This window comes from Bufo gargarizans, chromosome 1 (genome assembly GCF_014858855.1).
Source record: "Bufo gargarizans isolate SCDJY-AF-19 chromosome 1, ASM1485885v1, whole genome shotgun sequence".
Lineage (NCBI taxonomy): Eukaryota > Metazoa > Chordata > Amphibia > Anura > Bufonidae > Bufo > Bufo gargarizans.
This window is the reverse complement of record NC_058080.1, coordinates 379,642,055-380,218,770: the sequence shown is the minus strand read 5'-3', so window position 1 is coordinate 380,218,770 and position 576,716 is coordinate 379,642,055. Positions and strand designations below refer to the sequence as shown.

General features: G+C 44.4%; 2 protein-coding genes across 4 annotated transcripts; both read left to right on the top strand.

Moving 5' to 3' along the window:
• Window positions 1–185,883: 185,883 nt before the first annotated feature.
• On the top strand, window positions 185,884–424,261 carry KCNN1 (potassium calcium-activated channel subfamily N member 1). The gene is made up of 9 exons (XM_044285284.1): window positions 185,884–186,131; window positions 207,578–208,030; window positions 240,044–240,139; window positions 274,593–275,011; window positions 354,163–354,304; window positions 354,487–354,597; window positions 359,297–359,424; window positions 388,636–388,705; window positions 423,977–424,261. Exons 1-9 carry the CDS (start codon window positions 186,102–186,104, stop codon window positions 424,259–424,261), a joined length of 1,734 nt encoding a protein of 577 aa, XP_044141219.1. The 5' UTR covers window positions 185,884–186,101.
• Window positions 424,262–517,511: 93,250 nt separating this feature from the next.
• On the top strand, window positions 517,512–575,555 carry OCEL1 (occludin/ELL domain containing 1). Of its 3 annotated transcripts, none has more exons than XM_044285276.1 (7): window positions 517,561–517,615; window positions 531,918–531,974; window positions 532,707–533,307; window positions 555,285–555,463; window positions 557,171–557,342; window positions 558,900–558,950; window positions 575,381–575,555. In XM_044285276.1, the coding sequence occupies exons 3-7, from the start codon at window positions 532,840–532,842 to the stop codon at window positions 575,492–575,494; spliced, it is 984 nt and encodes a 327-aa protein (XP_044141211.1). In that variant the 5' UTR covers window positions 517,561–517,615; window positions 531,918–531,974; window positions 532,707–532,839; the 3' UTR covers window positions 575,495–575,555. The 3 variants fall into 3 exon arrangements, with proteins under 3 accessions (XP_044141203.1, XP_044141211.1, XP_044141196.1); XM_044285261.1 differs by having other exon boundaries at window positions 532,707–533,892; XM_044285268.1 differs by lacking the exon at window positions 531,918–531,974 and having other exon boundaries at window positions 517,512–517,615; window positions 532,707–533,892.
• Window positions 575,556–576,716: the final 1,161 nt, after the last annotated feature.

Genomic DNA, 576,716 nt, shown 5'->3' with positions numbered 1-576,716 from the left:
GAAGAGGCCTGCATCGCATCATTGGAGGTAAGTAACATTTATTAATTTTTTTTGTAGAGAAGAGAGGCACCTGAAATTGGCACATATGGGGGAAGGGGTGGAAAGGGGCACCTTTTACTGGCACATATTGGGGAGGAGGAGAAATTAGGCACTTGAAACTGGCACATATGGGGCAAGGGGGGAGAGGCACCTTATACTGGCACATATTGGGGAGGAGGAGAAATGAGGCACTTGATACTGGCACATATAGGGGAATGGGGGAGAGGCATCTTATACTGGCACATATTTGGGGGGGGGGGAGAAAAGAGACACCTTATACTGGCACATATTGGGGGGGGGGAATGAGGCACTTGAAACTGCCACATATGGGGGAAGGGGTGGAAAGAGGCACCTTATACTGGCACATATTGGGGGGGAATTGAGGCACTTGAAACTGCCACATATGGGGGAAGGGGGAGAAAGAGGCACCTCATACTAGCACATATTAGGGGGGGAATGAGGCACTTGAAACTGCCACATATGGGGGGAAGGGAGGGAAAGAGGCACCTTATACTGGCACATATTGGGGGGGAGAGAAATGAGGCACTTGATACTGGCACATATAAGGGAAGGGGGGAAGAGGTACTTTATACTGGCACATATTAGGGGGGAGAAATGAGGCACTTGATACTGGCACATATAAGGGAAGGGGGGGAAGAGGCACCTTATACTGGCACATATTGGGGGGGAGAAAAGAGGCACGTCTTACTGACACATGGGGGGCATCTATGGGGGCACTTCTTACTGGCACATTATTTGGGGGCTTCTACTGAGGCCACAAAGAAGTTCCAGTGCAGGGTGTTAGGTAGTGTGATAGGTTCTGCTGTCCATACATACATGCTACAGACATAGTGCTGTGATGTCACAAGTTCACAACAATACTTAGTGCACAAACCAGTAATATGTAGTCAGACCTGCTAAAATGTGAAGTTGCACATCATTAATTGCCGATTTGTGCATAATTTTGCATATAAAGCTATTGTAATGTTCTGCCGTGCCAACCATATTCTCCAGTCTCAGGAAACTTCTAGCAGCCTAAAAAAAAATGTGGAAACAGTGACCCACGTCTGTATTGCACGCGCAATACACGCATATTACATTGCCGATTTTCGCATTCAAAAATATAATTGCGAATTTGCGAATATATGACGAATATTTGAAAAATATTACGAATTCGAATATTGCCCCTGCCGCTCATCACTAATCTCTACATGAAAATAATGTATGGTATTTGCTGTAAATCGAGAGAAGGGCATAGTTGGAGACATTGACTTCACAAGAGATGCAGAGCAGCAGAGTTCAGCCACAACAGAGTGCATGTTGGAGGTGGCTGGGGAGGGGGTGATTTTATTTACATGGGACTGTATGTTGAAGGTGTCTGGGGGAGGGAGTGATGTTATTTATATGGGACTGAATAGTGAGGAGGTGATGTTATTTACATGGGACTGTATGTTGAAGGCGGCTGGGGAGGGGATGATGTTATTTACATGGGACTGTATGTTGGACGGGCAGGAGAGATGGTGTGATGTTATTTAGAGATTTGCGAGGTGGAGGGCACTCAGATGGCTGGGTATATAGATAGTCAGATTACAGATATGGTGTATAACAATTTTTTTATTAGTTGCATATAAAAATTGCATATAGAAATTGCATATAAAATTACACCACTAAGTCTTGTCTTGGCCACAAGGTAAGTAGGTGGGTATACTGTATATATATCCCTATATAGATGATGGTTAAAATGGTAGGTAGGTAAGTATATTATATATATACCCCTATATAAAAGGATGGTTAACCTACTTATGCAGGTGATCAGTCTGCATAGAGGTCCTATTGAAACTCATAGATGTGCACAGTATAAATATAAAGACCAAGTGGAGTGGTCTGTATAAAATAGGTAGAAATTGCACTGATGTTAGTCCGCTTATATCCTGGAAGACAGTCACTTTGGATAAAAGAACAGTCTTACCCCATATGGTCTGGGTCTCAGGGAGCTGTTGTAGAGGAGTATCTGTGTTAGCGATGATCCGGTCCTGAATGGCGTTGGTGCGCACGTGGTCCTCGGCGTCCTCGGCGTCTCTCTCTGCTGCAGCTTCCTGGATCTCTGCTGCGTTCCACGTAGTACAGGAAGTGACGTTCTATGCGACCAGAAGGAACAGCCTGTTGCTCCGGTCAGCTGGATAGTTACGTCAGCAATTTGTAACCTGCTCAATGGATATTAGCCTGTAGTTTTTCTTTGTAAAGAAATCTTTTTCAGATTATTCGGATATCATAAATCCAGGTACTGTCATTCATAAGACCAAACGCGTTTCGGTGCACTCTTGCACCTTCATCAGTGGGGTTATTTACATGGGACTGTATTTTGGAGGGGGGCTGTAGATAGAGAGGGATGTTATTTACATGGGACTGTATATTGGAGGGGGCTGGAGAGATGGTGTGATGGTATTTATATGGCACTCTATGGCGGAGGGAGGGAAATAGTGTTATTTACATGGGACTGTATGGTGGAGGTGCTGAGGAATTATTATTTCTGAGGACACTAAACAGGAGGAATATAACTACAGGGGGCACTGCAGGCGGCATTATAAATATTGGGGGTGCTTCAGGGCGAGTATTTTAACAGTAGGGGGCGATATAACTACAGGGGGCACTGCAGACGGCATTATAAATACTTGGGGAGCTTCAGGGCGAGCATTATAACAGTAGGGGGCAGTATAAATACTGGCGGCACTGTGGGGGCATTTTATATCTAGGGGACATTAGGTGTTTTTATTACTACTGGGGCTCTAAAGGAGGGATCAGCATTATTTCTACTAAGAGCGCTATGGGAGCCTTATTACTACTGAGGGGTCTGTAGAGAGCATTATTACCACTAGGGGAATAATAGGGGGTCTTATTTCTACTGGGGGCTCTGTGAGGGTATTATTAATACTGGAGGGCTCTTCTACTAATGGAGGCACTCTTGGGGAGCATTTTCACTGTTGGGTCCAGTAGGAGGCAGTATTACTAATAAGAGCATTCTAGAAGAGAATTGCTATTGGTGGGACTATGAGGAGTACTGCTACTATGGGGGAAACTCATTTTTCTTCAGGATAGTATTTGGGGGTACAAAAAAGTAAGGAAGCTAAGATGTCTGTGTTTCACACTCTGCAGAGACGAGGTGGCTGAGAGAAGGGTCCAGACCAAATGGAGAAGATGATGACAGAGAAGATCTACATCAGAGGAGATGTCACCTGGGAAGCCCTGGATGTGAGAAGTATGTGCTGCTGTATAGCAAGTACAGTAAAATGTCTTCAGTGCTAGTGTTTGCAGGGGGGACTGCAGTTGTTCAACTTAGAGAATTGGGCCATATGCATTGGTTCTTGGGCCCCGGATCTTTTGAGACCCTAACAACACCCCTGGTGGAGGTGGCAGCAGCATGTGGAAACCACTGAGTGACCCGGTGACAGGATGGGGAGGTGGGTGGCACTACCAGTCCCTGTTGACGAAGGTGGGTGAAAGAAGGAGCAGTTGGCATCAGATATGTGGCATCAGGCGGGTGGCAGCATCAAAATAGTAGCTGAGGCAGGTAGCCAGAAGAAACCGATCTCTTTTGTCAAACTGTTGGTGTGGCACCATGAATGATCTAGCCTGATGCATCAGGCATTGGTGGGTGGAAATCCTGTCTGATCCACGTCTGATTCATCTTGACAAATGTCAGTCTCTCCGCATGCGAGTTCTTCTTGGGGTAACTATGGCCCCCGCTGCACTAAACACCCACTCTGATGCCACAGTACTGGCCGGGCAGGACAGCTTTTCCAGGGCAAACTCGTCCAGTTGCGGCCACAAATCCAGTTTGGCTGCCCAGTAGTCCAGCGGATCTTCAATGACGGCTGGCAGGGTGCACTCCAAGTAAGCCACCACAAGCTGGTTCTGCTCTATGTCTACCTGCTGGTGAGTAGTTTCTTCACTATGCGGGTGAAGAAAGCTGCTCATCAGTGACTCTAGACTCAGGCTGCTGGCGCTGCTGTCCCTTGCGAACGAAATCGAAGATCGAGTCAACCCATCAAGAACTGCTGGGTTGCTGGTCAAGACACGATCGCTAGCTGTCACCGCCAGTGCTGTGAGAAGGTCTGTTAGACGTTCTTCTCTACCTCTAGCATGACGTTCTTTGTTTTGGTTTCACTTTGTCATCTCCTTTCCTTCTCCCAGCTGTCATCTATTTACACTAATTGTCTCCCTTTATATTCCCTCCCATACTGCCTCACTTTGCGGTTTATACTACTTCTTGGATGAGTTGTTCACTGCTGGAGGCTGCTACTGCTGATTCCTCAGATAAGTCTTTTTCCTTTATTTGTGTTTCCTTGCTGGCTTGATTCTAGGTGACCCTGACTCCGTCCGTATTAAGTGCAGGGAGCCGGTGGTCGTGTCCCCTTACTATTATAGGGTTTTTAGGTGTCACACAGTATTAGGTACGTGGGCATGCAATCGTCTACCATAAAGACCTTTGCATGGGCATAGCAGTCAGGGAAAGCTCTAGGGGTTTTATAGGGCTCACCCATATGCTCCTTAGTTTGGGATCAAGCCAGTCAGATGTTCATTTATAAGTTCCAGCTTTCTGCAACACCACCCGTGACACTAGCTGACACTGGGAGCTCAGGCCTCTCGAAATGACCCCTGGTGCCACGACCCCTTACTCAGCTGTGACCTGTGCTTGCGCCAGAAACATTTAGGCCTCTGCCACTCCCCTGTGCAGGGCCTGGCACTTCTCTGTCTGACATACTGTTAGCTGAACTAAATAAATAAATAAAAATGAAATTTAAACACCCCTAAAAGAGCCGAATATATTTTTCTTTTTGTACTGAAATAGGCCACTAAATGCTTTCACCACATATAACTGCAGAAGTGAACTGAGAATATATTTTTCTTTTTGTACTGAAATAGGCCACTAAACGCTTTCACCACATATAACTGCAGATGTCATCTGAGAATACATTTTTACTTCTTGTACTGAAATAGGCCACTAAACGCTTTCACCACATAAAACTGCAGAAGTGAGCTGAGAATATATTTTTCTTTTTGTACTAAAATAGGCCACTAAACGCTTTTACTGCAAATAACTGAAACAGTGAAATGCATGTATATTTTTATTTTTGTACTAAAATAGGTCACTGAACGCTTTAACCACAAATAACTTCAAGAGTGAACTGCGTATATATTTTTCTTTTAATCTTGAAATAGACCACTAAATGCTTTTACCACAAATAACTGCAACAGTGAACTACGTATATATTTTTCTTTTTGTACTGAAATAGGCCACTAAACGCTTTCACCACATATACTGTAACTGCAGAAGTGAACTGGAAGTATATTTTTCTTTTTGTACTGAAATACACCACTAAACGCTTTTACCACATATAGCTGCAGAAGGGAACTGCACATATATTTTTCTTTTTGTAATGAAATACATCACTAAACGCTTTCAACACATAAAGCTGTAGAAGTGAACTGCGTATATATTTTTCTTTTTGTACTGAAATACGCCACTAAACGCTTCCACCACAAATAACTGCAGAAGTGAACTGCGTATATATTTTTCTTTTTCCACATATATAAGCCACTAAAGGCTTTTCAACATAGCACTTGCACCCCAAGAACAAATTGATGGAATGACAGAGCTGTATAATGGCTATTTGGATGTCCAAATAATCTTTCCCTGCACCTGTAAGTCGCTTTTTTTGCACAATGAGGTTTTTCCTATCAATGTCCCTAGCGCCTTTTGTCGTCTCTCCCTGTACTAAGATGCTGTAAAATGATTCCTCCCTATCGTTTCCCTGCACTTATAAATTGTTTTTTTCAGTTGTTTTTTTTTACAATGAGGTTTTTCCTATTGCTGTCCCTAGCGCCTTCTCACGTCTGTCTCTGCACTCAGAATGCTGGAAAATGTCTGAATCCAAGATGGCCACTGTATTTATAGTGCTGTGACATCACAGGGCTGGATGGCTGCTGATTGGCTGCATGCATGGCATTATGGGTCATACCACCTTCCCAGAGTTCCTTGCCCCATGTCCTCACACGTGTAGCCGCCATTTTAGGAAAAATTGTGATTCATTACCACGAAGCGTGAAGAAATTCGCATTCATTGCAAATCAAATTTTTCCTGAAATTCGGATCGAATTCCACTTTGTCAGCTTCGATTCGCTCATCTCTAATTAGGAGAAATAAAATGGCCGCTGTACTATTAGTTCACACAAAACCTGTCCTAATCACACAGGAGGACAAGTTACTTCACAATACCGAGCTACAGAGCTGCCTCATCCTCCTCCTCTCTACTGTATTGCATCTTGTCCCTATTCAAGTAAATTGGACTCAACTGCTATTCCTCAGGCTTTGGAAACTAGTCAACCCTTTTTGTAATGCCAGACAACCCATTAAAGAGTGAAGCACTGTGCAATAATTTTATTGTTTATCTGTCATGTTCAGTTTGAATTTTACATTTGGGATAATAAATAGCAACTTTGGTAGGTCTTACCTACAGACAACAGTTGAAATCTAACCTGTCTAATCTATGTTTCCAACATACATTTGCCTTTCTTTGGCAGCTTCAATAGACAACATTGCAAAAAGATCCCACCAACTAAAATGTACTGTCAATGCCCAACTTTAGATATTAATAGGAGGCAAATAGTTTTTGCTCCTCATAGGATTATTAGGCTACTTTCACACTAGCGGCACGGACCTCCGGCAGGCTGTTCCGTCGGGTGAACAGCCTGTCGGATCCGTCCTGCCGCTAGTAAATGTGTGCCCCCCGGACTGCTGCTCCGTCCCTACTGACTATAATGGGGGTGGAGCGGAGTTCCGGCGGAGGCATGGCAGCGCACGGCTAGAGGCTGCCGGAACAAATGTCGGACATGTTGTAATTTAATTCCGGCAGCCTCTAGCCGTGCGCTGCCGTGCCTCCGCTGGAACTCCACCCCCCATTATAGTCAATGGGGACGGAGCGGCAGTCCGGTGGCACATGTTCACTAGCGGTAGGACGGATCCGACAGGCTGTTCACCCGACGGAACGGCCTGCTGGAGGTCCGTGCCGCTAGTGTGAAAGTAGCCTTAGAAGTTAGATATAATCTGTTTACCTAATACACCTAGAACGCCAGTGAGACTTGTTGGAATTGACTGACCAGAAAAGAAAGCTGGACCTCAGTTAGGGTGCCTTTACATACGGCAGATTGCCTTTTCTGCTACTGAAAATCAATTCTGTGACAGAAGAAGCTTGCAGAAATACATGTGCTCCTGGACCAAACAACTCCAGTTGAATAAAACAGATTTTCAGTTGAAGAAAATTTCTGCAACAAACTCTGCTACGTGTGAAGGTACCCTTAGGGACATGAATAGTAAATGAGAAAAGTCCTAGTGTAGAATGAAGTTCCTTGAATAAACATGTTATGATATACCATTACAGACTATATGTACACTTTATCAGCTTACTTCTGGCCCACAGGCTGTAGAAAATAATTTGGGTCCTGCACTCTGACAGTCCTGTCCATTTTCATACTGGTGTGTTTTACTGGTCTATAATTAGGTGATCTAAATGGATAGAAAATTAGAAAGCAAGTATGTAGTATCAGCTCAAGGTTACGGTTGTTCATATTGCGGCATTCTCAATAAGTGCACTCTCCTGCAGTGCAATGTGTGACAGACATATCTGGCAGTGAAAGGGGTGAGGGTTGATCGAGGAGTGGGCTGAATAACAGCGGTTCTCTGGAGCTTAACTAGTAATTAACCTTTAAACTGCAGATAAATGGGGCATTTCAGTATCTCAGCAGCCGCTACAGAGGATTAATTAGTTTACCGCATCACACTGGCGATGCGAGGAAATGGGGAGCTGGGGAGCAGGAGTAATATATATGAGCATTGCACTGGCTCGCACAGATTTGTGCACAATTATTAACTCTCCTTGCACCAACATCTCTTATCATCCAAAGTTTCTCTTTTCCGATATCGTGTTAACGCTGAACCATTTGTACATCTTTATGCTTCTTGTTGTCGCCTGCTTTCTGCCTCGTTTAATGTCATCACTAGGTTTCCCTCTCCCTTTTGCCGTCTGCCCTTTGTTGTCTCTCATTACACTGCGTTTTTTTCAGCACCTTTCCTCCTTCGTCTTTTTTACGCTAAGGGTTAATTATTCTTGCAAAGCTTTATTGACAAAACACCTGACAGACTTTGGCATACAAGCTGATGGAGGGAAGACGGCCAATTGCCATGGCAACCGCGGAGCCTGAGCACAGGCTTTGATGTGGAAAAAAAAAAGGGATGCTGAGGGAGGGAGGTGGGGAGAGGGGATTCCCTGAGTCTGCTGGTGATGGGGGAAGAGATGGGAACTGCAATAGTTTTTAACCCTGTCTTAGTGTTCTAGCCTTTCGTTTGATTGAATGTATCTTAGCTGTGTAATGTTATATTCAGCCTGGGTAGTGCATTCAGCCAACCAACCTGTTCCTACAGGGTATGTAAAAGCTGTGCATGACTATCACCACACATTTACTGTCATTGCATCGACTTTATCTCTTCTCTGTCAGCCTTAGTTACTCACCAGCTCGCCCTACTACCTTCCTCACCATCCATCTTTTCTTTTCACTGTGAGTTTTCTTTCATTTGCTGCTTATTTTTTCTGTTCTTCTCTCTATTTCTCTTGGCCTTAAACCCCTACTCAATTTCCATCTTTTCTCTTATTTCTTCTTCTCCCTCCTAACATCTCCTTATGGCATGCTTCAGTTCCCATTGCTCTGCCCCACCCTATGTTATATATATAGTGTGTGTGTATATATATATATATATATATATATATATATATATAGTGTTGTACCGCACAACACACAACTGAATGCATTCACAGTCAACTATGCTAGAATTATAGGTTCAATCATTTTTTGCATGGTTTTGGTTACATTGCTTAGCATATGCATTTGTATTACTGTTTCATTATTATAATAGGCCTTGACATATTTAGCAGGCTTGGATGGGGTCGTCCGGCAGTTTTATAATATAAGTGCAACAAATGGAAAATAAAAAAGAAAGCTTATATACCTTTTAAATCCCCCGCTACTCCAGTGCTAATGTCCTGGTGGTCTCCTCTGGTATTTTCTGCAGTAATGACATCACATACATCCACTTTTCCAAAGCCAATCCCTGGCTTCAGTGGTCCCATGGATGTGCATTGTTGGAGTGCCAGGGGATTTAGCAGGTACGTCTATAGCCTTTATTTTTCTATTTTATGACATATACTACAGTTTAAACTACAGGACTACCATGTTAAGTCTTCAGTTTAAAAGAAGAATCATTTTAATGTAACTTAATTGGCTTTATATGAATAGGAATTTGAATAGCTTAGAGTGGTATTTTACTTTCAGCAAATAAAGGGATAACATGGAGTAATGAAATGTTATACAATTTTCCAATACATTTTCTGTATCGATTCTATGGTTTTCAAGACCTCTGCTTGCAGTCCTTAAATTGGAACGTTAATTTAGTTGTTTACTTGGTGTAGATAAAAATCTATACTGGTCATGTGATAGAAACATGTACGAAGCTTGGTAGAGCTATTACTGCTGTGTCTGTTAATAAGCCTTGCGCTTGTGTGTCCATGACATGACTAAGGACCCTTTTACATGGGCCAATGGTAAACATCAGGTCGTACAAATGATCATTCACCCAATTATTGCTCCTTGAAGACATGTTGCATATTGCATCTTTTAAGCAGCATTAAAAAATCCTCAGCTCTCAATAGCATACCCCCGTGTAAATAGGGATGTGCGGTCAACAACAATGAAACCGGATGTGCCCTAGGGGACGACTGGCTATACACCCTACAGGGGAATTTCCCGGTGGGCTGTTGACCAGGAGGCTCCCACCCTCACAAATAACGGCTGGGTACATAACAATCTGATGCTCTCAGCATTAATACTCAGAATTACATGCAAGTAAAAACATCTGTGCTTAAACATACTATTTTACCAAAAGAAACATAAAAATGCCTAGAAAATGCTACAAAACACACATTTCAGATTCATCTTAAATGGTAGTTTTACAGACAAAATCACGGCCAGCAACCAACTAGAAATAATTCACCTAAAATATCTTCATACATGTACCGAAGAAAAAAATACAATGCAACAGCACTCTGCAAACACAAAAAAAATACAATAATGCCATGGTTGTAGAAAATATTCTGGTGCTAATGCTACGCTTATTTTATAAATCTGAGATTCTTGGCAAATACATTTTGTACAAAATTATTTGGGCCCGTCTGCCAAACATCAAAGCGATCTCTATAAGACAGGAACCTAATACTAAATACTACTTTTTATGAGTCATACTGGCCACCATAAAGTTCAGGGAGTGCTGGTCCCACATGCATGCTGTGGGACCAGCGCTCCCTGAACTTTATGGTGGCCAGTATGACACATAACAAGTAGTATCTAGTGTTAGGTTCCCATCTTAGAGAGATCGCCTTGACGTTTGGCAGACAGGCCCAAATAATTTGTCAAGAATCTCAAATTTATAAAATAAGCGTAGCATTAGCACCAGAATATTTTCTACAACTATGGCATTATTGTATGTTATTTGTATTTGCAGAGTGTTGTTGCATTGTGTTTTTTTTTCTTTGTGTTTCTAGCCATGGCAGTGTGCACCTGCGCATTGGGATGTGCTGACTGACCCCCTTTATACATGTACCGCTTCTCCCCAGAACTGCTTGTAGCATCTAAGGCACACTAGCGTTCATGGGTCCGTTCGTGAGCTCTGTTTGAAGGAGCTCACGAGCGGACCCAGACGCCTCCGTCCAGCCCTGATGCAGTCTGAATGGAGCGGATCCGCTCAGACTGCATCAGTCTGGCGGCGTTCAGCCTCCGCTCCGCTCGCCTCCGCACGGACAGGCGGACAGCTGAACGCTGCTTGCAGCGTTCAGCTGTCCGCCTGGCCGTGCGGAGGCGTGCGGATCCGTTCAGACTTACAATGTAAGTCAATGGGAACGGATCCGCTTGAAGATGAGCCCATATGGCTGAGCCCATGTGTTGTACGGATCCGCTCAGGCTACTTGCGCACTTGCGCACTTGCGAAATTTTTCTAAGTTATTAATGCAGACGGATCCGTACTGAACGGAGCCTCCATCTGCATTAATATGATCGGATCCGTTCAGAACGGATCCGATCAAGCGCAAGTGTGAAAGTAGCCTAAGAATGTGTAGCAATTCCAGCAAACGCGCAGTAAATTATGCTGAGTTGTACAGTTGCTACGTTTGCGTTTTCAGATTTTGACCAGAAGACGGCACTGTTGCATATAGATGTAAAAAAAATAAAAGATCGTGCTTGCTGCAATGATACAATGTGATTGTCAAAAGTGGAACTTAAAACGTTTGTTGATGTGTATAATGGTCTGTCTTTCCTTTTGAAAAGCCCAGAAATAAAAAAATAAAAAAAAAATTAACTAAAACTTGTAACACAACTGATATAATTCATTATAGTATCCAGAATCTGGAAATGTCGGATTAATAACTCTGCCATACCAAAGAAAAAAAAGACACACACATACGAAATAAGGGTTAATTTAATTAGCTTTATTAATTACATAAAAAGGACAAGGGGTATGATTAAAAACATTTTAAATGCATACAAGAATGTGGAAAAGGAATTACCTTAATCTCTGATAACTTGGGTTCCTACATGGATTTTTATAGGTGGCGCCCACACCAACTAAACCCCCCCCCCCCCCTTTCCCAACACGCCCCACCCACCCCACTAACTTATATCTAATCCATAAAAGTAATGCAATAGATAACCAAAAATTATAATAATAAGAATGAAACAATAAGTAGATAAGCCTGTAACAACTCTGGCTGGATACAAGATTGCAAAACTGGTCTTCACTCACAGCAATCCCTGTACAGGGTACTAATCGTGTCTCCTGGTACTAAGTCATCCCCAGGACATATAGCAGGGCTGAATTATGTAACAGACAGACAGTCGAATAGACAAGAAAAATAAAGCATGTATCAACAATAGCATGAAGCAAATAGACAAAGTAATAGCAACTTACCAATAAATAACTGGAATGGGATGGTGATAGCAGACAGATGATGGGACAAATGACTGATGGTGATGTTAGTCAGATGATGAAACAAATAGATGTTGGGAATGATATGGTGAACAGATGATTTGGCAGACAATAACTGACCCTGAGCTGTCATTGAATCTTTCCCTAGATCTGTCTCTAAATGCTGACCATCATTATCCCTAAAGATGTCCCTAATGGAAACCCTAATCTCCAATACTGACACTAGTACAAACAATAGGAGGACAGCAGGACCAAAAGATCAGAAGATCAAACTAAGCAGAGGTGAACACCAGCAACCAGACAAAAAACAGCCTACCACAGGGAAACTAGAAACATCACACAAGAAAATTGCACTTGAACTATAACAAACCGCAATAATTGAATACCACTACACTAGGAACTTAAACTGGAAGCAATAGAAGACTGCTGGAATAATACACATCACAGCACATGCTATCACCAGCACCAACCTGCATGGAACCAAAAAGTTTTAAAAGAGAGCTAGCCAATTAATTCTGTCTTTACAAAAGAATCACAAACTCCCATCAGCAGTCATGTGACCTCACTGATCGCTCAACCGTGAGGCAGTTGCCCAACAACTGCCCCAATAAAGTAGGAGATGAAGAAATAGCAGGAGAACTACTGTTCATAACAGATCCCTCAATAATAATGCAACATTAATACAGTCTGCAATCAGGGAAAAACAAGAGCCATAAAGTAGAGATATACCGTATATCTTACCCAAAGTCAGAATTGCTACTACATGTTGCATGGACCCCATGCATAGCACCACTAAACCTACTTTGTCAGGAGTAATCCATACAATTAATGGCTCGATCCAACCTTCATATTGTAATAATGGAATCCCATACATTGATGGAATAAAATGGAATGTTCCAGCTAATGCTGTATGTACAGCAGTGGCGTAACTAGAAATGACTGGGCCCCCAGCAAATTTTTGAATGGGCTCCCCCCCCCAGCAACTTCTTCACAACCCCCAACTCCTGTGCAACCATCACTCCTGTGTCTAGTAAACATCACACACTCAGACGAGGCCCAGCAGCCACGCCATCTGTTTCCTAAAAAGTCTCTGCATATAATTTCATTTTATAGTACTATTGAGGGGACCCTGACATTAAAATCTTTTAGACCTTCTCCTGGGTGGGCCCCTTTTGAGTTTGGGCCCCAAAACTTCCCCTGTACAGAATTGTTCTACGTTAGAAGCAATGTTACTAGGGGAGAACAGCATTATACACCATACCAAGGGTGTACAGCTCCACACTAGGATAAGTTCAATTACAAAGGTGGTGATTACATAGGTTATAACCGCCACTCACTCTGTTGTTTGCATGATAATATATGGATAAAACAGGGCAACAGTCAATGTTTAAACAGCCTCATTTATAAAAGCCAGCACAGAAAAAGATGAGATATCGCCAACAGTTACCAATCAGAATTACTATTTTATTAGTGCAGGTCAGATGCCAAGTGGCTCCCTCTGCAGTAACAGCTCGTCATGGTGGGTGGTGGCTTCTCGTATAAGGACCTGCTAAATTGAAACTGTGGACCACCTCTTTAGGTATAACCATGACTGATAATTTGTTTGATTGCGCTAAATCTTATTATAGAGCAGTATGAAAACCAGTAGGGCAAGTTTAAATTTGGGTTTTAGGGTAGATTTCCCACCCATTTAGTGATTGTGTTCCACAGAACCATTTGAAATGTTCCACCTAATATATGCCCCAGATGTATGACGTTATGTGCCTATATGATTGCATATGCTTGAATTAATACAGACTGTACAATGTATAAGTGTGTCTTACTTATACGTATATGTCCCAGTCCATAGAGACAATAATATGTACCATATTTCTCATAAATACCTCTATTCCAGCCAGTGCGGAGTGCGGCAGACAATGCTGCTGTTCACTATCGGAGCTGATCTTGTCTCTGACAATATTTCCTATGGTGTTTTTTATCTGTATTTCTCAATCTCTTTATATATGAGTAAATGATCTCTCTTCCATTGTTTGTCTCTGCCTGTTATTTACTGTTTTGCCATTTTTATCATTTTCAATATCCTTTAGTTTCATTCTCCTAATGACTTCTTCTACAGTCTATCCCCCAACGATAGATCCTTTCTGCCTGCACAGCCCATCTCTATACTTTACATTCTATATTTCATTGCTCTCCTTCACTGCCTTTTTTCTGCTATTTCTCTTGATTTGCACATTGCCGTACAAGTTATCTATTCCTGCCACACAATGTTTTCACAGTTGACTGCCTTAATTTCCAATAACAGATACGGGTATGTATTAAATGGCTTTTACCAAGGTCATGCTGAGCTGGTTGTGACCAATGGCTTGTAAATGCTTCACCAAGGCTTCGGCAATGAACTGGTTAAAATTCCAGTGCCTAATAATTACATATTATATTCATTTGTATAATTTATATTTGTTATTTTTACATTTTATGAAATACAAACTCAAATTTAAATGTGTTCTCAGATTTCTCCAATAACTGACATTACAAGCTAATCATGGCCTTGTTACAGTCAAGGAAGCCTTGTTACAGTCAAGTAATATTTTATCCTTTAAGTGGTTTAACTTGAGGATCCCGAGAAAATGCCAACATGGTTGAATTTGTTTATGAAAGAGTCATGCGAGCTTTCATTCTCACAGCATGCAGTATCACTCACACTCTTAACCATCACAATGCCATGGAAGCATTTCTCCTGATTGCTCGCCTTCATTATTACATACACTCACTTTTTAGTTCTTTTTTCCTTCTGATTATTTTTTTTTCTGCCCTTCTCTTGTGCTTTCGACTATTTTCTACTCTCTCCGCCACACCTGCTTCTTTAATTCCCTCTCTGTAGCCACCCCCATTCCCTCTCCCCCTCTTCATCTTTTCCGCTGGCTGGGTATTTCCTCTCTGTCTCTAGGTTTGATGTGGAGGAAAATTGATGCTAAAAATAGTTTGTTGTGATGTGTTTGATTGGGGAATGAGAAATCAGACCTTCCGGGGATCCCAGACGGAGAAGTACATTACTACATCTATTTTCCAAGGAGACGGTGCAGCAGAATACTAGAGCACATTTAAATAACACTGAATGTAAAGACGGACTTGAAAGAAATTAGATATGAACTATTTTCTTGAAATTTATTTCAGGTCTAATTCTAATCAGTCAGTCAAAAAATCTGATTCGGGACTGAATTGATTCTACCCTAATAAAAAGTGTCCCAATTGGCCTAAAATTGGTGTACGACACTCTGCCAATTGCCCTGCCAACTGGTATAGAACACCTCTCTACCAAATCACATAGGCCACACATGTAATACAACAAAGCATCACTTTATTGAAACACAATGTAACAATAACAATAAACACATATATAAAATCTTGTGTATGAGTACTGTGATAGAGATCCCCCTTGGCCAGTAAGGTGCATCCAATAATTATATAATGATAAAGTGACCAGTGCATGATGGCAAGGACCAGGGATTACTGTAGAAAGAACAACTCAGACTACTAACTCAGTAAAAGGTTGAACCCACATTATTTGGCCCATACGGGTTTCAAAATCTAAATAGTAATCAATACAGTCTACTGGTACAGCCACAGTCAATGCATAAATACAAAAATAGACATAAATAGATGCGCCATACTAACCCGGGAGGGAAAAGAAGCAATTTCCCTGACATGCGTTTCGCCTCGCCAAGTTTTTTCAAAGGGTTATGTTACATGTCTCTAAAAGTCAACGTCCTATATACCCCCCACCGAGCTGGAGATAATCACCCCACCTGTGTAATCAAGTCACCACCAATCAGTGTGTAGGGGGCGACGTATCCTATATTAGGTCCAATTGGATCGCACTGCAAGTAAAATATGTACCCAGGCACACAAACAGTCCACGGGACCTTCAGTGTCATTATAATCACGTTGATGCTCACATGACCGAAATTCCAGTCATTTGACCAAACCACATGAAAAAAAGGACAGACCCACATCGTACTTAGGGGTGTAAATAAACAATTGTTCAAGTAGTGGGACCAGTTGGTATCCAGGGGGCAAGATCTCCTATATTAGTGTCATGCCCTGCTCAGGTCATGTGCGGAGGTCTGCTAGGTTAGCAGCACATGTGTAGCCTTTTGTTATGGTTTTGGAGTTGAGCTGTATCCGCCTCCCTTCAGGTGCACTGCGTGGGGTCGTTGGTATGAGTTTAAATTACGCCCACTCCCAGTGTCCTGTGCCGGTTATAGCTTCTGTCTTGTTCAGAGGAAGGAAGGAGGGAAGGATTGCTGTTCCTGCTCAGTACAAGATAAGTTGGTTTTGTTTTCTTGTGATTGTCTGTCTAGGCTGTTAGAGAGACGCCTGCCCCCTCCAGGTCCTGAGGGAGCAGGCTGCCTCTTTCCCCCTTTCACCATCTTAGGGATTTTAGGGAATCTTCAGCCTAGGCATGAGGACACGTTCATTCCCACCTTCAGGGTCTGAATGTGGGCATAGAAGTCTAGGGAGAGCTGGTAGGGATTTGTCAGGAGGTGACCTTTATCCCCAGCTTCTTGCCTAGACATTTGTTTTGTTGTATTCTGTGAATCTTGTATCCTGTCCAGCGTGACAATTAGGTCCAACTGAATCGTGCTGCAAATAGAGTGTCTGCACCAACATATAAATAAACAAAAGGACCTTCAGTGTAATCATGGTCACGTGGATGCTCACATGACTGGAATTCTGACATGTGACCAACCCACATGATTTGAGGGAGAAACCCCCCACGTCATTCACAGGAATGCAGATGAGCACTTATTCAGGTACTTGGGCAACGCATGTTATCACCCATTGACCCTAGTGTATATGTCTATGTGTGGTCTATGTGATTTGGTAGAGAAGCTTTCATACATCCACACATGAGTGATAGGGTCATGCTCTTGTTGGCGATATTTTGGTTTTCTGGTATATAACACCTTCTAGTCTCCTAGGAGTTTTCAGGAAACGGTGTTACGGTATCTCATTTTGTTAATTTTTTATAAATTTTTGCTCTTTCTCTCCTTCCCCCAATCTCACTAAGCTCTTGAATGCAATGACAGCAATATCAAATTATGTCAGAGTGGAACTGACATATACAGCTATGGGTAAATGCATTAATGATAGTGTTAAAAACACACTGTGCTATCGAATTTGTTCTGCTTTTTAAAATATGCTCCAAAAATTTCCCTTATTGAGAGCAGATGCATACCCATGTTTATACACACACTTTAGTATCGGAAGAAGTGGTCTAAAAATTATGACTTAGCATTATGCCAAATGCCTGCCTGTTTTTATAAACATGGTAGTATCAAAAGGTACAGTAGCTTGTTCTGAACAAGTATCTAAAATTCTTCCTTTTTTGGGAGCAGCAGTAGTACAGGGTGGATGTAGAACCTCATGGACAAGGCAGCAGATATACGGCTGGTTGGGGCTAACAGTAGCATCACAGCCATAGTAGCCGGCCCACAGCAGCAGTGGCATGAATTGGCTAAAGATAAACAACCACAGTCAACAATGGCAGATCTATTCATTGGCCTTAGGGTTAATTCTGACAGCCGTATGCTATCTACAAAAATGCGGATCCGTTTTTTTGCAGATTAAATGCTGTCCTATTCACTTCTATGGGACCCTTTTCTTCCATTGCACGGCTCAGTAAAACAAATGAAAAATGTCCTATACTTGTCAGTGAAAATAAGGACATGGCCCCATTGAGGTCTATAGGTCAGCAAAAAAACGGAATGCAATCCGTTTTTTTGCGGACATGCTGATCTGCATTTCTGCGGACAGCATACGGCCGCCTGAATGAGCCCTTAGTCAGAAGTACCAACACAGAAATATAGTGGCAAATCTGGGGGAGCTGCTCAACCCCTAACACTGTAGCGTGTTTTTCATTGGGGGAGCAGCCCCACCGCATGTGGACCGCAGCAAATGACTATCCCCAGCAAAAAAATGCATACGGTGGAGGATGTTGGCGCGGTCCACATGCACCACAAAGGCATCCTACACAAAACGGAGCATTGTGCGGATGAAACAATAATCATATAAATCACAGAAAAAATACACCAAACGGATATGCCACTGACTATACTGGCTAGTCATAAATGCAGATATTAAAAGCTGAGACTTTTGCCAATATATTCCTGTCAGGAAAATATCGGAAGTATTTGAAAATCCTCTTGGATCCATGATTCATTCATTTTGACAAATGTGAAGTTTTGAACACTTGTGGAGGACAACGTTATCTGTGTGTGTTGATGCAGCTTGCCACGTTGAAAACTCTCTATAAGATGACACTGACACTCCTGCAACATCAAGTACTCTTCCCGCTACTCCTCCTCTTTATCCACTTCCTCCACCATGGGCATTTGTCTGTGTTGGTCCCTAGCAGCTACAGAGTTGAAAGCAATATGTGGAAGCTGTTCTTCTTCCACCATCCCTTGGATGGCATCAGTGTCATCAATAGTTCCAAAGCTGACCACAATAGAACCAGATCTGGCCTAGGCAGTTTTTATAATGTTTTGGCCATATGTTGCCTCTGCTTTTTATTGCAGCTGTTACCAGCACCCTCCTCCTCTGATGTCATCTCTTCCTCAGCACCCCGATCCGGTCCCTGTGTCCAGTCCAAAACACAATCATCATCATAGTTTTCACCCTCCCTGCCACTTTTATGAGACTGTGATATATCATCATGGGCTTATTGGCCTCCCCCAGGATTCCCTGCTCTTTATTTTCCCTGAGTGCCACTGTCCCCACGGCTACTAGCACCCATACTGCCAACATCATGACTCCATGTTCCACTTCTACTGGCACCACCGCCACCATCAATACTGCTCTGCAATTGAATAATCCTGGTTCCCCCTCCCACCTGAACCTCCTTCTCATGACAGTACAAACAGTGACTGTTCTCACACAACTCAGCAACAGGGAGACTATCTTGAGCATCCTCCATAGCACATGGGGTGTTGCATCTTCCATAGCACAAGGTGCCCCACTAAATATCACGATCGGCGTGACTATCACATACGTGACACAGAGGGAGGGAAAGAGGAAGGCCCTGCCCAAGTGAGAGAGAAGGTGGTGACCCCTGACTCACCTTGCGGCTGGCACCTGGCTGCCCTGACGTCCCTAGACGGGTTCCTCACCCGTACGCCGATCACGTGCCTAAAACCCTGGCTTTCCCTAAGATGAGCCCTAGATAGTGAACAGGGCGGTGGGAACACTAGTCCGCACCACTAGCTCTAAAGGAAAACACCAAGGGGAGGACAGACAATACAGACTCAACATATAATCCCAAGTGGGCGACAACAGGAGACAACAAAAAGCCCAACAGGGATCCGGAGGGTAGCACTCTGGAACAACAACCAGGATTCACAGCTCCAGTGGGTCAGTATAGAAGTCCAGGCAGGAAGCTCTATAACTGGCAACTAGAGAAGTGTGAGAGGAGAATATAAGGAGGTTGGGAGTGGCAGACAAGAAACAGCTGAGGAGGAGAAGCTACAGATCCCTGAGTGAGACAAAAAGGATTGCAAGGCAAACACAGAAAACAATCACTAAGAAACAACGTGATCTTTAGACATAGAGCGCGCAGCCACCCGCTGCGACTTCCTGACCCCGGGTATAACGGAGTCAGACGTGGCTCTTGACACCCTCATGACAGTACCCCCCCTTTCACGAGGGGCCTCCGGACACTCAGGACCAGGTCTCTCAGGATGAGAGGCATGGAAAGCCTGAATTAACCTGTTGGCGTTTACCTCTGACGCTGGAACCCACATTCTTTCCTCGGGACCGTAACCCCTCCAATGCACCAGATATTGAAGAGAGCGGCGGACCCGACGAGAATCAACAATTCTGGATATTTGAAACTCCAGATTACCATCCACAATAACAGGAGGAGGTGGCAGCGGTGATGGTTCTAGAGGTGGAACATACTTCTTGAGTAACGACTTAGGGTCTATTCACACGTCCGTTGTTTGTTTCCTGATCTGTTCCGTTTTTTGCTGAACAGATCTGGACCAGATCTGGACCCATTCATTTTCAATGGGTCCTGAAAAAAAATCTGACATTGTGCTGTCCGTTTTTTTTCAGGACCCATTGAAAATGAATGGGTCCAGATCTGGTCCAGATCTGTTCAGCAAAAAACGGAACAGATCAGGAAACAAACAACGGACGTGTGAATAGACCCTTATGGAAGACGTTATGGATCTTAAAAGTCTGAGGTAGCTCCAGGCGAAAAGCCACAGGGTTAATGACGGCTACTATTTTATAAGGACCAATGAACCTAGGGCCCAGTTTCCAAGAGGGAACCTTCAACTTAATATTCCTAGTAGACAACCACACATAGTCATTCACTCCTAGGTCCGGACCTGGTGACCGTTTCTTATCGGCCATGCATTTATATTTACCACTCATATTTTTCAAGTTAGCTTGCACCTTCTGCCATACCGATGAAAGAGATGAAGAAAACCGTTCCTCTTCGGGAACCCCAGAAGATCCCCCCTCTTTGAAAGTACAAAATTGGGGATGAAAACCGTATGCACCAAGAAATGGTGACTTACCAGTGGATTCCTGACAGCGATTATTTATGGCAAACTCGGCTAACGGTAAATATGATGACCACACCTCTTGGTTTTCAGACACAAAACACCTTAAATATGTTTCTAGGTTTTGGTTGGTACGCTCAGTCTGTCCATTCGACTGAGGATGGAAACCTGAGGAAAAGCACAAGTGTACCCCCAAACGGGAACAAAAAGCTTTCCAAAACTTAGAAATAAACTGGGTTCCCCGATCCGAAACCACATCGGAAGGGACCCCGTGAAGCTTCACGATTTCACTGATAAACACCTGAGCAAGAGTCTCAGCATTAGGAAGTGCGGGTAGCGCAATAAAGTGTACCATTTTGCTAAACCTGTCTACTACTACTAAGATAACTGTTTTACCCGCAGACAACGGTAAGTCAGTGATGAAATCCATTGACAGATGTGTCCATGGCCTATTGGGGATGAAAAGTGGCAATAAAGACCCTGCTGGACGTGTATGAGAGACTTTCGCGCGTGCACAAGTAGAACAAGTAGACACGAAATCCATTACATCCTGACGCAACCTTGGCCACCAAAAACGACGAGACAATAGCTCCAAGGTTGCTTTACTACCCGGGTGCCCAGCAAGTGCCGAATTATGATGTTCCTTTAATAATTCAAGACGCAGGTTTAACGGTACAAACAATTTCTCTGAGGGGCAAGAGGCCGGGGCGTCCCCCTGGGCCTCTAACACCTTTCCCTCTAGAACAGAGTGTACAGCAGAGACAACCACTCCTCTTTGTAAAATAGGTACCGGATCACTAACATTACCCCCTCCAGGGAAACTACGAGATAATGCGTCTGCCTTGGTATTTTTTGCCCCAGGACGATAGGTGATTACAAAGTTAAATCTGGTAAAGAATAGCGACCACCTAGCTTGTCTAGGGGTGAGACGCTTAGCCGATTCAAGGTACAGAAGGTTTTTGTGATCCGTAATCACCGTGACGGGGTGGATTGCTCCCTCTAAGAAGTGACGCCACTCTTCAAACGCCAGTTTAATCGCCAACAGTTCCCTATTTCCAATATCATAGTTCTTTTCTGCAGTAGATAACTTTTTGGAAAAGAAAGCGCAAGGACGCCATTTGCCAGGAGACCCTGAGACAATACAGCCCCCACTCCCACCTCTGACGCATCTACTTCAACAATAAAAGGCTGGGAGACATCAGGTTGAATTAGAACAGGTGCCGAGGTAAATCTCTCTTTTAGGCCTCATGCACACGACCGTTGTGTGCATCCGTGGCCGTTGTGCCGTTTTCCGTTTTTTTTCACGGACCCATTGACTTTCAATGGGTCCGTGGAAAAATCGGAAAATGCACCGTTTGGCAGCCGCATCCGTGAGCCGTGTTTCCTGGCCGTGAAAAAAATATGACCTTTCCTATTTTTTTCACGGCCAACGGTTCACGGGCCCATTCAAGTCAATGGGTCCGTGAAAGAACACGGATGCACACAAGATTGGCATCCGTGTCCGTGATCCGTGGCCGTAGGTTTTAGTTTCATACAGACGGATCCGAAGATCCGTCTGCATAAAAGCTTTTTCAGAGCTGAGTTTTCACTTCGTGAAAACTCAGATCCGACAGTATATTCTAACACAGAGGCGTTCCCATGGTGATGGGACGCTTCTAGTTAGAATACACTACAAACTGTGTACAAGACTGCCCCCTGCTGCCTGGCAGCACCCGATCTCTTACAGGGGGATATGATAGTACAATTAACCCCATCAGGTGCAGCACCTGAAGGGGTTAATTGTACTATCATATCCCCCTGTAAGAGATCAGGGCTGCCAGGCGGCAGACCCCCCCCCCCCCTCCCCAGTTTGAATATCATTGTGCGGCCCCCCCCCCTCCCCTGTTGTTAACTCGTTGGTGGCCAGTGTGCGCACCCCCCTCCCTCCCTCTATTGTTTTAATACATTGGGGCCAGTGTGCGCGCCCCCCCCAACCCCCCCTCCCTCCCTCCCTCTATTGTTTTAATACATTGGGGCCAGTGTGCGCACCCCCCCAACCCCCCCCTCCCTCCCTCTATTGTAATAATAGCATTGGGGCCAGTGTGCGCACCCCCCCCCCCCCCCCCGATCATCGGTGGCAGCGGAGTAGAAGATTTTCATACTTACCTGGCTGCTGCGATGTCTGCGTCCGGCCGGGAGCTCCTCCTACTGGTAAGTGACAGCAATGCGCCGCACAGACCTGTCACTTACCAGTAGGAGGAGCTCCCGACCGGACACAGAGATCGCAGCAGCCAGCAGCCAGGTAAGTATGAATCTTCTACTCCGCTGCCACCGATGATCGGGGGGGGGGGGGGGTTGGCGCACACTGGCCCCAATGCTATTATTACAATAGAGGGAGGGAGGGGGGGGTTGGGGGGGCGCGCACACTGGCCCCAATGCTATTATTACAATAGAGGGAGGGAGGGAGGGGGGGGGGTTGGGGGGGCGCGCACACTGGCCCCAATGCTATTATTACAATAGAGGGAGGGAGGGAGGGGGGTGCGCACACTGGCCACCAACGAGTTAACAACAGGGGAGGGGGGGCCCACTGGCCACCAATGAGTTAAAAACAGGGGGGGGGGGGTCTGCCCCCTGCTGCCTGGCAGCACCTGCCAGGCAGCAGGGGACAGTCATGTACACAGTTTTTTTGTATATTCTAACCTGAAGCGTCTCCATCACCATGGGAACGCCTCTGTGTTAGAATATACTGTCGGAAATGAGTTTCACGATGTAGCTCATATCCGACAGTATATTCTAACATAGAGGCGTTCCCATGGTGATGGGGACGCTACAAGTTAAAATATACCATCGGATTGGAGAAAACTCCAATCCGATGGTATAACAGAACTCCAGACTTTACATTGAAAGTCAATGGGGACGGATCCGTTTGAAATGGCACCATATTGTGTCAACATCAAACGGATCCGTCCCCATTGACTTGCATTGTAATTCAGGACGGATCCGTTTGGCTCCGCACGGCCAGGCGGACACCAAAATGACTTTTTTTTCATGTCCGTGGATCCTCCAAAAATCAAGGAAGACCCACGGACGGAAAAACGGTCACGGATCACGGACCAACGGAACCCCGTTTTGCGGACCGTGAAAAAAAACATCCGTGTGCATGAGGCCTTAGGCTAAGTTCACACGGGCGAGATTTCCGCGCGGGTGCAATGCAGTAGGTGAACGCATTGCACCTGCACTGAATCCTGACCCATTCATTTCAATGGGGCTGTGCACATGAGCGTTTTTTTTCATGCATCACTTCTGCAATGCTTTAAAATCGCAGCATGTTCTATATTCTGCGTTTTTCACGCAGCCCTGGCTCCATAGAAGTGAATGGGGCTGCGTTAATAACGCATTGCATCTGCAAGCAAGTGCGGATGCAATGCGTTTTTCACTGATGGTTGCTAGGAGATGTTGTTTGTAAACCTTCAGTTTTTTATCACGCGCGTGAAAAACGCATCAAAACGCATTGCACCCGCGCGGAAAAAACTGAACAACTAAACGCAATTGCAGCCAAAACTGACTGAACTTGCTTGCAAAATGGTGCGAGTTTAACTGAACGCACCCTGAACGCATCCGGACCAAATCTGTCACGCTCGTGTGAACTCAGCCTTAGGCTGGGTTCACACGGGCGTGTCCGGATTAGGTCTGGATGCGTCCCGGTGTATTGCGGCAAACCCGCGCGATTGGGTACGCAATTGCAGTCAGTTTTGACTGCGATTGCGTTCCGATGTTCAGTGTTTATCACGCGGGTGCAATGTGTTTTGCACTCGCGTGATAAAAAACCGACTGTGGTACCCAGACCCGAACTTCTTCACAGAAGTTCAGGTTTGGGTTAGTTGTAGTGTAGATTGTATTATTTTCCCTTATAACATGGTTATAAGGGAAAATAATAGCATTCTGAATACAGAATGCTTAGTACAAGGGCAATTGAGGGTTAAAAAAATAAAAAATAAATTAACTCACCTTGTCCTCTTCATCGCGCAGTTCCCGGTCTGGTAGATGAGCTGTCGGCTAAAGGACCTTTGGTGACGTCAGATCACATGCTCCAATCACATGGTACATCACCGTGGTGATGTACCATGTGATTGGAGCATGTGATCTGACGTCACCAAAGGTCCTTTAGCCGACAGCTCATCAGAAGAGACCGGGAACTGCGCGATGAAGAGGACAAGGTGAGTTAATTTATTTTTTATTTTTTTAACCCTCAATTGCCCTTGTACTAAGCATTCTGTATTCAGAATGCTATTATTTTCCCTTATAACCATGTTATAAGAGAAAAAAATACAGTGAATAGACTGTCACCTAGCAACCATGAGTGAAAATCGCACCGCATCCGCACTTGCTTGCGGATGCTTGCGATTTTCACTCAGCCCCATTCATTTCTATGGGGCCTGTCCTGCGTTACAAACGCAGAATATAGAGCATGCTGCGATTTTAAAGCATTGCAGAAGTGATGCGTGAAAAAAATCGCTCATGTGCACAGCCCCATAGAAATGAATGGTGCCGGATTCAGTGCGGGTGCAATACGTTCACCTACCGCATTGCACCCGCGCGGAAATCTCGCCCGTGTGAACTCAGCCTTAGAGAGGAAAATGCAATTTTAGCGGCGTCAGACCATTTAGAAAAATCAGTCCCCTTCCTAGTCATGTCAGTAAGGGGTTTAACGATCACTGAATAATTTTTAATGAACTTTCTATAGAAATTTGCGAAACCCAAAAACCGTTGTAGAGCTTTAAGGTTCTCAGGAAGATCCCAATCTAAAATTGCCTGGACCTTCCTAGGATCCATACGGAAACCTGAAGCAGATAATAGATATCCCAGGAACTGTATTTCCTGAACGGCGAAGACACATTTTTCAATTTTCGCATATAATTTATTCGTCCGTAGGACCTGCAGTACTTGCCTGACATGTACTTCATGTGTTTTCAGATCCGCCGAATAAATTAAGATATCATCTAGGTATATGACTACAAACCTGCCGATGAGATGACTAAAAATATCATTAACGAAATGTTGGAAGACAGCAGGGGCATTGGTCAGACCGAAAGGCATGACTAAATTTTCATAATGCCCCTCAGGGGTGTTAAAAGCTGTCTTCCACTCATCCCCTTCCTTGATACGAATCAGATTGTAGGCCCCCCTAAGATCAAGTTTGGAGAACCACCTAGCACCCGCAATCTGATTAAAAAGGTCAGGAATGAGAGGAAGAGGGTATGGGTCTCGGATGGTTATCCGGTTTAGCTCACGGAAATCTAGGCAAGGACGCAGGCCCCCATCTTTCTTTTTAACAAAGAAAAACCCTGCAGCCACGGGTGAAGAAGAGGGTCTGATGTGTCCCTTAGCCAGACTCTCGGAGATATAATCTTTCATGGCTTGTCTCTCGGGACCCGAAAGATTATACAACCTGGACTTGGGTAATTTTGCCCCGGGAATCAGGTTAACCGGGCAATCATAAGGACGATGAGGTGGTAGCTTCTGACAACCCTTTTCAGAAAAAACGTCCTCAAAGTCCGAAATAAATGTAGGTAGGGAAGCTATGGAGGCGATTAAGCAATTGTTATTTAAGCAATTCTCTCTGCAATGCTCACTCCACTCCAATATCTCCCTGGCCTGCCAATCCACCACTGGATTGTGCGCTACGAACCAGGGAAGACCCAATACCACAGGAGAGGGAAGGCCCTCCAGAACGTAACATGAAAGACACTCATTATGGTGGTCCCCTACCCGAAGGTGTAAGTTATGGACAATGTGAGTGAGGTTTCTCTGAGACAGAGGAGCAGAATCAATAGCGAATATGGGAATAGGTCTCTGCAGCGTACAGAGAGACAAACCCATAGTGCGGGCAAAATGGGCATCTATCAAATTTACCCCTGCTCCACTGTCTAGAAAAAAAAAAAATAGACTCCGTCTTAACACCAAAAACAATAACCGCTGGCAACACAAATTGAGATGTTCGTATGGAGGAAACGTATACCCCCCAGCTGACATCCTCCGCACAGCCTGGGGTTAGTAGTTTTCCGACGGTCTTTTGTTTTTTGAGAAAGGAGGGACAGACATTAATGAAATGACCCCTCCCCCCACAGAAAAAACAAGCCCCCCACCTACGGCGAACCTCAGGAGGACGGACCTGACGAGAAGTTCCTCCTAGCTGCATAGGCTCATCTAAGTCAGTACAGACTAACTGCTGCTTGGGAGAGGTTACCAATTGCTCAGGAATTTTCGATCTCTCCCTAAGACGTCTATCTATTCTGATAGAGAGGGACATAACAGCATCAAGGGAAAGGGGGGTCTCATACAGCGCCAGCGCATCCTTAACCCTTTCAGATAACCCAGAGCAGAACTGACTCCTGAGAGCCGGGTCGTTCCACTGAGTATCCGTAGCCCACCTACGGAACTCTGAGCAATATTCCTCTGCTGGCCGATCTCCCTGTAGGAGTCTCCGTAACTTCGACTCAGCCAGGGCGACTCGGTCAGGGTCATCATATATGAGACCCAAAACCCAAAAAAAATCCCTCCACTGACCGGAGAGCCTGGGAACCAGGGGGTAACGAGAACGCCCAGGATTGCGGGTCCCCCTGAAGCAGGGAAATAACAATCCCCACCCGCTGTTCTTCATTACCTGAGGAGTAAGGGCGCAGCTTAAAATATAATTTGCAGGCCTCACGGAACGTCACAAATTTGTCCCTTCCCCCAGAAAATCTGTCAGGAAGAACAACCTTGGGTTCTGTAACAACCTGGTTACCCATAGCAACCGCTGGGCTTGCGGTCTGCTGCATTTGCTGCTGTTGTTGGAGGACAGACGCCTTCAATCCTGCCACCTTCAAAGACAGGCCTTGAAGCTGTTTTGCCAAAGCAGCAATAGGATCCATATTGGATTCTAAGTAGAGAGAAAAAAATGTATTTTTTTTTATTTTATTTTTTTCTCCCAAAAAATAAGGGCCAGTTATAATATCACGATCGGCGTGACTATCACATACGTGACACAGAGGGAGGGAAAGAGGAAGGCCCTGCCCAAGTGAGAGGGAAGGTGGTGACCCCTGACTCACCTTGCGGCTGGCATCTGGCTGCCCTGACGTCCCTAGACGGGTTCCTCACCCGTACGCCGATCACGTGCCTAAAACCCTGGCTTTCCCTAAGATGAGCCCTAGATAGTGAACAGGGCGGTGGGAACACTAGTCCGCACCACTAGCTCTAAAGGAAAACACCAAGGGGAGGACAGACAATACAGACTCAACATATAATCCCAGGTGGGCGACAACAGGAGACAACAAAAAGCCCAACAGGGATCCGGAGGGTAGCACTCTGGAACAACAACCAGGATTCACAGCTCCAGTGGGTCAGTATAGAAGTCCAGGCAGGAAGCTCTATAACTGGCAACTAGAGAAGTGTGAGAGGAGAATATAAGGAGGTTGGGAGTGGCAGACAAGAAACAGCTGAGGAGGAGAAGCTACAGATCCCTGAGTGAGACAAAAAGGATTGCAAGGCAAACACAGAAAACAATCACTAAGAAACAACGTGATCTTTAGACATAGAGCGCGCAGCCACCCGCTGCGACTTCCTGACCCCGGGTATAACAGAGTCAGACGTGGCTCTTGACACCCTCGTCACACTAAAGGGGTAGTGAAGACAGATGTAACGTAAATGAAAAGCTTCTCTGGAATTTCAAGAAGGAGCTAGAGGAATGCTGTGGCCCATGGCTTAAAGGCAGTGTCGGACTGGGGGCCCACCATATGGATACATTTAAATACCTGCTAACACAGCGCCAGCAAGAGGCTACAAGATGATTGATTATGGGGGTCCCTGCATTGACTTTAAGAAGGCAGGTCCCTGGGATAACAGAATACTGGCTGGACTTTGTCTGTACCTATGTCATCTCAGCCACCTGATGTACAGACGTGGACAAAATTGTTGGTACCCTTTGGTCAATGAAAGAAAAAGTCACAATGGTCACAGAAATAACTTTAATCTGACAAAAGTAATAATAAATTAAAATTCTATAAATGTTAACCAATGAAAGTCAGACATTGTTTTTCAACCATGCTTCAACAGAATTATGTAAAAAAATAAACTCATGAAACAGGCATGGACAAAAATGATGGTACCCCTAGAAAACACAGAACATAATGTGACCAAAGGGACATGTTAATTCAAGGTGTGTCCACTAATTAGCATCACAGGTGTCTACAACCTTGTAATCAGCCATTGGGCCTATATATATGGCTCCAGGTAATCACTGTGTTGTTTGGTGATATGGTGTGTACCACACTCGACATGGACCAGAGGAAGCAAAGGAAAGAGCTGTCTCAAGAGATCAGAAAGAAAATTATAGACAAGCATGTTAAAGGTAAAGGCTATAAGACCATCTCCAAGCAACTAGATGTTCCTGTGAGTACAGTTGCACATATTATTCATAAGTTTAAGATCCATGGGACTGTAGCCAACCTCCCTGGACGTGGCCGCAGGAGGAAAATTGATGACAAATCTAAGAGACGGATAATCCGAATGGTAACAAAAGAGCCTAGAAAGACTTCTAAAGAGATTCAAGGTGAACTTCATGCTCAAGGAACATCAGTGTCAGATCGCACCATCCGTCGTTGTTTGAGCCAAAGTGGACTACATGGGAGACGACCAAGGAGGACACCATTGTTGAAAACGAATCATAAAAAAGCAAGACTGGAATATGCCAAACTACATGTTGACAAGCCACAAAGCTTCTGGGAGAATGTCCTGTGGACAGATGAGACAAAAATCGAAGTTTTTGCCAAGGCACATCAGCTGTATGTTCACAGACGAAAAAATGAAGCATATCAAGAAAAGAACACTGTCCCTACTGTGAAACATGGAGGAGGCTCTGTTATGTTCTGGGGCTGCTTTGCTGCGTCTGGCACAGGGTGTCTTGAATCTGTGCAGGGTACAATGAAATCTCAAGACTATCAAGGAATTCTAGAGAGAAATGTACTAGCCAGTGTCAGAAAGCTTGGTCTCAGTCGCAGGTCATGGGTCTTGCAACAGGACAATGACCCAAAACACACCGCTAAAAACACCCAAGAATGGCTAAGAGGAAAAAATTGGACTATTCTAAAGTGGCCTTCTATGAGCCCTGACCTCAATCCTATTGAGCATCTTTGGAAGGAGCTGAAACATGCAGTCTGGAAAAGGCACCCTTCAAACCGGACACAACTGGAGCAGTTTGCTCATGAGGAGTGGGCCAAAATACCTGCTGAGAGGTGCAGATGTCTCATTGACAGTTACAGGAAGCGTTTGATTGCAGTGATTGCCTCAAAAGGTTGCGCAACAAAATATTAAGTTAGGGGTACCATCATTTTTGTCCATGCCTGTTTCATGAGTTTATTTTTTTACATAATTCTGTTGAAGCATGGTTGAAAAACAATGTCTGACTTTCATTGGTTAACATTTATAGAATTTTAATTTATTATTACTTTTGTCAGATTAAAGTTATTTCTGTGACCATTGTGACTTTTTCTTTCATTGACCAAAGGGTACCAACAATTTTGTCCACGTCTGTATGTATAATAATAAACTGGGTAGTTTGCTAAATAATTTACTGAGTTTTACATGAATATAGGCTGGAGTGCTGTATGCCTCCTATCTATATATAGTGCAGTTAGTCTACTGTATCATGTGCCACTTGTGCAGGGGGTGGGAGACTAGGGGCCCACCGGGGGATTCACCTGTGGGCCAGTCTGAGCCTGCTTAAAGGCACAGTGTCAGACTCTGAGGTGACATTAACATCATCCTGCTGTGACTGAAAGGGTGAGTGAGCCATCCAGTCCAAAATGTCAGCCTTATTGTCCTCAATAATATTCTGTCACCTACCCGAAGTGAGGGAGAATTGTAGCCTGCTGCTACTACTACTGCTGGCCGGACTGCTTGTGACGACTGTGCTGCTATTGCTGTTTACATGGTCAGTGTTTCATCCTTCAAGATGTCTGTGAAGAATCTGTGTTTGGTCCATGTTTGTTTTATGCCTTCAGTGTGTCATCTGTATTCCATGTACACCGCTAGGCTAAAAATGGATTTCCAAGGCATCTTCTACCAATGGTCCATGAAAGCCATGGACCAAATATGGATGCCATTTGTGTTCTGTCTGGTTTTCAAGGACCCATAGACTGTAATGTGCGTGAGTGATCCGTAATTAAGAGAAAATATGACATGCTTCTGTGGGTTTTAATGACAAATCTTTATCTTTCTAAGGGTTCATTCCAACAATTGCGGCCCCATTGAAATGAATGATGAAAAGATGCGGACAGCACACTGTGTGATGTCTGCATTCATTGTTTCTTTCAGCGGCACCGCAAAAAATATAGAACATGTCCTATTCTTGTCCGCAGTTGCAGACAAAAATAGGCATTTCTATAATGGACGCCTGTTCCACAAATTGCCGGACCTGTTCCGCAGAATGCACACGGGTGGCATCCGTGTTTGCAGATCCGCAACTTGCGGCCACATGTTGAGGTTTTTATATGCAGTTTTTGAAGCCAAAACCAGGAGTGGATAAAAAAAATTAAAAAAAAGAGTTGTGTCTGCCCTTAATACTTTCTCTTCAATAACGACAATAAAAAACCTGAACATGTGGTCATACCCTTAGGGTGCCTGCACATGGTGCGCATTATGCATGGTTTTTCTGCATGGATTTTCGTGCGGAAAAACCACAGTGTAATAAACTACCAGCAAAGTGTATGTGATTATAAAGATCTCATGTACAGTTTTTTTCTTAGGTGCAGAGATAGACCTGCCATGCAGATTTGGGAATTTTCGGCATGTCAATTGTTGTTGCGTTTTTCTTGTGTGGATTTCACCCTTCTCAATGGAAGGATAAGATCTGCAGAAAATCTGCATCAAATCCTCACCAAAAACGCCATAAAAACCACACAGAAACACAACAAATATGCGATAAATAGTGTGGATTTATGTGTGGGTTTTTTGTGCCGTCTTATTGCGGATTTCATGCAGATTTTCTGCACAATAATCTGCACCATTTGCAGGCACCAAGAAAATCTGCAAGAAATCTGCAGCAAAACTACACAAAAAACATACATAACTCCATACTATTTATTGCACATTTTAACTATGCATAAGCCGCACCATATGCGGGCCCCCTTAGGGTCCTGCCATTTAGCCGTGGCCGTATTGTGGCCCGCAAACAGCGGGTCCGCAACATGCGGGCACCGGCCGTGTGCTCCCAGCATCACGTATGTGGACCCATTCACTTGACTGGGTCCGCAATATGGAGCTGCGGTGCTGAATGGAGGCACAGAACCCCACGGAAGCACTACGGAGTGCTTCCGTGGTGTTTATGTCTGTGCCTCTGCACCGCAAAAAAAATATTTTTTTGTGGTGCGAATGGATCATGGACCCATTTAAGTTGAATGGGTCTCGATCCATCCTGGCCGCCGCACGGACGTTGCCCGTGCATTGGGAACCGCAAATTGCTGTCCCCAATGCACGGAACAGCCGTGTGCATGAGGCCCTAGGCTAGGTTTCCATGTTCGAGGTGCAAAAAAAAAAAAGAAGAAGTATTGGCTAAAAAAAAAATGCATCAGGAAACCTAAACATGGTGGCTCGGCCGTTACGAACATTTACAAGGGGGGATTGAATCATGCGGTTATCAATGGCCATCTTGTGTAAACAAGGAATGTGATACTGACAAAAATAGAAACTGTATGGTGGATGAGGCAAATGAATGCTATGAAAAAAGACTAATAACTGAAACATGTTAATGCAATCAAAAGACAACTGATAGCTTGCTATATTATCCATGTTACTGCACTTTATCTGCCTGTACGGCATACATATTAGGACATCGTCAGACATCATCCACAACTCCATCCTCCGTCAGGCAAAACTCCATCAGCCCTCAGACATCAGACAAAACTCCGTCCTCCGTCAGGCAAAACTCCATCAGACCTCAGACATCAGACAAAACTCCGTCCTCCGTCAGGCAAAACTCCATCAGACCTCAGACATCAGACAAAACTCCGTCCTCCATCAGGCAAAACTCCATCAGACCTCAGACATCAGACAAAACTCCGTCCTCCGTCAGGCAAAACTCCATCAGACCTCAGACATCAGACACAACTCCGTCCTCCGTCAGACAAAACTCCATCAGCCCTCAGACATCAGACAAAACTCCGTCCTCCATCAGGCAAAACTCCATCAGACCTCAGACATCAGACAAAACTCCGTCCTCCGTCAGACAAAACTCCATCAGACCTCAGACATCAGACAAAACTCCGTCCTCCGTCAGGCAAAACTCCATCAGACCTCAGACATCAGACACAACTCCGTCCTCCGTCAGGCAAAACTCCATCAGACCTCAGACATCAGACACAACTCCGTCCTCCGTCAGACAAAACTCCATCAGCCCTCAGACATCAGACAAAACTCCGTCCTCCATCAGGCAAAACTCCATCAGACCTCAGACATCAGACACAACTCCGTCCTCCGTCAGACAAAACTCCATCAGCCCTCAGACATCAGACAAAACTCCGTCCTCCATCAGGCAAAACTCCATCAGACCTCAGACATCAGACACAACTCCGTCCTCCGTCAGACAAAACTCCATCAGCCCTCAGACATCAGACAAAACTCCGTCCTCCGTCAGGCAAAACTCCATCAGACCTCAGACATCAGACAAAACTCCGTCCTCCGTCAGGCAAAACTCCATCAGACCTCAGACAAAACTCCGTCCTCCGTCAGGCAAAACTCCATCAGACCTCAGACATCAGCTAAAACTCTGTCCTCCCTCAGACATCAGACAAAACTCCGTCCTCCCTAACTCAAAATACGCCCTACTACACACACTCTTCACCTGACGGAGCTGCTAGCTGCTGGAGAGGCAAAGGACCTGTGATGACGTCATGACCATGTGACGAGTCACGTGTGTGGGAGGGGTCAGATGTGCACAGCAGCTGGTAGAGTGTACAGAACAGTAGCCATCAAATAGAGCTCTGTACTAGAGATGTGTGTGTAACCTGCATGTAGCAGAGCTGTGTACTGTGTTACAGAGATGTGTGTGTAACCTGCATGTAGCAGAGCTGTGTACTGTGTTATAGAGATGTATGTGTAACCTGCATGTAGCAGAGCTGTGTACTGTGTTACAGAGATGTATGTGTAACCTGAATGTAGCAGAGCAGTGTACTGTGTTATAGAGATGTATGTGTAACCTGCATGTAGCAGAGCTGTGTACTGTGTTACAGAGATGTATGTGTAACCTGAATGTAGCAGAGCTGTGTACTGTGTTACAGAGATGTATGTGTAACCTGCAGGTAGCAGATCTGTGTACTGTGTTACAGAGATGTATGTGTAACCTGCATGTAGCAGAGCTGTGTACTGTGTTACAGAGATGTATGTGTAACCTGCATGTAGCAGAGCTGTGTACTGTGTTACAGAGATGTACGTGTAACCTGCAGGTAGCAGAGCTGTGTACTGTGTAGCAGATCTGTATGTGTAACCTGCATGTAGCAGAGCTGTGTACTGTGTAGCAGAGCTGTATGTGTAACCTGCATGTAGCAGAGCTGTGAACTGTGTAGCAGAGCTGTATGTGTAACCTGCATGTAGCAGTGCTGTGTACTGTGTATCAGAGCTGTATGTGTAACCTGCATGTAGCAGAGCTGTGTACTGTGTTACAGAGATGTATCTGCAACCTGCAGGTAGCAGAGCTGTGTACTGTGTAGCAGATCTGTATGTGTAACCTGCATGTAGCAGAGCTGTGTACTGTGTTACAGGGATGTATGTGCAACCTGCAGGTAGCAGTGTTGTGTACTGTGTAGCAGAGATGTGTACTGTGTTACAGAGATGTGTGTGTAGCCTGCATGTAGCAGAGCTGTGTACTGTGTATATAGAGCAGTGTGTGTAACAGCATGTAGCAGAGCTGTGTACTGTGTTACAGAGATGTGTGTGTAACCTGCATGTAGAAGTGCTGTGTACTGTGTAGCAGAGCTGTATGTGTAACCTGCATGTAGCAGAGCTGTGTACTGTGTTACAGAGATGTATGTGTAACCTGCACGTAGCAGAGCTGTGTACTGTGTTAAAGAGCTGTATGTGTAACCTGCATGTAGCAGGCTGCGTACTGTGTTACAGAGCTGTATGTGTAACCTGCATGTAGCAGAGCTGTGTACTGTGTATATAGAGCAGTGTGTGTAACAGCATGTAGCAGAGCTGTGTACTGTGTTACAGAGATGTGTGTGTAACCTGCATGTAGAAGTGCTGTGTACTGTGTAGCAGAGCTGTATGTGTAACCTGCATGTAGCAGAGCTGTGTACTGTGTTACAGGGATGTATGTGCAACCTGCAGGTAGCAGAGCTGTGTACTGTGTATATAGAGCAGTTTGTCTAACCGCATGTAGCAGAGCTGTGTACTGTGTTACAGAGATGTGTGTGTAACCTGGGAACTATAAAAAAGTGTAAAAAAAAAACATAAATATTCAGATCACCCCCCTTTTCCCAAAATTAAAATAAAAGACACATCATGGGTTTCGCAATGTGTAAAAACGCCCATTGTATAAAAATATATTCCCCATACGGCAACCAGCAAAACAGAAAAAAAAAGAGTCCAAATGTCCGATTCGCCGTTTTTCGTCACTTCATTTGCTACAAAAATGTAAATAAAAAGTGATCAAAAAGTCTTAAACACCCCAGAATGGTATCAGTAAAAAGTTTAGATTGCCCCTCAAAAAATGAGCCCCCATCCAGCTCTGTACACATAATTACAAAAAAGTTATGGGGCTCAAAATATGGCGACAAAAAAAATCGGATATTTTTATTTTTTTAACACTATTAAAACGCAAGAAAAACTATACATATAAGGTATTGCCGGATTCGATCTGACCTGTAGAATAAAAGTAACCAGTCAGTTTTATCGCACATCGAATGTCGTAAATAGAAATCACGTAAAACTGTGGTGGAATTGCTTTTTTTTTTCAACAGGAAGAATGGGCAGTTTTACCATCTGAGAAAATAAAGAGCCTCATCCATAACTACCACAAAAGACTTCAAGCTGTCATTGATGCTAAAGGGGGCAATACATGGTATTAATAACTGGGGTGTGTAAGCTTCTGATCAGGGTCATTTGGGGAGTTTGTGTTGTGATTATGATTTATAAAGAGTAAACACCGTTGTTTGACATAAATGGCTTCAGCCGACCACTAACCACGAGCGAGAGAGAAGTGTCTGTGGTATCAATCATATTCTTTGAACAATGGTTAAAGGGGTATTCTCATCTTAATGATCACTGTTAAATCTGTTAATGATTTGACAGTGATAATTTTTCTAAATACATTTTATTACCCAATTCCATCCTTTTTTAGAAAATAAGTCCCCTCTTACCTGATCGTTGTCTTTGGTCTCCCCTGGTTACGGCCACCTCTCCTGTCGAATCCAGCCGGGCCACGCTTGCGCAGAAGACGGAAAATTCTCTCCCGGCTGGGCCGCGCAATGTCCTGAACACGCATGCCGCTGCGCATGCGCCATGATGACTTCTTCCTGGCCAGTATAGTACAGAGCCGCGAATGCGCACGCCGACTCTGTACTATACAGGCCAGGAATAAGTCACCATGGCACATGCGCGGCGCTGTGCGCGTTCAGGACATTGCGCGGCCCGGCCGGGAGAGAATCTTCAGTCTTCTGCGCAAGCGCGGCCCGGCCGGGAGAAGAATACAGGAAGTGAACGTCACGCTCAAGGAAGGTAAGTATGAAAAAGGGAAGATGAGAATACCCCTTTAAGAAATCATAAATTCTGCAAGTGTATGTAAACTTATCAGCACAACTGTAAGTAGCTGTGTGATATAAATCTGTGGAATATGGGAAGCACAAGAGGATGTGCACCTTAAATCCCATCTTTGTAAGGCCTCTTGCACATGGTCGCTGTGTGCCTGTAGTTGTATTGTGGACCACATACGGCGGTTCCGCAATACACAGGGCACCAGCCGTGTGCATCCCGCATCCGTGATGTCGACCCATTCACTTGAACGGAACAGAAACACGGATCGGATCCCCACAGAAGCACTACAGAGTGCTGGTTCCGTGGTGTTTCTGGCCGTGCCTCCGCACAGCAAAAAAGTAGAACATATTCACGGACCTATTCAAGTTGAATGGGTCTGGATCTGTCCCGGCTGCTGCACGCACGTTGCCCGTGCATTGGGGACTGCAAATTGCTGTCCCCAATGCACGGAATGGACCAACAACGTTCATGTGCAAGAGACCTAACACTTGTGATCTGTGTGAAGCGGCATATATGCATTCATGTTGCATGTATTTATTAATTAGGGTTACCAATTCTGAGTAACTTGGAGTGACAGGAGATTTACAGAATCTGATTTTTTTTTTTGTCGTCATATTTTGAGCTCTATAACTTTTTTGTAATTATGTGTACGGCGCTGGGTGGGGGCTCATTTTTTGCGGGGCAATCTGAACTTTTCACTGATACCATTCTGGGGTGTTTAAGACTTTTTGATCGCTTTTTATTTACATTTTTGTAGCAAATGAAGCGACCAAAAACGGCGAATCGGACATTTGGACTCTTTTTTTTCTTCTGTTTTGCCGTTTGCCATATGGGGAATATATTTTTATACAATGGGTGTTTTTACACATTGCGACACCCATGATGTGTATTTTTTTATTTTTTTTTATTTTCATTTTGGGAAAAGGGGGGTGATCTTAATTTTTTTGTTTTATTTTACACTTTTTTATAGTTCCCAGGTTACACACACATCTCTGTTACACAGTAAAAATCTCTGCTACATGCGGTTACACACACATCTCTGTAACACAGTACACAGCACTGCTACATGCAGGTTGCACATACATCCCTGTAACACAGTACACAGCCTGCTACATGCAGGTTACACATACAGCTCCGCTACACAGGACACAGCTCTGATACATGCAGATTACACATACAGCTCTGCTACACAGTACACAGCTCTGCTACATTCAGGTTACAAATACAGCTCTGCTACACAGTACACAGCACTGCTACATGCAGGTTACACATACAGCTCTGCTACACAGTACACAGCTCTGCTACATGCAGGTTACACATACAGCTCTGCTACACAGTACACAGCTCTGCTACATGCAGATTACACATACAGCACTGCTACACAGTACACAGCTCTGCTACATGCAGGTTACACATACAGCTCTGCTTCACAGTACACAGCTCTGCTACATGCAGGTTACACATACAGATCTGCTACACAGTACACAGCTCTGCTACCTGCAGATTACACATACATCTCTGTAACACAGTACACAGCTCTGCTACATGCAGGTTACACATACAGCTCTGCTACACAGTACACAGCACTGCTACATGCAGGTTACACATACAGCTCTGCTACACAGTACACAGCACTGCTACATGCAGGTTACACATACAGCACTGCTACACAGTACACAGCTCTGCTACATGCAGGTTACACATACAGCTCTGCTACACAGTACACAGCTCTGCTACATGCAGGTTACACATACAGATCTGCTACACAGTACACAGCTCTGCTACCTGCAGGTTACACATACAGATCTGCTACACAGTACACAGCTCTGCTACCTGCAGGTTACACATACATCTCTGTAACACAGTACACAGCTCTGCTACATGCAGGTTACACATACAGATCTACTACACAGTACACAGCTCTGCTACCTGCAGGTTACACATACAGATCTGCTACACAGTACACAGCTCTGCTACCTGCAGGTTATACATACAGATCTGCTACCTGCAGGTTACACATACATCTCTATAACACAGTACACCACTCTGCTACATGCAGGTTACACATACATCTCTGTAACACAGTACACAGCTCTGCTACCTGCAGGTTACACATACATCTCTGTAACACAGTACACAGCTCTGCTACATGCAGGTTACACATACAGATCTACTACACAGTACACAGCTCTGCTACCTGCAGGTTACACATACAGATCTGCTACACAGTACACAGCTCTGCTACCTGCAGGTTACACATACAGATCTGCTACCTGCAGGTTACACATACATCTCTGTAACACAGTACACAGCTCTGCTACATGCAGGTTACACACACATCTCTAGTACAGAGCTCTATTTGATGGCTACTGTTCTGTACACTCTACCAGCTGCTGTGTACGTCTGACCCCTCCCACACACGTGACTCGTCACATGGTCATGACGTCATCACAGGTCCTTTGCCTCTCCAGCAGCTAGCAGCTCCGTCAGGTGAAGAGTGTGTGTAGTAGGGCGTATTTTGAGTTAGGGAGGACGGAGTTTTGGCTGATGCCTGATGGAGGACGGAGTTTTGTCTGATGTCTGAGGTCTGATGGAGTTTTGCCTGACGGAGGACGAAGTTTTATCTGATGTCTGAGGTCTGATGGAGTTTTGCCTGACGGAGGACGGAGTTTTGTCTGATGTCTGAGGTCTGATGGAGTTTTGGGTGACGGAGGACAGAGTTTTGTCTGATGTCTGAGGTCTGATGGAGTTTTGCCTGACGGAGGACGGAGTTTTGTCTGATGTCTGAGGTCTGATGGAGTTTTGGGTGACGGAGGACGGAGTTTTGTCTGATGTCTGAGGTCTGATGGAGTTTTGGGTGACGGAGGACGGAGTTGTGTCTGATGTCTGAGGTCTGATGGAGTTTTGCCTGATGGAGGACGGAGTTTTGTCTGATGTCTGAGGTCTGATGGAGTTTTGTCTGACGGAAGACGGAGTTTTGTCTGATGTCTGATGGAGTTTTGCCTGACGGAGGACGGAGTTTTGTCTGATGTCTGAGGGCTGATGGAGTTTTGCCTGACGGAGGATGGAGTTGTGGATGATGTCTGACGATGTCCTAATATGTATGCCGTATGCCTGTATAAAAGGTCAATAACCCTTAATATCTCTGACTTACCTTCTTCCTGCAGATCTTAGATGTTCCACTATGGTCTCCTGCTTACTAGTCAGTTTGAGGGGTGAGCTATTGTTGTTAAAGCCCCTCCTTTAGTTCTTCCATTTTGATTTCAGTTGCTGTGGTGCCAAGAGCTACATTTCTGAATTAAGCAAGCCCAATTTTCTTTGGGTACATAAATTATATATGATTTATTATAAGATTCAGCTTCTCAGTTTCTTCACAGCCCACTTACCAGTAGCAGCAGCCATCTGCCTTCATTTTGGCTTGTTTTGTTAAGCTTCTGGCAGGTCTTTCCTCTGTTGATTCAGTAGCTTTTGGTTTGTGCCTTAACAGTAACCCATCATCCTAAACATATGGAAGAACCTAAGAATTTCCTCACATTTCTTAGAATACATCATATACAGATTTGCTGAAAGAAGTAGTCCTTATAACACCAGCGTCTTCATAAAGCCAGTTTCTTTAACTGCTGGCTGCCTGGCATACATGTTTTCACTTGCCACCATACTGCATACTCTGATGCAATGTGAATTAAAGTCCTGGAGCCATAGGACTACAGTGTGAATTTCTTTCAAAATGACCTGGGTGTCTCAGTGATAGTTGTTGTCCAACTATGTCATGTGAAACTGAGATAAGCAGCTCCCTGCCACATGACCAGAATATCATAATGCTCCATCAGGCGTTCCGCACGGACAGGTTGGCATGGAAACCTGTTATGTCATTGCGATTTTAGAAAATTCCCTGAGTCACTCTGGCTGCAGAGGAGACCCAGGCTATGTCTTCCCTGTGTTTTCTTGCGTAAAGATTCTCTCTTCAATTCCCATGTCTATTCCACCATGGAATGAAATTAAAGAGATATTCCAATTATGTAAAATTATCCTCTGTTCACAGGATAGAGGATAACTATTAGATCTGTTGGGGTCCTTCCACTCCATGAAGGCCCCCTGAAATAAATGGAGCGGTCACGTGCATGTCCAACTGGCTGCTCCATACATTTTCATTTCTATGAGAGTTCCGGAGATAGCTGAGTATGGCTCTCTGTAAGACAATGGTAAGACCTCCATTGAGCTAACAGTTGTCCTCCACCCTGTGAAAAGGGGATAACTTTACATAACCGTGATACCCCTTTAAGTATCTCAACAATGGTATTGTTAGCTACAATAAGAACATGTCCACAAATATGTTTTCTTATAGAAGAAAGGGAATTTCCGAGCATTTTGCAGCTTCCTACTGTCTCGTATCTAAGGGTTACGGGCCTTCAGCTCAGAGAGAACTAGAAAGGGGTAAATCCCTGCAAAATATGGTGAAAATGTTTATCATCTGCCATTGACAGGCTAAGTGACCACTCAACTCCAAAAAGAGTAGACTACAGTAGGGGCTCTCTAGAAGAGTGGTATTTGAAGTAATGTGCTGTGTGTACTGCCCATTTAAGTGCAGATAATCATAATGAGAGGAAATGTCTTTCATACAGTTCTCTGCAACAATTGCAACTATAACAGTCTCAACAGAAAAGCATATCTTTCTAATGGGTAGACTAACATATAGCCAATCATACAGTCGCACCTGAACTTTTGTGAGCCCTTTAGAATTTTCTATATTTCTGTATAAATTTGACTTAAAACTACATCAGATTTTCACACGTCTTAAAAGTAAATTAAGATAACCAAATCAAACAAATGAGTCAAAAATATTACAGTTGGTCGTTTATTTATTGAAGAAAATTATCCAATATCACAAGAAGCAAAAGGATGTTAACGTTTGGTTTCAGTATCTATGTGGTTTTCTACTCCTTCCTTCACATCCTTCCACAACATTTCTATTAGGTTAAGATCAGAAGTTTGACTTGGTCATTCCAAAACTCTGCCTTTATTTTTCTTCAACCATTCTTTAGTAGAACGACTTGTGTGCTTAGGGTCATTGTCTTTCTGCATGACCCATGTTCTCTTGAGATTTAGCTCATGGACAGATGTCCTGACATTTTCCTTTAGCATCTTCTGGAACATTTCAGAATTCATAGTTTTATCAATGATGGCAAGCCATCCTGGCCCAGATGCAGCAAAACAGACCCAAACTGTGATACTACCACCACTGGGTTTCACTGGGTTTATATGCTAGAATGCAGTGTCTTCCTTTCTTCAAACATAACACTTTTGGTCTCATCCATCCGCAAAACATTGCTACAAAGCCTTCTGGCTTGTCCAGGCGATCTTTAGCAAACTGCAGATGGGCGGCAATGTTCTTTTTGGATAGCAACTTTCTCTTTGCAATACTGCCATGCACACCATTGTTGTTCAGTGTTCTTCTGATGGTTAACTCATGAACATTAACATTAGCTAATGTGAGAAAGACCTTTAGTTGCTTAGAGGTTAAGTTGGGCTCCTTTGTGACCTGGTAGACTATTATACTCCCTTGCTGTTGGCATGATCTTTGTTGGTCAATCACTCCAGGGGAGGGTAATAGTGGTCTTGGATTTTCTCTATTTGTATGCAATAGGTCTGACTATTGGTGGAGTCCAAACTCTTTAAATATGGTTTTGCAGCCTTTTCCAGCCTTATGAGCATCAACAACTCTTCTTCTGAATTCTTCAGAAATCTCCTTTGTTCGTGCCATGACAGACTTCCATAAACATGTGTTGTGAAGATCATGCTATGATAAATCCCTGTTCTTCAAAGAGAACCTGTCACCACAAAATGCAATGCAATCTACAGGCAGCATTTTATAGAGCAGGGGAGATGAGCAGATTGATATATAGTTTTGTGGAAAAAGATTCAGCAAAATACTTGCAATTTATCCAAGTATTACCTCAGTTTTTTTTTCTGAACTTAAAGAGATTCCCTTGAAATGATTTAAAATAAATGCAAGCAACCAGTCCTTGAATGTGAGCAGGACTGTTTGCCTCTACTTGGAGAACTGCCTAGGTGGTGTGAGTTGGCAGGGCCTCACTAAACACTATAATCTGGCACTTACATATACTACACATTTGTGAGCATTCCATTTAGGCTGCTCAGTCATGATGATATATTGTAGGCAGGATCAACTCATTACAATTTATTTAAAGTAGTGCAGTGGGTAGTGAGGCCACACCCACTCACCCCCCTAGGCAGTTCTGCAAGTGGAGACAATCAGTCCTGTCATTTTCCCATAATTAAGTCATATAAAATTGTAAAAATAGATATATTAGGCATCACCGCGTTCATATCGATCGGTTCTATAAAATATCACATGATCCACCCTGTGAGGTGAACACTGTAAAAATAAATAAATTAAAACGTGTAATACCAAGCGATCAAAAAGTCATATGTACCCCAAAATGTTATCAATCAAACATCATCTCAGCCCACAAAAAATTAGCCCCTACCTAAGGCAATCAAGCAAAAAATAAAAACATATGGCTCTCAGAAAATGGCAACACAAAAACAAGATTTTTTTTCTTTTCAAAAATAAAAAGATTAATAAAAAATAGACATATTAGGTATCACTGCCTCTAACAACCTGCTATATGAAAATATCACATGATCTACCCTGTCAGGTAAGCACTGTAAAAATAAAATAAATAAAAACAGTGCCAGAACAGTCATTTTTTGTCACCTCACCATACAAAATGCGTAATATCGAGTGATCAAAAAGTCATATGTACTCTAAAATGGTACCAATTAAAACATCACCTCATCCATCAAAAAAAAATGAGCCCCTACATAAGACAATTGCCCCAAAAAATAAAAAAAGTATTGCTTTCAGAAAATGGTGATTTTTCTTTATAATAATACTTTGAAAAAGTGGTAAAAGGTAAAAAAAAAAAGCAAAATAAAAAGTGATCAAAAAGTTGTATGTGACCCGAAATAGAACCAATGATGATGTCTACCCATCCGGCAAAAAAATAAGTCCTCACACAGAGAAAAACGTATGGTTGTCAGAAAATAGTTATACTGGTACCCCAGAGACTGCAATACCAACATGGTAGCCATAAAACAATCCATCAAAATCTGCACTGAAAAAGCCATATGGTGCTCCTTCCCTTCATTCGCTGAAACCTGGCACTGGTCGGATCCCCACTGGATTCTATTATAGTCAGTGGGGTCTGGAGGTGAACAGCAGTATCCTGCTATGCCAGATACAGTGAAATCTGGTAGTGTTCCTCTGCCGGAAAAGACTACCAGATCAGGTAGCGCAGATGTGAACGTAGCATAAATCTACTTTTAGGACTTGTGTGAAAATGTAACATAGTTTTAACTCAAATTTATGAAGAAATATAGATTTTAAATAGTTCACAAACTTTGTAATCCATGCAATATATGCTACAGGGCCCTCGTGGTATACAATATATTTTAGAAAAAGATTTGTGCTTGTGATGCATCTGAAACTGCAGGGACATATAGACTAATGCATTTTTCCCAGTGCAGATAAAATGAATGCAAAACTGTGTGACATTCATAAACTGCATTAGCTGCATTAATTTTGTACGGATATAGTACGGATAATGAAAACATAATAATTATTTAGATTTGAATGGAGCCACACCTGATATCAGGGGCAGGTAGGGGCATCATAGTAAGAAGCAAGCACTGGACGGCAGTTTTGTTTGTCTTACCCTCGTTGTGTGTGTCTATTTTGTGTACTTCCTATCAGTGTTGTCTCGTCCGTTCCTCTTCACCTTGTCTAGCGTTCTTGCTGCGGTTCTGGACTCACCAACAGACAGATCCAACCGAGCCCACAGGGGCATCCCCTGGTTGTCAGCGATGCAGAGTCTCTGGATAGCCTAGTAGAGAGATTGGCATCAGCATTGAGGGCATCCAAAGTACATGATACTTAATGTTGACTTTTTTTGGCAGGGGGTGCTAAAAAGCCACTTTGCCTGCAGAGACAATTATAGATTTTCTGCTGCCTGAGGAAAACAATGAACTGGCTCCTCCTACGCTACCCCTGCCTACAGGTAGAACACCCACCCTGACAAGGGTGACCCCACCCTCACCTGATCCTAATATCCCTCTTTGACGCTGGCTCTGGGTATCCTGATGCGTTTCCCCTACTCAAAAAAGACATGTTCATCAGGGGGCCAGATAAAAAACGTTGCAAATTATGGAGAAAATATGGATTGTGCCATAATTAGCAATCATTTTACCATGCAATACTGTTTGAGACTTCTGTTTAATTGAATTGGTCCCTAAATCCTATGACCAAATACTATGATCATAATTATAATAGAGATGCCATATTGTGAAGATAATATAGTAGTTGACGTTCATCTATTTGCAACTACTGTTGACACAATAGCTTGCTTAAAGGGGTTCTGCAGTTTTTTTTTAAACTGATGATTTATCCTCTGGATAGATCATCAGCATCTGACCGGCGGGCATCCAGGACCCCTGCCGATCAGCTGTTTGAGAAGGCAGCGGCGCTCGTAGTAGTTCTACATTGATATTGTCTGCTATTTTGTCTGCCACCATACCTTATCATCTAAGGAAAGAGGCATTGCACCTTGTGCAGATGATAACTGGATGTACTGTACCTTTGTAGTGATAGATGAACATCGGTCGGGACATTTCGTGAACTCGTGTTCGCAATTAAATGTTCGCGAACCACACGTTTGTGGCGGGCCTCATTCACTTTAATAGCAGGCTAACCTGAAAAACCTTCAGGTCATATTTGCAGTCACCAAATACTTAATAGAAGTGCAAAAATAGTCCCACAACATGACAGTGACATACCAGAGGGGGATCAATGGCAAACATTCCCACAAAAAATATGTGTGTTAACTAGGTGCCTTTTTTATGCATCTTAGGCCTCATGCACACGACAGTTTTTTTTCACGGTCCGCAAAAACGGGGTCCGTGGGTCCGTGATCCGTGACCGTTTTTTCATCCGTGTGTCTTCCTTGATTTTTGGAGGATCCACGGACATGAAAAAAAAGTCGTTTTGGTGTCCGCCTGGCCGTGCGGAGCCAAACGGATCCGTCCTGAATTACAATGCAAGTCAATGGGGACGGATCCGTTTGATGTTGACACAATATGGTGCCATTTCAAACGGATCCGTCCCCATTGACTTTCAATGTAAAGTCTGGAGTTCTTTTATACCATCGGATTGGAGTTTTCTCCAATCCGATGGTATATTTTAACTTGAAGCGTCCCCATCACCATGGGAACGCCTCTATGTTAGAATATACTGTCGGATATGAGCTACTTCGTGAACCTCAGATCCGACAGTATATTCTAACACAGAGGCGTTCCCATGGTGATGGGGACGCTTCAGGTTAGAATACACTACAAACTTTGTACAAGACTGCCCCCTGCTGCCAGGCAGCACCCGATCTCTTACAGGGGGATATGATAGCACAATTAACCCCTTCAGGTGCGGCACCTAAAGGGGTTAATTGTACTATCATATTCCCCTGTAAGAGATCAGGGCTGCCAGGCAGCAGGGGGCAGCCCCCCCCTCCCCAGTTTGAATATCGTTGGTGGCACAGTGTGCGCCCACCATCGCCCCCCCTCCCTCCCTCTATTGTAATAAATCGTTGGTGGCACAGTGTGCCCCCACCATCGCCCCCCCTCCCTCCCTCTATTGTATTAAATCGTTGGTGGCACAGTGTGCCAACCACCATCGGCCCCCCTCCCTCCCTCTATTGTATTAAATCGTTGGTGGCACAGTGTGCCAACCACCATCGCCCCCCCTCCCTCTATAGCAGTAACATTGGTGGCAGTGTGCGGTCTCCCATTCCCCCCCCCCCCCATCATTGGTGGCAGCGGAGTTCCGATCGGAGTCCCAGTTTAATCGCTGGGGCTCCGATCGGTAACCATGGCAACCAGGACGCTACTGCAGCCCTGGTTGCCATGGTTACTTAGCAATAGTACAACAGTAGAAGATTCATACTTACCTGCTTGCTGCTGCGATGTCTGTGTCCGGCCGGGAGCTCCTCCTACTGGTAAGTGAAAGGTCTGTGCGGCGCATTGCTAAAGAACTGTCACTTACCAGTAGGAGGAGCTCCCGGCCGTTCACAGACATCGCAGCAGCAAGCAGGTAAGTATGAATCTTCTACTGTTGTACTATTGCTAAGTAACCATGGCAACCAGGGCTGCAGTAGCTTCCTGGTTGCCATGGTTACCGCTCGGAGCCCCCGCCTATAAACTGGTACTCCGATCGGAACTCCGCTGCCACCAATGATGGGGGGGGGGAATGGGAGACCGCACACTGCCACCAATGTTACTGCTATAGAGGGAGGGAGGGGGGCCGATGGTGGTTGGCACACTGTGCCACCAACGATTTAATACAATAGAGGGAGGGAGGGGGGGGCGATGGTGGGGGCACACTGTGCCACTAACGATTTATTACAATAGAGGGAGGGAGGGGGGGCGATGGTGGGCGCACACTGTGCCACCAACGATATTCAAACTGGGGAGGGAGGGGGGGGTCTGCCCCCTGCTGCCTGGCAGCCCTGATCTCTTACAGGGGAATATGATAGTACAATTAACCCCTTTAGGTGCCGCACCTGAAGGGGTTAATTGTGCTATCATATCCCCCTGTAAGAGATCGGGTGCTGCCAGGCAGCAGGGGGCAGTCTTGTACAAAGTTTGCAGAGTATTCTAACTAGAAGCGTCCCCATCACCATGGGAACGCTTCTGTGTTAGAATATACTGTCGGAAATGAGTTTTCACGAAGTGAAAACTTAGATCAGAAAAAGCTTTTATGCAGACGGATCTTCGGATCCGTCTGTATGAAAGCAACCTACGGCCACGGATCACGGACACGGATGCCAATCTTGTGTGCATCCGTGTTCTTTCACGGACCCATTGACTTCACGGACGTCAAAAAAATAGGACAGGATACACGGATCACGGCCTCGGCTGCAAAACGGTGCATTTTCCGATTTTTCCACGGACCCATTGAAAGTCAATGGGTCCGCGAAAAAAAACGGAAAACGGCACAACGGCCACGGATGCACACAACGGTCGTGTGCATGAGGCCTTAAAGGCAAACTCTCAAAAATGTGCCCTTCTGGAGCCTAGACATTTTTTATTTTAGGCCACGGGAGTACGGCCCCAAAAATTAGGCATTCACCTTACAGAAAAAAACAAGTTATTATGTTGCTGGAGGTATATTAGACGGTCAGTGGATAACAATTTTACTGTAGGCCAATACAGGCCCAAAAAATTAGGCATTCACCTGACAGAAAATAACTTGTGATGATGTGGCTGGAGGTACATTAGGCGGTCACTGGCTAAAAAGTTTACTGTAGGCCAGTACAGGCCCCAACAATTAGGCATTCACCTGACAGAAAAGAACAAGTGATTATGTGTCTGGAGGTACATTAGGCGGTCACTGGATAAAATTTTTACTGCAGACCACTGGAGTAGAGGCCACAAAAATTAGTCATTCACCTGACAGAAAAAGCCTTTTATGCCACTGTATATACATAAGACAAGGACCATTCTTTGTTCTAGGTGATGGCGGATATGTGTGGGCTGGCATAAGGAAATTAAATTACACGTGGTCGTCACAGGTGTTGAATTCCTCCGAGATCCATGCCTCATTCATTTTTAGAAATGTGAGGTAGTCCACACTATCGTGAGCTAGGCAAGTGCGCTTATCGGTCACGATCCTCCCCTACTGCGCTGAACTTCCTTTTGGACAGGACACTCAGGGCCGGACTGGGGATAAAAACCAGCCCTGGAAAAAGTTGCATACCAGCCCCACAGCATTGCGTCATTATTTACTTGTTTATAAAAGGGGAAAGCAGTCATTTTAAAACACGTGTGTAAACACGAATATGAACTTTGCCCCACAATAGCTCTTTTGTAGAACCCCATTGTTCATATTACCGTTTTACTGGCTAGGGCAGCGCTAAATCCTTGCCATCAGCAACGGTGACGTCACTGGGCTTCCTGGCAGCCCCATGGAGAGCCCCGGTACCTCACCAGATCTTCAAAAAATGCTTTTGCCCTGCGTGATTTAACGCAGAGCAAAGTAGAGCATCGGAGCATGAACTGCTCCAATGCTCAAGTCAGGGGGGCTGCCTGGGTGAAAATGGAGGTATGTCCGGGTTCAGCTCTGAACCCGAACAACCCCTTTAATTTATACTCAGATATAGTCCTCCTGTAAGTACCTGGCCTTTCCCCCTCTGTCCTCCTCTTCCTCACCCCCTTTCCCCTTCTGTCCCCCTTGAATGTATGTCAGCAGCAGCACCAGGAGAAGGACTGGAGCTGCAGGCTGCACAGGGACAAGTGAGTGACTGGCAACCCCTTTCTGCTGTCAAAGAGTTGCTGGATTCTCCTGGAAAAGTTGTTGAAGTGCAGCTGCCTGGAGGTGGTGGGCTCCAAGCTTCTCACAACCACTTTGACCATCATGCATGGTTTTTTAGCTGCCTGGAAGTGCAGTGTCCCAGGGGGTCAGTAGTGTGTGCTGGGCTTTGTAGTGCAGATTGACCACTAACCTGGGATCCACTGTCGTCTTCAATTGGGGCAAATACTGGAACAGGCAGGTATTTAACAGTTCGTGACGCCAGTGTCAATTAAACGGTGACACGCCGTGTAAAGTATGGTGGAAAAATGAAGCAAGCACAGGATAGCCAACAAAAACTGGAACTTTTACTGAATATCAGTCAGGATAATACACGGACACTGGTACAGCACAGTTCCATAAAAGACGGTTGGTTTTAGAAGAATACAGGTGGTTCTTGACATCACAGAATGGCCGGTCTTAGCAATGTATAATACAGAGTGTTGATTGCAGGAGATGCAGTACAGGCGGATTGCTCACTATTCCTGACTGGGTCCTGACTCATATGTGACTTTCTCTCCAAGGTCTAATGCCCTTTATCTGGAGTACCCTTGAAGCTGTCCTTATCTAGTACCTCCTCTGTTATCTTGAGTACCTCTTGCTTTATCTGATCGGCTTCTGTGGTATTCTGTGTCTTGGGTGGTGGCTTGTTTATGCTGCTTCAGCTAAACGGATGATGACTCAGGAGGGGAACCTTTTCCTTGGATCCGGAACCCGGTTACAGGGCCTTTACTACCCTCTCCTAGCCGGCAGGCTTCAGGCCTGCTCTGCTCTCACAGGCCCATAGCCTGGCCTTCTCTCAGACACAGGATCATTTCTGACCTCTGCTCCCACTGTCTGTCTCTCCTCACCCTGCTACTACTTCCTGACTGGGCCTTATATAACCTAGGGTTCCCTAGCTCCCTCTAGTGACTCAGAGCTGGAATGACACCCTAGCCGGCCTGCATAAGCACGTTTCACAGTAACAGGAAAATACATAGCATGACATTACAAGATGTTTTTACCAACCTCCCCTTAAAGGGGGAACGACAATACCCAAGTGACCCTTCTGTAGTGACGGGGTATTACTCTCCCGTACACTACATACCCCGTTGCTTTAAGCTGAGTACGACCTCGTACTCCATCAGGGCCCGCCCAACTGGAATCATGACCTGAAATAGAGGAAGACACATGCATACATACATATATGTCAATTACACTCTTATCAGACCCAATTGGAAATGGCGAAGTCTGGTGACAAGGGGCGTCGTTCTCTTTTTCACAGGATAGTGAGTGGAACGGGGGCGCTGACCTGGCACAGCGGATGTTGAAAGAACCAGGATAGTCCATGACAATAAATAAGTCCATAATAAATTAACCTTTTAGAGGCTTGCACCTAGGAAGTCCATCTCTGGGCACATATACTTGAATAGAAAAACCGGTTATTAAATACTGTCAGCAGCACATATATAAAATGACAATACAGGACTCTGACAATACCAGGGCCTTGTTATCCTGGCAAGTCCTGCTTACCCTTTAAAATAGTGCTGACATAAAAATGTCTTTTCAACCTGAAATGGGGGTAAAAGGGGTAAAATTTGTGCAACAACTTCAAGGCACAACCGGGAATTCAGCAGCAAACCGGATGTCCCAAACAAAACAAAGGCAGCTGGAAGCCTTGGTACACAGTGGCACGTTATAGAATTAGAATGCCACCGGCCGTGGGTAACTGGCAGCGAGCTTCACCAGCTCTGCCAAACTGGAGGGACAAACGGCCATAACGGAAATGAACAGGAGGGCAAAAGTACTTACAGCCGAGTATCGTGTTCTTCTTCAGACGACGAGTCGACATATGGCACCTGCAGCAGTTGCTCCGGCAAGGACGGCCACATTTGAAATCCATCTCCCCTAACAATTTTTAGAGGGGGAGGTTTGTCTTTCACGGCCTCCATCTCGGCCTCCGTCCTCGGGAATGGAAACCACCGCTCGCCTCCTGCGCAGCCGAGGTCCGCCACCCAGTACACCCTCTTTCGTAGGGCCTCCAGTTCTGCTTTGGTACAGGTGGTCGGATCTACCGGAGGTCCAGGGGGTCCGGCCGCTGGGGGAACAATGGCAGCGGCTGCTTGGCGCCGGGCCTCAGCACTTTCCTCGGCTCTCCGATAGCTGTCCTGCCGCTCCTGCTCTTCCTCTCGTTTCACTGCAGCCGGAGGGGGGTACCGCTCCTCCAGGCCCTGCAGCACGATCGGCTCCCAGAAGACATCTGGACTGAGGTAGACCTGGTTTTGAAGATGGGTGGTCCGGCCCTTGTCCATGCACGCGCTGGCTATCTCAACCGGGTCGGCCTTGTCTTTTGCAGGGTCCCAGTTTTCAGCCGGCGCCTTCGGCCGAGTCACTGCGGTGGCGTAGGGGCCTCTTAAGCTCTCGGCGGGAGTGTATTCCACGATTTCCCCTATGGTTAGATTGTGGAGATGTTCTGGGAGGTAATGCCGTTTTACCGATCGCCGGTTGACATAAAAGTCCCGGCCAGTCCCCAGCTCCTGGATAAATCCATAGCCTTTGTCCTTATCGAATGACACTACTATCCCTCGGCGCCTTTCGAGCTGGGGCTTACCCGGGAAAGAGTCTCCCTGGATCGACTTAGCCATCTCCTCGAAGCGCTTCTTCCGGCTAGTATTCTTTGCTGCCACCGCGGCTTTCAGCTCTTCCATGATAGCCGGCCATTCTGCATGCCGGCGGCGGATCGGTGGGGACTCGGGTCGGGTGATGCTCAGATCCATGGCCTGGGCTCCGGGATTGACCGTCCAGGCTAAAGGATCCCACGGCCCCAACTCCGGAAAGTCCGGTGGAGTGGCGCCCCACTCGCACGTGGTCTCATCCTCGCTCTCCGCAGCGCACGCCATCTCCTCTCTTCCTGATTGCTGCATCGCTTCTGACTCCTCCCACGCACTGGGCCAGTCTATCTCCATCGGAGCCCCGCCTCCCAGGCGTAACTCTTCAAAGTAATCAGCCGCCTCGCCACTCCTCAAGGTGGGCGGCGCTCCAGGGCAGTCGTCTCCTCCTTCTTCTTGGAAGGTTTCGGCGCCAAATATTCGCGCCACTGCACATCCTGATGGCGCAGTAAAAAGCCTCATGGCGCCGGCGGCCATTTTAACTGTCGGGAAGCCGCAATTCACTGCCAGCAAGCAGGATAATGAGAAATCCAGCAAAACACAGTCCACAAATACGATTTTTTTTCTCTGGGGGTAGCGCAACACAGTACAGCGTCTCTGATTCCTCCCAGGCACAATTGTAATCCACAAGTTAGGAATAAAGGTTACAGTCTTTGTAAAACGGTAGTGGAATGGTTAAAGCACACAGTTCACACTTCTCTGCACTTCAGAAGTATGCGGATCCTGTTCGTGACGCCAAAAAGAGCGATGCAGTGTCCCAGGGGGTCAGTAGTGTGTGCTGGGCTTTGTAGTGCAGATTGACCACTAACCTGGGATCCACTGTCGTCTTCAATTGGGGCAAATACTGGAACAGGCAGGTATTTAACAGTTCGTGACGCCAGTGTCAATTAAACGGTGACACGCCGTGTAAAGTATGGTGGAAAAATGAAGCAAGCACAGGATAGCCAACAAAAACTGGAACTTTTACTGAATATCAGTCAGGATAATACACGGACACTGGTACAGCACAGTTCCATAAAAGACGGTTGGTTTTAGAAGAATACAGGTGGTTCTTGACATCACAGAATGGCCGGTCTTAGCAATGTATAATACAGAGTGTTGATTGCAGGAGATGCAGTACAGGCGGATTGCTCACTATTCCTGACTGGGTCCTGACTCATATGTGACTTTCTCTCCAAGGTCTAATGCCCTTTATCTGGCGTACCCTTGAAGCTGTCCTTATCTAGTACCTCCTCTGTTATCTTGAGTACCTCTTGCTTTATCTGATCGGCTTCTGTGGTATTCTGTGTCTTGGGTGGTGGCTTGTTTATGCTGCTTCAGCTAAACGGATGATGACTCAGGAGGGGAACCTTTTCCTTGGATCCGGAACCCGGTTACAGGGCCTTTACTACCCTCTCCTAGCCGGCAGGCTTCAGGCCTGCTCTGCTCTCACAGGCCCATAGCCTGGCCTTCTCTCAGACACAGGATCATTTCTGACCTCTGCTCCCACTGTCTGTCTCTCCTCACCCTGCTACTACTTCCTGACTGGGCCTTATATAACCTAGGGTTCCCTAGCTCCCTCTAGTGACTCAGAGCTGGAATGACACCCTAGCCGGCCTGCATAAGCACGTTTCACAGTAACAGGAAAATACATAGCATGACATTACAAGATGTTTTTACCAACCTCCCCTTAAAGGGGGAACGACAATACCCAAGTGACCCTTCTGTAGTGACGGGGTATTACTCTCCCGTACACTACAGAAGTGACCTCCAGGCTTCTATGTATGAAGGCACACTAGACTGCTGGGAGCTGCCTGTGTGGAGGCTGAGCAGCCTGCTGGATGCAGAGAGCTGTGTGATCACTGTCCCCTCCTGTACAGAGAGCAGCAAGGGAATCTCCAGGAGTGACATCGGCTGGGCAGATCCGCTTCTAGGATCTGGGCTCCATGGGCACTCTGTACCCTCACATGCTTCTTCATGCATCACAGCAAGGAGATTGGGGCAGTTGACAGCGGGGATCTGGCTGGAGGTAGCACTTTGTGAAAGGTTGTCACACAGGTTGTCAGGGGCTGGGAGTGGAGAACATCTTGGTGTGTAACCTGGTGTCACTGTGCTGTACAAAGGATCTGCTGGGCATGGTGCCTCCACAGAGGGCTTGTACTTTGGAGAAGAATATGTGGCTTCATGTGACAGAGCAGAGGAATCCCACAAAAGAGTGTGTGGATGAGGATACGTTGTGTCTCCAGGAGCTCTGCCGCTGACATCTCCAAGTGACAGACACTGCTGGACCCCCCTGGCACCCTGCACGCAGAGCCTGTATGTATGGCTGGTGCCAACTTGTGATCAGATCTGACAGTCTGAAGCCAGGAAGCGCTGCCACCCTGTCCCCAGGTCTGCTCTGTGCATGCACCCGGAGCCCTCTGTGCCCACGCCGGTGATGCCACGCCCGCAACCATAGTGGAGGTAATGTGGGAGGCTCTGGACTCTGGATAAAAAGCAGCTCTGGAGGTAAAGGCAGGGGCAGGGACCGTTACTACGGCACGAAAGATGTGGAGTTGGGTCGGGGCAACAGGGTGCTGTTGAACTCCAGTAGAGGGGACGGGCTGCTTCTCCTGGGCACCAGTGACACTGGCAGCGGTGTGGGACCGGGAGGGGGCTTGCAGGAGAGCCGCCGGGGGAAGCAGGGAGCTTGCATGAGCTTATTGGGGAAGCCGCTGTCGTACAACAACAGCCAGAGCTGCCGGAGGAACGTGAAGTACCGGAGGCTGCATAACTACCTGTACAACATGCTGGAGAGACCCCGGGGCTGGGCATTTGTCTACCACGTCTTTGTGTGAGTACCGGACACCGTGCTGCTGTGTATAATGGACCGCCACTCGCCACGTGTGGGCATGGCCCTGGCATCCTATACATATCAGGGAAAGCTATACTGTGCATTTATAATGTCTGCAGGGTGCCAGGGGGGTCCAGCAGTGTCTGTCACTTGGAGATGTCAGGGGCAGAGCTCCTGGAGACACGACGTATCCTCATCCACACAATCTTCTGTGCGATTCCTCTGCTCTGTCACATGAAGCCACATATTCTTCTCCAAAGTACAAGCCCTCCTCAGTCAATCTGATTCCCTGCCCTCTGTGGAGGCACCATGCCCAGCAGATCCTTTGTACAGCACAGTGACACCAGGTTACACACCAAAAAGTTCTCCACTCCCAGCCCTTGACAACCTGTGTGACAACCTTTCACAAAGTGCTACCTCCAGCCAGAGCCCTGCTGTCAACTGCCCCAATCTCCTTGCTGTAATGCATAAAGAAGCATGTGAGGGTTACAGAGTGCCCATGGAGCCCAGATCCTAGAAGCGGATCTGCCCAGCTGATGTCACTCCTGGAGATTCCTGTAAACTGGAGACTGTATGTAAACTAATAGTATACACTACATAATCCTGACAGCCTGCACAGTCACATGTGGGCACAGCCCTGGCATCCAATACATATCACAGAGAGCTATACTGTGCAGTATAGCTTATAATGCACAGTATAGCTCTCTGTGATATGTATTGGATGCCAGGGCTGTGCCCACATGTGACTGTGCAGGCTGTAAGGGTTATATAGTGTATATTAGTGTACAAACAGTCTTATTATTTATAAGACTGTATGTAAATAATATATACTACATAACCCTGACAGCCTGCACAGTCATATGTGGGCACAGCCTGGCCCCTTCTTACCCCCAGTATTTGCGGCTCCTCAAGTCCTCTCAGGGCTGTTTACATCAGGTCGGGCTCTGCTTCCGGTCTGCGGCCTGGGCCCGGCATATTGAATGATGAATCTGGAGGTTAGACGGCAGCCCCGGCCGCAGCCCCGGGCTAGGGGGGGCGGTGGGAGCCTGAGGCCAATTGCAGGAAGAGAGGGGCGGCCACACACAGGACAGCCAGCCAGGCCGGGCCAGGAGGATCACGGGCTGCCGCTTCCGGGATTGAAAGGGACGAGCGAGCCTGCAAATCACAGCAACACCAGGTGGTCGGAGGGAGCAGTGCCGCTCCCACGGAGGCTGGCCGGCCGGCCTGCTCAGCTCCACCCACCACTACATCAGAGCTTTCGGATTCGGCCCGCCGGCCGCCGAAAAAGTGCAGGCACATCTTAAAGCGGCCCCAGGGTCGGCGGCCTACCGGGAACTTTCCCAGTATCCCGGTAGGCCAGTCCGGCCCTGAGGACACTCGACAAGGGGCAAGCCAAGAGTTCCATGGCAAATTGTGCCAGCTCTGGCCACAGGTCAAGCCTGCACACCCAGTAGTCAAGGGGTTCCTCGCTTCTCAGAGCGTCCACATCACCGTTAACCTGATGTAGTCAGACACCTGTCTGTCTAGGCGTTCCCTCAGGCTGGATCCGGAGGACGGCTCTCGATAGGTTGGCTGCAAGAATGATCTCATATCCGAAGTGACCAACACATCTTCAAACCGCCCTCTTCTTGCAGGCGTGTAAGGATTGATACCCGCACCTGTTTCGCTGTGGGTGGAAATTCCTCTGCCAGCGCCCGCAAAAGCAGAATGCAGCATATCTCGCAGCAAGGCCTGGAAATTCTGCATTCTGACAGCCCTCTGTGATGCAGGTAACATGTCCGCCATTTTGTGTTTGTACCGGAGGGTCTAAGTACGTTGCCACCCAGTACTGGTCTTTGCCCTTTATGCTTTTTATACTGGGCTCCCTTTTCAAACACTGGAGCATGAAGGCCCCCATTTTCACTAAACTGGGAGCGGTGGAGTGCCCTGGCTCCTCTTCGGTCTCCTCCCACCAGCCACTGACAACACCAGGGATCCACGAAAAGCTTAAGGTCCCCCTCAAAGCCTGCTCTTCTTGCTCCTCCTACTCCTCCCCCCAGCCACCATCCTCCTCTGACTCCTCTTCAGACTCCTGTTGACTTGTGTCAGATGGAGTAGCCCCTCTGGGAATTCATTCAGCATTGCGACCTCCTCATCTTCCTGCTCCTCGACGACTTGATTAATGACACGACGCAATGCACGCTCCAGAAAGAAGGAGTAAGGTACAATGTCACTGATGGTGCCCTGGCTGCAACTGACCAGTTTGGTGATCTCATCAAATGGCCGCAGAAGTCTGCATGCGTCGCGCATGAGCAGCCACTGGCACAGTGAAAAGAAACCAAGCTCCCCAGAACCTGTCCTGCTGCAGAGTTCATACAGGTAATCGTTAACGGCACAATGCTTCTGGAGCAGCATATCAAGCATATACAAGGTGGAGTTCTAGCGCGTCGGGCTGTCACAAATCACACATCTGACGGACAGGTAGTGTCGCCGCTGAACGTCAGCAAGGTGATTCATTGCCGTATAAGATCTTCTAAAATGGCCAGAGATTTTCCTGGCCTGCCGCAAGAAGTCCTAGACCCCGGAGTATTTGGCAACGAATCGCTGCACGACTAAGTTCAGGACGTGTGCCATGCATGGCACGTGTGTCATTTTGCCCTATTTCAGCGTGGTCAGCAGATTGCCACCGTTGTCGCACACCACTTTACTAACTGTCAAATTGAGCGAGGTTAGCCACTGATCGGCCTGTGACTGCAGAGCTGAAAGCAGTGCAGGACCGGTGTGGCTCTTGGGTTCCAGGCACAACAGCCGCAGCACAGCATGGCAACGTCTCACCTGGCACGTTGAATCAGTTCTGCGGAGCTTGGGGAGTGCAGCAGAAGAGGCAGTAGCAGTGGAAAAGGAGGAGTCAGGCTAGGAGGAAACGGAGAATGGAGTAGGAGGAGGAGAAGAAGAGGCAGGTCTGCATGCAATCCGTGGCAGTAAAACCAAATCCACACGGGTGCAACGGGTTACATGTTTGACAGCCATCAGAATGTTCATCCAGTGGGCAGTAAAAGTTATGTACCTTCCCTTTGCAAGACGAGTGGTCTGTGGTCAGATGTATCTTGGCACTGACACTGTGTGCCAGAGATATATTCAATTGCTGCTGAACATGGCCATATAGCTCTGGGATGCCCCTCTGGGAGAAATATTTACTTCTGGGGACCTTCCATTGCGGTGTGCCAATGGCTTCAAATTTTCTAAAGGCCTCCGGGTCCAGTAGTTGGCGGGCTAGCAGTTCCAACAAGCCAATGGTCAGCCGTTTTGCAAGAGGGTTATCCGGCATCATCGACTTTTTACACTAAAACATTTGGGCCACGGAAGCCTGTCTTCTGCCAGATGAACACAACGACGACACTGTGGAAGGTAGAGTGGAGGACAAATGGGAGAAGAGAGGAGAAGGAGAAGAGGCAGGACGTGAAGTGCCGGGAGTGTGGCTTTGTGGGTTCTGACAGCATTGCTCCCACTGGGCTCGGTGATGGGAGGCCAGGTGCCTTCTTAACCACTTCAGCCCCGCTAGCTGAAACCCCCTTCATGACCAGGCCACTTTTTACACTTCTGCACTACACTACTTTCACCGTTTATCGCTCGGTCATGCAACTTACCACCCAAATGAATTTTACCTCCTTTTCTTCTCACTAATAGAGCTTTCATTTGGTGGTATTTCATTGCTGCTGACATTTTTACTTTTTTTGTTATTAATCTAAATGTAACGATTTTTTTGCAAAAAAATGACATTTTTCACTTTCAGCTGTAAAATTTTGCAAAAAAAACGACATCCATATATAAATTTTTCGCTAAATTTATAGTTCTACATGTCTTTGATAAAAAAAAAATGTTTGGGCAAAAAAAAAATGGTTTGGGTAAAAGTTATAGCGTTTACAAACTATGGTACAAAAATGTGAATTTCCGCTTTTTGAAGCAGCTCTGACTTTCTGAGCACCTGTCATGTTTCCTGAGGTTCTACAATGCCCAAACAGTAGAAAACCCCCACAAATGACCCCATTTCGGAAAGTAGACACCCAAAGGTATTCGCTGATGGGCATAGTGAGTTCATAGAACTTTTTATTTTTTGTCACAAGTTAGCGGAAAATGATGATGATTTTTTATTTTTATTTTTTTCTTACAAAGTCTCATATTCCACTAACTTGCGACAAAAAATAAAAAATTCTAGGAACTCGCCATGCCCCTCACGGAATACCTTGGGGTGTCTTCTTTCCAAAATGGGGTCACTTGTGGGGTAGTTATACTGCCCTGGCAATTTAGGGGCCCAAATGTGTGAGAAGAACTTTGCAATCAAAATGTGTAAAAAATGGCCTGCGAAATCCGAAAGGTGCACTTTGGAATATGCGCCCCTTTGCCCACCTTGGCTGCAAAAAAGTGTCACACATCTGGTATCGCCGTACTCAGGAGAAGTTGGGGAATGTGTTTTGGGGTGTCATTTTACATATACCCATGCTGGGTGAGAGAAATATCTTGGCAAAAGACAACTTTTCCCATTTTTTTATACAAAGTTGGCATTTGACCAAGATATTTCTCTCACCCAGCATGGGTATATGTAAAATGACACCCAAAAACACATTCCCCAACTTCTCCTGAGTACGGCGATACCAGATGTGTGACACTTTTTTGCAGCCAAGGTGGGCAAAGGGGCACATATTCCAAAGTGCACCTTTCGGATTTCGCAGGCCATTTTTTACACATTTTGATTGCAAAGTTCTTCTCACACATTTGGGCCCCTAAATTGCCAGGGCAGTATAACTACGCCAGAAGTGACACCATTTTGGAAAGAAGACACCCCAAGGTATTCCGTGAGGGGCATAGTGAGTTCCTAGAATTTTTTATTTTTTGTCACAAGTTAGCGGAAAATGATGATTTTTTTTATGATTTTTTTTTCCTTACAAAGTCTCATATTCCACTAACTTGCGACAAAAAATAAAAAATTCTAGGAACTCGCCATGCTCCTCACGGAATACCTTGGGGTGTCTTCTTTCCAAAATGGGGTCACTTGTGGCGTAGTTATACTGCCCTGGCAATTTAGGGGCCCAAATGTGTGAGAAGTACTTTGCAATCAAAATGTGTAAAAAATGGCCTGCGAAATCCTAAGGGTGCTCTTTGGAATGTGTGCCCCTTTGCCCACCTTGGCTGCAAAAAAGTGTCACACATCTGGTATCACCGTACTCAGGAGAAGTTGGGGAATGTGTTTTGGGGTGTCATTTTACATATACCCATGCTGGGTGAGAGAAATATCTCTGCAAAAGACAACTTTTCCCATTTTTTTATACAAAGTTGGCATTTGACCAAGATATTTCTCTCACCCAGCATGGGTATATGTAAAATGACACCCCAAAACACATTCCCCAACTTCTCCTGAGTACGGCGATACCAGATGTGTGACACTTTTTTGCAGCCTAGATGCGCAAAGCGGACCAAATTCCTTTTAGGAGGGCATTTTTAGACATTTGGATCCCAGACTTCTTCTCACGCTTTCGGGCCCCTAACATGCCAGGGCAGTATAAATACCCCACATGTGACCCCACTTTGGAAAGAAGACACCCCAAGGTATTCCGTGAGGGGCATGGCGAGTTCCTAGAATTTTTTTTTTTTTGGCACAAGTTAGCGGAAATTGTTTTTTTTTGTATTTTCTCACAAAGTCTCCCTTTCCGCTAACTTGGGACAAAAATTTCAATCTTTCATGGACTCAATATGCCCCTCACGGAATACCTTGGGGTGTCTTCTTTCCGAAATGGGGTCACATGTGGGGTATTTACACTGCCCTGGCATTTTAGGGCCCTAAAGCGTGAGAAGAAGTCTGGAATATAAATGTCTAAAAAATGTTTACGCATTTGGATTCCGTGAGGGGTATGGTGAGTCCATGTGAGATTTTATTTTTTGACACAAGTTAGTGGAATATGAGACTTAGTAAGAAAAAACAAAAACAAACAAAAAATTTCCGCTAACTTGGGCCAAAAAAAATTCTGAATGAAGCCTTACAGGGGGTGATCAATGATAGGGGGTGATCAATGACAGGGGGGTGATCAGGGAGTCTATATGGGGTGATAACCCCCCTGTCATTGATCACCCCCCTGTAATGCTCCATTCAGACGTCCGTATGATTTTTTACGGATCCACTGATACATGGATCGGATCCGCAAAACACATGCGGACCTCTGAATGGAGCCTTACAGGGGGGGGGGGGTGATCAATGACAGAGGGGTGATCACCCATATAGACTCCCTGATCACCCCCCTGTAAGGCTCCATTCAGACGTCCGTATGATTTTTTCGGATCCACTGATACATGGATCGGATCCGCATAACACATGCGGACGTCTGAATAGAGCCTTACAGGGGGGGGGGATCAATGACAGAGGGGTGATCACCCATATAGACTCTCTGATCACCCCCCTGTAAGGCTCCATTCAGACGTCCGTATGATTTTTACGGATCCACTGATACATGGATCGGATCCGCAAAACACATGCGGACCTCTGAATGGAGCCTTACAGGGGGGTGATCAATGACAAGGGGGTGATCAATGACAGGGAAGTGATCAGGAAGTCTATATGCGTGATCACCCCCTTGTCATTGATCACCCCCCTGTAAGGCTCTATTCAGACGTCCGCATGTGTTTTGCGGATCCGATCCATGCATCAGTGGATCCGTAAAAATCATACGGACGTCTGAATGGAGCCTTACAGGGGGGTGATCAATGACAGGGGGGTGATCAATGACAGGGAAGTAATCAGGAAGTCTATATGCGTGATCACCCCCTTGTCATTGATCACCCCCTTGTAAGGCTCCATTCAGACGTCCGCATGTGTTTTGCGGATCCGATCCATGTATCAGTGGATCCGTAAAAATCATACAGACATCTGAATAGAGCCTTACAGGGGGGTGATCAATGACAGGGGGGTGATCAATGACAGGGAAGTGATCAGGAAGTTTATGTGCGTGATCACCCCCTTGTCATTGATCACCCCCCTGTAAGGCTCCATTCAGACGTCCGCATGTGTTTTGCGGATCCGATCCATGTATCAGTGGATCCGTAAAAATAATACGGACGTCTGAACGGAGCCTGACAGGGGGGTGATCAATGACAGGGGGGTGATCAATGACAGGGGGGTGATCAGGGAGTCTATATGGGGTGATTAGTGGTGCATAAGGGGTTTAAAAGTGACAGGGGGGGGGATGTAGTGTAGTGTTTTCTGGTACTTTGCACAGCTACCTGTGTCCTCTGGTGGTCGATCCAAACAAAAGGGACCACCAGAGGACCAGGTAGCAGGTATATTAGACGCTGTTATCAAAACAGCGTCTAATATACCTGTTAGGGGTTAAAAAAATCACATCTCCAGCCTGCCAGCGAACGATCGCCACTGGCAGGCTGGAGATCCACTCGCTTACCTTCTGTTCCTGTGAGCGCGCGCCTGTGCGCGCGCGTTCACAGGAAATCTCGCGTCTCGCGAGATGACGCGTATATGCGTCCAGGAGGAGTAAAGCAACCACCTCCCGGACGCATATCTGCGTACAGCGGTCTGGAGGTGGTTAAGATGGTCGTCGAGTGACTTATGCGTTGACAGAACAAGCTGCAGATGGCAACACTATTGTCAGCAGCTGACACACTGCAGAGCCATCCTGGGAGCGCAAGATGTGACTGTGCATGGTGGATGGCTCGATCCAGATACATTTGCAGTCTGCTTTTTGCCTCCGGTGCACTGTGAGTTCTGTCTGCGTCTCCTCCTTCTCCTCCCTATCTGCTGCTCCATCTCTCCCTCTGAACTCCCCTCCTATTCTTCTTTTGTGGTCACCCACGTGACGTCCATCGACACGTCATCATTGTCACCTTCACCACCACTGACATTAGAGATCTCGGAGGAGGCAGCAACAGCGGGGACCACCCTCCTTGTGCTGATCTGGGTACTGTCATCAGATTGCTAGGTGGCGGTCGTTGCTACCTTCTCATCCGATGCCAAGAATTGCTGCGCATCGGTATGGTCTGGGAATGGATGGAAAAATAATTCCTCTGACTCGAGTGGAGGGGTTATGGTGGTGGGGGTGTCTTTGGGGTGCACACAGCAGAGAGTGAGGAGGGTGCAGATACAGAGGATGAGTAGAGTGCAGAAGCAGAAGGCTAAGTGAGCCACTCAACCAACTCTGGTGCGTCCTTTGACGTAATCGCACGCACCTTCTCCAACTTCCCACTTAGGCTCCGGCCTGGTGCACCTGCCCTACCAACCCTGCAGAATGGCCTGCCTCTTCCTCTGCCTGTCATTTTCAAAAGGACCCTGTGCCCAAGTCCCTAGAGAAGAGCAGTATTTGTGGAAGCAGGTATATTGCAGGCCTCAATCAGTATTTGGTGGAAGCCGGTATATTGCACCCCTCAATCAGTATTTTGTGGAAGCATATATATAATACCCCTCAATCAGTATTTTGTGGAAGCAGGTATATCGCACCCCCAATCAGTATTTTGTGGAAGTTGGTGTATCGCAGGGCTCCATCAATATTTGGTGGAAGCAGGTATATCGGACCCCTCTATCAGTATTTTGTGGAAGCAGGTATATAGAACCCCTTAATCAGTATTTTGTAGAAGCAGGTATATAGCACCCCTCAATCAGTATTTTGTGGAAACAGGTATATAGAACACCTCAATCAATATTTGGTGGAAGCAGGTATATCGCACCCCTCAATCACTATTTTGTGGAAGCAGGTATATCAAAGCCCTCAATCAGTATTTTTTGGAAGCTGGTATATCGCACCCCTCAATCAGTATTTTGTGGAAGCAGGTATATAGAACCCCTTAATTAGTATTTTGTGGAAGCAGGTATATAGCACCCCTCTTTCAGTAGTTTGTGGAAGCTGGTATATCGCACCCCTCAATCAGTATTTTGTGGAAGCCGGTGTATCGCAGGCCTCAATCAATATTTGGTGGAAGCAGGTATGTTGCACCCCTCAATCAATATTTTGTGGAAGCAGGTATATAGAACCCCTTAATCAGTAGTTTGTAGAAGCAGGTATATCGCACCTCTCAATCAGTATTTTGTCAAAGCAGGTATATTGCACCCCTCAATCAGTATTTTGTGAAAGCAGGGATATCAAACCCCTTAATCAGTATTTTGTGGAACCAGGTATATCGAAGCCCTCAATCAGTATTTTGTGGAAGCTGGTATATCGCACCCCTCAATCAGTATTTTGTGGAAGCAGGTATATAGAACCCCTCAATCACTATTTTGTGGAAGCAGGTATATCAAAGCCCTCAATCAGTATTTTGTGGAAGCTGGTATATCGCACCCCTAAATCAGTATTTTGTGGAAGCCGGTGTATCGCAGGCCTCAATCAATATTTGGTGAAAGCAGGTATATCACACCCCTTAATCAGTATTTTTGGGAAGCAGGTATATCACACCCCTTAATCAATATTTTTTGGAAGCAGGTATATTGGACCCCTCAATCAGTATTTTGTCGAAGCAGGTATATCGCACCCCTCAATCAGTATTTTATGAAAGCAGGGATATCAAACCCCTTAATCAGTATTTTGTGGAACCAGGTATCTCGCACCCCTCAATCAGTATTTTGTGAAAGCAGGGATATCAAACCCCTTAATCAGTATTTTGTGGAACCAGGTATATCGCACCCCTAAATCAGTATTTTGTGGAAGCCGGTGTATCGCAGGGGCTTGTGTTTCCAAGGCAGAACTCTGGGAAGTAGAACTAAGGCCCAGGTACAGCTTCAGTCTCAGTTTCTGCAGGTTGGCTGTTCAGGCTCCTGGGTTCTGAAATGTGTCCTGTGGATTAAAAACAAAATGTTTCAGTTATGAGATGCACATACATCTTTAAACTCATACACAAGTGGAACATAAGATGGTCTACCTTTCACAACTATATTTCAAAATTTAAAGATTTTAATGTAGAATATAGAAAAGACTTTCTGAAGTATAAATTAGTAGATACCATAGCCTGTTTGTTTAAGGTCTATATTTTGATTGTAAAATGCTGTACATGAAAAATTTAATAACATGCATCATGAAATAAAAAAGAAAAGAAAAAATGTTTGTCAAAGAGCTAACTTTGGAACCAAGGCATATCGATGGAAAAAAAATACGATTGTTATAGCTGAGGTAGGTAGACAGTGAAATTCCAGTTGTCAGAATGATTTCTTGATTTTTGACTACTATCCAAAAATGTAGGGGTAAAAGATTACTCCTTAAATGTTTCATGATTAGACAAGCAATGTATGTGCTCAATGCAGAGTTAGGGACGGACATTAGTCAAGGACAGACACAGCTGTGGGAATTGTACCTGAATTTCCGCCACAAGTTCAGCGGCTGTGTCTGTCATCCAATATGGCCTGGACCTCCTTTGCTGGCTTGATTCATTTTTCCATCATATTATACGCTCATTTCCAGAGGTTGCAGCCACCGCTGCAGCGCAGGTAGGAAGTGGCTGGGACTGGAGCTGCTGCACATGTATTCCTATGTGAGCTCCCATGGTCCCGGTCACTAGAGAGGCTGGTGCATTTTCCTATAGTGTGCAAGCACGGACACCACTGATGGATTGCAGGGTGGTCATAACCGTGGAAACGAGCATATGGGGAACACTTACACCTTGTTGACCGCCACGTTCATGCTGACGACCACGTCCCCAGTGTCCACCACATACACCATTTTCACCTCTATTTGGCTAAAGCCCAATAAATAAAGAGGTCTTCTAAAAACAAAATATTGATTATTTGAAATTCAGATCATTTGCATTGGTAGTTTTTATAAACAACTGTACTCACAGATACATTATCAGTTGTCAGACTTCCCCCTTCTGCAATCTGTGACGCACTGCTCTGCTCTGTGTTTTCCTATATTGGAAATTTTGACATTCAGTATTTGAAGATTAAAAATATTTTAAAGGGAATCTGTCAGCAAATATATGTGTATCTCAATAAAGCCAACTGACCTGAGAGATGTGTCCTTAGCAGCTAAATGTAATGGTTTTGGTCCCATTTATCTATGTGCCCACATTGCTGTGAAATTCACTTTTTAATATTATGCAAATGAGCCCCTAGGTGCAACCAGGTGGTGCCTTTGCACCTTGTTGCCTCCAGAGGCTTCGCTTACTCTCTTGTATGTCACGCCCCCACCACTTTTATTGACAGACCCAGGCAGTGAAGATGTACCTTGATGTTGGCTTCCTTGTTTGGCGTTGAAGCCAACATGTAGGCAGTGCCGATGCATCTTGTTGCACCTTATGGCACCTACAGGCTCATTGGCATATTTGCACTCTCCTCCTAAACATCCCAGCAGCACAATGTGTGACCGTATCGTGGCCCCGGGGTGCACCAGCAGTTGAGTTGAAGCAGGGAGCGGAGGGCTCCCTTCTTCACCATTTTAATTAACTGTCTCTGGATGCAGTGACTGTTGAGAGCGGGACATACCTCGACCTTCAAGGGACTGCAGGAAGCCACTGAAAAATGGGACTGTCCCATCCGGGATGGTTGGGAGTTATGCACAGGACTGCAGGTGTAACATAACATTACACTACCTGCGTTATGTTCATCAAGCTACATGACAAATATGATGTTTGTTACGTAGCTTCTTCAACAGAGTATACATAATGTAGTATTATCCCAGCTGCTAGTGACAGAAATTATGTTAAATACAATATATTAGGGAGTTGCTGGCAATGCAATTCCCTGATGTTTATTAAAAGTACCTCCAAGGTGGAGGGGCATTTTTAAGGTATCACCTTTTTTCAGTTCGATGCATAGTCTGCACTGTAATCTGCATGAAATCTACACTGAATCTTCTCACGTCCACATATAGTGTGGCTGTGCAGATCCATTCAGCAATTTATTCTTACACACTCTATTTTGGTAGATGCATAATCCTACATCTAAACCATTACACCTTCTACTTTCACCCACGCAATACCCATACTAGGATTGATTGCTTATTTGTGAACATTCTAGCTCTCTTTTACTTACTCCCTTTACTATAGGGTTGATATATCCTGGTTTGACCATGCCCCTTTACATGTAAATTCTCACTCTCCCACAAACATGGGAGTATGCCACTGGAAATGTAATCTCATTAATAAAACCCTATATGGAAACACTTAGAGGTCATCTGAATAGTTACTGTACTTCAAATTGAATGAGCATTCTGTTTTCTCTCCTGTCGTGTTGTGGAAAGCTCATAAGCCTATCATGTGAGGTCCCTGCAGGCCAAGGTTGCAGAGCTACAGAGAACAATCCTTCACTTAGAACAGTCAATGTTAACACAACCTTTAGTTCCTATTCTCTGCAAGTTGGTTGAGGCCTATTCTAAATTAAAAAAAGCTGTCTTTGGCTAGTACAGCATGTTACGCCTTCTCTTTTAGTTAAAGAGGCCACCCCTTTCTCTATACAAGATCCCAAACTCATGAATGACACACCATGGCAGGATTATTTATAGACTAATACTCTTCCTTGTAGATAATATCATACTCCTGCACTTATTCATATTTATTTTTTATAGCGCTGACATATTCTGCAACATTTTACAGACATATTATTGCTCGCTGTCTCCAGTGGAGATCACAATCTAAGTTCCTTATCAGAGTGTCTTTGGAGTTTGGGAGGACACCCATGCAAACATGGGAAGAACAGATGCTGTCCTAGGTCAGATTTGATTCTAGGCCTTCAGTGCTGCAAAGTGCTAACCAATGAGCCACCATGCTGCCCATAAATTTAAACCCCTTACATAACGTCCTTTTTTTTATGAGGAAGAGATACGCAACCTCGAAACGCGTATAGCAGGAGTGGATGAGATCCTTATACTAAGAAGACGTCCTACAGCATTGCAACTATCAACAGACTGTTGCGGAAAAATCAATAGAAATATTGCCATAAAATAGGATGTGCGGAGGTTGGTACCGCCTCCAGATGACATAAATAACTTGAACCAAGTGGATTGAACGAAGTCCAGGTCACGTGGGACGCTCCGACACTCCGATCACGTGAGACATTGTGAACACGTGGGATGCCGAACAGAGACCGGAAGGAGGTCCCCGATCAACGCAGTAACAGCTCTGAAGAAAATTGCAGGTAAGCGCACGCCACTGGGTATAAGATAAGGGGTGAGTGAACTGACTTGTAGTGGGACGCCACTACAGTCAGATATAGAGAAAGTTGAACAATAAGCAGTAAGTAAAAGTATCAAACTGCACACAATAAACACTGACCAGAAGTATTACCCAAATAATAATATGCTATACAATTGAGACTTTCTAATGACTTGTTTATCTAAGACTATGGAAGGACACTAGCAAATTATCAACAAGCGCACCGTATCAATTGCACTTTATAGAACAGCGTGGAATTTTTTGAGGAATTTTTTAGAGGGATTTTATGGAATAATATGTGATACTCTAACCAACTACTAATCGACCTTTGACTAATCCTCAGGAATTATATATTAACTCTTATCTAACCTCAAGGAATTTTTAAGAATTTTTAGGGATTGCTTTATATTGTCTTATATATTACTTAGATTGGTTAACATTGTCTTATATAATAATTGGGAACAATTACTTTTACGTTTTACTGAATACGTTTATTGAATGCTATGTAATTGATTGCTATGTTGTGAATAGATTTACTTGGTGTATTATTGATGAAGTTTTAAATTAATACATTAAATATGTTATACCCAATATGTAGTACCAGATATTAAGTGCCCACTATACAATACAATCTTTTTTTTTATGTCCTGCTTAAAAATCTCAGTAAATACAGTTCCATTTAGAAAAATGTTGCCTTCACTAAAGATGGACACTAAACCTATAGCTTTAAAAACCTTTGACTATGATCTTTTCTTGCTATCTTCCTTAAAGGGGTTGTCTCACAAAACATATTGTACAGTTTTCAAACCAGCATCTGGATCTGAATACTTTTGTATTTGTTTGTAATTTTTTTTTTTTGTACAGCTACTGAGTTATTCAATAAAATGTATCTGTATAGCGCCACCTGCTCTTTGTTCTTTTTCTTATTTCTTTGTCCTGCTCACTGAGAAGGCCGCACATGCTCAGTGTAATATGAAGAGCATGGACACGCCCCCTTAGCTGCAGCAGAAAAGACACGCCCCCTGAGGTTTTAGCTTGCTATAAATCTAGCAGAGCAATAAATGTGGAGATCTCTGGATCCATGAGAGGTACAGGACTGGTTCTAGCTTTGTTAGAAAGAGATTGGCATGTACTATATGATGTTTGATTTTCATTTTTTACACTTGGGATTTAAAGGCCATGTACACATTGAATTTTAGGCAAATTATTATTTTTTTTCAATTGGTCTTTAATAAAAATATTGAGCCGTTCTGTTAGAAAGGGCTAACTGTCTAGATGTGTGAATGGTACTCTCACTTTGTGCCGGTCATCTAATAAACCTCATCTTCAAATTACTAAAGGGTCATAAACACTTACTTAAGGGTACTTTCACACTAGCGGCAGGACAGATCCGACAGGCTGTTCACCCTGTCGGATCCGTCCTGCCGCTATTTCGCCGTGCCGCCGGACCGCCGCTCCGTCCCCATTGACAGCACGGCAGTTCGTGGTGAGAGGCCGCAGGACTAAAAAGTCGGACATGCAGTACTTTTAGTCCGGCGGCCTTTCATCATGCACTGCCGTGCTGCGCCGGAGCTCCGCCCCATCCCCATTATAGTCAATGGGGACGGAGCGGCGGTCCGGCAGCACGGTGAAATAGCGGCAGGACGGATCCGACAGGGTGGACAGCCTGTCGGATCCGTCCTGCCGCTAGTGTGAAAGTACCCTAAGCCACAGTAAGATATTACTAGGTGTACATAGCCTTTAATGCCTGTTATAGTGCCTTGTTTGCCAAGTGCATCAGATCATACTGCATATTTCATCTGTGGTTGATATTATTAAACTACAGATTGGCGTGGTATTAAAAAGTAGGAGGTGCTCAACCCCATATGCAGTGGTGCATCTACACTGGGGGGGCAGATCCTGCACTTGTGGCCCGTTGCTAATGGCAATCCCCACCAAAAATGCATACAATGGAGGATGCCTGCAGCGGACCACAAGTACCACAATGGACATCCTACACAGGATAGCAAATGTGTGGATGTGATAAATAGTAAAAATAATATAACAAAAACAAAGACAGGTGCACTCTGCGGTCTTACTAAGCCCTCAAACTGGTGTTAAAATTGAGAGATTAGCCAACATGTCCTACGTGAGGATATGTCTGAGCCCGAGCACCGCGCCAAGGTTTCTCAAGTAGCTCGGGACCTAACGCTAAACGTAGTTTGTATTTTGAATTTTTGGGAGGTGTAGAAACTCCTAGTCTGAATGTGCCTTTATTTCCATCTACAGGCAGCATTCTGGTGCACATGTGAGGCCCGGGCTATATCAGCCAGTCTTGAGTGGGGCTCAGAGCTCTCTGCCTCCTCCCATTGTATGCATGGTCACATGCTGGCGGTTACTGGGAGATTGCTTTGAGTCGGACCTTGCGCTCCTGTAATTCTCCCACTGGCTCCTAGTATTGGCCATACGGCCCAGGTAGGTTTAGCGTTAGGTCCCGAACTTCTTGAGAAACCTTGGCGCAGTGCTCGGGCTCAGACATGTCCTCACGTAGGACATGTTGGCTATTCTCTCAATTTTAACACCAGTTTGAGGGCTTAGTAAGACCGCAGAGTGCACCTGTCTTTGTTTTTGTTATATTTTATATACTGTTTATCACATCCACACATTTGCTATCCTGTGTAGGATGTTCATTGTGGTACTTGTGGTCTGCTGCAGGCATACTCCACTGTATGCATTTTTTCTGGGGATTGCCATTAGCAGCGGACCACAAGTGCAGGATCTGCCCCCACTATTTGCACCACTGCATATGGGGTTGAGCACTTCCTGCTTTTTAATACCATGCCAATTTGTAGTTTGTATTTTGAATTTTTTGGAGGTGTAGAAACTCCTAGTCTGTATGTTCCTTTTTTTTCCCATCTACAGGCAGCATTCTGGTGCACATGTGAGGCCCGGGCTATATCAGCCAGTCTTGCGTGGGGCTCAGAGCTCTCTGCCTCCTCCCATTGTATGCATGGTCACATGCTGGAGGTTACTGGGAGATTGCTTTGAGTCGGACCTTGCGCTCCTGTAATTCGCCCACTGGCTCCTGGTATTGCCCATATGGCCCAGGTAGGTTTAGCGTTAGGTCCTGAGCTACTTGAGAAACCTTTGCGCGGTGCTCAGGCTCAGACATGTCCTTGCGTAGGACATGTTGGATAATCTCTCAATTTTAACACCAGTTTGAGGGCTTAGTAAGACCGCTGAGTGAACCTGTCTTTGTTTTTGTTATATTATATATGTGGTTGATATTATCAGCAGAAAAGATTTAAGGTCTTACAGTATAATTTTTTTTTAAACATTATGCATCGAGATAGATACAGTACAGTTGCCATGGGGTTTATGTTGTCATGACAAGCTGCCTGTATTTGTGGGATTAACAAAGGATTAATACACAATAGAAGACGTTAGTTTAAAATACTTACATCACCTACTATATCAGGTTTTGGGTGTGAATTTAATCAATACATTGAAAAGTAAGGTCACACTGGGCAACCAGAATGCCAGAGGGATCAGGGTTTGATACACAATTAGGCATTCAGATGTCTCTCAGAAGACAACCCATTTGTTCATGACTATGGAGCCAATTACTTGCCACTACGGGCAGCACAGTGATTAGCACTATTGACTTGCACTGGGGTTATTGGTTCCAATTTGACCAAGGGTACATCTACATTTGGAGTTTTCATGCATCTATATGTTTATATGTTCTCTCTGTGTTTGCATAGGTTTCCTCCAGGTTCTCTGATCCCATCCCAAACTTCAAAAACATAGTAATAGGTTAAGTGACTTTTTAAATATTGGTGTTGTGTGTGCTTGAATCTCATTTACAACAGGCACTGATGTGAGTGGTGATAATCTCTGTACGGTGCCGTGGTATATGATGGAGCTATGTAGGAAACATGTTATAGTACCAATATAGTTTAGCAAACATTAAACAGACTTTCAGATTCCTTTTTGGAGGGTTATTTCACATATCCTATCTGCTGAAATAGTTGAAAAGGCCTATAGGTACATACAAACCAGCTGGCTTTACAATGAAAGTAAATTAGTTGGATGGTTAGGGGCTCAAATTTGTTTTCTGGGACACTCAAAGTACTCTATTCAAAAATAGGGGATTGTGTGAAAAACTAGTAGATGCTTCTAAACTGTCCAAATTTTTTAAAAAGGTGCACCACAATAATATGCGACTGACCATACTGGCTATACCCTCACACTGATGTTAAAAGCTAAGACTCTAGCCAAAATCTTCCAGTCAGGAACATATCGGAGCCCTGCGCACCCCGTCAAGGTACGTATCTCAGTGTGGCATAGGTCCTACCACTAAACTACCTATTGTGTGTGAACACAGTCTGATAGGTGCTAAGGACCGACTCACAGCCAAGCTCCTACATACCTCCATAGTAAGATCACTAATACAATAGGAGCGAGGAGGAGGCTGCGATCCCTACCTATAACAGGCCATGTGACACAGGCTACCAGGCGCACCAGAATGTTACCAATGACAAGCATTAGCACATTCAATACATGTAAAGAAAAATCAGTGCGTAAAATGGCCTAAATGGGAGGAAATGCTGAACCTGAAACACTGTAGCTTGTTTATAACTGGGGGAGCAATTCCTCCGCAAGTGATCCATTGTTAACGGCAATCCCCAGTGAAATAATGTGTGGATGAAAATATAAGAATACATAAATCACTGAAAAAAGGTACACCACAATAATATGCGACTGACCATACTGGCTAGACCCTCACACTGATGTTAAAAGCTGAGACTTTAGCCAATATATTCCAGTCAGGAACATATCGGAGCCCTGCGCACTGATTGTTACTGCCATGATTAGTCAAAATGTTTGTGCTGTCTCATTTTCTCCTATTAGCTTGTTTGGGACAATTGCTATGCAACTGTATGACAGATGATCTGTTAGTGTGGGGCAGTTGATCTCTCTGCTGCAGCTTTGCTTCATTGGGAGAAGGAGCTCTTGGTTGGTTAGCCTCTCTTTAAATATTTTTGGCCTCTGTAGTGGGTTGCTAGTTATAGAGTATGCTCTGTGCATTTAAATCCAGTATCCATAAATTTTTTCTTATTTCTTGTCTAGTTTGCCTCTTGTCAGTGTGATTTTGTTTGTTTTGGTTATGTTAGTTCAGTCATTGAGTGCTGTAGATTGTGTTTAGTTCTCTTCCTGTTTGAATTTGCCATGAGTCTGTGTCCTAGTGCCCTCTTTTTGTTCATGATAGTGGCAGTATTGCAGATTAGTGTTTCAGATTAGGGTTTCAATAGTGATATCTTTAAGGACAATTAGAGTCAGTGATGTTTGCTGTTAGGGCCAGTGTTCAGGGATAGATCTAGGGAAAGATTCAACAAGAGTTATGGTCAGTTTTTCCATCTTTATTATCTATCTGCTACATTACCTGTCATCACTATCATCATCACCTGTCATACTGTATATTGGTGACTTTCAATTTTCTTGCATTCCTGTTACCTCATAATGTTGATACATGCTTTGTATTGAGCATTGATGTTCATGTAAAAGTCTGACTGTTACACATTTCAGCCCTACTGTAAATTCTGGGAGTATCTGAGTACTGAGAGACACTGTTGTAAAGACCCTAGTTGTTCACAAGACTGCAGAACTGGACTTTACCTATAGAAGTCACCTTTCCCAAGTACTAAGTGTCTCTTAGTACTCAGGTCCCCTAAGACTTACAGTACTGAAATGCACAACATATATAAAGCACATACTGTATCAACACTGGCAGACCACAGGTATTGAAATGGCAGGAGCCAAATGATGATGGCCACGGATGAAGGAGATGGGAGCCTGGCAATGGAGTGGATGTAAAATGGTAATGGCATACAGGTTAAGAACAGATGAAAGAAATAATAGAAATTAGGCTATACAGAATTGCCCCCGCTCTGAATTCAACTCAGCAAGGCAGCCAAAGATCTAAACAACTCAGCAACAGAAACTTGAAAACACAGCCATGAAAGACCACAGGACTACAAATCACAGAATAACTCTCTCGACTAGAACAAGACACACAAAATCTGGATTGAAATGCACAAAGGAAATACTATCTCCAGCAATCAGAATAAAATAAGGCCTGGACATATAATGGATAAACAGTGCAGTTTCTAGGTAAAATGACAACGAATCCCGTTATTGAATATTATCTATAACGTTGATTAATCGTTGCAGCCCTAAATGACACCCACAGCAGCCGCCATTCTAAATAAAGTCCCCCACAGTGGCCCCCATTTTCATGACCCCGCATCGGCCCCCGTCCCCATTGTAATTAATGCCCACCCACAGTGTCTCCCCATTGTAAAAAATGTGTAACCACATTGCACGGACGGTCACAGTGACGCACCCAGTGACCCACTGTCCCACAGGCTCAGGCTCTCACTCACAGCAGGCTTCTTTCTCAGCACTGCTCCGGGCGGGCGGTAACAGACAGGCAGGCAGTGCGGGCGGCGGTGCTCACCTCACTCACTGTATGTCACGTGGCGCGTGACGTACAGTGAGTGAGCGCCACCGCCCGCAGAGCCTGCCTGTGGGGGACATTATTTTTAATAGGGATCACTATGGACATTATTTAGAATGGAGGCTGCTGTGGGTGTCATTATAACTGTATAATGTCTGATAGGCCTAGTCCTGAGTTATATTACCCTGTCCTGTATAATAATGCACCCTGATACACCTTAGTTATATTACCCCAGAGGGGTAATATAACTAAGGGGACGGGGTATCATGGAAGGGGACATTATTATACAGGGCATGGGCAGGGTAATATAACTCAGCTCGGGACTAGGCCTATCAGACATTATACAGTAATGACACCCACAGCAGCATTCTAATGTCCATAGTGATCCTACCTTATTAAACTTAATGTCCCCCACAGTGGCCCCCATTTTCAGAAATCAGATATCTCCCACAGCGCCCCCCATTGTAATTAATGCCCACCCACCCACAGACCACAGTGTCCCCATAATAGAATTTGTGTTGTAACCTAACCACATTTAACGCCTCTGGAGTCTGGACTGTCACTCCACTCTCTCACAGCAGTGCTTCTTTTCAGCACTGTTCAGGGCGGTAACACAGGCTGGCAGGCAGTGCGGCGCCGGCGCTCACTCACTTACTGTACGTCACGCGCCTGCGCCGCCTAGTGGGAGGAGCAGGCGCATGATGTCAGAAGTGAGCACCGTCCGCACGTACTGGAGGAGGTACGTACGGACACTGTAAGAGAGGACTCGGCAGGAGAGATCTCGGGATGGGGGGCCGGCCAGGGGGCGCACGAGACGGGAGAGTAAATGTAATAATAACAGAGAGACACAACAAGAGACACAGGAGACACATCTGACACAACAAGAGGGCGCCCCTGCCGGCGCCCCCCTTCTGACAGCGCCCCGGGCGGCCGCCCGGCCCGCCCGGTCCTAGAAACGGCCGTGTGGATAAACAATCAACAGCTCTACCCTAAATCAACCAGGCCAAGCTAGGCTATAACCTACCCAGATTCTGATGTAAGGGTGGTGTTATGCAACTATCTCAACAATGCTAGTAAATAGGTAAACATAAATAACAGCGAAAACAATATTGAACTGAACAACTGTTAGGCTACTTTCACACTTGCGGCAGGACGGATTCGACAGGCTGTTAACCATGTCGGAGCCGTCCTGTGGCTATTTCGCCGTGCCGCCGGACCGACGCTCCGTCCCTATTGACTATAATGGGAACGGGGGCAGAGCTCCGGCGCAGCACGGCGGTGCACAGCGAAAGCCGCTGGACTAAAAACCCTGACATGCAGTAATTGTAGTCCGGCGGCCTTTATAGTCAATGGGGACGGAGCGGCGGTCCGGCGGCATGGCGAAATAGCCACAGGACGGATCCGACATGGTGAACAGCCTGTCGGATCCTTCCTGCTGCAAGTGTTAAAGTAGCCTTAGTACCCAGAAAAGGCGACTGTTATTGGTATAGTCCAGTTCTGACATCTAGAGTCCAGAAGATGTCATTAGAGTAATACAACTATACTGCATTTTAGTTTTAGCTATCAAATTTATATACACAGAACTGTTATTAGCGATGACAAAATTGATTCTAAACAAATTCCAAAAATTCAGATAAAAGCCAATTCTGAATTCCAGAAGACAGAAAGGAAGGCATCTGCTACCAAAATGTGATAATCTGTGGACCATGTTTTAATTTAAAAATAAAATCTGAGTGCAATGTGTTTTCAGACCTGCTGTTTGTTACCAGCAACTACCATGCATTTACCAATAGTCATATATGTCACGGTCACTTTCATATTATTAGAACTGTCTTGGTGTTATAGAGCTCGAAAGGGGTTGGGTAGGGTATTAGGAGACCTCAGACTGTCATACACAACTTTTCAAGTCAAATTTATTTGTTACTGTATAGAATCTACAGACCAGTATTTAAAGGGGTTGTCTCACTTCAGAAAGTGGCATTTATCATTTAGAGAAAGTTAATACAAGGCACTTACTAATATATTGTTATTATTCATATTGCCTCCTTTGCTAGCTGAATTGATTTTTCCATCACATTATACACTGTTTGTGCAGCGTACCGGACACCCTAGGGGTGATGTGTGGTAAGTGAGTGTACTAGTGATGAGGTGCAGAGGATAGTAGTACTCACAGTTCAGTTGTCCCCTGGGGCCGGCGTGCAGTGGAATGGAAGACAGCACTAAATCCTCCAGGGCACTCTCTATTGCAGGGAACACCAGCCAGATGGAAGTTGAGGTGCCCTTGATGGTAATGGGTATTCTTAGGGTGCTTTGGTGGCTGGGCCCCTGTGTTGAGTTTGTGACGCCAGCACCGCTAGGTGCAACGAGGAGATGGAGTGGAATGATGAGGGAAGCAATGGTTGAACCAAAAAGGAACTTTACTTGTACTGTAAGTTGTAGTCTTGCAATAAACATCATCCATTAGCAACACTTTGTCATTAATATAGATAGTAAAGCTGTAAATTCACATACCAGGCTCAGTGAGGTGGTGTCTACAGGTTCCAGCTCCACTGTCTACAGTCGTGGCCAAAAGTTTTGAGAATTACATAATTATTGGAAATTGTAAAAGTTGCTGCTTAAGTTTTTATAATAGCAATTTGCATATACTCCAGAATGTTATGAAGAGTGATCAGATGAATTGCATAGTCCTTATTTGCCATGAAAATTAACTTAATTCCCCAAAAAAATTTCCACTGCATTTCATTGCTGTCATTAAAGGACCTGCTGAGATAATTTCAGTAATCATCTTAACTCAGGTGAGAATGTTGACGAGCACAAGACTGGAGATCATTATGTCAGGCTGATTGGGTTAAAATGGCAGACTTGACCCGTTAAAAGGAGGGTGATGCTTGAAATCATTGTTCTTCCATTGTTAACCATGGTGACCTGCAAAGAAATGCGTGCAGCCATCATTGCGTTGCATAAAAATGGCTTCACAGGCAAGGATATTGTGGCTACTAAGATTGCACCTCAATCAACAATTTATAGGATCATCAAGAACTTCAAGGAAAGAGGTTCAATTCTTGTTAAGAAGGCTTCAGGGCGTCCAAGAAAGTCCAGCAAGCGCCAGGATCGTCTCCTAAAGAGGATTCAGCTGCGGGATCGGAGTGCCAACAGTGTAGAGCTTGCTCAGGAATGGCAGCAGGCAGGTGTGAGTGCATCTGCACACACAGTGAGGCGAAGACCTTTGGAAGATGGCCTGGTGTCAAGAAGGGCAGCAAAGAAGCCACTTCTCTCCAAAAAAAACATCAGGGACAGATTGATCTTCTGCAGAAAATATGGTGAATGGACTGCTGAGGACTGGGGAAAAGTCATATTCTCCGATGAAGCCTCTTTCCGATTGTTTGGGGCATCAGGAAAAAGGCTTGCCCGGAGAAGAAAAGGTGAGCGCTACCATCAGTCCTGTGTCATGCCAACAGTAAAGCATCCTGAGACCATTCATGTGTGGGGTTGCTTCTCATCCAAGGGAGTGGACTCACTCACAATTTTGCCCAAACACACAGCCATGAATAAAAAATTGTACCAAAACACAATCCAACAGCAACTTCTTCCAACAATCCAACAACAGTTTGGTGAAGAACAATGCATTTTCCAGCACGATGGAGCACCGTGCCATAAGGAAAAAGTGGCTCGGGGGATCAAAACGTTGACATTTTGGGTCCATGGCCTGGAAACTCCCCAGATCTTAATCCCATTGAGAACTTGTGGTCAATCCTCAAGAGGCGGGTGGACAAACAAAAACCCACTGATTCTGACAAACTCCAAGGAAATGCCTGGCAGACAATATATTTTCCCATTGGAAAAAAATATTCCCCTCACTAGATGCAGATAATTTAGTACTTCAGGGATGGAATACAGTCAATAAAGTTATAATTAACCAAGTCTGGAGAGAATCACATTTTAGATTTATCCACAAAGCCATTTATGGGTTCCAGTTCTCGTCACCCCTTCCGTCCTCTGATAGACTATCTAGATGCCCTAAGTGTCATTTGGACAAATCTGATCTGAGTCATGGAGTATGGTCCTGTCCAGCTTCCCAGACATTTTGGAGGTTAGTCAGATCTCAGATCAAACGTTATCTGAAAATCTTAATACCTTTGTCTCCTGATTTAATGCTCTTTCATGCCCAGGCAAATGGGACTAATATGCAACCAGTTATTCACATCTTACTATTGGCAGCCAAACGCTGTATTTTTAAGCACTGGCTCAAACCGCAATTGCCGTCAATGACAGAGGTTCTTAACCATGCTAAGTTTTGCCTGGATATGGAGAGAATTGAAGCGGAACAAATGGGAGAGCGATCTATAAACTCTTTCTTCAGGAGATGGGAGTCTTTTATAGGAGTGGTATATTCAGATAGGGACATGCGCACTTTAATGGCCCCATTAATCCTTTCATCCTTTCAGAGTGGTACTTAACCGCCTCCGGACCGCCTAACGCAGATGTGCGGTCCGTAAGCGGCAGCCCTGCGCACGACGACGCATATACGCGCCATCTCGCGAGGGCCGGGATTTCCTGTGAACGCACACAGGCGCGCGCGCTCACAGGAACGGAAGGTAAGCGAGTGGATCTCCAGCCTGCCAGCGGCGATCGCTCGCTGGCAGGCTGGAGATCTGATTTTTTTTAACCCCTAACAGGTATATTAGACGCTGTTTTGATAACAGCGTCTAATATACCTGCTACCTGGTCCTCTGGTGGTCCCTTTTGTTAGGATCGACCACCAGAGGACACAGGCAGCTCAGTACAGTCGCACCAAACACCACACTACACTACACCCCCCCCCCGTCACTTATTAACCCCTTATAAACCCATGATCACCCCATATAAACTCCCTGATCACCCCCCTGTCATTGATCACCCCCTGTCATTGATCACCCCCCTGTCAGGCTCCGTTCAGACGTCCGTATGATTTTTACGGATCCACGGATACATGGATCGGATCCGCAAAACACATGCGGACGTCTGAATGGAGCCTTACAGGGGGGTGATCAATGACAGGCGGGTGATCACCCATATATACTCCCTGATCACCCCCTGTCATTGATCACCCCCCTGTAAGGCTCCATTCAGACGTCCGCATGTGTTTTGCGGATCCGATCCATGTATCCATGGATCCGTAAAAATCATACGGATGTCTGAATGGAGCCTTACAGGGGGGTGATCAATGACAGGGGGGTGATCACCCATATACACTCCCTGATCACCCCCTGTCATTGATCACCCCCCTGTAAGGCTCCATTCAGACGTCCGTATGATTTTTACGGATCCATGGATACATGGATCGGATCCGCAAAACACATGCGGACGTCTGAATGGAGCCTTACAGGGGGGTGATCAATGACAGGCGGGTGATCACCCATATACACTCCCTGATCACCCCCTGTCATTGATCACCCCCCTGTCATTGATCACCCCCCTGTAAGGCTCCATTCAGACGTCCGCATGTGTTTTGCGGATCCGATCCATGTATTCATGGATCCGTAAAAATCATACGGACGTCTGAATGGAGCCTTACAGGGGGGTGATCACCCATATACACTCCCTGATCACCCCCTGTCATTGATAACCCCCCTGTAAGGCTCCATTCAGACGTCCGCATGTGTTTTGCGGATCCGATCCATGTATCCATGGATCCGTAAAAATCATACGGATGTCTGAATGGAGCCTTACAGGGGGGGTGATCAATGACAGGGGGGTGATCACCCTGATCACCCCCTGTCATTGATCACCCCCCTGTAAGGCTCCATTCAGACGTCTGCATGTGTTTTGCGGATCCGATCCATGTATCCATGGATCCGTAAAAATCATACGGACGTCTGAATGGAGCCTTACAGGGGGGGTGATCAATGACAGGGGGGTGATCACCCTGATCACCCCCTGTCATTGATCACCCCCCTGTAAGGCTCCATTCAGACGTCCGCATGTGTTTTGCGGATCCGATCCATGTATCAGTGGATCCGTAAAAATCATACGGACGTCTGAATGAAGCCTTACCAGGGGGGTGATCAATGACAGGGGGGTGATCACCCTGATCACCCCCTGTCATTGATCACCCCCCTGTAAGGCTCCATTCAGACGTCCGCATGTGTTTTGCGGATCCGATCCATGTATCCATGGATCCGTAAAAATCATACGGACGTCTGAATGGAGCCTTACAGGGGGGTGATCAATGACAGGGGGGTGATCACCCTGATCACCCCCTGTCATTGATCACCCCCCTGTAAGGCTCCATTCAGACGTCCGCATGTGTTTTGCGGATCCGATCCATGTATCAGTGGATCCGTAAAAATCATACGGACGTCTGAATGGAGCCTTACCAGGGGGGTGATCAATGACAGGGGGGTGATCAGGGAGTCTGTATGGGTGATCACCCCCCCTGTCATTGATCACCCCCCTGTCATTGATCACCCCCCTGTCATTGATCACCCCCCCTGTAAGGCTCCATTCAGACATTTTTTTGGCCCAAGTTAGCGGAAATATATATATTTTTTGGTTTGTTTTTTCTTACAAAGTCTCATATTCCACTAACTTGTGTCAAAAAATAAAATCTCACATGAACTCACCATACTCCTCACGGAATCCAAATGCGTAAACATTTTTAGACATTTATATTCCAGACTTCTTCTCACGCTTTAGGGCCCCTAAAAAGCCAGGGCAGTATAAATACCCCACATGTGACCCCATTTCGGAAAGAAGACACCCCAAGGTATTCCGTGAGGGGCATATTGAGTCCATGAAAGATTGAAATTTTTGTCCTAAGTTAGCGGAAAGTGAGACTTTGTGAGAAAAAAACAAAAAAAAATCAATTTCCGCTAACTTATGCAAAAAAAATAAAATTTCTATGAACTCGCCATGCTCTTCATTGAACACCTTGGGGTGTCTTCTTTCCAAAGTGGGGTCACATGTGGGGTATTTATACTGCCCTGGCTTTTTAGGGGCCGTAAAGCGTGAGAAGAAGTCTGGGATCCAAATGTCTAAAAATGCCCTCCTAAAAGGAATTTGGGCACCTTTGCGCATCTAGGCTGCAAAAAAGTGTCACACATCTGGTATCGCCGTACTCAGGAGAAGTTGGGCAATGTGTTTTGGGGTGTCATTTTACATATACCCATGCTGGGTGAGAAAAATATCTTGGTCAAATGCCAACTTTGTATAAAAAAAATGGGAAAAGTTATCTTTTGCCAAGATATTTCTCTCACCCAGCATGGGTATATGTAAAATGACACCCCAAAACACATTCCCCAACTTCTCCTGAGTACGGCGATACCAGATGTGTGACACTTTTTTGCAGCCAAGGTGGGCAAAGGGGCACACATTCCAAAGAGCACCTTTCGGATTTCACAGGCCATTTTTTACAGATTTTGACTGCAAGGTACTTCTCTTACATTTGGGCCCCTAAATTGCCAGGGCAGTATAACTACGCCACAAGTGACCCCACTTTGGAAAGAAGACACCCCAAGGTATTCCGTGAGGGGCACGGCGAGTTCCTTGAATTTTTTATTTTTTGTCACAAGTTAGCGGAAAATGATGATTTTTCTTTTTTTTTCTTTTTTCCTTACAAAGTCTCATATTCCACTAACTTGCGACAAAAAATAAAAAATTCTAGGAACTCGCCATGCCCCTCACGGAATACCTTGGGGTGTCTTCTTTCCAAAATGGGGTCACTTGTGGCGTAGTTATACTGCCCTGGCAATTTAGGGGCCCAAATGTATGAGAAGAACTTTGCAATCAAAATGTGTAAAAAATGGCCGGCGAAATCCGAAAGGTGCACTTTGGAATGTGTGCCCCTTTGCCCACCTTGGCTGCAAAAAAGTGTCACACATGTGGTATCGCCGTACTCAGGAGAAGTTGGGGAATGTGTTTTGGGGTGTCATTTTACATATACCCATGCTGGGTGAGAAAAATATCTTGGTCAAATGCCAACTTTGTATAAAAAAAATTGGAAAAGTTGTCTTTTGCCAAGATATTTCTCTCACCCAGCATGGGTATATGTAAAATGTCATGTAAAAGCCTTTGAAACGTATGAAGTGCGTGTAATTATATTTCACTACATCACAGAAACAACTGAAACAAAGATCTAAAAGCAGTTTAGCAGAAAACTTTGTGAAAACTAATATTTGTGTCATTCTCAAAACTTTTGGCCACGACTGTAGAAGTGATGATCTTACTTGTACTTGGTTCTTGATCTTGCTTTTTTTACTCAGCCTTTCAATAGTAGTTTAGATTCTCTGTAAGTAAGTATTCTGACAGATGGCCTTTCTGTCCTTGGTTATAGTGGGCAGCCTGTAGCTTAAAAACTCTCCACCTAATGCAAAGGTGACTAAAACATGATAAACGGCAGTTATCTTTTATCTTCCTTTGCCAATACTCTATAGTTCAATAATCCAGCAACCCAAGGGCTGTCTCCCTTACGTCAGGCAAACTCTCTGCTCCATTCTTTGAAGAGGTTACAGTAGATACAGCAATTATGCTGAGTCCCCGGAAGGTTCCCTAGTAGGGATATTACAGCTACAGATAAATAAGTCCTAGGCTTGAACTACATGGGCTAAAGTAGCTTCACTCTCTGGGGCAAGGCCCAAAGGACAGAGCCAAGCCTGGGTCCTCTTCTCCTAACTCCTCACTCCTAAACTCCCATTTCTAATATCCTGTCTCTTCCTGTGTTCTAACCTATATATATCGTGTGAGGGCGACACCTAGTGTTGGATGTGTGTAGTGCATCCACCAGCCTGTAATAGGAACTTAGCAGCTGTGACAAAGGAAAAATACATTCAACAGTGAAAAATGACAGAATGGCATATAAACATTTTAGAATGGCCCTTACACACATATGTGGGACATTACACTTGTTTCCATGGTTATGACCACCCTGCAATCCATGGTGCTTGTGCTTGCACACTATAGGAAAAAATGGTGATTGGGACTGTGGAGGTGCACATAGGCTGGTACTTTTTTTTTATAGTATGCAAGCACAGCCACGCTGATGGATTGCAGGGTGGTCGTAACCATGGAGACGAGCAGTGTATAATGTGATGGAACAATTAATCCAGCCAGCAGAAGAAGCAATATGGATAATCACAATACATTAGTAAGTGCCTTATATCAGGGGCGTAACTACCAAAGTGGCAGACCATGCGACTGCTATGGGGCCCAGTTGGGATAATCTCATCTTCTACTGGGTGTGAAAACTTGGTCAGAACTCTACCCTCTAAAGAAACAACTTTTAGCAAACGAAGCAGTGGAAAAAATGCATCAAGGGTCATTGAAAGGGGTTTAGGTGGAAACCTTTCTGTCCAGTCCTGGTTTGGTTTGATCCTTGCTATGGGGCCCTTATTTCTCTATGTACACCACTGCCTTGTATTAAATTTCTCTACATGATAAAGGCCATTTGCTGAAGTGAGACAACCCCTTTAATTTCAAGAAACTCGCTCATCCCTGAATAAATATTCTAGTAATTAATGTCTTTCTTGTTTTAGGTTGAGGTTGAACTGAGTACATAATTTAACCCCTTAGGGTCCATTCACACGTCAGTATTTTGTAATCCGCATCCCTTATGCAAATTTGCGGAACGGAATGCGGACCCATTCATTTCAATGGCCCCGCAAAAAAATGCGGACAGCACTCAGCTTGCTGTCCGCATTCTTTGTTCAGTTCCTTTATGCGAATCCCCAAAAAATAGAGCTTGTCCTACTATTGTCCGCAAAATGCGGTCAGTGGTCCCATTTAAGACAATGGGTCTGCAAAAATGCGGATGACATGCGGAATGCATCAATATGTCATCCACATTTTATCCGCAATTGCTACCCTAGCAACATATATTCCTCCTTCCATTTTTTTTTCGGAACGGATGCGGATGTACAATTGGTAAAAATGGAAGGTTTTTGCGGAAAAATAGATCTGCAAAAAACGGAACGGAAATCTGGAAAATATGAATACTGTGTGAATGGACCCTTAAAAAGGACCTGACCAAAAAAAATACAATGCAATTAATTGCTTTTTATGGGGTTCACCATGCAGTATAAATTACATATAAATTTTATTCTGTGGTTTGATAAGATCACAATGATGCCAAATTTATTTTCTTATTTTTCCTTATTTTTTTTGTGTTTTAGTACTTTTGCATCATAAAATCTAATTATAAAAAAATAATCTTATTCTAAGACTCATAACTAGGGATGAGCGAATCGACTTCGAATAAAACATCTAAAGTCGATTCACAAAAAAAAGGCTTTTAAAAAATAAAAATTTTGAATAAAAAAGTGCTACAGCTGATCCCGCAAAAAAAATATATGAATTCACACAGTTGTTTGATGGAAAAAAAAAAATCTATTTGCATAAAAACTTCATTCTAATTGTTCTAATTCTGTACTATACTTCGTTCTAATACTGTACGGAGCAGGAGCTCCATACAGTATTAGAATGTATTGCTTCCTATGGGCCGAAGTTAATGCTTCGTGAGACTTTGCGTAATAACTTCATAAATGAATTTGTACTGTAAAAAAACATTTCCCGAACTCGGGTTCGGTTCCAAGCGGTACCTTGAAACCGAACCCGAGTTTGGAAAATGTTTTTTTACAGTACAAATTCATTTGCGAAGTTATTGCAGGAAGTCTCCCGAGACTTTGGGCAGCAATAACTTCGGCTCATCGGAGCCAATACATTCTAATACTGTACGGAGCTCCTGCTCCTTACAGTATGAGAACGAAGTAAAGCACAGAATTAGAACGATTAGAATTACGTTTTTATGCGAATCGATTTTTAACTGTGTGAATTCATTATTATTTTTTTGCGGGATCAGCTGTAGCGCTTTTTTATTTGAAATTTTTATTTTTTAAAAGCCTTTTTTTTACTTCTGATCGCTGTTTTAATGCACTGCAGTTTTTCTTCATTGCAGTGCATTATGCCTGTTAGTAGATCCTAGATGGCAGACCCAGAGGCCATTCTTAGGCCTTCGGCTGTAATGTAAATCATTAGCATCCTGAGATCACATTGCGGGAGGCAATGGGGTACAGAGCCACTACTAACCATTGCATCTATATGATTCAACAGCAGGGATCAGAGCGTTGCAGCAGAAGCCTGCTTGTTTATTACAGCTGGCTTCCACTGCAGATTGCATGGGCTTAACTCCTGAGCCTGTGACAGTACAGCAAATGTAGAGTATGATGCATTTATCCCTATATGCTGTATGACAAACATATCCATTATAAACATGTGGTATATGCATGGTGTGGGCTCACTCCATACTCGACGGGTGCCAAAAATAACTCCAATGCTAGTCATTTAACCCCTCAGATGCCACAGTCAACAGCAACCACTGCATCTAAGTGGTTAGAAAGAAGGAAGGTGCTCCCTCTGTCCTCCAATTGGAGCCCCCAGGGCAAAATCACAGGCCTTTGATCAGTTGTTATGGTAGCTTGGACCCTTGTGAAGGCTTCCAGGTTTGTTAAAGTAGACTTCCTGTTAATTTATTTATGTCACTTATATAGCGCTGATATATTCTGCGTGTGCTCGAGTGCGATGCTCGAGTCTCCTCCCGCACGTTTGTTGGCTGCTACGCAGCCAATAAACGTGCAGGTAACTACTGTCATTCACTGTAATGTCATTGCCATGTTGGTTGCTGGCATTACAGTGATTGGCTAGCCGGAACGCGTCATTGGGTGCTATATAGCATCCAATGACACGTGTTCGGCTCAGTATCAGTCAGGGAGAGCTGGAGAGCAGAAGGGAGAGATAATGTAGGGATTGAAATAGCAATATTTAAGTTTTCATACTTATAGACCCAAAAGTTCTTTTAACCACCTCAGGCCCCCTAGCTTAAACACCCTTAATGACCAGACCACTTTTTACAACTCTGCACTACACTACTTTCACCGTTTATTGCTCGGTCATGCAACTTACCACCCAAATGAATTTTACCTCCTTTTCTTCTCACTAATAGAGCTTTCATTTGGTGGTATTTCATTGCTGCTGCCATTTTTACTTTTTTTGTTATTAATCGAAATTTAACAAAATTTTTGCCCAAAAATGACATTGTTCACTTTCAGTTGTAAATTTTTTTTTTTTAAACGACATCTAAGGTATTCGCAGATGGGCATAGTGAGTTCACAGAACTTTTTCTTTTTTGTCACAAGTTAGCGGAAAATGATGATTTTTTTTTCTTACAAAGTCTCATATTCTACTAACGTGTGACAAAAAATAAAAACTTCCATGAACTTACTATGCCCATCACGAAAAGTTAGTGGAATATGAGACTTTGTAAGAAAAAAAAAATTAAATAAAATCATCATTTTCCTCTAACTTGTGACAAAAAATAGAAAAATTCGAGGAACTCGCCATGCCCCTCACGGAATACCTTGGGGTGTCTTCTTTCAATAATGGGGTCACTTGTGGGCTAGTTATGTTATGTGGTATCTGCGTACTCAGGAGAAGTTGGGCAATATGTTTTGGGGTGTCATTTTACATATACCCATGCTGGGTGAGATAAATATCTCGGCAAAAGACAACTTTTCCCATTTTTTTATACAAAGTTGGCATTTGACCAAGATATTTATCTCACCCAGCATGGGTATATGTAAAAAGACACCCCAAAACACATTGCCCAACTTCTCCTGAGTACGGCGATACCACATGTGTGACACTTTTTTGCAGCCTACATGCGCAAAGGGGCCCAAATTCCTTTTAGGAGGGCATTTTTAGACATTTGGATTCCAGACTTCTTCTCACGCTTTAGGGCCCCTCTAAAATGCCAGGGCAAATACCCCACATGTGACCCCATTTTGGAAAGAAGACACCCCAAGGTATTCAATGAGGGGCATGACGAGTTCATAGAAGATTTGTTTTGGGGGCACAAGTTAGCGGAAATTGATTTTTTTTTGTTTTTTCGCACAAAGTCTCCCTTTCCGCTAACTCGGGACAAAAAGTTAAATCTTTCATGGACTCAATATGCCCCTCAGCGAATACCTTGGGGTGTCTTCTTTCCGAAATGGGGTCACATGTGGGGTATTTATACTGCCCTGGCATTTTAGGGGCCCTAAAGCGTGAGAAGAAGTCTGGAATATAAATGTCTAAAAAAATTTACGCATTTGGATTCCGTGAGGGGTATGGTGAGTTCATGTGAGATTTTATTTTTTGCCTCAGGATTACGGCCCTTTAAGATACTTTTACTAACTTTTAAACCCCTGAACCTATTCAAGTGAATTTTGGATAGGCTTGTCCCCAAGTTATACTGGTTAAATTGATATAAGTTATATGTATGTACAATGTAAACTCACAAAGTTGTAACAATTTATAAGAAGTGTAACTTTTCAGCGTAGGAGATAGTTGAGTAGATACAGAAATTGACTCAATTATCTCCTAGACAGAGGGGAGGAATATTCTGGGTGTGTTTCTATTGTGCCATTGTGCCATTGTCCCATTGTGTCCGATTGGTTGCTGTACTTACATTGTATGTGTTGTAATATATTGATTGGTTGTATTTCAAAACCCTGTGGGCAGTGCTATGTTTGTGGATTGTGAATAAAAGAGGCTGTACGTGCAAGTACAGTCAGAGGCTGCTTTTATACCTTCATGAAGTTTTGGCTCATGTTTGGGGAATGCGATAACTACACTCTTGGGGATTGCTATATCACAATACTCCCCTGAGTATAAGCTCTTGTAAGAGCTTGGTCAAGGTTCCTGCTCTCTGGATGTAAGAGAGGTTCCCCCACTGGAAGCTGAAGCCCGGTCTTTGGTCCAGCGTGGGTGGAGGACGGTGAGACCCCAACCAAGCTGCAGCGGTTCGTGGGGTCTGCAGTGCATACGGTGTCAGGTGGAGTGCTTGGAGTCCTCGGAAAGCACTAGGAGCATCTATCGACGGAGGTACCCGGTCGGGGTGCCAGGCATTCCGTTACAATTGTTATTTAGCTTACCTTTGGATTGACCCTTGATCTGCTTCCTGACACCTCTTCTGCCTGCTCCCTGAACCTTGTCGCTACCTCTCGGATTTTGACCTCGGCTTGCTTTTGGATTTTGTCTTTGCCTCTTCTCTTGTACTGACTTGACCTCCTCGACTGACCCTGGCTAGTTGACCCGCCTCGCCCTTCAGTTTTTGGTGGTACCTTGCTTGTTCCACCTCTCTGTCCGCTCTAGTGCTACCTCTCATTGGCTGTCCGCTTCCCTGCTGTCTATCTCTCTGCTTGCACTTACTCAAGTCAGGGACTGTCGCCCAGTTGCGCCCCGTCACCTAGGGCGGGTGGTGCAAGTAGGCAGGGACAGGGGACCAGGTGGCAGCTCAGGGGGTGCACCTCCGCTCTATCTTTATACCCGCGACTCTACCCCGTGACAAGATGTTTGACTGTTGCCTTCTCCTTCTTGCTGAGATTCTGACTGAAAATGGGTTTTCGATGTAACCTCCGGAAGTCATCCATTACTACATTATAAAATGTGTCGATAAAATTGCCCTTGTGTTGTATAGGGTAATATTTAGATGGTGGTTTAAGCCCTGTTTGCATATATGGATGGCACTGGATTTCTGAAACATCTTCGAGTCCAGACCATCCTGCGATTTTACGGATTTTTCCAAGATTCGAAAATGTCTTTTTAAAGTGAGATTCCTAGTGAAGTTATGTAAATCTAAAAACAAATCAAAGCCCTTAAGAGACATAGAGGGGCGGAAGGAGAGGCCCTTGGATAGAAGGGATATCTCTTTCAAGGCCAATTTATGCTTGGACAGGTTGAAGATTTTTACCTCCTGTGGAGAGGAGGGAGGGCGAGCTATGTTTTCCCTTTTGCCTTTGCCCCCTCTACATCCTCTCCTATATTTTTTCTTTTGGAAGGTCTTGGGCCCAAGGGGTGTAAATAGTTGGTGATCGCTACTGTATTCAGGCTTTTTAAAATCAGGTAGACCATGACAGGGTTCAGGATGGGAGGTAGGGATAAAAAAGAAGAAGAAGAGGAAGGGCCAATAGTGGACAGGGCAGTATTGTCAAGTATTGTCAATATGCTCTAGAACAGTCTGTAATATATTAACTTGTACTGGTGAACCTGGGGGACTGCTGATGAGTGGAGGTGGGGAATGGGAGGATGAAACATCGTGGATGGTTAGGAGAGAGTCCGCTTCTAGGTCTATAGGAGAGGCTGGTGATAATGGACCTGCTGGATTATGTGTAGGGCCTGTATGGGATGGATTGAGCTGAGGGCAAGACCTGGGGGGGAAGGAAGTGGGAGGGAGGTTAAGTGGCCCTGGGCGCCATGAAACTGTGCCTGCTGCCAGAGCACAAGAAGCACACTCATCCACGATACCTAGCTTGATGTCAGACCAGTACATCACTCTTGAAGTCAGACCAGTGCGACCAGGTGGTCGGTTGGATTGCAGTAGATAATGCTTCCAGTTGGTTAAGCACCACCGCGTCTTCCACAAAGTCCAGTCTCAGTAGCCAAGAGTCTGGTCAACAGAATCCTCACCCTGATACTCCTTCCACCCAGTATGGAGAGTCTTGGCAAATAAGTGATCCCACACTCGGATATTCTGAGGAGCTGTTTTCATCACCATTCCTTAATTTGGGCCTCTCGCCAAGCCCGCTTGAAGAGGGACATGAGGAGATCTTGTGCCCTGATTCCCAAACTCTGGAGCATCCACAGTCAGAAGAAGATAACGGTGGGGAACGGCAATTAGTGTTTCACGAGGTGGATGATGATGATGAGACACAGTTGCCAATAAGTCAACCGCAATGAGTATCTCAAGAGGTTCATGATGAGGATGAGACACAGTTGTCAATAACTGAGATTGTTGTTAGGTCAACAAGTCAGGAGGATGACCAAAGTGAGGAAGTGGAAGGGGAGGTGCTGGACGATGAAGTCACTGACCCAACCTGGAAAGGTGGCAAGACGAGCGAGGACAGCAGTATAGAGGGGGAGGGATCCACAGCACCGCAACAGGCTGGAAGAAGCAGAGGGGTGGCAAAAGGGAGGCCAAACAGGCCTGCAACTGTTCCCCAGAGCACCCCCTTGCGGCAATCTCCCTTGCCAAGGGCTAGGTGTTCCGCAGTCTGGCGCTTTTTTAAGGAAAGTGCGGACGGGAAAAGAATTGTCATTTGCAACCTGTGCCGTACCAAAATGAGCAGGGGCGTGAACACTAGCAACCTCACCACCACCAGCATGATCCACCACATGACATCAAAGCACCCTAATAGGTGGGCCGAACGCCTGGGTCCACAACCAGTGTATGCGGGTCACACCACTGCCTCCTCTTCCCCTGTGTTACGTGCTGGCCAATCCCCTGTCCGCAGGCCTGGATGCCTTCCGCCATGCACCTGGACCTTCGCAGGCACCATCAGTTAGCACATCTACTTCTGTGTCCCAACGCAGTGTACAGATGTCTATACCCCAGGCCTTTGAACGAAAGCGCAAATACCCAGCCACCCACCCACAGACCATAGCACTAAATGCGCACCTTTCCAAATTGCTGGCTCTGTAAATGTTGCCAATTAGGCTTGTGGACACTGAGGCTTTCCACAGCCTGATGGTGGCAGCTGTCCCACGGTACTCTGTCCCCAGCTGCCAATATTTTTCACAGTGTGCAGTCCCAGCTTTACACCAGCGTGCGTCCGTAACATCACCCATGCCCTGACCAACGCAGTTATTGGGAAGGTCCACTTAACGACTGACACATGGGCATGCGCTTTTCGCCAGGGACGCCACATTTCCCTGATGGCACACTAGGTGAACGTTGTTAAGGCTGGGAGCGAGTCATACCCTGGGATGGCAGAGGTCCTACCGATGCCAAGAATTGCGGGCCCTACTTCTATCAGGGTTTCTGCTGCCACCTACGTTAGTGGCTGCAACCCCCCCTTCTCCACTTCCACTTCTGAATTGTCATCTTGCAGCACCAGTCAGCCATCAGTCAGTAGCTGGAAGCAGTGTAGCACTGCAGTTGGGAAGCGGCAACAGGCCATGCTTAAACTGATCTGCTTTGGTGATAAACAGCACACCACTGCAGAGCTGTGGCAGGGAATAAGGGACCAGACTGAGCTGTGGCTCTCGACAGTCAACCTACAACCAGGCATGCTTGTGTCTGATAATGGCTGTCACTTGGTGGCGGCTTTGGAGCTTGGCAAGCTCACACACATACCATGCCTAGCCCACGTGTTCAACCTAGTGGTTCAGCGGTTTCTCAAAACCTACCCCAATTTGCCTGAGCTACTGGTGAAGGTACGCCGCATGTGTGCCCATTTCAGCAAGTCATCGACAGCTTCCGCCAGTCTGGCAACACTGTAGCATCACTTGCAAATGCCAGCTCACCGACTGTTGTGCGACGTGAGCACGCGCTGGAACTCCACATTCCACATGTTGGCCAGGCATTGTGAGCAGCAGAGGGCAGAAGTGGAATACCAGCTGCAACATGGTCGTCGTCTTTCCAGTCAGCTTCCGATGTCTGTTCTCTGTGAGAGTTTTACGAAACTTTGAGGAATCAGCACAGAAGGTGAGCGGCGATGCCGCTTTTATCAGCGTAACTATCCCACTTCTGTGTCTACTCAAACTCTCGCTGCTCACAATTAAGGTGGATGCTTCACATGTGGATGAGGTGGAAATGGGGGAAGAAAGTACACAGGGTGATAGCCAGACCACCCCCAGTTCGTCTTCTCAGCGCAAATTAGATTATGAGTAGGAGGAGGAGGAGCAGGAGACGATTGCCTCCGCTACAGAGGGTAGTACCCATGGAAGTTTTATTCCATCTGTTCAGCGTGAAATGGTAGAAGAGGATGAGGAGATTGACAGTCATCCTCCTGATGAAGACAGCGAAGTCTTGTCTGTTGGGACTCTGGCACACATGGTTGACTTTATGTTAGGCTGCCTTTCCCGTGACACTCGCGTTGTACGCATTTTGGCCAACACCGATCACCCTTCTCGACCCCCGCTACAAACAGAACTACTCATCTCTCAATCCTGTGGTGGAGAGGACGAGCAAAATGGTGCAATACTAGAAGGTCCTTGTGTAAAAATTGCTCCAAATATTTCCAGCTGACAACGGCCAACCGAGGAGGGGAGACTAGGGAAACACACAGCAGTTCCAACAGAGGCAGGGCAACACTCTCCAAGGCCTGGGACAGTTTTATGACACCCCGCCAGCTCCCTCAACCTGATCCGCAGCCTAGGGTCACAAGGAGGGAAAAAGTTTGGAAGATGGTGAAGGAGTATATAGCAGACCATGTCAGCATCCTCAGTGATCCCTGGGTGCCTTACAACTATTGGGTGTCCAAGCTGGACACGTGGCATGAACTGGCACTCTACGCCTTGGAGGTGCTGGCCTGCCCCCCTGCCAGCGTTTTGTCAGAGAGTGTATGTAGTGCTGCTGGGGGCATAATTAATGATAAGCGCATCCGCCTGTCAACTGAAAATGCTGACCGGTTGACTCTTATGAAAATGAACAAGGCATGGATTGCACCTGAGTTCTCTACTCCACCAGAGAAAAGTGGCTGAACATAAAGCAGCAGGCCCTCAACCAGGGCTGGCGCTACCATAAGGCAGACCAAGCGGCTGCCTTAGGGTGCGCCCTGCGCAGGGCGGAAGAATGAATGAATGCCTTTTTTTTTTTTTTTTAGCACTTGCTTGTGCTGCAGCGCCGCCGCCGTCAATGAACCTGCCCGCCCCCAGCCTGCATGTGCCGGCCGGCAGCCGCGGCGCTCGTCGTAGTCAGGGCAACATTACCACCCGCCCGCCCCCAGCCTGCGTGTGTCGGCCAGCGGCCGCGGCGCTCATCGTAGTCAGGGCAACAGTACACAACACAGTCACCTGCGCAGGGGGCATGACTGGTGTGAGAGCGGCACGGCGGCGGGTAGCGCAGGTACCATAGGCGAGGCTCGAGCTGACTGATTGTGTCTGAGTCAGACAGACACAGGCAGCCGCGCCCGCCAGTAAGATTAGATCAGATGATTCAGATCAGAGTCAGACGCACATTGGCACTCTGGCAGCCAGCAGCAGCAGGAGACGTGGTCAGGACAGGAAAGGTCAGGACTTTTTTTAATGCTATTTTATAATAATTAATATCAGATCATTTGTTTTAAAATTAATTCAAAATGATGAGCGCCCATGAGCGAAAAGCGCTAGGCTAGCGCACACACAAACTAGCGCCAGAGCAGAGACACTCAGGCTTAGCACGGCATCAATGATGTGTTTAAAAAAATTAATTACAAAACAATCATTAATATTGGGGGGGGGGGGGGTGTCACACACCCCGCCCGCTTGCCCCTTCCCCCAATATTAGTTATTGTTGTTTTGTAATTAATTTTTTTAAACACATCATTGATGCCATGCTAAGCCTGGACGCCTCTGCTCTGGTGCTAGTTTGTGTGACTGTGACATGATGGAGGGAGGGCAGGGGGGACAATGTAAATGTCTGTACTCTGAGTATGTGACATGGGAATGGGGCCAGGCTGCCAGGAAGGGTCGGCCGGGGGCCGGGGGGGGAATGATGTGCCATGGGGGGGGGGGGTAAAATGTGACACAATAGGGGGTAATGATGTGATCATGGATGGGGCGCAGGGGGGGGGTGCGCCAAAATGTAGCTTCGCTTGTGTTGGCAAAAGTCCTTGCACCGGCCCTGCCCTCAACCATAATGTTTTAGAGGGTCAGCTCAGCAGCAGGCTCTCACCCCAAAAATGTTTTAGATAGTCAGCTCAGCAGCAGGCCCTCGCCCACAAAATGTTTTAGATGGTCAGCTTGGCAGCAGGCCCTCGCCCCCAAAATGTTTTAGATGGTCAGCTTGGCAGCAGGCCCTCATCCACAAAATGTTTTAGATGGTCAGCTTGGCAGCAGGCCCTCACCCACAAAATGTTTTAGATGGCCAGCTCGGCAGCAGGCCCTCGCCCACAAAATGTTTTAGATGGTAAGCTCCGCAGCAGGCCCTCGCCCACAAAATGTTTTAGATGGTCATCTCGGCAGCAGGCCCTCACCCACAAAATGTTTTAGATGGTCAGCTCGGCCGCAGGCCCTCGCCCACAAAATTTTTTAGATGGTCAGCTCGGCAGCAGGCCCTTGCCCACAAAATGTTTTAGATGGTCATCTCGGCAGCAGGCCCTCGTCCAAAACATTTATTAGATGGTCAGCTCGGCAGCAGGCCCTCGCCTACAAAATGTATTAGATGGTCAGCTTGGCAGAAGGCCCTCGCCCACAAAATGTATTAGATGGTCAGCTCGGCAGCAGGCCCTCGCCCACAAAATTTTTTAGATGGTCAGCTCGGCAGCAGGCCCTCGCCAACAACATTTTTTAGATGGTCAGCTCAGCAGCAGGCCCTTGCTCCTAATGTTTTTGAGGGTCACCAGCAGGCCATTAATCATAATTTTTCAAGGGTGTGGATGATGCCCTCCTTTATGTGATATACAGGTTGTATAGGAGTGCCTCTTCCTTATAATTTTTGGCAACACTTGCACTTTATATACAAGTACATATACAGGAAAGAATGTTTCCTAACAATTTTTCCACTAAAATCGATTTTATCTTGGTGCTAAAGAGCAAGTAAATGTGATGCCAGCTGCTGTTAAGCAGTGGAAGCTCAAGGCTCCCTTTGTAGATGGTAATGTTGGTACCCAGGGTTAGGATTGCCAGAGTGGTGCAGGGTGGCCTACAGTCTCTGTAGATGTTTTGTACACTTTTCACGGTGTTCCTATCTGAATATCCGTGGATCCCAGACGTGATGTGGTCCAAAGCAGTGCAAAAGGGGTAGGTGAACTTGGATGATGGAGGAATAGAATAAATGGAGTCCAGACTTTGTAGTAACGTTGAAAAGTTGCTTTTACTTGGCAATAAACGGTATTCCATACAGTTTTCTGATTTTATCTTGGTCATCAGCAGGTATTGGCTTAACTTTGGCAGGCAAATACTTCTCTGCAACAATCTCAGCTCTTCTATGCGGTAGCTCTCTCAGCTCTGCTATGCTTGGCTGGATAAATAGGAAACTCTTCCTCTTCTGCTGGAACTTAAGTTAGCTGTAGTGTGTCTCTTACTTATAATCCTAGGAACGTCTTGTCCTGGCTTTAGAGTACCTCAAGCTTCGGCTCAGCTTGGATGAAGGCAATGCAAGCCCAGGAGGGGACAAGCAACCATGTAGACTTCAGAGGCAGGGCCTCTGGGCCTAGCAGAGCAGGCAGTGCTCTGCTAGCCAGCACACAACCTCTCCCTAAGGAGGGTGGACTAGACTGCTCACTAACTAATGAACTCCTCCCTCTCTAGAGAGGGCTGGAAGAAACCAGAAGGTTCCTCTCCAGAGGAACTATCTCTGCCAATTGCTGCCGCCATCTGCTGGTGGACCGGGTAATTGCACTTGAACATACCAGTTTCAGGAATAAACATGCACATTATTGGAAATACATCAGGTGATATAAATTACCCAGAGAAAACCTAGATAAACTACATGGAGATGTTGTTCATAGTTGGATTTGAACCTAAAATCCCAGCACTAGCGATAAACACAAAGATTTGGGGCAGGATTTTTCAGTAAAAAACAAAGTAAATATTGACCGGACTCCTAGGAAAGACAGTGAAAGCCCTGATCACCCCACCCACGCAGGATGATTGGCAGCCTTCTCTACATACCCAGTGAGGGAAAGCTGTCAATTATTGTATGTGGGCAACAGGCTCAGACTGGCCCACCGGGGAGGCGGGGGATTCCTTGGTGGACCCCCAGTCTCCTGCGTCCGAGATAAGATGGAGGAGTAATTATTTCTCCTTTATCAGTAGAGATAATTATTGTAACCACTAGGTGGCAGTATCGCACAGTTATGCAGCTTCCTACTGGTGTACATTGTACTAGAGGCCCCACAGTATCTTCTAGACTTCTGAGGCTGCTGGCTGTGAAGGATGAGAGAAGGTGTCTGCCTCCTCCTGCCCTCCCTGCTGTCAGAAAACTGGCTGCTGGATAGAAGGACTCCTCTGAGGTGCTGGGCTGATTTCTCAGGTGTGTGACAGTAGTGAGCTGTAGGAGACTGTAAGGGGAAAATAGGGGATTTGTTTATAGCAGACACAGAGTGGCATTGGGGGGACTCTGCCCTAGGTCTCCCCAATGCCTTTGCTTTAGGTGCACCCTCATAAGTGCCTAGCTCCAGGTGCCCCCACTTTAAATGCACCACTAATATTGCCTCTTCTCCAGTTACCCCTGCTCCAGGATCCCCACTATTACCCTGCCTCATGTGACCCTAATGTCTCTGCTTCAGTTATGACCCTCCGCTTGTGCCCTTTGCTCACGCTGCTTCTCTAGAACCTTTGCTTGGGCTTTAAAGGTTGTGACCTGCAAAGGGGGTTAGACTTACGGTATGCCTGAAAAATTCTGCACAGTGCGTCATATTCTCCAGTATTGACACGTGTGGTTTACTTGGCGGTAGTGATGAGATTCCGTATTTACAGGCATCGCTGCTGCCATGTAAAGAGATACTGGTAGTGGAGTGGTGTCGGATTTAAAGGGGTTGTCCAGGTTTTCAAGTTATCCTCTCCACACCATAGGGCATACCTATATGAATAGTGGGGTCCGATTCTGCAACCCCCACTGATCCCAGGAATGAGTCCTGTTCCCCCTTTTTATGGTGTGACAGGGTACACATACACCCTGCTGCTCCATTCATTCTCTTTGGGACCACTGGAATTAGTCAGTGCTGTACTCCGCCAACTCTGTCGACCCCATAGAGGATGGATGGAGAGGCAGGGCAAATGCTTGACCTGCCACTCAATCAAGAAGGAGGCTCCAGAGTTCAGACCCCCACAGATCACTTACAGTAGTTATCCCCGATCCTGTGGATAGAGGATAACTAGAGAAGTGGACACAGGCCCTTTAACAGGCTAGCATTTCTATTTTAGTTTGACACATATTTTGGGCCAAATTTTTATTTAACAAATGTTTTTTACACCCAAAGAAAACTTTTAAGGATAGGGAACGTGAAAAGGTGAAACGGCTATGACACGACAGGTGATAAGTGTCTGATTGGAGGGGGTCTGACTGCTGGGACCCCTATGATCAAGGGAAAATGGTCTTAAAGGGTTTGTCTCACTTCAGTCGAATTTATCATGTAGAGAAAGTTAATACAAGCCACTTTTGCTGGCTGGATTCATTCTTCCATCACATTATACACTGCTCATTTCTATGGTTACGACCACCCTGCAATTCATCAATGGTGGTCGTGCTTGCACACTATAGGATAAAGCACTAGCCTATGTGTGCTCCCTTGGTCCCGGCCACCAGAGAGGCTGACACTTTTGCCTATAGTGTGCAAGCATGACCACCACTGCTGGATTGCAGGGTGGTCTGTAACCATGGATACGAGTAGTGTATAATGTGATGGAAAAGACCCAATATGGAGAATCAGAATACATTAGTAAGTGCCTTGTATTAACTTTCTCTACATAATAAATGCCACTTACTGAAGTGAGACAGCCCCTTTAAGACCCTTGTGTACAAATTGGTGGTAATGTAATTGAATGTCTCAGGACCCCTTTTTTCATGATCAGTGTGTGTTCCAGCAGTCAGACCCCCAGCAATCTAATATTTATCACCTATCCTGTAGATAGACGATAGGTCATTATGGTAGGACAAACCTTTTAAATACACTGTAGATTATGTGCAATGTGAGGAGGTTAAGATTTGATAAATGTCATACCAGACATTTATGCTTAAAGGGGTTGTCCGGGTTCAGAGCTGAACCCGGACATACCCTTATTTTCACCCCGGCAGCCCTCCTGAGCCTGGCATCGGAGCATCTCATGCTCCGATGCGCTCCAGTGCCCTGCGCTAGATCGCGCAGGGCACGGGCTCTTTTGTTTTCAATAACACACTGCCGGGCGGTAACTTCCGCCCAGCAGTGTGTTCGGTGACGTCACCGGCTGTGAGGGGCGGGCTTTAGCTCTGCCCTAGCCGTTTTACTGGCTAGGGCAGAGCCAAATCCCGCCCATCAGTGCCGGTGACGTCACCGGGCTGCCTGTCAGCCCCATAGAGAGCCCGGTATGTCACCGGAACTCAGAAAAATGCCTTTGCCCTGCGCGATTTAGCGCAGGGCAAAGGAGAGCATCGGAGCATGAACTGCTCCGATGCTCATGTCAGGGGGGCTGCCGGGGTGAAAATGGAGGGATGTCCAGGTTCAGCTCTGAACCTGGACAACCCCTTTAAATAGGTTAAAGGGGTTTTCTCACTGCAGTAAATGGCATTTATCATGTAGAGAAAATTAACACAAGGCACTTACTATTATATTGTTATTATCCATATTGCCTCCTTTCCATCACATTATACACAGCACGTATCCGTGGTTACGACCACCCTGCAATCAAGCAGCGGTGGCCGTGCTTACACACTATAGGGAAAGGCTGGAAGTGCACATAGGCCAACACCTTTACCTATAGTGTGCAAGTGTAAAACCCCAGAGTTGTGTTACTAAACTCTTTTACCCCGCTACAATCTGTTAAGAGCATTTACTTTGTCATCTCATGTAATTTCACATTATAGCCTCACAAATGTGCATTGTAAACCTTGTTAAATGTATAATTGTTGCATCTGTAAAGAATAAATTAAGGCAACTGGACGTACTGTAGATTTCTTGAAAACGTTTCACTCGTTCTTCCACCGAGCTTTCTCAATTCTGAGTAATTGTACAAGAATTCTGGGAATAAATATGTAACTGAATCCACATCTGGTAATTATACCCAGCATGGGGTCAGAGGTCATTATACTAAGCATGGGGTCAAAGGTGTTGATTACATTATCCTAATTGTAGTCAGTAGGTAATAATGACCTCCCAGAAAAAGGTGTCAAGACAGCATTGTATGTGGCAGACAATAGATGTCTACCCCCCCCCCCACCACCACCACCACCGCCTCTATTTAAGCTTGGCTTCACAACGGCGGTTGTGGCGCAGCTGGCTGGGCACAAGTGAAGCTGAAACGCCGCCCCTTGGGCAGAAAGAAGACCGATTACATGAGGTTATAAAACATGAGTTTGCAACTTAAAGATCCACATTGCTTCCTTGCGAAGTAAGAGTGTGTCTATATCTCCGCCGCAAATGGATCTATTAATCAATACGATCCCTTGAACCCGCAGAACATCAGGGTTCCCATCATACACATCCCGCACATGACATGTCACAGTTGTGTCCCGCAAATTACGAATATCGGATAGATGTTCCCCTATTCTCCTCCTTAACTCACGTTTGGTCTTGCCTACATACTGCAGGCCACACTTGCAGGTAATAAGATATACCACACCCACCGATGTACACCTAATAAAGGAACGAATACTGAACCTATCACCAGTAGAATGACTGGTTCATTTTAGTGTATTTTAGTGTATTTTTTAACCATGTACCAGACGTGGGACGTGTATACAAGCTGTGCAAATTGGAGCTGCGCCGATACGTGATGGACGGACGATCTGATATAGCTGACCGAATATCTGGATCAGACTGAAGAATAGACCAGTGATTCTGCAGGATCTCACGGAACTGTTGATGAGCTTTATCAAATGTGGCTATAATCCGAGGGGCAGAGTCCACTTTGGTCCTGATGCTTGGGACCAATAGTTGACTACGATTGGCATTCATTGCATGTTGATATGCCTTTTTCAATGTGTGCTGTGGGTACCCCCGACTTACAAATCTTGATCTTAAATCAGATGCAGCTGCCTTGAACTCACCTACCTCAGAGCAATTTATCGTGTCCCTGTGGTACTGCTCTTTTGGGATACCACTTTTCAGGGCCACGGGGTGTCCACTGTCCCAATGCAGGAGGGTATTAGTGGATGTTTGCTTTCTGAAAAGTTTAGTGGTAATTCTCCTGTCCATACCTATCGAGATAGTAAGATCCAGAAAGGCAATCTGGCTCTCCTGCACCTCTGATGTAAAAAATAGGCCCAGTTGATTACTGTTCCAGGATGCCACAAACTGAGTGAAGCTTGCTCTTGTGCCATTCCACAGTACCAGCACGTCATCTATATATCTGATCCACAGTTGGAAACAGGATGTATACTGCTCCATCGTGTCAGCAAACATGACCTCCTTCTCACACCAGCCCTATGAATGATGATCTTTCTTGATATGTGGATCGGGCAGGCCCTGGTGGGCTCTTTGACTCCGTCCCTGTTTCAGTGACATCAGCGGTACACTCCAAGTCCTCTGGCTCAGGCCGCGAACGGGACACTGCGGCGGCGTAGGGGCCTCTCAGGCCCGCCGCGGGAGAGAACTCTACTTTTCTCCCTCCTGGAGGTTGTGTAAATATACCGGTAGGTAGCTCCGCTTTACTGACCAGCAGTTAAGATAATAATCCCGGCCGGTGCCACTCTCTTTAATAAAGCCGAAGCCTCAGTCCTTGTCAAATGTCACAACAACTCCCGTCCTCCTTTCCAGGCGGGGCTGACAATCCGGGGGATCCTCAAGGATCGTCTTGGCGACTTCTTCAAAATATTTTTTTTTCTGGGTGGTTTTCTGGATGGCAGCCTCATGTATTTCAGCCATTAGGACAGGCCACAGGGGGTCTGGTTTTAGGAAACCCTTGCGTGGGCGATGAAAATGACAGGGCCCTGACCATGGCCATGGGCAGGGTGGCAGCTCTGATCCCGATGTATATGTTGGCTGCTCACCCATCTCATGCTCTGGCTGTCTTGCCCTATCAGTAGGCACACCGTCTCCTTGTATGTCTGGAGGCAGGAATACATCTAGCAGAGTTGTCCACTGATCGCATAAACTCCACCTTTCCTTTGGCACGCCCCCTAGGTTTGGCAGCACAGGGGAGGGAGCGCTCATATTGTAATCCATGGTAATGAAGTGGTGGTGGCGCAGTAGAAATTGTTTTCCCGCACTTTTCAAGGGGCGGCACTAAATTTTTCTCCCGCCGAACAGGGTGTTTTGCAGAGTGATGGCGCCAAAAATTAGACAAGAAGGCATTCTGGCGGCCATTTTAGGTTTATGGTCAAAGTCAATTCAGTCACAGCAAGCAGTTTTAGTGACACAAAAATCTGCGACTTTGCCAGTTTTAACAGTGCAATTGCAAAGTAGACAATTGATAGAGCACATTTATGCACTTTTCAAGTAGTTTGAACAGTTCCTTAACCCAATAAAACAGCAAAATAGATGGGGCTCATTCACATAAGGCAGTTACCTATGGCACAGAATTTTGTTTCTGAGTCCTGTTCTATAAGGCACAGAGGATATAGATCCTGTTCATAGTGATGCCAATTTTTATATGCAACGTGCTGGTCCGCAGGGGAGAACACGTGAGGTTCACGGTGGGTCGAAAGGGTAACAACAATTCATTGGGTACTCACGGTTAGCAGATGCCACCCTGGGCCAGCAGTGCAGTGAAGGGGAGAACAGCACAGAAATTCTGCGGGGCACACTCTGATATGAGGGACACAGGCCAGATGGTGGCTGAGGTGCCCTTGGTGGTAACTTGGCTTTATGTGCTTATGGCTAGATCCCTTTAGTTGTGACGCCAGTACCGTTGTGGTACACCAATGGTGAGACTAGTAGTTGAATTAAGGAGTAAGACAGCAGTTGAATCCAACTCACAACTTTTACTGTTTTGCTGGTTCTCAGTAGCAATGACATTCACAGATAACACAGTCTCTTGTATGTTATTTGTATGTAATCCCAGGTAACAGGCTTTTTGTAGAAAAGAAACTTCAGATTAAAGTTCAGTTATGTTAATGAAACTCCAACTCGATGGTATCTAGCTCCTTGCCTTAGGCCCCTTTTACACAGGCGAGAATTCCGCGCAGATGCAATGCGTTAGGTGAACGCATTGCACCCACACTGAATGCGGACCCATTCACTTCAATGGGGCTGTGCACATGAGCGGTGATTTTCACGCACCACTTGTGCGTTGCGTGAAAATCGCAGCAAGCTCTATATTGTGTGTTTTTCCCACAACACAGGCCCTATAGAAATTAATGGGGCTGCGTGAAAATCGCAAGCAAGTGCGGATGCGGTGCGATTTTCACGCATGGTTGCTAGGTGACGATCGGGATGGGGACCCGATCTTTATTATTTTCCCTTATATAATATAAGGGAAAATATTGGCATTCTTAATACAGAATGCTAAGTAAATTAGGGATGGAGGGCTTAAAAAAAATATATAAAAAAATCAACTCACTTCATCCACTTGTTCGCGCAGCCCGGCTTGTCTTCTTTCTTCTTCTTCTTTAAGGACCTGGGAGAAAAGTACCTTTGGTGACGACCATGGTGATGGACCATATGATGAGCGCAATGACGTCACCAAAGGTCCTTTTCTCCCAGGTCCTCAAAGAAGAAGAAAGAAGACAAGCCGGGCTGCGCGAACAAGTGGATGAGGTGAGTTGAATTTTTTATATATTTTTTTTAAGCCCTCCATCCCTAATTTACTTAGCATTCTGTATTAAGAATGCCAATATTTTCCCTTATAACCATGTTATAAGGGAAAATATTAAAATCTACATAATACCTAACCCAAACCCGAACTTCAGTGAAGAAGTCCGAGTTTGGGTCTGGGTACCACATTCAGTTTTTTTCTCACGTGCATTCAGAATGCATTGCACTCGTGCGGAAAAAACTGAAGAACGCAACGCAATCGCATACAAAACTCCACTCCACCCCACTCGCAGGCAAAATCGCACGATTTTCCCGCGACGCACCCACATCCTATCCGGCCCTCACACGCGCCGCCCGTGTGAAAGAGGCCTTATTCTAATTCCAGTAATGGTGTTTTTGATCCTTCCTTCCACTGACATAACAGATTGGCCTTTCTGTCTTCTATATACCAGTGAGGCTACCTGTAGCTAAATTATCCTACGCCTATAAGCCTGATAAGATGGCTGTTATCTTCCTTTGTCTTTTTTGTAGTCAAAACACAATTTCTACTTGTCCTCCCGGAGGGATAGACTGCGCAAGGAGGTCTCACCTTGGCCTTGCTTCTTGGCCTCAAACTTGGGAAAAGATCACTTGGCTCCTCTGGAGCGTGGGGCCTCAGAGAGAGAGCTGAGAGGAGGGGGTCCTCTCTTTCCCGCAGCTCCTCACTCCAGCTACTCCATCTCCTCCACACACACTCTGAACTCAACTCCTACATTTTACCAACTCCTCTAACTAGGTCTGAACTGAGGTATATATATCCTAGTACTATCCCCATCTAGTGGTGGATGTGAAGTACTGCACCTAACAGCCTGCTAACAGGGATCTTGCATAAAGTGAAATACAGCAGGACATAATATGAAGTATGACACAAAACACAATCTGATAACTTTGCAGTGCCCACGTTCACTAGTGGGACACTGCACATGGAGTAATTTACTTTTTTTGCGGCTCCATTGAAGTAAATGGTTTCACATACAGGCCACATAAAAAAATAGTACGGACACTGAAAAAAAATAAGTTTGTGTGCAGGAGCCCTAAGGTGGGCCCCCAGAATCAGTTACACTGGTGGGCCATAGGTACCCCAGCCCGACACTGGTGGGCAGAGTAATTAGGACTTTCACTGTCTTTCCTGGGAGCCCTGTCAAAATTTACTCTGCTTTTTACACAGGAATCCTTCTCAAATCATATAAACATATACATCACAGACATCAGCGTCTTTCCCTCTCTCATATACTGCTTTAAGAGCATCAGAAATTCTCTGACAGGTTCCCTTAAAAACTGTCAGTTGTTACTAGATTGCTTTTAGGCTTGAATGGCTTTCACTTGAATGGGGTCTGCGATCTGCATCCGACAGTCCGCACCCCAAACTGTTGGTGCCCATGTATTGTAGACCCGCTGTTTTTGGGCCGCAATACGTCCACGGCCGGGCAATGGCCGTGTGTATGAGCCCTTACTTAAAGTGATTGTCCGGGCTCAGCTCTTATACCAAGTCTCAGGAAACTTATACCAGCTTGAAAAATGTAGCATAAGTGATCCACGCCAGTATTTTGCGCGCATTACGCAAATAATACATTGCCGATTTTCGCAATCAAGAATATAATCTCAAATTCGTGAATATATGACAAATATTCTACAAAATATTCACGAAATATCGCAAATTCGAATATTGCCCCTGCCGCTCATCACTACTTAGTTTATAATGTTTGGACCCATGAAAGGTCCTCTTTAAAAAGGGTTTAGATTAATTCTTAAAAGTAAGTGACATTAATGCTTAAAATCTGAGTCTCACTTCTTTCTGGGATTCACGTCCCACTCCCCACCTCTCCCTTGGTTGAACTTAATGAACTTATGTCTTTTTTCAAGTATGTAATACTGTACATAGACAAGAGTAACACTGCTTCTGGAAATAAAACTGGTTCTTATTTTCTAATCTCAGGCAACCACTTTAACCACTTGATTGTTTAAAGGGGTTGTACCACCATAGCATAGGTAATAAGAGTCTGATCCCCGGAAACTGGGGCACAACAAGCACTATTGCTTAGAATGCACCTCTTTACTCTTGGAGCATCATTGGACAGTCATTCATTATTAATATTCCATAAAGGGAAGCACTCATCTTACCCCTGAAATTACAGAAGTATGTGTTGTCCCATCACAGCAATGTATCGCCTATTTACAGGGCAGGTGATAAGTGTCACTGGGGATCCTATATCTGGAAACACCCACTGATCACTAGACTGGCAGTCCAGAGTTCCCGGTTTGAATAGAGTGGAGGTCACACATGTGTGTGACCACTTTATTCACTGGCTATGGCACTGACATCTCCGCAAGTCCATACATTGAAGGATGCAGTAGTGTTCAGCCACTGCTCCATTCAAACAAGGATTTTTGGACCCCAAACAATCCCATGGATAGGTGATATGTTCCTAATAGTATAATGACCATGGTGGCAGATCATGCCACTACTGTGGAAGGCCTGGTGCTGAACTTTTTTATCTGCTTTGTGACACAGATTCATAACATTTTACTTCCACCACCTCTAGGGGAGGCTCAGTGTGCAAAGAGATTTTAAAGCTTCTATTGAGTTCAATGGTAGCTACATAAATTCTGAGCTGCTTCTTGTGGTGACTGCAGGCAGCCATTTATTTTGTATACACTATGAGAAGGGAGGCAGGTATATTGGGAAGATTTAGTAGAAGGTAGTTAAACAGTTTTAAGTTTTGCTATGGGGCCCTATGATATTTATGTAGGTAAGTAAGTTTCTATGGTGGGGTAACCCCTTTAATGTACCGCAATCTTACAGGGCAGGAAAAGCTCCCTAGTCAAGGGTTACAGAATTCATCGGACTCCTGAAATTGCAGCAGTAGCAACTGCATAAATACTGTGTCAAATTCTCTCTAAATAAAAATGTCTAGATAGAATGTATTTTTTAATCCCCCCCCAACAAAACAAAAATTAGATGAGTACTGCAGCGAAACAAGTTATCCTTGCTTAATAACTCTAATTACTTCTCAACAAATCTGAACCAGATCAGTAAGGAAAGCACATCAATTGCAGAATCTTGTAGAATCAATTAGTTAGAGCTCTGGTTTGGAGCTGTTTCAATTACATTGGTTACATGAGTAGCAATTCCCTAATATCTAATTATCGGAATTGCTACCTTTATAACTCAAAATATCCCCCCTTTGATGTGGCGGGGCTGATTCATAAATGAAACTTTTTTCTTTGCATCACAATATTATTACATCCATTTTGTTAGAGCAGAGATGCACAACCTGCAGCCCTCCAGCTGTTGCAAAACTACAGCTCCCAGCATGCCCTTCTGTAGGCTGATAGCTGTAGGCTGTCCAGGCATGCTGGGAGTTGTAGTTTTGCAACAGCTGGAAGGCCGCAGGTTGAGCATGCCTGAACTAGATAGTTGAATGTATGGGATAAATTATTTTATATGTTTAATCATCTTTGACTGAGACAATATCAACAGCTCCTGATCAGGTGCCATCTTTAAAAAAATGACATCCGCTATACATGGACAGCCACCCTTTTGCTGCCAGGATTTTTTAGACAATTTGCACATAGGGAATTGCTACTCATGCAATTAACCAATGTAATAATTGAAGCAGCTACAAACCAGAACTCAAGGTGTAACGGCAATGCGCCCATTGCTCCTAGAGGCTCATTTGCATATATTAACAGGTCAGCCAGTTTTATAGGTGCAAATCTGACAGATACTCTTTAACTGGAAAGATTACGCTGCTTGAAAAGTTGGTGCACACCCATAACCTATATATTTCCTGAAAGCATATAACTAGTTATGGTCAGTGGTAGCTGAATCCATAACGGAATTCTTAGATAACCCGAACTTCATACAACAAACTTGGAAACAGAAGTTCGTTCAACACTACATACAACTTAATAACTGCAGTTGCTTTTTATAGGCTGTTGACAACCATGTCCACCTTCACATGACTTTGTGACAACAATAAATTAACAAAAATTGAATCTAAAATTCACATCCAAGCAGAGGTTTACACATAAAAACAATCTAGAAATAACGTATCAATGTTTGTGAAGCTCATATACATAATATCTCAAATACAGTATACCACCATAAGCATATACATAACAAGAACTTGTGCTATTAAAGAGCACCTCCCCCTCTCCTGACATGCCTGTTTTAATAGCTTCATGCATTCCCCATGTAATAACAATTCTGGAACATCTGTTCTTATGGCTCTATGTTGTGCAATTTCCATATTATTGCTACTAGAAGTTATGAATTTATTGCTATTAGCCTTCAGTAAGCATACAGAGGGAGGCAACAAGTTGGGTGTGTACCTGCTCAGACTGACTCTATCCAATCAGTGCTGCCATTTTCAGACTGTGCAGGTACACACCCCAACTGGTAACACCCCTCTATACTGCTACTGCAGACTGCTAGCAATTATTCATAACTTCTAGTAGAAATATTAAAGGAATGGGACAACATAGAGCCATAAGAATAGATGCTCCTGCTAGGGGTAGGGTGTGTGTGTGTGTGTGTAGATCCCCTGTATAGGGAAGACAGCAAGGATCTTTTCTCGGCTGAGACCTGATCACATTCCCAGTCTGAGCACCTTCAGCCTCAACTGGATGAAAAGAAGCAGACTACAGACAACCTCCAGAGTTCCAGGAAGAAAGCATCCCCTGAGAATCTATCTGTGGGTAAAGTCCAGAGACCTAGGAGAAGCCATTCCTCCTCAGCTAGTCTTTCCCCACAAAAGGAGGGGGGGGGGGGAATATGCTCATCAATAAATAACTTTTAATACGTTATGCAATAAAAAAACACCACAAGGATGAATCAACATAACAAACATATAAAGGAGGGGTCCAACCGAGGTACCCCAATGCTGGTAAACAATAGTAAGTAAGTAGATCTGCTACACCTGTGTGGGTGCACGCAGTCTTAGGCTACTTTCACACTAGCGTTCGAGCTCACGAGCGGACACCTGAACGCAGGTGTGAAAGTAGCCTGACCTGACCAACCAGATGGCTAGGATCAGCTTGACTTAGGTATTGCCTGGACCGGACGTCGTCCCGTGATGGCGTAGTGTCAGAGGAGGCAATGATGGAACTGTGCCCTATCTAACCCTAACAAAAGGGGAAGGGGACTGCTACCATACTGCCTACCTACACAGAGCACTCGCCCCGAAAAGGACGACCCCGTCCGGATACCTGTCCCTAGTTAAGTACCTGATCACTAGCACTAGGAAAAAATACTTTCCTTCAGACCTCCCGACGTGGCACGTTTCTGTCGTATCAACGCCTCATGGGAAGGTGGTATACATAGGAAAACCATACAAAATATGAGACCGCGGGTAAAATGACCCTGCAGCCAAAAAAGAGGCTCTAGCAGATTTTAGTAAGAGCCTGTGGACTGTCACCCCTGGTGTTGGGATGCAGTGCTGCAGAGGGATAGATGTTCCTCTGCTAGTCGGTGTGTGAGAATATGGTGTTCCTCACTTAAGGTAGTGTCCCTCTAGTTTTGGGGAATATCCTAAACATCTACCAGCCACACTGATACATACCTCTGTGGGATTTAAATAGAGCCCATGCGCGCCTCTCTTGGACGGACCGCCCCGTGATCGTCTGTTCCGGCATCTGACGTCATACACATGCGCCACAGACGCCGGCGTCAACACCACGTGATTCAGACGGCCAGTCCCAGTCACGGAGAGGCGGCCGGGAGGGTTGCCTAGGAAACAATAACAATAGGTAGGCGACCATACAGAGTGCTCACAATCAAGCGCATCCATAATAGCGCTGTGACACAGAATCGCAGCAAGATTATATTGACATTTATCGCATCGACTCAGGGGACAGGATTCATCGCAGGAATGGCTAAAAACTAAGCCAGATGCCCCATGAAAATTATGGCACTAAGGGAATTGATACTCCGAACCCCCCAGGAATATATTAAATGAAGCAACCAAAATCAAGCCTCTCATTGAGACCCAGGGGGGCGGAGGTTTTCAGGCAGAAGATCCAGCGTGATTCAAGCTGGAGGAGGTTCTTATCCCAGTCACCTCCCCTAAAGGGGGGCTTCACGAGATCAATGCCCATGAATCTCAGTTGGGCACTACCATTATGGGCTGTATGTACATGCTTGGATAATGGGGTATCCCGTTTATGTGAGATATCCCCCAAATGTTCCCCTATCCTCCTCCTGAATTCGCGTATCGTTTTCCCTATATACTTTATCCCACATTCGCACTGGATGCGATATACAACCCCTCTGGACCTGCAGTTGATAAAATGTGGGATGGAGTATTGTTTGCCTCTCACAGAACTCACAAATGATTTGGTAGTGTGTATGAATTTGCACGCTACACAATTGCCACATTTGTGACAGCCCACAACCTTGGACCGCAACCAAGTGGATTGTGTCCCGTTGGGGGAAAAGTGGCTGTGCACGAGTTTGTCACGCAGGTTGCGCCGCCTTCTATACGTGATTTGGGGTTGATCACCTAATACATCGTTCAATCGACTTTTTACAGTCTCCCCAAAATTAACAAAAGGGTTACCCCCCCTAAAAGGGAGACCTATAGTCTCTGGAGTAGATAATCTCAATCAGAATTTAGGGGTCTCTATTGACAGGGTACTAGCACAGTTTTTTGGGCGGCTCTGCCATCCCATGTCAGAGACACAATTGACCTCCTTAAGCGTTTAGAGGGTCTGACATTGGAGGAGACTTGTCTTCTCTCCAGTGCTGATGTGGAGGCTTTATACTCCTCCATACCACAAAGGCTTGGCTTGACAGCTGTAGAACATTTCCTTCGATCGAGAGGTTGTCAGTATCGCGCCCACAGCCATTTTGTCCTCCGCATTCTTGAATTCACACTAACCAGAAGCTTCTTCTCATTTGACAGCAAGACCTACCACCAGCTCAGGGGTACTGCGGTGGGGAGTCCCTGTGCCCCGTCGTATGCAAATCTATTCCTGGGCTGGTGGGAGGAGGCCCTGGTCTTCAGGGAAGACGAAGCGGTGGACATCTCAGAAATTGGTCTGTGGGCGCGATACATCGATGATATTTTAATCCTCTGGAATGGTGACCAGACGGGCTTTGAGGCCTTTGTGCAGCATCTCAATGAGAATGAGATTGGGATGCACTTTACGTGTGAATCGCACCCCACGAGTTTTCCCTTCCTGGACATTAGAATCACAAAAAATAACAGGGGTGAACTTGATACCTCGATCTACAGGATGGCCAACTCCATGAATTCCCTCCTGAGATGGGAGAGTAACCACCCTCTCCCACTCAGGAGATGGATCCCGAGGGGCCAATATCTTCGTTTGAGACGTAATTGCTCGGACAAGCACGAGTTTGTCACGCAGGCGGCTGACTTGAGGAGGAGATTTTTGTCAAGGGGATACCCTGACTACGTCCTCAGGTCTGCATACCAGGCCACCTTGTCCCGCCCAAGACCCACCCCCGAGGCCAAAGTGTTTAGAATCATCACTAATTTTGACAGGGGGTCCAAACAGGTCAATCATATTATACAACATCACTGGGAGGTCCTCAAAATGGACCCTGACTTGTACGATGTATTAGGTGATCAACCCCAAATCACGTATAGAAGGGGGCGCAACCTGCGTGACAAACTCGTGCACAGCCACTTTTCCCCCAACGTGACACAATCCGCTTGGTTGCGGTCCAAGGTTGTGGGCTGTCACAAATGTGGCAATTGTGTAGCGTGCAAATTCATACACACTACCAAATCATTTGTGAGTTCTGTGACAGGCAAACAATACTCCATCCCACATTTTATCAACTGCAGGTCTCAATGAGAGGCTTGATTCTGGTTGCTTCATTTAATATATTCCTGGGGGGTTCGGTGTATCAATTCCCTTAGTGCCATAATTTTCATGGGACATCTGGCTTAGTTTGTAGCCGTTCCTGCAATGAATCCTGTCCCCTGAGTCGATGCGATAAATGTCAATATAATCTTGCTGCGATTCTGTGTCACAGCGCTATTTTGGATGCGCTTGATTGTGAGCGGCGCTCTGTATGGTCGCCTACCTATTGTTATTGTTTCCTAGGCAACCCTCCCGGCCGCCTCTCTGTGACTGGGACTCGCCGTCTGAATCACGTGGTGTTGACGCCGGCGTCTGACGTGTTGAAGCGCAGCGCATTTGTATGACGTCAGACGCCGGAACAGATGATCACGGGGCGGTCCGTCCAAGAGAGGCGCTCATGGGCTCTATTTAAGTCCAACAGAGGTATTTATCAGTGTGGCTGGTAGATGTTTAGGATATTCCCCAATACTAGAGGGACACTACCTTAAGTGAGGAACACCATATTCTCACACACCAACTAGCAGAGGAACATCTATCCCTCTGCAGCACTGCATCCCAACACCAGGGGTGACAGTCCACAGGCTCTTACTAAAATCTGCTAGAGCCTCTTTTTTGGCTGCAGGGTCATTTTACCCGCGATCTCATATTTTGTATGGTTTTCCTATGTATACCACCTTCCCATGAGGCGTCGATACGACAGAAACGTCCCACGTCGGGAGGTCTGAAGGAAAGTATTTTTTCCTAGTGCTAGTGATCAGGTCCCTAACTAGGGACAGGTATCCGGACGGGGTCGCCCTTTTCGGGGCGAGTGCTCGGTGTAGGTAGGCAGTATGGTAGCAGTCCCCTTCCCCTTTTGTTAGGGCTAGATAGGGCACAGTTCCATCATTGCCTCCTCTGACACTACGCCATCACCAGACGACGTCCGGTCCAGGCAATACCTAAGTCAAGCTGATCCTAGCCATCTGGTTGGTCGGGTAGGACTGTGTGCACCCACACAGGTGTAGCAGATCTACCTACTTACTATTGTTTACCAGCATTGGGGTACCTCGGTTGGACCCCTCCTTTATATGTTTGTTATGTTGATGCATCCTTGTGGTGTATTTTTATTGCATATCGTATTAAAAGTTATATATTAATGAGCATATTCCCCCCCTCCTTTTCATGGTGGGCCCCTACTCGCATTGCATCTCGGAATATTAGTGAGGCAGACTCATCGGAGCCTCATTCACTATTTGTCTTTCCCCACAAAGCAGAAGGTACAGAAAAGTGCAGAAGATTAATTCCTGCCACAGTTACAGAGCTACCAAGCAGACGTCCTATCCTGCAAGCTCCTCACATATCAATCAGAAGCATTTATTCCTGCCAATGATTGCTAAAACCTGCTGGGACCAGAGACCAAAGCTGTATACAGCTTGGATACAAGTTATCTTCACTAAAGAAACGTTTGAACTTCACCTAAAGATCTGGACATCATTATGCTGCAAAATTCCTCTATTACTCCTACTATCACTACACTCAAATGTATTGCAAGTGAGCCAGGAGTCCAGCCGTACCCAGGTAAGAGACACCGTTGACACAATTATCACCACCCTATAGAGACATTATAGGCCATTACACCACTCTGGCATTCCTAATCTGGGACGTGCGTTATAACACCTTGAAAGGGCCCTGGGGAATACCCTGTGCACACTGCAATTGGCGTCACAAACAAATATAGACTATTTTCTACCCGTATCCTGACCCACTGCCTAAGTGGCGTTAGCGCACCCGTTCCTGGTCACTGCATTTAAGTGGCGTCACGAACAGGATCGGATTGTGTGCCTATCACTACTACAACAGGATCGGATTGTGTGTCTACCATTGCTACAAGGCCTAGGAACTGTGTGAAAACCCTGAAAACTGACTTTATTGCTTTTATTGCAGTGCAAAAAGGCACTAAACCGTGCGCGCCAGCACTCCAAGGGTTAATTAGCAATATTTCTGCAATGGCGCTGCTTCTCCATGCCCTTCAGAAGAGAGAAAACACAGGCACGCCCTTTCAGGAGTGCGAAAAAATGCTGACTACGCCCCTATAGAAGCGGAAAACCTAAATCCTGCCCACCAAGAACTCTGCACTGCAAGCGCAGGGAGTGAAGTACTTCCTCATAATGAAAGAGGAAGCAAGAAAGATGGCCACCACCCTGAAAACCAATATGGCTGCCAGACTCAAGCCCACTTCTGCGGAGGCGACGACTCCGACTGAGAAGGCCCCGGAGGCGACAACTATACTTGAGCATTCACCGCCTGGCCCAGGGACCAGCGCGACAGCATTGGATCAAGCTGCGACTGTGTCCGCAATGACAGCAGCACAGCAGGACGAGGCACTAGAACCGGCCACCCAGCCGCAGAGCCAGGTGGTAACCAACCCGTTAACTGAGGCCCCGATCCAGCCAGCAGCTGCCCCTACACCACACCGAGTGGTCCCGGAACAGGTCACCAGACCCCGGGAGGTCCCCATAGTGATCCCTGAACTCCTTGCGGCCTCAACTCTACAGGTGGGGCAAATAAATAACTTACTACTGACTTTCAGTCCCAGAGTACAGGGATATGTCCTACCCTGGGAGGTCCGTAGGGTGTTACTTTATCACGCCGGTTGGCACGGCGGAGGCGGACGGAGCTCCCACTACGCTGCCCAGAGAGAGTGCTCCTTCCCTGCCGTCCCCACCACTGGCGATACCCTTGCCAGCAGCTCACCGTAACTTTGACCAGCCTCACTACTCAGACAGTACCAGGAACTGCCACAAGAGGTCAGTGGATCTCCATCACAGCAGCCAGCCTGAGCTACAAGATGCAGGAGCGCCCTCTTGTGTTCCTCAACAGTTCCAGCAGTGATGAGGAGGTCACCTGGCAGGATGACCTTGCCCGATGGAAAACCTGCAGGTGGAGTACATTACAGGACTTGCTAAAGAGAGCGGAAGAACGGAAAAAGATAGGGAGGATGTTTAGTGGAGAAGATGACTTGTCAGAAAGAAGAAAACGCATAAAAACATATAAAGAAATTGTGGAGGAAAAAGAGCACAGAGAAAGGGAATTGTATGAAGCCAACCGGTTACCTGATCCAGTCAGCAGCTGCCCCTACACCACACCCAGTGGTCCAGGAACAGGTCACCAGACCCCGGGAGTTCCCCATCAGCACACCTGATATGACTGTATCAGATCCGGCAGCCACTAAAAGTGACCTACCCACCATTGAGAAGTCCGCTTCACGCACTCCAGAGCCACCACCGAATCCGGAGCTCCTTGCTATGAAAGACCAAGGGTCTGTCCTTTATTGCTGTCCAGAGAACCTGTCAACTACAAGGAAAAGGCCAAGGCCTACAGAGGATCATCCAGAAGAGGGTGAAGCTGCAGTTCCAAGTCCTGCCACAGAAAGTCACCAGGTGACCGCAGATGAAGTTTCTGCTAGAGTTACAGCTGCTGAGAGCACACAGTTCAAAGAAGAACTTTTGCGTCCTCGAATATGCGACCCAGGAGGAAGATTTCCAGACTTTCCTGTGAGGAAAACTACCCACTGTGGCAATTACCCACTACCTTGTGTGGATTACAATTAACTCTATTGTTTCCCGTGGATTACAAGTGACTTTTATTTGTTTCCAGAGGATCCCAACTTTTAAAACACTTTAAGAAAAAGGACTCAAGTCATATTTGAGCGTATAATGCTAATATTGATTGCACTAATAAATGCATAATATTTTTGCAGTTTTTTCCCCAACATATTTACAGGTTATGCAACGTTATAAGCTTGCACCCAAAGAAAGAACTCAAACGTGTACCTGAGCTCTTTGTGATCTCTATTATTATATTTTTGCACTATGTTTTTGCACTAATGTTTACAGGTTGAGCAACGTTCAAGTACTCATGCCCATTGTATGGACTCTTTTACAGATGCCGCAATGTGAATGTATGCATTTTTTGTGATATTGCATTTAACTTTTGCCTTTAGCCAGATCAGTAGTACCTTTCTTTTGTGTCACTTTGCTTAACAGCTCTGTTCTCTTCATACGGACTGCCTCTGCGGACGCTAAATACTAATGGCCTACTCATAGTGCACGAGTAAGACAAGTGGTAAGTCCCAGGCAGGTCTAGCAAAGGTAACCCTGCTGCTTCGGGAATGGCCAGGGGAGTCATATACGCCTCCTTCCTGCTTGTTATATGTACCAGGTTTGGTAAGGGGACTACTAAACCCCCCATCCTGGTGTGTCTTCCAGGAGTTCCATGGGATTATTATATCCGCTTCCTGTGACATTGCCAGAAGCGCATGGAGAAGCTCATGCCTTCCTTTTCTGTGCCTTTGCCTAAGGCGTAGGCCACCGCCTTAGAGCCATTTTAGCTACCCATAGTCACCATAGTGATCGTGCTATAAGCCTTATATTTTGACTTTGGTGCAGTGAAGAGAATACAGGATAAAGCTACCCTTCCATTTGCAAGTATTTCATTACACAATGGTGGCATTACAGAGTAAAGACACCCCCATGCTTTCTTTGGTGTTCATGGCCAGAACACTTCAAAGTCAGTCAGTAGTGATTGCATAGTGCAGACCATTGGTTCACTGGGTATACAAGAGGGAAACAGTTAATTAGGAAACCCTACTCATGCGGGCAGGAACCTTAGGGTAGCTGTTTCATGTTTGTCTTTGTATGTCTTTATGTATAGTTCATGCAGCACTTTGTATTAAATTGGGTACCCCAGAGTTCGTTCCTCTCATCCTAAGCATAAGTCGAGGGCGACTTAACTCAAAGTAAGGGGGAATGTGACACTCCAGAGTTGTGTTACTACATGCCTCTACCCCGCTACTATCTTCTAAGAGCCGTTATATTGTCATCTGATGTAATTTATATTATGTCTTCAGAAATGTGCATTTAAAACCATGTTAAACACAACTGTTACTTTTAATTTTTCAGGTTCACCAGCAGGTGGCAGCAACTCCATTGGTAAGGTAATAGTCCTAGTTTAGTGTATCTAGGCTGGAATGGATTATTCCAGCTTAGCTTCCCCTCTGTGGAGGTGTGGACTGTTCCCACATCCTGCAACATGGGTGAAAAAGGAAGTTAGAGTTAGAGTAGCCCACCCCCTGCTAGGGGTAGGGTGTGTGCGTGTGTAGGAGATCCGCTGTATAGGGAAGACAGCAAGGATCTTGTCTCGGCTGAGACCTGATCACATCCCCAGTCTGAGCACCTTCAGCCTCAACTGGATGAAAAGAAGCAGACAACTACAGACAACCTCCAGAGTTCCAGGAAGAAGGCATCCCCTGAGAATCTATCTGTGAGTAAAGTCCAGAGACCTAGGAGAAGCCATTCCTCCTCAGCTAGTCTTTCCCCACAAAGCAGAAGATACAGAAAAGTGCAGATTAATTCCTGCCACAGTTACAGAGCTACCAAGCAGACGACTTATCCTGCAAGCTCCAAATTTAAAAACAGAAGTATTTATTCCTGCCAATGATTGCTAAAACCTGCTGGGACCAGAGACCAAAGCTGTATACAGCTTGGATACAAGTTATCTTCAGTAAAGAAACATTTAAACTTTACCTAAATGTCTGGACATCATTTCTGCTGCAAAATTCCTCTATTACTCCTATTATCACTACACTCAAATGTATTGCAAGTGAGCCAGGAGTCCAGCCATACCCATGTAGGAGACACCGTTGACACAATTATCACCATTACAGACTATTATAAGCCATTACACCACTCTGGCATTCCTAATCTGGGACGTGCGCTATAATAACTTGGAAGGGCCCTGGGGTAGTACCCTGCGCACACTGCAATTGGCGTCACAAACAAATATAGACTATTATCCACCCGTATCCTGACCCACTGCCTAAGTGGCATCAGCGTACCCGTTCCTAGTCACTGCATAAGCATATAGCTATTAAAATAGGCATGTCAGGAGTGGTGAAAGGTCCTCTTTAAAAAACACTGAAACAGAGGCCATTCTATATTTGGCCATCATCTACAAATGTATTAAAAATATATACTGTGAGGTAATGTCACGGATGGTGTAACAGAAAACAAGAAGTTGCAAATAAGGATCCGACTGGCTTGATCCGAAACTAAGGAACAAAAGGGTGACCCCTATTAAAGCCCTTAAACTCTCCCTGTCTTCTCAGCCCATGCAAAGATCTCTATGATAGAAAATTGCATGCCCTCGTGCCTTGACTGTATGACACCTGAACACAGTGGCGTACCTCCAATAGAGGCAGACCACGCAGCTGCTATGGGGCCCCTGGGGGAAGGGGGCCCGCAGTGGAGGATAGGCCCCGCCCACTAATTACACTTGTATGGTGACCTGAGAAAGTAAGAGGTGGAGAAGGACCTTTGGTGATGTCATCAACCATGTGACCAGTGCAGGAAGCCAATGAATAGCAGAGCAGCAGAAATCTAAAGGACCTTTGGTGATGTCATCAACCATGTGACCAGTGCAGGAAGCCAATAAATAGCAGAGCAGCAAAAGTCTAAAGGACCTTTGGTGATGTCATCATCATGTGACCAGTGCAGAGGACTGGTGAAAGACCTGTGGCATATCACTGTGAGGGGGCGGAGCTTCTGTGTGGTGCCTGGAGGAGAGGTTAGTGGTGTTCTGGGATAACCCATAACATCCTAGAAAAGCTGGGAGTTGTAGTTTTGTCATATTATATGTTTCTCAATGTAATTTAAACTTATGCCCTAGTACAGGCTGGTAATGCTGGGAGTTGTAGTTCTCTCCTCCTATACCTCCTTCTTTTAAATGTATACTGATGCCCCATAATAAGTCTGGCCATACTGGGGGTTATAGTTATTTTCTTTTTAAAGCTCTTACCTGGTACAACTAGATGATGTCCTATAATCTGGACATGCTGAGAGTTGTAGTTCTCTTTTCTTAGGCTGGATTCTCATCACAGTTTAGTTTTCCGTTTTGCATGCAGGACTTTTTTCTGTCAAAAATAATGGATCTCCGACAGATATGGCATAAACGGATGCCAAATGTGCAGAACTGATGCTTGAAATACAGGATCATTTTTTTTCTTTATTTTTCTGTTCATCTGACGGATCAGAAGAACTGAAAACTAAATGGTGATATGAACCCGGTCTTCTGCCAAATTTCTATAGCTTGCCGAAAGTCTATAGCGGAAGTGACGTGGTGCGCTGCGCAAGCGCACAAGCGTACTTCAGCGAAGCATTCCTGCTGCCTCCACTGGAGTAGTTCGCACACCGCGCGTGTGCAGACTTAAGGGTATAGATTTCTTAAAGTGACAGTCATCTCCATTAATCTACATGAATTTGTACCCTCGCGGCCTTGCTGCGCTCGGTATTTAGTAAAACTAACTCTATGCCACCATTGATAGTAAAGAAGCAAACGGATGGTAAAGAAAGAGATGGATAGTCTCTTTCTTTACCATCCATTTCCTTCTTTACTATCAATGGCGGCATAGACTTAGTTTTACTAAATGCCGAGCGCAGCGCGGCCGAGCCCGATGCGTGGCGAGCATACAAATTCATGTAGATGCTGTATTTTACTGGAGGTGACTGTCACTTTAAGGCGATGATTCGGATGATTTGTGGAAGTGCGCTTGTGCGCTTGCGCAGCGCATCACGTCACTTCCGCTACAGACTTTTGGCAAGCTATAGAAATCTGGCAGAACACCGACCTTTTACTCTGTGTAATATCTACTTGTATCTGATCATAACAGCCTGGACATGCTGGAAATTGTAGTTCTCTCCACTTTCACCTCTCCCTGTGTTGCTCCCTAATTTCCAATAATAATCTGGTGATGATGAGACTTGTAGTTCCCTTGTCACTATTATAATGTTCTGCAGCAGCTGAGGTGAGTATTAGGCTTCGTTCACATCTGTGCTGGTGACGTTCGCTGTTCTGCCGTCATAGGAGCAAATCAACGAAAATCACTGCAGTTCCGGATCTGGCACTTCATGGACGACAACACCCGACGGATCCCGCTGACTATGATGAGATCTGTCAGGTTTCCATCTTCCAGGCTATAAAATTGTGTCTAGCATTTATGACTTGATCCACGAATGAGGCCCCAACACAGATGTGAACGAAGCTTTTTATGTTCTGCAGCAGCTGAGGTATGCATTAGGAGGTTCTGACAGTTCATAAGGTAGCACCATATGCCAGCACCACCATAGCCCCCCCAATGAGCTGTGCTTGTGTGCTGCTTATAGTGGAAATTGCCCTAAGACAATGAATGGGGACAATCAAAAGCGGGGTTTTTCCCGGTATTGAGACCCTATGACGGATCTCAATACCGGAAAATAGAAACACAAGTGTGAAAGTAGCTCCTAATGTCTACACGGCTGCAACTGCTGGGGGTATGGCAGGGGAGAAGCCAGGGCAGGTGGTGGGATGGGCCAGTGGATGGAGTTAGTGGGGCCCCATTAAGATTCTTGCTATGGGGCCCAATGATTTCTATGTACGCCCCTGCCTGAACACCCTATAATAGTAAGGGGACACGACCACCGGCTCCCTACACTTAATACGGAGGGGGTCAGGGTCACCTAGGATCAAGCAAACAGGAAAACACAAATAAATGAACAGACTTATCTGTAGAAGCATCAGTTGTAGCATCCAGCATGTACACACTCCAGGAAGTTGTATAAACCGCAAAGTGATGCAGTATGGGAGGGGATTTAAAGGGATGCAATCAGTGCAACTAGATGACATCTGAGAGAGGGAAACGAGATGACAAAACGAAAGCAAAACAAAAGAACCTCAAGCAGGAGGTTCTGAAGAACGTCTGTCAGAGCTTCTCAGATGTCTGGCGGTGACAGTACCCCTCCTTCTACGAGTGGACTCCGGACACTCAGAGCCCACCTTCTCAGGATGGGACCTATGGAAAGCCCTGATGAGACGAGTGGCCTTAATGTCCGTCACTGGGACCCACATCCTCTCCTCAGGACCATAACCCTCCCAATGAACGAGGTACTGGAGAGAACCGCGGACAACACGAGAATCCACAATCCTAGAGACCTGAAATTCAAGATTACCATCAACCACAATTGGAGGAGGAGGCAAAGAGGAGGATACAATGGGTTGGACATGAAAAACATTATGGATCTTCCAAGTCTGAGGAAGATCAAGACGGTAGGCAACAGGATTGATGACGGACAAGATTTTGTAAGGCCCAATAAACTTAGGACCCAACTTCCAGGAGGGAACCTTCAATTTGATATTCTTAGTAGACAACCACACCAGATCACCAACATTCAGGTCCGGACCAGGCACACGTCTCTTATCCGCCACACGATTATATCTCTCACTCATGCTCTTTAGATTATCCTGAATCTTTTGCCAAATAGATGACAAAGATGAGGAGAATCTCTCCTCATCAGGTAAACCTGAAGACCCCTCTCCAGAGAATGTCCCAAACTGCGGATGAAACCCATATGCACCAAAAAATTGTGACTTATCAGAGGACTCCTGACGACGGTTATTTAAAGCAAACCCAGCTGCATGGACTCCTGCTCAGAGGGGATTGAGAGAGACTGAGACCCCTGCGCACTGAATTAGACCGCCGCACTGTCCTTGGACTGAGTATGACAGGAAGGAGTGATCTCTCCTCTCTCTCTAAGACGCCTGTCAATACGAACAGCCCGAGACATGGCAGAGTCCAAGGAGGTAGGTCTCTCATGAAAGGCAAATGCATCTTTCAATCCCTCTGAAAGACCATGGCAAAATTGACTTCGGAGTGTAGCATCATTCCAACCAGTATCAGCTGCCCATCTCAGAAATTCTGAACAGTATATCTCTGCGGACTGTTTACCCTGGCATAAAAGACGTAGGCTAGACTCAGCCAGATCAATACGATCCGGATCATCATATATCTGACACAGGGCTAAAAAAAATTCATCCACTGAACGGAGGCGCCGTGCCCCCACCGGCAGCGAAAAGGCCCAAGACTGAGCGTTATTCCTGAGCAGCAAGATGATGATCCCCACCCTCCGCTCCTCATCACCAGAGGAATGGGGAAGTATGCGAAAATGGAGTTTGCAAGCCTCTCTAAAACGAACAAAATTCTCAATACCCCCGGAGAACGTATTCGGAAGCGAGATTTTAGGCTCAGAACAAATTCCATGAACGCAAGCAGAAACGGTCATCTCAAACTGAGAGACAGTTTTCCGGAGATCTGCTACCTCCAGTCAAAGACCCTGCATGCGGTCAATCAAGGTTGAAACCGGATTCATGCTTAAAACGGTTTTGGTGGTTTATAATGTCACGGATGGTGTAATAGAAAACAAGAAGTTGCAAATAAGGATCCGACTGGCTTGATCCGAAACTAAGGAACAAAAGGGTGACCCCTATTTAAGCCCTGAAACTCTCCCTGTCTTCTCAGCCCATGCAAAGATCTCTATGATAGAAAATTGCATGCCCTCGTGCCTCGACTGTATGACACCTGACCACCCTATAATAGTAAGGGGACACGACCACCGGCTCCCTACACTTAATACGGAGGGGGTCAGGGTCACCTAGGATCAAGCAAACAAGAAAATACAAATAAATGAACAGACTTATCTGTAGACGCATCAGTTGTAGCATCCAGCATGTACACACTCCAGGAAGTTGTATAAACCGCAAAGTGATGCAGTATGGGAGGGGATTTAAAAGGATGCAATCAGTGCAACTAGATGACAGCTGAGAGAGGGAAACGAGATGACAAAACGAAAGCAAAACAAAAGAACCTCAAGCAGGAGGTTCTGAAGAACGTCTGTCAGAGCTTCTCAGATGTCTGGCGGTGACAGGCAAGGTTCATTCTTAGTGGTTCTTTCCGCTTAATTCCTTGTAATGTAATTGGTTAGTGGTACCAGGTACCAGGCTGCATTCCTGAGGTCTGAACTAACTGTACATGTGTATCATGTGAAGCAAGAAACATCTAGGCATGTAACAATAACAAAGAGGTTAGCTGTGGACATCATCAGGGAAGATGTGTTTTACTACTACCACATCTCCTTGTAGCATATGGATGTCGGTCAGAAGCCATGTTGGGAACTGGTTGATGGGGAGCTTGCTCATTTGTTGACGGCCAAGGTGATTGTAACTTACTTTACACTGTATGTTATCTTTTCTATGTATTTTATCATAGTTTAGTAAACGTTTTATGCATCTAAGCTGTGTCAAGCTTATTTTATTGCCAGGTGTCATAATTCACTTTAATACAATACTTACACAGCAAACAGCTGCCATATTACCAAAATCTACATTTTCTGAGAGCACACAATATATTGTGTACAAAGATACAACTTAATACACACACAACCCCCTTCACACAACTTTGCAGCAAACAATAATTGGATAAAAAATTTAATTTGCCACAAAAATGCATACTCTAGCAGAGTCTTTATGCAAATAAAATATAATCTTAGTAAAAAAAGTAAGATGTGAGTGGTTCATACCATCTACATTCAATGCTGCATGTGTCAAATGCAAAAACAGCAGGAATGTGCCAATCACATTGCAGATCTAATTCTCTCCTCTTCAACCTGCAGTCTGTCAGCATGTCACCACCGGTCTCTCTCTCCATCATCATGTTGACAGAGATTACAGCTAGCTGAAGGGGGACCTGATATATCTCAGGCTGCTTAGCAGCTAGATAAAAGAGTTTGAAAAGCTGATATTTCTTAGCTTTACAACTCAAGATTTCCAGCTTTAAAGTTCTGTAGCCATCAGTAACAAAGACATATGACATACGTCCTTGACTACTGAAGTGCCACCTTAGGAGATACATCCTTGGCAGGGAAAGAGTTAATATGTTGACTACACTTGATACAGTTCTATATCTAATTTATGATTAAATGTTTAAAGGGAGTCTGTCAGTAGTTTTGACCCTGCTCAACTGTTGACAGCACTAGACAGGGCCTGGGGAGAGCAGTACAAATGTACCTTTTGTGGAGCTTTTCTCATCAATAGTGTAAAATGTTATTCTGCTATTCCCTACTCTTGCAAGTTCGAGGGCAGCATTTACTACTCTTTGCATTGAGGTGCAATAATAATAATAAGGTGAATAAGGCTCTTCCCACTGCTATTACTGTTAGCTGTAACATGAAGAGACCACTGCAGCTGCCACTCAGAGTGGAGAGCATTTCAAAAAGAAATCCTGACCTGGGCACTTGCAAGGGACAGTGTTGCAATGGCATCCCATGCCCGTTGCTGTTTTGCTCCCTCAGGCAGGTACGGATGCCATGTACTGTAACCCATGCCCATAATAGACAGATTCTGTCAGAATAAAAATCATACTAAATGCAATGCAAATCAAAGTAATTATGAGTGCCGATCATTTTGTATATAATTAATTGGGACTTGTTATGGACAGAAAATCAACCCATGTAAAAGTGTCCGTAGCTGAAATGTCTCTGCAGCGACCCTCTGTAGAGTATCAGAGTGGCAGTGGCTCTGATAAGCTGTTGTGTCACAGTGTACTTCCTTAGGCCATTGCTCTCTGGGGATCTGTGGAGGCCAGAGTTAAACGTAACAAAGACTTTTTTACTAAGTGCAACGTAGAACTTCAAGTCCATTGAATAGCTGCAATTTCCAAGAGCAATTCTCTTTGGATCAACAAGAAATCTGGAGGCAGGTTGGAAGGCTGCAGTTTAGCACTTAGTTCATACTGGCCTTTGACTCTGCTGTTGAATACATTATAACTATAGTGGATCTGTAACAGGAGCAGGAGCTTTTCAGGTTGCTTCTCTCCTCTCAGAGGTTACTCAGGAACTCCCTCTCTGGGCAGGGAGCAGGACAACCAGTCCTGATGATTAGCCCTGTTCCTTGCCAATCTTTGCCATCCATTCCCTGCTCGTAGCTACGGCCAGAAGTAAAAAATATAAAACAACATTATGCACAGCAATATAAACAATGCACATATTGTAGAAACCCCAGTTCTGGGCTACTACACCTCAGTTTTTTTTGCACCTATGTTTTTTGTGCTTTTATTTCTGGTATTTTTTTCCATGTGTTTTACCACTAACTATAGTAAAAGAAAAATTAAGTTGTCCTGTGAGGGTGAGAACGGTGCAAACGCACCTCTCCCCAAGGTACTGCTGTCAAGTGTAAGAGAAAAATCAAAGGGGCAGTAACAATTAAAACGTGATATTTATTGGTATGACTAAAACAAGTAAAGTCCCCTTACAAGACAAACAAACAGATACGGTCGGGTACTGTGTACAGGTGTGTCACTGGAACAGTGACTCACTGTACCCAGGGTCCCTAGGGCGAGCCCTTTATAAGGTTGTGTGGACCCCAAGGGTCAGGAGGTGCCACAAAAAGTGCTAATAAACCCCGGCAAGGTGATCCTAGATCCCGCTTGGAGAGCAGGAGCGAACCCAGGCGGGATAGAAAATAAGGATGGATCTTACCGGTACCGGGGCAAGCCGTGCTTGATGGCAAACGGTCAAGGCAGACGACCAAGGTAAGCTCTTATTCTAGCACATAGATAGGGTGTTCCGGTCCGGAGGAAGGGTACTTCATAGGTAGGAAGATGCCTTTTGAAGAAGGGGGCCACAAGGGGAACATCTGTCCCTGTAGCGCCCTACTTGACCTACTATGACCCTGTTGCCCTAACACGGGATCCGTGCCCCGCAAGGGGTGGTCCCGTCCGGAACCTTACCCTGCACTAAGGTCCCTAAGAGACCCTGTCAGGGTGATGGGGAGGGGAACACCTAATCTGGTTAGACTAAGGTGGTAGTAACACCGTGGGCAAAATGAGGTTGTGCTCATATGTCCCTGGATGTAATGAAAAGTATGCTCATATGTCCCTACGCGTTTCGTCAAAAAATGGAACATACATAGAAAGAGTACTAGCAACCTCTTGAGTCGTCAGGGGACGGGGGTTGGTACTAATGGCTGTTGTCCAAGTCACCAGGTGTCAGTGTTGTAATACTGAACGCCCGTGGCCTAGACCAGACTAAAGAAGGTCATTCAGTGTACTTAGCCTATTTAAAAGAGTCCTCACAGCCACATAAGAAACTAAGCTTATGCTAGGCTATTAGGAGGGAGGTACTGGCTACCTCTAACCACTTAATGGTGAATAACGTGGTTGGTTCTGTAGCTAGAGTGCGTATGGCATATCCAGGTACATAGTCAAAGCCTTGGTGCGTATGGCATCCAACTGGCTAGGCCAGCGTCATTTCGTTTTGTTGATGCCGGATGTATGGCGTCTGGCAGCCAGACGCCATACATCCGGCATCAACAAAACGAAATGACGCCGGCCTAGCCAGTTGGATGCCATACGCACCAAGCTTAGTTTCTTATGTGGCTGTGAGGACTCTTTTAAATAGGCTAAGTACACTGAATGACCTTCTTTAGTCTGGTCTAGGCCACGGGCGTTCAGTATTACAACACTGACACCTGGTGACTTGGACAACAGCCATTAGTACCAACCCCCGTCCCCTGACGACTCAAGAGGTTGCTAGTACTCTTTCTATGTATGTTCCATTTTTTTACGAAACGCGTAGGGACATATGAGCATACTTTTCATTACATCCAGGGACATATGAGCACAACCTCATTTTGCCCACGGTGTTACTACCACCTTAGTCTAACCAGATTAGGTGTTCCCCTCCCCATCACCCTGACAGGGTCTCTTAGGGACCTTAGTGCAGGGTAAGTTTCCGGACGGGACCACCCCTTGCGGGGCACGGATCCCGTGTTAGGGCAACAGGGTCATAGTAGGTCAAGTAGGGCGCTACAGGGATAGATGTTCCCCTTGTGGCCCCCTTCTTCAAAAGGCATCTTCCTACCTACGAAGTACCCTTCCTCCGGACCGGAACACCCTATCTATGTGCTAGAATAAGAGCTTACCTTGGTCGTCTGCCTTGACCGTTTGCCATCAAGCACGGCTTGCCCCGGTACCGGTAAGATCCATCCTTATTTTCTATCCCGCCTGGGTTCGCTCCTGCTCTCCAAGCGGGATCTAGGACACCCTTGCCGGGGTTTATTAGCACTTTTTGTGGCACCTCCTGACCCTTGGGGTCCACACAACCTTATAAAGGGCTCGCCCTAGGGACCCTGGGTACAGTGAGTCACTGTTCCAGTGACACACCTGTACACAGTACCCGACCGTATCTGTTTGTTTGTCTTGTAAGGGGACTTTACTTGTTTTAGTCATACCAATAAATATCACGTTTTAATTGTTACTGCCCCTTTGATTTTTCTCTACCACTAACTATACAAAAGATATTGGCAGTATGCTACATTTTTCGAAAGAAGCAAGAAAGACAAATAAATCACCTAATTGACAAAAATGCCAATAGCAAAAAAGAAAAAAAAAAACATTTGCGTGTTCCGCATTTCAAATTTCCCACAGAACTTCGGCTAACATTTAGAGCTGCCGTTTTTACCTAAAAAAACTAAAAAAAAAAAACTGCAGGCACAAAATACACAAAAAATCAAAGTGCAAAAAATGCCACTAAAAACTATCGGGAAGATATCAAACTGGTGTAAAGTAGAACTGGTGTAAATGCCCCTAGCAACCTATTAGATTCCACCTTTCATTTTTTACAGCTCCTTTGGAAAATGAAAGGTGGAATCTGATTGGTTGTTATGGGCAACTAAGCCAGTATTACTTTACACCAGTGTGATAAATGCCCCCCTATGTGTGAAAGCACCCTTAGTGAGCAAAAGAATCACAGAGCAGACAGGGAATAATGTCAGCACTATCTTATCACTGTAATTTGAGATATGATCTGTAAGAGGGTAAAAGAATAATGTGCACTGTAATTCTTTACATATTAATCTCACCCACAGCCACTGAATGTATTTTTAAATCAGGCTACTTTCACACTCGCGTTTTGGGCGTATCCATTATGGATCTGCAAAAACGGATCCGTTACAATACTACAACCGCGTGCATCCATCATGAACTGATCCATTTGTATTATCTGTAACATAGCCAAGACGGATCCGTTATGAACTCCATTGAGTCAATAGGATCTATTGTGCCAGAAAAAACGGTTTGGCTCAGTTTTGTCAAGCGGACAGCAAAACGCTGCAGGCAGCATTTTGGTGCCAGCCTCCAGAGCGGAATGGAGACTGATCGGAGGCAAGCTGATGCATTCTGAGCGGATCCTTTTCCATTCAGAATGCATGTCTTATGGGAGTAGGCAGCTGGGTCCTGATTATCGTCCCCACCCAGAGGCGGGGCTTTGAGTATTTAAGGCAGCTTCACTTAGGAGGAAGTTCCCAAGCGTGGTTGTTGTACCTCTTGACTCCCGCTAAACTTTCCTACTGTATTCTGGACTGTCTGTTTATTGGATTTCCTGGATTCCGACCTCTGCCTTGTTTGACCCCGACTCTGCTTACTGTCTGCTTGCTGGATTGCCTGGACTATTGACCTCTGCTCTGTATGACTACGAATCTGCCTGCCCTCTGTTCATTGGATCACCTGGATTACCAACCTCTGCACCGTCTGACTACGCATCTGCCCATCGCCTCCTATAAGTCTGCCTAGATTCCTGAACCTGCACCACCTGACAACGAGATCGCTTTAATCTGCACACTGCATTATTCTGAACTGTCTTTGGCTCTACTCCAAGTGACTGTTGATTTCCGTTTACTAGTAAAGTTCTTCTGTTTCGCTTACCTGCCTATGCTAGACTCTGTTTACACTGCTGCAGTTAGCAGCGTCCTGGGTGACTGGTGCAAACACCAGTATCCTGACTCTGAGAGTCAGCAATAAAGGGCTATAGTCAAGTCCTCTATCCGCTGACCCAGAGGATCTACATCCTCTGGTCATAACAGCAGGTTCCCTATTGCTGAGAGGAATAAAGAGAAGACAACCTTCATACCACCAATAGACCTATTTGAGTTTCAGTGGCCGCCTTTTAGTCTTGCTAATGCCCAAACAACCTTGAAGGATCTTTGCCTAAAAGAGCTGGATTTTGAGTACTGTTCTCTGAACATCTGGAGAGGCTGGACCTGGTGCTCTCTCGCCTGGAAGGACATGGGTTGAAACCAAAGCCCAGTAAAGGTCACCAGTTTAGAGAGAGCACTGAGTACCCATTCAGCCTATGGATTCAAAGATACGAGCAGTGCGGCAGTGGCCCATACCATGTAACATCAATGACTGGTTGAGTACTACAGATGATTCATAAAAGATTTTGCCACCTTAAGATGCCGTCCTGAATTGGACCTTCACTGGAGCCACAAAGCAGAGGGTCATAGTATGAGGAGCGGAAGCAAATCAAGCTTTAAAAGAACTGAAGAGGCTGTTGACATCTAGTGTAGGCAGATTACTCTAAAGCCCTTTCCAATGCACACAGATCGAAGCTTGAAAGGCCTGGGAGTAGTGCTGACTCAAAACCAAGATGGTAGGGTGCGAGGATGGAGAAAAGAACCCTTAGAACTTTAGTTCATTCAAGCTAGAGCTGTTGGCAGTAGAGTACACAGTTATGCAAAAGTTTGCTGACATCCTGATGGAGCCAGAATTTGTGTTATGGACTGTCAACAATGCTCTGGTGCACTGGACAACACTAAACTCGAGTCTTATAGCGGCGTTGGATGAGGAGATGTAAGAAATATAGAGCCCCTACTTTATTTTAATTAACGAAATGGTGGTGCCCCCATTCAAGGTGTTGAGCCTTTAGCTGACCCAGTGGTAGCCCGGACCAGTGAAGAATGGATGGTCAAGCAGCAAGATAAAAAAGTAGATAGTGTAAGAAGGTGGTACATGGATGGGTACTGACCCAGTCACAGAGACAAAGAGAAACTGAGGCCCTCAGGATGGTGATTGCTACAGATCGCCTGGTCCTCAGCAAAGGCGTGTTGTACTGATGGGTCAAGTTACCCGTTTGAGAGATTGAGATTTGCTTCACCTTACAGCTTCTACTTCCAGAGAGTGAAGTGAGACATGTGGCTGAATGGATACATGAAAAAAAGGGACACTTTAGGCTTGTGGAGACTTTTTCCTGGCCACAAAGATTCTATCACCCCAATCTCCAGGGACCAGCCTTAGAATTCTGCAGAAGCTGCCGCAGTTGCAGCCTGGCCCAGCTGGTGATGATGAACTATCTGATGGTGGAAGAATCCTTGTGAGTTTACAAATACTTATTGGTTATTGTGGATAATTTCTCTAAGTTGGTAGTGGCAGGTAGCACTAAGGCAAATGTCAACAAACATACATAGTCCAATATACTCTTGCTCCAAGGCACCTAAACTGGACCCTGGTACAGGTCCTATGAAGTCTGGAAGACCAGAAAAAGAAGAGATAGCTTGATTAAGTTGCTGAGCTTGTATGAGTGCATAACAACACAGTGCATTCCATTACTATTTACTTTCCCATCTTATGAATGAGCTGCAGAAATGGATGGTGCCCCCTTAACATGATGATACCAGTCTACAATGAAAGTGAAAGGTGAACACCACAGACCAGGACTGAAGGTCATCGGAATAAACTCCAGGAGATGTATGATCTAAGGCCCCTTTCACACGGGTGAGAATTCCGTGTGGGTGCAATGCGTGAGGTGAATGCATTGCACCCGCACTGAATCCAGGCCCATTCACTTCAATGGGACTGTTCAGATGAGCTGTGATTTTCACACATCACTTGTGCGTTGAGTGAAAATCGCAGCATGTTTTATATTCTGCATTTTTCATGCAACGCAGGCCCCATAGAAATTAATGGGTCTGCGTGAAAATCGCAAGCATCCGCAAGCAAGTGCGGGTGCGGTTTGATTTTCACGCATGGTTGCTAGGAGATGATGTAAGTAATATGATAATTTCTATCTTCATTCAGCAGGACCTGCGCTGACGTCACCTTGCACACCACTAGGTTACATCATCAAAGGTCCTTTGGCAGGTCCCAAAAAAAGAATAACGAAGATGATGCCGGCTGCGCGAACAACAGGATGAGGAGAGTTAATAAAAAAAAATTTAACCCCTAAAGCCACATTTTAGTAAGCATTCTGTATTAAGAATGCTATTATTTTCCCTTATAAGCATGTTATAAGGGAAAATTTTTAAATATACAGAACACCTAACCCAAACCCAAACCCAAACTTCAGTGAAGAAGTCCGGGTTCGGGTCTGGGTACCACAGTCAGTTTTTTATCACGCGCGTGCAAAACGCCATGCACCCGCGCGATAAAAACTGAACAACAGAACTCAATCGCAGTCAAAACTGACTGCAATTGCGTACCTACTCGCACAATTTTCCCTGATCGCAGACTCAACGCATCCGGACCTAATCCAGAAATGCTCGTCTGCAAAGGGCCTAATTGCTTAGGCCCTCCCACACTTATGGCTAATTGGAAACTGAAGTCGGGGACAAAGTCATTGTGCACAACAGAGTTGCAATAAGAGAAGGGGGTGGGAACTCATTCCCTATGAAGTTGGCCATAATGTCATCCCCCTGATATTTATGTTGAAGCAAATGGTCACACTCATGCAACAAGGGATGGTGGAAGAATAAGAGCTTCCACATCTTGCTTGCCACGCTGTGGCTGGTGAGGACCCGCCTACACAACTGTAACCTGACCAATGACCCCATGGACTTCTGGATCAGCCGAATGAACCAGTGGCAGAAACTGGAACAATGTGCCATTAATGTACTGTCTAGTCCACTGTCCAGTGTACTGTGATAAAGGGTACTCAGCACGGCAGCTGACGACAAAAATGTTCTCCACAAGTGTGGAAAACATTACATTTGTGAAAATGAATCAGGCATAGATCCACGAGGATTTTCACACAACTCCATCTGATGCCTATGAATAGATCTGCTGTTGGGACACTTTAATATGTTGAATTAATCATATGAAGTAAATTCAATATGTGCTGCAACCCACCACAACTTCATGTTCACCGGTATTCAAATTGCACAACCAAGGTTTTCTGCTGCTCCCCATTTGCTCTCCTTAGATAACACTTATAGAGTATGCTGCATGATTGCTGCCCGCTGTAGATTAATGTGATCTCCACCTGTCTCTTCTCTCCTGCATATTTCCTACAGCCTTGGCAGCTGCTTCCCTGCTCCCCAGATGGGAGGTGAAGGATCAGTAAATTATTTAGGTGTCCCAACAGATAGTATGTAGAACTGATACAGTGCACTCTATCTGCCCCCCTCCCTCTCCTCTTACCTGCACTTCTAATGTTACTCCAAAAGTAGGTGAAAGATAGGAACCCCCTAACAAGAATATAAAATATACTTCTCTTCTGTATGGATAATCATTTAATAAAGAATTCACAACTTTAAAAGTACAAATTGGTCGGCAATCAGAAGGTGCACATATAATCTCATAAGGCACTTCCTCCGGTATATTACCTAATATATAGAGGGTGCAATAAATAGCAATGGACCGTCCACTATGTAACATAACTTATTATTAAAATTTTTTGGTTAGAACAAAATATGCTGAAATATACAATTCTGATTTATATGCAAGAAGAAAAGCAATATCTATCTATTTATTGGCATAGCTATAGGGGTTGCAGCAGTCACAATTGCGACTGGGCCCCTAGGCCAGGGGGGCCCACAGCACACTGTCAATTACTGTATGTTTTGCTTTATAAGATGCAGTGTCTCTTATAAAGCAAGTACCATTATGGAAGCACTCACTAGTATGCAGGACGAGCTGGTAGTGAAGGACTGCACGCACTGTACTCACCCCTCCTCCCTGGTCTTCTCCAGGCCGCGCTGCTGTGTCCTGATTTCGTACAACGTTAGGACATACAGCGCGCAATATGACCTGACGCTGTACGCAGTCAGGTCACTGATTAGCACGTGGGGACTGAAGAAGAGACTGCCAGACCTGGAGAGGAGCGGCAGAGCTGGAGAGGTAAGTTTATTAATTTATTTTGGGTGTGATCCGAGGTCTGATATGGGGGCCTGACTCTGCTCTGAGGTCTGACATAGGAGTCTGACTCTGATCTATAGTATGATATGGGGGTCTAACTCAGATCTGGTGTTTGATATGGGGGTCTAACGTGGATCTGAGGTCTGATATGGGGGTCTGACTCTGATTTGATGTCTGATATGGATGTCTGATTCTGATCTGAGGTCCGATATGGAGGTCTGAGGATCTGATATGGGAGTCTGATCTGAGGTCTGATATGGGAATTCGATAAGGGGGTCTGAGGATCTGTCTTGGCAGTTTAACTGTTAGGATTGGAAATAACAATGTGAGTGACAATTCTGAGTATGGAGACTCTACATTGTCACAGGCAGTCATGACTGCTATTACCAAGCAATGTGAACGTAAACAGACTGGTGTTTATATAAAAAATATGGGGGTCATTTATCAAACTGGTGCAAAGTAGAACTGACTTAGTTGCCCATAGCAACCAATCAGATTCCTCCTTTCATTTTCCATAGGAGCTGTCCAAAATGAAAGGTGGAATCTGATTGGTTGCTATGGCCAACTAGTTCCACTTTGCACAAGTTTGATAAATGACCCCCTATATATTTAGTGGGCACTATGAAAACTGAATAATGAATATTTATAATCGGAAAATATTTTTTCCCCAGACTTTTCATTTAAAAGACAAGAATGCAATCCATTTATATATACAGTAAAAATAGAGAGAAAAATCATGGACTTCCTCACAGCATTTTGTGTGAACTTATAATTCCTCTCCCAATGCCACAAGAACTATATTGAGTGTGGCAACCTAACTCAATAGATTTTTGGGTCAGTTTTTCAACCATCCCAAATTAATTCCATGTTTCAATTAAATGAGCTAAATCTCACAAATAGCTTGAGGAACACTTGCTCTGATCACTTCTAAATTTGTTCATTTACAGTTCACTAATACATTATGCTGAGCGGGAGTGTTGCTAAAGCTCCAATGCATACATGTCCAATTCTCTATTCATCCCCCCATCTACAGTGCTAAAGACATATTAGGAGGGACATTACTTTCAGTGCTATTACACATAAAGGAGAAAACAGCACTACATACAGTGGATATAAAAAGTCTACACACCCCTGTTAAAATGTCAGGTTTCTGTGATGTAAAAAAACGAGACAAAGATAAATCATTTCAGAACTTTTTCCACCTTTAATGTGACCTATAAACTGTACAACTCAATTGAAAAACAAACTAAAATCTTTTAGGTGGAGGGAAGAAAACATAAAAAATTTAAATAATGTGATTGCATAAGTGCACACCCTCTTATAACTGGGGATGTAGCTGTGTTCAGAATAAAGCAATCACATTCAAAATCATGTTAAATAGGAGTCAGCATACACCTGCCATCATTTAAAGTGCCTCTGATTAACCCCAAATAAAGTTCAGCTGCTCTAGTTGGTCTTTCCTGAAATTTTCTTAGTCGCATCCCACAGCAAAAGCCATGGTCCACAAAGAGCTTCCAAAGCATCAGAGGGATCTCATTGTTAAAAGGTATCAGTCAGGAGAAGGGTACAAAAGAATTTCCAAGGCATTAGATATACCATGGAACACAGTGAAGACAGTCATCATCAAGCGGAGAAAATATGGCACAACAGTGACATTACCAAGAACTGGACGTCCCTCCAAACATGATGAAAAGATGAGAAGAAAACTGGTCTGGGAGGCTACCAAGAGGTCTACAGCAACATTAAAGAAGCTGCAGGAATATCTGGCAAGTACTGGCTGTGTGGTACACGTGACAACAATCTCCCATATTCTTCATATGTCTGGGCTATGGGGTAGAGTTGCAAGACAAAAGCCTTTTCTTACGAAGAAAAACATCCAAGCCAGGCTACATTTTGCAAAAACACATCTGAAGTCTCCCAAAAGCATGTTGGAAAAGGTGTTATGGTCTGATGAAAACAAGGTTGAACTTTTTGGCCATAATTCCAAAAGATATGTTTAGCGCAAAAGCAACACTGCACATCACCAAAAGAACACCATACCCACAGTGAAGCATAGTGGTGGAAGCATCATGCTTTCGGGCTGTTTTTCTTCAGCTGGAACTGGGGCCTTAGTTAAGCTAGAGGAAATTATGAACAGTTAATACTGGCACAAAACCTTCAGGCTAGACGAACTTCATCTTTCAGCATGACAACGACCCAAAGCATACATCCAAATCAACAAAGGAATGGCTTCACCAGAAGCAGATTCAAGTTTTGGAATGGCCCATCCAGAGCGCAGACCTGAATCCGATTGAAAATCTGTGAGGTGATATGAAGTGGGCTGTGCACACAGATTTGGAGTGTTTTTGCAGAGAAGAGTGGGCAAATCTTGCCAAGTCAAAATGTGCCATGCTGATAGACTCATACCCAAAAAGACTGAGTGCTGTAATAAAATCAAAAGGTGCTTCAACAAAATATTAGTTTAAGGGTGTGCACACTTATCCAACCATATTATTTAATTTTATAATATATTCTTCCCTCTACCTAAAAGATTTCAGTTTGTTTTTCAATTGAGTTGTACAGTTTATAGGTCTCATTAAAGGTGGAAAAAGTTCTGAAATGATTTATCTTTGTCTCTTTTTTTACAGCACAGAAACCTGACATTTTAACAGGGGTGTGTAGACTTTTTATATCCACTGTATCTATTACATCCAGTGAGTTTTCTAATGTAGACATTCTCTTTCCTTATCTTCTCCATTCGGCCTAGACAGTGAAATGACTTCTTTCATTGTCTCTGCAGAGTTTGCTACACAGACATCTTAGGTTCCTCAATTTTCTTGTAATCCTCCTCCTCCTGGTGCCCCAATCGTGTCATCCTGCTGCCCACAATACTGTGCCAATGTGTTCCCCAATGCTCCCAAATACTATACTTATAAAATAACTGTGCCATACAGATAGTCCCCAAAGTGCTCACAAAAGTTCCACCAATAGTAATAGCTCTCTCCCACAGTGCCATCATCAATAATAGTGCACCTACAGTGATAATGATCCATATGAATGCCGCTTTTAGTAGTACTGCCCTCCAAACTGTGCCCAATAATAATAATTTCTCCACAGAACCCCACAGTAGTAATTATATATATAGCCCCCAGTAGCGGTAAAACTTCCCAAAGTGCCCTCTGTAGAGCCCCAGTATTTATTTTGCTCCCTCTAGTATCCAGTAGGTATAATGCCCCCTATAGTGCCCACAGTAACCATAATGGTCCCATGAAGTGCCCCTGTAGTTATGATAGCCCCCTGTAGGACCCGAGCAGTCATAATGCCCCCGTAGGTATAATGCCCCGTACATTGCCCCAATAGGTATAATTCACCCTACAGTACTGCCAGTAAGAATAATGCTCCCTATAGTACCCCCAGTACTAGGTATAATGCCCTCAATGGTGATTTCACTAGGTATAATACCCTGAGTACTTATAGTGCACCCCTGTAGTTCCCCCAGTATTTATTGTTTCCTGTAGTGTCCTCAGTACTTACAGTGTCCCCAGTACTAATAGTGCCCTCTGTGTTTAAAATGCCCCCCATAGCACCCCTTACTATCTTTACCCAAAGTTACTAAGAAAAACTAAATACTGACCTGACCCCCACTCCTCACCACTGTCTGAGATGCAGGAAACAGTCCTCTTCCAGCCTGTGGCCTGAGTTACTGTCTTCTCGACAATTATGTCAATGCACCACCTGTGTCTCAGCACAGGTGCTCATGATGATGTCATTGCACTGCCTGAAACCTGGTGCAAGTGGTCATAATGTTGTCATCCCTATGTGATCACCCATGCAGTTTTACTGTCTCATAAGCCTCAGGCCTAGTGGCCTATGAGAGGGAACAGGGGAAGAGAGTGGCAGGGAACCATTGGCTCTGTTGCTCTGAAGACAGCGATACAGCTGTATAGTCAGTTGCCACTAAGTTCAGGGCCCTGGAAAAAACACCCACGGCCGAAGCCCCAGATGTTCTGAACTATTCTTAGTTGGGTGAGGAAGCATTTTCAGTATGTCAAGAAGAACCAGGAAGCAGACAACAGTAGAGAACCAATATGTACAAGCTCAGACTTTCCCAACAAAAAATACCGGACAAGTTAAACCACACCCCAAAGGGTGTGTGGTTGCGGGCGTGGTTTAACACAGGGTGTTAAGTCGCTATCATACTGTGGCTCCCAATAATATTAATGCCCCCATTAGTGCCCCCAGTAATAGTAATGCCCCCATTAGTGCCCCCAGTAATAGTAATGCCCCCATCAGTGCACCCCAGAATTAATGCCCCTTACTTGTGCCCCCCAGTAAGAGTAATGGGCCCATTAGTGCTACCCAGTAAAAATAATGTCCCCATTAGGGCCCCCGGTAAAAATAATGCCCCCATTAGTGCACCCCAGAATTAATGCCCCCCATTAGTGCCCCCAGTTAGAATAATGCCCTCATTAGTGTCCCAAGTTAGAATAATGCCCCAGTTAGAATAGTGCCCCCCAGTTAAAATAATGCCGCCGTTAAGAATAATGTCCCACATTAGTGCCGGTATTTTTGTGGCCCTGCTGGTGCCAGTCAGAACGTCCCAGATGGCAGGCAATTCTTCGAAATTACCATCACCTATCTCTCAAACCAATAATACCCTTAACATCTATCAATCAGGCAAAATGTCTTAGAATGTGTCGTAGAGATTTGTCTAGCAGTCAACTATCTCTTACTAAGAGGTAGACTTCCCAAAAGTAGCCTCTGATAGCATTTTTAAAGGGCAGCAAGGGAAGATTGTTATGCCCTCTTGTGGCAAGACCCAGACCACACTTATAATCACTTACTTATGTGCCTGAGACATAATTGCACACTGAGTTTTGCAGCAATCCGACATTCCTATGTGGGTAAGTTATTGTTATTGTCAAGGAATGTGTGTTTTATGTATGTATGTATATATGTGTATATATATATATATATATATATAGAAATGGAAATATTTGCATATTTTCATAGTCATAACCAGGTCCAGCTTTTAAGAATAAATAGAAAATAAGGTATATTCTTTCCTGGATGTCTTAACATTTTCTGCCAATACTATATAGTAACAATGGATCACATCCATGCAGCTGCACACACCAGTTACCAGGCATTTCATGCAGTGTGAGCACAGCATTGAGCTCTTTTTACATAAAGCCGGTTTCATTACACGGATGAAGGCATTTGGTTGGCTCCACAACCTATATTTGTTTATGTGCAGCATTTAACCCTGAACTGCACAGGACATGTGAATGTTTGAAGCTGCCAGCCTGCTCTGTTGCTGCAGAGTGTGTGTAGAGGACATGTTAATGACCATTCATTTGCCAACAAGGTGATTTCTCTTTTAAGTATGGGTAGAGCATGTAGTACAGAAGGCATCATGAGGGTAGTTTTGGTCTGAGAAACCAATCAGAATGGACCCAATGGAATCCAATGTACCCCAAGAGGAGCAGAACCGGCAACTGAGTCGAGACAGAATGGTGCACTAGCTCAGGGCTGTCCCACTGCCAAGCAGCTGCAAACCAAGAGGCTGAAACTAGCCCAACATGAGGATCATTTGACAGCTAAAGGGTTCTGAGAAGTGACCTCGGTCCCCAAAGAAGGATAGTTCTCATTCCCCACCAATATAATATGGAATGCTTAATGCTTGGCTGTGTTGGTCGTAGCTTTGAGAGCAGTTCTTCAGCTTTACTCTATCCCAAGTATCTGTGTGGGTACTGGGACCAGCTCTTGAAATCCCCCAGCTCTTTGTCCTATTTGTATGAGTACTGTAAACTATTCAGAATTGCACAACACTTTATCCTATGAATTCATACTGTACTCTGAGCTGTTTTCCAGCACCACACAGTACTCTATCCCATTAGTATGAGGACTGGAAGCTGTGGTTGAGCATCACAGAGAATTCTATCCTATATGTGTACATACTGTGAGCTGTGGTTCAGAACCACACAGCACTCTATTCTATTTGTGTGCGTAATGGGAGCTGTGGTTCAGAAGCACACAGCACTCTATTCTATTTGTGTGCATACTGGGAGCTGTGGTTCAGAACCACACAGCACTCTATTGCATTTGTGTGCGTACTGGAAGCTGTGGTTCAGAACTACACATCACTCTATTCTATTTGTGTGCACACTGGGAGCTGTGGTTCAGAACCACACAGCACTCTATTCCATTTGTGTGCGTACTGGGAGCTGTGGTTCAGAACTACACATCACTCTATTCTATTTGTGTGCACACTGGGAGCTGTGGTTCAGAACCACACAGCACTCTATTCCATTTGCGTGCGTACTGGGAACTGTGGTTCGAAACCACACAGCACTCTATTCTATTTGTGTGCGTACTGGGAACTGTGGTTCAGAACCACACAGCACTCTATTCTATTTGTGTGCATACTGGGAGCTGTGGTTCAGAACCACACAGCACTCTATTGCATTTGTGTGCGTACTGGAAGCTGTGGTTCAGAACTACACATCACTCTATTCTATTTGTGTGCACACTGGGAGCTGTGGTTCAGAACCACACAGCACTCTATTCCATTTGTGTGCGTACTGGGAGCTGTGGTTCAGAACTACACATCACTCTATTCTATTTGTGTGCACACTGGGAGCTGTGGTTCAGAACCACACAGCACTCTATTCCATTTGCGTGCGTACTGGGAACTGTGGTTCGAAACCACACAGCACTCTATTCTATTTGTGTGCGTACTGGGAACTGTGGTTCAGAACCACACAGCACTCTATTCTATTTGTGTGCGTACTGGGAGCTGTGGTTCAGAACCACACATCACTCTATTCTATTTGTGTGCAAACTGGGAGCAGTGGTTCAGAACCACACAGCACTCTATCCTATTTGCATACTGGGAGCTGTGGTTCAGAACAACACAGCACTCTATTCTATTTGTGTGTGTACTGGGAGCTGTGGATCAGAACCACACAGCACTCTATTCTCTTTGTGTGCGTACTGGGAGCTGTGGTTCAGAACCACACAGCACTCTATTCTATTTTTGTGCGTACTGGGAGCTAGGTAAGTCCACCAGGGGTGAACAGTACAGACATTAGTGTATTCTACTTGTGTAAGAAATGGGAACTGTTTTTCATCTACACACCTCATTCTACCCTGCGTACTAGGAGCTGTTCTTGAGCACCACAGAGAACTTATTAATCATTACTTAGCACTCTATCCTATTTCTTCAGCACTTCCCAGCACTCTATCCTGTTCAAAAACCCACTGGAAGCTGTTCTTCAGCGCCTGTTCATCTCACACTGCACTCTATTCTATATACACAGTCGAGTTACATTATTATGACCACCAGCTAATATCCAGAGTAACCGCCATGTGGAGCATGAACAGCATCTAGATGGGCTGGGAGTCAATAAGGTCCTGGTAGGTGGTCACAGGTATCTGGAGCCATGCTAACTGCAGTGCATTCCACAGCTGCTGGAGGAAGCGTGGAGGAGGATTCATAGAGCAAATCATCGAGATGGTCCCACAGATGCTCAATTTGTTCAAGTCTGGGGAATTAGGGGGCCAGGGTAGTACTCGGAAGTCTTGGACATGCTCTTCCAAACAATGTTGGAACATTTCTAGCCATGTGACATGTTGCATTGTCTTGCTGCAAGATCCCATCTGCCCCCAGGAAAACAAATCAGCATATATGGATGTATGTGATCTGCAAGGATGGATTCATACCCAAATTGGTTGAGAGTGCTTTCCACATAGATGAGTGGGCCCAGAGAATTTCACAAAAACATTCCCCAGACCATAATGCTGCCACCACCAGCTTGTGTTCTTCCAGCAATGGTTGCAGGGTGTTTGTTCTCCGATGTTTCTCGCCTGACACTTCAACGTTTATCTGTGTGATGAAGCAGAAAATGTGACTCATTGGAGAAGGCAACTCTTTGCCAATCAGTAGATGTTTAATTCTGATACTGCCACGATAACTGAAGCATTTTCTGCCGATGTAACTTTGATAGCTGAGGTGTAGTGACCATCTGTCTGCTTCGAAGCCCCATACACAGTAGGGTTCACTGTTCTGTTGTTTTAGACACATGTCTGGTAGCCCCCTGGTTCTTTTTGGCAGTGAGCTGCTCCACAGTAGCTTGTCAGTCTGCCCTTGTGCACCTTCGTAGCTGACGTTCAGCTCTGACATCAATGGCATATGGTGCTCTACAGTATCCATGTCACTTATTCACAATGGTGCCACTGCCATTTGTCCACTTACACTACACTTTACCACAAACTGTGCAGTTTTAGAAATACTGCCACCCTTGGCCCAAAAGCCAATTATCATCCCTTTTTGCAACTCTGATAAATTGTCCTTTTACCCATGACAGCAACAAGGGATATGTGTGCAGATAGCCTGTCACACCTTATATATACCCCCCAAGGCAGCTCAACACACGTGACTGCCTTCATGAGTTACGCACTGCCGACATTGAAAGCGGCAATAGCAATGTGACCTTAACTGTGTACCATATATAGTAACTGTCTTTCATCCCCACACAGCACTAGTGTGGATCACGAATATTCGAATTGCTAATTTTTATTGCGAATATCGGCACTTTGAGAATTCACGAATATTTAGAATATAGTGATATATATTCGTAATTTCAAATATTCAAGATTTTTTTTTAATCAGTACACATGATCCCTCCCTGCTTCTAGCTTGTGGGTCAATGAGAAGGCTGCAATATCTTTGACTTTAGTAATAGTGGTGATTGCAAATTTTTAATGCAAATTTTTTCATTGCCGATTTCTGCAATCAAAAAAATAATGACTGGAGATAACGAATTCTCGAATATTCGCCCAAATATTCGCAAAATATCACAAATTTGAATATTGTCCCTGCCGCTCATCACTGCTTCAGCACACTATCCTATCTGTGTGAGTATTTGAAGATCTAAGTCAGAATTACACAGCATTGTATTCTATTTGTGTGAGTACTGGCAGTTGTAGTTCAGCACCATACAGCACTGTATTTCATCTATGTAAGTACTAGGAGCAGTGGTTCAGAACCATATAGCTTTATATTCCATTTGTGTGAGTGCTGGGAGTTGTGGTAACTTCAGCACCATACAGCACTGTATTTCATCTATGTAAGTACTAGGAGCTGTGGTTCAGAACCATATAGCTTTATATACAGTATGTGGTTTAGGACCATACAACTGTCTATTCCATTTATGTGAGTATCAGGAACTGTAGTTCAGCACCATGTAGCTCTCTATTCCATTAGTGTAAGTACTGGGAGCTGTGGTTGAGCACCATAAAGCTCTCTACTCCATTTGTGTGAGTACTGGGCACTGTGGTTGACCACCATAGAGCTCTCTATTCCATTTGAGTACTGGGCACTGTGGTTGACCACCATACAGCTCTCTACTCCATTCCTGTGAGTACTGGGCACTGTGGTTGACCACCATACATCTCTCTACTCCAATTATGTGAGTACTGGGCACTGTGGTTGACCACCATACAGCTCTCTCTTCCATTCGTGTGAATAGTGGGCACTGTGGTTGACCACCATACAGCTCTCTATTCCATTCATGTGAGTACTGGGTGCTGTTGTTGATCACTATACAGTTCTCTACTCCATTTGTGTGAGTACCGGGCTCTGTGGCTGACCATCATACAGCTCTCTACTTCATTTGTGTGAGTACTGGGCTCTGTGGTTGACCACCATACAGCTCTCTATTACATTCCTGTGAGTACTGGGCGCTGTGGTTGACCATCATACAGCTATTACATTCGTCTGAGTACTGGATACTGTGGTTAACACCATACAGCTTTTTGATTTCTGTGAGTACTGGGAGCTGTGGTTGACCACCATACAGCTCTATATTTTATTCCTATGAGTACTGGGAGCTAGTGATGGATGAACATCGGCCAGGACGGTTCGCAAACCGCACGTTCGCGGCAGGCCCCATTAACTTAAATGGCAGGCGAACCTGTAAAACCTTCAGGTCATATTTGCAGCCACCAAATACTTACTAGAAGTGCACAAATAGTTACACAACATGGACATAAAGGGAAACTCTCAAAAATGAACATTTTTATTTTAGGCCACGGGAGTACAGGCCCCAACAATTAGGCATTCACCTGACAGAAAAGTACTTGTGATTATGTGGCTGGAGGCAGAGCCGGCTCCAGGTTCATGTGGGCCCTTGGGCGATAAATCCCAGTGGGCCCCTTTGAGGCATTTTTGTACATTTACATGTCCCTCTGAGGCTCCCACACAGTATAATGACCACCAGTGGCCCCTATACAGTATAATGACCACTAGTGGCCCTTTACACAGTACAATGACCCCCCAATGCCCCCGAACACAGTATAATGACCCCCAGTGGCCCCACACACAGTATAATGACCCCACAGTGGCCCTCCATTCAAAATAATAACCCCCAGTCGCACCCCATTCAGAATAATGACCCCCAGTGGCCCCACACTGGGGGTTGTACTGTATGGAGGGGCACTGGGGGTCATTATACTGTATGGTGGTCACTGGGGGTCATTATATTGAATTGCGGCTCTGGTGGTCATCATACTGAATGGGTTATACTGTATGGAGGGGCATTGGGGATCATTATACTAAATGGGGCACTGGCATTATACTGTGTAAGGGGCCCTCACAGTGTAATGACCCAGCAGTGACCCCCTCACATACCTATCCTTGCTGGAGCGCAGGGGAGCTCCCTGCACTCCTTCTCTCCTCAGGCCCAGTGCAGCAATGAGACACATGTTATGACATCACTGCTGGGGCGGGCCTGGAGGACAGAAGGAGCTGTGCAGTGATGTAGCTAGATAAAATTTTAGTACGCCCCCCGCCCCCCTAGTGGGTTCACATCACATTTTTCCTATCGGATGAGAGTCCAGTAAAAAAATGCATACGTTAGCATATATCATTTTTTTTTACACTGTATGGCATCAGTCTGAGGCATCTGTTAATGTATACATTTTTGGTATGCATTAAATGGATGGCAAAAATGGATGTGAACCCAGCCTTAGTGTCAGAATAAGCACCAGTACACAGCGGAGCAGCGGGATGAAGAGGGGAGGCAGCCATGTACTGACAGAGCGCTACCTGGTCCTGGTGGTCAGGGGTGAGGACTGTGTTTCCCAAGGATCATTTATCTACTGGGAAATACAGGGCATAGTATAACACACTAGAATCTATATACTATAAAGATATTTGCCCTACCCCCGAATAATAATACAATTAGGGGGTCATTTATTATATAGAAATGCATCTATATTAGGCGTATTTCTAACACAGATTGTGGCGCAAAGGTCCTTAGCACCGCAATCTGCATCTTTTTCCCGCTCATGCCAGGTCAAAAAAAGGGGGCGTGAGCAGGGAAAGGGATACAGTTATGGCCATACAGTTATTGGATACCACCTCCATACAGTGACCAGATAACACCTCTGTACAGTGACCGGTTAACACCGCCAGACAGTGATCGGATAAACGGGTATAAGAGGGCACAGTACAGGGAATGACTAGGGGCACTGTACAAGGTGTGGTAAGAGGCCACAATGCAGGGTATAAGGGGGGACAGTACGGGGTGAGGGGCACAGTACGGGGTGGGTGGCACAGTACGGGTTGGGGGGCACAGTCACATGACCCTGTGATGTTAGAAGGCCCTTATGGTGAATGCGGTTCAGACGCTACCATAATGAGAGGCAGACAGGGGCCCGGGGCACTGGATGGACAGGAGGAGTGAACACAGCAAGTACGTGAAAGGGGTTCTGAGGGGGATTCATACAAGAAGTAGTGGCAGGAGGTCTGTGCAGGGCAGCAACAGGAGATAAGAGGGTGGAACAGGAGCTCTGGATATATGCGGGAGGAAAGGAGACAGAAGGGGATCCATGAGGATGAGATAGGACAGGATATGGGGGGGAGCAGGTGTCATGGAGGCAAACTACTAATTGAAGCAGTAAAACAACTAAGTAGCATCAAGCAGCATCCAGCAGCAGCTCGAAGAGTCCTCCCCCCTCCTGTCCCACAGAGAAGAGACAGTCACAGTGCAGACTCACTGACAAACTCTGCGTGTCTGAAGCTAGTAAGGTAACCTGCTGCTCTGTTGAACGGAGTGAAGAGGGGACATGTCTGAAGCTCTGCAGCTGCCAACCTCATGTGACTCAGAGGGCCCACCAGGGGGGTACTACGTAAGTGAAATGACAGCAATGAGTGCTTCCATCTTTATTGATGGAAGTGCCCATAGAAGCTCAGTGGGCTCCCTCAGGAGCAGTGGTCCCTGGCATTTGCCCGGGTCTGCCGGGTGCTGAGGCCAGCCCTGGCTGGAGGTACATTAGGCGGTCACTGGATAAAATTTTTACTGTAGGCCAGTACAGGCCCCAAAAATTAGGCATTCACCTGACAGAAAAGAACTTGTGATGATGTGGCTGGAGGTACATTAGGCGGTCACTTGATATAATTTTTACTGTAGTCCACTGGAGTACAGGCCCCAAAAATTAGGCATTCACCTGACAGAAAAGAACTTGTCATTATGTGGCTGGAGGTACATTCGGCGGTCACTGGCAATTTTTTTTACTGTAGGCCAGTACAGGCCCAAAAAATTAAGCATTAACCTGACAGAAAAAACTTGTGATTATGTGGCTGGAGGTACATTAGGCGGTCACTGGATAAAAATGTTACTCTAGGCCACTTGAGTACAGGCCCCAAAAATTAGGCATTCACCTGACAGAAAAGAACTTGTGATGATGTGGCTGGAGGTACATTAGGCGGTCACTTGATAAAATCTTTACTGTAGTCCACTGGAGTACAGACCCCAAAAATTAGGCATTCACCTGACAGAAAAGAACTTGTCATTATGTGGCTGGAGGTACATTCGGCGGTCACTGGCAAAATTTTTACTGTAGGCCAGTACAGGCCCAAAAAATTAAGCATTAACCTGACAGAAAAAAACTTGTGATTATGTGGCTGGAGGTACATTAGGCGGTCACTGGATAAAAATGTTACTGTAGGCCACTGGAGTACAGGCCCCAAAAATTAGGCATTCACCTGACAGAAAAGAACTTGTGATTATGTGGCTGGAGGTACATTAGGCGGTCACTGGCTAAAAATTTTACTGTAGGCCAGTACAGGCTCAAAAAATTAAGCATTAACCTGACAGAAAAAAACTTGTGATTATGTGGCTGGAGGTACATTAGGCGGTCACTGGATAAAAATTTTACTGTAGGCCACTGGAGTACAGGCCCCAAAAATTAGGCATTCACCTGACAGAAAAGGACTTGTGATTATGTGGCTGGAGGTACATTAGGTGGTCACTGGATAAAAATGTTACTGTAGGCCACTAGAGTAGAGGCCCCAAAAAGTAGGCATTCACCTGATAGAAAAGGCCTTTTATGCCGCTGTATATACATAAGACAAGGACCGTTCTTTGTTCTGTGTAATGGCGAATATGTGTGGGCTGGCATGAGGAAATTCAATTACACGTGGTCGTCACAGGTGTTGAATTCCTCAGAGATTCATGCCTCATTCATTTTTAGAAATGTGGGGTAGTCCACACTGTCGTGAGCTAGGCGAGTGCACTTATCGGTCACGATCCCCCCTGCTGCGCTGAGGCCGATAACCCGATGTAGGACACCTGTCGGTCTAGGCATTCCCTGAGGCTGGATACGGAGGGCGGCTGTAGATGGCTTGGCTGCAAGAATGATCTCATGTCCGAAGTGAACAACACATCTTTAAACCGCCCTCTTCTTGCAGGCGCAGTAGGATTGGTACCCGCACCTGTTTCGTTGTGGGTGGAAATTCCTCTGCCAGCTCCCGTAACAGCAGAATGCAGCATCTCTCGCAGCAAGGCCTTAAAATGCTGCATTCTGACAACCCTCTGTGATGCTGGTTACATGGCCACCATTATGTTTTGTACCGGGGTCTAAGTACACTGCCACCCAGTCACGGGGGTCCCTCTTAAAACACAGGAGCATGAAGGCCCTCCATTTGCACTAAATTGGAAGCAGTGGAGCACCCTGGCTCCTGCTCATCACCCAGGAGAATGTCATCTTCGGTCTCCTCCCCCCAGCCATGGTCAACCTGGGATACACCTGGGATACCCGAAAAGTTTAAAGTCCCCCTCAAAGCCTGCTCTTCTTGCTCCTCCTTCTCCCCCCAGCCACCATCCTCCTCTAACTCCTCTTCAGACTCCGGCTGACTTGTCTCAGATGGAGTAGCCCCCCAGGGAATACATTTTGCATTGCGACTTTCTCATCTTCCAGCTCCTGCTCCTCGACGGCTTGATCAATGACATAGCACAATGCACGCTCCAGAACGATGTCACTGTCCTATCAAGCATATACAAGGTGGAGTTCCATTGCGTTGGGAAGTCACAAATCAGACGTCTGATGGGCAAGTCAGCTTTAGCTAGAAATTTTCTAATGCAGGGATAACAAAACAGAAAATTAATGGAAACATTAGCAATACAACAATTATTATTATACCAAATTTGTAATAGGGTATGTTTCCAGTTTTTAAACCAGCTGTCAAACCACTCCCTCCCCTCACGGATTATCTATTCCAGAGTTTATTTTCAGTTCCTCTAAAAGGGAGGTAAGCCCCTTAAGAGCATTCATGACCTCGCCATTTGGTCCTAAGTTATACTGAATTACAGTGCAACAGGTCTCACCAATCATTTTACATACACCTCCTTTTTCAGCAAGTAGCATAGTGGGCCCTAGCTGTTCTACTATTCCTTTTAAGGCATCTCTCGTATAGTTTAGGAATCTCTGTTGATTTTAATAAATGTAGTTGATCCAATCCACATTTTTGTTTACCGTAATTATAGGATGAGGGATTCAAAACCTGCTGCCACTTGATTCCTAACTTTGAACTCATCTGGGACCCCTCTGGGCACTCCTATAGAATCTATATACACATGAGAATCAAGGCTGCCTCTATGATTTGTTTCCCTTTTCCTTTTTATAACTGTTTCTTCTTCTGACAGAGAGGGATTGGAATATTCTAGTGTTTCTCAAAATTTCTATAGTCTTTTCCAGTCTAGAGGGTTAAATATGTGGAACTGCAAAGCACATGCCAGACAATTTCCAACTTTGTCCTCAGCTTCATATCTGCACATAACCATAACACATCTCCCAGAGCTTGGGTCTGGTTCCACAAGAGAATTTGGTAGTCTGTCCCAGTGGTGTTGACCACAGTTCCACAGTAACCCTTGGGAAATCTAGCCACGTGCCTGCCCTCTGACCCGCCTATCTTAAAACAGGTATAATTCCCTTTGTATATTGTGATGCCTTCTCCAGGTGATGGTGCTTCCCTTAAGATTGTAAATTTCTCTTTCGAACTTTACATACGGTCTCGTTAATAGTCTGATTCACGTAAAAGATTCCCTGTAAAAGACTGTAGGTGAAGGCCTGCTGGTGAGCTGACCCTGTAAAAAATTATATGCAAGGGCCTGCTGGTGATCTGACCCTGTAAAACAATATATGCGAGGGCCTGCTGGTGAGCTGACCCTGTAAAAGATTCTAGGTGAAGGCCTGCTGGTGAGCTGACCCTGTAAAACATTATACGCGAGGGCCTGCTGGTGAGCTGACCCTGTAAAAAATTATATGCGAGGGCCTGCTGGTGAGCTGACCCTGTAAAACATTGTAGGTCAGGACCTTGTAGTGGGCTGACCCTGTAAAACATTATATGCGAGGGCCTGCTGGTGAGCTGACACTCTAAAAAATTATATACGAGGGCCTGCAGCTGAGCTGACCCTGTAATACATTATATGCGAAGGGCATATATGCGGGGGCACACCTTGAAAAATAGTGGCGGCTGGGGATTGCGTAATGCGGGACGGCCGCCAGCATCAGGCTGCGGAAGGCCTCAGTGTCCACAAGCCTAAATGGCAACATTTCCAGGGCCAGTAATTTGGAAAGCTGCGCATTTAGTGCTATGGCCTGTGGGTGGGTGGGTATTTTTGCTTGCGTTCAAAGGCCTGGGGTAAGGACATTTGGGCAATGTGCTGGGACACAGAAGTAGATGTGGTCGCTGATGGTGCTTGCGAAGGTCCAGGTGCAGGGCGGGAGGCATCCGGGCCTGCTCCTTCGACAGAGGATTGGCCAGCACGTAAAATAGGGGAAGAGGAGGCAATGGTGTGACCCGCAGACACAGATTGTGGACCCAGGCATTTGTCCCACTTATTAAGGTGCTTGGATGCCATGTGGCGGAATATGCTGGTGATAGTGAGGTTGCTAGTGTTCATGCCCGTTCATTTTCGTATGGCACAGGTAGCAAACTACTATTCTTTTGTCGTCCGCACTTCCCTCCAAAAAGCGCAATACTGTGGAACATCTACCCCTTGGCAAGGCAGATTTCCGCAAGGGGGGCTCCATGGAACAGTTGCGGGCCTGTTTTGTGTGGCCCGCCATCTCCCTTTTGCCACCCCACTGCCTCTTCCAGCCTGTTGTGGTACTGCAGATCCCTCCCCCTCTGTACTGCTGTCCTCGCTTGGCTTTCCACCTTCCCAGGTTGGGTCAGTGACCTTATCATCCACCACCTCATCTTCCACTTCCTCACTCTGATCATCCTCCTTATTTATTGACCTAACCACAACCTCAGTGATTGACAACTGTGTCTCATCCTCTTCATCAACCTCTTAAGACAGTAATTGCAGTTGACTCATTGGCAACTGTGTCTCATCATCATCCACCTCATTAAACACTAATTGCCGTTCCCCACCGTCATGTTCTTGTGACTGTGAATGCTCAAGAGGTTGGGAATCAGGGCACAAGATCTCAATGCCCTCTTCAAGCGTGCTTGGCAAAAAGGCCAAATCAAGTAATGGCGATGAAAAGAGGTCCTCGGAATATCCTTGTTTGGCCAGACTGTACATGGTGGGAGGAAGGAGGATCAGGGTGAGGATGTTCGGCCTAGCATGCTCGATCTTCACTAATCCTGACATATTTACCTGGGATGCTGTATATTTCATCCATTTCAACCAAAAATTGCTATCAGAGAATCCTGTTTCCATAGCCAAAGTTTCCTCCATTGTATACGGGGCCCTGGCTCGACTCTACCCTGGGAGAAGAGGATTCCCTGACAAGGAGTTAGGCCTCTCTTTTCTGGCTTCAAGATCTCCTAATTAAAACTGTACAAGGTGGGCGTTAGGGAGACTGCTTGATGTTTGATACCTTCCCAACACATACTGTATTTCCACAGGTATACTTTCTGTGGGTTCTCTAGGGCCATAATCAGAGGGTGACACTCTCCTGGCTTTGCCTTTGTCAGATCATACCTTTCTTTCCATGATATTTCTTTGTCAGAAAAATGCAGTCTATCAACCAAAGGTGTCCCTTTGTCATCTTTTCGGGACACTTCCTCTGCTGGTCTGTATTCCCTATCTGTTCCTGTTCTTGCTATCACATTTCCCCATGAGGAACACCATTTATTTTCCTCTCTAGTTACGCAAATGTAATACTAAACTCCCTTTCGCCCATACATCTTTCCTTGATGCATTAATGTATAATTTGCCACTTCACAATAATCAAACTCAAACACCTGTATTGAAACAGTAGTATTTACCCACAAGGTATACAAGGGCTGCGTCCCCTCATTTAATACCCCCCCCCCCATCCCAATATCAGCAAGAAAAAGGATATAATTTTTTAACGAATATCTGGCTCCAAGCCTGGACCCTTCTTGCAGTGAGATGCGTGAATCCACGTTTTCTTGCCCTCAAGTTTCACTGAGGTGGGAGTGGTCAACAGAACTGGGTTCTGGGTTCAAGTCTTTCTGACGTGCTTCTTTACTAGAACCCAGTCTCCTGGTTGAAGGGTATGACCTCCAGGAATCTGGCTGGTATCTGGAAGTTAAGAAAATACTCAAAAATGTAGATCAGTCAGGTGTTTGCACAGAGCAGACACATAGGCAGACAAACAATCATATTGCAAAGCAAGTTCCTGGGGAAAATACTGTCCTAACTTAGGGGCACTACCAAACAAAATCTCAAAAGGGGACAACTTCGCTTTCCCCATAGGGGTATGTCTGACACTGAATAGGGCAATAGGAAGAGCCTCTGGCCATGGCATTTCAGTCTCTTGAGCCATTTTCAACATTTTTAGTTTCAATGTGCCATTCACTCTTTACACTTTTCCGCTGCTTTGTGGTCTGTATGGAGCATGGAAAGCAAGATGAGTCCCAAGTGCGGCCCATATCTCCTGAGCCACGTCTGCTGTGAAGGCAGGTCCTTGATCACTCTCTATCACTTCTTCACTGTTCTCTTTTCCCTCTGATTCTTCATTTGGTAGGTGTCACGGCTTTTGGTTTGCGCTGTGACACCGTTGCCACACTTGCGGTTGCCCGCGGCAACTTGTTGCTGAGAGAGCATGCAGTGGCAGTGTCTCAGCCTTCTGGGTGATTGCCGTGACATGGTTGCCACGCATGCTGTTGCCGGTGGTAACGTGTGGTTTTGTATGCTTGTGTGTGCACTTTAAGTGGCTTTCTTCCTCTGTCTGGTGTTGGAAGGGTTAACTCCCTTCCTAGTGTTTTGTGAACACTGGGTTTATGTGTGTGTGGGTATTGCTGCTTGGGCTATTTAGCCTCTGCTGGATGCCTGAAGATCAGTGTTCCTCCAGCCTTGGTGTGTGCTGGTGGTTCACTGTTCCTGGCTTTTACCATCTGTCCAGTGAGGGCCACCCTTGTGGTCAATGATGTTATTATGGTGTCTTTCCCTTCTTATCTTTTGGTTTATGTGGGTTATGTTGTATGTCTTGTGTGGTGTTACATGGCTGCTGATATTTGGTGTCCAGCATGTTTGCTAGACATTCCCCTGTCTCATGTTTATTGCAGCTATGGTTGTCCTGGGTTCCTGTGTGGTTGTAGTTTGTGCTGTGTCCTTTAATGTTGGTGTGGACAGCAGCACTTGTGCACCGGTTCCAGTCAGTGTGTCCGTGGCAGGTAAGTGTGTTATGGGTTTCGCTAACCTGCCAACTCCATATGCTGTATGTGTTTCCCTCTCGTTGCAGCCTGGCCTCAGATAGAGACTCCTGTTCCTCCATGACTGGGATGAACAGGTCGTCTCCTCCAGGCTCCTTGGTGAGGGATTACCAGGGTGACTCAGGGTCTCTAGGAATCGAGAGTATGAGCCGTCCTACCATCGGGGTCCGCTCATACTGTGAGGAGTCAGGGAGAGGATTAGGGATGCTGTAGGAGGTGACCTGCTCCCTTATTACTCCTTTTGGCCAGGCTGATCCCCTTTTACCCTTTGACACCGCACGGTGGGGGTTTCCCCAACTCCTCACCGTGACAGTAGGCTTCGGGCCATCCAGAGAACATGTCTATGACCACCAGGACATACTGGAACCCTTGAGTAGGGGGCATCTGTATGTGGTCAATCTGAATCCTTTCGAATGGGTAAAGAGGTTTTGGTAAGCATTTGAGAAGGGACTTTCTCCATTACAAGCATTATGCTAGTCCTGGGGCTGCTTCAATACTTTTTGCTACCAGAGTTAATGTCTCAATAGGAATGGTAGATCCTTCTCCATTGTGGGCCAGAAAGAATCTCCCGCCTTAATATGGGTAAGTCCTGGCAAGTCCCTCCATGTGGCAGAGTGAGTTTTCCTGATCTGTTCCAATGCCCTATAAAAGGGCATGGGGTGCTGTTCGGGTCAGGGAGGGAGTTTACCAAAATAGTGGCTTGTGTAGGACTAAAAGTCACATATCTCCCTTCCCGATTTATCTCAGTGGAAGAAATCTGGGCTTGTCTGGCCAGAAAATCTACATGTCCAGCCAGTCTTGCAACCAGCCAATCTATCTCTCTTTCTCTTCTCTCTCCCTCTCTCTTTCTCTGCCTGTCTCCCTGTGGCTTTCTCAGCTTGCCACCCTTCCTCTGTGTCCTGTGGCTGAAAAATGGGAAGAAAGCGAACCTGAGTCTTGGGGGGGCCTCTGCCTCCCCACCTGCTTTATCTGCTTCCTTGGACTTCATCTGTCCTCTGGTTTTAGGGCCACCACCTACCATCATAATAGTTATGATGAGGGGTTCTAAAGGTTGCATGGTGGGCCCTCCCGGCATGTAATAGGTGCCATCTTTAATTAACACTGGATATAAGGGGGTGATCTGTTTTAGGACTTTCCCTGTCCCTACTGGCTGGGGGCACTACAAGCAGGACAAGAATCACAGGGGTCACACATGTCCATCCCACAAATCCTCCCATTAAAATTCCATTCTTTGAGTGGGGACTCAGTAGGTGAGCTGCATCCGGTGCTATTGCTCCAGTGCCATTATAGAGTGGATTTCCTATCTTTTAAACATAAGCTTTCACATTTTCATCCCATCTTTCTGATCCTCCATTAGCAGCCAGACGATTTGCTGATTTGCTGTACGTCAATCAGCTTTCCACTACACTGTCTCGTCACTTTCTTCCACACTTCAGATCTAAGTTCTCCATTCTCATTACATCCAGCTATCTTCATTAACTTCCTATAATGCTTAACATGCTTACTGCCTTCCTCACGTGCTACAAGTTGTGGAGCAGTATACTCGCCCTCAGGCAGAGATGGAGACAGTCCCATGATTTTACACATGTGTATACAAAGATAACAGCACCTCCTCCCTCAATAGCAAACAGAGTAGACTTCCCCTCAACAGAATTATTCCCTGGCATCCAAGTCTGGTTTCACCAGCCTGGGCTAATACATCTGCCACCGCCTCTGGAGATTCCCTAGTCCCAATTACAGGTAGAAATTTATTGTAGCCCCCCGGGACTAATATATCTGCCGCAGAAATGTATTGTATTCCCCCTCCCTGCCGGGAGTCGTCCTAATCGGCTTGCCTGTTGTCTGGGAAAAGCGTCCGACAAGAAAAACATACAAAACCACAGCAGAGCAAACTATATCCAGCTCAGTCGAAGGTTCTAAGAACTCGAGATTTCAACAATCAGCCGAGGACTGCTACTTCACAGTGTAACAAGCGACCAGCAGAACGATTACCACAACACGGTGGGGTACAACGAGAGGCAGGCAAGATAATGAGTTTTCTTACTGTAATCGTTTGCAGGGCTGCAGTACCCGTCCTCAAGCATCATCTACCGTGCTCTGGGTACCCAAATCTTTGTCTACCACTGTTATATTCTCTCAAGATCCACGCTGGGTGCCAAAATGTTAAGGATGCTCTAATCAGAGCTAAAAGGTTTGCTTTTGCTGCTCCAAATTAATAGCTAAATTCTAGGATTTTGTGTGCACAGAAGAAACGACTTGACACCAGAAAGGGATTCTGTCACCAAGTTTTAGGCTATAGAGATACGGACATGCACGGCTAGATTGCCGCTAGCATGTCCGCAATATACCGGTCCTATAGGGCTGTGTGCTTTTATTTTCTTTATTAGGCGTGTAAGGTGACCAAGGGGCTGTACAAACCCTCCTAGTGCCCAGCCACGCCTGCCTGTGAAGGAGCCCAGCACCGCCTATGTCCTCCGAATCTCCTCCTTTCTTCATTGATAGATAGCTGTAATCTCGCGATGCGCGAGCTCGCACATGCGCAGTTCCTTCCCTGAGGCTGATGCCATCCCAGGGGAGGAACACTATACCGGCACTGCGCATGCGCGAGCTTGCGCATTGCGAAATTGCGGCTATCTAACGGTGACGAAAGAAGGAGATTCGGAGGACAAAGGCGGTGCTGGGCTCCTTCACAGGCGGGCGTGGCTGGGCACCAGGAAGGTTCGTACAGCCCCTTGGTCACCTTACAAGACTAATTTACATATCTCTAAAATCCTTTTTTAAAGAAAATAAAAGCACACAGCCCTATAGGACAGGTATATTGCGGACATGTTAGCGGCGATCTAGTTGTGCAAGTCCGCAGCTCTATAACCTAAAACTTGGTGACAGAATCCCTTTAAGTTCTCAGCTTTATTACACAGCACATTCCTATACATAGTGAGGAAGGGGGAGGAGTACATTGTGTAATGTCCTCATTGGTCAGTTGTGTTACAACGTATATCACAAATGAGCCCTCCAGAAGGGGGATCTTTCAGGATGGGCTGAGACCCTCATGCTGTCCTTTGTTCTTGGCTTCAAGCAACAGGATATGGGAGCCATCTTGGTTTCTGAAAAATGATATACAGTGGATATAAAAAGTCTATACACCCCTGTTAAAATGTCAGGTTTCTGTGATGTAAAAAAAAAATGAGACAAAGATACATCATTTCAGAACTTTTTCCACCTTTAATTGTGACCTATAAACTGTACCACTGAATTGAAAAACAAACTGAAATCTTTTAAATGGAGGGAAGAAAAAAACAACGAAAATAATGTGGTTGTATAAGTGTGCACACCCTTATAACTGGGGAAGTAGCTGTGTTCAGGACTAAGCAACCATCATTAAAAGTGCCTCTGTTTAACCCCAAATAAAGCTCTAGTTAGTCTTTCCTAAAATTTTCTTAGTCGCATCCCACAGCAAAAGCTATGGTCCACAGAGAGCTTCCAAAGCATCAGAGGGATCTTATTGTTAAAAGGTATCAGTCAGGAGAAGGGTAAAAAAGAATTTCCAAGGCATTACATATACCATGGAACACAGTGAAGACAGTTGTCATCAAGTGGAAAACATATAGCACAACAGTGACATTACCAAGAACTGGACGTACCTCCAAAATTGATGAAAAGACGAGAAGAAAACTGGTCTGGGAGGCTACCAAGAGGCCTACAGCAACATTAAAGAAGCTGCAGGAATATCTGGCAAGTACTGGCTGTGTGGTACATGTGACAACAATCTCACATATTCTTCATATGTCTGGGCTATGGGGTAGAGTGGCAAGACGAAAGCCTTTTCTTACGAAGAAAAACATCCAAGCCAGGCTACATTTTGCAAAAACACATCTGAAGTCTCCCAAAAGCATGTGGGAAAAGGTGTTATGATCTGATAAAACCAAGGTTGAACTTTTTGGCCATAATTCCAAAAGATATGTTTGGCGCAAAAACAACACTGCACATCACCAAAAGAACACCATACCCATAGTGAAGCATAGTGGTGGAAGCATCACGCTTTGGGGCTGTTTTTCTTCAGTCGGAACTGGGGCCTTAGTTAAGCTAGAGGGAATTATGAACAGTTCCAAATACCAGTCAATATTGGCACAAAACCGTTAGGCATCTGCTAGAAAGCTGAACATGAAGAGGAACTTCATCTTTTAGCATGACAACGACCCAAAGCATACATCCAAATCAACAAAGGAATGGCTTCACCAGAAGAAGATTAAAGTTTTGGAATGGCCCAGCCAGAGCCCAGACCTGAATCCGATTGAAAATCTGTGGGGTGATCTGAAGAGGGATGTGCACAGGAGATGCCCTCGCAATCTGACAGATTTGGAGTGTTTTTGCATAGAAGAGTGGGCAAATCTTGCCAAGTCAAAATGTGCCATGCTGATACTCATACCCAAAAAGACTGAGTGCTGTTATAAAATCAAAAGATGCTCTAACAAAGTATTAGTGTGCACACTTATGCAACCATATAATTTTATTTTTATATTTCTTCTTCCCTCTACCTAAAAGATTTCCGTTTGTTTTTCAAATGAGTTGTACAGTTTATAGGTCACATTAAAGGTGGAAAAAATTCTGAAAAAGTTCTGAAATGATTTATCTTTGTCAAAAAAATTTACAGCACAGAAACCTGTCATTTTAACAGTGGTGTGTAGACTTTTTATATCCACTGTACATATATGCACATCTCTATCAATGTCGTCAGACCGCTGGGTGGCGGCCGTTGCTACATCCTCTTCCTCATCCGATGTCAAGAATGGCTGCGCATCGGTATGGTCTGGGAATGGGTGGGAAAATAATTCCTCTGACTAGAGTGGAGAAGCTATGGTAGTGGTGTATTTGGGGGTGCACACAGCAGAAAGTGAGGAGGGTGCAGATACAGAGGATGAGGAGGGTGCAGAAGCGGAAGGGTGAGTAAGCCACTTAACCAACTATGGTGCGCCCTTTGAAGTAATCGCACGCGCCTTCTCCAACTTCCCACTTAGGCTTCAGTCTGGTGCACCTGCCCGACCCCTACTACCCCTGCGGAATGGCCTGCCTCTTCCTCTTCCTGTCATTTTCAAAATAACCCTGTGCCAAAGTCACTAGAGAAGAGCAGTATTTGTGGAAGCAGGCATATCGCAGGCCTCAATCAATATTTGGTGGAAACAGGTATATCAAACCCCTTAACCAGTATTTTGTGGAAACAGGTATATCGTAGCCCTCAATCAGTATTTTGTGGAAGCAGGTATATCAAACCCCTTAATCAGTATTTTGTGGAAGCAGGTATAACGCAGGCCTCAATCAATATTTGGTGGAAACAGGTATATCGAACCCCTTAATCAGTATTTTGTGGAAGCAGGTATATCGCAGGCCTCAATCAATATTTGGTGGAAGCAGGTATATCAAACCCCTTCATCAGTATTTTGTGGAAGCAGTTATATCGCACCCCTCAATCAATATTTGGTGGAAACAGGTATATTGAACCCCTTAATCGGTATTTAGTGGAAGCAGGTATATTGCAGGCCTCAATCAATATGTGGTGGAAACAGGTATAGCGAACGCCTTAATCAGTATTTTGTGGAAGCTGGTATATCGCAGCCCTCAATCAGTATTTTGTGGAAGCAGGGATATCGCAGGCCTAAATCAATATTTGGTGGAAACAGGTATATCAAACTGCTTAATCGGTACTTTGTGGAAGCAGGTATATCGCAGACCTCAATCTATATTTGGTGGAAACAGGTATATCGAACCCCTTACTTAATCAGTATTTTGTGGAAGCTGGTATATCGCAACCCTCAATCAGTATTTTGTGGAAGCAGGTATATTAAACCCCTTAATCAGTATTTTGTGGTAGAAGGAATATCGCAGGCCTCAATCAATATTTGGTGAAAACAGGTATAACAAACCTCTTAATAAGTATTTTGTGGAAGCAGGTATATCACAGGCTTTAATCACTATTTGGTGGAAGTAGGTATAACAAACCCCTTAATCAGTATTTTGTGGAAGAAGGTATATCACACCCCTCAATTATTTTTTTTGCCACAACAGTTACGTCACACCACCCTGTTTATTTAGGGCAACAGGTATATCGTAGCCCTCATTCAGTATTTTGTGGAAGAAGGTATGTCATACCCCTCAATCAGTTTTTGGGGGGGCAACAGGTATATCACACCCGTTGCAAATAGTTGTTCTAATAGCGCTTGTCCCTCTCTATAGCTGCGGTGTTGCAACAGAACCGCACACAACTGTTGCACAATAGAAATACACTATATACTTTCTATGTCAGAAAGTATATTATAGGTATATCAAACCCCTCAATCTTTTTTGTGGGGCAACAGGTATATCACACCCGTTGCAATTAGTTGTTCCAATAGCGTTTGTCCCTCTATATAGCTGCGGTATCGCAGCAGAACCGCACACAACTGTTGCACAATACAAATACACTATATACTTTCTATGTTAGAAAGTATATTATAAGTATATCACACCCCTCAGTATATCACACCTATCGATAGCACACCTATACCAGTCCTTAAAAGGACTTTTGTAGCCCTATTAGCTAGCGTTTGGTGTCCCTAACAGCCTGTCCCTGCACCACAAAGCAACCTCTCCCTACACCGAATGTAAAATGCCGCCAGATCGGGTTCTTTTATAGGGTGGGGGTGTGTCCATGTGCTGAAACGTCACAATTGGCTGTCCTGTTCCACCTGATGGATGTGCCATGGGTCAAAGTTCGGCGCAATGCAAAGGAATATAGCTCCATATGACATCGCCTAATGTTTGCATGTTCGGCGAATCGCGAGTTGGCCGTGCAACGACCACCGGGCAAACCGCAAGGCCATCTCTACTGGGAGCTGTGGTTGACCACCATATAGCTCACTATTACATTCCTGTAAGTACTGGGTGCTGTGGTTGACCACCATACAGCTCTCTATAACATTTGTGTGAGTACTGGTCGCTGTTGTTGACCACCATACAGCTCTCTATTCCATTTATGTGAGTACTGAGTGCTGTTGTTGACCACTATACAGCTCTCTACTCCATTTGTGTGAGTATCGGGCTCTGTGGTTGACCACCATACAGCTCTTTACTCCATTTGTGTGAGTATCGGGCTCTGTGGTTGACCACCATACAGCTCTCTACTCCATTTGGGTGAGTACTGGGGTCTGTGGTTGACCACCATACAGCTCTCTACTAGATTTGTGTTAGTACTAAGCTCTGTGGTTGACCACCATACAGCTCTCTATTACATTCCTGTCAGTACTGGGCACTGTGGTTGACCACCATACAGCACTCTACTCCATTTGTGTGAGTACTAGGACCTGTGGTTGACCACCATACAGCTATTTCATTCGTCTGAGTACTGGACACTGTGGTTAACCACCATACAGCTATTTAATTCCTGTGAGTACTGGCCTCTGTGGTTGATCACCATACAGCTCTCTACTAGATTTGTGTGAGTACTGGCCTCTGTGGTTGACCACCATACAGCTCTCTACTAGATTTGTGTGAGTACTGGGCTCTCTGGTTGACCACCATACAGCTCTCTATTACATTCATGTCAGTACTAGGCTCTGTGGTTGACAACCATACAGCACTCTACTCTATTTGTGTGAGTACTGGGAGCTGTGGTTGACCACCATACAGCTATTTCATTCGTCTGAGTACTGGACACTGTGGTTGACCACCATACAGCTATTTAATTCCTGTGAGTACTGGGAGCTGTGGTTGACCACCATACAGCTCTCTATTTTATTCCTGTCAGCTGTGGTTTACCACCATACAGCTCTCTATTACAAACCGGATTCCCAAAAGGTTGGGACACTAAACAAATTGTGAATAAAAACTGAATGCAATCATGTGGAGATGGCAAATGTCAATATTTTATTTGTAATAGAATGTAGATGACAGATCAAACGTTTAATCCGAGTAAATGTATCATTTTAAAGGAAAATACGTTGATTCAAATTTTCACGGTGTCAACAAATCCCAAAAAAGTTGGGACAAGTAGCAATAAGAGACTGGAAAAAGTAAATTTGAGTAAGGCCCCATGCACACGGCCGTTGTTCACGGCCGTGTGCGGGCCGTGGAACCGCGGCCTGGATCCCTCCTGAGAGCAGGAGCGCACGGCGTCACTGGTTGCTATGACGCCGTGCGCTCCCTGCTGCCGGCACAGTACAGTAATTCACTGGTATAGATCATACCAGTGTATTACTGTATTGCGGCGGCAGCAGGGAGCGCACGGCGTCATAGCAACCAGTGACGCCGTGCGCTCCTGCTCTCAGGAGGGATCCAGGCCGCGGTTCCACGGCCCGCACACGGCCGTGAACAACGGCCATGTGCATGGGGCCTATAACGAAGAGCTGGAAGACCAATTAACACTAATTAGGTCAATTGGCAACATGATTGGGTATAAAAAGAGCTTCTCAGAGTGGCAGTGTCTCTCAGAAGCCAAGATGGGTAGAGGATCACCAATTCCCACAATGTTGCGCAGAAAGATAGTGGAGCAATATCAGAAAGGTGTTACCCAGCGAAAAATTGCAAAGACTTTGCATCTATCATCATCAACTGTGCATAACATCATCCGAAGATTTAGAGAATCTGGAACAATCTCTGTGCGTAAGGGTCAAGGCCGTAAAACCATACTGGATGCCCGTGATCTCCAGGCCCTTAAACGACACTGCACCACAAACAGGAATTCTACTGTAAAGGAAATCACAGAATGGGTTTAGGAATACTTCCAGAAACCATTGTCAGTGAACACAATCCACCGTGCCATCCGCCGTTGCCAGCTGAAACTCTACAGTGCAAAGAAGAAGCCATTTCTAAGCAAGATCCACAAGCTCAGGCGTTTTCACTGGGCCAGGGATCATTTAAAATTGAGTGTGGCAAAATGGAAGACTGTTCTGTGGTCAGACGAGTCACGATTCGAAGTTCTTTTTGGAAATCTGGGACACCATGTCATCCGGACCAAAGAGGTCAAGGACAACCCAAGTTGTTATCAACGCTCAGTTCAGAAGACTGCATCTCTGATGGTATGGGGTTGCATGAGTGCGTGTGGCATGGGCAGCTTGCATGTCTGGAAAGGCACCATCAATGCAGAAAAATATATTCAGGTTCTAGAACAACATATGCTCCCATCCAGACGTCATCTCTTTCAGGTAAGACCCTGCATTTTTCAACAAGATAATGCCAGACCACATTCTGCATCAATCACAACATCATGGCTGCGTAGGAGAAGGATCCGGGTACTGAAATGGCCAGTCTGCAGTCCAGGTCTTTCACCTATAGAGAACATTTTACGCATCATAAAGAGGAAGGTGCAACAAAGAAGGCCCAAGACGATTGAACAGTTAGAGGCCTGTATTAGACAAGAATGGGAGAGCATTCCTTTTTCTAAACTTGAGAAACTGGTCTCCTCGGTCCCCAGACGTCTGTTGAGTGTTGTAAGAAGAAGGGGAGATGCCACACAGTGGTGAAAATGGCCTTGTCCCAACTTTTTGGGGATTTGTTGACACCATGAAATTCTGATTCAACATATTTTTCCCTTAAAATTGTACATTTTCTCAGTTTAAACTTTTGTTCCGTGATTTATGTTCTATTCTGAATAAAATATTAGAAGTTGGCACCTCCACATCATTGCATTCAGTTTTTATTCACGATTTGTATAGTGTCCCAACTTTTTTGGAATCCGGTTTGTACATTCCTGTGAGTTGTGGTTGACCACCATACAGCTCTCTATTTCATTCCTGTGAGTTGTGGGTGGCCACCATACAGCTCTCTGTTACATTTCTGTGAGTTGTAGTTGACCACCATACAGATCTCTGTTACATTCCTGTGAGTTGTGGTTGACCATCATACAGCTTTTTATTACATTCCTGTGAGTACTGGGAGCTGGTTGACCATCATACAGCTCTCTATTACATTCCTGTCAGTACTGGGTGCTGTGTTTGACTACCATACAGCTCTCTACTCCATTTGTGTGAGTACTGGGAGCTGTGGTTGACCACCATACAGCTATTTCATTCCTGTGAGTACTGGGAGCTGTTGATGACCACCATACAGCTCTCTATTTTATTCCTGTGAGTTGTGGTTTACCACCATACAGCTCTCTATTACATTCCTGTGAGTTGTGGTTGACCACCATAGAGCTCTTTTTTTTTTATTCCTGTGAGTTGTGGTTGACCACCATACAGCTCTCTATTACATTCCGGTCAGTACTGGGCGCTGTGGTTGACCACCATACAGCTCTCTACTCCATTTGTGTGAGTACTGGGAGCTGTGGTTGACCACCATACAGCTATTTCATTCATCTTTGTACTGGACACTTTGGTTGACCACCATACAGTTATTTCATTCCTGTGAGTACTGGGAGCTGTGGTTGACCACCATACCGTTCTCTATTTCATTCTTGTGAGTTGTGGTTGACCACCATACAGCTCTCTATTACTTTCCTGTGAGTTGTGGTTGACCACCATACAGCTCTCTATTTCATTTCTGTGAGTTGTGGTTGACCACCGTACAGCTCTCTATTACATTCCTGCGAGTTGTGGTTGACACCCATACAGCTCTTTATTACATTCCTGTGAGTTGTGGTTGACCACCATTAAGCTCTCTATTACATTCCTGTGAGTTGTGGTTGACCACCATTAACCTCCCTGGCGGTATGATTATGTCAGGAATTTTATACCAAAAGTGGTACAATTTTTTGCATAAATATTTTATAGGCACAAATGACAGTAAAATGGCAGGCAAGGGGCACTGTACAGTCATCAAATGTCAGATCTGAGGTTATACAGTGTAATCCTCTCAGATTACAATGTATAACCTTTTTTATGTGTGTTTGTCACTTTGTATGTTTATATTTATTTAAATTTCCCGCCCACTTCCGCTCCCATGCGCAGCTGCTGCTCGCAGAAGTGACGTGGGCGCACAGGAACCAGCTGGAGAAGAGTGTGCCCGGCGCTGTACAAGCGCACATCCACTGGCTTAGGAAAGAATCGTTGCAGCGCCGCGATAGAAGTACTTTGTGCACCGCGTGTGCGCACTTAGGAGTATAGAGATTTTGCAGTGCAAAATGTTGCATCAGATCTCCCTCCCCCTGAGTGCGCATGCGCACACAAATCATTAGATCAAATCAGGATGAACTGCAACTGATGATTTGTGCGCGCATGTGCACTCAGGGATAGGGAAATCTGATGCAACATTGTGCACTGCAAAATCTCTATACCCCTAAGTGCGCACGCGCGGTGCACAAAGTACTTCTATCTCGGCGCTGCAACGATTCTTTCCTAAGCCAGTGGATGTGCGCTTGCGCACACCCTCCTCCAGTTGTTTCCTGTGCGGCCGCGTCAATTCCGGTGTGGCCGCATCACTTCCAGTATAGACTTTTCGCAAGGTATGGAGATCTGGCAGAACACAAGTGGAGGACATCGCCGGATCGCTGGCAGAAGGTGAAGGGACTCTGCAATGTTACCCCGAGCGTGACTCGAGGTTACCGCTCCTGGCAGCGAAAATTAACCCCGAGTCACGCTCGGAAATACCGTCAGGGAGGTTAAGCTCTCTATTACATTCCTGTGAGTTGTGGTTGACCCCTATACAGTTCTCTATTTCATTCCTGTGAGTTGTGGTTGATCACCATTAAGCTCTCTATTTCATTCCTGTGAGTTGTGGCTGACCACCATACAGCTCTCTATTTCATTCCTGTGAGCTGCGGTTGACCACCGTAGAGCTCTCTATTACATTCCTGTGAGTTGTGGTTGACCACCATACAGCTCTCTATTACATTCCTGTGAGTTGTGGCTGACCACAATACAGCTCTCTATTTCATTCCCATGAGTTGTGGTTCACCACCATACAGCTCTCTATTACATTCCTGTGAGTTGTGGTTGACCACCATTAAGCTCTCGATTACATTCCTGTGAGTTGTGCTTGACCACCATTAAGCTCTCCATTACATTCCTGTGAGTTGTGGTTGACCACTATACAGCTCTCTATTTCATTCCTGTCAGTTGTGGTTGACCACCATACAGCTCTCTATTACATTCCTATCAGTACTTGGCGCTGTAGTTGACCACCATACAGCTCTCTACTCCATTTGTGTGAGTACTGGGAGCTGTGGTTGACCACCATACAGCTATTTCATTCGTCTTTGTACTGGACACTGTGGTTGACCACCATACAGTTATTTCATTCCTGTGAGTACTGGGAGCTGTGGTTGACCACCATACCGATCTCTATTTCATTCCTGTGAGTTGTGGTTGACCACCATACAGCTCTCTATTTCATTCCTGTGAGTTGTGGTTGACCACAGTACAGCTCTCTATTACATTCCTGTGAGTTGTAGCAGGAGGAGGGGGGAGGGAGGGAGAGCAGGAGACGTCACAGCAGGAGGAGGGGGGAGGGAGGGAGAGCAGGAGACGTCACAGCAATCTTACAGGAGGAGGAGGGGGGAGGGAGGGAGAGCAGGAGGCGTCACAGAAGATTATGAGGCGGCGCTGGGCACGAACGGCAGCAGGTGCAGGCGGCAGCTTGGAGCCATTTGCATCCCCTTGGGCATATTATTTTTATGAATGACAGGTTAGTAATAGCGTTTTTTTTTTTAGCAAAATGAGCCTACAGATTACATTTATAAGACCACATTAGGAATGGTTAAAGCTCCCTGAACATAACCATATTTTTATCTGGAGGGGGTGAAACCTGGTGACAGAATCCCTTTAATATGGCAAGGAAGCACAAATAAAGGAAATAAAGGAAAGACTTATCTGAGGAAGCAGCCTCCAGCAGTGAACACAATCCAGGAAGAAGTATAAACCGCAAAGTGAGGCAGTATGGGAGGGAATATAAAGGGAGACAAATAGTGTAAATAGGCGACAGCTGGGAGAAGGAAAGGAGATGACAAAGTGAAACCAAAACAAAGAACTTCATGCAGGTAGAGAAGAACATCTAACAGACCTTCTCACAGCAGTGGCGGTGACAATTGGGTGCTGTGGTTGACCACCATACAGCTCTCCATTGCATTCCTGTGACTACTGGGTGCTGTGGTTGACCACCATACAGCTCTCTACTCCATTTGTCTTAGTATTGGGCGCTGTAGTTGACCGCCATACAGGTCTCTATTACATTCCTGTTCGTACTGAGAGCTGTGGTTGACCACCATACAGCTCTCTATTACATTCCTGTGACTATTGGGCGCTGTGGTTGACCACCATACAGCTCTCTATTACATTCCTGTGAGTACTGGGAGCTGTGGATGACCACCCTACAGCTCTTTATTAAATTCCTGTGAGTACTGGGAGCTGCTTGACCACCATACAGCTCTCTATTACATTCCTGTGAGTACTGGGAGCTGTGGTTGACCACCCTACAGCTCTTTATTACATTCCTGTGAGTATTGGGAGCTGGTTGACCATCATACAGCTCTCTATTACATTCATGTGACTACTGGTCTCTGTGGTTGACCATCATACAGCTCTCTACTCCATTTGTCTGAGTATTGGGCGCTGTGGTTGATTACCATACAGCTCTCTAATCTATTTGTCTTAGTATTGGGCGCTCAGCTCTCTATTACATTCCTGTGACTACTGGGATCTGTGGTTGACCACCATACAGCTCTCTATTACATTCCTGTGACTACTGAGATCTGAGGTTGACCACCACATAGCTCTCTACTACATTCCTGTGAGTACTGGGAGCTGTGGTTGACTACCATACAGCTCTCTACTCCATTTGTGTGAGTATTGGGCGCTGTGGTTGACCACCATACAGCTCTCTATTACATTCCTGTGACTACTGGGCGCTGTGGTTGACCACCATACAGCTTTCTATTACATTCCTGTGACTACTGGGCGCTGTGGTTGACCACCATACAGCTCTCTATTACATTCCTGTTAGTACTGGGAACTGTCGTTGACCACTATACAGCTCTCTATTACATTCCTGTGACTACTGGGCTCTGTGGTTGACCACCATACAGCTCTCTACTCCGTTTGTCTGAGTATTGGGTGCAATGGTTCACCACCATACAGCTCTCTATTACATTCTTGTGACTACTGGGAGCTGTGGTTGACCACCATACAGCTCTCTATTACATTCCTGTGAGTACTGGGAGCTGCGGTTGACTACCATACAGCTCTCTACTCCATTTGTCTTAGTATTGGGTGCTCAGCTCTCTATTACATTCCTGTGACTACTGGGATCTGTGGTTGACCACCATACAGCTCTCTATTACATTCCTGTGAGTACTGGGAGCTGTGGTTGACTACCATACAGCCCTCTACTCCATTTGTCTGAGTATTGTGCGCTGTGGTTGACCACCATACAGCTCTCTATTACATTCCTGTGACTACTGGGATCTGTGGTTGACCACCATACAGCTCTCTATTACATTCCTGTGACTACTAACTAGGTGCTGTGGTTGACCACCATACAGCTCTCTATTACATTCCTGTGACCACTGGGATCTGTGGTTGACCACCATACAGCTCTCTATTACATTCCTGTGACTACTGGGCACTGTGGTTGACCACCATACAGCTCTCTATTACATACCTGTTAGTACTGGGCACTGTGGTTGACCACCATACAGCTCTCTATTACATACCTGTTAGTACTGGGAGCTGTGGTTGACCACCATACAGCTCTCTACTCCATTTGTTTTAGTATTGGGTGCTGTGTTTGACCACCATACAGCTCTCTTTTACATTCCTGTTAGTACTGGGAGCTGTGGTTGACCACCATACAGCTCTCTATTACATTCCTGTGACTACTGGGCTCTGTGGTTGACCACCATACAGCTCTCTACTCCATTTGTCTGAGTATTGGGCGCTGTGGTTGACCACCATACAGCTCTCTATTAGTGATGTCCCGAACTATTCGCCGGCGAACAGTTCACGGCGAACATGGCTTGCTCGCGTTCACAGCGGCGGGCGAACATATGCGATGTTCGGTCCGCCCCCTATACATCATCATTGAGCAAACTTTGACCCTGTACCTCACAGTCAGCAGACACATTCCAGCCAATCAGCAGCAGACCCTCCCTCCCACCTCCTGGACAGCATCCATTTTAGATTCATTCGGAAGCTGCATTCTTAGTGAGAGGAGGGACAGTGCTGCTGATCTAATAGGGAAATCGTTAGCTAGGGCAGTGTTCTGTGTCCACAGACTCATCTGCTGTAAGGACAGCGTCCTGACAGCACCCCAAAAAGTCATTTTTAGGGCTGGTACATCAGTCAGCTTTTATTTTATATATATATATATATATATATATATTAATATATATGTACTGTATATATTGCAGTTGCCTGCCCGTGTGTGAGAGGCTGCAGGCTCACAGACAGTACTGTGTGCACACCATTCATACAGGGTGTCACAGACAGTACCTTGCAGATAAAAAAAAGTCAATTTATTATTTATCTGTGATATAATCGCAGTTGCAAGCCAGTGAGTGACAGTCTGGCCCACAGACTGTACTGTGTGCACACCATTCATACAGGGTGTCACAGACAATACCTTGCAGATAAAAAAAATCCATTTATTATGTATCTGTGATATAATCGCAGTTGCAAGCCAGTGAGTGTCTGGCCCACAGACTGTACTGTGGCCACTGGCTAGGCCACCACTCATACTGTTACAGGGTGTCACTCTCAAATCCCAATACCTTGCAGATAAAAAAATTATATTTATTATTTATCTGTGATATAATCGCAGTTGCAAGCCAGTGAGTGACTGTCTGGCCCACAGACTGTACTGTGTGCACACTATTCATACAGGGTGTCACAGACAATACCTTGCAGATAAAAAAAAATCAATTTATTATTTATCTGTGATATAATCGCAGTTGCAAGCCAGTGAGTGTCTGGCCCACAGACTGTACTGTGGCCACTGGCTAGGCCACCACTCATACCGTTACAGGGTGTCACTCACAAATCCCAATACCTTGCAGATAGAAAAAATTAAATTTATTATTTATCTGTGATATAATCGCAGTTGCAAGCCAGTGAGTGACTGTCTGGCCCACAGACTGTACTGTGTGCACACCATTCATACAGGGTGTCACAGACAATACCTTGCAGATAAAAAAAAATCTATTTATTATTTACCTGTGATATAATCGCAGTTGCAAGCCAGTGAGTGACTGTCTGGCCCACAGACTGTACTGTGTGCACACCATTCATACAGGGTGTCACAGACAATACCTTGCAGATAAAAAAATTCTATTTATTATTTATCTGTGATATAATCGCAGTTGCAAGCCAGTGAGTGTCTGGCCCACAGACTGTACTGTGCCCACTGGCCAGGCCACCACTCATACCATTACAGGGTGTCACTCACAATTCCTTGCAGATAAAAAAAAGTCAAATTATCTTTTCACTGTGATATAATCGCAGTTGCAAGCCAGTGTGTGTCAAGCCCACACAGACTGTACTGTGCCCACTGCCCACCACTTATATAGGGTGGCACAGTACCTTGCACGCATAGTACCACTTATAAAAAAAAAAATGACAGGCAGAGGCAGGCCACCCCGCAGGGGTCGTCGTGGTCGTGGTGCTGTGATTTCCACTGGCCCTGGAATAATGCCCAGTGTTCAGAGGCCACGTACCCTGAACCCGAAAAATTCTGAAAACATAGTTGACTGGCTTACACAGGACACCCAATCTTCAACAGCTTCCGCTAAGAACCTTGACGCACCATCCTCCTCCAGCTCAGCTTTGGTCACCTGCTCTCAAGTTACCACTCTCCCGCCCGCCGCCACCACCACCACAGCCACCACAGCCGCTTCACTTGATCCGTCAGAGGAGTTATTTACACATCAGTTGGATGAAATTAGTGATGTGCAACCATTACTGCCAGAGGATGTAGATAACAGGGATATCTCAGTCAGGCAGCATTACACACATGGATGTACATTGTGATGATGATGATGATGATGATAATGTGGTCCCGCTGCTGCTTCCTTTGCTGAGGTGTCAGATACAAGTGAAGCGGTTGATGATGACGATGGGTGCCTGCTCGAAGAGAGGGAAAGTTCAGAAGGGGAGACAGAGAGAAGGAGGAGACGAGTTGGAAGCAGGGGGAGGTTGTCGCAAGGAGCTAGTGGCACAGTCAGACAGCATGTATCAGCAACCCGGGGTCAGCCAGACAGCACGCCAATCAACGCATGCTGTTGCCACCACCAGAATGCAGTCATTGCAAAGCTCAGCAGTGTGGCATTTTTTTTGTGTGTCTGCCTCTGATAACAGCAATGCCATTTGCAACCTGTGCCAAAAGAAACTAAGTCGTGGGAAGTCCAACACCCACCTCGGTACAACTGCTTTGCGAAGGCACATGATCTCACATCACAAACGTCAATGGGATCAACACATGAGTACAAGCAGCACACAAACTCAAAGCCACTATCCTCCTCCTGGTCCAGCATCTTCAGCCACGTCAACAACTGCTGTCCTCCTTGCCCCCTCTCAACCACCCGCCACTCCGCCTCTCACCTTCATCAGTTCCATCTCATCTGCCCACAGTCAGGTGTCTGTCAAGGAAATGTTTGAGCGTAAGAAGCCAATGTCACAGAGTCACCCCTTTGCGCGGCGTCTGACAGCTGGCTTGACGGAACTCTTAGCCCGCCAGCTTTTACTATACCAGCTGGTGGAGTCTGAGGCCTTCAAAAAATTTGTCGCTATTGGGACACCACAGTGGAAGGTACCCGGACTAAATTTTTTTTCAAAAAAGGCAATCCCAGGGGCGTGTCCTGACTATGGCGGAGTGAACACGCGTCGCTGAGAGCTCCTGTCCTGAGAGGGCTTTTGCAAGCGTTTCTAGCTCACCAGCATCTGAAATTCTAAGCTCCGATGGTTAGGACGAGAAGGGGTTCCTCAGCCGGTTCCGTCAGTACCCCCACGGACGTGAGGCACAAAGATATCCAGCAGTTTTTTGCTCCGGAGGGCCAGAAGGTAACGGGCCGCGACTTAGGAGTTACGGCTCTCCCACAGGCAGCGAGCGAACTAAACATCTCTGCACCCCCAGACAAGCCTTTGCATACTCCGAAGCAAGCAGAGAAAACTGGGGTTGCCCGTCGCAATATGATCCAGTCTCAGTCGCCTGTTTTAAATCAGAAGAGGGACTCGCCTCTCCCGGCCCACGTTATGACTGGCGGAGACGCTAGGCCGGCGCCATCTTGCCAGGCCTCATGAGACTCCATGCCGCCGGCTCCAGCCGCACCGACCCTGCAGCAACAAGTCTTATCCCAGACCATCCCTACGACAGACGCAGAAGATCTGTCTTGGGACTGGAGAGCTCATGTTCGACAACTGCCGACCAGGCAGGAGATGGAACAGTTTATTGCGCGCCTGGAATCCTCCTATAAGCAGGAGCTCCATACCCTGTCCACCAATTTGCAGATGGTGGAGGAGAGGGTGGATGATGTTTCCTCCCACCAGGCTGAATTGTCCTCCCGTCTGGATATATTAGAAGATAAAGGTGTGCAAAGGGATCAACATATTAGTCAGCTCTACTGACTACATGAAGATGTGGAAAATCGTAGTAGGCGCAACAATATCAGGCTGCGGGGCCTACCTGAATCTATCCCTACAGCTGACCTTATTCACACCCTGCAAGATCTTTTTAAGATGATTTTGAACAGGCCGGTCTCTGATGATCTGGAAATAGACAGAGCACATAGGACACTCGGCCCACCAAATCCCGATCCTGCTAGACCCAGGGATGTGATATGTCGCCTGCATTACTACTCCATTAAAGAAGAGATCATGCGTAAGGCGCGCAACACAGCTACGATTGAGTTTCGGGGAGTCCATATTTCACTACTACAAGATCTGGCTCACTCCACTTTACAACAGAGAAGAGCTCTTCGCCCCCTTCTCGAGTGCCTCCGTGAAAGAGACATTCCCTATATGTGGGGCTATCCGTTCCAGCTGGTGGTCAGAAGGGGTGGCAAGCGCTATGAACTGCGTGACCCGTCTGAGTTGGCTGATTTCCTAGCAGTGCTAGGCCTCCCTGATATCGAACTCCCTGAGTGGAATATCACTCCCCCGATCCCGTCGAGATTCTCTGTCTGGAAGTCTACCTCACCGGGACGCAACAGAGGATTGGAAGATAGGAGACTGCCTTCTTGATAGCTCCTCTCACTTATGATTTGAGGAACATGCAGTATCTCTCTATGTAGTTCTTCTCATAGGGTCTCTATTGTATGTGGTCCAGTCCTAATGAGGCAGATCTTTCTATTGGATCTAGCGACATGGTTCCCCTTTCCCTAGAAGGGGTGAAACCTTCTCACTAGGCTTCCCTGCCTTACTGTTTGGTCTCCTGTTGCTGGGTCTCATGTTTGTTTGTTGGGGATTGGCACCTCTTTTATAGATCGCCCCTTTTCGCCCATCATCTTTTTTCAGGGCGCTCATATGTTTACTGCTGGTTACATATACTCTCAGACAGGTCTCTACACCTGCTATTGAAAGACAGTTCCCCGATTAACGTTATTCGTTACTCACCTCAGTTCCGAGGTTATCCTGATACCTTAGGGTGTCTTCCCTGATTTGTGTCTAACGTCTCTTCCTTTTTCTTTTGTGGTCTTGTCTTGTCCTCTTGCTCCCCACCTTTTTTTGTTTCTTGTGTTCTTGTGTGATTTTTTGTTGTCTTGTCTTACCGTCTTGTGTTTCCCTCATCCCTGTACCTGTCACTGATCCTGTCAGGATCTCTCTCTGTAATTTGGTCATGGTGCCACCAGTAAATCAGCATGCTGAGATCAAATTGGTCTCCTTGAATGTAAGGGGTTTTAATATCCCTGATAAAAGAGCAAAGATCCTAGCTGGGTTGCAGAAAGAAAATGCTCAGATCCTACTTCTCCAGGAAACACATTTTAAGACGCACCATGTACCAAATTTCAGATCCAAGATGTATACCACATGGTTCCATAGTACGAATCCAGATGCTAAAGCAAAGGGTGTCTCGATAGCGTTGCATAAAAACTTACCCTGCTCTATTTTAGATTCTAGATCTTGCAGCAAGATGTCAAGTTGGTCATACATGGGAGAGTGTACACCGTAGGTAACATATACCTTCCAAATTCGGGTCAAGGTAAGTCATTTGCAGCTATCATGTCAATGTTGGAATCTTTCATGGATGGTATTGTACTGCTGGGAGGAGACTTTAACTTGCCCCTCAATCCGTCGCTGGACACCTCCCTTGGGAGATTGCTGGTTCCTAACTCGACTCTCTCTAGGGTCCGCTCTGTCTTGCAGACCAATAGGTTGGTAGATGTATGGAGGGTGTTAAATCCGACAAGTCGAGATTATACATACTACTCTCCAGCCCATGACTCCTATAGCAGGATCGACCTGTTTGTTATCTCCCACCATGCTTTGTCTTACCACCCTAGGGTTGATATTGGTTCGATATTATTGTCAGACCATGCCCCTGTTTTTATTACTCTGGCTTTACCTGACTTAGTGGCCAAGGAATGGACGTGGCGGCTCAATGCACATTTACTGAAGGACATGGTTTGTAGACAAGCCATAGAGAAGTCCAATTCAGATTTTATGGATACTCATGCTACTGACTCCACAGCTCCTCCTACGCAGTGGGAAGCACTCAAATGTGTCCTAAGGGGGGTGTTTATTCAGCACGGCTCGAGATTAAAAAAGGAGAGAGAGGCACGTATTAGGAGCTTGTCTGAGGAGTTACTTCGCCTGGAATCCCTTCATAAGGGATCTCTTACCCCTGACCTGCTGACAGAACTGACCTCGGTGAGAGACAAATTAAGGGAGATCAGTAAGAAACATGCAAATGCCAGGAAACGTTGCCAGGGCTTCTTGTTCGAAAACGCCAATAAATGTGGGTCGGCCCTAGCCAAACTTCTTTATCCTAGGTCGACACAATCCTTTATCCCTGAGATTAAGGACTCACAGGGTAAGACCTTGCATCACCCTCTCCACATTGCTGAAGCTTTCAGAGAATATTATGCATCACTGTACAATATCAAAGGCCAATTTGCGGACATGCGGCCCTCTGAACTGGAAAGTCGCATCTCATCTTATTTAAGTGAGACGCCCCAATTTCGCCAGAGCAGCAAGCTGATTTAGATCTACCCTTCTCTGAAGCTAAGGTAAAACTGGTGGTCAAGTCTCTTAAGGGCCATAAGAGCCCGGGACCGGATGGATTTACTGGCGTTTTCTATAAAAGATTTCTTGATCTGCTTAGTCCCTTGATGACAAAAATGTTTAATAGCATCTCTCCTACTTGTCCTTTCCCCAAACAATCCCTGGAGGCTCATATCGTTGTCATACCTAAGCCTAATAAAGACAACACGGTTTGTGGTAACTACAGGCCGATATCATTAATAAATTGTGATAGATTGCGGCTGTTTTTACCGCAATGTGTTAGCCTAGATCAAGTTGGATTTGTCCCTGGCAGAGAAGCCAGAGACAATACCATTCGCACTATCACGCTGATTCATCATGTGCAAGAAAGACAGATCCCCGTTGGCCTGATGTCTGTGGATGCCGAAAAGGCGTTCGACAGGGTTCATTGGCGATTTCTGTTAGCTTCTTTGCAACATCTTGGATTGGGATGCAGATTCATAGAACATGTATCAGCTTTATATACCCACCCTACTGCTAGGGTTAGGGTTAATGGTGTTCTAGCGCCCCCTTTCGCGATCCGTAATGGAACTCGCCAGGGATGCCCATTGTCCCCTCTCCTGTATGTGCTACAAATGGAACATCTCGCTCAGGCTATCCGCCTTAAGGGTCCATTCACACGTCCGTTTTTTCTTTCCTGATCTGTTCCGTTTTTTCAGGAACAGATCTGGACCAGATCTGGACCCATTTATTTTAAATGGGTCCTGAAAAAAAACGGACAGCACAATGTCAGATTTTTTTCAGAACCCATTGAAAATTTATGGGTCCAGATCTGGTCCAGATCTGTTCCTGAAAAAACGGAACAGATCAGGAAAGAAACAACGGACGTGTGAATGGACCCTAATCCAGACATTACAGGTATCTCCATCAGGAATAAACAGCCGAAACTGGCGTTATACGCTGACGACTTGCTCCTATACGTGTCGACTCCTCACATCTCAATCCCATCTTTACTCCGAGAGTTTGATAGATTTGGGCACCTGAGCAATTTCAAGGTGAATCTTTCAAAGACGGAGCTACTAACATCTCTTTGGCCGCTGCAGATGTAGATTCCCTCCGAAATAACTTTTCTTTTAAATGGAAAGAGCAAAGTTTGGTGTACTTGGGTGTCCAAATCCCTGCACAGCTACACTTGCTTTTCCCACTCAATTACCTGCCACTACAAATGAGAACGCTGGAGGATATGCAGAAGTACTCCCTTAAAAAGCTGTCTTGGTTTGGCCGTATGTCCGCCTTTAGGATGGACATCCTGCTGAGGTTTCTATACCTCTTTCAAATTGTCCCAGTATATGTGCCGAGGTCGTATTTCCAGGAGCTACAAAAAGGTCTGAATAAGTTTATATGGCAGGCAAGCAACCCCAGATTACAGAGACAGGTCCTGACTAAGCAGAAATCCTTGGGCGGTTTTGGCCTCCCAGACATGTTAATCTATCACAGCGCTTCGGTGCTAACCAGATTACGGGACTGGCTTCATAAGGATGCTCAGAAATTGTGGGTGGGTTTGGAACAGTCTTTGTCTCCTCTGTCCCTTCAGGCGTTGCCCTGGCTTGAGTTAGCTAAAAGGCCAGCCTCTGAGGAATGGCCATATTTGGTAAGACATGCCTATCTATCTGGGACCAATGGATCTCCATGTCACAGGTGTCAGCTAGGCCAGGTCCCATGACCCCGTTGCATGGTAACCCGGCATTTTCACCGGGCCTTCGGCCCTCCGCTTTTCTCATTAAAACCGCAGGGGATGGTATCTTGAGGGTTAAGGACTTGGTCACCTCGGGGCAACTATCCTCCATTGAGAATCTTCGACAGAATGTAGGTTTCTCCCAAGTTTCATGGCTGGGGTACGCTCAAGTCAGGTAATTCATGGGTCTCACGTTTGCTGGTGGAGAGATTGGTCAGTTGACAGACTTTGACAAGCTTTACCTGGCCCCCACAGACGGACGCGGTACAAGATCATCCATGTATCAGGTTTTGCTACAATCCCAGAATGGTGACAGAGCTCCATTTTTTGCAAAATGGGATAGGGACCTGCAAATTACCTTCTCAGCGGATGAAGTGGAGAAGATATGTACACTCTCCCATGGGATGTCAATGGCGACTCAAGTTAAGGAAAAGAATTATAAAATTGTCTCTAGGTGGTACTATTGTCCTACTACTCTACATCAGATGTTTCCGTCGGTTCCCGATCACTGCTGGCGGTGTGAACGAGAGAAAGGCTCTATGCTGCAAATCTGGTGGGACTGCCAGTTGATAAAGCCTTTCTGGGAGAAGGTTTTGAAAATTTATACCATCTATTCGAACCAGTCAATACCTAATACTCCTCAAGTTACATTGCTGTCTCTCTTCCCGGGCTCTATCTCACAAGTTAAGAAAGGGGCACTACGTCTCTTCTTAGCTGCGGCGCGCATGGTGATTCCAAGGCACTGGAAAACCATTTAGCCCCCTACATTGACTGAGTGGGCCAAGGAACTGAAACACATTCTTAGGATAGAAGAGTTGATAGCCGACAGTCAGGAAAGGGGTGCAATTTATCAGAACAGATACAACTCTCTGACTTTCTTTCTAGACTCTCAGAGATTTAGAGATCTGGTTTGTTCTTGAATTTACCCCAGTAGGGTTCCTGGCAAGTGCACCCTATCTTTAGTATCCCTCCCTTCTTCCTAATTCTCTTTCCTTTTGTGTCCTATATGTTTGGTGTGTTTTAGGAACTTCCATTTATGATTACATACCTAGTGCTTTCACTTGGGCTTTCGAGGGCTCACAATAAATCTTATTCTCCTTCATGATGATAGTCCTTCTCGATTGGGGTTCCCTGTTATGCTAGGGATGTTCGAGTCCCTTTGACTTTTACAATGTATGTGATATTCTGGCTGTATTTTGAGGGTCCTGCGTGTCCCTTTGTTGGACTATGTCCATACTACTTGTTTCATTGCCTTGTGATGTAAAGTGTCATTTGCTTATGAAAATCAAAAAGTAAATAAAATAAGATTACACATAAAAAAGGCAATCCCAAACCTCTACTCAGTTATTGAAAAGGAAGTCATGGCATCTCTGACATACAGTTTGGGGCAAGGGTCCATCTGACCACTGATACCTGGTCAGCAAAGCACGGTCAGGGCAGGTATATCACGTACACTGCGCATTGGGTCAACCTGCTGACGGCTGCCAAGCATGGAATGCATGGCTCTGCAGCGGAGTTGGTGAGACCACCACGACTTGCAGACAGGCCTACTGCCACCTCCTCTACTCCATCCTCTTCGATAACCTCCTCGGCTGAGTCCTCTTCTGCTGCGGCGTCTGGCTGCACATCAACTGAATCCCCCCAGCTCCCCAGGGGCTATTCCACATCCCGGATACGACAGTGTCACGCTGTCTTGGGGTTGACTTGCCTGAAAGCAGAGAGCCACACCGGACCAGCACTCCTGTCCGCCCTGAATGCACAGGTGGATCAGTGGCTGAACCCGCACCAACTGGAGATCGGCAAAGTGGTGTGTGACAATAGAAACAATTTGTTGGCGGCATTGAATTTGGGCAAGTTGTCACATGTGCCGTGCATGGCACATGTGTTGAATCTCATCGTACAACGCTTTGTGTCTAAGTACCCAGGCTTACAGGACGTCCTCAAGCAGGCCAGGAAGGTGTGTGGCCATTTCAGGCATTCCTACACGGCCATGGCGCACTTTTCAGACATTCAGCGCCGAAACAACATGTCAGTGAGGCGCTTGATTTGCGACAGCCCGACACGTTGGAATTCAACACTCCTAATGTTCGACCGCCTGCTCCAACAAGAAAAAGTCGCCAACGAGTATTTGTATGACTGGGGTGCTAGGACAGCCTCTGCGGAGCTTTTTTTGCCATGTTACTGGACGCTCATGCGCAATGCCTGTAGGCTCATGTGTCCTTTTGAGGAGATGACAAACCTAGTCAGTCGCACCGAAGGCATCATCAGCGACCTCATCCCATTTGTTTTCTTCCTGGAGCGTGCCCTGCGAAGAGTGATGGATCAGGCTATAGATGAGCGTGAAGAGGAAGAGTTGTGGTCACCATCACCACCAGAAACAGCCTTGTCATCATCGCTTGCCGGACCTGCGGCAAAGCTGCAAGAGAAATATGAGGAAGAGGAGTCAGAGGAGGAATGTGGCTTTGAGGAGGAGGAAGACCAACCACAGCAGGCATCCCAGAGTGCTCGTTGTTGTCATCAATCTGGGACCCGTGGTGTTGTACGTGGCTGGGGGGAAGAACAGATCGTCAATGACATCAGTGAGGACGAGAAACGGGAAATGAGTAGCTCTGCATCCAACCATGTGCAAATGGGGTCTTTCATGCTGTCATGTCTGTTGAGGTACCCTCGTATAAAAAGGATGAAGGAGAACGACCTGTACTGGGTGGCCACGCTACTAGACCCCTGGTATAAGCAGAAAGTGGCGGAAATGTTACCAAATTACTGAAAGTCAGAAAGGATGCAGCAGTTCAAAACCAAACTAAAAAATATGCTTTACACAGCTTATAAGGGGGATATCACAGCACAATGGGAATCTAACTGGGGAAGAAGTGAAAGTAATCCTCCTCCTACCACGACCACGGCGGCAAGGACAGGACGCTTTACAGACGTGTTGTTGATGGAGGACATGCAGAGCTTTTTCAGTCCTACACATCGCCACAGCCCTTCGGGATTCAGCCTTAGAGAACGACTCGACCGACAGGTAGCAGACTACCTCACCTTAACTGCAGATATCGACACTCTGAGGAGCGATGAACCCCTTGACGACTGGGTGTGCAGGCTTGACCTGTGGCCTGAGCTATCCCAGTTTGCGATAGAACTTCTGGCCTGCCCCGCTTCAAGTGTCCTTTCAGAAAGGACCTTCAGTGCAGCAGGAGGCATTGTCACTGACAAAAGAAGTCGCCTTGGTCAAAAAAGTGTTGATTACCTCACCTTCATTAAGATGAATGAAGCATGGATCCCGAAGGGACTGACAGTGGGGGATACGTTTGACTAACAAAAGGCATACCGGATGACTTTCTCCGCCACCAACTAGGGTTCAAGCCGCAATGTTTTAGTCACCTTTCTGCCTGGAAAACATCAATTTTTCCAGCCGCAGCTACAACAGCGGCAGCAACAATACCATTATTTTTCAGGCATGTGTACATGCTTAATTTTTCTGGCCTTTGGTGCTGCACTGTGGCTGCAAAAACAAAACAAACAAAAAAAAGGCACATACAAGTGTCAATTCCCCTTCGTGATCGTTACCTTGTTGTGGTGAAGGGGCTTGCGTATCACAATGAAGCGATCATCACCTCTATGAGTGTGTTGGCAATGTTGCCACATCCCAGATGATAAGGCCGTTGCTTCATTATGATCAGACCAAAAGCGATCGGCTGGATAATTTTTCATAGAAAAAACATTAATTTTCTTTTTTTTTTTCTTTTTTAAGTTGTATGGGTTTTTAATACATAAAATAAAAAAATCATAATAAAGTCTCATAATAGTTTATTAGAAATAATGCAGACAATTTAAAAAATCCCTATCAATTCCAATACAAAGCAAGTACAGAGCTCAGAACTAAATTATTTCAGGATGTCGTAATGGTTTGTTAATTCGACAATGGTTAATCAATTCGACACACGTCCCCGGATAGGGGACGTAACAGGGATTAAACTGATAGGAATAGTACCACTCATATAGGGTGTCACAGCACATTGCTCCGTACACGCGCAGTGCCCCAACTTGGGAGTAAGAGGACCAACCAAGATGCTTTTTCCATCTCTCGGTTCCTAAAATCAATTCAGTTTGGTGTATCAGAGTTTGGTCTGTCACTGTGAAGGCAGTCGAAGGTACCCGGCCTAAATTTTTTTTCACAAAAGGCAATCCCTGATATGGGATGTAACAGGGATTAAACTGATGAGAATAGTACTACAGAAAATACCACTCATATTGGGTGTGACAGTAAATTGCACGGCGCAGACACAGTGACCGTGGATTAAAACAAAGGGGAGGGAGCCAGCGCTTTTTTAACCATCTCCCCGTTTGAAAAAACTATTCAATAAGTGGACCCCAGATTGGGGACGTAACAGGGATTAAACTGATGAGAATAGTACTACAGAAAATACCACTCATATCGGGTGTGACAGTAAATTGCACGGCGCAGACGCAGTGACCGTGGATTAAAACAAAGGGGAGGGAGCCAGCGTTTTTTTTAACCATCTCCCCCTTCTTTTTTTTTTTTTTTATAATTCTTTATTATTTTCCTTTGACAGGACATACAATACATTCAGAGTGTACATCTCTAAACACATAAAATAACAAAAACAAAGTAAGGCACTACAGGTGCCGCAGACAATACAATCACAAACATAGGGCAATATGTTTTCCTCGGTACAAAGCGGTCATAATTCACAATCAATGTATAATGGCATACACAATCAATACACTTGCGCAGAATCAAGGGGAGCTGGCCGGTGTGAGCAGCAGACGACCTAGTGTCCCTTTCAGTTGACACAGCAAATACCATTCCGTGAGTGTAAACGGCTGCATGATCAACTGTATCTCCGCATTTGACATACAATGCACAATAAATGGTTTCCATTTTTGAAATAACCCTTTCGCCTGTCTTTCCTTCTCCGCAAGAGAATTTAACCTTTCTATATGAAAAACATGTTTTAGCTTCTCTATTATAGATTGTAACCCTGGAGTATCATCCTGAAGCCATTGCTGCAGGAGACCACGCTTCACTATCATGCATATCGTATGGAACAAGCGGGGTATCCCACCCTGTCCTACCTCTCCCTCCTCGTAGTGGAATAAGTACAATTTAGCTGACAACGGAAACTCCCGTCCCCAAATTCCCTTAACCAAAGTACCCACTTCCTCCCATAGCCTTTTACTATTTGGGCAGGTCCAGATCCCATGGAATAAATCGGGGAACCCTATCCCACACTTCGGGCAACTCGTAATTATGTCTGGCTTAGCTGGATGAGGGGGTATATTAAAACCATAGATACCCCTATACATAAGCCAAACCTGGGTGTCCCTCCAGGACTCATTAACTATATGCCTCCTAACTACCTCCCACCCTTTCACTATCTTTGGTTCAATGTCATCATCCTCCAGTTGCTCCGCCCATTTTTCAAAACAGCTATTCCTATCCCTAGTCCCATCTTCTTTCCTCATATCCGCGTAGATCGTGGAAATCGAGACCCTCCCACCCCCCAAGTCTAGGATCTTATCTAGTACATTTCTACGTATCTCCTTCTGCACCAACACCAGCTGGTTCACCACAGCCTCCTTCACTTGAGACCACTGAATAGTCTGAAATGAAGACAAAGAGAACTTTGCAATTACCTCTTCTCCAGTCAGCCACCTAGGCTCCGAGTCATGTAATAAATGTTTTACACACAAAATCCCTTTCCTCCTCCATTCCTCAAACAACTTACCCTGTGGGAATTCAGGATTGCCCCATAGTGGAAGATGCTTGGAAATCCTGTACGACAACCAGTATTTTTTCCTGAGAATCCTCCATGCAGCTATTGTGTCCTTAAACAATAAAGACTGTTTGATCCATATAGGGATCACCTGCAACCGCGAATGCAGCAGCGCCACCGGGGACCAGGGAGCACAGAATTCCTTTTCCAACAGTAAGGCTGAATAAAAGCTAGAACAATTAATCCAGTCACAAACATGTCTTGCCATGCACGCCAAATTGTAGTTCCTAATGTCAGGAAATGCTATCCCTCCCTGTTCAATTGCCTTCACCAGGGAACGCATTAATATCCTAGGTCTCTTGCCATGCCACAGAAAGACTTTGAACGCTTTGACAAGTTTGGAGACATCTTTATGTTTTAACAGAATGGGCATAGTCTGCATAGGGTAAAGTAATTTAGAAACTGACATCATCTTAATAAGATGATTACGCCCCAGCAACGACAGCGGCAGATCATACCATCTACGTAGTTCTTGGACTATTTTAGTGATTAACGGGTCATAATTAAGTCGATATATAGACTCGGGAGTGGTCCCCACTTTAATCCCCAAGTAAGTTATGTAAGACTTAGCGATTGGAATGCCCCCTTGGACATTACCCGTCATCCTCTGCCCCCCTCCCTTTAAAAACAGTATCTCGCTTTTAGCTTTATTTATCTTCAACCCAGAGAGAAGACCAAACTCCTCTAGCGCCTCCATAATCCTCCCAATATCCCTTTTAGGGTTAGACAAGAAAAGCAAAATATCATCAGCAAACAAAGCCGAACGTAGCTGCTTCTTACCCACCCCTAATCCCTCAAACAAATCTCCCGAGTACAACCATCTCGACAATGGCTCTATAGCCAAGTCAAATAGGAGAGGAGACAAGGGACAACCCTGCCTAGTACCCCTTTGCAACGGGAAAGGATCAGATATACACCCTCCAGTACAGACCCTTGCCTTTGGACCCAAATATAACCCATCTAAGAGTGTGCGGAACAACCCTTTAATACCTGCCGAATCTAAAGCAAGACCCAGCCATTTCCAATTAATGCTATCAAAAGCCTTTTCTGTGTCTAAAGTGAGAATGGCTGGGTCCTGTCCTCGGCATTCCGCCTTGCCGGCCACAGAGAGGGCTAATAACACTTTCCTCAGATTGGTGACAGCCGCCCTACCTTTAATAAAGCCTACCTGTGCAGGGGAGATCAAAGAGGGAAGAACCGCAGCCAACCTATTGGCAAGCAATTTTGATATGATCTTAAGGTTAATAATTAATTAGTGATATAGGCCTATAAGACGCCAAATCCTCCGGATCTTTCCCAGCTTTATGAAGTAACGTTATATGAGCCGTATTCATATGCTCCGGCAACGAAGTCCCCTCCACTATGGAAGAATATAGGGACGTCAAATAAGGCACCACCTGCGCATCTAAAGCTTTGTAAAAGTCTGCCGTGTACCCATCCAGGCCTGGGGCTTTACCAGAAGGAAAGGCTTTTACAATCGCCTGAACCTCCGCTGCCGTCAAAGGGGCGTTCAAGGTGTCCAACTGTTCCACCGTCAGAGCAGGCAAGGAGATACGCTCCAAGAAAGCCCTCCCCTCCTCCACCCTATCCCCAGCATTCTGGTAAAATGTCTCCATATAACGTTCAAACAACTTATTAATCTGTTGTGGTCTGTGCTTCCTGGTCCCATCTCCTCTCCTCACCCCCTGGATATGGTTCAGAGGACGCCTACCTTTAGCCAAAGAAGCTAGCAGCTTCCCAGACTTATTGCCGAATCTGTGCAACCGGGCCTCTAGTTGAGATCTTTTTGAAATCTCTATTTTCTCCGCCCATTCGTCAAAGTCTCTCTTAGCCGAGATCCAGCGTTCTTTAGCAATCTGGGTCTGGGCCAAGAGAAAGTTACTATAGGCTTCCCTTAAACGTGTACTGGCCTTTTCATACTGATTTCTGGCAATTTTCTTAATAGAGGACACATATACCATCAATCTACCCCTCAATACAGCTTTGGCAGTTTCCCAGAATAATATCGGATCATTCACATGCTGCCTATTGTCATCAACAAATTCCATCCACCACCCTTTCAAAAGTTTCACAAACTCGGCATCCCTCACCAAATAATTAGGAAACCTCCATCTATACTCACCCCCCCCCCCCATTATACACTTCCCTGATATCCATTAGGAGAGGTGAATGATCCGATATTACCATGTCCCCTATAACAATATCAGTCACTCTATGCACAATCGCTGCTGAGACCAACAAGTAATCGATTCTGGACCAACTCTTGTGTACATGGGAGTAGTGAGTAAACTCCCGACCTTGAGGATTGGAGACCCTCCACATATCCCTGAGAGACAACGACTCGGCAAAGTCCCCCAGAGAATGATGACGACAACCATCGCTGGCAGACCTCCGATCCTCAAACTGATTCATTACGGCATTGAAGTCCCCCCCTAATACTTTTGCACCATGCGTATCCTGCAGTATTCTGGCACATAATGAATCAAAGAAGGCTTTCTGACCTGTATTGGGTGCATAAATATTGTAAAGGCTGAAATCCCCAAACGGGCCAGAAATATGCAAATGTGTCACCCTTCCTGCGTCATCCGCTGTTGCAGAGTGAACAGTATGTGGCAAGTGACGCCCTATTAAGACTAGGACTCCTGCTTTTCTATCTACCGCCACAGAGCCATATACCTCCCCCACCCACAACTTCTTCATCCTATGGAAGTCCGCCCCCGACAGATGGGTCTCCTGCAACAAAGCAATATCCACCTTTAACCTGCGCAAGTGCCTCAAAACTTTCATGCGCTTATTGGGAGATTTCAACCCCTTTACGTTCCACGAGATTACTCTCATAAATGGAATAGTTACGTGAGACCCACCTGTCGACAGAGAACCCCACCCCACCTCTCTATCACGGTTTGAATAATATCCATTGAAGCACTGCCTCCCAGCCCGACAGCACTCCATACATCATCATACATTAATTGTTTACATATTGCCCCAGAACAGAGAAAAATAAGCCACATAGGAACCATGGCTAAGTAATGCAAGTAAAACTAAACAAAGTCGAACCGCATACAATAGACACCACAATCAGTTTAAGAACTCCCTTTTTTCTAGCATTAGACGCTCACCACCACCGCCTATTAGCCGATACTATCCAGAGTCCCCAAGCATTTTGAAAGTCCCTGTAAGTATTCCCGTTATGACAGAACAGGAAAAATCTCCCTCCCCCCCTCCCCAAAGCCATGGAGATAAGTCCCAATAACCTAAACCGAACCTGACGCTGGAATCACATTCCTCCTGTCTGCCGTGGTAACTTTGCTCCCGACGATTTTGGAATCCTGTTCATCCTGTGTGGGAGAGACAAAGAGGTTTGATGCACCCGGTGCCATCCATTACTTCCCTGCCGCGTGGAAGTGTCTTGACGGTCCTCCACAATATCGACAGTTCCCGATCTCCGATCCGCTTGATGTCGCATAAACTCCTCCGCCTCCATGGGATCCGTAAATTGCTTAGAGCCACCATCCGACAACTGTATCCGCAAGGTAGCGGGATACGCTAACTGAAATCTGGTACCGGTCTTATAAAGGCTAGAACAAACAGGCCCAAAAGCCCTCCGTTTCCGCGCCACTTCTGCAGAATAATCGGCAAAAAGCAGGACTCTGGCCCCTCTCAGTATTAGAGGCTCCCGTCTTGCTTGGTAAGCTCGCAGTATGTCCTCTTTATCATAGTCCAAATACTTGCAAATCGCCTGCCTTGGCCTCTGGTCAGCTTTGGTGGTAGCAGACGAACCTTGATCTCTCCAGGGTCCCACTCTGTGGGCCCTCTCCACCTTCCTTCTTCCGCCCTGGAGCCCCAAGGCCTGCGGCAATTCAACTTCAAAGACTCGACGTAGTTCTGCCACCGGCACCAATTCAGGCACCCCGACTAAGCGCAGATTGCTGCGTCTGGACCTATTTTCAAGATCCTCGACGCGGTCATTCAATTTCTCTGCCAGCTGAAATAGCTCCTGCATCCTCTGTGCGGTGTCTGCCGCCTCCTCCTCCATACAAGCCACCCGTTGTTCCACCTCGGACACCCTGTGGTCCTGTAAGTCCACCCCCTCTTTCAGTTTATTGAGCGCAGCTTGCAGGGTGGTAGATAGAGAGGCTATAATGTCGGGGGCCAGCTGTTTCGCCACTTCAATGGCCAGGGTCTTAACATCAATCGCCTTACCGGAGGTCTTGAACAGATCCAGCGATCTGGGCATCTTGTTCTTCAGGAGACGCGGGCTTCGGCGAGGGGGGAGGGAACGGCGCCATCTTGGGACAGGTCCCGTCTACGCAGTCAGTGCCTGCTGCTACCTGGGGAGTAGATTTCTGGCCACTTCTTAACAGGTAATGCTCCATACACCCTCCAGGACTCCACTTCACTAGCGGCGGTCCTCTAATGACTCCTGACGCGGCGATGTTAGCAGATATAATCGGCGGTGGAGCGGAGCAGCAGTCGCCTGCTCGCGCCGGAACCGGAAGTCACCATCTCCCCCTTTGAAAAATCTATTCAATAAATGGACCCCAGATTGGGGACGTAACAGGGATTAAACTGATGAGAATAGAAAATACAGTACTACAAAAAATACCACACATATCGGGTGTGACAGTAAATTGCACGGCGCAGACGCAGTGACCGTGGATTAAAACAAAGGGGAGGGAGCCAGCGTTTTTTTTAACCATCTCCCCGTTTGAAAAAAATCTATTCAATTCACTTTTCGGGGACCCTTGGTGTTGTACGTGGCTGGGTGGAGGAAGAAACCTTCAATGACATCAACGGGACATGGCTAGCTTGGTATCCAACCTTGTGCAAATGGGAAGTTTGCGGTTGGGCAAATGGACTGTTTGCGGTTGTTTGCGGTGCATTAAAAGGGGAGTTTGGTCTGTCAATGTCTGTGAAGCGGGCGGAACCCTTACACTACCTGATCGATACAACATCATACCTGATCGTATACACACACTGGATGTTTTAAACCACGTTCAAAAAAATTTAGGATTGTTAGGTGATTAATGCCCTTTATGGATTAAAACCCAACTCTGCGTCAACTATGTAATTTTCCATGGGAGTTTTGCCATGGATCCCCCTCCGGCATGCCACAGTCCAGGCGTTAGTCCCCTTGAAACAACTTTTCCATCACTACTGTGGCTAGAAAGAGTCCCTGTGGGTTTTAAAATTTGCCTGCCTATTGAAGTCAATGGCGGTTCGCGAACATTTGCAAAAATTTGCGTTCGCCGTTTGTGAACGGAAAATTTTATGTTTGCGACATCTCTACTCTCCATTACATTCCTGTGAGTACTGGGAGCTGTGGTTGACTACCATACAGCTCTCTATTACATTCCTGTTAGTACTGGGCGCTGTGGTTGACCACCATACAGCTCTCTACTCCATTTGTCTTAGTATTGGGCACTGTACAGCTCTCTATTACATTCCTGTAACTACTGGGATCTGTGGTTGACCACCATACAGCTCTCTATTACATTCTTGTGAGTACTGGGAGCTGTGGTTGACTACCATACAGCTCTCTACTCCATTTGTCTGAGTATTGGGCGCTGTGGTTGACCACCATACAGCTCTCTATTACATTCCTGTAACTACTGGGATCTGTGGTTGACCACCATACAGCTCTCTATTACATTCCTGTGAGTACTGGGAGCTGTGGTTGACTACCATACAGCTCTCTACTCTATTTGTCTGAGTATTGGGCGCTGTGGTTGACCACCATACTGCTCTCTATTAAATTCCTGTGAGTACTGGGAACTGTGGTTGACTACCATACAGCTCTCTACTCCATTTGTCTGAGTATTGGGCTCTGTGGTTGACCACCATACAGCTCTCTACTCCATTTGTCTGAGTATTGGGCTCTGTGGTTGACCACCATACAGCTCTCTACTCCATTTGTCTGAGTATTGGGCGCTGTGGTTGACTACCATACAGCTCTCTATTACATTCCTGTGACTACTAGGCGCTGTGGTTGACCACCATACAGCTCTCTATTACATTCCTGTAACTACTGGGAGCTGTGGTTGACCACCATACAGCTCTCTATTACATTCCTGTGAGTACTGGGAACTGTGGTTGACTACCATACAGCTCTCTACTCCATTTTTCTGAGTACTGGGCTCTGTGGTTGACCACCATACAGCTCTCTACTCCATTTGTCTGAGTATTGGGCGCTGTGGTTGACCACCATACAGCTCTCTATTACATTCCTGTGAGTACTGGGCGCTGTGGTTGATCACCATACAGCTCTCTATTACATTCCTGTGAGTACTGGGAACTGTGGTTGACTACCATACAGCTCTCTACTCCATTTTTCTGAGTCTCGGGCTCTGTGGTTGACCACCATACAGCTCTCTACTCCATTTGTCTTAGTATTGGGCGCTGTGGTTGACCACCATACAGCTCTCTATTACATTCCTGTGACTACTGGGAACTGTGGTTCACTACCATACAGCTCTCTACTCCATTTTTCTGAGTATTGGGCACTGTGGTTGACCACCATACAACTACTGGGCGCTGTGGTTGACCACCATTCCGCTCTCTCCTCCATTCTTCTGAGTACTGGGCGCTGTGGTTGACCACCATTCAGCTCTCTCCTCCATTCTTCTGAGTATTGGGCGCTGTGGTTGACCACCATACAGCTCTCTATTACATTCCTGTGACTACTGGGCGCTGTGGTTGACCACCATACAGCTTTCTCCTCCATTCTTCTGAGTACTGGGCGCTGTGGTTGACCACCATACAGCTCTCTATTACATTCCTGTGACTACTGGGCGCTGTGGTTGACCACCATTCAGCTCTCCCTTGCATTCCTGTGACTACTGGGAGACAGTCCTTCAGCCCCCTGCCTATAAATGAGAACTGTCCTTCAGCACCAGAGACTAATAGACAGCAGTCTTTGGCCTGTTTTTCCTGTGGGTGCTGGTTGATGTCTTTCTGCACCCTAGGTACCTTTTACGTTCAATTTTTCCCACATGTTCCATTCACATCCTTAAAATGGCAACATCCAGCCTGAGCCCATGAGCCATGTGATGAGCTGCCCTTCATCGTGTGGAGCTACGTCTACCTCTCCTCTGCATACTGGAGAAGCAAGGCGCTGGATTACCTGCAGTATCTAGTCTGCAGGACTAGGGGGTGTCTACCAGCACCTCACATGATACCCAAGTAGCAGACCGGAGCCAGCCAAAGCTTAGACCTCCCCACCCATGCCAGGCAGGCACGGCATGTCTGCAGCCCGGTCACCCCGCAGCTGCAGGCTGTAACGCCGCCGTCCTGTGTGTGGCCCGCAGGAAGGCTCGCTGAGCTGTGTTACCCGCGCGAATTGCGGGGGGAGGGCGGGCTGGAGCGAAGAGACATTGCAGCAGTGACCAATCTACAAGACCAGGGTGGGCTCCTCGGCTGCGGCAGTGCGGCGGACGCCAAGGAAACAACTTCTCCTCTCATTTCCCCGCCACATTCCGGGCAAAATGAGGCGAGGGAAGAAGTGAACGTCCTCCGGTCCCCATCCCATGTCCTGGAGAAGAGCGTCTGGGCACTGCTATGCCAGAGAATTAACCCTATGTGGCTTGGTTTCCAGTTCGCAGCATGGGTAAGTCAAGTGGGTGGATAACCGGGCACTGGAAACGAGGGGGGGGGGGGGGGCAACTGGTCTATTATTGCAGGGCCTAGGGAGCATAGCTTGTGACTTTGACTCCTAAATCATTGTATGGTCCTAATTTGGCAGTAGTAATTACATCAGTGAATTGACATGATGCTTCCATTCACTGACAGGCAAATAGACACCTATAGACTGCAGAAAGTTGGGGCTGCATGCCCAGTTCTGAATGGGTGTATTCCAGGGCTGTCTGGTTCAGACACCAATGAAGCAAGACATTTGAGGAAAGAAGAAATGTAGATGTCTTGAATAATGAATGTGTTATAAGGTAATGTTACTGCGAGGATTACTGTCTGGCGGAGTGGAAGGTGAGGCGCAGGACATGGTAGTAATGGATAAGATGCTGCGGTTTCCTTGCCTGCATTACTTGCTGTATGTGAGACATTAGCGTGTGCCAATGCAGTTAATGCAGTACAGGAATGCGTTTGCGTGTTTGAACTGAGCCGTGGATGCGGTTCTGTCTCTACGGATGGCTGGTATTCTCTGCACAGCTCAATGCCACCCTCACCTAATGACCTTTGTGGAGTGAGACGCATGTTGGGGGTTATAAGTGCCGCACACAGCGACAAGGCTTCCGTCTACAAGGTGTTTATCCCTCAGGCTCCATGACTGGCAGCAGCCAGAGAAGGACTTCAGTGCTATATTTCAGTTTCTATGCCTTTTACGGCTTCGTAACTTCTAGTTCCCTTGTGGAATCTCATCCTAGGTATTGTATCAGCTCCATTATCCTGACGGTGTGATCCCATCCACTCAGATGCTGCTCCTCTCTGCTGTAAACCCATTCACGTAACCTTGAGTAAGTGTGCAACTTGTTTTATACCAATACATTGCCTTACCGGTAGAGTACTTCCTTCTAGAAGTGGTCTTCACCCCTTATAAGTCTGCTATAGCTCTTTCCAGTCCATAAGAGGTGTCATAGCATCCTAATTTGCAAATCCAAACAAGTGCTATCCGTCCCCGTTGTCTGCCTCCTACCTAGCGCTCAGTTTGATGTATCTCCCTGCATTGCATATATATTATCTTATTATATATATATATATATATATATATAGATACTTTCAAACCCTTACTATCTAACTGCAGTCTCATTTTTTAAAACAATACCAAGATGCATGGTGTTTTATTTTGTGGAAATGTTTTTTTTTAGCATGCTACATAAAGAGAGAGGAGAATAGGAAGAGGCTGGTGAATGCAGGCAATATTATATTTTAAGGAAATAATGAGATCATATCGAAAGCAACTGCTCAAGTGACCACAAAGAAAAAGAGAAAGATTCATCATAGACGGTGTACTGTATGTAAACAGACGGCATAATGACAGCCTGCCATAATTATGACAGAGCCGCGTTAGGGCATGTTCACGAGGCTCCGCTCGGGGCCTCCATCGCAGATTCCGCCAAAAGGAGCAGACAAAAAAAAAAGTCCTACATTAACAAAAGCAAACACACCAATGGACCCCATTATAGTCAACGGGGTCTGTTCGGCTCCGTTGATTTCAGTGATGTGCCGAATCTGGCTCTTCTGTTATTTCCATTGTTCAATTCCTCCAATAGAGCAGAATGACGGAAATTACTAGTGCAGATGTGAACGTGGACTTACCTTTATAATTCTAAAAAAGAAAACGTGCTCTCGATTGTATTGTACACACCAAGACAGCTTTCATTATGGGCAACCATTACATGAAAAGCATAATCAAGGTCGGAACGTTCAGAGATTTGTAGAAATGTAGCCCTGTTTATGAAATTATGTTATTGTTCAATTTATTTGGGCATACTATGCTAGTTACATATGACAGTCATACTACCAATGACACTTGAAGGCTATGACGGTAGCTAACTATGCTAGTTACATATGTCAGTCATACAACCAATGACACTTGAAGGCTATGACGGTAGCTAACTATGCTAGTTACATATGACAGTCATACTACCAATGACACTTGAAGGCTAAGACTGTAACTAGCTATAATAGTTACTAATAATAAGGAACCCCATATGCCAGTCATACCACCAATAACACTAGAAGGCTAAGAGAGTAGCTAACTATGCTAGTTACTAATAATAAGGAACGCCATATGCCAGTCATACTACCAATGACACTTGAAGGCTAAGACAGTAAGCAGCTATGCTAGTTACATATGCCAGTCATACTACCAATGACACTTGAAGGCTATTACAGTAGCTAGCTATGCTAGTTACTAATAATAAGGAACGCCATATGCCAGTCATACCACCAATAACACTAGAAGGCTGTTACTAATAATAAGGAACACCATATGCCAGTCATACTACCAATGACACTTGAAGGCTATGACAGTAACTAGCTATGCTAGTTACTAATAAGGAACGCCATATGCCAGTCATACTACCAATGACACTTGAAAGCTAAGACAGTAAGCAGCTATGCTAGTTACATATGCCAGTCATACTACCAATGACACTTGAAGGCTATGACAGTAACTAGCTACGCTAGTTGCTAATAATTAGGACCGCCATATGCCAGTCATACCACCAATAAAACATGAAGGCTATGACAGTAGCTAACTATGCTAGTTACTAATAATATCGGACGCCATATGTTAGTCAAACCACCAATAACACTAGAAGACTGTTACTAATAATAAGGATCACCATATGCCAGTCATACTACCAATGACACTTGAAGGCTATGACAGTAACTAGCTACTGTACGCTAATTACTAATAATAAGGAACGCCATATGCCAGTCATACCACCAATAAGACTTGAAGGCTAAGACTGTAGCTAGCTATAATAGTTACTAATAATAAGAAACTCCATATGCCAGTCATACCACCAATAACACTAGAAGGCTGTTACTAATAATAAGTAACCCCATATGCCAGTCATACTACCAATGACACTTGAAGGCTATGACAGTAGCTAACTATGCTAGTTACTAATATTAAGGAACGCCATATGCCAGTCATACCACCAATAAGACATGAAGGCTAAGACAGTAAGTAGCTATGCTATTTACTAATAATAAGGAACGCCATATGCCAGGCATACTGCCAATGACACTTGAAGGCTAAGACAGTAAGCAGCTATGCTAGTTACATATGATAGTCATACTACCAATGACACTTGAAGGCTAAGACAGCAACTAGCTATGGTGGTTACTAATAATAAGAAAGGCCTTATGCCAGTCATACCACCAATAAGACATGGAGGCTAAGACAGTAAGTAGCTATGCTAGTTGCTAATAATAAGGAACTCCATATGCCAGGCATACCACCAATGACTTTTGAAGGCTAAGACAGTAAGTAGCTATGCTAGTTACTAATAATATGGAACGCCATATGCCAGTCATACCACCAATGAGACATGAAGGCTAAGACAGTACACACTCAGATTGGGTCACTGTCACTAGTGGAGTACCTCAGGGGTCAGTACTGGGCCCTATCCTCTTCAATATATTTATTATTGATCTTGTAGAAGGCTTGCGCAGTAAAATATCAATTTTTGCAGATAAAACACTAAACAGTGTAAAGTAATTAACACTAAAGAGGACAATATACTGCTACAGATGGATCTGGATAGATTGGAGGCTTGGGCAGTTTAGTGGCAGATGAGGTTTAACACTGACAAATGTAAGGTTATGCACATGGAAAGGAATAATGCAAGTCACCCGCACATACTAAATGGTAAAACACTGGGTAACATTGACATGGAAAAGGACCTAGGAATTTTAGTGAACAGCAAACTAAGCTGTAGAAACCAGTGTCAGGCAGCTGCTGACAAGGCCAATAAGATAATGGGTTGCATCAAAAAGGGCATAGATGTCCGTGATGAGAACATAGTTAGGGCTGCAACGATTAATCGATGTAATCGATTATATTCGATAACTGGATTCGTTGTCGACGAATCCAGTTATCGAATAATCGCCGATTCGTTGCTATTCGGGCGGGCGGGCGGTCGCTGCATCTTTATTTTACCTTTTTACAATGACGCTCCCGCTCCTGTAACAGCCAGGCAGAGCGGACGGCGGCGTAACGTCACTCACTCACGTGACACGCCTGCTCCGCCTCCTTCATTCATGAAGTGGGCGGAGCAGGCGCGTCACGTGAGTGAGTGACGTTACGCCGCCGTCCGCTCTGCCTGGCTGTTACAGGAGCGGGAGCGTCATTGTAAAAAGGTAAAATAAAGATGCAAGCATCGGGGCCGGGGCTGTTAGGGGGAAGGGGGGGGGGGGGTCTGTCTATGGCACTGCTATGGGAAGGGGGGTCTGTGTATAGCAATGCTAGGGGGAGGGGGGAGGATCTGTCTATGGCACTGCTATGGGGAGGGGGGTCTGTGTATAGCACTGCTATGGGGAGGAGGGGGGGGTCTGTGTATGGCACTGCTATGGGAAGGGGGATCTGTGCACTGTTATGAGGAAAGGGATCTGTGCACTGTTATGCCCATAACAGTGCACATATCCCCCTCTCCATAACTGCGCCACCCACAGATCCCCCTCTCCATAACTACGCCGTCCACAGATCCCCCTCTCCATAACTGCGCCGTCCACAGATCCCCCTCTCCATAACTGCGCCGTCCACAGATCCCCCTCTCCATAACTGCGCCGTCCACAGATCCCCCATAATAGTGTCGTCCACAGATCCCCCATAATAGTGTCGTCCACAGATCCCCCATAATAGTGTCGTCCACAGATCCCCCATAAGTGTCGTCCACAGATCCCCCATAAGTGTCGTCCACAGATCCCCCATAAGTGTCGTCCACAGATCCCCCATAAGTGTCGTCCACAGATCCCCCATAAGTGTCGTCCACAGATCCCCCATAAGTGTCGTCCACAGATCCCCCATAAGTGTCGTCCACAGATCCCCCATAATAGTGTCGTCCACAGATCCCCCATAATAGTGTCGTCCACAGATCCCCCATAATAGTGTCGTCCACAGATCCCCCATAATAGTGTCGTCCACAGATCCCCCATAATAGTGTCGTCCACAGATCCCCCATAATAGTGTCGTCCACAGATCCCCCATAATAGTTTCGTCCACAATTTGTTTTAATATGGCCTTTGAACATAATTTTTCAAGTAAGATCATATAAACCTCTCTGTTTTGTAATTTTGTCGTTTTTCCCGATTAATCGATTAATCGTAGAAATTAATCGGCAACTAATCGATTATTCAAATAATCGTTAGCTGCAGCCCTAAACATAGTCCTACCACTTTACAAATCACCGGTCAGACCACACATGGAGTACTGTGTACAGTTCTTGGCTCATGTGAACAAGGCAGACATAGCAGAGCTGGAGAGGGTTCAGAGGAGGGCAACTAAAGTAATAACTGGAATGGGGGGACTACAGTACCCTGAAAGATTATCAAAATTAGGGTTTTTCACTTTAGAAAAAAGATGAGAAAAAAGGGGAGATCTAATTACTATGTATAAATATATTGGGTGTAGGGTTGTTTGAGGTATCGAATTTTCGATACCCATTCGATACTTTTGTCCGGTATCGACCTCAATACCGGGATTTGACATTTTTCTATACTAGGATGCGCTACTGCGCAGTCTAGTATCACAGAGCATGAAGCGCACTGCTCTCACACTCCGTGTTCTCCTCAGCAGCACAGGGGAGAAGGAATCACTCTCTCCTTCCCCCTGTGCCGCTGCCGCCACTGCCACCAGTGAGGAGAGAGGGGCGGAGGAGGGCAGGGCGCACTGCAACAACAATGAAAGTTAACGTTTAATACAAATACAGGAGGCTGGCTGCAGAATCACATAGCCGTCGCCCAGCCTCTATGAAAGGAAGCTGTGATCAGAGGCAGTTAACCCCAGGGGTTAACTGCCGCTGATCGCAGCTTCCTGTCATAGAGGCTGGGTGACGGCTATGTGATTCTGCTGCCTGCACCCAGCCTCCTGTATTAAAAGTTAATTATCATTGGTGGCGCAGTGCGCCCTCCCCCCCCTCCTCCCCAGTATTAAATCATTGGTGGCGCAGTGCGGCCTTCCCCCCTCCTCCCCAGTATTAAAATCATTGGTGGCTCAGTGCGACCCCACCCCCTCGACCCCCCCAGTATTAAAATCATTGGTGGCAGTGGGTACAGGGTCCCCTCCCCTCCTTCTCACTGGTGGCATTGGCAACTTCTGATCAGAGCCCCAGCAGTGTAATCCTGGGGCTCTGTCCAGTTACCATGGCAGCCAGGATGCTACTGAAGCCCTGGCTGCCATGGTAATCTCCCTGCTGCTGTGTGCACAAAGCCCAGGGCAGCAGGGAGAGTGTAAAGTCCTATTCACCCTAATAGAGATCTATCAGGGTGACTAGGACAACAGATCCCAGGTTCTAGCCCCTAAGGGGGGAAATAGTTATTAAACAGTGAAAAAAAAAAAAGTAAAAAAAAACAACAAAATATTAAGTATAAATCATCCCTTTCCCAATTTTACATATAAAATATATAAACAATAAATAAATAAACATATTACATATTGCCATGTCCGAAAACTCCAAACCATTAAAATATAAAAATAATCTTCTATGCGGTAAACGCCGTAACAGAGAAAAAATTAGAGGTGGGACTAGGTTTGAGTGGTAAACTGATGTCCATGATATACCGCGGTATTAAGAAACGGCGATATGGCGATTCCCCGTTTCCAAATAACCTCGGTATTTGGTGACGTCATAGGAGCGGTCATATGCGTGCTGACCGCTCCTAAATCTGTGTCAGCCCACCCCTACATCGTGCATATGCGTACCGTATTACTTCCGGCAGCGGCTACTCCTCGCTCCCATATTCATGTCTCCGCCCACTGGCCGAGGACAGGAGCGAAGCGCGCAAAGTCAGTCAGAAGTCCGTGTCCAAGCCAAGGTGGGGGAAGAGGAGTGAGAGACCCTAACGGCCCAGGGGTCAGAAATAAAGGTTGTACTGTCTGTCTTCTGCGGCCCTGGCCCTGGCCCTGCCTGCAAGCTGCACTGCACATAGAGATGGCATCCATACAGGAGCAACAAGACGACATTACTGTATGGGGGCCACAAGACATTATTATACTGATGGCGGAGGGGTTACAAATTGTTGTCCCATACAGTATAATGTCACCTTGTGGCCCCCTTACAGTATAGCTCCTGAGTCCAGACAGTATCATGTCTCCTCGTGGCCCCATGCAGTATAGTGACCCACTGCCTGCCCATGCAGTATATAATGTCTCCTTGTGCCCCGCTGCCTGCCCATACAGTATATAATGCCTCCTTGTGGCCCCTCTACAGTATAATATGTCCTTGTGGCCTCCATACAGTATAATATGTCCTTGTGGCCCCCATACAGTATATTATCTCCTTGTGGTCCCCATACAGTATAGCGTCTCCTTGTGGCTGCCCCAATACAGTATAATGTCTCCTTGTGGCTGCCCCATACAGTGTAATGTCTCCTTGTGGCTGCCCCCATACATTATAACGTCTCCTTGTGGCTGCCCCCATACAGTATAACGTCTCCTTGTGGCTGCCCCATACAGTATAACGTCTCCTTGTGGCTGCCCCCATGCAGTGTAACGTCTCCTTGTGGCTGCCCCCATACAGTATAATGTCTCCTTGTGGCTGCCCCCATACAGTATAATGTCTCCTTGTGGCTGCCCCCATACAGTATAATGTCTCCTTGTGGCCCCAAGTGTTTTTTTTCTTCTAAATGGGTATTTATCGCGATATATATCGAATCTTTCGAATCGCAAATCCTACGAATCCTGTACATAAGAATTGTGTGAACGGTGTAAGAAACAAAGTGATCCAAACACTTATGGGGGGAATCTGTGGATGACACTGCTATGGGGGGGAATCTGTGGATGGCACTAGTATGGGGGGATCTGTGGATGGCACTGTTATGGGGGGATCTGTGGATGGCACTGTTATGGGGGGATCTGTGGATGGCACTGTTATGGGGGATCTGTGGATGGCACTGTTATGGGGGGATCTGTGGATGGCACTGTTATAGGGGGGGTCTGTGGATGGCACTGTTATGGGGGGATCTGTGGATGGCACTGTAATGGGGGATCTGTGGATGGCACTGTTATGGGGGAATCTGTGGATGGCACTGTTATGGGGGGAATCTGGATGGCACTGTTATGGGAGATCTGTGGATGGCACTGTTATGGGGGATCTGTGGATGGCACTGTTATGGGGGATCTGTGGATGGCACTGTTATGGGGATCTCTGGATTATACTGTTATAGGGATCTCTGGCTGGCACTGTTATGGAGGATCTCTGGATGGCACTGCGATGGGGGGGGGGGGGGGGGTGGATCTGTGGATGACACATAAATAGCATCTTATGCTATGTGCCATCCACAGATTCCTCCCATAACAGTGTCCCTGCAGTGTGAATGAACACATAACTCCCATAACAAAACAAAATAAAAACTGCATGATTCGCCATTCTTTGACTAGGACTGTTCGATTATGGGCCGGACGTTCCATAAAATGCGTAACGCACGCAGGTTTTTTGGGTGGTTTTTTCTTCTTTTTTGCGTGGTATCGAATGGTATCAATTATCGCAATACTTTTTTATGGTATCGAAACCAAATCAAAATTTTGGTATCGAAACAACTCTAATCAGGGGTCAGTACAGCGATCTCTCCCATCATCTATTTATCCCCAGGACTGTGACGAGGGGACATCCTCTGCGTCTGGAGGAAAGAAGGTTTGTACACAAACATAGAAGAGGATTCTTTACGGTAAGAGCAGTGAGACTATGGAACTCTCTGCCTGAGGAGGTGGTGATGGTGAGTTCACTAAAAGAGTTCAAGAGGGGCCTGGATGTATTTCTGGAGTGTAATAATATTACAGGCTATAGCTACTAGAGATGGGTCGTTGATCCAGGGAGTTATTCTGATTGCCTGATTGGAGTCGGGAAGGAATTTTTTATTCCCCTAAAGTGAGGAAAATTGGCTTCTACCTCACAGGTTTTTTGCAGGATAACAGACCGAACTGTATAAACAAACGTCTTTTTTCGGCCTTATATACTATGTTACTATGTTACAGTAACTAGCTATGCTAGTTACTAATAAAAAGGAAGGCCATATGCCAATCATCACTACCAATGACACTTGAAGGCTAAGACAGTAACTAGCTATAATAGTTACTAATAATAAGAAAGGCCTTATGCCAGGCATACCACCAATAAGACATGGAGGCTAAGACAGTAAGTAGCTATGCTAGTTGCTAATAATAAGGAAGGCCATATGCCAGTCATGCCACCAATGATACTTGAAGGCTAAGACGGCTTTTGTAATCATCCACAACATTTCATGCGTGTACCGTATCTGCTTGTATTATATTTAGAGGATCTATTTACTGTCTTGCTTTTCCAAGCTTGGCTGTGTCGATTGGTTTTCAAAGTCGTACATATTCTTTACGTTGTTCTGGTGTGTAGTAATTAGGTAGATATTGTAGATAACCTGCAAACAACATACACCGAAATGTTTGGTGCACAATCCAAAACCATGGGCGTGCCCTCTTTTTGCTAGACGAATAGCAATTTGCATATGTGACCATTAGTGATGTTGGGTAAAAAGGGCTTGAGTTTACTTGCCATTTACCTCCCTCCAAAGGTCAATCTCCAAGTTCTTTCACCTCAGCAAACTGTTTTCTTTCATGGACTATGGGCTTTGCCAAAAGAAAGGACTATTGTTTCTACAATGGTGAATAAACACAGTTCCCTAGATTGTAATATGGGTGCCAAATCTGCCAAAGCCACGTTCTTCCAGTAGGCTGCCAGATGGTAATTTATTATTGCAGAGTGTGTGCTTCCATCATTCCGCCATCCGATGATGATGTGCCTTACACCACTCCAGACAATAATTAGCTTTATGCATGGGGATCTCAGCCTTATGTACAGCTTCCTGGCCATGACAACCCAATCGATGAGGCTCCTGACAAACAGATCTAATGCTGATGTTGATTCAGAGGAACTAGTGAATACTGCAGCCAAGGACAGACAATTCTTATATACTAGAGCAGTTGCAGTCAGGGAGCTTGAGTGTGTGTGGCCTACTGTTTTATGACTGGGTTGTTCTTTCTTCAAGATGCTTCTACTTCATAATAACATAATAGCATATTTTCTCATGATTTCTTTATTGCATATTTGTTTAAACGATATGAAGTATTAGACAAACAGGGAGCCAAAATATCCACAGGGCACATTTTTACATATCCAGTAGGGATTTTCTGAAATTTGACAAAATCTAGCCATCGGGGAAAGGAAAGATAAATTCCATAAAAATAAAAAGCTAAAGATCCATTACTCCTGGGGGAACCACTGTTATTAACTACTGTGGTCACATGTGGATGAGACGTCATCACTGCTCTGCTAGTAGATGAAGCTCAGCAGACAGGACCAGAGTGGTAGCTGCTTTGCTGGGCAAGTAATGCTTTTTTTTTTTCTTTTTTCTTAATGGTATTTCCCAAATCTTTTGGGGATTTTGTCTAAGACTTTGTTCTTGGCCAAATTTATCCGTATAAACTGTGAAAGAGTAACCTCTCCCAGAACCTTAGTAACTGATTTCACTACTTTTCAGACTGATAGCTACAACTAAACATGTATACAGCAGTTTGATATCATTGTTTAACAATGTAATTCACACCTAGTGGAGCAGGTATCCCAAGATTGGCACTTCATATGCTAATGCAGGGCTCGACAAATCCCAGGCGCCAGGTCGCCATGGCGACCAGGAATTTAGTCCTGGCGCTTGGGTATGGGCGATGGGTGCGGAGCGCCGTTCTGTCCGGAGGCAGCACAGGAGTGGAGATGAGCGGAGAGCTGTGTGGCGGTGCCTTAGGTTCCCTATACCCAGCTGCTCTTTGGACACGCTCCCCGCCCATGGCTGAGCGTACGCCGCGGAAGTCCACTGTGGCGGCGCTTGGTTTGCGCTGGTGGCGGCCCCGGGGTGTGATGAGGAGAAGCTCCGTCCTGCCCCCAGCGGGCTCGGGCCTCCCATCTGCTTTATAAGCGGAATGCAGAGTCTGGCCTGGCAGCACATTAAGCGGCTCCTGTGTCTGATGGGCCGGAGGCCTGGCCTGCTGTGCGGGGCCATAGCGCTGACCTGCGCCCTCCTGGTGGCTCTCAGGTTCACCTGCAGGTAACTACCCCCACTGCACATTACTACTACTCTCATCCAAGTGAGGCAGGAGCTTGAGGTGTCAGCACATGTACACTGTATGCCATAGTCCTGTATACTGTACATATATCATGGTCCTGTATACTGCGTATGTAACATGGTATACAGCACATACACTGAATGTCATAGTCCTATATACAGCACATGTACACTGCATATGTACCACGGTATACAGCACATGTACACTGCATATGTACCATGGTATACAGCACATGTACACCGCATGTGTACCATGGTATTCAGCATTATTGGGGGGGGGGGAGCATTATGGGGGCATCTACTGGGGGCTTTATGACGCGGCTCCGCCTGGCTTCTAACTTTTTTAGCTGGCTCCTAGATTCCAAGGAAATTTGTGAAGCCCTGTGCTAATGTTTGTATAACATCCAGAAAATACACCAAATTAATAAGAGGCACTGAATAAGGTTGGATGCATCTTCTGTCAGTTATCTTTTTCTTAGTCTACCTCGTAACTGGAAGACTGTAGACTAAATACTCTGAGGGACAGTTATCAAGACTAGTATTCCCATACACCAGTCTTGATCGTCCTGCGCTGGTAAGATGCCCCTAATTTATTAGGAGGCAGATGCTTCTTAAAAAAATGAATTGCAATTGTCCACTCTTGTAGTTTAATTTCTTAAGGAATTAGCTTAACAATTACTTAGTACACCTCCCCATTATCTCCAAATAGAACGTCTTTGGAAGAGTAGAGAGTTTCCTTATAATACTGTAGTAAGTTTACCCAGAATCCTCCAATGGTGTGGTGAGAACTCAGACAGAAGTCAGAATATTACTAGATTATTGAAGGTCTCGGTTTCCCTTAATAAGAAGAAGACTGGGCAAAAATAGAAACAATGGGATAGGATGGGACAGTGTCAAAGCAGCAACTTGTAACAATAAAGATTAATCCAGCATTGAAGTGTTGCAGCGTTGTAAGTTCCTTTATTCACAATATCACAAATCCATACAGTGACAGCATCCCATCAGTGTTCCCATAGAGTCGTCTGCGCGTTTCAAACAAACATGTTCTTAGTCATGAATAAGAATATGTCTGTTCGAAACGCATCTTACAACGCTGTAACACTTCGATGCTGGATTCATCTTTATTGTTACAAGTAACCTGGTCTTACCTAAGTTTCCATGCATCTAGGAAGTAAACAAATGGGATAGAGGCAGCAGGTGAGCTGGATATCGTTCACATTTTCTACAGTGTCAAAGGAGCACCCTGGAAAATATCCAGCATATGCACATCACCTGCTGGACTTGGTCTGTGTCCCCCACATTGGCAAGGTCTCGGAGAAGATTGGTGTCGGCACGCAGCAACTAGATCAGATGTTTAGATGAAGTTCCAAGGAGGCTGAAAAGTCCACATTGTTGGATGAAAAAGAACCTAAACAAACATGTGATCTAGTTGCTCTGGGCTGACACCAGCCTTCTTTGAGGCCTTTGCACAGCAGGTCTGCCGTAAAGTATTCAATAGTAAGTACATTATATCAACAATTGTTGAAGATCCTTATCGTTTGATAGTGTTTGAATGCTTTATAAACCAAGGACTTGGACAACGTGCCAGTATTTAAAATACAAACCGAGTCTATATTTCAAAGCCTGAGCAAAGCAAAAATTCAGTTTTGGACTAAACATGTCAAAATACTCTCTTGAACCCGATAGAGGTGAAATTATACACTCTGAATGGAACAGTTCATACAAAAATGTAGACCAATATTGATATTAATTTATAGGATGTTCTTGGTTGACTTTACTTGTACTGAAGGTGGTGCATCTGGTTAGGAAGTCTAAGGGGCTAATTACGTTTTATGGCATTGAAAGTGGTATTGTTTTTTTTTTTTAAGTCAATATAAAAAAAAAATTAAACCGTCAGGCTAGTTTCACACTAGTGTTACAATCATCCGGAAGGCCGTTCCAGCAAGAAGAACCACCTGCCAGAGTTCATCATATTCGGCATTGCTGGAAAAGGCCAGAGCACCACCAGGCCCCATTCACTATAATGGGACCCGGTGGGCATTCATCCTGGCAAAAAAGGTGCAAGTAGCATTTATTGTCTGGCCCAATGCCATCACTAATGTAGGAAACAGGCCGAATCCACATCGGGTCCTATTATAGTCAATGGGCTCCTGTGGTGAAATGCTATGCCAGATACTATGAACTCCGGCAGGCTGTTTTGGCACCGGAAGGTGATTTTAACGCTAGTGTGAAACTAGCCTTTAGTCATCCTTTCCTTAAGAAGACATCTTTGCATTCTCAGTCCAAATTGTTGCAGTCTTTTGACAATGGATAGTCTGGGTTTTATGTGCACGGCCTGCATCTTTTGACATATTATTTCTTAAACATCTAAGGCAGGCCTCAATGATGAGGCCCTAAATAATTCGAGAAGAAGCTGGCCATGCTTCCTGTTGTAGACAAATATTAATAGTTGTAATCAGCTCGCATCAAAGTTTGTGTAAGGAAAAAGGTAAATCCATCCTCCATCAGCTGCAGTAAGAGACAGACCCAGGTGCTACCATCTTGATTGAATTCTGAGCAACTCCTTCCCCTCCTTGCCCAGTCTCCGTCCTTTATTGACTAACAAAAGGTGTAAAAGGGGCTGGCCCAAGACAAGGATACAGGAAGTGATGACATACAGGAAGTAATGACATAGGAAGACAAGACACCATCATTTAGAATAACATAGCCAGCTAAGAAACACATGTATACAATAATCTAACATTACCATTGGGCGAACTTTATCCAGCCTTGCTCAGTGATCAATGCCAGATAAAGTTACTCTGATCCACATGCATGTTTATTTACAGTACAGCGTCATTATCTCCAGCGGCTGATCAGGCGCACTAGAGACAACAAACGCACATTCCTTTACAGGACATACACGGGAAGATATCCACTCCAATGGTTTGCCCTGACACTGAGAGACATGATGACAATACACAATATATTAAATACACATCCTAATAAAATTTCCACAACATCCCCAAGCAACCCAAATTTAGCCGCTCAATCCCTTGTAACAGGACATGACACTTCTCTTCCAAAAGAGGCACATATGCTTCATCTGGGAAGGATTGCCTTGTGCAGAACAGGAACATAAAGTTAATGTGCCAGAAGAGACAAAATGCGGGCTGCACATGGCCGCCCCTGTGATCGCGGACAAGGACATAGGACTTGCTCTATCTTTCTTGCGGGGCCGCGGAACGGAACTACGGATGCAGACTGCACACAGTGTGCTGTCTGCATCTTTTGCAGCCCCATTGAAATGAATGGATCCGCACTGGTTCTGCAAAATTGTGGAACGGGTGTGGACCCATTCATACTGTTGTCTGAATGAGCCCTTATGCAGACTAAGGGGCATTGTGGCTTGCAATGGGAAATTGTGGCAGACACTGTGGTTGGCACTGTTATCGGGGTACTGTAGGACTAAGAAACTTGCCACAGAATATTATCCACAGAACATTAGTAAATGTGTCACCAAAAATGTTAGACTACTTTCACATCTGCGGCAGAGCCTCGGCAGGCTGTTCCAGTAGAGAACAGCCTACTGGAGTTCTCTGGATTTGGCATTGCTGGAAAATGTACAATCAGTGCTGCCAGTGTTTTACAAGGGCAATGATAACACCTAGTGGTCAATTTATATACTTTTCTGGGAGGAATAGCAGAGGAGTGATACAAATATGCTCCATAATTTTTATGAAGAGTATAAGTATTTACTAAAACAGACATATCAGATATGAAGACTGGTCATCTTTTAATAGGAATATAGAATACGCTAAAACCTCTGCCACTGCCATCTCTGTGGGCTACGACTTATCAGACAGTCTAAAATCCAAGATGTTGGGTCCTTCATTACCTTTAGGACTAAATCCATTAGCAAAATTACAGAACCCGTTACCACAGGCAACTTCTTACTTAATCTACCTTTCAAGTGTTTTAATAAAAAAATACTCCTTGCCTCTTACCTTCTAGTTTATGCTAAACTCTTACTTCCCCCACTATTGAGATCCGAGACCCCTTCTTCAGAACTAGCGCAGTGGCTGGCTAAGATAGATCATATATACCACCTAGAGGAATTAGCTAAATTCCCACAAATCTAAAACCCCTGAATTGCCTTCCGCTCACCTGATACTTTTATCTCTGTAACCCAAGAAACAACGCAATGCTCATCTTGCCATAAGCCCTTCCCTCTATCCACCCTCCCTCCTGGACCACTCTTCCCACTCCCTATTCTACTCCATGTTGGTTATCTTTCTACTTTCCACATTGTTAGTTTTCCCTCTTAGGTCCCAATATTATGGTCTGCACATCTATAACACTGTCCAAGGTCGTACCCTACAACTGCACTAACCGGTCTTAATGCATGATTGTAGTTTAGACGTTCATTATTTGTAATATCTTCCGTGTCCTTGGACATAATCCTAGACATACAGTCATGGCCATAAATGTTGGCACCCCTCAAATTTTTCAAGAAAATGAAGTATTTCTCACAGAAAAGTATTGCAGTAACACATGTTTTGCTATACACATGTTTATTCCCTTTGTGTGTATTGGAACAAAACAAAAAAAAAGGGGGAAAAAAAAATAATTGGACATAATGTCACACCAAACTCCATAAATGGGCTATACAAAATTATTGGCGCCTTTAACTTAATATTTAGTTGCACACTCTTTGGAAAAAATAACTGAAATCAGTTACTTCCTATAACCATCAATAAGCTTCTGACACCTCTCACCTGGAATTTTGGACCACTCTTCCTTAGCAAACTGCTCCAGGTCTCTCTTATTGCAAGGGCACCTTTTCCCAACAGCAATTTTAAGATCTCTCCACAGGTGTTCAATCGGATTTAGATCTGGACTCATTGCTGGCCACTTCAGAGCTCTTACTATAACTATTTTATGACCTGTTTGCACTGGTTGTTTGTTTCTTTGTTGGCCAAATTTTATAAAAAGATCACTGAAAAGAAAAGAATTTACATCCCAGATGCCTTTGAGATTTATTCAGTAATATTACGTCAAACTATGATCTAATTTATGTTGCATCAAATCTACAAAATTGAACACTTATGCTATTTGGGAAAAATGCTCTGTTTATTCTGATGGGTCTTATGACTCCCAGTGTTTTCATCTGTCACGGATGTTCCCGCGACAGGTGATCGGTGAGGCTGGTAACACGTGGTTTGATCTGACATATTTTCCATTTGGATCAAATTACATCTGTGTTGTTTCTGGTACTTGCCACACCTTCTTTCCCCAGGTGTGGCTATTAGGGTCAATTAACCTTCTCTATTTATAGTTGCTTCTTCCACAATGCGGTGCGGTTTATAGCTTCTGTTTGGACCTTTGGATAGATTGTGGTTGGATCATGGCTGAGTTCCTGGTGCTTCCACTGCTCCTTTGAAGTTAAGTCTTTCCTTTCCCTTTTGTATTTTGTTTGGGTTCTGTGTGTTGCATTTCCCTATTGTTTGTATTAGGCCTGAAGGAGATTCCAGGGTCCTATAGGGCTTGATAGGACTCTAGGTATTCCTGCGTATGAACTCACCTACCTTTGGGGTCTGTTCATACTGGTATCAGTCAGGATTTTGGTTAGGGTTTTCACTAGGAGGTGTCCATTTTCCTTCCCTAGTTCTCAGGCCTAATTCCCTGTTCCCCCCTTCCCTCCTATGCTCGGTGTGGTGTTTCCCTCCCACACCGAAGCGTGACATCATCAAAGTTGTTTCCTTATCTAATGAGATAATAAGTCTCATTAAGATTATTAAGTCTATTAAGATTTAAATTACCCCTACAAATGAGGTGGGTGATATGGCATTCAGATGTACAGTATGTCACTTGAATGGGAGCTGTGTTGCAGTACCCCAGCATGACCATGAGACAGTGGACAGAACCTTCTGCTTCCAGTTCCATCCACCGTTTCGTTTCTCATACCAGAGGCTGGTAAATAAAAAAATATGCTGATTGTAGAGGTGGCTTGTGTTGGACCCCCTACTGATCTGATATTGATGACCTATCGGGTGGATGCAGTGCATTCAGAAAGTCTTCAGAGCCCTTTACATTTTTCACATTTTGTTATGTCGTGGTCTTGTGCTAAAATAAAAATAAAATTCTAGTTTTCCCATCATTCTGCACTCAATACCCCATAATGGCAAAGTGAACACAAACAGGAGTGGCTTAGGGACAACTCTATAAAAGGCATTGGGTGGACCAGCCAGAGCCCTGACTTGAACCCTTTGAACATCTCTGGAGAGACCTGAAAATGGCTGTCCACCGACAGTTCCCATCCAACCTGACAGGGCTTAAGAGGATCTGCAGAGAAGAATGGCAGAAAATCCCCAAATCCAGGTGTGCAAACCTTGTGGCATCATACCCAAGACTGGAGGCTGTATTTGGTGCCAACGGTGCTTCAACTAAGTACTGAGTAAAGGGTCTAAATTCTCATTTCAATGCAATGTTTTCGTTTTTCGTTTTCAATAAATTGGGAAACATTTTGAACATTCTGTTTTCACTTTCTGATCATGAGGCATTGAGTCCAGAATGATGGGAAAAACGTTATTTTTTATTTTATTTTAGCATAATGCTGGAACATAACAAAAATGTGAAAAAAGTGAAAGGGTCCGAAGACTTTCTGAATGCATTGTAGGTAATCACTATCTAAAAGCTGGAATCCTCTTTTAACTGATCTGGGACAGATCTGGGTTACTATGAAGTGTCTATGTACACACTAAGGCTACTTTCACACTCGCGGTTTGGGCGGATCCGTCATGGATCTGCAAAAACTGATCCGTTACAATAACACAACTGCGTGCATCCATCATGAACGGATGTGTTTGTATTATCTGTAACATAGCCAAGACGGATCCATCATGAACTCCATTAAAAGTCAATGGGAGAGGGATCAGTTTTCTATTGTGTGTATTGAGTTTGGCTCAGTTTCGTCAAGCGGACAGTAAAGCGCTGCAGGCAGCCTTTTGGTTTCCGCCTCCAGAGCGGAATGGAGACTGATCGGAGGCAAACTGATGCATTGTGAGCGGATCCTTTTCCATTCAGAATGTATTAGGGCAAAACTGATCCGTTTTGGACCGCTTGTGAGAGCCCTGAACGGATCTCACAAACAGAAAGCCAAAACGCCAGTGTGAAAGAAATACCAGAGCAGGTTCTTTGCTTTAAATAGGACCTGCCACATCCTCACACAACTAAAAAATGTTTTTCTTCTTGCCACAATTAACTAAAATGAAATGACAACATATAGATATTAAGTGATTTGGCAAAAAGTTAAAGGGGTTGACTCCTCTCAGACACTGATGGCATATAGCTAGCATATGCCATTAATGTCAGATATGTGGGGGTCCCACCTCTGGAACCAGCTCCTATCTCTAGAACAGGACCCCTGAAGTGAAGGAGGGCTGTTACCAGAAGTAACATAGCCAGGCTATGAGCTGTGTGCTGCGATTGGCCAGCACTGCATCAAGGGACACGCCTCCTACCAAAAAATCAGCCCAGTACAACAGACGGAGCTGAGACACCGGAGCCTATACCGGGCGAACGGAGCGGCGCCCAGGCATACTAGTAAGTGCAGGGGGACCCCTGGGCGCCGCTCTGCCCACAGGTATAGTTAGTTTTTAGTTTGTACACTAGTGAAAGGTCCTCTTTAAGGGTCCCCGTTTTGGAGACAGGAGCGGTCGCAGAGGTGACATATTGTAATGGTATGCCATCAGTGAGAAAAACACTTTAAGAAACATTGCAAAGTTTTAAATGTAAACCCAGTATTTTACAACTTTAACCCTTTCATGGGGGTGGGCGGAGCTTCATGACCAGAGCAACATTTTACCTTTTGGAATGCTGCATTCTAATATTTAACGTTTGTTTGTTTATTTCACAGTCTGCCTCAAAATGTTTTGTATGTTTTTTGTTTTTTTCTTGTACACATTAAATTGGAGTGGATATCAATTAATTTGGTTGGTCTTATTCAGGGACAAATGGTCTGAAAACAGAAAAAGATACATAGAAAAAAAAAATATAGGGATAGGCACAATATGGTGGCTTGTATATACAGGTCCTTCTAAAAAAATTAGCATATTGTGATAAAGTTCATTATTTTCTGTAATGTACTGATAAACATTAGACTTTCATATATTTTAGATTCATTACACACCAACTGAAGTAGTTCAAGCCTTTTATTGTTTTATTTGTGCATGGGTTTGGATTTTCCATTTTGTACTTTACTCCCATGATGCATGTATACGATACCTTACTATTTTGATGATCCGTGTGTTTTCCTCCCAGGGTGGTGCTTTTTGCTTTTTTGTCCTCCGCTCCTGTTTTATCATGTTTATGGCATCATACCTTTTGATTATTTATGTCATTTTAATCATGCTTTAATAAAATTTGTTATATTTTTTGGCATTATGAGCTCCTTTTTCTTCTTTTTCTATTGTCTAACTCGGGAGCTTTTGCCGAGTCATACTTTGGGTGTGCCCCTTGGGGTTTATTGGGTGGACATTGTCCTCCTCGCCCTCCCCTGGGACACCCTAGGTCATTTTTTGTATAGTTACATTTTATTGTATTATGGTACTTTTATATTAGCGTTTTTCTTTTCCGGCATAGAGTTCAGTCACAGGGGCTCTAAACCGGAAAAGAACTCATCAGGCATATCCCCATGCATTCTTAATGGAGAGCAATCCGTTCTGGATGCATCAGGATGTCTTCAGTTCAGTCTTTATGACTTATCAGGCAAAAGAGAAAACCGTAGCATGGTACGGTTTTATCTCCGGCTAAAAAAACTGAAGACTTGCCTGAATGCTGGATCCGGCATTTTTCCCCATAGGACTGTATTAGTGCTGGTTCCGTCCTTCCGGTCTGCCCATGCGCAGACCGGTAAAAATGTGAAAAAAGATACAAGATGGATACAGATCACGGATCTAATGGTATCAGCCCATAGATCACTGTTACAAGTCTTCTGTATAGAAGGATATGCGGCTAAGAAGCAGATCCTGTCTCTGCATGCTTCTAAGCCCTCTCTGCACAGGGAATACTTGTGATATCTTTACTGATATCACGGGGTTCCCCAGGAAGCACCTGAATGCAGAAGCAGTGCGTCAACGTTGGGTAAGAATATGACTGCTGTTTACAGGGGATTATTTCAGTTCCCTAGTACACAGTACAGGATCAGGCTGTCGGACAATGGGACCGCACAGCGCCATCAAACTCACCACGTAACAGTGACCAGTTCTTCAGCCCTTCAGTTTAGGTGGTGTGGTCAAGAAGAGGATAATAACTTCCCTTCAGAACATATGATTTGCTTTTTGAGTTAATTTGCTTGTTTTATCCAATTCTATCCAGTATTTGAAATAATTAGTCACTCCAGAGATTATACAAATTTGAATCTAAAGCCGTTGTTCTGCTCCGTTTTAGGAGCAAAACAAAATGGAAACACTGAATAGTGCCAGAGGGAACCCATCAACTTCAGATGGATCCATCAGGTTTCTGTTATTAAACCCAGTATTTTACCAGCATCGTGATCCCTTCAAACAGCTGGGGGTGCTGGGAGTTGGACCCCTGCCGATCTGGTATTGATGACATATCATGAGGATAGGTAATCAATATTAAGCCGCTGCACATTCTCTTTATTAAATCTGTCATATGAAGCATGAACAACAATTGTTGTATTCGTCATAAAAAACAGTACTGGCACTGATTGGAGCTATAAATTTACTCCACCTTCTGGTTTAAGTTATAGTAAATTTGCCAGGCCGCTGCAGGCCACACCACTAATGCTAAGCCCTGCTCACACCATGTCTGAAAAGTGACAAAAAGTCACAAACGTTTGCACAAAATTTGTGACATTTCACACCACATTTCTGCCACATGGAGCCTCGTAAATTCCTATCTCTCTGTTGCCAAATTCTGTTGCTGGGAGAAAGCACATCACGAGGTGGAACAATTATATTCATGTATATTTGTTAATAATATAAATTCACTGATAGGGAAATGGAATAATAATTGTACCCCCCTATTTAGAAATGTAAAAGTGTAGTTTATAGTGCATTTCTTCTAAATTTTTAAATGGAGTCTAATTTGAGTTCTATTTGGTTTATTCTAGGTTACTGTACATTGAATGTTCAGATGCCACAGCATGTATTCAATACGCATTTGTATAGCAGCATTTGTGTGATAATTTTATACAAATTGCCCCCCAGCTCTTAATACACAGTATTAAAGTACCACCTGTCTGTAACAAATGTTTTTTTTATGTCTGTCCCATAGGGGAACGCTGACCTACCGCCCATCAGTCATGATGGTCCAGAAGCATCCTTCAGACAGTCCAACCGTTTTTCGGACATAGCCATGAACAGCTGCAGATACAACGGGGGAATCCCAAGACCCCTCAGCAGCCTAGGTTCCTCTAGGAGGAACCTCCATGAGACAGACCCAGAGACCCAGCCCCTGCAAACACTACACAGCCCAGGAATCGAAGTGGTAGTAAGCAAAAACGACCCTATCAAAGCATCTCACCGCAGCCTACGGGGAGGGGAAGACGGTAGCCAAGGAGGTCATAAGGGCCAAAAGAAGAACCAAAACGTGGGCTACAAACTAGGTCATCGAAGAGCGCTGTTTGAGAAGAGAAAAAGGCTCAGTGACTACGCTCTCATATTTGGGATGTTTGGCATAGTGGTCATGGTCACCGAAACTGAGCTATCCTGGGGGGTCTACACAAAGGTAATGCTTTCAAATGTTAAACACTGAGGAGGAAATTTATGATCTTCAGTATTTTTTTTTAAGTCAGTTTTGCTTGATTTGTATTGTTTGCAACAGCTTTATCAAAATGTTGATACATTTGTTACCTCTTTAAATACTCTATGTCTAGAGATACTTCTTCAATTTTTTTCCACCACCTGCCTACAGGAGTGAGATTACACAAAAAGTTAGCAACATTTTAAAAGGTCGCAATTTATAAATGTGTCTAACTTCTGGCCAAGCAGAAACTTACATCCGCTTTTCAGTCCACTTTTACAAAAGCGCATGGCGCAAATGGCTCTAGTATGTATTACAATACTAAGTAAGCAGGTAGAGAGGTAAGCAGGTATTCGTTACAGATTTACTAAAAGATTCTAATTTAGTTGGATCTGTAACCTGAGGTCAGAAGACAGAGAAAAAGGCATCAAAGTTGCATTGTAGATCATTTTATAATTAAAAAAAGTTAAAGATTATATAACAAATTTATTTGGACCGATTCAAATCTGATGTTCAGCCTTTGACAATGTTTCCTACCAGAGGAAGCACCCGGTGAAACACTCATTGGAAGGTAGTTGGAGAAAGTTTAAGGCTGCAAACACAGGTTTCACTTGGGTCAGTAGAGACCTTTGCAGGTGCACACAGCCTGTTTACTGGGTTTGGTTGGTGCAGTCACATTATAGTATCTCACATATTCAGATATATCAGTAAACACTGATGTTGGCATTATTTGCATTTTGAATACTTTAACTAGGTTGACTTACTAGGTCCTTTGTATATTTGAATAATTTTGATTGCATTTTAACATGCTTGTTGTGTTCTCCACCTACTAGTATTTAATATGCATTTTTGTCATATACCGGTATGTTTTATGGTGACCACAGAGTTACTGGGAAGGGCAAACTGCATGTTGAGAGATAAAGCAAGCCTTGTTCTGTAGACCCCCAACCCCTTTGGTCAGTGTAGCTTGATTTACTTGGTTTACAAAGCCCACGGAGGAGCAGTGCATTCACTGGCATAATGTAAGAAACTCTAACTAGCCACATTACTGGGATATCTAAGTGGAGGCTTGGTATTCTAATCGAGTCACCACCCCTCACTCCTCTCTGATCTGACTCATGCTCTGAATATTGATTCTCTCTACCGTGCTAAAAGTCCATACAAGGAGGAAGTTAAAGACTCTGGACAGGAACTTGTATACATGGAGAAAGCTCAATAAATTCTATCCTGAAAATTAGGGATAAGCAAAGCGAGCTTCGGATCCTAGATCCGAAGTCCCTTTGCTCAAAACTTAGGTTTAATGCTGTACAGAGATCCGTCTCCGTACAGTATTACAATATATGGCCTCTGATCAGGTGAAGTGAGTTATTCCCGAAGTCTCAAGAGTCTTCGATGAATAACTTCAGTATTTCATTTTTAAAATTGGATCCGAACTCGACTTCGGTTATGACTGGTACCTAGGAAGCCGAATTCAGTTCCATGTTTTAAAATGTTTTTTTTCAGTTTTTAAATAAATCAAATACCGAAGTTATTCACCAAAGTCTCGCTAGACTTCGGGAATAACTCGCTTCTACTCGTCAGAGGCCATACATTTTAATTAGGGGTGCACCGAAATGAAAATTCTGGTCCGAAACCGAAAATTCAGGATGCCCTTGACCGAAAACCGAAACCAAAACCGAAACTGCCTTTTTGCCCAAATACTTTTAAAATACTTTTTTTTAAGTAAAAAAAAAAAAGGAAAGTGAATTAAAATATAAAGTTAAACAGATACATAGATATTATACACACAATGCCACCCAAAGTGGTTATTTAAAAAAAAATGTCACTCCCCCCCCCCCCTCCCTCCCTTGTCACTCTCCCCCTCCCTCCTTTGTCACTCTCTCCCCCCCCCTCCCTCCCTTGTCACTCTCATTTCCCCCCCTCCCTTGTCACTCTTATTCTACCCCCCCTCCCTTGTCACTCTCATTCTACCCCCTCCCTTGTCACTCTCATTCTACCCCCCCTTGTCAATCTCATTCTACCCCCTTCCTTTGTCACTCTCATTCTACCCCCCCTTGTCACTCTCATTCTACTCCCCCCCTCCCTTGTCACTCTCATTCTACCCCCCCTCCCTTGTCACTCTCATTCTACCCCCCTCCCTTGTCACTCTCATTTTACCCCCCCCTTGTCACTCTCATTTTACACCCCCCCTCCCCCTCCCTTGTCACCTCTAGTGTAGCCTGTGTAGCGTGGCCGAGCTCTGTTCGGTCCGCGGTACAGGAGCATTTGTTTCTTGTACCAGGCCGGACTGAAAGGAAGTGCACACTAAGTGAGCACTTCCTGTCAGTCCGGCCGGGTACAGGAAACAAAAGCTCCTGTACCGTGGAACGAACAGAGCTCGGCCACGCTACACTAACAGCAGTAGCACAGAGCAGACACAGCAGGCTGCGCAGCACTGAGCCGGAGATTCTTTAGAGCGGCAAGCGTTTAGGAGGCACAGCATAAGGGGCGCCGCCGGCCGGCCGCCCGAACGTATATTTTCTGCCGATATGTACCAATATCGGCAGAAATGGATTAGGCCCATTTTCGGCCGATATTTTCGGCCGCCGGAATTTCGGTGCACCCCTAATTTTAATGCTGTATGGAAACAGATCTCCGTACAGCATTATACCAAAGTTTTGACAGAAGAGGCTTTGGATCTAGGATCCGAAACTCGCTTCGCTCATTCCTACTGAAAATCATCCAGAATAGTCAATATGTGATGACATTTTTTTGATGTGTGACCCTTTAAATGTAAAGTTTGCCTTATTAGAGTAGATAAGTCATCTCTGTTATTAGTAAAGTATTTTTATATATATCTGCAGGGATCAACAGAGACAGGGAGTACCAGAGGCAGTGGCATAGATATGGTATAAAGGGCCTGAATTCATACAGTAGATACGTAAATCACCCTTTTGAACTGTTGTGTTCTTTAAAGTCGTTCTCTGGGACTTAAAGGGCTTTTCGGGGAGTTTTATACTGGATAGGTTATCAGTGTCTGATTGGTGGGATTCTGACAACCGGGTTCCCCATGATCAGCTGTTTGAGAAGGCAGCGGAGCTCCTGTGAGAGCCATGGTCTTCTCTCTGCTTTTCCTAGGCCAATGACGACACATTTATCGGTCATGTGGCCTAGGAGCAGCTGAGCCCCGTTGATTAATGGGGGCCCTGGAAGTTGTATGCCTTTTAATCAGACTCTTATGCCCTATCCTGTGAATAGGGAATAATTTGTTAATTGGACAAAACTTTTAAGCTAAGAAAATAGCCAAGTCCAAATTATTTTTTCATAATTTTTTTAAAAAGTGGTGTAAAGTAGAAGTAAGAATTGTCACAGAAGTGGGAGTGAAAACATAGTACACAGTGAGAAAATTGTCCAAAATATTACAGAGCAGCCATGAGAACAGAGGCAAATTAAGATTGATGCATTATAAGGGATGAGTTGGTATGTGATGAAACATGAATTAGAAGCAATCATTGTTAATACATATACCGGTAATTCTTATAGGTAACTTTCATTTTTATATAGAAATATAAAGATAACTAAAATAGTTGCTTGCGTAAAATACTGACAAGCTAGTACACTGAGGGCAAAACAGATGTTAGATGACTTGAAATTTTAATAATGTCCTAGTCATCACAGACTGTCTCTAGCATATGTCCAGATCATACTTTTCCTGATACTGACCTGACACCTACAGACAGACAATCCGATGGCTGTGTGGCCCTTGGAGACAGGGGGCCCAGGCTGGATGTTTTATAACTTTTGCTCTAGGGTGGTGAGAACCTGTACAGTATTTCCCGTTACATAGAAACTGCATTGTTAGCAACAAAGGATTGAGGGATTGGACCTAGGGTCATGGAAAAAGTGCAGAGGTAGAAGATGATCAGACTCTTATGTTTTCGTTACCATATACTGCTGCTTTTATTCCCTGTTAATTATAGGCAATTTCTATATTGTTTCCCTAACTCCTATAGAAGAAAATGGGAGCTACAGTAACCCCAGCCACCTCTGGCCACTATGTGCAATGGTTATTCTCAGAGATGGGAATAAATACCCATTTAACAAATGTTTACTATACGCTTTATACACCACTTATATACTGTATACTCACTGTAATAAATCATCCCACTTTATTGCCCTATTGTATTATAAGAATAAGTTAAGTATAAGAATAAGGCAGGAACACCCACTACTGGTGCTGTAAGGCCTCATGCACACAGCCGTGCCATTTTTTGCGGTCCACAAACTGCGGATCCGCAAAAAACGGAATCCGCCCGTGTTGCCTTCCGCAATTTGCAGAACGGAACGGGCGCCGAAAATATATATGCCTTCCGCAAAGTGCGGACAAGAATAGGACATGTTATATTTTTTTAACGGAGCCGTGGAACTGAGCCACGGATGCGGACAGCACATGGAGTGCTGTCCGCATCTTTTGCGGCCCCATTAAAGTAACTGGGTCTGCATCCGATCCGCCAAAACAGAGGCTCGGATGTGGACCCAAACAACGGCCGTGTGCATTAGGCCTAAAATACTGAATTTATTTAAAGTAAAAACACTCCTCACTCCTCCTTTCTGATCAAATACACGCTAAGTACATATGAGGGCTGCAGTAGACGATTATTTCAGTAATCGAGTAATCTAATAAGAAAAAATGAATTAATAGACATTTTTTCTTTATAAAAAACTAATCAGACCCCCTGCCATCAGTCCCAAACAACCTTCGTTCCCCCCTGTGCGATCAGCCCAAGTGTATCTGTTCCCCCAGTACCATCAGCTCCACTATCCCCCCAGTGCCGTCAGCTCCCCCCCACCCAGGGCCATCAGCTCCGTTCCCCCAGTGCCTTCAGCTCTCCCCCACCCCAGTGCCTTTAGCTCCACTCCCCCAGTGCCATCAGCCCCTCCATGCCATCCATTGCCATATCCCCCACTCCCCCAGTGCCATCAGCCCCTCCATGTCCTCTACTCCCCTAGTGCTATCAGATCAGCCTCTCGATGTCCCCCAGTGCCATTAGATCAGCCCCTCGATGTCCCCCAGTGCCATCAGATCAGCCCCTCCATGTCCCCCAGTGCCATCAGATCAGCCCCTCCATGTCCCCCAGTGCCATCAGATCCGCCCCTCCATGTCCCCCACTCCCCCAGTGCCATCAGATCAGCCCCACCATGTCCTCCCAGTGCCATCAGATCAGCCCCTCCACATCCCCCAGTGCCATCAGATCAGCCCCTTCATGTCCCCCCAGTGCCATCAGATCAGCCCCTCCACGTCCCCTAGTGCCATCAGATCAGCTCCTCCACGTCCCCTAGTGCCATCAGATTAGCCCCTCCCTGTCCCCCAGTGCCATTAGATCAGCCCCTCCATGTCCCCCCAGTGCCATCAGATCAGCCCCTCCACGTCCCCTAGTGCCATCAGATCAGCTCCTCCACGTCACCTAGTGCCATCAGATCAGCCTCTCCATGTCCCCCAGTGCCATCAGATCAGCCCCTCCATGTCCCCTACTCTCCTAGTGCCATCAGATCAGCCTCTCCATGTCCCCCAGTGCCATCAGATCAGCCCCTCCATGTCCCCCAGTGCCATCAGATCAGCCCCTCCATGAACCCCAGTGCCATCATATCAGCCCCTCCATGTCCCCCACTGCCATCAGATCAGCCCCTCCATGTCCCCCAGTGCCATCAGATCAGCCCCTCCATGTCCCCCACTGCCATCAGATCAGCCCCTCCATGTCCCCACTCCCCCAGTGCCATCAGATCAGCCCCTCCATGTCCCCACTCCCCCAGTGCCATCAGATCAGCCCCTCCATGTCCCCCACTGCCATCAGATCAGCCCCCCCATGTCCCCACTCCCCCAGTGCCATCAGATCAGCCCCTCCATGTCTCCCACTCCACCAGTGCCATCAGATCAGCCCCTCCATGTCCCCCAGTGCCATCAGATCAGCCCTCCATGTCCCCCAGTGCCATCAGATCAGCCCCTCCATGTCCCCCACTGCCATCAGATCAGCCCCTCCATGTCCCCACTCCCCCAGTGCCATCAGATCAGCCCCTCCATGTCTCCCACTCCACCAGTGCCATCAGATCAACCCCTCAATGTCCCCCACTCCCATCTGCCCCTCCATGCCATCCATTGCCGGCTGTCCCCCTTTAGTGCCATGTCCTCAGCGCCAGTGAAATAAAATGCATACCTTTCCTATAGGGTCGCCGCTCCACAGCTCCTTCCTCTTCCTCTCTGCGCGTTGCACTGGATCCTGAAGTCACACAGTGTCGGGTCATAGTGTGCGCTTGCGTGTCCTTACGATGTGTCAGGATCCAGTGCAGCACGGTACGGGCCGGCGCGCTTCACTCCCGCTCTGTGGTCACATGACACAAACGAATCCTCAATGCAAGAAATTTGCATCAGTGATTTTTTTATGTCGAATTACTCGATTCAATCAAGTAATCGTTTCAGCCCTAGTACGTATATATTAAAAACACAAAATAAAATAAATATATGATAAAAACATGGATAACCAAAATACCCCCCAGAGACAAAAAAGGGGCAAAAGCCCAATGAATACACAGTAAAGCGCTTTCTATATTGGTTGTATGTATCGTGTATGAGAAACGGCAGGAGTTAAATATATGGCCAACTCACATACACTCTGCATATACACTACGTGCAGAATTATTAGGCAAATGAGTATTTTGACCACATCATCCTCTTTATGCATGTTGTCTTACTCCAAGCTGTATAGGCTCGAAAGCCTACTACCAATTAAGCATATTAGGTGATGTGCATCTCTGTAATGAGAAGGGGTGTGGTCTAATGACATCAACACCCTATATCAGGTGTGCATAATTATTAGGCAACTTCCTTTCCTTTGGCAAAATGGGTCAAAAGAAGGACTTGACAGGCTCAGAAAAGTCAAAAATAGTGAGATATCTTGCAGAGGGATGCAGCACTCTTAAAATTGCAAAGCTTCTGAAGCGTGATCATCGAACAATCAAGCGTTTCATTCAAAATAGTCAACAGGGTCGCAAGAAGCGTGTGGAAAAACCAAGGCGCAAAATAACTGCCCATGAACTGAGAAAAGTCGTGCAGCTGCCAAGATGCCACTTGCCACCAGTTTGGCCATATTTCAGAGCTGCAACATCACTGGAGTGCCCAAAAGCACAAGGTGTGCAATACTCAGAGACATGGCCAAGGTAAGAAAGGCTGAAAGACGACCACCACTGAACAAGACACACAAGCTGAAACGTCAAGACTGTGTCATGGTCTTACCTTCTTGCTGCTCTCCTTCGTTTGACATGTGCTGGCGGCCATCTTGGTTTCTGGGTTTCTTGTAGCCTTCCACCCTGCGGCTTCTCCTTCCCACTGGGAGGAGCTGGATGCCTAGCTCATATATATAGGAGGTCTGTGGCTTCAGTTCCTTGCTTGGTCCTCCTGTGTTCACATGCTTCTAAGACTGCTGCTGCTTCTGGTTCCTGATCCTGGCTTCGTCTGACTACCCTGCTGGTTCCTGATCCAGGCTTCGTCTGACTACCCTTCTGGTTCCTGATCCTGGCTTCGTCTGACTACCCTGCTGGTTCCTGATCCAGGCTTCGTCTGACTACCCTTCTGGTTCCTGACCTCTGGCTTCGCAAGACCCTGCTTCGGTTTAGCCATCCGTTTGGACTTTTGCCTTACAGCTTGATTTTCAATAAAGCCTTCTTATTTCCACTTATCTCTTGTTGTACGTCTGGTTCATGGTTCCATGACATTAGGACCAAGCCATGAATTCTGACGGTACAGGGCCATCCTCGCTACCTACGCTGGTTGCCAGACTTGATCAGCAGGATCACCTGTTGGGTCGGTTCGCTGTGGCGTTGCAAACCCTGCTTGAACGCACGGCTCATTTAGCTTCCGTTGCCGATGGGTCGGTTGTCGCTCCTGGGCCCGCTCCTACTGCCGCTCCGGTTGTTGCGCCTGCGGTGTTTCGGGGTATGACCGGTTCTGCCCCCCTTCCACAGCGCTTTGGGGGAGAGCCAACTCAGTGCCGAGGTTTCCTTAACCAGGTGGGCATTTATTTCGAGTTGCTGCCACATGCCTTTCCTACTGAGAGATCAAAGGTGGGCTTCTTGATCTCGCTGCTCTCGGACAAGGCCTTGGCCTGGGCCAGCCCTTTATGGGAGAACAACAATCCGGTGGTTGCCGAGTTTTCCGGTTTTGTTGCTTCTCTTCGGAAGGTATTCGATGTGCCGGCTCGTGCTGCCTCTGCTGCGAAGCTCCTTATGTCCATCAGACAGGGTTCACGATCCGTAGCTGAATACGCCATTGAGTTTCGTACCCTGGCAGCAGAGGTGGGCTGGAATAATGAGGCTCTGGTCGCTGCTTTCTCTCATGGTCTCTCGGATGCCTTGAAGGATGAGGTTGCAGCTAAGGACCTACCAGTGGAGCTCGAGTCTCTTATTTCTTTCCTGATTTTGATTGACCCCAGACTCAGGGAGAGACCTTCCTTTAAGGAGAGCCTGCGGAGGTCTCCTAACAGATTGGCGCCTACGTTTGCTGTCCCACCCATGCCTCCCTCTCCTCCCACGCCTCCTGGGGATGACTTGTCTGGGGGTGAACCCATGCAGCTGGGGTTTGCTCGCCTGTCCGAGGGGGAGAGGGTACTCCGGAGACGCGAGGGCCGATGCTTGTACTGTGGTCTCGCTGGGCATTTTCGGTTGGCATGCCCGAACCGTCCGGGAAACGCTCGCACCTGAGATCCTGTCGGGGGCAGATCTTGGGTGGAGTCTCCTCGTCCCCGGTTTCCCGTGTTGACAAACCACTGATTACGGTTGTCCTCTCCTGGGTCGGGGGCTCGGTGACGACCCAGGCGTTGGTGGACTCTGGTGCTGGTGGTTTGTTCATTGATAGTGTGTTCGCTGCCGCCAATTCCATTCCTCTGCAGCCTCGAGGTTCCCCACTGGCTCTTGAGGCGATAGACGGCAGACCCCTTCTGCCGCCACACGTGACTCATGAGACCCTTCCAGTGGGGATGGCCATTGGTGCCATTCACAGAGAGTCGGTCTGTCTCCAGGTTATTTCGTCTCCACACTACTCGGTGGTCTTGGGGTACCCCTGGCTCCAGAAGCATAATCCGACTTTCGATTGGAGATCGGCCGAGATCCTCTCGTGGTCACCGCAGTGTGGGGCTAGTTGCATCCATGGGTCTGTCAAGTTGCTGTGTACTTCCTCGGACTCTCTGTTGCCTCCTGAATACGAGGAGTACCGGGATGTATTCGATAAGGTGCGTGCGGTTGCCCTACCTCCGCACCGCCCATACGATTGTGCCATAGAGTTACAATCTGGTGCCGTTCCTCCTCGTGGCAAAGTCTATCCACTGTCGGTAGCGGAGAATGAGGCCATGGAGGAGTACGTGAGGGAGGCGCTTTCACGCGGACACATTCGCAAATCCTCGTCCCCGGCAGGGGCTGGATTTTTCTTTGTGAAAAAGAAGGGCGGTGAGTTGAGGCCTTGCATCGATTACAGGGGTCTCAATCGCATCACGATCAAGAACGCTTACCCGATACCCTTGATTTCCGAGCTGTTCGATCGCCTCAAAGGGGCCACGGTCTTTACCAAACTCGACCTGAGGGCGGCATATAACCTGGTAAGGATCAAGGCGGGCGATGAGTGGAAGACCGCGTTTAACACCAGGACCAGTCATTATGAATCCTTGGTTATGCCCTTTGGGTTGTGCAATGCGCCCGCAGTCTTCCAGGAATTCATCAACGATGTTTTCCGTGACCTGTTGCAGCAGTGTGTGGTGGTCTATTTGGATGACATCTTGGTATATTCTAAATCCATGGAGGCTCACATTCTGGATGTCAGACGAGTGTTGCAACGGTTACGAGAGAACAAGCTGTTCGGTAAGCTTGAGAAATGCGAATTTCACCGATCCCAGGTAACCTTCTTAGGTTACATCATTTCCGCTGAGGGGTTCTCCATGGATCCTGAGAAGGTTTCGGCTGTCTTACAGTGGCCCCAGCCCAGTGGTCTTCGTGCCCTGCAGCGCTTTTTGGGCTTCGCCAATTATTATCGGGAGTTCATCAGGGACTTTTCCAGGCTAGCCAAGCCTCTCACGGATCTGACCAGGAAGGGCAGTAATCCCCAGGTCTGGCCGCTCGAGGCCATCCGAGCTTTTGAGGCTCTAAAGTCCGCCTTTGTGTCGGCTCCGATTCTGTCGCATCCCAACCCTGGGTTGCCTTTTGTCCTCGAGGTGGACGCGTCTGAGACGGGAGTAGGCGCCCTTCTGTCTCAGCGTAGAACACCAGAGGGTCCTCTGCTTCCTTGTGGGTTTTACTCCCGGAAACTGTCTTCCGCGGAGAGCAACTATCAGATTGGTGACAGGGAGTTATTGGCCATCGTGCAGGCCCTTAAAGAATGGAGGCACTTGCTCGAGGGCTCGGTGGTTCCGGTTCTCATCCTGACGGACCACAAGAATCTGACCTACCTCTCTGAGGCCAAGAGATTGACACCATGTCAGGCCAGATGGGCTCTGTTCTTGTCACGTTTTAATTACGTGGTCTCCTACCTACCCGGTTCCAAGAACATCAGAGCGGATGCCTTATCACGGCAGTACTCCGAGCTGTCCGGGGAGGAGTCGATTCCGACTTCGGTCATACCTCCGAATCAGATCCTGGCCGCCATTCGCACCAGCCTGACCTCTCCCCTGGCTGGGTGAGCAGATTTTGGCGGCTCAATCTGGTGCTCCCTCTGGGAGACCCAACGGCAGATGTTTTGTGCCTGAGGAGTTGCGCACTCGGTTGTTGCGAACCTACCATAACTCCAAGGCCGCGGGGCATCCTGGAAAGAATCAGCTGTCCTGGGCTGTTTCACGTCTGTTCCGGTGGCCTTCTCTACGTTCCGACATCGCCGCATATGTAGCGGCATGCTCCGTTTGTGCCCAGAGTAAGTCCCCTCGGCACCGTCCGTTGGGCCTTTTGCAACCCATAGCCACCGGGGAGCGTCCATGGTCACACCTGGGGATGGATTTCATTGTGGACCTCCCTGCATCCCGAGGCCATACGGTCATTCTCATGATTGTGGATCGGTTTTCCAAAATGTGCCACTGTGTTCCTCTCAAGAAGTTACCCTCTGCACAAGAGTTGGCTACGATTTTTGCCAGGGAGGTCTTCCGGTTGCACGGTTTGCCCAAGGAGATTGTGTCGGATCGGGGGAGTCAGTTTGTGTCCAGGTTCTGGCGCTCCTTTTGCTCCCAGTTGGGGATTCATCTCTCTTTCTCCTCGGCCTACCACCCTCAGTCCAATGGGGCCGCAGAACGATCCAATCAGGCCTTGGAGCAATTCCTTCGTTGCTATGTCTCCGATCACCAAGACAATTGGGTTGACCTCCTGCCTTGGGCTGAGTTTGCCAGGAACACGGCGGTGAACTCTTCCTCTGGGACGTCTCCCTTCATGGCCAATTATGGGTTCCAACCTGCCGTGTTACCGGAGGTATTCTCTCCCCAGGATATTCCGGCTGTGGAGGATCACCTTTCCGTCCTACGTGCTTCTTGGGTACAGATCCAGTGGTCCCTTGAGGTCTCTGCGCAGCGCCAGAGACTCCAGGCTGATCGCAGACGAGCGCCCGCTCCTTCCTACCAGGTCGGAGACCGCGTATGGTTGTCCACCCGCAACCTCAACCTTCGAGTGCCCACTCCCAAGCTGGCGCCTCGCTTTGTTGGTCCCTTCCGAGTGCTTCGCAGGGTAAACCCGGTAGCCTATGCCCTTGCGCTTCCTCCTGGCATGCGGATCTCCAACGTGTTTCATGTCTCCCTGTTGAAGCCACTGGTGTGTAATCGTTTCACTTCCTCGGTTCCTCGGCCTCGTCCGGTCCAAGTGGGCAATCGTGAGGAGTATGAGGTGAGCAATATCCTGGACTCACGCCTGGTCCGCGGTCGGGTGCAGTTTTTGGTCCATTGGCGTGGTTATGGTCCAGAGGAGCGTTCCTGGGTTCCCTCCGCAGATGTCCATGCTCCTGCCTTGCTCCGAGCCTTCCACGCACGCTTCCCTCAGAAACCGTTCTTTACTCCGCGGAGGACGGGCCCTTGAGGGGGAGGTACTGTCATGGTCTTACCTTCTTGCTGCTCTCCTTCGTTTGACATGTGCTGGCGGCCATCTTGGTTTCTGGGTTTCTTGTAGCCTTCCACCCTGCGGCTTCTCCTTCCCACTGGGAGGAGCTGGATGCCTAGCTCATATATATAGGAGGTCTGTGGCTTCAGTTCCTTGCTTGGTCCTCCTGTGTTCACATGCTTCTAAGACTGCTGCTGCTTCTGGTTCCTGATCCTGGCTTCGTCTGACTACCCTGCTGGTTCCTGATCAAGGCTTCGTCTGACTACCCTTCTGGTTCCTGATCCTGGCTTCGTCTGACTACCCTGCTGGTTCCTGATCCAGGCTTCGTCTGACTACCCTTCTGGTTCCTGACCTCTGGCTTCGCAAGACCCTGCTTCGGTTTAGCCATCCGTTTGGACTTTTGCCTTACAGCTTGATTTTCAATAAAGCCTTCTTATTTCCACTTATCTCTTGTTGTACGTCTGGTTCATGGTTCCATGACAGACTGGGCCAAGAAATATCTCAAGACTGATTTTTCTATGGTTTTATGGACTGATGAAATGAGAGTGAGTCTTGATGGGCCAGATGGATGGGCCCGTGGCTGGATTGGTAAAGGGCAGAGAGCTCCAGTCCGACTCAGACGCCAGCAAGGTGGAGGTGGAGTACTGGTTTGGGCTGGTATCATCAAAGATGAGCTTGTGGGGCCTTTTCGGGTTGAGGATGGAGTCAAGCTCAACTCCCAGTCCTACTGCCAGTTTCTGGAAGACACCTTCTTCAAGCAGTGGTACAGGAAGAAGTCTGCATCCTTCAAGAAAAACATGATTTTCATGCAGGACAATGCTCCATCACACGCGTCCATGTACTCCACAGCGTGGCTGGCAAGAAAGGGTATAAAAGAAGAAAATCTAATGACATGGCCTCCTTGTTCACCTGATCTGAACCCCATTGAGAACCTGTGGTCCATCATCAAATGTGAGATTTACAAGGAGGGAAAACAGTACACCTCTCTGAACAGTGTCTGGGAGGCTGTGGTTGCTGCTGCACGCAATGTTGATGGTGAACAGACCAAAACACTGACAGAATCCATGGATGGCAGGCTTTTGAGTGTCCTTGCAAAGAAAGGTGGCTATATTGGTCACTGATTTGTTTTTGTTTTGTTTTTGAATGTCAGAAATGTATATTTGTGAATGTTGAGATGTTATATTGGTTTCACTGGTAAAAATAAATAATTGAAATGGGTATATATTTGTTTTTTGTTAAGTTGCCTAATAATTATGCACAGTAATAGTCACCTGCACACACAGATATCCCGCTAAAATAGCTAAAACTAAAAACAAACTAAAAACTACTTCCAAAAATATTCAGCTTTGATATTAATGAGTTTTTTGGGTTCATTGAGAACATGGTTGTTGTTCAATAATAAAATTAATCCTCAAAAATACAACTTGCCTAATAATTCTGCACTCCCTGTATATCACTATTTAGGTAGGTCAAGCGGCAAGATCCTTCTTGCTTAGCACATACGGTATATAGTATAGATGCTGTACCACATATACCGTATTTTTCGCCGTATAAGACGCACTTTTTCCCCCCCAAAAGTGGGGGGAAAATAGCAGTGCGTCTTATACGGCGAATGCAGCTTATTTTGCGATTTGCGAATTTTCATGCGAATTTCCGCGCAATTTTTTGCGCGAATTTTTGCGCGAATTTTTTGCGCAAATTATTTTGCGATTTTCAACGATGCCGCGCGGCGGGTGTATCAGCTGTGAGGGAGGAGGGGCTGGGGGCCGGCATCTGCTTTTATAATGACAGCGGGGCCGTGCAGTGACTATTCTACTACATGGGCCCCGCTCACTGTATAATCGTATGTCTAATAGTAAATAGTTATGTACATAATCGCATAATGAGCGGAGTACTTACAACTACAAACGCTCGCCGAGAGGAGGGAGGAGGCAGGCTGGGAGGACGGGCGCTGGCAGTGTGTGAGTCATACGTCACGCGCCTGCGCCCCCCACTTTATGAATGAAGCAGGCGGCGTGGGCACATGACATATGACTCACACACTGCCAGCGCCCGTCCTCCCAGCCTGCCTCCTCCCTCCTCTCGGCGAGCGTTTGTAGTTGTAAGTACTCCGCTCATTATGCGATTATGTACATAACTATTTACTATTAGACATACGATTATACAGTGAGCGGGGCCCATGTAGTAGAATAGTCACTGCACGGCCCCGCTGTCATTATAAAGCCAGATGCCGGCCCCCAGCCCTGTATTGAGGGTCATTCACTACAGGGACACTTATGGAGGGGATCTGTGGATGACACATAGCATAAGATGCTATGTGTCATCCACAGATCCCCCCCATAACTGTCATACACAGAGACCCCAATAAGAGCCACCCACAGATCCCCCATAAGTGTCACCCACAGATCCCCCATAAGTGTCACCCACAGATCCCCCATAAGTGTCACCCACAGATCCCCCATAAGTGTCTCCCACAGATCCCCCATAAGTGTCACCCACAGATCCCCCATAAGTGTCACCCACAGATCCCCCATAACAGTGCGTCACCCACAGATCCCCCATAACAGTGCCATCCACAGACCACAATTAGTTCAAAACCCACCAAAAGCACACCTTTTGGTTCAAAATATTTTTTTTCTTATTTTCCTCCTCAAAAACCTAGGTGCGTCTTATAGGCCGGTGCGTCTTATAGGGCGAAAAATACGGTACATCCCCTATTGATCCAATGGTATATCAAGATTTACTAGTTTGTTCTGTAGTTATAATATAGATGTTGTCGCTTATTAAAATATAATCAAAGTCCATATATATATACTAATCTTTTTGTATATGTTCATATTCTCAATCCAACAGTATATATAAGAGGGAATTTAATATCCAATATATCTGTAACGAAATGTGACATCCAGCAGGATCAATATAAATGAAGACACCTTGCACAGTAAGTATTCAGTGCCACAGTAATGCCACAATGTTCATATTCTCAATCCAACAGAATATATAGGAGCGAATGTAATATCCAATATATCTGTAACAAAATATGGCATCCAGCAGGATCGATGTAAATGAAGATACGTTGCACAGTAAGTGTTCAGTGCCACATTAACGTTCCAGGCAGTGTTATTCAATATAGTAGTTTCACAAAATATCGCAGTTACCTGCCTTTGAGCATCATTCCTGAGGACAAATAATATTTGCCTCATATGAGGCTCTTAGCCCCCTCTTGTATGTAGTCTCTTCTTGTCTGGGGCAGACGCCAGGGAGCCGTATATGTTGCGGCACTCGTTCCTGTATCTCCGAGCGCTGTTTGAAGTGGCCACGTGACCAAACCACATGGTCTCAAAGGAGGTCAGGCGATCAAAGGTCCGTCCTCAAACCTTCGTGCACAGAGGTTGAGTTGTAGATATAAAGCGCTATTCTTTTGGGGTACCTTTTACTTCACTTGGTCCTGACCAGAGAATCTTTGGTTAAATAACACAGGATAGCGCCAGATGCGTTTCAGAGCCTCTTGGTCCTTCATCAGTGGATTAAAAAATGTGTCATTTTAAGTTCCCTTTTATATGGTTTAATGTGGGTCAGATCTAAAACATGGAATCAGAATCTTCAGAATTAGATATAAGTCCTGAACTGGATTTTGTCATCACATGGAATAATGTCCCTTTGTTTGCACGTAGTGCTTCCAGTATCACCTATGTAGATCTAGTGTCCTGATTGTGATATTGTTCTAAAAGAGTGATGCATTTCTGTTTCGTTTTTTATTTTATTTTCATAGGGTTTCTGTTTCAAAACATATTCTTGTAAAATAAATCCTTCATTAACGTTTTTATCCATAAATAAACATACTACCACTAAAATATATATGCATTAGCATAAAAATAAAGATAAATGAAAATAAATATATAAATTACATATTAAGTCCTTTTATATGGTCTTGAAAAAAAACTGATGATCCTGAAAAATCTGGTGTGGAGGTGGAATCAACACAGAATGACTACAAGTGAGAAATCATAGAATTTCTCACATGTAGTACTATAAATGTCATCTATATGTTACAGTTCACGTGTAATAAACAATATATACGGTAGGAAGAACGAAACGTACTCTAAAAGAGAATTTTAGAACATATTGCAAATATACGAAGTGGATATGAGAAACATACAGTATCTAAGCATTTTAAATGCTACCACAATAAAGATCTCAGCACTCTAACTTAAGGTCCATTCACACGTCCGTTGTTTCTTTCCTGATCTGTTCCGTTTTTTGCTGAACAGATCTGGACCAGATCTGTACCCATTCATTTTCAATGGGTCCTGAAAAAAAATCTGACATTGTGCTGTCCGATTTTTTTCAGGACCCATTGAAAATGAATGCGTCCAGATCTGGTCCAGATCTGTTCAGCAAAAAACGGAACAGATCAGGAAAGAAACAACGGATGTGTGAATGGACCCTTATACTGCATTAGAATTGATTAGACCAAACTGGAGGGGAGGTAATCATATTGCCAACATGTCCCGAGCTGAGTCGAGGAAGATTTTCGAATTCAGTACATTATTCCCGGGTGGACTGAATGCAGATCTGGAGGTATTTGGTTTCCCGTGATACTGGGGCCTGGAGTTGACGGAACATCAGGGTTAGGCTGTCTCTTCTCACTAGCACACCGATCTCCCCTTGACCTCAGGTCCTTCTATCTACTATTGAGGACCATCCTCCAGACCTGTTTTCCCAGGATCATCAGTTTTTTTCACGACCCTATAAGGCTACTTTCACACTAGCGTTCGGAGCGGGTCCGTCTGATGTTTCATCAGACGGATCCGCTCCTATAATGCAGACGTTTTCATCCGTTCAGAACGGGTCCGTCTGCATTATAACTTAGAAAAATTTCTAAGTGTGAAAGTAGCCTGAGCGGATCCGTTCAGACTTTACATTGAAAGTCAATGGGGGACGGATCCGCTTGAAGATTGAGCCATATGGTGTCATTTGCAAGCGGATCCGTCCCCATTGACTTCCATTATAAGTCTGGACGGATCCGCTCGCCTCCGCACGGCCAGGCGGACACCCGAACGCTGCTTGCAGCGTTCAGGTGTCCGCTCACTGAGCGCTGGCAGACTGATGCATTCTCAGTGGATCCGCCTCCACTGAGAATGCATTAGGGCCAGACGGCTGCGTTCAGGGCCGCTTGTGAGCCCCTTCAAACGGAACTCACGAGCGGACACCTGAACGCAGGTGTGAAAGTAGCCTAAGAGTACTTAATATGTTTGTCATTTTTTATCTAATTTTTATTTTTATTTTCATTTATTTTTATTCTAATGCATATATTTTAGTGGTAGTATGTTTATTTATGGATACAAATGTTAATGAAGGATTTATTTTACAAGACTATGTAAGGAACAGAAACCCTATGAACATAAAATAAAAAACGCAACAGATCACTCTTTTTTAGAACAATATCACAATCAGGACACTAGATCTACATAGGTGATACTGGAAGCACTACGTGCAAACAAAGGGACATTATTCCATGCGATCACAAAATCCAGTTCAGGACTTATATCCAATTCTAAAGATTCTGATTCTGACCCACATTAAACCCTATAAAAGGGAACTGGAAATGACACAGGTTTTAAGCCACTGATGAAGGAGCAAGAGGCTCCGAAACGCGTCTGGCGCTATCCTGTGTTATTTAACCAAAGATTCTCTGGTCAGGACCAAGTGAAGTAAAAGGTACCCCAAAAAGAATAGCGCTTTATATCTACAACTCAACCTCTGTGCATGGAGGTTTGAGGACGGACCTTTGATCACCTGACCTCCTTTGTGATCACGTGGTTTGGTCACGTGACTGCTTCAAACAGCGAGCGGAGATACAGGAACGAGTGCCGCAACATATACGGATCCCTGGCGGCGTCTGCCCCAGACAAGAAGAGACTACATACAAGAGGGGGCTAAGAGCCTCATATGAGGCAAATATTATTTGTCCTCAGGAATGATGCTCAAAGGCAGGTAACTGCGATATTTTGTGAAACTACTATATTGAATAACACTGCCTGGAACGTTAATGTGGCATTGAACACTTACTGTGCAACGTATCTGCTGGATGCCATATTTTGTTACAGATATATTGGATATTACATTCGCTCCTATATATTCTGTTGGATTGAGAATATGAACATTGTGGCATTACTGTCGCACTGAATACTTACTGTGCAAGGTGTCTTCGTTTATATTGATCCTGCTGGATGTCACATTTTGTTACAGATATATTGGATATTAAATTCCCTCTTATATATACTGTTGGATTGAGAATATGAACATATACAAAAAGATTAGTATATATATATGGACTTTGATTACATTTTGATAAGCGACGACATCTATATTATAACTACAGAACAAACTAGTAAATCTTGATATACCATTGGATCAATAGGGGATGTATATGTGGTACAGCATCTATACTATATACCGTATGTGCTAAGCAATAGTGATATATACTGTATGTAGAGTGTATGTGAGTTGGCCATATATTTAACTCCTGCCGTTTTTCATACACGATACATACAACCAATATAGAAAGCGCTTTATTGTGTATTGATTGAGCTTTTGCCCCTTTTTTGTCTCTGGGGGGTATTTTCGTTATCCATGTTTTTATCATATATTTATTTTATTTTGTGTTTTTAATATATATATACCTAGCGTGTATTTGATCAGAAAGGAGGAGTGAGGAGTGTTTAAATAAATTCTGTCTTTTAAAGCACCAGTAGTGGGTGTTCCTTCCTTATTCTTATACTTGTTTTTCTATGATTGGATTCTGGGTGATCCAAAAAGGCAGAGAACCCCTAAATATCCAATTTTCCGAGTGTGAGCCCCCTCACCTAATATCTCTATCTCCATTAATTTTCTATTGTATTATCACTTATAATGTTCACTCATTTATCACTCATCATTTACACTACAGATCCTGTCTAAAAATATATACATGTTGCCTATTGATTCTACATATAACATGCCTAGTTTAATCTGAAAAATAATGTTAAAAAGGTATTCTAGTTTTAATGATTACATTTATTTCTTTAGACAATAGGTTGTTGAACAATTTTCTAATTCTCCCTAAAGAAAAAATTACGTTACAGCCCATTTTAGTCCTGTAAAATGCATCCGTAGGAGAGCTAGATAGGACTAAACATGGTGTCAGTCATGTGAGTCATCCTGTGCCCTCAGGAGTATCATGTGACCTGGCTTACAGTTAAAGGGGTTGTCTCATTTCGCCTTTACAAAGCCGAGACAAGCCACCGCTCCAACCACCTCCCGGCCAGGAGACAGCAGACTTCTCCGGCACTCCGCTGTTTCAGTAGCTCTCATTGCCGTCCATGAGAGCTACAGAAACTGTGTATCACAGAAAGCTTTGCTGTCTACCTAACTCAGAAACAGCATAGCTTGTTGTGCTACACTGTTTGAGTAGCTCTAATGAAAGGCAATGGGAACTACTGAAACAGCAGAGCGCCGGATCACTCTGCTGTCTCCTGGTCAGGAGGCGGTCGGAACTGTGTCTCATCTCTCCTCAGTAACGGCGAGATGAGACAACCACTTTAACTGCCCAGGTATCTAACAGGTGAACAGTAGTGTATTGAGGAGCAGAACATATACACTATATACAGTACTACTACCTGAAGCAGCACCTCATATCTGTCAGTGTAGAAGCAGATCTCGGTGTGTGCTGTTTTTTTTTTTTTTTTTTACACTAAGCTTTATTAACAACATGACAACATCACTTAGAGACAGGTAGCCATTTTAGTAATCACTACATACAGGCACACAATGATATAGTTACTGTAATAACTACAATAAATTAATGATTCCACCACTAGTCCTATTTACTTATCACAGAAATGTGTCCCGTGTGCTGACCCTTTACATGTATGTCATGTAACACTGCTTACCAACTGTCAGGGTGTAAATGGTCACATGACTAATGTTGTTTCAGTTAGACAATGGATGCATTACATAGTACTGATACATGGGCTGTACCATTCTTCTGCATGTAGGGGTCATCTACCTGATATAAGAAAGGTATGTATGCAGAATTTTAAATACATGTACATTTAAAAAATGTATGACTTTCTATTATGTAAACAAATTAATTAAACACAATAAAAACCAGAATACCCCTTTAACTCTTAGGATGCTTTCACACAGTCAGTGTTTGGTCAGTAATTTAAATCAGTGATTGTGAGCCCAAACCAGAAGTGCAGGTTACACAGAGAAGAAAAGGTATAATGGAAATATTTATACCTGCTCTGTGTTTTGGATCAGCACCTTGTTTTGGCTCAGAATCATTGATGAAAACCACTGATCAAATACTGACTGTGTGAAAGTGGCCTTATTCTGGCACTTGACTCTCAGATCATAATGTCCTAGCTTAGCAACCACTCAGGTTCTACCTTTCATTTTCCAAAGGAGCCCTGAAAAATGAAAGGTGGGATCTGAATGGTTGCTATGGTGAACTAAGACAGTATTCCTTTAAACCAGTTTTGATCAATCTTTCCCATTGTGTTATGGTATGTTGCTGAGGTTTAAAGAGTTCTTTATTTTTTTTTTTACTTATTTATTTATATAATAGGAAATTATACAGTTTTCTAATATACAGTGCTGCCTATAACGATTCATACCCCTGGCAAATTTTGACTTAAAGTTACTTTTATTAAACCAGCAAGTAATTTTTTGACGGGAAATGACATAGGTGTCTCCCAAAAGATAATAAAACGATGTATAAGAGGCATTATTGTGTAAAAAATAAACATTTCTCTGCTTTAATTTACATTTGAGCAAAAAGTGTCCAGTCCAAAATTATTCATACCCTTCTCAATAATCAATAGAAAAGCCTTTATTGGTCACTACAGCAACCAAACGCTTCCTAATTGCAGACCAGCTTTTTGCATGTCTCCACAGGTATTTTTGCCCATTCATCTTTAGCAATGAGCTCCAAATCTTTCAGGTTGGAGGGTCTTCTTGCCATCACCCTGATCTTTAAGTCCCTCCACAGATTTTCAATTGGATTCAAGTCTGGACTCTGGTTGGGCTACTCCAAAATGTTAATGTTGTTGTCTGCTAACCATTTCCTCACCACTTTTGCTGTATGTTTTGGGTCATTGTCATGCTGAAATGTCCACTGGTGCCCAAGGCCTTCTCTGCAGACTGCCTGATGTTGTCGTTGAGAATCCTCATGTATTGCTCTTTTTTCCTGGTGCTGTTTACTGTGATTAGGTTCCCTGGTCCATCGGCTGAAAAACACGCCCAAAGCATTAGGTTCCCACCACCATGTTTGACAGTGGGGATGGTGTTCTTTGGGTTGAAGGCTTCTCCTTTTTTACGCCGAATGAAGGAAACATCATTGTGACCAAACAATTAAATTTTTGTTTCATCTGACCATAACACAGAAGACCAGAATTCTTCTTCTTTGTCCAGAAGAAGCTTTTGCAAAGGCCAAGCGAGCTTTTGTGTGCCTTATCTGGAGAAGCGGCATCCTCCTTGGTCTGCATCCGTGGAACCCAGCAGTGTGCAGTGTCCGTTGGATTGTCTGCCTTGAGACATTGCCACCAGCAGAGCCCAGATTCACCAGGATGGCCTTGGTGGTGATCCTTGGATTCTTTTTCACCTAACTATCCTCCTGCCCAGCACAGGTGTCACTTTTGGCTTCCGACCACGTCCTCTGAGATTTTCCACAGTGCGGAACATCTTGTATTTTTGAATAATACTTTGCACTGTAGCCACTGGAACTTGAAAACATTTAGAAATGGCCTTGTAGCCCTTTCCTGACTTGTGAGCAGCCACAATGCGCAGCCGCAGGTCCTCACAGAGCTCCTTTGTCTTAGCCATGACTGTCCACAAACCAACTGCAGAGAGCTGCTGTTTTTCACCTGTTAGGATGCTTTAGAACAGCTTGGACTATTTGGAATGGTGTAGAACTTTTGATTTTCCCACAGACTGTGACAGTTTGTGAAGGGTATGAATAATTTTGGACTGGACAATTTTTGCTCAAATGTAAATAAAAGCTGAGAAATATTTTTTTTTTTCCCACAATAATGCCTCTTGTACATCATCTTATTATGTCATTTCCCGTCCAAAAATTACTTGCTGATTGAATAAAAGTAACTTTAAGTCAAAATTTGCCTGGGGTATGAATAATTATGGCCAGCACTGTACATGTAATTAAAATTCACGGTACATACCTTTCTTATATCGGGCTGTTGACTTCCATATGCAGTAAAATGGTGTAGCTCGTATAGCAGTCTTGTTAATGTACGTGCATTACCTAACTGAAACATGGCGTCAGTCATGTGACATCATACACATGTAATTTCTGACATTCAGTAAGCAACAGTGTTACATGATGCACATATGCTGGTTCAGCACACAGAACACATCCATGTCCAAGTAAATAGGACTAGTGGTGGAATCATGTTTTTTTTTTGTGCTTATTACAATAACTACAACAATGTATATATTTAGTTGGTGGCCTGTCTCTATGTGATGTTGTAAAATGGCTGCCAGTCTATAGGTGATTTTATCATGTTGCTACTAAAGTTTAGTGTAAAAAAAGAACCAACAAACAATGCACAGAGTTCTGCATCTACACTGACAGACATGATGGATACTGCTGCAGGTAGTAATTTTGCATATACTGTATTTGTTCTGCTCCCTAATAGACTACTATTCACCTGTTAGATACCTGGGCAGCTAACTGAGTACCAGGACACATGATACTTGTGAGGGTTAGGCTACTTTCACACTGGTGTTTTGGTTTCAGTTTGTGAGATCCATTCAGGGCTCTCATAAGCGGATCGGTTTTGCCCTTAATGCATTGTGAATTGATAAGGATCCGCTCAGAATGCATCAGTTTGGCTCCGTTCCGCCTCCACCCTGCTTTGGAGGCAGACACCAAAATGCTGCTTGCAGCGTTTTGGTGTCCGTCTGAGGAAACTGATCCGTCCTGACACACAATGTAAGTCAATGGGAACAATATGGCACAATATTGTGACGGATCCGTCCTCCATTGACTTTCAATGGTGTTCAAGATGGATCTGTTTTGGCTATGTTAAAGATAATACAAACGGATGCATGCGGTTGTATTATCTGAACGGATGCGTTTGTGCAGATCCATGATGGATCCGCACCAGACGCGAGTGTGAAAGTAGCCTTACATGATGGCTCACATGACTGACACCATGTTTAGTCCTATCCAGCTCTCCTATGGATACCTTTTACAGGACTAAAATGGGCTGCAACATTTTACAGGACTAAAATGGGCCATACCATTTATTTTCTTTAGGAAGAGATTACTACTTTTTGGATATAATAAAGATCTGTGAGCAATATTTTAAATAGATGTATAATAAAAAATTGTTTAACATCCTGTTCTTTAAAAAAATAAATGTAATCATTAAAACTGGAATACCCTTTTAATTAATCTCGATTATTTCTGCAAATATTTGAAGAATAACTGTGTAGAGTTATTACTTCTATGGCATTTCTTTTCGAAGCCCAATTGGTTGATGCAAAGTTATCTAGGGACCCAGTGCTTGTAGAATAAATGGAGAGAAGAAAATTAGTAATTCAAATGAACCTTTTCCTGTAATTTATGTATTTCTCATTCCTAAAGATGTGTTAAAATATACAGCATGAAAAGTTCATATACTGTATATACAGAATCAAACCTGGATTGCCATAGAATCCTATATTTATCTACATTTGTTTCGGTAATATCAGGGGAGGTTCAGGTATAGCTGTCGTAATGCTAAAATGTACGTATCTAAAACTGGACTAAATTAAAAATCGTATTTGTATGGTAATAGTGGTTAAAGGGATTTTGTCTGAGATAACTAAAAATCTGACACAAGCCCCCAAATGGTGTTATACTTACCCCTTACTCGCGCCGCTGGTCCTCCTGCCGCTGCTTGTTTGCACACTGCAACCACACATGACTTCTGCAGGCAATCACTGTCTTCAGTGGTATGTATACAGCTGAGGACAGCGATGACCTGCAGCGCTCACATGCCATACACCTGCACATCACTGCGCACGTCACCATCACTGTAAGGATCTATAGTGATTCAGATTTGATTTTACAATTTATCTCAGACAATCCCTTTAATTTACTTAAGACATATGCCTCAAACTTCCCTTTCATATACAGAGGGGATTTGGCATTTCAGGGGCCTCAAGCAAATTTATATCTGAGGGACCCTTTTGCACCGCTAAGCTCTGCTCTGTAGCACAGCTAGGCGCCATTCCATTGCACTGCTAGGGATGGGTTAACATAACATTTTTACCACACGTCTAGCGTATAAAAAACAAACAAAAAAAACCCCTAAACCTATATGTTAACGGATGCCATACAGTAGCATCCATTCACCATAGAGTTCCATTGTAAAAAAACAAACAAAAAAAAAACATATACGTTAATGTTGTGACGGGATTAGCTCACGGGACCGCCGTCTCCTGGGATAGACGGGCGCTTTAGGCACATAAAAGACAGTCCAGTCCAAGCAAGTATGGTGCAACTGGCCTCAGCCAGTTTTATTGACTTTTGCAGAAAGATCAATATTAAACAAAACAGTTCAAAACAAATGAAATACCTGGCCGTCTGGCCACTACGACTAAACAGGCAGTAGTCCCTAACTACATGGAACTGAGCCTTATGCCCAGCTCCATCAACAAACACGCAGTTGTTTTACTCACACAGCAGGGTTCTTCCCAGGAGCAGAGAGACCAGCTAGTGAGCTGTTTGCCCTTTTATAGCACACTCAGGTTCCAAGGTGATTAGCCACAGTTACCCTGAATACCTGGAGTGGCTAATTGGAGCAGGGACCCACCCATCTCTCCCTGCTCCAAGCAGCCAGGCCCTTCTAACCAGGTTTTTAACAAAACCCTTGCAAAGAGAAAACCTAGTTTTCCTTGCTGTCAATTCCCTGGCTGCTTTTTAGAACGTATAAGACAGGAACCTAGGTGAAATGTAGACTCCTTCTACCACTTTTCCCCTGGTCCTGTCACATATCCTCCCCCCCTGTTTCGACCTTGGGGTAGGAACACTCTGTGCCCTTAAACAGTACATCCTGGACAGGGCATCGGCATTTCCCAGCTGACGCCCGGGCCTATGCTCAACTGTAAAACTATAATCTTGAAGAGACAAGAACCATCGGGTCACTCGCCTGTTTTTCTCACGGTTTTGGCACATCCATTTAAGGGGGGCATGGTCAGTTACCAGTTTGAATGTTCTCCCTACCAAATAATACCTGAGAGCTTCTACGGCCCACTTAATTGCCAAACACTCCTTTTCTACAATGGAGTATTTCTCTTCATGTTCATTTAACCTTTTACTCAGGTACACTACTGGATGCTCTTCCCCAGCCCTTACTTGCGACAACACAGCCCCTATACCAACATCCGAGGCATCTGTTTGCACAATGAACTCCTTTTTAAAATCTGGTGTGACTAACACTGGGTGGGCACATAGAGCCTGCTTCAGGTTCTGAAAGGCTTGTTCCGCCTCCGTGGTCCATTTGACCATGGTTGAATCTTTCCCTTTTGTAAGGTCTGTTAAAGGGCTCGCAATGCTGGCAAAATTTTCAATAAAACGCCTATAATAACCCGTTAAACCTAGGAAAGCTCTGACTTGTTTTTTGTTCAAAGGCCTTGGCCAGCTCTGGATGGCTTCCACTTTGTTTATTTGAGGTTTTATAACTCCTCGCCCAATTGTGTACCCCAAGTACTTTGCCTCTTCTTGCCCAATGGCACATTTTTTGGGATTCGCTGTCAAACCCGCTTCCCTAATAGAATTCAGGACGGCTTCTACCCTGGGTAGATGACTTCCCCAATCCGTGCTATGGATTATCACATCGTCTAAATAGGCAGCTGCGTATCTACGATGTGGTCTTAAAATTTTGTCCATCATCCTCTGGAATGTGGCCGGGGCCCCATGCAAACCAAAGGGAAGGACTACATACTGAAAATGGCCACCAGGGACACTAAAAGCTGTTTTTTCTTTGGCCCCTTCAGTCAACGGTACTTGCCAGTAACCTTTTGTAAGATCTAATGTGGTAAAGAACCTAGCATTACCAAGCCTATCAATCAGCTCATCCACTCGAGGCATTGGGTACGCATCAAACTTTGAGACAGTGTTCAGTTTCCTGAAGTCATTACAAAAACGTATGGTGCCATCAGGTTTGGGGACCAAGACTACAGGACTAGACCAGTCACTATGGGACTCCTCTATAACCCCTAACTGAAGCATTGTTTGGACTTCTTGGGAGACAGCTTTACGTCTAGCCTCAGGTATTCTATAAGGCTTTTGGTTGACTCTGACCCCTGGTTCGGTTACAATATCATGCTTAATTATATCTGTTCGACCAGGTATCTCAGAAAAGACATCTTTATTTTTCTGTACAAACTCCTTTGCCTCTTGGGTTTGAGATCCTGACAAAGTGTCTGCAATTTTTACCTCTGGTATCTCAGTGCTACATCCCGTTTTCCCACTGCTGTAAGCTGCTAACACCTCTCGGTCCTTCCAGGGTTTGATTAGGTTCACATGATAAATTTGGTAGGGCTTACGTCTACCTGGTTGGTGAACCCGGTAATTCACCTCTCCGACCTTCTCAACTATTTCATAAGGTCCTTGCCATTTGGCCAAAAATTTACTTTCTACGGTGGGGACAAGGATTAATACCCTATCCCCAGGGTTGAAATTTCTTACTTTAGCCGACCTGTTGTAAACCCGGGACTGACTCTCCTGGGCCTGCAGCAAGTGTTCTTTTACAATGGGCATTACTTTTTCAATCCTTTCCTGCATTTGGGACAAGTGTTCAATCACACTTTTGTAGGGTGTAGCCTCACTCTCCCAGGTCTCTTTGGCAATATCCAAAAGACCCCGAGGGTGCCGACCATACACTAGCTCGAAGGGAGAAAATCCAGTAGATGCTTGAGGCACCTCCCGTACGGAAAACATAAGATATGGTAAAAGACAATCCCAGTCTTTCCCATCCTGTGCCACTACTTTTCTGCTTTCAGTTTTGGGTACTGTCTGGCATCCTGCTCAGTCAAATCATAGTAGGCTTTCTGTGGCTCCCCACTCAGAAATGGAGCAAGGGTGTCTACCCACTGTTCGGCTGGCAATTTCTCTCTTTCAGCGGCTCTTTCAAAAATGGTGAGGTAGGTCTCCACATCATCCCCTGCTACCATTTTTTGAAGGGAAGCTTGCACTCTCCTCCCCACACAGATGGATTCCTCCTGGACATGCGGCCTTTCAGCCAGCACCGCTATCTGCTCCACCAGACTTTTATTAAGCGATTGCTGCTCTCTGAAACCAGTTTGTGTAGTCTCCATGAACAACCGATTGGTTTCCTGCTGGTTAGCATTCGCCTTTTGAAGCTGTATGTTAGCCTGGATCAGCTGTTTCAGCACTTCCTCCATATCTGCACTGTTTGTTTTTTTCAGAACAGCAGACTTAACCCAGGACATAAAACTTGCTGGATTTTTTGTGCCAGCGCAGCCTCCACCATATGTGACGGGATTAGCTCACGGGACCGCCGTCTCCTGGGATAGACGGGCGCTTTAGGCACATAAAAGACAGTCCAGTCCAAGCAAGTATGGTGCAACTGGCCTCAGCCAGTTTTATTGACTTTTGCAGAAAGATCAATATTAAACAAAACAGTTCAAAACAAATGAAATACCTGGCCGTCTGGCCACTACGACTAAACAGGCAGTAGTCCCTAACTACATGGAACTGAGCCTTATGCCCAGCTCCATCAACAAACACGCAGTTGTTTTACTCACACAGCAGGGTTCTTCCCAGGAGCAGAGAGACCAGCTAGTGAGCTGTTTGCCCTTTTATAGCACACTCAGGTTCCAAGGTGATTAGCCACAGTTACCCTGAATACCTGGAGTGGCTAATTGGAGCAGGGACCCACCCATCTCTCCCTGCTCCAAGCAGCCAGGCCCTTCTAACCAGGTTTTTAACAAAACCCTTGCAAAGAGAAAACCTAGTTTTCCTTGCTGTCAATTCCCTGGCTGCTTTTTAGAACGTATAAGACAGGAACCTAGGTGAAATGTAGACTCCTTCTACCACTTTTCCCCTGGTCCTGTCACAATGTATACATTTTTTTTATTGGACTTTGCTGGATAGAAAAGCCTGGTGTGCTGTGCTTTTGTATTCTTCCCCCCCACAACGGATAGTAAAAACGTGATGTGAACCCACCCTAAGCTCCAACCCATCACACCACTAATATGACCTCTTATGTACCCAACACACAGTATGATGCCCTCTTATGTGCCCCACACACAGTATGACTCTCCTTCTGTCCCCCCATACAATATGAGGCCCCCTTCATGTACTCCTCACATAGTATATTGCCCCCTGCTGTGCTCCTCTTACAGTATAATTCCCCTTACATGTTTCCCCACATGTGGGAGTACCACACTTCTATAGAGGGTAACATACTTAGATTACTTTTACACTAGCGTTTTTTGGGGATCCGTCATGGATCTGCAAAAATGCTTCCGTTACAATAATACAACTGCATGCATCCGTCATGAACTGATCCGGTTGTATTATGTCTTCTATAGCCAGGACAGATCTGTCATGAACACCATTGAAAGTCAACTGGGAATGGATCCGTTTTCTATTGTGTCAGAGAAAACGGATCTGCCCCCATTGACTTACACTGTGTGTCAGGACGGATTCGTCTTGCTTGCAGCATTATTCTGTCCGCGATGGGAGCGCAACCAAACGGAACAGAATGCGTTTAAAGGACGGATCTCAATAGCAGAATTGAAAATGCTAGTGTGAAAGTAGCCTACAGATGCAGCAGAGTTAACAGTCACAGTCATAACGCATTAACTAGATGTGATAACTCATCAAGTGTAACCGTGAAAGCTGCTACATCTGTAGAATTCCTCATTTTAATTCTTAATGAGTTACAGGGAACTCACTCATGAGCTAAAAGTAAGTGGTTGCTGGGAACCAACATCATAATCATTGCAGCCCAGGCCTTGGAAAGAGTCATGGATTAGACCAACCTATAAGGAAATACTCACATATAATGTATAGATTACACTGGGGTCTAGTATAATATACTGAGCCAACCCAAAAACAGAACCAATAACCCCAAAGAAAAGTGGGAGACACACATATAAAATATATGTAATTTATTAACACATGATCACATAACAAACAATATATGAAACAAAAGGCACAAGTGTACAGGAGGGGGGGAGACCTCATGTAAGGAGGTCAGATGCAGCCTCTCTCCCAAACACCCAAAGTGTCTCCCACTTTTCTTTGGGGTTATTGGTTCTGTTTTTGGGTTGAAAGAGTCACGGATGCCTGAGAAGAGTCTTTTCAGGCAGCCATGACTCTGTTCTAGGTTCTCGGCAACCTGCGTGACACATTGCTGAAATCAGTGTCTGTAACTACCGATACTTTATGCTGCCATCATTGAAAGCTGCATAAGGCCTCATGCACACGGACGTTTTTTTTCACGGTCCGCAAAACGGGGTTCCGTTGGTCCGTGATCCGTGACCGTTTTTCCGTCCGTGGGTCTTCCTTGATTTTTGGAGGATCCACGGACATGAAAAAAAAGTTATTTTGGTGTCCGCCTGGCCGTGCGGAGCCAAACGGATCCGTCCTGAATTACAATGCAAGTCAATGGGGACGGATCCGTTTGATGTTGACACAATATGGTGCCATTTCAAACGGATCCGTCCCCATTGACTTTCAATGTAAAGTCTGGAGTTCTGTTATACCATCGGATTGGATTTTTCTCCAATCCGATGGTATATTTTAACTTGTAGCGTCCCCATCACCATGGGAACGCCTCTATGTTAGAATATACTGTCGGATATGAGCTACATCGTGAAACTCATTTCCGACAGTATATTCTAACACAGAGGCGTTCCCATGGTGATGGAGACGCTTCAGGTTAGAATATACAAAAAAACTGTGTACATGACTGTCCCCTGCTGCCTGGCAGGTGCTGCCAGGCAGCAGGGGGCAGACCCCCCCCCCTGTTTTTAACTCATTGGTGGCCAGTGGGCCCCCCCTCCCCTGTTGTTAACTCATTGGTGGCCAGTGTGCGCACCCCCCTCCCTCCCTCCCTCTATTGTAATAATAGCATTGGGGCCAGTGTGCGCGCCCCCCCAACCCCCCCCCCCCTCCCTCCCTCTATTGTAATAATAGCATTGGGGCCAGTGTGCCCCCCCCCCCCCCGATCATCGGTGGCAGCGGAGTAGAAGATTCATACTTACCTGGCTGCTGGCTGCTGCGATCTCTGTGTCCGGCCGGGAGCTCCTCCTACTGGTAAGTGACAGGTCTGTGCGGCGCATTGCTGTCACTTACCAGTAGGAGGAGCTCCCGGCCGGACGCAGACATCGCAGCAGCCAGCAGCCAGGTAAGTATGAAAATCTTCTACTCCGCTGCCACCGATGATCGGGGGGGGGGGGGGGGAGGGGGTGCGCACACTGGCCCCAATGCTATTATTACAATAGAGGGAGGGAGGGGGGGGTTGGGGGGGTGCGCACACTGGCCCCAATGTATTAAAACAATAGAGGGAGGGAGGGGGGGGTTGGGGGGGCGCGCGCACACTGGCCCCAATGTATTAAAACAATAGAGGGAGGGAGGGAGGGGGGTAGTTAACAACAGGGGAGGGGGGGGCCGCACAATGATATTCAAACTGGGGAGGGGGGGGGGTCTGCCCCCAGCTGCCTGGCAGCCCTGATCTCTTACAGGGGGATATGATAGTACAATTAACCCCTTCAGGTGCCGCACTATCATATCCCCCTGTAAGAGATCGGGTGCTGCCAGGCAGCAGGGGGCAGTCTTGTACACAGTTTGTAGTGTATTCTAACTAGAAGCGTCCCATCACCATGGGAACGCTTCTGTGTTAGAATATACTGTCGGATCTGAGTTTTCACGAAGTGAAAACTCAGCTCTGAAAAAGCTTTTATGCAGACGGATCTTCGGATCCGTCTGTATGAAACTAAAACCTACGGCCACGGATCACGGACACGGATGCCAATCTTGTGTGCATCCGTGTTCTTTCACGGACCCATTGACTTGAATGGGCCCGTGAACCGTTGGCCGTGAAAAAAATAGGACAGGTCATATTTTTTTCACGGCCAGGAAACACGGCTCACGGATGCGGCTGCCAAACGGTGCATTTTCCGATTTTTCCACGGACCCATTGAAAGTCAATGGGTCCGTGAAAAAAAACGGAAAACGGCACAACGGCCACGGATGCACACAACGGTCGTGTGCATGAGGCCTAAAACTGAACAATGGCAAGAAACTTTTAACTGACTTTTCAGTGGCTTTTGTGACATGATATCACATACACGTTTAGAACTGCTACAGTAGATCTGTATAGTGTACTGTGATGAAATGCTTACAACCACCACCACATTTCTGAGCTGCCTTCAACTTTGTACCAATGGTTTTGTAACATTCATTTTACAAAATGCATTTACTGTAATCTATTTTGCACCACTCACTTTTTTGTAATTGCTAAAAAAAAGTATTTTTGCTTTTAACTACTCTGTACTATATATATGTAATATAGAGCTATATTTGTAGATAGCAGCATATTAATATGCATGTAAAGTTTACTACTGAAGCTTTCAGTCAGAGAATATCCTTCCATTGACAACTAGTGAGACTGTGGCTCACTGGTACAGTTTCTTACAGAAGTTCCTGGATTTCAGACCCCAAGAGACAATAAAAAAAAGAGACACATTAAAAGATACAGCTACAGAGGTATTTCTAAGCTCTACCAGAATGCTGCAGAGGGAATATAAAAATATTGTAGTATTTAATTGTATTTATTCTGAGCGTGAGCATTCATTCATTTTTAATATTTAATTTTTTTTTTTTAGGAATCCTCATACTCATTTGCACTGAAATGCCTTATCAGCCTCTCAACTGCTATCCTACTTGGACTCATCATCATGTACCATGCAAGAGAGATCCAGGTATTTGATTCTACTATCTTAAAGAGTTACTAGTCCTAATGCTCACTCGCTGGATTAGAACCAACAAAAATATCCTAATAAAGGATGACTTTGGTCATGAATTGTTTCATGTTTAAAGTAGAGTGAGTGTAGCACTGTAGTATTTTAAGGGGTTCTACAGGCATTTGAAAAAAAATACAAGCATTCCTTGTTTCGTTAATATTTAACTGTCTGCCGAGCCACCAGTGCTGTTGTCCTTGCTGTACTCGGACAGGCTGTGAGCTCTTCCCCATCGCATTTATGTGCTTTTTTTCTGTTCAGCTGCACAGTAGTAAATGCAGCTGAACAGAAAGAGAAGGGCGAACGTTCGGTCGGAACTCGAGTGGAAGAGCTCACAGCCTGAGTGCAGGTTGGACTGTGGCATAGGCATAGTAGATGGGTAAGTATTAACAAATCAGTTACAGGTCCAAGGAATGCTTTTTCATAATGTCCTAAGAACCCCTTTAATCGATACCTCTCCAGATATCGTACACTTACAGCAAACGCCCAATATTCCAGCATGTCTGAGACAAGGTTGCCAATTGTCCAGAAATTCCTGGACAGTACATACAGTCATGTGAAAAAATTAGGACACCCTTTGAAAGCATGTGGTTTTTTGTAACATTTTTAATAAAAGGTTATTTCATCTCCGTTTCAACAATACAGAGAGATTAAAGTAATCCGACTAAACAAAGAAAACTGAAGAAAAGTCTTTTCAAGATCTTCTGTAAATGTCATTCTACAAAAATGCCTATTCTAACTGAGGAAAAAGATAGGACACCCTTGCCCCTAATAGCGAGTGTTACCTCCTTTGGCTGAAATAACTGCAGTGAGACGGTTCTTGTAGCCATCTACCAGTCTTCGACATCGGTCTGAGGAAATTTTACCCCACTCCTCAATGCAGAACTTTTTCAGCTGTGAGATGTTTGAGGGGTTTCTTGCACGTACAGCCCTTTTCAAGTCACCCCACAGCATCTCAATGGGATTCAAATCTGGACTTTGACTTGGCCATTCCAGGACTCTCCATTTCTTCTTTTTCAGCCAATCTTTGGTTGATTTACTAGTATGTTTTGGGTCATTGTCATGTTGCATGGTCCAGTTCCGCTTCAGCTTTAATTTTCTAACTGATGGTCTCACATGTTCTTCAAGCACCTTCTGATACACAGTAGAATTCATCGTGGATTCTATGATGGTGAGCTGACCAGGTCCTGCTGCAGCAAAGCAGCCCCAAACCATGACACTTCCACCTCCATGCTTCACAGTTGGTATGAGGTTCTTTTCTTGGAATGCTGTGTTTGGTTTACGCCAAACATGTCCTCTGCTGTTGTGTCCAAATAATTCAATTTTGGACTCATCTGTCCAAAGAACATTATTCCAGAAGTCCTGGTCTTTGTCAACTTTATCTCTGGCAAATGTCAGTCTGGCCTCGATGTTTCTCTTGGAAAGCAAAGGTTTCCTCCTTGCACACCTCCCATGCAAGTTAAACTTGTACAGTCTCTTTCTGATTGTAGAGGCATGTACTTCTACATCAACAGTAGCCAGAGCCTTCTGTAGTTCTCGAGATGACACTTTAGGGTTTTTGGAGACCTCTTTTAGCATCTTGCGGTCTGCTCTTGGGGTGAACTTGCTGGAGCGACCAGTCCTGGGCATGTTGGCAGTTGTTTTGAAAGCCCTCCACTTGTAGACTATCTTCCGGACAGTGGAATAGCTGATTTCAAAATCTTTTGAGATCTTTTTAAATCCCTTCCCAGACTCATAGGCTGCTACAATCTTTTTTCTGAAGTCCTCTGACAGCTCTTTTGCTCTCACCATGGTGCTCACTCTCACTTCAACAGTCAGGAGCACACCAAACTAAATGTCTGAGGTTTAAATAGGGCAAGCCTCATTCAACATGCAGAGTAACGATCTACTAATTATGTGCACCTGGTGTGATATACCTGTGTGAGATCTGAGCCAATTTAAGAGGGAATACATGTGAGGGTGTCCTATCTTTTTCCTCAGTTAGAATAGGCATTTTTGTAGAATGACATTTACAGAAGATCTTGAAAAGACTTTTCTTCAGTTTTCTTTGTTTAGTTGGATTACTTTAATCTCTCTGTATTGTTGAAACGGAGATGAAATAACCTTTTATTAAAAATGTTACAAAAAACCACATGCTTTCAAAGGGTGTCCTAATTTTTTCACATGACTGTAAAGATGGGCAGCTTTATTCCTGTGTCCGTGAAAAAAATAAAATAATTTTTAGACTGGTGGTACTTGAGCTGGGTTTTTGGGTGGCAATTATTATTTTACAGTTCCCAGTTAATACTGGTAATCAGTTTGTGCTAGTATATTAAGCTGTATTACTTATTATAATCTGTCACCTGGTTTGACCATATTAAGCTGTCACCATTGCTATGTTTAATAAAATACCTTATTTCCTGTAGTGGTTTTCTTTCTTCTTTCAATTTTTTTTTATTATCCATCACCCTCTGAGCCCAGTAACGCCCCCCTGCAGTACCTAGAACAGGAGCTATTGGATCGCACAGGAGCAGGCAGTATGCCGTGCTGCGCCTGCGCAAGATTTCAGACGGACGAATTGAAGATTCCAGGTGCGTGGCTTGAATGAATTAGTTGACGTAGCAGAGGGGGCGGCGCCATTAAACTAGGCTGTGGGACGATACTGCAGAACGAGGAGGCGTGCTTGGGGTCAAAATTAAGGCGGCTTAGGCACTGCATGGGGGCGTTACTGGGCTCAGAGGGTGATGAATAACTCCCCTCTGGGCACCTTCAGTGTTCATTTGCATAATACTTAAAAAAAACGCTTTTTTTAGCAAAATGAAAGCATGAAAAGAAGAAAGTCAATGCAGGAAATAAGGTATTTTATTAAACATGGCAATGGTGACAGCTTAATATGGTCAAACCAGGTGACAGATTCCCTTTAAGATTTTGTCAGGTAATGGTAGTGTTGCCTCATCCCTTCCCAAAACATTTTTACACTGGGAAAATATAGTATATTACAAAAGTATTATCATATAACTAAATATCCACATACAGCATTCCACAAACTTTTAGGTACACAAATCCTACTGTAGATCCCACAGAGTATATGAGAATAATATGGATGGAATTCATAAATGGAAATTGACTAATACATTCCTAAGAACTTTTGATTTATGGTATGTGTATGTAAATTTTGTCACATAAATAGAGCCTCCCTTTCTGGACCTTTATCTAGAGCAGAGAATTTATACTAAGTGGGCTGGAGGACCCTAAACATCTACAAATTACTTAACAGATTCTTTATCTAGAGCAGAAAATTTATACTAAGTGGGCTGGAGGAACCTAAACATCTGCAAATTACTTAACAGATTCTTTATCTAGAGCAGAGAATTTATACTAAGTGGGCTGGAGGAACCTAAACATCTGCAAATTACTTAACAGATTCTTTATCTAGAGCAGAAAATTTATACTAAGTGGGCTGGAGGACCCTAAACATCTGCAAATTACTTAACAGATTCTTTATCTAGAGCAGAAAATGTATACTAAGTGGGCTGGAGGACCCTAAACATCTGCAAATTACTTAACAGATTCTTTATCTAGAGCAGAAAATTTATACTAAGTGGGCTGGAGGAACCTAAACATCTGCAAATTACTTAACAGATTCTTTATCTAGAGCAGAAAATTTATACTAAGTGGGCTGGAGGACCCTAAACATCTGCAAATTACTTAACAGATTTTAATCGGAACGCTCTAATGCTTCACTGGTGCCAGTTTTTTTTTTAGCAGATTACAGATAATCTTCAGAGGTTGCAGCAGAGAAACACCATGGGGATATTTTCTAAGCATGTTGCCCCAGAATTATGGCGTAAAATGCGCCAAAAAGAATTGCGCTTTGATTTGCGGCAAATATATAAACTCCACCATAAAGAATGCATCACACCAGAAGTGAGTTATTAATGTCAAAGTGAACGCGGGCTATCAAATTGGCGCACATTACGCCTCATTTATCGTCCTCTTATCGGCAGAAATGGCTCAAATTGTTGCGTACAATTAACCAGCTTATGTGGTATTGGTTTGTGTAAAAAGTCGCAGTTATGGAAGAAAGTTGCGACTTTTTGTCAAAAAGTCGTATTTATGAAAAAACTCCTCATGGGAACAAGTGACAGGTAAGTGATAAAACAGGAGGATATAAATGAGCTAAACAGCTGGGTTTTGTCAGGAAATTGACATTCAACCAAAACAAAAACAAAGCAATGAGAGAAACGTCCCGAGTCTGAGACAAAAGTTGCAATTTACCACTAGAAATGTTGCTAAAATGTTTCAAAAGTTGCAAGTGCGGTTTAGCAGGATGGCTGAAATAACACATTTCTATTTTAAAAAGTCGCATTTTAGTGCTTTTGCCATTAAAATGTTGCAATTCAAGAAAAATAGGCGAATAATAAAGTTTAAATTTTAAAAAGTCAAATTTTGAAAGTGGCGAGCGCCTTTCGATATATGAGGTGAAACAAATCACCACTTTTCATTTGTAGTGCTAATATTTTCCTTTTTGTGGCACAAATTACACCATTATTGATAAATGTCCCTTCATGTGTCAGCTTCTACAAAAAAAACTAATGGTACAACAGGACAACCCCTTTAAGCCCCCCAACCCCACTGATCAGCTAAAACAGAGTTCATCAAAGCACAAAATGAAGGTAGTGTTTTGCAGAGGGGTGGCCACTTGTGAGAGTTGTTTTTCAGGCTAGAATGCAGCTAGGGCTGAAAACTTGGTCTTCAAGCTTGGCCTTATAACAAGATTCACAATCTAACCTGAATTAGAGAAGGTTGAAGCTGCATATTGTTGCTGTCACTTCAGCCTGTATGAGGAGGGGAGGTAGACAAAGAGGTAGTGTATAGGGAGTGGAGGAGGCTCACAGACCTTTCTCCTGTCCCTGTATGAATTTAGAAATTAACCCTTCATTTTATCTCCCTCCATTATCATAGAGCATACTTGCTCTATGATTATCACATATAATAAGGGTCTTTTTTTATTATTATTAAAAAGTGAAAAGATGAACACTTGCTGCGTAATCCCTTAGATGCTGCAGTTAATGCTGATCCTGGAACCTAAGTAGTTTTACATTAAAATAATAAACAACAATGGCTGGCTCACATGAATTTGCACATAATTACACTATTTAAAGGGTTTCCAGGCTGACATTATAGATGTAAAAATGTCACCTGAATTTAACTCTGCATTTCTTTTATTTAAGTATGCCCCCGTATTGTGTAATAACTAATTTTAACTTTTATTATATGCAAATGAGCCTCTGGGAGCTCCTAGAGGCTCCACTCGCCCACCTCATTTCCACGTCCTTCTGTCTTGATTGGCAGGGCCAGGCCAGCGTTGGTTCTCCCGCTGGCCCCGTCTGCCGTGTAACTCTCGCGCAAAATATAAATAAAAGAAATGCAGAGTTAAATTCAGGTGACATTTTCACATCTATAATGTCAGCCTGTTTAATTGGCGTGGTATAAACCCTTTAATATTTTAATTCATTAAAAATACACATATATAAAAAATAAACACATGATTCCACAAAACCACATAATTCAAAAACACATAAAATATAATTCATCTCATCTATTTCATGAACCAAGTCCCTTTGATGTGGAGCTCATGCATGTATTCCAAAATAAAAGTAAAAATAGTAATAAAAAATGTGATTAATGTAAGACACAGTTTCCTCATTAATTGTTACGTTCCAGACGTGTGATTAATAGTTTTAGTTCTTATTTGATAGTATAGTCATATCCACACAGTCCGCTAGGTTGTATAATGCTCTGTAGTGCTTCGTATATATCAATGGTAACATAAACCACGTACTGCCCTGTATTAAACTGGCTCGTTTCTCATGTAGATATAAAGCTATAATGTGAAGCTTTCAACTCATAGTTTGTTTATCCGGCATGTGGTATAACTGTAACTCACGTATCCACAATAGATCAGCGTTGTTGTGCTCTCACCCGGTCTCTGGTTACGTTGTTCTTAATTGTATCGCTCCTTCACTGAGCGTCTCTTTGCGCATGCGCATTGAGTTCACCGGGGCGCCAAATTGTTCTCCAACCGTACGCTGTATTCTGGATGGATATTCATTCACACTGTCCGAAGCGGTAATGCCACCAGACGTGTTTTGGAACACGTAGTTCCTTCCTCACTGGTAAAAAGGCAATAGATGACTGCTGGGACCGAACAGCCTGCTTTTAAACCATTTGTGGTAAATGTTAATCTATGGACTGGATCATGCTAAATCCATCTTAATTCATTTATTAAATGTCACTGTATACTCTCATTTCATGAATTGTCTATATCAATATTCATATAAAATAAAGATGAAAATAGGAAATAAAAAATAGAATAAAAGTAATCATGTTAGTATACGTTAAATGGATATCACCTCCATTAATCATGGACATATGTAGCCATATATGACTGTGCACAGAGGCCAATACTTCTCACACCGTCTACTAGCGTATTGTATATCTATATGGATACCTATACCCAAATGATCACACCTATATTGTTTCTTGGTGTATACATGTTCTTTTATAATGTCAAAAACATCTTTTTATTCATACATATCAGTACACGTTATTAAATAAAATAATAATACGGACAATAATGTGGTTTGAAATAATGATACTCCCTCCAAAATAAAAATAGAAATAAAAGTAAAAATAAAAATAAATATGAAAACAAACATGAAAATAGAAATAAAAATTAAAATTATTTTTATTTCTGTTTTCGTATTTATTTTTATTTTGGAGGTAGTACCATTATTTTAAACCATATTATTTGCGATATCGTCCATATAACAACTATAACTATTAATCACACGTCTGGAACGTAACAATTAATGAGGAAACTGTGTCTTACATTAATCACATTTTTTATTACTATTTTTACTTTTTTATTGGAATAAATGCGTGAGCTCCATCCACATCAAAGGGACTTGGTTCATGAAACAGATGAGATGAATTGTATTTTTATGTGTTTTTAAATTATGTGGTTTTGTGGAATTATGTGTTTATTTTTTATATAGGTTTATTTTTAATGAATTAGGGTCCATTCACATGTCTGTAAGTGTTTTGCGGATCCAAAATTTGCGGACCGCACATCACAGACACTATAATAGAAAATGCCTTTTCTGGTCCGCAATTGTGGACAAGAATAGAACAAGTTCTATTTTTTTCAGGAACGGAATTGCGGATCCCAATAAAACGGATCCCGATTTGGTTTTGCTGAGGGGTAGTCAGTGGGCTGTGCTCCATGGATACCAGTGAGCGCCCTCTAAGACATTTTTGGGTTGTTGTAGTTTTACATAAAAATAACTTTTCTACCATTTACAATGTTTTATTGTTTAAAAAAAGAAGTTAAAATATAAACCTTACTATCAACATAATACATTATTTTTGGTGGTCACAGTAAACATAGTTTAAAAACAGTACTAGACTTGCTGTTTTCTATTCATCTCAGTTAACAAAAACAGAATAAAAAGCATAAAAAAATGGTACTATTCAAAACTACTAATTGTCCGGCAAACCCCCCTTCCCCCCCACACACACACAGTTAGGCCTCATGCACACAGCCGTTGTGCAGCTGTTCCGTGATCTGGGTCTGTGATCTTCAGCACCACAAAAAAATAGAACATGTTCTATTTTTTGCGGTGCGGAGGCACAGACAGAAACACCACGGAAGCACTTCGTAGTGCTTCCGATCTGTGCTTCTGCACCGCATTTCCTGGATTACGGACCCATTCAAGTGAATGGATCTGTGCCCATGTATTGCTGGGCTGCAATACGGGCATGGCCGGGCAACGGCCGTATGCATGAGGCCTTATTCTGTTGAAAAAATAAAAATGTAAAGGGACTTGAAATGCGGCAACACAAAAAGGAATTATTTAAAAAAAAAGCATTTTATTGTGCAAGTAAATCTCACTGACCTACAGAAATCAAGTTATCATGTTATTTATACCACACAGTGAGTGCTGTAAAAATAAATCCCCCTTAAAAATGTATTAAAAGTTGATATATTATATGTACCCCAAAATGGTTCCTATAAAAACTACAACCCATCCCTCAAATTGCATGTTTAATTTCAACATTTTTCCTTTGAGCATTAGCATGTTTTTTACCTGTTGAAAATATTATACTCATCTGCTTCCTGCCGCTCCATTCTGGCTCCATTCACTGGTTTTCCATTTCACTTCCTGTAAACTTTGAGTGGACATGGTCACTTGCACCACTGCAGTCAATGACTTGGCTCAGGAGGCGACACAACATTTGCTGGGTCACATGCAGCTTGAGAGCATGTCACCATGGCATTGGCTGCAATGGTGTGCGTGACCGTGTCCACTTGGGGGTGTACCGGACAGGAATCTAGACTAGTGAAGAGAGCCAAGGAGCCAGAATGGCTGGAAGCTGATGAGTATGATTTTTTTCTACAGGTAAAATATTCTGCTATTCACAGTAAAAATGTCCCAAAGCTAAACAAGTTCTTAAAAGCTAAAATTAGTTATGTCACTAAAGAGTTAAAATGCTCTTAATCTGGTGCACAACCGCATTTATTTGAGACATAAATTCAAAATAAAAATACAATAAAAAAGTGACATTTCCAGGAGGATTTTTCCAATTTTGATGTGACTTTTATGGGTGTTAAATCTTGAATAGCAAGTCTGGTGCATACCAGGTCTTCTGTTGTGGTTCACCTGTGTGCCTCAAACATTTATCCAATAAAATGGACAACTCTGAGAAGTACTTAGATCGCTCAAGTATTTATCAACAAGCAGATAGATGGTATAGTATATGAGGTGGTGATGCAAAACCAATGTAAAATCAAATAGAATTGATGAAAAAAACAAAACAAATCAAAAGTGCAACGAAATTGTCTAGATACAGGAGATTGGTGTGCATCCCAGTTCAACCTTTCTGCCATAGGAGTAGAATTCCAGAACTTCATACAGTAAAAGGTCAGCACTCTATGAATTCGATGCAATTACAGTGTGTTATTTTATTCTTAATTTTCATCCGCCACCAGTGTACATTAGTTACATAATTCATTCAGTGCTCTTTATCAAGCTAGTGTAGCTTCCTGGATGGACTGGTGGGATTGTGTATAAAGTCCGGTGTAAAGGTTTTAGGCAGGAGTGAAAAACAAATGCTGCAAGGTAAGAATGCTTTTAAAATAGAAGTGTTATTTTTTATCAATTAACAAAATGCTAATTGAATGAACAAAATAAAAATCTGAATGAAATCAATATTTGTGTCACCACTCTGTCTTCAAAACAGCATCAATTCTTCTAGGTACACTTGCACACAAGAACTATATTCAATGTAAAGAAGAACAAGGAGTCCTGGAAGTCATGATATGGACCCCACAGAGCCCTGATAGCTTCATCCAGTTTGTCTGGGATTACATGGAGAGACAGAAGGATTTGAGCGAGCCTACATCCACAGAAAATCTGTGGAAATCTTCCTGTCGAGTTCCATCAGAAACTGTGTGCAAGTGTACTTAGAAGAACACATCAAAATTATTACTTAAAGGGGTATTCCTGACCCAGACAGTGGGGGCATAATGTTAGGATATGCCCCATTGTCTGACTTGAAAGTCACGGAGGGCGCACTGCGCATGTGCGGCCGCCCTCCATTCATTTATATGGGGCCACCGAAAATTTAACCGAGCACTGGCTCGGCTATTTCCATCCGCCCCGTAGAAATGAACAGGAGTGCACTGTGCTTGCGCAGCCACCGCTTCCATTCATTTTTATGGGGCCGACAGAAATAGCCAAGCCAGAGCTTGGCTATTTTCGGCAGCCCCATAGAAATGAATGGAGGGCGCCCACACATGCGCACTGCACCCTCTATGACTTTCAAGGCTCCGTTTATGAGATAGGTGCAGGTCCCACCTCCTAGTGATATACCCCCATTGTCTGAGATGAGAATATGCCTTTAACTAGTTACTCAATTGCAGTGACAGTGAGAAGTACAAAAACAGAAATATTTCACATGGTTCAGGTTGAACGGTGTCCAGAAATGATGATTTAGGTGACCAAAAATGCTTGTTCATTAGATGAACAGTGTCACCTTTACAGAGGGCAATTATATGAAATGATCGTTCCTAGGAATGCTCCTTCCCCGCCTAGTGTCAGGAGATATGTAAGGTGACATGAGTCTTACACACTGATAGGTGACACATTCAAACAGGAGATACAAGAAACTTATCCATAGCCTTACATGACCTTGTCACTTGATACTTCATCTAAGTTTTACATGTCGCTTCCCCATCTGTCATGCTTTCGTTCAGACAGGAAACAGCAGCTCAGACATTAAATTATTCAATTAATAATATTAATTGCCCCTTGATTAGATCGCTGTGCCTGCAGTATAATAGAATGAAACATACGTATATAGTCAAATGATACTGTTAATAGTTTCTGTTTGTGACTAAAAGTGGTCCGAGAAGCAAAAAAACATCTTTAATGCAGTATATTTTCTGTAGCAACTGTGCGGCTAAGGGTGGGTTCACATCATGTTTTTTCCAATACACAATATACACAAAAAACATATGCGTTAAACAGATGCCTCAGACTGATACAGTAGCATCGGTTCACCATAAAGTTTCATTGTAGAAACTTTACCATTGAAAAAAAAGGTATACTATTTTTTACCGGACTGTGCAGGATACAAGAACGTGGTGTGCTGCGTTTTTGTACCCTTTTTTTTTCTAACGTTTGTATACGTCAAACAGAGGCATAATACGTGATGTGAACCCACCCTTACACATCCATTGCTGTGTAGTAGCAGGAGAAGCCAAAGCTCTGTTTTATAGTTATAGTGATACTTATAATGTTCCATTCTCTAATTTTCATAGCATACACAAGTAGAGTGTTAAAACGTATATTTTATTATACCTCAATTAAAATTTAAACCCCAATATGACAAATGATATAAATACAATTGCATAATCAAGGGATGCAAATAGTGTACCAAGGTTGCCACCACAAATGCAGATTATGGCGCCTCCACAAGTTCATAAAGTCGTTATGGGACCACAAAGGATAATGCATACTACCATAGACATCCATACCTGTTAAGATCTGCAGGTTAAGCAGATATTATTTATTTGACTCACTTATATACAGCTGACATATTCTTCAGCGCTTTACAGACATTGTCATCACTCCCCCTTAATGACAGATAGACTGTGGTGCCTCAGACTTGATCTGTAATAAATAGTCATCATCATCATCATCTAAGCCATCGCTTACGGATCATCCTTTTAAGCGTATGCTGTTGATAACAGAGAAGAATTAGCTTCATAGGCTAGTGCACAAGAAAGTGGTATCAGGGGACAAAAAAATTTATAGTGAATGCAAGAAGCGCCTCAAGCCATAGATAGTACTGCCGAGCTGGTTATGCCCAGCTCCACACACTTCCCTCTTTATTACTTGGCATCTTTATTAGATGCCCCACCAGTGTGCATTAGTTACATAATGCATTTAGTGCTCTTTTGCTCTTCATCAAGCTAGTGTAGCTTCCTGCATAGCATGGTGGGATTGTGTTGAGATTGATGCAAATGTTGTAAAAAAAAAAAAAGATAGATTGATCAAATTCACAGAGTGCTGTCTGTGGACACAAGCAGCACGTTACCACTGAAGCCAGTCATTGGCTGCAGAGGAGCATGTGACCATACCCATGCAGCGGCTAAAGAAAAGGAGCCTGGGACTGGAACCTGGACACAGCAGAGGCAGTGCGGAGTACTGGAGCAGCAGGAAGCAGGTAAATATGAGTCTTCTGTTTAGATAGACAGGTTGCAGGCATTTGGTAAAAACTCTGTATTTGTGGAGAATCACTTTAAAACTCTTCTCCTAATAATACTTCAAGTGACTTGGGAGGAGGTTAGGAGTGGTAATGGCTCTGGCTGTCACAATCAATCACAGTGAAAGGCCGTGCAATGAAAGGAGGGCACACTCTTTCTGGGCTACACCCTGATCCCGAGGCTCCTGCCTGATGGTAGTTGGGCTGCCATGATCTTAGGTTTTTGTGTGGGTGCAAGGCAGGGCGCGTGGAGTGCAGTGGCCACCATGTGGTATAAGAGTCAGAAAACCAGGCCAGTGGTAAAAGAATAAATGTCTCTCTTTGCTGTGGTGCAAAATAGGAGTTGTAGTACATTCAACTAGGGCAGTCACAGTTCCAACTGTACACAGAACAATTCTCTTCCAAATAGGGCTGCAACGATTAATCGATGTAATCAATAATCGATAACTGGATTCGTTGTCAACGAATCCAGTTATCGAATAACCGCCGATTCGTTGCTATGCGGGCGGGTGGTTGGATCCCCCTCCCCATAACAGCGCCACCCACAGATCCTCCCCATAACAGCGCCATCCACAGATCTCCCCATAATAGTGTCGTCCACAGATCCCCCCCATAACAGTGCCATCCACAATTTGTTTTAATATGGCCTTTGAACATAATTTTTCAAGTAAAATCATATAAACAGCTTTGTTTTGTAATTTTGTCGTTTTTCCCGATTAATCGTAGAAATTAATCGGCAACTAATCGATTATTCAAATAATCGTTAGCTGCAGCCCTACTTCCAAATATCGATGTATGGATTTAGGCAATGATAAGCGTTATAGCACTCTTTCTATACTATCTTTCTAAAGTCTCCATCAGTAGAATCTATGGCTGGTAACAGTACCTTGGTAATTATGGCTGTAGTGTCCACTGTGGTATATAGGGGTCTTGAAGACACATTTGGCCAGGATGTGTACAAGTGTAAAGGGTGTCTTAACAGTGGCCCCACTGCAGCAAAGTCTTAATGACTTTAGTAGCAAATTACCTTGCTGACTCCATATTGCTGCCTGTCTGCCGGACCCCATTTTCTGTAGCGGAATCCGGCAGAGATCCTTCCACTCCCCAGCAAATATGCTGGGATTAGGCCAGACAAAAAAAACGTTCTGGAACAGCCTGTCAGAGAGCTGTACTGCACATGTGAAAGTAGTCAAAAATTATGAAAAGTTAAAATTGCTCAAGAAATGTGTTTGATGAATGAATCGATTCAATCAATTCACTAATTTCTGCTTCTAACACTACACCTACAGGAAGGAATTTTTTTCCCCTCAAGTGGGGAAAATTAGCTTGAGCCTCACAGGGATTTTTTTGCCGTCCTCTGGATTAACTTGCAGGATAACAGGCCGAACTGGACGGACAAATGTCTTTTTTTTTGGCTTGTATACTATGTTTATATGTATGTTACACTTTTAATCGTAAAAACCCAAATTATAGGAATACATGTTAATAAATCAGTGCGGTGTAGAGAATATATGGCATTGTGCAAATTCACTCCTATCTTTGGGAACTAGGGGCATTTCCAGGGAAACTCAGAATATCTCAGAAACTACACTGAACAAAATTATAAACGCAACACTTTCGGGTTTGCTCCCATTTTGCATGAGCTGAACTCAAAGATCTGAAACATTTTCTATATACCGTATTTTTCGCCCCATAAGACGCACTTTCCCCCCCAAAAAATGGGGGAGAAATGCCCCTGCGTCTTATGGGGCGAATGCTGACAGGTGTAACATCGCTGGATGCAATGTAGAGCGAGCGGGGGCCGGGGGAGGGACTGGTAGGAGGAGCTGGGGGCCGGGAATAACGGCGGGCGGTGCAGTCAGTGTACTATAGCCCCGCCCCGCCGGTATAGCAATATAAAATATCTTATTCAAATAAAATGTATTACATATGCCCCCTCACTCCTAAATTCCTAATAGTACCTTACATCCTATCCCTAATAGGTTCTGTACGATGCCGGCAGGCCGGGCGGGTTGCAGCGTAACTTTCTGATCTCACTTGCCTGCACCGCCTACTCTATGAATGAAGCAGGCGGCGCAGGCAAGTGACGGCAGTGAGTGACTGCCGGGACACCGGCGTTGTACAGAACCTATTAGGAATAGGATGTAAGGTACTATTAGGAGTTTAGGAGTGAGGGGGCATATGTAATACATTTTTATTGAATAACACATTTCATATTTGTATACTGGGGGGGGGGGTCTGTGGATGGCACTGTTATGGGCTGGGGGGGTCTGTGGATGGCACGGTTATGGGGTGGGGGGTCTGTGGATGGCACATATATAACAGTGCCATCCACAGACCCCTCCCTGTAACAGTGCCAGCCACTGATCCCCCCTGTAACAGTGTCCGTCATCCACAGATCCCCCCATAACAGTGTCCGTCATCCACAGATCCCCCATAACAGTGTCCGTCATCCACAGATCCCCCATAACAGTGTCCGTCATCCACAGATCCCCCCATAACAGTGTCCGTCATCCACAGACCACCATTAGTTCCAAACCCACCAAAAGCACACCTTTTGGTTAAAAATATATATATTTTCATATTTTCCTCCCCAAAAACCTAGGTGCGTCTTATGGGCCGGTGCGTCTTATAGGGCGAAAAATGCGGTACACAAGACCCATTACTCTCGAATATTGTTCACAAATCTGTCTAAATCTGTGTTAGTGAGCACTTCTCCTTTGCCGAGACAATCCATCCCATCTCACAGGTGTGGCATATCAAGGTGCTGATTAGACAGCATGAATATTGCACAGGTCTGCCTTAGATTGACCACAATAAAAGACAACTCTGAAATGTGCAGTTTGATCACACAGAACAATGCCACAGATGTTGCACCGTTTGAGGGAGCGTGCAATTGGCATGCTGTTTGCAGGAATATCTGCCAGAGCGGTTGCCCATGCAATGAATGTTCATTTCTCTACCATAAGCTGTCTTCAAAGGCGTTTCAGAGAATTTGGCAGTACATCTAACCGGCCTCACAACCACAGACCACGTGTAAGCACACCAGCCCAGGACCTCCACATCCAGCATATTCACCTCCATGATCATCTGAGACCAGCCACCCGGACAGCTGCAGCAACAACCGGTTTGCATAGCCAAAGAATTTTTGCACAAACTGTCAGAAACCGTCTCAGGGAAGCTCATCTGCATGCTCGTCGTCCTCATCAGGGTCTGGACCTGACTGCAGTTTGTCGTCGTAACCGACTTGAGTGGGCAAATGCTCACATTCAATGGTGTCTAGCACGTTGGAGAGGCGTTCTGTTCACGGATGAATACCGTTTTTCACTGTTTAGGGCAGATGGCAGACACTGTGTGTGGCGTCGTGTGAGTGAGTGGTTTGCTGACGTCAACGTTGTGGATCGAGTGGCCCATGGTGGCGGTGGGGTTATGGTATGGGCAGGCGTATGTTATGGACAACGAACACAGGTGCATTTTATTGATAGCATTTTGAATGCACAGAAATACCGTGACGAGATCTTGAGGCCCGTTGTTGTGCCATTCATCCACGACCATCACCTCATGTTGCAGCATGATAATGCACGGCCCCATATTACAAGTTCTTGCATGGCCAGCATACTGACCGGACATGTCACTCATTGAGCATGTTTGGGATGCTCTGGATTGACGTATACGACAGCGTGTTCCAGTTCCTGCCAATATTCTGCAACTTCGCACAGCTATTATAGAGTAGTGGACCAACATTCCACAGGCCACAATCAACAACCTGATCAACTCTATGCGACAGAGATGTGTGAGGCAAATGATGGCCACACCAGATACTGACTGGTTTTCTGAACCCCCCAGTAAGGCAAAACTGCACATTTCAGAGTGTCCTTTTATTGTGGGCAGTCTAAGGCACACCTGTACAATATCCATGCTGTATAATCAGTACCTTGATATGCCACACCTGTGAGGTGGGATGGATTTTCTCGGCAAAGGAGAAGTGCTCGCTAACTAATGTTTCAGATCTTTGAGTTAAAGTTCATGCAAAATGGGAGCAAAACCGAAAGTGTTGCATTTATATTTTTGTTCAGTGTATAAACTATAGGGTGATCTCATTGCTTTTATCTGGGCAAGGAATATGGGATAAAAATACCTTTTAAGTTCAGGGACGGACTGGGAACTTAAAGTAGCCCCTGAAAAAACTTAAAAGTAGCCCCATGTTGTAGGCAGGTCCAAATTGACAGAAATTAGGGCAATAAAGGTAGATGGTGTCTGCAGAAATAGGCAGGGAAAGAAGTAGGCAGAGTCAGCAATACAGTAGTGCAACACATAACGCCCTCAGCAAAACCAAATACCACAGTGCCGCACAGACTACTGCCTCTGCAGAACCAAATACTGTCACCCTCGGCACAGTATTCAACTGTATCACCGTAAAGATTGTTATACAGTTGAATTCAGAAGGGCACCTGCGATCGTTAGTCAGGGTCATAAGTACCAGATGCTCCTACTTTAGTGCTAAGTGCATCAGATCTTTACATATGTGTCCAGCGGCTGTGCAGAGGCTCTGGTCGCCCTTTCGGGATATTTCCATGTAGGGCCTATGGCCAGTCCGCCCCTGTTCAAGGTACATTGCAGATTTGCTGTTGTGGATTTGTTTGCAGTAAATCAACAGCGTTTTACAGTAGCAACAAAGCTGTTCAGCAAATCTCATCCACATACTGCTCAAAAATATGCAACATAATTTGACCCTGATTTTAGGTCTACAGCATGTCAATGTATGCGCCATGCATTGCAAAGGGTGGAAACCATGTCGAATCTGTAGGAAAGTCCACATCACAATTCATATGTACCTCGTGAAGATTTTGCGGCAGATTCATCGCAGATTTTGTATACCTTGGATTTTCCCTGTCACTAAGTTTGCTAAACACAGCACTCACATAGTGGCATGTCTCTGAATGAAAAAGCTATGGTTTCTGCATTTGTGTTGTTGCTATGGAAATCAATGATATCACTTGGGGCTGGGGAAATACTGGGAGGATATTGTGTGTTTCTTTCTAGCATTCCTCAGTATACAGATTACTCGATAAACATTAGATCATTATGTGATCGGCATATAGAGGAATGCCTGAACAACACTCACTGCAACCGACAGAACCAGGGAAGAAGGCCATACTATCTGCAACCCTGCATGATGTGGATGCATTGTACTGGGGCATCACACATTCATTGAAGATCCTGCATCTTAGTGCAAAATCTTCAACACCACCTCAATACCATGTTCTGTTAATAAAGCGGGTGTCTTTAAATGTAGCGTTGGCACCCTTTGGCACAAGGACCTAGGTGCTACTATGCACCCCTATACAGTAGGTATACATTTGAAAGTCTATGTTACTGATAATGAATGAGTGATAATTAATTGCACCCAATTTTGCTTTACTAGAGCCTTCCCGCTCTATTGTTATGCCAATACTTTACATTTTTGCTTTGCAACCATGTGGAGATGTCACATATGTATGTCCTAAAATGGAAACGTATGTTCTCAAGAATCACAATTACATCAGATATTGAATTAAATGGGTTATCCCATGAATGGGATGTCACATATATATGTCCTAAAATGGAAACGTATGTGTCACGACCATGTTTATGGCCGTGACTCCTTGGGAGCCGCATACAGTTGCCCGCGGTTTGGGTTGTTGTGTCAACCGCAGCTGGAGGCATAATGTTGTTTGCCTCAAGTGCGGTTGCCGCGGACAACAGGTATGTGTGCGGTTGCCGCAGAGTTTCTCTGCGTGTATGTATGCACTTTTGTATGTCTGTGTGCACTCTGTTTTATGTGTGGTGTGCACTGACATCTTCCCTTCACTGTGGTTGCCCGTGGCAACGTTTGGTTGTATGTGTACATGTGGCAGTGTCCCGGCCTTCGGGCTGACTCCCAGGACATGGTTGCCACCCATGTCGTTGCCTGCGGCAACAGCCACAGTGTGTTCTTGGTTTGGACACTTCCCCTTTAAGTTGTGTTCACTGTTTTCCTTTCTTTGGTATTGGAAGGGTTAACTCCCTTTCTGTGTGTGTGAGTCACGGGGTGTGTCTGACTGTTGGGTGTGGCTTCTTGGCCCTATAAAGCCTTAGTTGTAGGCAGTAGTCAGAGAGGGTGCTTCAGCCATGCTTGCTGGAGACATCCTTCTGGTTATTTACCAACTGCCAGTGGGGGCCTCCCTTCTGGTCATAAAAATAATGTCGTAGCGAGTAAGGTAGGGGGTGGCACCACTATCCCGGCTGCGTACACAAGGATCATATGCTCCTGACGGCTGGAGAGGACGGCACACGATCGGTGGTGCTCAGCTGCGCAGGTAAAGTTCAGTGTGAGCGTAATAGGAGGTAAATGAAAACAGCGGCACTCACCCGTGTGCTTCAAACAACTTCAGTAGCTTTATTCATTCCAGGATTAACTCAGGCAGGGGGCGGATGTACACAGGCACGCATTGATCAGCGGCGGCCGTTTCGCGCTAACTGCGCTTCTTCTGGCTGTGCGTCCGACAAAGTGATATATAAACCGCACACAATAAAACACAAAGATCCATGCAATAAATTAAAATAAGTATGCAAATCAAGCGGCAAATATTTGTGTAATATTACACTACAAAGCACTATAAGAATGGGCTGAGATCATTTCTATCGTTGAGCCCGAGTTCTCCCAGGGCCTGGGTGCGTATTATCCACCTAGCCTCTCTCTGCAGGAGGACGCACAGCCAGAAGAAGCGCAGTTAGCGCGAAACGGCCGCCGCTGATCAATGCGTGCCTGTGTACATCCGCCCCCTGCCTGAGTTAATCCTGGAATGATTAAAGCTACTGAAGTTGTTTGAAGCACACGGGTGAGTGCCGCTGTTTTCATTTACCTCCTATTACGCTGATAAAAATAATGTCGTTTGGTGTTTAGAAGATGTGTTTGTCTTTATGCTTCTTTATTGCAGCTTATGGATCTGGGTTCCTGTGCGTGGATGTGTGGTTGCTGGGTTCATCTCAGGTTGTGTGGACATCAGCTTGCAAGCACAGGGATCCAGTCAGCAAGGCTGTGGCAGGTAGGTGGAACTAGTACTGTTCACCTGCCATATCCATAAGACTATTGGTGTTCCCCTTTTCCCTGCAGCTTGGCCAGTGAGACTCCTGTTCCTCCATGTCCAGAAGGAACAGGCCGTCTTACCTTGACTCCTAGTTCAGGGACCGGTCGGAGGGTGAGTTAGGGATCCGAGGTTCCTGAGCATGGGTCCTCCTACCTTAAAGGTTGGCCCATGCAGCTAGGAGTTAGGGTCAGGTTAGGGACGCTTTAGGAGGTGACCTGCTCCCTAATCCTGTCGTCCTGGTCGAGCAGCGACCATCTTCCGCCATCGCACGGCTGAGGGTTTTCCCCATCCTCAGCCGTGACAGTATGTTCTCAAGAATCACAATTACATCAGATATTGAATTAAATGGGTTATCCCATGAATAATGTAAAAACTAAAACCAGAGAACATATAGTACATGACAACCTCTTTCTAACAATGCTAGAACCAGCCCTCTACCTCAGCGGACCCCACCCGCCGGGCCGCGGCCCAGGACCGGGCCCTGGAAGATGGTTTGTCGGGCCGCGGTGATCAGGGCAGTCTTTAACGCTGTACTAATGAAGCGCTTCCATTATGGAAGCGCTTCATTAGTACAGAAGGACCAGGAAGCGGTGAAGGATCTGTACTCACCGCTTCCTGGTCCACGGCTCGGCTATTGGCTGTGCAGGGCTGCGTACAGCGTGAGGTCTCTCTGTGACCTCACACTGTGCGCCGCTATACACAGCCAGCCGACAGCAAAATGAAGAGGATCGCGATGGTGACCAGGAGCAGGAGAGGTAAGTGTTTTTTTTTTTTTTTGCACTGGGGACTGATGGCTGACCTGGGGGGGGCTTATGGCTGACATGGGGGGGCTTATGGCTGACATGAGGGGCTAATGGGGGCTTATGGCTGACATGAGGGGCTAATGGGGGGCTTATGGCTGACATTGGGGGGCTAATGGGGGCTTATGGCTGACATTGGGGGGGTAATGGGGGGTTTATGGCTGACATTTGGGGGGTTTATGGCTGACATTAGGGAGGTTTATGGCTGACATTGGGGAGGTTTATGGCTGACATTGGGGAGGTTTATGGCTGACATTGGGGGCTGATAGATGGCTAAAGGTTTGGGGGGTTTATCTGAGCCATTGGGGGTCTGATCTGAGGTCTGATTAACATTGGGAGTCTGACCTGAGGTGTAATTAATTTTTTTTTTTCTTATTGTTCTCTAAAACTAGGTGCATCTTATAGGGCGAAAAATACGGTACAGTGCAGCAGAGACCATAGTCAGTTTATATAGTCGTTATATAGTGTTATATATTTTAATATGCACCTTGTGCTTTGTTATGCGCGTGAATCAGTCAGCCCCGCCCACCCCCTAAGCCCCCCTCCCCCCCCCCTTCACCCGGTCCCTGGGAAAATTGTCTTGCATGAAACTGGTCCTTGGTGCAAAAAAGGTTGGGGACCACTGCTCTACCTCACATGGATCCAGAGATCTCCCCATTGATTGCTCTGCTAGATTTATATCAAGCTGACAGCTCAGGGGGCGTGTCTTTTCTGCTGCAGCTCTGGGGGCGTTTCCATGCTCTCCCTATCACAGCTCAGGAGGCAGTTGAAGGATGAAACTGAGCATGTGCAGCTATCTCAGTGAGCAGGTCAAAGAAATAAGAAAAAGAACAAACAGCAGGTGGCGCTATACAGATACATTTTATTAATTAACTCAATAGCTATACAAAATGTGTCTTTGTATTCCTCACCTGATTGCCATCACACACTTGTCTTTGTACTCCTCATCTGATTGCCATCACACACACTTGACACCATCTGAACCAAATAAGTTTATCTTGGTCTCATCAGACCACAGGACATGGTTCCAGTAATCCATGTCCTTAGTCTGCTTGTCTTCAGCAAACTTTTTGCAGGCTTTCTTGTGCATCATTTTTAAAGGAGGCTTCTGTCACGGCGGGGAGTGGGGAAAACCCCCCACTGTGCAATGGCAGTGGCTGCAACGCCAGATAGCAGGGCACAGGGAGCTGGTCATCACCTAAAGTAACCCTGAGCTCTCCCTGGACTCCTAGCGCATGAGCCACCTCAGATGGTAAGGGGGCTCATGCTCACGAACCTAGGACCCTACTATCCCTGGAATGCCCTAGGCCTAATTACAGGGCAGAGACCACCCATTCATCCTACACCACGGATGAAAAGGTGTCTCCAGAGGCCTAGTGGCAGACAGGAAGCAAGACCATGGGATAAACAATACGGCAGGTAAGTTACACAGCAACATAACTATGCTATCCACACTTACCTGCCATAGCCAAGATGGAATTCGGCTCCAGGCTGGGAAACCCAAAGTCTTGTCTTCGCTTAAACCCCTCCGGGAAAGCACATCCCTTTCAGAGCCAAGACAACACCAGAAAACCTCCATACACCAACCACACCAATACACACCAATACAACATACACCAGGTGGGGGAGGAAAACAGAGACACACTGGAGGGGACACATAGCCAGGGCAAGACAACAATATAATAAATAAGGGTGACTCACACAGACACAAAGACATACCGCCAGGGAGCAGAGCTCCTACACAGGCAGACAACAAAATAAGACTGACCACAGGCTCCAACACACCATCATATAAAGAGGCCTGAGGTCATACCCACCACACCTAGCAGACACACCTAAATTAACCCCGTGACAACCAAAACGGGGAAAGCACCAAATAAAGGAAAGTGTACGTGCAAACGGAAAACTACACGTTGATCCTGGCAACCAGTTTGCACGCAACAGCGTCACGGTCAAACATAAATTGGCCGTGACAGCTTCCTTCTGTGACAACAGCAATGCAGACCAATTTAATGCAGTGTGCGGCGTATGGTCTGAGCACTGACAGGCTGAACCATCATCTCTTTAACCCCTACAGAAATGCTGGCAGCACTCATACTTTTATTTTAAAAAGACAACCTCTGGATACAACTCTGGGTACTTGTATTCAGCTTCTTTGGTCGACCATGGCGAGGCCTGTTCTGAGTGGAACCTGTCTTGTTAAACCACTGTATGGTCTTGGCCACATTGCTCCAGCTCAGTTTCAGGGTGTTAGCAATCTTTCTATAGCCTAGGCCATCTGTAGATCAGATCCTCAGAGAGTTCTTTGCCATGAGATGCCATGTTAAACTTCCAGTGACCAGTATAAGAGAGTGTGAGAGCGATAACACCAAATTTAACATACCTGCTCCCCATTCACATCTGAGACCTTGTAAGACTAATGAGTCACATGACACTTTTTTTTTGTGCACAATTTGGCTATTTTCACTTAGGGGTGTTGTCACAGCTGAGGATGGGGAAAATCCTCAGCCGTGCGATGCCAGAAGATGTTACGCGCTGCTTGACCAGGAGGACAGTATTAGGGAGCAGGTCACCTCCTATTGCGTCCCTAAACTGACCCTGACTCCTATCCATATGAGTCAACCCTGAAGGTGGGAGGACTCATACACCGGATGTCTAGGGGTCCCTACTAGCCCTCAGGATTGCCCTGGAACAAGGAGCAGGGTAAGACGACCTGTTCTTTCTGGACACGAATGAACTGGAGTCTCACTGGCCAAGCTGCAGGGAAAGGAACATAAACAGCCTATGGATATGGCAGGAGGCTGAAAAGCACTTCCACACCTACCTGCCACAGACACTCAGACTGGATCCCGTGCAAGACAGCAAGTGTCCACACCCAAACACAAATGGACACAGCACACACACAAACACACAGGAACCCAGATCCATAGGTGCATAACATAACAAAAGAAAACATCAAGTGGACATCAACATAAACCCAAGAGTCACAGTTAGTTAATGACCACAAGGGTGGTCCCCACTGGCAGATGTAAATACCAGGAGAGTGTCTCCATCAAAGCATGGCTGAAGCACCCCTCTGACCTGCACTATACACTGAGGCTTTATAGGCCCAAGTAGTCACACCCACATAGAGACACCCAGTGTCTCACACACACAGAAAGGGAGTTAACCCTTCCACCACCAGGGAAGGGAAAACACCACTTAAAGGGGAAGTGCACACAATACATAAAACCAAGTGCACACATACCAAATGGAACCGCATGCACAACATAGCAAGCTGCCACGATACAGCTCAGACCGCTATGCTGCCACATACATACTGTTGCCAGCGGCAACCACAGGTGAGGCAAATACCACAGCCCTCACCTGTGATTGACAACCAAACCAAAACCGCTGACAACCGCATGCGGTTCAGGAGTCACGACCATAACCATGGCCGTGACACTCCCACCCCTCAAAGCCCCCCCACCCAAAAAAGAAAACTAGTGAGGGACTCACACAAGGGGAAAGGAAAAGGGAACATCCACTCTCAGGAAATGGTTCCCACAAAGTCGCTGCCAGCTGCATCCTCTCCCAGCACACACTAAAGCTAGTCCAACGAGGCCTGCAGCCAGCCACACCGACACAGGGAAGAGAACCACTGAGACGTGGACGAGGGGACTCTCCACTCACGTCCCCACTCCAGTCGCTGCCAGCAGACAGTCCTAACCAGCACGCAGCCGGACCACTAACGGAATGCTGCCAGCAAACGACCAGAGATGGGAACATGGAGAAGGACGAGGGATCACGGACACGGAAGGTAAGGTGGCGGGGAATAAGCCACCAACCGTGCCGTTAACGGTGATCCCCCTTAACGCTCTCCCTCCGGAGAACGCGCATGCAGGCCACAAGCAGATGGCACTGCATGCTGCACCCTCTTTCGAAGGTGTGCACACCAAAAAAGAAACACGTGCAAATATAAAATCAGGGGACGCCAAAAGCGAACACGGTGAAGGGATGGCGGGGAAAAGCCAGGTCACCGCGCCGTCAGCGGCGAAACCCCCACAACGCTCTCCCTCTGGAGAACGCTCATGCACCCCATCCGCAGATGGCGGTACATGCTTCACCCTCTTTCGAGGGAAGGCCACGTGAGGAGCCTTTGTGGTCATACTGTCACGGCTGAGGATGGGGAAAATCCTCAGCCGTGCGATGCCAGAAGATGTTACGCGCTGCTTGACCAGGAGGACAGTATTAGGGAGCAGGTCACCTCCTATCGCGTCCCTAAACTGACCCTGACTCCTATCCATATGAGTCAACCCTGAAGGTGGGAGGACTCATACACCGGATGCCTAGGGGTCCCTACTAGCCCTCAGGATTGCCCTGGAACAAGGAGCAGGGTAAAACGACCTGTTCTTTCTGGACACGAATGAACAGGAGTCTCACTGGCCAAGCTGCAGGGAAAGGAACATAAACAGTCTATGGATTTGGCAGGAGGCTGAAAAGCACTTCCACACCTACCTGCCACAGACACTCAGACTGGATCCTGTGCAAGACAGCAAGTGTCCACACCCAAACACAAATGGACACAGTACACACACAAACACACAGGAACCCAGATCCATAGGTGCATAACATAACAAAAGAAAACATCAAGTGGACATCAACATAAACCCAAGAGTCACAGTTAGTTTATGACCACAAGGGTGGGCTCCACTGGCAGATGGAAATACCAGGAGAGTGTCTCCAGCAAAGCATGGCTGAAGCACCCCTCTGACCTGCACTATACACTGAGGCTTTATAGGCCCAAGTAGTCACACCCACATAGAGACACCCAGTGTCTCACACACACAGAAAGGGAGTTAACCCTTCCACCACCAGGGAAGGGAAAACACCACTTAAAGGGGAAGTGCACACAATACATAAAACCAAGTGCACACATACACACATACCAAACGGAACCGCATGCACAACATAGCAAGCTGCCACGATACAGCTCAGACTGCTATGCTGCCACATACATACTGTTGCCAGCGGCAACCACAGGTGAGGCAAATAACACAGCCCTCACCTGTGATTGACAACCAAACCAAAACCGCTGACAACCGCATGCGGTTCAGGAGTCACGACCATAACCATGGCCGTGACAGGTGTACTCACTTTTGTTGGCAGTGGTTTACACATTAATGGCTGTGTGTTTTTGGGGGCACACCAAATTTACACTGTTATACAAGCTGTACACTGACTACTTTACATTGTATCAAAGAGTCAGATCTTCAGTGTTGTCCCATGAAAAGATAGAATGCAATATTTACAAAAATATGAGGGGTGTACTCAGTTTTGTAAGATACGGTAGTGAGGAGTCCAGAAGACACTATTTTTTATTTTCCCTCTGCCGTCATTCTCCCAATGTCAGCACTTAAAGCTGCGCCGGAATATACGGTCTGGCTTGCTGTGCTAACACAATAGGGAGGACTCATGAGTGTATGCACAGCAGTCCTGACAATGCATTTTAGAGTAGTTATGAGCACTGATGGGAGGTGGGGGTACAGTAGGAAAATAGAAATAGAGATCTGGATTTCTTATCTGCAGTACTACTCACGTGTCACCAAAGATCATAGTCCAAGATCACGACAGATGACAGATTCCCTTTACAGTTCTGGTTTGCATTAGTTTCAATATACTTGCCTTGCTCTGGTTTTAATATTGTTGCCTTTTCTTTACTCTGCTTCTGTCACCCCCAAACAGCAATTTTCAGTTTTGGACTTAATATATTTGCTAATGTACGCAGATTTCATATATACCCCTCTTACCTCTGGCTGTGCTGTAATTTCAGTAAAAATAGTACTTTTGTGATATGCAAATTATTTCACTACCAGCAAGTTGGGCGGACTTGCTGGTAGCCGCCGCATCCTCGGTCTGAAAAAACGCCCCCTCCTCCACTTGATTTACAGGGCCAGCGAGCGCTCTCATCCTCCAGCTGGCCCTTCCTGCAGCTCAAATCCCACGCCTGCGCCGTTCCGGTCCTCATTCGGCACAGGCGCTCTGAAAGAAGGATGCTCGCTTGGCTGCTCCTTCCTCAGTGCGCCTGCCCCGATGACGTCAGCCCTACACCCAGAAGAGAAGACGCCGACATCGCTGGTAAGGAGGCGGAGAGTCCGGTGACGTCGCTGGATGCTTGATTTAGGTATTTGCCTAATAAGCATGCAGCCACTACAACCACCAACGAAATGGGGTGCCATTATAAAAAAAATAGGATATTTAGAGATAATATACCACCAACGCTTATAAATAATATACCCATAATTAATAAATATATATATAGAGAGAGAGAGAGAGCACATATAAATAAATAAATATAGATATATGTATGTATATATAACATATAAATATATATATATATATATATATATATCAAACACAGCCATAAATAAGTGTATATATATATATATATATATATATATATATATATATGTATATACATATACAGTACAGACCAAAAGTTTGGACACACCTTCTCATTCAAAGAGTTTTCTTTGTTTTCACGAATATGAAAATTGTAGATTCACATTGAAGGCATCAAAACTATGAATAACAAAAAAGTGTGAAACAGAAAATATGTAATATTTTAGGTTCTTCAAAGTAGCCAAAGGTGTGCCCTGTCAGGTTTAATAAGTGCGATTTCTTGCCTTATAAATAGGGTTGGGACCATCAGTTGCGTTGTGGAGAAGTCAGGTGGATACACAGCTGATAGTTCTACTGAATAGACTGTTAGAATTTGTATTATGGCAAGAAAAAAGCAGATAAGTAAAGAAAAATGAGTGGCCATCATTACTTTAAGAAATGAAGGTCAGTCAGTCCGAAAAATTGGGAAAACTTTGAAAGTGTCCCCAAGTGCAGTCACAAAAACCATCAAGCGCTACAAAGAAACTGGCTCACATGCGGACTGCCCCAGGAAAGGAAGACCAAGAGTCACCTCTGCTGCGGAGGATAAGTTCATCCGAGTCACCAGCCTCAGAAATCGCAGGTTAACAGCAGCTCAGATTAGAGACCAGGTCAATGCCACACAGAGTTCTAGCAGCAGACACATCTCTAGAACAACTGTTAAGGAGACTGTGTGAATCAGGCCTTCATGGTAGAATATCTGCTAGGAAACCACTGCTAAGGACAGGCAACAAGCAGAAGAGATTTGTTTGGGCTGAAGAACACAAGGAATGGACATTAGACCAGTGGAAATCTGTGCTTTGGTCTGATGAGTCCAAATTTGAGATCTTTGGTTCCAACCACCGTGTCTTTGTGCGACGCAGAAAGGGTGAACGGATGGACTCTACATGCCTGGTTCTCACCGTGAAGCATGGAGGAGGAGGTGTGATGGTGTGGGGGTGCTTTGCTGGTGACACCGTTGGGGATTTATTCAAAATTGAAGGCATACTGAACCAGCATGGCTACCACATCATCTTGCAGCGGCATGCTATTCCATCCGGTTTGCGTTTAGTTGGACAATTACCCCAAACACACCTCCAGGCTGTGTAAGGGCTATTTGACCATGAAGGAGAGTGATGGGGTGCTGCGCCAGATGACCTGGCCTTCACAGTCACCGGACCTGAACCCAATCGAGATGGTTTGGGGTGAGCTGGACCGCAGAGTGAAGGCAAAAGGGCCAACAAGTGCTAAGCATCTCTGGGAACTCCTTCAAGACTGTTGGAAGACCATTTCAGGTGACTACCTCTTGAAGCTCATCAAGAGAATGCTAAGAGTGTGCAAAGCAGTAATCAAAGCAAAAGGTGGCTACTTTGAAGAACCTAGAATATGACATATTTTCAGTTGTTTCACACTTTTTTGTTATGTATATAATTCCACATGTGTTAATTCATAGTTTTGGTGCCATTAGTGCGGGCATGTCCAAAGTCCGGCCCGCGGGCCAATTGCGGCCCGCGGCCAGGAGTAAAACGGCCCCCCAGAGGTTTGATTGAATCGTTAGTATTCCGGCCCCCGGCCCCTCTCACCAGTCACCGCCAGCTCACCGGGAGCCCACAGCTTACAGGAAGAGGCTGCATCAGCAAAGGCCAAATCTCGCGGCGACGTCCGAGATCACGCAAGATTTGGTCTTTGCCTTCACAGAGAAGGAAAGCCAAGATCTCACAACGTCCGAGATCTCGCGGGATTTGGGCTCAGGGAGAAGGAAAGCCCAAATCTCAGATGTCACGAGATCTCTGACGTCACGAGATCTCGGACATCGCGAGATCTCGACTTTTCTTCTCTGTAGTAAGGCCAGAATATATATGTCTTACAGAATAGGTAGGATTATCTTTGTTTTACATTGTAAATTATGGGAACTATCTTATAAATGTCTAGACTATGAGGCCCATATCTAAAGAGTTCTCCTCACAGTCTATAGATTGCACCCTTCTCAGGTTGGCCTCTCTGATTAGGTCAGTTACATAAATGGCTAGGCCAGGCCAGAAACCTAATTCCTCTGTCTTCTTACAGATTAATTTTCCTAACTAACTGCACATACACTATCTCACTCTGACTGAATGGCCAGGAGGATGGCAGCAAATCCCCAATACAGTTCAACCTCAACCTTGTTGCATAGTTTTCTACACAGAACCGGCATAGAGTTCCGTCATCGGGGCTCTATGCCGGAAGAATCCTGATCAGTTTTATCCTAATGCATTCTGAATGTAGAGAAATCCGTTCAGGATGCATCAGGATGTCTTCAGTTCCGGACCTGAACGTTTTTTGGCCGGAGAAAATACCGCAGCATGCTGCGCTTTTTGCTCCGGCCAAAAATCCTGAACACTTGCTGCAAGGCCGGATCCGGAATTAATGCCCATTGAAAGGCATTGATCCGGATCCGGCCTTAAGCTAAACGTCGTTTTGGTGCATTGCCGGATCCGACGTTTAGCTTTTTCTGAATGGTTACCATGGCTGCCGGGACGCCTTTGAACCAGATCTAGCCTATCTGCTGCAGTCCAGATCTCAGTTTCACCCTTCACATTAGTGCAGCAAGATTTTTTTCAGTTGAAATGAATACATTGTAAAATCTCAGTTAAAGGGAACCTGTCATCAACTTTATGCTAATCTCACTGAGGGCAGCATAAATTAGTGACAGAAATGCTTATTTCAGCGGTGTGCCCCTCATGAGCGAAAAGTAAGTGGTTGCTGAGAACCAGCATCATAATCATTACAGCCCAGGCCTTGAAAAGAGTCAAATCTACCTGAGAAGAGTCCTGGTTATTCCTAATCTCTTGCTCTCCCCGTCCATCTGCTGATGATTACCAGTTCTCTCCTAGACAGAAAGGGAACTTGGTAGAAGACGGTCAGTCATGAGCAGGAATCTATGACTAACCAGGACTCTTCTCAGGTGGCCGGGACTCTTTTCCAGGCCCAGTCTGCAATGATTGTGATGTTGGTTCTCGGCAACCACTTACTTTTAACTTATAAATGACAGGCCGCTGAAATCAACTCCCCTGTCTCTACTTTATTCTGCCTTTAGTATAGTATGGGCGGAATAAAGTTGATAACAGGTTCCCTTCAATGTCAGTTGGTCAATCAGTTATAAATATATTTGAACATATGAGTATACTTGGTGTTATGTTCCAGTTCACATTTTTGGAATTTAAAAGTTAACAGACAACCTTGTAAAGTACTGTTTCCGACATATTTCTGCCTCCTGTTTTTTATATTGAAGGCAGAGTGATTTAACACCTGTTTAGATTTGTCATCCAAGTCACAAAATGAAAGGTATGCCGTTTGCAATAAAATTTGCATAAAATAGTTAATTTGCATGTAATTTTCATGGTTCAAAGAATGTTGGGCAAAATGGTCGGCCCTCGCACATGTTCAATTTATCAAATCTGGCCCTCCTCGAAAAAAGTTTGGACACCCCTGCATTAGTGGGAATCTACAATTTTCATAGTCATAAAAATAAAGAAAACTCTTTGAACGAGAAGGTGTGTCCAAACTTTTGGTCTGTACTGTATATATATACACACACATTTATTTATGGCTGTGTATGATATATATATATTTATATGTAATATACTGTATATATATATACAGACGTGGACAAAATTGTTGGTACCCTTTGGTCAATGAAAGAAAAAGTCACAATGGTCACAGAAATAACTTTAATCTGACAAAAGTAATAATAAATTAAAATTCTATAAATGTTAACCAATGAAAGTCAGACATTGTTTTTCAACCATGCTTCAACAGAATTATGTAAAAAAATAAACTCATGAAACAGGCATGGACAAAAATGATGGTACCCCTAACTTAATATTTTGTTGCGCAACCTTTTGAGGCAATCACTGCAATCAAACGCTTCCTGTAACTGTCAATGAGACATCTGCACCTCTCAGCAGGTATTTTGGCCCACTCCTCATGAGCAAACTGCTCCAGTTGTGTCCGGTTTGAAGGGTGCCTTTTCCAGACTGCATGTTTCAGCTCCTTCCAAAGATGCTCAATAGGATTGAGGTCAGGGCTCATAGAAGGCCACTTTAGAATAGTCCAATTTTTTCCTCTTAGCCATTCTTGGGTGTTTTTAGCGGTGTGTTTTGGGTCATTGTCCTGTTGCAAGACCCATGACCTGCGACTGAGACCAAGCTTTCTGACACTGGCTAGTACATTTCTCTCTAGAATTCCTTGATAGTCTTGAGATTTCATTGTACCCTGCACAGATTCAAGACACCCTGTGCCAGACGCAGCAAAGCAGCCCCAGAACATAACAGAGCCTCCTCCATGTTTCACAGTAGGGACAGTGTTCTTTTCTTGATATGCTTCATTTTTTCGTCTGTGAACATACAGCTGATGTGCCTTGGCAAAAACTTCGATTTTTGTCTCATCTGTCCACAGGACATTCTCCCAGAAGCTTTGTGGCTTGTCAACATGTAGTTTGGCATATTCCAGTCTTGCTTTTTTATGATTCGTTTTCAACAATGGTGTCCTCCTTGGTCGTCTCCCATGTAGTCCACTTTGGCTCAAACAACGACGGATGGTGCGATCTGACACTGATGTTCCTTGAGCATGAAGTTCACCTTGAATCTCTTTAGAAGTCTTTCTAGGCTCTTTTGTTACCATTCGGATTATCCGTCTCTTAGATTTGTCATCAATTTTCCTCCTGCGGCCACGTCCAGGGAGGTTGGCTACAGTCCCATGGATCTTAAACTTATGAATAATATGTGCAACTGTACTCACAGGAACATCTAGTTGCTTGGAGATGGTCTTATAGCCTTTACCTTTAACATGCTTGTCTATAATTTTCTTTCTGATCTCTTGAGACAGCTCTTTCCTTTGCTTCCTCTGGTCCATGTCGAGTGTGGTACACACCATATCACCAAACAACACAGTGATTACCTGGAGCCATATATATAGGCCCAATGGCTGATTACAAGGTTGTAGACACCTGTGATGCTAATTAGTGGACACACCTTGAATTAACATGTCCCTTTGGTCACATTATGTTCTGTGTTTTCTAGGGGTACCATCATTTTTGTCCATGCCTGTTTCATGAGTTTATTTTTTTACATAATTCTGTTGAAGCATGGTTGAAAAACAATGTCTGACTTTCATTGGTTAACATTTATAGAATTTTAATTTATTATTACTTTTGTCAGATTAAAGTTATTTCTGTGACCATTGTGACTTTTTCTTTCATTGACCAAAGGGTACCAACAATTTTGTCCACGTCTGTATATATATATATATATATATATATACATACAGACGTGGACAAAATTGTTGGTACCCTTTGGTCAATGAAAGAAAAAGTCACAATGGTCACAGAAATAACTTTAATCTGACAAAAGTAATAATAAATTAAAATTCTATAAATGTTAACCAATGAAAGTCAGACATTGTTTTTCAACCATGCTTCAACAGAATTATGTAAAAAAATAAACTCATGAAACAGGCATGGACAAAAATGATGGTACCCCTAGAAAACACAGAACATAATGTGACCAAAGGGACATGTTAATTCAAGGTGTGTCCACTAATTAGCATCACAGGTGTCTACAACCTTGTAATCAGCCATTGGGCCTATATATATGGCTCCAGGTAATCACTGTGTTGTTTGGTGATATGGTGTGTACCACACTCGACATGGACCAGAGGAAGCAAAGGAAAGAGCTGTCTCAAGAGATCAGAAAGAAAATTATAGACAAGCATGTTAAAGGTAAAGGCTATAAGACCATCTCCAAGCAACTAGATGTTCCTGTGAGTACAGTTGCACATATTATTCATAAGTTTAAGATCCATGGGACTGTAGCCAACCTCCCTGGACGTGGCCGCAGGAGGAAAATTGATGACAAATCTAAGAGACGGATAATCCGAATGGTAACAAAAGAGCCTAGAAAGACTTCTAAAGAGATTCAAGGTGAACTTCATGCTCAAGGAACATCAGTGTCAGATCGCACCATCCGTCGTTGTTTGAGCCAAAGTGGACTACATGGGAGACGACCAAGGAGGACACCATTGTTGAAAACGAATCATAAAAAAGCAAGACTGGAATATGCCAAACTACATGTTGACAAGCCACAAAGCTTCTGGGAGAATGTCCTGTGGACAGATGAGACAAAAATCGAAGTTTTTGCCAAGGCACATCAGCTGTATGTTCACAGACGAAAAAATGAAGCATATCAAGAAAAGAACACTGTCCCTACTGTGAAACATGGAGGAGGCTCTGTTATGTTCTGGGGCTGCTTTGCTGCGTCTGGCACAGGGTGTCTTGAATCTGTGCAGGGTACAATGAAATCTCAAGACTATCAAGGAATTCTAGAGAGAAATGTACTAGCCAGTGTCAGAAAGCTTGGTCTCAGTCGCAGGTCATGGGTCTTGCAACAGGACAATGACCCAAAACACACCGCTAAAAACACCCAAGAATGGCTAAGAGGAAAAAATTGGACTATTCTAAAGTGGCCTTCTATGAGCCCTGACCTCAATCCTATTGAGCATCTTTGGAAGGAGCTGAAACATGCAGTCTGGAAAAGGCACCCTTCAAACCGGACACAACTGGAGCAGTTTGCTCATGAGGAGTGGGCCAAAATACCTGCTGAGAGGTGCAGATGTCTCATTGACAGTTACAGGAAGCGTTTGATTGCAGTGATTGCCTCAAAAGGTTGCGCAACAAAATATTAAGTTAGGGGTACCATCATTTTTGTCCATGCCTGTTTCATGAGTTTATTTTTTTACATAATTCTGTTGAAGCATGGTTGAAAAACAATGTCTGACTTTCATTGGTTAACATTTATAGAATTTTAATTTATTATTACTTTTGTCAGATTAAAGTTATTTCTGTGACCATTGTGACTTTTTCTTTCATTGACCAAAGGGTACCAACAATTTTGTCCACGTCTGTATATTTATATGTGCTCTCTCTCTCTCTCTCTCTCTCTCTCTCTCTCTCTATATATATATATATATATATATATATATATATATATGTGTGTATGTGCTCTTTACACACATATATATATATATATATATATATTAATTATGGCTTATGGGTATATTATTTATAAGCGTTGGTGGTATAGTGTCTCTAAATATCCTTTTTTTTAAAATAATGGCACCCCATTTCGTTGGTGGTTGTAGTGGCTGCATGCATATTAGGCAAATACTTACCTAAATCAAGCATCCAGCGAAGTCACCGGACTCTCCGCCTTCTTACCAGCGATGCCGGTGTCTTCTCTTCCTGGTGTAGGACTGACTTCATTGGCGCAGGCTAACAGCAAGTCCGCCCAACTTGCTGGTAGTGAAATCATTTGCATGTCACAAAAGTACGATTTTTACTGAAATTACAGCACAGCCAGAAGTAAGAGGGGTATATATGGAATCTGCGCACATTAGCAAATATATTAAGTCTAAAGCTGAAAATTGCCGTTTGGGGGGTGATAGAAGCCCTTTAAGGCCAAGTTCACGCTTATTATTTATTTGGTTTATTATTTAGTTATTTCTATCAGTTATTGTGAACCAAAACCAGTAGTGAAGCCTACTCAGAGATAAGGTATAAGAGTCCATTCACACGTTCGTATGCTTTTTGCGAATCCGCAAGACACGGACACCGACAATGTGCGTTCCGCATTTTGCGGACGTCAAATCCCCGGCACTCTCATAGAAAATGCCTTTTCTTGTCCGCAATTTACGGAACGGAAGTGCAAATGCGGATGCAGACAGCACATTCCAGCCCCATTGAAAATGAATGGATCCGCATCTGTTCCGCAAAATTGCTGAATGGATGCGGACCCATTTTGCGGACGTGTGAATGGACCCTAAGGGAAAGATTTGCACCTGTTCTGTGTTTTTGACCCACACCTGGTTTTGGCTCAAAATAGCTGAGCAAAATAAGTGACCAAATAACTGAAGTATGAACTTAGCTTAAGGGCCCATTCACACAACCGTATTTTTCTGTCCGCAACCGTTCAAAAATGTTGCGGATTGGATGCGGAGCCATTCATTTCAATGGGCCCGCAAAAGACACTGTGTGCTTCAGAACTTCCATTCTGTGGCCTGCAAAAAATATAGAACATGTCCTATTCTTGTCTGTATTTGCGGACAAGAAGATGCATTTCTATCAGAACACACACGTCCCGTTTCTATGTTTTGCAGTCCACAAAAACGGATACGGTTCAGTGAATGAGCCCTATATTCGTCTAAATGTATTTTTAATTTATCCTAATTTTCTCGGACCTACACTGTTCTTTATTTCAGCTTTTTATGGTGGACAACGGAGCAGATGATTGGAGAATAGCCATGACCTATGAACGGATATTTTTCATCACCCTAGAGTTGACTGTGTGTGCCATCCATCCCATTCCTGGACAATACTCCTTTACATGGACAGCTCGCCTGGCCTTCTACTATACACCTTCTGTAGCCAATGCTGACATAGACATCATCTTATCTATCCCCATGTTCTTAAGGCTATACTTAATTGGAAGAGTTATGCTCCTTCATAGCAAGCTTTTCACTGATGCCTCATCAAGGAGCATAGGTGCCCTCAATAAGATCAATTTCAATACTCGCTTTGTAATGAAGACTCTTATGACCATCTGTCCAGGCACGGTTCTCCTGGTTTTCAGTATCTCATCCTGGATCATTGCAGCATGGACAGTTCGAGTATGTGAAAGGTAAGTACCTATCTGGATATAGCATTCAACCAAAATGTTTATCTAACAGAAATATCCATTATGTGTCCAGCATGGGTTTGGCATGCTTTTACCCTTTAAACTGACCTCTCTCTTTAATTATAAACTTTGGGTCAAGTAGAACACCACTTTAATAAAGTAAACCCATCTTCTGATAAATGTGTGTATGATCCTATGTCAACTGTCCATCATATTGCTTATGTTTGCTTTTAATTTGTGTATGGCTACAACTGGCTAAAAAGATGAACATTTTAAGCTTATGATAGCGGCAACTCATGAAGTTGACATACTCGTTAAACACACCCTTTTGAGATAGCACATAGTGTTCTTCTCATACATTTTCCTGTATATTTCTACTGGCATAATCCTATGGCATTGTGTGGACAGCCAGTAACCATAATTAGAGAGGCCCATTGGTCCTACTTATTGAGCCCAATAAAGGTTCTAACATGAGTTGAACTATTTGCATGATAAGTTCCACTAATGAACCCTGAGAATGAATCTGTCTTTTAAGGTACACTACCAGCAATGTGAGCTCAGGTTTAGGGTTTTAATGCTAGATGCAATTAAATCTAATAATCGCCAAAGTACGGTACATACTATACATAAGCAAAGGCAAATTTCTCTTCCTTCAAAATTCAGTAATAGTTCATTTTAAATATGGCATTTTAAACATCTAGGCTACACTAGAATTGCAAAAAAAAAAAACTTACTGCAGATATGTAGAACATATTCAGCCAGATGTTAGGCAAGAGTGATTAGGTACTTTCCATGGGCCAAATTTCTCTACATCTATTTTGCACATACATTCTGTACCAAGCTTAAAGGGGTTGTCCAGGGATTTTTAAGTAATGCCCTATCTTCCGGAAACGGCCATACCTAGCTGATCATGGGGTTCGACACCCTGCACCCCCGCAAATCAGCTTGCATAACTATGTCAGTGGAAGTCATCACCTGAGTTACACAGCACTAGAGTTGTTGCGATACCACATTTTTTATTCAATTTCGATACCAAGTATTGCGATACTCGATACCATTTGATACCACACGAAAAAGATAAAACACCAAAAAAGCCATGTGCATTCCGCAATTAAAAAAAAATGTCGAATCACACAGTTTAAAAAAATAAAAATAAATTTCTGTTCTGGCATTCACCGCATAGATTTTTTTTTCAAATATTTTAATAGTTTGGATTTTTCAGATATGTGATATGTTTATTTATTTATTGTTTATATATTGTATATGTAAAATTGGGAAAGGAGGTGATTTATACTTTGGTGGGTTTTTTTTTTACTTTTTATTTAATAACTATTTTCCCCCTTAGGGGCTAGAACCTGGGAGCCAGGTCTTCAGTAGCGTCCTGGCTACCATGGTAACCAATCAGAGCCCCAGGATTACACTGCTGGGGCTCTGATCAGAAGTTGCCACTGCCACCAGTAAGAAGGAAGGGAGGTAAACCTGTGGCCACTGCCACCATTGAGAAGGAGGGGACCCTGTGGCCACTGCCACCAATGCGAAGGGGAGGGGACCCTGTGGCCACTGCCACCAATGATTTTAATACTGGGGGGGTTGAGGGGGGTGGGCGCACTGCACCACCAATGATAATTAACCTTTAATACAGGAGGCGGGTGTCGGCAGCAAATCAGCGGCAGTTAACCCCTCAGGTTCCGCACCTGAGGGGTTAACTGCCGATGATCGCAGTTCCCTGTCAGAGGCAGGGTGCCGGCTATGTGATTCTGCTGCCGGTACCTGCCTCCTGTATTAAAAGTTAAAGACGACCTTTCATGGGTTCGAACGTTGTTAAGTTGCAGGCTAAATAGAGCGGCGCCCAGGGATCTCCCTGCACTTACTATTATTCCTGGGCGCCGCTCCGTGACGCCCGCTGTGGCCCAGTTACCATCTCCTGTATGCTCTGTATGCTAATTACTACTATCGGAGCAATGGGGAGGAGACATCAGCTTCTCTCCTGGGCGTTCCTTCTCCCTGGCTGTGACTTTCTGCGCTGCAATTGGACAGCGCTACAGCAGGGAGAAGGAACGCCCAGGAGAGAAGCTGATGTCTCCTCCCCATTGCTCCGATAGTAGTAATTAGCATACGGAGCAGGAGGCGGTAACTGGGCCACATCGGGCAAACGGAGCCTGCTAAGTTAACGTCCGGAACCATGAAAGGTCCTCCTATCATTGGTGGCGCAGTGTGCCCGCCCCTCTCTCTTTATTGGCAGCACGGCACAGGGTGGAGGGAGAGTGACTCCTTCTCCCCTGTGCTGCTGAGGGGGAACATGAGTGCGCTGACAGCAGCGCGCTAATGTTCTGTGATACTAGACTGCGCAGCAGCACAGCCCAGTATCGAAAAAAATGGAAATCCCGGTATCATATCTATACCAGGACAAAAGTATCAACAACAACCCTACACTGCACCATCCGAAGCTCACTGCTACAGCGCTGCTCCCATTGAGGACGGAGCTATATAAACCAGCTGATTGGACCCTCACCAATCTACTAGTGAAGACCTATCCATTAACCCTGGACAACCCTTTTAAGTTATGTTGAGCCACTGTGAGAAACCTATGGCTCTAATCAAGACAATTTCACCAACAGATGACATTGTTCTTATGTTCAACTGTAATTACTGCATAAACTGTTGAATCAGCTTACATCCCAAATATTCTTTATTAGAAAGTACATGTGTTATCGAATAATTGCAATGTAAGGCTCTATTCACACGTCCGTAGTGTATTGTGGATCCGCAATACACCCGGCTGGCACCCCCATAGAACTGCCTATTCTTGTCCGCAATTGCGGACAAGAATAGGACATATTTTTTCAATTTTTTGGGGGAGTCCGGGGCCGCGCTCCGGAAATGCGGATGCGGACAGCACACTGTGTGCTGTCCGCATCTCTTCCGGCCCCATAGAGAATGAACGGGTCCGGATTCGTTCCGCAACGTTGTGTAACGGATCCGGACCCATCCTACGGACGTGTGAATGGACCCTAAAGGTAAGAACACTGCACACAATGTATAACCAAATAATGACTTTCCTCGGAATACAGGTTTCTTAAAGACCTACCAGAAGAAAATTGAATGTGCTTCTCAACTTACACGTGAAAACCATTGTTTTCCCTTACTTTTAAAGCCTCTACCAGGTTCTGTTGACAACATGTACCCTTCTGATTCCTTTCAAAGACCTTACATGTATTCTAATAACCGAGCAGAGCAACCTCTACGCTATATAATACCTTACTTGAAAATGGATGCTGTATGTCACTTCATTGCGCCCACCATTCTGCAGCCTCGTGAGTGATGGTGGCCTCACTAGACAGATTAGTACAAATGAGACCATCACAGGGTGAGGGGAGATAGGTGGATCATGCTTTATATCAGTTTTGTGTCTATATATCCATGTATTTACTGATTTGAATCTATCCAAAGTCTGCATGACAACACAGCATATGGTACAGTTCAGAGCAGTATGTTGTCATTAGAACCTGACAGCAGTCTTTGGATTTCTAACTTCAAGTAATCATATCTCACAAAAGATATTAAAAGTACTTTTTCACATTTATGAACAGGGCCATTTTGGGAAAAGTTTAAACGAGAATCTGTCAGCTTCAAAACACTCCCCACTAGAGTAAGGGTGGGTTCACATCAGTGTTATGCCTCATTCACACATCAGTGTTTGGTCAGTGATTGTGAGCCCAAACCAGGTGCGACTCGAAACACAGAACAGGTGCAGATCTTTCCCTTATACCTTATGTCTGTGGAGGCTCCAATCCTGGTTTTGGCTCACAAGCACTGATGGAAAGCACTGATCAAAACACTGATGTGTGAATGAGGCTTTATGGATTCCGTTATGGCTTTCCGTTATAACGCGGTTATTATGGAAAATACCGGAATCCATAAGACGGAAGTAAAAACGGAAGCCTTTAAGAGGCGTTCTGTTTTGATCCGTCATAATAGAAGTCTGTTTGCAATCATAACGGATCCTTCTGGTTCCCGTTATGCAAGACGGAAAACAATGTCCTGTCGACAGGACTTTTTTTTCCATTCTGCACAACGGAAACGGGGCGGATCCGTTCTGATTCCCATAGGCTTCTATTATAACGGAAAACAAAACGGAATGCCTTTTAAAGGCTTCCGTTTTGCATTCCGTCATAATACAAGTCTATGGGTAGTATAACAGATCCATCTTGTTTCCGTTATGCAGGACTGGACTCCTGCATAACGGAAACCAGGACGGATCGGTTCTGCTGCCCATAAACTTGTATTATGAAGGATCAAAACGGAATGCCTCTAAAAAGGCTTCCGTTATGACTTCCGTCTCATGGATTACGTTATTTTCCGGTATAATGGAATGCCATAACAGAATCCATAACGCTGATGTGAACCTGCCCTAAGCGGTGAAAAATGTAAGTGATGCTGAGTCCAATTATGCAATTTTATCTTCATATCAACTTGCATTCCAACACTGTGCTCCTACAAACCAGCAGTAGAATGCATTGAGAGGACTTCCAGCTCATGCACATGATGACGAGGACTCAAGGAGGACTCCTCTCAATGGATTTTATTGCTGGTTTGTGGGAGCACGGCGTCGGAATGCAAGTTGATATGAAGATAAAAATTACCTAAAAGAACTCAGCGGACAGACTCCCTTTAAATCTGTGTTTTTCCCACACACTTACTTCTACCCTTGCCACAAATGGTTTCTTACCTACTTCCGCTGCACCTTTCATCTGATCAAAGTATACAAAAATCACCTAGACATTTGGTCCTACTAAAAATTTAAAATTGCTGCAGTGGGACGTAAGGTCTTGGAAGAAGTGTAAAACAAGATTCTTTGGAATGAATTGTTGCATTTTCTTCTGCTAAGTCTATAAAATAGTTGTACATCAACTGTCTGCTAGGCAGTGTTTGGTTAAAGAGAATATGTAATCAGAAAAGGACCTATTTTTTAAATTATGTTTTTCTGTTACACATTGTTTTTGACAATTTTTGGATATTTTTTTTCACATTTTCCATGATACTATCTACATTTAAATATATACTGTAAGAGATCGTTTACTTTTAGGGGGTCACCATCACAAATTACTTCACCAGACAAGGGTAGAATGTCCAAACTCGTGTTTTATTCCGGACGTTTCAGCAAAACAGGTTATGAAGTCGCAGCTTCAACTTATCACCTGTGACATCCACACAAAATAACAAACCCTTGCCCGGCTAGGCTCTAACTAAACACATAAGCGTATCCCTGACTCACCTAGAGAGCCCTGCTCACACATGGAACACAAATGTCGCTTTCCTCAGCCATTCAGTCCAGCAACCTCCAGGCTGTGACACTTCAATACCTTTTGGGGGATTGTGGCCCAGTAGTCCTCCCGACTCTGGCCTTGTGATCCTTGTTTCACAGGCGTCACCGCGTCCCCCAAAGTTCAGGCTATTGCCTAGCCTCATGGCCCCTCAGCCCACCCGGCTGAGACCACTCACACAGAGCCTCACCAGGACTCTGCTTTACAAAACACTCCAGAGTGAGACACACCCAATTCCAGAAACCAGATTAAATGGAATCCCTGGACGCTAGCATGCGCTAAGTCCCGGACTGGAGCATGGGGAACAGGTACCCACCCAACACATTGCCTGTTCCCAGTAAAAACCCGCCCTGGACTAGCTGGAACCAGCTATTCTAACTATTTTGGTGTCCACCAGCTAACTTAGTGGCCACCTATCTGGGGGCCTTTCTCCACCAAGGCCGGGCCACTTGGTGACACCCTCCCGGTGCAAACAACACCCCTTTTATTATGCTTCCCCATGACTTTACTGCACATCTCAATGTTCACATTGCCACAATACATATATATGATCCTGCCACAATTGCACTGGCCGCCAGGCCTAATAATAAGGTAATTCACGTAGAATGAAAAAGAAAGGATGGAGACAGCACGTCCAAAGGTTGGAATTTATTCCAGATGCATCTGGAATAAATTCCAACCATTAGACGTGCTGTCTCCATCCTTTCTTTTTCATTCTTCGTGGATTACCCTATTGTATATGGGATAGCTTACCACTTCCCCAGGAGACGTGCATCCATCGCTTATTTTCTCAGGAGTGCTATTCATCTTGTTCTTTTTCAGGCCTAATATTAAAGAGGATCTTTCACTACAATAAAAAAATCTAAACTAAGCATACAGACATGGAGAGCGGCGCCCAGGGATCTCCCTGCACTTACTATTATCCCTGGGCACCGCTCCGTTCTCCCGGTATAGGCTCCGGTATCTTCATATGTTTGGCTCAACTGGGTGGAGCCTACTGGCGTCTCCTTCTCCCAGGCTGTAGCACTGGCCAATCGCAGCGCTCAGCTCATAGCCTGAGAGAAAAAAAAACATCTCAGGCTATGAGCTGAGCGCTGCGATTGGCCAGCGCTACAGCCTGGGAGAAGGAGACGCCGGCAGGCTCCACCCAGTTGAGCCGAACATATGAAGATACCGGAGCCTATACCGGGAGAACGGAGCGGTGCCCAGGGATAATAGTAAGTGCAGGGAGATCCCTGGGCGCCGCTCTCCATGTCTGTATGCTTAGTTTAGATTTTTTATTGTAGTGAAAGGTCCTCTTTAAGTCATGATTTCCTGTTTTGTACAGGTAACTTTTCAGTAGCCATCACATTATCATCACAGGCAGAAATGCAATGACAGATATTATCTTTGTTAACCCAAGATCCACCATTTACAGTCGGCGATTTCATAGCTTATCTGCATAGCATGGTTAGAAAATTCTCCTATAAAAGAGGTCATCTCCAATCTATCATGTCTATCATGTGGCTGCTTTTAAAGGACAGAAAGTTTCAATATATTTTAGGCCTAGTAGTAAATAAATAATAAAAATATACATGTTTCTGTAATATACATATATATATATATATGTCATGGAAAATGTTAAAGCACCAACATACAAAAAAAAACAAAAAAAAACATTTAACATAAAAATGTGATTTAAACAATAGGTCATTTTCTGATAACACATTCCCTTTAGGATACTGTACCTAAAACTACCGCATAAATTCTTTTAGATCAGGCATGCTCAACCTGCAGCTGGAAATGTGAAGTCTACATCCATATCACTGCTGTTGGCCAATCAACAGCCTCACTGGCCAGGTGCTATTACCGACATATCGCCACTGAGGCAATTAGTGGGCCACGAGCAGTGGCATGTATGTACAGTAGGCAGCACGTCACACTATTGGTCCTGCTGAGAGATAGTGATGAAGACAGAAGCTCGGTGATAGACCTGGAATAATTTAAACAGAAGAGTCTTCCGACAACCCCTTTAATAGTGTTTGATAGCATGTAAACCAGTGATGCTCAACCTGCGGCCCTCCAGCGGTTGCAAAATTACAACTCCCAGCTTGCCCTAATCGCTGTAGGATCTTCAGGCATGCTGGGCGTTGTAGTTTTGCAACAACTGGAGGGCCGCAGGTTGAGCATCACTGGTTTACATGCTATTAAACACTATTGAAGGGGTTGTCGGAAGACTCATCTGTTTAAATTATTCCAGGTCTATCACCAAGCTTCTGTCTTTATCGCTATCTCTCAGCAGGACCAATAGTGTGACGTGCTGCCTACTGTACATATATGCCACTGCTCCTAATTTCCTAATTGCCTCAGTGGTGATATGTCGGTAATAGCACCTGGCCAGTGAGGCTGTTGATTGGCCAGCAGCAGTGATATGGATGTAGACTTCACATTTCCAGTCCTGCATGAACCAGTGGAGATGGGAGCTCGGCGCTGAACCTGGAATGATCTGAAAAGGTGAAGTAAGACCAAGCACATGCCATGGAGATTGGTAGAATAGTCTCAAGGCAACCCTTTTAATACCTCATCTCATTTCCAGTTTTTGTCAAAAAAATATTTTAAACAAAATGAGTCAAGATTTGGAATGAATATGACAAAGAATCTAAAAAGTTAAAATGGGTAAAAGCATCATTTTACATTGCAGCATACATTTTCATACATGGTAATCTAAAGAGTTCAGTAGTAAAAAGAATGAACATGAATGACCATAGCATTTATATTGTAGCCATCTTACATGCAGATTGAGTAGGGCTGCATGTAGAGCATATACGTACGTACTTGTGACGCTGAAGAGTTCTTTAATGTTTCCAGGTTGTAATACTATATATACTGCAGACTTTCTAAAACACAATCCTTGTAACAGAACTTGGATCTTCTGATATGAGTAAAGCCATGTATGTATATGTATGTAAAATGGGCATACCCCTTGAGCATGCATGGAACATTCGCCCATATTGTTTATACTTGTAAGCAATATGGTAATACTGGCAATATGGTAGCATTCAAGATGCATGATAGTGTACTTATCATGCAAGACAATACAGGCTGGAGGTAGGGCATGTATCACCTTTGAGCCACCACCGCAAATGCTTGCCTACTAGATACAATCCACAATTTCCCCAAAAAATATACAGCAAAATTCAAGCTAACATATGAAATATATACCTCTCATCACATCCCCCAGCTGGTTGTGCTGCGTATATGACAAAAAGGTAACACATATATGAACTCCTTTCATAAATAAAAATCCAAACTACTCGGATCACTCCCTAAATGCATGCTGCCATAAGTTCTACGATAGGTAGGCTCTTGTATCTGCTATTTCAAACAAGGAACAACTCTCAATAGATTAGACTTGTGACAAAATACACCAACCCAGTTTCTGTGGGTTAGCTGTATAGACTGCTGTTTTCTTTCACATTTCCCAGCTATGTCTTCTCCAAGGCCTTCAGTCTGGGTAGTGAAATATGGACCATATGTTGACATACATCTTTATTATAAAGCTTCCCCTGAGTGGAAACATATTAGGAACTACTTACATGGGGAAATAACATTACTTGTGTTCATTGCCTACAGGGAAGCACTATTTCCAGTTTCAACGGTGCTAAATTAAAGGGTATTTGTCATAGGGCTTCAGGCACCCAGCCACCAACAATTTGTTATCTAGGACTGTATAGATGGCCTTATTTTTGTCTGGGAGATTAGGCATAACACAGAAAAGAACTTTGAATGCTGTATTAAAATGCTTGAAAGGAGTCAAAGGGCTGGAGCTGCTGCTCAGAGGAGTCATGCTGGTTAGTCCCCCTTCTGGCTTGATCGACATTGCCCAGGCTGGGTACATCATCAAAAGCCACCCTTTGTGACATCCATCCAGTGCATACACAGTGAACCATTGAGAACTGACCTCTGCTTTATTTGTGCACTGTGCATGTGCTGGATGCCACTGGAGGTTACTTATGACTACATATGCCACCTGAGGGATATCAGTAAAGCCTGGAGGGGGCTGTCCAGCATAACTCTTCTGAGGAGCTGCTCCACCCATGTTAATCCTTAAAGTGGTTGTCCACTTTTTTTTATATTGATGACCTATCCTTAGGATACAGTAGATCATCAATATCAGATCGGCAGAGGGGGGTTCACAGATCTCTCAGAACATAGAAGGACATAATTGTGAACCTGTCCTAAATAACAGATGGTGGTGGTTTGGGAGCCTAAATCCTCATGACTGGTTCCTTTTAACTAAACGGTCTGAATTATCAAGGTTTATGCACCAATAAAACAGTGTTGTTATTAGGAACCTTGCCATTTATAATTGCCATCTAACCGAGAGATACACCTTCATTGTATAGGACAGTGGTGTCATGGACATGAAGTGCTATAAAACTATATATAATAGAATTGCAGAATTACTATTACTGAAAATACCAATGACATAAAATGAAGTGGAGAACAATCGTGTATGCAGTTCCTATCACTGACTGCACCAATGATATCATAAAATAGGAATGAAGTAGCTCAAAGCAAGCAGACGACAGTTCAGGAAATTAGACTCATCATCTATTTGGATGCTACGGCTCATTGCATTATTTCACTTCCATCATAAAAGGGGAAGCATGCTTCTGTTCTTTCTCTGCAGTGACTGAGGGACATAGAAAGAGAGAACATTTCTGTAATAACATATACATGATTTTTCATTTCTTAGGACAGTATATGCATGCATTTTCCCACAGTACTATGGGAGCATTCAGTGGCCTATAACTGATAAACATTGCTCGTATGGAAGACTTTAGTTTGCATATTGATGATATGATCCATTGTATGGATCACTTATTAAGAGTGGAATCATGCCTCTGTTATACTTCCCTACAGAATCCCATAACTTTCTCTTTCTGGTTATTTTTGATGATATTTCCATGTACGTTTCCCCTAAGCACTTTGAAAATGGAAGCACTCGGAAAACACATCCTGCAGGGCAGCCTTATACAGGACATTCACAGTGCAGGCCGATGTGGGTTTCTTTGTGACTTATTTTAAATGTCTTGTGTTGAGAACAAAGAACTTATTAGAAAAGTGATCATCCAGTATGATAATCTTAAAGAAAATCGGCAAAAGCTACTAAAAAAATAGAGATAAAATGAGGCCCCGGTGGCTGTGAAAATGTTGCCTCTTCAGTGTAACTGTTTCAATGCTTGTCCCTTTCTAACACCCCTTTTTACCTTCCTATTACTCAGCTTATCTTCCAGCCTGTCAATGCTTTGCTTGTCTACAGCCAAACCTAACATCACTCTCTACAAGTTTCCATCTCTTCTTTCCATCCAACACGTCTCCCACTGTCTTCTCTCCCTCTACCCTAGTCTGTTACATGCTCCTTAACCTGCCGTTGTCTCCCCTCTTTCTAATGACAAATGCTGCTCCTAGGGAGAAACTGTGAGTCAAACTATAAATGAACACAAGGCTCTTTTTCCAAATGCACGACTGCTCCAAACTCTACTAAAGACATAGGGCTTGCTGCAGCTGTTTGGGTTAAGTGGGAGGTAACACAAACCTATAACATTCATTGTGCCTTTTTTGAGGAGCCTTTCTTTCTTCTTACTGTGCAGGACATCAACTAAAGCTTCATCCTCTTTATTAATACTATAACATTTCATGTCATTTAAGAAATTTAGTAGCACTTCTTCAAAATTCATGAAATAAATTCATAAACCAGTAAAAATTTAATTGGAAGCTCAGTCTAATTTTGCAAGTAACATGAGTGATTTAGAATTTTTTACAATGGAACTTCATTATCCATGGCTGCATTGAGAATCACATATTCAGTGAAGCCCTGTGCACTTTTTTAACGTCAGGCTTCTTGTTTATAATTTCTTTTTCAGATTGCGTAAATTTTGTTAATTTTTCATGTTTAGACTGCTGAACTTAGAGAGAAGTAGGATAAAGCATTTTCTTCATATGGTATTCCACAGTGTGAATATTAAATAGATGTGTTGCTTCTTTAAGTGGTCAGTCTGATAACAATTTTAAAATTAAGTGATTTGTTGATTATTCCATATATTGTTGAAATTGATTTTTTTTTGCCTGATCTATGCCTTGAACTTCACAAATAGACTATATCAATTGGGTATGCGCCGAACTCTCATGTATTTAATTACAGATAATGTTGGTGCTAAAACTAAAAATGACAAATCTTTATTGATATATAAATCTTAAACATAATGGGCAAGGGAATTAATCCAAAAGATATCCTGAAAACATTTGGTCTGATAAGTTTGCTTCAACTAGTATCAATATTCCCCTCGTGGTCAGAGCCACAGGGGCAAACACATAACTGCCGCAGTGGCAGAGGCTAAATAGCCACAGGTGACATGGGAGCAATTTCACACCATGAAAAGGCAGATAACTATCTCCACATGCCCCTCTTATTCAGGCAATGTAGCATCGATCTGCCAATAATGCAGTCCTATGTAAAGGAAATATGGAGTGATGAGTGTGGCTACATATGTATCCCTCCCAAGGCTTAGGCGTCTGCATCTTGAGAGAGACCAATCACCCTAAGCATATCCTCCTAAGCTGACTTGCTAACTAATTGTTGAATTGTATCTATATTAACTAGCTATCTATAACATCATCTGGCTCGACACGTTTCTCTATATCATCAGGAGCCCATGGATCAAAAGATAGCATGACCTGCGTTCTCACAGCAACAAAGCGCCCACCACCTGTATTGTGGTGGCGCAACCGGCACTGGAGCCTGCCGAAACTGAGGCTATTTAAGGACCATAGCCCCGCCCCTTGAACAATCTGAAAAAACGACATTAAACGACAACTAACCACAGTAAGAATTTTCTTAGGGTGGGCCACACAGGCAGATTAACTGATCCAGGAGTGGATCAAATATAACTTTTTTTAATTCACTTCTCGTTTTGTGCTCCAAAACTGCATCAGGAAGCCTGACCATTTGGCCGTACCCTAACACAATTGTCAACCGCATATTTACCTGATAGCTGTATCATTGGCTTAAGAGAGTTCTCAATACCTATTGCAAGTGACTGACTTCATGTCAACTTCATAAGAGTTAATTAATAACATAAATGTTTGCAGGATAAGTACCTTACAATGGACCATTATGGGGTGTCTGTCCTTTAAAGTATGCAGAATTCAATCTTTTTTCATAAGGTAACTTCACATCCGTTTCGATCAAAAGTGACATTTTTCAAACACTGTGAGACAATATAAATAATATAAAGTAGTCAAAATAGAATGACATCAAGTGTGGACATGTTTAAAGAAAATAAATGCTCAATTTGCATCATAGGGGTTAACAGGTCTGAATACTAATTTCTAGACATTGGACATGTCATAAAACATATTAACTAGACATGTCCAAAATCGTAAAAAAAACAAAAGGAATAATAACTGAATGCGCAGAGCTCATGATCTGCCCAGTATGAACAGCTTAGGAGTAACAATATAAGGTTAGCTGAACAAGACATATGCGAGGAGTAAAATACACGATCCCCAAGGAAGACAGTGTATGTAGGTTTACATATCTATCTGGAATAGTCAAGGACATATAGAAATATAGGCCTTAAACTGCACTGAAATTGTAAGGTTAAACATGACAAGTAAATAAAGAAAAGTTAAATAAAGTAAATTGCTAATTAGACAGAGGAACCCGGTGCCCTCATAAGGGGTTGAACTTGCCAAGCTGCCAGAGAAGTAAATGGGAGAAGGTGCATGTAGAAAAACGAGCTTGAGAGTGGTGTATACACACCTATGTATATGGACGCCCTTATGGAGTGAAAGTCACTTAAATATCCCGGGCACCGAAAATGACATCCGTAAATGAGATGTGTTCCAGGGTGGAACGCATGCTAACAATGGAGAAATACAGGCATAAAGTCTCCAAAAGCAGGACTGTGTCCAAAAGAAATAACTCCAAATATATGTTCTCATCCGGATATGGCTGTATGGCATGTGAAGAGGATAGGAGCGCTGCGCGGTGTACCGAGGGTTCCGATGTGTTCCACGGTGGAACGCAACCCGAAGTAGGCAGAGGTACGGCTGACAGTGGCTACTGTCCTCGTGGGGTACGTGCAAGGAGCGTAGCGTTCCATGGTGGAACGCATTGCAGATCTGTGTGACGTGTATGGGAGGGAAATACATGGGAGAATAGCACAGCGCTTGTGGAACGCCCTCATAGAGATGCTTCTATGTTTAACACATACTATAGAGACATAACGGGAATAAGTGTGTATATTGATTATACTAGTGTCACTCGAAGTGTTGTGACAGAGATATGTTACTGATAACTCAGAGTACATGAGCCATGTGAAATAATGTGAAAGGAGAAAAGAAGGAAAATGGAGGGAAAAAAAGGGGGAGAAAAAGGGAAAAGGGGAAAATGTAGACTGCTAAATAAAATAAAAATCCCAAAATAGAAATATACATAAGAATTCAGGAATAAAAAAATAATAAAATAACATGGAAAACAGATCAACAGATCTAACAGAAATCTATGAGTCAACAGGGGAGTAGTAAGATAGGAGTGAGATGATGTATAAAAGGATACATCGAAAGCGGCAAACGAGGTGGGGGTCCGGTTCCTAATGTAGCTGGAAAAAAGAAAACAGTATTAGTATCTCAGATTTTATAGTGGTATATAATGTTCAGTCAATGTATGTGATCAGATGAAGACTGACAATTCGTACTCTCTATTGAGACCCCTCGGTTCCAGCCTTTGTAGCCTGTGTATCCAATAGGCTTCTAGTTTTTTCAGCATATGTTGTCGATTACCACCTCGCATGGGCATATTTATCTGTTCTATGACCTGGAATTTAAGTTGAGATATATTGCGCTTCATTTTGTAAAGGTTTTGGCAGTGGATAGTGGATTTGTGCTGGCAGACCCCATCTCTAACACTTTGGGTTGTCTCGCCAACGTATATCAGGCCACAAGGACATTTAAGGAGATAAATCATATAATTAGATTGACACGTGTGATAACCCTTGATCTGTAGTTTTTTGCCTTTTGGCAGATGATGGATATTATCCCCTTTCATCAAATTAGAACATTGGGCACAATGTAGGCAAGGGAATGTACCCTGTCTGGCCTTCCCTAAAAGACATTGATGCAGGACCCCACGACTGGAGCCAGTGTCTGCTCTGACCAGCCAATCTTTAAGATTCTTTGGTCGTCGGGTACATGGTAAAAACCGTGTCTGGAACTCTTCGATATTGGGATAGGAAAAAGAGAGAATACTCCAGTGTCTATTAAGAATGTTAGTCACTCTATCTGAGTAAGGGTGGTATGTGTGTACGAAGGGGAGTCTCTTTTTAGTACTCTCTCTTTGTTGTATATTAGGTACAAGGTTCTGATCGATGGTGGCCAGGGGATAACCCCTCCGGTGGAATTTTGTGGTCATTTCTAAGAGTCTTACTTGCCTAACATCTTCTGAGGTCACTATTCTCTTGACTCGCTCAAATTTTTGGGTAATGCTTTCTTAGTAGAGGGTGCATGACAACTGCTGTAGAGAAGTAGATTGTTGCGGTCGGTCGGTTTCCGGTAAAGATGCATGGTCAGAGAACCGTCTTCATGTTTGTAAACCTTGGTTTATAGAAAACTTATGGTATGTGCATCATGATGGATGGTGAATTGTAGTTCAGAAAACATTGAATTCAGATAGATGTGAAATAATAAAAGGAAATCCTCAGGGCCATCCCACAGACAAAAGATCTCATCTATGTATCTCTTCCACATTCTGACTTGTTGGAGGAAAAGGGAATGTGAGTATACATATTATTTTTTGAAACGGGCCATGTAGCTATTAGCGTAAGGTGGTGCTGCATGTGAACCCATAGCAGTTCCTTGTTTTTGGACATAAAAGGAATCCTCAAAAATATAATATATTTTTTTGTATAATGATGGTTAGAAGATCAATGTAAAACTCAATCAAACGAGGTGACATATTTGCTTCTTCCAATAGAAGTCTGGTGGCCCTGATCCCTTTAGTGTGCTGTATAGAAGTGTACAGGCTATTTACATCCCAGGTTACAAGCCTGCATCTGTCGGAGAAGGGACCTACTTGCCTAATCAAACTGAGAAAAGTGGATGTGTCCAGTAAAAAAGAGATAGTGGTTTTAATGAGTGGGGTCAGGACTTTTTCCAACAGAATGGATAGGGGTGCTAGGATTGAGTCTATGGATGCAACAATAGGTCATCCAGGTGGTTTGTCTAGTGTTTTATGGAACTTGGGGAGTACATAGAAGATTGGAATAATAGGATGTGGATTGGTCAAAAATGTATTATTTCCTTATTGATGGTGTCCTGTCTAAGGTGATGGGCAAGTGTTGTCTGAATCAAAGTGGCGATCTTAGAGGTAGGATTGGAGGATACTTTTTCATACACCTCTGTATCGTTAAGCTGCCTATTTACCTCTTCAATGTAATCTGAACGATCCATAACAACAATAGCCCCTCCCTTGTCTGCCGGTTTTATGATTAGTTCACGATTCTTGGTTAGAGACATCAAAGTTTGTTGTTCGATATTGGACACATTTGTCGAGACCCAGTATTCTCCATCTTTCATTTCTTTTATGAATGTAGAAACGTCCCTATTTACCAGATTTACAAAAGTCTCAATAGCGGGGGCTGTTTTGGGTGGGGTAAATGAAGATGTTTTTCGTAAACCCAAAGTCTTAAGGGTAACCAGAGGGTTCATACCCGGTTTGTCACTAAAGTATGTCATCAATCTTAGGCTACGAAAAAATCTCTGTAAGTCCATTTGTAGCTGAAAAGTATCAAATGTATATGTCAGACAGAAGGATAATCCCTTCTGGAGTAACATAGATTCAGCTGGACTTATGAGATGTGAGGAAATGTTAATAACTAAAGGTTCCTCCTTACCTGCGTGTAGTAATCGTGCCCCTTTCTCATGGATTGCTCGCCCCTCCCCGTTGGTTTCTATTTTGTGGGCGTTGGCCTAAAAAAGTTGCTGATTGGGTGGATTCCATTCCCATCTCTGTGCTGGATCCTAATGAGATTTGTGAAGAAGATCTTCTGCGGTTGTATGTTGCGTATGATTCTTGCCATCTATAAACTTGGTTGTTCCTGTAGTCCTTTGAATCTCTTAGGAAACTTTTCCTTTTAGTTGCTTCGGCTTCTTTCCTATGATTAGCAAGAGTTGATGTTACTCGTTCATGTAGTTGTGAAAAGGCCTCAGGTGCTAAGGTGGTTTTGAGCTATTGTTCAGCTGTAAGAACAGAGTCTTTGATCGTTTTGATGGACTTTTGTAGATGTGCTATGGCCAGGGTCATCAGGTCCAGGGAACACTTGTTAAGAATCTGTTCAAACTGGTCACAAAAGGCTGTAGACATATGTAGGCCTATGGTCGTGTAGACATATGTAGGCCTCTAGGGATACGTTGTACCCTCACGTATTCAGCCAATGTAACGCAATGCAGTTCATAATTTAGCAGTTTTCTTCATTCCCATTCATATTCACGAGCTCTAAATTTAGATGCTGGAGTCTGTAGGAATTCACTCGGGAGAGTGTCTTGAGATAAGATATATGCTGTTTCCTCTTGGTTATATGAGAAGATCAAACTTGACATTACGGACTGGTGCCACCGTCAGGGAATTCTCAATTGTATAGGAATAGCGCGGTACTCTTGTCAACTCTGTCTTAGATGCTTGTTGTTATGGCTTCCCAGCCTAATATAAGTAGTAGATATAGACAATAGCACTCCAATTGTATGCATAATTCAATCTTTATTTATAAGGCAACTTCACATCCAAGAGACGTTTCGGTCAAAAATGACCTTTTTCAAACATTTTTGAATGTGTTTGAAAAAGGTCATTTTTGACCGAAACGTCTCATGGATTTGAAGTTGCCTTTTGAATAAAGATTGAATTCTGCATACAATTGGAGTGCTGTTATCTATATCTACTACTTATATTGGGCTGGAAAGCCATAACAACAAGTACCTAAGACAGAGTTAAAAAGAGTGCCTCGCCATTCTTATACAATTGAGAATTCCCTGACGGTGGCACCAGTCCACGATGTCAAGTTTGACATTCTCATATAACCAAGAGGAAACAGCATCTATCTTATCTCAAGTAATTTTCCCGAGTAAATTCCTACAGACTCCAGCGTCTGAATTTAGAGCTCGTGAATATGAACGGGATTCAAGAAAACTGCTAAATTATGAACTGCATTGCATTACATTGACTGAATACATGAGGGTACAACTTATCCCTAGAGGCCTACGTATGTCTACATGACCAACGATCTTCAAGGAAGATACAGCTTTTTGTGACCAGTTTGAACAGATTCTCAACAAGTGTTCCCTGGACTTGATGACCCTGACCATAGCACATCTACAAAAGTCCATCAAAACAATCAAGGTCTCTGTTCTTACAGCTGAACAACAGCTCAAAACCACCTTAGCACCTGAGGCCTTTTCACAACTACATAAACGAGTAACATCAACTCTTGCTAATCATAGGAAAGAAGCCAAAGCAACTAAAAGGAAAAGGTTCCTAAGAGATTTAAAGGACTACAGGAACAACCGAGTTTATAGATTGCAAGAATCATACGCAGCATACAACCGCAGAAGATCTTCTTCACAAGTCTCATTGGGATCCAACATAGAGATGGGAATGGAATCCACCCAATCAGCAACTTTTTTAGGCCAACGCCCACAAAACAGAAAGCAACGCAGAGAGGCGGGCAATCCAAGAGAAAGGGGCACGATTACTACACATTCGCAGGTAAGGGGGAACCTTTAGTTATTAACATTTCCTCACATCTCCTAAGTCCAGCTGAATCTATGTTACTCCAGAAGGGATTATCCTTCTGTCTGACATATACATTTGATACTTTTCAGCTACAAGTGGACTTACAGAGATTCTTTCGTAGCCTAAGATTGAAGACATACTTTAGTGACAAACCGGTCACTAGTACCTCTGAACCGGGTACGAACCCTCTGGTTACCCTTAAGACTTTGGGGTTACGAATGAAATCTTCATTTAGCCCACCCAAAACAGCCCCCGCTATTGAGACTTTTGCGAATCTGGTAAATAGGAATGTTTATACATTCACAAAAGAAATGAAAGATGGAGAATACGAGGTCTCGCCAAATTTGTCTAGTATCGAACGACAAACTTTGATGTCTCTAACCAAGAATCGTGAATTAATCATAAAACAGTCAGACAAGGGAGGGACTATTGCTGTTATGGATCGTTCAGATTACATTTAAGAGGTAAATAGGCAGCTTAACGAAACGGAGGTGTATGAAAAAGTATCCTGCAATCCTACCTTTTAAGATCGCCACTTTGATTTAGACAACACTTGCCCATCACCTTAGAGAGGACACTATCAATGAGGAAATAATAAATTTCTTGACCAATCCACATCCTATTATTCCAATCTTCTATGTACTCCCTAAGATCCATAAAACACTAGACAAACCACCTGGATGACATATTGTTGAATCCACACACTCAATCCTAGCACCCCTATCCATTCTGATGGAAAAAGTCCTGACCCCACTCATTAAAACCACTACCTCTTTTTTACTGGACACATCCACTTTTCTCAGTTTGATTAGGCAAGTAGGTCCCTTCTCTGACAGATGCAGGCTTGTAACCTGGGATGTAAATAGCCTTTACACCTCTATACAGCACACTAAAGAGATCAGGGCCATCAGACTTCTATTGGAAGAAGCAAATATATGACCTCATTTGATTGAGTTTTACATTGATCTTCTAACCATTATTCTACCCCAAAAAAAATTATGTTTGAGGATTCCAAAAACAAGGAACCGCAATGGGTTGGCATGCAGCACCACCTTACGCTAATAGCTACATGGCCTGTTTCGAAAAAGAATACGTATACTCATATCCCCTTTTCCTCCAACATGTCAGAATGTGGAAGAGATACATAGATGACATCTTTTGTCTGTGGAATGGCCCTGAGGATTCCCTTTTATTATTTCACATCTATCTAAATTAAATTTTTTCTGAACTACAATTCACCATCCACCATGATGCACATACCATACGTTTTCTCGACACCCAGGTTTACAAACATGGAGACGGTTCTCTGACCACGCATCTTTACCGGAAACCGACCGACCGTAAAAATCGACTTCACTACAGTAGTTGTCATGCACCCTCTACTAAGAAAACATTACCCAAATCCCAATTTAAGCTAGTCAAGAGAATAGTGACCTCAGAAGATCAAGTAAGACTCCTAGAAATGACCACGAAATTCCAACAGAGGGGTTATATCCTAGCCACCATCGATCAGAACCTTGTACCTGATATATGACAAAGAGACTCCCCTTCATACACACATACCACCCTGGAGTATCCTCTCTCGTTCCTATCCCAATATCGAAGAGTTCTAGACATGGTTTTTACCATGCACCCGACAACCCAATAATCTTAAAGATTGGCTGGTCAGAGCAGACACTGGCTCCAGCCGTGGGGTCCTGCATCAACGTCTAATAGGGAAGGCTAGACAGGGTACATTGCCTTGCCTACATTGTGCCCAATGTTCTAATTTGATGAAAGGTGACAAGATCCATCATCCACAGAGAGGCGAAAAACTACAGATCAAGGGTTATCACACTTGTGAATCTAATTATGTGATTTATCTCCTTAAATGTCCTTGTGGTCTGATATACGTTGGGGAGACAACCCAAAGTGCTAGAGATAGGGTCTGCCAGCATAAAACCTCCTACTTCCAGTTCCACATCATTTTTACAAAATGAAGCACAATATATCTCAACTTAAGTTCCAGGTCATAGAACAGATAAATATGCCCAGGCGAGGTGGTAATCGACAACATACGCTGAAAAAACGAGAAGCCTATTGGATACACAGGCTACAAACCCTGGAACCGAGGGGTCTCAATAGGGAGTACGAATTGTCAGTCTTCATTTGATCACATACATTGACTGAACATTATATACCACAAAAAAAATCTGAAATACTAATACTCTGTTTTCTTTTTTACAGATACATTAGGAACCGGACCCCCACCTCGTTTTCCGCTTTCGATGTATCCTTTTATACATCATCTCACTCCTATCTTACTACTCCCCTGTTGACTCATAGATCTCTGTTAGATCTGTTTTCTATGTTATTTTATACATTTTTTATTCCTGAATTCTTATGTATATTTCTATTTTGGGATTTTTATTTTATTTAGCAGTCTACATTTTCACCTTTTTCTCCGCCTTTTTTCCCTCTATTTTCCTCCATTTTCCTTCTTTTCTCCTTTTACATTATTTCACATGGCTCATTTACTCTGAGTTATCAGTAACAACCTCTGTCACAACACTTCGAGTGACACCAGTATAATCAATATACACACTTATTCCCGTTATGCCTCTATAGTATGTGTGAAACATAGGAGCATCTCTATGAGGGCGTTCCACAAGCGCTGCGCTATTCTCCCATGTATTTCCCTCCCATACACGTCACACAGATCTGCGATGGGTTCCACTGTGGAATGCTACGCTCCTTGCACGTACCCTACGAGGACAGTAGCCGCTGTCAGCCGTACTTCTGCCTACTTCCGGTTCCACCGTGGAACGCATCGGAACCCTCTGCACACAGTGCAGCGCTCCTTACCTCTTCACATGCCATACTCGGATGAGAACATAAATTTGGACTTATTTCTTTTGGACACAGTCCTGCTTTTGGAGACTTTTTTCTCCATTGTTAACATGCGTTCCACCCTGTAACGCTTCCCATTTCCGGTTTCCGGATGTCATTTCCGGTGTCCGGGATATTTAAGTGACTTTCACTCCATAAGGGCGTCCATATACATAGGTGTGTATACACCACTCTCAAGCTCGTTTTTCTACATGCACCTTCTCCCATTTACTTCTCTGGCATCTTGGTAAGTTCAACCCCTTATGAGGGCACCCGTTTCCTCTTTCTAATTAGTGATTTACTTTATTTAACTTTACTTTATTCACTTGTCATGTTTAACCTTACATTTTCAGTGCAGTTTAAGGCCTATATTTCTATATGTCCTTGACTATTCCAGATAGATATGTAAACCTACATACATTGTCTTCCTTGGGGATCGTGTATTTTACTCCTCACGTATGCCTTTTGCAGCTAACCTTATATTGTTTTTTTTTTTATATTCGCTTTATTGAGCACACAAAGCCAATTATAATGACAATCTTTGTACATAGTCTAGCATTCGTTGTACATCAGTAAGACTAAATAGGAGCGTACAAATATCATGCACATTATAAAATAAATAAAACAGTAAACACCTGTGCTGCATCTACATACTTGTGTTTTCTTCCCAGACAAGAGGTACTCAGTTTGATGAATAAAACATCATAAAGATTGTTCACATATCGTGGCTTGTCTATTTCACAAAGACCCTCTGCCTCGCTTCCATCAAACTTTATAGCTGTCAAACTTGTTCTGCTCTTAAAGCCTCGGTTAACCTTTGGACTGTATAAGCAGTTCTTGGAGATGCACACCATACCCCCTACACCTTTTGAAACTTGGGCGTACAGCCTCTATTTTTAAATACTTTGTTCTCATATGGTATAATAGTGTTGACCAGTTGTTTTCATTGCGCTAAGGTGGGTGCTCTATCACCCATCCACCTCATGGCTATTGCCTTCCGCGCTAAGAACAATGTTTCTCTCAGAAATATCCTAATATGGTGAGAATATATAGTCTCATCCAGTATTCCAAAGAGACAGGTCTTCGGGTGCAATGGTACTGCACATTCCAAGAGATCTGAAAGTAGTTTTATCACCTCTCCCCAAAATGTTTGTATGGATGGACACGCCCAGATAAGGTGCCAGAAATCTGCGCCCTCTGACGCGCATCTGTGACACTCAAAATGGGTAAGCCTACCCATCCTGTGTAGTCTAAGCGGGGTTAGGTAGCTTTGATGTATTATACACACTTGAATAAACTTATTATTTATGGCAGGGGACACTAGTGTGGGGGATTCCATAATGTCCTCCTCATCTTCATTAGATAAATCAGGAATCATAGCTTTCCATTTATATAATGCTTGGATCGGGACACCTTTCAGTTTGACATCTAGGAGGTGGGTGTACAATGCTGATATGAAGCCACGCGGTCCTTGAGAACGTATAACTCCGATCATTGGAAAGGTGGACAGTAGGATTGGGGTATCTCGGTAGTGCGTTTGCAGGGCATGCCTTTATTGTAGGAATCTATAGAATGCCTGTCTCAGAAGTTCATATTTGCGATTCATGGACTCATAATCATTGAAAACATTATTACTGTATAGGTTTCCCAACGTGACAACCCCATGTTCCTTCCAGAATGTTTCCTCCCGCAGTGTCAACAGGTCAGGTAACATGGGGTAACACTCCACACTATGTAGCCGCTTGCAAGCTGTCCAAACTTGAACAGCCACTCTATGAATTGGTAACAGCTTACGTGGGAATAGTTTAGGTTGCTCTAGAACTGGCCATAGGTTGGTGAGGTCCAGGTAATTGGCGAGCTGTTTCTCCTGCCTATAGAGAGAGCCTCCCGGTGACAACCATGACTTAATATTCCTCAGTTGCCCAGCTAGGTAGTATAAGTAAATATCAGGCAAAGACATGCCCCCTTCTTTTTTAAAGCGTGATAGGTTTGCTATCGATAGCTTGGGCCTATTTGCACCCCAGATAAAAGGTGACAACAAGGAGGTGAGTTTCTGAAAGAATGCTTTTGGAACTAAGTAAGGTGTGTGTTGTAAAACATACAGACACTTCGGCAAGATAATCAATTTTATCAGATTTATCCTCCCTGCCACAGACAAAGGCAATCCCTGCCACACCCTAAATTTTTCTTTACAATATGCTATGAGTGGTTGAATATTCAGAGTATGAAAGGATGTGACATCCTTTGTTATGTATATACCCAGATATTTATAACTATTCACAATAGGTACAGTCATGTGAAAAAATTAGGACACCCTTTGAAAGCATGTGGTTTTTTGTAACATTTTTAATAAAAGGTTATTTCATCTCCGTTTCAACAATACAGAGAGATTAAAGTAATCCAACTAAACAAAGAAAACTGAAGAAAAGTCTTTTCAAGATCTTCTGTAAATGTCATTCTACAAAAATGCCTATTCTAACTGAGGAAAAAGATAGGACACCCTTGCCCCTAATAGCGAGTGTTACCTCCTTTGGCTGAAATAACTGCAGTGAGACGGTTCTTGTAGCCATCTACCAGTCTTCGACATCGGTCTGAGGAAATTTTACCCCACTCCTCAATGCAGAACTTTTTCAGCTGTGAGATGTTTGAGGGGTTTCTTGCACGTACAGCCCTTTTCAAGTCACCCCACAGCATCTCAATGGGATTCAAATCTGGACTTTGACTTGGCCATTCCAGGACTCTCCATTTCTTCTTTTTCAGCCAATCTTTGGTTGATTTACTAGTATGTTTTGGGTCATTGTCATGTTGCATGGTCCAGTTCCGCTTCAGCTTTAATTTTCTAACTGATGGTCTCACATGTTCTTCAAGCACCTTCTGATACACAGTAGAATTCATCGTGGATTCTATGATGGTGAGCTGACCAGGTCCTGCTGCAGCAAAGCAGCCCCAAACCATGACACTTCCACCTCCATGCTTCACAGTTGGTATGAGGTTCTTTTCTTGGAATGCTGTGTTTGGTTTACGCCAAACATGTCCTCTGCTGTTGTGTCCAAATAATTCAATTTTGGACTCATCTGTCCAAAGAACATTATTCCAGAAGTCCTGGTCTTTGTCAACTTTATCTCTGGCAAATGTCAGTCTGGCCTCGATGTTTCTCTTGGAAAGCAAAGGTTTCCTCCTTGCACACCTCCCATGCAAGTTAAACTTGTACAGTCTCTTTCTGATTGTAGAGGCATGTACTTCTACATCAACAGTAGCCAGAGCCTGCTGTAGTTCTCGAGATGACACTTTAGGGTTTTTGGAGACCTCTTTTAGCATCTTGCGGTCTGCTCTTGGGGTGAACTTGCTGGGGCGACCAGTCCTGGGCATGTTGGCAGTTGTTTTGAAAGCCCTCCACTTGTAGACTATCTTCCGGACAGTGGAATGGCTGATTTCAAAATCTTTTGAGATCTTTTTAAATCCCTTCCCAGACTCATAGGCTGCTACAATCTTTTTTCTGAAGTCCTCTGACAGCTCTTTTGCTCTCACCATGGTGCTCACTCTCACTTCAACAGTCAGGAGCACACCAAACTAAATGTCTGAGGTTTAAATAGGGCAAGCCTCATTCAACATGCAGAGTAACGATCTACTAATTATGTGCACCTGGTGTGATATACCTGTGTGAGATCTGAGCCAATTTAAGAGGGAATACATGTGAGGGTGTCCTATCTTTTTCCTCAGTTAGAATAGGCATTTTTGTAGAATGACATTTACAGAAGATCTTGAAAAGACTTTTCTTCAGTTTTCTTTGTTTAGTTGGATTACTTTAATCTCTCTGTATTGTTGAAACGGAGATGAAATAACCTTTTATTAAAAATGTTACAAAAAACCACATGCTTTCAAAGGGTGTCCTAATTTTTTCACATGACTGTAGCTCTCCTAGGGTGAAAGCATCCTCCAGCTGATATAGAGGGCACAGGGTCGATTTGTACCAGTTTATCCTTAGTCCTGAGAACTGGCTGAATAATTCAATTATGGTGATTGCTCTAGGGAGTGTGGATTCTGTTTGTGACATGAAGAGCACCATATCATCAGCGTACAAACCAACCCTATCCTCCTGCTCTCCTATTTGGATCCCATGAAATTGCGAGTCCGCCCTAATTCGCATAGCCAGCAGTTCTATAGCCAAGGCGAATAGCAATGGTGACAGAGGACACCCCTGCCTAGTCCCACGTCCCGGACTGAAGCTGTTCGACAGCATCCCATTCACTAATATGCCCGCTGTGGGGTGTTTGTACAACATTTCAACCCACTGTATAAAGTTAGGGCCGAAACCAAATTGTTTAAGAACCTGAAACAAGTAGGGCCATTCAACAGAGTTGAACGCCTTTGCTGTGTCCAAAGACGCCAGAGCCCATTTCTCCTGCTTCTGGAGTCCTATCTGGGTCACCACTTGCACCCTCCTAATATTGTCAGTGGTGGACCTGCCTGGTAAAAACCCAGATTGATCCGGATGCACCAAGGTGTTAGCTACTTTACCAAGACGCATGGCCAAAATCTTTGCTATGATCTTATAGTCAATTTTTAATAAGGATATTGGACGATATGATCTGCACTCATCCGATTCCTTGCCTGGTTTTAAAAGCACAACTATAGTTGCGTCATACATTGATGGTGGAAAGCATCTATTCTGGAATGCGTCTCCGTACATACGCAGTAGAAGTGGGTTGATGTGGGCAGCATATTTGATATACACTTCTAGGGGAAGTCCATCAGGACCGGGAGCTTTTCCCCTAGCTAACTGTGCAATAGACTCCTGTAGCTCCAGAGCAGTTATTGGGGCTTCCAGGCTTTCCACTGCCTCCCGCGTTAAAGCAGTGAACTCCAAATCCTCAAGATATTGCACGACATCATCTATCTCATAAATTTACTTTGGACTCATATAGATCCCTGTAATACTCTTGAAATCTACCCGCTATAGTTTCCGGGTCAGACAATATCTGTCCATCTAATGCTTTGATGCGCAGTACAGCTGGGGACGTCTGAATTTGTTTAACTATGTGGGCTAGCAGTTTACTGGATTGATTGCCCAATTCAAAGTACGTTTGTTTGACAAAAAACATTTTCCTTTGAGCTTTTTCTTTAAGTAAAGCTAGGTATTGCCTCCCTGTTGTTAACCAAGACTCTCTATTTGTATCACTGGGGTCGGCAATATATGCTGCTTCCAACCTAGAACATTCTGCCACCAATCCTTCCTCCTGTCTAGCCGCTGATTTTTTAATATATGATATAGTAGATCTAAGGCAGCCTCTAAGATATGCCTTCATAGTTTCCCACAACAATGTGCTATCCAAATCCTCTTCATGCCCTTCCAGAAATACCTTCAATTGATCGGGAATGCGATCAGACGGTCCGAACAGGGACAACCAAAAAGGATTAATCCGCGCTGAGCGTCTGATCACATCCCCACCTAGCCTCAGCTTTAGTTGCACTGGAGCATGGTCGGATATACCCCTAGGTCCATACTCTATATTATACATCAAGGAACACATAGATGAATTGCCCAGGGCATAATCTATTCGTGATAACGTATTATGAATAGTTGAATGACATGAGTACTGTCTGATATCAGGATATTTAAGGCGCCACATATCCATCCATCCATCCATCCATCCCACCTCTTCCATTAATGCAGCAAGGGATGCCTTATTATTAAGGCAATTGTCAGCAGCCTCTGCCCGATGGTGTCTATCTAAACCCCTATTTAGAGTCATGTTGAAATCTCCAAGACTCACTATACGGGCTGACGGATATGAGGCTGCAAAGCTCAAAGCCTGCTGTATCACCTGCAAGGAAAAAGGCGGTGGAACGTATATACCAAGAATAACATACAATGTACAATTAATATACGCAGCTACAAACACATATCTCCCCGCCGAGTCTATCTGACATGTTTCCAACTCCCATCTAAGGAACTTATGCACCATAAGAGACACTCCCCTTGACAGATTTGTATAGCATGAGTGTTGAGCCCAGGGCTTTTGTATACGCCTTGTATTTTCGGCTGTCAAGTGGGTTTCCTGCAGGCAGAGAATATGTGGGTTGAAACTCCTGACTGCAGAAAATACCATGGTGCGTTTCCTGGCTGTGCCCAATCCTCTGACATTCCAGGACATTATACGTAATTCTGACATGTTAATCTAATATATAGGACCTCAGTTACCTCCTGTCCCTCCCTCAACACTTCATCATTACTGATACAGCACAGAACACATAACAATTAAACTGTCAGGCTCACCCTGACATATACTGCGAGTGCCTGCATGGTGTAACTTAGAACCATTCACATCACTCTCGTCACATGAAGACAAAATACCTTGTTTGTTAGGTAGCACTTCAAGTAAACGGGGTGTGCTTATGGTAATTTACCAGTAGCACTGTAGATCTTGTAGCTTATATGAAAGTAAACTGTAACTAAACCAGGGACTCAATCCCTAACTTCTAATGGGGATCCGGTTCAGGTCCCTGAGATCTAAGTCAGCGGGGGACGCTTTGTCCATCCGGACAACTCAACTAGTACTCGATATCCTCCATATCGTGTGAGACTACGATCTTATCCATCCCACCTTTCTCCTATCACACGTTTCCATCCCTGACTGACCATAGTCTTACTCAGGTATTCTGATATGAGGATTAATACAAACAGAAACTGAAATAAACCTGGAACTTTCAAAAGGCTGTATACTTTGTCAGTTAAGACGTTACCGCTGGTCCCAAGTACAAGTCCCCGGGTCCCCTTGTCATGCCGTCAGTAACATATGACTGTCCACAACTTTATCTTGGAGCTCTTGCATTTCTTCCCCTTCCATCCAGCCAGTTAGTGGCCTCTTCAGGGTTATTAAAGAACTGACTCACATCCCCATCCACTACTCTTAAATGGGCCGGATACACCATGGAGTAGGGTAAATTCTTCTCACGCAGTCTCCTTTTCACCGTGCTGAACGTTGCCCTGCGCTTCTGCAATTCAGATGAAAAATCTGGGAATATCATGATGGTGCTGTTTTCAAACTTTAGCTCCTGCTTCGTGCGCGACATCTGTAACACATGATCTCTGTCCATAGAGTTTAGGAGTCTTGCAAGCAGGGGTCTCCGGGGGGCCCCCGGTGGAAGGGGTTTGGCGGGAGCGCGATGTGCACGCTCAATAATAAACGCTGCTGAGAAAGCCGCCTCTGGGAAGGAATTACGGAGCCAGGTAGTGACGAACGCGCACGGATTATTGCCCTTTGCTTTTTCAGGCATTCCAATTATCCACAAGTTATTGCGACGTGTGCGATTCTCATAGTCGTCACATTTCTGTTGCTAAAAATTGACCTTCTGCTCCAGCTCTTGCAGTTTCATGGGAAGTGGTTGCAAGCGGTCTTCTACGTCTGAGATCCTGTTCTCTGTCTCTTTAACGCGGTCCCGTATGGCCTGCATGTCATGGCGGAGTAGGGCTATATCTACTTTCACTTCCTCCAGCTTACCCACCATTGACGTGCGGCAGGTAGCTATTGCTTGCAGTAGTTGCTCAGTGATCTGCTTAAGAGATGGTTCGGCAGCTGTGTGTTCCGCTCCTTCAAGCACAGGATCCTCCTTTGCCCCTTCTAATGAGGATGAGCGTGAGCCCGCGCCATCTTGGTCTCCCACGCGGGCAAGCTCTCGGAGCCGGTCTGCAGCAGACTGCGCTCTATTCCGGGAGATGTTTGCGTTGCGGGTCTTTCCCGACCTCCTGCTCGATCTGGAGGTAATTTTTGAGGCAGATAAATAACAGGATAAGTTAGGGATTTGGGTCTGGAGCTCCTCTACATGCGTCCGCTCATATCAGCTTCCGGCCACGCCCCCTAACCTTATATTGTTACTCCTAAGGCTTCTTTCACACTGGCATTTTGGTTTCCGATTGTGAGATCCGTCATGGGCTCTCACAAGCGGTCCAAAACTGATCCGTTTTGCCCTTAATGCATTCTGAATGGATAAGGATCCGCTCAGAATGCATCAGTTTTCCTCCGTTCCATCTCCATTCTGCTTTGGAGGCAGACACCAAAACGCTGCTTGCAGTGTTTTGGTGTCTGTCTGACGAAACTGAGCCAAACGGATCCGTCCTGACACACAATGTAAGCCAATGGGGACGGATCCTTTTTCACTGACACAATATGGCACAATAGAAAATGGATCTGTCCCCCATTGACTTTCAATGGTGTTCAAGATGGATCCGTTTTGGCTACGTTAAAGATAATACAAATGGATGAGTTCTGTACGGATGCATGCGGTTGCATTATCTGAACGGATGCGTTTGTGCAGATCCATGATGAATCCGCACCAAATGCGAGTGTGACAGTAGCCTAAGCCGTTCATACTGGGCAGATCATGAGCTCTGCGCATTCATTTATTATTGCTTTTGTATTTTTACGATTTTGGACATGTCTAGTTAATATGTTTTATGACATGAATCCAATGTCTAGAAATTTGTATTCAGACCTGTTAACGCCTATGATGCAAATTGAGCATTTATTTTCTTTAAACATGTCCACACTTGATGTCATTCTATTTTGGCTACTTTATATTATTTATATTGTCTCACAGTGTTTGAAAAAGGTCATTATTGACCGAAACGTCACTTGACTGTGAAGTTGCCTTATGAATAAAGATTGAATTCTGCATACAATTGGAGTGCTGTTGTCTATATCTACTACTATAATTTAAAGCCAGCAGGGCACTTATGAGAAACATTCACCATTGCCCTAGGCAGAACTGACAGGTACAATATCAATCTTTGAGACTATTTTTAATACCATATAGCACATATTAACATAAACAGCTGTAAGGTACTGGTCCCTAAATATGTGAACAATAGGATACTGTATTCTCAAAGACTGCATCCACCTTTTATTATCCCAATGAATCAAAATTCTATTTGCCTATAGTTTTGTTTAGGTGCGTCTCCCTGGTTACAGACAAGAAACGGACCCTGTGTAGTCTGATTTTACAGTCATGCTTCCCATCTCCCCCTTACTTGCTAGCACACACACGAGTATACAGAGGTATCCCAAAGGCCCATCCTCTTTCATGTCACAATGCAAGAAAATGAAACAGAGAATGTCGCACAAAAATGAGGTGGAGAACCACACAGAGGTGCACCCACTTAACAGACAACACCCAGTCTGAAAGTGATAAATAATGAATTAATAATGAAAGTGGGGCACACTCTAAAAGTATAGGGATCTTTATTAACACTGTTGGTAGTGAAAGCACTCAAATAACAGCAGATATTAAAATAACAGCAGATATTGAAAATAAAAATTACAGAAGAAGGTTTAAAATGTAATAAATGTTGACAGTAAGATTAAACCTTAAATAGTAAATGACCATAAAGCAAAATAGATAAAATATAGGTAAAATCTATTAAATAAGACACTATGGTCAATTTCATGGATCCCAATAAAAACTTTGTGTACGGATAATCGATCACTAAGTGTAAACTCACTTGTTGCTTGGTACAAAGTCCCGTAAGGTTAGTATGTTGTTATATATAGCTTTGCAGAAAGTCCGTGCTTGCCAATATTGGCAGTGATCAGAAGCGTATGCAGCCTGTAAGTTTAGCGTTATACAGTGTTCCGGCTGTTCATGCGCACAGCGACTCAGACTGAGGAAGGGGTCATTTTCGTAAATCCCCGAAACGCGTCTGGTATCAGCCCCCCTATGGAGTAGAGAGACCCTGCAAAACCGAGGAAGTCTGGATAATTGTCATTTAACCAGTGAGCTGCCGAAGTGAGTAACTGCTGTCACGCCGGTGATGAAAGACATCGACACCGCGTGCAACAAACAAATTCCACTGGCGCTTAAAAACTCAAATCTGGACACCAGCTCGTGAGACCGGAATCAAGACAGGTACGCCGAGTCGCGAGTCCAATATCCAGCTCTAAGAGACCCTCGGGTAAGCCTCTCCAAATTTTCGCCAAGCGATCGCATTGTCAAATCAAATACAGCGGGACGCCGCTGTGCGCATGAACAGCCGGAACACTGTATAACGCTAAACTTACAGGCTGCATACGCTTCTGATCACTGCCAATATTGGCAAGCACGGACTTTTTGCAAAGCTATATATAACAACATACTAACCTTACGGGACTTTGTACCAAGCAACAAGTGAGTTTACACTTAGTGATCGATTATCCGTACACAAAGTTTTTATTGGGATCCATGAAATTGACCATAGTGTCTTATTTAATAGATTTTACCTATATTTTATCTATTTTGCTTTATGGTCATTTACTATTTAAGGTTTAATCTTACTGTCAACATTTATTACATTTTAAACCTTCTTCTGTAATTTTTATTTTCAATATCTGCTGTTATTTTAATATCTGCTGTTATTTGAGTGCTTTCACTACCAACAGTGTTAATAAAGATCCCTATACTTTTAGAGTGTGCCCCACTTTCATTATTAATTCACAATGCAAGAAAAGACAGAGATTTCTTATAGCAGCCTTGAAAGGGGGATGGGCTGAACCATGACGATAGATGAACCCATCATGATAGAGAAGAGCAGGCATTTCTTATAGTTTTCCAGCTGGACCCCATAGCAACAAAATATTATAGGAAAAGGTGAGAAGGGCAAATAACTTTACAGACGTCTACTACATTTATTATGCAAGATGCCACAAAATCTCACATACTATAGTCTGTATTTCTGGTTCTGCATGAAGTTCTTTGTTTTGTATAGTTTAGTAATTAAAGTTTCATTTTGATAAATATGAGTTTTACCAGTGACTACCAAGCTCAAGTCCCATCACAACACTACAGGACTTCTTTTAGAAGAAATTCTTTTCATACTAAATGTATATGCTTTCTTTCAGCTGGAGCAGATGTGATTAAACTTTTCCCTCCAGAAAGCTGGTCTGTCTTGTCAGGGTTTAGTTAAAGGGGTTAGCCACTTTCTGGGTTCTGTTGACCAATGTCTTTGTGAGATGATTATATGGCATTTACTAATATAGTCATTTTCTATATTTTATTAGGTATACTCCCTTGTTTGCAAAGTCTTTTGAGCCGTCCACGCAGAGGTCCTGCCCATAAGATGGCCACTGATAGAGAGTCATGTTACCAAGGAAATCACCCCCATGTGATAGCTCTGCCATTCAAACACACAGCACCTGCACTCCTAACAGAACAAGTACAGATGGCAAGTGGAGTGGCTTTGAATGGAGGAGACATCACATGGAGATGATTTCTCTGGTCACATGACCCTCCATCAGTGGCCATCTTATTGACAGGACCTATACTAGTAAGTGATATATAATCATCTCACAAAGACATTGGTCAACAATTACCAGAAAGTGGCCAACCCCTTTTCATTTTGTGTATTTTTTTACATTCAGCAGTGCTATATAATAGTACATTGCAGAATGAGACTTAGCCATGACCTACTGTATGATGTTTCCACTCTCAAATGAATCCTGACAAATCCCCATGGACCCTATTGGTTAATACTGGGTTTCCACAAGTTTGTTAGGTTAATGGTATTTTTGACGACACAAATAACTATTTTTGGTGTTAAAACTAAAAGAAACCCTGATGGAAATCTAAATGTGCCAATGTGACAGTTATTTTGACTGTTATTTTCTTCATGCATTGTAATCTCATACGGTTTGTTGATGCAACTTTGTTTGCCTTCCAAAAACAGCACCAGCCCTGTCCATGTAAAATATGTTGCAATTGAACTCCAGTGGAGTCAGTGGGACAGAGCCACATACTGTAGTTTTCTGATATACTTACAGTAGGTTGGGTTTCCATGTTCATGTTTTTAGATTTATGGGAGTTATAGAGGTAGCCAAATATTGTGCTCGGCTGACTCCTGAACTTCCATAAAAATGGAACGGCTGATAGCAAGCCCTACCAACTGCTCTGTTCATTTAAGGGGCTTCCACATGGCTCCCACTCTTTCCCAGTGGTAGGAACCCCATCATAACTTAAAGGGGTTGTCCGGGTTCAGACCTGAACCCAGACATCCCTCCATTTTCACCCAGGCAGCCCCCCTGACATGAGCATCGGAGCAGTTCATGCTCCGATGCTCTCCTTTGCCCTGCACTAAATTGTGCAGGGCAAAGGCATTTTTTGGAGATCCAGTGACGAACTGGGGCTCTCCATGGGGCTGCCAGGAATCCCTGGTGACGTCACCGGCACTGATGGGCGATATTTAGCTCTGCCCTAGCCAGTAAAACGGCTAGGGCAGAGCTAAAGCCCGCCCCTCAGAGCCGGTGACGTCACCGAACACACTGCCGGGCGGAAGTTACCGCCCGGCAGTGTGTTATTGAAACAAAAGAGCCCGTGCCTTGCGCGATTTAGCGCAGGGCAAGGGAGCACATCGGAGCATGAGATGCTCCGATGCTAGCCTCAGGGGGGTTGTCTGGGTAAAAATAAGGGTATGTCCGGGTTCAGCTCTGAACCCAGACAACCCCTTTAATATAACTGAAATGCTTCTTTAAGTACTGTACAGCTTGGCTGTGCCAATTTAAAGAGGTGAATGTACTGTCATGAAGTTTCTGGGCCAGGTATGATTACCGCCACACTGCCTGGCCGTGTCACTCAGAGCAGGGGCGCAGCCAGCACAGAAATTAACTGTAGCCCCTCATTACCCCAAGGGGCTAGTTTGGATAACATAAAATCGCACATATATCTGGATTCGGGCCACCTATCAACATGGGATCAATAGGGTTCAATTCAGCCGACAAACGCACGTCTCCCATGCATGTCAGTTCTATTTATTTATTTTATGCACTTATATAGCGCTACTATATTATGCAGCGCTTTACAGACCTTAGCATCACACTGTCCCCAATGGGGCTCACTAAGCCCTATCAGTGTGTGCTCTCCTGATGAAGCAGAGCGAAAACCCGGGTCAGGCGAATTGGACTTATTTTATATGTGCTGAACAAGAATCCGTTCTGTAAGTTATTAAAGTGTCTTTTGTGGAACCGATTGTCGCAGATGTGATTTCCCTCTTTTGAGGGAGTGCGTACAGAGGTTTCACCAAGAACAGCTTGTCATGGATACAACGGTGGGAGGTTTAAGGCGGTGAGGCTACATTCTTTGATTGTTTTCACATCTTCCATGCCTTTTTCCATTTTTATTTTTATTTTGAGGGACTTTTCCCCATTAATAAATATTACATTTATCTGAGAGATCACAGAAAACATAATATTTCAATCTGAATCCTCCGAAATGGGTTATAGCAGCTGTCTATATACTGGCTTCCTTTTCTTCAGAAATTCTATATAGCCTGGATAATAAAGGGGATGTGGGCGATTTTAATAATAATTTTAGAACCTGGATAGGATAGATATGCAGTGAATCTGAATAGATGGGAAATTTAGGTCACTTGTACATGAGTTTGGGTGGTATATATATATATATATATACACATACACACATATATATGGAGAATTCTTTTTTTTTTTCAGTAACTGGTTTGTGCTTTGAAAATGTGAATACTCTAAATATTGTTAAACATGTAAGTTATTAAATAAGTTATGATTGTGTACCACTTTTAGATGTATAATTGGGGGGAAACACTGAGGAAAGTATTTGGAATAAATCCTTTTTGGATTTAGTTTATTGAGTCATAGAATAAAGTTGAAAATGGGATACAATTATTTATTTGGGTTATAGAGGCCCCATGTCACAATTAGCTATGTGGGATACTGTAAAGACATTTAAGGGGATTGTTAATTAAGGAAATTAATTGGAAGGATAGCGAAAGAGCAGTTGTTAAAGGGGTTGTCCAAGTTATATTTATTGATGACCTATCCTCAGGATAGGTCTTCAATATCAGATCATCTGGGGTCCAACACCCGGCACCCCCGCCGATCAGCTGTTTGAAGAGAAGGCGCGCACATCTGCAGCGGTGAGCAGGTATAATTACACCCAAACCGTCCCATTCATTTCTATGGGATGGCTCGTTCCTATACACTTGTATAGGAGCGTTCCGTAATTACACCTGCTCACCGCTGCAGATGCAGGCTAGAAGGTAAACAGTGAAGAGGAGGTAGCACTGGGACGGCGCACGCCTTCTCTTCAAACAGCTGATCGGTGGGGGTGCCAGGTGTTGGATCCCAGATGATCTGATATTGATGACCTATCCTGAGGATAGGTCATCAATAAATATATCTTTGACAACCCCTTTAAAGGAAAAATCCCCCACTCCCCCCCCCCCCCCCCCAAAAAAGGGGCTATTAAATGAATGGGCAAACTTTTACTGCCAGAGGATAAAAGAAACAGATTGGCAGTACCCATCACAACTGGAGCGATAACAAGTCTTGACTGCATCCTTCAGTGGGAAAGCTACCAAGTTGGATTCCTTTCCAATAGAAGTATGTAAAGAATTAATAAAATATTGCTGACCTAAGAAAATCATTGGAGGTGGGTTGCCAGTCTGGGGCTGTGGTTGCACTTATTTTTAAAGAGGGAAAGGATCCTCTATTAGTGGGCTCATATAGGTTGATCTCATTAATGAATACAGATACTGAGATTTTGGCCAAAATATTATCTACTAGGTTAAAGAGGTCCTTTCATCTGTTTTACTTATAGGAGCTAAATACCTGTACTTGCGGGGTACTGATGCTGCCACCCTTTTTTTTTTTTTTTTAAACATCGCCCCTGCGCCCTCCTGAAGTTTTCACGCTCAGTATGCTAATACTGAACATAAGCACAGGGAGGAGGAGACGCCAGGGTTTCTCAATGGTTGTCTCCTTCTCCCTGGCTGTGCCGCGATCCAGTCACATCGGAGAGTGTCACAACCTCCCCTTCTGAAAGAATTATACTTATCTGCTCCCCAACTCTCTGGTCCAGTGAGTTGGCTCCCGTGTCTCTTTTTTCTTGTCTGGGGTTTGCTTCCTTTCCTCCCCTTACATGTCTCTTATGGACCCATCACTGCTGAAACCAGTGGTTACAGGTGAACATGCCAAGGATGAAGAAAACAAACCCTTGACCGGAAAATGGAGACATGGGGGCCAGCACAGAGAACCGCAACGTCGGGGAGCAGGTAAGTATCATCCTTTCGATAGGGAAGGCAGGCTGCCAGCACCTGTTAGGAATTATATATTCCTGCACAACCCCTGTAAGCCTTTACAAGACTCCAAGGGGGGCAAAGATAAAGAAGCAGCAGCAGCATGTAGGTAGTGTTCAGTGTATGTGTGTTTATGTGAGTCTTCTGTGTGTGTCTGGGAGTTTGATTATTTTGTGTGTTTGTGTGTGTGTGTGAGAGAGAGTCTTCTGTTATTCTGTGTGTATATATATGGGCATCATTTGGGGTGGATTGGGAACTTAAAGTGGCCCTGGAAAAAAAAAAGGGGGTGAGGTCATCAATGCCATAGCGCAAAATACCATCCCAGCAGAACCATATACCACAGTGCAATGCAATATTGCCTGAAAAGCTGTCCTTCTGTTGTGGCCATCAATAGATGCCATTTTCTGTCCTTCTCCAGTTGTCTTTAAGATATAGAGCAAGGGGCTTAGGAGGTGAGATGTGAGCCACAGCAGTTGAACGATGGCTTGGGCAGCCCTCTGGGAATTGGCCCACTGAGAAATTTCCCTGTAGGGTCTATGGCCAATCCGCTCCTGGCATCACTTCTCAAGTCCTGTATACTGTCTGTAATTACCAATATCTGCTGTCACGGGGCTGCATAGCTTCGGGAGCGAGGATCTGTGTTTGACCTCGTTCCCAGGGCGGCTTTGCTAGCTGGGAGGCTCCCTGCTCCTAGGTCTGCCTTGAGCGCCGAGCTGATCACTCTGTGCTCAACTTGTCTGTCTGTCAGTCATGTGACGCTGGCCACGTCACATGACCCTCAGACCCCACTATAAATACAGGCAGCCTGCTGGCCACAGGTTGCCTGTTAATTCTAGGTTCCTGGCTATTTGTTGGACTACTGAATACTACCTGATCCTGTTCCCTGATGATCCTTTGCCTGCTCCTCCTGTACTGCGCATCTCTCCTAGTATCCTGACCCCGGCTTCCACCTGACGATTCTTTGCGGACTCCTGTTGTACTTCGTTTCTCTCCTGGTATTTGACCTTGGCTTTTCCTGACTATTCTCTGCTCATTCCTTAGTACTGCGTATCTCTCTAGGTATTGACCCGGTCCGTTCACGTTCCGTTATTTGTCTTGTCTGTCTTCCCAGCACGTATCCTAAGTTAGGGACTGCCGTCTAGTTGTCCCCTGTCATTAGGACTTGCGAGGCAAGTAAGCAGGGCCAGGGGTGAGGGTGGAGCGCAGTGGTCACTATACTCCCCTGTGTGTAGTGTACGTGACCTTCACATCTGCCAGAGAAAAGTTCCACTTAGCAAGCTGAAACGTTGCATCATTACATGTGTAGGTGAATAAAAAGAGAATCAATCCATCCACCTATCGCTCTATATATACACAGTCAAGTCACATTATTATTACTACTTCGTACTTTTGACTTTGGCAGCACGTAGCTCATGAAGGAAGTCATGTGTCATGAGTTGGCTTGATGGGTATTTAAGATGTGATAGGCTGTCTGCACACATAACAGAAGATTTATCAGGGTTGCAAAAAGGGAAGATTATTGGCTTTCAGGACCAAGAGCGGCAGTTTTTCTAAAACTGCACAGATTGTGAGCCGTTGGTATACTGTGATTGGACAAATGGCACCATTGCAAATAAGCAACATGAAAACTACAGAGCACCACATGCCATTGATCATTGATGTGAAAGGTGGACGTTGGCTACAAAGTTGTGCGAAGGCGGACCATCTTGCTACACTGGAGCAGCTTACCACCAAAATTAAACCAAGGGGCTACCAGACGTGTGTCTAAAACAACAGTTCAGCAAATCCTACTGTCTATGGGGCTCAGCTAATAAATCGGCAGAAAATTCTTAAATTTTCGCAGCAATATCAGAATTGGACCTCCGCTGATTGGCAAAGTTGACTTCTTCAATGAGTCATGTTTTCTGCTTCATCGAACGGATGGACATTGTCAGGCGAGAAACATCAGAGAACAAACACCCTGCAACCATTGCAGGAAGAACACAAGCTGGTGGTGGCAGCGTTAAAGTCTGGGAAATGTTTTTATGGCATTTTCTAGGCCCACTCATTTATGTGGAAGACACTCAAAACCGATTTGGGTAAAATCCATCCTTGCTGATTGTCTTCCTGGGGCGGATGGGATCTTCCAGCAAGACAATGCAAACATGTCACACAGCTAGAAACATTGGTTGGAGGAGCATGACCAAGACTTCCAAGTACTACCCTGGCCTCCTAATTCCCCAGATTTGAACCCTATTTAGCATCTAAGGGACCACCTCGATGGTTGTGTTCACTCTATGGATCCTTCTCTACGCACCCTTCAGGACCTTATTAAGTCATCCCCAGCCCATCTACCTGCACTCTATGCTGTCCTGTATACTAGGGTGTAATTCTCAGTATCTGCTCTTATTCTGTAAATATGGACACTGCACAGTACCACTTCTCTTGTCCGTTATGCTGGGTGTAATTCTCAGTATCTGCTCTTATTCTGTATAAACAAACACTGCGCAGTACCACTTCTCTTGTCCTGTGTACTATGTGTAATTCTCAGTATCTCCTTATTCTGTATATATCAGCACTGCACAGTACAGCTTCTCTTTTCCAGTATACTGGGTGTAATTCTCAGTATCTGCTCTTATTCTTTATATATGTATGGACACTGCACAGTAACACTTCTCTTGTCCGGTGTAATTCTTAGTATCTGTTCTTATTCTGTTTATATGGACACTGCACAGTGGCACTTCTCTTGTTCTGTATACTTGGGTTAATTCTTAGTATCTGTTCTCATTCTACATACAGTGCCTTGAAAAAGTATTCCCCCCCCCCCTTGATTTTTTTCGTATTTTGGTGCCTCACAACCTGGATTGTTTGAGGATTTGCATAATTTAATTTACAGAACATGCCCGCAACTTTAAAGGGATTCTGTCACCTCCCCTAACCCAAAATCGGATTTTAAAGCAGTCATGCAGCACAGCTTACCTTGAATAGGCTGTGCTCTTCTATCTTGTAATCCGTCCAGTAGTTTAGGAGAAAAACGTCTTTTATGATTATGTAAATTAGCCCTGAAGGTGCCAAGAGGGGCGTTTTGTTCCCCTTAGTGTGCCCAGTAACGCCCCTCTTACAGTGCCCAGCCCGCCTTCCTTCAGAATGCCTAACTTCCCACAGCCTCTCATCCCTCTCCTCCCCCTCCCTCACAGCCGAACGAACTCTCGCACAGGTGCAGTACCCACTGAGGGCTGCGCCAGTGCGATCTGCAGGAGACTGAGGGCAGGAGCTTCATCCTCGTCACTGGGCATGCCCCGAGCCCAGTGACGTCCGATGCTCGCTCTTCCCTCAGTCAGCAGGGAAGAGCAAGCATCGGACGTCACTGGGCTCGGCGCATGCCCAGTGACGAGGATGAAGCTCCTGCCCTCAGTCTCCTGCAGATCGCACTGGCGCAGCCCTCAGTGGGTACTGCGCCTGTGCGAGAGTTCGTTCGGCCGTGAGGGAGGGGGAGGAGAGGGATGAAAGGCTGTGGGAGGCTGGGGGCGGTTAGACAGTCGCAAGGAAGGCGGGCTGGGCACTGTAAGAGGGGCGTTACTGGGCTCACTAAGGGGAACAAAACGCCCCTCTGGGCACCTTCAGGGCTAATTTGCATAATCATAAAAGACGTTTTTCTCCTAAACTACTGGACGGATTACAAGATAGAAGAGCACAGCCTTTTCAAGGTAAGCTGTGCTGCATGACTGCTTTAAAATCCGATTTTGGGTTAGGAGAGGTGACAGAATCCCTTTAAAGATGTTTGTTTGTTTTTTATTGTGAAGCAAACAACAAATTGGACAAAATAACAGAAAAAGTCAATGTGCATAACTATTCACCCCCCTAAAGTCAATACTTTGTAGAGCCACCTTTTGCGGCAATCACCACTCCAAGTCGCTTTGGATACGTCTCTATGAGCTTGCCACATCTTACCACTGGGATTTTGCCCATTCCTCCTTGCAAAACTGCTCCAGCTCCTTCAAGTTGGATGGTTTGTGCTTGTGAACAGCAGTCTTTAAGTCTGACCGCTTAATTTTCTATTGGATTGAGATCTGGGCTTTGACTAGGCCATTCCAACACATTTACATGTTTCCTCTTAATCCACTCTAGTGTTGCTTTCGCAGTGTGTTTGGGGTCAATGTCCTGCTGGAAGGTGAACCTCTGTCTTAGCCTTAAATCACACACAGAGTGGTGCAGGTTTTGCTCAAGAATATCCCTGTATTTAGCACCATCCATCTTTCCCTCAACTCTGACCAGTTTCTCTCTCCTGGCTGCTGAAAAACATCCCCACAGCATGATGCTGCCACCACGATGTTTCACTGTGTGGATGGTGTTCTTTGGGTGATGTAATGAGTTGGGTTAAGTTGTCTTAAGTTGTCTTAAGTTGAGTTGTCTTTTTTACTTTGGGTTTCTGTTCTATAGTGTTATCTCTTCTATATTGTAACAGGCTTTTTTTTTTTTTTTTACCTATTTGTATATGATATTTTCCAAGGTTTATGCAAAATCACATCAGTGTCTTTTACTTTCTTCAGTACGACCGGATGGAGTCATGTGTAGTGATAGATTCTAGCCAGTGTCCCTGATTGCCCAGTTGTCTGGAAATGGACTCACATCTCAGGTTGATGCCAACTATTGGTTGTGAAACTGTCACTTCTATTATATCACTTTAGTACTTTTATATAGTGAGTTTGTGAATATACCCTCGACCACATTAACACAATATTAATAATAGTTATTGATGCATGTGGCATGTATAGCTTTTTGGAGGAAACTTTAATATCCTATAGCATTATGCTAGTTTCTCTGGGTCCGGCATTGCTAGATGTTACCGCAGTGTCCGCCGACCCATTGACTGTAGTGGAGTCCGGCAGAGATCCAGCCTCTACCTGGCAAATATGCCAGGATTCAGCCAGACAAAAAAACGCTGCACAGTTAGTGGACAGAGCGGATAACTGCTCTTATTGAAATGAGTTACTAGCTCTGTCCACTACACAATGGATGGAGCTGTGTAGCTTTAGTGCCAACTTCAGGCACAACTAAACAGCTGATCTGCAGGAGTGCGGCATTTCTGTCCCTACTATTATGATATTAATGACCATCAAAATCCTAGAAAACCCCTTTAAAAAGTGATCATCTGCCTTGGACATTTGTAGTAGCCCATTAATGACTACTAATGTGTTTTTACGGTGGTCACTAATGGGCTTTCAACCTGGGCATACACCATTTTAAATACAGGTTTAGTTCGGCACATGTGTCCTGTTCAGAGAAAACCTCAAATTCCAACTGTTTAACACATTAGATGTCGCTGTCAATAATGAACACAGCATCTAAGTTGCTTCAAATGGAGGGAGCGCCCACTGGCACCCCATGAATGCACTTGCAGGGTGCCGATGCCGGACCACTGCAATATCTTGCTAGGTTGTTTCTTTATGGGTATTCAATCATGGTGGGAAGAGCATAACCTGTCATGGTTGCTAATAATTTAAAAATGGGGAATTTAGGGAGCGCATAGATTTTATAGGAATACATAACATTAAACAGTATTTATCCTTCTAGAAAATTTTAGGAAAAATTTGTAACGTTAAAAGTACAAATAAAATTTGTTATATGGCCACAGCTCCTTAACCTCCTGCAGTTCTACTGAACTAATCTTAGGTCACCACCGAACCCAGATGTGATTAATATTGTGTACGTCCACATTGTGTCTGAAGTGACTAAAATGTCAGCAGTAGATCCTTTAAAGATGTATTTCCATCCACAGGTTATGCCATAAATGATGGATGGAGATCCCACGACAGGGACCCACAGTTATCTCTAGAACTGGGTCCCGCAACCCCTGTCCAGTCTGTGAAGGGGCCATTGGTTGCCACATCCAGACTAAGAGTGAATGGAGAGGAGGCTGCACATGTGCACAGTTCTATCCATTCACTTCTATGGAAGTCACAGCTCAGGCTGTTTCTGCTGTTTCTATGGCTCTCATAGAAATTAATAGAGACAACGGTGCACATCCAGAGCCGTTCCCTCTCCCCTGTTCTGAAGATGGCGGGAACTGTATCTATCGGACATTTATGGCATATCTTCCTGATACAGTACAGGACTAAGAGGTATTCTAAGTCATGAGGTGGAGCCCCCAAGGTTCAGACTTCTTTTTCCAGCACATCCTACAAATGAAAGTTTAGATTGAGATCTGGGAAAGTTGAAAACCAAGTCAACACCTTGAACCTTTGTGATTTTCCATTCCTGAACAATTTTTTGGACTGTGGCAGAGTGCTGTAAGAAGCCACTGCCATTAGTAAATGAAGGGGTGTACACAATCTTTAACAATGTTAAGATGGGTGGTACATGTAAATGTAACATGCACATGAAATACCAGGACCCAAGGTTTCCCAGCAGAACATGTCTCAGAATATCACAAAGACTCCTCCAGCTTTCCTTCTTCCTGTGGAGCATCCTGGTGTAATCTCCTCCTCAGGTAAGCAATATGCACCTGGTTGTCCACATTATTCAAAGAAAATTTATCAGACTAGACTATCTTCTTTTATTACTCCATTTTGGTCCTGGTGTGTGGCTAGGTAGTCCCGTACACAGAAATCTGCAACTCATTGTGTGTTGTTCTTATCATAACCAGCAGTAACCTCTTCAGCAATTTCTGCTACAGTAGCTCTTTTGTGGGATTTGAGCAGTCAGGCTTTGCTTCCCACACACATCAGTGAGTCTTGGATGTCTATGAACCATTTGTCAATTCATCAGTTGTCTTTCCTTGGGCCACTTTTGGTAGTAGCTACTACTCACTGCATACCAAAAACACCCGATAAGACCTGCCCTTTTAGAGATGCTCTCTGACCTATTTATCTATGAATCACAATTTAGCTCTTATGAAAGTGGCCCAGATCTTCAGGTTTGTCCATTTTTCCTGCTTACAGTACATCAAATTCGAGAGCTGACTATTCACTTGCTGCCTAATTTAATCTAACCATTGTCTTGTTCCATTGTCACAAGATAATCAACGTTATTCACTTTATCTGCCAGTTTTAATATTATGATTGATTAGTGTAACTGCATGTTCTGGCAGCACATCAGAAGACATGCCAGTCATGTCTATATTTACAGTACATAAACATCTCACATGTAGGGATTTGAGATGTAGAAGCTATAGCTTTTGAACACCTTTCATGTTGCACGAAAATGTCCATTTTCCATTTGCACCAGGATAACTGCCATCTATCACAGGGGTTTTGTCATAGCACTCAAATGGATGAACAAAGAATACAGCAGCAAATCAAACAGTTGAATTTACGAAAATCAGAGGACTCTAAAGTATGCAAACAAGCTTAATATTTTTAGTATTAATATTATGTAAGGGCATATTCGTAATGTGTTCTTGTATAAATACAATGTCGCAATACCAGTGGACAACTTAGGGCTCTTTCACACTTGCGTTGTTCTTTTCCGGCATAGAGTTCCGTCTTCGGGGCTCTATGCCGAAAGAATCCTGATCAGGATTATCCCCATGCATTCTGAATGGAGAGAAATCCGTTCAGGATGCATCAGGATGTCTTCAGTTCAGGACCGGAACGTTTTTTGGCCGGAGAAAATACCGCAGCATGCTGCGCCTTTTGCTCCGGCCAAAAATCCTGAAGACTTGCCGCAAGGCCGGATCCGGAATTAATGCCCATTGAAAGGCATTAATCCGGATCCGGCCTTAAGCTAAACGTCGTTTCGGCGCATTACCGGATCCGACGTTTAGCTTTTTCTGAATGGTTACCATGGCTGCCAGGACGCTAAAGTCCTGTTTGCCATGGTAAAGTGTAGTGGGGAGCGGGGGAGGAGTATACTTACCGTCCGTGCTCCTCCCGGGGCGCTTCAGAGTGACATCAGGGCGCCCCACGAGCATGGATGACGTGATCGCATGGATCACGTCATCCATGCGCATGGGGCGCTCTGACGTCATTCTGGAGCGCCACGGGAGCCGCACGGGCGGTAAGTTTCTGGATATCCAGAAAAAAGGACCGCTTATTCCTCATGCAACAAACCGTGAGTGGTGATTGTAAGAAGTGATCTAACTGTATTCTCATCTAATACACAGTACCCTATACGTTTATTTGTATATACAGCTTATCATATGCCAGATGTATAACACGCAGTCAATTATTATTGCATACGTGGGACTTATTTTTAAATTAATATGATAAAAGTTTTAGTGGAATAATTAATCAGTGAAACAGTTTATATATACGCCTACAACATATCTTATCTAAACTACTACTGTGAATTGTCACTCTTTTCAGTTTTAATAAAGTTTAATTTCATTTTGACAGATTGCCTCTCTTTTAAATGTTATTGCAGTGAGCCCCTGAGGAGCTGGTGTAGAGGATGGGAGTAGTAGTTGCCCTGATGAAATGTTGTGTAATGGTGTATTCCCTCAAGATATTGCTCCCTGCAATGGAAATGTAGTTTTGAAGAATTGGGCCAGAATTTGTAGTGTGTTCTTCTCTCTGACACCAGTAAGGATATGGAGGCAGCTGGATGTCTGCAGTTTAGCACTTAGGTTTTACTGGCCTATAACGTTCTAGATCTAAACCCTCCCCTTGTAGCAGTGTATTTAATGCTGGTTGTAACAGTTCACTCTGCTGTCTAGCATCTCAAGACTTCACTTGGGTCAAATTGTTGATTATTCTCTCTAGTAAGTCTCTTGAGGAGCAGGAGCTCAGAAATGTACACAAGAACTCCCCTTTCTGACAGGAAGCAGGACCAGACCACTCCTACCAAGAGGGAGGAGCAGGGTGGTTAGCCCTGTTCCTTGTTAACCCTTGGCCATCCATATCTTGCTGGAACATACAGCCAGATAACAATAAAAGAATACAAAATACATAATGGAAACTATATACAAATTGTAGTACCCCAAGATCTAGGGTAATACATTATGACCTTCTTGCTGTGGTCATATTAAGGATGTTAGGGGAATCTGTCACCCCGATTTTGGACTATTATGTATTGTAATTTATGAGTAGTACTACAGATAAGGATGCCATATTACAATTTTTTTTTTTCCTTCTGCCCCGGTTACCCCTCTGTCAGCTTACAAAGCTGTGCTGAAATACACAGTACGGACTGCTGTGCTGTGCTAACATATTGGAGTGGACTCATGTGCACATGTACAGTAGTCCTGACAATGTATTTCAAAGCAGCTCTGAGTCTGGGTGCTGATAGCGAGGGAATGGGGGGCAGTAGGAAAATAAAAATACTACTCATTTATTACAGTAGATAATTGTCCAAAATCGAGGTGGCTGAACTGTGGTTATATGTCACTGACTACAAATAATAAATCACAAGTATAACTAAAGCTGCCATAGACGTGAAATATTTGTAAGCAAATAATTGGCAGATTCAGCTTAAGTAGATGAGGTTGGCATCCGGATGTTTGTGGTGGTATAAAGAGCTGAGATTAAAGGTGGCAATACAATTTAGGTAGCTTTCAGAAGAAAGTGCGTTCGGTCAGGTTTCAGTGGAGAGGGAGGTATAGCCATGTCTAATATGGAAGGTCACATTAACAGTAGATGCTACTAAAATAAGCTGGATCGGCCAATGATTTGCAAATAAATATCTTATACCTACGGCCAGCTTTTCCACTGTCTTGCCTGCATTTTTTTATGATGTACATTACTGGACACTTGTCTCTGGCAATCATAGGCTAAAGCTGGCCATACACTTTCGTAAAATGTTGGTCAACTGTCCAATATGTATGGGGCCTGGTGACTCTCCCCAGATGGTAGATGTTGGGCGAGATAAGGTTTAGGCAGTTGCATTATAACTTGCAAAGCAAAGTGAAATCTGCAGCAGGTCCATGACAAATCAACATCCAAATCCGCATGTGAGTGAGACATACAGCCTGTGGCCTATTGTTATGCCCCATGTAATTTAACTCTTATACTAAAGTACCAGAATCTTTTCTATACATATTTTAAGCACATTAAGACCAAAATGAGGCAATTATCTTTTTTGGGCACATCTTTCAAAAATAGTTCATGTACAATCAATACTTCGCTAAATATTCTTAAGAAGAAAAGGCATAAAAAGTGAATAACATTTTTATATTCATTTTCATTTTGTTTGTGAAAATACAGGGTTTTATGGTATTTTAAACCAATATAACAACTGCAGCAATCCCTAAAATGCTTTCAATTTCTTCCCAACTACTGCCCCCTCCTTTGCTTGGGGTTCATGGCAGCAGATAGATATGATACTCATTTAACCCATTACTGACACTACAGAAAGATTGGGTTCCTTCATTCCCAGCATGCACGTCATCTGTGCTCTCTCTCTCTCTCTTTAAATAAGCATGTTAGCTCCTTTGCTAGAGGAGTGATCCAACATGGCACCTCTGAGAGTAAAAGTTGTGGAAAACATGCAGAGTACAAGAGTGTCTGTCACTGAAGTATTTTTATGTACATGTCTTCAAAGGGTTTGGTATATGTGTTCTGGAACACTCAAATGTTTTATCTGACATTGGTGTCTGTGAATCAAGGCAAAACTAAAGTCAAAACTGAAGCACTCAAAATTGTATGATGACGATAGATAGATAGATAGATAGATAGATAGATATGAGACAGATAGGCAATAGATAGACATATACATAGAAATTCTATAGATATTTGATAGACAGATAGGCATAGATGGATACATACACAGATAGATATGAGATAGATAAAAGATAGATAATAGATAGATTAGATAAATATGAGATTGATGGATTGATATGCGCTAGAAAGACTGCAAAATAGACAGAGAGGCAATAGATAGAAAGATAAATAGATATTCAATAGATTAGATTTGAGATGGATAGCTGGATAACCACTATCTAATACGGGTTTGCAGTAACACAAGGTCAACTAACTGTAAATTATATGAAGAGGTTAAACTTTCTAGAAAATACAGTATAAAACATAAATAATCTCAAGGTAACTTTTACCAAAGCATTTACCACTTCCAAATAAATCTCAAATTTCCACTTTGTCATAAAAATGTACATGATGATAGTGTTATATTATTTTACTCCATCCAGCATCACTATTACCTGGACTGTCACTGTATTAGGAATGCCTAGTGCAGTGATGGCGAACCTATGGCACGGGTGCCAGAGGCGGCACTCAGAGCCATCTCTGTGGGCACCCGCACCCTGGAAAAAGTCTATGGTGTACTAATATGCCTTAGATGTTTCCTGCCATCATCAGCGCAGGGCGCACTATGAACAGCACAGGCAGCGCACTGAATGCAGGCAGACTATTATAGCTAAATGATAAAGTACATGGAAGATATACTACATTGGACTGTAGTAGTCAAGTTACATTGCCGAGTTGCCACTCTCTAAAAGGTTCGCCATCACTGGCCTAGTGTATAGTGAGTTGGAACTGTAAACCAGCTTGAATTCTGGGAGGCATGATAAGACTGTTGATGCATTCCTCTAATACATGGGTGCAGCACTAGAGACAGAGCATGAGCCCTGAGTGCCGCTGGGGATACCGGTTAGCCACTCTTCCATGGAAATTTAGATGCAGGTCTACAGTCGCAAAAGTAAACTATATCCTAGTTGAGCAAAATCCCTGCAGGTCAGCCTTTCAGTATCAGCTTACATATGTTCAGTTACGTAGAGATCAGCGGCGTGTGCTATTCTTTGCACTAAGCCATACTCAAAGGGAAGGTTCTGAAAACATGATCATGTTCAGTTTTACAAAGGCACACTGGTTGGACAAGGCCACTGGAGATAGGGAACACAGATGGCATGTAGGGGTCATTGTGCTCATAAGTTATGTTGAAGAAAGATTGAGTGGTACCGGGAGATCCACAGTGTAATATCATAGCATTCCCCCTGATGATTCTCCAGCAACCAGCTTGGGCAGCACATATCAGACATGCTGGGCCATGGCTTCATGCTGCTTGCACAAAATCTGAACCTGGCTTTCTGAAATCAATTCATTTCCATTCTACTTTGCAGTCTCTTTATTTTTGGGGTGATATGAGCAGAACCCAGCATGCCCTTCTCCTTATTCCTTGTACAGATATGATTTGTTTGGGATTATTACTTATTTGGTATTTATACTCCTCTTGTACAGCATCATAATTGTCTTTGAAGATGTCAGGGTCATTCAGTAACAAAAGATACATTGGATAAATCATTGCAGCTGCTGAGGTAGTTAATATGTAACTTTTATTACCAGTATTTACTGGGAAGAAGGATGATAGTCGTACACAAAATATACAGGGACACAAGTTCTAATACTCCCTAGAATCCTTCCGCCTTTCTTAGTAGTATACCTACCATGGAGGGAGATCACGCAACTGCTAGGGGGCCCGGTGCTGAACAACTTCTTTTCCTGACACGAATACATAACATTTTTATGCAGCTGCCACTAGGAGGAGCTTAATGCAGTGAGATTATTTCAGCTTCTATTCCGGTAAATGGTAATTGTATAAATTGCTATGCACTGAGCTCCCTCTAGTGGTGGCTGCAGGCATCCAGCTTTGTAATAGAAAGGAAACAGGATTTATCAATGCATTTTTGAAAGCTGTCTGATGTAAAAGCATTAAAAAATGAGCACCGTATTTCTGAAGCACCTGTTCCACCTTTACAGATTTTTTAGTCGGGTAAAGTGGGTGAGGTGGAGAGCAACATTTTTTATTGCAGAAAATCTGCCTGGTATCTTTAAGTACCCTTAAAGTTTGTGTCCTTGTATAATTTATGTGTCAGGCTACTTTCACACTTGCATTGTTGTTTTCCGGTATTGAGATCCGGCAGAAGATCTTAGTACTGCAAAAAAAAAAAAAACACTTATGTTTAGTCCTCATGCATTCTGAATGGAAAGTTCAGGATGTCTCCCATTCTGGCAGCATTCTGTTTTATGACCGGACACAAAACTACTGAAAGCTGCTGTTTTGTGTCCGGTTAAAAAAACTGATCCGGCAATGTAAGCCAATGGTGATGGATCCATTTTTTATGAATCCTAAAAAATTGTATCCTTCACTAATTGATAGGGATGAGCGAACCCGGTGAAGTTTGGGTTCGGCCGAACTTTAGGACAAAGTTCAGGACCTGAACTTGACCCAAACACCCAACCCCATTAAGGTCAATGGGGACCCGAACTTCACTTTATTATTTTTCGTTATAACTCGGTTATAACGGAAAATAATAGCATTCTTAAAGGGCTTCTGTCACCCCACTAAACTCATTATAATTTTTTGTGTACTTATAATCCCTATCCTGCGATATTGTCATACATTATGTTATTAATAATTTTCATTCAGTAGATTTAGCAAAAAACATACTTTTAAGATATGCTAATTACCTGTCTACCAGCAAGTAGGGCGTCTACTTGCTGGTAGCAGCCGCAGAAAACCGCCCCCTGCTTCTGTTGATTGACAGGGCCAGCCGCGATCTCCTCCTCGCGGCTGGCCCTGTCAATCAACAGAAGCAGGGGGCGGTTTTCTGTGGCTGCTACCAGCAAGTAGACGCCCTACTTGCTGGTAGACAGGTAATTAGCATATCTTAAAAGTACATTTTTTGCTAAATCTACTGAACGAAAATTATTAATAACATAATGTATGGCAATATCGCAGGATAGGGATTATAAGTACACAAAAAAAAATAATTGTTTAGTGGGGTGACAGAAGCCCTTTAAGACAGTAAGACAGAATGCTAAAAAAAATGGCCATTTTATTTAGCCGTTATTCTCTTCTTTCTTCTTTCTCCAGGACCTGCGATAACGTCACCACGCTCACCACGTGGTGAGCAGGTCCTTTTGCAGGTCCTGAAGAAAGAAGAGGATACCGGCTGCATGATCAAGTGTATTTTAACAGCTTAACGACCCAGGACGAGAATGCTCGTCCTAAATGGCTGGTACTTTGCGCCCCAGGACGAACATTCTCGTCCTGCGGTCCTTTCCTCCCCCATGTGCGCTGCTGTTACTGACAGCCGGATCCATGCTGCATCCACCAGCATTGGTGATAACGCTTATGCCGGTGGATTAACCCCTCATATGCCGCGGTATATGGGAGGTTTGGGGTCCCTCTCCTTAGCCATCGGGTCCCTGCACTGTGGTGGTGGGGATCCAATGGTTGCCCTGGCAGCCTCGATGCCTTACACAGGCATTGGGGCCTGCCACCTACGGAAACCCAGGAGATCCAGCCTGAGGGCTGGGTCTGCTAGGCAACTCTCAGCGTCTTACTATGTAGACATATTAGGTATCTCTGCATCCATATCGACCGGCTCTATAAAAATATCACATGACCTAACCCCTCAGATGAACACCATCAAAAAAATTAAATAAAAACTGTGCTTAAAAAAAAAAAACATTTTTGGTCACCTTACATCACTAAAAGTGCAACACCAAGCGATCAAATAGTCATACGCACCCCAAAATTGTACCAATCAAACCGTCGCCTCTTTCCGCAAATATTGAGACTCTACCTAGGACAATCGTCCAAAAAATTAAAAACTATGGCTCAGACTATGGAGACACTAAAACATGATCTTTTTTTGTTAAAAATGTATTTTATTCTTTTAAATGTAATTTTTTTTTTAAAGTAGACATTAGGTATTGCTGCATCCGTAAACAACCTGCTCTATAAAAATACCACATGAACTAACCCCTCAGGTGAACAGCGTAAATAAATTAAAAACGGTGTCAAAGCCATTTTTTGTCATCTTACATCACAAAAAGTGTAATAGCAAGCAATCAAAAAGTCATATGCACCCGAAAATAGTGCCAAACCATCATCTCATCCTGCAATCGCCCAAAAAATAAAAAAAAATTATGGCTTTCAGACTATGGAGACACTAAAACAGCGTAAAAACAATAAAATAAAAATGGTGTCAAAAAAACTTTTTTTGTCACCTTACATCACTAAAAGTGTAATAGCAAGCAATCAAAAAGTCATATGCACCCCAAAATAGTGCCAATCAAACCGTCATCTCATCCCGCAAAAATTATTCCCTACCTAAAACAATCGCCCAAAAAAATAAAAAATAAACTATGGCTCTCACACACTAAAACATGATTTTTTTTTGTTTCAAAAATGATATTATTGTGTACAATTTAAATAGGTATTAAATTAGGTATTGCCCAGGGGCGGACTGAGAACCCTCAGGGCCCCGGGCAAAATAAATCAAGGGTCTCTTACAGGCCCCACCCTTGTCCCGCCTCCAGCCACACCCTACACAATCTTTAATAAGCAAATTTTTGTATGGGACCCCCCCCCCCCCAAGAAAACTACTGATGGTTACACAAAAACAAGCCCTCACATAGACCAAAATATAGAAAAGTAATTTTTTAAAGTAATTAAACCAAATAAAAACTATACAAAGTTTTGTATCTTATTGAGCCGCAACGCCGTGATGTCAAAACCTGTGTGTGTTTTTTATTTTATTTTTTTAACCCACAAATATTTTTTTTTTTCCTGCTTTCTGATACAAGACATGGTAAATTAAGTGGCGACATTTAAAAAGTGCATCTTGTCCCACACAAAAAAAGCCCTCATATGACTATGTGAATGGAAAAATAAAAAGATTATGGATGTAAAAAGGAAAATGGGCCCGGTCTTTAAGGGGTAAAGGGTATCAAACTACAATGTTTTATATTGCTTGCTGTTTTTGAGAGCATCAGGGTTTTTGCACATTTTACATACACAGCTCTGCTACACACACAGCTCTGAGTGGCACATTATATATCACTGTTGCACATTTTACATACACAGCTCTGCTACACACACAGCTCTGAGTGGCACATTATATATCACTGTGTTACACATTTTACATACACAGTTGTCCTGTGCACATTATACATGCCTCTGTTGCATACAGCTCTGCTACATACACCACACACACTACTGTGCTGGATTCACACTATACACCTATCCAGGGCCGGTAGCGAATCTACATTTTGGCGCCCCCCCCCCCCCATTTCTGCCCCTCATGATGATACTGCCCCCTAATGTGCCAGTATCAAGTGCCTCTCTCCTCTCCCCCCCATGTGCCAATATCATAGTGCCATCCTCTCCCCCTGCCCCCTAATGTGCCAGTATCAAGTGCCTCTCTCCTCTCCCCCCATGTGCCAATATCATGGCGCCAATAGACCCTCCCCCGTGGCAGTAAAGTAACAGCCCGGTATAAAAAAAAAAAACTTTTCTACTTACCTCCATGTCAGAGATGCAGCCTCTTCCTCTTCCGGTGTTCCCAGCAGCCTCTAGTGTTGAACATTTGGTGCTCGTGTAGCTGTTTAGCCTGTCTTTCAGAAAAGTTTAAGATGGATTTTGAACCTATGACCTTCTGTATCAGAGGCAAAGCACCTAACCACACGTACAACCATACATATGACAGTTGCCCCAACACACCCAGCTCTGCTACATCCATACACAGTGTTCTGGGGCAGCTGTCATGTGTTTTGTACACAAGGTATCAAAGTTACCTACAGTGGAAGTTTTATATATATATATATATATATATATATATATATTTTATTTTTTTAAGTAACTGGTAATACAGCTGTCATAGCTGTGTGGGTAAATGCCTTGCCTCTGATGTGAAGGGTCGTGAGTTCAAAACCCAGGAGAAACTTTTCTGAAAGACATGCTAAATGAGATTTAAAAACACCAACGTCTCGTAGCTCAGAGTGTGTGCCTGTCACCTCAGCAGGGATAGACCCGATGCAGTCGCTTCCCCGGTAGTTACGCCACTGCACATCATATTATTCTGCGGCAGGCCCCCATCCCGGCCAGGCCCTCGGACCATGTCCGAAGTGCCTGACCGGTAAGTCCGCCCCTGGTATTGCCACGTCCGTAACAACCTTCTCTATAAAAATATCACATGACCTAACCTCTCAGATGAGCACCAAAAAAAAAACGGTGTCAAAAAAAGCAATCAATATTGCAGTAGCAGTAATACCAAGCGATCAAAAAGTCACACGCACCCCCAAAATAGTACCCATCAAACCGCCATCTCCTCCCGCAAAAAATTAGCCCCTACCTTATACAATAGCCCAAAAAATAAAATTAAACTAGGGCTCTCAGAAAATGGAGACACTGAAACATGTTTTTTTTGTATTCATAAATGCTGTTATTGTGTAAAACATAAATAAATAAAAAGTCTGTACGAACCTGCTGTATAAAAATATCACATGAACTAACCCCTCAGGTGATCAACATAATTTTCTATTAATTAAAAACGGTGTAAAAAATAAATAATATTTTGTCACCTTACATCACAAAAAGTGTAATAGCAAGCGATCAAAAAGTCATATGCACCCAAAATCGTACCAATCAAACCGTCATCTCATCCCATCAAAAAATGAAACCGTACCTAAGATAATCGCATAAAAAAAAAAAAAAAATATGGTTTTCAGAACATGGAGACACTAAAACATGATTTTTGTTAAATAAAAAAATGCTGTTATTGTGTAAAACTTAAATAAATAAAAAAAGTATGCATATTTGGTATCGCCGCATCCGTAAGAACCTGCTGTATAAAAATACCACATGACCTAACCCCTCAGATGAACACCGTAAAAAATAAAAAGTGTGCCATTTTATGTCACCTTACATTACAAAAAGTCTAATACCAAGGGATCAAGTCATACGCACCCTAAAATAGTACCATTCAAACCGTCATCTCATACCGAAAAAAATTAGACTCTACATAAGACAGTCGCCCAAAAAAATAAAAAACTGTGGCTCAGAATATGGAGACACTAAAAAATTATAATTTTTTTTTCAAAAATGCTTTATTATGTAAAACTGAAACAAACAACCAAAAAAAGCTGTCATATTTGGTATTGTCGCGTTCGTAACAACCTGTTCTATAAAAATAGCACATGATCTAACCCAGGGCTTCACATATTTCCTTGGAATCTAGGAGCCAGCTAAATTTATTTTTATTTTTTTCCTTATAAAGCCTTATTTTTAGCTATAAAAATAACACCTCTTAAATGAACATATAAAGAAGTCTAGAACCAAACAACATGGGCATTGTTTATTATCAGTGTACTGTGACGTCACTGTGTACCGTATCTCTTCAGTGTTTATCATTGTACTGTGACGTGACTGTGTGCCGCATCTCCTCAGTGTTTATCATTGTACTGTGACGTCACTGTGTGCAGCATCTCTTCAGTGTTTATCAGTGTACTGTGATGTGACTGTGTGCCGCATCTCTTCATTATTTATCAGTGTACGGTGACGTCACTGTGTGCAGCATATCTTCATTGTTTATCAGTGTACTGTGACGTCACTGTGTGCAGCATCTCTTTGTTGTTTATCAGTGTACTGTGACGTCACTGTATGTATAATCCCTGTGCTGCAGCTGACAGAACTGAGATCCCTTCCCCAGGATGTTTGGTCCGGGCTCCTTCATCTCATAGAACTGCAGCTATGAAATCCACAGCGTGTTGCAGCAAATACCAGCAAAATGGATAAGATTTTACATAAAATCCACACGGAAATAAACCTACTGTGCACATTTCAAATCCGCACCGTGGTAATATATGATTTCACCATGTGTAACTAATCGTGGCTGAATTCCACAGCAAATCCACATGCTACATGTAGAGTTTGATAAAAATCCACAACAGTTAATCCTCTGTGGAAAATATTTCCATTGGAATTACCCTAGGAATACTGAGGGGGGCCTACCAGCTCTCCCATGGATTGTTGCCAAGCTTTCCTGGTCTCCTAGTCCTGAGGAGAACATATCTGAGTATGGGAACATATAAAGAAGTTATCAGGTGATTTAGCCATTCAGGAGTCTTATGGCAGCTCCTAGGAGAACTGTGGGTATACAGCCTGTCACCCAGCTTTCCTGAGGAGAACATATCTCAGTGTGGGAACATATAGAGAAGTCATCAGATGATTTGGCCATTCAGTAGTCTTAGTTCTCATAGGATCTGCAACCCGGCTTTCCAAGACTCCTGAATTGGTAAATCATATGATAACATATCTAAATGTTCCTATACTGAGATATATTCTCCTCAGGAGACCAGGAAAACTGGGTGACAGACAGCCTGTATACCACACAGCTCTCCTAGGAGCTGCCACCCGGCTTTCTGTGTGGTATACAGGCTGTCACCCAGCTTTCCTAGAAAGGGACAGAAGTAAGAAAAAAACGAATGGTAACTGCAGGGATGGAGCACTGTGCAGGAATGGCCACCAGTTGTGGCTAGCAGGAGCTCCGGCCTAATGTCGGCAGCAGGTATGCAGCTCCCCGCTGGGTTGCATTGCCGTGCTCGATGCCAACTTGGCTGAAGCAGGCAGACATTACAAACTTTGAGCCTGGCGGATAAGTGCAGAGCGCATCATTTACCGACGCAGAGCCGGCCGTGCAGGGACCTGGCAGCACTTGGTGCCCTGGGATGTTGTGCTGCCCGATCATGTCCCCTGCTGTATACAGCAGGAGGAATGATGATGGGCTGATTGTCTTCCCTCCACTTGTCAGCGAGTGCAGCGCCGCTACCTGTGCTTCTGCTCTGCCTCCCCTGCACTTCCCCCACCGAGGCTCTCTCACCGGGACACGGGCTCTGATGTCTGCCGGACCGTTATCACATAAGTACCGGGCGGGCTCCGGTAAAGGCTTCGCCATTTTCAACTGCCCTGGAGATGACTCACGGCGACATCAGCACGCTGCGACCGATAGATGGCGAGAGAGAGTGGCAAAACCACGATGGAGCCGAAAGCTGAGGGGTCCGGGCAGAGTGGCAGTCTGAGCCTGGGCGCAAGTGATAAAAAAAAAAGTTTCATTTTGCTTGCGGTCTCAACCCTCCAGTGGCTGCGCCCAGCTGATGGTGTGCTGGGGCTATTTTCAAGCAGGGGCAAATACCCAGGTGCCAGGACAAAATTCCTGGTCACCATGGCGACCTTGCGCCTGGGATTTGTCGAGCCCTGATCTAACCTGTCAGATGACCATTGTAAATAGCAAAAAATATTAACGGTGTCAAAACAGCAATTTTTTGTTACCTTGCCTCACAAAAAGTGTAATATAGAGCAACCAAAAATCATATGTACCCTAAAATAGTACCAACAAAACTACCACCTTATACCATAGTTTCCAAAATGGGTCTTTTTTGGAGTTTCTACTCTAGGGGTGCATCAGGGGGTATTCATATGTGACATGGCAGCTTAAAATTATACCAGTAAAATCTGCCTTCCAAAAAACATATGGCGTTCCTTTCCTTCTGCACCCTGCCGTGTACCCGTACAGCAGTTTAAGACCCCATATGGGGTGTTTCTGTAAACTATGGAATTAGAGCAATAAATATTGAGTTTTGTTTGGCTCTTGACCCTTTGTTAGTGGAAAAAAATTATTAAAATGGAAAATCTGCCCTAAAAGTGAAATTCGGAAATCTCTGTTTTCCATTAATTCTTGGAAATTACACAAGGGTTGACAAAGTTTGTAAAATCTGTTTTAAATACTTTGAGGGGTGTAGTTTCTAAAATGGGGTCACTTTCTTGGAGTTTCTACTCTAGGGGTGCATCAGGGGGTCTTCAAATGTGACATGGCAGCTTTAAAATTATCCCAGTGAAATCTGCTTTTCAAAAACCATATGGCATTCCCTTCCTTCTACGCTATACCGTGTGCCCGTACAGCAGTTTATGACCACATATGGGGTGTTTCTGTAAACTAGGGCAATAAATATTGAGTTTTGTTTGGCTATTAACCCTTGCTTTTTTTGCGGAATTTTTTTTATTAGAATGGAAAATCGGCCCAAAAAGTGAAATTCTGAAATTTTAGCTCCATTTTCCATTATTTCTAAAGGGTTAACAAAGTTTTTAAAATCAGTTTTGAATACCTTGAGGGGTGTAGTTTCTAAAATGGGGTCATTTCTGGTTTCTATTATTGTTAGCCTTAGGCCTCATGCACACAACAGTATTTTTTCACGGTCCGCAAAACGGGGTTCCGTTGTTCCGTGATCCGTGTCCGTTTTTTCTTCCGTGTGTCTTCCGTGATTTTTGGAGGATCACCAGACATGAAGGAAAGTTTAAAAAAAAAAGTTGTTTTGGTGTCCGCCTGGCCGTGCGGAGCCAAACGGATGCAAGTCAATGGAGACGGATCCGTTTGACGTTGACACAATATGGTGCAATTGCAAACGGATCCATCCCCCATTGACTTTCAATGTAAAGTCAGGAGTCCCTATCGGAGTTTTCTCCAATCCGATGGTATATTTTAACTTGAAGTGTCCCCATCACCATAGGAACGCCTCTATGTTAGAATATACTATCGGATTTGAGTTACATCGTGAAAACTCAGATCCGACAGTATATTCTAACACAGAGGCGTTCCCATAGTGATGGGGACGCTTCAAGTTAGAATATACTAAGAACTGTCTACATGACTGCCCGATCTCTTACAGGGAGCTGTGATCAGCGGAATTAACCCCTCAGGTGCCGCACCTGAGGGGTTAATTGTGCGTATCATAGCCCCCTGTAAGAGATCAGGGGCTGCCAGGCAGCAGGGCGCCCCCTCCCTTCCTCTACTGTATTAATTTCATTGGTGGCCAGTGAGGCCTCCCCTCTCCCCCCTCCCCCCCCCCATCATTGGTGGCAGCGGAGAGTTCCGATCGGAGACCCAGTTTAATCACTGGGGCTCCGATCGGTAACCATGGCAACCAGAACGCTACTGCAGTCCTGGTTGCCATGGTTACTTAGCAATATTAGAAGCATTATACTTACCTGCTGTGCTGTCTGACCGGCCGGGCGCTCCTCTTACTGGTAAGTGACAGGTCTGTGCGGCGCATTGCTTAAAGCACAGATCTGTCACTTACCAGTAGGAGGAGCGCCCGGCCGGTCACAGACAGCGCAGCAGGTAAGTATAATGCTTCTAATATTGCTAAGGCCGCACTGGCCACCAATGAAATTAATACGGTAGAGGGAGGGAGAGGGGGCTGGGGGGGGGGGCCGCACTGGCCACCAATGAAATTAATACAGTAGAGGGAGGGAGGGAGTGGGGGTCCGCACTGGCCACCAATGAAATTAATACAGTAGAGGGAGGTAGGGGGGGCCGCACTGGCCTCCAATGAAATTAATACAGTAGAGGGAGGGAAGGGGGGCCGCACTAGCCACCAATGAAATTAATGCAGTAGAGGGAGGGAAGGGGGGCCGCACTGGCCACCAATGAAATTAATACAGTAGCGGGAGGGAGGGGGGGCCGCACTGGCCACCCATTAAATTAATAGAGTAGAGGGAGGGAGGGGGGGGGCGCACTGGCCACCAATGAATTTAAAACTGGGGAGGGAGGGGGGTCTGTGGCACCTGAGGGGTTAATTGTGCGGATCACAGCCCCCTGTAAGAGATCGGGTGCTGCCAGGCAGCAGGCGGCAGATATGTGCACAGTTCGTAGTATATTCTAACTTGAAGCGTCCCCATCACTATGGGAACGCCTCTGTGTTAGAACATACTGTCGGATCTGAGTTTTCACGAAGTGAAAACTCAGCTCTGAAAAATCAGCTCTGAAAAATCTTTTGTGCAGACGGATCTTCGGATCCGTCTGTATGAAAGTAGCCTACGGACACGGATCACTGACACGGATGACATTCTTGTGTGCATCCGTGTTTTTTCACGGACCCATTGACTTGTTGACTTGAATGGGTCCCTGAACCCTGTCCTATTTTTTTGACGGGCAGGAAACACTGATCACGGATGCGGATGAACAACGGTGCAGTTTCCGAGTTTTCAACGGACCCATTGAAAGTTAATGGGTCCGCAGAAAATCACGGAAAACAGAACAACGGACACGGATGCACACAACGGTCGTGTGCATGAGGCCTTACAAAGTATGAGGCCTTACTTTAAAACGCTTTTACTTATCCAGGCCATTCTGAGATTCTTTTCTCGTTACATATTGTACTTCCTGACAGTAGTAAAAACTGAGTCAAAAAATTTCATTTTTATTTATAAAAAAATACCAAATTTACCCAAAATTTAGGAAAATTAGCAATTTTTCTAATTTCTATTTTTCTACTTTTATAATAGATAGTAATAACTCAAAAAATAGGTATTACTTTACTTTCCCCATACTGTATGTCTACTTCATGTTTGGATCATTTTGTGAATGCCATTTAATTTTTGGGGAACAAAGTACAATATGTGATGAGAAAACAATCTCAGAATGGCCTGGATAAGTAAAAGCGTTTTAAAGTTATCACCACATAAAGGGCACATGTCAGATTTGCTAAAAATTGCCTAGTCCTTAAGGTGAAAAATGGCTGGGTCCTTAAGGTGTTAAAGGGTTTCTGTCACCTGAAAAATGGGTATTAAGCTGGCTGACATTAGCGTTGTGCTAATGTCAGCTGAACATAACTATATTAGTGCCATCTCACTGCCTGAAGCCTTTATTGAGAAAAATAAACTTGTGTAATATGCTATTTAGCCTCTAGGAGTAGGGGGCGTTGCACCTGCTCCTAGAGGCTCAGTTTGCCCACCTCTTTTCACGCTCTTCTTCTCTTGATTGACAGGGCCAGGGCAGTTTTTTTTTTCCTGTAAAGGTAGTATTCCATGCACCAAATTTATAAAAGTGGCACATAGCACTTTTATCACAACAATCCCTATGATAAATAAGGTAAAAAAAACAACATGCTCCACAAATCAGCTGGATTTTTTAAACTATAACCTTTCTCAGACTATTGATAAGTTTGTCTTACAAGTAAAATGACAGAAAAGTTGCAATTTACTCCAAAATAAAAGACAAAATCAGTTTGATAAATCAGGACCCAAGTATCCCAAAAAAACATTGGTGGTTATTTATCACAGACCACCGTTTTACACTAATCTTTGATATCCCATGCCCTGCCAAAGGCACAGGCCTCATGATAAATTAGGCACATCGGTTGGCAGTCTGTGCACTTAGATTGAAATCTACTCCATCTAGATGCCGGGAAACTGTTGTAAATGATAATGAATTTTCCAGAGCAGATGACACTGCCCCCGCCATGCCCTCATCTTGTCCCTGCTGAGGAGTGGTGAGAGTGGTGTACAAATGCAGCAGCGAGTGCCTAAAATTAGTTGCAGTGGCATTCAAAGATTTTTCTATGCCAGTTTATGGCGTAGGGGGTCACATTCATATTTTAATAATAACTTTCAGCAAACAACTGGCTACAGCAATGTAAAAAAGCCACAAAAAATTTAGCACTGTTCCCAAAAATGCGTGTGTGAACCCTCCCATTAAATCATCCACGAAACAAAGTATTAAATGCATTGGCATTGTAACTAATTGGTGGGGTCCTGCAATTAGCAGGAACTACAGTCGTATCTATGGCTCAAGCTGCCTGTTTAAAACCTGCATAAGAATTGACAATCCCAATGGACGGACCCACTAGCAAGTTAAAAATTAATTAAATACAGCCACCTGTTGGGGAGCGGAGCCTGACCGTGCTGATGTATGGCCGCTTGTGTCTGAGCTCTTTGCAAGAACTATATATATATCCCCTATTTACGCCTTCCTTTTGAGCTAATATGGGAAAAATTGGTAAAGAAAAACACAAGGACAACACTGAAGCAACTCCAGATCAACACTGAACAGCCGGACATGGTTAAATTTCTAAGAAAGAATCCCTGGCCCTCCACGCCTAGCGGAACTAAGATGGCACCGAATACCACTCACAACTCCGATGCTGAGGAACTATTTGAAACGGGAAGCATTTCAGACGCATCGGAGAGCAGAATTAACCGGAGAGAACCTCCTATTTCGAAAGCAATCCTCACGGACGTGCTGGGGACAGCACTATCACCTCTAAATAGAGACCTCACAGACATAAAAGAAGACCTACGCCATATAGGCCATAGGGTAGTGGCACTGGAAAATAGAAGAAGCCATTCTGTCCTACGGTGAGAAGACTGGAGACACACTAGCTGCACATAAAGCTCTGCTGAATGAAGCCTTCCTTAAATTGTAAGACCAAGAGAACCGAAGTCGCAGGTGCAACTTACGGATTCGTGGCATACCAGAGTCTGTGGCGGCTGAAGCTTTGTCAAAAGTCGCCAGAGATTTATTCGCTTCACTACTGGGCCCAGAGAGAGCCCTTAAAATTGTCATGGAAAGGATCCATAGAGCGCTGTGTCCACAGCCCCGAACAAATGAGCCACCACACGACACGATATGAGGCCTACTGAGTTATGTAGACACTGCACACATATTGAGAAGCAGCAGAGAGTCCACCTCACTCAAGTTTGAAGGGATTGACATTCTATTGTTTCAAGATTTGGCGCCCTCCTCCTTGGTCAAGCGCCGTTTGTTGTGACCCCTCTTAGAGGCCTTAAAGGCATCAGCAACTCCTTCCGCTGTCTATACCCCTTTGGCCTGGCCATCATTGAGAAGAATGGCAAGCAGATCACGGTCAGATCTCCGCAAGACCTAAAAACAGTCTGGGACACCCTTGGAATCACCCCCATAGAAATTCCATCATGGATGCCCGCGGACCAAGGAGACTCACTCTCAAGCCCACTCCGTCCAGACTCCTGGAATCTGGTATCACCGGGCAAAGCAGATAGAGCCAAAAGAGGTTGACTGTCAAGGATCTTGACCTGAGTGAGTTCTTACCGACCTACATTCTCTACCACTTATTTCTATGTCACTACCCTATAGACAAAACACTTTCTCCTACTTAAGAACCCGCTTCGCCAGTGTTTTAACTGCCCTGCCCCATTTTGACTTCTATGCATCTTTGGTGCATGGCGGCCCGGGCAGCTCACTAGACCATGGAAGTTTCCACTTCGAACAATAATCGCAAACCTTCTTGGTCGTCTCTATTGGGTTCTAAAACCAAAGGAATCCAGCAGACACCCGCGTCATATTAGGGAACTCTGACATACTCTCTGACTACCATTGTTGATGTGACAAACAGATGGACATATTTGTCTTCACGTATCCAGTGTTTTAGTATTAATAGTTATAATATTATTTTACTTAGCTCTATGTGATATTTCTCCATTGCTGGGGTATAGCCAGTATCTTACCTTATCTGGTCCCACCTTAACCCTGTTGGTCTATAAGAGACCTTTGGACGCTCTACAAGACCCCCCACCTGAGAGCTCCCCTGCGTGTGGAAGTGCTATATTCTTGCAGGTGCTTAGTAGAGCATTTTTTCCATCTAGTTATGTGGGTGATATCCACCCTGGTTAGTTTAAGAAGTTCTACCCCACTCCTTTACCTTCCTCTCTCCCGTCCCTGCCTGCACTTTCCTTCTTCATTTCTCAGTATTAAACCTTATCCCCTGGAAAACTCAAACACTTTATTATCATGCTTTTTAGTGATACCATGGTGTCTGTTATAGTATCTTCTCTCAACATGCGAGGTCTGAACGAGCCACGAAAAAGATCCCAGATACTCTCACTTCTCCAGAAACCCACTTTAAAACGGGTAAGACCCCTAAACTTTTCCTCAGACAGTTCTCACAATGGTTCCATAGCACATATACATCTGCCAGCAAAGGTGTCAGCATTGCCATCCACAAACAAATACAGTTTAAGCACACAGCCACCATCGCCGATCCAGATGGACGATATTTGTTTGTTAAAGGCTCTATTGCGGGAACACAGGTCACTTTAGCAAATGTATACGCCCCCAACAAGGGGCAGGTACAATAGCTTGTTCAAACTCTTAAGCTGCTCTCCTCTTTAAAGGATGGAATGGTCGTCCTGGGAGGTGATTTCAATGTCCCCCTAGAGCCGGCACTAGATTCTTCTACCAAACGCACACATATCTCATATAAACTTCTGGGTCAGCTCCGGGGAACTTTGAAGAATCTGGGCGTTATAGATATCTGAAGAACCCTTAACCCCTCATGTATTTACTATACTTTCTACTCCCATGCGAGATCTTCATTTCATAGACTAGATTATCTCTATTTATCTTCTGCTCATATTGCACTTTCTACAAAAGCCTGCATTGGCAACATCACTCTCTCAGACCACACCCCGATCTCCCTACATATATTCTTGAGGGACCTACCCCGGAGGGAAGGGAACTGGCGTTTAATGACACGTTGATAGCGGATCCCTCAAACATCTCGCAGCTTAAAACCTCTTTAGAAGAATACTTTAAACTCAACATGGCCAACCAGACCTCCCCTTCCATTGTGTGGGAAGCACACAAATGGGTTTTTAGAGGTGAGTTCATTGCCCTAGGGTCCCGAATTAAGAAGAAACGCTCTATGGCTTTAGATGTTCTACTGTCTCAGATCTCTAAACAAGAAATCTCACACAAACAGACCAAAGCCGCAACTATAGCCCAGGACCTTTTAAAACTACGCACAGAGCTAATAAACCTCCTTAATATTACCTCCCAAAGACCCTCCTTCATTTGAAGTTCAAAGTATACGCACACGGTGACAGGGGCAACAAACTGATGTCAGTCCTGCTTAAACGACAACAAACCGATTCTTTTATCCAATTTATAAAAGATACTAAGGGATCGCTGCATAAATCCACCTCAGAAATCGCAAAGGCCTTTTGTAACTTTTATGCCACTCTATATAATTTACCATTCCCTTCCCCTGCCTCTCAGACTACTATCCCAATGGCCACTGAGGCATTCCTTTCGTCCCTACACTTGCCCGCCATATCAACCCCTCAATCTGAACAACTACTTACTCCCATTACAGATTCAGAGATCTGCAAAGTTCTAGCCTCTATTCCATCAGGCAAAAGCCCTGGACCAGATGGGTTCTCTATTCAATATTACAAAACCTTCAGGGATAATTTAGTTCCCCACTTTAAAACCCTTTGCAACTACCTTCTCAAAGGTGGCTTCCTTCCGCCGCAGGCGCTATAGGCCCACATCACAGTCATATATAAAGATAAAAAAGACTTTTTAGACCGTGGCAGTTATCGCCCAATATCTCTGTTAAATACAGATGTGAAATGGTGGCAGAAATTCTAGCGCAAGCCTCAAAACACTTTAACCTACCATAATCGACCAGGATTAGGTTTTGTCTCTGGCAGACAGGGCAATGAGAACACAATTGCGCCTATTGTGTCTTTTAACCTGGGCACAGAAATCCCACATACCGCTTGCTCTACTCAGCACCGATGCTGAAAAAGCGTTCGATCTGGTCAGCTGGCAATATGTGCCGGCAGCGCTGTCAAACTTTGGTATCCCAGATCAGTTCATAAAGGGGATCTTCAGCACCCTCTGCCAGGGTCAAAATTAAGGGCACCTTATCCCCCCTTTTGCATACTTAGGCTCCATTCACACGTCCGCAATCTTCCTTCCGCATCTGTTCCGCAATTTTGCGGAACAGGTGCGGATCCATTCATTTCAATGGGGGAGTAATTGCTGTCCGCATCAGCACTTCCGTGATGCGGTTCCGCAAAAAAAAAATGAAGCATGTCCTACTTTTGGCCGTTAATTGCGGTCCGCGGCACCATTGTACTCAATGGGTCCGCAAAAAAAGCGGATGACATGCGGAAAGACACCAAATGTCATCCGCTTATCATCCGCATATCATCCACATTAACCTAGCAGCATGTATTCCTCCTTCCTTTTTTATTTCTGCGGAAACACGGAACGGATGTGGATGCAATTTTGTAAAAAAAATGAAGGTTTTTACGGAAACACGGATCCGCAAAAAAACGGACCGTAAGGAAAATTGCGGACGTGTGAATGGAGCCTTAATGGGACAAGGCAAGGTTGCACGCTATTTCCTGTTTTGTCTGTCATAGTTATGAAGATCCTACTTTGCAAGATCAGGCAAGATCCTCTGATTCAGGGAATTTCAGTGGGTGCACACAACCACTTAACTGCTGCTTTTGCAGACGACCTTTTTATTATGACTTCCAACCCACTAACATCCTTCCCTAAGCTTTTATCCATCTTTAATGAATTTGGCTCCATCTCCAACTTTAAAATTAATTACAGTAAATCAGTAGCGCTAAACATCTCATGTCCTGCCCCCACTGTTAAAACATTGAAAAAATCAACCCCCTTTACTTGGGCATCCAAAAATGTGCAATATTTGGGAATCCATATTTCAGCAAACCCTAAGGAACTATTTGCCCCATATTTTGCAAGTATAAAAAAAACCTTCTTAGTACCCCCCGTAGATGACCCCATAGTACTCCTCTCCCCCCTTCCCTATAGTACCCACTGTAATGTGTCCCAGTATAAAATGCTACAGTACAAAGCTCCCCATATAAAATACCCCTTCTTTATGGTCTCAGTAGATGCCCCTATAGTGCCCATCAATAATGTACCAGTAATAAGTGCCCCCAATAATGTGCCAGTAATAAGTCCCCCCAATAATGTGCCAGTAATAAGTGCCCCAATATTGTGCCAGTAATAAGTGCTCCCAATAATGTGCCAGTAATAAGTGCCACCATAGATGCCCCCAATAATGTGCCAGTAAAATGTGCCCCCTTAGATGCCCCCCAATCATGTGCCAGTAACAAGAGCACCCCCAATCATGTGCCAGTCACAAGAGCACCCCCTATCATGTGCCAGTAACAAGAGTACCCCCATCATGTGCTAGTTATAAGAGCCTCAGCCCCCCATAATGTGCCAGTAACAAGAGCCCCCCCCATCGTGTGCCAGTAGCAAGAGCCCCCCATCATGTGCCAGTAGAAAGAGCCCCCCCCTTCATGTGCCAGTAACAAGAGCCCCCCCATCATGTGCCAGTAAAACTATTGTACATATAAAAAAAAAAACTGTTATACTTACCTCCATGTCAGCGATGCGATGCAGGCCTCTTCCGGCCTGTGTCCCGCGTTTTACGGCTCAGGCGGCGCAATGACGTCATTGTGCCGCCTGCACCAGCCTCTGATATCAGAGGAACAGGGAAGGGACACGCCTCTCCCTCCCCCGCCACATTATCCTTCTGTATCGCTGTCCTGAGGACTATGGAGATGAGCGCTTTCACAATGGAAGCGCTCATCTCCCTGTGCCCTGCTACTGCCGCCTTCAGACTGGTATCACCCCATAACTGGTGTCACCCGGTGCGGCCTGCACCCCCCTTGCTACGCCACTGCTGCAGCCCTATATTCACCTGGGTTCCTGGAACCCTCTAAGGTTTGGTCCCTTTTAACTAACTCAACCAGAGGGAAAACTAGAATGGGACAAAATTCTGGCCCTCCCTAAAGTACAGAAATCCCCGTTCTTGCATCTATTAGATTTCCGCAGAGACATACGACACATTACTTTGCCACCCGTTCCCACAGATCCACTTCCTGGTTTGAAAAATTACTAAATGTAACCTAGCTCCCAAAAACGTTACTCTCCCTCACATATAAGTCACTGCTATCCTCCGCACCGCCAAAGCTATATTTCTTAGAGGCCTGGGAGAGGGAGCTCTTAATCAGTCTCACAGACCTGGAAAAAGCCTTTAAACAGTCCTGATCAAAAGTTTAAGGCAAAAAATCATATTTAGCATGGCTGGATCTTAACAAGGTTCCAAGTAGAGCTTCAACATGCAACAAGAAGAAATGGGAGAGAGACAAAACATTTTTTGAGCATTCAATTTAATGAAAACAACGAATAAACTGAACAGGCTGTTTTTCAGCTGATCAAAAGTTTAGGACCACACCTCCAAAAAAAAACAAAAAAAACTCCAAAACAGAAATCCAACTTCCAAACATGAACTCAGTAATGAGTAGCTCTGCCGTTATTGTTTATCACTTCCAAAATCAGTTTCGGCATGCTTGATGCAAGCGTTTCCATGAGGTGAGTGGGAACATTTCTCCAAGTGGTGAAGACGGCCGCACGAAGGCCATCTACTGTCTGGAACTGTTGTCCATATTTGTAAACTTCCCTTGCTATCCATCCCCAAAGGTTCTCAATTGGATTTAGATCAGGGGAACATGCAGGATGGGCCAAAAGAGTGATGTTATTCTCCTGGAAGAAGTCCCTTGTCCTGCGGGCATTGTGTACTGTAGCGTTGTCCTGTTGAAAAACCCAGTCGTTACCACACAGACGAGGGCCCTCAGTCATGAGGAATGCTCTCTGCAACATCTGGACATAGCCAGCGGCCGTTTGACGACCCTGCACTTCCCAAAGCTCCATTGTTCCAAGTAAAAAAAAAACATGCCAGTAACGTTGAAAACCATCAGGACCATCAAGGTTACATTTTTTCTCCTCAGAGAATAAAACTTTCTTCCACCTTTAAATGTCCCATGTTTGGTGCTCTCTTGCAAAGTCCAAACGAGCAGTTCTGTGGCGTTCAAGGAGACGGGGTCTTTGAATAGGTTTTTTGTTTTTGAAGCCCTTCAGTCTCAGATGCAGTCTGATGGTTATGGGGCTGCAGTGAGCACCAGTAAGGGACTTAATTTGGGTCGAGGGTCCTCCAGTGTCTTGACGGACAGCCAATTGGATCCTCCGGCTCAGTGCTGATGACATTTTTTGCGGTCTTCCACTTGACTTTTTTGTTCCATGGCGCACTGTGAGAGACCCTGCTTATGCAGTTCAACAACCCGACCACGTTCAAAAAGGGAGAGTTTTTTTCCCTTTGCCATCACAACGTGTGACTACCTGACAGAAAATGACAATGAATCCACATCTTTACACAGATTTGGCCTTTTAAAGGCATGTGGTCCTAAACTTTTGATCAGCTGAAAAACAGCCTGTTTCAGTTTATTCGTTGTTTTCATTAAATTGAAATCTCAAAAAATGTTTTGTCTCACTCCCATTTCTTCTTGTTGCACGTTGAAGCTCTACTTGCAACCTTGTTAAGATCCAGACATGCTAAATATGATTTTTTTTGCCATTTTTCAAGTGGTCTTAAACTTTTGATGAGGACTGTACTAACCAACTCCCATGGATTTAGCCGGTGTATCAAAATACAAGAGAATTTCTACAAATTGTTAACAAGGTGGTACAAAACCCCAGAATTCCTACATTCGATTGACCCGGAGGCACGGGACAGAATTGGGCTCCCTCTCCCACATTTGGTGGAACTGTCCAAAAATGGGTGGAAATGTGCTCAGCAATAAATCAAATTTGCTGTACAAAATTTTCTCTAGACCCCAAATTAAATCTGCTATGGTGCCCGAATACCACCATCACCCCATCCAGCCATGACCTCCCCACAATGCTTATTACAGCTGCTCGTTTACTCATCCCATACCTTTGGAGGAACAACTTTACTCCCACCACATCATCCTGGATAGATAAAGTAGACCAGATATATCGCTTTGAGTAGCTAGCTCATTGAGAAACAAACACACGGACTAGATTCTTTAAGATCTGGGGCCCCTGGAAAGTCTATAGAGAGTTTAAATAATAGCTCTCCCCACTATTGTCAAATGTGATTAGGTCTTTGCCCGTATGACATCTTTTTCTAGGTGTCCACTAGACCCTATTTCTATATACATTTTTGAGTAGTTTTATCTAGTCCCTTATGGAACTCTAGATTTATTAGACCACTGAAGTTGCCAAACATTACAAAACATTATCTCTAACAGTTCTGACCAGCGCTTGCATTACCAGTACCTACCTACAAGAAGTCTGTGAAGGTTCTCATTTCTACCTACAAGAAGACATCTTCGCTAGTTCTCCTCCCTTCACTTTTGCCCCCCTTGTGATACCCTCCATTCCCACCACTTTTCTCTTCCATTACATTTTTTGAGTTTATTTAGTAGAGATGCATGACACTTGTATATCAATTACCTTCCTCCAGCTATGACCTTAGAGGCGGGACCAGGTCATCATTCTGAAATAAGGCAACAAAAAAGTGCTGGATCTCTCCCAATTACACAGTTTTATTGTGTGATGTTGCTTCATTGTTATTTGAATATGTATCTGTTGAATGTATGATTTCTTTCTTCAATAAAAAGAGAATTGATAAAAAAAATAAGAAAATACAGTCACCTGTTGTTTCTGCATTGTTGCTCCATTCCCATATGATTCTGGTGCCTGCTAGACCAGAAGCAGCCTCTGCAGTCAATCACTAGCCTCATTTGTCACATGTGCTTTTATGGAACATTACACATCTGACTGCTGATGGCAGCGATTGGCTGCAGCAGTCACAGGACTAAGCCACTTCTAATCTGGAAGAGACTGGAAGTAGTTGGGAATGGGGGTGCAGATACAGAGTTTTTTTTTTTTATATATATTTTATATTTTTTATAATATATTTATATTTTTTTTATATATATGTCGTTGGGGTTGTCATCTCCTAGGCCAGACAACCCCTTTAAGCTGGTCATATACATTAGATCTACGCAGGCCATACAAATTTCAACTGACCATCTATTGTATATGGGGCCTCCTGACGCTCTTCAGGCTGATGTTGGGTAAAATAAGGATTGCGCATGTTGTATTTCAATTGCCCTTTTTTGTTTTCATGTATATAAGCCACTGTTGGAGGTGTTGAACAGCAGATTTCTTCTTTCTTATTCATTACATAATATATATGGGAGGGTCAGGAGAGATAACTATTATCCCATGTGTATCGCCGGGGGCATAGCTATAGCGAAAGCAGGGGAAGCTGAAAAAATGTATTGTCAGGATCCCCTCAACAGTATTAGGCCTCATGCACACGGCGTATGTATTTTGCGGTCCGCAAAAAATACGGATGATGACCGTGTGCATTCCGTGCGGAACGGAACAGCTGGCCCCTAATATAACAGAACTATCTAACTATAACAGAAGCAGCCGCATCCTCCGATCCTAAAGACCGCATTGTGATCGACAGGGCCAGGGAACGGGATCGTCCTCTGCTGGCCCTGTCTGCTATCAAGATCTCGTGCCTGCGCCGTAATGGTATTCAGTCGGCGCAGGCGCACTGAGAGGCGGCCGCTCCATCCTCAATGCGCCTGTGCCGATGACGTCACATCTACACCCGGCGCAGGCGCATTGAGGATGGAGCGGCCGCCTCTCAGTGCGCCTGCGCCGATTGAAGACAGGTATGGCGCAGGCGCGTTCCCTGGCCCTGTCAATCAACATGCGGAGGGGGCGTCTTTAGGATCGGAGGATGCGGCTGCTACCAGCAAGTAGCCGCCCTACTTGCTGGTAGCAAGGTCATTTGCATATTTTAAAGCACGTTTAAGCACGTTTTAAACAAAATCTACTGGACAAAAATGATTAATTAGATTATGTAGGCATAGATCGCAGTGTAGGGATTATAAGTAAACAAAAAAAAAAGAAACGGTTTAGTGGAGTGACAGAAGCCCTTTAAGGTAACAATGTAAAACAGTACATGTAAAGATCAAGCAAAGATGGTAAATTTGACATTTGCTGACTACAGGTGAAACTCGAAATATTAGAATATCGTGCAAAGTTAATTTATTTCAGTAATTAAACTTAAAAGATGAAACTAACATATGAGATAGACTCATTACATGCAAAGTGAGATATTTCAAGCCTTTATTTGGTATAATTTGGATGATTATGGCTTACAGTTTATGGAACCCCAAAGTCACAATGTTGAGGTGCCCTTTGCTCAGAGAGTATGGATTAATTAGCTGACTAGAGTGTGACACTTTGAGCCTAGAATATTGAACCTTTTCACAAAATTCTAATTTTAAGCTGCATTAATGCAATTCCTTTTAATTTGCATTACTGAAATAAATGGACTTTTTCGCGATATTCTAATTTTTCGCGTTTCACCTGTATAAAGTCAGTGCCAGTGAATGTTGGGGCTTCATTTATATGACCAAGAACAATAAAAATAAATGGTTTCTATTTTAAGACTAAATGGGGGCATGATAAATGCTTTGGTAAAATTTGAAGGATATACATAGGGCAAAACTCGGAGGTCTTTAACTTGTTTGTAGCAGGCAAAAACAGGGCTATTTACAAATATCTATTAATCATTTGGATATACTGTAGGCCAGTTGACAAAGGACACAAAGTAGAATAGAGGGCCGAGGGGATAATAAATATCAAATAAATTAGTAAAACATTTAACAACATTATATTAATATTTCCTCCCATCACATATCTCACTTGCCTTGATCAGCAGACCCTGCCAGTCTGGTACCAGTATAAAAATACCCTTTGCTTACCATCTTGAATAACAGGACTCCATATTGTTTTAAAATGAATGTGTTTGAAGTCTCAAATAGCTCAGCTAATAGCAACTGGTCTGATATTACACAGACACATTATGAGGGGATGAGGGAACTTTTTGCAAGCAAGAAAGTTCCTGGATGGTTACAGCATGCAGTTCAGCCTACCATCCGTGTGCTTAAGCATGTCCCTTACATGCCACATGCCTGCGGCATGCATGTGAGGGGTAGGATTAAAGTACCTTTGCCCATTGTGCTCATGGCTCATGCCAAAGATGTTACTGGGAGTAAAAAGCATGCAGATAGCATGAGCGAGTGTAAAGGCTCAGTCCAATGTGCCGAGATTCTATAATGCATTTTTGCAATGCATTTTTATTTTTGTTAAAAGCGCATGCCAGTTTTGATGCTTTTTTTTTTTTTTTAGTTAATTGTTAAAAAATGTTATGTATAGGAAAACTGGTTTAGGACCAAAGTGTACTAATCATAATTCTCTATCATTTTTCTAGAATGTTACCGATCCCTTTCATTTATTTATGATGCATTGTTCTTTCAATTGATTATCTTCAACAAGATAGAAAAATTTTACACATGAAAACTATATATTTAATATTTATTATTCTTTAAAATTAATCATTGTGAAGCATATTTTGTGTAGTGTAATTAGATGATATCAATATAGAAAAAAATGTGTATCATGGGAGACGCGTGTTACAAAGTAAGGGCACCCGTCAGATATTTTAACTCAAAATTTATATTGATATTTGATCTTCATTAAAATAGTTCAAGATGAAGATTATATAATTTGAAGAAAATAACTAATTGAGTATGCAATAATTTATTAAAACATTACAGATCTGCAATTTCCTTCTAGGTAAAAGATTTGTATATTTGGAATCTGGTTTGGATTTATTTATTTTTTTAACTGTTTTGAATTCCAGGATGGATGGAATATTGATCAGATTTTTACCGTCATTTCTTCTTTGTAGCTTACTTATATATTTAAATACAGTCATGTTTTGCATGCTTTCAGTTGGTATTATGCTTCACAGTTGGTATCCGGTAGTTTTGGTGAAATGCCATCTTTGGTTTTTACCAAACAATTCTTCTGATGTGCTGGCCAGATAACTCTATCTTTGCTTCATCTGACAAGAGTCCAGCTGTTCATGTGCAAACTCTGATCTTGCCTTGATGTCTTTAGATAGAAAAAAATTCCCCCTAATACACCTGACATCTAGAACTTATGTGTGCAGCTTCTTTCTAATGGTAAACTCTTGATCTTCTAGAACTATATGTCTGAGTTTCAAATAAGTAAGGTTCCTCTAAGATGCACTCTAAGTGTATTCAAATCACTTGTGCATGATCTGGTTTTGGATTTAAGTCTTTAACCACCTCAGCTCCCCTAGCTTAAACCCCCTTAATGACCAGATCACTTTTTACAATTCTGCACTACACTACTTTCACGGTTTATTGCTCGGTCATACAACTTACCACCCAAATGAATTTTACCTCCTTTTCTTCTCACTAATAGAGCTTTCATTTGGTGGTATTTCATTGCTGCTGACATTTTTATTTATTTTTATATTAATCGAAATTGACTCAAATTTTTGCAAAAAAAATGACATTTTTCACTTTCTGTTGTAAAGTTTTTCAAATAAAACGACATTTCTATATAAATTTTTCTCTAAATTTATTTTTCTACATGTCTTTGATAAAAAAAAAAGGAATGAGTGTATATTTATTGGTTTGGGTAAAAGTTATAGCGTTTACAAACTATGGTGCAAAAAAATCAATTTACGCACTTTGACTTTCTGAGCACCTGTCATGTTTCCTGGGGTTCTACAATGCCCAGACAGTAGAAACACCCCACAAATGACCCCATTTCAGAAAGTAGACACCCTAAGGTATTCGCCGATGGGCATAGTGAGTTCATGGAAGTTTTTATTTTTTGTCACAAGTTAGCGGAAATTTTTTATTTTTTTCTTACAGTCTCATATTCCACTAAATTGTGACAAAAAATATTTTTTTTCATAAACTCACCATGCCCCTCACAAAATACCTTGGGGTGTCTTCTTTCCAAAATGGGGTCACTTGTGGGGTATTTATACTGCCCGGGCATTTTAGAGGACCTAAAGCGTGAGAAGTAGTTTGGAATCCAAATGCGTAAAAAATGCCCTGTGAAATTGTAAAGGTACTCATTGGAATTTGGGCCCCTTTGTGCACCTAGGCTGCAAAAAAGTGTCACACATGTGGTATCGCAGTACTCAGAAGAAGTAGGACAATGTGTTTTGGGGTGTATTTTTACATATACCCATGCTGGGTGAGATAAATATCTCTGTAAAAGACAACTTTTCCCATTTTTTTATACAAAGTTGTCATTTTACAGAGATCTTTCTCTCACCCAGCATGGGTATATGTAAAAATACACCCCAAAACACATTGCCCTACTTCTCCTGAGTACGGTGATACCACATGTGTGACACCTTTTTGCAGCCTAGGTGCACAAAGGGGCCCAAATTCCAATGAGTACCTTTTAGGAGGGCATTTTTAGACATTTGGATTCCAGACTTCTTCTCACGCTTTAGGGCCCCTAAAATGCCAGGGCAGTATAAATACCCCACATGTGACCCCATTTTGGAAAGAAAACACCCAAGGTATTCCATGAGGGGCATGACAAGTTCATAGAAGATTTTTTTTTTTGGGGGCACAAGTTAGCGGAAATAGTTTTTTATTTTATTTTTTCTCATAAAGTCTCCCTTTCCGCTAACTTGGGACAAAAAGTTCAATCTTTCATGGACTCAATATTCCCCTCAGCGAATACCTTGGGGTGTCTTCTTTCCAAAATGGGGTCATTTGTGGGGTGTTTGTACTGCCCTGGAATTTGAGGGTCTCCACAATCATTACATGTATGGCCAGCATTAGGAGTTTCTGCTATTCTCCCTATATTGAGCATACGGGTAATGAGATTATTTTATTTTTTTCGTTCAGCCTCTGGGCTGAAAGAAAAAATGAACGGCACAGATTTCTTTATTCGCATCAATCAATGTGGATGAAAAAATCTCTGCCAAAAATGTGCAAAAAAAAAAAAGAGGGGAAAGGCGTCTGCCAGGACATAGGAGCTCCGCCCAACATCCAAACCCACTCAGTCGTATGCCCTGGCAAACCCGATTTCTCAATTCACATCAATCGATGTGGATGAATAAATCATTGCCAGAATTTTTTTATTATTTTTTTATATACAAAGTGTTTGCCAAAGCATATGAACACCGCCCCAGAGCTCATAAGCCTCGGCAAACGTATATTTATTTACTGCAGAGGAGAAATCTCGTCTTGCAGCTCCGCATACACCGACTTTTGTGTAATCTGACAACAGCGCAATGCTTCTGTCAGAATGCACATCAGTGTTGCAGCTGGTTGATCGGTTGGTCCACCTAGAAGGTAAAAAAAATTGAAAAAAACAGGCCGCAACGCAATAAATTCATTAACATTAACTTTATATAACATTTGAAACAGAACATTCACTTTTTTGCTTACCTGCGATTTTTATTTATTTTTTTACCTTTATAGGACAAACCTCTCCTTCCCCATGGGACAATGTGCAAAGCGCAAATCGCCCAGAGATGTGGTGAAGTACATTATGCACTTTGTCCCAGGTGAAAGGAGAGGTGTGCAGCAGCTCTGTGTGAAAGGGTCCTAAGACCCCTGTGTGCCTGTCCTGTGTCTGTCACGCCCATGTTCATGGTCGTGACTCCTTGGGAGCCGCATGCAGTTGCCTGCTGTCTGGGTGTTGTGTCAACCGCAGCTGGGGGCACTTAGTTGTTTGCCTCAAGTGCGGTTGCCGCGGACAACAGGTATGCATGCTGTTGCCTTTGGTTGTGTGTTTGTATGCACTTTCTATGTCTGGTGTGCACGGGGTTTATGTATGTGTGCACTGTGACACTTCCCTTCGCCTGTGGCTGCCCGTGGCAACGCGTTGTATTGTTTACATGTGTTGGCAGTGTCTCGGCCTTCTGGCCGGCTCCCAGGACACGGTTGCCACGCATGTCGTTGTTGCCGGTAACAGCTGCAGTGTGATAGTTGTTTGTGCACTTCCCCTTTTAGTGGCTTCACTACCCTGTTTGGTGATGGAAGGGTTAACTCCCTTTCCACAGTGTGTCTGTGTGGGTGTGGCCACATTGGGCTATAAAGCCTCTGTGAAGACCTGAAGTTGAGGGGTTCTTCAGCCATGGTTTGCTGAAGACATCCTCCTGGTTATTCACCATCTCTCCAGTGAGGGCCACCCTTGTGGTCATAACTCTTGTTTGATGTTATGAAGATGTGTCTGTGGTATGCTTGTTTATTGCACCTTATGGTCCTGGGTTCCTGTGTGATGTGTGTTGTGTGCTGTGTCCGTTTGTGTTTTTGGATAGCAGCACTTACACATGGGTTCCAGGCTTAGTGTCTGTGTCAGTTACCTGCCATTGCCATAAGTTGTATATGTTCCCCCTCCTTTTGCAGCTTGAGGGTTAGTAGGGATCCGAGGTTCCGGAGCATGATCCCTCCTACCATTAAGGTCAGCTCATGCAGCTAGGAGTCAGGCTCCGATTAGGGAAGCTCTAGGAGGTGACCTGCTCCCTACTTCTGTCTCCCTGGTCGAGCAGCGACTACCATCATCTGGCATCGCACGGCTGAGGGTTTTCCCCATCCTCAGCCGTGACAGTGTCATGCAATCCCTATACTAAGTGTACCTGTGTGTGGTACTTCCGGAAACACTCCCCTAAGCATAGGGCAGGGTGGCCAGGGCAGTCATGACAGAAATAGCGGGTGTCACGCCTTATTCCACTCCTGCTACAGACACGACATCTTTTTCGGGGTGAAACTTGGTTTGAGGTACCAGCAACGACATTGGGGAAATGTCGCTCGTGTAGACGGCTCACTACACTGGTGGTTGGGGCCACGGAACCTCCTGGATACAGGAGGTTCTCGATGATCTCTTCCTGAAATTTGAGGAAGGATTGTGTTCTCCCAGCCTTACTGTAGAGAACAAAACTATTATACATAGCCAATTGAATTAGGTATACAGACACCTTCTTATACCAGCGTCTGGTGCTGCGGGAGAGTAAATAAGGAGCCAACATCTGGTCATTGAAGTCCACCCCTCCCACGAGCAAATTATAGTTGTGGACACAGAGGGGCTTTTCAATGACTCCAGTTGCTCGTTCAATTTGGATTGTCATGTCTGCGTGAATGGAGGAGAGCATGTAAAGGTCACGCTTGTCTCTCCATTTCACCGCGAGCAGTTCTTCATTACACAAGGCAGCCCTCTCCCCCCTTGCAAGACGGGTGGTAACGAGCCGTTTGGGGAAGCCCCGGGCGACTAGGTCGCGCGGTGCCACAGCAGCCAATCTGTTCTAGAAACAAATGCCTGAAGAGGGGCACACTTGTGTAGAAATTGTCCACATAAAGATGGTATCCCTTGCCAAATAAGGGTGACACCAAGTCCCAGACTGTCTTCCCACTGCTCCCCAGGTAGTCAGGGCAACTGACCAGCTCCAGGTTCTGATTTTTACCCTCATAGACACGAAATTTGTGCGTATAGCCTGTGGCCCTTTCGCAGAGCTTATACAATTTGACTCCATACCGGTTGCGCTTGCTTGGGATGTATTGTTTGAAGCCAAGGCGCCCGGTAAAATGTATCAGGGACTCATCTATGCAGATGTTTTGCTCAGGGGTATACAAATCTGCAAATTTGGTGTTAAAGTGGTCTATGAGGGGCCGAATTTTGTGGAGCCGGTCAAAAGCTGGGTGGCCTCTGGAACGAGAGGTGCTGTTGTCACTAAAGTGCAGGAAACGCAGGATGGTCTCAAATCGTGTCCTGGACATGGCAGCAGAGAACATGGGCATGTGATGAATTGGGTTCATGGATCAATATGACCTCAATTCATGCTTTCTTGTCAGGCCCATGTTGAGGAGAAGGCCCAGAAAAGTTTTAAATTCGGAAACTTGGATGGGTTTCCACCGGAAAGACTGGGCATAAAAGCTTCCCGGGTTGACGGCTATAAATTGAGTGGCATACCGGTTTGTTTCTGCCACGACTAAGTCAAAGAGCTCTGCAGTAAAGAACAGCTAAAAAAAAAACTGTGCCGATCCGATCTGAGCTGTCTCAACCCGAACTCCAGACTGGGCGGTGAAAGAGGGAACTACTCGTGCGGCTGAAGATGGGGGCTGCCAATCAGGGTTTGCCAGCACCTCAGGGACTCTAGGGGCTCTACGGGCCTGTCTGTGCGGTGGCTGCGACGTGGGAACTACTGCACGTGCCACCGTACCAGCTTCAACTGCCCTTCTGGTGCTCGCCACTTCACCATGTTCTACGGCAGTGCTGGTACTAGGTCCAGAAGGGGCTGCGCTGCTGGTGTATGCCTCACCATGTAATCCGACAGCGCCAGCCCCACTCTGCTGCCCTTGAAGCGGATCCTGCGCAACCTGTGGTCTAGCCTGGTGGTATCAGGGACCTCAACCTCATCGTCCGAACTTTGGGTCAGACTGCCACTGCTTTCTACAGGTTCGTATTCTGACCCGCTGGATTCGTCAGATGAGGGTTTCCATTCACTGGGTCAGAAGCCTGTAGGCCTCTTCAGAAGAAGACCCCTTACTTGCCATTTGGTCAACTAAATTTAGGGGGTTTTCCCTGAGACTACCCAAGAAAAAAAGCAAGCCTGTCTTACAAATGGGAGGCTAGCGAAGTACAGGAAGCCGCTGCGATTGATAAAAAATATCAAAACGGATTTTTTTTTTATCGCCGCAGCGCTTGTGTGGTGATTGTGCAGTGCTAAAAAAAAAAAAAAATTGTCACTGCGGCGGGGCGGGCATGGGTGAACGCACGTGTGGGCGACCGATCAAGCCTGATCGGGCAAACACTGCGTTTTGGGTGGAGGGCGAGCTAAGGTGACACTAATACTATTATAGATCTGACTGTGATCAGTCCTGATCACTTACAGATACTATAAAAGTACCAATGCTGATTAGCGATACGCTAATCAGCGAATCAGTGACTGCGGTGCGGTGGGCTGGGCGCTAACTGAAGCTAACTACCTACCAAAGGGGCCTAAACTAACCTAAAACTTAACAGTCAATACTGGTGAAAAAAAAAGTGACAGTTTACACTGATCACTTTTTTCCCTTTCACTAGTGATTGACAGGGGTGATCAAGGGGTTAATTTAGGTGATTGGGGGGGTGATCTGGGGCTAAATGTGTTGTGCTTGGTGTACTTACAGTAATCTGTGCTCTCTGCTGAGACCAACCGACGAAAAGGACCCAGCAGAGAGCACAGAAGCCATTTAACACATTATATTTATAAATATAATGTGTTAAATGGCTTGTGATTTTATTTTTTAAAAGTCATCAACCTGCCAGCGCAGATCATTGTCTGGCAGGCTGGTGACGAACTTCTGCGACTTTTCCCGGCCCGCACTGCGCATGTGCGGGCCGGCTATGCGCGTAATCTCGCGTCTCGCGAGATGACGCACCGGTGCGTCAACGAAGAACAACCCGACCGCCCGCAGGACGCATCCCTGCGTTAGACGGTCGGGAGGCGGTTAAAGGGGTTTTCCAGACTCAGAATATTGATAGCCTATCCTCAGATTGGGCTATCAATATCAGATTGACCCATATAAATCAGCTGTTTGATTGCCCATCACTTGTGTGTGATATTACACCACATTCAACTTTATATATTATACTATTATTTTCTGAAGCGTGTCCTAATTTTTCACATGCAATAATAAATAATTCTAAATATATTTTTCATATGCCTACGCTTTACATACATATCTTGGCTATGGCTAATCAGTGAGAAAACTTATAAAATGACTAGTTCACTTGGGTCCTAAACTTAACAACTATAGGTGTAAAGTTTGAAGAGTGGGCCTTTAAGTCCTACTGATTGTAGTGTTTTTTTATTTTTATTTTTTATCCTTGACACTGATTGAGGTTGGCAATGTTCTTACCCCAACCTAAAATATGTTCATCTAAACTTTTGCATGTCAAGACCTGTATTCTAAACAACCCCTAAACCTAGATCTGCTCATTTCCTTTCTCTTTTCACTTTGTTCTCCCCAATAGGTACCATGACAAACAGGAGGTAACCAGTAACTTCCTGGGTGCCATGTGGCTCATTTCAATAACGTTCCTATCAATTGGCTATGGAGACATGGTGCCCAATACTTACTGCGGAAAGGGAGTCTGTCTGCTGACAGGCATTATGGTAAGACAATGACCACGTGTAGTGATATCTCAACGTTCATGTCCTACTGTCGTTGTGTGTATCCTCCTTTCTTTATTTTTGTCTGTCTTGCTCCTAAGTCATGAGTCTCTTGAGTCTTTCTTTCTATAGTGTTTATTTTCTTGTTCCATGCTGTGCATTGAGCCTGTCCTTTCCTTCCACAGGGTGCAGGCTGCACAGCTCTGGTTGTTGCTGTTGTTGCAAGAAAGTTGGAGCTTACCAAAGCTGAGAAACACGTACACAACTTTATGATGGACACACAACTTTCAAAGCGGGTACAAAGTGGTGGGAAAGAATGGGAATCGGGTGGTATTGGGAGCAAATGCTATGGTAGTGTCCTTCAAGTCTAGTGAAGGAATGTAAATGCATACTATACTGAAGAGAATGGAGTAGGAATGCAATACCTGTGCTTGTTTTCCTCATATTAAGCTCATGTGCATGCTTCCTTTCACTTAGAATATGTAAAGAAAAGAAAATTTGTCTGAATCAAGATTCCACCCTGTCTAGGTCTGTCTTAAATTTCTTTGTCTTACTTTAACTTTTTTAAATTTCAACCGCAGCTTGCTATACCTGTGGGAAAAAAATATACTTACCTGCTCCCCAGTGCTCCATTCAGACACCCTGGCTCATCTCACTGGACTTCCAGTCTGTGTCTGTAAACTTCCAAATGGATGGTATCTAGGGCGCTGCTGCAGCCAATGACCGGCCTCATCAGTGTTGTGTTCTTAAGTCGAACATCATTGTTGGGTCATATGATGCTTAGGAACAGGTTACTGCTGAACCAGTCATTCACTGAAGTGGCACACATGACCACGTTCATCCAGAGTTTTACAGATTAACTGAAACACCAGTGAAGGGAGCCAGGAAGTGGGAACTGAGGGGCAAATTTTTCCCACAGGTACAGTAGGCTGGGGTTGATATTTTAAAAAGTCTAAAAAGATGGACAATCCCTTTAAGCAGAAGTAACCTTAGACTGCATAGCACACTGATCAAAATTGCTAGCAGTGAATATGGTTCTATATAAATGTACAGTGCTTATATGTTAGAAAGGCACCTAATAGCCCCAATTAACTTATCTTGATTCATCAATTCATTACTAAGCTGTGAGCCTTTCCTACTAGTGCTGTGCAGCCTAGTCCAGTTGAGTTTGCATTTATATAGACAGTGCATATTACATAAATAGCTGTAGAATATTTTCATAGTACCAACTGTAGTGCTTATGTAATAACATCAGTTATAGGGGGTATGCAAATGTACTCAGTAAGTTTATAGGCATGGAAAATTATTTGCATGATAGTTTCATTAATAGGGTATATATTTCTGTAGTGCCGGTATAAGACATATATATTAATTTATACCAGACTGTAGAGAAAAAAAGAAATGGATCGCACATACACGTGTTATGCACTGATCTATTGTAGAGATGAGTGAATTTCCTAAAATGGTTTCAGTCTGATTTTTCCAAATCGATTCTACCCAAATTAAAAGTGCTTTTATTGCGTGGACACCTGTCTCTCAAAAAAAAAATTATCCAAAGAAATCTGAACTTTTCCCAAAATTTGGGTCAAATTTTAATTCTAACAAATCAATTCGCACAATAATTAATCCAATTAATTGCTGCTAAGCATAATTTATAACCAACATGCACTTTCAATCAACATGCATAGGCCACTCATCACGCCAATGTGGCCTCTTTTGAGTGGGTCCCATATACTAGATGCAGCACAATATAATGGCAGCTGTAGTGCCCATATCTTACTAGTCATATGGGGGTAATTTATCACGAGGGTAATATTTGATGTCAGTTTTGCTTGAGTATGCATTGGCAAACCTTGCATCAAATTTATCAAATGTCACATATTGTTTGATCAGATTTGGAACATCTTTAACCACCTCCTATCCGCATGTTGACTTTAAACGTCCGGGAGGTGGTTCTCCATCTCTGAATGGACGTTCTGGAACGTCCATTCAGAGATGGCAGCTGCACTCTAATCGTGCAGCTGCAGATCGGGTTGTCCGCTGTCAGTGACAGCAGGGCAACTCTTAGAAAAGGCAGGGACAGTGCCCAGGTGTCCCTGCCTTCTAGATCGCTGCATACACAGCGCTCACCGAGCGCTGTGTATACAGAGCAGGAAGCGCTAAGCGCTTCCTGTTCCGGCCCGCCAGGGCCGGGAGAGTGCAGGAGCTGTGAGGTTTTTCACAGATCTCGATCAGCCCTTCACTGAGGATGTACAGCACAGTATACAGCTCTACAGCCTCTCTGGGGGCTACTATGTCGCCCCAGTTACAGGAGAAATCAATAGTGAAAAAAAAAAGGTGAAATTAAATGTTCCCCAGAGGTCTTGTATGACCTTATGGGGGACGAAAAGTGTAAAATAAAAAATATAAAAAAGTGTTAAAATAAAAAAAAGGTTTCACATGTAAAAAAAAAGAAAAATTCCCCAAGTAAGGAATAAAAAAAAAAGTTAAAAATAGAAAAATTAATAAAAATAGACATATTTGGCATTGCTGCGTCCGTGACGGTCGGCTCTATAAATATATCACATGATCCACCCAGTCTGATAAACACCCAAAAAAAAACTGTGTCAAAAAAAGCAAGTCTTGTCACCTTACATCACAAAAAGTGCAACACCAAGTGATCAAAAAGGTGTATGTCCCACAAAATGGTACCAATAAAACCGTCAACTCATCCCACAAGAAAAAAGCCCCTAGATAAGAAAATCATAAAAAAAATAAAAAAAATAGACCATGGACTTATTAAAACATCATTTTTTGTTTCAAAAATGCTATTATTGTGTAAAACTTAAATAAATAAGAAAAAGTATACATATTAGGTATTGCCATGTCCATAACGATCTGCTCTATAAAAATGTAAATAAATAAAAACTGTGCTAAAACAACCAATTTTTGGGTCACCTTGCCCCATAAAGTGTTATAATGAATGATCCAAAAATCATGTACCCAGAAATAGTACCAATAAAACTGGCACCTTATCCCCTAGTTTCCAAAACTAGGGGAGTTTCTATTGTAAGGGTGCATCAGGGGGGCTTCAAATGGGACATGGCATCTAAAAACCATGTGGCACTTCTTTTCTTCTGCGCCCTGCCGTGTGCCCATACAGCAGTTTATGACCACATGTGGGGTGTTTCTGTAAACCTCAGAATCTGGGTAATAAATATTAAGTTTTGTTTGGCTTTTAACCCTCGATGTGTTAAAGAAAAAATTGGATTAAAATGGAAAATCTGCCAAGAAAGTTAAATTTAAAAATGTGATCTCCATTTTTCTTGTGGAACGCCTAAAGGGTTAACAAAGTTTGTAAAATCAGTTTTAAGTAATTTGAGGGGTGTATTTTCTACAATGGGGTCATTTATGGTGGTATCCACTATGTAAGCCCCACAAGGTGATTTCAGACCTGAACTGGTCCTTAAAAAGTGGGTTTTGGCAATTTTCTTTAAAATTTTAAGAATTGCTTCTAAACTTCTAAGCCTTCTAACATCCTAAAAAATAAAAAAATATTACATTTACAAAATGATGCCAACATAAAGTAGACATATTGCGAATGTTAAGTAATAAATATTTTATGAGGTATCACTTTCTGTTTTAAAAGCAGATAAATTTAAATTTTGAAAATTGCAAATTTTTCTAAATTTTCATGAATAAAGGTGAAATATATTGACTCAAATTTATGACTAGCATGAAGTACAATGTGTCACGAGAAAACAATCTCTGAATGACTTGGATAAGTAAAAGCGTTCCAAAGTTATTACCACATAAAGTGAGATATGTCAGATTTGCAAAATTAGGCCTGGTCAGGAAGGGGGCAAATGGCCCAGATGTGAAGTGGTTAAACAAGATTCAGAAAGTCATTACATTTTGCATAAGTTCTATTTTGCAACTTTTTGAAGTTAGAATTCTGGAGTGCAGGGCATGATAAATTCCCCCATAGTGGCCACATTTGATCTATAATTCTTAAATGACAACTGCCTTTAAAAGGGTTTTCTGAGACTTAAATACGGATTATCTACTCAATAGGCCATCAGTATCTGATCAATGGGACCCCCGCCGATAAGCTGTTTGAGAAGGCTGCAGGTCTTGTGAGCACCACAGCCTTCTCACAGATCACCAAGCACAGCACCATACATTATATAGTGGCTGTGCTTGGCATTGTAGTTCAGCCTCATTCACTCATTGGCTGTGTGACCAATGAAAGTGACCTCACTTGGCCTAGGGAAAGCTGAGAGAAGGCCACTGTGCTACTAAGAGTGCTGGTGCCTTCTCAAACAACTGATCGGTGCTGGTCCCGGGTGTCAGACCCCAACCAATCAGATACTGATGACCTATCCGTAGCATAGGTCATCAGTATATAAGTCTCAGAAAACCCCTTTAAAGCACACATAAGAACCCCCATAATGTTCTATCAAATAATGCCATCCATGTGATTCACATAAAGAACAAAACAACTAGACTAGTCGCTACTCCTGTCAACAGGTCGGATGTGAGCGTCTAATAAATCTCTGTTCTCTTTTATCAGAGATCAGGGTGAGAACATTAATTATGCAGCAAGACAGGTCTTCTCCAAACCATATTCTCTTTTGTAATATATGGCAAGGCGCATTGAGCCACCTGGGCTTAATAAATTACAATAGATAAAGTGATTATAGTATAAATGGTTCAATGCAGAACATTTGTTTCCAGGGCCAAATGTACTTATAGAAAATAGCCTTGTTATGAAAGATATAATATTTCATCAAGCACAAGGACAGACTGAAGCTGGAGGGGTAAAGTGACTTTGAAATCATTCTTTCACTATCTTCTACCCACCACATTAATACCTGTCATGCAAATCACCTTAGTACTCTACGAGGTACCTCTGTATTTTTACTTTGCGCCAATCCTCTTCCAGTTCATGCTCCTGTATTGCTGCATGCTATTCATTCAATGTATTTGACTTTTTTTTATCTATTTATTTCTTAGGTGAAAAATGCAGCTGCCAACGTGCTCAGGGAAACGTGGCTCATTTACAAATATACAAAACTTGTACGAAAAATCGATCATGCTAAAGTACGCAAGCATCAACGCAAGTTCCTGCAAGCAATTCACCTGTAAGTGAGACTAGAAGGGAAAGGAAGAAGTAAAGGTCAGTCAAGGGGAGACAAAGGCGATAAGGGTACCAGATAGGGAAAAAGGAAGATAAAGTAGTACAAAAGAAAATAACAGAGGTATTACAAATTGGATTCTATTAACACATGGGTAATCATATTGTATATGTAGATGACCACCATTGAATTGCCATTTGCACATGGTCTGATTCTCACAACTTGTGCAAGTCAAGGGGGTCTACAGTTTGTGCTCTGCTTTTAGCCAAAGATAAGGATATTTATTAGCAGAGCCTTTTTTAATACCATTGCAACAGAATCAGCAAATCAAAGAAGATAGACACTTCCGACTGCTTGCTTCCGACTGCTTGCCAAGGGCATCTGCACTGTTCGTATGTATGAAACCTAGTTCAGGAACTTCAGACAGATGGTACTCACAGAAACAAATCACATTCCAGCTCATATTATGCAATTGTACAACATCTACAGCCAAAACATACACTACAGGTGACCCACTAAAATACACTGATTTGTACACTTGTTAACTGTACTACATTTCCAGTTTTTGGGCAAAAAATGTGCAGTTGCACAGTGTCCAGTACAACTATGATGATTAAAATATGATCAGTCTTTTTTTTTATATATTATTAGTTTTTTTAGCTGGCTCCTGCACATAAGTAAGAGTACTGTCTCTTTACTTGCTGGTATGCAGCGCAGCAGAGTCTGTATGCATGTATGTGAACGACAGCTGTAGCTCTGTAGAAAACAAAAGGATAGACCATAGACCATACAGGGAAATTTCCCTGTGGGCCAATGCCTCAGGAGTGTGATACAGTTGAATACTGCAGCGAGGACGGCAGTGTTTTGTGCTGCACCGTTGTATTGCTGGCTCCACCGACTTCTATTGTCGCTGCCTACTTGTGTTACAGTTTGGACCCGTCTATAACATGGGGCTACTTTTAGTTTTTGTTCCAAAGACACTTTAAGTTCCTAATTTGCCCCTGCATACACACAGTAAACTTAGGCTACTTTAACACCAGCGTTTTTGCTGGATTTGTCTCTAAAACCATTTTAGGTCAATGGGATACAGATCCGTTTTCTTTTGTGTCCAAGAAAACAGATCCACCACCATTGACTTACCTTGTGTCATTACGGATCCGTCTTGCTTCACACCACATCACGGACAGAAAAACGCTGTTTGCAGTTTTATTCTGTCCATGATGGGGACACAGCCAAACAGAACGGAATGCATTCTGGTGCATTCCGTCTCATTCAGTTCAGTTTTGACCCCATTGACAATGAGGGGGAAAAAACTGAAGTGTTGAGATCCTATGACTATTTAGATCCTATTGAATAAAACCACACACTCTCAAAGGAGTATGCAAAGGTGGATTTAATTTGAATGTTCCTTTATACCATACAGGTATGTATCTCAGGAATGTAATTAAAAAGATTATTTTGAAATAAGAAAAAAAGTCAAAAAAATCTAAATTATGAACAAATCTCAAAATGTGTTATAGATGAAGCATTTAACGTTGCGATTGCTTGAGGAGATGTTTCGGTCAGATAGACCCTTATCAAATCATCGCTGCAAAAATAGTACAAAATAGAAATATATTAGTGCTAGGGATTAGGAGTAAATAAAATTAAAGGGAGAAGAATAAAAAAAAAAAAATGGTAAACTAAACCTGCGAGATCATATAGTGAGCTAAAATATCAGGGAAATAAGGAACGAGGTCCGTAGGACAAATTGAGTATAGGTAGTGTATAGCTGGACGGCTGCACATAGTATCGTAGACTGATATGTGGGGAAACCAGTGTGGCAGGTGGAAAAAGGAGAGCACTAATGATAGTGCTGCCAGGATGCCGCTATGGAGTAAAGGCTTACTTTAGGAAAGGAGAAGAAGGTGTCTAAGCCCTGGCATCCCACGTGGAGGACGCTGGACCGGGAGACAGATGGCTGCAGTAGGGGGCCGCGGGGAGAAAGGGACGCTGAGGACCGGATATCCGGCCATAAGGTGGGGATAGCGAATGAGCAATGTGTTTATGGGGTGGCGGAGGCCATATTGAAAATGGGCACAGGAGGAATGGGGCAGGCGCAAGCACAATAGCTATGGGTGGGGGAGGTGGCCATATTGGAAATGGGCAAGTGTGCGCCAGAGTATGTGTAAAGAAGGACAGCAAGAAGAGAGGCATGTGTGAAGGTAGAAACGGGGTAAAAATTGTGTATACGAGAGACAAGATGAAAGTAAAAGGGAAGTGGAGTGAAGTGAGATGCCAAGGAGGAGATAGAGAATGAGGTGTACATACTGATGTAAGGGATATATGGAAGATGAGAGGGAAAAAAGGAAGTGGTTGTAGAGAATGAGAGAGAATGTATGAGAAGGGATCAAGGAATAGTAAGAGGAAATGATGGGAACAGAGGAAGGTGTATGAGAAAATGTATGGTAACAATAGAGAATAAAATGTATGTAGATGTGGTAGGTATGTAAGGGAAGGAGGAGGGATAAATGTGTGTAGAAAGAAAAAGGAGATGAGAGAGGGTTGGCGGTAACAGAAATCGGATGTGTGTGCTGTGTAGTGAATAGTGTAGTGTGCACAGTAGTGAAAGAGTAAGAGGCGAAGATTACTGTAAGCAGACTATGAAGAAAAATTAGAAAAAGAGAGGGAAGAGAGAAGAAAGGAGGGACCTCATGCTACCTGACGTATGGGGGTGCAGAAAAAACATTGTTTCATCACATCTGCAAAGAAGAAAGCATAATTAGTATATAAAGGTGATACTACACAATAAACAGACTACTAATACAGGAAATTATATTCTCGGTTAAGTCCACGGAGTGAGAGTGTGCCAAGCGTATGAATCCAGTAGGAGTCGCGTTTTAGTAGCGCAATGTGGTTCCCTCCTCGTCTGGGTCTTCGTACATGTTCAATAATTTCATTCATATTGACTATTACTGGGTTCTCTCCCTTATACCACTATAATTTTTGGAGATAGCACCCTCTTCCTGATGTCTACAGGTATTTTCGCTTATAGCGATGAGACGGCTGACACTATACTGTCACAGATAACTACATCCGGTGAATTTCTACGCACCCCTACGCAAGATCTTCGCAGTCGTGACTTGGAACGCAAATTAAAAAAATGACTTGCACATGAATTACATATTGCCACATTAGCGGAATACCATAGACTAAGCAGAATCCCAAGGGGACTCAGATGCCATTTACGCCCCACAATTTTTGCGGATGACAAGGATTTTAGAGTTCGCTTTCGGCAGATCCTAAATAAATGTTCATTGGACTTAATCCTGTTAAATCTGGAATTTTTGCAGAAATCTATAACTAAAACTAAGGAAAGCCTTGTAACCATTGAAACACAACTAAAGGCTATTCTCAGTCCTGAAGACCTTACAGCGCTGAAGACAAAGATTGACCGGACAATCACCAAGCAATGCAAGATCCTCCAGGTGAGAAAACGCACAAAATTCCAATACCGACGATTACACAACCAACAGAGTATAGTGATGGCAGGACTCCCGATCCTACAACTTGGCAAGATCCTCAAGGGACAAACATCACTTCAACTCCAGCAGCGACACCTCATTGGGCTAGAGACAACCGACACCTTTTTTAGGCCCACGCAGAGGACAAGGAAACCGGTACGGAGGTCGCAACGCAGCAGACGAGCGCACAAGGAACATCCAGACCAGATCTCAGGTAAGACACCAGACTTAGTATTTAATATCTCATCATGCACACTAACACCACCTGAACTGGCCATCCTGCAGAAAGGCCTATCTTTCTGCCTGGTACCAGAGTTGGATACCTTTAATCTGGAACAAGACTTACATAAGTTCTACAGAACCTTACGACTAAATACCCATTTTGGACTGCAGGAGCCTTCACCTACACTTAAGGACATAGAGAGCACCACATCACCACAGGTAACCTTTGATACACTAGGCTTGAGAATACCTAGTAAATTCAACCCACCACAAACCTATCATGCCAGATTGGCCTTATAGTTCACTCATTGAACGGGACATGCAGCAGGTCATTAAAGAATATAAACATGGGGATTATTTGATTAAACAGAATCTTACCAAACAGGAACGTGACGCCATTAAATCACTCAAGACCACTTACAGCGCGTTATCACATGACCCTGCGATAACATATGGTCCAAAATACTACAGACCCTTGATAGGGACTATAGACAAAAAGACATACGATTTTCTCAATAATCCCCACCCCATCACTCCAGTGTTCTACATATTGCCCAAAAATTACAAATCCCTAATAAATAAAAAAAAATGGAAGACCCATTGTTGCCTCCACTGATTCCATCCTCGCCCCTCTATCTATCTTTCTGGAAAAAATACTGACACCTCTCACTCGCATGTCATCATCTTTTATTCTGGACACAGGACATTTTCTGACTATTGTCCGCAACCTAGCACAAATTCCTCCAACCAGTCTTCTTCTTACATTAGACGTCAACAGTCTCTATATATACATCAGACACAACCTGGGAATAGAAGCTACTCATAGAACCTTAAGTAGCAGCGCTACCTTACCCTCCGATTCCATCTCCCTATGTCTTGATCTCCTGTCTCTGGTACTCAGAGAAAACAATTTCTTATTTGGGGACACCTTTTACAAACAAACGTGTGGCACCGCTATGGCTCCAATGTGGCTCCGCCTTACGCTAATACGCACATGGCACAGTTTGAATCAGACTTTGTATATGTGAACTCACTTTTTCAACAATATGCCCTTTGTTGGCATCGATGACATTTTCTGCGTCTGGACAGGTCCCCCCAATACACTCACGCATTTCATGGACATCATAAATCAAATTAGACCAGAACTTCAATTTACGCTACACTACGACTCCAATTCCATAAGCTTCTTAGACACTCTGATCATCAAGGATGACAAGGGCCTACTTTCAACTGACTTATACTCCAAACCCTCAGATAGAAATAGCCTTTTCCAATACACCACTAAGAAATCACTACCACATTCTCAATTCACAAGAATACACTGTATTGTCTCGGATCCAATACAGAAAGAGACAAATAACACAAATGAGCCACAAATTCAGTGAGAGAGATTACCCCGGGACACTACTCAAAACAGAAAGCTCGGTTCAAGTCTCCAGCCATCTGTACGAGAACTAATAACTTCGAACAGGGTCGCCTTTATCCATACCTATCACCCCATTGCACCCAAAATACAACAGGTGGTTCGCAAACATTGGCCCCTACTCCACAAAGCCTATCCCACTGTTAAAAATTTTAAGAAACCTGCCCTCCTGTGCCTTAAGAGACCAAACAACATTCGGAATCATCTAATTAGGGCCGACATAGGCATCCAGTCCAACAAATCGAGACAACTCCTGCAGACTAAAAGACAAGGGACATTCCCATGCCTACATTGTGCGAGTTGCACCGATATACTAAAAGATAATATCTTCCATCATCCACACACAGGCAAAGCATATCCTATCAAGGACTTCTTCACATGTGACATCTTAGTCCTGTATTTAATCAACTGCCCGTGCGGTCTCTTATATATCGGCGAAACCCTACAAGCCATAAGAGATAGGATTTCAAGCCACAAATCTACAATTAGATGTGGCAAGACTTTGCTTCCCCTACCGGACCATTTCAAGAACGCCGGCCACAACGTATCGTAACTCAAGCACCAAATTAGTGAACCTGTACCAAGACCTAGACGAGGAGGGAACCATATTGCGCTACTCAAAAAACGTGAATTCTACTGGATTCAAACACTTGGCACACTCTCACCCCGTGGACTCAACCGAGAATATAATATCCTGTATTAGTAGTCTGTTTATTGTGTAGTATCACCTTTATATACTAATTATGCTTTCTTCTTTGCAGATGTGATGAAACAATGTTTTTTCTGCACCCCCATACGTCAGGTAGCATGAGGTCTCTCCTCTTCTTTCTTCTCTCTTCCCTCTCTTTTTCTAATTTTTCTTCATAGTCTGCTTACAGTAATCTTCGCCTCTTACTCTTTCACTACTGTGCACACTACACTATTCACTACACAGCACACACATCCAATTTATGTTACCGCCAACCCTCTCCCATCTCCTTTTTCTTTCTACACACACTTATCCCCCCTCCTTCCCCTACATACCTACCACATCTACATACCTTTTATTCTCCATCATTCCCATACATTTACTCATAGACCTTCCTCTGTTCCCATCATTTACTTACTATTCCTTGATCCCTTCTCATACATTCTCTCTCATTCTCTACAACCACTTCCTTTACTCCCTCTCCTCTTCCACATATCCCTTACATCAGTATGTACACCTCATTCTCTATCTCCTCCTTGGCATCTCACTTCACTCCACTTCCCCTTTACTTTCATCTTGTCTCTCCTATACACCATTTTTACCCTATTTCTACCTTCACACATGCAGGGCCGGCCTTAGGTGTTCAGGCGCCCTGTGCGAGCTAACCTTGTGGCGCCCCCCCCCCCCCCCAAAAAAAAAAAAAAATGCTTGTTGCTGGCATCATGGCATAGGCTGGCTGACTATCCAACCAAGTAGTTACCAGCCCTCACACCCCAAAGGCCGGTGTAATGTTATACTTCCCTAGTTCGTGAGATTTCCCTACCCTCGTCACTTCCGGTCGCACCGGACATGACGTGAGGAGGTGTGCAGCATCGCGCAGGCGCACAACGACAGGTTAGGGAAATTTCACAGCAGCGCATGCGCCAGGAGCCTCGCCGGCGGTTAGGGTAGGGAAAAACTATGGGCCAATGCGCAGTGATCGGATGGATGTTTTCAGCTGAACACCGGCCGACACTGCGCATGCACCGGGAGCCTCACCAGCGGTTAGGGAAGGGAAAAATTTACGTACGGGCCAGTGCTTTTTCCCTACCCTAACCGCTGGTGAGGCTCCCAGCGCATGCGCAGTGTTGGCTGGTGTCCAGCTGAGAAAATTAGTTTCCAATGTAGTATTAATAACTAAACAATTAAATAATAAACATATTGCATTGTCTACTTACCACCAGGACAATAAGATGATCTGGACTCTGGCTGCAGTCTGGCTCTGGGGACTCCATTGTCACTCTCATTATTCCCCCCCCCCCCCCCAATCACTCTTATTATTTCCCCCCCTCCGCCATCACTCATTATTCTCCCCCCCATCACTCTCATTATTCTCCCCCAATCACTCTCATAATTCCCCCCCCCCCGCCCTCACTCTTTATTTTTCCCCCCCATCACTCTCATTATTCTCCCCCCCATCACTCTCATTATTCTCCCCCCCATCACTCTCATTATTCTCCCCCCCATCACTCTCATTATTCTCCCCCCCATCACTCTCATTATTCTCCCCCCCCCCATCACTCTCATTATTTCCCCCCCCCCATCACTCTCATTATTTCTCCCCCCCCCCATCACTCTTATTATTTCTCCCCCCCCATCACTCTCATTATTTCTCCCCCCCCCCATCACTCTCATTATTTCTCCCCCCCCCATCACTCTCATTATTCTCCCCCCCCCCATCACTCTCATTATTTCTCCCCCCCCCCATCACTCTCATTATTTCTCCCCCCCCATCACTCTCATTATTTCCCCCCCCCCATCACTCTCATTATTTCTCCCCCCCATCACTCTCATTATTTCTCCCCCCATCACTCTCATTATTTCTCCCCCCCCCCATCACTCTCATTATTTCTCCCCCCCCATCACTCTCATTATTTCTCCCCCCCCCCATCACTCTCATTATTTCTCCCCCCCCCATCACTCTCATTATTTCTCCCCCCCCCCATCACTCTCATTATTTCTCCCCCCCCCATCACTCTCATTATTTCTCCCCCCCCCCCATCACTCTCATTATTTCTCCCCCCCCCCTCACTCTCATTATTTCTCCCCCCCCCTATCACTCTCATTATTTCTCCCCCCCCCCCTATCACTGTCATTATTTCTCCCCCCCCCCCCTATCACTGTCATTATTTCTCCCCCCCCCCCCCCTATCACTGTCATTATTTCTCCCCCCCCCCCTATCACTGTCATTATTTCTCCCCCCCCCCCCCCCCTCCTATCACTGTCATTATTTCCTCCCCCCTCCCACTCTCTTTTCCACCTCTAGTGTAGCGTGGCCGAGCTCTGTTCGATCCGCGGTACAGGAGCATTTGTTTCCTGTACCCGGCCGGACTGACAGGAAGTGCACACTAAGTGAGCACTTCCTGTCAGTCCGGCCGGGTACAGGAAACAAAAGCTCCTGTACCGCGGATCGAACAGAGCTCGGCCACGCTACACTAACAGCACACAGCAGGCGCAGGCAGGCGCTCAGCCTCAGCCACTCAGGCGGCGCAGAATGAGGGGCGCCGCCAGCCGCCCGAAGTTTTTTTTTTTAAACCGCAACGTGCGCCCCCTGCTGAATACAGGGGAGGGGGAGATGGAGGGGGCGGGGGCCCGCCCGCCCCGTGGGAAAACATAAGTGCCGCCTCGCCTGCCCATATTACATTGCGGGCTGTCGGCCGCCCGGCGCCCCTGTTGCTATGGCGCCCTGTGCGGCCGCACAGCCCGCACACCCCAAAGGCCGGCCCTGCACACATGCCTCTCTTCTTGCTGTCCCTCTTTACACATACTCCGGTGCACACTTGCCCATTTCCAATATGGTCACCTCCCCCACCCATAGCTACTGCGCTTGCACCTGCCCCATTCCCCCTGTGTCCGTTTCCAATATGGCCTCCGCCACCCCATATACACATTGCGCATGTGCTATCCCCACCTTACGGCCGGATATCCGGTCCTTAGCGCCCTTTTCTGCCCGCGGCTCCCTACTGCAGCCATCTCTCTCCCGGTCCAGCGTCCTCCATGTGGGACGCCACCGCTTAGACACCTTCTTCTCCTTGCCTAAAGTAAGCCTTTACTCCATAGCGGCATCTAGGGCTGCAACGATTAATCGATAATAATCGATAACTGGATTCGTTGTCGACGAATCCAGTTATCGAATAATCGCCGATTCGTTGCTATGCGGGCGGGCGGTTTACTTTAAGTCACTGCATCTTTATTTTACCTTACAATCGTGACGCTCCAGTAACAACTAACAAGCAGAGTGGAGGGCGGCGTTACGTCACTTACTCATGTGACGCGCCTGCTCCGCCTCCTTCATTCATAAAGTGGGCGGAGCAGTGCGTCACGTGAGTAAGTGACGTTACGCCGCCCTCCGCTCTGCCTGTTGTTACTGGAGCGTCACGATTGTAAGGTAAAATAAAGATACAGTGAGTGATTAGTCTGCTGTGAGCAGCAGGGCCGGGGCTGTTATGGGGAGGGGGAAATCTGTCTATGGCACTGCTATGGGGAGATGGAAATCTGTCTATGACACTGCTATGGGATCCCCCTCTCCATAACAGCGCCACCCACAGATCCCCCTCTCCATAACAGCGCCACCCACAGATCCTCCCCATAATAGTGTCGTCCACAGATCCCCCCATAACAGTGCCATCCACAGATCCCCCTCTCCATAACAGCGCCACCCACAGATCCTCCCCATAATAGTGTCGTCCACAGATCCCCCCATAACAGTGCCATCCACAATTTGTTTTAATATGGCCTTTGAACATAATTTTTCAAGTAAAATCATATAAACCGCTTTTGTTTTTGTTTTGTAATTTTGTCGTTTTTCCCGATTAATCGAAGAAATTAATCGGCAACTAATCGATTATTCAAATAATCGTTAGCTGCAGCCCTAGCGGCATCTCAGCAGCACTATCATTCTACCTATGCGATGCGATCGCATTGTCTCTCCTTTTTCCCCCTGCCACACTGGTTTCCCCACATACTATCGGTCTGCGATACTATACATTACTCCTGCCACTTATTTTTCCACTGTACTCAGCCTTGTATCACCTCTCTTTTCCACCTCTACTCCTGGTCGTATAGACCCCATGCCTTATGACATGACCTCAGCTGTCCAGCTGTCTACTACTTATATTCTATTTGTCTTATGGACCTCGTTCCTTGTTTCCCTGGAACTATAGCTCACTATAGGTGCAATGTATATGTGCAGCCGTCCAGCTATACACTACCTATACTCTGTTTGTCCTACGGACCTCGTTCCTTATTTCCCCTATATTTTAGCTCACTATATGATCTCGCAGATTTAGTTTACCATTGAGTTTTCTTTTATTCTTCTCCCTATAACTTTATTTACTCCTAATCCCTAGCACTAATATATTTCTATTTTGTACTATTTTTGCAGCGATGATTTGATAAAAGGTCTATGTGACCGAAACATCTCCTCAAGCAATCGCAACGTTAAATGCTTCATCTATAACACATATGAAGATTTGTTCATATATATATTTTTTTATTTTTACTTATTTCAAAATAATCTTTTTGATTACATTCCTGAGATACATACCTGTGTGGTATATAGGAGCATTAAATCTACATTTGGATACTACTTTGAGAGTGCGTGGTTTAATTCATTTTGACTATTACTGGGTTCTCACCCTTATACCACTGCACCTTTCCCCAAAGGAGCGGATCTTCCATCTTCTCTAACCCTGTTGAGATCCTATGACGGATCTCAATAGCTGAAAGGGAAAGTGCAGATGTGAAAGTAGCCTAATCCTATCCATATTGCTAAAACTAAATATATATTCACAATCCCTAACACTGTCTCTGTAAGACCTTAGACCTTTTGTGTCTAATTGCTGTGTTTGTGACAGTCACGTCCTATCACATTAGTGGCTAAGCTCAGAATGGTCTTGGAACCTTACATAGTGCCTAGTATACAAGTCAATATCCTCCCTCCTAATTAGCTGTGAGGCTGACTGCAAGGCTGTGTGGGCAAGACCGCTGGCCACCTCTCCACCCAGGGTCATGTAATCCTCCATCTCCATTTTCCTTGCCCTGTATCCCCCACTAGTGTATTGGATTCCATATGTAAAATGCCATTTTTGTGTGATTGGCCCAAATCAAATTGCCAAAACTTTGGCTTTCTTTGGAAGTAGAATTTTTGGGACATTGATTATGAATTTGATTCATTTAGAATTGATTAAGTCATCTCTAGTGTTAGGCTACATTCACACGTCAGTATTTTTCTATATCCCGATTTTCGTTCCTTTTTTTGCGGATCCGTTGTTCCTGAAAATGTTTCCGTATGTCATCCGTTTTTTGCAGATCCGCAAAAAACGGAAACATGTATAAATTTCAATAAGCAAATAAAGTTGTTTGGATTTCTTTGAAGAAAAAATAAAATAAAAAATGAAAATGTAATTTCCAGGAACGGAATCCGCATAAAACGGATGACATACGTAATGACATCCGAATGTCTTCCGTTTTTTGCGGATCCATTGACTTTGTATTGTACCAGTATCTGAATTTTGTGGAAAAGAATAGGACATGTTTTATATTTAAACGGACATGCGGAACGGAAAAACAACGGAAACGGACAGCACACATTGTACGGAACAGATCAGGAAAGAAAAAACGGACGTGTGAATGGACCCTTAATGTGTATTTAGTTTTTCTTATGGCATTTTTTATAATGGCTTTTTAAATTTAGATCTATAAAGGAAGTGAAATTAAAGGGGGTATATACTCTCCTTTTTAAAAGCACATGTCTTGCGAAAGCCACAAAAATGTATTTATAGGTATTAAAACATACTATTTCTAAAAAAAATAATATATATATACAGGTCCTTCTAAAAAAATTTGCATATTGTGATAAAGTTCATTATTTTCTGTAATGTACTGATAAACATTAGACTTTCATATACAAACCGGACTCCAAAAAAGTTGGGACACTAAACAAATTGTGAATAAAAACTGAATGCAATGATGTGGAGATGGCAAATGTCAATATTTTATTTGTAATAGAACGTAGATGACAGATCAAACGTTTAATCTGAGTAAATGTATCATTTTAAAGGAAAAATACGTTGATTTAAATCTTCACGGTGTCAACAAATCCCAAAAAAGTTGGGACAAGTAGCAATAAGAGGCTGGAAAAAGTAAATTTGAGCATAACGAAGAGCTGGAAGACCAATTAACACTAATTAGGTCAATTGGCAACATAATTGGGTATAAAAAGAGCTTCTCAGAGTGGCAGTGTCTCTCAGAAGCCAAGATGGGTAGAAGATCACCAATTCCCACAATGTTGCGCAGAAAGATAGTGGAGCAATATCAGAAAGGTGTTACCCAGCGAAAAATTGCAAACACTTTGCATCTATCATCATCAACTGTGCATAACATCATGCGAAGATTCTGAGAATCTGGAACAATCTCTGTGCGTAAGGGTCAAGGCCGTAAAACCATACTGGATGCCCGTGATCTCCGGGCCCTTAAACGACACTGCACCACAAACAGGAATGCTACTGTAAAGGAAATCACAGAATGGGCTCAGGAATACTTCCAGAAATCATTGTCAGTGAACACAATCCACCGTGCCATCCGCCGTTGCCAGCTGAAATTCTACAGTGCAAATAAGAAGCCATTTCTAAGCAAGATCCACAAGCTCAGGCGTTTTCACTGGGCCAGGGATCATTTAAAATGGAGTGTGGCAAAATGGAAGACTGTTCTGTGGTCAGACGAGTCACGATTCAAAGTTCTTTTTGGAAATCTGGGACACCATGTCATCTGGACCAAAGAGGACAAGGACAACCCAAGTTGTTATCAACGCTCAGTTCAGAAGCCTGCATCTCTGATGGTATGGGGTTGCATGAGTGCGTGTGGCATGGGCAGCTTGCATGTCTGAAAAGGCACCATCAATGCAGAAAAATATATTCAGGTTCTAGAACAACATATGCTCCCATCCAGACGTCATCTCTTTCAGGGAAGACCCTGCATTTTTCAACAAGATAATGCCAGACCACATTCTGCATCAATCACAACATCATGGCTGCATAGGAGAAGGATCCGGGTACTGAAATGGCCAGTCTGCAGTCCAGATCTTTCACCTATAGAGAACATTTGGCGCACCATAAAGAGGAAGGTGCAACAAAGAAGGCCCAAGACGATTGAACAGTTAGAGGCCTGTATTAGACAAGAATGGGAGAGCATTCCTATTTCTAAACTTGAGAAACTGGTCTCCTCGGTCCCCAGACGTCTGTTGAGTGTTGTAAGAAGAAGGGATGCCACACAGTGGTCAAAATGGCCTTGTCCCAAGTTTTTGGGGATTTGTTGACACCATGAAATTCTGATTCAACATATTTTTCCCTTAAAATGGTACATTTTCTCAGTTTAAACATTTGTTCCGTGATTTATGTTCTATTCTGAATAAAATATTAGAAGTTGGCACCTCCACATCATTGCATTCAGTTTTTATTCACGATTTGTATAGTGTCCCAACTTTTTTGGAATCCGGTTTGTATTTTAGATTCATTACACACAACTGAAGTAGTTCAAGCCTTTTATTGTTTTAATATTGATGATTTTGGCATACAGCTCATAAAAAACCCAAATTCTTATCTAAAAAAATTAGCATATCATGAAAAGGTTCTCTAAACGAGCTATTAACCTAATCATATGAATCAACTAATTAACTCTAAAAACCTGCAAAAGATTCCTGAGGCTTTTAAAAACTCCCAGCCTGGTTCATTACTCAAAACCGCAATCATGGGTAAGACTGCCGACCTGACTGCTGTCCAGAAGGCCATCATTGACACCCTCAAGCAAGAGGGTAAGACACAGAAAGAAATTTCTGAACGAATAGGCTGTTCCCAGAGTGCTGTATCAAGGCACCTCAGTGGGAAGTCTGTGGGAAGGAAAAAGTGTGGCAGAAAACGCTGCACAATGAGAAGAGGTGACCGGACCCTGAGGAAGATTGTGGAGAAGGACCGATTCCAGACCTTGGGGGACCTGCGGAAGCAGTGGACTGAGTCTGGAGTAGAAACATCCAGAGCCACCGTGTACAGGCGTGTGCAGGAAATGGGCTAAAGGTGCCGCATTCCCCAGGTCAAGCCACTTTTGAACCAGAAACAGCGGCAGAAGCGCCTGACCTGGGCTACAGAGAAGCAGCACTGGACTGTTGTTCAGTGGTCCAAAGTACTTTTTTCGGATGAAAGCAAATTTGGCATGTCATTCGAAAATCAAGGTGCCAGAGTCTGGAGGAAGACTGGGGAGAGGGAAATGCCAAAATGCCTGAAGTCCAGTGTCAAGTACCCACAGTCAGTGATGATTTGGGGTGCCATGTCAGCTGCTGGTGTTGGTCCACTGTGTTTTATCAAGGGCAGGGTCAATGCAGCTAGCTATCAGGAGATTTTGGAGCACTTCATGCTTCCATCTGCTGAAAAGCTTTATGGAGATGAAGATTTCATTTTTCAGCACGACCTGGCCCCTGCTCACAGTGCCAAAACCACTGGTAAATGGTTTACTGACCATGGTATTACTGTGCTCAATTGGCCTGCCAACTCTCCTGACCTGAACCCCATAGAGAATCTGTGGGATATTTGGAAGAGGAAGTTGAGAGACGCAAGACCCAACACTCTGGATGAGCTTAAGGCCGCTATCGAAGCATCCTGGGCCTCCCATAACACCTCAGCAGTGCCACAGGCTGATTGCCTCCATGCCACGCCGCATTGAAGCAGTCATTTCTGCAAAAGGATTCCCGACCAAGTATTGAGTGCATAACTTAACATAATTATTTGAAGGTTGACTTTTTTTGTATTAAAAACACTTTTCTTTTATTGGTCGGATGAAATATGCTAATTTTTTTAGATAGGAATTTTGGGTTTTCATGAGCTGTATGCCAAAATCATCAATATTAAAACAATAAAAGGCTTGAACTACTTCAGTTGGTGTGTAATGAATCTAAAATATATGAAAGTCTAATGTTTATCAGTACATTACAGAAAATAATGAACTTTATCACAATATGCTAATTTTTTTAGAAGGACCTATATACAGGTCCTTCTAAAAAAATTAGCATATTGTGATATGGCATAGAGGCAATCAGCCTGTGGCACTGCTGAGGTGTTATGGAGGCCCAGGATGCTTCGATAGCAGCCTTAAGCTCATCCAGAGTGTTGGGTCTTGCGTCTCTCAACTTTCTCTTCCCAATATCCCACAGATTCTCTATGGGGTTCAGGTCAGGAGAGTTGGCAGGCCAATTGAGCACAGTAATACCATGGTCAGTAAACCATTTACCAGTGGTTTTGGCACTGTGAGCAGGTGCCAGGTCGTGCTGAAAAATGAAATCTTCATCTCCATAAAGCTTTTCAGCAGATGGAAGCATGAATTGCTTCAAAATCTCCTGATAGCTAGCTGCATTGACCCTGCCCTTGATAAAACACAGTGGACCAACACCAGCAGCTGACATGGCACCCCAGACCATCACTGACTGTGGGTACTTGACACTGGACTTCAGGCATTTTGGCATTTCCCTCTCCCCAGTCTTCCTCCAGACTCTGGCACCTTGATTTCCGAATGACATGCCAAATTTGCTTTCATCCGAAAAAAGTACTTTGGACCACTTGAGCAACAGTCCAGTGCTGCTTCTCTGTAGCCCAGGTGAGGCGCTTCTGCCGCTGTTTCTGGTTCAAAAGTGGCTTGACCTGGGGAACGCGGCACCTGTAGCCCATTTCCTGCACACGCCTGTACACGGTGGCTCTGGATGTTTCTACTCCAGACTCAGTCCACTGCTTCCGCAGGTCCCCCAAGGTCTGGAATCGGTCCTTCTCCACAATCTTCCTCAGGGTCCGGTCACCTCTTCTCATTGTGCAGCGTTTTCTGCCACACTTTTTCCTTCCCACAGACTTCCCACTGAGGTGCCTTGATACAGCACTCTGGGAACAGCCTATTCGTTCAGAAGTTTCTTTCTGTGTCTTACCCTCTTGCTTGAGGGTGTCAATGATGGCCTTCTGGACAGCAGTCAGGTCGGCAGTTTTACCCATGATTGCAGTTTTGAGTAATGAACCAGGCTGGGAGTTTTTAAAAGCCTCAGGAATCTTTTGCATGTGTTTAGAGTTAATTAGTTGATTCAGATGATTAGGTTAATAGCTCGTTTAGAGAACCTTTTCATGATATGCTAATTTTTTTAGGAATTTTGGGTTTTCATGAGCTGTATGCCAAAATCATCAATATTAAAACAATAAAAGGCTTGAACTACTTCAGTTGTGTGTAATGAATCTAAAATATATGAAAGTCTAATGTTTATCAGTACATTACAGAAAATAACGAACTTTATCACAATATGCTAATTTTTTTTGAAGGACCTGTATATATATAAAAAAAAAAAAACGGCGGCACCAGTAAACTGGCTCAGGTGCAACGTTCAAGGGAATGAGCTTACCCTTAATATATACCAGAAATAGGACAGCACTCCAAGACTTGAAAAAACTGTGTCTTTATTCACCCATGTGAAGCAGTAGCGACGTTTCAGCTCACAACTGAACCTTTCTCAAGCACAAACTCTACACATATACAACTAAAAAAGCCATAAAAATGCATTTGAAATAAGAAATAACACAAGCATTTTCTTCTGGAAGTTTTCCACTGGAAAAAAACACTAAAACAAATAAGTGGGAAGAATGCCTTTGGAGGTAAATGTTTGTCAATGGGATAGAGGACAGGTGCAGTTAGTATTCGTCCGTAGAGGAAAATAGTGGACATAACACATGGCAGGGTAAGTATAACTTTATGCAGTTTTTAATGCCTTTAGGGAAGGAAAGGAGAAAGGAACCTAGCAAGAGTCTATTGGTATAATAAAAATAAGCAAAAACCAACAGCAACCCTAATGTGAAAAGTCCTATGGATCCCATTAGGATGCAGAGTGATCTGATAATAAGAAAAATTGTCTTTATACAGAGTGGTGGTGGCGGTGAGGAGAGTGGTTGTAGTCCTCACGGTGGCTAACCATGCTCCAGCTCTCTTCCAGGCCTGGCAAGCAATAGTTACAGGGGCACAACCCTTCTTCCCCTTGAGGCACACCCTGGACTTTAGGGTGTCCTGCCTGCTGGTGGCCGGGGGTACCCTTGATGTTGGATATTGGATAGCGAGGTGCAAGGCAGGGGAGCAGGTGACCAGATCTGATGTGGAGACCAATGACGTGGCCGGCTTGATTATAGTAAAATAACGTTTTTCTTTACCTGAATAAACCATTCATGTCACAGTGCAAATAAAAGCTGTAGCCACAGTTCTCAAGTATTTCACAGATTAGGCTTCTCCAAAGGCTAGGTATAGGGATGGCTATAGTGGTGGTCCAGCCTGAGTCTTTCTCAATAATTACAAGCAACCTTTCCAATTGACCAATATTTCTCTGCAATGCCCAACTGTGGGGTGCAGTCCTAGACTGGATGGCCAGTCTGTATTAGTAGTGTGGCGGGCGCCAGAAGCAATATAACCCAAACCACATGCAGTAAAGTTTGAACTGTATGCATGCCTTACCTTTACTGTCTCTGTCCAAGCAGTGTCCCTTTATGGTTCTCAACCTTCTGTAAAATTGCAATGCTTCTTTCCCTAAGTTTGGTTCTTAGCAAAGTTACTTTGGCATCTTGATCCCCCCTGGAAAATAATTATTTTCTACTGCTTTAGTTTATCTGGCTTACACACCAACATCAGCATACATCTTCCCTCAGCCTACTACCTGGCAACTATTACAAAGGACTGCCAGTTAACTGTTTCCTCCCATTCACAACCTTTTGGAATATGTAGTGCATGATTAACATTTCAGTACCCATCCTAATAACTTTAGAGGTGAACAATAGTCTATAAGAACATAGCACATAACAACTCTTTAGCAGTGAACCATTAATTGGTATTTTATTTTCAAGACTTGATTATTTACCAAAACATTTTACTCAGCATATTCTTTAGATACCTTATTTGATTTTTTTAATATTTGATCATTAGGAATCAGCATCTAGATACAATAATCTTTGGAGGTAGGACCATTCAACATCAAAGGGGTTTTCCAAGAGTTTCTAACTGATGACCTATCCTCAGGATAGGTCATTAGTATCTGATCAGTGGGGTCCAACACCCGGCACTCTCGCTGATCAGCTGTTTGAGAAGGCAAGGTCCACCGCCTTTTTACTGCTTTTCCTAGGCCAAATGACGACACGTTCATGCGTCATGTGGCCTAGGAGCAGCTCAGTGCCATAGAAGTGAATGTGGTCTTGAGGATAGGTCATCAGTTAGAAACTCTTGGTAAACCTCTTTGATGTTAGATGGTCTACCTCCAAAGATTATTGTATCTAGACGCTGCTTCCTAATGATCAAAGGCCCTGAGTTATCAAATTGGTTTTGTGTTTATTGCGACTTTTCTATCATTTTACTTGCAAGACAAATTTATCAATAATCTAATAATAAATAGGCCAATAATATTTTTTGTGCCTGCTATGTCAGTTAAAGAAATCCAGCTGTTTTGTGGACGTTCCTAATGAATACATTTTTTTTATCATTGGGACAATTGAAAAAGTCTCATAAATTGTCACAACTGGTTTCCACTGTGCTCTGTGCTACAGTGCCTTGCAAAAGTATTCACACACCCGCCCCCCCCCCCTTGACTTTTTTCGTATTTTGTTACATTACAGCCTTAAGTTCAATGTTTTGTTAATCTGAATTTTATGTGGGTTTAGAACACAATAGTCTAAGTTGGTGAAGTGAAATGAGAAAAATATATAAATAAAACTATTGTTTAGAATAAAAAACTGAAAATTGTCATGTGCTTATGTATTCACCCCCTTTGTTAGGAAGCCCATAAAAAGCTCTGGTGCAACCAATTACCTTCAGAAGTCACATAAGGCTCCATTCACACGTCCGCAAAATGGGTCTGCATCCTTTCCGCAATTTTGCGGAAAGGGTGCGGACCCATTCATTCTCTATGGGGACGGAATGTGCTGTCCGCATCCACATTTGCGGATCCGCACTTCCGCATCCGTGCTTCCGTTTCCGCAAAAAAATAGAACATGTCCTATTCTTGTCCGCAATTGCGGACAAGAACAGGCATATTCTATTATGTCGGCAATGTGCGGTCCGCAAAATGCGGAAAGCACATTGCCGCTTTCCGTGTTTTGCGGATCCGTGTCTCCGTGTATCCGCAAAACACATTGCGGACGTGTGAATACAGCCTAATTAGTCAAATGATATCCACCTGTGAGCAATCTAAGTGTCACATGATCTGTCATTACATATACACACACCTTTTTTGAAAGGCCCCAGAGGCTGCAACACCTAAGCAAGAGGCATCCCTAACTAAACACTGCCATGAAGACAAAGGAACTCTCCAAACAAGTAAGAGACAATGTTGTTGAGAAGTACAAGTCAGGGTTAGGTTATAAAAAAATATCCAAATCTTTGATGATCCCTAGGTGCATCAAATCTATCATAACCAAATGGAAACAACATGGCACAACAGCAAACCTGCCAAGAGACGGCCGCCCACCAAAAATGACGGACTGAGCAAGGAGGACATTAATCAGAGAGGCAGCACAGAGACCTAACGTAACCCTGGAGGAGCTGCAGAGTTCCACAGCAGAGACTGGAGTGTCTGTACAAAGGACAACAATAAGCTGTTGAGCTTTATGGCAGAGTTGAGCTTTATGGCAGAGTGGCCAGAAGAAAGCCATTACTTTCAGCTAAAAACAATTAAGCGCATTGTGAGTTTGCGAAAAGGCATGTGGGAGACTCCCAAAATGTATGGAGGAAGGTGCTCTTGTCTGATGTGACTAAAATTGAACTTTTCGGCCATCAAAGAAAACGCTATCCCCACAGTGAAACATGGTGGTGGCAGCATCATGTGGTAGGGATATTTTTCAGCAGCCGGGACTGGGAAACTGGTCAGAGTTGAGGGAAAGATGGATGGTGCTAAATACAGGGATATTCTTGAGCAAAACCTGTACCACTCTATGCTTGATTTGAGGCTAGGACGGAGGTTCACCTTCCAGCAGGACAATGACCCCAAACACACTGCTAAAGCAACACTTGAGTGTTTTAAGGGGAAACATGTACATTTGTTGGAATGGCCTAGTTAAAGCCCAGATCTCACTCCAATAGAAAATCTGTGGTCAGACCTAAAGATTGCTGTTCACAAGCGTAAACCATCCAACTTGAAGGAGCTGGAGTAGTTTTGCAAGGAGGAATGGTCAAAAATCCCAGTGGCAAGATGTGGCAAGCTCATAGAGACTTATCCAAAGCGACTTGGAGCTGTGATTGCCGCAAAAGGTGGCTCTACAAAGTATTGACTTTAGGGGGGTGAATAGTTATGCACATTGACTTTTTTTTTTATTGTCCTATTTTGTGTTTGCTTCACAATAAAAAATAAATAAAACATATTCAAAGTTGTGGGCATGTTCTGTAAATTAACTGATGCAACTTCTCAAACAATCCATGTTAATTCCAGGTTGTGAGGCACCAAAATACAAAAAAAAGTCAAGGGGGGTGAATACTGTTTGTGCCACTTTCATAAATTTGGCACATGAACGTTACCTTTACACAAATATTTAAGTGAATGGGACTGAGCGCGATACCAAGCACAGCCACTATACAATGTACGGAGCTGTGCTTGGTAAGGTGCAAGAAGGCTGTGGTGCCATAAACATCTGATCAGTGGGTGTCCCGGGTGTCAGACTCCCACCGATCAGATACTGATGACCTATCCAGAGAATAGGTCATCAGTATGAAAATCTCGGAAAACCCCGTTAACTTTTCGATGATATTCTAATTTAATGAGATGCACCTGTATATGCAATGAGAAAAGATACAGGAAAACATAAAGATCCCACTCATTCCAACCATCTGAAAACTACTTAGAGCAGAAAAACAGAACTAGTAATACAATTTTTTTTGTTATATATTGGCAATATCTTAAGCTATTATTTTTATTTTGTGTAACTGTTCACCAAGGTTTACATCAAATAATCTTTTATACATTTCTGCAGGCTTCAGCTTTGGGAGATTTTCAGGGAAAATTTCAATTCATGACTTGTGCAGCAATTTGCAGAGGTGTACTGTATTTGGCTTGGATGGCATTTTTCTTGACCCTTCCAAGAAACTCAATAAATTGTGTGCACTCCAGCTTCTTGTTTCTAAAACTGCACACTCCCTTATGTAGTTATCCTCTTGCACATTTTTCTGTCTGGGCCTTCAACTTCTTTTCTATCTTAAGACTATTAAATTAAATTAAATCTTTCTTGGAAATCTGGCACACTGAGTAACTTTCACATCACAAAAACCAATAGACTGGCGATTTTTTTCAAACAGTTCAATTTTGAATATTTTCAAACCCAGTAACTTTATTATAGCCAGTGCACTACATACAGCACCTTGCATACCGCAGATTATATTTTGCTAAAGACTTATGGCAGTTTCGACCCTTTTTGAGCAGTAATTACAGGAAAATATTATTTTTCTGTCATAACAGTAAGAGTTTCTAAGTCCAGCTATCAAATCTTTAACGTAACCTTTTTTCAATTGGTCTTTATTAAAAGAAAATATGGAACCCTTTTTTCTGTACATAGTTAATATGCTCTAGTAGCAGCCTCTGGATTTTCTCTCTTTTCTGTCATTTGGGGAGCTGAGTGGCTCCTTATGTGCTCTATGACATTATAAACACTCATCAAAGCTGAATTCTTATCTTACTGATAAGAATGTGGCTTTAGTAAGTGTTTATGACCTCTTTAGTTTAGAGATAAGGGTTAGATGACTGGCACAAAGTGAAAGTACAAGTCACACAGTTAGAAAAACAGTTAGTCCTTTGTGACAGAAAGATATGAGATTGGTGCTTGTCGATACCCCTGCCAATCATTTGTTTGTAGAGACCATGGCGCTGTTGTGATCGCTGTGTTCTATTCCTAGGCCAGTAAGGTCATGATCATTGGTTACATGGCAAGGTGCAGCTAAGTCCCATTCAATGAACGGTGCTGTGATTGGTAAGCTGTGAGGAGGCTGTGGCCCTGACCAGACCACTGTGTCCTCCTCAAACAGCTAACCTGCATCGGTGCAAGGTGTCAGGAGGATAGGTCATCAATATTCCATACCCAAAAAACCTAATTTAAAGTAGTTGTGAAGGTGTACTCTCCCAGCTGCCCTGACACTGGGTGTTGAGAGATGCCTAGCAAGTATCATTCACCGGTCTTTTCTTAATTCATGGGGATGAAAGTCAGACACTGCCTTGGCCACTGTCCTGGCTGATGTGTAGTTGCTTCTTTACATACACAGTGTCTGAACGGGCGAGGTAGTATGTGCACAGTCGCTTAAAAGTGCACTGCTGATCATTGCAACCACATGTACACAGAAGTTCCTCTGCAAATAAAATGAAACTAGGGTTGCACCAGGTATCGAAGTATCGATACCCAATCGATACTTTTAGACCCAGATCGATACGGTACCGGGTCTTACTATTTAACTATACTAGACTGAGCAGCCTAGTATCAGTTAGAAAACATGGCACACGCCGCTCTCAGAGCGCGCCATGTTCTCATCACTAGCACAGTGGAGAAGGAGGGAGTCTCTCCCTCCCCACTGTGAGGCGGCTGCTGCTGCCACCAATGGGGAGATAGCAAGGAGAAAAAGGTAAGGGAATGTGGCCACTGCGCCACCAATGAATGTAAAACACATTAATTCAAGTATAGGCAGCGGTATCACAGTCCCGGCACCCGGCCTCGATAACAGGGCATGCGATCCACCGAATCTTAATGGGAACCCGCTGCCTCCTGTACTTGAACTAATGTGTTAATTACATTCATAGGTGGCGCAGTGGGCCCCCCCAGTATTATAAATTATAACCATTGGTGGCGCAGTGCGCCCTCCCTCCCCCCCCAGTATTAGTATCATTGGTGGCGCAGTGGCGACAGGGTCCCCTCCCCTCCTCTTCATTGGTGGCAGTTTTGATCAGAGCCCTAGCAGAGTAATTGCGGGGCTCCGATCAGTTTCCATGGCAGTCAGGACGCTAATGAAGCTCTGGCTGCCATGGTAAGCTCCCTGCTGCCGTGTGTACTATGCACAGGGCCGCAGAGAGAGTGTGAGATCCTATTCACCCTAATAGATCTTTATTAAGGTGAATAGGACAAGGGTTCTAGCCCCTAGGGGGGCTAATAGTAAAGGAAAAGTACCAAAAAAAAGTTTAAAAAACACCAAAATACTAAAAGCTTAAATCGCCGTAACTGAAAAAAAAATCTAAACCGTGCGATTCGCTATTTTTAGTCACCCTGTCCCCCTAAAAAATAGGATAGGACTGTTCTATTATGGTTTTTTTTTGTGTTTTATTTTTTTTGTGTGGTATTGAATGGTATCGAGTATTGCAATACTTTTTTATGGTATCGAAATCGAATAAAAGTTTTGGTATCGTGACAACCCTAAATGAAACAACACTCCATGATCACGTACAAATGTTTGGCTGAGCATATGTATTTAGTGAATGGGGATGGGGAAGAAAGACTCTGCCAGACACCTCTGTCCCCTCCAGACACATCTGACACTGAGAACAAAAGGATTGGGTAGTCTAAACCAATTGTATTACACAGGTGTGTTGCCATTACACATAGAGGCTCTGCTCTCTCTGCAACTACTGCACCCTCTGCAATTTGTTTTACAGGACCAGGCGTGATGATGTTACATTGCCTGTCCCTTTCAAAGTGCAGCAAGCCTAGCACCTCTAGGTGTAATGGCAAGCCCCTGTTGCTCCTACAGGCTCATATATTAGCAGAACATTTTTCTCACCATTGAGGGCACATATGAACATGGGACCAACTCAGATGCCTTCCGTTGCCAAGTGCACATGTAACAGGTCAGCCAGTTTCATAGGTACAAATCTGCTGATAGATGCCCCTTTAGGCTCGTATACGTAAGTATATTATTTTCCCCTACAACCTTAGAGTTCCAAAAGTCATAATACAGCACCCATGGAAGTACAGTATATGGAGCCCTACTATACCTCTGTAACTTCATACATGCTAATGTGATATGCTCTGTGGGATGCTGTTTTACACTGGTATTATTCTAGCAAAGTATACCTTTTTAATATGTCATCATACACGGCAAACAGAGTGGGTATAGCCTTATAGTAGGGGGTCAGAGGGGCTGTGTGTGCCCCCTTACCTGCTCCATGTGCCCAGCTCTGTCTAATGTTAATCACATATTGCATAATAAAAACTTGCTGTTTTCAGCATTTGCTGCCTTTTGTTTTGGGCATTTTGTGACAAATTGTGCCACACCACAGAATAGAAGATGAACATAAGTGTCTTATGGAGATGTGAAAAGTCAAATATCTGAACTGTCCTGAGCCTATATATACATCTGGTTTGTTTTCAACACTGTATACCCTAGTCCTGTAAATTAGTTGTAAGTCTTGTATTGTATGTCTAGTGTTCTGTTTGTTAACAGCAACAACAAAAAATTATGTTGTGTTTTGTCTTTGTTATGCTAAATCATCCCCTACCAGAGCTCAGAAGTAAGTTCCTCACTCCATACCCCACCACGTCTCCAATGAGTAACCTCTTCAGATGTATTGGTGCTTGCCTGCATGGGAATTGAAATAACTGCAAAAGTTGTGGTCTTCATCTCTAAAATCCTGTGGTTTTTCATTCATTCAATGAATGAGAAAACCTGCCTGTTCTTTTTATTTGCCATTCTCTGAGCATTGAGCATGCTGCTTTCTGTAATGATTCTGAGTTTTATAACCATGCTGCCTGAGAGAACCTAAAGACACCGTGCACAGATTATATAGAATTTGTAATACAGTACATTCTGTAGTTTAGTTATCAGAAATTAAATCCTTGCCTACAGAGTAGTCAGATACAGCTACAGTATGACAGAAACTAGCATCAATTATTGTCCTGAAGTAGGGCATGGGAAGCAAGTTTTTGATTCTGGTTGCTTGGTATGGGAATCATTTTATTTTACCATGTACGGTGATGAATGGTTGGTGATATTAACTTCCTGTTTGTGGCACATTAGTATATGTGAGGGGGGAAACTTTTCAAGATGGGTAGGGACCATGGCGGCCATTTTTAAGTCGGATTGTCAATGCAACCCTCTTCTCCCACTCTTCACACACTGATAGCAACACCGCAGCAGAAATGCTAGCACAGGCTTCCAGTATCCGTAGTTTCAGGTGCTGCACAGCATATGCACCTGAAACTACGGATACTGGAAGCCTGTGCTAGCATTTCTCCTGCAGTGTGTGAAGAGTGGGAAAAGAGGGTTGCATTGACAATCCAACACAATGGGCAGCACATTGAACACATTTTATAAGTGGTCATAAACTTGTAAACAACTCATGAAAGAATAAAGTTATGTTAAAACCAAGCACAGCATTGTTTTTCTTGTGAAATTCCCAATACGTTTGATGTGTCACATGACCCTCTTCCTTTTGAAAAAACAAAAGTTGGGTTCAAAATGGCCGACTTAAAAATGACCGCCATGGTCACCACCCATCTTGAAAAATTTCCCCCCTCACATATACTCATGTGCCACAAACAGGAAGTTAATATCACCAACCATTCCCATTTTATTAAGGTGTATCCATATAAGTGGCCCACCCTGTAGTTTGGAAAGCCCAATGGAGTAGAAGCTCTTGAGCTATTATGAAAAAACTCAGCTGTAATACTGGTCTCCTTATAGGATACAGGGGGATTTTTGCGGCCACCTAACCCAGGCACATCTACAACCAATGCTACCCTGACTGTTATGTCGCTCTTTGCAATAAAGTGAAAATGAATGGCAACCATCAACCAGTGTAAATGTACTGGTAGTGTCAGAATTCCCACCAATGCTCCTCACCAGACAAATGTCGGTAGAGTCTCTCATTTAGGCCTCTTGCACACGACTGTATGGCTTTTCAGTATTTTGCTGTCCGCAAAAAACGGATCCGCAAAAAATACAGATGACATCCGTGTGCATTCCGTTTTTTGCGGAACGGAACATCTGGCCCCTAATAGAACTGTACTATCCTTGTTCATTATGCGGACAATAATAGGACATGTTCTATCTTTTAACGGAACAGAAACACGGAAATGGAATGCATACGGAGTACCTTCCGTTTTTTTGCGGACCCGTATACGGAACACAAAAAACTGAACGTAAACGGAAAAAAAAACGTTTGTGTGCAAGAGGCCTTTCAGAGCATCAATGATTTATTGTGAATAGGGGCTGTCAGACCTTCTTTACCTGAGTGTCTGCTTATGGGAGTGAAAATTAACCATGTACATTTTTTTCCTTCTCTGTTTTTTTTGGGCATCTTCCCTTTTAAGGCGTCTTTCACACAGTCCATTTGGTCAGTGTTTGAGCAGTGATTTCCATCAGTGATTGTGAGCCACAAGCAGGATTCACAGCTATAAGGTATAATGCAAAGATTTGCTCCTGTTCTGTATTTTTTACCCGCACTTGGTTGTGTCTCACGATCACTGATGGAAATCAGACGCTGACCTAACACTGATGGCCTAAGATATTAAGGAATATTTCTGATGGTTTACTTTTATGGCATATACAGTGATCGGACACACACATCTTGGCTGTTTCTTGATTCACTTGCCTGTTTCCCTTAGACCATAACAGAAAGTGAACAAAAATACATGACCACTTTTGCTATTTAGGTCCAAACCCTATTCTTGGGATTGATGAAGGTCTGAAGTATAAGACATAAGGCCTGTTTCACACTGCCCTGCTGGAGCTCTCTGGATCCGTCTTTGTCGGATGTTAGCGGAATGCATGCAGCAGTGTTTGTGAATTCAGCGGTAGCATATTTGCTAGGTAGCCTTTCAGGTATATAGTCAATTACGTTAATATCCGGCAGATCCAGAGGTCTGTGGCAGAAAGTTCTCTGCCGGAAATACTGCCGGCAGTGTGAAAAAGACCTTAGTAGTAGAAACTAATTAATCTAAAACTTGTCTTCATAAAGAATAAAAACACCCTTTTGTTAGTTCATGATAAAAGCACAAAAACCCTCCCATGGATGTAAACCAAGATGTTTTTGTGCTTTTAAAATGACGTAATGAAAGAGTATATTCTTAATGAAGACAAGTGCTGAAGAATTGGCCCACATTACTATTTTCAGTGCACCTAGACACTGTCATAAAATTGGTCCAAAATGTGGTGCAATTTGGAGCAAACTGGTGCATTTTGGGTGCAATTTGATGCCATTAGTTTTTGATAAATCCTCTGGAATTAGCTCACCATGAGGGTGTGGATTACTGGAAAAGAGGGCAGACAGCATGGGAAAGGGGGCATTGCCTAATACCGGACATTTAGCTACAATGTTCCACCACAATTCTGGTAAAAAAAAAAAATTGTCTCGAACCAAGCAGACCAATAGCTGGCATACAGCTAGACAAACATGTCTATCCCTGCATGACATTTATCATACCGCCTAAGCCACTGTGAGAAATCTGGTGCAAGTCTAGATAGCCTGTTTACGTTTATGCCATCACAGGATCAGTAAATTTGCCCCACTGATTTTTACTACTAATGTAAAATATTAATGACGATGGTGTTTATTCATACTCGCATCATCCTGGACCTGAATAGTATAGTAAGCTAAAGCTTTATACTTGTATTTTAGATTCAAACTATAAGACCCATGCCAATCCAGTGGATATGCTATAAAAATCAATCAACAGAAATCACCTTGCAAAAACATGCATGTAAGGACAGCTTTGTATTTAGCTGTATTTGGCAATCCCATAGAACCAGGTATTTCCCCATTCAAACAGGGTATTCTTGAGGTCATGAAGGTCACAGCGATCAGACCCTCATCAATCAGTTATCTCCTATCCAGTGGATAGCCTATAACTTCTTGTTACCTGGGATACCTCTTATACCTCTTTAAGTTGGCTAGGTATGTCATAACGTTAGCATGGTACACACTGCACACCTCAACAAAACGTACCAGGCAAACAATTCTGTCCTGTATTATTTTAATCATTTATTATTTTAATCCCACATTATTAGTTATGTAAGTGAAAAGAAAATGGAAACACTTAAATATAACTGTATTATAAACATGTTCTCAAATATCTTTCATTAGTTATGATGGCTCGTTTTGTCTAGGGAGCAATAATTAGGAAAAATAAAATGGCCGCCATCCTATTAGTACACACAGAACCTGTCTTAATCACACAGCAGGATGAGTTATTTTACAACACTGAGCTAAAGAGCTGCCTCATCCTCCTCTCTGATCTACTTGTAAGGTATTATGATACTGAACACAGCTGATAAGATCTTCAGCTGAATCTCTGTAGGAGTGGGGTTCGTGAGGAGACATGAAGTAGAGAGAGGAAGGAAAGGACAGACTGTGGTAATGGAGACTGCATACAAGTGTTGCTGCTCATTACTCACATTCCCACCTCCTACCTGTACTTCATGTCTCCTCATAAACTCCATTCCTACAGAGATTCAGCTGAAGATCTCATCAGCTGTGTTCAGTATCATCATCCCTGACAGGTAGAGCAGAGAGAAGGATGAGGCAGCTCTTTACCTCAGTGTTATTAGGTAACTTGTGCTGCTGTGTGATTAGGACAGGTTCTGTGTGTACTAATAGGACGGTGGTCAGTTTATTTCTCCTGATGATTGCCTACCAGAAAAAATGAGCCATTATAACTAACGAAAGGTATTTGGGAATATACTTATAATAAAGTAATATTTAAGTGTTTTCATTTTCTTAATTCCTGGAAAACCCCTTTGGCTAAACCAAAGGGCGCAGCCAGACTTTATCAGCCATAATCCAGTATAATCCAAAACAATGGCTATTATTTTATTTTCTTATTTCATCTTTATTATTGCTGTTAATTAGGCATCATGGTTTAAAATGAATGTTTGTCATAATAGGAAGCAGCATATTCACTTTAAGAAAAGGTTGGAGTGGCTGCTGCAGTTTCACTTAAACTTCTGCTTTCTATCAGAGGCGATGACAATGAAACGGGTAATTCATACTGACGCATGCAAAGATGCTTAATGTTCCTCCAATCTCTATCACAAGATATGCAGCAGTGTACATGCCTATTTCACATGAAAAGGTCTAATATTATGCTATGAAAATTCTTAACTTTTTATGCTCGCTCATTTTCAATTAACTTTGCATGAACTAATACATGAAGAACTCTGACAGCACTTAATCATCCTACTTTTTAGAAATGTTTGCGTGCTACAAGGGATAATTTTATTTATCCAGCTTCTGTTTTTGGGGTAAGGAAAGATGGCAGTTGCTTTGCATGTGTCATGTGACTGGCTCTTTGGGAGGTAGGTTTGCCATATGAACCTAATTGTTTTGTCCCTTACAGATTACGCAGTGTGAAAATGGAGCAGAGGAAGCTCAATGATCAAGCCAACACTCTGGTGGATTTAGCAAAGGTGAGCTTTACTTCCGTCATCACTAGTCGCTGGCCTGTGACTGAACATGCTTGTGGATTATGTTTAACACCTGCAACTGCATGCAGAAAGCTGACTGTGTGTTAGGACTGACTGTGTGCAACTGCATGCATATTTTTCCAATCAGTGCCTAGTTAGTGATCACACTCTTTTCTCACAGCTGTCTGACAGCATGCAGTCCTCAGACACAAGGAGAGGAAAACTGCAGCATCAACCCCTTCTTCCCGCCTCTGCCCTTTTTCAATTTACTGTGCTACTGCATAGGAATCTTTGTAGACTGAGAAGGTTTCATGGAAAGGAGAACTGCTGGAAGGTGCAGAAATACTCACACATAGTATTTGTTACAATATCAAAACTTTAGTTGAAACATCCACAGAATATGCGCTTCAAGGTCTATGTACCCCTTTTTCTATGGGAGGTAATTGTTCCAAAAATAAAATGAAAACTCGTGAAAATAAAAAATAACGTAAAATTACTTAAAGGGAGTCTGTTACCTCCATATGGCCATATACAGTGCTTACATGGCTCTGTAGCACACCTATACAGGATTGTAACGGTACCTTTGTCTTTGTCTTTAGACTTGCACCAGCAGGAAAAAAAAGTTTAATTCATATGCAAATGAGCACTCGCAAGTGCCCAGGGGCGGCGTTCAGTGTGTAGGTGCCCAGGCTGCTCTGCCTTCTTTTCACTTTACTCCTCCCCTGCCTCTTCCTTTGCCCGCCCTCCAGTGCGGACCTATCGATGAGGCAAGAGACTTGGAGGGCGGGCAAAGGCAGAGGCTGGGGAGAAGTAAAGTGAAACGAAGGCAGAGCAGCCTGGGTACTGAACTCCTCCCCTGGGCACTTGCGGGTGCTCATTTGCATATGAATGAAACTTTGTTTTTCCTGCTGGTGCAAGTCTAAAGAAAAGAACAAAGGTACCGTTACAATCCTGCATGGGATTTCAGCATGGGTAATGTGACAAAAATAAAATAAACCTTTTGTTATTTAATTTTCATTTTTGTCATTTCATTTTCATTACCCATACTGGTATTTTCATTTTACATTTTTCATTTTCAAGTTGTGAAATATTCAAATAGATGTTAATTAGTATTAGTGGGCAGGGCTCAACATGCAGGTATATGTTAATCAGCCCCAGACTGAACAGCCACCCTTCAATGCCCATTGACTATGGTCACGCTTTAATTGATGTTATTTTTGCCAGGGCTGCTGTCTCTAGTGGCTTGCTTCTTTCATGTTTTGCTCTCCCCTTCCTGAAACATGTGGCCCCGCACTCTGCCATAGATATCTATTCACCTCCACGCCACATGCCCAGCTGCTCTTCATTTTGTCGGTAAGTTTGAAGTTCTAACCTTACTTAGGATGGGTTTACATCACCGTTATGGATTTTTTTCCGTTATAACGGAAAATAACGGAATCCATAAGATGGAAGTCAAAACGGAAGCCTTTAAGAGGCATTCCGTTTTGATCCGTCATAATAGAAGTCTATGGAAATCATAATGGATCCGTCTGGTTCCCTTTATGAATCCATAACGGTGATGTGAACCCACCCTAAGTGATCAGTGGCTGGGGGTGGTGATGAATAGGTGGGCAGCATCAGGAGAGGTTTTCACACATGAGTGGCAATAGATATGTCAAAAAGGTAATTGCATTTTCACTTTATTTTATCCATTTTATTCTTGGCCACATTTACCTCCCATTTTCTTCAGCTCTGTGCAGAGATATCTGTGCTGATCTGAATAAATGTAATTCCGTCATCCTGATCTAAGGCACACATTGATGTCATAGGACAGAGATAATGCACAGTACACAGTGATGTAATAATAGTGGAATAATGTTCAGTCACATTAGTGGAATAATGTGCAGTCACAGTATAGGAATAGTGCACACATTGATGTCACAATAATCTATTACAACACTGGAATTATACAGTAATGTCACACGAATGTATAATCCACATATGATGTCACAGCACAAAGAAAATCGAGAAAGTAATGGAGTGTACAAGGGATAATGTAAACAGCAGAACTACCGGTAATCATGAGATTGCATAGAAATGGACCCTCATAGTTGCTGGGCCCCATAACAGCTGATATGCCTGCTACCTATGCCCAAGGCAGATTAATATTAGAGATGAATGAATGGCTTCCAAATGGACAGAATTTCCCAACTACTTTGGTTTCTAGAGAACTCGACTTTTGTCAGGATTCTTCCTACACAAATCGTTCAAAATGGTGTCCATAATTTTACATATCAGAATACTGGGAAGATGAGAATATGAAGAATGAGGATCATATAACCCTGCCCGTCGGGTGTGCCCATAATGCCTTGCAGTCAGCTTCAGGGCCTATTCTGATATGTCCATGGACATATCGTAGTGGCAGCCATTTTAGACTCCTTGCGCTAGTGTGCACTGTGCAACGTTTAAAAGATATACTAGTTATTTTATTATTAATTGAACCCCTTTAGTAACCACCAATACTCCTTTTTAGGCAGTCACTAAGGGGCCTTAAGCTGCACCTCTGCCTTTTTAAGGTGGAACAGTATAAGCAATGCATGGGTCTCCTGTGCAGCGGAGAGTGGAGGCTGGGCTCTGCCATTTAACCGCTTACATGCCCCGGACAATAGCGCCCACAGCATGTAAGTGGTTACAGAAGGAGCAGAGTCTCTGTCTCCCATTGGCAACCCACGAATGAGATGCCCCAGGATGCCCCAGGCCTGCCTCCAAAGGGTCCAAGCAGGCTGTGCCTCTCCGGTAGATGTCAGTATAGCAGAGACATTGAAATATATTGCACTACAGGAATAGTGCAATGTATTTAAGAAGCAATCAAAAGATAGCCTATTATAGGTATCTTGTGGGACTAATAAATGTTTAAAAAAAGAGTGAAAATGTAATTAGGGCTGCAGCTAACAATTATTTGAATTATTTTAATTGATTAATCGGGAAAAACACCAAAATTTTGTTCAAAGGCCATATTAAAACAAATTGTGGATGGCACTGTTATGGGGGATCTGTGGATGACACTATTATGGGGGATCTGTGGATGGCACTATTATGGGGGATCTGTGGATGGAGCTGTTATGGGGGGGCCTGTGGATGGCACTGTTATGGGGGATCTGTGGATGGCACTGTTATGGGGGATCTGTGGATGGCACTGTTATGGAGGGGATCTGTGGATGGCACTGTTATGGGGGATCTATGGATGGCACTGTTATGGAGGGGATCTGTGGATGGCACTGTTATGGAGGGGATCTGTGGATGGCACTGTTATGGAGGGGATCTGTGGATAGCACTGTTATAGAGGGGATCTGTGGATGGCACTGTTATAGAGGGGATCTGTGGATGGCACTGTTATGGGGAGGGGGATCTCTGCACTGTTATGGGAGGGGGATCTGTGGATGGCACTGTTATGGGAGGGGGATCTGTAGATGGCACTGTTATTGGGAGGGGGCTCTGTGAATGGCACTGGTATGGGGAGGGGGAATCTGTGGATGAAACTGATATGGGGGGAATCTATAGATGACACTATATAGCATCTTATGCTATATGTGTCATCCACAGATCTCCCCCATAACAGTGTCATCCACAGATCCCCCTCCCCATAACAGTGCACAGATCCCCCTCCCCATAACAGTGCACAGATCCCCTTCCCCATAACAATGCACAGATCCACTTTCCAATAACAGTGCCACCCACAGATCCCCCTCCACATAGCAGTGCACAGATCCCTCTCCACATAGCAGTGCCATCCACAGATCCCCCTTACCCACACTTCACGATTATCATGTAATTTATCCCGATTAGTAAACAGCTTAAAAAAACTAAATAAAATATGACAGAATTGCTGCTTTTTGCTTATTTGCCACAAAAAGAGAAGAAAAAGTGATCAAGTGATCATGTACCCCAAAATGATACCAATGTAAACCACAAGTTGTCCTGCAAAAATCAAGCCCTAACGCAGCTCCGTAGAAAGCAAAGTAAAAAAAATGATGACTCTTAGGATGCGTCAATGCAAAAACATTTTCTTTCTAAAAAAAAAAAGGGGGTTTTATTGTGCAAAAGTAGAAAAACATAAAAAGCCATATGTATTTGGTATTGCTGTAACTGTACTGACTCAGAGAATAACGTTATCATGTTACTTATGCCAAAAAATGAATGTTGCAAAATTTGTAATGTAAAAACTCGGTGAGAGTAGGCTGCTTTTTCCCATCCCCCTCCCAGAAAGAGTGAAAGTTAATACAAATTAATCAGTAATGTGTAGTGATGGACGAACATCGGCTGGGACGATTCGCGAACACTATCAAATGTTCGCAAACTGCAAGTTCGTATTTTAGGCCACGAGAGTACAGGCCTAAAACATTAGGCATTCACCGGACAGAAAACATCAAGTAATTATGTGGCTGGTGGTATATTAGACGGTCAATGTGTAGCAATTTTACTGCAGGCCAGTGGAGTACAGGCCCCAAACATTAGGCATTCACTGGACAGAAAACATCAAGTGATTATGTGGCTGGAGGTATATTAGACGGTCAGTGGATAACATATTTACTGCAGTCCAGTTGAGTACAGGCCCCAAACATTAGGCATTCACCGGACAGAAAACATCAAGTGATTATGTGGCTGAGGGTATATTAGACTGTCATTGGATATCAATTTTATTGTAGGCCAGTGGCCTACAGGCCCCAAAAAATATTCATTCACCATAAAGAAAAGAACCAGTAATTATGTGGCTGTAGGTATATTAGTCGGTCAATTGATATAAATTTTACTGCAGGTCACTGGACTACAGGCCCCAAAAATTATTCCTTCACCGTACAGAAAAGAACAAGTGATTATGTGGCTGGAGGTACATTAGGCGGTCACCGTATAACAATTTTACTGTTGGCCAGTTACATTATGGGCCCCAAAAATTATGCATTCAACGTACAGAAAAGATCGAGTTATTATGTGGCTGGAGATTCATTAGACGGTCACCGTATAACAATTTTACTGTTGGCCAGTTAGATTACAGGCCCCAAAATTTATGCATTCACCGTACAGAAAAGATCAAGTGATTATGTGGCTAGAGGTATATTAGACGGTCATTGGATATCAATTTTATTGCAGGCCATCGGAGTACAGGCCCCAAACATTAGGCATTCACCGGACAGAAAACATCAAGTGATTATGTGGCTGAGGTGTATTAGACTGTCATTGGATATCAATTTTACTGAAGGCCAGTACAAATACATGTGAAATACATATGTTTAAAAGAATTCAAAAATATAAAATTGGATTAAAAACATGGCTAACTAAATCCCACCTCTTGAAAACAAAAAACAATGGTAATAGGTGAAATTCAATTAAACGTGGTCGTCACAGGTGTTAAATTCCCCCGAGATCCATGCCTCATTCATTTTTAGAAATGTGAGGTAGTCCACACTACCTGAGCTAGGCGAGTGCACTTATCGGTCACGATCCCCCCTGCTGCGCTGAACGTCCTTTCAGGCAAGAAACTCGACGAGGGGCAAGCCAAGAGTTCCATGGCAAATTGTGCCAGCTCTGGCCACAGGTCAAGCCTGCACACCCAGTAGTAAAGGAGTTCCTCGCTTCTCAGAGCGTCCACATCGGCCGTTAACATGATGTAGTCGGATACCTGTCGGTCTAGGCGTTCCCTGAGGCTGGATCCAGAGGGCGGCTGTCGATGGGTTGGCTGCAAGAATGACCTCATATCCAAAGTGACCAACATTTCTTCAAACTTCCCTCTTCTTGCATGCTCTGTAGAATTGATACTGTTTCTCTGTGGGTGGAAATTCCTCTGCCAGTACCCACAACAGCAGAATGCAGCATCTCTCGAAGCAAGGCCTGAAAATACTGCATTCTGACAGCCCTCTGTGATGCTGGTAACATGTCCGCCATTTTGTGTTTGTACCGGGGGTCTAAGTAGGTTGCCACCCAGTACTGGTCCTTGCCGTTTATGCTTTTTATACGGGGGTCCCTCTTCAAACACTGGGGCATGAAGGCCCCAATTTGCACTAAATTGAAAGCAGTGGAGCGGCCTGGCTCCTGCTCATCGCCCAGGAGAAGGTCTCCTTGGTCTCCTCCCCCTATCCACGGACAAGACCAGAGATTCCTGAAAAGTTTAAAGTCCTCCTCAAAGCCTGCTCTTCTTGCCCCTCCTTCTCCCCCCAGCTACCATTCTCCTCTGACTCCTCTTCAGATTCCTACTGAATTGTCTTAGATGGAGTAGCCCCCCTGGGAATTCATTCAGCATTGCGACTTCCTTATCTTCCAGCTCCTGCTCCTCAACGGCTTGATTAATGACACAACACAATGCACGCTTCAGAAAGTTTGGTGATCTCATCAAATGGTTGCAGAAGTCTGCATGTGTCGCGCATGAGCAGCCACTGGCGTGGTGAAATAAAACCAAGCTCCCCAGAACCTGTCCTGCTTCAGAGTTCGTACAGGTAGTCGTTAACGGCACATTTCTGCTGGAGCAGCCTATCCAGCATATACAAGGTGGAGTTCCAGTGCCTCGGGCAGTCACAAATCAGATGTCCGATGGGCAAGTGGTGTCACCGCTCAACGTCAGCAAGGCGAGCCATGGCCGTGTAAAATCTTGTAAAATGGCCAGAGATTTTGCTGGCCTGCCGCAAGACGTCCTGGACCCTGGGGTATTTGGCAACGAATTGCTGTACGACTAAGTTCAGGACGTGTGCCATGCACGGCACGTGTGTCATTTTGCCCTGTTTCAGCTCACTCAGCAGATTGGCACCGTTTTCGCACACCACTTTTCCAACTGTCAAATTGAGCGGGGATAGCCACTGGGAGGCCTATGACCGCAGAGCTGAATGGAGTGCAGGACCGGTGTGGCTCTTGGCTTCCAGGCACAACAGCCACAGCACAGCATGGCAACGTCTCACCTGGCATGTCGAATAGGTTCTGCGGAGCTGGGGGGGAGGGGGTGCAGCAGAAGAGGCGGTAGCAGTGGAAAAGGAGGAGTCAGCCGAGGAGGAAACGGAGGATGCAGTAGGAGGAGGAGAAGAAGAGGCAGGCCTGCATGCAATCCGTGGCAGTAACACCAAATCCACACAGGTGTCACGGATTGCATGCTTAACGGCCGTCAGAAGGTTCGCCCAGTGGGCAGTAAAAGTTATGTACCTTCCCTGTCCGTGTTTGCTAGACCACATGTCTGTGGTCAGATGGATCTTGGCACTGACACTGTGTGCCAGAGATACATTCACTTGCCGCTGAACATGGCCATATAGCTCTGGGATGCCCTTCTAGGAGAAATATTTCCTTCCGGGGACCTTCCTTTGCGGTGTGCCAGTGGCCACAAATTTTCTGAAGGCCTCCAAGTCCACCAGTTTATATGGCAGTAGTTGGCGGGCTAGCAGTTCCGACAAGCCAGCGGTCAGCCGTTGGGCAAGAGGGTTATCCGGCATCATCAACTTTTTACATTCGAACATTTGGGCCACGGAAGCCTGCCTTTTTCCAGATGAACGCGACAACGGCACAGTGGAAGTTGGAGTAGAGAAGAAGGAGAAGAGGCAGGACGTGGAGAGCCGGGAGTGTGGCTTTGTGGGTTCTGACGGTGCTGCTCCCACTGGGCTCGGTGATGGGGGGCCAGGTGCCTTCTTAAGGCGGTGGTCCCTAGGTGAGTGTTGGGCTTACCGCGACTTATGCATTGACAGCACAGGCTGCAGATGGCAACACTATTGTCAGCAGCTGATACGTAAAAAATAAATAAAAAATCACACTGTGGAGCCATGTGCCGGCATCCTGAGAGCGCAAGATGTGACCGTGCATGGTGGATGGCTTGCTCCAGATACATTTGCAGTTTGCTTTTTGCCTCCTGTGCACTGCGAGTTCTGCCTCCTTCTCCTCACTATGTGCTGCCTCATCTCTCCCTCTGAACTCCCCTCATCTTCCTCTCTTGTGGGCACCCACGTGACATCCATCGACACGTCATCATCGTCACCTTCACCACCACTAACATTAGATATCTCGGAGTAGGCAGCAACAGCGGGGACCACCCTCCTTAGGCTGATCGAGGTACTGTCATCAGTACCTCATCTTCGTCATCCGATGCCAAGAATAGCTGCGCATCGATAAGGTCTGGGAATGGATGAGAAAATAATCCCTATGACTCGAGTGGAGGGGTTATGGTGGTGGTAGTGTCTTTGGGGGTGCACATACAGAGGATGAGGAGGGTGCAGAAGCGGAAGGCTGAGTGAACCACTCAACCAACTCTGGTGCGTCTTTTGACGTAATCACACACACCTTCTCCAACTTCCCACTTAGGCTCCGGCCTGGTGCACCTGCCTGACCCCAACCACCCCTGCGGAATAGCCTGCCTCTTCCTCTGCCTGTCATTTTCAAAATGACCCTGTGACAAAGTCCCTATAGAAGAGCAGTATTTGTTGAAGCAGGTATATAGAACCCCTTAATGATTATTTGCTGGAAGCAGGTATATCAAACCCCTTAATCAGTTTATTTTGGGGCAACAGGTATACCACACCAGTTGCAATTAGTTGTTCCAATAGCGTTTGTCCCTCTGTATAGCTGTGGTATCGCTGCAGAACCGCACACAATTGCTGCACAATACAAATGCTCTATATAGAAATTATATTATAGGTATATCACACCCCTGCCTCAAACAGTTTTTTTGGGGGGCAACTGGTATATCACACCAGTTGCAATTAGTTGTTTTAATAGCATTTGTTCCTCTGTATAGCTTCGATATCTCAGCAGAACCGCACACAACTGCTTCACAATACAAATGCACTATATAGAAATTATATTATAGGTACGTATATCACACCCCAGGCCTCAATTAGTTTTTTTGAGGGGCAACTGGTATATCACACCACTTTCAATTAGTTGTTCCAATAGCGTTTCTCCCTCTGTATAGCTGCGGTATCTCAGCAGAACCGCACACAACTGCTGCACAATACAGATGCACTATATAGAAATTATATTATAGGTATATCACACCCCAACCGCAATCAATTTTTTTTGGAGGCAACTGGTATATTACACCAGTTGCAATTAGTTGTTCCAATAGCATTTGTCCCTATATATAGCTGCGGTAGCTCAGCAGAACCGCATACAAATGCTGCACAATACAAATGCATTATATAGAAATTATAATATAGGTATAACACACCCATGCCTCAATCAGATTTTTTGGGGGGCAACTGGTGTAGCACACCAGTTGTAATTAGTTGTTCCAATAGCGTTTGTCCCTCTGTGTAGCTGCAGTATCTCAGCAGAACCACACACAACTGCTGCACAATACAAATGCACTATATAGAAATCATATTATACAAACCGGATTCCAAAAAAGTTGGGACACTATACAAATCGTGAATAAAAACTGAATGCAATGATGTGGAGGTGCCAACTTCTAATATTTTATTCAGCATAGAACATAAATCACGGAACAAAAGTTTAAACTGAGAAAATGTACCATTTTAAGGGAAAAATATGTTTAGAATTTCATGGTGTCAACAAATCCCCAAAAAGTTGGGACAAGGCCATTTTCACCACTGTGTGGCATCTCCCCTTCTTCTTACAACACTCAACAGACGTCTGGGGACCGAGGAGACCAGTTTCTCAAGTTTAGAAATAGGAATGCTCTCCCATTCTTGTCTAATACAGGCCTCTAACTGTTCAATCGTCTTGGGCCTTCTTTGTTGCACCTTCCTCTTTATGATGCGCCAAATGTTCTCTATAGGTGAAAGATCTGGACTGCAGACTGGCCATTTCAGTACCCGGATCCTTCTCCTACGCAGCCATGATGTTGTGATTGATGCAGAATGTGGTCTGGCATTATCTTGTTGAAAAATGCAGGGTCTTCCCTGAAAGATATGACGTCTGGATAGGAGCATATGTTGTTCTAGAACCTGAATATATTTTTCTGCATTGATGGTGCCTTTCCAGACATGCAAGCTGCCCATGCCACACGCACTCATGCAACCCCATACCATCAGAGATGCAGGCTTCTGAACTGAGCGTTGATAACAACTTGGGTTGTCCTTGTCCTCTTTGGTCCGGATGACATGGCGTCCCAGATTTCCAAAAAGAACTTCGAATCGTGAGTCGTCTGACCACAGAACAGTCTTCCATTTTGCCACACTCCATTTTAAATGATCCCTGGCCCAGTGAAAACGCCTGAGCTTGTGGATCTTGCTTAGAAATGGCTTCTTCTTTGCACTGTAGAGTTTCAGCTGGCAACGGCGGATGGCACGGTGGATTGTGTTCACTGACAATGGTTTCTGGAAGTATTCCTGAGCCCATTCTGTGATTTCCTTTACAGTAGCATTCCTGTTTGTGGTGCAGTGTCGTTTAAGGGCCCGGAGATCATGGGCATCCAGTATGGTTTTACGGCCTTGACCCTTACGCACAGAGATTGTTCCAGATTCTCTGAATCTTCGAATGATGTTATGCACAGTTGATGATGATAGATGCAAAGTCTTTGCAATTTTTCGTTGGGTAACACCTTTCTGATATTGTTCCACTATCTTTCTGCGCAACATTGTGGGAATTGGTGATCCTCTACCCATCTTGGCTTCTGAGAGACACTGCCACTCTGAGAAGCTCTTTTTATACCCAATCATGTTGCCAATTGACCTAATTAGTGTTAATTGGTCTTCCAGCTCTTCGTTATGCTCAAATTTACTTTTTCCAGCCTCTTATTGCTACTTATCCCAACTTTTTGGGGATTTGTTGACACCGTGAAAATTTGAATCAACGTATTTTTCCTTTAAAATGATACATTTACTCGGATTAAACGTTTGATCTGTCATCTACGTTCTATTACAAATAAAATATTGACATTTGCCATCTCCACATCATTGCATTCAGTTTTTATTCACAATTTGTTTAGTGTCCCAACTTTTTTGGAATCCGGTTTGTAAGTATATCACACCCCTGCCTAAATCAGTTTTTTGGGGGGGCAACTAATATATCACACCAGTTGCAATTAGTTGTTCCAGTAGCGTTTGTCCCTCTGTATAGCTGTGGTATCGCTGCAGAACTGCACACAATTGCTGCACGATACAAATGCACTATATAGAATTAATATGATAGGTATATCACACCCCTGCCTCAATCATTTTTTTTGGGGGGGCAACTGGTATATCAAACCAGTTGCAATGAGTTGTTCAAATAGCGTCTGTCCCTCTGTATGGCTGCGGTATTGCTGCAAAACCGCACACAATTGCTGCACAATACAAATGCACTATATAGAAATTATATTATAGGTATATCACACCCCTGCCTCAATCAGTTTTTTGGGGGGGCAACTGGTATATCACACCAGTTGCAATTAGTTGTTTCAATAACGTTTGTTCCTCTGTATAGCTTCGATATCTCAGCAATACCGCACACAACTGCTTCACAATACAAATGCACTATATAGAAATTATATTATAGGTATGTATATCACACCCCAGGCCTCAATTAGTTTTTTTGAGGGGCAACTGGTATATCACACCAGTTTCAATTAGTTGTTCCAATAGCATTTGTCCCTCTGTATAGCTGCGGTATCTCAGCAGAACCGCACACAACTGCTGCACAATACAAATGCACTATATAGAAATTATATTATAGGTATATCACACCCCAACCTCAATCAAATTTTTTGGGAGGCAACTGGTATATTACACCAGTTGCAATTAGTTGTTCCAATAGCATTTGTCCCTATATATAGCTGCGGTAGCTCAGCAGAACCGCATACAAATGCTGCACAATACAAATGCATTATATAGAAATTATAATATAGGTATAACACACCCATGCCTCAATCAGATTTTTGGGGGGGGCAACTGGTGTAGCACACCAGTTGTAATTAGTTGTTCCAATAGCGTTTGTCCCTCTGTGTAGCTGCAGTATCTCAGCAGAACCACACACAACTGCTGCACAATACAAATGCTTTATATAGAAATGATATTATAAGCATATCACACCCCTGCCTAAATCAGTTTTTGGGGGGGGGGCAACTGATATATCACACCAGTTGCAATTAGTTGTTCCAGTAGCGTTTGTCCCTCTGTATAGCTGTGGTATCGCTGCAGAACTGCACACAATTGCTGCACAATACAAATGCACTATATAGAATTAATATGATAGGTATATCACACCCCTGCCTCAATCAGTTTTTTGAGGGGGGCAACTGGTATATCGCACCAGTTGTAAATAGTTGTTCCAATAGCGTTTGTCCCTCTGTATAGCTGCACAATACAAATGCACTATAATATACTTTCTATGTTAGATTGTATATTATAAGTATATCACACCCCTCAGTATGTCACACCTATCGATAGCACACCTATACCAGTCCTTAAAAGGACTTCTGTGGCCCTATTAGCTAGTGTTTGGTGTCCCTAACAGTCTGTCCCTACTCCACACAGCAACCTCTCCCTACACTGTCAAAAGACTGAATGTAAAATGGTGGCCAGATCGGGTTTATTTATAGAGTAGGGGGTGTGTCCATGTGCTGAAACATCTCAATTGACTGTCCTGTCCCACCTCATGGATGTGTCATGGGTCAAAGTTTGGCGCAATGCATAAGAACTTGGTATATATCGTGAAAAACAGCGGCTACACCCACAGATCGGTAATGGATATGAGGTGCTCACCTCTAAAAAGCCTCACCTCAGGCCTAGGTAGACAGAGTATATAGATAGAATTTAAGAGGGGCACTCTCTACAGAGGGGATCACACACGAACCGTGAAAAAGAATATCAATTATAATTTCTACATTGCAAAATACAAACAGTAATGGGCAATCCCTAAAATGTTAAAATGTTTACACATACAATAAAACCACATCAATCAATGTCAAAATAAATTCCTAAAATTGACTGTTCTGTGAAGGGAAAAATGGTAAATAGTCCACCTTATGTGTGGCTATATATATATATATATATATATATATATATATATATATCTCCTTTTCAGGGATAGTAGGTCCTTAGTTGCAGATATAGCACTATATCTTCAGAGATGATGTTCAATTTCTTGATTCTATTAAAGTACCCTAGTGCCGTTCATGGATATGAATATGCAGTCTAAGCAGCCCAGTGTATCGTTATCCGGTTATGTTTCAATACTGTAGGTCAATTCGACCCCAATTTTCCCTGGGTCCGTTGCTCTGATGCGCTGTGTATATATCAGCCAGCCGGCTGTGAAGTGCGCTAGTTGTGTCCAGAGCTAGACATAGGTTTTGTTTACCGGTTTCTCAGGTGTACCCCTCGCCCGCCTCCTGATGCTCGGCGTCTCTTACCGGCCTCCCGCTCCACCGCGTCCTCCGTTGCCCTGCTTCTCACACTTCACGCAGCGTTCCACGTGGTGACGAAGCTGGCGTCGGCACGACGTATCACGTGACGGAGCTCTCCCTGCTGGTCAGCTGGTTTTACTTGCTGGAGGTTTTAATCGGGCTTGGGTTATTTCTTAGACAGGCCTGTCATATTATAAGTCGAATTTCCTTTATATTAACATCGAGTATTTGCGCTCACTTCCTGGGACCATATGCGTTTCGAGGACAACCCCTTCCTCAGTGGATATCTGTCACGGCTGTAAGTGAGCAACACACAGCAAATAGCAACTGACCGGACCCAAACTAGGGAGGATAAAGGGTGACCCCTGTCAGACCCTAAAAGCTCTCCCTAAGCTGCTATGCACATGTCCAGATCCATATGGTGGATCGAGACATGCCCGCGTACCTCAGGCTGATGACCACTGAAACCCCTACAATAGTGGAAGGGGCACGGCCACCGGGGTCGGAACCGGGGTCGCCTCGGATCCAGTCAGCAAAGAAACAGAAACACACAATGTCTGAACACTTATCTGAAGGAGCTGCGGCTGCAGTGAAAACAGATCCAAAGTCAGCAGACAATATCCGAAGTACTTGCTTCAGCAGAACACAGATCCAGTGAAAAGATATCACACAGGTGAAGCTACTCAAGCGAGAGATACAGCTCAAATGAAAAGTATAATCCGCACCTCTACAAAGGAGGAGGGTTGATTTAAAGGCAGCGAAATCAAACACAGGAGAGACAGCTGGGAGGAAGGAAACCGAAAGTAAAGACCTCATCACAGGGGCGGAGAAACAGGGCAGAGGGAACTCCTCCAAGCTCTAGTAGTGACATCATCACAGGGGTGGAGAAACAGAGCTGTGAGAACGTCTCAAAGCTCTGGTAGTGACAGTACCCCTCCCTCTACGGGTGGACTCCGGACACCCAGGACCCACCTTCTCAGGATGAGCCCTATGAAATGCCCTGATGAGGCGAGTGGCTTTAATGTCCGACACCGGAACCCACATCCTCTCCTCAGGACCATAACCCTTCCAATGAACGAGGTACTGAAGAGAACCGCGGACAATGCGAGAGTCCACAATTCTGGAAACCTCAAACTCCAGATTGCCATCAACCAAAATCGGAGGAGGAGCCAAAGAGGAGGGTACCGTGGGCTGGACATATGGTTTTAAAAGAGCCCTGTGAAATACATTATGTATCTTCCAAACCCGTGGATGATCAAGACGGAAGGCAACAGGATTGATGACTGACAAGATTTTATAAGGCCCGATAAACTTGGGACCCAATTTCAAGGAGGGAACCTTCAGTTTAATATTTCTTGTAGACAACCACACCAGATCACCCACATTCAGGTCCGGACCAGGCACACGTCTCTTATCAGCCACACGCTTATATTTCTCACTCATCTTTCTAAGATTACTGTGAATCTTTTGCCAAATGGTAGACAAAGACGAGGAAAATCTCTCCTCCTCAGGCAATCCAGAGGGAGCCCCTCCCGAGAATGTCCCAAACTGCAGATGGAACCCATATGCACCAAAGAATGGGGACTTATCAGAAGATTCCTGACGACGGTTGTTCAGAGCAAACTCAGCAAGAGGGAGAAATGAACACCAATCCTCCTGGTTCTCTGCCACAAAACAGCGCAAATATGTCTCCAGATTCTGGTTGACGCGTTCAGTCTGACCATTCGACTGCGGGTGAAAAGCAGAAGAGAAGGACAGCCGAACCCCCAGGCGAGAACAGAAGGCCTTCCAGAATCTGGACACAAACTGCGTGCCTCTATCGGAAACAATATCCGAGGGAATGCCATGCAATTTAATAATATGGTCGACAAAAGCTTGCGCCAACGTTTTAGCACTGGGTAAACCAGGGAAGGGTACGAAATGAGCCATCTTGCTAAAACGGTCCACCACCACGAGGATCACCGACTTCCCTGAGGAACAAGGAAGATCCGTGATAAAGTCCATGGAGAGGTGTGTCCAAGGACGGGAAGGTACGGGTAACGGGAGAAGGGGACCTGAAGGCCGTGAACGAGGGACCTTAGCGTGAGCGCACGTCTCACAAGCAGCCACAAATCCCTCCACCGACTTACGAAGAGCCGGCCACCAAAATCTCCGAGCAATGAGATCTACCGTGGCTCTTCTCCCGGGGTGACCAGCAAGAACAGTATCATGATGCTCCTTGAAGAGTTTGTGACGTAACTCAGGAGGCACAAACAACTTCCCAGGAGGACAACGGGCAGGTACCTCAGTCTGGGCAGCCTGGACCTCGGCCTCCAAATCAGAATACAGAGCAGAAACAACCACCCCCTCCGCCAAAATGGGACCCGGGTCCTCAGAGTTTCCTCCTCCCGGAAAACAGCGAGAGAGAGCAACAGCCTTCACATTTTTGATCCCAGGGCGGAATGTAACGACAAAATTGAATCTGGAGAAGAACAGAGACCATCTGGCCTGTCTCGGATTCATACACCTGGCCGACTCCAAGTACGCCAGATTCTTATGGTCGGTAAAAACTGTGACAGGGTGCCTGGCCCCCTCCAACCAATGGCGCCATTCCTCGAAAGCCAACTTGATGGCCAACAACTCTCTATCTCCCACATCATAGTTTCTCTCTGCCGGGGAGAGTTTTTTAGAGAAAAAGGCACAGGGTCGCCACTTGGCAGGAGAAGGGCCCTGGGACAAAACCGCACCCACACCCACCTCGGAGGCATCCACCTCAACGATAAAAGGTAAGGAAACATCGGGATGCACCAAGACGGGAGCAGACGCAAAACTCTCTTTAATCTTAGAAAATGCTGCAAGCGCCTCCTCCGACCAAGAGGAAAAATCCGCCCCCTTTTTTGTCATGTCAGTGAGGGGTTTGACAACAGAGGAATAATTCAAAATTAACTTTCTCTAATAGTTCGCAAAACCCAGAAAGCGCATCAATGCCTTCTGATTCTCAGGAAGCTCCCACTCCAGCACAGCACGGACCTTCTCCGGATCCATGCGAAAACCAGAAGCAGAGAGGAGAAAACACAGAAATTGAATCTCCGATACCATAAAAACACATTTCTCCAGCTTGGCGTACAATTTATTCTCTCGCAGAATCCGCAGAACCTGAATAAGATGATCCTGATGGGTCTGAACATCAGGGGAAAAAAAACTAAATATCATCAAGATACACCAATACAAATTTCCCCATTAAATGGTAGAAAATACTGTTAACAAAATGCTGAAAGACGGCCGGAGCATTCATCAGGCCAAAAGGCATAACGAGATTCTCAAAATGCCCGTTAGGGGTATTAAAGGCCGTATTCCATTCATCCCCCTCTCTGACCCTGACCAGGTTGTACGCGCCTCTCAAATCCAATTTGGAAAAAACCTTGGCCCCAACAATTTGGTTGAAGAGGTCCGGGATCAGAGGAAGGGGATAGGGATCGCGAATCGTGATACGGTTCAGCTCCCTAAAATCTAGGCAAGGTCTCAGAGAGCCATCTTTCTTTTTAACAAAAAAAAAAAACAGCGGCAACAGGTGATTTTGAGGGACGAATATGCCCCTTATCGCGACTCTCAGAGATATAAGTTTGCATTGCGATTATTTCCGGTTGTGAGAGGTTGTAGAGGCGTGCTTTTGGCAGCTTGGCGCCGGGAATGAGGTTAATGGGACAGTCAAACTCCCGGTGAGGAGGTAGCTCCTGAGCACCGCTCTCGGAAAACACGTCAGAGAAATCAGAGAGAAATGATGGCACCGTTTTAGTAGACATCTCTGCAAAAATCGCTGTGAGACAATTCTCTCTACAAAACTCACTCCACTCACTTATTTGCCTTCCTTGCCAATCAATAGTGGGGTTATGTCTAGTGAGCCAGGGTAACCCCAAAACTAGAGGAGAAGGCAATCCGTTAAGGACAAAACAAGATATATCCTCCACATGAGTGTCACCTACCGCTAACCGGATATTGTGAACAATGCCCTTCAGGGATCTCTGTGAGAGTGGAGCAGAGTCAATAGCAAAAACAGGTATAGGCTACATTCACACGTCAGTATTTTTCTATATCCCGAATTTTGGTCCGTTTTTTGCGGATCCGTTGTTCCTGAAAATGTTTCCGTATGTCATCCGTTTTTTGCGGATCCGCAAAAAACTGAAACATGTATACATTTCACAAAGCAAATAAAGTTGTTTGGATTTCTTTGAAAAAAAAAAGTTAATAAGTGATTTCTGTGGGCAGGATTTAATTTCCAGGAACGGATTCCGCATAAAACGGATGACATACGTAATGACATACGAATGTCATCCGTTTTTTGCGGAACCATTGACTTTGTATTGTACCAGGATCCGATTTTTGCGAAAAAGAATAGGACAACTTTTATATTTAATCGGACATGCGGAACGGAACAACGGAAACGGACAGCACACATTGTGTTGTCTGATTTTTTTCAGGACCCATTGAAAATGAATGGGTCCAGATCTGGTCCTGATCTGTTCCGCAAAAAACAGAACAGATCAGGAAAGAAACAACGGACGTGTGAATGGACCCTTATCCTTTTCTAATGTGCAAACCTGAAAACCATGCATGGCTACAAATTGAGTATCAATAAGATTGACGGCCGCTCCACTATCGACAAAAATTTCACAAGAAATGACTTTGCTCCCTAGCGCTACCCTGGCAGAAAGGAGAAAACGGGAACTGCAGGTCAAAGGAAAAGCATCAATTTCTACATCAACTTTGCCCAAAGTAGCAGATGAAGCAGAGTTTGATGATTTACCTTTTGAGGTTTTTCTCTTATTATAACTCTTAGTACAGTTCAAGAATTTCCTAGACGGACAAACATTTGCCAAATGACCTATGCCCCCACAACAAAAACACACCATTCTCTGAGGACTAAATCCTCTTTTATCAGGGGCAAGTCGACCTAGCTGCATGGGCTCCTCCACAGAGGGAACCGAGAGAGGATGAGGCCCCTGCACACTGAATGAGTCCGCACCACTGTCCCTAGACTGAAAATGACTGGACAGAGAGGTCTCGTTTCTTTCTCTTAGACGCCTGTCAAGGCGTACTGCCAATGACATGGCAGACTCTAAGGACGTTGGTCTCTCATGGAAAGGAAACGCATCTTTCAATCTCTCTGAGAGACCATAAGAGAACTGACTCCGGAGTGCAGCATCATTCCAACCTGAATCAGCTGCCCATCTCCAAAATTCAGAACAATAAAGCTCCGCAGACAGTTTGTTCTGGCATAAAAAACGTAAGTTAGATTCGGTCAGAGCAACACGATCCGGGTCATCATATATCTGCCCCAGGGCCACAAAAATTCTTTCCACGGATCAAAGGGAGGGATCCCCCGATGGCAACGAAAAAGCCCAAGTCTGAGCGTTACCCCTGAGCAGGGAGATGACAATCCTCGCCCTCTGTTCCTCATTACCAGAGGAATGGGGACACAAGCAAAAATGGAGTTTGCATGCCTCTCTGAAACGAACAAAATTCTCACTGCCCCCGGAGAACGTTTCCGGAAGTGAGACCTTTGGCTCGCAACAGACTCCATGGGCCGGAGCAGAGCCCAATGCTTGAAGCTGAGTCATAGATTGACGGAGATCCGCTACCTCCAAAGAAAGACCCTGCATGCGGTCAACCAGGTCAGAAAGCGGATCCATGTCAAAAAAGGACGGTTTGGCGGATTATAATGTCACGGCTGTAAGTGAGCAACACACAGTAAATAGCAACTGACCGGACCCAAACTAGGGAGGATAAAGGGTGACCCCTGTCAGACCCTAAAAGCTCTCCCTAAGCTGCTATGCACATGTCCAGATCCAGATGGTGGATCGAGACATGCCCGCGTACCTCAGGCTGATGACCACTGAAACCCCTACAATAGTGGAAGGGGCACGGCCACCGGTGCCCTGCTCAGTATATGGACTGAACCGGGGTCGCCTCGAATCCAGTCAGCAAAGAAACAGAAACACACAATGTCTGAACACTTATCTGAAGGAGCTGCGGCTGCAGTGAAAACAGATCCAAAGTCAGCAGACAATATCCGAAGTACTTGCTTCAGCAGAACACAGATCCAGTGAAAAGATATCACACAGGTGAAGCTACTCAAGCGAGAGATACAGCTCAAATGAAAAGTATAATCCGCACCTCTACAAAGGAGGAGGGGTGATTTAAAGGCAGCGAAATCAAACACAGGAGAGACAGCTGGGAGGAAGGAAACCGAAAGTAAAGACCTCATCACAGGGGCGGAGAAACAGGGCAGAGGGAACTCCTCCAAGCTCTAGTAGTGACATCATCACAGGGGTGGAGAAACAGAGCTGTGAGAATGTCTCAAAGCTCTGGTAGTGACAATATCAGGAGTGAGCCTTAGTGCTGATCTTTTATAGGCGAACGCCTATCAATCTACATTGTTTGGTGTCCCTAACAGTCTGTCCCTACTCCACACAGCAACCTCTCCCTACACTGTCAAAAGACTGAATGTAAAATGGCGGCCAGATCGGGTTTATTTATAGAGTAGGGGGTGTGTTCATGTGCTGAAACGTCTCAATTGACTGTCCTGTCCCACCTCATGGATGTGTCATGGGTCAAAGTTTGGCGCAATGCATAAGAATATGGTGCCAGCGGACATCACCATTGGTTTGCATTTTTGGGGAATCGCGAACGAGTAAAGTTCGCTGCGAAACAACCGGCAGGCGAACCGCAAGGCCATCTCTAGTAATGTGTACCCAAAATGCCACCATTAAAGGGGGTTTCTCATCTCAGACAATGGGGGCATATCGCTAGTATGCTAATGGAGAGGAGTTGCAGTTTTCCACTGCGGGCGTCTCTTCCCCTGGCTGTACCGCTGTCCTATCGTAGCGCAGAGCGTCACAGCCAGGGAGAAAAATCCTCCCTGGCTGTGACGCTCTGTGCTGCGATTGGACAGCGCTACAGCCAGGGGAGAAGGAGACGCCCACAGAGAAAGACTGCGTCTCCTCCCCATTGCTCCGATGCTCAGTATTAGTATACTAAGCGTGAAATTTGCGAGGGGCCATAACGGGGCGCGGGAGCGCTATTTGAAAAAAACAGGCAAGGTGGCAGCATCAGCAGGTACATATACCGTATTTTTCGCCGTATAAGACGCACTTTTTCTCCCCCCAAAATGGGGGAAAATGCCCCTGCGTCTTATACGGCGAATGCTGTCAGTTTTACATCGCAAGAGCGAGCGGGGACTCGGGGAGGGACTCGGAGGAGGAGCTGGGGGCCGGCAATAGCGGCGGGGCGGTGCAGTCACTGTACTATAGCCCTGCCCCACCGCTCCGGTATACTAATATAATATGTCTTATTCAATTAATAGTTATTAAATATGGCCCTTTATTCCTAATAGTACCTTAAATCCTAAGCGCTTCAGTACAATGCAGGCCGGGCGGGCGGCAGCGTAACTCCCTGATGTCACGTGCCTGCGCCGCCTACTTTATGAATGAAGTAGGCGGCGCAGGCAAGTGACGTCAGTGAGTGACGCACCGGCCGCCCGGCCTGCCTGCCTCCATTGTACTGAAGCGGTTAGGATTTAAGGTACTATTTGGAATAAAGGGGCATATTTAATAACTATTAATTGAATAAGAAATATTATATTTGTATACTGGAGCGGCGGGGGATCTGTGGATGGCACAGTTATGGGCTGGGGGGGTCTGTGGATGACACATATATAACAGTGCCATCCACAGATCCCCCCCTGTAACAGTGCAAGCCACAGATCCCCCCATAACAGTGTCCGTCATCCACAGATCCCCCCATAACAGTGTCCGTCATTCACAGATCCCCCCATAACAGTGTCCGTCATCCACAGATCCCCCCATAACAGTGTCCGTCATCCACAGATCACCCCATAACAGTGTCCGTCATCCACAGATCCCCAGTAATAGTGCCATCCACAGACCACCATTAGTTCCAAACCCACCAAACACACAGCACACCTTTTGGTTAAAAAATTTTTTTTTCTTATTTTCCTCCCCAAAAACCTAGGTGCGTCTTATGGGCCGGTGCGTCTTATACGCCAATGAAAGGCCCTCTTTAAAGCTATGATAACTCAATGTATTATTAATGTAAATTACGAAAATCTTCATCACATAATTTACAATCACAACAAATCTTTCATAATATTAATCCTGGTGCTGATAGTGTACCACCTGATGTATTGGTGTTCCTCACAATTGCCGCATATTGTACTGGACTCTATCCAATTGAGCATTTAAAAAAAAAATATATATATATATTTCAAGGCTTATTTAGAAAAATTACTTGACCGCAGACTAGTTAGTTTACCTGATGTGTTGACAGACATCACAGTTACACACTATATATTTTAGTGGACTCAAATTGTTAATTTTTGGTTTTTAAAAAATATTTCAGTTTATCATAGACTATATACCTAACGTATTGGTATGCATCCCAGCTCCCAATAGCTTATTGTAGTATACTGTGTCCTTTTTTTAACCCTTTAAGGACCCTGAGATTTTCAATTTTAGCGTTTTCATTTTTCCCTCACTGCCTTCCCATAGTCCTAACTTTTTTATTTTTCCATTCACATAGCCTTATAAGGGCTTATTTTTTGTGGAACAAGTTGTAATTTCTAATGGCACCATTTACAGTTCATACCATGTAGTAGGAAGCGGGGAAAAAATTCCAAATGGGGTAGGATTGGGAAAAAACGCAATTCTGATAAAGGTTTTTATATTTTTTCTTTACACTGTACACTATGCGGTAAAATTAACCTGTTATCTTCATTCTCCAGGTCAGTATGGTTACAACGATACTACACTTGTATAATTTTTCTTGCGTTTTAATACTGAAAAAAAGATTAAAACCTTGGGGGGGGGGGGGGGGGGTTATAACCATATTCTGACCCCTATAACTTTTTTGTAGTAGTTGTGTACGGGGCTGTGTGAGGGCTCATTTTTTGCGGGACGATCTGTTCTTTTCAATGATAACAATTTGAATTGTGTGTGACTTTTTGATCACTTTTTATAAAAGAAATTATTGGGTAGTTGAAGTGACAAAGAATGGCAAATTGGCTGTTTTTATTTTTTTCCCGTTATATTGTTATATTTTAATTGTATGGGCATTTTCGCACGCGGCGATGCCCATGATGTTTATTTTTTTTATTTTTTAAGTATTTCTATTTTAAGGGAAGGGGGTGATTTGAACCTTTTTTAAATATATATATATATATATATTTATATATATAGAGATATATATAGAGATATATATATATATATATATATATATATTTGTAAAAACTTTTTTTACTTTTTTTATACTTTTTTTTAAGTCACCTTGGGTGACAATAACTGGCAATCATTAGATTGCTCATTGTCTTCATTTATGGCTACATAGCCATTATTTAAAGAGGACCTTTCACCGATCCTGAGATGGTGAACTAAGTATACATACATGCAGAGCGGCGCCCGGGGATCACACTGCACTTACTATTATCCTTGGGCGCCGCTCCGTTCTCCTGCTATGCCCTCCGGTATCTTCGGTCACTAAGCTATAGTAGGCGGAGTCTGCACTTGTTCTGCTGTAGCGCTGGCCAATCGCATCGCGGAGCTCACAGCCTGGGAGAAAATAACCTCCCAGGCTGTGAGCTCTGCGCTGCGATTGGCCAGCGCTACAGCAGAACAAGGGCAGACTCCGCCTACTATAACTTAGTGACTGAAATCTCCGCCTACTATAACTTAGTGAACAAAGATTCCGGAGGGCATAGTAGGAGAACGGAGCGGCACCCAGGGATAATAGTAAGTGCAGTGAGATCCCCGGGCGCCGCTCTCCATGTCTGTATACTTAGTTCACCAGGTCAGGATCGGTGAAAGGTCCTCTTTAAGACTTCATTTGCACTATACCAATACAATACTGCCACCTAGTGGCCTGTATTGGTATAGTCATCTAACAGGCTGTGAAGCCTGCTTGAGGCTTCAGCCTATTAGTGCAGTGTAACAGGTTCCCCGATCTCAGTCGGGGAACGCTGTTACCAGAGTGGAAGTGCGCGACTTACGCTTCCGGAGTGCGCAGATGCCTTGGTCACATTTGACCATGGCATCTGAAAGGAAACATTTATGCAATCAGCCTTATGGCTGATCACATACATGTGCCGCGGGTCTCTGCTATTTAAACTAGCAGAAACCTGGCAGCTATGGCGCTCGCTGCTCGTGCGAGCAGGCGTCATTTTTCAGGACCAGACCTCCGCCGTACATGTACGGCGAGGTTCTTAAGGGGTTAAACTTCAAGTACTTGTACTTGATTATTTATTAGAGGTTTCTTATTGGTGTATCATTTTAATTGCATTTACAAATAAAACTTATTTTTTAAAGAGTTTTTTTTTTCAGTGATATGATAGTTACATACCTTTGATCGCTCATTGTTTGTAACAGTGATAGTTGCAGAGGAAACTCCCACAAAGTGATCACATTTTAAAAACTCCACCTTAAGAATTTTTTATTGGTGTAGTGAGCACTTAATTTAATATAATTTATAAACAATGGCTGTGAAAATGAAAAATTAATTTTTTTTTTGCAAGAAAATGGTGCTTTAGACCCAAACTTTCTTTTTTCACAATGGATAAAAAATTTCTTACCTATTTACTCCTGAATATAGAAAACCCCAATTTCTGGTCGTAACCTGCTGTTTAGGGATACTCACTCCCCCACCCTGGCTTTGGAATAAAAGAACATAAAGAATGAACAAGAATTCCTGAGTGATCATTGTTCATCCGTGAGACTCTACTGGCGATCCAGGCGCAGGAGGTGTGATGTGGGTGTCTTGTGCTTTATCCCACATTACCCTCCTGGGTGAAGTGAGTCACTAAAATTTTGATTTGATTTTATATTTGCCAAAGGTTTTATATATATCTATATCTACCTAATACTACATTTGCTAATTGCACATCATATACGAATTGACCGTGAGAATCACAATAAATAAATTGGTGAGTGTGAAAGTACTGTCACCCCACTTATGTGTATCTAACAATTCAAGCTTGGGTATATACCATCACAACCCTAGATACTAGGGATTTTGGCGCCTCTCTGTGGTCCTTTTTAGCGTTTCCACGCAACCCCACTGTTTAGGGATACACCAGGGCTCAGAAGGGAATCTGGATTTTCTCACATGGAATTTGTTGAAATAGATTTTAAGGGCCATATCTTTTTTATTTTTTTGTTCACTGAGCTGTGAGAGCTCTTTTTTTTTGCACGACAAGCTGTCGTTTTTATTAGCGCCATTTTGGGGTACATTTGGCTTTCTAATCGCTTTTTATCTCATTTTCTTTTTATCTCATTTTCAACCTGCAAAAATTGCATTTCTGTTGGTGTTTTTTTTATTTTTTTAAGTTGTATGTATGATAACTTTATTATGCAGGTTGATACAAATATGGCGATACCAAATTTAGGCTACTTTCACACTTGCGTTCAGAGCGGATCCGTCTGGTGTCTGCACAGCCGGATCCGCTCCTATAATGTAGACGATGGGATCCGTTCAGAACAGATCCGTCTGCATTATAGTTTAGAAAAAATTCTAAAAGTGAGAAAAGTTGCTCAGACGGATCCGTCCAGACTTTACATTGAAAGTCAATGCGGGACGGATCCGTTTGAAAATTGAGCCATATTGTGTCAACTTCAAATGGATCCATCCCATTGACTTACATTGTAAGTCTGGACGGATCCGTTTGCCTCCGCACGGCCAGGCAGACATCCGAATGCTGCAAGCAGCGTTCGGGTGTCCGTCTGCTGAGCGGAGGACAAACGGTGCCAGACTAATGCATTTTGAGCGGATCCGCATCCACTCAGAATGCATTAGGGCAGTACGGATGCGTTCGGGGCCGCTTGTGAGAGCCTTCAAACGGAACTCACAAGCGGAGCCCCGAACGCTAGTGTGAAAGTAGCCTTGCATTCTCTTTGAGCCCTATTTATTAATTTTTTTCTGGCGATGGTCTTGTTTGAGTGCTAATTTTTTGAGAGATGAGGTGACATTTTCATTGGTATCATTTTAGGGTACATACGCCTTTTTGATTTTCGATATTTTGTTTTTTGGGGGGGTAAGGCAACCAAAAAATAGCTGTTTTGGCATACCAGTAATTTTTATTTTTTTACGGCGTTCACCTGATGGGGGTAGATCATGTGGTATTTTTAGAGAAACTGTCGTTACTCATGCAGTGATACCGAATATGTTTTATTTGGAAAATACTTGATTTTGAGAAAGGGGCGCTTTTTTAAGCCTGCAACTTTTTTTCTAAAATATTTTTTTAACATTTTTCTTTTTTTGTATTTTACATAAGGTCATAAAAATACCTTTGAGGAACATTTAACGTTTATTTATGTATTTATGTAATCGCCAATTTTTCCTGTAACTGGGGCTAATATAGTAGCTGTGACTGTAAGGAGGTTTATAATCTATAGTCAGTTATAGAGAACTGGTTAAACAGGCTGTTTGTTACCACTGGCTTATCTGTTTACCTGTAGCCATTTATGTCGCTCTCAGTTTGACATTACTAATTCTCACTTGGCACTAAAAGGGGTTGGATACAGTCGTAAAAGATCATAGAGTGTCATGAGACTTTTCAGGTCAAATGAGACATTTGCTTCAGGACAAATTTATTTGTATTAAGCTAAATCTGAATTGATACAATGTGAACCAAAATAAATTTTGGGAAATTCGCTCATCTCTAATTGTTATATATGTGTGATATAGCTGTTGTGTCTATAGACAACACAACAAAGTGACTACCTTCCACCCTACTGTGCTCAGCTTTCAACATAAGTCTGCCAAGTGTGTAGCATCACTTGATGACTGACAACCTTTTGTATTTTTAAAAAGCAGTGCTAGACTAAGGTTAGTGCAGGCCCGTTCGGCAAAAAGTAAGCTAGGGCATCCATCCCACCTATAAAATCCAGGCCCAGAATGAACCACAATTACCTCTGCAGCCATATTTTACTCCAATAGTCCATTTCAGGCTTGTGCAGACTCTTGGCATTCTCTTGATGAGCTTCAAGAGGTAGTCACCTGAAATGGTCTTCCAACAGTCTTGAAGAAGTTCCCAGAGATGCTTAGCACTTGTTGGCCCTTTTGCCTTCACTCTGCGGTCCAGCTCACCCCAAACCATCTCGATTGGGTTCAGGTCCGGTGACTGTGGAGGCCAGGTCATCTGGCGCAGCACCCCATCACTCTCCTTCATGGTCAAATAGCCCTTACACAGCCTGGAGGTGTGTTTGGGGTCATTGTCCTGTTGAAAAATAAATGATGGTCCAACTAAACGCAAACCGGATGGAATAGCATGCCGCTGCAAGATGCTGTGGTACCCATGCTGGTTCAGTATGCCTTCCATTTTGAATAAATCCCCAACAGTGTCACCAGCAAAGCACCCCCACACCATCACACCTCCTCCTCCATGCTTCAGGGTGGGAACCAGGCATGTAGAGTCCATCCGTTCACCTTTTCTGCGTCGCACAAAGACACAGTGGTTGGAACCAAGGATCTCAAATTTGGACTCATCAGACCAAAGCACAGATTTCCACTGGTCTAATGTCCATTCCTTGTGTTCTTTAGCCCAAACAAGTCTCTTCTGCTTGTTGCCTGCCCTTAGCAGTGGTTTCCTAGCAGATATTCTACCATGAAGGCCTGATTCACACAGTATCCTCTTAACAGTTGTTCTAGAGATGTGTTTGCTGCTAGAACTCTGTGTGGCATTGACCTGGTCTCTAATCTAAGCTGCTGTTAACCTGCGATTTCTGAGGATGGTGACTTGGATGAACTTATCCTCCGCAGCAGAGGTGACTCTTGGTCTTCCTTTCCTGGGGCGGTCCGCATGTGAGCCAGTTTCTTTGTAGCGCTTGATGGTTTTTGTGACTGCGCTTGGGGACACTTTCAAAGTTTTCCCAATTTTTTCGGACTGATTGACCTTCATTTCTTAACCCCTTCAAGACACAGCCTTATTTCACCTTAAGGACCAGGTCATTTTTTGCAAATCTGACCAGTGTCACTTTAAGTGCTGATAACTTTAAAACGCTTTGACTTATCCAGGCCGTTCTGAGATTGTTTTTTCGTCACATATTGTACTTCATGACACTGGAAGAATTAAGTCCCAAAATTATTATTTTTTGCATAAAAAAATACCAAATTTACCCAAAACTTTTAAAAATTTGCAAATTTCAAAGTTTCAGTTTCTCTACTTCTGTAATACATAGTAATACCCCCAAAAATTGTGATGACTTTACATTCCCCATATGTCTACTTCATGTTTGTAGCATTTTGGAAATGATATTTTTTTTGGGGGGATGTTACAAGGCTTAGAAGTTTAGTCTAGTTTTTTATTTTTTATTTTTATGGCGTTCACCGTTCGGGAAAAGTAACATGACCGTTTTATAGATCAGGTCGTTACGGACGCGGCGATACCAAACATGTGTAGGGAATTTTATTTTTCTCATGTTTAATCAGTGATAAATGTGTTTTTTTATTTTTACATTTTTTTCACTTTTTTTTTGACCCAGACCCACTTGATTCTTGAAGATCCAGTGGGTCTGATGTCTGTATAATACAGTACAGTACAATATATATTGCACTGTACTATATTTTACTTACACTGAACAGATCTATGCTTACAGCACAGATCTGTTCAGCACCATGGACAGCAGGACGCCTGAGAAGGCGTCCTGTTGCCATGGGAACCTTCCCCATCTGCTCAGTTATGGTCAGAACTGCGCAGACGGGGAAGGGTAAGGACGGGGTTCTGGGGGGGCTGTCTGGGGGCTCTCTCCCTCTCCATCGGGGGGCTGCAAAGGTACAGAGGGACCGCGGTATGGAAAGGGTTAAACGGCTGACATCGCATCACCGATGTCAGCCGTTTATACCAGGGTGTCAGCAATGTGCTGACACCCTGGTATACCCACTGTACACCAACGATTATTATAATGGGAGGCGGGCGGGGGATCGCGATCCCGCCTGCCGCACCGCCCGCCTCCCGCAACTGCCGCACCGCCCACAAACCGCCCCCCTGCACCTCGCCACATAAATGAATTCAGGGGTGCAGGGGGGGGTTAAACAAATTAGACATGGTGACAGTTAAATGCGATGACGAGTATACTAGTCATGGAGCGCTAAGTAGCAGTGCTCCATGACTAGTATACTCGTCGTAGGTCGGGAAGGTACAGCAGATTGTCACACTCTCCTTCTCTGATCGCTTCCCTGACAGGAATGGGGACGATCAGAGAAGGAGAGGCACACAGTCCCTCCCTAACCCCCCCTTACCTGCCCCGATGCGCTGCGATTGGTCCCTCTGCAGTATTGGACCAATCACATCAATCGTGGGCGGGTCAGGGGTCCAATACAGCTCCTTCCGGCTTCTCTGGTTGCCTAGCAACCCCAGCACGCCGGCTTCACTGAACCTTCAGCGCTTCGGTCCCTGCGCTGACAGTGAAACCCGATCACGTACATGCACGTGGGGATGCGGTGAGGCACCACATTCCCCCACGTACATGTACGTGATGTTGCGTGAAGGGGTTAAAGTAATAATGGCCACTCGTTTTTCTTTACTTAGCTGCTTTTTTCTTGCCATAATACAAATTCTAACAGTCTATTCAGTAGGACTATCAGCTGTGTATCCGCCTGACTTCTCCACAACGCAACTGATGGTCCCAACCCCATTTATAAGGCAAGAAATCCCACTTATTAAACCTGACAGGGCACACCTGTGAAGTGAAAACCATTTCAGGTGACTACCTCTTGAAGCTCATCAAGAGAATGCCAAGAGTGTGCAAAGAAGTAATCAAAGCAAAAGGTGGCTACTTTGAAGAACCTAGAATATGACATATTTTCAGTTGTTTCACACTTTTTTGTTATGTATATAATTCCACATGTGTTAATTCATAGTTTTGATGCCTTCGGTGTGAATCTACAATTTTAATAGTCATGAAAATATAGAAAACTCTTTGAATGAGAAGGTGTGTCCAAACTTTTGGTCTGAACTGTATATATATATATATTATATATACACACACACACACACACACACAGAGTGATTATGTTTATAATATTGTCCTGACTTTGCTGAGCTTTTTGGAAACAGCTAATTATAATTACACCCTTTAAAGCGGTTGTCCAAGTTATTGTTCTTTTGTAAGTTTCTAGCTAACCAAATGTAAGGGATTTTCAATTTACTTACTTCTTCTAATGGCCCCTTTCTCATAGCTCACTGAGGGTCACATGACCTATGATGTCGGCTTCTTTCCCTGCTCTGATGATGTTCTGTGCACAAGCCTGAGGGAGCAGGAGGAGCAGTTCTGCTTCTGTGCACAGAAAGTCACTGTGAAGGCTGAGCTGGTTGGAGTGACAAGCCACACCCCCTGCACTGGCCAATCTGCTGGTTTTGCTGTCTACCCTGTGTCTCCCCTCTTACTGGATTCTTCAGGAAAGTTTAACCACTTCTACCATAAGGACAGACTCAGGGACTGGGCAGCTGCAGGATTTCCTCTTCTCCCGGCAGTGAGGAGGTAAATGCTGTGCACAGGATCTTCCCTCCCTCCTCACCCTGCAGACACAGAGCTAACAGACCTGAGGAGTTCTCTCCTCTGTACTCCTGCTGGCTGTGAGAAAGATCCCGTGTGTATCAGCAATGTCATTGTACTGTACCGTACAGCTGGAACTTGTAGTCTACACATACAACATGAGTATCCTAGCAGCCAGACTGCAGGCAGGGCAGCAATTTTATTCAGAGCAGGGGAAGGAGAAAGACAGTCTTTGTTGACACCCACAAATATTCATGAGTAAAACCTCAGAGATTGTTGTTACACGCCTACCAAAGCTCTGTAACTGCATGTCAACAAATGGCCAGAACAGGGAAACATTATTTTTTGGCCTAAAACTTGCTTAGCTTATGTCTATATTGCTGACCATCAGATTTACAGTGCTTTATTTTGTTACATAACTTGGACAACCCTTTAAGTGTTTAAGTGAAAGAAAAAAAAAAGCCACTTACCTATCCACCACAACTCTGTTCCAGTACCAAGGCTCCTTTCCCCACTCTTTCCAGTCATCTCCTGCTCAAGGACAGTGAGTTGCTGCAGTGGTGCATGTGTCCATGGTCGGGACATCACACTTCTGGCCTGTTGGGGACCTGAAGGAGTGGTGGCGGGAGCCTTGGTACTGTAGCAGAGAGTGGTGAATAGGTGTTTTGTTTCCTTTAATTTACACCCTCATGGCTTTAACTAAAACTGGTTTTAGTGGAGTCAACTTATCAATTGCACTTATGTGTCAAAATACACAAGGAGTTTATGCCTAAAGCATAGTTATCCTTACAAAATCTAATCTAAGCTATGTAGATGTATATTAATTGTAGAACAGCCACAAATATTGTGTCTAATCACATATTTTCCTCCCTTCTGCATGTTTTCTTAAAATTGTAATTTTCTCTGTATAATGATGCAAAGTGGAGGAGCTCTTCTTGGAGCTAGAGAGCTGTGCTGTGTGCTTGAACCAGTCAGCTGCTCCCCCTAACGTCTCACATGAGTCTCACACATAAATGAATTCCTTCAATGCCCAAGACTATGAGGTATACTGAAACTAATCCCTTCACTGTCCTAGACAACCTGACATATTGACATTTATTGTTTCACTTATACTACTAGAGATGCTGATCAGTTCTGTCATAGAGTACCAGACATACAGACATTACCCCTCTCATTGCCCTGGACCACCAGGGATACTGACATTAGTACCTTTACTGTCTTAGCCCACTAGTAATATTGGCATTAACCCTTTCACTGCCCTAGATAACTAGAGATGCTGAAACAAACTATTTATTTATATATTAATGAGTATGTACTGGGTATTGTACTGGGTGTTATGTATGTGATAATGGAGGCCTTATAGTTCTGAGAAGTCTGTGGTAGTCAGTCACGGGATAATCATCCTCTGTTGTAATCTAATTAGCATCTGCCTGTCAAAAGCTAGCACGAGGTGGGGAGTCAACTTGGCTATTTTGAACTGTTAATTAGGTATGCCCTTACGCTCGATCCCATAGAAATTCATGAAGTACCTGAACACTGTGTCACCATTCAGAGAGCAGGTGGTCTAGAGGCTGCTGGGCTGTATGGAGGAATATGAGTAAATATCCATAGAAATTATGTAGATCCAGTACTACAAGATAAAATGAAACCTTTATTAGAAAGCATTAAAACCGCATGATATCCCCTAACTTATGCGTTTAGTGTTAAAGCATAGCTTGGAGCTATGATTAAGCTGTACATCCGCAAAACGCGTAAGTGAGGTGATGCCATGCAGTTTTAATGTTTTCTAGTAAAAGTTATCTTGTAGCACTGGATCTACATAATTTCTCTGGATATTTACTTATATTCCTGCATGTAGCCTAGCAGCCTCGAGTCTAGACTACAGGCTGTGAATGGTGACACAGTGTCCAGGTGCTTCATGAATTTCTATGGAATGAGTGTGACGGCATACCTAATTAACAGTTTAACAGGAAGCCCAACCACCCCATACTTGACTGCATGAGTACCCACGTAACAAGGATCTCACCTTCTATAAAGTCTACATACTTGGTATCTGTATGATGAAACATCAATTATGGAAGCATGTCTGCTGCTGTATCTCTGTTGAACTTTTTTTTTATATGGAGGTGTGGTGAGCATGAGTAATGAACCACCACCCTCAGGGTTGGACCAGGATGCAGAAAGCTGTCCTCCAGCTCCACCCCTTTTGCTGAAGGGACATAATATGTTACCGTAGACCTTTCATGTGACACAAGTTGGGGCCCCAATCTCATTTGACTGTGTACAACTTCTTCCCTGTCTCCTTGACAGCAAAGGACTTTTACCATGCGACACACTAAGTATTAGAACTTGTTTTTCTCCTTTTTATTTTATAACTGTTTTTGCACATGAATGGATGTCTCTTTGTTTATTTTTTGTAACTAAGTGCTGTACCTTTTGCACATTAAAGCCTAAAACCTTAATGGTTTGCCTTGTTGCCCTAAATGAAGCTAAGCTTGTGCACAGTCGCTCAACATTTTTGAACAAACTTTTGTGATTTGGTAACTTTAAATCACTCTTGCTACTTTTTCAGTGTGTGAAAAAATGGTCATTAGTTATATTAGCTGTCACTCTTTATAAAATTGCAAAAAAGGAGCGGTCTTGCAAACTTACATAATTAAAATAAAATGTACTCTGTTACATGGAATCAGCACAGAAAGGGAAGAACTAGACGCTGGTGACATTGAGACCAATATGTTCCCTTGACAGATGTTTCTAATGCTGTATCTGCTGACACATTATATCACGGTTAACAAAAATGAGGTGACCAGAAGGCAGAGAGGGCAGAAGCAGATACTGCAATGCTACATTGTATTGTAGCCTATAAGACAAGCAATCATAGGTTCATTTACCCTAAGAGGACATAAAACAATTTAAAAAAATGTATGAACAAAAAAAATCTTTCCTTGTATTGTGTAAACAAATAATGAAATAAACATAATTAAATGTCCAAAATATTTAAACATCACTCTATTTGTCTCACCTCAAGTTAAGGGTGTCAGAATATGGCAGTCCAAACCAATTTTAAAAGGTATTTTTTAAAGTAGTAAAACAAAACTATTAAATGTAATCATACTGAGCCGCAGAATACTTACCACATGTGAACACTAAATCCAAAAACATTGACTGAATGGCATATTTTTCTATTTCAGCCCAGAAAAAAAATTTGTACAGTTTCACAATACATTATAGACTACATAATATAAAGAAGGGGTTGTCCAAAATAATTTAAGACCCTGGACAATAGACAAAAAAAAATAATCTATATTCCCCCTTTTCTCCAGCTACTTTCTCTATGGTGCTGGTTCGGTCGTCCTGCCACTGCTTGTTTACAAACTGTAGCAGCAGTGATGGCCAGTTCGCATTGTTCGCCCGCGAACATATGCGGGCTGCCACCTTTTTTCACAAGTCCGGCGAGGCACAGGTCTGAATCCTTACCTGTGCCTGTGCCGCGTGCCGGTCTGAAAACAAATGCGGTCACCGGGAGCAGGCAGTTCCGAGAACAGCCCAATGAAGGCCCCCAGTGGCTGTTCTCGGAACAGCCTGCTCCCGCTGACTGCACTTGTTTGCAGACCGGCTCGCGCACAGGCACAGGTAAGGGCTTACCTGTGCCTCGCCGGACTTGTGAAAAAAGATGGCAGCCTGCATATGTTCGGGGGCGAACAATGCAAACTGGCCATCACTGTGTAGCAGTAATGTGCAGGTATATGGCACAACTGCTGCATCCAAGCAATGTCCTCAGCATACACAGTACATACCTCTATGTCACCACTGCAGTTTATAAACAAACAGCGGCAGAAGGACTGGACCAGCACCATAGAGAGCGATGCAGGAAATTTGAAATTATCTTGTACAGCCACTTTTGATGGTGCTATTAAAGGGGTTGTCTCATTTTCTGGCTGCTGCTGCTGGGCTCGTCTGAACTTTCTGACTGATATGGGTGCAGGGACTTAACTCCTTCACACTCCCACTTAAGTAATTTGTCTCCAGCACTGTCCTCACCAACTTCATCCCCTCATGCACCTCCATTTTAAAAAAATGTTATCAGGGGACAGCTGCGATCACTCTGCCTCACTGGGCAGAAAAGCCCCAGGGCTAGAGCACCAACCCTGAAACTTTACTGCATGTCATCTATTACAAGATGACAGCTGGAGACAATGTGTATAACAGGTCCAGGGCTATTACATTCTGTCCGTACACAGGTAGGAATGGCCCTAGCTGGGTAGAACAAGGCTCCTGTGCATGCCCAGGAGTTATTCTACACAAACTACAAGTGCAGATACAAGGTGGCCAGCACAGGAGCTGCTGCACTTGCATGCATATAAGCTCTCCCGCTATCCCAGCTACCAGAGAAGCCAGAGCGATTCTCTACAGTGTTCAGTGCTGGATTGCAGTGGTGATCGTTACCCATTAAAACAAGCAGTGTATAATGTAATGGAAGAAAGGATTGAACACAGGAAATGAAGCAATGTGGGTAAAGGGCATACTTTAGTATGTGGCTTATATTAATGTTTTAGGCATGATAAAAGCCATTTGATAAGGTAAGACAACGTGTCCTACAAAGAACAAGCCCTGTAGCAGCTATGTCAACAGAAAAATAATGTTATTGCATTTTGGAACACGGATTAAAAAAAAACATAAATATTGTTACCAAAACTTTCATGAAATAGGTCCAAACTCTGGTTCTGATTAATTTATCCTTAGAGTGGTCAGAGCCTAGTGCCTGCAGCCTATCAGAGTATCGGGGAAGGGAGACGCCTCTTCCTCCCCTGCCCCGCCGCAGCACTGCCATCTGTATCGCTGTCCTGAGAACAGCGATACAGATGACTATGGAGATGAGCACTTCCACAATGGAAGCGCTCATCTACCTGTGCCCTGCCGCCGCCCCCCGCGTCACCAGTGGCCAGCGGGGCTCAAGCGGCAGCTGCCTTAGGCCCCCCAGGAGCAACTGGGCCCGGGGCAGCTGCTCCTTTTGCCCGCCATTATAGATGGCCCTGACCGGATCTCATTATAGTCATAGGGGATCCAGCAATGCTGAAAACAGTGAGTTCCAGTAGCCATATCCTCTGTCGGATCAGGCTGCCGGATTCCCAAAACTACTGTGAATGCAGCCTTGATGCAGATTTATATAGCTCTCATTGAATACAGTACTTGCTACTGTATATAAATCCCACAGTAAAATTACATCTGCGGAGGTCAGATCAACACGAATCAGTCAAAGGCTTTAGAGAGGTTCCCTTTCGGGAATTTAGCCCCAAAAGCAGATCTCTATACTGTATGTACATTGAAATTTTAAAATCTTTTATTTTTACTAACTCTTTGTTATATTTGTATGTGCTCTTAGTTTCCATTGTAAAATAAATATCTGAGTTTCCTGTACAATAATATTAATTCTTCAGATTTTTTTCACAGACCCAGAATGTTATGTATGACCTAATGTCTGAACTACAAGAACGGAATGATGACCTTGAAAAGAGAATTATAACCCTGGAGACCAAGATTGACTCCTTAAATGGCACGCTCCATGCTCTTCCAGGGCTGATCGCTCAGGCTCTGCTCCGAGAGCAGGGAGAACTCTTCCTCATGCGTTCCCACAGACCATTTCTCCCTTCTAATAGCTCGGACAATTCATGGACCCCCCCACGTAGACGTACCTCACCTTCCACTGCCCCGCACACCTCTTCAGACAGCGGCTGAGGAGGGAAAAGGACAGATGGAGTTTCGGTGGGAGTGGTGGAGTGAAGACTTAACAAGCTCACCTTTTATCCATAGCCACTATGTGGTTTGATTATGTCAGCTTTTTTTCTTAAAAGCCTTGGATATTTGTTAACCCCTGAGGGTTCTTTGAAAATGCTGGAGTGAAAGTTCTATCAAAAACTAAAAAAATAGACATATATAAAAATGTTTGTGTAAACACGCACACGAGAGTACGCGCAGTGGCGCGATTATCCCTCTCTCTGTCACAGGCTGACCCTGTACAGTGATGGGGTATAGGCCAGTCTAGATAAGTTTCTAAATCAGTCTGTTAAACCCTTTCCCAAACTCTATTTATTTTCTTTAAAAGAGCTTCTATAGCTGACTGTCATGGGTTCAGATAACCATCTTTGCTCTAAACCTAGCAGCTTCCTGTTTTTAAAAAGTAATAAGCAGTCAGCCATATTTTTTTAACAACCCCCGCCAAAGGAGAAAAACTATGTACATACATATAGAAATGAAGGTAGTGAAATATATTTTAGAGTCACATATGAATGGGATGGGATTGCATGTAACCTGGTTATTGTCAGAGGGAATTGAAACATTCGTCTGACATAAAGAGGTTTGTTGGTTACTGGTCAGTGGTTGGTCTTAAATACGTGTGTGTGTTTACATATATAAATATGTATATATAAATATATCCATATATATTTATATATAGAGAGGGGTATAGAGAAGAAAAACTGTATTTTTTTTTATATTTCAAAGCTGGAGTGATATAATATGTAATTTACCAGTGTTACTGCCCCAGTGGGTGGCAAACAGTTTAGTAGTGGGGCTCAGGTGGCTAGTATGTGAGATTAGTATCTGGTTTCTTTAAAATAAAAGTAACATTGACCCATAACCACTGTTTAAAATCTATACTATATGTACCATTCAGCTCAATAGATAATGTAAAGCACCCCACAGAGAATTGAAAATGTGTGGTCATGACCCACAGTTGAACATGTGCTTGCTCCGCCTTTCGAAGGAGTTGAGGGGATGTTGCATTTAGACATATGCTCACTGAATTCCCAAAACACAGGCTGCCTTATGGAATCTGAGCTCTCCATTGCTTCCTTGTTCTATTACCCAAGTGTCTGCCACTTGAAGAAAGCAATTCTGGTAGGACTACTTCTCCATGAAAAATATAAAAAATTGTAATATGTGAAAATGACCTTTTTAATGGAGGATCATATTACCTTTAGTATTTAGAACCAGATCTAAACTTGACCTGACAACAAGCCCACATACTTCCCCCCTGTTGCACCCATAGGGCAGTGTAGGGCTCTATGATGCCCCCTTAGGAGGTTTTTAGTCTTCCCAAGGACACTGTTGGCATTTGCAATGGGTATGTCCTATCTTACACCATTTCAATATAAAGGATGACTACATTCAAAAGTAAAAATGTAGTTTTAGATTTAGTTCACCAATAATAAGCAAAAAATTCTTAGACAACTTCATCTACATTTCTATCCATGTCCTTTCTCCGGGATCCAACCAGAAGAGCACTGTGATCCTTTAAGTAAATAAAAGTTATGGTGGATCTAACTGGATAGAGTTTCCATTTCTTGAGTGTCAAATGCAATTAATTGATATTGTATAATTTATTATATTTTTTCTTATCATTGGGAACTTGATTAAAAAACATATCTTTAGTTTTGGGTGCTTCTTCTGCAAGGAGGAAATATGTAATGGGTTAATAAGACTGTGGATTATTGGAATTGTACGAAAATAAAATTGGTTTCACTTAAAGGGGTATATTCACCTTTGCAATAATTTTTATATTGCTCTAATGTATCGAAAAAAAATTAATAAAAATTGTCTTGATTACCAATGTCATTTTTAGGCCTCATGCACACGAAAGTATTTTTTCACGGTCCGCAAAACGGGGTTCCGTTGTTCCGTGATCCGTGTCTGTTTTTTTTTTCGTGTGTCTTCCGTGATTTTTGGAGGATCACCAGACATGAAGGAAAGTTAAAAAAAAAGTTGTTTTGGTGTCCGCCTGGCCGTGCGGAGCCAAACGGATCCGTCCTGACTTATAGTGCAAGTCAATGGGGATGGATCCGTTTGACGTTGACACAATATGGTGCAATTGCAAACGGATCCGTCCCCCATTGACTTTCAATGTAAAGTCAGGAGTCCCTATCGGAGTTTTCTCCAATCTGATAGTATATTTTAACTTGAAGCGTCCCCATCACCATGGGAACGCCTCTATGTTAGAATATACCATCGGATTTGAGTTACATCGTGAAAACTCAGATCTGACAGTATATTCTAACACAGAGGCGTTCCCATGGTGATGGGGACGCTTCAAGTTAGCATATACTGAGAACTGTGTACATGACTGCCCCCTGATGCCTGGAAGCATCCGATCTCTTACAGGGGGCTGTGATCCGCACAATTAACCCCTCAGGTGCCGCACCTGAGGGGTTAATTGTGCATATATAGCCCCCTGTAAGAGATCAGGTGCTGCCAGGCAGCAGGGGGCAGACCCCCCTCCCTCCCCAATTCATTGGTGGCCAGTGCGGCCCCCCCTCCCTCCCTCCCCAGTTATAAATTCATTGGTGGCCAGTGCGGCCCCCCTCCCTCCCCTGTTTTAAATTCATTGGTGGCCAGTGCGGCTCCCTCCCTCCCCTGTATTAAATTCATTGGTGGCCAGTCCGGCCCCCCCCCCCTCCCTCCCCTGTATTAAATTCATTGGTGGCAGCGGGGGCTCCGATCGGTAACCATGGCAACCAGGATGCTACTGCAGTTCTGGCTGCCATGGTTACTTAGCAATTTTAGAAGCATTAGACTTACCTGTGCTGTCTGTGACTGGCCGGGCGCTCCTCCTACTGGTAAGTGAAAGGTCTGTGCGGCGCATTAAACTGGGACTCCGATCGGAACTCTCCGCTGCCACCAATGATGGGGGGGGATTTTAATTAGGTGGGGGTGAGAGGGGAGGTCGCACTGGCCACCAATGAATTTAATACAGGGGAGGGGGGTCCGCACTGGCCACCAATGAATTTAATACAGGGGAGGGGGGCCGGGGAAGGTCGCACTGGCCACCAATGAATTTAATACAGGGGAGGGAGGGGGCCGCACTGGCCACCAATGAATTTAATACAGGGGGGGGCCGCACTGGCCACCAATGAATTTAAAACTGGGGAGGGAGGGAGGGCCGCACTGGCCACCAATGAATTTAAAACTGGGGAGGGAGGGGGGTCTGCCCCCTGCTGCCTGGCAGCACCTGATCTCTTACAGGGGGCTATGATATGCACAAATAACCCCTCAGGTGCGGCACCTGAGGGGTTAATTGTGCGGATCAGAGTCCCCTGTAAGAGATCGGGTGTTGCCAGGCAGCAGGGGGCAGTCATGTACACAGTTCTTAGTATATTCTAACTTGAAGCATCCCCATTACTATGGGAACGCCTCTGTCTTAGAATATACTGTCGGATCTGAGTTTTCACGATGTGAAAACTCAGCTCTGAAAAAGCTGTATGCAGACGGATCTGCGGATCCGTCTGTGCTAAAGTAGCCTGCGGATCACGGACGCGGATGGCAATCTTGTGTGCCTCCGTGTTTATTCACGGACCCATTGACTTGAATGGGTCCGTGAACCGTTGTCCGTCCAAAAAATAGGACAGGTCATATTTTTTTGACGGACAGGGAACACTGATCACAGACGCGGATGACAAACGGTGCATTTTCCGAGTTTTCAACGGACCCATTGAAAGTCAATGGGTCCGCAGAAAATCATGGAAAACAGAACAACGGACACGGATGCACACAACGGTCGTGTGCATGAGGCCATAGTCTACAGCTCCTATTTGGGGCTGTGTGTCTCCACAGTAACAAACTCCTATCAAGCTCGGTATAGTCTGATCCAGTTGTGCCCTACTTGTCAACCTACAAACTGTATGTTAGTAAAGAGTAGGTGACAGACAGAAGGAAGAAAGAATTCTGGACCAAACTACACAGATTTGGTTTAAATCTGTCACCATTGATACACATAGCTCTGCATATGGGCTGTAAACACAAAGTAGCAGGATATTATTACCCAACACCGATTGTAAAGTTGCTTAATTTTTCTGTTCTAGATGCCCTGAAGCAATACAGAAAATAAATTGCAAAAGTGAACATAATCCTTAGCAGGTAGATTTTCCAGTGCACATCCATATACAGATGTGTCCACCTTTCCTTAGCGCTAATTTGGTTTAGGAATCCAATTTTTCATGAAACTAATTCAATACAATATCACAACTGCTAGCAAAACTCTTAACAGGCTGCAATTCGCAAAGCAACCACTGGTGGCAAAACATATACACATATAGGATAGACATCTCATGACGCAATATCACAGTATCATTTTTTAAAAGCTTGCGATCTTGTGATAAACATATTAGGACATGTCCAACTATGAGGAAAGGTGAGGAATGACACATCTGTAGGTGTTTGAGACAATATATTGTAGCCAAAGATTCAGGTGGACACGATATAAGGTAAGGTTAGTTCTATAGGGAGGATGTCATTAAGTATCGCCTTTTCAAATGATGAAATATACGAGTAAAAGAACAGAAATATAAATCTGTTGGAAACTAAACAAACATGACAAAAAGTGAAAATATTATAAGAAACTGTAGCTAGAATGAATTCAAATTTTCAGATTTTACATCTAGCCGGACAATGGGGAAATGAAATTTGCAGCATGATGCCTTTAATTAGACCTAGATATAACTAAATGCATTAATCAATCAGTTAAAACATGACACTGTGTACAAATGGAAGGATTTTTGGCGGTTCACTTCAGCATTGTGTGAAACTATTTATTCCAACCGTAAAAGTAACAGTATACTGATTGGAAATGCTACTATTGTTTTTTTTCATTGATATACAGCAAGTAAACTGGGGAAGCATGTATGTTAGGAGAATGTTTCAATAGGGGGCACTGATTATCTACCACAGTGATCTCCAACCTATGGCTCTCCAGCTGTTGCAAAACTACTACTCCCATCATGCTCAGATATCTACTCAATGTCCGGATATGATGGGAATTGTAGTTTTGCAACAGCTGGAGAGCCACAGATTGAGGAACATTGATCTACCACAATCCAATATCCTTCTAACTTCACTCCAAAGAGATGTTCACTGTGGAAGATTAACCACTTCTTGAGACTAACAGTCCATTCAGCATTAAGATAACCCCTAAATGTAGAGAGGGTTTCTAACATTAGGCACCCAGCTCTTGCTAGTAGTCTCTAATTTCTATTTCCTTTTTTATGTTAATGGTGAAAAATGGACATTTAGAATCTATAGCCAGTTTTCTAGCAAATATCAGAATGCCACAGATCTAGAAAAAAATAAATTATATTGGAGACTTTTATGGCTCTGTGTCATTTGTGTTAATTTACATGGATTTTTTTTTATTTTGCTATCAGTTTATAAAGTTCATTGTGGTCAAAATGAACAGTCTTGTGGAAAAACACTGGACGACATCTCTTAGCAACCATTAGTGAAAAACACATTGCATCCACATTTGCATCTGGATGCAATGTGTTTTTCTCTGAAGCTTTATTCACTTCTATGGGGCCAGGGCTGCGTGAAAAACGCAGAATATAGAACATGCTGCGTTTTTCATGCAACACAGAACAAAAAAAAAGTGCATTCATTGCACCTTCGCAAAAAACTTGTTTGTGTGAAAGGGGCCTTGCAGTCTGTAATACACATCGTAAGCTGCCTGCCGCGCTGTCATTATTATAATAACAGCTCAGCAGGGCAGGCCGCCTGTGATGTGTATAACAGACTGTGCCCCCATAATAGAGGTAGCCACAGCCTGCCAAAGTGCCAGCATAATGGCGTTTGTTATACCGCCCCATCAGGAGCAGACTGGCCATAGACACTTATAGGGAAATTACCCGGTGGACCAATGCCGAAGGGGCCGCCCAAGCCCGGGTATATGGTTCTGCTAGGGCGGTATATTGTGCTCACTATGATATTTGGTTCTGCTGGGGCAGTAAATTGTGCTGCACTGTTTTATTTGGTGCTGCTGGAGTGGAATATTGTGCTGCACTGTGGTATTTAGTTCTGTTGGGGTAGTATATTGTGCTGCACTGTTGTATTTGATGCTGCTAGAGTGATATTTTGTGCTGCACTATGTTATCGTTAGCCTTGCCTACTTATGTTGTCCTCCCTTCTGTTAATTTTAACCCGCCTTCAACATGGGGACCACTTTTAAGAATTTTTTTCCAGAGCCAGTTTAAAGGGAACCTGTCATGTGGATATTTGATTATAATCTAACTAATTATATACAATCATTAACTACTAAAAAGTGCCTTAGATGTATTCACTTACTGGTGTGACAGATGGTTACCTCATAATATACACACAAAGATGCCGCATGCCACATGCTAATGAGCTGATTTGAGTCCAGCGTGATGTCATTGAGTCCAGCGTATATTTAATTCAGAGCTATAGCCACTCCCCTGCCCACCTGCTGCTGATTCATATGGAAAATAACTGTCATTCAGCAGCAGGTGGGCGGGGAGAGTCAGGAGCTCATGAATATTCAGGACTCATCATTATCAGCTGGAGCTTTTCAATACAAGATGTTGGCAGATTGACTGGGTCAATTAAAGAAAGTGACCCAGCATTTTGCTAACCGAATCAGTCACTTATTTATGTTGCCCTTAGTTAGGACACTATAAAACTGGTGACAGGTTCCCTTTAAGTTCCCTATGCGCCTCTGGAAGCAGCGCTGCAGCGACGAGCGTTCCAGCGCCGACTTCCAATGATGGAGCTACACCTGAACAGCTGATGCTTCTGGTATCATATCCTGAGTATAGGCCATCACTTAAAGGGATTGTCTCACTTCAGCAAATGGCATTTGTCATGTAGAGAAAGTTAATACAAGGCACATTAGTATTGTGATTGTCCATATTGCCTCCTTTACTGGCTGGATTCATTTTTCTATCACATTATACACTGCTAGTTTCCAAGGTTACAACACCCTGAAATCCAGCAGCAGTGGCCATGCTTTCACACTATAGGAAAAAACACTAGCCTAAGTGCATTCCCACAGTCCCGGCCACCAAATAGGCAGACATTTTTTCCTATATGTGTGCAAGCACAACCTCCACTGATAGATTGCAGGGTGGTCGTAACCATGTAAACAAGCAGTATATAATGTTATGAAAAAATGAATCCAGCCAGCAAAGGAAGCAATATGGACAATTACAATACATTAGTAAGTGCCTTGTATTAACTTTCTCAACATGATAATGCCACTTGTTGAAGTGAGACAACTCTTTTAATAAAAAGTGGACAACTCCTTTAAACCAAGCACTGTAAGCAAGGCTTTAAATTTACTGTTACCCTTACAAAGCGTAATACATAAAATATAGTTGCATATGTATTGTGGGGACTCGGTCTGGTAGACAGGATTAGTGGACGCAGTATAGAGGCAACAACAAGTTCTTTGGATCAAAACAGTTTATTGTTTTATTCACACGTTTGGCAAGTGACAAACAGTCATTCAAACAAAAAGTCACCTTGCTGTGTTAGTGGTAATTCACACCATGCGAAAATTTTGACCTGTTTTCACGCCAAGCAGTTAGCAAGCCTTCATCTAGACACCAGGCTCCCAGATCCCAATACCCCCCCCCCCCCCACCTTTGTTCAACCCTGAGGGGGTGAACACATGCCAGACAGTGTACCTGGGACAGGGCATCCGCATTTGCCTGTAACCAGCCTTAAAGTTTTGTAGGGAGAGAAACCATCGGATGACCCGGGCATTTCTGTCCTTGACCTGGCTCATCCGCTTGAGAGGGGAGTCAGCAGGCGGAATTTTCTCCCCAATAAATAATAGCGGAGAGATTCTGGTGCCCACCTGATAGCCAGGCAGTCTCTCTCCACTATACTGTACCTGGTCTCGGCTGAACTTACGGCTGAGGAAGACAACGGGATGCTCCTCCCCGTTTACTTCCTAAGACATTACAGCACTGAGGCCTACTTTGGAGGCATCGGTCTGTACTACAAACTCTCTTTTGAAGTCGGGTGTCACCAAAACCGGTGACCCGCACAGGGCCGACTTCAAAGTGGAAAAAGCCTCTTCCGCCCACTTATCCCAGTGAACCATCAGTGACTTATGTCCCTTCAAGAGTCCTGTCAAGGGCGCGGCTAGAGTAGCAAAGTGGGGAACAAACCTCATGTAATAGCCCACCATTCCCAGGAATGACTTTACTTGCCTAGTGGTGACAGATCGGGGCCAATTCCGTATCGCCTCTATTTTGTTTATTTGGGGTTTGATGACTCCGTGCCCAATGACATAGCCCAGGTACTTAGTCTCTTCTAACCCTATCACACATTTTTTGGGATTAGCGGTTAGGCCAGCTTTCGGAAGGGAGTCCACTACAGCCTGCACTTTGGGTAGGTGACTTTCCCAGTCGGTATTGTGGATGACAATATCGTCCAGGTAAGCCGAAGCGTACTGACAATGTGGACGAAGCACAATGTCCATTAGTCGCTGAAAAGTGGCAGAGGCGCCATGCAGACCAAAAGGTAAGAGCTTATATTGATACAGCCCCTCAGGTGTGATGAAGGCAGTTTTCTCTTTGGCAGCCTCCATTAAGGGCACCTGCCAGTACCCTTTTGTGAGGTCCAAAACAGAAAAATACCGGGCTTGTCCTAACCTCTCAATGAGCTCATCCACCCGGGGCATGGGATACGCATCGAATTTGGAAACCTCGTTAAGTTTTCGAAAGTCGTTACAAAACTGCAACATCCCGTCCGGCTTGGTATCAATACTATAGGACTGGCCCACTCACTTTTTGACTCCTCAATGACTTCTAGCTGCAACATTAGCTGCACCTCCTCCGATATGGCTTGTCGCCAAGCCTCAGGTACCTGGTATGGTGTCTTCTGTATGTTTCCACCTTTCTGTAGCTTTCGCCGCCCTGGCTGGTGTACCTTGTAGTTTACATCTCCAAATTTCTCGAGTACCTCGTAGCGCCCCTGCCAGGAACTTACTGCCATGGTCTGCACCAGAACCAAAACCTGATCACCCAGGTCAAAGATCCGGACCGAGCCTGCCGATTATAGACCCGACTCTGGGCTCGCTGAGCTGCATCCATATGCTCCCTAACAAGAGGCAATACTATCTCTATCTGATCTTGCATCTGGGTAACGTAATCAATGACACTTATGTGGAGTGGTTTGTTGTTCCCACGCATCTTTGGTCACGTCCAAGAGACCGCGAGGGTGTTCGCCATATAGCAGTTAGAAGGGCAAGAACCCAGAAGAGGGCTGGGGTTCCTCTCGCACTGCGAACATGAGATAGGGCAGGAGGTCCCAGTCCTTCCCATCTTTAGACGCTACCTTTTTCAACATATTTTTTAATGTTTGGTTAAACCGTTCTACCAGACCGTCCGTTTGCGGATGGTAAACGGACGTCCATAGTTGTTTTATGTGCAGCAACCTACAGAGTTCCCTCATCACCTTGGACATAAAAGGGGTCCCTTGGTCTGTCAGAACCTCTTTAGGTAGTCCTACTCGGGAAAACATCTCCATTAACTCCTTAGCTATGAGTTTGGCGGAGGTATGTCGCATTGGCACTGCCTCTGGGTACTGAGTGGCGTAGTCTAGAATGACTAAGATGTGTTGATGCCCTCTAGCGGACTTCGGTACTGGGCCTATGAGGTCCATAGCTATTCGGTCAAACAGGACTTCGATAATCTAGAGAGGTACTAGGGGACTACGGAAATGTGGCTGGGGGCTAGTTATCTGGCAGCTTGGGCAAGACTTACAAAACGTTTCCACTTCTTTGAATATGCTGGGTCAGTAAAACCGCTGCAGCCCTAGGTGACTCCCGAGAACGTGTTGGTGGGCTAGATCTAACACAAGCTTGCTATAAGCCTTGGTGACCACCAACTGTTTACCCCGTAGTTGGTTTACCCGATACAACATATTTTGATGAACCACAAAACGGGGAAACACTGACTTTGCCCCAGGTTGTTGTGGTTTACATCATTATTAACACATTTTCTCAGGCGTGGGATAGGGTTGGTCTTAATGTTGGGCGGTACCAAAATTATCCCCGGAGACATTGAGGTTTTCCAATTCAGGACCCGGCGGCAAGTCCTCCTTGTCTCCCACTATCACACTCAGTGGTCTTGTCACCCCCTGTTCCACCGAAGTGGCGGTCACCCCTACCGCTGGCCCTTCGGTCTCAGGTTCCCAGGGTTCTGGTCTCCCCCTGAGCCGGGCCACTCTGCTAGGGTTACCCCTGTCTCATGGGTATGAGTCACTCTCATAGCCGGCCACAGTTCCAGGAAGTCTCTCCCTATTATGAGTTCATAACGTAAATTGGTGGCGACAGCCACCTCGTGAGTCCACCTACCGGCCACCGTGGACAGAGACACCAGGGCGGTGGGATAGTCCTTTAAGTCTCCATGGATGCACACGACCCCGACTTTTCGGCCAGTATACTCAGCGGGCTGCACCAGGGAAGCTCTTACCAAGGACACCAGACTCCCTAAGTCCAGCAGAGCTACCACCAGAGTGTCTCCCACTTCCACCTGGGACAGGTGGCTATTGTCTATAGTCTCTGGGGTACCTGTTGCACACAGCTTTCTAGCATACAAGGAGTGGCGGTAGCCATAGTTAGTATCCATGGGTTTGCCCCGATGGGGACAGTCGGCCCTTATGTGGTCAGGCTCCTGACACCGCCAACAGACTATCGGAGCTAGGTCTGTAGGGAGTATATCCCGGGCGAGTTTTGCGGGCACCAGTCGCCGGGTATGGGGTGGAGATTTCTGGGGTTTGACTGCTCCCCTCCCAAAAGAACCCCCCTGTAGAGTCCTGGTGGCCTTAGCGCGCCACCAGGTCGACCATCTCAAGACCATTACCAGGAGACACCTGGCCAATCCAGTGCTGGAGAGAGTACGGCAAATCCCTCCAAAATACATCAGCCAATAGACGGTCCAGGATAGCAGTGGAACTCAGCACGTCAGGCTGCAGTCATTTTTGCAACCGGTGTAACAGATCATAATACTGAGGTCTTGCGGGTTCAGCCAGGTTAAACTCCCATTGATGCACCCGCTGGGCCCGGACCAACACAATCACCCCCAGTCTTGCCAGAATCTCACCCTTTACAGTCGTGTAATCGGCAGCTTGATCATTTGGTAAGTCGAAAAATACCTGTTTGGGTCGGGATGCCCACTGATCTCAGGGTAGTCTCTCCCTCGCGGCCACCTTCTCGAACACCGCCAGATAGGTCTCGATGTCGTCTGAGGGGGTCATCTTAGGGATTGCCGCACGGACCACTTTTCGGGCATCATGGACACTCTGGGATGCTTCTACTGCTTGTAAAGCCATCACATGTTGTAACAGCAGCTGGTTTGTTTCCTGCTGTTGCTTATTGGCCTCCCACTGTTGCAGGCTAGCCTCCATGAGGGCTTTCACGACAGCTTCCACGGGTTGTAATCTCGCTGATTTGATGTAAGACATACAACTGTGCCCCGAAAAATAAATATATTTTGGCCTTCATGACAGCCTCATTGTACCTGCACGCATCCTCCACCAATTGTGAGGACTCGCTCTGTTAGACAGGATAAGCGGACGTAGTATAGAGGCAACAACAAGTTCTTTGGATCAAAACAGTTCAGTGTTTTATTCACACTTTAGGCAAGTGGCAAAACAGTCATATTCAAACAAAAAGTCACCTTGCAGTGTTGGTGGTAATTCACACCATGAGGCAATTTTGCCTCAGAGTCCTTTCTGACAGCAGCACCAACCTGTTTTCACACCAAACAGGTAGCAAGCATTCATCCAGACACCAGGCTCCCAGATCCCAATGTAGACCTGGCTTCTGAGCCCAGCTGCCTATTTAAGGACAGCCAGATGCTGCCAAAACCTGGATCGGCATTTAAAATCTTGTCCGGAATTTGACCTCACCTGGCTGTAGATCAGCTCAGCAGCACATGCTGGGAGTAAAATACCTGTTTTCCCAGACCAAACCTCTCACTGTGTCACAGTATAAAGACATTGCAAACAAGATTAACCTTGGAGCCCAATCATATCCACATTATTTCAATAATAAATGCAACACAGTACAAGTCCCTCCCTTTTGGCTGGTAGCACTCAACCCCTTTAGGACACAGCCATTTTTGACCCTTCTGACAGAGCCTATTTTTCTAAATCTGATGTGTCACTTTATGTGGTAAACATAAAGGGTACAACTTTGGTATGCTTTTACTTATCCAAGTGATTCTGAGATTCTTTTCTCGTAACACAATGTTCTTTATGTTAACCACTTAAGGACCACAGGTTTATACCCCCCTAGTGACCAGGCCCTTTTTTTCAAATCGGCACTTCACAACTTTAACAGTTTATTGCTCGGTCATGCAACTTGGCACCCAAATGAATTTTGCCTCCTTTTCTTCTCACAAATACAGCTTTCTTTTGGTGGTATTTGATTGCTGCTAAGAGTTTTCGTTTTTCTGATATTAATCAAAATAGACCTCAATTTTCTCAAAAAAAAGTGTATTTTAAACTTTTTGGGGTAAAATTGTTCAAATATAATTACATTTTTAATTAAATTTTTATACAAGTTTGTGTCAGAATTTATTGTGCTACATGTCTTTGATTAAAAAAATAATCCAATAAGTGTATATTTATTGGTTTGCGCAAAAGTTATAGCGTTTACAAACTATGGTACAAAAATGTGAATTTCCGCATTTTGAAGCAGCTCTGACTTTCTGAGCACCTTTAATGTTTCTTGAGGTGCTAGAATGCCAGGATAGTATAAATACCCCCCAAATGACACCATTTTAGAAAGAAGACACCCCAAAGTTTTCACGGAGGAGCATGGTGAGTTCATGTATGATTTAATTTTTTTTCACAAGTTAGCGGAAAATGACACTTTCTGAGGAAAAAAATATTATAATAAAGTTTCCATTTCTGCTAACTTCTGGCAAAAAAAATGTAAAATCTCCCACGGACTCACTATGCCCCTCAGTGAATACCTTGGGGTGTCTACTTTCCGAAATCGGGTCATTTGTGGGGTGTGTTTACTGTTCTGGCATTTTGGGAGGGGCTAAATTTATACTGCGCTGGCATTTTAGGGGCCCTAGAGCGTGAGAAGAAGTCTGGAATCCAAATGTCTAAAAATGCCCTCCTAAAAGGTACTCATTGGAGTTTGGGCCCCTTTGCGCACCTAGGCTGCAAAAAAGTGTCACACATGTGGCATCGCCGTACTCAGGAGAAGTAGGGCAATGTGTGGGGTGTATTTTCACACATGCCCATCCTGTGTGTGAGAAATATCTCTGTAAACGACAACTTTTTCAATTTTTTTATACAAAGTTGTCAATTTACAGAGATATTTCTCTCACCCAGCATGGGTATATGTAAAAATACACCCCAAAACGCAATACCACATGTGTGCCACTTTTTTGCAGCCAAGATGCGCAAAGGGGCCCAAATTCCAATGAGTACCTTTAGGATTTCACAGGGCATTTTTACGCATTTGGATTCCGTGAGGGGTATGGTGAGTTCATGTAAGATTTTATTTTTTGTCACAAGTTAGTGGAATATGAGACTTTCTTGTAAAAAATATAAAATGGAAGCTTATGCAATATTTTATTGGAAGAAATGAAAATGTTCAGACAAGTGTTTCACCGACCAAACAATCTCTCATACCTAGTTACCTCCTACCCTGTAACAATCAATTTAATTGTTGCACTGTGTATTCGACCTGACAGTCATAAATTGAGTCGACACATCAGGCAACAATTTTTATGGGTTTGTATGTAAGTGTGTTGACACTATCCCCTGTTTTTAATAGTTTCAATAAAGTTGATTAGTTTTAGAGCCTCACTTTTACGTGATTTTTGTTATAGTGGAGACGCTTACCGTATTTAATTTTCAAAGCAGTGACATTTAAAAAAAATTACTACTGGATATCCATTGCTTTTCTTTTCTATGGTTTAGTAGTACAGTATAAAACATTTTTAATTATTACATGGGAAAAATATATATTTGTCTATTCTTTGCGACTTTAAATGACTATTCACAAGCTGATCCTTGATAGCCATAGCTTTCAGATTACCAATTTTGGAACATCTGGAACTATTTCATCAGCGCCATGTCACTCTTCAATACATCACAATTTTTTTATAGTATATTTTTTCTTTCTTTCTATTTTATTCCCTTTAGTTCATTTCAGGCCTTGTCCAGACCGTTTTCTGGGTAGTTGCATTACTGTATATTCTACAAACATAGAAACATAGAAACATAGAATGTGTCGGCAGATAAGAACCATTTGGCCCATCTAGTCTGCCCAATATATCTGAATCCTATGAATAGTCCCTGGCCCTATCTTATATGAAGGATAGCCTTATGCCTATCCCATGCATGCTTAAACTCCTTCACTGTATTTTCAGCTACCACTTCTGCAGGAAGGCTATTCCATGCATCCACTACTCTCTCAGTAAAGTAATACTTCCTTATATTACTTTTAAACCTTTGCCCCTCTAATTTAAAACTGTGTCCTCTTGTGGTAGTTTTTCTTCTTTTAAATATGCTCTCCTCCGTTACCGAGTTGATTCCCTTTATGTATTTAAAAGTTTCTATCATATCCCCTCTGTCTCTTCTTTCTTCCAAGCTATACATATTAACAGGGGTCAAGTCCTGGGAAAAAAAGTGTGGGAACTCACCCAAGATCCACTGCAACCCCCCCCCCCCCCCCCCCCCTCCAAAAAATAAAAAAGCACAGAAAATCTAGCATGCTGTAATTTGTGTCGCTGCGGACTAAAAAAAAAATAAAATAAAAAAACACTTTTAGAAAAGTTTGTCCTGGGATTCGAACTCATGATCTCTACACACATTACAGGCAAGGCATTTACCCTCACAGCCATAAAAGCTGTTGAGGTAGTTGCTTTAAAAAAAAAAAACTAAGACTTCTACTTATACCTAGTGTACTGATACCTAGTGTACAACCATACACATGACAGCTGCCCCAACACACCCAGCTCTGCTACATCCATACACAGTGGGCAGCTGTCATGTGTATGGTTGTACACTAGGTATCAGTAAACTAGGTATCAGTAGAAGTCTTATAAAAAAAAAAAAAAAAACACTTTTAGAAAAGTTTGTCTTGGGATTCAAACTCATGACCTCTACACATCAGAGGCAAGGCATTTACCCTCACAGCCATAAAAGCTGTCTAGGTAGCTGCTTAAAAAAATAAATAAAAATAAGACCTCTACTTATACCTAGTGTACTGATACCTAGTGTACAACCATACACATGACAGCTGCCCCAACACACCCAGCTCTGCTACATCCATACACAGTGGGCAGCTGTCATGTGTATGGTTGTACACTAGGTATCAGTACACTAGGTATAAGTAGAAGTCTTATATTTTTTTTTTAAGCAACTACCTTGACAGCTTTGATGGCTGTGAGGGTAAATGCCTTACTCTGATGTGTAGAGGTCGTGAGTTCGAATCCTAGGACAAACTTTTCTAAAAGACATTCTAAATGATCTCGTAGTGAAGGAGATGATGTCATTAGGGGGCGGGGCGCCATGAGAGGAGTCGCAGGCAGCGGCACCGCACAGACTGAAGCCGCCCCTCCTCCCCTAGCCTGCCCTGCACAGTCTCCCCCTGTGAATCTGATTCAGCCGTGTTCTCCTGGCTTGAGGCTGAAAGGGAACGGCGTTCCTGCCATGAAAAAAGTGCAGGAACGCCGTTCCCATGCGTTCCCCCTCCACTCGACCCCTGCATATTAAGGTCCTTTAACCTTTCCTGGTAAGTTTTATCCTGCAATCCATGTACTAGTTTAGTAGCTCTTCTCTGAACTCTCTCTAGAGTATCTATATCCTTCTGGAGATATGGCCTCCAGTACTGCGCACAATACTCCAAGTGAGGTCTCACCAGTGTTCTGTACAGCGGCATAAGCACTTCACTCTTTCTACTGCTTATACCTCTCCCTATACATCCAAGCATTCTGCTGGCATTTCATGCTGCTCTATTACATTGTCTTCCCACCTTTAAGTCTTCTGAAATAATTACTCCTAAATCCCTTTCCTCAGATACTGAGGTCAGGACTGTGTCAAATATTCTATATTCTGCCCTTGGGTTTTTACGCCCCAGGTGCATTATCTTGCACTTATCCACATTAAATTTCAGTTGCCAGAGTTCTGACCATTCTTCTAGTTTTCCTAAATCCTTTTCCATTTGGCGTTTCCCTCCAAGAACATCAACCCTGTTACATATCTTTGTGTCATCAGCAAAAAGACAAACCTTACCATCGAGGCCTTTTGCAATATCACTTATGAAGATATTAAACAAAATTGGTCCCAGTACAGATCCCTGTGGAACCCCACTGGTAACATGACCTTGTTTTGAATGTTCTCCATTGACTACAACCCTCTGTTGTCTGTCACTCAGCCACTGCCTAATCCACTCAACAATATGGGAGTCCATGCTCAATGACTGCAGTTTATTGATAAGTCTTCTATGTGGGACAGTGTCAAAAGCCTTACTAAAATCTAGATATGCGATGTCTACTGCACCTCCACCGTCTATTATTTTAGTCACCCAGTCAAAAAAATCTATAAGATTTGTTTGACATGATCTCCCTGAAGTAAACCCATGTTGTTTTTCATCTTGCAATCCATGGGATTTTAGATGTTCCACAATCCTATCCTTTAATAGGGTTTCCATTAATTTGCCTACTATTGATGTCAGACTCACTGGTCTATAGTTGCTCGATTCCTCCCTACTACCTTTCTTGTGAATGGGCACGACATTTGCCAATTTCCAATCTTCCGGGACGACTCCTGTTACTAATGATTGGTTAAATAAATCTGTTAACGGTTTTGCCAGCTCACCACTAAGCTCTTTTAAGAATTTTGGGTGTATCTCATCAGGCCCCTGTGACTTATTTGTCTTCACTTTAGACAGCAAACTTAGAACATCTTCCTCTGTAAAGACACATGCATCAAACGATTTATTAGTCATCCTTTCTAGTGGAGGTCCTTCTTCTTTTTCTTTTGTAAAAACTGAACTGAAGTATTCATTAAGGCAGTCGGCTAGCCCTTTATTCTCTTCTACATACCTTCCGTCCTTTGTTTTTAATTTAGTTATTCCTTGTTTTAATTTCCTTTTTTCATTTATATATCTGAAGAATGTCTTATCCCCTTTTTTCATAGACTGAGCTAGTTTTTCTTCTGCCTGAGCTTTAGAAGTTCTTATAACTTGCTTGGCCTCTTTCTGCCTAATCTTGTAGATTTCCTTATCTTCATTGCTCTGGGTTTTTTTATAATTACAAAATGCTAGCTTTTTATTTTTAATGATTTGGGCCACTTCTGCTGAGTACCACAGTGGTCTCTTCCTTTTTTTGCTTTTACTGACAAGTCTAATGCAATTTTCTGTTGCCTTCAATAATGCACCTTTTAAGTAGTCCCATTTCTCCTGGACTCCATGTAATCCGTTCCAGCCTGATAAGGACTCATTTATGACTAATTTCATTTTTGAAAAGTGTTTTTCTAAAATCTAAAACTTTTGTTTTTGTGTGGTGGGACTCTTTCACAGTTCTTATATTAAACCACACTGACTGGTGATCACTAGAATCCCAAGGTTTCGCCTACAATGACATCATATACCGAATCCCCATTTGTGAATACCAAATCCAAAATGGCCTCCCTCCGGGTTGGCTCCTCAACCATTTGTTGTAGGGATAACCCCAGTAGGGAATTTAGAATATCTGTACTCCTGGTAGAACTTGCTATTTTGGTTTTCCAGTTTATATCTGGAAGATTGAAATCTCCCATAATGATAACTTCTCCTTTCATTGTCATTTTAGCTATTTCTTCAACTAGTAGATCATCTAGTTCTTTAACTTGACCAAGTGGTCTATATATCACACCTACACGAGTTACTGCATGATTAGCAAACTGCAACGTAACCCAAACTGACTCTATGTTGGCCTCACCAACTTATATTAGGTTAGATTTAATGCTATCTTTTAACAACTAACTCTATCTGTCAAAATCTTCCTGCAGGCTACAGTTTCTCCTAATGCACAACGTCTTTTGGGGGGTGTTATTGGATAGAAAGATTTAAATGGGAGCTTCCACAATCAATATATCAGTTTTTATTTCTTAAAAATAGGTCTTCATGCAAAAACCTACAAACCCTTTTTTAATATGGTTAAATTCAAGAAGTTTATCTCTAGATCAATAATGCCCCAAGACAATCTGACATTTCAGTAATTTCTATTTAGGTTTTGAAGGAACTTGTGAAACTAGGAAAAAATTTCCTCATTGCAGCTACATGTATTCCGAGCACAATGCACTAGTGATGAGCAGTAGGGGCAATATTCAAATTTGCTATATTTCGCAAATATTTTGTAGAATATTCATCATATACTCGCGAATTCGAGATTATATTCTTGATTGCGAAAATCGGCAATGTAATATTCACGTAATGTGCGCAAAATACAGGCGTGGGTCACTTATGCTACATTTTTCAAGCTGGTATAAGTTTCCTGAGACTGGACAAAATGGTTGGCACTGCAGAACATTAGAATAGCTTTATATGCAGATAGAGTGCTCCAATATATTTGCGCTTGCCAATTTTCGGCAAAAGTAAGGGGTAGGGATTGGTTGCTAGGGATATTACTAAGCTGTGACAAAGCCTTCTCATTGGCATACAAGCTAGAAGAAGGGAGGGATGATCACCTGATGTGGTCTGTCTTAAAAAATAAATAAAAAATAAATGAATATTCGATTTCACGAATATATAGCGCTATATTCTAAATATTCACGAATTCTCGAAGTGACGAAAATCACGTTTAAAATTCGCTATTCGAATATTCACGCTCAACACTACAATACACTCCTCAAACCAGAAATAGTTAAATGCTCGTTCAAAAAGCTGCAGTCCAAGGTGAATTCCCTTTGCTCTCTTATCATCCCTTTGTCCCAATTCAAATACCCTCCCACTGCTTCAACAACCCTAAAGTGGGGATGATAAATAACAAAAACCCTGATTACAATGTATTTGTGTCACCCTCCATAAGACCTCAGAGGAGTCTTATATGATGACATATTTCTCACATATATCTGAAAAATCTGTCTATTTTTCAACCCAAATTAGAGGTGAGCAAGCCATCCAAGACACGATGGGTCTTGGGGAGTTCTCTAAAAGAAAAAAAGGGATATTTTCTGTAAAGATAATCATATTCCCTTTTATAGTGTGTGGGCTTTATAATTATCCTCCACTCTATCTTCAATTCCCTCAGTGCAAGTCTTTCTCTATGATTTAAGTTGAACCTCAATAAGGGTTTACACTTAATTTCTTATTAATGGTTCACAAACTTTTCACAAAACTTTTACTATGTCATAGAGATATATCAAAAGTTTAGATCTCAGTGCTCACACGCCCACAATCCATAGAACGAGGGGAGAGCAGCGTGCGCATATCGCTCTCTCTCCTCACTGCTGAGGACAAAATCGTAATGGGCCCATAGACTTCTATGGAGCCTACATTGTACATTATGCTTCTCTCCCTTCATTCTAGTGATCGCAGGGGACTCAGTTCTGAGACCCCCAACCATCTAAACTGTTGATATGTCTTTATGACATATTAAAAGTTTTGTGAAAATTTAATGACCCTTTAAGTATCCTTAAATATCAGATTTTGAACACTTCTATTGCTGAGAACTTGATTTGATGTTTCAAATTTAGGCTACATTCACACGACCGTAGGTGTTTTGCGTTCCGCAAAACACTGATCCGCAAAAAATACGGATGACGTCCTTGTGGCATCTGTATTGCATCAGTTTTTTTTGTGAATCCTCTGTAACAATGCCTATACTTGTCCACAAAACGGACAAGAATAGGACATGCTTTATATTTTTTGCAGGGCTACGCAACAGACATACGGATGCAGACAGCACACATTTTTGCGGACCCATTGAAATGAATGAGTCCTTATCCAATCCGCAAGAAAACGGAACAGACACGGAAACAAAATACGTTTGTGTGAATCTAGCCTTATATGCATAAATTCCTTATTTGAGTTTTGCATCTCAAAGAAAAAGTGTTTTATACTTCCTTACATATTTATGGGTATCTAAAAATGTGGCCAAATTATCTCTCATATGGGGCAAATTTAAGGCCCTTCTGTATGAACTGTTCATGGATCATAGTCATAGTAATATTTGCTAAATTAAGTTTTGTTTTTTGTTTTCTTCACACACCCACTTGTAATGTTCTTTCTTGTTTTTGAGGCAGGTATCCCCAGTCCTCTTTTACCTTTTCTAAACACCTTTTTTCTTGGAGGTGCATGCATCTTCGGTAGAAGCTGGAGCAGTGTTGACCCAGAAAAGGTCTTGTGACAAAACTTAAATGTGCAGCTTCTCCTCCTAGTCATTCTCGCCTGGTGAGAGGAATTTTTGTAGTAGTAACCACAAGCTTTTCACCATAAATTTGACCTGGAGGAATGGAGAAATCTTCTAGAGGGTGCTTGTCACCTAGAGGTTATCTATACTGATCCCCAAAATGTAACTTCAAACTGCTCACCGGCTACTTCTTGACCGAGCCAGATGGTCTCTCTTCTTTATTTTTGTTTCAATCTCATCCATCACTTTCGTCCTGCAGAAAAGAACATCAAGGTCGATGTCCTCTCACATTTCTTTGATCCAGCAGACCAAGTCACTGAGCCTCAGTATATTATTGACTTGGCCCGAATTATGTCTGTTGCTCCATTTGTACCTATGGGAAAAAGGTTTTAATGACATAAATCTTAAATTGATGGTCACCCTCGAGTCAACAACACATTAGTCCTAACTTCCTAACACTAGTGGTGGTATACGCTTTCCTAAGACATCCATGATTATGTTGCCTCCTGTGCTACGTGCACAGAAAACAAGTTTTTCCAGCAAAAATCTGCGCACCTGCTTCCTATGTCTGTGCCAGACTTTCCATGGCAACATATTGCTATAGACTGTTTCTCCAAAATGGCTCAGATCATTCATTTGAATGGTCTTCACACCTTGTTAACCTATTTATCAAGCATATTTTCTGTCTACGTGGTTTACCCCAGCACATCATCTCTGATCAGTTCACCTTCAAGTTTTTTAGGTCCTTCTCTATATTGCTAAATGTTAAGCTGGATTTCTCATCAGTACCGTATATCATCCTCGATCTAAAGGGCAGGTAGAACATATAAATCATGTGTTGGAGAAATATCTGCCCCACTTCATCTATTATTACCATGACCCCTGGGCACCTTTGCTTTCCTGCGCCAAATTTTCTTATAATAACCACTCAGGTGAGTCTACCAACAATTCTACATTGTACTGTATATTGACAACATCTGCAGACTCAACTTTTTTCTGTTTCTTCCAAGGTGCCAGGTGCTGATGCTACTCTCAAGGGCTTCCTCCAGATTTAGATGAAGACGAAATCTTCCCTGGTTCAAGCGACTGCTTACATGAAGGGATTTGTTGACCAGAGATTATAAATGCACTTCTCCCTAAAATACAAATTCTGGTTATCCTCCAAAAACAGCCATTTGAGGGTACCCTCCTACAAGTTCTCTCCTTGATTCTTGGACCTCCTTGAGGTTTTGAACCAGATCAACCCTGTTTACAAGTTACGCCTTCCATCTTCTCTGTGTATACCCAATACCTTCCATGTTTTACATCTCAAACCACTGGTGCTTAACCACTACTCAAGGTATCCAGTCTCTGTCCACTCCAGTTGGTCCAGAAGATGATTTCCAAGTGATGTCAAAAAAGTTGGGAGTAAAACATTCTCTTTGGTGGATTAAAAGTGATTTATCCTGCGGACAGGTGCCTACCAAGGATATCGATACACTAGCTCTTCTCAGTAGATTACATCTTCAGTCTTGACCAAAGAAGAGGAGGTATAAGGGGTGGGATACTGTAATGCTGGTGGTCCTTGTCTGCTCCCTCCTGGACGGCAAGACCACCAAAGTACTCACATCTCCTGCTGTACCACAGTACAGACCACTTGTGAGCTTCCTTGCCTTCTTTCTCCTGCTCTGGCTGTTGCATGCTCCTATAGGGCATATGTGCTGTTCCCAGTTCTATAAAGGGCCAGCACATGCGATGGCTATTCTTTCTCTAGACTATGACAGCATTCCTGAGGTATATAGAGGGCCTGAACAAAAGGTTCCTAGCTTATCTAGTCCTTGTACATGTGTGACAATGGTGTATTCTGACCAACCGTGTCTGACCACTGCCTGTAACCCGTATTTACTCTGTGTTGCCTGTTCTAACATCTTTTCATCATATTTACCTTCTGCCATCTGCTCTGACCTATTGCCTGATTATTGTATTGCATGAATTCTTCTTGTCCTGACCATTACCCACCTGGGTTAACAGTTTCCAAACTGAAACCTCTCTTATGCCTCATTCACACAGTCAGTGTTCGGTCAGTGATTTCCATCAGTGATTTTTAGCCAAAACCAGGTGCGGCTCTAAACACAGTGTCGAGGTAAGGGGAGAAAAAAAGAGGGTTAATCCTGTACTCCTAGAATAGGAGGTATGGGATAAACACACAGGGCACCAGAGGTAAAGACCACAGTGGAGTGAAAAAGTGTAGTAGAGTTCAGATAGTACTGAACAGTGAGATAATAGAACCACCAAGCAGGTAAGCCTAGGTGATGAACTATATGCAGGAAAGCAATATAGTAAAGCAGGAGAGAATAAAAAGGGAAAAAAAATCACCAAGTGGCGCCTGATTGCTAATATGATGTTGTAGATACTGAAGTAAGATGTACCCCAAAAATAGAGGTTATAAATATATATATATATATATATATGTATAAAACTGGGATCAATGAAAAGTAGGACAATATAAAAGGTAGATAAAAACTGGTATATAGTAAATATGAACCCCTTATTAAGATAGGGGGACGGGACACAGCAATGCTACGTGCTAATATAATAAAGCCGCAGAACAGCTAGTGTATAGTCAGTAAAGCACATAAAAGCAAATAAAAGGTGGAAAAACACCAAAACTCACTTCACCAGTGAGGGGTGTAAAGGGATAAAGCTCAAGACACCCAATACAACCGCCTCCCTCGCCTATTTCGTTTGTAGAATGGTCGGAAAATACGGCAGTCCACAACAGGGATCTTCTGGTATAATCCTTTATTGGGAAGATAAATCAGGTGGGCTCAACGCGTTTCGGGGATATATAAACCCCTTCCTCAGGAGCAGAGCAAGTAGTAGGCTTATACAAAGAGTTAAAGCAAACATCTATAAATAGCAGACTCAAATTGAAATAGGGGGCATGTTTTGCGCCACAAAAATTGTCAGTGTCACTTCCGGAAGTGACCTCACTAATAACATATAGAAAACATAAATACAATTCAAATATCAAGGAAACGGAGCACAATACACAATCTATATTGATTCTACATCTATAAAGTTCTAAGTAGGCCCTAATTTAAATGTTATAGGGGCCAAAGGGATATCGGACTGAATGTGAATATCCGGAAGAAAGGACTTCTGGTGTGTGGAACGCAACAACTGGAAGTGCGTTCCAAATACCCGTCGCAGGGTGCAGGAGAGGGCTGAAGGTGTCAGTGGATAGTGAGTTAATACGGGTGGAAACGTGCATATGGAGTCCTAAAGGGTAGGGGGGCGGCTGATATGAATAAAAATAGGGGCGAGAAAAATGGAACGATATATGGAACGCATTAAGCGGAAGTTCCGGTGTATGGAACGCATCGACGGCGATGCGTTCCACCTCAGTTGATCGTATTTTCCAACAGTTTGAGCCGCAAATAGAAGAAGTGGGATGGGAAATGGGACACAAGAACCAATCACAGCTAAACGGAGGTGTGTTAGAATGAGTGGGAACTCTTAGAATGACAATAATACAATCTGGAAAGCAAAGGTGAAAACAAACCAACGGCAGATATAGGAACATTATCATATATAGGGCAAAAAGAGAGAGTAAAAATAAGAAAAGAAAAATTATATATTTTTAGATATCCATCTTAATTCCACCAATAACACCATCCAGACAAAAACCTTCTTTAAGAAAGTGGATGCAACCAGTTTTCTTGATTTTACTAGCTGCCACTACCTGAAATGGAAAAGGAATATCCCTTTCATTCAAATGAAACGTTTGAGAAGGAACTGTTCTGAAGATCAGACCCTCAAAGGACAACTAACCCTTTTAAAAAACCGCTTCAGAGAAAAAGGATACCCTAAACCACTTATAGTGGGATCCGAAAAACGGGTACTATTACTTGACCAAGAAGAGTCTCTTAGGCCTAAGAGTACTGTCAAGAACGATTGCTCTACTAAAAGAATGGAAACCCACTCTTACCTTGTTACCAGATGTAATACTGAGCATAAAAAGATTAGGGAAATTATAGTCAAACACTGGCCCATCCTACGAAAGGACCCTATATTAGGGAAAATTCTTCCCCCTATCCCCTCGCTTACCTTCAGAAGAGCTCCCACCTTAAAAAACTTATTGGCCCCTTCGTGTCCCAAATTAAAACAAAAACATGCCCAAACGTCCATCTTTGTTTTGTTTTAAAATTGTTTTTATTGGTTTTCAACATAGAGTGAAAACAAAGAGGACAACAGTGTTTCACCCTTTTGGAAGTATACACATAACCTGAGCATACATTATATATGCACAATAGTAAATACAAATAATAGCCATGTCCATTATCAACAGAAAGATATTTCCAAAGATACCGCCTCCTCCCATCTCAATATAACAGACATAAGTACTTCCAATCGAGATCTGTATAAACTAAACAACAAAATACTACAAAAAGAAGACAAAAACAGGGGGGGAAGGAAGGAAACAAGGGGAGGAGAAAAGCAAGAGGGAAAGAAATGACCTGGGGGGGGGGGGGAGGGAAGAAAAGCTTTATATAGAACAGATTTCCATCGAGGCAGGCGCAAAGTGTAATGTCTCATACTATCTCCAACTAGGAGCAACTAATATGCGTGCTTACAACAGAAGACCCATTAAGAGGGAGACGGCTCACTTTCTCAAAAAGTTCATCTAAACATTAAGAACTCATACCCCAGAGAAATTCCGAAATGTTTTCCATGAGTTCCAAATAATTTCGAACTGCACAGGGGTGCGAGCGTCCCAGTGTGCTATTTGTTCGAGACGATAGAGGTGATCACATTTGAGGATCCAATTTTGAATGGTTGGTGGGTTTGGTTGTTTCCATGCTGTTGCCAACAAAAGTCTAGCTGCCGCTAACAAAGTGTTACATAGCGAACGTTTATATTTAGGACATCTGATATCTCCTAGAACCCCTAAGAGGCAAACTTTCAGAGAAACGGGCATCTTCAAGCTACATATGCTAGATATAAGTGTACAAATCTCCTGCCAGTAAGGAGTTATCTTGGTACACTCCCACCAGATATGTGAATGTGTACCTACTTCTAGGTTGCATCTCCAGCACATAAGGCTACACTCAGGGAACATGCAATGAATTCATTGAGGTGTGTAATACCATCTAGTTAAAACTTTATAGCTGTTCTCCTGCAACTTGACGCACCTGGACACCTTAAGAAATACTCTGAGCGCTTGTTTTACTTCTAAGGGGGATAATTGAATGTTCAGTTCTGCTGCCCACTGTCTCTGATTTGAGAGTAGGATATCATATAGCTGGGAAATTTTATCTTTTGGTTCCTTTATTTGTAAGGCTAATTTTTCAAATGGGGTGTGAGCTGTCACAATCGGGAATTTAATTAAGTGCTTTTTCGTTTCTTCGAGTAAATAGGCCAGATGAAAAGTGGAAAGGTTAGATAACGACTGGTGAGAGCGCAAATCTTCGTGCGGAGGAATGTCATCTTCCTTACATAAGCTCAAAATAGGGGTTGTAAGAGATTTCGTTCTAACCGGTAGAGTGTCTAGAAACTGAGTAGGTGCTTGAAATAAAGTATCCCTCACTTGCATTAATGCAGGATAATTTGGGGCTAATGATACAAGCCATTTAGATTCTGACCATGTACTTTGGTATTGGTACTAAATAGTTATAGAGCTGGATGTCTTCAATTCCTTCCTGGCAAGCGAGCTATCCATAAACAGCAGAGAGCACAGTGGAATGTTGGCCATGTTGTATTCAATTGAAAAGGTCTAAGCGGTTCGTATAAGTTCTCAGCCACTCCAAATAGCGCATGCACATCACTGCTTTGTGGTATAAGTACACATCTGGTATACCCATGCCCCCTTTAGTTGTCCGTTGCTTGACCTGTTTAAAAGGGTATTCTAGCTTTTTTCCACCCCATAAAAATTTCAGAAGGATGCTTTGGATTCTCTTAAAGAATGCCTTAGGAATTTGTATAGGCAATGTCTGAATATAATACAAAACAGTTGGCATGAGGATGGCTTTGATCAAAGCTCTACGACCAAACCAAGACACAAACGGGATATCCCAGGAACTTATAAGATCCTCCATACGTTTCGGAAGAGAGTGGAAGTTTTCGTGATACATCCGAGAAAAACTAGGGGTCAGTTTAATACCTAAAAAGGTGATATAGTCGGTTGTCCAATGGAAGGCCGCAGAGCTTTGTGACCTGGCCATAGTCGCCACCGGTAAAGAGACGTTCAAGATTGTAGATTTGGATAAATTAACTAGGAAATTGGACATTTTGTGGAAATCATGAAGCAACGACGCAATCTCCATAAAGGCCGTATCAGGATTAGTGATGAACAGTAGCACATCATCTGCAAAAGCTGCAGTTAGATGGATTTCTGCACCAATCTTAATACCTTTAATTGCGGTGTTGTTCCGAAATGCTTGCAAAAGGGTTTCGATCACCAAAACAAAGAGCAATGGGGAGAGAGTGCAACCCTGTCTTGTCCCATTCGATATGCTAAATGTCGGAGACAGTGTGCCATTCACCAGCACACGCGCCGTAGGCTTTTGATACATTGCCATTACACTGATAATGAAAGAGTCCAGAATACCAAATTTTTGGGAATTATGGTAATTTGTGCTGCGAGCATGTCACTGGTGAATGACCCTCCCTCTCTCGCCTCATTGCACACCTTGACAAAACGTGCTAAAAGTATGTTTTGAAAGGCGATGTAATAAGCAATTGGGAGACCGTCGGGGCCTGGACTCTTATGAAGTGGGGAGTTTTTTTAGAGCTGTTCGTACCTCCGTAACAGTGAATGGAGAGTTTAAGGTGGCAATTTGCTTGGGTTTTAATTTGGGTAGTCTTAAAGTGTCTAACCACTGTTGTATAAGTTGGGTCTTAGCTAAGGTTTGTGAAGGGGACAAAGTGTCCTGTAGGTTGTACAATTGGCTATAAAACTTACAAAACTGGTCTGCTATAAGATCTGTTTTATGAATTACCTAGTCGTCTCTTGTTTTGAGGCATGAGATGAACACGGCTCATTTCCTCTTTTTAGTCTGAGCCAACAGCACCTTTGAAGCTTTATTGCCGTGGGCATAATATTTATATTGATTTGCTAAAAATAATTTAGCTGTATTGTTATTTAATATGTTTTTAAATTCAGAACGTAAGGTGTCCAGGTGTGCCAATACGTCATCCGATATCTGTCTCCTATGTTGTTTCTCTAATTTGGAGATCTCAGAGATGAGGTCCTCTATCTTTTTCTGTTTTTGTTTTTTAGCATGCAAACCTAGAGCAATGAGATGACCTCTTATCACAACTTTGTGAGCAACCCATAAGATTACTGGAGATGTATTGGCAACCTCATTTAACCCCTTAAGGACCGAGGACGTACCGGTACGCCCTATTTCCCGAGTCCTTAAGGACCGAGGACGTACCGGTACGTCCTGACTTAAAATCTGCATTCCGGCGCCGCAGGGGTTAATCGGAACGGGACGCCGGCTGAAATCATTCAGCCGGCATCCCGTAACAACGCAGGGGGGGGTCATTGGACCCCCCCGTATCGGCGATCGCAGAAAACCGCAGGTCAATTCAGACCTGCGGTTTTCTGCGTTTCCGGTCCATTCGGGTGTCCTGTGACCCGATGAACCGGAAAAAGACTGCGATCGGTGGCGTAATTTTACACCACCAATCGCAGTCCGAGGATTTGCAGAGGCGGAGCTGGCCCTGGTGCTGAACGCCGCTGTCCAGGGTGCTGATTGGTGCAGGGGAGAGAGGCGCGAGATTCAAACTTCCTGCGCTCCTCTCTCCCCTCCTCTTCCTGTCCAGCACCCTGACCGTGCAGCATCGTCCAGCACCAGCTCCTGTGTCCCCCTAAATCGGCATCCATCACCCTCCTGCACCCATCGCCACCCAGGTAGGTTAGGGTCAGTGAGGGAGAGGCACCGTTAGGCAGGGAAAGAAGGGAAAAGTTAGAAAAAAAAAAAAAAAAAAAAGCACATTTATTCCAAACTTTTTTTTTTCAACTTTCAGACCCCAGACCCCCCCTGCCACTTGCCCCCCCCCCGCATCCCCCCCACCACCAGCCCCCCCCCACCCACCAGCCCCCCCCCCTTCACCCACCAACCCCCTCCCCCCACCACCAGACCCTTCCCCCACCACCACATTTTTTTTTTTCTGCGTGCGCTGACTGGCCGGCACTTTTTAGCGTCCGTCCACTGTTAGCGCATCGCCCGCCCCACCACCCCACCGACCGCTGATCAGCGTTGAACCGCAGATCAGCAAGTTTGAACTTTTTTTTTTTTTTTTTTTTCCTAACACTTGCCCATTTTTTTTGCCTGGACTTTTTAGTACGTGAACACCCGTGCCCCCACACACACGCACATAGAATAAAGGTTTACACGCACGCACATACACACGCACACACACACACCCATGGCCCGCCGGGTGTTCTCAGCCGAGGAGGCATATGCCCAGATTGCCTCCGACTCTGAGAGCCCCAGTGAGGATGAGGATGACCCCACGTTCCTTTTGTCATCCGCATCCTCCTCATCATCATCGGATGACGATGAGCCACCAAGGCAGCGGAGACGCCGCCAGGCGGAGCCAGGGGCCACACATGCTAGGGATCCTGTGGCCCACCCTAGTACGAGCCGCCCTGGGGTTCGTACTGGTTTCCCGGCCCACCAAATAAGTTCACCGGAGCCCCCTGCCGATGAACTTAGCTGGTGTCCCCCAGTGGACTTTGAGCCTGAGATTCCGGATTTCGCTGGCAATCCTGGAATCCAGATTCCCACAGTGGGGTTTACTGAAATAGACTTTTTTAGTTTTTTTTTCAGTAACCCGCTGGTGAATTTGATGGTGGAGCAGACGAATCTGTACGCCCAACAGTTCGTCGCTCAAAACCCAGGCTCAGTTTTGGCTAGACCCGGTGGCTGGACGCCGGTCAGTGCAGCCGAGATGAGGACATTTTGGGGCCTCGTGCTGCATATGGGTCTAGTCCAAAAACCCAGTGTCAGGCAATACTGGAGTGGGGACGTCCTATACCAGACCCCACTGTACAGTATGGTCATGACACGTCACCGGTTTGAGGCCATCCGGAAATGTCTGCATTATTCCGATAATGCAGCATGTCCCCCCCGAGGTGATCCTGCCTATGACCGGCTGTACAAGATACGGCCGGTCATCGATCACTTTGGGGCCACATTTCAGCAGGCCTACGTACCTGGAAGGGAGGTCGCGGTTGATGAGTCTCTCGTTGCGTTCAAGGGGAGACTCAGTTTCCGCCAATACATTCCCACAAAGCGGGCGAGGTATGGCGTGAAGCTATACAAAATTTGTGAGAGTACCTCAGGGTACACTTACAAATTTCGTGTGTACGAGGGGCGAGATTCCCGGATTCAACCACCAGAATGTCCCCCCACTCTGGGTGTTACCGGGAAACTCGTGTGGGACCTTATGTACCCACTGCTGGATAAGGGTTACCACTTGTACGTGGACAACTTTTATACCAGCATTCCCTTGTTCAGGTCCCTTGCCGCCAGATCCACGTTCGCTTGTGGGACCGTGCGGAAAAATCAACGCGGCCTCCCTGCCTACCCCCTCCAGGTACCTATCCCCAGGGGTGAGACCCGTGCACTTACCAGTGGAAACCTGTTGCTGGTCAGGTATAAGGACAAGAGGGATGTCCTTATGCTGTCCACAATCCACGGTAACAGCACCACCCCAGTCCCTGTGCGAGGTACCGCGGCAACGGTCCTCAAGCCCGATTGTATCGTCGACTACAATCGGTATATGGGAGGAGTTGATCTCTCTGATCAAGTCCTCACGCCATATAACGCCATGCGCAAAACCCGGGCATGGTACAAAAAAGTTGCGGTCTACATGGTGCAGGTTGCCATGTACAACTCTTTTGTACTATCCCGAAGCGCTGGCAGCACAGGGACATTCCTCCAATTCTATGAGGCAGTCCTCAAAGACCTGATCTTTTCGGACCGGGAAAGAGCAGGCCGGAGTACCTCGGGAACTGGAGGCGCCCGGATCGTCCCTGGCCAACACTTTCCAGGTGTGGTCCCCCATACTGGAAAGAAGGGACGAACCCAAAAAAAGTGCAGAGTGTGTCACAAGAGGGGGATACGGAAGGACACCACAACTCAATGTGACACGTGCCCCGATCATCCGGGCCTCTGCATTATCGATTGCTTCAGGGAGTATCACACTTCCATGGAGTACTAAATTTTTATAATCCCCAACAGTTCACTAGAGAACATAAAACACTATGGCTCTCAGACTTTGGAGACACGAAAACAATTTTTCTTTCCCCAAAAAATATTAGTTTTAGTGCAGGCATCCTCAAACTGCGGCCCTCCAGATGTTGTAAAACTATAACTCCCAGCATGCCCAGACAACCTACAGCCATCATCAGGGCATGGTGGGAATTGTAGTTTTACAACATCTGGAGGGCCGCAGTTTTAGGATGCCTGCTTAGTGTCTCTAAAGTCTGAGAGCCATACATATTGGGCATCGTCGCGTGCGTAAAAGTCGTCGCTATAAAAATAACTTTTTACCAAACGCCTCGGATGAACGGTGTTAAAAATATAAAATAAAAACGGTGCCAAAACACCTATTTTTGGGCAAAATTTAAATTTAAATCCATTTTGCCGGTAATAAAGCAAGGGTTAACAGCCAAACAAAACTAAACATTTATTGCCCCAATTCTGTAGTTTGCAGAAACACCCCATATGTGGTCGTAAATGGCTATATAGCCGCACGGCAGGGCATAGAACGAAGGGAACTCCATACGGTTTCTGGAAGGCAGATTTTGATGGACAGTTTTTTTTTTTTACACCATGTCCCATTAGAAGCCCCCCCTGATGTAGCCTAGACTAGAAACTCCAAAAAAGTGACCCCATCTAAGAAACTACACCCCTCAAGGTATTCAAAAATTACTTTACAAACTATGTTAACCCTTTAGGTGTTCCACAAAACTAAATAGCGAATGTAGAAACAATTTTAGAATTAAATTTTTTGTTACATTGCCTCAAAAAAGAGTAATATAGAGCAACCAAAAATCTAATTTACCCCAAAAATTGTCCCAAAACAACAACCACCTTATCCCGTAGTTTCCTAGATGGGGTCACTTTTATGGAGTTTCTACTCTAGGGGTGCATCAGGGGGCTTGAAAGTGTACATGGTGTAAATAAACCAGTCCAGCAAAATCTGCCTTCCAAAAACCGTATGGCGTTCCCCTTCTTCTATGTCCTGCCGTTTAGCCAAACAGTAGTTTACGACCACATATGGGGTGTTTTTGCAAACTACAGAATCAGGGCAACCCATTTTGAGTGTTGTTTGACAGTTAACCCTTGTTTTACTCCTGGAAAAAATTGATTATATTGGAAAATTTTCCAAAAAATAGAAATTTCAAAATTGTTTCTCCATCTGCCATTAACTCTTGTGGAACACCTAAAGGGTTAACAAAGTTTGTAAACCCAGTTTTGAATACCTTGAGGGGTGTACTTTCTTAGATGGAGTCACTTTTTTGAAATTTCTATTCTAGGGGTGCAACAGGGGGCTTCAAATGGGACATGGTATAAACAAAACCAGTCCTGCAAAATCTGCCTTCCAAAACCCATATGGTGTTCCCCTCCTTCTATGTGCTACCGTTCGGCCAAACAGTAGTTTACGACCACATATGGGGTGTTTTTGCAAACTACAGAATCAGGGCAACCCATTTTGAGTGTTGTTTGGCAGTTAACCCTTGTTTTACTCCTGGAAAAAATTGATTATATTGGAAAATTTTCCAAAAAATAGAAATTTCAAAATTGTTTCTCCATCTGCCATTAACTCTTGTGGAACACCTAAAGGGTTAACAAAGTTTGTAAACCCAGTTTTGAATACCTTGAGGGGTGTACTTTCTTAGATGGAGTCACTTTTTTGAAATTTCTATTCTAGGGGTGCAACAGGGGGCTTCAAATGGGACATGGTATAAACAAAACCAGTCCTGCAAAATCTGCCTTCCAAAACCCATATGGTGTTCCCCTCCTTCTATGTGCTACCGTTCGGCCAAACAGTAGTTTACGACCACATATGGGGTGTTTTTGCAAACTACAGAATCAGGGCAACCCATTTTGAGTGTTGTTTGGCAGTTAACCCTTGTTTTACTCCTGGAAAAAATTGATTATATTGGAAAATTTTCCAAAAAATAGAAATTTCAAAATTGTTTCTCCATCTGCCATTAACTCTTGTGGAACACCTAAAGGGTTAACAAAGTTTGTAAACCCAGTTTTGAATACCTTGAGGGGTGTACTTTCTTAGATGGAGTCACTTTTTTGAAATTTCTATTCTAGGGGTGCAACAGGGGGCTTCAAATGGGACATGGTATAAACAAAACCAGTCCTGCAAAATCTGCCTTCCAAAACCCATATGGTGTTCCCCTCCTTCTATGTGCTACCGTTCGGCCAAACAGTAGTTTACGACCACATATGGGGTGTTTTTGCAAACTACAGAATCAGGGCAACCCATTTTGAGTGTTGTTTGGCAGTTAACCCTTGTTTTACTCCTGGAAAAAATTGATTATATTGGAAAATTTTCCAAAAAATAGAAATTTCAAAATTGTTTCTCCATCTGCCATTAACTCTTGTGGAACACCTAAAGGGTTAACAAAGTTTGTAAACCCAGTTTTGAATACCTTGAGGGGTGTACTTTCTTAGATGGAGTCACTTTTTTGAAATTTCTATTCTAGGGGTGCAACAGGGGGCTTCAAATGGGACATGGTATAAACAAAACCAGTCCTGCAAAATCTGCCTTCCAAAACCCATATGGTGTTCCCCTCCTTCTATGTGCTACCGTTCGGCCAAACAGTAGTTTACGACCACATATGGGGTGTTTCTGCAAACTACAGAATCAGGGCAACCCATTTTGAGTGTTGTTTGGCAGTTAACCCTTGTTTTACTCCTGGAAAAAATTGATTATATTGGAAAATTTTCCAAAAAATAGAAATTTCTAAATTGTTTCTCCATCTGCCATCAACTCTTGTGGAAGACCTAAAGGGTTAATAAAGTTTGAAAAAACAGTTTTGAATACCTTGAGGGGTGTAGTTTCTAGAATGGGGTCATTTTTGGGAGGTTTCTATTATCTAAGCCTCACAATATGACTGCAAACCTGAACTGGTCCATAAAAAGTGGGATTTTGAAGATTTCTCAAAAATTTCAAATTTTGCTTCTAAACTTCTAAGCATTGTAACATCCCCAAAAAATAAAATATCATTCCCAAAACAATTCAAACATGAAGTAGACATATGGGGAATGTAAAGTCATCACAATTTTTGGGGGTATTACTATGTATTACAGAAGTAGAGAAACTGAAACTTTGAAATTTGCTAATTTTTCAAAATTTTTGGTAAAAAATTTATTTTTTTATGCAAAAAAATTAACTTTTTTGACCCAATTTTAGCAGTGTCATGAAGTACAATATGTGACGAAAAAACAATCTCAGAACGGCCTGGGTAAGTCGAAGCGTTTTAAAGTTATGAGCACTTAAAGTGACACTGGTCAGATTTGCAAAAAATGGCCTGGTCCTTAAGGTGAAAATGAGCCTGGTCCTTAAGGGGTTAAACGGAAATATTCTTCAAGTAGCTCTGTCACCTAAGGTCTCATTTAGTCTCCATCTGTACTCGGTTTTGGGTAAAGTTGACACCTTATATGAGACGAAAACAGGAGCATGATCAGAGAGAAGACTATGGTAGAAATGACACAATGCTGGAGATTATTTGTACCAAGAAAAACGTAGTTCAACCTCTGGTAAGATTTGTGAGCAGCTGAGAAGTATGTGTAATCCTTCTCGTTAGAGTGCATCGCTCTCCACATATCAACCAATCCTTGTTGGGAAAGAGACGATTTTATTTTGCCTAACGCTATCCCAGAGAGTGAAGACAATCCAGTAGAAGAATCTAGGGAGGGATTTAAAGTAACATTGAAGTCACCCCCTAAGAAAATAATTCCATCAGCGAAATTCTCAAACCTACAGATGGTATCTCTAAGCCAGGTAGCCTGCACCGAATTAGGGGCGTAAATATTCCCAAAAGTAAATAATTGAGAGCCTATATTACTCTTTACAAAAAGATACCTCCCTTCTTCATCACTCAGGGTGTCTTGGTGTACGAACGGAACATTCTTGTGAAACGCTATACTTACTCCCTTAGAAGCTGAGGAATTTGAGGTACTATGTATCCATTGGTTATATAACAAATGGGACACTCTGGGGACATGATTTTTGCGAAAGTGAGTCTCCTGTAAAAGAGCAATTTGAACTTTCTTTTTATGTAAGAAATGACAAATTTGGCTCCTTTTAGTGGGGGCATTAATACCTCTAATGTTGTACGCACATATTTGTATATTAGACATTACTATATAAACATATCACCTCTGGTTTTCTGAGCAATCTTCGAGGGAAGGAATGGAAGAGAGTAGGTGAAAAGAACATAATCTGGAAAGAACCTAGAAGGGAAAAAAATTAATCAAATATGCAGTTATCCATACGGCTATAATGGAAATATAAACTATAAATAATAAATATAAACTATAAAGAACACGTGGGACCCACATACAGTATACAGTCCCTATAGAAAGGAGAGAATTGGGGGGGGGGGGGGGTGGCCGTCACAACCGACCAAGGACCTAATTGAGCCTGCTATCATGGTCTATAATTAACCTCTTAAAGAAAGAAAAAACGTAAAATAAGAATACTCTTAGGGAGCCATCCACACCACCACCACTAGATGTTGCTCCACATTCAGTGAGACCAGTGATAAGTCAAATCCAGAAACAGAGGAGACTGGCATTTAAATGGAACTTATGAAGGAGAAAGGACCGGAAGGAAAGGAAAAGAGAAAGAAAAAAAAAAAAGAACGAGATGAAGAAAGATCACTGGATCAAAGTTAGGAGAGTGATAAATGCATTAAGTATAAACAGAGCATACAAATAAATGTATATGAACACATTGCTGGCTACACATGTGGGAACTAGGGGACAAAAAACCTGAGAGATTTCCAAATGTGAAAAGAAAAGTATTTTTGTCACACAATACAGCAATTAATATATCCAAATTTGTAATATTGTTAAAAAAAACACTTCCCAGTGCTAGCATGTCACAAAAAATGGGCAACAATGGCACAAGAAGGCATTAAATGTGCAGCACGGAACGCACCCACCGTGGCCAGCGTTGTGAGCCCATCCCTTTTCAAAAATGATAAATCTAGAACAACAAAAAGCACATGGCTGTCAACAAAAGGAAACTATAAATGTGGACACTCCATCTGCACTTGCTGTAAATATATGAAAATTTGTCAAAGTTTTGAATCCAGTACTAATGGCCAGGTTTTTTAAATAAAATCCTTTTTAAACTGTAACACCACCTATGCGATTTATTGTATAACTTGCACAAGTTGCATGCTGCAGTATGTAGGATGTACAACAAACGCAATAAAAACATGTATCAGAAAACATATATCAGACATACCGCACCATGAGAACCGCAACATATCGGCGGCAGGTCTCCATTTTGCTATGGTACATGGTACCATGGTGATGTCTCCTATATGTCAGTACAAGGTATTGAAAAGGTTAAAAAAACAATAAGAGGTGGTGACAGAAAAAGGAAACTCTTAAACAGAGAATCATATTGGATTTTCTGTTTAGAAAGTCACCAACCGCAAGGCCTAAACAAAAAACTGGATTTAATCCTGCAATATAAATTGTCAATTCATCTCTTTTTCCTATTTCTTCAATTTGTTTTTTATATGGACTATTCTTTTGGTATGTTTTTATCTATGTACACCTCTGTGGAGGGGAGTGGTTGATCTTCAGCCTGATTGCCTCAGGTGAGGAGGCTCCCCCTCCTCTCTATAATAATATAAGGTAAACTCAACAGTGTTATTGAAACAGTCATGAGTAAGGGCTGAGATTGAATTGCGCCTGAAACATGTAGACTCTGCATTTTTGTACCTGGATTTTATTGAATATTGAATAAAGCCTTTTTGGATTACCACAACCTCAAGCTGGACAAAACCTCTTTTTCCATATTTTCGTCATTGCTCCTGATTTGGGTGAAGGAGTTGTTCCGTGCTATAACAGTGGAATCCTTGGCAGATGAGAGCTGCTCAAATCTTTGATTTTTTCACAAATAAATGTATATATAACCTTAATACAGACTAAGTATGCATTAACCCGATCATCTCTCTCCTTTCTGGTCAAGTCCTATCAGCCAAGTAGCACGGACAGGCCGATAGGTTAGGCAGAAGAAAATAAAAATAAACTAAGGAGCTAACGTCCTTCTAATATAGATCTTCATTTTCAGGTGGGGAAGCGGCTGGATTTCCTAGGTCTTTGCTTCTTTGGAGGGACACCACGCCATTCGTCTCTCACCGGCAGGGCAGGTAGGTCAGCCAAGTTCTGAACAGGGCACCAATCCGACACCTCCAGACCTTTAATGTCCAAAACTTCGCACACCCGGATCAAATCTGCATGACTCCGGATGACTTGCTTGTGCACCGAGGTGTTAATTAGTAACCCGAATGGATGTAGCCAGTAGGTTAAATTTTTCTGCAGTAAAACCTCCAAAAATGGTTTTAAGTGATGCCGTTTCCGCAGGGTCATTGGTGAGAGGTCTTGGTACAGCGATATTATAGAGCCCTCGATTTCTTCCGTTTTATTAGTGCAAGCAGCTGCCAGGATAGCTTCTTTTGCTGCAAAGCTTGATAACCGGCAGATCACATCTCTGGGGGGATCCTGTGGTCTTGGCAGTGGACGAAGAGCTCTGTGAATTCTGTCCATTGCGAAGAAGTCAGGTTGGGTGTCTGGAACTAAGCGGGCAAACAATTGAGACACCTCCTGTAGCAGAACGTCCTGAGACACTGACTCCGGTACTCCTTTTAGGCGTATGTTATTTCTCCTTCCCCGGTTATCCTGATCTTCCACCAGGGAGTATATATAATAAACACGAGCCTGCGTGTCATCCAGGCTGTGTGAAACCTGTTCACCAAAGCATAAAATAGCCTGTTGTGCCGTCTCAACTTCCTCCACTCTGTCATGTAGTTGACGCATGTCCTTCTTAATTTCGGACAGATCGCTGCGGAGCGGCTCTAGAGACTCCTGTAAAAGATCCTTCATGAAGGACCTGGAGAGAGGTAAGTCCTCCGGCAAGCAGTTCTCCTTTTGTTCACTGTCTCCATCTCCCTCTGATTCAGCTTCCTTCTCCTCCAACAAGCCCGCGCGCCGCACGGGCGCCATCTTGGATTCGGATCTCGTGTCCGTTCTTCTGATGAATTTATCTAGAACGCCCTGGCTAACTGGTATTTTCAGCTTAGCCGGAGTGTCCTTAGGCCTTTCTTTGCTGGTTTTACCCATTTTTAGCTGTGAAAAATGCTTATAATTGCTCAAGAAGGGCTCGGTCCACAGCAGAGCTCCTCACACAGCCTGCATCCGGCTCGGCTGCAAGACTCCACCCCCAAACGTCCATCTTTGGAGAACCATCAACATCTATGGCAGTCGCTACTCTGGGCATCTCCAAATGTTATAAAACCAGTTGTAAATGCTGTAAGATGCTTACACATGGTAGGAAGGTAATAAATATCCCAGGTACAGATGAATCTTTTACCCTTAAACATCACTTGAGCTGCTGCTCTACAAACGTTATATACCTGCTGGAATGTACATGCCAACTGAAATACATAGGTCGAACCACCCAAACTATTAGAGAGCGCATGAATGACCATCGGTCGAACATTAAAAGAAAAGTATTAACCCACAGTGTCTCCAGACACTTCTCGGAGATACATAATGGTAACCCACAATTTTTGTATGTTACCCCACTCGAATGGGTCCCATCCTCATTTCAGAACTTGGCCTGGAAGGAGATGTTTTGGATTTACCGTATGAACATGTTAACACCCTTTGGCCTAAATGAGAGTCTTGAGTATACGAAATATTAATTAACTATTTGCCCAGCTATCCCCCCCCCCTTTCCAGTCTATACACCACTAGAGTTATTTAATTCTTCACGTATATAATCGACAGATTACTGGGAGGGGCTGGAGAAGATCCAGCGGTCATGGTCCATATCGGAACCAATGACAAAGTTAGGGGTAGGTGGAGAGTCCTTAAAAATGATTTCAGGGATTTAGGTCAAAAGCTGAGGGCAAGGACCTCAAAGGTAGTATTTTCCGAAATACTACCTGTACCACGGGCCACACAAGAGAGGCAGCGGGAGATTAGGGAAATTAACAAGTGGCTCAAGAACTGGTGTAGGAAGGAGGAGTTTGGGTTCCTAGAGAACTGGGCCAACTTCTCTATCGGCTACAGGCTCTATCGTAGAGACGGGCTGCACCTCAATGGGGAAGGGGCAGCTGTGTTGGGGAAGAAGATGGCTAGAAGGTTGGAGGAGTGTTTAAACTAGGGACTGGGGGAGGGTAATTATGTTATAGAATGGGAAGATAGTGCAGATAGAGACCGGGGGCAAGGTAGTGAGACTGGGGGAGGAATGGAAGGAGGGACTAGAACAGTTCAGAAGGAAAGGTGTAGAGTAAAAAATATACATAAACCTCTCAAATGTATGTATACTAATGCCAGAAGCCTGACTAATAAAACTGGTGAACTGGAATTAGTGATGTGTGAGGAGGACTATGACATAGTGGGAATAACTGAGACATGGCTGGATGATAGCTATGACTGGGCAGTTAATGTACAGGGCTACAGCCTGTTTAGAAAGGATTGTCAAAACCGGAGAGGGGGAGAGGTCTGCCTTTATGTAAAGTCATGTCTAAAGCCCACAGTCCGGGAAGATATGAGTGAGGGACATGAACATGTGGAGTCACTATGGGTAGAGATACATGGCGCTAAAAACAATAATAAATTACTAATAGGAGTTTACTATAAACCACCTAATATACCAGAGTCCACAGAAAATCTACTACTAAACGAGATAGACGAGGCGGCAAATCATAATGAGGTGGTTATTATGGGGGACTTCAACTACCAGATATAGACTTGGAAACTGAAACTTGTATATCTCATAAAGGAAACAGGTTCTTGGCAATAACCAAAGACTTACCTCTCCCAACTGGTTCAGGACCCGACTAGAGGGACGGCCATACTGGACTTAGTATTAACCAATAGGCCTGACAGAACAACAGACGTGCAGGTTGGGGGACACCTGGGAAATAGTGACCACAAAGTAATAACCTTCCAATTATCATTCAAAAGAGCGTTTCTACAGGGAGGAACAAAAATACCAAACTTCAAAAAAGCTAAATTTAGCCAACTAAGAGAGGCCATAGGCCTAACTAAATGGGATAAAGTCCTCACAAATAAAAATACAGCCACAAAATGGGATATCTTTAAAAGCATCCTAAAATCTCATTGTGAGAGGTACATCGTATGGGAATAAAAGGTTAAGGAACAAAAAAAAAACAATGTGGATAAACAGAGCTGTAAAGAAAGCAATAAATGACAAAAAGAAAGCATATAAAACACTAAAACAGGAAGGTAGCACGGAAGCACTGAAAAACTATAAGGAAAAAAATAGAACATGTAAAAAACAAATAAAAGAGGCCAAACTAGAGACCGAGAGATTAATTGCCAAAGAGAGTAAAACTAACCCTAAAATGTTTTTCAATTATATAAATGTTAAAAAGTATAAATCTGAAGGTGTCGGCCCGTTAAAGAGTAATGAGGGGGGAGTCGCAGAGAGCGATGAGGAGAAAGCAAAGCTGTTAAATATTTTTTTCTCCAATGTATTCACTGAGGAAAATAAACTGTCAGATGACATGCCGAATGTTGAAATAAATTCCCCATTAAAAGTGTCCTGTCTGACCCAGGAAGAAGTGCAACAGCGACTTAAAAAGATTAAAATAGACAAATCGCCAGGACCGGATGGCATACACCCCCGTATCCTAAGGGAATTAAGTAATGTCATAGCCAGACCCTTATTTCTGATATTTGCAGATTCTATGTTGACAGGGAATGTCCCACAGGATTGGCGCATGGCAAATGTGGTGCCAATATTCAAAAAGGGTCCAAAAACAGAGCCTGGAAACTATAGGCCGGTAAGTTTAAAGCGAACCTTTCACCTCATTTTCACTTTTTAAATTATCAACAGTACGTTATAGATTACCTTTAGTGTGTTGTTATCCATGTTAGGTGCGCTTTCCTGCGCTCTTTATTCATCCAGAAATCGGCTTATAAAGTTCAAATTTTGTGCTGTAACAGTCAAGCAACAAGTCAAGGGGGTAGCCCTTTCCTCTCCTCTGGCCGTACCGCCCCTGCCCTAACGCCGCCTCTATGCCTTGTAATTGACAGCAGGCTCACTCGCAGGGACGGCGCTTCTGAATCCTGCGCATGCGCCGTCCTCCTCATTCGCCTCTCGCTCCCGTCTTTCTTGCGGACACAAGCGCGACCATGTAAGAGAATAGCGCATGCGCCGTACGCGATTCCTGCCTGCTTCTCTTCTCTACCTCCCGTGCGCGCGCTCCACTATCTTCATGCTCCAAGTGCCCCACGTGATCACTGTAGACTTGTAACCAGATTGCAAGCCAGTGATCATCGGGAGCGGAGCTTGTGTCCGCGAGAAAGACGGGACATTTTCCCCTAAAGCACATTGATAATGCCCACAGCACAGAGATAATATGCACTGCGTAGACATTATACACACCATATAAGGAAAGATATAGCTTGGGAATCATGCAGTGATGTCCCCGTAGTGGGATAGTGGGAAACTGGGACAGTGATCCCACATTACAGGCATAATTTAATACACCCATTTGTGTCACAGTTCAGGGATAAAATACAAAGTAATATCAAAGTACTAAGATAATAGTTTGCATACTTCAGTGTAACTTAGGCTGGGTTCACATGGGCGTGATGAATTGGCTCAGGATGCGTTCAGTAAAACTCGCACCATTTTGCAGGCAAGTTCAGTCAGTTTTGTCTGCGATTGCGTTCAGTTGTTCAGTTTTTTCTGCGCGGGTGCAATGCATTTTAATGCGTTTTTCACATGCGTGATAAAAAATGAAAGGTTTACAAACAACATCTCTTAGCAACCATCAGTGAAAAATGCACTTGCTTGCGTGAAAAATGCTGAATATGGCCTCTTTCACATGACTGTATGGCTTTTTCAGTGTTTTGCGGTCCGTTTTTCACGGATTCGTTGTTCTGTTTTTTGTTTACGTTGTGATTCCGTTTCTGTTCAGTTTTTCCGTATGGCATATACAGTATACAGTAAATACATAGGAAAAATTGGGCTGGGCATAACATTTTCAATATATGGTTCCGTAAAATCAGAACAGATACGGAAGATATACGGATGCATTTCCGTATGTGTTCTATTTTTTTTGTGGACCCATTGGCTTGCATGGATCCGCGGAACATGATTTGTGGGTAATAATAGGACATGTTCTATCTTTCAACAGAACGGAAATACGGAAATGGAATGCATACGCAGTACATTCCATTTTTTTTGTGGACCCATTGAACTGAATGGTTCCGTATACGGACCGTATATGGAGCGCAAAAAACAGCCCTTAAACGGAAAAAAAACCTGTAGTGTGAAAGAGGCCTATAGAACATGCTGCGATTTTCACGCAACACAGAAGTGATGCATGAAAAATAACGCTCATGTACACAGCCTTATTGAAATGAATGGGGCCGGATTTCATGGAGGCGCAATGCGTACGCCTCACGCTTAGCACCCGCACGGAAAACTCGCCCGTGTGAAAGGAGCCTTACATCTTAGTAAAGGTGGGCCTTCTTTCTTGATCGGCCCAATAGTCACTGCTATAGAATGCCTTGCTGTCTCAGGACCTGTAGAATTTGATAATGTCAAATATAATACAAAGGGGTTAATTTATCATCGTAGGTGTATTTCTATTTAGATTGGAGTTGCTGTGTGCACTTGCACCAAATTTATGATATTGGCTCACAGTAATAATCAATTTTTCACAAATTTGATGTGGTTTCCATCTATATCAGTAAAGAGTATGCCTAGCGGGTGCTGGTGTGGTGTTACAACTTTTTTGTGACTGAAGTGATAAATGAGATCTTAAAGTGATCTACACAACAAACTTGACCTACATCGCACTCTACTTTTGAAAGTGCCCAAAAGTCGCAAAATAGTGCGCAAACAGAAATGGGTGGTAAAATATGCAACAATTGTACATGACAAAACTGGCGTAACTTTTTGGGTAAATGTCGCTCAAATTGCTTAATATTTGAGAAGATTTTGTGGATGTGCTATAACTGTGAACTGTCACTTTTTGTATAGACAGGTTTCACTTTCATTACTTTACGTTTTGCATTGGAAAAACTGCAGTGTATAGATGTTACATTAATATGAATGAGATATGAAAATATTTCATTCACATTTAGCTCCATCTAGTGACCAGTATGTGCATAGCCTCTGCATAGAAATTGCAATCTCTTCATTGTACTGAGGACTTCTTCCTGAGCAAGTGGAAGTGAGTAATGCTAATAACCTGTCCATAAAACCGATTTGCCCTAATGCATTTCAAAGCACGCAAAACACTATTTTACTTGTTATTCAGGAGGCCTGTTAACAAATATATACAGGTCTGCAAGAAGTGAACAGATACGCTAGTTGTTCACATGGGGTTATAATTTGCTGCAAGAGATATTTTATTGTTACCTAGCAGAAGGACCTGGCTTTGCACTGGTATATTTCATCTATTTCATTTAATCTTTGTGTGTGTCGTCAAAAGATATCCAAGTATCCCCCATAACAATGATCTCAACAGCACCCTGCCCCCATAACAGTGACCTCTATAGCATCCCGCCCCTTTAACCACTTCAACCCCGCTAGCTGAAACCCCCTTAATGACCAGGCCACTTTTTACACTTCTGCACTACTCTACTTTCACCGTTTATTGCTCGGTCATGCAACTTACCACCCAAATGAATTTTACCTCCTTTTCTTCTCACTAATAGAGCTTTCATTTGGTGGTATTTCATTGCTGCTGACATTTTTACTTTTTTTGTTATTAAACTTTTCCAATTTTTTTATACAAAGTTGGCATTTGACCAAGATATTTTTCTCACCCAGCATGGGTATATGTAAAATGACACACCAAAACACATTCCCCACGTTTTCCTGAGTACGGCGATACCAGATGTGTGACACTTTTTTGAAGCCAAGGTGGGCAAAGGGGCACACATTCCAAAGTGCACCTTTCGGATTTCGCAGGCCATTTTTTACACATTTTGATTGCAAAGTACTTCTCACACATTTGGGCCCCTAAATTGCCAGGGCAGTATAACTACGCCACAAGTGACCCCATTTTGGAAAGAAGACACCCCAAGGTATTCCGTGAGGGGCACGGCGAGTTCCTAGAATTTTTTATTTTTTGTCACAAGTTAGCGGAAAATGATGATTTTTTTTTCTTTTTTCTTTACAAAGTCTCATACCAGATACCAGATGTGTGACACTTTTTTGCAGCCTAGATGCGCAAAGCGGCCCAAATTCCTTTTAGGAGGGCATTTTTAGACATTTGGATCCCAGACTTCTTCTCACGCTTTCGGGCCCCTAAAAAGCCAGGGCAGTATAAATACCCCACATGTGACCCCATTTTTGAAAGAAGACACCCCAAGGTATTCAATGAGGGGCATGGCGAGTTCATAGAATTATTATTTTTTTTGGCACAAGTTAGCGGAAATTGCTTTTTTTTTTTTCTCACAAAGTCTCCCTTTCCGCTAACTTGGGACAAAAGTTTTAATCTTTCATGGACTCAATATGCCCCTCACGGAATACCTTGGGGTGTCTTCTTTCCGAAATGGGGTCACATGTGGGGTATTTATACTGCCCTGGCATTTTAGGGGCCCTAAAGCGCGAGAAGAAGTCTGGAATATAATTGTCTAAAAAAATTTACGCATTTGGATTCCGTGAGGGGTATGGTGAGTTCATGTGAGATTTTATTTTTTGACACAAGTTAGTGGAATATGAGACTTAGTAAGAAAAAACAAAAACAAAAACAAAAATTCTGCTAACTTGGGCCAAAAAAAATGTCTGAATGGAGCCTTACAGGGGGGTGATCAATGACAGGGGGGTGATCAATGACAGGGGGGTGATCAGGGAGTCTATATGGGGTGATCACCACCCTGTCATTGATCACCCCCCTGTCATTGATCACCCCCCTGTAAGGCTCCATTCAGACGTCCGTATGATTTTTACGGATCCACGGATACATGGATCGGATCCGCAAAACGCATACGAATGTCTGAATGGAGCCTTACAGGGGGGTGATCAATGACAGGGGGGGTGATCAATGACAGGGGGGTGATCAGGAAGTCTATATGCGTGATCACCCCCTTGTCATTGATCACCCCCCTGTAAGGCTCCATTCAGACGTCCATATGTGTTTTGCGGATCCGATCCATGTATCCGTGGATCCGTAAAAATCATACGGACGTCTGAACGGAGCCTTACAGGGGGGTGATCAATGACAGGGGGGTGATCAATGACAGGGGGTGATCAGGGAATCTATATGGGTGATCACCCACCTGTCATTGATCACCCCCCTGTAAGGCTCCATTCAGACGTCCGTATGTGTTTTGCGGATCCGATTCATGTATCCATGGATCCGTAAAAATCATACGGACATCTGAATGGAGCCTTACAGGGGGGTGATCAATGACAGGGGGGTGATCAATGACAGGGGGGTGATCAGGGAATCTATATTGGTGATCACCCGCCTGTAAGGCTCCATTCAAACGTCCATATGTGTTTTGCGGATCCGATCCATGTATCCGTGGATCCGTAAAAATCATACGGACGTCTGAACGGAGCCTTACAGGGGGGTGATCAATGACAGGGGGGTGATCAATGACAGGGGGTGATCAGGGAATCTATATGGGTGATCACCCACCTGTCATTGAGCACCCCCCTGTAAGGCTCCATTCAGACGTCCGTATGTGTTTTGCGGATCCGATTCATGTATCCATGGATCCGTAAAAATCATACGGACATCTGAATGGAGCCTTACAGGGGGGTGATCAATGACAGGGGGGTGATCAATGACAGGGGGGTGATCAGAGAGTCTATATGGGGTGATCATGGGTGATCAGGGGTTCATAAGGGGTTAATAAGTGACAGGGGGGGGGGGTAGTGTAGTGTTTTGTGGTACTTTACACAGCTCCCTGTGTCCTCTGGTGGTCGATCCAAATAAAAGGGACCACCAGAGGACCAGGTAGCAGGTATATTAGACGCTGTTATCAAAACAGCGTCTAATATACCTGTTAGGGGTTAACAAAAATCACATCTCCAGCCTGCCAGCGAGCGATCGCCGCTGGCAGGCTGGAGATCCACTCGCTTACCTTCTGTTCCTGTGAGCGCGCGCGCCTGTGTGCGCGCGTTCACAGGAAATCTCGGCCCTCGCGAGATGACGCGTATATGCGTCACTCTGCGCAGGGCTGCTGCCTCCGGACCGCACATCTGCGTTAGGCGGTCCGGAGGCGGTTAACAGTAAAGTCCACAGTCCCCCACCCCTTAACACTGACCCCCCCCCAGTGCCCCGCCACTTTATAATAGGACCTCCACAGCAGCCTATCCCCTTAAATTTGACCTTCAAGCAGCCCGCCCCTTTAACAGTGAGTTTTACAGCACCCCACTCCCTTGACAGTGACCTCACAATACCCTGCTGCCTTAACAGTGACCTCCAAAGCAGTTGCCCCGTTAATAGTGACCCTGCCCCCTTAACAGTGAACCTCCACAGTGTCCGCCCCTTTAACAGTGACCTCCACAGCGGCCTGCCCCCTTAACAGTAACATCCACAATGACTACCTCTTTAACAGTGACCTCCACAGTGCCCGCCCCTTTAACAGTGACCTCCACAGCACCCTGCTCCTTTAATGCTAGGGCTACACGACATGTGTCGCGCGACACTTTGTCTCAACAATTTTTATAATAGAAACATAGAATGTGTCGGCAGATAAGACCCATTTGGCCCATGTAATCTGCCCAATATACTAAATACTATGAATAGTCCCTGGCCCTATCTTATATGAAGGATGGCCTTATGCCTATCCCATGCATGCTTAAACTCCTTCACTGTATTTGCAGCTACCACTTCTGCAGGAAGGCTATTCCATGCATCCACTACTCTCTCAGTAAAGTAATACTTCCTGATATTACTTTTAAACCTTTGCCCCTCTAATTTAAAACTATGTCCTCTTGTAGCAGTTTTTTTTCTTTTAAATATTCTCTCCTCTTTTACCTTGTTGATTCCCTTTATGTATTTAAAAGTTTCTATCATATCTCCTCTGTCTCGTCTTTCTTCCAAGCTATAAATGTTAAGGTCCTTTAATCTTTCCTGGTAAGTTTTATCCTGCAATCCATGTACCAGTTTAGTAGCTCTTCTATGAACTCTCTCCAAAGTATCAATATCCTTCTGGAGATATGGTCTCCAGTACTGCGCACAATACTCCAAATGAGGTCTCACTAGTGCTCTGTAGAGCGGCATGAGCACCTCCCTCTTTCTACTGGTAATGCCTCTCCCTATACATCCAAGCATTCTGCTAGCATTTCCTGCTGCTCTATGACACTGTCTGCCTACCTTTAAGTCTTCTGAAATAATGACCCCTAAATCCATTTCCTCAGATACTGAGGTTAGGACTGTATGGCCTCATGCACACGACAGTTTTTTTTCACGGTCCGAAAAAACGGAGTCCGTGGGTCCGTGATCCGTGACCGTTTTTTCGTCCGTGGGTCTTCCTTGATTTTTGGAGGATCCACGGACATGAAAAAAAAGTCGTTTTGGTGTCCGCCTGGCCGTGTGGAGCCAAACGGATCCGTCCTGAATTACAATGCAAGTCAATGGGGACGGATCCGTTTGACGTTGACACAATATGGTGCAATTGCAAACGGATCCGTCCCCATTGACTTTCAATGTAAAGTCAGGAGTCCCTTTACTTTCACACTTGTGTTCATAATGCAGACGGTGGCTCCGTTCAGAGCGGATCCGTCTGCATTATATTGTTAAAACATTTCTAAGTGTGAAAATAGCCTCAGACGGATCCGTCCAGACTTTACATTGAAAGTCAATGGGGGACGGATCCGTTTGAAAATTGAGCCACAGTGTGTCATCTTCAAACGGATCCGTCCCCATTGACTTACATTATAAGTCTGGACGGATCCGCTTGCCTCCGCACGGCCAGGCGGACACCCGAACATAACTTGAAGCGTCCCCATCACCATGGGAACGCCTCTACGTTAGAATATACTGTCGGATATGAGCTACATCGTGAAACTCATTTCCGACAGTATATTCTAACACAGAGGCGTTCCCATGGTGATGGGGACGCTTCAGGTTAGAATATACTGAAAAACTGTGTACATGACTGCCCCCTGCTGCCTGGCAGCACCCGATCTCTTACAGGGGGCCGTGATCAGCACAATTAACTCCTCAGGTGCCGCACCTGAAGGGGTTAATTGTACTATCATATCCCCCTGTAAGAGATCAGGGCTGCCAGGCAGCAGGGGGCAGACCCCCTTCCCCTCCCCAGTTTGAATATCGTTGGTGGCACAGTGTGCGCCCACCATCGGGCCCCCCCCTCCCTCCCTCTATTGTTATAAATTGTTGGTGGCACAGTGTGCGCCCACCATCGCCCCCCCCCCTTCCTCCCTCTATAGTTAAAAATCGTTGGTGGCACAGTGTGCGCCCACCATCGGCCCCCCCTCTCTCTATAGTAGTAACAACCATTGGTGGCAGTGTGCGGCCTCCCATTTCCCCCCCCCCATCATTGGTGGCAGCGGAGTTCCGATCGGAGTCCCAGTTTAATCGCTGGGGCTCCGATCGGTAACCATGGCAACCAGGAAGCTACTGCATCCCTGGTTGCCATGGTTACTTAGCAATAGTACAATTGTAGAAGATTCATACTTACCTGCTTGCTGCTGCGATGTCTGTGACCGGCCGGGAGCTCCACCTACTGGTAAGTGAAAGGTCTGTGCGGCGCATTGCTAAAGAACTGTCACTTACCAGTAGGAGGAGCTCCCGGCCGGTCACAGACATCGCAGCAGCAAGCAGGTAAGTATGAATCTTCTACTGTTGTACTATTGCTAAGTAACCATGGCAACCAGGGCTGCAGTAGCTTCCTGGTTGCCATGGTTACCGATCGGAGCCCCAGCGATTAAACTGGGACTCCGATCGGAACTCCGCTGCCACCAATGATGGGGTGGGGGGAAATGGGAGGCCGCACACTGCCACCAATGGTTGTTACTACTATAGAGAGAGGGGGGGCCGATGGTGGGCGCACACTGTGCCACCAACGATTTTTAACTATAGAGGGAGGAAGGGGGGGGCGATGGTGGGGGCACACTGTGCCACCAATGATTTATTACAATAGAGGGAGGGAGGGGGGGGCGATGGTGGGCGCACACTGTGCCACCAACGATATTCAAACTGGGGAGGGGGGGGGGGGGTCTGCCCCCTGCTGCTTGGCAGCCCTGATCTCTTACAGGGGAATATGATAGTACAATTAACCCCTTTAGGTGCCGCACCTGAAGGGGTTAATTGTGCTATCATAACCCCCTGTAAGAGATCGGGTGGTGCCAGGCAGCAGGGGGCAGTCTTGTACAAAGTTTGCAGTGTATTCTAACTAGAAGCGTCCCAATCACCATGGGAACGCTTCTGTGTTAGAATATACTGTCGGAAATGAGTTTTCACGAAGTGAAAACTTAGATCAGAAAAAGCTTTTATGCAGACGGATCTTCGGATTCGTCTGTATGAAAGCAACCTATGGCCACGGATCACGGACACGGATGCCAATCTTGTGTGCATCCGTGTTCTTTCACGGACCCATTGACTTGAATGGGTCCGTGGACCGTTGTCCGTCAAAAAAATAGGACAGGTCATATTTTTTTGACGGACAGGATACACGGATCACGGCCTCGGCTGCAAAACGGTGCATTTTCCGATTTTTCCACGGACCCATTGAAAGTCAATGGGTCCGCGAAAAAAAACGGAAAACGGCACAACGGCCACGGATGCACACAACGGTCGTGTGCATGAGGCCTATCACTGATTTTATATTCTGCTCTTGGGTTTTTATGCCCCAGGTGCATTATCTTGCACTTATCAGCATTACATTTTAGTTGCCAGATTTTCCTCTAGTTTTCCTAAATCCTTTTCCATTTGGTGTATCCCTCCAGGAACATCAACCTGTTACAAATCTTTGTGTCATCAGCAAAAAGATACAGCTAAGGCTACATTTACACTTGCGGCAGAGTGATCCAGCAAGCAGTTCAGTCGCCGGAACTGCCTGCCGGATCTGGCAAAACATATGCCAACTGATGGCATTAGTAAGACTGATCGGTATCCTGATCAGTCTTAAAAATGCCTGATCAGTCAGAAAAATGCATTGAAATGCTGATTCCGTCTTTTTTTCGGTCTGCACAGACCAGAAGGTCGAGTCCGGCATTCCGGTATTTTGAATGCCGGATCCGGCACTAATACATTCCTATGGAAAATAATTCAGGCAAGTCTTCAGTTTTTTTCGCTGGAGATAAAACCGTAGCAGGCTGCGGTTTTATCTTTTGCTTGATCAGTCAAAATGACTGAACTGAAGACATCCTGATGCATCCTGAACTGATCAGTACTTTTCCGGCATTGAGCCCCTGTGACGAAACTCAGTGCCGGAAAAGAAAAATGGTAGTGTGAAAGTACTCTTACCATCGAGGCCTTCTGCAATTTCGCTGATAAAGATATTAAACAATATGGGTCCCAGAACAGATCCCTGAGGTACCCCACTGGTAACAAGACCATGGTCTGAATATACTCCATTGACTACAACCCTCTGTTGTCTGTCCCTCAGCCACTGCCTAATCCATTTAACAATATGGGAGTCCAAGCTCAAAGACTGAAAGGCTATGGTGTCACACTGCGACATGTGACAAGCTGCGACTGCGACATGACAGTCAAAAAAAATCCATCCAAGATGCAACTGTCGTGTCGCAGTAGCAGCATGTCACAGGTCGCAGTGCAAGACCATAAGCTATCATTATAAAAATTGTCGAACACTGGAAAAATATAACCAATAGTGAGGTAACTCAACACAGCGGACACACGTAGATTCACTACAGGAAACTAGTCCACCTACAGTCTATATGTCACTTGTTTCTACTTTGTGGGATCTGGCGCTCACCTGTACCCTCCCTTTCCCTTATTCCCCTCCCCCCACCCTCTTTTTCTAGAAGGGAATATTCCCCTAGAAAATCCATCTACACTACTGATTGCATTTGCTCATGGACGTAGGTCTCATGAAATTGACCTGCCTAGACCCACTTTGAATTTATGCCTATCTAAATTTTTTACTTTATCTTTATTTATTTATTGATCTTACCACCAAGCTGTAATACAGAGGGGACTCATTTGAAGCCCAAAGTCACTTTTTATTACACCACCTCTTTGCCGCACATCCAGTAATTTCACCTTGGGAGTTTATCCCCCAAGGGATATTGGAATATAACCCTCTACCCCTTTTTTCTCATTTTTCTTTAAGCTGCAGGGAGGCCATTAGGCACTTAACGCAGCACAGCAGCCTCTCTAAACAACTGATTGGTGGTGGTAACAGGTTTCGGACCACCCACTGATCAGGTATTGATGACCTATACTGAGGATAGGTGAACAATATTAAACACCCAGTCAACCCTTTAATGCACACACTTGCTTGGACCTGGGGTAGAGTCAAAAATGTAATTGTGAATTGTAATCTAAGAAGACTTTGACCAAGAGTTATTTGATTTTTGTTTATTGTGCGTCTATTCCTGATCAGTCTTCAGTGAGGATGTGTATAGCACCATTATAGTGATACTGTTGGGTCACTTTATCCTTGGTCAGACAAAAGGGTGTTGGCAAGCCTGCTAGACCACCACGGACATTAACCACAAAAGGTCATATGCTACAGGAAATATTAACCACCTAAAATAACCCAGATTAGGCATTTCAACATTAGCTGCACGGCACTCCGGCGTCCAACATCACAAACAGAAGCAGAACAAGAAACCCCATCAAGAAGGAAAATGACAGATTGGACCCCACAACCTGGACATAACCAAAATCTGGATGAATACATAGACTGCTTCAGAAAAAAAGTTAAATCGGATATTTTGGACAAACATAAAATAACACAAAATCCTAGTGTAGAAGACAGGAGTGCAATAAAATCATTAAAATCCAACAAAAATATTATCAAGCCAGCAGATAAAGGTGGCGCGGTAGTGATCATGAACACATCGGATTATGTTCAAGAGGCACACAGACAACTCTCAAACAAAAGATATTACACACTGCTTAAGGAAAACCCTACCAGAAAGTTTACATAAGAACTGTGACAGTGAGAGGTTTGGTCTGGGAAAACAGATATTTTCCTTCCAGAATGTGCTGCTGGGCTGATTTACAGCCAGGTGAGGTCAAATACCGGACCGGATTTTAAGTGCCGGTCTGGGTTTTGGCAGCACCTGACTGTCCTTAAATCGGCAGCTGGGCTCAGAAGCAAGGTCTCTGTGTTGGGATCTTGCGTCTGGATGAAGGCTTGCTACTTGTTTCGTGTGAAAACAGGTTGGTGCTGCTATGCTCAAGTACTCTTTGAGGAAGAATTGCTGCATGGTGTGAATTACTACCAACACCGCAAGGTGACTTTTTGCTTCTTTATGACTGCTTGTTTTGTCACTTGCCTAAAGTGTGAATAAAACACTGAACTGTTTGATCCAAAGAAGTTTTTGTTGCCTCTATACTGCGTCTGCTAATCCTGTCTACCAGAACGAAACCCCACAATTGGTGGAGGATGCAGGCAAGAGCAATGAGGCTGGCATAAACGCCGATATTTTAGATTTCTGCATGTTTCAGGCACGGTTCTATGTCGTACATTAAACCAGCTGTATTACAACCAGTGCCCCATGACAAAATGGAGGCTGTTGTGAAGGCCCTCATGTAGGCTACTCTGCAGCAGCGAGAGACAACCTTGCAGCAACGCGAGGCTAATAATCTGCAGCAGGAAACTAACCAGTTGCTGCTACAACACGTGATGGCTTTGCAGACAGCAGGAGCAACCCCGAGCGTCCACGATGCCCGGAAAGCAGTCTGTGCCGCGATTCCTAAGATGACCCCCGCAGACGACATTGAAACCTAACTGGCCATCAGGGAAAAGCTACCCTGTAACCAGCAGGCTGAGGTCGTTGCTCCGTTCCTGGTATCCGATTCCCAGAGGGGGTATTTCGACTTGCCGGACGATCAGGTGGCCGACTATCAGAAAGTTAATAGTGAGATTCTGGCAAGACTGGGGGTGAATATAATGGTTCGGGCCCAGCAGGTGCATCAGTGGGGTTTCAACCCGGCTGAGGCTGCAAGACCCCAGTATTATAACTTGCTTCACCTCTTGCAAAAATGGATACAGCCTGACGTGCTGAGTCCCACTGCTATGCTGGATCGTCTGTTAGCTGATATGTTCTGGAGGGCTTTGCCATACCCCCTCCAGCACTGGATTGGTCAGGTATCTCCTGACAATGCCCTTGAGATGGTGGACCTGGTGAAACGCTATGAAGCTACCAGGACTCTAAAGGAGGGTTTTGTCAGGAGGGGGGTCGGCAAACCCCGGAAATCACCCGAGGCCTGGAGATTTGAGCCTATAAAACCTGCCCGGGATGTACCCACAGCGGACCTGGCTCCGATACTTTGCTGGCGGTGTCAGGAGCCTGGCCACTTAAGGGCCGACTGTCCCCATCGGGGTGAACCCATGGATACTAACTATGGCTACCGTCAGTCGCTACATGCCAGGAGGCTGTTTGCAACAAGTACCCCAGAGTCTCTAGATCACTTGTGCCAGGTGGAAGTGGGAGACACTCTGGTGGAGGCTCTGGTGACCCTAGTAAGAGCTACCCTGGTGTGGTCCACTGAGTATACTGGCCATAAAGTCGGGGTGATGTGCATCCACGGTGACTTCAAAAAATATCACACTGCACTGGTGTCTCTAACCACGGTGGCCGGTAGATGAATCCACGAGGTGGCTGTCGTCACAAATCTACATTATGAACTCATAATAGGGAGAGGCTTCCTGGCACTGTGGCCTGCTATGAGAGTGACTGATACCCATGAGACAGGGGTAATCTTAGCAGAGTGCCCCAGGGGGGAGACCAGAACCCTGTGAACCTGAGACCAAAGGGCCAGCGGTAGGGGTGACCGCCACTTCGGTGGAAGAGGGGGAGACAACCCTGCTAAGTGTGATGGTGGGAGACATGGAGGACTTGCCGCCGGGTCCTGAATTGGCAGACCTTAATGTCTCCAGGGATAATTTTGGTACCGCCCAACATCAGGACCCAACCCTATCCCGCGCCTGGGAAAATGTGTTAATAGTAGATGGTGAACCACAACAACCTGGGGCAGAGTCAGTATTTCCCCATTTTATGGTTCATCAGGATATGTTGTATCGGGTAAACCAACTACGGGGTGAGCCTATTGAACAGTTGGTGGTCCCCAAGGCTTATTGCAAGCTTGTGTTAGATCTAGCCCACCAACACGTTCTCAGGGGTCACCTGGGGCTGCAGAAGACTCAGGATCATATTCTACAGTGGTTTTACTGGCCCAGCATATTCAAAGAAGTGGAAGAGTTTCGTAAGTCTTGCCTGACCTGCCAGATAACTAGCCCCCAGCCACATTTCCGTAGTCCCCTAGTACCTCTCCTGATTATCGAAGTACTGTTTGACCGAATAACTATGGACCTCATAGGCCCAGTACCGGAGTCCGCTAAAGGGTATCAACACATCTTAGTCATTCTAGACTACGCCACTCGGTACCCGGAGGCGGTGCCACTGTGACATACCTCAGCCAAACTTATAGCTAAGGAGTTAATGGAGATGTTTTCCCGTGTGGGACTACCTAAAGAGGTTTTGACCTACAAAGGGACCCTTTTTATGTCCAAGGTAATGAGGGAACTCTGTAAGTTGCTGCACATAAAACAACTATGGACGTCCGTTTACCATCCGCAAATGGGCGGTCTGGTAGAACGGTTTAACAAATCATTAAAAAATATGTCAAAAAGGAAGTGTCTAAAGATGGATAGGACTGGGACCTCCTTCTGCCCTATCTCATGTTCGCAGTCCGAGAGGTGCCCCAGGCCTCTACTGGATTCTCGCCCTTCGAACTGCTATATAGCAGACACCCTCGCGGTCTCTTGGACGTGGCCAAAGAGGCGTGGGAACAACAACCCACTCCCCATAAACATGTCATTGAGTACATTACCCAGATGCAAGATCGGATAGAGAAAGTGTTGCCGCTTGTTAGGGAGCATATTGAGGCAGCTCAGCGAGCCCAGAGTCTGGTCTATAATCGACAGGCTCGGTTCCGGATCTTTAATCCGGTTGATCGGGTTTTGGTTCTGGTGGCAACCGTGGACAGTAAGTTCCTTGCTAGGTGGCAGGGGCCCTACGAGGTACTCAAGAAAATTGGAGATGTAAACTACAAGGTACACCAGCCAGGGCGGCGAAAGCCGGAGCAAGTTTACCATGTGAATTTACTCAAACCGTGGAAAGATAGGAAAACCTGCACAGAAGACAGCCCGTGGTCGGGTTTTCTAGGAGAAGAGGTACCGACCCCTCTGTCTGATGCAAAAGAGGCGGGTGCCACAGTACGTCATTGAGTATGTTACCCAGATGCAAGATCAGATAGAGACAGTTATGCCTCTTGTTAGGGAGCATATGGAGCCAGCTCGGGGAGCCCAGACTCGGGTGTTCGGGTTTTGGTTCTGATGCTGACCGTACTCAGTAAGTTCCTGGCAGGGGCCCTACGAGGTACTCGAGAAAATTGGAGATGTAAACTACAAGGTACACCAGCCAGGGTGGCGAAAGCCGGAACAGGTTTACCATGTGAATTTACTCAACCCATGGAAATATACAGAAGACAGCCCGCGGCTGGGTTTTCTAGGGGAAGAGGTACCGGCCCCTCTGTCTGATACAAGAGAGGCGGCTGCCACAGTAAAAATTGCTGACAGCCTTTCCTCTAAACAGACTCAGGAGGCCAGGGAGTTCGTTAGGCAGAACACGGATCTGTTTTCGGACCTCCCTGGACGCACTTCCATAATCCAGCATGACATTGTCACTGAGCCTCAGGCAAAAGTCAGATTATAACGATACCGGGTACCCGAGGCTTGGCAACAGCTAATGTTCCAGCTAGCCCTCATTGAGGAGTCAAAAAGTGAGTAGGCCAGTCTTATAGTATTGATACCAAAGCCGGATGGTTCGTTGCGGTTTTGTAACAACTTTCAAAAACTTAACAAGGTTTCCAAATTCGATGCGTATCCCATGCCCCGGGTAGATGAGCTCATCGAGAGGTTAGGACAATCCCGGTATTTTTCTGTTTTGGACCTCACAAAATGGTACTGGCAGGTTCCCTTAACAGAGGCTGCTTCCGCCACTTTTCAGTGACTAATGGACATTGTGCTTCGTCCACATCGTCAGTAAACTTCGGTTTACCTGGACGATATTCTAATCCACAGTACCGACTGGGAAAGTCACCTACCCAAAGTGCAGGCTGTAGTGGACTCCCTTTGGAAAGCTGGCCTAACCGCTAACCCCCAAAAATGTGCGATAGGGTTAGAAGAGACTAAGTACCTGGGGTATGTCATTGGGCGTGGAGTCATCAAACTCCAAGTGAAAAAAATTGAGGCGATACGGAATTGGCCCCGACCTGTCACCACTAGGCATGTAAAGTCATTCCTGGGAATGGTGGGCTATTACACGAGGTTTGTTCCCCAATTTGCTACTCTAGCCACACCCTTGACAGGACTCTTGAAGGGACACAAGTCAACGATGGTTCGCTGGGATGATCCGGCGGAAGAGGCGTTCTCCACTTTGAAGTCGCCCCTGTGCAGGTCCCCGGTTTTGGTGACGCCCGACTTCAAAAGGGACTTTATAGTACAGACCAATGCCTCCTAAGTAGGCCTCGGTGCTCTACTGTCTCAGGAAGTCAATGGGGAGGAGCATCCCATTGTCTTCCTCAGCCGTAAGCTCACCCCAGCCGAGACCCGGTATAGTATAGTGGAGAGAGAGTGCCTGACTATCAAGTGGGCACTAGAATCTCTTCACTTATTTATTGGGGAGAAAATTAGGCCTGGTGGCTGACCACTTCCCTTTCAAGTGGATAAGCCAGGCCAAGGACAGAAATGCCCGGGTCACCCAATGGTTTCTCTCCCTACAAAACTTTAAGTTTTCGGTGGAACACTGGGCAGGCCGGTTACAGGGAAACGTGGATGCCCTGTCCCGGACACACTGTCTGGTGTGTGTTCACCCCATCAGGGTTGAACAAAGGTAGGAAGTATGTGATACAGTGAGAGGTTTGGTCTGTGAAAACGTATTTTCCTCCCAGCATGTGCTGCTAGGCTGATTTACAGCCAGGTGAGGTCAAATACCGAACCGGATTTTAAGTGCCGGTCCGGGTTTTGGCAGCACCTGGCTGTCCTTAAATAGGCAGCTGGGCTCAGAAGCGAGGTCTCTGTGTTGGGATCTGGAAGCCTTGTGTCTTGCTACCTGTTTGGCGTGAAAACAGGTTGGTGCTGCTATGCTCAAGTACTCTTTGAGGCAGAATTGCTGCATGGTGTGAATTACCACCAACACCGCAAGGGGAGTTTTTGCTGGTTTATGACTGTTTGTTTTGTCACTTGCCTAAAGTATGAATAAAACACTGAACTGTTTGATCCAAAGAACTTGTTGTTGCCTCTATACCGCGTCCGCTAATCCTGTCTACCAGAGCGAAACACCACAGAATTACCAAAATACATAAAGAATGGAATCCTGGCAGACTATATAATATAATAATATCAGGTATGGGTACCCTAACTGAAGGTATCTCTGCTGGGTAGAGAATATTCTGAAACCCTTGGTCAAAAGCACACCCAGTTATATCAGTACTGCTTGCAAAAAATAATCTTCACGCCCGCAATAGTGCCGAAAGCGCTGCCACATGTAGAGGTGGTGTGCACGTGTGTTCGTTTGTCTGCTAAAGCGCTGCCATATATATAGGTGGCGTGCGTGTATGTTTGTTTGTTCATATATACGCTAATAGATTTGAACTATGACAATGAAAGGGCTCCTGATGAGGTTTCCAAGTAAACCAGAAACTCGTTGAGCCAGAGTCGCACTTTAGCGAGTGAGCCAGAGCCGCACTTCAGCGAGTCAAAACAGATCAAATTAGCAGTTACAATGTTTCTTTTAAGTTAGTGAGGATCAATACATAGGCTGTTACTAGTGTTTGCAGAAATAACAGCATAGGTAGAAGGGAATTTCTGTACTAAAATGAATATTGAACCAAATGAGCATTGGGAAAGTACAATGATCCCCTACCCATACCCTCATGTAGGATATTGATTTATAAAGGGACAGCACTGGGTGGCTAATCGCCATATGTGCCCAAACAGGCCATTTGGGTTTAATTTTGCTACCCTTATATACATACATATTTCATATCCTGTTAGATAAGTTAGGAGAAGTGTGTTCTACCCAGTTTTTAAGTGAAGTATTAAATAAAGTTCTTTGCATTTTAGTTTTAGCGTCCTTGAATTTTGTTAACTATATTGAGTAGTGATGCAATTGAGACTATAGATTGTTATTTGCAGTGATCTTTTTTCAAAAAATAATCTTGCCACAGAACCGGGCCTGCAACTGATCAGGTATGTACCTCACCACAATTACTTTACCTTTGGAGAAGACTTATACCTACAGCGTATGGGTAGCGCCATGGGTAGTACAATGTCACCACAGTATGCCAGCCATATACATAGGAACAATACCATGCAAACATCTATCTAACATAAGCCCACAGGCCGTCCGGCATATCTTATATGGGACAACTTTCATCCAAAACACATTAAAAAGTCCATCATTTACAGCCAGGCCCTATGATATACCTGTATTTGTTCAAAAGGTGAGGACAGAAAACAACACCTGCTGTCACTAAGGCCTTATGCACATGGCCGTTGTTTTGGTCCGCATCCGAGCCGCAGTTTTTGCTGCTCGGATGCAGACCCATTCACTTCAGGACTCCGTGCTGTCCGCATCCGTTGCTCCGTTCCGTGGCCCCGCAGAAAAATATATAACCTGTCCTATTCCATGCAACCACAAAAAATGGAAGACTTGCACACGTCTCAGCCACAAATACAGTCCGTATACCCAATAGTGATGAGCGGCAGGGGCAATATTTGAATTTGTGATATTTCACAAATATTTGGACGAATATTTGTCATAAATTTGCAAATTCTCCATTATTTTATTGATTGCGAAAGTCGCCAATGTAATTCCCAATACAATATGCAGTACTCAGATTTATTACAGTTTATACTGTAATCCCCACTAGAATGACAGTGCAAGGTAATGTTGCAGATATCCTATGTTTGCCTAACATAGGAACTGCTGCTGTAATACACTGGGTCTCTTCAGAGAGACTCGGCAAATTAGAATTAATGACCGGCATCCCTGATTAGTGCGCAGGGGTGCCGTTCTCAACCTGGAAGCGCACGCTGCTGGGTTAAGACTGGCACCCCCGCATAGTCCTGCATATTGTAGCCTCCTTGAGGCTTTAAAAAAAATATTACAAATATTTTTACAAATATGAAAATTTAAATCATCCCCCTTTCCCTAGAATAAGAAAATAAATACATAAATATAATATAAACATCATGGGCATCACCTCATCCAAAAATGCCTGTACTATTAAAATATAAAAATACATATTATATATGGCAAATAGTGTTATGGAAAAAAAGTATCAAAATGGCAAATTTGCCATTTTTTCATTGCACCTCTTACCCCCCCAAATTTAATAAAATGTGATCAGAAAGTCACACACGGAGGGGCGTCGCGAGAAGCCAATGCAGCCAGAAGTGTGAGTGCAGATCTCCGTCCACCTGAGGCTCCAACCAGCTAAATTATAGGACATCCCGACATGCAATGGGCAAGAAGAAAATGGGGAGGGCCCCCAGAATGGTGGCAGAAACCGCTGGAGCTCTCTTACCCTAAACCCTGGACGCTTACCACCAGAGAAGCACCGAACACTCCGACTCCAAGAAGGCGGCGCATCGTGCTGCAAGAGTGAGGGTGGATGCGACACTTCCCACCCTGTCTCCTCAAACGGCGCTGGTAAGCGCGGCCATCCTCACTTCACTGCCGCAATCTGTGTCCCCTAAACGGCCTTCCATCTCCCTGAGGCCCTGCAACATGCAGATATGGTGAGTACTCGCCAATATGTACCCCAAGCAGCCTCTAATGCCCAGTGTGAGAATGAAACTGCCACATAGGCAGTCTGCCATACGACAGGCGATCCAGAATCAGGCACACCCTGGCTGCTACAGGGGGCTACCCCAGTGTTAATTCCTCCTGCACCCCCACAAGATTGTCCTTATTCACCGGGGACCCCCCAACCACCCCCTATTGGAGACCCCCACCTTCAGGCAGTGAGAACAGGAGAGTAGCCCCCCCCCCCCCCACATGACAGAGCTGCAACAGAAGATCACCTACTCAGCCACAGTTACAGCTGGGAGACTTCCAGCTACCCATGACACCCCCCCCCCCCCCAACTGCCTCCTCTGCCAGAAGACTTCCTCCTCTTCCTCAGAGATCTAGCAGACCCAGCAAGCCTCAGGACTACCACTCCTCAACCAGTTCTGACCTCCCTGCATCAGCGAACATTGACATACCTCAGATCTGGCGGTCCCGCTTCCCATCTAGGTGAGCTGAACCTACCCCCAACTGGTGGTCCCATATCCAACAACTGGCCACCAAGCAAGATTAGGGTGCGTGGGGTGCCAGAGACCCAAGGAGAGGAGGATGTCCGATCTACCCTTCTTACTATCTTAAATACTGTCCTGGGAAGCCCCCGTCTCATCCCACCTTGATGGATTGTGCACATAGAGCACTCCAACAGAAATCGCAGGAGGGGTCTCCGCGAGACAGCATATGTTATATTAATGACTTTGGCCTCAAGGAGGACATTATGGCGAAAGCTTGTGCTATGCAACAGGTGGACTACCAGAGAGCTAAGGTGTCCTTATTTCAAGATCTCTCCTGGATTACCCTCCAGAAGTGCAAAGCCTTGAAACCTTTATTGGACTTACTTCACAAGCACTCTTTAGTCTTAGACCACGGTTGACAAGCTTCCACTATTTATCCCCAAACGAGTTCACTGTATTTGGCTCAGCTACCATTGGTTAGCTGCATTGTTAGTTGTTGCTGCTTTTTCCTGTTCGAACTCCACAGACATAAAAGGTTTTCATTTTACTATGCCTTTATTGTCACAATTGGTTTTCTTACATTGCTATGTAACTACCGATTTTTTCAGTTTTTCTATAGTTCTTTTTCTTTATGTTCTCTCTCCATGTCTGCTATATGTCTCTCTAGCTGGCCAGCTAAGACCTGTCCTAGGTTGCTAATATGGCTTACATATTTATATTTAATACAGTTCCTATGTTTATATATTAGAGACAGAAAGAAAGTTATTTACAGTGACTTCATATTTATGGATGTCATCTGACAGTTATATATTGTGTTCACAGAAAAGATAATATGCCTTTTAAGATTCAGTAAATGAATGTAAGGTAAGCTCAATGACACAGTATAACTAACAACAGAAAGCATAGAGTTAAATTGTTGCTACTGCCCAGGAGTCTTAACCAATCATAGCCAACCTCACACTGAGTATGTTTGGGAAATCCCCTAGCAGAATCTTCTGGAGTCAGTATAGACCAGAGAAGAGGAGCTCAACAGACATTTCCAGTAAGAGCTGTGTTTTATGGGAGCAAGAGGCCAAATAGGTATTTAGAACGGTTATATAATGTTCATATTGTTAATATTGTGATCAGAACTATATACTGAGACGAGTTGTACAGTTCCACCAAATTGCGCAAATCAAACCAAACTGCGACCAAACTACGGCAAAACTGCGAAAACTGAGCAATCAAACTAAATCAAACTATTGGTTAAACCTTAGATATACCTCTCAGAGTGATTATAAAGTGCTTAAATAATTGAATGACAAGATTGAATAGTTAAACCACCATTTTGTGCATACCGCCATTTTGTGATACTTTATGCAACACGTTTTTGTACATGGACTATCTGCTGCTGAGGTGGCAGTGTTATATATGGAAGAAAAGTTGAAGTTAATAAAGAAGTTATTTTAAGCATTTGGTGTGCTCTTTAAGCCTACTGTCTCCATAGAATGGCGCTAGAAGAATTAGCTCAGAGGAAACAAGACTGTCGCAGAGTAACAGACAGTCTGGTTGGACTAAAAAGTTAGAGATATCAAATTCTTCTAATGCCACAGAGCAAAAGGCACTTCATAGTGGGGCTGTGGTAGGGGCAGTCTGGCACCCGAAATTCGAGAACCATTTCTCAATTGCTTTGGCTACGATAGATGCACCCCCCCTTTCCCTCCCCCCATGGCTAAGATTTTGTCATTGAATGTAAAAGACCTTAATTCAAACTTTAAGAGATGCATTACACTATGGGAACTTCGCAGATCCAAAGCTGACATTGTTCTTTTATAGGAAACATATCTGATGGCTGATAGCTCCTTCGCCTTCACTAAACAATGGTTCCCTAGGGTGTTCACTGCCTCTGCTAGTTCCAAGTCTGCAGGTGTTGAAAGGTGTCAAAGGAGATGTCACTAGATTTAAGAGGTATGGGGCGCTGTATTACCCTAGATGTTCTGTAGTGATGAGAGGGTGGACATAGAATTTGGCCACACTTTAGCAGCCTGGCCCCAGACTTCAGGTCACACTGCGTGTTCTGAATTCTGGGGGATCACACCCATCTATTATCTGTACTCAGAGAGTTATCACTGTGTTATCTGTGTTGTTACATATGATTGCAAGTGATATCTACTGCATTATCTGTAAAAAAAGGGGCGTGGCCACAGGTTGGTGGGGCAATACTTGGCTTGCCCCGGGTGTTGGCAACCCACGATATGCCACTGGCATCCAGTGATAATCTTCACCGACCACAAGAACCTCACATATCTGCAGACGGCCCAACGTCTGAACCCTCGCCAAGCCAGATGGGCACTCTTCTCCCATTTTGATTTTGAGCTTCACTTTTGCCCAGCCGAGAAGAACATCAAGGCGACCAGCAGGAGGAGCCCCAGTACATTGAAGATCCTGCTTGCTTGATCACAGTGGCTCCTGGTTTGTTAAAGACATCCCTCCCAGGAAGACATTCGTGCCATCTGCCAAGAGAAAACATATTCTAGCCTGAGGGCACAACTCCAAACTGGCTGGTCACCCAGGGATCTGCAAGACCACAGAACTTTTGTCTCGCCACTACTGGTGTCCCACACTGTCTAAGGATGTGCGTGATTATGTGTCTGCCTGTACCGTCTGTGCTCAGAATAAAGTCTCCAGGACCAAACCACCCGGGCTGTTGTTACCTCTTCCTGTTCCTGATGATCCATGGCAACACATTGCCATGGACTTTGTTACAGACCTGCCCTCTTCTGCCAGATGTACAGCTATCTGGGTGGTCGTGGACCACTTCTCCAAGATGGCGCACTTCGTTTCTTTGGCTGGACTGCCCTCATCTGCTGAACTTGCTAAACTGTTTGTGAGACACTTATTCCGCTTGCATGGTCTACCTTGGCATATTGTTTCGCGGAGTCCAGTTTACCTCTAAGCTCTAGAGAGCTCTTCGTCGGCTGCTCGAAATTGAGCTGGACTTCTCTTCCGGTTATCATCTCCAGACCAACGAGCAAGTAGAGCGGGTCAATCAAATATTAGAGAACAATCTTTAGCATTTTGTTTCAGCCCAAGACAACAACTGGGTACAATTGCTACCTTGGGCTGAATTCTCCTATAACAACCACTCTAGTGAGTCCACTGGAGCCTCTCCATTCTTTGTCGTTTATGGACAACACCCTTGTACTCCTCTCCCTGTTCCTACATCTTCTGGGGTACCAGCTGCAGATTCCTCTTGTAGGGATTTTTTGAAGATTTGGTGCGACACCAATGACTGCATCAACAAAGCGGTGACCCACATGAAAGCGAATGCAGACAAGAGAAGAAGAAAGCCGCCTCAGTTCTCGTCTGGACATAAGGTATGGCTCGCTTCTAAAATATGGTTGAAATAAATCTCATTTGCTTCCAGATTTAAGGCTCTGTCTCTCTTTTCCCTTCTGCTGGCTGGTATTTTCCAGGGCTGTTTCTAGCTTACTGTCTTCCCTGTCTCACACTACACTACCCTGCATACTAAATTCAGACCAATCCCAATGGGGAGGTTGAAGCAGCCCCACCTAGTGACCGTCTCTATGCCAATTAACCCATTGTCAGCCTGTAGAAAGTAAACACATAAAAACCCTACATCACACACATTTTAACCCCTTTAGCAGTGGGCTGTCAACACATTGTACATATGGGTACTCAGCATCATATGTTAATGCACATGTGCCCGATGCCACAGGAGAGGAGTTGCAGACACATATCTGGGAACTTCTTTTTCTAACTAATCCCGAAACAGCCCGCATATTTACTACCCCCAAATCTTGTAACAGGTTCCTTTTAATATCGAATATCATGCTCCAACATGCTAGATATGCAGACTTTGATATCTGAGGACCTGAGGTATCTAACCAATGTTTACTTGCTGGCACAATAAAAATAGAAATGTAGTAACTTTGTACATTCTGTTTTCTTGCACTGAATTACTCTTGGAACATTTGTCGATGGTTCCTTTTTCCGTCAATGATTTCATTGGCAGTAGCTTGTCTATTACAAAAATGTTGCCATTGCATGCCACATCCTGTTCTACACTTTAAGAGTCAAATTACCAAATGTAAAAAAAGTTGTCTTTTCATTGTTCTTAATCAACTGGAAACTGTATTACATAATTAAGAGTGGCAGGTAACTCAAAACCATTTTCTGTCATAAACAACCTCATTCTCTTCCTCATTCTCAAAGATGTCAAAATACCACGTGATTGTCTTTGAATTCATCATGTGAAATCCGTGTCTGGATTGTCACATATTGCAAGATATAAACAGCAAAAGTAACGGCCAGGCCTAAAATTACAAAGCAAAGACAGAATGCAAAATCACTCTGCATACATGGATTATAAATGTTACCTATGCTATATAAGTGAATATGATGTACTTAACATATATATGTATGTATGTTAATCAAAATTCTCTGTGGCTCCCCTGTGACGGGCTATATGGTAGTGGGTAGCTAACTATAAGCTGCACTTTCTGTTTGGGTCAATGCCAATGTTTATGAGGCTTAGAAATATATGGGTAAGGTCTTCATATAACCACTACATTGTACCCCTAATGGAAGATGGAGTGACTCATAAGGTTTAACTTGGAAAGTGGTTAATATAGTTTGAGGCAACATACGGTTATAGTCTCTCGCAGAGAGCCCAAACTTGATGGATACACACTGTGAGAAGGGTATTGATTGGGAGAACTGATATCTGCCATTGAAACAGTTAAACTGTGTTTGGTAATCCTTGGGTGTGTCTCTGGGAACCCAAAGGTTAACCGAGACACAGGATAAGCAGGGTTGATAGCCATATCTAACAGACAGATTGTAAAATAGGTACTGGGACCTGCTTATACTGGAGTGAGGGAGGTTGGCAGTGGGACGCTCACTCCACCCGGGTTTCGGTCCTGGGTCATTAAGGCCTAATTTAAAGCTCATTGTAGAGCTGAGCAATTGGCCATACCTGGAAAAGCTGACTGCTGAACTATGGAAGGTATTGCAGGTGCCACCCAATACTTTCCATTTGTACCTGTGAACCGGGTAGCTGGTCCCACGTATAGTCAGGGACTGTCTTGTTGTATTAGGTACTTGCTCAGCCGAGCAGGGTTTGTTTGTTTAAGCCTATTTGTTAAGGCTATGCTTATGTTTAAATATATGTGTGAAATAAAAACACTTAAATCAGACTTTATCCGGTCTGTGTCTCTGCTTCCTGCACAGCTACCAAGTGTCTACCAGTGCGACCCCCCACATATGGTCGAGTTGCATGTCCTGGCTGTCAACAGTGCTGAAGCAACAATCTACAGCCATGGACCAGATAATAAAGCAGCAGGTTCAGTCCAACTTGTAGCAGCAAGAAACTAACCGACTGCTGGAACAGCAGATGACAGCACCGGTGCTGCACAACAAAGGGCTGAACCAGCGATGCCGGACCTGGATGCCAGGAGAGAAGTCCGGAAAGCCATGACAAAGATGACGTCAGAGGACGACGTAGAGGCCTTCCTGACGGGGTTCAAAAGAGTGGCCACCCTTGAAAGGCTGCCGCAGCAATACTGGGCAGGGGTGTTGGCACCGTTCCTCGTTGCAGAGCCCCAGCAGGCCTATTTTGACCTAAGCAAGCAGGAAGCCAGGGACTATCCTACGGTAAAAGCAGAGAGATCATGGCCCGCTTGGGAGTCGACCTACATGCCCAAAGAGTCCATAGTACCAAGAGGCTTTACCTTTAAGGGCCCAGATGCACCAACTTGTCCACCTGGTCCACAAGTGGCTTCAGTCAGGGACCTCAACCCCGGCCCAGATGGTGGAAAGGATTGTTCTGGACCACTTTCTGAGGGCCTTGCCGGGTGAGATACAGCAGTGGGTAGGACATGGGGTCCCGGCTGACACCAATGCTATGGTGATGATGGTGGAGAGGTACTGGGCTACTCAAACTCTCAGGAAGAAGGCCCCTCAATCCCACGCCAGCCCCAAGGCACGCAGGCCCATGGTTCACGCAAGTTCCCAGGCCGGTGCAACTCCCCATATCAGGCTGATACCCCAGGGGAGGAGGAGGGGAGGTTCCCACCTGTTGGTCCTGACAGAAACCCGGCCATATTGAGGCCATCTGTCCCGAAAACTCTGAGCCCATGGACTGCAGCTCTGCCCAGAGGGTGTTCCTTTATGCGGCCCCTGTATACATAGCTACCAACCTAGACTCTAACGATGAGCCCCACCACTGCCGGGAGACCTGGTGGCCCTGTTGGACTCTGGAAGTCGGGTGACCCTAGATAATGGGTCCCACATCGACCTGGGACTGTCACAGGCTGCACAATCGGGGTCCTGTGTATTTATGGGGACTTAAAAGACTATCCTACCGCTGTTGTCGCCATCCAGACCCCCTGTGGAGAGAGACGACATGAGGTAGGGGTCGTCATGAACTTGTCCCATAACCTCATTTTGGGACGGGACTTCACCATGTTCTGGACTCTGTGGTGGGGAAATCAAAGGTCAGGGAACCCACCCCCAAGAGTACATCCCACATAGAAGGATCAAGACCTAGACCCGGAGCCAAATGACCCAGACTCTGGGGTTCCTGCCGTAGGGGTTGTATTTTAAGGTATCCTGTGACAACTTCGCACAGCTCCAGGACCGAACCCTGGTCCGGGCTAGGGAAAATGTGGTGGTGATTAATGGGGTGCTGCAGCACGCCGACGCTGATCAGATATTTCCCCACTTCATAGTTAACCAAGAACTGTTATACCGGGTTGACAGGCTGCGAGGTGAGACCTGGGAGCAATTGCTGGTAGCCCAGCCTTATCGCCGAACAGTGCTGGTGTTAGCCCATAAACATGTGCTCGGGGGGCATCTATGCACCACAAAAATGCTGGACCGCATCCTGCGACGATTTTATTGGCATGGGGTATACAGTGAGGTTAAACGAGATTGTGAGTCGTGTCCTGAATGCCACTTGCATGCTCCTATGGTACATTTACGGAATCCGCTGGTACCTCTACCCATCATTGAGGTCCTGTTTGAAAGGATTGCCATGGACTTGGTAGGTCAATTAGTTAAGTCTGACCGGGGGCATCAGCATATACTGGTAGTGATGGACTATGCTATCTGTTATCCTGAAGCTAAGGAGTTAATCGCCATGATTTGTCGAGTAGGTCTACCCAAGAAGATCCTCAGGGATCAGGGTACCCCTTTCATGTCCAAAGACACCAAGTAACTGTGCAAACTTTTCAACATCAAACAATTACGCATGTCGGTATGCCATCCTCAGACGGTTTAGTAGAGGTTTAAAAAAACCTTAAAGAGTATGCTGAAAAAGGTGGTGAACAAGGATGGGAGGGACTGGGATGTTATGTTACCCTGGCAATCCGTGAAGTTTCACAGGCTTCTACTGGGTTTTCTACCTTTGAATTGAACTATGTGTCATGGCTGAGGATGGGGGAAACCCTCAGCCGTGCGGTATCAGCAGATGGATGGTCAGAGCATGGCCAGGACAGGGATCAGGGAGCAGCTCACCTCCTAAACAATCCCTAATTCTGACCCTGTCTCCTAGCCTGTATGAGCCGACCCTGATGGTAGGAGGGCTCATACTCCGGAACCTGGTCAGCGACAGTAAAGACCTTTAAACCCGGCGACCGTATTTTGGTTCCTGTTCCTACTGTGGAGAGTAAGTTTCTAGCCAAGTGGCAAGGACCGTATGAGGTGTTAGAGAAGGTGGGGGAAGTGAACTACAGGGTACGTCAGCCCAGTCAGAGGAAGCCTAAGCATTCATACCATGTCAATTTACTGAAAGCATGGAAGGACAGAGAGTTTGTCCCTTCTGAACTACCCGCTCAGGCTACGGTCAAGCCTGCGGCAGCAGACGCAGAGGTCACTATTGCGGATACCCTCACAAAAGGACGACAAGAGGCTAGGGAATTTGTAGCTAGGAATACAGACGTGTTCTCGGAGTTACCCAGGTACACATCTGTAATCAAGCATGACATTGTCACTAGCCATGGGTGAAAGACAATACCGAATCCCTGAGGCTCGTTGACAGGCCAGTGCAGAGGATGTACGGAAAATGCTGCAGTTGGGAGTCATAGAGGAGTCCAAAAGTGAATGGGCCAGTCCCATTGTTCTGACCCCCAAACCAGATGGAACATTGCGATTCTGCAACGAATTCAGAAAGTTGAATGAGGTATCCAAATTTGACGCATATCCCATGCCGTGTGTAGATGAGCTTATTGAGAGACTGGTAGGAACCTGCTATGTCACTATGCTCAATCTCACAAAGGGATACTGGCAAGTACCCCTGACAGACCATTCGGGCTTCATGGGGCCCCCGCAACATTCCAACTTCTAATGGACATAGTGCTGAAGCCTCACAGGAGATATGCCTCAGCATACCTGGATGATATCATCATCTTCAGCTATGACTGGGAGAGTCACTTGGCTAAAGTATAGGCCATAGTGAACTCTCTAAGGACAGAGAGTCGGGATGGAGGAAACTCGCTACTTGGGGTATGTGGTATGGTAAGGCATAATTAATCCCCAGGTCAACAAGGTCGACGCTATCCAGGGATGGCCTCAACCTGTAAGCACCAAACAGATCAGAGCATTCCTGGGTATTACAGGCGGTTTATACCCAACTTTGCCACTGTATGCGCTAACCTGACTGACCTTTTGAAAGAAAAAGGGTCCGTCATGGTGTGGTGGGATGCACAAGCAGAAAGTGCTTTTCAGGCCTTGAAGTTGGCATTGCGCGGATCCCCATTCTCATTACACCAAGCTTCAAGAGAGAATTTATTGTGCAGACGGATGCATCAAAAATAAAGGGCTGGGAGCTGTCCTGTCTCAGGAGGTGAACGGAGAGGAGCACCCCGTTACCTACCTGAGCAGTAAACTCATGCCAGCCGAGAAAAATTATAGTATTGTAGAGAAGGAATGTCTGGCGATAAAGTGGGCCTTAGAGGCGCTAAGGTACTACTTGCTGTGGCGACACTTCAGTCTGATAACTGACCACTCACCCCTGACTTGAATGAGTATATCCAAGGAGAGGAATACCAAAGTCACGAGGTGGTTCTTGTCCCTGCAAAAAAATTTTTTGCTTCTCAGTGGAGCATCGAGCCGGGAGACTGCAAGGCAATGCAGATGCCTTAGCCCGGACCCATTGTTTGATGTCAGGAGTTCGCTCCGATGGGTCTGAACTGAGGGGGAGGGTATGTGAGAAGGGTATCATTTGAGAGAACCGATATCTGCAATAGAAACAGTTAATCTGTGTTTGGTAAGCCTTGGGTGTGTCTCTGGGAACCAAAAGGTTAACCCAGACACCGGATAATCAGGATTGATAGCCTGTTTTGTCTATGTTAGCCATAGCTAACATAGACAGATTGTAAAATACGTACTGGGACCTGTTTATACTGGAGTGAGGTTAGCAGTGGGATGTTCACTCCACCCGGGCTTCGGTCCTGGGCTTCCATAGCCCACAGCTGCGGTCACATGGATCAGGGCCTAATTTAAAGCTCAGTGTAGAGCTGAGCAGTGTGGCCATACCTGGAGAAGCTGACTGCTGAAATACAAAAGGTATTGCATGTGCCACCCAATACTTTCCATTTGTACCGGTGGGCTGGGTAGCTGGTCCCACGTATAGTCAGGGACTGTCTTGTTATATTAGGTACTGGCTCAGCCAAGCAGGGTTTGTTTAAGCCTATTTGTTAAGGCTATGCTTATGTTTAAATATAAGTGTGAAATAAAAACACTTAAAGAGGCTCTGTCACCTGGTTCCAGCATACCCTAATAGGTAGGGCTCTTAACACTGATAAAAATAAAAAAAAACATACCTTTCATTAGCTGTAAAAACAACTTTTATAAATATTTAAATGAGCAACTGGAGCATTCGAAGGCTGGGTTATGCCTTCCGAGCACTGCTTCTGCCACGCCCCCAGGAATGATATGCCCCCAATGCATTTGACAGGCAGCGCTAGACTCATTGATCTAGCACTGGGAATACTCGCATGTATGACGGTGCGTGCGCACTCAACTGTTAGTAACATAGTACATAAGGCCGAAAAAAGACATTTGTCCATCCAGTTCGGCCTGTTATCCCGCAAGTTGATCCAGAGGAAGGCAAAAAATAAATAAAAACCCTGTGAGGTAGAAGCCAATTTTCTCCACTTTAGGGGAATATAAACTTCCTTCCCGACTCCAATCAGGCAATCAGAATAACTCCCTGGATCAATGACCCCTCTCTAGTAGCTATGGCCTGTAATATTATTAAGCTCCAGAAATACGTCCAGGCCCCTCTTGAATTCCTTTATTGTACTCACCATCACCACCTCCTCAGGCAGAGAGTTCCATATTCTCACTGCTCTTACCGTAAAGAATCCTTTTCTATGTTTGTGTACAAACCTTCTTTCCTCCAGACGCAGAGGATGTCCTCTCGTCACAGTCACAGTCCTGGGGATAAATAGCTGATGGGACTGTTCCCGTTCTTCTGTGCAAGTCCTTGTCTTCTAGTGCGCACGCGCCCTCACACCACTGCACCCGGAAGTGGTGCAAAAGTTATTGAGTAGGCCCTGTGTTATTGCCTATTGTTGCAGCTTTTCCTGTACCTGTAGCGGTCAGAGGAGGAAGAGACCGCAAGGCAGGATTCAAATACAGTACAGCAGACAAGTAGGCTGAAGGATACACCGGCTTTATTAAAGAACATAATGTAACTGATGGAAAATTGGATTAACACTACAGTACCACAGCATCAGAGGCGCAACGGATTAATGACAGAAATGGTATAAACAGGCTTACATAAATCAGCAACTATGGTAATGGGATTTTGCATAGAAAATTGAATGAGCTAAACAGCAAACAGTCAGTCAGCTTACAAGCTACTCTCACTAACAATTTCCTATCTAGCCCTGCTACCCAGGGGACGCTTCTACAGCGCGCTGACTAAATTCCCTTACTCTATAACCTATCACAGATTAGCACCGGTGCCACTCACAGTTCTGCAGATTCTCCTTGGTCCGGTACGTAACAGAAGGTGCAGTCTGGCTCCAGGTCTGGTCGCTTGCTTGTTCCAGCGTGGTCTTTCTTTCTCTCTAGTTGGATTACAGCAGATGCAGGGCTTGACCTAGTCCAGCTCTGGCAGGAAGGATCCGGCTTGTCACTGGTCTGTGAATGACATGATCTCACTCCTCTGAAACACGCTTTGCAGTCTCTGTATTCTGCTCCACAGCTGTCAGGAGGAAATTACTTCTTACAGTCTCTTGCTGTTATATCTCCCAGCAGCCAGTCTCTCTCTGTTATATCTCTCAGCAGCGAGTCTCTCTCCCTCTCCAGAAAGACCCGGCATTACCACCAGAGATGTCTTTGCAATGTAATTTGGTGAATATAAGACTCTTACATGCCTCCCCACTTAAAGGTGGGGACCTTGCGATATAGTCCATGGAAAACAAAGGGGTTAATGGAACATTTAAACGGCAGTACAACATTGTCCACAATATATACAGCAGCGTACCAGCGGTCTTGACTATCTGTCCTATCTTGTCTAAGACCGGACTTTCTCCACTGGGAGCTGTTAACCTGGGTTCTTCCATTACAGCAGGAGATCTGGATGTGGTCGCCTGGGGACGTTCTGCAGTGTCAGGAACGGTCCACCAGTCTTCACATTCATTTCCAACAAGTTCTGGGTAGGGGGCAGGAGGAGGAGGTGTCCTCTAAATAGGTGTTGGATCTTCGGACAGGCATGGCCGTAGCATATTCCTATGTAGAGTCCGTGAAGCGAGCGCCTCATTTTCAACCTGCACTTCGTAGACCGTACCATTAGGGTACACTCTCTTGATCACTTTGTATGGCTGTACCTCCCAACGCTCACTCAACTTGCCTCTGGGACGTTTCTCTCATACCAGGACACGGTCTCCAGGCTTCAGTGGAATCTCCTGGAGTGGAGGACGGTCCGTATGAGCTCTCTCCTGTAACCGCTGACCTGCCAACCGGCGAATGGTCTGGAGTTGCTGATGGTGTTCTTTCACCCATGAGGTGGTTGACCGTTCCATTAGGTCTTCTGGCTGTTCTAGGTTCAATTCAACTATTTCTCGACCAGCTCTCCCAAACAGCAACATGTACGGGGTGTAACCGGTGGTGGTGTGGACCCGATTAGTCTAGGCCCAGACTAGTTCTGGCAGGTAGTCAGGCCAGTGTGCCCTATTGTCTTCCACTAGCATCCTCAGCATTTGTAGCAGTCCGGTGGAATCACTCACAGGCCCCATTTCCTTGGGCATGATAGGGGGTCGTCCTGGATTTTTCAATACCATACAGTCGGTGTAGCTCCTCCATCACTTTCCCTTGAAAGCACGCCCCTTGATCTGAGTGGATCCGCTTTGGACACCCATAGACCCAGATGAATTCCTGACAGATAGCGCATGCTGCGGACTCAGCCGTCTGGTCCTGAGTTGGGGAGACTACTGCAAACTTGGAGAAGTAGTCAATCATGACCAGGCAGTACTGTGGACCTCTTGATGATTGTCCCACGAGAAGGTAGTCTATCATCAATACTTCCAGCGGTTTTTTGATCTGTATGGACTGTAGAGGTGCCTTCTGTTCGAGCTTTTAGTGAGTTCACACACTCGACACTGTCGGCAAACTTCCTCAATCGTGGCCTCCAGTTGCGGACAATATACATAACGCTGCAGCCACTGGTAAGTCTTGGCTGGCCCGAAGTGAGCTCCAAATTCATTGGCTTCTTTGGCTATCTTCCGTGCCACGCTTCTGGGTATTACTACTTGCCACCTCGCCTCTAGGTCATTAGGCTGTTGCCACTTGCGGTACAGAACAGCTCTCTGCACTTCCAGTCTGTCCCATTGATGTAGAACAGACTTCATCTCGGCATCCAGATCAGTCCTTGCTTCTCTGTTGCGTTTACCCAGCTTTTCATCTGCTGAAGTCCAACATCCTCATTCTGTAATCGTCCCCAGTCCTCATTAGTTCTCCCCAGTGCCTTTGGTAACTTACGGGTCTCCCCACTTGTCTGGGCAGCGACTGTGGGCAGAACGATTTTGCAGAATTCCGGAGTTTCATCTTCTTCCTTTTGTTAATCGATATCCCCTACTGGGGTTTCAAAAGTAACGCTCGACAGACCATCGGCATTAGTGTTCTCCGTAGTGGAATGGTAGTGAATTGAGAAGTCATACTTTGCAAGGCGAGCTGCCCAGCGTTGCTCCAGGGCTCCCAACTTGGCAGTGTCCAGGTGGGCCAGGGGATTGTTATGGGTCCGTGTGAAGATCTTAGCCCCTGCAAGATATCCCGCAAATTTCTCTGTCATAGCCCACACCAGGGCAAGGAATTTCAGCCGGAAGGAACTGTAGTTGTGCGGGTTTTGCTCTGTATCTCGCAAGGATCTACCGGCATAGGCGATCACTCTTTCATGCCCATCTTGTACCTGTGACAGGACCGCCCCAAGTCCGTAGAGGTTGCCATCAGTAGATAAGAGAAATGGTTTATCAAAGTCGGCATAAGCCAAGAGGGGGGCCGATGTCAAGGCTTCTTTCAAGGCCTGGAAGGCCTCCTCCTGCTTCTTTCCCCAGGGAATACTTTGGCCCTTGGGCCTCCCAGCCATTTCTCTCAACAACTCATTCAGAGGGCCCGATATCTTTGCGTAGTCTTTGATGAACAGCCGGTTGTACCCGGTTAGTCCAAGGAATGCCTTCAACTCCTGCAGCATTGTGGGCACTAGCCATTGTTGTATTGCAGCCACTTTGTTTTGGGATGACAGCACTCCGTCTTGGGACACCCTATGGCCCAAGTACTCGATTTCCCTCTTGAAGAGATGACACTTCTTTGGCTTTACCTTTAGGCCATGGGATCGCAGCCGATTCAGGTGTTCTTGAAAAGTAGCAGAGTATACAATGATATCGTCCAGGTATATCAGGGTGGCTTCAAAATTCAGGTCTCCCAGGCATCTCTCCATCAGCCGCTGGAAGGTCCCCGGGGCATTAGTTGGCCCGAATGGCATCCTGTTGAATTCAAATAGTTCCATCGGGAGTATGAATGCTGTCTTTACCTTGTCTTGCTCAGCCACTGGTACTTGCCAGTACCCGCTTGCTAGGTCCAGGGTGGAGAAGTATTTGGCTCTTCCTAGAGCCATCAGAGACTCCTCGATGCGTGGCAGAGGATATGAGTCTCGTGCGGTGCAGGCATTCAACCGCCAGTAATCCACACAAAATCGAATAGTGCCATCCTTCTTCTTGACAAGCACCATTGGGGCCGCCCAAGGGCTCTGGCTACCCTGTTCCACTCCGGAATCTATCATCTGTTTCAACAGCGTTTTCACTTCCTGGCACAACTTGGGCAGAATCTGCCGATATCTCTCCCGAATTGGTAGAGTGTCCCCTGTCAGTATCTCATGTGTGAGATAGCATCCGTGCAGCCAAAGTCATCGGCGTGATGGGCAAATGCAGCCTGATTCTCCCACAGCATGGTTTCAACTGCTCGCCATTGGTACAAAGAGAGCCTTCACATCTATTTCCATTTGATCCAAGATGGTTCTCCCATTCCATTCTGGGGTCGGCACCTGTTCTACACTGGCAGTAACTGCCAGGGTCCAAACAGTATCACCTACCGGAGCTAGAGTCGCTTCTCTCTGACTCAGTACTTCTCCCAGATGTAGGTACACACGAGCCAGCTCCACTCCTGGCGTCAAGGGAACTTCTAGATGTCCCATATTCACAGCTCTTATGGGTACTCGTTCATTCTGGACCACTCCCTGTGTCCGAGCCACAAGGACATCCTGACCCAACTCTCCTAGGGCCATAGGTTCGATGAACACCTCCATACCTTCAAGATTGCGGAAGTTTCCCACGGGTGACGTCTACACGTTCTCCTATCCAGGGGGGAGGGTGAGGGTAGCCTTTCCTGGCGCTCGGATCGTTCCCACAGACTGGTGTGTTGGGACACTTTTCTGTGTCCCACAGAATCAGATCAGCCATTGAAACGCTTTCTGAGTAGGTTTGTGTGGAGTGGCTTGCTTCCAATAGCCCGGCCTCCATTTGGTGACCATGATCGGATCCAATTCTCGCAGAACATTCATGCCCATTATCACCGCACATCTTCTTTGAACATCTCGGGGATCAACAGGATACCTTTCCGTCCCACTTCCTGCCCACATAGCCGTACATTCATCCACACGACTCCTGTGACAGGGATCTGTTGTTGATTGGCCGCTGTAACCCGGACCAGCGTTTCTCGCTCTGGCTTGGCCAGCGCTTGGAAGTAATGGTAGAAGAGTGACTCAGGCATAGTCATTACTTGTGACCTGGTATCCACTAAACAGTCAACAGGAATGCCTTCAAATTCAGCTAGACTAATGGGACACCCTGCGACCAGGTGTTCGGAGCCATACTGGGTATCTTGGCTCTCCACCTCCCCCGCAGTACACCCCACTACTGCGGGGGCAGGAAGTTTAACGGCAGTTCTGGGTGTCCAGCCGCATCACTCCGACACTCTCTGGCATAATGTCCATAATTACCACACCGCCAACACTGTGCCCCTTGACGGCCTTCTCCTTGTTTCGTATGGGGGTGCCCTTAGGACTTGATTGACTGACCTCCTTGGACGATATAGAGGAGCTTGGTGAGAAGGTAAATTAGGGTGAGGATATTCTGGTATAGGAACCCATGGGGGCGCCTGAATAGTTTGTTGTCTGGCCGGGTAGGTAGCTTAAGAGGTATAGCACGACTCCATCTGTTATTCCAGGTGCAGCAACTTTTTGTGCATAGCACTCAGGGAGCTCTGTAAGTCTTGTACCACTCTGACTAGGACCTCTTCACTCTTTGCAACCCCAAGGGGTGTGACGGTCTGGATTCGTATCACTCCGGACGCATAACTTTCTTCTCTGCTCCATGCCACTGCCTCTGCCAATATTTGTCAAAAGGTTAGTGTAGAGTCCATCCTAACTATCCCGTTTCAGGGGAGGGCTGTAGAGTCCCAGAATGAATTGTTTCCGCAGTATCCGATCTACAGTTCCCATGGCGGTGAATCCGTCCGCCTCTTTTTTCTGCACCTCGGCCAGCACTTCCTGTAGCGCCATCGCATACTGCGGGACACCTTCATCTTCCCGCTGAATCCGCTAAAAGAACTTCGCCCTGAGGTGCCCTGCACTGGCCGTTTTTTACAGTATATTTCTTCCAGGAATAGCACTATTTCAACGTATTGCGCGTGGCTTCCGGTTGTAGTAGAACATTTTGTCGCACCCTCTAGAGCGGCCAAAGCGATTTCTACCTGTAGTTCTGGGCTGAAATTGTACATCCTAGCAGCGCTCTGTAACCTTGTCACCCAGTCTGACAGTGACATGTTCTGGCCATCAAATTTAGGTAGCAAGTTAAACAACGTGCCAATAGGGAGGGCCCCTGCAGGGGTTCCTCCATTGTTTGAGGTAATCACATTACATCATGCACATTGCCTTCAGCCACCTCAATCTCTGTGACTGTACCCTGCTCGCAATGCCACTTGTAGCGGTCAGAGGACGAAGAGACCGCAAGGCAGGATTCAAATACAGTACAGCAGACAAGGAGGCTGAAGGATACACCGGCTTTATTAAAGAACAAAATGTAACTGCTGGAAAATCGGATTAACAGTACAGTATCACCGCACCAGAGGCGCAATGGGTTAATGAGAGAAATGGTATAAGCAGGTTTACATAAATCAGCAACAATGGTAATGGAATTTTGCATAGAAAACGGAATGAGCTAAACAGCAAACAGTCAGCTTACAAGCTACTCTCACTAACAATTTCCTATCTAGCCCTGCTACTCAGGGGATGCTTCTACAGCATGCTGACTAAATTCCCTTACTCTATAACCTATCGCAGATTAGCACCGGTGCCACTCACAGTTCTGCAGATTCTCCTGGTCCGGTACGTGACGGAAGGTGCAGTCTGGCTCCAGGTCTGGTCGCTTGCTTGTCCCAGCATGGTCCCTCTTACTCTCTGGTTGGATTAAAGCAGATGCAGGGCTTCACCTAGTGCAGCTCTGGCAGGAAGGATCCGGCTTGTCACTGGTCTGTGAATGACACGATCTCACTCCTCTGAAACACACTTTGCAGTCTCTGTATTGTGCTCCACAGCTGTCAGGAAGAAATCACTTCTTACAGTCTCTTGCTGTTATATCTCTCAGCAGCCAGTCTCTCTCCCTCTCCTGAAAGACCCGGCAACTTCTAGCACAGCCCGGGAAAAACTTTATTATCTTCTTTCAGCTTGTCCTTTCCCTTATTCCAAGCCACAGCAGCCTCTTGTGGCTGGAGAAGGATATCACAGCCTGTGTGCAGCATTTTCACCAGAGATGTCAGTGCAATACAATTAGGTGAATATAAGGCTGACTCTTACATACCGAGTACCAAAGATAGTACCAAATAGTGCAAGAGTGGGCACCATAGCAGCCAGGTTTCTGCTGTTTTACACAGCAGACACTTGGAGCTAATGTCTACAATCAGCGATACCGCTGATTGCAGACGTTTAACTCCACAAATGACATGGTCAATTGTGACCATGGCATCTGTGGCAGCTTTCCCCAGAGCTCTGAGATCAGAGATTCTGCTTGTTTTCTGCAATAGCCTGGGTCTCTTTGAAGAAATTAGAGCCGTAGTTCTTCATTCATTGCAATGATAATTAATTGCTATGTAAGCCAGGGGCAATCTGAAGATGTATATTCATGACCCCTAGGTTGGCTTTAAAATAAGATTAAAAAAATTATATATATATATATATTTATAAAAATTCTAATCACCCCCTCTTTTCTCATAATACAAATAGACAATAAAAAATAAATATCATAGACATTGCCATGTCCCAAAAGACCTTAACTATTAAAATATAATTGTATTTATCCTGTTTAATGAACACTGTAATGGAAAAAAAAAAAAGTCTGATTTGCAGTTTTTTCGTTGGTTCATCTCCTAAAAATCGATTAAAAAGTGATCATTAAAATGGTATCAATAAAAACTACACATTGCCCCACAAAAAATGATCACTCACAGTTGTGTAGATGGAAATTTAAAAACATTATGGAGGTCAGAATATGGCTATGCAAAGAAATCCATAATTTTTTTTTCAGTATTAGCATAAGAAAAACAATATAAATGTGGTATCGCTGTAATCATACTGACCTGGAGAATAAATGGAACAGGTCAGTTTTACCGCATAGAGAATGCCGTAAGAATAAATCCCATAAAACTATGTTGCTTTTTTCCAACTTCACTTTATTTGGAATTTTTTTCCAACTTCCCATAAGACCATATGTAATGTTAAATAGTCACATTAGAAATTGCAACTTATCCCGCAAAAAAATAAAAAAATAAAAAAACACATACATCTATCTGAATGGAAAAATAAAAAAAGTTATGGCTCTGGGAAGGAAGGGAGTTGAGAAAAATTGAAAATTACCCTGTCCTCTAAGGGTGAAATATTTGTCTGCTTACTGCACTGTTTGGAATGTCAGTTGCATAGCTATCAGTAATAGGCCTCATGCACACGACAGTATTTTTTCACTGTCCGCAAAACGGGGTTCCGTTGGTCCGTGATCCGTGACCGTTTTTTCGTCCGTGGGTCTTCCTTGTTTTTTGGAGGATCCACGGACATGAAAAATGAAAAAAAAATCTAAGTCAAGTTTGCCATTGAAATGATAGGAAAAAACGGACACGGATCACGGACACGGATGACAATCTTGTGTGCATCCGTGATTTTCACGGACCCATTGACTTGAATGGGTCCGTGAACCGTTGGCCGTGAAAAAAATAGGACAGGTCATATTTTTTTCACAGCCAGGAAAAACGGATCACGGATGCGGCTGCCAAACGGTGCAGTTTCCGATTTTTCCACGGACCCATTGAAAGTCAATGGGTCCGCAAAAAAAAACGGAAAACGGCACAACGGCCACGGATGCACACAACGGTCGTGTGCATGAGGCCATACTCTGTAAGAACTACTCATCAGAGTGCCTGAATGAGTCGCATAATGACCATATGTCTCCATCTGCTGGTCACAAATGATATTTTTATAGAAGTTACTTTTTTATTGGCAAGGGGATATTACATAAATTAAATGGGTTATCTGGGAATTACTTAAAATGGCTGCAATTAAAGAGGACCTGTCACCCAAAAATGCAGGCAGTATGTTATAGAGCAGGAGTAGCTGAGCAGCCTGACATCAAAGCTTACCCATGTGACGTGTATGCATGCACCAGAGTGCTCTCTGCAAATGGAGGCCACTCCTATTCACATTTTAGGATGGGTTGCTTGCAGCCAATTTAAATAAATTCCCGGAGAAACCCTTTAACAAGCATATGTACTTATGAAATTGCAATTTCCATATAAAAACAGAGAGCATTATGTAAGTGACTGCGATCAGGACAAAACTGTGAAACTTACACTTTAGCAATATTAACCTCTTCTCGACATGTGACGTAATGGTAAGCCACATGCCGGAGCGGGCACCATAGCAACCGAGTGCCTGCATCCTCTCAGATACCATGGTCAAACTTGTCCACGGCATCTGAGCGTGTGAAATCCAGGAAACACGCGCTTCCAGTTATTATCCGGCTTCCCCATTTGGCAATAGACACTGACCTACACAGTGATAGGAGGCTACAGCATAGTAGTTTCTATGGAGCCCCGCCTGTGGCAGAGCTGCATAGAAACGCAGTAAAATCATCATAGCCTCCAATGGTAATACATTGGAGTTCATGAGAGAAGCAATCCAATGATTGGTTGTTATAGTTCCCTTTGGGAACTATAAAAAAAAAAGAGTTAAAAAATGCTTTAAAAAATATATATTAAACAAATGATGAGGCAGCACTTCCAGCTTTCAGTGAACGGGTGAAGACCCCAAACTTTAATCCAAGCAACGTTTCGGCCTGCTCAATGAGGCCTTTATCAAGATGAAAAATGAAAATGAAAAATATAAAAAATAAAAAACAATACACATCATGGGTATCGACACTTGCGAAAACGCTGATTCACAGCTTTTTTGTTGCTTCTCCCACAAAAAAATTGTGATCACAAAGTGGTACACACCCTAGAATTGTATCAATGCAAAGAACAGATTACCCTGCAGAAAATGAGCTCACACAGCTCCATACACATAACTACAAACAAGTTATAGGGGTCAGAAAATGATGACAAAAGTAATTTATTTTATTTTTTTTATATATAAAAATAATGTGGTATCGCCAGATTTGTACTGACCTGGAGAATGAAGAGCACAAGTCAGTTTTACTGCATAGTTAATGCCTTAAAAAAAAAAGAAAGAAAACTTCCAGTTTGGATTTTTGTTTTCCCACTTCCCACTACATCCTATGCAATATTAAATAGTGGCATTAGAAAGTACTACTTGTCCCACAAAAACAAGCCCTTATAAGTCTATATGAACAGAAAACTAAAAAAGTTATGGCTCTGGAAAGACAGGGGGGAAGAAACGGAAAATCGCCTCGTTGGGGAAGGGTTAATGTTATTCAAGTAGGGTAGTAAATAGTGCGAACTGTATATGCAATATTGAATTATTATTGAAGGAATTCCCTGTATGTCATGGTCAAAAGTTTTAAGACTTTCATAAAGTTTACTGCTTCAGTTTTTATGGTGGTAGTTTGCATTAATTCTAGATTGTATAGATGAGCAAACACTTCAAGATTTGATTCAGTTTTGAGTCAATTAAGCCCAAATCAAAGTGCCTCCAATTGCCCTAGAAATTGGTATATAACACCCTCTTGTAATCTATAAGTGGCATAACAGCTGTAGTGGCATGATGGAGGCAGCAACCGCCGTATGGAACATGATGGTAGGCAGGCAGGAGGAGTGTGGAAATCTTCCCAAATCTATGCTTGGTCATTTTGACAAAAGTGATGTTTTGGACACTGGAGGAGGACAACTGGAACAACTTGTTCCATATCATCCCTCCAAGATGATACTGGAGGCTGAGAAAGAAAGAGAGCATACTATGCCAGTTTGGGCCACTGTTCAAGTCTGCCTGTCCAGAAGTCCTTGGGATCAGGGAACAGGGTATGTGCCAGAGACAGGCCAGAGTCTAGGTAAGCCTGAACCTGGACGTTGAGGCTGGAAGTCTGCGCTTGCTGATTTGGCACGGCACATGAAAAAAGTGCTTCATCATGTTGAGGAGACTAAACTGACTGCTGCTTGTGGTAGCAGGAAGTGGGTGACTCTACAGGGGACAGAGAGGGGCCTACCTTTCAGACATGCTGGCAGCAGGCGTGTGCTTGCCAAAAGCTGAGGCAAGCTGAGTACACAGTGTCTCCTGGTAATAAAGTACTTTGGCATCCCTTTCAAAGGGAGGAAAACATTCCTCCATTTTGCTTTAATAGCAGGGGTCTAAAAGCATACATATCTAGTTATCATTAGACTGCTTGATATCAATGATACGCCTGTCAGTCTGTAAGCAAGTGAGCATACAGGTCGTCATTCTGGCTACTGTGCTCAAAGATCCTGTTCTATATCGGCTTGCCCCCCACTGAGATGATTGGGTGTCATGGTCGGTGTCATCCTCCTGCTCCTCCACCTCCGAAACCCCCTCCTCATTCAGTGGCAGCTCATCATCCTCCTCCTCCATGGGAGTTTCTCTTAGATCCCCAACAGTTAGAGGGTGGACAGCAAGATCTGTTAGCTGTTCTTCTTCCACCATTGCCGCATGAGCGGCAGCATCTGTTCTAAGATAAATATGAGGGTGGTGACATCGTTCAAGCTGCAGTTGTCCCTACTGACAAATTTTGTGGCCTCTTGGAAGGGCTTCAGTATGCGACAAGCATCTTGGAAGAGTTCCCACTGTCTGACCTCAAAACAACACATGCTCCCTGCTGAGGTGGTCTGGTGCATTACAAAATCATTCACGACTTTCTTCTGTTCGTACAGATGCTCTAGCATGTGCAATGCTAAATGGTACTGGGCTGCCATCAGAAATTTTGGGGCCCCTTACACAGCTCAAGGCCTGGGCCCCCCCTCCTACTCCGCCCCTTTAGAATCCGTCCCGACTCCACCTCCCCTCCACGCCCAAGGACCTACCCCCAATTTCATTATTTTACAACTACAAAGACAGTAAAAAATGATAATCAGCGATTTCAGTAAGGAATTATTTTTTGACCAAATATGAAGCCTGCTACCACGACAAGGTAGACTCTTTTAAGCAGGACCCTCCACTAACACTAACTACACTACCTGTTCTAATCTGCCCAGCAATCTTCCCCTGGCACATTTAAGAAAAAAACACCTTAAAAGCACAAGGTTTACTGTTACAGTGTTATGGGGGGAATCTGTGGAGGACTTACTGTTATGGGGGGAATCTGTGGATGACACACTGTTATGGGGGGATCTGTGGATGACACACTGTTATGGGGGGATCTGTGGATGACACACTGTTATGGGGGGATCTGTGGATGACACACTGTTATGGGGGATCTGTGGATGACACACTGTTATGGGGGATCTGTGGATGACACACTGTTATGGGGGATCTGTGGATGACACACTGTTATGGGGGATCTGTGGAGGACACACTGTTATGGGGGATCTGTGGAGGACACACTGTTATGGGGGATCTGTGGAGGACACACTGTTATGGGGGATCTGTGGAGGACACACTGTTATGGGGGATCTGTGGAGGACACACTGTTATGGGGGATCTGTGGATGACACACTGTTATGGGGGATCTGTGGATGACACACTGTTATGGGGGATCTGTGGATGACACACTGTTATGGGGGATCTGTGGAAGACACACTGTTATGGGGGATCTGTGGATGACACACTGTTATGGGGGATCTGTGGATGACACACTGTTATGGGGGATCTGTGGATGACACACTGTTATGGGGGATCTGTGGATGACACACTGTTATGGGGGATCTGTGGAAGACACACTGTTATGGGGATCTGTGGATGACACACTGTTATGGGGGATCTGTGGATGACACACTGTTATGGGGGATCTGTGGATGACACACTGTTATGGGGGATCTGTGGATGACACACTGTTATGGGGGATCTGTGGATGACACACTGTTATGAGGAATCTGTGGATGACGAACACTGTTATGGGGGATCTGTGGATGACACACTGTTATGAGGAATCTGTGGATGACGAACACTGTTATGGGGATCTGTGGATGACGAACACTGTTATGGGGGATCTGTGGATGACGAACACTGTTATGGGGATCTGTGGACAGGGCCGCCATCAGGGGGGTACAGCCAATACCCCAGTAAGGGGCCCGGACCCTGGGGGGGGGGCCCGGCCAGTTCCAATAAAAAAAAAATCCCCCCCCCCTCCCATTTGTCAGTGACTTGAGTTGAACTTTGTTGTATCGCTAGAGGGGGGCAATTGATTATTCCTTTAGTGATGTCCGGTTCATGAACGAATCGTTCACTGAACCGGAGGAGTCGATTCACCTGACTGATCCGATCCGAGTGAAACAGCTCAGTCTGACCTAGCACACAATAGCAGAGCTGCTGGCAGCAGGGAGGGGAGGGACTGGGGAGGAGTGTAATCTGATCCTAGAGTGGAAGCTACTGCTGCCAGCCCCTCCCCTCCCCGCCCACCAACCAATCAGAGCTGAGGCAAGGCAAGCACTAGCAGCTCTGAGTCACTGACACAAGTACAGGGAGAATTAGGGCTCTTTCACACCTGCGTTCTTTTCTTCCGGCATAGAGCCCCGACGACGGAACTCTATGCCGGAAGAATCCTGATCAGTTTTCCTAATGCATTCTGAATGGAGTGAAATCCGTTCAGGATGCATCAGGATGTCTTCAGTTCCGGAACGGAACGTTTTTTGGCCGGAGAAAATACTGCAGCATGCTGCGCTTTTTGCTCCGGCCAAAAATCCTGAACACTTGTCGCAAGGCTGGATCCGGAATTAATGCCCATTGAAAGGCATTGATCCGGATCCGGCCTTAAGCTAAACGTCGTTTCGGCGCATTGCCGGATCCGACGGTTAGCTTTTTCTGAATGGTTACCATGGCTGCCGGGATGCTAAAGTCCTGGCAGCCATGGTAAAATGTAGTGGGGAGCGGGGGAGCAGCATACTTACCGTCCGTGCGGCTCCTGAGGCGCTCCAGAGTGACGTCAGGGCGCCCCACGCGCATGGATGACGTGATCGCATGGCACGTCATCCATGCGCATGGGGCGCTCTGACGTCATTCTGGAGCGCCCCGGGAGCCGCGCGGACTGTAAGTATACCGCTCTCCCGCTCCCCGCTCCTACTATGGCAACCAGGACTTTAATAGCGTCCTGGGTGCCATAGTAACACTGAACGCATTTTGAAGACGGATCCGTCTTCAAATGCTTTCAGTTCACTTGCGTTTTTCCGGATCCGGCGTGTAATTCCGGCAAGTGGAGTACACGCCGGATCCGGACAACGCAAGTGTGAAAGAGGCCTTAGTTCGAGACTCATTCGATTCTTTGAGTTAAAAGAGCCGTCAGTCACTGGAACAGTTTACACTGAGGCTGTCGCTGATGCTTTTGTTGCAGCAGTGATAAGATTAAGGGACAGGAGCAGAGAGATAAGAGAAGTGACAGATGACTGTGAAGACTACGCGATCTGTTGCTCAGAAGCCATGAGATTGTAAGGCTACTTTCACACTAGCGGCAGGACAGATCCGACAGGCTGTTCACCCTGTCGGATCCGTCCTGCCGTTATTTCACCGGACCGCCGCTCCATCCCCATTGACTATAATGGGGACGGGGGTGGATCTCCGGCGCAGCACGGCAGTGCATGGCGAAAGGCCGCCGGACTAAAAGTACTGCATGTCCAACTTTTTAGTCCGGTGGCCTCTCACTGCGAACTGCCATACTGCGCCGGAGCTCCACCCCCGTCCCTATTATAGTCAAAGGGGATGGAGCGGCGGCAGGACGACAGGGTGACAATCTCTCTTCAGGTTTATTAGAAAATCGTGCACAAATTGCACACTAGTTATTTTCCTGAGTGATGTCTGTGTGATCTATTTTATTATCAGCCAGTGTTACTGTTATCACCTTATCACATACAGTTTTCCCTGTGCATTCACTTGGTTGTACTGCTGTCAGACTGCTGTCACTGTGGGTAAAAATGCATTACATGCACAGCACACGGCTCCTGAGTCCTCCTGTCCGCTTCCCTTCATTCCTGACTCACTCAGTCAGAGCTCAGACAATGTACCAAGAGCCGACTCAACGAGTCAGCAAGTGAATCGAAGCATCCGCGCATGCGCACAACCTAAGCTCTTCAGTCAGTAGACTCAGCAAATGAACCGAAGATCCGATTCATGAATCAGTTCATTTGAATGAGCTGATTCAAATGAACCGATTGATCTGAAAGATCCGAACTTCCTATCTCAATTCCTCAATTCCGTTCAGAACGGATCCGATCAAGCGCAAGTGTGAAAGTAGCCTTAATGACCAGGCCACTTTTTACACTTCTGCACTACACTACTTTCACCTTTTATTGCTCGGTCATGCAACTTACCACCCAAATGAATTTTACCTCCTTTTCTTCTCACTAATAGAGCTTTCATTTGGTTGTATTTCATTGCTGCTGACATTTTTACTTTTTTTGTTATTAATCGAAATTTAACTAAATTTTTACAAAAAAAACGACATCCATATATACATTTTTCGCTAAATTTATTGTTCTACATGTCTTTGATTAAAAAAAAATGTTTGGGTAAAAAACAAAAAAATGGTTTGGGCAAAAGTTATAGCATTTACAAACTATGGTACAAAAATGTGAATTTCTGCTTTTTGAAGCAGCTCTGACTTTCTGAGCACCTGTCATGTTTCCTGAGGTTCTACAATGCCCAGACAGTAGAAAACCCCCACAAATGACCCAATTTCGGAAAGTAGACACCCTAAGGTATTCGCTGATGGGCATAGTGAGTTCATAGAACTTTTTATTTTTTGTCACAAGTTAGCGAAAAATTATTATTATTTATTTTATTTTTTTTCCTTACAAAGTCTCATATTCCACTAACTTATGACAAAAAATAAAAACTTCCATGTACTCACTATGCCCATCATGAAATACCTTGGGGTGTCTTCTTTCCAAAATGGGATCACTTGTGGGGTAGTTATACTGCCCTGGAATTTTAGGGGCCCAAATGCGTGCGAAGTAGTTTGCAATCAAAATGTGTAAAAAATGGCCTGTGAAATCCAAAAGGTGCTCTTTGGAATGTGGGCCCCTTTGCCCACCTAGACTGCAAAAAAGTGTCACACATCTGGTATCGCCGAACTCAGAAGAAGTAGGGCAATGTGTTTTGGGGTGTCTTTTTACATATACCCATGCTGGGTGAGAGAAATATCTCGGCAAAAGACAACTTTTCCCATTTTTTTATACAAAGGTGGCATTTGACCAAGATATTTATCTCACCCAGCATGGGTATATGTAAAATGACACCCAAAACACATTCCCCAACTTCTCCTGAGAACGGCGATACCACATGTGTGACACTTTTTTGCAGCCTAGATGCACAAAGGTGCCCAAATTTCTTTTAGGAGGGCATTTTTAGACATTTGGATCCCAGACTTCTTCTCACGCTTTAGGGCCCCTAAAAAGCCAGGGCAGTATAAATACCCCACATGTGACCCCATTTTGGAAAGAAGACACCCCAAGGTATTCAATGAGGGGCCTGGCGAGTTCATCGGAAAAAAAATTTGGGGCAAAAGTTAGCGGAAATAGTTATTTTTTTTTTTCTCACAAAGTCTCACTTTCCGCTAACTTGGGACAAAAATTTCAATCTTTCATGGACTCAATATGCCCCTCAGCGAATACCTTGGGGTGTCTTCTTTCCAAAATGGGGTCATTTGTGGGGTGTTTGTACTGCCCTGGCATTTGAGGGTCTCCGCAATCATTACATGTATGGCCAGCATTAGGAGTTTCTGCTATTCTCCTTATATTGAGCATACGGGTAATGAGACTATTTTTTTCCGTTCAGCCTCTCAGCCTCTGAGCTGAAAGAAAAAAATTAACGGCACAGATTTCTTCATTCACATCGATCAATGTGGATGAAAAAAATCTCTGCCCAAAAAAAAAAAAAAAGGAGGAGAAAGGCGTCTGCCAGGACATAGGAGCTCCGCCCAACATCCATACCCACTTAGCTCATATGCCCTGGCAAACCAGATTTCTCCATTCACATCAATCGATGTGGATGAATAAATCATTGCTGGGATTTTTTTTTTGATTTTTTTTTTATATACAAAGTGTTTGCCAAAGCATATGAACACCGCCGCCTCCTCAGCTCATATGCCTCGGCAAACTGATCTTTTACTGCAGGGGAGAAATCTTGTCTTGCAGCGCCGCATACACCGACTTTTGTGTAATCTGACAGCAGCGCAATGCTTCTGTCAGAATGCACATCAGTTCTGCAACTAGTCGATCGGTTGGTCCACCTGGAAGGTAAAAAAAACAAACCAAAAAAAAAAAAACAATAAAATAAATTTTATTAACTTTATAATAACCTTTGAACAGAACATATAAACTTTATTTAACTTTTGGAACTGAACGTTAACTTTTTTGCTTACTGGTGTTTTTTTTGTTTTTTTTTAACCTTTATAGGACAAACCTCTCCTTCCCCATGGGACAATGTGCAAAGCGCAAATCGCCCAAAGATGTGGCGAAGTGCATTATGCACTTTGTCCCAGGTGAAAGGAGAGGTTTGCAGCAACTGTGTGTGAATGGGCCCTAATAGCCCTGTGTACCTGTCTTGTGAGATGTGATCCCTATGCTAAGTGTACCTGTGTGTGGTACTTCAGGAAACACTCCCCTAAGCATAGGGCAGGGTGGTCAGGGCAGTCAGGACAGAAATAGCAGGTGTCACGCCTTATTCCACTCCTGCTACAGACACAACATCTTTTTCGGGGTGACGGTTGGGTTGAGGTACCAGCAACGACATTGGGGAAATGTCGCTCGTGTAGACGGCTAACTACACTGGTGGATGGGGCCACGGAACCTCCTGTATCCAGGAGGTTCTTGATGATCTCTTCCTGAAATCTGAGGAAGGATCCTGTTCTCCCAGCCTTACTGTAGAGAACAAAACTATTATACAGAGCCAATTGAATTAAATATACAGACACCTTCTTATACCAGCGTCTGGTGCGTCGGGAAACTAAATACGGAGCCAACATCTGGTCATTGAAGTCCACCCCTCCCATGTGAAGGTTATAGTCGTGGACTGAGAGGGGCTTTTCAATGACACTGGTTGCTCGCTCACTTTGGATTGTCATGTCTGTGTGAATGGAGGAGAGCATGTAAACGTCACGCTTGTCTCTCCATTTTACCGCAAGCAGTTCTTGGTTACACAAGGCAGCCCTCTCCCCCCTTGCAAGACAGGTGGTAACGAGCCGTTGGGGGAAGCCTGCGCGACTAGTTCGCGCGGTGCCACAGCAGCCAATCTGTTCTAGGAAGAAATGCCTGAAGAGGGGCACACTTGTGTAGAAATTGTCCACATAAAGATGGTACCCCTTGCCAAATAAGGGTGACACCAAGTCCCAGACTGTCTTCTCACTGCTCCCCAGGTAGTCAGGGCAACCGACCGGCTCCAGGGTCTGATCTTTTCCCTCATAGATCCGAATGTTGTGGGTATAGCCTGTGGCCCTTTCACAGAGCTCATACAATTTGACCCCATACCGGGCGCGCTTGCTTGGGATGTATTGTTTGAAGCCAAGGCGCCCGGTAAAATGTATTAGGGACTTGTCTACGCAGATGTTTTGCTCAGGGGTATACAAATCTGCAAATTTCTGGTTGAAGTGGTCTATGAGGGGCCAAATTTTATGGAGCCGGTCAAAAGCTGGGTGGCCTCTGGGACAGGAGGTGGTGTTGTCGCTAAAGTGCAGGAAACGCAGGATGGTCTCAAATCGTGTCCTGGACATAGCAGCAGAGAACATGGGCATGTGATGAATTGGGTTCGTGGACCAATATGACCGCAATTCATGCTTTTTGGTTAGACCCATGTTGAGGAGAAGGCCCAGAAAAATTTTACATTTCAGAAACTTGGACTGGTTTCCACCGGAAAGGCTGGGCATAAAAGCTTCCCGGGTTGGCGGATTTAAATTGAGTGGCATACCGATTTGTTTCTGCCACAACTAAGTCCAAGAGCTCTGCAGTCAAGAACAGCTCAAAAAATCCCAGGGCCGAACCGATCTGAGCTGTCTCAATCCAAACTCCAGAATGGGCGGTGAAAGGGGGAACTACAGGTGCGGCTGAAGTTGGGGATTGCCAATCAGGGTTTGCCAGCACCTCAGGGATTCTAAGGGGTCTACGGGCCCGTCTTTGCGGTGGCTGCGACGGGGTAACTAATGCTCGTGCCACCGTACCAGCTTCAACTGCCCTTCTGGTGCTCGCCACTTCACCATGTTATACGGCAGTGCTGGTACTAGGTCCAGGATGGGCTGCGCTGCTGGTGTATGCCTCACCACGTAATCCGACAGCGCCAGCCCCACTCTGCTGCCCTTGAAGCGAATCCTGCGCAACCTGTGGTCTAGCGACACGGGGCCGGGTACGCCTGGTGCTATCAGGGACCTCAACCTCGTTGTCCGAACTTTGGGTCAGACTGCCACTGCTTTCTACAGGTTCATATTCTGACCCGCTAGATTCATCAGATGAGGGTTCTCATTCCTCATCCGACTGGGTCAGAAGCCTGTAGGCCTCTTCAGAAGAATACCCCCTGTTTGACATTTGGGCTACTAAATTTAGGGGTATTCCCTGAGACTACCCAAGAAAAAAAGCAAGTCTGTCTTACAAATGGGAGGCTAGCGAAGTACCGGAGGCCGCTGCGGTTGATCAAAAATATCAAAACAGATTTTTTTTATCGCCGCAGCGCTTGTAAAGTGATTGTGCAGTGATCAAAAAATATATTTTTTTTGTCACTGCGGCGGGGCGGGCGTGGGTGAATGCACGTGTGGGCGACCGATCAGGCCTGATCAGGCAAACACTACGTTTTGGGTGGAGGGTGAACTAAGGTGACACTAATACTATTATAGATCTGACTGTGATCAGTTTTGATCACTTACAGATACTATAAAAGTACAAAAGCTGATTAGCGATACGATGCGTCCAGGAGGAATGAATCGACCGCCTCTAGGACGCATCCATGCGTTAGGCGGTCCGGAACAGGTTAAGATGAATAGCGTTGGTACCGTAGGTCACAATCTGTAATTAGCCAAGTCTATACTGAAATAATGAAGTGGTACATTCCATATAAGCTGAATAGGTGGTAGGATGTTACCTCTCCCCGGCCGGTATTTAACTTTTTACTCAGCCGTCCGGACCTAACACGGCATCCCATGTGGTCTCGCGGTCAGAAAGTGGCATTCCACGTGACTCGGCAGCGTTTTTTTTTTTTTGCCTTCCTCTAGATCAACTTGCAGGATAACAGGCCGAACTGGATGGACAAATGTCTTTTTTCGGCCTTATATACTATGTTACTATGTTACAATGTGTTTTTCAATGATTGATTGGTAGGAGATGTAGATTGTTATTCTTCAGTTCTTTTCCTTGTGAGTGAAAAACGCAATCTGTCCGGAAAAGAGCAAACACTGAACGCGATTGCAGACAAAACTCATGGAACTTGTGTGCAAAACCATCAGTTTTTCCCTGAACAGATCCTGAGACAATCCATATCGCTGATGAGAAGTCCTTACATTTATGTATGTGGGAACAGTCAGCATCAAGACTGCCAAGAAGTGGAAGTTCAGGCAGAGGGGGAGCACCTGACGACTGAAATGCATAGCTGTGTTGGTGGTGGTAGTAGTGGCACTTGCAGTTGTGGTGGTGGTAGGGGCAGTGGTAGCAGTGTTGCTAGAAGCACTAAGGCCCCTTACAGATGAGCGTGTCCAGATTATGTCAGTGCGTTGCGGATGCGTTCAGTGAAAACTGTGCGATTTTGCAAACAAAGCCATTCAGTTTTGTTTGCGATCGCGTTCAGTTGTTTGGTTTTTATCGTGCGGGTGCAATGCGAGTTACTGCGTTTTGCACGTGTGTGATAAAAAACTGAATGTTTACAAACAACATCTCTTAGCAACCATCCGTGAAAAAAACGCATCGCATCCGGACTTGTGGATCCGATGCGATTTTTACGCAGCCCTATTCACGTCTATGAATATAGAACATGCTGCGATTTTCACGCAATGCAAAATGGATGCGTGAAAACCACCGCTCATGTACACAGACCCATTTAAATGAATGGGTCCAGATTCCGTGCAGGCGCAATGAGTTCGCATCACGCATTGCACCTGTGTGGAATTCTCGCTTGTGTGAAAGAAGCCTTAGACGCCAGTCTTAATAAAGCCCTAAATAGGCCTCTTCATAACTTCAGCGGATCCTCCACCAGTTCTAAAAGTAAGACAGCTTCCTAGCTGTCCTACATTTAGACCTTTTTCTTCGGCTAAAACAGGTGCAGAAAATGGAAAATAAGACAGACCTGCCGGCCCTTCCCCTTACACCCCCAAGCCACGCCCGCAATTGTTGTTGTGCCGCAATCTGCACCTCAAATACGCCTAATTTAGGTGTATTTTAGATTGATAAATGACCCCTTTAGTACATATACAGAGTTGGGAATCATTGAGGGGTTTGCAAAGACCCCACACCATATCACAGTGTGAAAAAAGTGGCAAGGATGATGACTCTAATGATAATTTTGTGTTAGGCAGGACCTGAGAACTGGATTAGGGTGATGAGGTGGTGACATCAGAAGAAGTGGGAGGTTAGGACAATAAAGAGCAGAGCCAGTGTAAGGCCAGACACAGATGAGCGAGTTCAATGCGAGAAACGCACCAGGTGTGCTATTTGATCTTCTGCTCTGACCTCTGCTCCTCACACAGCATTATAATGATTTATAATGCTATGTCCCTGCAAGACCTGGAATTACACTGACATAATGCTGTCATTGTAAGGGCTCATGCACACGACTGTTGGTTGTTTTGCGGTCCAAAAAATGCGGATACTGGCCAAGTGCCTTTGTGGCACAGAAGGGCCGAACCCTAATATTACAGTCCTATCCTTGTCTATAAAGCGAACAATAATAGGACATGTTCTATTTTATTTGCGGAACGGGCATACAGACACGGAATGCACACAGTCATTTCAGTTTTTTTGCGGACCATTTGAAGTGAACGTTTCTGTATAGGGGCTGCAAAAAAACTAAAACGGAACAGACAGGAAAAAAATACATCAATGTGCATGAGCCCTGATTCAGCCCTAATGCTGTACGATCCTATCAGAGGAGCAGAGGTCAGAACGGGAAATCACAATGTCACATACAACTTGTTTCTCTCATTGAACTTGCTCATCTGTGTCTGGCCTAAGGCCAAAACATTTTAAAAGAAAACTCACAGGGCCAAGTCTGCTTCTACCTTGGTTAACTTGGGAGCAGGTAAAGAAGCTGCTGCTGTTGGTGCAGGCTGAACTCGTAGTAACCCTGACTTGGGGGTACTACTATCGTATCTGCAATTGTTTACTGTTTTACATATATGGAATGTGAATGTACCCTAATAAGGAGTGTAAGGGAGAATGCAATCCATCTCCTACTCCTCCAGGCCAGGTTGACCATAGAGGAGGCTCGCCTAGGAGGGCGTAATTGCCCCAGGGAAATTACAGGGGCCTAGGCCACAGAGTAATCAAGTGACCAAACTATCTAGACTCCACTGGAAAGTGGTGGGAAACACATTAAGACACCATCACGAGAGTTCAGGACGACATAACTAGGAGCCTGCATCATTCAGTGGGGCATTAGCCACGGGCCTCTGATGTTTGCAATCGGGCGCCATGTTTAGATATCACTCCAGCCCTGTACATGTACGGCACTGCTAGTGACAGGTTTAAAGAAAGGCATAAAAATATATAAAATCACATGACATCAACATAAAACCATACACAGATAATAAGAGCTATGAGAACATTTGTATCTTTCTCACAGTATTATTATAACTAATACTATCATTATTACTAATAATGACTAATCCTGCAACTTTAAAACTACTCCATGTTCTAGCACACCCTCTTATGCCGCTCTTTGTGAGAAAGTTAATGAATAACTGGATATTACATAGTGCGTGCAGATAACAGTACAGGAGACTATGACTCCCGTCTCTCAAAATATAAGTGAAGAGTTTCACCAGGAAGTGGAAATGAATGCTGCACGGTGATCAGTCCCAATCCTGACACAACAAAATGGCCTAAGAAATATAACACGTCAGGTAAGAATGTAATGGATGGATATTTATATCTATTCTTAAGAGACAAGATAGAAAATGAGGTAATGAGGTCGAACAGTCTGTTCTGTGCCTTAGTTCTGCATAGTCTGCCATTTCAATTATTAGATTAGACTGAAAAGCCTACTGTGGTTACTGAATTTTGCTAAGTTATCAAGTTTTTTTTTTTTTTTTTGTCACCTTGAACTTTTAACTGTTTTGAGACACAGATTGCCATCAGTACAGCAGCATTATGAAAGAAATGCTAGGTTAGGCCTCATGCACACAGCGTGGCCGTATTGCGGCCCGCAAACAGCGGGTCCACAATATGCGGGCACCGTCTGTGTGCTCCCCGCATCACAGATGTGGACCCATTCACTTGAATGGGTCCGGTCCGCAATCTGGAGCTGCGGTGTGGAACGGAGGCACGGAACCCCACGGAAGCACTACGGAGTGCTTCCGTGGTGTTTTTGTCCGTGCCTCCGCAACGCAAAAAAATAGAACATGTTCAATTTTTTTGCGGTGTGGACGGATCACGGACCCATTCAAGGCCATGTGCATGAGGCCTTAAAAGCAGGTTTCTGTCTTGCGTATGATTACTTTGTTTGGGTTTGTCCTGATTTCTGTAGAATACTTTCACTTTTTTCATTTTGTTATGTTGTGGCTTTGTGCTAAAATAAAAAATAAAAAACAATGCACTCAACACCCCATAATGAGAAAGTGAAAACATAATTTTAGAAAGGTTTTCAAATTTATAAAAAAAGGGAAAACTAAAATTGCGCATGGACATAAGTATTCGGACTCTTTGGTGTGACACTTGTCATCTTCTTTGAGATGTTTCTGCAACGTCATTGGAGTCCACCTGTGGTAAATTCAGTTGATTGAACATGATTTTGAAAGACACCCCCGTCTATGAAATCTGACAATTAGGCTACTTTCACACTTGCGGCAGAGTGATCCGGCAAGCAGTTCCGTTGCCGGAACTGCCTGCCGGAACTGCCAGGATCCTGATCAGTCTGAAAAAATGCCTGATCAGTCAGAAAAACGCATTGCAATACCGGATCCATCTTTCCGGTGTCATCCGGCAGACCGGATGGACGGATCCAGCATTCTGGATCCGGCACTAATACATTCCTATGGAAAAAAAAAATGCAGTTTTTTTGGCCGGAGATAAAACCATAGCATGCTGCAGTTTAATATTTTGCCTGATCAGTCAAAAAGACTGAACTGAAGACACCCTGATACATCCTGAACAGATTGCTCTCCATTTAGAATGCATGGGGATAAGGCCTCATGCACACGGCCGTTGTTTTGGTCCGTATCCGAGCTGCAGTTTTGGCGGCTCGGATGTGGACCCATTCACTTCAATAGGGGCCGCAAAAGATGTGGACAGCACTCCATGTGCTGTCCGCATCCATGGCTCCGTTCCGTGGACCGCAAAAAAAATATAACATGTCCTATTCTTGTCCGCGCTTTGTGGACAAGAATAGGCAGTTATATTAAAGGCTGTCCATTCCATTCAGCAAGTTGAGGAACACACACGGACGCCATCCATGTTTTGCGGATCTGCAATTTGCGGACCGCAAAACACACAACAGTCGTGTGCATATAGCCTAAAACTGATCAGTTCTTTTCTGTTATAGAGCCCCTTATAGAACTCTATGCCAGAAAAGAAAAACGCAAGTGTGAAAGGAGCCTTAGGCCTCTTTCACACGAGCATGACGGATTGTCTCCGGATGCATTCAGGGTGCGTTCAGTGAAACTCGCACCATTTTGCAAGCAAGTTCAGTCAGTTTTGTCTAAGATTGCGTTTAGTTGTTCATTTTTTTCCCCACGGGTGCAATGCGTTTTGATGCGTTTTTCACTCACGTGATAAAAACCTGAAGGTTTACAAACAACATCTCTTAGCAACCATGAGTGAAAAATGCATTGCATCCGCGCCTGAAGCCCCATTCACTTTTATGGGACTAGGGCTGCGTGAAAAACACTGAATATAGAACATGCTGCGGTTTTCACGCAACGCAGAACTGATGTGTGAAAAAACAACATTGAAATGAATGAGTCAGGATTCAGTGTCGGTGCTATGCGTTCACGTCACGCATTGCATCCACGCGGAAAACTCGCTTATGTGAAAGGAGTCTTAGGCCTCTTTCACACGGGGTGTCTTATTTTTGGCCCGGATAAGAGGCGGGTGCGTTGCGGGAAAATGCACGGTTTTTCCGCGCGAGTGCAAAACATTGTAATGCGTTTTGCACTCGCGTGAGAAAAATCGTGCATGTTTGGTACCCAAACCCGAACTTCTTCACAGAAGTTCGGGCTTGGGATCGGTGTTCTGTAGATTGTATTATTTTCCCTTATAAAATGGTTATAAGGGAAAATAATAGCATTCTGAATAGAGAATGCACAGTAAAACAACGCTGGAGGGGTTAAAAAAAAAAAAAAAAAATTTAACTCACCTTAGTCCACTTGATCGCGAAGCCCGGCATCTCCTTGTGTCTCCTTTGTTGAATAGGACCTGTGGTGAGCATTAAATACAGGTAAAGGACCTTTGATGACGTCACTCCGGTCATCACATGGTCTTTTACCATGGTGAATCACCATGGTAAAAGATCATGTGACGTACCATGTGATGACCGGAGTGACGTCATCAAAGGTCCTTTACCTGTATTTAATGCTCACCACAGGTCCTATTCAATAAAGGAGACACAAGGAGATGCCGGGCTTCGCGATCAAGTGGACTAAGGTGAGTTAAAAATTTTTTTATTTTTTTTTAACCCCTCCAGCGCTGTTTTACTGTGCATTCTGTATTCAGAATGCTATTATTTTCCCTTATAACAAAATAATAATGATCGGGTCTCCATCCCGATCGTCTCCTAGCAACCGTGCGTGAAAATCGCACCGCATCCGTAATTGCTTGCGGATGCTATGCGATTTTCACGCACCCCATTCACTTCTATGGGGCCTGCGTCGCGTGAAAATCGCACAATATAGAGCATGCTGCGATTTACACTCAACGCACAAGTGATGCGTGAAAATCACCGCTCATGTGCACAGCCCCATAGAAATGAATGGGTCAGGATTCAGTGCGGGTGCAATACGTTCACCGCACGCATCGCACCCGCACGGAAAACTCGCCCATGTGAAAGGGGCCTTACAGATGAGCAAAGTATTGGAATATTTGATTCGGCTGCTTCACCAAATTAATTCGTTACGAAGCGCGTTTGTTTGTAAGTAGTGGGTGCAATGACAGGGAGAGGCGATTGTGCTGCTCCAGTACCCCTCAGATGCCACGTTCACACATTATCGCGACATCTGATATAAATAACAGAGTGTAAAATAAAATAAAAAATGATACTTACCTGATCCATTTGCTCGCGACGAGCCAGCCTCCATTTTGCTTGAAAATCTGTCATGATCACTTGCGCGGCTTAAGATGACGTAATCACGCTGGCTGTCATGGTGACGTCATACGTCCCCGCAGGATTTCATGAGAGATCTTTAAGCAAGATGGCAGCAGCTGGCCCGTCGCAAGCATATGGATCAGGTAGGTATGATTTTATTTTTATTTTTTACACTATTTCAGGTTAAATTCGCTACCACAAAGCACAAGGAAATTCGGCTTTGCAGCAAATCAAAATTATCCTGAGATTTAGATCAAAGTCCCAACACTACTGACAATGCATTAGAACAAGAAACAATCCATGAGGAAGAAATAACTACCTGTTGAACACAGGGACAGGATTGTGTAAAGGGACAGGTCTAGAGAAGGGTGCAAAAAATTATTTTGCACTGAAGGTTCCCAAGAGCACAATGGCCTCCATAATTCATAAATGGAAGAAGTTTGGAACAACCTGGACTCTTTCCTAAAGTTGGCCTCCCCATGAAACTAAGTAATTGGGGGGAGAAGGAACTTGGTAAGAGAGGTGACCAAGAATCTAATGGTCACTCTGGCTGATCTACAAAGTTCCTGTATGCAAAGAATATTCTCCTCAGTAAAAGACATATGAAAGCCCTCCTGGAGTTTGCAAAAAAGCACTTAAAAGGACTCTCAGACTGTGATAAACAAGATTTTCTGGTCTGATGAAACCAAGATTAAACTTTTTGGCCTCAATTCTAAGCGTTGTTTTTGGAGGAACTGCTGGTGAAGCATGATGGTGGCAGCATCAGCAAAGTACAGAGATATTCTCAATAAAAAGCTGATTCAGAAAGCTCTGGACCTCCAACTGGGCTGGAGGTTCACCTTCCAACAAGACAATGACCCTAAGCACACAGACAAGACAACATAGGAGTAGCTTACGGACAACTCATTAAATCTCGTTGAGTGGCCCAGCCACTGAGTCCTGACTTGAACCCAATCGAACATCTCTGAAGAGACCTGAAAATTGCTGTCCCCATCCAACCTTGAGAACCTTGATCTTGAGAAGATCTTCAGAGAAGAATAGCAGAAAATTCCCAAATCCAGGTGTGCAAACCTTGTAGCACCATACCCAAAAAAGACTCAAGGCTATAATCACTGCAACAGGTGCTTCAAGTACTGTGTACTGAATAGTGAGGTTCTGAATACTAATGTCAATGCATCATTTTAGTTTTCCCTTTTCAATAAATTAGCAAAGATTTTGAACATTCTCATTTCACTTTATTACAGAGCATTGAGTGTACAACAATGGGGGAAAACTCGAATTTTAGCACAAAGCCGTAAAAAAAAGTGAAAGGGTCTGAAAATGCTCTGAATGCATTGTAGGTTGTTACAGTGGTGGCATGAAAATGATGGTATTGTAACAGGAGAAAGAAAACACAAAGCACAAAGAATATAAAACCCAGGAGCAGCATCTCTAGAAAACAGGTTGTCTTTCACAATAATACCAGTGCTGAGTATATTCCATAAATTCAGTCATCATCCAAAAGAAACTATTCACGACAGTAGTGCTCCAAAAAGAAAACTTCTGAAGGAAAAGATTTTATATTCAAACAAGTTACCATACATAATGACTAGAGATGAGCTAATCGAAGCTGACGAAGTGGAATTGATCCAAATTTCAGGAAAAATTTGATTCACACTGAATGAGAATTTCCTCACGCTTCGTGGTAACGAATTGCATTTAAACTTTAAAACTTTTATTGTAAAGAAGTTCAGGGAAAGGACAGGGAGGAATCATTCCACAGTATTGAAGCAGAACAGGGTTCAGTAGGGGAGTTTAAAGCCTGGTTAATGGGAACAATCCTATTACACCTTGCTGCACTGACTGTGGATCCAAATTGCCATTATACAGGTCTGTAATTCCAGCAAACTGTTCTTGTTATTGGGGTGCAAGTGCTGTTTGATACAGCCATTAACAGGGTTTATTGCAAGGAAATATTTATACGTCTTATTTGCCCTTGTGCGTTGCAGTTATATGTTCTAAAGCAATTTTTGGCTTGTAATGGTGTGCAAAAAAAGGGCTTATTAGCCGTTGTGTGGTGAAGTGCAAAAATTACAGCCTTTTTTTGTGTGTATTAGTGGCAAAATATATATATATTTGCCGTTCAGAGATGCAGTTATATGTTCTAAAGCCCTTTGTGACGTGTATAAGTGGAAAAAAATAAGGGCTTATTTGCCGTTCAGTGGTGCAGTTATATGTTTTTAAAGCACTTTTTTGTGTGTATTAGTGGCAGAAAAAAAAGTATTTGCCGTTGTGTGGTTAAGTGAGAAAATTACAGCCCTTTTTGGCATATATTAGTGGCAATTAAATATATATTATTTGCCGTTCAGCGGTGCAGTTATATGTTCTAAAGCCCTTTTTGGCATGTATTAGTGGCAAAAAAAATATATATTTGCCATTCAGCGGTGCAGTTATATGTTCTAAAGCCCCTTTTGGCGTGTATTAGTGGCAAAAAAATATATATTATTTGCCGTTCAGCGGTGCGGTTATATGTTCTAAAGCACTTTTTGGCGTGTATTAGTGACACAAAAAAAGCATTTGCTGTTGTGTGGTGAAGTGAGAAAATAACAGCCCTTTTTGGCGTGCATTAGTGGAAAAAAATATATATTATTTGCTGTTCTAAAGCCCTCTTTTGGAGTGTATTAGTGGCACAAAAATATACATTATTTGCCATTCAGAGGTGCAGTTATATGTTCTAAAGCCCTTTTTGGCATGTATTAATAGCAAAAAAAATATAAAAATTATTTGCCATTCTGCAGTGCAGTTATATGTTCTAAAGCCCCTTTTGACATGTATTAGTGGCAAAAAATATATATTTGCCGTTCAGCGATGCAGTTATATGTTCTAAATCCCTTTTTGGCGTGTATTAGTGGCAAAAAAATATATATATGCCATTTAGCGGTGCAGTTATATGTTCTAAAGCCCTTTTTGGTGTGTATTAGTGGCAAAATAAATAAATAAGGGCTTTGGAATAAGACTTTATTAAAGGGGTTATCCATCTGTTTGTAACTGATGACCAATGGGAGTCTGACACCCGGGACCCCCAACGATTAGCTGTTTGAGATGGGTCTGGCGCTATTTTGAGTATCCAGAGGATAATCAGTTACACACAGGCATATAACCGCTTTAAAAATTAGGACCAAATAAATTGGATTTGAAATGGAAATCAAAAGTGCCCCAATTGCCCTGAAAAGTATTTGACACTTTGGGTTCTTCTAGGGCTGTATCCAACCCCTTTCACGCTAAAACCAAGAGAGCATGGCTTTGTCACCTGGCAATATAGAGAAACATTCCCACATGGGAGATGCCCGAACAGAGCCACCATCAGCAACGTTCACAAAATTTCTGCAACTACCACCAACCGAACTTGCCCTCGCTCTGACAGCTTATGAGCCACAGCTTATGAGCCTACACCAACATCAGCAGCATCATCTGATCCTGAGCTGACCCCAGTAGAAGCAGATATTTCCCTGGCACATTTTTTTGAGATCTTTTGGTTAAACATTGACTACACTCTTTATTACTGCCACCACCACTCTACTTCTCTGATGTCATCCTCATCACCCTGATGCAGTTCCCAGGTCCTGTCCAACATACAATCATTATTGTTATCATCATTAGCCCTGCCACTTTTCTCAGAATGAGATATGTCATGGGCTCCTTGTCCCCCTCATGATTCCCACCTCTATATTTGGCTGGAGTGCCACAACCACCACATATACCAGTGCCCTTAGCACCACCACCATGGCTACAAGTATCACTATTATCACCACCAACAAAGCAATACATTTTAATCATCATGTCCTCCACCTCTGCCTTAACCCTCATGTCAGTCTAAACACTTACCTCATACAACACTTACAGGAACACTATCTTGAATAACTTGGCATCCCAATTGGAGGCGGCTGATGAAGACAGAGGTGACAGGAAATAATTGCTTGGGCCTCATATTAACTGTTAAGGACAACCAGAAGGAATGCTCTGAACACTGTTTCACAGGCACAATGTCAAACTTAAAAGGTAACATTGACATCATCCTGCTGTGACTGAGATGATGAGTCATCTAGTCCACAATATCATCCACTTTCTCTTCCATATTAATTCATTGCCTACTGGAGGGAAAGGGCAACTGTGGCCTGCTACTACTGGTCAGACGGCTGGAGCCAACAGTGCTGCTGCAGCTTCCACTTGTACTACAGCAACCCTCATTCTCATTGGCAGATCCTCTTACATGACCACGTCTATTGCCATTCTTTCTTTTGCCAGTTTATTTGTATACTGATGCTTACCAAGAAACACAATCAGAAGGAAAACAGTCTATCCAATAAAAATGCACTATACTGTTGGACAGATTCCATTGTAATTGCGATATGACTATGACGTGCAACAATACATCAGGATGCAGGGTCACTTTGATGAAATGTATTTATTTATTTAACTTAAAGAGTGGTAATTTCAGTCCACTGTAATTTTGACATAACTATGATTGATGTCACATTAATAGTTCATCATGATTAGTTGGTAACAGTCAAGTATTTTGGGCAATGGACAGGGACAAGCATATGCCCCTGCTTCTTGTCTTCTCTTCTTCCCTGTACTTTGACTTGTAAAAAAAAAAAGGCAGAGACCATTTGGAGCAAATCAGAATTGTTTTCCCATTTTTCAATACAAGATATTTTAAACTAAATAATGCCATTTCAAAATATAACTTGTTGCACAAAAACAAGGCATCATAGGTCTATGAGAATGAAAAAAATAAAAAAAAGTTATGGCTTTTTGAAAGCAGGGAGATAAAAATGAAAACATAAAAATTAAAATTGTCCCAGTCCTGAAATACCATAGTTAAGGGGGTTATCCCAAGAAAATTATTTTCTGTCTATCCATGGGATAGGTGATAAACATCGAATTGCAGTGGGGCCAATTTCTGGGAGCTTCATGTGATCGCGAGAAATGGGAGAGCCCAATTATTCCTATGTTGGTTCATCGCTTCATCCACTTTGAGCACTGTCTACGTCAGTCCCATAGAAGTGAATAAAGTGGCGGACTGACATGTGCACAACTACTCTCACCATAAACCTAAAAAAGCACATTCTAAAAATTTTAGAACTAATAAATACGTTTGAAAATTGGAGACCTCCTCCATTACTGGTAATGACTGACCATAATTTTGCACTAAAGTGGCAAATGTAGGGATTTGCAATTTTTTACTGCAAAATAAAATTGGGCAAAGTTATACATTAATTTCCCACTTTTCTGTTTCTAAGGTCAGGAATGCTTAGGGTCCACCATTGAATTTGATTGTGGGGGTGGGGCCCACCTTACAACTACACAGATTTTTAGGCTGGCTGCTGCACATTAAAAAAGTAATATTAGTCTCTTTCAAAAGCTTATGTCTCTTCAGTAGCACAAAATATGAATAGCTCAAGCCCTGGCCACTGGCACATGGTACACTAACTGACCCATCCTGTCCCTAACGTTAAAATCTGACTTTCTACCTAATAATGCCATCTACCTGACTAAATATATCTTCTTCACAATGCCTCCCCTCTTCCTGCAAGATCCTAAAATGATTGCCTTGTGTATCTACAGGGAGTGCAGAATTATTAGGCAAGTTGTATTTTTGAGGATTAATTTTATTATTGAACAACAACCATGTTCTCAATGAACCCAAAAAACTAATTAATATCAAAGCTGAATATTTTTGGAAGTAGTTTTTAGTTTGTTTTTAGTTTTAGCTATTTTAGGGGGATATCTGTGTGTGCAGGTGACTATTACTGTACATAATTATTAGGCAACTTAACAAAAAACAAATATATACCCATTTCAATTATTTATTTTTACCAGTGAAACCAATATAACATCTCAACATTCACAAATATACATTTCTGACATTCAAAAACAAAACAAAAACAAATTAGTGACCAATATAGCCACCTTTCTTTGCAAGGACACTCAAAAGCCTGCCATCCATGGATTCTGTCAGTGTTTTGATCTGTTCACCATCAACATTGCGTGCAGCAGCAACCACAGCCTCCCAGACACTGTTCAGAGAGGTGTACTGTTTTCCCTCCTTGTAAATCTCACATTTGATGATGGACCACAGGTTCTCAATGGGGTTCAGATTAGGTGAACAAGGAGGCCATGTCATTAGATTTTCTTCTTTTATACCCTTTCTTGCCAGCCACGTTGTGGAGTACTTGGACGCGTGTGATGGAGCATTGTCCTGCATGAAAATCATGTTTTTCTTACCTTGCAGACTTCTTCCTGTACCACTGCTTGAAGAAGGTGTCTTCCAGAAACTGGCAGTAGGACTGGGAGTTGAGCTTGACTCCATCCTCAACCCAAAAAGGCCCCACAAGCTCATCTTTGATGATACCAGCCCAAACCAGTACTCCACCTCCACCTTGCTGGTGTCTGAGTCGGACTGGAGCTCTCTGCCCTTTACCAATCCAGCCATCTGGCCCATCAAGACTCACTCTCATTTCATCAGTCCATAAAACTTTAGAAAAATCAGTCTTGAGATATTTCTTGGCCCAGTCTTGACGTTTCAGCTTGTGTGTCTTGTTCAGTGGTGGTTGTCTTTCAGCCTTTCTTACCTTGGCCATGTCTCTGAGTATTGCACACCTTGTGCTTTTGGGTACTCCAGTGATGTTGCAGCTCTGAAATATGGCCAAACTGGTGGCAAGTGGCATCTTGGCAGCTGCACGCTTGACTTTTCTCAGTTCATGGGCAGTTATTTTGCGCCTTGGTTTTTCCACACGCTTCTTGCGACCCTGTTGACTATTTTGAATGAAACGCTTGATTGTTCGATGATCACGATTCAGAAGCTTTGCCATTATAAGAGTGCTGCATCCCTCTGCAAGATATCTCACTATTTTTGACTTTTCTGAGCCTGTCAAGTCCTTCTTTTGACCCATTTTGCCAAAGGAAAGGAAGTTGCCTAATAATTATGCACACCTGATATAGGGTGTTGATGTCATTAGACCACACCCCTTCTCATTACAGAGATGCACATCACCTAATATGCTTAATTGGTAGTAGGCTTTCAAGCCTATACAGCTTGGAGTAAGACAACATGCATAAAGAGGATGATGTGGTCAAAATACTCATTTGCCTAATAATTCTGCACGTAGTGTAATTGATGTCTGTCAGATACATGGTAGACATATCCTAAGGCCCCTTTCACACCGGTGAGTATTCTGTGCGGGTGCAATGCATGATGTGAATGCATTGCACCCACACTGAATCCTGACCCATTCATTTCTATGGGGTTGTGCACACGAGCGGTGATTTTCACACATCACTTGTGCGTTGCGTGAAAATCGCAGCATGCTCTATATTGTGCGTTTTCCACGCAACGCAGGCCCCATAGAAGTGAATGGGGCTGCGTGAAAATCATGCAGGACCATGTGATGACTGGAGTGACGTCACCACAGGTCCTTTTCCTGCACACAGCAAAGAAGAAGACAGAAGAGAAGCCGGGCTGCGCGATCAAGTGGATTAAGGCGAGTTAAATTTTTTTAATTTTTTTTAACCCCTCCAGCCCTATTGTACTATGCATTCTGTATTCAGAATGCTATTATTTTCCCTTATAACCATGAAAATAATACAATCTACAGAACACCGATCCCAACCCGGAACTTCTGTGAAGTTCGTGCAAAATGCATTACAATGTTTTTCACTCGCGCTGAAAAATCACGCATGTTCCCGCAACGCACCCGCACCTTTTCCCGCAACGCCCGAGTTGAAGAGGCCTAACACATCAGTGGCTGAGCTGACAATGGCATCTGTGCTTCAGAGCCTGATAGACCAGAAATTATCCTCCTGATTGACTGTTAGGCTGACTGCAAAGCATTGTGGGCAAGCCCACCTGACAGGACTTTACCCAGAGTTATGTGATCCTCCATCTTCATGTCCCCTGCCCTGTTTCCATCTCTCGTGTACTGAATTTTAATAGTCAAATGGCGGGCACCATTTTACACACTTGTCTAAATTAAATCACCAAAACATAAGATTTTGGGGAAGAAGAATTTTTGTGAAATTTGCAATGAATCTAATTTGCTTAAAATCTGTTTTTTATCTCTAGCAGGCAGAATATTGCATGCCTGCATTGGCTCACTCTGTGAGCCAATGCATAGGTTAGTCGTGGAAACAGTCAGGGACCCACCAGGTCCCCAGTGAAGCAATCTGAGCCTATCCAAGATCTTTGCAGATATTGAATATAAACACTCTTCAACATATTGCAAGGCGGAAAATGACATGAGGGCTTGTTGCAATGTAAACCTCTCTGAGCTAACCGCAGTTGCAGAACATATCTTTGCAGAGCTAAGTTTGACATATCAACTCCTATAGCGTTCTATCTTTCTAGAGAGTTTCTCCAGACAGGGCACTGCGTGGAAAATTTCAATACACCCTCTTTCAAGTGAAGCTTGGTCTGAAGGGGCATTGTGTAAAAGAAAGGTGGAAGGACCTGCTGTCATTTACCCAGTGTTGCATTCTGCGGTTAGTGGGTGTAACGGTCACGTACACACACACAGGGGGGATGATAGTGACCACTGCGCTCCACCCTCACCCCTGGCCCTGCCTACTTGCCTCACGAGTCCTGATGACAGGGGAAAACTGGACGGCAGTCCCTAACTTAGAATATGTGCGGGAAGGACAGAAAAGACAAATAACGGATAGCGAACAGACCGGGTCAAAACCAAGAGGACAACGCAGTACAGAGGGATAAGCAAAGAAAGGTCAGGAGAAGCCGGGGTCATAAATACCAGGAGAGTCGAGAAGTACCAGAGGAGTCCGCAAAGAATAGTCAGGTGGAAGCCGAGGTCAAAATACCAGGAAGGATGCGCAGTACAGGAGGAGCAGGCAAAAGATCGTCAGGGAACAGGATCAGGTAAGTACACAGGTATCCAACAACTCCCAGGAACCTAAAATTAACAGGCAACCTGTGGCCAGCAGGCTGCCTGTATTTATAGTGGGGAGTGAGGGTCATGTGACGTGGCCAGCGTCACATGACCGACAGACCGACCAGTCGAGCACAGAGTGATCAGCTCAGCGCTCAAGGCAGACCTAGGAGCAGGGAGCCTCCCAGCTAGCAAAGAATGAGGTCAAACACAGATCCTTGCTCCCGAAGCTAAGCAGCAGGTCTGCGGCTGATGGGAGACCGAGTGCGCCTTCGGAACCCCGTTATAGTGGGGGTTCTGGCAGTAAGTCCACCCAATGAACAGGAAATGCCCAAGCAACTCCTGTCAAGAAAAAAATTACACCGAGAAAAATAGGTTGTTTATTTTTTTTACTTACAGAAGATCCTTCACCTCTGCTGACATGAACCATTGAGTGTTACCAGTTGGGAGTGTGTCTCTACACAGTCTGATACTGTACAATAAGTGCAGCCAGTCAGTGGCGTAGCTATAGGGGTCGCAGCGGTCGCACTTGCGACCTGTCCCTTAGGTCAGGCGAGACAGAGTAAAGCCCTGACTCATGGAAGGCTCTGACGGGGCCCGGCATGAAGTACAGTGACAATGCAGGGCCCCATCTGAGCGCTCTTCAAACATGTATTAACACTGCGCCGATTTGATGGTGGCAGCTATGCAGGAGGTAGGTAGGAAGGAGAGACTACTTTCTGGAGGAGTTCGGAGAAACAGAAGCATTTTGGCATGCCTGTCTGGACAAGGAGGAAGGGGGGAGGTTGGTGCAGAGGCAAAGGGGGGGCACACGCACTCACACACCCAGCAATTCTTGTCACTGCCGGGCTGTATCCAGAGTGAAGCAGGGCTCCAGCGCTCCCCCTGCTGGCCGCACATCGCGCTGCTGGCTGTGGGAGGAGCGCTGAAAGACCGGGAAAGAGTGTGGGAGCACGTCATTTTTTTTTTTTTCCTAAAGCTGCAGACTGGGGGAGGGGGGAAGGAAGGCACTAATGATGATGCCCCCTGTGCAGTGTGTGGTTCCCTCCCTGGTACTGATGATGATGATGATGATGGTGCCCCCTGTGCAGTGTGTGACTCCCTTCCTGGCACTGATGATGATGATGGTGGGCATCTCTAATCTGCCATAACTACTTCGAGGGGGCACCTAATCTGGCATAACTACTGTGAGGGGGCACATAATCTGGCATAACTACTGTGAGGGGCACATATCTGGTATAACTACTATGAGTGGGCACATATCTGGATATAACTACTGTGAGGGGCACATATCGGGCATAACTACTGTGAAGGGGCACATATCTGGGAATATCTTCAGTGAAGGGGCACATATCTGGATATAACTACTGTGAGGGGGCACATATCTGGGCATCGCTACTATGAAGGGACACATATCTGGTATAACTACTGTGAGGGGCACATATCTGGGCATAACTGCTGTGAGGGGGCACATATCTGGGAATATCTTCAGTGAGGGAGCACATATCTGGCTACAACTACTGTGAGGGGGCACATATCTGGGCATCGCTACTATGGAGGGGCACATATCTGGGCATAACTACTGTGAGGGGGCACATATCTGGGCATTGCTACTATGAAGGGACACATATCTGGTATAACTACTGTGATGGGGCACATATCTGGATACAACTCCTGTGAGGGGACACATATCTAGGCATAAATACTGTGAGGGGACACAAAAGTGGGCATAACTACTGTGTGGGGCCACAAGAAAGACATAACTTTTGTGAAGGGGCCACAAGGTGGGCACTAGTACTGTGAGTGGCCACAATGTGGGCATTAGTACTGTGTAGTAGCATTTAGGGGAAATGTCCTAGATTACCCTGCTATACATTGGCATGGCTCGGTCTTACAGGACCAGCACAGTGCCCCCTGCTGGGGATTTCACAGTGGCAGTCACCGTCCTTCCTTAAGTGATTATTCTTTTTTTCTCTATCACTGCAGGGACCTTGTTTTGGATCCAGTGGACATCACGCCGACGCCAGCGATACCCTGGATGAGGTAGGACCAGATTTTATTAGGGCTGGGTGAGTGTAGCCTTGTATTGGGCTTAGTGTAAAAATTGGGGGGGGGCCCGATTCAAGGTTTGCACTGGGGCCCATAACAGTCTAGTTATGCCCCTGCAGCCAGTCCAATACTGTTCAGAGACACCCACCCAACTGGTAACACCCAGTGGTAGATTTATTCATATCCTTCTAATAGGAATAACAGAGAAACAGCACAACATCATTTCATGTAGAATACAATTATTTACTAAAACAGATGTGTTAAGAGAGGTGACAGGTCTTCTCTAAGGCTAGGTCTACATGACATTTGTCGCGCGACAGATAGGGCACAACTACACTGCACCAATGTCACGCGACAATTTTTATAATGGCAGTCTATGGTGTCGCACTGCAACAATCTCAAATGGATTTTCTGTGACTGTCGCAGTCACAGCATGTCACATGTTGCAGTGCGACACCATAGACTGCCATTATGAAAATTGTTGCGCGACATTGGTGCAACAAAATCTCGTGCGGCAAATGTCGTTGTGTAGACCTAGCCTAATACAGTACCTGTTGTTTACTATGTTAAGAAAGATATTTGTAGATTTTTATATTCTCATTAATAAAATAAATTTCTGGAGCCATTGTTATGTTTAATAAATATTTATTGGTTTATGTGTTAATGGATAGAAAGGAATACTAAATGATTAAAATGTTTATTTAATTCTGCCTTTTCTTGTTTCAGATAAAAAAAATTCTGTGTGAGCCACGTGGTTTATAAATTGGAGCAAATTCTCCTTCGAGACATGGGAAAAAAGTGATGCCTAAAGATATATTTTCAGCAGCATTTCACATGAAGTCACATTGATAGAACAGCAATGTCTTCCTTCTCTTTACTAGCTGAGAAGAATAGAACCCGAAAACCAGTAGCGTGGCCGACAGAGACTCCAAAGTGGGGAGATGCGCCAAGTTTTTCATTTGACTATTATGACCATGGTACAAACAGAAAACCTGGAACCTTATCTAATCTCCATGACTTTGAGACTAAGGAAAAAAGTGGATTAAAACCTGTCCAACATTTCATCCCTGACTCCTGGAAAAGATTCTTGAGGAAAGGCAGGGCAAAAGGAGAATGTTTTACCATGAAAAATGTAGAAGATGTCCATGGTTTACCATCAATTTCATCACTTAAAGATGTTAGCAGGGAATCTAGTCTTGGTGACAAGAGTGGGGATTTTACAGAGTTGTCTTCGATCAGCAACAAAACTATTCAGGAGATTAAACAAATGAAACCTCCAGATTCTACTGAAAGGAAGAGTCAGTTGTCCACCATTTATGGAGAAAAGGTAGAAGCATACAATTTAAAATATTCCTACATGAAGACCTGGCCTGGACTGTTAAGAATCATGGCTGGATTACAGTTAATTTTTGGTGGCATGGTATTTGCTTGCACCTGTGCCTATTTACAGAAGGATTACCAGTGGTATAATCTCTTTGGCACTGAACTCCAAAGCACATTGCCAGGCGGCTATAGTTATTATGGTCCAATGACTCCATTTGTGATGCTTGTTGCCAGCTTGGTTTGGTTTGTCACTTTGATCCTTTTGGGGTTGGGAATGACTCTATATTATCGAACCATTCTCCTTGACTCCCACTGGTGGCCTCTCACGGAGTTTGCCATTAATATTGTCATGTGTCTTTTATACTTGGCAGCAGGCATTGCTTATGTCAACGATATAAACCGTGGTGGCCTCTGCTACTCTATTTTTGCGGTAAATCCACTGATTGTGGCATTCTGTAGGGTGGAAGGAGGCCAGGTGGCAGCCATAGCTTTTCTCTTCTTCAATATGTTTTTGTATTTGACCACTTCCTTGGTCTGTCTTAAAATGTGGCGGCATGAAGAAAGGCGCAGGCAGGCGGGGAACATTCAGGTGAGGGGGTTTCAGACCATGAAATCTCACTCTTTTCTAATGCCAACCCCATTCAAGTGTTGCATGCATGCATTTTTCACTTTCATTTGCTCTATTTCTACTATAATTGCAACTTCTAACGCTTCTTTTTTCTTCTTTTCCTGTCTCTCCATATTCTTATTTATTGTGTCTTCATGTCACATTTATTATACATTTGCTAGACCACTTAAAATGTTCTACACTTTGTAGTCACATCTGCTTAAATTATACAGGAACCATAAGTTGTCTCCACTAAATGGTTTCACACAATATAAAACGGCCCATCATCTCTTTCAACAATTCAGCAGTTGTAAATCTGGCAGGCATGATATTCTTCGAAGTGAGAATTTACTATTCCTTCCAAAATTGTTGGGTAATTTCTGTAAGTAACTTTGGCAGGATGCATATTAAAATGAGGAACTGAAGCAGTTAATAATATTGTTGATAATAATAATTTATATTCCCCTATTATATCATGGATCAATCTATGTTTATACCCCAGGTACAATATCTATCCTCAGCATCCCCTGGAATAACATAAAGCCATCACGCAAGGGATAGAAAAGACACCTTTTCTCAGATACAGCAGTTATTGTACAATTAATTACATTTTATTATGACTATTTCAAATATGATGGGCATTTTACTAAACCTATATCATGTATCTGGCTTATAGTCTGATAAAAATAGGCAGATTATAATAGGAACTCCTCCCCTAAACATAGTCTAAAATACTAATAGAGGTATAGCATCACAAAATTAACATTTAACTGTTCCATTGCTTCCAATAGTTGGACTTTTTAGGGATTGTCCCTAATTTTCAGAGACCAACACAGCAAATTTGCTCTGTCCCAGGCCAAAAATGGGCATGTCTCTTGTATAACCCAACCAGAAGTGGGCATTCCCGGAAAGGGTCTGGCACTCCCAGGGCAGGGCTTATATAAGCCAACTTTACCAAGAAGAATGTTTATAAGTATGCTGTTTATCTGCAAACAACTATCACTTAAAGGGATTATCAAGTTAAATAAAAACAATAACAAAGGAAGACATACAGTACTTAAGGGCCCTTTACATAGGCTAAAAATCTGACAGACAATTCCTAATGAGCGTTCATAGGAATGCTCATTAGCGATTATCTGGCAGTGTAAAGGTGCCGCCGATTATCCGATGAACGAGCAAAACACTCATTTGTCAGGCAATTGGATCGTTTGTGCAGGCACCCAAATTATTGTTTACCGGCAGCAGATCATGCTGTGTAAACAGCCTCTGCTGCCAGCAAAGAACAAGTCTGTATAGGGATGATCGATGGCATTATCAATTGCTCCTCCCCATACTGTGGAGGAGATCGCTGCATGTAAATACAGAAGTCTCCTTCACTGACGCTTTCCGACAATCACTGTGCAAAATTGGTCCGTGTAAAGTGGCCTTTACTACTTTTCTCCCCTACCACTTCCAGCCCCATGCTTCAGTCCTCCCCGCTGCTGACACCTTCTTTCTGGCTGCTTATGTGACAGGTCACCGTGCAGCCAATCATTGGCCTCCACAGTATATGGGACATCACAACTGAAGCCAGTGATTGGCTGCAGCAGTGAGCTGTATGCACGGGACATCACCGCTACAGCTTAGAAAATGAACAACGGTGGGGAGAATTGGGGCACAATACTGGAAGCAGTTGCAGCCAGTTTGGCTTTCATATCACCAAACCAGTTTATGAAATAAAAGTTGAACTTTGGCTGGTATGAGCAACAAAGATAGTTTATTTTTTTTAACAGTTTTGATAAATTTGCCTCTATGGGTGTGCTAAGGAAAACTGGCACCACTACATGGATTTTGATTAGTTGTCATGGGCAACTAAGCCAGATTTCCTTAGTACCAGTTTTAATAATTGTCCCTTATTGTGTCTGCATAGCTGGGGGATAGGTGAGATAGAAAACCATGTCATTGTTCAGCTACTCAAAACCATGTTTAGAACTTAAATTCAAAATAGGGCTGAATCTCAACCCTGCAACATGTATACATTTTAAGGTGTGCTTCCCAAATCTGTCGTTATTGTACCCTAACAAGCATGATTTATCCGCTTGCAGAACAGTTTCTTTTGGGCCTTCAGAACTAAGCATTATTTTTCATCAATGCATTTCAAGAGCCATAATTTATTTATATTTCTTTCAACAAAGCTGTAAAATATTTTTTTTTTTTTGCAGGATGAGTTGTAGTTTTTATTGGCATTATGTTGGGACACATACACACAGGTTCAGCTCTGAGTGTTAAGTGTTCTTAAGTGTTCACCTGGTGAGGTGGATCTTCTAAGCTACTTAGCCAGATCCTGAAGCTTCAAAGGTAGCCAGTGCTAGGCTAGCAAAGATGGAGGAACAGTGTAGCAGAGCTAGAGGGGTGGTGTAGCAGGCCTGGAGGACAGGTGTAGCAGAGCTGGAGGTCCAATGTAGCCATGCTGGAAGGCCAATTTAGTATAACAGGTGACCTGGTGTAGTAGAGCTGTAGGCTGATTCAGCAGAACTGGGAAGTGTTGAACTAAAGCCCAATGTAGAGGAGCTGTACTGAAGGCCAAAATAGAAAAAGTTAGTTGGAAATCTAATCAGGCACCACTATTAATTTCTTACCATACATTGATTAGATTCCCTCTTCATTTTCAGAGAGGGTCTATCAACCAAAAGACATAAACCCCCCATTTGATATTAAACACTAAGCACTCTAGTTACCTCAGCTCTATTTCAATGGAGCTTCAGAGGAGGTGAATTAAAATGTACCTGTACTTCAAATAAACTTTTGATATATCATATTGACATAGTAACTCAAAGGTTTTGATCGGTGGGTGTCCAAATGTAGAGACATCTATCCATTGCTAGAACGAGGATTTAGAAGTGCGCACACAAAGTGCACTCTCTCCTCACTGCCAAAGACTAGCTAAACACGAAGTCTATGGGCATGTCTCTAGTATGTCTATAGCAGCGAGGAGAGACAATGCTCTGTCTCAGCACTTGGGCTCTCACTGATCAAAACCTTTGATATGGCACTATGTATGACATATCAAAAGTTTGTTTAATGTACAGGTACGCATTAACTATAAAAGCAATTTGGACAGTTATTAGAGTAGGGATAACCAACCTGAGGCTCTCCAGCTGTTGCAAAACTACAACTCCCATCATGCCCGGACAGTTTACAGCCTACAGCAGAGCATGGTGGGAGTTGTAGTTTTAAAACAGGTGGAGAGCCGCAGGTTGGCCATGCCTGTATTAGAGGATCTTTTGTGGATTTTAGAGAGAAATCTGAGAGTGTAATACAGGCTGGCTGGTGTGCCAATGTGATGTGATCCAAGAGGTACCAAAAGACTTTTACTCCTGTGATGTGTGCTGCGCATGTGCAGTGTGCTCTCCTTCACTTCGTACCCCAACCCCCAGAACATTTTTATGCGTCTGACAGCGTAGCTCTGGAGTTCTTGTCTTTTGCAGAATGATTTCGAGTTTTAATTGGTACCATTTTTATTTTGTTTTTGGTAGGTAAGGTGAATAGACAACAGCAATTCTGGTATTGTTTTTAATTTTAATTTTTTATTTTTTATTGTATTTTCTGTGACTAATAAATGATGTATTAAATGTTACAGTATGGGTCATTACAGATGCAGTGTATCTAGGGTTGCCAGCAAAAATTACTATCCAAGTTTATGCAGGTTGAAATTGGGTTGGTTCCTGTAAAGGGGGAATATTAATCACCAATATTATGCGAATATCGATAATTAATATTCCTAAATAGGAGGAGCCGTCTAGTGATGACTCCGCCTATTTATGCCTTTATATAACAATTACACAATATCTTCGCTATGCTTTACACTAATCACTATACTAACTGCAAGCGCCTTACTCACTACCGCTAACAAGTACACACTACACAAAGGGTACAAATATAACGGTATTTAATACACCAAGCACGCAATACAGTAATTACACAACACTAAATACACAGTACTCAACTACACTACACGTTCCCAAACTCCACCCACAAACTAACTATACAATACACACATACAGGTATAACAACCCACCCGCCTAGCTCTATACTGTCCCTACGGGGTTACAAGACAATACACACATCAATGGCTCTGCAGGGGTTAATACTTGCAGGCCATGAAATATTGTTTGCAGAGCACCTGCATGCTCAACAGAGGCAGGCAGGACAGGGGAACAAGGCACGGACATCAGGGGGTGTAAAGTGTCGGGGGGGACCAGGGCAGAGAATGCCTGGCAGGGAAAGGGTTAATCAGGGGAGAGCATGCACACAGGGAGCCAGGGGAATATGGATCCCAGGGGTGTGATAGGGGTTTAGGTTACCAGGGATACAGAGAAAGGGTAAATCAGGGGATCTGGGGCACAGACACAACCAAGGCAGGGACCAGGGTATCAGGGGTTATAGGAAGGGGGTGATACTTATGGTCTCCAGGGGGTCCGCTCCTTCTTGAGCGCCGATCGCGCTCTCCTCCTTCTGGGGGGGCGGCAGTAGGGGTCCTCTGTATTAGCGCAGCGCAGCCCAGGTGGCTGCCTGCGCTTTCTTCTCCGTCGGGTGAGGACTGCAGGGGTCCTCTGTATTAGCGCAGCGCAGCCCGGGTGGCTGCCTGCGCTCTCTTCAAGGTGGGGGGTCACGAAACTAACTATTCGGAGGGCGAGACGCGCTCCTCCACGTGGGGCCGATACCCTAACTAACCTCCTCTGAGCGCAGGATGCGCTCTCCTTCCACTTGGGGGCCCTGACTAAACTAACTTCCTGAGTGCCGGGCCGCCGGATATTTAAACCCGGCCGCCCGCACTCCCGCGCTGCGCCGCCCACCAGGGGGCGCGCGCGCGCCCCCATCATCCACGTGGGCCGGCGCAGTGATATGACGTCACTGCGCCGGCCCGCACATCGGGGACGCGCTGCAGACAGGCGGGAGATGCCTTTGATCTCCCGCCTGCTGCCCTTAGCATTCCGGACAGTGCGATTGTAATCGCACTGTCGGAATGCGCATAATAGGAGGAGGGGAGGCTTCTCCCCTTCTTCTATCATGCGTAATTATCTCCAGCGGCGCTGGAGATAATTACAACAAAGGGCTCAGATTCTGTTGAATCTGAGCTCTTTGTATCCATCAGGATGACCGGACCCTTGTCCAGTCATTCTGATGCAATTAGCCAGATTGCATCGGTTTGAATGCTTGGGGCACATTCAAACCGATGCACCTGGTTTCAGGTGTAGGAGGGGGGATACGTATAATATACATGAGTATGGATGCTTGGGGCACATCCATACACATGTATATACATTAATATTAGGGACATAAGGGGGCACATATATTATAAGGGGGCACAGATATCACAAGCCCCTACATATAAGGGGGCACAAGCCCCTATAGCGCACAGATATACTATAAGGGGGCACAAGCCCCTATATATCATAAGGGGGCACAAGCCCCTACATACATTATCAGGGGGCACGGCTCCCAGGGGACACATATTTCCCACAGGGGCCAACATGAGCCCCTGGGGATCACCATGGGCAGACGTGCGCAGATGCTGGGCACATCTGCGCACATCGTCCCATGATACTATGTCTAATGTATGCACATATATACCATACATGCCCGCACGTGTTTGCGGGCATGCATGGATATATATGCATACGTCTCAACCGTTCCTCAACAGTTCCAAGGAAATGGCTTAACACAGGGTGTGATTTGACACCAATGGCTTGTTCATTCTGTGAGTTTTGTGGCATTCTTGCTTTTAAAGGGGTTCTTTTATAAAATGCAGCAAAAAATCAAATCAAAGTAAAAATACACCCACTACATCTATTTCAGTTACCTTTTAATATGAGAACTTTAATGTGTTCTTCATTGTGTCCTCAACTACAGGAATGCTTAACCACAGGAAAGTGTAGCTTCTTCTGTTTAATTGTGTGGTGGTGGGAACTCATCCTTGCATTGAGTTTCTGTCCTGTATCTCCAACGTAGAAGCCTTCAACAGGACATTTAGTGCAGAGAATCAGATAAACAACATTAGATGTAGAACATGTGAATGTCCCAGGGATCATATAGTCCTGCTGTGTGTTGGGGATCCGGATCTTATCTGTTGTCATTCTATGGGAACAGGTTTTGTATCTTCTTATATTACAGGGTTCCTTTTATTGTGGTACATGGCCTTGAACTTGATCTAATCAGAATATTCCTTAGATTTGGAGGTTGTCGGTAAGCTAGTAAGGGGGGATCTGGGAAGATTGTTTTTAGTCGATCATCCTTTACGTAGGACATGATGTCATTTTTTTTTTGCATTTTTCCTCAGTACCTCTAGTTGTGGATTGTAGGTCACAACCAGAGGTACGTGCTCATTGTATTGGATAAGTTGACTTCTGGGGATCTTGGTGGCTCTTGTGATCTGATCTTCAATTGAAGCAGGATGATAGCCCTGGTGTAAAATGTCCTTTTCAGATATTGTAAATGCTCATCCCTGTCTGATGGGCTGGAACAGATTCGGTTATATCTGATGGCTTGACTATAGATGATGGACTTTTTAATATGTTTGGGGTGGAAGCTGTCCCATTTGAGGTATGTAGGCCGATCAATAGGTTTTCAATACAGGGATGCCTGTATGGAGCCGTCTTGAAGTTTTAAGGTGGTGTCCAGAAAGCTGACTTCTGTGTGTGAATAGCTAAAGGGTCAGGTTTATGGTGGGATGGAATTTGTTGTATTGTTCATGAAATTTTATCAGTTCATGTTCAGAGTCGGTCCAGATTATTAGGATGTCATCAATGAAACGGAAGTAGGCCAAGGGTTTTTGGGGCAGGATACCAAAAAGTCATTTTTTTGTTTTGCCATGAAGAGATTTGCATATTGCTGTGCCATTTAACTGCCCATGGCAGTCTCAGTGCACTGTAAATATATCTCCTTGTCAAAAGAGAAATGGTTATGAGTGAGGATGAATTTGGTCAGACTCTGAGACGATCCCATTCCCCTCTAGGTATACTCGGCAAGCAGTTAATCCATCATCGTATGGGATGTTCGAATACAAGGATTCCACATCCATGGTGGCCAAAATTGTTCCTTTAGGTAGGGGACCTATGGTTGACAGTTTGTTCATGTCATGGAACCATGAACCAGACGTACAACAAGAGATAAGTGGAAATAAGAAGGCTTTATTGAAAATCAAGCTGCAAGGCAAAAGTCCAAACGGATGGCTAAACCGAAGCAGGGTCTTGCGAAGCCAGAGGTCAGGAACCAGAAGGGTAGTCAGACGAAGCCTGGATCAGGAACCAGCAGGGTAGTCAGACGAAGCCTGGATCAGGAACCAGCAGGGTAGTCAGACGAAGCCTGGATCAGGAACCAGCAGGGTAGTCAGACGAAGCCAGGATCAGGAACCAGAAGCAGCAGCAGTCTTAGAAGCATGTGAACACAGGAGGACCAAGCAAGGAACTGAAGCCACAGACCTCCTATATATATGAGCTAGGCATCCAGCTCCTCCCAGTGGGAAGGAGAAGCCGCAGGGTGGGAGGCTACAAGAAACCCAGAAACCAAGATGGCCGCCAGCACATGTCAAACGAAGGAGAACAGCAAGAAGGTAAGACCATGACAGTACCTCCCCCTCAAGGGCCCCTCCTCCGCGAAGTAAAGAACGGTTTCTGAGGGAAGCGTGCGTGGAAGGCTCGGAGCAAGGCAGGAGCATGGACATCTGCGGAGGGAACCCAGGAACGCTCCTCTGGACCATAACCACGCCAATGGACCAAAAACTGCACCCGACCGCGGACCAGGCGTGAGTCCAGGATATTGCTCACCTCATACTCCTCACGATTGCCCACTTGGACCGGACGAGGCCGAGGAACCGAGGAAGTGAAACGATTACACACCAGTGGCTTCAACAGGGAGACATGAAACACGTTGGAGATCCGCATGCCAGGAGGAAGCGCAAGGGCATAGGCTACCGGGTTTACCCTGCGAAGCACTCGGAAGGGACCAACAAAGCGAGGCGCCAGCTTGGGAGTGGGCACTCGAAGGTTGAGGTTGCGGGTGGACAACCATACGCGGTCTCCGACCTGGTAGGAAGGAGCGGGCGCTCGTCTGCGATCAGCCTGGAGTCTCTGGCGCTGCGCAGAGACCTCAAGGGACCTCTGGATCTGTACCCAAGAAGCACGTAGGACGGAAAGGTGATCCTCCACAGCCGGAATATCCTGGGGAGAGAATACCTCCGGTAACACGGCAGGTTGGAACCCATAATTGGCCATGAAGGGAGACGTCCCAGAGGAAGAGTTCACCGCCGTGTTCCTGGCAAACTCAGCCCAAGGCAGGAGGTCAACCCAATTGTCTTGGTGATCGGAGACATAGCAACGAAGGAATTGCTCCAAGGCCTGATTGGATCGTTCTGCGGCCCCATTGGACTGAGGGTGGTAGGCCGAGGAGAAAGAGAGATGAATCCCCAACTGGGAGCAAAAGGCGCGCCAGAACCTGGACACAAACTGACTCCCCCGATCCGACACAATCTCCTTGGGCAAACCGTGCAACCGGAAGACCTCCCTGGCAAAAATCGAGGCCAACTCTTGTGCAGAGGGTAACTTCTTGAGAGGAACACAGTGGCACATTTTGGAAAACCGATCCACAATCATGAGAATGACCGTATGGCCTCGGGATGCAGGGAGGTCCACAATGAAATCCATCCCCAGGTGTGACCATGGACGCTCCCCGGTGGCTATGGGTTGCAAAAGGCCCAAAAGAAGGTGCCGAGGGGACTTACTCTGGGCACAAACGGAGCATGCCGCTACATATGCGGCGATGTCGGAACGTAGAGAAGGCCACCAGAACAGACGTGAAACAGCCCAGGACAGCTGATTCTTTCCAGGATGCCCCGCGGCCTTGGAGTTATGGTAGGTTCGCAACAACCGAGTGCGCAACTCCTCAGGCACAAAACATCTGCCGTTGGGTCTCCCAGAGGGAGCACCACATTGAGCCGCCAAAATCTGCTCACCCAGGGGAGAGGTCAGGCTGGTGCGAATAGCGGCCAGGATCTGATTCGGAGGTATGACCGAAGTCGGAATCGACTCCTCCCCGGACAGCTCGGAGTACTGCCGTGATAAGGCATCCGCTCTGATGTTCTTGGAACCGGGTAGGTAGGAGACCACGTAATTAAAACGTGACAAGAACAGAGCCCATCTGGCCTGACGTGGTGTCAATCTCTTGGCCTCAGAGAGGTAGGTCAGATTCTTGTGGTCCGTCAGGATGAGAACCGGAACCACCGAGCCCTCGAGCAAGTGCCTCCATTCTTTAAGGGCCTGCACGATGGCCAATAACTCCCTGTCACCAATCTGATAGTTGCACTCCGCGGAAGACAGTTTCCGGGAGTAAAACCCACAGGGAAGCAGAGGACCCTCTGGTGTTCTACGCTGAGACAGAAGGGCGCCTACTCCCGTCTCAGACGCGTCCACCTCGAGGACAAAAGGCAACCCAGGGTTGGGATGCGACAGAATCGGAGCCGACACAAAGGCGGACTTTAGAGCCTCAAAAGCTCGGATGGCCTCGAGCGGCCAGACCTGGGGATTACTGCCCTTCCTGGTCAGATCCGTGAGAGGCTTGGCTAGCATGGAAAAGTCCCTGATGAACTTCCGATAATAATTGGCGAAGCCCAAAAAGCGCTGCAGGGCACGAAGACCACTGGGCTGGGGCCACTGTAAGACAGCCGAAACCTTCTCAGGATCCATGGAGAACCCCTCAGCGGAAATGATGTAACCTAAGAAGGTTACCTGGGATCGGTGAAATTCGCATTTCTCAAGCTTACCGAACAGCTTGTTCTCTCGTAACCGTTGCAACACTCGTCTGACATCCAGAATGTGGGCCTCCATGGATTCAGAATATACCAAGATGTCATCCAAATAGACCACCACACACTGCTGCAACAGGTCACGGAAAACATCGTTGATGAATTCCTGGAAGACTGCGGGCGCATTGCACAACCCAAAGGGCATAACCAAGGATTCATAATGACCGGTCCTGGTGTTAAACGCGGTCTTCCACTCATCGCCCGCCTTGATCCTTACCAGGTTATATGCCGCCCTCAGGTCGAGTTTGGTAAAGACCGTGGCCCCTTTGAGGCGATCGAACAGCTCGGAAATCAAGGGTATCGGGTAAGCGTTCTTGATCGTGATGCGATTGAGACCCCTGTAATCGATGCAAGGCCTCAACTCACCGCCCTTCTTTTTCACAAAGAAAAATCCAGCCCCTGCCGGGGACGAGGATTTGCGAATGTGTCCGCGTGAAAGCGCCTCCCTCACGTACTCCTCCATGGCCTCATTCTCCGCTACCGACAGTGGATAGACTTTGCCACGAGGAGGAACGGCACCAGATTGTAACTCTATGGCACAATCGTATGGGCGGTGCGGAGGTAGGGCAACCGCACGCACCTTATCGAATACATCCCGGTACTCCTCGTATTCAGGAGGCAACAGAGAGTCCGAGGAAGTACACAGCAACTTGACAGGCCCATGGATGCAACTAGCCCCACACTGCGGTGACCACGAGAGGATCTCGGCCGATCTCCAATCGAAAGTCGGATTATGCTTCTGGAGCCAGGGGTACCCCAAGACCACCGAGTAGTGTGGAGACGAAATAACCTGGAGACAGACCGACTCTCTGTGAACGGCACCAATGGCCATCCCCACTGGAAGGGTCTCCTGAGTCACGTGTGGCGGCAGAAGGGGTCTGCCGTCTATCGCCTCAAGAGCCAGTGGGGAACCTCGAGGCTGCAGAGGAATGGAATTGGCGGCAGCGAACACACTATCAATGAACAAACCACCAGCACCAGAGTCCACCAACGCCTGGGTCGTCACCGAGCCCCCGACCCAGGAGAGGACAACAGTAATCAGTGGTTTGTCAACACGGGAAACCGGGGACGAGGAAACTCCACCCAAGATCTGCCCCCGACAGGATCTCAGGTGCGAGCGTTTCCCGGACGGTTCGGGCATGCCAACCGAAAATGCCCACCGAGACCACAGTACATGCATCGGCCCTCGCGTCTCCGGAGTACCCTCTCCCCCTCGGACAGGCGAGCAAACCCCAGCTGCATGGGTTCACCCCCAGACAAGTCATCCCCAGGAGGCGTGGGAGGAGAGGGAGGCACGGGTGGGACAGCAAACGTAGGCGCCAATCTGTTAGAAGACCTCCGCAGGCTCTCCTTAAAGGAAGGTCTCTCCCTGAGTCTGGTGTCAATCAAAATCAGGAAAGAAATAAGGGACTCGAGCTCCACTGGTAGGTCCTTAGCTGCAACCTCATCCTTCAAGGCATCCGAGAGACCATGAGAGAAAGCAGCGACCAGAGCCTCATTATTCCAGCCCACCTCTGCTGCCAGGGTATGAAACTCAATGGCGTATTCAGCTACGGATCGTGAACCCTGTCTGATGGACATAAGGAGCTTCGCAGCAGAGGTAGCACGAGCCGGCACATCGAATACCTTCCGAAGAGAAGCAACAAAACCGGAAAACTCGGCAACCACCGGATTGTTGTTCTCCCATAAAGGGCTGGCCCAGGCCAAGGCCTTGTCCGAGAGCAGCGAGATCAAGAAGCCCACCTTTGATCTCTCAGTAGGAAAGGCATGTGGCAGCAACTCGAAATAAATGCCCACCTGGTTAAGGAAACCTCGGCACTGAGTTGGCTCTCCCCCAAAGCGCTGTGGAAGGGGGGCAGAACCGGTCATACCCCGAAACACCGCAGGCGCAGCAACAGGTGTCGGGGTAGACTCTGGCGCAACAACCGGAGCGGCAGTAGGAGCGGGCCCAGGAGCGACAACCGACCCATCGGCAACGGAAGCGAAATGAGCCGTGCGTTCAAGCAGGGTTTGCAACGCCACAGCGAACCGACCCAACAGGTGATCCTGCTGATCAAGTCTGGCAACCAGCGTAGGTAGCGAGGATGGCCCTGTACCGTCAGAATTCATGGCTTGGTCCTAATGTCATGGAACCATGAACCAGACGTACAACAAGAGATAAGTGGAAATAAGAAGGCTTTATTGAAAATCAAGCTGCAAGGCAAAAGTCCAAACGGATGGCTAAACCGAAGCAGGGTCTTGCGAAGCCAGAGGTCAGGAACCAGAAGGGTAGTCAGACGAAGCCTGGATCAGGAACCAGCAGGGTAGTCAGACGAAGCCTGGATCAGGAACCAGCAGGGTAGTCAGACGAAGCCTGGATCAGGAACCAGCAGGGTAGTCAGACGAAGCCAGGATCAGGAACCAGAAGCAGCAGCAGTCTTAGAAGCATGTGAACACAGGAGGACCAAGCAAGGAACTGAAGCCACAGACCTCCTATATATATGAGCTAGGCATCCAGCTCCTCCCAGTGGGAAGGAGAAGCCGCAGGGTGGGAGGCTACAAGAAACCCAGAAACCAAGATGGCCGCCAGCACATGTCAAACGAAGGAGAACAGCAAGAAGGTAAGACCATGACAGTTCAATAAGTTCCTCACTAATGGTTTGAGGATGTCCTCTATCCAACCTGAGATTTTTTCAGTGAGTGTTACCACACCTGTAATGATCGGCCTCCCTGGATTCCCTGCTTAGTGTATTTTGGGAAGCATATAGAATACTCCGATCCTGGGATTCTCAGGTACCAAGTCTAAAAGTTGTGTGGATCTTGCAGGAAGACCCCTCATGACCTTTTTTAACTCTCTCAAATATTTCTGAGCTGGGTCTCCCTCCATTTTGATATAGTATCGTGTGTCTGTGAGTTGTCGGTTTGCTTCTTCTACATAGTCCAAAGTTCAAAAGGTCTATAGCGCTACCTTTATCTGCAGGTTTTATGGTGATTCCTTTGTTGTTTTTTAAGGTTTGAATCACCCTCCTTTCCTGTATGTTGATGTTGAATGTTTCTTTTATATGTTTGTCCAGTATTGCAGACTGTACTACATTTCTAAAGAAGTCAATGTACTGGTCCAAAATGGTATTGCGGCCAGGGGGAGTGGTCCATGTCAGACTGTTTTTTTTCCACCATGCCAATTGTGTTTGGCTGTTTGAGAATTCTCTCTCCTGTTTGTCATGGAAGAACTCTTTTAGTCTTAATCTCCTAAAATATTCCTCCATGTCACTACAGAGTTCTGTTTTGTCAAGACTTTTGGTAGGGCAGAATAAGAGTCCTCTGGAGAGCACCTTGAGTTCCACATTATTCGGTTTGTATGATGACAGGTTAATGACACAGCTGACTTTACCAGGTTCCTGATCGATGTTCTGATCCATCCTGTTAGCTTTGGCTTGTACTCGATTGGTGTGTGAATACCGCCCATCTCTAAGTTGAAGTCTGTGGAGTTTCTTTTTCTTGTTGTCTATCAAATATAATTGTAGTGTTCTGTAGTATTTTTGCATTCCCAGGACCAAATTCTCGGTAAGTTTGCTCTTTAGCATTTGTATTTCCATTTGAATTTTTTTTTTGAGCTGTAGAAAGTCTTTCAGAAGTCCTGTAGCATAAACGTTGTGCATAAGGAGTGTTGTAGGTGTGCAGCATAGTATTCTATAAGAAAAGTCCTTTGGGGATTAAATATTCCTTCTTGCATGTGGTTAAAAAGAAAATGTTGCTGTCCAGGTGTGCCAGTTTCTTTAGAAGAGTCTTGAAATCCATCTGTGTATGGTACATTATGGTATCCTCCATTTGGTCAAAAGAAAAAGGAAAAAGTCTGGTACGGTATTAGCAAATAGAAAACTAGTCTAGTGCTCTCATTAAGAGAAACAAAATAAGAATATTGCAGGTTTAAGACCTTTTAATGGCTAACAAAAATAATAGTAATGATGTTACATAGTTACATATCCCTTCATCAGGCATACTACAAGAATATATGAAGAACCAGCAATATATATACAATAAGAACAGAGGCATGGGGAATGAATGAACATTTGAAAAATAACAGAACAACATATCAAAGATCTTGAAAATGATTCCTTAATTATCTTACAGATAAGGGGTGTGAACGTTTTATGGTCTCTAAACCTCGCTAACATCATTACTTCTATTTTTGTTAGCCATTAAAAGGTATCAAACCTGCAATACTCTTATTTTGTTTCTCTTAATAAGAGCACTCAACTAGTTTTCTATTGGCTAACACGGTACCAGATTTACTTCCTTTTTCTTATGGTCTCTAAATTGATGTTATCTCAGAGACCTGGTGTCCTGACTATGTCTATAGAAGACTCTTTAGATCTTGTAGTGTGTCATAAATCCCAGGGACAAATTCAGTCCAGTATTCAAAAGTGTCAAGTAGTGTTATAAATTTGTATTCCCAAATTCTTCTAGCTCTTTGGGATTTGAAGTTACCTTTTAATATGAGAACTTTCAGGTGTTCTTCATTGTGTCCTGGGCTACAGAAATTCTTAGCCACAGGAAAGTGTAGATTCTTCTCTTTAATTGTGTGGCAGTGGGAACTCATCCTTGCATTGAGTTTTTGTCCTTTTTCTCCAACGTAGAGGCCTCCAACAGGACATTTAGTGCAGAGAATCAGATAAACAACATTAGATGTAGAACATGTGAATGTCCCAGGGATCTTATAGACCTCCGGCATGCTGGGTGCGATCACAGCAAGCTGGAGGAGGAATGCTGCTAAAACCTTCAATATCTCAGCCTATATTTCAGCTAGAGCTAGGATTGGTATTGTTTTAAAGCTTTAAAACAAGATCAGGGTCCCTGTGCTAGGTGCCATAAAACCAGAGATACAGCCTTTCGAATTTGAGTCAGGAGTGAGAGTTACGGGTTTATGTAGCTTAAAAACAAGACCAAGATCATGGTTCTAGCTCAATTGCAGTCCAAAAAAGAGTAATCAAAAGGCCCCATCACATTATACACTGCTCATTTTCATTTTGCACACTATAGAAAAAAGTGCTGAACTATGTGCACTCACACGGTCCCAGCCAGTGGATAGGCTGATGCTTTTTCCTATGGTGTGCAAGAACGGCCACTACTGCTGGTTTACAGGGTGGATAGAACAATGAAAATGAGCAGTGTAAAATTCGATGGAAAAATTTATAGGAATGCACAAAAAGTGCTTTTTTTTATCATTCTTTAGGTGGACCAAAACAATTAAAGGGGATGTGTCACTTCAGCAAATTACATTTATCATTGCTGGCTGGATTAATTTTTCTATCACATTATACACTGTTCCTTTCCATGGTTACGACTACCCTGAAATCCATCAACAGTGGTGGTAGTGCTTGTACACTATAGAAAAAAACACTAGCCTATGTGCGATCCCACGGACCCGGCCACCAGAGAGACTGGCACTTACTATAGTGTGCAAGCACGACCACCACTGTTGGATTGCAGGGTGGTCTGTAACCATGGAAACCAACAGGGTATAATGTAATGGAAAAATTAATCCAGCCAGAAGAAGAAGCAATATGGATAATAACAATACATTAGTAAGTGTCTTGAATTTACTTTGCCTACATGATAAATGCTACTTCCTGAAGTGACATGACCCCTTTAATGCTTCCTTCATACGAACAGATAAAGATACATTAACTGTTAAATAGCAAGGGGCCTTATTTTTGCACAGGGTCCGTCTACTGTCTATGTCTGCACCTGCCTAAACTAGTTATCTTTGCTCAGTCTTCTGGTCTCAGAAAATTTAGATTATCTTTCAGTTAAGTGGCAGTTAGATTATTGGATTCTGTTCTGCTTCGCGTTATTGACTGTTGTATAACACTAGTCAGACAGCTTAACAATAATTCAGAAGTCAAGAAACGTGAGACATCAGATCTGTTTGTATTCTCTTTTCTGAATAACTTTGTAAAACTACAATATAAACATAAACAAAACATATGTATCAGTACATTACACATAATACAGTAGCCTCACTTCATCAGTGAGAGTACTCACAGACAATTCCACCATTAGTCCAGGAATAAATCAAGAGCTCCTCTGCATGCAGCCTGCAAGATCCAGGAGCAGTGATGAAATGGAGGAAATACAGTTCCAGGTTAAAGGTTACTGCCTCTGGCTCAGAGAACAATACACTTCCTGTAAAGTTCTGGCGAAGAAGAAACTAACTTTGACCACTAGATGGCAGCAACGTCAAACATAATATTTCAGTACAATCTTTACAGCACATTATAATGCAAAATAGGCGGAACACTCCCTGTCTGGCATAATTATTATTATGTCACTACCTAAATAACTACTGCTATGCAGAAAAAACATATAAACAGGAAATGGAATCCTAGCTAATCTGAAACTAAAACTATGACATCAGTTATAGGTCTAAGATACATTTTGGAAGTCCCATTCTTTGCAATCTTGACCTCCACCTTCCTAACATTGCCATCCCTGCTTGGTAGAGCATTGACAATAAGTCCTACAGGCCACTCGTTCCTGCTCTCTTGGCTGTCCTTCAACAGAACAACATCACCCACTTTTACATTTGGGCGATCCTCAGTCCATTTCCTACGGCGTTGCAGATTTGACAGATACTCCCTCTTCCATCTTTTCCAAAAGGTGTCTGCCAAGCATTGTACTTGCTTCCATTGTTTAGCATGAACTTGTGTTGTACTTATGGTTCCGGATGGAGCAGACAAAGAGTTCACCTTTTGAGTCAACAACATTGCTGGGGTAAGGACCATAGGTGTATCAGGGTCTGAGGACACAGGAACTATAGGCCTGGCATTCATAATAGCTGTAACCTCTGCCATAAAGGTGCTTAAAGTCTCATGGGTCAAGTGAGCAGTTTTAGTTTGTAGCAACATAGCGTCCAAGATTCGCCTGGCAATACCTATAAGTCTCTCCCAGACACCACCCATGTGTGAAGAGTGTGGAGGATTAAAGACCCATGTACATCCTCTGTCTTGGAGAAAGTCTTGCAATTGTGATTCGCTGGCACAAATGTTAAGTTCCTTGCAGGCTCCTACAAAGTTTGTTCCTCTGTCAGAACGGAGCAGTTTTGCTGGGCCACGAATTGAGAAGAATCTCCTCAAAGCATTAATAAAGCTTGATGTTGACATGGTTTCAAGTAGCTCTATGTGTACAGCTCGGGTGGACAAACAAGTGAAAAGGACTGCCCATCGTTTACTGTCTGCGCTGCCTCCTCTAGTGCGGCGGGTTTAGACAGACCACGGACCAAATACATCTAAGCCCACATTGGTGAAAGGTGGTTGAGCAATTACTCTGTCCTCTGGTAGCTCTGCCATCTTTTGACTTTGTAATCTTCCTCGCAGCTTGCGGCAGATGACACATTTGTGTATAACAACTGATACCAAGCGTTTGCCACCAAGAATCCAGAAACCTGCGGATCTAATTGCACCCTCTGTGATGTGTCGCCCTTGGTGAACTACTTGTTCATGATAGTACCTAACAAACAGTGTTGCAATGTGGTGATTATAAGGTATAATGACAGGCTGTTTCTCTTCCTCTGAAAGTTCTGCAAGAGACAAACGTCCACCTACTCTCAACAACCCATTTTTGTCTAAAAAGGGGCTAAGCTTCCTAAGACGGCTTTGTTTCGGGAATGTCTTTTGTTTTTTGATGCAGTCAATTTCCTTCTGGAAATGTTTGTTTTGAACAGAAGAGATTATAACAGACTTTGCCTGAGCAAGTTCTTCTAGATTGACTTGTTCATGGAAACTTTCCCACCTTCTGACCTGATTGCTGCTGGTTTCCCTCTGGAAGGTTTTAGCGACATGGATGAGTCTGTCTAGGGTCTTAACTAATATCTTCCAGCAAGAAAATCTATCAAAGCAATGTGAGTGAAGTGTGGCTTCAGAAGCTCTGGTGCTGGAGCTTGTAATCTCAAATCTGATTTCAGGGTCAGCTTCAGGCTCTATGAGTGGAAAAGCAGTGTCTATATCCTCACAGTGTGGTTGGTACAGAAAGGTTGGGCCTGAGAACCAAATAGAGTTCTGAAGGCATGCTGCTTGAGTAGGCCTAGTGGCATAATCTGCAGGGTTTTGATCTTCTATAGAGAGGGCCTGTTTATCATCATCTTTAGTTTTCTGAAATACTGTTATCCCTAGATTGTCTGTCTCAATGTTGGAATTGACTTCTTCTTTACCATATAGTGTAGAAAAGTCACAGTGTTGTGTTGACCTGCCAAAGCTTTCCTTGACAATGAAGTTGTTGTGACAGGGACTGAGAAGGGATGTGCGTCCATTTGTTAACACAGACGTCTTCAAAGTGCTAACGTTGTCAGGCTGGTGCACTGTCCCCAGGCAAACTTCTCCTACAATGACCCACCCCAGGTCCAGTCTCTGTGCATAAGGGGCATTATAAGGTCCATTGATTTGCTGGCGTACCTTGTGTACCTGAAGGATATCTCTTCCAAGAAGTAGAAGGATAGGAACATCTGGCTCAACAGCTGGGATTAGGTGAGCAATTGAGCGGAGGTGGGGGTGGTGATGAGCTACTTCTGGAGAGGGAATCTCAGTTTTGTCATCGGGTATCATGCCACACTCTATTAGGGTAGGAAGTGGGAACTGCACTTTCTTATTGAAGGATTCAATGGTAAAGTCAGTAGCTCTTCTCCCTGTGGTTTCAATTGTCCCTGCACATGTCCTTAGAGTGTATGGAACTGCACTTGCCTTAAGGTTAAAGATATCAAAGAAATCTGACTTTGCAAGGGATCTGTTACTCTGTTCATCTAGCACTGCATACATTTTCACCGCCCTTTCTCTCTTGCCAGTGGGATACACAGTCACTAGACAGATTTTAGAGCATGATCGTGCACTCTTGCCTTGTCCACATACTTCGGTGCAATTGGACATTACAGAGGAGAGTGAGGTCTCTTGTTGCTCCCTGCCCTGATCTTTCCTGGGTTCTACAGTCTCTAGTGGGGCAGGAGCAGGGCCGGGGTGCAAAGCTGCAATATGTCTCTCACTGCCACATTCTGTACATTCTACTGGTATTTTGCAGTCTTTGGCAATGTGATAAGTAGATCCCCAGCACTTGAAACAGATGCCGTTTTGTTTAAGGAAGGACATCCGCTCTGCGATGGGTTTGCTTCTAAAGCCTTTGCATTTCTTTAGTGGATGTGGTTTTTTGTGTATTGGACAATGTCTATCAGGGTTTTCTATGGTGTGTACCTTGTGGGTGCTTTGGTAGTCTGTGACTTCTGAAGGTACAGCTGTTTTGTGTGTGGATACATAGGTCCTACCGTGAGGTCTGTGAGGTCTCTCTGGTCTGTGTGATTGATTGCCGCTGGTGGTGAAGGCGAAACTGGGATCACTTCGGATTTTCGCTTGCTGTCGGACAAACCTAGAAAACACAGAGAAAGGGGGAAAAGAGACTCCATAATCTTCTTTGAATTTACCTCCCACAGACATCCACTTGTCTTGCAGATTTGAAGGTAGCTTCTCTACTATGGGATTAGTGCCTCTAGCTGTATCTAGATACGAAAGTCCTTGCAAGTAGCCATCCTCTTTGGCATATTCTATCTCTAGTAGAAGATCACTTAGTTCTTGTAGCCGCACGTTGTCTCTGTAGCCCACCTTGGGAAAGACTTCAAGTTTGTTCAACAGTGCTCCTTCTATTACCTCTGGGGATCCATACGTTTCTTCTAGTCTTTTCCAGGTCATGTTGAGTCCTGCTGCAGGGTTGAACAGGTTTGCTCTTCTCATTCTCTTAGCATGCTCTGCTGACTCGGTGCCAAGCCATTTTATCATTAAATTAAGTGTTTCTGCTGGTGATAAGTTCAGACCTTCAGTGGCATTCAGAAAGGAAGATTTCCATGCCCAATAGTTTTCAGGACAGTCATCAAATTGGAGAAAGCCTGAGCTAACCATTTCTTTGCGGATGAGATATTTGGTGACATCCACTGCACATTGTTGTTCGCGCATGTAATCTGTAGGTTGAGGTGATGGGAACACTTGTTTTTTGTTCTTAGGGGTTTCTGGTGCTTCCTTCTTGGTTTGCTGGCAGTCGCTGACCTCATGAGGTTGATTGGGCCTACTCAGGGGGTATGTTGATCTCGGCCTGAATTCCTTTGCTTCAGGTTTAAGAGACTGTTCCTTTGTATGCGCATCAGTAAGGTTCTGGAGGTACTCATTTGTACGATCTGCAGAGAATAGAGGTTTTTCTGGAACCTCTGAGTCTTTATATGATCTTTCACTTCCTGACCGACTTGTTCCCATGTAGGCAGCGGCCTCTGCTTCAGCAGCAGCAGCTGCAGTCTGTCGCTGCAGGATGAGCAATTTTGATTCTAAAACCGCTTCTTCTTGTGCTATGGCAGCTTCCCTAGCTGCTCTTTCTTGTGCTATGGCAGCTTCCCTAGCTGCTTCCATGGCTGCCTCTTTAGCTCTCTCTTGTGCTATGGCAGCTTTCTTTGCTGCTAACTCCTGCATCATCATGGCTTCTTTTTCTGCGTACTGTAGCTGGACGCGGGCAGCTTCTGCCTTGGCACGAGCTCTAACTGCTGAGGAACTTGCTGAGGACATCTTGCTAGCCCGTGAAGTTCTGGACACATAAGACTTTGCATCGTCTTGCTGGGCACTGGGAATGGTCTCCCTGCCTTGCTGTGTCGGCGGTAACGTGGCATCAGCCTGGTACTTTGTTCCTGATCTTAGACTCATGCTGCAGTAATGGCGTCTCAGTTTATTCCAGACCGCCACGTGGGTTGTCTTTTTACTGTTCTGCTTCGCGTTATTGACTGTTGTATAACACTAGTCAGACAGCTTAACAATAATTCAGAAGTCAAGAAACGTGAGACATCAGATCTGTTTGTATTCTCTTTTCTGAATAACTTTGTAAAACTACAATATAAACATAAACAAAACATATGTATTAGTACATTACACATAATACAGTAGCCTCACTTCATCAGTGAGAGTACTCACAGACAATTCCACCATTAGTCCAGGAATAAATCAAGAGCTCCTCTGCATATAGCCTGCAAGATCCAGGAGCAGTGATGAAATGGAGGAAATACAGTTCCAGGTTAAAGGTTACTGCCTCTGGCTCAGAGAACAATACACTTCCTGTAAAGTTCTGGCGAAGAAGAAACTAACTTTGACCACTAGATGGCAGCAACGTCAAACATAATATTTCAGTACAATCTTTACAGCACATTATAATGCAAAATAGGCGGAACAGATTCCGTATTTAAACTAATTTTTGCTATTTAAGTGTTGCAAAATTGAATTCTAAAATAAGAAGCACTCAGTCTTTACAGTATATATATGTATATTGTGTCTATGTCAAATAGAGGAGCATTTAGTCAATTTATGTCAACATTTTTGTATCAAAATGCTATATAGCCATTCATATATGCAGGCAGTTGAAGCCTCCATACATAATAGCATTTAATACATGTAAAACAACCTGTGAAATACATTGACACCATCATCATTAACCACCATTTTTTGTCTGTGTGTTATAATTTCTATGTTTTATTTTTACCTCTGTACAGAGATCCACCAAACCAAAAAGGATAGTTTTTCAAGATGAAGTTCAACAATTAGGAGACGTGAAGGGGAAGGTCACCAAGGCCATCTATTTCTCAGAGAAAGGCAGTGACACTGGAGCTTTGAGTCGATCCATACCCACTGGGTACCAGCCAAAACCTTATGTTGTGCCAGATTATGTTGTGTAAGCATAAAACTGTTGAGATTTTGTGTGCACTGATATATTCACTGATAGAAAAGAGCAATTGATGGACACTGCAGGACCCCAAATCTAAAGTAATGCCCCATACTGAAGTACACAGAAGAGCGGACAAGACACAATTTAAATAAAGTCAATCAGAGGCATACTGAGGTAAAGTAGGGCAACACTGATTCTAAGGATGCCATAATACAGCGTCCTCTGGCTCAGAGGCTTTTAGAAACCATAGTATAACCATAGTGTGCAGAATACTATTCAAATAGTATAGAAAAATAGGATAATCAAGATTTGTTTCCAATGAACTACAATCAGTGGTCCCAGAATTTTAGTACACATTTCTTAGTATTTTTTTTTTTGTGTATAAAACAATAAGGTAGATTTACTAATAAATCAATTGGCTTGCTATGAAATAGCCCCAATGTGTGTGAGATAAGGAAACAGATAGGACTTGATGTACCGTAAGGGCTCATTCACACAAACCTGTGCTGCCCGTTGCCATATTGGGGCCCGCATTTGTGTATCCGCAATACACGGGCACCGTTCCGTGTGCATTCCGCCTCACGGATGCGGACCCATTCACTTCAATGGGTCCGCAAGTCCGAAACCACGGAACTGAACACTACGGAAACATTATGGAGTACTTCCTGGGGTTCCGTTCCGTGCCTCCGCACCGCAAAAAGATAGAACACACTCTATCTTTTTGCGGAACGGATGGATAGCAGTCCCATTCAAGTGAATGGGTCCGCAATCCCCATGCAGCTGGGCCACCATCGGTGCCCGTGCATTGCGGACTGCAATTTGCGGTCCACAGCACGGGCACGGGCGAACAATCCCTAAGTTGTGAACAATCCCTAAGTTGTAGCACAATCCCTGTGTGAACAATCCCTAAGTTGTAGCACTATATAGGTAGCAGAAATTGAATAAACACAATAAGTGAAGCTTTTATCCATTTGTTACATCGACTTGATGCTTTTAAAATAGACCTGCGTGGTTCCCTCTTTACCATGTTTCTATAGGGCCTATTGCACACGTTTCCGTTCAGTTTGTGTGTTCCATATACGGTCTGTATACGGAACCATTAATTTCAATGGATCCGCAAAAAAGCTGAAGGTACTGTTTCCGTATTTCCGTTTTTCCGTTCCGTTCAAAACTAGAACATGTCTTATTAGGGTCCATTCACACGTCCGCAAAATGGATCCGCATCCGTTCCGCAATTTTGCGGAGCAGGTGCGGACCCATTCATTTTCAATGGGGCCGGAATGTGCTGTCCGCATCCGCATTTACGGATCCGCACTTTTCCGTTCCGCCCAAAAAAAAGAACATGTCCTATTCATGTTCGCAATTGCGGACAAGAAAAGGCATTTTCCAATGAAGTACCAGCAATGTGCGATCCGCAAAATGAGGAAAGCACATTGCCGGTGTTCCTGTTTTGCGGATCCTCAAAACACATACGGACGTGTGAATGGACCCTTATTGTCCGCATAACGGACAAGGATAGTACTGTTCTATCAGGGGCCAGCAGTTCCATTCCGCCAAAAACAGAATGCACACAGACGTCATACATATTTTTTGCGGACCGCAAAATACTGAAAAAGCCATATAGTCGTGCGCAATAGGCCTAAGAATGGGACCTGTGACTACTTTCTACTATTTGACCTGTGATAATTGGGTATGATGTTCTCTGTTCTGCAGCAAGTATCCAGAAATCAAGAGTGCAGAGGAAAGGGACAATTATAAAGCTGTATTCAATGACCAATACGCCGAATATAAGGAGCTGTATTCAGAAGTTAGAAGTGCTTTACTGAAGTTCAAAGAATTGGATACCATGATGAAAAAACTAACTAGTGGATCTCAGAGTCAGGAGGTGAGTCCATAAGAAATATACTAATATGACTCCTAGAGAATTCTATGGTGGATACAGTACTTCTGAGTCCTGTATAACATAATGAAAAATATATACCGGTAAATGTGGCATTTCCGAAATAATACTAACCTACAGAATAAGGCCCTTTAGTCATTTTTAGAGCACAGTGAAAGATGTTTGTTTGTTTTTCCAATCTTACCAGACAACTAATTTTTTAAAAACATTTTTGAATACAAGATATAGTAAATCAAATGATGCCATAAAAAAAATACATCTTGTCTCGCAAAAAAGATAAATCCTTCATACAGCTTTGTGAATGGAAAAGTAACAAAGGTGTAGGCCTGGAAGACTGAGAGGGAAAAAAACTCACAAATGAAAATTGGCCTTCTCCTAGAAGGGTTAGGTCATCAGTATCTGATCAGTGGGGTCCGACACCCAGGATCGAATCCGATCAGCTGTTTGAACGCTGTGGCGTTCTCTCTGCTTTCCCTAGGCCAATGACGACATGTTCATCGATCACATGGCCTAGTCGCAGCTCAGCCCTATAGAAATGAATGGGGCTGAGCGCGATAACAAGCACAACCACTATACAATGTACGGCGCTGTACTTGTTAAGCTGCGAGAAGCGCAGCGCAAGGGGAATGGGGGGGGGGGGAATCCCGGGTGTCGGACCGCCACCCTTCTAAATCAGATACTGATGACCAATCAGCAGTAAAAAAAAAAATGGAAAACCTTTTTAAAGTTCTGAAGATGGTTGAATTTTAATTGCTTGAAATTGTTTTAAATTTTCTCACTTTTAGCTATACCTATACTTATCTGATTTAGCCAATCAATGTAGCTTTACATGACTGCCTTTCAAATTAATGGGGTTATCTAATATCACAAACTGCCGCCCCCCCATGTGCCGGGGCTCTCACAGGTAATATACTTACACCGCTCCCTGCACAGCTCCTGGTCCCCGCACTGCCGCTGCTGCTTCTCCCTGTGCGCCGATGAAAACATCCGGAGTCGAGGGGAGCAACCAATGGCAGGCGGGGACGAGCCTCCCTAGCGTCACTCGCGATGCTAGGGAGGGTTATCCTTGTCCCCGCCTGCCATTAGCTGCTCCCCCTCCCCGACACCGGATATTTTCATCCATGCATGGGGAGAAGCAGCAGCGGTGGTGCAGGGACCAGGAGCTGTGCAGGGAGCGGGGTAAGTATATTCCCTGTGAGGGGCCGGGCACATGGGGGTCCTTTTATGATATTGCATAACCCCTTTAACTGCTGTCCATTTAAGCATGGGCAGACAGGTCAACCACAGTACTGGGACATAGAAGATTGTTTGGACCAGGGACCATCCCTGTTGCATCTATAAGCTCTATTAGCACATAAACAGTCTCTATGAGACAACCCCTTTTCACCTAATACTGCTCATATAGAAAACCGGTTTCTGGTTTCTAACATCATTAGTTTAATCTAGAATTATTGTCATTGAAATCACAAAGGCAATAATTAGGTTTTATTCTTTTGTATTCTGTTTATATATCTTTATGATTACTATATTTTATTCTTACAGGCATCAGATAGGGTCAAAGCTATCACTGAAAAATATGCAAAGAAAAAAAATGTAAGTATATAGTAAACCAGAATGCTAGTACTTTTACCTAGGGCTGCAAAGAATACAAAATCAAATACAGTTAGTAAGGAAATTAGGAAACTATATGTAAAATGTGTTCAATGTGCTGCCCATTGTGTTGGATTGTCAATGCAATCCTCTTCTCCCACTCTTCACACACTGATAGCAACACCGCAGGAGAAATGCTAGCACAGGCTTCCAGTATTCGTAGTTTCAGGTGCTGCACATCTCGTATCTGAAGGCAATTGTCTATGCTGTGAAGATACGAGATGTGCAGCACCTGAAACTACGGATACTGGAAGCCTGTTCTAGCATTTCTCCTGCGGTGTTGCTATCAGTGTGTGAAGATGTCACCACCAGACATCTGAGAAGCTCTGACAGATGCCTTTCAGAACCTCCTCCTTGAGCTTCCTTTTGTTTTGCTTTCATTTCCTCATCTCGTTAGCCTCTCTCAGCTGTCATGTAGTTGCACTGATTGCATCCCTTTAAATCCCTTCCCAGACTGCTTCACTTTGCGGTTTATATTCCTTCCTGGAGTGTGTGCATGTTGATCCTACTTCTGAGTCTTCTACAGATAAGTTTTGTTCATTCATCTGTGTTTTTCTGTTTGCTGGATCCCAGGTGACCCTGACTCCCTCCGTATCAAGTGTAGGGAGCCGGTGGCCGTGTCCCCTCACTATTATAGGGTGTTCAGGTGTTATACAGTCGAGGTACGAGGATATGCGATCATCTACCATTGGGATTTTCGCATAGGCTGAGCAGTCAGGGAGAGAGCCAGGTCTGATGCAGGGCTCTCCCTTTTGTTCCTTAGTTTTGGATCCAGTGAGTCGGATATTCATTTTGTGGTTTCTAGTTTCCTGTACACCTTCCGTGACATTATAAACCGCCAAAACCGTCTCAAGCATGGATCCGGTTTCACTTTTGACTGAACGCATGCAGGGTCTTTCATTGGAGGTAGCAGATCTCCGTAAGACTCTTTCTTAGTTTCAGGTGACCGGTTCAGCTTGCGTTCATGGAGTTTGTTCTGAGCCTAAGATCTCGCTCCCGGATACGTTCTCCGGGGGTAGTGAGAATTTTGTTTGTTTTACAGAGGCTTGCAAACTCCATTTTCGCCTACTTCCCCATTCCTCTGGTGATGAGGAACGGAGGGTGGGGATCATCATCTCGCTGCTCAGGGATACTGCTCAGTCCTGGGCCTTTTCGCTGCCGGTGGGGGCACGGCCCCTCCGTTCAGTGGATGAATTATTTTTAGCCCTGGGTCAGATATATGATGATCCGGATCGTATTGCTCTGGCTGAGTCTAGACTACATCTTTTATGTCAGGGTAAACAATCCGCAGAGATACACTGCTCAGAATTTCGGAGATGGGCAGCTGATACTGGTTGGAATGATGCTGCACTCCGAAGTCAATTTTGCCATGGTCTTTCAGAGGGATTGAAAGATGCATTTGCCTTTCATGAGAGACCTACCTCCTTGAACTCTGCCATGTCTCAGGCCGTTCGTATTGACAGGCGTCTTAGAGAGAGAGGAGAGATCACTCCTTCCTGTCATACTCAGTCCCAGGGCAGTGCACAGGGGTCTCAGTCGCTCTCAATCCCTTCTGAGCAGGAGCCCATGCAGCTCGGTTTGATTGCCTCTGACAGTGGAAGATTCAGTCCTCATAGGAAGGTTTGTTTCTGTTGTGGGGGTATAAATCATTTGGCAAAAGTTTGTCCCTCTAGGAGATTCAGACAGTCTTTTGAGAGTAATAAAGAGACTAAAAGAAAAAAATCCTTTAAAAATGTTCCATCTGTTACCATTGGCAAGGTTGATGCGGAAATTGAAGGTTTTCCGTTTGCTTGTAATTCCCGTTTTGTCCTACCTGCCAGGGTGGCGCTAGAGAGCAAGAACATTTTTTGTGAGATTTTTGTAGATAGCTGAGCAGCTGTCAATCTTATTGATAATCAATTTGCTATAACTCATGGTTTCCAGGTATGCACTTTGGGAAAGGATATACCTGTTTTCGCTATTGATTCCGCTCCACTTTCTCAGAAATCGTTAAAGGGCATAGTTCGCAATATCTGTTTGATTGTGAGTGATGCTCATGTTGAGGATGTGTCATGTTTCATCCTTAGCGGGTTGCCTACTCCTCTTGTGTTGGGGCTACCCTGGCTCACTAAACATAACCCCACCATTGATTGGCAAGCGAGGCAAATAAATGGTTGGAGTGACTTTTGCAGAGAGAATTGTCTCACGACATCTGTTTCTGAGGTTTCTACTAAGACTGTACCATTTTTTCTCTCTGAATTTTCGGATGTCTTCTCTGAGAGTGGTGTTCAGGACTTGCCCCCCCACAGGGAGTACGATTGCCCTATTAATCTCACCCCAGGCGCCAAGCTGCCTAAATCTCGTTTATACAATCTCTCCAAACCTGAAAGGGTCGCTATGCGTGCTTATATCTCTGAGAGTCTGAGAAAGGGACACATACGACTCTCGAAGTCACCTGTTGCCGCTGGTTTTTTCTTTGTTAAGAAAAAAGATGGTTCTTTAAGACCATGTCTGGATTTCAGGGAGCTGAACAGTATCACAATTCGTGACCCTTATCCGCTCCCTCTGATCCCGGACCTGTTTAACCAGATTGTTGGGGCTAAAGTTTTTTCCAAGTTGGATCTAAGAGGGGCATATAACCTGGTCAGGGTCAGAGAAGGAGACGAATGGAAGACGGCCTTCAATACCCCTGAGGGCCATTTTGAGAATTTGGTTATGCCTTTTGGTTTGATGAATGCTCCAGCCATCTTTCAGCATTTTGTGAACAGCATTTTTTATCATTTAATGGGGAAATTTGTATTAGTGTATCTAGATGACATTTTGATTTTTTCTCCTGATTTCAAAACTCATAAGGAACACTTACGTCAGGTCTTGCTCATCCTGCGGGAGAATAAATTGTACGCTAAACTGGAAAAATGTGTGTTTGCGGTTCCAGAAATTCAATTTCTGGGGTTTCTTCTCTCCGCTTCTGGTTTTCGCATGGACCCCGAGAAGGTCCGCGCTGTGCTTGAGTGGGAGCTTCCTGAGAATCAGAAGGCGCTGATGCGTTTTTTGGCCTTTGCCAATTATTACAGGAAGTTTATTTTGAATTATTCCTCTGTTGTTAAACCACTCACTGATATGACTAGAAAGGGGGTAGATTTTTCCTCCTGGTCGGTAGAGGCGCATAAGGCCTTTTCTAATATCAAGGAGAGTTTTGCTTCCGCTCCCATCTTGGTACAACCTGATATTTCTCTACCCTTCATAGTTGAGGTTGATGCTTCTGAGGTGGGTGTGGGTGCGGTCTTGTCTCAGGGTCCCTCTCCTGCCAAATGGCGACCGTGTGCCTTTTTCTCGAAGAAACTCTCCTCCGCAGAGAGAAATTACGATGTGGGAGATAGGGAGTTGTTGGCCATCAAGTTAGCTTTTGAGGAATGGCGCCATTGGCTAGAGGGAGCCAGACACCCTATTACCGTGTTTACCGACCATAAGAATCTGGCCTACTTGGAGTCAGCCAAGCGTCTGAACCCAAGACAGGCCCGATGGTCTTTGTTCTTTTCCAGGTTTAATTTTGTTGTCACGTTCCGCCCTGGGGTTAAGAATGTGAAGGCGGATGCCCTGTCACGTTGTTTTCCGGGAGGTGGGAATTTTGAAGACCCGGGTCCCATTTTGGCTGAAGGTGTGGTGGTCTCTGCTCTTTATCCTGAATTGGAGGCAGAGGTTCAGGTAGCCCAGTCAGAGGCTCCTGATCTTTGTCCTCCTGGGAGGTTATTTGTGCCTCTCGCTTTAAGACACAAGATTTATAAGGAACACCACGATACTGTCCTTGCTGGGCACCCGGGGGCGCTTCGTAAGTCGGTTGAGGGTTTTGTGGCAGCCTGCGAGACCTGCGCTCGTGCCAAAGTTCCTCATTCACGGCCATCAGGTCCTCTCCTTCCCTTACCCATTCCTTCCCGTCCTTGGACACATCTGTCCATGGACTTCATTACGGACCTGCCTCGTTCCTTGGGGAAGACTGTGATTCTTGTGGTGGTGGACCGTTTTAGCAAAATGGTGCATTTCATCCCTTTTCCTGGCTTGCCCAACGCTAAGACGCTGGCGCAGGCATTTATTGATCACATTGTCAAATTGCATGGTATTCCTTCAGACATAGTCTCTGATAGGGGCACGCAGTTTGTTTCCAGATTCTGGAAGGCTTTCTGTTCTCGCTTGGGGGTTCGGTTGTCATTCTCTTCTGCTTTCCACCCGCAGTTGAATGGCCAGACAGAGCGCGTCAATCAGAATCTGGAGACATATCTGCGCTGTTTTGTGGCGGAGAATCAGGAGGATTGGTGTTCTTTTTTGTCCCTTGCTGAGTTTGCTTTAAATAACCGTCGTCAGGAGTCCTCTGATAAGTCACCATTTTTTGGTGCATATGGGTTTCATCCACAGTTTGGGACATTCTCTGGAGAGGGGTCTTCTGGTTTACCTGATGAGGACAGATTCTCCTCGTCGTTGTCATCTATTTGGCAAAAGATTCAGGATAATCTAAAGAGCATGAGTGAGAGATATAAGCGTGTGGTGGATAAGAGACGTGTGCCTGGTCCGGACCTGAATGTTGGTGATCTGGTGTGGTTGTCTACTAAGAATATCAAATTGAAGGTTCCCTCCTGGAAGTTGGGTCCTAAGTTTATTGGGCCTTACAAAATCTTGTCCGTCATAAATCCTGTTGCCTACCGTCTTGATCTTCCTCAGACTTGGAAGATCTATAATGTTTTTCATAAGTCCTTATTAAAACTTTATGTCCAACCCATTGTACCCTCGTCTTTGCCTCCTCCTCCGATTGTGGTTGATGGTAATCTTGAATTTCAGGTCTCTAGGATTGTGGATTCTCGTGTTGTCCGCGGTTCTCTCCAGTACCTCGTTCATTGGGAGGTTTATGGTCCTGAGGAGAGGATGTGGGTCCCAGTGACGGACATTAAGGCCACTCGTCTCATCAGGGCTTTCCATAGGTCCCATCTTGAGAAGGTGGGCTCTGAGTGTCCAGAGTCCACTCGTAGAAGGAGGGGTACTGTCACCACCAGACATCTGAGAAGCTCTTTTTTTTTTTTTTTTTTCTTTTTTTTTTATTGTCTTTATTAATTAATATATCAAAACATTGCAGAATATAAAGAAGGATACAGTCCCCCCCCCCAACCCCCCCTCCCCCCCTAGCTGTGGTGCGTCAAAAAAACCCCTAAAAATAAAACAATTTTACCTCAACTAATCAATCCTCCAACCACCCCATATCTTAATCCACTTGTCCTCAGCTTCCCTCTATTTGTACATAATTTTCTCATAATTTTTTACCTTAAGAACTAAATTTATCCATTTATTTATATCTGGAGTGGATCGAGCAAACCAGGTCCGACTGACCAAGACCCTAGCCAACATCAATATTCTGCTCAGGAAAATCTTTTGATACTTGTGATTATTTAATTTGGAAAGATCATTAAGCACAAATACTTGTGGTTCAAAAGGGATTGGGACTTTTAGTTTATACATAATACAACTATTAATAGTATTTCAATAGTTTATAAGTTCTGGACAAGTCCATATCATATGAAGAAAGTCCGCTCCTACAGTGTCGCATTTGGGGCAATTTGACGTGTCTCTTAGTCCGCATTTATTCATCCACAATGGAGTAATATATAATCTGTGGCAAATATAGAATTGTACTAGAACATGGTTGAAGTTCTGTGACAGTGAACCTAAATTCCCAAAAATATTCTCCCAACCTTCTATTTGTAAATTCGGGCAATCCAGCTCCCACGCTCTTTGTCCTGGTGATTGTGTATCACTAAACCGTGCCTTAAGTAGTAACTTATATATATTTGAAATTTTTATTCTAGACAGTGTACCCCCTACTCATTCATTCAAAAAAGATGAATTATCTATATCCAACACCAGTTTGTCATCCAAACTGGATAGTACTGCACGCAATTGAAGATACCTAAACCATGAAAAAATTTTTATATTGTGTGTCATCTCTATAAATGGTTTAATATCTCTATCCTTAACTACCTGTGAAATGTATAAAATTTTATTCTTCTGCCAAAATGTGTCGGTGCAATATCATCCAGCCTTTGTAAGTGCACATTATGCCAAAGAGGCGTAAATGTAAATGAACCCTTAATCTTCAACCATGTCCTAGTTATAGCCCACATTTTCAGGAGTAGTTTTATAGTCTCTCTGTAGCCTCCCTCATAGCTCTTCAATAGCCCGGATTCCAACAAGGTAAAAATATTATTATAGGCGTGGCTAATTACCATCTTCCCCAGCAGTGCACTGTTCTCTGATTCATAGCACCTCAATAGCTGGGCTGCAATAAAGTACCCTTTAAAGTAAGGGAGATTTAAACCCCCGCACTCCACTGATTTATACACATATTCCAGCTTTATTCGAACTCGCTTTCTTCCCCATATTAAATCATTAATTATTCTTTCCATAAGTTTAAAATACTTATCTTGTATCCAAATAGGTGTATTCCTGAGCACATATAAAAATTGTGGTAATATCACCATTTTAACTAATGAGACTCGGTCGGCTCTAGATAGAGGAAGTCTCAGCCAGATCCCTATTTTAGCTCTACTGCTTACCATTATGGGGATCAAATTAAGTTGTATAAAATTTTCAACCCGAGGTGATATAGTCAAACCCAAGTATTGAAAAGTGTCTACAATATTCAACTGTGTCACAGAGACCTCTTTCTGTAACAAGGGGTCCACTGGCATCAAACTGGTCTTAGCCCAGTTTATAAGAAAACCAGACACCTCACCAGATGCTTTAACCATTTGAATGATCCTAGGGAGAGTACTTTCCGTATGGTCTATAAAAAAAAGAACATCATCCGCATATAATGAGATACGGTCTTGTGTTCCTAGCGTACCAAATCCTTTAAGCTGATCGTCCTGTCTAATGGCCATAGCAAGGGGTTCGATATAAATATCAAATAACAATGGGGATAATGGACAGCCCTGCCGCGTGCCCCTATTTAAATCAATACTACTACTCAGGATTCCATTAAGACTCAATTTTGCCCTTGGAGATCTATACAATAACTTAAGAGTACCTATGAACCTTTCTCCAAAGCCCATCCTTGCCAGAACCTTCCAGAGGAAGCGCCACTCCACCCTGTCAAAGGCCTTAGAGGCGTCCAATGACAGGATGGAGCGAGCGGTCCCCCCAGGGGCCTGAATATTAGAAAAGAGCCGATGTAGATTATAATGTGTACCCTTGTTCTGAATAAAGCCACTCTGATCCGGGTGGACAATAGAGGAAATGACCCTAGAAAGCCTTGTAGCCAAGACCCTCGCAAGAAGCTTTACATCTGCATTAAGAAGTGAGATTGGTCTATAAGATTCTAGATCTAGGGGGTCCTTGCCTTTTTTTGGAATTAGTATTATTACAGCTTCCTTCATTGAATCTGGCAACTTCCCATACTCCACTGATTCAGAAAAGACCTCCAGCAGTCTAGGGAGAATGCACTCCCTATATTTACTATAGAATTCGTATGGAAGCCCATCTGAGCCAGGAGTAGAGTTGGCTGAACATAATTTAATAGCTCCCTCGAGTTCCTGAATTGAGACCTCCAATTCGAGTGCTTTCTTTTGCGTCTCAGTAATAGAAGGGAAGGTAATCCTGTCAAGATAGAGATCTATCTTATCGTCTGTGATCTTAGTTTCAGCCTTGTACAAATCCAGAAAATAGTCAACAAAGGCCTTCTCTACCGGACCCTGTCCAGTGACCATCTTACCATCACTCAGTCGAACCTTATCTATAAATTTTTTAGATTGTTGGCTTGATATTACTCTGGACAAAAATTTACCAGGTCGCCCTGACTCCGTAAAGTATTTTTGCCCCTTAAAAAAAAGGCTCTGTTGGGCCTTGTCCAATAGAAAATTAGAATATATTTGCGTGGTTCTTTGCATATTTTCCCTATTCTCCTCCGTCTTATTCATATAAAAGGATTCTGTCGCCAGTGCTGCACGTTCTTCTAGGTTTTTCTGTTTTTTCCCGTACTCCTTTCTAAGATTCGCGATGTTACTAACCAGCAATCCCCTCATGTACGCCTTAAAGGTATCCCATACAACCTGGATTTTTGCTGAGTCATAATTATTATCCCAAAAAAGGCCAATTTCATTTTGGATTATTTCATGTGTCTTTATAACTGATAACCAATAAGGATTTAGTCTAAAGGGAGGTTTTTGTGTGTATCTTTCCTGAGTTAAGCAGAGTTCAAGTAGTAGCGGAGAGTGATCCGATATTGACCTCGTTTCGTATTTCATTCGATTTACCAATTTCACATGTTTACTACTTATCAATGCAAGATCTATTCTAGACATTGATTTACCTGCTTTACTAAAACATGAAAAGACCCTTTTCCCCTGTCCTAAATATTCCCAAACATCTTCAAAGCCAGCCTCCAGGCAAAACCGTGCCAGGGGAGACCCCTGAACCGGACTATCACTCCTGATGCTCGTAGAAACCCTATCACGTAGAGGATCAATGACACAGTTGAAATCGCCAATGATCAGTGTTGGGCACTCAGGCCATTTATCCATAAACAATACCAAAGAATTAAGAACCGAAAAGAAAATGGCGGTGGAATGTAGACAAAGGCCAGAATGCATATTTCCCCCCTTAACCTACAGTATAAAAAAATAAATCTCCCCTGTTGATCAACAGAGGATGCCATACAAACAAAATCAATAAGTCTATGTATCAAGACAGTAACACCTCTCGAATAATTGGAGAAAGTAGAATGATACGTATGCGCAGCCCATCCCCTGTTGACCACCCTAGAGGTCTCTTCGGTGAGGTGGGTCTCCAACAAACATACTATTGCAGGTAGGTGGACCCGAGTAAAGTCAAAAACTGCTTGTCTTTTTCCTCTGTCCCCCAAACCACGTATATTCCAGGCAACAATTCTAGTCAGCATTATCAACAGTGGTTAGATGGGAAAAAAGAGGAAAAAGAAAGAAAACAGAAAAAGGATACATCTTGACGCACCACAGCCCAACCCCAACCCCCCATACAGGTAATCCACCACATATTGTAGTAGATTTCTCTCCTGTGACCATCCCTCCCACGCTCCCCCCACTCGGTCGCCCCCATTCAGAGGTAAAGAAAAGGAAATTTAGGGGTATAAACCCCTTATAGCAATTACAATTCCCAACACATCCTAAAAGGAATTAAATCAAAGATTATTTCGATCAAGCCAATCCGTGGCTTCTTCCGAAGTATCGAAAAAAAGAGTTTTATCATTGAAAATAATCCGTAATTTTGCTGGGAATATAAGAGAATATTTAATATCCCTTTCTCTTAGCCTCTTTTTGGCAATCATAAATGTGCGTTTCTTTTCTTGTATGCCTTTTGAAAAATCTGGAAAGAAATCCAGTCTGTTCCCATTGTATACAACCGGTGAGCATTCCCTCGCCCTTCTCAAAAGGATATCTTTATCCCCTGTGGCCAATAACTTAACAAGAAATGTCTGCGGTTGTCTCCCTGGAGTTGGTTTACCCCCTGGGACCCGATGAGCTCTTTCTATCATGAAGAAGGGGGAAAACGAATCTTTCCCAAAATTTTCAAAGATTAACTTCTGTATGAATTGGGTTGAATTCTTCTCTTCCGCACCCTCTGGAATCCCTATTATTCTCACGTTGTATCTTCGTGACCTATCCTCAAGGTCCGCCACCTTTTTCTTCAGAAGATTATACTCTAATTTAAGTGTGGAGACTTCAGTTTTTATATTTTGCGATTCATTCTGTATCAGGGTAACAGAGCTCTCTAGGTTGTTAACTCTGTTTCTCATTTTTGACAAATCATCTTTTATTAGTCCCACATCAACTTGGATAAACCCAAGTTGGGTTGTAACAGCCTGTATTAAATCCCCATTTTGTTTAACCGCTAGCAATATTTCTTCTAGCGGAGAGGAGTTGTCGTTAGGGATAACCTCCCCCATTATACCATCTTCCATTTTTGAGTATCTAGAGGCTTTTTGTGGGTCTAACTCCGTCAACTCTGGGTCATCATTTTTTTTTGTGGCAAGTTCCTTTTGTCCGCCCCTCGTATTAACCCTCGGAGACCTCAGAAACTGGTCTATTTTTGTTGTTTCAGCAGTTTTGAACCCCAGTTTCTGATTTGAGAGGTCAGCCGAGCGCCTATTAGCTTTTGGAGCCATACCTTGATCCTCCTTTTTTTTTTTTTTTTTTTCTTTTTTCCCCCCTTTGCTTTTTCCTTCTTTTTCTACTCCTCCTTTTTCTCCCCCCTTTTTTTTTTTATTTCCACCTCTTTCTCTCCTTTTATATTGATATATCTTCTTTTTTTTCCTTTTTTTTTTTTTTTTTTTCCTTTCCCTTTCCTCTCCCTTCTTCTTTTTTTTTTTGTGGCCACCTCAGTATTTTTCAAATATGTTTTTTAAATGGAAAGAGTATTTTTTTCCTTTTTAGTTAGTGGATATCATCCTAGGGAGAGAGGATCTGTAGGACAAAGAAAAAAATTAAATGGAACAATCTCACCGGTATTCCACCTCCTCCGAGCATCCAGGGATTGAGGATCTTGAGGGGCACCGGCGGCAGAAACGAAGAATCCACAGTCTCCAACAACAGTGGCGCAGGGGGGAGAGGAGAGGATCGGCAACGATTCCAGGATTAAGTTTCAACAGCAGTCCAACGGCCAGAGGAAACACAGCAAAAGCCGTTCACAGTGCCACAGGGAGAGGAAGGGAGGATCGAGAGGGGCTGAAGGCGAGCTCCACGACGGGACCGACCGGACCGATCACAACGGCACGGAGAGGAGGAGGGAGGACCAGCAGGAACCAAGGAACCAAGGACCAGTACCACGTTCAAGCCCAACGGTCAGGACATCGGCACACGCCCCGCAATCGTGAGGAGGACACGGCCAAAGACCAGCATACAGATCGGCACGAAGACGCCAGGAGAACCAAGGCAGCGAGGTAGCAGGACCGCCGAGTCCCGGGGGAGGGGGAGGACGCGACGTACTCTCTCTACGTCATCACGTCACACCCTGTTCGACATCTGAGAAGCTCTGACAGATGCCTTTCAGAACCTCCTCCTTGAGCTTCCTTTTGTTTTGTTTTCATTTTCTCATCTCGTTAGCCTCTCTCAGCTGTCATGTAGTTGCACTGATTGCATCCCTTTAAATCCCTTCCCAGACTGCTTTACTTTGCGGTTTATATTCCTTCCTGGAGTGTGTGCATGCTGATCCTACTTCTGAGTCTTCTACAGATAAGTTTTGTTCATTCATTTGTGTTTTTCTGTTTGCTGGATCCCAGGTGACCCTGACTCCCTCCGTATCAAGGGTAGGGAGACGGTGGCCGTGTCCCCTCACTATTATATGGTGTTCAGGTGTTATACAGTCGAGGTACGAGGATATGCGATCATCTACCATTGGGATATTCGCATAGGCTGAGCAGTCAGGGAGAGAGCCAGGTCTGATGCAGGGCTCTCCCTTTTGTTCCTTAGTTTTGGATCCAGTGAGTCGGATATTCATTTTGTGTCTTCTAGTTTCCTGTACACCTTCCGTGACAGAAGAGTGGGAGAAGAGGGTTGCATTGACAATCCAACACAATGGGCAGCACATTGAACACATTTTATAAGTGGTCAGAAACTTGTAAATAACTCATGAAAGAATAAATTTACGTTAAAACCAAGCACACTATTGTTTTTCTTGTGAAATTCCCAATAAGTTTGATGTGTCACATGACCCTCTTCCTATTGAAAAAACAAAAGTTGGATTCAAAATGGCTGACTTCAAAATGGCCACCATGGCCACCATGGCCGGACTGGGACAAAAAATAGGCCCGGGCATTTTTGACTGAGCAGCCCAATCACATGACCCAAAACAGGCCCCACCCCCTTGCAGTCTAGGGGCGGGGCCAAAACCGGAAGCACAATTGAGAAGCAGGGCCAGTGTCACGAGGGTATCGAGAACCACGCCTGACTCCGTTATACCCGGGGTCAGGAAGTCGCAGCGGTTGGCTGCACGCTCTATTTAAGATAGGGCTGTTTTCCTTATGGTAGCTTTCTGGGTTTGCTTTGCAAACCCTTTTGGCTCACTCAGGGATCCGTAGCTCCTTCTCCTCAGCTGTTCCTTGTCCAGCACTCCCAAACCTCCTTATATTCCTCTCTCACACTTCTCTGGTTGCCAGAGATAGAGCTTCCTGCCTGGACATCTTTTCTGACCCACTGGAGCTGTGTTGCTGCGTCCTCTGATTGTTGTTTCAGAACGCTACCCTCCGGATCCCTGTTGGACCTTTGTGGACTGCTGTGGTCGCCCACCTGGGTGTTTGTGTTTGTCTGTATTTGTCTGTCCTCTCCCTGGTGTTTCCCTCTTAGTGCAGTGGTGCGGACTAGCGATCCCACCGGCCCGTTCACTATCTAGGGCTCATTTCAGGGAAAGCCAGGGTTTAGGCACGTGATCGCCGCACGGGTGAGGAACCCGTCTAGGGACGTCAGGGCAGTCAGGTGCCAGCCGCAAGGTGAGTTAGGGGTCACCACCTTTCCCTCTCCCTTGGGCAGGGCTTTCCCTGTGTTCCTCCCTGTGCGTGACGTCGGTCATTACAGCCAGCCACCAGTAAGATAGGAAGGCTTCAGCCAACACACAAGGTTCTTTGGGGGTCCCCAGGTGACATTAGGGGTCTTAGTACGATCCGGCCACCTAATCCGGCAGAAAATGCAAGGAATCGACTGGACACAAAGCACAGCATGCAGCGGTTTATGTCCCGCTGATTCTCTGCATTTTTCCCAGATTGTGGCCTGATTTCTGCCGTACCCCATTATAGTTAATGGGGCTGGCGGGCATTCCGTCAGCATCCAGCAGTGCCGGATCCAGTGAATTCTCAGCTGGAACAGACTGCCAGGATCACTAACGCAGATGTGACAGTAGCCTCATACAGCGCCCCATACCTCTTATATCCAGTGACGTCTCCTCTGATGTAGATGTTCTGTTTCTTCATCTTCTCCATTCAGACCAGACCGCCATGATCATTTCTTTCAGCCATCTCACGTCTCTGCAGAGTTTGACAGACATCTTAGTTTCCTACTTTTCCATCATCCTCCAATTAACATCCCATCATGCACCCCCAATACTGAGAAGCTGTGCTCCCCAAAACTATACTGCAAAAAGAACTGTGATAAGCTGATGCTGTGCCAGGGTGCCCCCAAAGTAATGGTGCTCCCAAAGTCAGTAATGTGTCCCACAAGTAATAATGCTCCCATAGTCCCCCAGTTGTAATAAAGCCCACCATAATGCCCCGATAGTAATAATTCTCTTTATAATCTGTGACAGTAGAACCCCCCCCCTATAATGTGCACAAGTACAAAAAATGCTCAGTCATGTGGCAGTAAAAAAAGAAACACCTCCTCTTAGTGCCCCCAGTAGAGCCAATGTCCCCAGAGTGCCCTCATGTGTTCTAATGACCTGCACTGTGTGCCACTACAAAAAACACTTAGTGCCCAGTTGAGCTTAGGTGCCCACAGTGACCTTATAATTTGTGCCTGTATAAAATACTCCTATATAGTCCCCCCAGAAGATGCCCCCATAGTGCTCCTTCCCCGTCTCCATAGTGTCCTCCATAATGTGGCACTATAAAATGCCCCACATAGATACCCCCATAATGCTCCTTTCCTCCCTTCCCCATAGTGGCATCAAAATGGGTGCCAGTATTAAATGCCTCTATATAATGCCCTCATAGTGCTCTTGTCCCCCACTTCTCCATAGTGCCCACCTATAATGCGTGCCAGTATATAGTGCCCCCAGTAGATGCCCCCATAGTGCAGTCATACACACACTCTCCACATACATGGACGCAGTCATACACGCACTCTCCACATACATGGCCGCAGTCATACACACACTCTACACATACATGGCCGCAGTCATACACACACTCTACACATACATGGACGCAGTCATACACACACTCTCCACATACATGGACGCAGTCATACACACACTCTCCACATACATGAACGCACTCATACACGCACTCACCACATACATGGACGCAGTCATACACGCACTCTCCACATACATGGACGCAGTCATACACGCACTCTCCACATACATGGACGCAGTCATACACGCACTCTCCACATACTTGGACGCAGTCATACACGCACTCTCCACATACATGGACGCAGTCATACACACACTCTCCACATACATGGACGCAGTCATACACACAGTCACCACATACATGGACGCACACATATACAATACACATATATAGACACCCAGCTTTCCTGCTGTGCCTCTCCCCCATACTCTAATGCCTCTGCACTTGTGCCATGCAGGATAGCAGGGAAGCTGGATGACATTTCATGCTATAATTCACCCAGCTTTCCTACTGTACTGCAGGTCACATGTGCACAGTCTGGGAAAGCTGAATATAACCCCAGTTCCCCTGCCACTCACATCACTGGTGCAGTTAACTGGTGACAATCCAACTGATGTTCAGCATGCTGCTGGGCAGGAAAGGTTCAGGCTGCAGGAATCGCTTCGCGGGTTAAAAAGGGGCGGGGCTATGATAGCCCCGCCCACATCGGGCAGAACTGAGGAGTTGGAGAGGCGGAGCAAACCGATGTCAGGTCAGTGACAGAGTGCAAGTGCAGGAGAAGTCAGCTGCTCTGACGGGCCCGGGGTGACGAACTACAGCGACTGCTCTCGGGCCCCGAAGCAGCTGCTTCCCTGATAGGTACGCGGCCGCCACTGGGAAGCGCTCATCTCCACTCCTGCCCGGCTGCTGCCTGCCACATTAATAAAAAAAAAAAAAAAACGGCTAATTGTGTTCGGCCCGGCCCACCGGGCAAATGCCCGGTCTGCCCTATGGCCAGTCCGGCCCTGATGGTCACCACCCATCTTGAAAAGTTTCCCCCCTCACATATACTAATGTGCCACAAAAAGGAAGTTAATATCACCAACCATTCCCATTTTATTAAGGTGTATCCATATAAATGGCCCACCCTGTATATCAATCTACTCCGCTTCTCCTGCTTTCTAACATGCTTCTTTTAGATTGCATTGTATTTTCTGGTGACATGTCCTCTTTAAATACTACAAATTACGACATGTGGCTTACATTAATAATACATTGAGTATTGTATCTAAATGACGTGGTTCTCAATAAAATGGCTGAGTTACACAATAACATACAGTATATTGTATTCAATTTATTATTAATGTGACTTACAATATAGTACCAAATTTACACTGTACTCAGTACTCAAGTATTGTTTTAAATAAGCTATTGCTTATTCTGATACCACCATGAGCATATAAACAAAGGTAACTGCCCCCAAAGAGGAATTTTTTTTAAAGCTATTTATTCTTCCAGTAAACACCAACAGACAGTCATCTGTCAACACAAAGGGATAATTAATAAATCATTTCTAATTTTAAAAAGCATAAAAAAGCTATTTGTTACCATTGGCTGCCATCTGTTTACCCCTAGACATATATTCGCTCTTACCGAGTCATTATTAACGTTGTCTTAGAGAACTTGTGTACAGTTCTATATGGTAATTGAAAAAAAAAAGAAAAATAAGCATCATAGGCATCACCACAAGCCAAAAACGTACTATTAAAATATAAAAATATTATCCTGTACGGTGAACGGCATAAAGGAAAAAACTAAATGGCTGATTCGTAGTTTTTTTCATCCCTTCACCAACCAAGAAATTTGAATAACAGTTAAAGTAAAAGTCTCAAATACTCAAATAATATCAATAAAAATTACAGTTTGCCCTGCAAAAATGAGCCCTCACACAGCTTTGTGCAATGTGCATAATGTGCAATATCTAATGGTGCCATTAAAAAGCGCAATTTGTCCTGCAAATAAAAAGCTCTCATACAGCTATGTGAGCAGAAAAATAAAAATGTTATGGCTCCGGGAAGGCAGGGAGTGAAAAACGAAAAGCGGAAATCACTCGGTCAGGAAGAGGTTAACAAATCCGTCACAGGAACATGTTGTGTAAGCACTGCTCACATGTGCGTCGGTGGGCTTCTATCCTGCCACCAATTGCAGAGTGAAAACCAGACTATTTCAGGTGGTTTAACTCTCAATCCGATGTGAACTTTCCGCATGCAAAATATCCGCAGCAGGCTCACCAAGTGTAAAAGTGTAAAACCACCCCTTTACAAGGGGCCTAAAACAGACAATATAACGTTCCAGGCAGCTCTAGTATAATTATTGACGCTGGAATGATCTAACTTTGGTGCAGACAGACATTCCTAGGAGTGTTTGTATAGTCATCTGACTACAGAAGCCTCTCCTGATGTTTCAGTCCTGGAAAGGAAATGAATTGTTGAAAGATATAAAGCTCTGTGATGTTCCATAATGAGATAATTGTACTTACCATATCTGTTTCCCTCAGGACCCTGCATTCATAGAGAAACGTGAACGCTGCATTTATTTAAAGGGGAAATTAAGCCACATCAAGAAGCAAATCCAAGCATATGATCGACATGAGGGATCTGTGTACTTCTGAACATCGCAATGAATGTATAGCTGTTTCACGAGGAGTAGAGCCATGCATTAGACAATAGAATTCAACAAAGGGACCATCCAGGCTTCAGTGTGCAATTAGGAGATGTTAAAGCAATTAAAATTTGTAAATCATGAAGCAGATACATTAAGGTCACTAAGTAACAAGCAGATATTTTTCATGATTCTGTTTTACAGACTTGTTGAAAAGGGAATTGCTTGTGTAGACATCCATACATCCAAATGTCCACATACATATCATAACAATAGTGACATCATCAGTTTCTGAGTCCCACTAAGGGCCGCTTCACACGAGCGGATGCCGTGCGTGGCATCCGCTCCGTGAAAGAGTGCCAAGACCCGCTGCAGACTGCAGAGGCACGGAGCAGTAACATGACTGTTAATGCTCCGTGCCTCTCTGTGATCTCTTTACTACGAAATCACAGTTGTCACTGTGATTTCGTAGTAAAGAGATCACAGAGAGGCACGGAGCATTAACAGTCATGTTACTGCTCCGTGCCTCTGCAGTCTGCAGCGGGTCTTGGCACTCTTTCACGGAGCGGATGCCACGCACGGCATCCGCTCGTGTGAAGCAGCCCTTAGTGGGACTCAGAAACTGATGATGTCACTATTGTTATGATATGTATGTGGACATTTGGATGTATGGATGTCTACACAAGCAATTCCCTTTTCAACAAGTCTGTAAAACAGAATCATGAAAAATATCTGCTTGTTACTTAGTGACCTTAATGTATCTGCTTCATGATTTACAAATTTTAATTGCTTTAACATCTCCTAATTGCACACTGAAGCCTGGATGGTCCCTTTGTTGAACTATTTAAAGGGGTTATCCTGGAAAAGATAATGATGACTTCAGCTGGGGTCCAAGTCCAGGCATCCCCGCCGATCAGTTGTTTCAGGGATCCACTTTGCTCACAGAAGCTCTGGTGCGCAATGCAGGCTCCTGGCAGCTTTCCAAGGACATCGCCATACGTCGTATAGTGGCAGTGCTTGATATTGCAGCTCAGCCCCATTGACTTGAATGGGGCAGAGCTGCAACTAGGTCATGTGACCAATATACAGTGATGTCACTGGCCTAGAAAGAGGCTGCGGTGTTGAAGGCCTCTTCTAACAGCTGATACGCCCCCATCCCTGTGCCCCTCTGCGGATCTGATACTGTTGACCTATCCGGAGTATAAGTCATGAACATCTTTTTCTGGATAACC

Excerpts from the sequence above, each read along its gene's own strand:
- KCNN1 (XM_044285284.1), top strand. The coding sequence starts at position 186,102 with ATGTGGCTTGGTTTCCAGTTCGCAGCATGG. Across the intron at positions 354,305-354,486 it reads GTCTGCTGACAGGCATTATG|GGTGCAGGCTGCACAGCTCT; the intron begins GTAAGACAATGA and ends TTCCTTCCACAG. Across the intron at positions 354,598-359,296 it reads ACACACAACTTTCAAAGCGG|GTGAAAAATGCAGCTGCCAA; the intron begins GTACAAAGTGGT and ends TTTATTTCTTAG.
- OCEL1 (XM_044285268.1), top strand. The coding sequence starts at position 532,840 with ATGTCTTCCTTCTCTTTACTAGCTGAGAAGAATAGAACCCGAAAACCA. Across the intron at positions 555,464-557,170 it reads GTTGTGCCAGATTATGTTGT|CAAGTATCCAGAAATCAAGA; the intron begins GTAAGCATAAAA and ends TCTGTTCTGCAG. Across the intron at positions 557,343-558,899 it reads GTGGATCTCAGAGTCAGGAG|GCATCAGATAGGGTCAAAGC; the intron begins GTGAGTCCATAA and ends TTATTCTTACAG.